The sequence below is a fragment of the Saccopteryx bilineata genome, chromosome 8 (assembly GCF_036850765.1).
Source record: "Saccopteryx bilineata isolate mSacBil1 chromosome 8, mSacBil1_pri_phased_curated, whole genome shotgun sequence".
In the NCBI taxonomy this organism is placed as follows: Eukaryota; Metazoa; Chordata; class Mammalia; order Chiroptera; family Emballonuridae; genus Saccopteryx; species Saccopteryx bilineata.
The window spans coordinates 48,629,395-49,101,884 of NC_089497.1; the positions used below are offsets into that span (position 1 = coordinate 48,629,395).

Here is a 472,490-nt window from a genome sequence, read left to right on the forward strand (position 1 = left end):
GGAATTGGATAAAATTATTCTAAAGTTCACTTGGAAGAACAAATTGTGAATGATTCACAAATTATTTTTTTAAGCTAATGAAAGAGAATTTGCTCTATGAGATATTAATGTGTACTATCAAGGTATAACAATAAAAACAGTATGGTAGAGATACCAAAAAATCCTTTCTTTGATGTAATAGAAGTGAAATGTCCAGAAATATTCAAGTATGCATTACAAAATTGTATATGGAAAAGCTAGTATTTTGTATAAGTGGAGAAATAATTATTTTTTCATGTAATTGGGATATCTAGCTAACCTTCTAAAAATAAAATTAAGTTAGATTTTTATCTCACACCATATACCAAAATAAAATACAGAAAGTGTAAAGCTTTAAAAACTTTTAAAAATATATGTGCACACCATCATGCTACATAAAAAATCTTACCAATAAGTAAGAAAAAGACAAATAATCCAATATAAAAATGGGCAAAAGATGTAAACAGGAACTTCATAAAAAAAGGATATCTAATTGGCCAACATGTATCTGCAAAGGTGCTCAACATCATAATCATAAGGGAAATACAAATAAAAACCCCAATGAGAACTAATACAACAGAACAACCAACTGTGAATGGGAAGTTATATGGAATAACTTGAACATTTTTATACATTGCTGGTAAGTGCAAATTGGTACTATCATTTTGAAAGATTGGCAGTATTTACTAAAGCCAAACATAACCTATCCGATGATGCAGAAATCCCATAATCTGGTATGTCCCAAGAGAAATGAACACTTATGTCAACTTATGTCAATCAAAAAACATGTACAAGAAAGTTCTTGACAGATCCAATGTCAATCAACATTAAAATTGATAAATTTTTGTATGATACAATGGAAAACTGCACAGCAATGGAAAATATCTACTGTTACATGTAAGAATATGAATGAATTTCATAGGCATAAGGTTAAATAAAAGAGGCCATAACAAGTCATATTGTGTGATGTTCAAAAGCCATAAAAACTAAGCTATAGAAACAGTGATTAAAACAGCACTGAATTTCGGAAAGAGTATTCACTGAGCGGAGACATAGGAGTACTTCTTAGACTGTTAGAAACATTTTACATCTTGATCTGAGTGCTGTATACACAGACATATACATACAGAAAAAGTTATCAAGTACACTTTAAAGTCAATGTAAGAAAAAAGAAATAAATATACTGAAAAATACTAAAAAAGTATGACTTTTGAGCATGACTTTAAAAATAAAAACTGCAAAGAGAAAAATAGATGTAATGTCATAAAAATAAAGAATATAAAATTTCTACTTGGCAGAACAAATCCAGGAAAATTTACTTGCAATTTATATAACAGAGAATTAAAATGTTCATTTGAACTCTTACAACTCAATAAGCAAAAAACAAGAGCATGACTAGTCATCCACGGAAAAAGAAAAAAAAAAGAAAAAAGAAATGCAAGTATCCAGTAAACATATAAAAAGGAGTAATTATTAAAACAGGATACCACTTTTCACTTATCAGATAGGCAAAAATAATATATTTATACAGAATTTGTATTGGTATAAGGAAATATCTCATTTATTACTGGTGGAGCTATAGATGGGCTGTATCCTTCAGGAGGACTTTTTAAGTATAGTACTTTCAAAGGCCAAAATGAGGGCATTTCCCTAACCAAGCAATTCCACAACTAAAAATTTATCTAAAGGAAAGAAATCTGATTAAGTTTGTAAAATGTTAGTACAATGATGGTGAATGCATCATTATTATAAGCAACAAAACAAATTTATATAATTGATTGTATGTATATTTTTAAATAGAGACTGTTTATGAAGCACATACAAGCTAATTATATATATACATATATATGTAAGTATATATAATCTCATTTAGTTGTAACAAAAACTCTGAGAACTATTATATTATTCCCATTTTCATCTGCAAATGAGAAAATTGAAGGTCAGAGAAACAATGAGATTTGCCCAAGCTCAACAATTTAGTAAGTGGCAGATAGAGAATTACAACAATCTTAACTGACTCCGAAAGCCAGTGTTCTTTCATTTAGATTACATTTATTAACAAGGAAGAACATTTATGCCATAGTGTTAAATGAAAATGTAGAATATAATTTAGTCAACAGGCCCTGGCCAGGTGGCTCACTAGATAGAGCATTGGCACAGCGCACTGAGGGCATGGGTTCTATCCCCAGTCAGGGCACAAATGAGAAGCAACCAGTGGGAGCACATATGAGAAGCAATGAGTGAGTGCACAACTGAATGGAACAACTAAGTGGGGAAACAAGTTGATGCTCCTCTCTCTCTTTTTCCCTTCTCCACCTCTTCCTTCTCTCTCTCTCTCAAATCATTAAGACAAGAAAAGTCTTAAATTTAGTCACCAGCTGAGAGGGGGTTAGGGGGATGAGTAAATAAGATGAAAGGGATTAAGAAGTACCAGTTATAGGACCTGAAGATGGCAGCGGAGTAGGCAGACGCACAGACTCCCAGTTCATACCACCAAACTGGAATACAAACTAATTTAGGAACAATCAGCATGAAAAACCAACTCTGGACTATAAAAACAGCTCTCAAAAGCCAAGGAGCAAAGAAGAAGCCACAACAAACCTGGGTAGGGAGTGCCTGAATCTCCCCTGCTTACAGGAACAGAAGTGGGGGTGAGTCTGAGAGCCCAGAAGGGCTTTCACTCCAAGAAAAAGAGCAGAAAATACTGCTCACAGCCACTTGTCTGGCAACCAGGGAACAAAGTGTGTTGAAAGGGCTGGCTTGTCTTCCAAACAGAAAGGCCAGAGAGAGAGACAGACGGTGAGGGGCAGAGGAATGCAGCAGACAATCTGAGAAGCTGACTCATCCAGTGCTGGAGGTGGCCATAGCTGGGGGAGGGGCTGATCCTTCCACAAAACAAAAGAATAAAGTGATTCTGGGTCACAGATCTCTAGATATCTCTCCAGCTCCAATTAGCGCAACAACACACAGCTGAAAACAAGAAGTGGGGAGAAGGGGCAGTAACTCAGGTCTCCATGGAGATCTATGATACACCTCCCCCTACTGAAGCTGAGAAAACACCCTGCCCCCAGATAGAAAAACTGGCAGAAGAGGCCTTCAAAGTCTCAGGTGACAGCCATCGCATTCCTGGATACAGTTTCAAATAAGCCCCCTGCTGAGATCAGTAAACAAGACTATCACCTGTTAAGAAAACAAAAAAAATCAAGATTTCAAAGTGGCCCAAATCCAAAAGTGGATTACAAATAAAAGCTGATGCCAACCCAAGAAGATCTAGAAGTAACACAATTGAAAACTGGAGGCAGACAACACCAAACCTAGACTCAACCAGCTCTTCAAACAAAACACCCAAACACACAGACATAATGAGAAGACAGAGAAGTGCAATCCAAATGAAACCACAAGAGAAACATCCAGGAAATTAACTGAGTGATATGGGAATAACCAAACTTCCGGAAACAGAGTTCAAAATAATGTTTATAAGCATGCTTAGGGATCTTAGAACTAGAATGGATGGTCACTATGAACACCTAAATAAAGAAATAGCAAGTATAAAAAAGGATATTGAAGTATTAAAAAAGAATCAGTCAGAGATGGCAAATATAATATCAGAAATGAAGACCACAATGGAAGGAATTAAAAACAAGATGGATGGAGCTAAGGATCGAATCAGCGAGTTGGAGGACAAGTGGAATGAAGGCATGAAAGCAGAGAAGAAAAAAGGAAAGAGACTCAAAAAGTCTGAGGAAACTCTTAGAGAGCTCTGTGACAACATGAAGAGAAATAACATCCATATCATAGGGGTTCCTGAAGAAGAAGAGAAAAAACAAGGGATAGAGACTTTGTTCAATTATATCATAGCTGAAAACTTCATGGTACATTCTCTAGGACAGACCACATATTAGGGCACAAAAGTGGTCTCAACAAATTTAAGAAGATTGAAATCATATCAAGCACTTTCTCTGATCACAATGGCATGAAACTAGTAATCAGTCACAACAGAAAAACAAAAATTCTCAAAAACATGGAAACTAAAAAGCAAGTTATTAAATAATGAATGGATTAAGAATGAGATCAAAGAAGAAATAAAAAAAAATCGTAGAAACAAATGATAATGAGAATACAACAACTCAAAATTTATGGGACACAGCAAAAGCAGTACTGAGAGGGAAGTTCAAAGCAACACAGGCACACTTTAAGAAGCTAGAAAAAGCTCAAATAAACAACTTAACCCTGCATCTAAAAGAACTAGAAAAAGAACAGCAAGTAAAGCCCAAATGTAGTAGAAGGAAGGAAATAATAAAGATCAGAGCAGAAATAAATGACATAGAGGCTAAAGAAACAATACAGAGGATCAATGAAACTAGGAGCTTGTTCTTTGAAAAGGTAAACAAGATTGATGAACCTTTAACTAGACTCACCAAGAGAAAAAGAGAGAGGACTCAAATAAATAAAATTAGAAATGAGAGTGGATAAATAACTGACACAACAGAAATACAAAATATTGTAAGAAAATACTATGAAGAACTATATGCCAAAAAAACTAGACAACCTAGATGAAATGGACAAATTCCTTGAAATATAATCTTCCAAAAATCAATCTGGAAGAACCAGAAAACCTAAACAGATCGATTACACCAAATGAGATTGAAACAGTTATCAAAAAACTCCCAACAAAGAAAAGTCCTGGGCCAGATGGCTTCACAAGTGAATTCTACCAAATATTCAAAGAACTAACACCTATTCTTCTCAAGCTATTTCCAAAAATTCAAGAGGAAGGAGGACTTCCAAGCTCCTTTTATGAGGCGAGCATAATTCTGATTCCAAAACCAGACAAAGACAACACAAAGAAAGAAAATTATAGGCCAGTATCCCTGATGAATTTAGATGCTAAAATCCTCAACAAAATATTAGCAAACCGGATCCAGCAATATATAAAAAAATCATACATCATGATCAAGTGGGATTTATTCTTGGGAGGCAAGGCTGATACAATATTTGCAAATTGATCAATGTGATTCATCACACAAACAAAAGGAAGGAGAAAAACCACATGATAATTGCAATAGATGCAGAAAAAGCATTTGATAAAATCCAGCACCCATTCATGATCAAAACCTCAGCAAAGTGGGAATACAGGGAACATACCTCAACATGAGAAAGGCCATCTATGACAAACCCACAGCCAACATCATACTCAATGGGAAAAATTAAAAGCAATCCCCTTAAGATCAGGAACAAGGCAGGGGTGCCCCCTTTCACCACTCTTACTCAACATAGTTCTGAAAGTCCTAGCCACAGCAATCAGACAAGAGAAAGAAATAAAAGGCATCCAAATTGGAAAAGAAGAAGTAAAACTATCATTATTTGCAGATGATATGATATTGTATATAGAAAACCCTAAAGTCTCAGTCAAAAAACTACTGGACCTGATAAATGAATTCAGCGAGATGGCAGGATATAAAATTAATACTCAGAAATCAGAGGCATTTTTATACACTAACAATCAACTGTCAGAAAGAGAAATTAAGGAAGCAATCCCCTTCACCATTGCAACCAAAAAAATAAAATACCTAGGAATAAATTTAACCAGGAGATTAAAGATTTGTACTCAGAAAATTATAAAACATTGATAAAAGAAATCAGGGAAGATACAAACAAGTGAAAGCATATACCATGTTCATGGTTAGGAAGAATAAACATCATTAAAATGTCTATATTACCCAAAGCAATCTATAAATTCAATGCAATACTGATTAAAATACCAATGACTTACTTTAAAGTTATAGATCACATATTCTAAAAAATTTATATGGAACCAGAAGAGACCACGAATAGCCTCAGCAATCTTAAAAAAGAAGAATAAAGGGGGGATATCACACTTCCTGATATCAAGTTATACTACAAGGCCATTGTACTCAAAAGAGCCTGGTACTGGAATAAGAAGAGGCATATAGATCAATAGAACAGAACAGAGAACCCAGAAATAAACCCACAGCTCTACGGACAACTGATTTTTGACAAAGGAGGTAAGGGCATACAATGGAGTAAAGACAACCCCTTTAATAAATGGTGTTGGGAAAATTGGACAGCTACCTGCAAAAAAATGAAACTAGACCACCAACTTACACCATTCAAAAAATAAACTCAAAATGGATAAAAGACTTAGATGTAAGCTGTGAAACCATAAGCATCTTAGAAGAAAACATAGGCAGTAAGCTCTCTGACATTTCTCGCAGCGATATATGCTGATTTATCTCCACAGGCAAGTGAAATAAAAGACAGGATAAACAAATGGGACTATATCAACTAAAAAGCTTTTGCACAGCCAAAGACAATAAAAACAGAATAAAAAGACAAACTACACAATGGGAGAACATATCTGACAATACGTCTGATAAGGGGTTAATAACCAAAATTTATAAAGAACTTGTAAATCTCAACACCAGAAAGACAAACAATCCAATCAATAAATGGGCAAAAGAAATGAATAGACACTTCTCCAAAGAGGACATACAGATGGCCAATAGGCATATGAAAAAATGCTCAACATCACTAATCATTAGAGAAATGCAAAATAAAACCACAATGAGATATCACCTCACACCAGTCAGAATGGCGCTCATCAATAAAACAACACAGAATAAGTGCTTGCGAGGATGTGGAGGAAAGGGAACCCTCCTGCACTGCTGGTAGGAATGCAGACTGGTGCAGCCTCTGTGGAAAACAGTATGGAGATTCCTCAAAAAATTAAAAATCAAACTGCCTTTTGACCCAGCTATCCCACTTTTAGGAATATACCCCAAGAACACCATAGAATTGTTCCAGAAGGAGAAATGCACCTCCATGTTTGTGGCAGCATTGTTCACAATAGTGAAGATCTGGAAACAGCCCAAGTGTCTGTCAGAGCACGAGTGGATTAAAAAGCTTTGGTACATATATACTATGGAATACTACTTGGCCATAAGAAATGATGACATCAGATCATTTACAATAATATGGATGGATCTTGAAAACATTACACAGAGTGAAATAAGTAAACCAGAAAAAAGTAAGAACTATATGAACCCATACATAGATGGGCCATAAAAATGAGACTCAGAGACACGGACAAGAATGTGATGGTAATGGGGGTGGAGGGTGGGGAGGTGGGGAGGTGGTGAGGAAGGAGAGAGAGGGAGTAGGGGGAGGGGAGGGGCACAAAGAAAACCAGATAGAAGGTGACAGAAGACAATTTGACTTTGGGTGAGGGGTATTCAGCATAATCAAATGTCAATCTGGAGATGTTTTCTCAGAACATATGTACCCTGATTTATCAATGTCACTGCATTAAAAATTAAAAAAATAAAATAAAAAAAAGACACATGTAGCTCCATGTTCATTGCAGCATTGTTCACAGTGGCCAAGACATGGAAACAACCAAAAAGACCTTCAATAGATGACTGGATAAAGAAGATGTGGCACGTATACACTATGGAATACTACTCAGCCATAAGAAATGATGACATCAGATCATTTACAACAAAATGGTTGAATCTTGATAACATTATATGGAGTAAATAAGTAAATCAGAAAAAACTAAGAACTGCATGATTCCATACATAGGTGGGACATAAAAACGAGACTAAAAGACATGGACAAGTGTGGTGATTGGCAGGGGTGGAGCAGGAGGGAGAGGGGGAGGGGGAGGGGAAGGGGCACAAAGAAAACTAGATAGAAGGTGACGGGGGACAATCTGATTTTGGGTGATGAGTATGCAACATAATTGAATGACAAGATAACCTGGAGATGTTTTCTTTGAACATATGTACCCTGATTTATTGATGTCACCCATTAAAATTAATAAAAATTATAAAAAAAGAAGTACCAGTTATAAAATTAGTCACAGAATATAAAATAAAGTACATTATAAAGAATATAGTCATTAATATTGTAATAACTATGTATTGTATCAGATGGGCACTAGATTTATCTGGGTGATCACTTCATAAGGTATATAAATGCCCAATCATGGTATTGTACACCTAAAAATAACACAATACCGTATGTCAACTGTAATGAAAATTACATTTAAAAATTAAAGAAAATGCAGTATAGAAAACATTTAAAGTTTGATTCTATTTTGTAAAATATACATATACCTATAGATGTTAGATATATAGATTTGCCTGAGGCACAGTCTAAAAGGATATATATCAAAATGCTATTAAAGGTTATAACTTAGGTGAATTATTTTTCTTCATGCTTGTTTTTCTTACTTTTCTACAATGATTATGTTTAACATAAGCGGGAAAAAAACAAATCGACAAAACCAATGCCCCTTTGAAGCTGCAAACCATTGCCTTCACATATTTTACTTTAAAACTGCCTAGATTTTTTTAATAAATATATAATGTACATTAATAATAAATAAATATTTATATTCAATAAACACACCTTGAACACCTAATATGGTCTAGGTACTGTTAAATGATTTTCCTTTGTGTGCCTAGATTCTTCTTTCTGTTCCTAAGTGTGGCACCCACTCTTCTTCTCACACCTTAATCACAACTGTTTGCATTTGGATGTTAAGCCTTATCTGTAATCAACTGAATATAACTAAATCCATTATTCAAGGAAAATCTGGCAATATACTACCAATCCTTGGCCTGCCTCGGTGATATTAGACTTAGCAGAGTCATCAGATGTCTCATTTATCATCTCTTCTGTACTGCCCAACTCCTGGAAGTAGAGGGCTGCTGGTCTGAAGAGAATTCTTCAGTTTTATTTCAAACAGGGAGGGCCTGATCTCAAAACCTGGGCCCCACTGGCCACCACCATCAAGTGCAAATTCCCACACTTGTTAAATATTCCTTCTCCTGTCTTTTCCGGTCCCTTCTTACTCTCTTTCTTTTTGGAGGTCTAATTCCTAACCCTAACCCTAACCCCCCACCTTGCTATAAGATTAGTAGACAGTATGATTTTAGAGTCCATTCTGATTGCATCTCCTCTCCTCCAGCTAACCTTCCAACTATATATATACAAATCAGCAAAACCCTTGAGGCTTGATTTACCACAGTGAGGACAGCTCCTCCTAGAGAGCATGGAAACAGCTGCTCACCTGTCCCCTGAGATAGAGAAGAGGATGCTTCTGCAGCAGTGAACTGCCAAGCGACTGCTGGGGTGAGGGTGGGCAGGAGAGCAACACTCCCCTCTCTACACTCTTTATTGTGAGGAAAAATCCATATGATTTTGGTAACTAAACTCTTCCCAGTACCACTGAAAACAGCACCGGCAATTTGTAAAGGTAAAATTAAAAATGGTTTTAAAAAATTAAAACTGAAAACATATAATTTGGCCACATCACCACAATACCGATTAGAGTCTAAAGAAAAATAAATAACATTTAGCAGGACAATTTACCAGCACAATGCCCAGCAAAAAATATACAGTGCGAGACAATTGTGATTAGACAAGTCAGTGGTGGAGGAAGAATGGATTTTATTTGATGGCAATAGCTACCTGTGCTCAGGTAATGCTGCCTTGCAGAGGTCGCATGTGTTCATCACATCAAACGCTGTTGTTGATCAGAAGAGTGGTGCCTGAAAAACCCTATCTAACATGCACCACTGTGAACTTCCACAAGAAAACAAGGAATGTACTGCTCTAAGGCACGGATCCACAGAGCCCTGAGGTCCAGCGGCTGGTTGGTGGCGACGCCAGTTTGTGGTCATCCCCTCTTATCAAGAGAAGCGCATGCATACTGCGCATCAGCGGAAGCCCTTTCCAGACTATGCCCAGAGCTGGAGGCAGCCCTCCCAGCACTAGTGGCAGGAGCCCAGCCCAGACCAGGTGACAGCCCATGGTCTCGGAAGAAAAGAAGAAAAAAAACCAGTTCTATGAGGTCCACACAAAGCCCACTGGCATTGTGATGCTCCAACGTCTCCTAGACAACGGAGCCAGACTCCACCCAGCATCTGGCAACTAGAACCAGTCAGGAATAGGCAGAAAATGGAAGATCCTCCAGAAGAGACTCTGGGAGAATCCTCGGTACCTGAAATCACAGCCACGTCCCCAAATGACAGCCAGATAGATCGCCAGGAAGACAACTGGCAGAACCTGGACAAAGAGGAGGCAGGTAACCAGACTGATCACAGAACAGCTAACCAGGTGAATGGAAGAGTATCTGGACAGATCGGACCAAACATATTTGGCCAAGCAGACCACAAAGTATCCCAAAATAGTAGGCACGGATTATCTGATCAGGCTGACCTCAGAGCACCCAACCATGATAATACTATTGATCACAGAGCAACTGATCAGGTTGACCAAAGAATATCTGAACAGACAGATAGCAACACATTTCACCAACGTGATGGTGCAGAATCTGAAGAGACTGACAGCCAGATGCCTATTCTGCATGAACAAAGAACCTCCGAATACATTGATCACATAATGTCTGGCCAGGCTGACCGAAGAACTTCTGAGCCGACTGGCCGGAGAATGTCTGGCCAGGCTGACCGAAGAACTTCTGTGCAGACTGACCGCAGAACATCTGATCAGGCTGACCTCAGAGCACCCAACCATTATAATATTATTGATCACAGAGCAGCTGATCAGGTTGACCAAAAAATATCTGAACAGACAGATAGCAACACATCTCACCAACCTGATGGTGCAGAATCTGAAGACACTGACAGCCAGATGCCTATTCTGCATGAACAAAGAGCCTCTGAATACATTGAACACATAATGTCTGGCCAGGCTGACCGAAGAACTTCTGAGCAGACTGACCGCAGAATGTCTGGCCAGGCTGACCGAAGAACTGAGCTGAGTGACTATAGATTGTCTGACCAAATGGACTACAAAGTATCTGTAAAGACTCGCCACAAGGTGCATGATCAAGCTACTGAACTAGCTCATAGCGGTACTCGTAATGCTGCAATTGACAAGCCTGATTACGACTCTGACGAGGTTGACGACTTGATGAAAGAAGGTGATGATGACATAGAAGACACCCAATTTGACTATGGAGAAAGTAGCGAGTATGTTAACAGAATATTTACCAGAAAGGAGGACAAAGAGGATGATTTCAGAGTACAACCGTGCAACTTTGAGACTAGCCAAACAGACTTCAGTGTTTCCAAGGCTTCAGTGGCAAGTGACATGGAAAGCACAGACTTCCTGCAGGCATTCAAAACACTTGATTCCATGTTCATCAGTAATTTAGAAGCAAAAGAACAAGTTGTTTCCCCAAGATCCCCCTCCATCTCAACCAAATTGGACTATATCATCAATCAAGAAAAATCTCGACTCCAAAAATCTCGACTCCAGGTAATAAAGCCTATAGGTTAAAGGGGCATTTGATATCCATCCAGGAGGCTGGAGGCCAAGCCAGGGGCCTATGGTGGCAATATGGGGGGTAGAGGGCAGGCACAGGTTGGATCAAGGATAAGAAGTAAACCCACATGTGGTGATATGTGTGACCTATAGGATTCAGGAAGGACAGGAGAAAGGTGGGACACATAGAGAGGTTGTGTTTTCTCTGCTACCCTAAGGCCATTCAGAAAAAAATCAAGAAACAAGCAGTGCTTGACCTGGAGGGCATGCAGTGGATAGAGCATCAACCTGGGATGCTGAGGACCCAGGTTTGAAAGCCCAAAATCACCAGCTTAAGCGTGGAATCATAGACATGATCTCATGGTTGCTTTCTTGAGCCCAAATGTTGCTGGTTTGAAACCCAAGGTCCCTGGCTCGGGTGAGGGGTCATTGGCTCAGCTGGAGCCCTCCAGTCAAGGCACATATGAGAAGCAGTCAATGAACAACTAAGGTGCCACAATTATGAGTTGATGCTTTTTATCTCTCTCCCTTCCTGTCTATCTCTCTCCCTCAAAAAGAAAGAAAGAAGAAAGAAAGAAAGAAAGAAAGAAAGAAAGAAAGAAAGAAAGAAAGAAAGAAAAGAAAGAAAAGAAAGAAAAAGGGAAAAGGAAAGGAGAAAGAGGAGAGGAGGAGAGGGGAGGGGAGGGGAGGGGAGGGGAGGGGAGGGGAGGGGAGGGGAGGGGAGGGGAGGGGAGGGGAGGGGAGGGGAGAAGAACAGGGAAAAAAATAAAATAAAATAAAGAAACCAGCACTTCGGAGATCTGGATTTCAAGTCCTGGTTTTGCTGCTAATTCTAAAACATTAGGTCCAGCGATGGGACTCAAATAATTTAACAACTGGTCCTTTGCCTTAATAATCATTTTAAGTATAAAAAATATATATATATACCCAAAGATAGTTTATTACTTCATACATTTAATAACTAAATAAGAACAATAAAAGAGGTACACAAAACTAGATTATGTTATGTCTTAAAATATTAATTAAAAATATTAAATAATACCTGACAAAAAACAATAAAACTGTTATTTAAGATATTTCCACATTGCTTCTTGATTGGTGTGCTGACTTGCAATTTTTTTCACCTATGGACCTACAAGCGCTTAGAATATGCTGTTGCACAGTTGGATGTTAAAAAAGAGTAAGGAATGTAAATTTGTGATTTCCATATTGGGTGGCTGCCCAGGCGCCCACCTTAGAGAGAACCCTGATTACAAGTGTCATTTTAACAACTGGTTCACCAAACTGAACAAAAAATTAGGTATCGGCTCTGCCAAACCAGTGCAAACCTGCTGAATACCCCACTAAGTCATTTCTCCTCTCTGAGCTTCTTCTACCAAAGGAAAGGGACTTTGGAGTAAACCAAAAATTTCTGTGAAAGTAAAAGTATTGGAAGTTGATTGGAGAAGCTTAAGGTACCTCCCAGGACTTCAGGTGCATTATATTGCCTGGAGAATCAGCCAGGTCTCTCATAATAATGTGTCTTTTCTCCAACTCCTGGCGTTTAGAACCCAGCATCGGCAGATTCCACTGATAATAAGAACAAAACCTCCTGGGGCTTTATGTTTCAATAAAGATTCTGGGGGTATTTCCATTTCAGGATGATATGGCAGAACACCAAGAAAAGAAGATGTCTCGTGCTCAGAGCCAAAGTAATAGGAAGCTATTCCCTTCTATTGTATATCAAGATCCTTATCAAGTTGCACTGAAATACGTGGAGAAACATCACATTCTGCAAATATTCCAGGTAAACCTCTCGTTCCTTTTCTTTAAGTGTGAGTTTTTCAGTATAATTATAATGTAAACAACAAACTTTGACCTGGCTTTCAAGAGATACAATAAAAGGGCCTTTGCTAGAAAAATGGTATAATTTCATTGAGAAGTCAATAAGATGTATTAAACAAAAGTAGTAAATAATAAACACCAAATGAGTGATACTTAACATGCTATGAAGACGTTCAGAGGAATTGGGTGGATTTGTTGATAGGAAAAAACTTGGTCAAGAATTAAAATTTGGGCCATAGGAAGGAAGGACAAGATATTGCCCATTGAAAAGGAGAGAAATAGGTTTTCCAGGTTAAATTGAATACTTTTAAAATTAATTAAACTGTAACCATTCAAAACCCCTCAGATTTAAGGGGAAAAATAGCTGAGTTGCTTCTAATCCTTGAAATTTATTGACCTCAGGATATGGGGCTGGAAACTTCTTTAAAGTATGACATCCTTAGCCGATACAGAATTAACAAGAGATTATCATCACATTTATAAAGTATTTGTTGTTTGGTGGCTGTTTTTATTTTTGTTTGCTTACCATGTTTATTTTTACATTATTATTATCCAGCAAGGTATATATTCATATATAATACACGAATGCATTAAGTAACTTCGTGGTTAGAAAGTTGTAAAATAAGAATGGCCCCCTTTAAATGAAAACATTTAAACTTAAGTTTGAAGAAGCAGCGTATGAAAGCAAATGCACAAATGTTTCAAATTAGCCCTTGGCTCCATCCTAATTTGGCCACTTATCATTTCTGTTACTTGTGGAAAATTAAATAACTTCTGTAAACATAAAATAGGGATAAATGATATTTCATTAACACTGCTCTATGCCTTTTTTTATTATTAAAATGTCCTTTTGTGGGAGAGGACTTATGGCTGGGTTTTCTGGCTTTAATCAAAGAAAAACTAATTATTAAACTGAAAGATAAAAGCTGTTGAAGAAAGTAGAATTCTAATCATTCTATAAATAATTTTCTTCATTTATCAAGGAAAAACAATGCTTACACATTCAAAGTTGTTATAAGAATAATTAGTTATCATAGAAGTGTTAGCTAGAAACATATATGAAATACATAATTGGTATAAGTACATTAAACAGACTTTGAATATTTTATACCTAAAATTTGCCATATTGTTATTTCTTACAAATGAGAATTATATTTATTTTATTATAATTTGGAAGGTTATTAAACAACAGCAAAATAAAGTATGGTAGTGAATCTCTGAAGTTTTATATCAATATATGCTCTCTCATTTATCATTAAAAACAATGAACATCATTTTCACCTTTTAGAATCAAATGCCTCAGAAAGAAGACTCTACATAAAATCATATAGTTTTTTTTTAATCTTACTTAGAATATTTTTCTCGACTATTCTTCAAAGAAAACAATGTTAATTTCTCAGTCTAGAAAAATCACAGTTCTAAAAACAAAAACTTTCTCTCTACCCTTTTGATCTTGAAAAACTGGAGAAATATCCATTGCTAGTTATGACTAATGTTTTATTCTTCCAAATTTTACCTGTTTTTACCTAATTTTATCAGTAGTAAGAAAGTAATTTGTCATTTTGTAGAAATATAGGAATTTCTTTAAAGTGATGTTGTACATGTTAGGTTATACAAAGATCACCTCAGATATAATCTGACCAAATAACTTTAGCTCAGAACCATAATATGATGTCTTCTGCTCTCTCAGCAGATCACAGAAAACTTAGTTAAAGAACTGCCAGAGGACCCCCTGAGTTTTATGCTGAGCCAGGTATGGAATAGGAGAAAAAGAACAATCTTTTTATTCTTTTTATTATAAATATAGTACACATACAACTGTATAAAACAAAACATATACAACTCAACACATTATCATGAAGTAAGCAAACCTTTAATTACTTACTATTTAGATTTTAAAAATTAAAATATCCCAGAAGCCCCTATTCTCTACCTCAGTTTTACTCCTTACAAAGGGGTTGCTATTCTCTTTTGATATTTACTTTTTTATTTCTCTTTATAGTTTTACCACTAAACATGAATCATAAAAAGCTTTGGATTAGATTTTTCAGCTTATTCAACTTTCTGTAATGGAAACCGTATAGTAGATATTCATTTGTATATAGTTTCTTTTGCTCAAAATTATGTCTGTGAGATTAATCCATACTGGTGTGTGTAACTATAGCTTATTTTCATTGCTTTATAGAATTTATTATATGAAATGCTATAATTTATGCTATCTATGATGGATGTGGACATACAGGTTGTTTCCTATGAACCTTTTTGTACATGGCTCTTAGTGCACATATACACACATTTCTCCTGAGTACATACCCTGAGAATGATTGCTGGAACAAGGTATGCATTTGCTCAGCTCTAGTAGATTATGTCCCAAAAATGATTTTACCAATTTATATTAGAGTTCCAGTTGTTGTACATCCTTACCTAGACTATATCCAGCACTCAGTATTATCAGCCTTTTGAGCATTAGTTATTTTGACGGCTGGCTAGTAATAAATCATTGCAGTTTCAATTTGTTTTTTCTTGATTACTAAAGTAGTTGCATATATTTTCATTTGCTTATTAGCCATTTGTAAGTACTTCTTTTTCTGTTGTATTGTTTGTTTTTTATTTTTGTTTTTTACTAATCTATAACAGTTTTTTATATATTCTGATTGTGTTTGTTACAGGTCTTATCTCACTCTCTGCCTTCTCTTTTTATCTCTTAAAGGTATTTTTTGACAAATACAAATTCTTAATTTTGATATAGTCAAATTTAACAATCTTTTCATTCATGATTAGTACTTCTGGTATCCTGTTGTAGAAGTTTCTCCTTAACCAAAGCTCCTAACCATATTCCCCTTTACTATCTTGTAGAAGTTTGTGGGGTTTTATTGGGGAAGTGTTAAATTGTGTTTGTTGCCTTTTACATTTATATCCAATAAATCTGGAATTGATTTTGTATGTGAAGTGGTGTCATTTCATTTTTTTTCCAAGTAGACATCGAATTGACCAAGCACATCTTATTTAAAAAAAATAAATAAAAGACCATACCTTTCATACCACTGTTTGATTCCCATGGTACATTTGTCTATTCTTGCTTCAACATAAGAATGTCTTAATTAGTACACCTTAAAATAAGTCTTAATATCTACCAGAATAAGTTCTCACATCTTTTTTTAAAATTTTTTTTTTAGTTTTATTTTATTTATTCATTTTAGAGAGGAGAGAGAAAGGAAGAGAGAGAGACAGAGAGGGAGCGAGGGAGAGAGAGAGGAGAGAGAGACAGAGAGAGAGAAGGTGGGGAGGAGCTGGAAGCATCAACTTCCATATGTGCCTTGACCAGGCAAGCCCAGGGTTTCAAACCGGTGACCTCAGCATTTCCAGGTCGACGCTTTATCCACTGCGCCACCACAGGTCAGGCAAGTTCTCACATCTTATTCTTTAAAATATCTTAGCTGTTCTTAAGCCTGTGAATTGTTATATCAGTATTTAGGATTATTTGTTGAGTTACAAAAATGAAAGACTAGGACAAAACTTCAGAAAAAGAACTAAAAAAAATGGAGACAAGCAATATACCAGATAAAGAGTTCAAAGGATAATTAATGAACTTGATAGAAGAAAAGATATCAGTGATAACTTCAAAAAAAAAGGTAGAAAACATTAAAAAGGTTATAGTAAGCATAAAAAAAGAACTTGTCAGAACTAAAGAAAGGTGTAGAATACACTAGGGGGAATCAGTAACAGATTAGATGAAGCAAATAATTAAATCAGTAATCCCAACTGGAACAGCAGAAAGAAATAGTTTTTAAAAATGAGAATGATACTTTCTTTAAAACTGTGGACAGTCTCAAGTATAACGACATTTGCATCATAGGAGTCCAAGAGGAGAAAAAAGGGATTGAAAACCTATTTGAAGAAATAATGACTGAAAACTTCCTTAATTTGGCAAAGGAAATAAATGTACAAATCCAGGAAGAACTGACAGTTCAGCCAAGATGAACCCAAAAACACCCACACTAAGACACATCATGATTAAATGTCAAAAGTTAAAGTAAAAAAGAATCTTAAAAGTAACAAGAGAAAAAAATCCAAAAATAATACTATAGAAAGTCATCAGTGCCTGACCAGATGGTGGCACAGTGGATAAACTGTTGACCTGGATCACTGAGGACATGGGTTCAAACCCCTAAGGCTGCTGGCTTGACCAGTAACTCACGACCTTGAGCACAGTGTCACTGGCTTGAGTGTGGGATCATAGATATGATCCCATAGTCACTGGCTTGAAGCCCAAGGTTGCTGGCTTGAGCCCAAGGTCACTGGCTTGTGCATGGGGTCACTTGCTCTGCAATAATCCTCCCAACCCTGCCACCCCCATCAAGGCACATATGAGAAAGCAATCAATGAACAACTAAGGAGCCGCAACAAAGAATTGATGTTTCTCATCTCTTTCCCTTCCTGTCTGTCTGTCCCTATCTGTCCCTCTCTCTGTCTCTCTCTTTGTCTCTGTCATACACACACACACCAAAAAAATTCAGAGACTGAAAGTAAAGGGATGGAGAAGAAATTTTATGCAAATGAAACAAAACAAAACAAAAAAGTTAAGGTAAACAACATACTTCTAAAAATGACTGGGTCAAAGAATAAATAAAAGCAGAGGTCAAAAGATATACACAGACAAATGAAAATGACAACACAACATGTCAGAATTTCTGAGATGCAATGAAAGCAGTAATAAAAGATAAGTTTATATCATTACAGGCTTATATCAAGAAACAAGAGAGATTTTAAGTAAACAACCTAACATCATATCTTAAGGAATTAGAAAAAGAACAAAAACAACACAAAGTCAGAAGAAGAAAAGAAATAGTAAAAATTAGAGCAGAACTAAATGAAATAGAGAACAAAAAATCTATTGAGAACATCAATAAAACAAGCAGATTCTTTGAAAAGTTCAATAAAATTGACAAACTACTGTCTAGACTCTAAAAAAAAAGAGAAATGACTCATATAAACAAAATCCAAAGTGAAAGAGGAAAAATTACCACACACATCATAGACATAGAAAGGATCATAGTAGAATATTATAAGAGATTATATGCCACCAAATTCAACAACCTAGATGAAATGGATAAATTCCTAGAACTGTACAGTCTTCATAGACAGAGTCTCAAAGAAGTGGAAAACCTAAATAGACCTATAAACAAGGAGGAAATAAAAACAACTATCAAAAACCTCCCAAAAAACAAAAGACTAGGACCAGATGGCTACACTAGTGAATTCTACCAAACATTCAAAGACTATTTGGTACCTATCCTTCTCAAAGTCTTCCCAAAAAAGGAAGAAGAAGCAATACTCCCTAACACATTTTATAAGGCCAACATAACCCTCACACCAAAAATTGGCAAGAACAATACAGAAAAAAAAATTACAAACCATTATTATTAATGAATACAGATGCAAAAATTCTAAACAAAATACTAGCAAATAGAATACAACACATTAAAAAACCAATACGTCATGATTAAGTGGGATTCATTCTAGGAGTACAAGGATGGTTCAACATATAGAAATCAATCAACATAATACACCACAACAAGAATATAAGGAATAAAAATCATATGATCCTATTAATAGACACAGAAAAAGCATTCAATAAGGTACAACATTGCTTTATGTTTAAACACTCAATAAAATTGGAATAGAAGGAAAGTAACTCAACATAATAAAAGCAATAGATGACAAACCACCAGCTAATATCATATTAAATGGAGAAAAATGAAGGTTTTTTCTCTAAAATTGGAAACAAGACAAGGCTGCTCATTCTCTTCATTCTATTTCAACATAGTTCTAGAAGTTTTAATTAGAGAGATCAGACAAGTGAAAGAAATAAAAGGCATCCATATCAGAAAAGAAGTAAAGGTATCACTTTTAGCAGATGACGTGATCCTGTTTATAGAAAACCCCAAAGATTCCACCAAGAAACTATTAGAAACAATAAACCAATACAGTAAAGTCACAGGAAAGAAAATCAATATACAAGAGTCTACTGCTTTTCTACATGCCAATGATAAAACTTCAGAAAATGAACTCAAAAAAAATTTATTTTACAATTGTACCAAAAATAAAAATAAAATACCTAGGAATCAACTTAAAAAGGATCTGAAGAACCCATACTGAAAATGACAAAGGATTATTGAAAAAAATTGAAAAAGACACAATAAAATGAAAAATATTCCATGTTCATGAATTAGGACAATCAACATAGTTAAAATGATCATATCACCCAAAACAATATACAAGTTTAAAGCAATCCCCATCAAAATCACAATGTCATTTTTTAAAGAAATAGAACAAAATATCACCAGGTTTGTATGGAACCATAAAAAACCTCAAATGGCCAAAGCAATCCTGAGAAAAAAGAATAAAGCCAGAATTCTCACACTACCTGACTTCAAATTATACGATAGAGCCATGATAATCAAAACAGCATGATATTGGCAGAAAAACAGACATACAGACCAATGGAACAGAACTGAGATCCCAGAAATAAAACTACATATGTATGGACAAAAGATCTTTGACAAAGGAGCAAAAAACACACAATGGAGAAAAGAAACCTCTTCAATAAATGGTGCTGAAAAAATTGGAAAGCCACACGAAAAAGAATGAAGCTTGACTACAGTTTGTCCCCCTGCACAAAAATTAATTCAAATTGAATCAAATATCTAAAGATCTGAAACTATAAATTATATAGAAGAAAATATAGGTATTAAACTCATGGACCTTGGCCATGGAGAACAATTTATGTTGATCCCAAAAGCCAGGGAAGCAAAGGCAACAATAAATGAATGAGACTATATCAATCTACAAAGCATCTGCAAAGCAAAAAAACCTGACAACAAAACAAATAGGCAGCCAACTAATTTGGAGATGATATTTGCAAACAACAGCTCCGATAAAAGGTTAATATCTAAAATAAAGAATTCACAAAGCTCAGCAACAAACAAGGAAACAATCCAATTAAAAAATGGGGAGAGAATCTGAACAGAAACTTCTCCCAAGAGGACATACAAATGGCCAACAGATATAGGAAAATATGCTCATCTTCACTAGCTATTCCAGAAATACAAATCAAAACTCCAATGAGATACCACCTCACTCCTATTAGATTGGCTATTATCATCAAGACAGATAACAACAAGAGTTGGAGAGGCTGTATAGCAGGGGTCCCCAAACTTTTTACACAGGGGGCCAGTTCACTATCCTTCAGACCATTGGAGGGCCAGACTATAAAAAAAAACTATGAACAAATCCCTATGCACACTGCACATATCTTATTTTAAAGTAAAAAAACAAAACGGGAACAAATACAATATTTAAAATAAAGAACAAATAAATTTAAATTAACAAACTGACCAGTATTTCAATGGGAACTATGCTCCTCTCACTGACCACCAATGAAAGAGGTGCCCCTTCCGGAAGTGCGGCGGGGGCTGGATAAATGGCCTCAGGGGGCCGCATGTGGCCCGCAGGCTGTAGTTTGGGGACCCCTGCTGTATAGAAAAAGGAACCCTCATTTACTGCTGGTGGGAATGTAAACTGGTACAGCCATTATGAAAGAAAGTATGTTGGTACCTTAAAAAATTAAAAATAGAACTACCATATGACCCAGCAATACCTCTACTGAGGATTTACCCAGAAAACTTGAAAATATTGTTACTAAGACACATGCATGCCCATGTTCACTGCAGCATTATTCACAGTGGCCAAAACATGGAAATAACCAAAATTGAGCATTGGATAAAGAAGACGTGGTACATAAATACAATGAAGTACTACTCAGCCATAAGAAATGATGACATAGTGACATTTATGACAACATGGATGGACCTTGAGAACATTATACTGAGTGAAATAAGTAAATCTGAAAAAAGCTGAGAACTGTATGATTTCACACATAGGTGGGATATAAAACTGAGACCCATGGACATAGATAAAAGTGAACTGGTTACCAGGAGGGGGGAAGACGTTAGGGGAGGGTTACAGGGGGAGAGGTAGTGGAAAGAGTGGAAAGAGAGACAAATACAAGGTGATGAAAACTAATTTGACTTTAAGCAATGGGTATGCAACATAATCAACAGTTCAAATGCTATAGAAATGCTTACCTGAAGGCCCTGGCCATTTGGCTCAGAGGTATAACATTGGCCCGGCGTATGGAGGTTCAGGGTTTGATTCCCAGCCAGGGAACACAGAAGAAGTGCCCATCTGCTTCTTCACCCTTCCTCCTCTCCTTTCTCTCTCTCTCTCCCTCCTGTAGCCAAGGCTCCATTGGAGCAAAGTTGGCCTGGGCACTGAGGATGGCTCCAAGGCCTCCACCTCAAGTGCTAGAATGGCTCTGTTTGCAATGGAGCAACACCCTAGATGGGCAGAACATTGCCTCCTGGTGGGCATGTCAGTGGATCCTGGTTGGGCACATGCAGGAATCTGTCTCTCTGCCTCCCTGCTTCTCACTTCAGAAAAATACAAAAAAAAAAAAAGAAAGAAAGAAATGCTCACCTGGAACCTATGTACTCTTATGATCAATGTCACCCTGTTAAATTTAATTTTCTAAATAAAATTTCCTAAATAAAAAAATAATAATAAAAAAATAAGAAAACTGAGGTAGCAGTACTTATATCAGACAGAGTAGGCTTTAAAACAAAGTCTGTAATGAGACAAAAAAGGGCATTATATAATAATAAAGATATCAAGCCAACAAGAGAATATAACTGTTGTAAACATTTATGTACCTAATATAGGATCACCTAAATACAATATATAATGCAAGTATTGACAAACATAAAGAAAGAGATCAACAGTAATACAATAATAGAAGAGAACTCTAACACCCTATGACACCAATGGATAAATCATCCAGACATAAAACCAACAAGGAAACATTAGCCTAAACTACACAGTAGACCAGATGAACTTCATAGATATCCAGAATAAAACATATGTTAGACCATAAATCAAGTCACAATGAATTTAAGAAAATTAAAATCATATCAAGCATCTTCTCTGACCACAATGGTATAAAACTAGAAATCACTACAAGAAGAATACTGAAAAACACACAAACATTTTGAGGCCAAACAACATGCTACTAAACAATGAATGGGTTAATGAAGAGCTCAGGACAAAATCAAAAGACACTTTGAGACAAATGAAAATGAAAACACAACACACAAAATCTATGAGATACAGCAAAAGAGGGAAATTCATAACAATACAGGCTTACCACAAAAAAAAATAAGAAAAATCTAGCCGGATCTGTGTTGGTTCAGTGGGTAAAGCATTGACCCAGAACACTGAGGTTGTGGGTTTGAAACTCTGGACTTGCCTAGTCAAGGCACATATAAGAAGAAACTATGAATTCATGCTTCCAGCTCCCCTCCCCCCCCCCCACATACACTTCCTTTCTCTCTCTCTCTTCTCTCTAAAGTGAATAATTTTTTATAAAAAAGATAAAAAATAAAGAAAAATCTTTAAATTTAACTTTATACCTTAATTAGAGAAATTATAACAAACAAGTCCCAAAGTGAGTAGAATAAAATATTAAAGAGTGAAAATAAATGAAATCGAGGCTTAAAAATTAGAAAAGATCAAGGAAACCAAGAAATAGTTCTTTGAAAAGATAAACAAATTTGATAAATCTTTAGCTAGACTCATCAAGAAAGAAAAGAGAGAGCCAAAATAAATAAAATTAGAAATGAAAAAGAAGTGACAACTAACACCAGAGAAATACAAAGGATTATAAGAAACTACTATGGACAATCTTATGCCAATAAATTGGACAACCTGAAAGAAATGGATAAATTCCTAGAAACATACAATCTTCCAAGATTAAATCAGGAAGAAACAGAAAATATGAACAGATTGATTATTAGTAATGAAATCAGATCAGTAATCAAGTTGCATTCTCTTAATCAGTCATCATTTGAAAAGATAAACAAATTAATAAATTTTGTTCATCTTTTCAAAAAATCAGCTTTTGGCTTTGTTGATAGTCCCTAGTGTACATCCTTACAATTTTGTTTCTTTTTTTTCCACTTATCTTTATTATCTTTTTTCTTCTTTCTGTTTTGGTTTATTTTACTCTTTCTTTCCAACTTCTTAAGGTGAAAACTTAGATCATTGATTTTGGAAGTTCCTGCTTTTTTAATATAGATATTTTTAAATGTTTCCCTCTAGGCACTGCATTTGTTGCATCTCACCAATTTTCACACATTATATTTTCATTATCTTTTCTGACAATCTCTACTGGTAACTGAACTATAAAGAACAGGGGTTGGCAAAGTGGATCATCTGATTTTAGATGGCTCACAATCTCAGAAAGAATTTATATATTTTTAAGTGATTAAAGGAGGAGGAGGAAAGGAGAGAGGTAGAAAAAGAGGAGGTGGAGGAAGAAAGAAGGGAAAAAATTAAAGAGGAGGAATGGCAATTCAACAGCAGCAATAGATAGAACCATATGTGTCCTGCAATACCTAAAATATCTATTATAAAAAAATAACTTTAAATAATTATATATTTCAAGGAATTTAAAAGGACAAAAATAATTGTTTACATTTATACAGATAACTTCTATTTCTAATGCTCTTCATTCATTTTTTAATTTCCAAGTTTCTCTCTAAAATTATTTCCCTTCAACCTGAAATTTTTCTTTTAGCATTTCTTGGATTGAGGGACTGTTGTCAAGGACTGCTAGCAATGAACACTGAACATTTTTAGTTCTCTTTTATCAGAAAATCTCTTACACTTTTGTTCTTGTGGGTCATTTTTGCTGGAAATAAAATTCTGAATTGACTTTTTTCCATACCTCTTAGAAAACATGGTTTCACTCTATTCTGACTTTCACAGTTTCTGATAAGAAGTGTATAGTCATTCAAATTATTGTTTCCCTATATGTAACATGTCACTTCTCTCTGGAGGCCTTTATGATCTTCAATTTTTCTTTAGCTTCCAGGGGTTTTATCATGATTTTCATTGGAATTTACCTTTGAGATGCCAGCTGAGCTTCCTGAATCTATAAATTTATGTTTTTCACTATGTTTTGGAGATTGACTGCCATAATTTCTTCAAATATTTTCCTGCTCCATTCTCTCTCTCCTCTCTCCCCCCACCTCTTTTATTAAATGTAAGGCAGGGAGGCAGAGAGATTGACTCCTGCATGCCCCACAGCCAGAATCTACCCAGCAATCCCCCTATGGGGTGATGTTCTGCCCATGTGGAGCCATTACTCCACTGCTTGGCAACCAAGCTATTTTAGTGCCTGAGGCAAGGCCATGGTGCCATCTTCAGTGCCCTGGGTCAACTTGCTCAAATGAGCCATGGCTGCAGGAGGGGGAGAGAGAGAGAAAGAGAGAGAAGGAGGAGGGCTGGAGTGCTAAGCCAACTAGTCAGGACCTCCCTCCCCCCTTTTTGAGGCTAAAATTAACCTGTACTAGACCATTTGATATTATCCCACTGGCCTTTGAAGTTCTGTTCTTTTTTTTTTTCTAATTTTCCTTGGCCTACTTTTCAAGTTCACTGACTAATTTCTCTATCATCTATATTCTACTATAAGCCAATTCAATTATTGTTTTTTCAGTTAAAATTTCTATTTAGTTGTTTTCTATATTTTCTATTTATCTTCTTGGATTTCCTATATTTTCTTTTTTTTTCTTTTTTCCGAAGCTGGAAACGGGGAGGCAGTCAGACAGACTCCCGCATGCGCCCGACCAGGATCCACCCAGCATGCCCACCAGAGGCAATGTTCTGCCCCTTTGGGGTGTTGCTCTGTTGCATCCAGAGCCATTCTAGCACCTGAGGCAGAGGCCACAGAGCCATTCCCAGCGCCCGGGCCATCTTTGCTCCAATGGAGCTTCGGGCTGCGGGAGGGGAAGAGACAGACAGAGAGGAAGGAGAGGGGGAGGGGTGGAGAAGCAGATGGGCGCTTCTCCTGTGTGCCCTGGCCGGGAATCGAACCCGGGACTCCTGCACGCCAGGCCGACGCTCTACCGCTGAGCCAACCGACCAGGGCTATATTTTCTTTTATTTCCAGTGTGTTTTCCTTTACTTTATTGACAATAGCTGCAATGGCTGCTTAAAAAATGCTGTCTAAAAATCTCAACATCAGTCCATTTTGAAGTTGGCATCCATTGCTTGTTTTTTACATTCATTTTTTAAATTTAATGTGATAAGAACATTTAACACGAGGTCTATCTTCTTAAAAAATTTAAGTGCACAATACGTTATTGCTGACTATAGGTACAGGTTGTACAAATCTGTAGAGCTTATTCACCTTGCTTAAATGAAACATCATGCCTTATAAGTGGAATGATGCAGTACTTGTCTTTCTGTGACTGACTTATTTCACTTAACATAAAGTCTTTATTTATCAGTGTTGTCACATATTGCAGAATTTTCTTTTTTTTAAGGCTAAATAATATTTAATTCTATGTATATACCACATGGTCTTCATCCATTCATCAGTTAATTGACATTTAGATTGTTTCCACATCTTGGCTGTTATGAATAGTGCTGCAATGAGCATTAGAGTGCTAACATCTCATCAAGATCTTGATTTCATTTCTTTTGGATGAATAGGTAATCCCAGAAGTGGAATTGATGGATGATATATAGTCTATTTTTAATTTTTTGAGGGACCTCTGTACTGTATTCCATAGTGGCTACACTATTTTGCATTCTCACCCACCGTGTGCAAAGGTTCCAATTTCTCCACATCCTCAACTACATTTGTCATCTTTTGTTGTTTAGATAATAATCATCATAATAGGTGTGAAGTGGTATTCATTGTGTTTTTGATTTGCATTTCTCTGATGATTAGTGACATTGAGCATTTTTTTCATATATCTGTTGGCCATTTGTATGTCTTCTTTGGGAAAATGTCTGTTGAAGTCCTTAGCCCATATTTTAATTAAGTTGTTAGTTTTTTTACTACTGAGGTGTAGAAGTTCTTTATATATTTTGAAGATTAACCCCCTATCAAATATATGGTTTACAGATATTTCCTCCCATTCTGTAGGTGGCCTATAGACTTTGGTGATTGTTTCCTTTGCTGTGCAGAAGCTTTTTAGCTTTATGTAGTCCACTTCATTATTTGTTATTGTTACCTGAGCTTTGGTGTCATATCTATTAAATCATTGCCAAGATCAAGATCAATGTCATGAAACTTTTTGCCTGTTATTTTTGAGGAATTTTACAGTTTTATGTCTTATGTTTAAGTTTTTAATCCATTGTGTTGATTTTTGTATATGGCATAAGTGTTCATTTTTATTCTTTTGCATGTAGACATTGTTTTCCCAGCAAAAGTTGTTGAAGAGACTATCTTTTCCCCCTTGTGTATTCTTGGTATTGCTGTTAAAGGCCAGTTGACTGTATGTGGATGATTTTATTTCTGGGCTCTCTATTATGTTCCATTAGTCTATATTCCTGCCTTTATGCCAGTACCATACACTTTTGATTACTATGGCTTTGTAATGTAATTTGAAATAAGAGAGTGTGATACCTACATATTTTTTCTTTTTTCTTTGGCTTTATTTGGCTATTCAGGATCTTTTGTGGTTTTATATAAATTTTAGAATTTTTTTTAATTTATAAAAAACTCCAAGAGGATTTTGGCAAGGATTATATTGAATTTGTAGTTTCCTTTGGGTAGTATGGACATTTTAATGATATTAATTCTTTCAATCCATGAACATGGTCTGTCTTTCCATTTATTTGTGTTTTATTTAATTTTTATATAAATATTTTATAGTTTTCAGTATACAAGTCTTTACTGGTTAAGTTTACTCCTAAATGCTTTATTCTTTTGGTGCTGTTATAAATGGTATTGTTTTTCTATTTCTTTTTCTGGGTAGTTCATTATTATTAATAATACAGTTGATTTTTGTGTTGATTTTGTAGTCTATACCTTTACCTAATTCATTTATTAGTTCTGTCAGTTGGGGTTTTTTTATGGCATGTTTAGGGCTTCCTGTAAGAGCATGTCCATTGGAAACAGGGAAAATTTTACTTCTTCCTTTTCAATTTTGAAGAACCATTGGTTCAAAAAAGAAATCAAAAAGAAAATTAGAAAATACCTCAAAATAAATGAAAATAAAAACACAGCCTACCAAAATTTATTGAATGCATCAAAAAGAGTTCTAAAAGAGAAATTTATAGCCATAAACACATTAAAAAAGAAATATTTTATTTTTTAAATTATTTTTATTTATTTATTCATTTTAGAGGAGAGAGAGAGAGAGAGAGATAAGGAAGGGGGAGCAGGAAGCTTCAATTCCCATATGTGCCTTGACCAGGCAAGCCCAGGGATTTGAACTGGAGACCTCAGCATTCCAGGTCGACGCTTTATCCACTGTGCCACCACAGGTCAGGCCAGAAGAAGAAATATTTTAAATGTGAAGAAACTATGAGTTGCTACTTCTTGCCCCATCACCCCTCTCCTCTCTATATAAAATCAATAAATAAAATCTTTTAAAAAAATAACGGAAGAAAAAGAAAAAAGAGACATGACAACTGATGCCACAGAAATGAAAAGAATTATATGAAACAAGTATGAACAATTTATTAAATGCCAAAAAACTGAATAGCCAAGAAAAGATTGATAGATTTCTAAATATGTATAATCTACCAAAACTAAATCATGAAAAAATAGAAAGACTGAATGACCTATAACTAATATGGAGATTGAATCAGTAATCAAAAACCTTCCAACAAAGAAAAGCCCAGCACCAGATGGCTTCATGGTTAACTCTATCAAAAATGTAAAGAATTTAGAAACAGTTTGAGAAGAAAAATGGAGACCAGGTAGGGGGATGTTCCAACTGCCACCTCCCAGGGTCAAATTGGATTACAACTTAATTTAAGAATAATCATCTTGAAAAACCAACTTTGGATTAAACTAAGAGGAATCTATAACCAAGGATCACCAAAGAAGACACACCAAAACTGGGAGAAGGGCTGTGATGTGGAAAGGGCTGCCCTGCTCCCAGGAGCGAGTGGCGGCTCGAAGGGACTCTCACGGCAGGGTGAGTTGCCCTGAGAGGTGTGGGTCCTCAGACCCAGGCCCAGAGACCCAGCGTAAAGCTCCAGAGCCTAGAAGAGGCACTCAGACAGCATTTAGCTGTGAAAAGAGCTGGGTTTCTGTCCGCGAGAAAGAGACACACCTCTCCTGGACACAGACTCTGTTTTAAAAGGCCTGCGCAGAAAACCTCATTCTCAACCACTTACCCAGGGGGAGAGCTGAGAGGACTGGAGTTGCAGGAAGAGAGTGTAAAGTTGGAGGCCCAGGGAAAGACACTGTGGGGGACAGCCACCAGAACCCCTGTGCTGAATCATTCTCCAGTACTGCAGTCGCCATCTTTCTTGGGCAGAGCATCTCCTTTGTGCAGCATCAGCTTGGGGAAAAGCAGCTTCTCTGTCCTTGGGAGTCTCCTACCCCGGGGATGGCAACGAGTCATTCTGAGGGGCCAGGAAGCAGGGGGTGTGTCAGTGACTCAGTTTTCTGGTGTTGACAAAGGAGCTTCCTCCCACTCTCCTGAGTCTATGACTGGTACTTCCACTTCACAAGAGACTCAGCTGAAACTGTCTAGAGAGGGGGCAGACCACATCTCTGAGTCTCAGAGGCCACACCCACCAGACTCCTGGGACCTTACCATACTGGTCTATGAAAAAAGTCTGGACAGACTGACACCTGGGGCCAAGGGACAGAGCCACACCCACCACCCTTCCTAATCGCTAAATTGCCAAGTGCTTTAGACTCAAACAGAGGTTTTCTCAGTGGCTGAGCCCAACAAGCAGACAGAAGGTGCAGGAGGCAAGACACAGGGAAACTTGGCCATTTGAGCAGACTTTCCCCCATGACCAGAGTAGGTAAAAGCCAGCCTAGGAGTGCAGCTTTATATTTCCATGTTCACCTGGGCCCAGCAAAAACAACCACAAACTCTGAATTGCTTGTGGCTCCAAAAAGGTTGCTGAGGGCTAGTCATGGGCAGTGTCTCCCACCGGGCTGTGCTGAGTTCCTTCTTGGGAGGCCTAGGCCTGGGACATCCAGGGGCCAGCTATGGAAAGCATCAGTTTAGGACCTAACAGCCCTTACTGGAGTGATATCTTAAGGAAAAGCTCCTCACACCAGGCCCAGCTGAGGCAAATTCCACTCTCCATGATCAGCTCCAGCACAGCAGCTCATGTGCATTGGATAGGGTGGAGCTTCACAGTCAGCCAGGCTTGGCACTGGATATTCTGTCCAACTAGGCTACATCCCACAGTGGGAAGGGACAGAGGCTTGGAGCATGGACATTTAAAGTGTGGGTTCCTATGAGTCTATTGTTGAATCTGGTTGAGGGGCTTTGTGACCTTCAGGAAGGGCACAGTCAGCCCCAGGAGAGAACTCTCTCAGTCTTCCTCCCTGAGACTGGGGTCTCAACAGCTGAAAGAACTTCTGCAAAGGGGACTGTTGGCCACACTCAGTCTGAACCTGCTGCTCACCTTGTTGGAGAGAAATAAAATTTGAGTATCCAGCAGTGGCTGAGGGATCAAGCTCTGGAGTAGGGGCCATATTCCCTGTACTGAGCTCCTCATCAAGAGACTCCTGAAGTAGAGGGTCCCACAAACATTGTATTCACAACCTCAGCTTTCCTAACCCACCAAGCATGCAACCTGTAGAGGGGTTGGTTGGTGAGACCAATTTGAGCCCACACTACAGTCTTTCTACAGAAGACTCTCTTGGAAGACCAGGCAGCTGCAAGATGAGGAGGAGCAGCAGAAAAGTGGACACAAATTTTACAGAGCTTGGAGCTTTTACAGAGCTGTTGTCATCTCTAAGCTGGAGGAAGCAGATCCTAATACAAAGGTTGGCCCCTCCCACAGTACCCAGATGCAGAAAATGCAGACACAAACTGTGAAAAGTGCAGTAGCTGCAGACTGGTAGCCCACAGCAAATTACAGACAACAGCTGGTGCTAACCCAAGAAAAACTAGAGCCACACTACTGGTAGTGAGTGGCAGCAGCACCAACCATAGACTCAACTACCTACACAAGCAGCACACCCAAAGGTGGAGTCCAGCAGGCACCAGACACTATGGAGAATAAATACACCTAACAGGACAGACATTGCACAGTGTGTAATACACATAATCAAGGTGGACCCTTAGACCCAGCCAGCCTGAAGGGATAAACGTATCCATAAAAAAACCAACTGCATCTAATACTCACATATAACAAGGGGAAATATGTTACCCTCAAGAAGCATTCCTAGAACAAAGAAAACACGTGGCCTGGAGGACAGTACCACCAAGCCCATCTTCTTCATAAAGACCACGCAAAAATTTCAGTGACACAGCGCTACCTAAAACACAGACAAAATGGGCAGACAGAGAAATGCGACCCAAATGAATCAATAAGAGAAATCCCCAGAAAAAGAACTAAATGAAATGATAGTAACCAAACTCCAGATGCGGAGTCTAAAACAATGATTTTTAGGATGCTCAAGGATCTTAGAGCAACAATGGATGGACATAATGAGCACCTAAATAAAGAGATAGCAAGCATCAAAAAGGACGTTGAAATCATAAAAAAGAACCAGTTAGAAATAACAAATACAATATCATAAATGAAGACTGCACTAGAGAGAATTAATAGCAGGAGGACAAAGTGGGATTGAATCAGTGACTTAGAGGACAAGTTAAATGAAAGCACAGAAGCAGAACAACAAAAAGAAAAGAGGTTCAAAAAGTCTGAGGAAACTGTAAGAGAGTTCTGTGACAACATGAAGAGAAACAACATCCACATCATAGGGGTTCCTGAGAGAGAAGAGAACAAACAAGGAATAGAGAACCTGTTTGAAGAAATCATAGCTGAAAATTTCCCTAAATTGATGAAGGAAAAAGTCACACAAATTCAAGAAGCACAGAGAGTTTCATTAAAGAGGAACCCAAGGAGGCCTACAGCAAGACACATCATAATTAAAGTGTCAAAGTTAAAAGACAAAGAAAAAATACTAAAAGTTGTGAGAGAAACACAATTACCTACAGAGGAGCCCCCATAAGGATGACATTGACTACTCAAAAGAAACACTTGAGGCCAGAAGGAATTGGCAAGAAATATTCAAAGTGATGTAAAGCAGAAACATACAAACAAGACTTCTTTATCCAGCAAGGCTATTGTTTAAAAGGAGAATAAAAAGCTTTTCAGACAAAAACAAAAACACTCAAGGATTTTATTACAATGAAACCAGTACTGCAAGAAATATTAAGGGGCCTGCTGTAAAAAGAGCAAAAGAAAAAAATATAGAGAAAATGAGGATTGTAGATTTAAAGAATAAAATGGCAATAAACAACTACATATCAATAATAACCTTAAATGTAAGTGGATTAAATGCTCCAATCAAAAGACATAGGGTAGCTGCATGGATAAGAAAATAGGACCCATACATATGCTGTCTACAAGAAACCCATCTCAGAACAAAAGATACACATAGATTAAAAGTGAAGGGATGTAAAAAGTATTTAATGCAAATGGAAATGAAAAAAAAAAACCTCTGGGGTAGCAATACTTATATCTGACAAAATAGACTTTAAAACAAAGGCTACAGTAAGAGATAAAGAAGGTCACTACATAATGATAAAGAAAGCAATCCAATAGGAGGAAACAAACTTGGTAAATATCTATGTGCCTAATATAGGAGCACCAAAATATATAAAGCAAATTTTGATGAACATAAAGGGTGAGATCAAGAGCAATACTGTAATAGTAGGAGATTTCAATACCCCACTAACATCAATGAATAGATCTTCCAGACAAATAATTAACAAAGAAATAGCGGCCTTAAATGACACACTAGATCAACTGGATTTATATCTATCTTCAGAACATTTTACCCTAAAGCAGCAGAATATACATTCTTTTCAAGTGCTCATGGTACATTATCTAGGATAGATCACATGTTAGGACACAAAACGAGTCTCAATAAACTTAAAAAGAATGAAATTATATCAAGTATCTTCTCTGATCACAATGGCATGAAACTAGAAATCAACTACAATAGAAAAACTGAAAAACACTCGAACACTTGGAGGCTAAGTAGCATGTTATTAAATAACAAATGGATTAACAATGAGATCAAGAAAGAAATAAAAAAATTTCCTTGAAACAAATGAAAGTGAATATACAACTCAAAATTTATGGGACACAGCAAAAGTAGTCCTGAGAGGGAAGTTCATAGCATAACGGGCATACCTTAAGAAGCAAGAAAAAGCTCAAATAAACAACTTAACCCTGCATCTAAAAGAACTAGACAAAGACCAACAAGTAAAGCCTGGAGGAAGTACAAGGAAGGAAATAATAAAGATCAGAGTGGAAATAAATGACATAGAGGCTAAAAAAGCAATACAGAAGATCAATGAAACCAAGAACTGGTTTGTTTGTTTTTTAATTTATTTATTAAATTTAATGCAGTGACATTGATAAATCAGGGTACATATGTTGAGAGAAAACATCTCCAGATTATTTTGACATTTGATTTTGTGCTGTATACCCCTCCCCCAGAGTCAAATTGTCTTCTGTCACCTTCTACCTGGTTTTCCTTGTGCCCCTCCCCTCCCCAAACCCCTCTCTCCTTCCTCGCCCTATCCCCCTCCCCCCACCCCCCACCCCATTGCTATCACATTCTTGTTCATGTCTCTGAGTCTCATTTTTATGTCCCATCTATGTATGGATTCATAAAGTTCTTAGTTTTTTTTCTGATTTACTTATTTCACTCCGGATAACGATATCAAGGTCCATCCATGTTATTGTAAATAATCCGATGTCATCATTTCTTATGGCTGAGAAGCATTCCATAGTATATATGTACCAAAGCTTTTTTATACACTCGTCCTCTGATGGATACTTGGGCTGTTTCCAGATCTTCACTATTGTGAACAATGCTGCCATAAACATGGGGGTGCATTTCTTCCTTTCATACAGTGCTATGGTGTTCTTGGGATATATTCCTAACAGTGGGATAGCTGGGTCAAAAGGCAGTTCGATTTTTAATTTTTGAGAAATCTCCATACTGTTTTCCACAGAGGCTACACCAGTCTGCATTCCCACCAGCAGTGCAGGAGGGTTCCCTTTTCTCCATAGCCACACAAGCACTTATTCTGTGTTGTTTTATTGATGAGCGCCATTCTGACTGGTGTGAGGTGATATCTCATTGTGGTTTTAATTTGCATTTTTCTAATGATTAGTGATGTTGAGCATTTTTTCATATGCCTATTGGCCATCTGTATGTCCTCTTTGGAGAAGTGTCTATTCATTTCTTTTGCCTATTTTTGGATTGGATTGTTTGTCTTCCTGGTATTAAGTTTTACAGGTTCTTTATAAAGTTTGGTTATTAACCACTTATCAGATGTATTGTCAAATATGTTCTCCCATTGTGTAGTTTGTCTTTTTATTCTGTGCAAAAGCTTTTTAGTTTGATATAGTCCCATTTGTTTATCCTGTCTTTTATTTCACTTCCCCGTGCAGATAAATCAGCAAGTATATTGCTCTGAGAGATGTCAGAGAGCTTACTGCCTATGCTTTTTCTAATATGCCTATAGTTTTAAGGCTTACATTTAAGTCTTTTATCCATTTTGAGTTTATTTTTGTGAGCGGTGTAAGCTGGTTGATCTAGTTTCATTTTTTTGCAGGTAGCTGTCCTATTTTCCCAACACCATTTGTTAAAGAGGCTGTCTTTACTCCATTGTATTTCCTTACCTCTTTTGTCAAATATCAGTTGTCTATAGAACTGGATTTATTTCTGGGTTCTCTGTTCTGTTCCATTGATCTATATGCCTCTTCTTATGCGAGTACCAGGCTGTTTTGAGTACAATGGCCTTGTAGTATAACTTGATATCAGGAAGTGTGATACCTCCCACTTTATTCCTCTTTTTTAAGATTGCTGAGGCTATTCGTGTTCTTTTTTGGTTCCATATAAATTTTTGGAATATGTGATCTATATCTTTGAAGTATGTCATTGGTATTTTAATTGGTATTGCATTGAATTTATAGATTGCTTTGGGTAATATAGATATTTTAATGATGTTTATTCTTCCTAACCATGAGCACGGTATATGCTTTCACTTGTTCGTATCTTTCTTGATTTCTTTTATCAATGCTTTGTAATTTTCCGAGTACAAGTCTTTAGTCTCCTTGGTTAAGTTTACTCCTAGGTACTTTATTTTTTGGGTTGTAATTGTGAAGGGGGTTGTTTCCTTAATTTCTATTTCTGACTGTTCATTGTTGGCATATAAAATGCCTCTGATTTCTGAGAATTGATTTTATATCCTGCCACTTTGCTGAATTCATTTATCAGGTCCAGTAGTTTTTTGACTGAGACTTTAGGGTTTTCTATATACAATATCATATCATCTGCAAATAATGATAGTTTTACTTCTTCTTTTCCAACTTGAATGCCTTTTATTTCTTCTTCTTGTCTGATTGCTGTGGCTAGGACTTCCAGGACTATGTTAAATAAGAGTGGTGAAAGGGGGCACCCCTGCCTTGTTCCTGATCTTAAGGGTTATTGCTTTTAATTTTTGCCAATAGTATGATATTAGCTGTGGGTTTCTCATAGATGGCTTTTATCATGTTGAGGTATGTTTCCTGTATTCCCACTTTGCTGAGAGTTTTGATCAAGAAAGGGTGCTGGATTTTATCAAATGCTTTTTCTGCATCTATTGAAATTATCATATGGTTTTTCTCCTTCTTTTTGTTTATGTGATGAATCACATTGATAGATTTGCAAATATTGTACTAGCCTTGCCTCCCCAGAATAAATCCCACTTGATCATGGTGTATGATTTTTTCCATATATTGTTGGATCCAGTTTGCTAATATTTTGTTGAGGATTTTAGCATCTATATTCATCAGAGATATTGGCCTATAATTTTCTTTCTTTCTGTTGTCTTTGCCTGGTTTTGGAATCAGAATTATGCTCACCTCATAAAAGGAGCTTGGAAGTCTTCCTTCCTCTTGAATTTTTTGAAATAGCTTGAGAAGGATAGGAGTTAGTTCTTCTTTGAATATTTGGTAGAATTCAGTTATGAAGCCATCAGGCCCCGGACTTTTTCTTGTTGAGAGTTTTTTGATAACTGTTTCAATCTCATTTGGTGTAATCGGTCTGTTTAGGTTTTCTGACTCTTCCAGATTGATTTTTGGAAGATTGTATGTTTCAAGGAATTTGTCCATTCCATCTAGGTTGTCTAGTTTTTTGGCATACAGTTCTTCATAGTATTTTCTTACAATATTTTGTATTTCTATTGTGTCAGTTGTTATTTCTCCACTCTCATTTCTAATTTTATTTATTTAAGTCCTCTCTCTCTTTTTCTTGGTGAGTCTAGTTAAAGGTTCATCAATCTTGTTTACCTTTTCAAAGAACCAGCTCCTAGTTTCATTGATCCTCTGTATTGTTTCTTTAGCCTCTATGTCATTTATTTCTGCTCTGATCTTTATTATTTCCTTCCTTCTACTACATTTGGGCTTTACTTGCTGTTCTTTTTGATGCAGGGTTAAGTTGTTTATTTGAGCTTTTTCTAGCTTCTTAAAGTGTGCCTGTAGTGCTATGAACTTCCCTCTCAGTACTGCTTTTGCTGTGTCCCATAAATTTTCAGTTGTTGTATGCTCATTGTCATTCATTTCTAGGAATTTTTTTATTTCTTCTCTGATCTCATTTTTAATCCATTCGTTATTTAACAACCTGCTATTTAGTTTCCATGTGTTTGAGAATTTTTTAGCTTTTCTGTTGTGGTTCATTTCTAGTTTCATGCCATTGTGATCGGAGAAAGTGCTTGATATGATTTCAATCTTCTTAAATTTGTAGAGAGCATTTTTGTGCCCTAACATGTGGTCTATCCTAGGGAATGTACCATGAGCACTTGAAAAGAACGTATATTCTACTGCTTTAGAGTGAAAGGTTCTGAAGATATCTATTAAATCGAGTTGATCTAGGGTGTCCAATAACTCTGCTGTTTCTTTGTTAATTTTCTTTCTTGAGGATCTATCTAGTGATGTTAGTGGAGTATTGAAATCCCCTACTATTATAGTATTGCTGTTGATCTCGCTTTTTAAATCCACCAAAGTCTGCTTTATATATTTAGGTGCTCCTATATTAGGTGCATAGATATTTATAATAGTTATATCTTCCTGTTGGATTACTCCCTTTATCATTATGTACTGGCCTTCTTTATCTCTTACTATATCCTTTGGTTTAAAGTCCAATTTGTCTGATATAAGTATTGCTGCCCCAGCTTTTTTTCATTTCCATTTGCATGAAATGTTTTTTCCATCCTTTTACCTTCACTCTATGTGTATCTTTTGTCCTAAGGTGTGTCTTTTGTAGACAGCATATGTATGGGTCCTGTTTTCTTATCCACACAGCTACCCTATGTCTTTTGATTGGATCATTTAATCCATTTATATTTATGGTTATTATTGATATGTAATTGTTTATTGCCATTTTATTCTTTAAAGCTGTATTCCTTTTTTGCTATATTCTTTCCCCACTTTGATCTGTTTACAACAGGCCCTTTAACATTTCCTGCAGCATTGGTTTGGTTGTAATGAATTTCTTGAGTTGTTTTTTGTCTGGGAAGCTTTTTATTTCTCCTTCAATTTTAAACGATAGCCTTGCTGGATAAAGTAGTCTTGGTTGTAGGTTCTTGTTCTGCATTACTTTGAATATTTCTTGCCATTCCCTTCTGGCCTCAAGTGTTTCTGTTGAGAAGTTGGATGTCATCCTTATGGGGGCTCCTTTGTAGATGATAGCTTTTTTTTCTCTTGCAGCTTTTAATATTTTCTCTTTATCGCTTAGCTTTGGTATTTTAATTATGATGTGTCTTGGTGTAGGTTTCTTTGGGTTTCTCTTTAATGGAGTCCTCTGTGCTTCTTGAACTTGTGAGAGTTTCTCCTGCATTAATTTAGGGAAGTTTTCAGCTATGATATGATTGAACAAAGTCTCTATCCCTTGTTCTTTTTCTTCTTCTTCAGGAACCCTATGATGTGGATGTTATTTCTCTTCATGTTGTCACAGAGCTCTCTAAGAGTTTGCTCAGACTTTTTGAGTCTCTTTTCTTTTTTCTTCTCTGCTTTCATGCCTTCATTCCAGTTGTCCTCTAACTCGCTGATTTGATCCTCAGCTCTATTTATCTTGTTTTTAATTCCTTCCATTGTGGTCTTTATTTCTGATATTGTATTTGTCATCTCCATCTGATTCTTTTTTATACTTGCTATTTCTTTATTTAGGTGTTCATAATGACCATCCATTGTTGTTCTAAGATCCCTAAGCATCCTTACAATCATTATTTTGAACTCCGCATCTGGAAGTTTGATTATTTCCATATCACTCAGTTCATCTCTCGAAGGTGTCTCTTGTGGTTTCATTTGGATTGCACTTTTTTGTCTTCTCATTGTGTTTGGGTGTTTTATTTGTAGAGTTGGTTGAGTCTAGGCTTGGTGTTGTCTGCCTCCAGTTTTCAGTTGTATTATGTCTACGTCTTCTTGGGTTGGTATCAGCTATTATTTGTAATACACTTTCAGATTTGGGCAGCTTTAAAGTCTTGATTTGTTTGTTTTCTTAACAGATGATAGTCTTGTTTATTGATCTCTGCAGGGGGCTTCCTTGAAAGTGTATCCAGGAATGCAATGGGTGTAACCTGAGACTCTGAAGGCCTCTTCAGCCAACCAATCTCTCTGGGGGCAGGGTGTTTTCTCAGCTTCAATAGGGGGAGGTGTATCTCAGATCTGCATGGAGACCTGAGTTACTGCCCCTCCTCCCCACTTCTTGTTTTCAGCTGCGTCTTGTTGTGCTGATTGGAGCTGGAGAGATGTCCAGAGATCTCTGATCCGGAAGCAATTCAGTACTGTTTTGTGGAAGGTTCAGTCCCTCCCCCAGCTATGGCCACCTCCAGCACAGATGAGTCAGCTTTTTTAGTTCATTTCTTGCATTTCTTAGCCCCTCACAGTCTGTCCTTCTCCCTATCCTTTCCACTTGGGAGATAAGCTGGTCTTTTCAACACACCTCGCTCCCTGGTCGCCAAGCAAGTGGCTGTGAGAAGTATTTTCTGCTCTTTTACCTTGGATTAGATCCCCTCTGGGTTCTCAGCCTCCCCCTCCCCTCTGTTCCTGTAAGCAGAGGAGATTCAAGCGCTCCCTACCAGGTTTGTTGTGGCTTCTTCTTTGCTCCTTGGTTTTTGAGAGCTGTTCTTGTAGTCCAGAGTTGGTTTTTCACGCTGATTTTTTCTAAATTGATTTGTATTCCAGTTTGGTGGTGAGAGCTGAGCATCTGCATGTCCGCCTACTCTGCTGCCATCTTCCCATCTCTTTCAAGAACTGGTTTTTTGAAAAGGTAAACAAGATTGATAAACCTTTAACCAGACTCATCAAGAAGAAAAGAGAGGACTCAAATAAATAAAATTGATAAACCTTTAACCAGCCTCATCAAGAGAAAAAGAGAGGACTCAAATAAATAAAATTAGAAGTAAAATTGGAGAAGTAACAACTGACACCACAGAAATACAAAGGATTGTAAAAAAATACTATGAAGATCTGTATTCCAAAAAAATGGACAACCTAGGTGAAATGGATAAATTTCTAGAATCATAATCTTTCAAAACTCAATCTGGAAGAAGCAGAAAACCTAAACAGACTGATTACAGCAAATGAAATTGAAACAGTTATCAATAAACTCCCAGCAAACAAAAGCCCTGGACCAGATGGCTCCACAGGCAAATTTTACCAAATATTTAAAGAAGAACTAACACCTATCCTTCTCAAGCTATTTCAAAAAATTCAAGAGGAGGGAAGACTTCCAAGCTCCTTTAATGAGGCAAGCATAATCCTCATTTCAAAACCAGGTAAAGACACTACAAAGAAAGAAAACGATAGGCCAATATCCCTGATTAACTTAGATGCTAGATGCTAAAATTCTCAACAAAATATTAGCAAAGCGGATTCAGCAATACATGAAAAAAATTATACATCATGATCAAGTGAGATTTATTCTGGAGAGGCAAGGCTAGTACAATATTTGCAAATCTATCAATATGATTCATCACATAAACAAAAGGAAGGAGAAAAAATGATAATATCAATAGATGCAGAAAAAGCATTTGATAAAATCCGGCACCTACTTATGATCAAAACTCTCAGCAAAATGGGAATACAGGGAACATACCTCAACATGATTAAAGGCCATCTATGACAAACCCACAGCCAACATCATTCTCAATGGGCAAAAATTAAAAGCTATCCCCTTAAGATCAGGAACAAGGCAGGGGTGCCTCTTTTCACCACTCTTATTCAATATAGCTCTGGAAGTCCTAGCCACTGCAATCAGACAAGAAGAAGAAATAAAAGGCATCCAAATTGGAAAAGAAGAAGTAAAACTATCATTATTTGCTGATGACATGATACTGTACATAGAAAACCCTAAAGTTTCAGTCAAAAAACTACTAGACCTGATAAGTGAACAGCAAGGTGGTAGGATATACAATTAATATTCAGAAATCAGTGGCATTTTTATACACCAACAATAAACTGTCTGAAAGAGAAATTAAGGAAACAATCCCCTTCACTATTGCAACAACAAAAAACAAAGTACCTGGGAGTAAATTTAACCAAGGAAGTAAAGGATTTATACTTGGAAAATTATAAAACATTGATAAAAGAAATGAAGGAAGATACAAACAAGTGGAAGCATATACTGTGTTCATGGATAGGAAGAATAAACATCATAAAATGTCTATATTACCCAAAGCAATCAATAAATTCAATGCAAATCCTATTAAAATACCAATAGCATGCTGCAAAGATATAGGACAAATATTCCAAAAATTTATATGGAACCAAAGAAAGAACACAAATAGCCTCAGCAATCTTGAAAATGAAGAATAAAGTAGGTGGTATTACACTTCCTGATATCAAGTTATACTACAAGGTCACTGTACTCAAACAGCCTGGTACTGGCATAAGAACAGACATACAGATCAATGGAACAGAACAGAGAGCCCAGAAATAAAACTGCGCCTTATGATCAATTGATATTTGACAAAGGAGGTAAGATCATACAAGGAAGTAAAGACAGTTTCTTTAACAAATGGTATTGGGAAAATTGGACAGGTATATGCATAAAAATGAAAGTAGACCACCAACTTACACCATTCACAAAATAAACTCATAATGGATAAAAGACTTAAATGAAACCATAAACATCTTGGAAGAAAACATAGGCAGTGAACTCTCCAATATCTCTTGTAGCAATATTTTTGCTGGTTCTTCTCCACAGGCAAGTGAAATAAAGGACAAATTGAACAAATGGGACTATATCAAATGGAAAAGCTTTTGCACAGCAAAAGACACCATGAACAAAATCAAAAGACAACCCACACAATGGGAGAACATATTCGCCAATGTGTCTCATAAGGGGTTAATAACTAAAATTTATAAAGAACTTCTAAAACTCCATACCATGAAGGTAAACAATCCAATTAAAAAATGAGCAAAAGAACTGAACAAACACTGCTACAAAGAGGACATACAAATGGCCAATAGACATGAAAATATGTTCAATCTCACTAATCATCAGAGAAATACAAATTAAAACCACACTGAGATATCACCTCACACCAGTCAGAATGGCACTCATTAACAAAATAACACACAATAAGTGTTGACAAGGGTGTGGAGAAAAGGGAACCCTCCTGCACTGCTGGTGGGAATGAAGACTTGTGCAGCCACTGTGGATAACTGTATGGGGTTTCCTCAAAAGGCGAAAGATTTATACAATCTGAAGAGAAACCAGAGCATTGGGTTTCCTCAAAAAAATTAAAAATGGAACTGCCTTTTGACCCAGATATCCCGCTTTTAGGGATATATCCTAAGAATACGAATTCACTGATTCAAAAGAAGATGTGCACCCTCATGTTTTTGCAGCATTGTTCACAATAGCCAAGATCTGGAAACAGCCCAAGTGTCTGTCAATATACAAGTGGATTAAAAGCGGTAGTACATATACACAATGGAATACTACATGGCTGTGAAAAAGAAGGAAATCTTACCTTTTGTGACAGGTGTACCTGAGATTATTATGCTAATTGAAATAAACCAGGCAGAGAAAGAAAAATATCATATGATCTCACATATATGTGGAATCTAATGAACAAAGTGAACTGAGAAACGGAATAGAGGCAGAGATAGGGCCACCGGGAGCAGAGGGACAGCAGTCAGGGGGAAAGGGGATGAGGGGATAGGATTAGAAAGGTAAACAGATTAGTGAAACTATATATACATGACACAGAGATATAGATAACAGGACAGCAAATCCTAGAGGGAAGAGGAGAGGGTGTTAGGGGCAGGGGAGCAAAGGGGGTATAAAAGGAGTCACAGGGGTGGGGAGTGAGGGAGTTATATTCAGTGGGACACTTGAATCCATGTAAACACAATAAATTAAATTTTTTAAAAAACGAGAAAAAAATTTAAAGAATTTATATCTGTCCTTCTCAAACTCTTCCAAAAATTAAAGAGGGAACTCATTTTCCTAGGCCAACGCTATTCTGACACCAAATCCAGACAAAAACATAAGAAAACTACAGACCAATACTCTTGATAAATATAGATGGAAAAGTCATTTTAGATTACATCCTGAACATTGTGAATAGTACATTTTATAGACTGAGCTCCGTCATATTTCTGACAAGTGTTGATGTTTTTGTTTTAGCTGGAAGTTAACATGGTTAGATTCGATTTGTGAGCATTCTCTTGTCTTCTGTGATTGATGGGTCATAGGTCAGGTGAATTCTTTAAGCTTTTGTTGCACTACTTTGAATCTGTCCTATGAGTGTATGGTTGAAGAGGGGTCACCCTGTGGCTTGTGCAAGGTTCATACACAGAGTTAGAAAATTTCCTTACCTCTTCTAGGTCCTCATTCTTCAGCATCTGGCTATATTTGGCCAGGCTGATTTGACTGATTCTTCATCCAGAAAGCCAGTGAGCTCTCTATCAGAGTTTTAGGCACTTCTGTGAGTTTCTGGCACAGCCATGGCTATGACTGTCATTGGGTTGAAGTTATGAATTCATTCTATATTAATTGGTTGCCCCAAGTTTTGACTCTCCTCCTGCCAGGCTTTATTTAGTCTCCAGAACCTCCCAGTTGTTGTGGGGGTAGGGAGGTTGTTCGTTTTGGTTTGTTGGGTTTTTTTTTTACCATGGAGAGGGCTATATTTTGTTTATATTACAAAACTATTATTTGCAGGATTTATTTTGCTTACTCTTGCATATAGAAAGTAGATTTTCCTTTTTCATACATAATATATGCATTTAAGGTTTTATCACAAATTTAAGTATGTGGTATTTTCATTTTTATTTAGTTCAAAATAGTTTCTAGTTTTTATTATGATTTCTTTTCAACTTATGGGCTTTTGGACATTAGATTATTTATATAAATTATAAAATAGATTTTTTTAGTTGCTCTCTGGTTAATGATTTCTAAATTTCAATTTACTCATAGAACAAGATTTCAATTATTTTAAAATATGTTGACTTGCTTTGTGATGCAGCATATGATAAATCATTGTGAATGAGTTGATTGGGGTTGAAAAGATTTATTCTGCAATTATTGAGAAGTGTTACAAATATGTCCATTAAGTCAAATCTGCTAAATATATTGTTCAAGTCTTTCAATTTGGTTGTAAATTTGCCTAATCTCTTATAGTTTTGTCAATTAATGCTGTGTCTTTATAGTTGAGTCTATGTTAATAGGTGTAAATTAATTTAGAACCCTAACATCTTTCTAGTAAATTAAACTTTCTATCATTAAGAAGTATAACATGAACTCTAACTAGTCTGTTCAATATTTTTATGGCTATACCAGATTTATTTTAGTCAGTGTTTACCCTTGTTTTTTTTTGTATGTGTGTGACAGAGACAGAGAGACAGAGAGGGAGAGATAGAGACAGACAGGAAGGGAGACAGATGAGAAGCATCAATTCTTCATAGCAGCTCCTTAGTTGTTCATTGATTGCTTTCTCGTACGTGCCTTGACCGAGGGGCTACAGCAGAGCAAGTGACTCCTTGCTCAAGCCAGCAACTTTGGGCTTCAAGCCAGCAACCTTTGGGCTTAAGCCAGCAATCATAGGGTCATGTCTATGATCCCACGCTGAAGCTGGCAACCCTGAGCTCAAGCTGGTGAGCCCACGCTAAAGCCAGCAACCTCAAGGTTCTGAACCCAAGTCCTTTGAGTCCCAGTCCGACGCTCTATCGACTGCGCCACTGCCTGGTCAGGCTACCCTTATGACTTTTAACTTGACTCTGTGCTTAAGTTTTAAATGTTTTTCTCATAAATAGGATATATTACAATTTTAACATTATTTAAATCCAACAAGCTTTTAATTGAATAATTTAGTCCACTTATATTTGATGTTATTAAAGATACATATAGTTTACATCTGTTGTCCTGCCATATGCTATTTGTCCTACCGGTTTTTTTTTTCTTGCTTTCTTTTTCTTTTTTATTTTTATTTTTATTTTTTTTTTGCACTTTTCCGAAGCTGGAAACGGGGATGCAGTCAGACAGACTCCTGCATGCACCCTACTGGGATCCACCCGGCATGCCCACCAGGGGGCGATGCTCTGCCCCTCTGGGGCATCGCTCTGTTGCATCCAGAGCCATTCTAGCACCTGAGGCAGAGGCCACAGAGCCATCCTCAGTGCCCGGGCCATCTTTGCTCCAGTGGAGCCTCAGCTGCGGGAGGGGAAGAAAGAGACAGAGAGAAAGGAGAGGGGGAGGGGTGGAGAAGCAGATGGGTGTTTCTCCTGTGTGCCCTGGCTGGGAATCAAACCTGGGACTCCTGCACACCAGGCCGACACTCTACCACTGAGCCAACCGGCAGGGTCCCTGTTTTTTTCTTTTCCTTTATTTTTGGCCTTGAAATTTTTATCACTCCATTTTTCTTTCTATTAATTTAGAAATTATATTCTCTTAATTTGGGGGGGTTCACATTGGGGTGAACTTTCAAAATTAATAGACTTTGTATTTTAGAGTAGTTCTAGTTTTTACAGAAATATTAAGCATAAAGTACACTGAGTTCCCATTTACTCCCTTCCCCTACTACTAACATCTTGCGTTGGTGTGGTACATTTGTTACAGTTGATGAGCAAACATTAATACATTATTAACTAAAGTTCATGGTTTACATAGGGTTCTCTCTTTGTGTTGTGCATTTTATGGATTTTGAAAAATTTATATGAATTGTATCTATAATTACAGTATCATACAGAATAAAGTCACTGCCATAATCTCCTCATATTTTTACTGGTTCCCCTAGACATTTAGATGTAGTCTTGAGTTATCAAAGTCAAAATTATTTGTATAGCTCAGTACAAGGAATTCAGTACAGTGTCTACATATTTTAACCCTGCAACTACTTGGTAATTCCAAGTAGACCAAAATTGCAATTGGAAAAAAATTCTTTTTCATTCTCCTCAGGTACAGGACATGATAAAAGTCAGAAACAAAAAGCCAACCTACTAAGAATGAATCTCTCTTCAACATTGTTTACAACCATCAGTGTCAACACTATGTTCTGTTTCCTACTCTGAAAAACAGTTTTCAAATGGTCATTACTCGTGATTCTGCCTTCATGTGTTCTTAATTTTTAAGTAAAAATTTATAGGGTATTTTTGTACAATTCACATAACAATTACCTCTGACTAATCATACAAAAATATACACATTATACTTATTATTACTTTGATACTTTAATACTCATTCCTCCAAAGTACTGAACAATAATAAGTTCACTAATCTCGAAGAAGATCAAGAAAAGAATATTAGCAATTTATATGAAATTTTTCTTTAAAAAAACACAAACCTATCATGTCTCCAAGCTGTTTATAAAAATTTTAACCAGAAAATATATGGAAAATAATTTGTAACAGCACTTTTATTCTCTCTTAATGGAAGATGATTATTGCAATATCTCTTTTCTTGTTTCTTAATATTTCCAACATATTTTTACTATTTTCCTCTTTGATCCTGACTGTTATATTCTCCCATTACTATATATAATTTAATCTATTCTTGGGGGTAGATCCTTCTGATTTTTAACCTACAGTGAAATTCAAACATGTTATGCTACTGTGTACCCATCTGTGGGAGAGGCAGAATGTCTCTTTCTCATTACCTTTATTCACTAAAGAGTATCTACATCGATGGAATGTGTAACCAGTCAAACTGGTATTTAAAAACAAAAGGCCTTACGGAGGTCCGTCTGGTATGCAAGTATCGGCCCAGCAACCATAACTGAGATGATCATCTGATACTACTTTTATGAGGTAAATCTTTATTTAATTTCTATTGGGACATTAAAGCCAGACTTGATTTTTTTAATATTGTTTACCTGGTGACTTGGTGTGATTATGTGTTTGAAGACAAATATTGAATTTAGTTCACTGGTTTTCAGCCCTAATATTATTATTATTTCAGCCCTAACTTTATTATGTTCGTTAAGGCATTGGCCGGTTGGCTCAGTGGTAGAGCATCAGCCCAGCTGGCGTGTGGATGTCCTGGGTTCAATTCCCTGCCAAAGCACACAGGAGAAGCACCCATCTGTTTCTCCACCCCTCCCTCTCTCTATTCTCTCTCTCTCTCTCTCTCTCTCTCTCTTTCTCTCTCTCTCTCTTCCCTTCCTGTAGCCATGGCTCAATTGGAGCTAGTTGACCCAGGCACTGAGGATGACTCCATGGCCTCTGCCTCAGGTGCTAAGAAGAGCTTGGTTGCTGAGCAACAGAGCAATGCCCCAGATAGGCAGAGCATCACCATCTAGTGGGCTTGCCAGGTGGATCCTGGTCAGGGTGCATGTGGGAGTCTGTCTCTCTGCCTTCCCACCTCTCATTGAGTAAATAAATAAATAAATAAATCTATATCATCTAAATCTATCTATATTTATCTATAGATAGATACACGTTTGTTAAAGTAGAACACTTCAAACCACACCACTGCAGCTACTTCAGCCCTTCTCACTGGCTTTGTGTAATACATTTCACAACTGTCATTTTGGCTTTTCAGGGAGGCAGTGGGCTTTTCAGGGAGGCAGTGGGCTTGTTATGGTTCAGTGATCCTGTCTAAACACATTTCACTGAAAGGAGAAGGAAGAAAATGGAGATCAAGCCTCACTTCCAATGAATCAGGCTCTCTACTAAAAGAGCTGCCAAGTGTAGCTCAATCAGCTAAAAGTACTTATATTTAGTTCTTAGTCCTTAAGTCAGGGGTCCCCAAACTACGGCCCGCAGGCCGCATGTGGCCCCCTGAGGCCATTTATCCGGCCCCCTCTGCACTTTCAGAAGGGGCACCTCTTTCGTTGGTGGTCAGTGAGAGGAGCACATTGACCATCTCATTAGCCAAAAGCAGGCCCATAGTTCCCATTGAAATATTGGTCAGTTTGTTGATTTAAATTTACTTGTTCTTTATTTTAAATATTGTATTTGTTCTCATTTTGTTTTTTTTACTTTAAAATAAGATATATGCAGTGTGCATAGGGATTTGTTCATAGTTTTTTTATAGTCTGGCCCTCCAATGGTCTGAGGGACAGTGAACTGGCCCCCTGTGTAAAAAGTTTGGGGACCCCTGCCTTAAGTAATAGGGTGTAGTCCCAGGCCAGGAGGAGTAAACACCAGGTGATATCTGGTTAGATGGCATATACAAATTCTAGAATCTTAATGTCTGTTATTTGGTTAAGAATATTATAAAGCTAAAACTCAGACAGAGATCATTGTTTTTATGAGTGATAAACAATATTAATCTCCCAGTACCTTATTAGGTCCTCAAAAAGCTGTGGGTTTTTTTATAGTGTTGTTAGGATTTGCAACACACTAATCTAAGAAAGGGATAATGTGACCTAGTAATATGAACAGATAGGATTCCAATAGGCAGAGTTGTTTGCCTAATTTTGTGTTTTAATTTGTTTTTTACTTAGAAATTCCATTCAAAATACAGTAAAAATTATAAAAAAAGAAGTAAACCTATTTTAATACTCAAAGCAGAAGGGAGAGAGACCAGAGATATTTATGATTTCTGAAAACAGAAAGCAGATGGGATAGTGATGATAGGTAAACCAGGGTGGAGATCCCATCTCAGAACCCACAAGGGCAGCTGAGTGGAGGGAGAAGATGTTCTGCCAGGCAGAGCCTCAGAGGGCCCCCCGCTCAGTGTGAGCAGTTAGAAAATAAAGGAGTGAGCTGTGAGTAACAAAGGACTCCTCCTTTCTAATGACCTTTACACTCTATTTTAGTCACCTACCACCAGAGCCACACCTTGTCGTCACCAAACTACCCCACAATGAAATCACTGATCTAGACAAATTAGACTTTCAGAAATGACACTGACCTGGAGAATTTTATAGAAAAGATTCATGTCAAATTTGTATAATGAGAAAAAGTGAGGTAATTGTCCAACCACATAATTATTCAGCCACAGATGGATCAAATAAATTGTGGTATATTCATGCAATAAAATTTTATGCATCCTATTAATGTTACTGTAATTATTGTTTAATTATTTGAATGCATTTAGTTAGATCTACCTTCTATCATATAACAGCATGCATATGTGTACATAATAATATACACATTAGGCCCTGGCCAGTTGGCTCAGTGGTAGAGCGTCGGCCTGGCATGCAGAAGTCCCGGGTTCGATTCCTGGCCAGGGCACACAGGAGAAGCGCCCATCTGCTTCTCCAACTCTCCCCCTCTCCTTCCTCTCTGTCTCTCTCTTCCCCTCCCGCAGCAGAGGCTCCACTGGAGCAAAGATGGCCTGGGCGCTGGGGATGGCTCCTCGGCCTCTGCCCCAGGCACTAGAGTGGCTCTGGTCGCAACAGAGTGACGCCCCGGATGGGCAGAGCATCGCCCCCTGGTGGGCAGAGCGTCCCCCCTGGTGGGCGTGCCGGGTGGATCCCAGTTGGGCACATGCGGGAGTCTGTCTGACTGTCTCTCCCCATTTCCAGCTTCAGAAAAATACAGAAAAAAATAAAATAAAATAATATACACTTTAGATCTACCTTCTATATCATATAACAGCATGCATATAGGTATGTAATAATATACACATATATAAAAACAGTTGGGAATATTATAAAAAGAGTTAAACAGGGGAAGAGTAAAACTGAAAGAAAAAGTAAAAAAATATAAAATCTTGAATTGGAAAACTCCTTTTAAGCATAATGCTAAGGGCAGAAATAATTAAGAAATATTTATAAAATTGACATTTATACAATTAGGGTAAAAAATAAACTGCAAATGATTAACTGAGAGCAATAGCCGCAATGAACATGGCAAGTCAATATCCTAAATCTGTTACAAGATCCCATAAATCAATTTTAAAAACCATAAATATTCCCAGTCAAAAACAGAGCTAAGAATATGAATGGGAAACTTGCAAAAAAAATGTAATAAGCTAAATAATTATAAATTAAAACAAAAATTAGATACCAAATAAATATCTTTCATAGACCTTTTCTTAAGAAGGTACATAACCTGGTTAAAAGTGCAGAGAAATTTGCACTTCCTCTCACTGATGTGGAGAGTATATATTTTACAAATTCTCTTGAATGCAATTTAACCACATAAATCCAAAAACTTTAAAATGAGCACTCCCTTTAGTCAGAAATTTTAATTCTAGGAATTTTTACTAAGAAAATAATAAAACATGCTTAAATTTTTATGTAAAATAATATTTATGGCTTATTTACAATGTTGAAAAATTGAAAATCAAAATTTTCAACTCAAGGGATTCAGTGAAATACCTAACAGCGTAGTCATATGCTGGGATATAACACTCAAAATTACATTGTAGAACAATCCCATCGGAGAGCAATTTTAAGCTGGTGTGCCACAAGAATTGTTAAAACATGCGATACCTCACTATTTAGTCAGGGGCACTGATCTCTTTTCCTTTAGATTGTCAAGTCAAAAAATGATAACAGCCAACACAACAATAACCATATGGTGTGACTGACTCAAAATTATACCTATTTTTTGTCAGATCAGCAAAAAATATACTTTGGGTGTGCTGCAGAATTTTAGTAATTCGTTTGTGTGTGCCATGAGATGAAAAAGGTTGAAAATTGCCGCCATAGAGAAATGTTCACACCATATTTAGAAGTAAAAATAACTAGTTTAGAAGACTGTAAATAACAATGATCCCAATTATGTGGGGAAAAAGCAAAGAAGACAGAGAGAGCCACGAGGGTAAGAGACTGTCGTTTGTGTTCCTACTAGAACTGTACCTGACACACAGTAGTACCTCACGTACTTCTGACGCAAGAATTCTATACCAAAGTGTTCCTTGTGTTTCTCACTGGGTAAGGATAGTCTTTTTTCCTGAAGCTGGTGATTAGATGATTAGAGCAAAATGGATTATGTAACCCATATTTCTAGTTCAGAAAACTTCCAGGTATGGGGCCATCTCTTTTCCACCCAGTCGACACTACAACTCCCTCCCTCCTCCATAAAAATAGTGGATTTTAGTGAGAGGTCTGTTTAGGGAGTGTAATGTTTGCGAATAGAAACATTTCAGTGCATCTTTATCCCAGAGATGAAAGAGAAAAGCCCCATGAGGGTTACAAAGTTGAGGGTGTGTATACAACCAACAACTTATAGCCCGGTTAGAAATTGCATTAGCCACCAGGCTTGTTGAATTGCCTTGGAATGATCACAGAGAAGGAAAGCATCGGAGGGTGACGGTGTGGTGGCATGGCCTGGCAGAGAGGGGACAAGTGTACTTCCTATTAGTTCCAGGTTCCAGAAATGTACTGAGATGCAGTCAGCTTGAGAACTGGGGTCTTGGAGCATGGATGAGATTAGAGGAGACAAACTGACTGCAGACCAGTGAAGGGGGCAGAGCACCATCTGGTATTTAGGATTGCTGGCTGGGGTTGGTGAGAACTCTCATCAGCCAGACCTGTACACAGCCCCTTGTCTACACTGAGAATGCTGGCGGCCAGAAGGTGGATGGTGGTGATGACCAAGAGCAGGGGTCCCCAAACTTTTTACACAGGGGGCCAGTTCACTGTCCCTCAGACCGTTGGAGGGCCAGACTATAAAAAAAACTATGAACAAATCCGTATGCACAGTGCACATATCTTATTTTAAAGTAAAAAAACAAAACGGGAACAAACACAATATTTAAAATAAAGAACAAGTAAATTTAAATCAACAAACTGACCAGTATTTCAATGGGAACTATAAGCCTGCTTTTGGCTAATGAGATGGTCAATGTCCAGTTCCATATTTGTCAGTGCTAGGTGTAACAAGTGATATGACGTGCTTCCGGAGCCGTGATGCGTGCATCCCACATCACCGGAAGTAGTACTGTACGTGAGCGATGCCACGCTTTATGGCACCGCCACATACAGTACTCTAGGAGTGGTGGTCCTCTCATTGACCACCAATGAAAGAGGTGCTCCTTCCGGAAGTGCGGCGGGGGCTGAATAAATGGCCTCAGGGGGACACATGCGGCCCGCGGGCCGTAGTTTGGGGACCCCTGACCAAGAGGAAGGGACTGCAGCTTATACCAGGCCAGTCACATAACATGGCATCGCCTCACTCTTAAAAGGGTGTATACAGGGAATTGGGAAGGGGATTCTTGCAGAGAAGACTAGCCTCTTTTTCTCCCCCAGCTTCCCAAAGCACTGGAGTCTCAAATCTAAATTGTCGTGATAGGAAGAAAATATCTGAGTCTTTTTGACTGAACTGAGATTCCTATTTATGAGAATTCAGAGATGAGTTTTGGGATTAAGATGTGGTGAAGGGAAAGGAAAGATAAGCAGAACAGAATTAGAAAGCAATTATTGGAAAAATAAACCAATCACACATATAATATTAAGGACCTGCAATTCCTCGTCTAATTAGTTGCAGTTATTATCTGAAAATTAATCTTCCTTTTCCTAGCTAGGCTCTTGTTTCTTGTTATGGGTTTTGTGTCCACATTATCTGTTTTGGAAAGATTTGTGTTTGTTTTCTCCCCACTTAATTCTTGTAATAGAACATAAAATGCCTAAGAGATAAATGGAGATATATGTCCTCATTTGCTTTCTTCCTATTTTATAACAAAAATTTCTAAAAGAGGGCATGTTTTAAATAACATACATATTTCTCTTTTTATGATTATAATATAGATCCTTTGTAAACATGTGAACTATAAAAAAAAGTCATCTACATCACTTATTCAGATATAACCCTGTTAATATTTACATTCTTACTAACTTTTTTTTTTTCTCTGAAGCTGGAAACGGGAAGAGACAGTCAGACAGACTCCCGCATGTGCCCGACTGGGATCCACCCCACACGCCCACCAGGGGCGACGCTCTGCCCACCAGGGGGCGATGCTCTGCCCCTCTGGGGCGTCGCTCTGTTGCGACCAGAGCCACTCTAGCGCCTGGGGCAGAGGCTAAGGAGCCATCCCCAGCGCCCGGGCCATCTTTGCTCCAATGGAGCCTTGGCTGCGGGAGGGGAAGAGAGAGACAGAGAGGAAGGAGGGGGGGTGGAGAAGCAAATGGGCGCTTCTCCTATGTGCCCTGGCCGGGAATCGAAGCCGGGTCCCCCGCACGCCAGGCCGACGCTCTACCGCTGAGCCAACTGGCCAGGGCCTACATTCTTACTAACTTTTTAATTCATATGTACATAAATACACTTTAAAAAAATAAAAGTGTATCAAAATATACAAACTATTTTATAACCTGCTATTTTTCACTTTTAGCACTTAGAAAAGGGCTTGATATAACATAAGTTTTTCTGTTTGTTTGTTTGTTTGTTTGTTTTGGTTTTGGCTTTTTTTTTTTTTTTTGTATTTTTCTGAAGTGAGAACCCGAGAGAGACAGACAGACTCCTGTATGCGCCCGACCAGAATGCACCCGGCATGCCCACCAGGGGCGATGCTCAGCCCCTCTGGGGTGTTGCTCCACTGCAACTGGAACCATAATAGTGCCTGAAGCCATGGAGCCATCCTCAGCGCCTGGGCCAACTTTGCTCCAATGGAGCCTTGGCTGTGGGAGGGGAAGAGAAAGAGAGGAAGGAGAGGGGAGAAGGGTGGAGAAGCAGATGAGTGCTTCTCCTGTGTTCCCTGGCCAGGAATCAAACCCGGGACTTCCATGCAACGGCCGACGCTCTACTGCTGAGCCAGCTAGCCAGGGCCTAACATAGGTTTTCAATAAATCTTTGTTGAATAAGTGAGTGAACGTATTCTTACGTCATTAAACATTTCCTCTGTCATCCTTTTCATCACAATTGCATAGAATCCCATTATGTGAACTATTATGCTGTATCTAGCCAGGTCCTAGAGAGCTGAGGAAGAACAAGGTGCGTGATGGACACAGAGATGCCCTGTGCAGCCCCTTCACAGGGGAACATGGTGCCCAGATGCTGGAAATACTGACAGCCCCAGCCTCCACTGTCAGCCCCCTTCAGGGATTGCCTCAACCGCGGAAAGCTGCCTTTCCAGGGTGACCCATACCTAAGCCCTGATCACAGAGGTGCCCAGTGCAGAGCAACTGTAGCAGTTTCCTGGGCCTGGGGAAGGGGTGCAGCCAGGCTGCCCCACCAGCATGGGAGCTGAACTTTTCTCTGTGCCCAGTGCTATTTCTTCTCTCTCCTTTCCATGGGTGTTTAATCCCAGATAAATATACTGCACACTAAACTCTGTCTCAGAGTTGGCCTCCTAAAATACCTAACCTGTTACAGAGATGGTCTTGACCCATGAATGCTGATTAAATCGCCCAGTAAACTCTAACATTACTGTCATTACTCATCACTGAACTAGGCAAAATAAACTTTGGTGCATGTCTACCATATATATATATATATATTATGCAGCCATTAAAAGAGATGTGGTTTAATTTGTTCAAATATTGTTGGTGTTGTGTATGATACGTGGTTCTAGAAGAAGGTGGGAAAGAAAACGAAGGGGAAAGAAGGGGTGGGGATGAGAGAGGGGAGGGAGGTATTGGACATTATTGAATAATTACTGGAGCACTCACTCTATGCCTGAGTTTCTCCCAATCTGTTTGTTTCCAGATCTCCTGAGCCTTAGTCTTTGGGCTGCCTCAGTGTGAGCGTTACTCGGACAATGACTAACCCCATACATGTAGCATATGTGAGTTACAAAAACCCCAACTAGATGTGACCCTGAACAGATAGATATACATGAACCAGCATGACTTTGAGCAGTCAAAACAGTAGGGAGGCTTTTTAATACACAAAAAGCAGAATAAAGAATCCTATCACATGAATAAAAACAAAACAAACCAAAATAAAAACAAAGCCTGAGAGTATGTTTGAGGAAAGCTCAGACCTTGGAAGGATGTGATGTGCTGAGTCCTGTCAAAGTGCTTTCATCTGTCAGGATCACACATTCCGAAGAAGCAGAAATCTACTGACATAAAGAAAACTTCCTGTTACTTTCAGCCTGGAGGCAGGCTCAGACAGCATCAGGCTCAGCCCATATGAGATGACTCCTCCCAATGACAGACCATCCTTCCCTGGTCCTGAAGGTTCACAGAATTGCTGCAGGGTGGAAAAGCACTTCAGGCTAGCTCTGCTTGCAGAGTGGGCCAGCACTGCTCCAGGAGGAGGAGGTAGCAGAGGAGGAGGAGAGGGCACAGTGAGTAGACTGATCTCACTCTGTAGGGAAGGCAACTGGGCTCTCAAGGTTTGGGTGGCTTTCTGGGGAGGGAAGCTAGCAGTCTGAAAAGCAAAGGGGAAGAAGTTAATTTCCTGATGAATTCCCTGTCATTATTTTGTAAGTTGGGACATTGTTCTGTTCTCTTTTAAACTATTGCTTTCTGAAACCCTTTGGTATTATCCATTCTCAGAACTGAAATTAAAGTTCTTCTGGGGGTGTTATTATTCATCCCCCTGATTTCAACCTCAAATTTCCTCATGGAAAGACCAAGAAAAATTCAAGAACCGTGGGAAAACCTGTACCTCTTGATTAAATCTCAGATAGACTCCTTTGTGGACCCCAAGTTTCTTCACGGAGTCAGAAAAGTAAAAGAAAATTTAAGGAAGCAATCCACTCATGTTCTTATTTAATATTCAGTCTCTTAGCCTAGCAGAGAGAAAGTTTTCTGGTGGGCTTGTCAGAAATTATTTGGTTCTGCTAAACCAAATAGATTTGTGAGGTAATTTACTCTGGTTTCTTCTTTGCAAACAACTCTGCTTTATAAATGTGTCAGTTGAAATAAGTCAACATATTAGCTTTATCTATACAATGTCATTTTTATTATTCACAGATTAATTGATCCACCAGGATCCACAGGTCCTAAATATATTTTTTGTTCTAACACTATCCCTGCATATAACACAATTACGTTTCAAATAATGTCAATAATATTTTTGTGTATGTAAGTTTAAAACCCCAGTTATAACTAGCTTTAAAGATTTTTATGACTTTTGAATTTTTATTAATTTTATTTTTTTTTAAATCAAGGACAATGTTTGTTGAACATTTCTTGGCCTGAAAATGGTTGCTAAGCTTAAGAAAAACTCACTTAGATTTTTATATACTATGTATATATTTCAGTTTTATATATATATATATATATATATATATATATATATATATATAACTTGGGTTATATAGTTTATAAACTTCATGAAGAAGTGGTTTTTCTTTTGACTCTTCCTAATGAGGAGAATGTTTTCTTATTTTGCTTCCTGGGACAACATGTTTTACTTTCTGTTAGGTTTAAAACTCAACTCACCAACTATAATTGAAAAAAAAATATCAACTCACCTATTTTAACTACCTGGAAAGAATCATAGACTTTTATTTTTATTTTTTAGATTTTTATCACATGAATTTAAAGGTATGTGTGTATATATATATATATATATATATATATATATATATGGCATAATTGACATGTTTTATTTATTTTTTATTGTTTAAGGTTTTTAATTGACATATAATTTACATACAGTGAAATATTCGGGTCTCAAGTAAGCAGAATAGCCTCTATTCTATTTTGATGAATATATATCAAGACAGAAAATATTTCTTTCAGTTGAGAATGTAACCCCATGCTCTTTTTCATTCAATGAGCCCCACCTTCATGAAGTAACTGAACTGATTTCTATCACATGAGACTGTTGTGCCTGATCTAGAATTTCTTATAATTAGAAGCATGTAGTAAGTTCCTTTTTGTGTGTCCAGCTTCTTTTACTAAGTAGGAATCATAGATTTTAAATCCAAAACACTTTAGACACCATCTAGTCAAGGGGGAAAAAAATGAAATCTCCAAATTTCTTTTTGACCTCTTCTCTTACATTCTTACCCAGAACAAATACTGACCAGCCCTAGAACATGCTATATTCTGCTACTGAAATCTGGGCCTCAGGGCCATGCAGACTGCCCACACCCGTGCTGGACTACAGTTTCCTAACTGGGGCAGAGACCAAATTCATGAGAAAGGACCCTAATCTTTCATCTCCCAACAATTCTCCATAGAATCTCTGCCCTGGTTGGGCATCCCACTGATATGGTTCACACTTGAGGTCCTCACTTGGCGAGTACTTGAAACATTGCTCATCTTAGTCCTTTTTTATTTTATTTTATTTATTTTTGTGACAGAGACAGAGAGAGAGACAGATAGAGACAGACAGACAGGAAGGGAGATGAGAAGTATCAGTTCTTCGTTGCAGTACTTTAGTTGTTTATTAATTGTTTTCTCATATGTGCCTTGACCAGGAGGTACAGCAGAGTAAGTGACCCCTTGCTCAAGCCAACAACCTTGGCCTCAAGCCAGGGACCATGGAGTCATGTCTATGATCCCATGCTTGAGCCAGTGACCCCACACTCAAGCTGGTGAGCCCGTGCCCAAGGCAGATGAGCCCGCGCTCAAGGTGGCAACCTCGGGGTTTCAAACCTGGGTCCTTTGTATCCCAGTTCAATGCTCTATTTACTGTACCAATGCCTGGTCAGGCTAATCCTTGATTTTAGATGGGTGAATGACTCTGAGATCTTCACAGCCATTATCAGGAGTCTGGAGTAACGCTATCCCATAGTACTTTCTCTGAGTATTGGAAATGTTCTATAAAATAGCCACTAACCACATGTAGCTACTGAACACTTGAGATGCAGCTAGCACAACTTAAAAACTGAATTCGTATTTAATTGAAATAATTTGAATTTAAATAGCTACATGCAGCTACTAGTTACCACTTTGGTCAGAACAGGTTCAGCGCTTTAAAGCAAGAAAAACAAATGGGTGCTGTGATCTGTGGATGTCATGGCCATGGGAACAAGCTCCTCTTTTCATCATTCCCAGGAACTCATCAGACCCTAAATTTAAGTATATTGAGAATTGTCCTGCTAGAAAACCTCCACACTCATTTTTATTATACCTCTAAGTCATACAACTGTCTTCTCTTTTTTTCTTTTTTTAAATTAAATTTATTGGGGTAACATTGGTTAAGAGTATATAGGTTTCAGGTTACATTTTTCTGATACATGATCTGTATATTGCATTGTGTGCCCACCACCCAAAGTCAAGTCATCTTCCATCACTATTTATTTGTTCCCCTTAACCCGTTGCTACTCCCCTACCCTCTTACCTCTGATAATCACACTGTTGTCTGTGTCTATGAGTTGCAGTTTGATATCCCATATATAAGTGAAATTCTTGGTTTTCTTGACTGACTTATTTTGTTTAGCAAAATATTCTAAAGGTCTATCCATGTTGTCACTAATGGCAGGATTCCATCCTTTCTTATGGCTAAGTAGTATTTCATACTATATATGTATCACATCTTCTTTTCCCAATCCTCTATTGAAGGACACTTTGGTAGTCTCCATGTCTTGGTCACTGTGAATACTGCTGCAATGAACATAGGGGTGCATATATCTTTGCAAATAAATGTTTTCAAGTTTTTCAGGTAGATACCCAGAAGAGGGATGGTTAGGTCATATGGTGACTCTATTCTTAATATTTTGAGGAACCACTATATTGTTTTCCATAGTGCTCATACCAGTTTACCTTCCCAACAGTTTACCTTCCCAACAGTAGGAAAGGGCTCTTCTATAAATAGTGCTGGGAGCCTGACCAGTCAGTGGCACAGTGGATAGAGCATCAGATTGGGATATGGAGGACCCAGGTTCAAAACCCCAAGGTTGCTGGCTTAAGCCCAAGGTTGCTGGCTTAAGCCCAAGGTTGCTGGCTTGAGCCCAAGGTCACTGGCTTGATCAAGGGGTCACTCACTCTGCTGTTGCCCCCTTCCCGGTCAAGGCACATATGAGAAAGCAATCAATGAACAACTAAGGTGCTGCAACGAAGAGTTGATGCTTCTCAACTCTTTCCCTTCCTGTCTGTTCGTCCCTATCTGTCCTTCTCTCTGTCTCTCTCTGTCTCTGTCACATGCACACAAAAAAATGGTGCTGGAAAATTGGAAAGCCCCATGCAAAAGAATGAAATTAGATTACTCTTTGTCCCCATGTACAAAAATTAATTTAAAATGAATCAAAAACCTAAATATAACATCTGAAACAATAAATTACATGGAATAAAACATAGGTACAAACATTTTATGAATTTGACCCCAAAGGCATGGGAAGTAAAGGCAAAAACAAATTAATAGGATTATATCAAACTATATAAAAAGCTTCTGCACTGCAAAAGAAACCAACAACAAAACAAAAAGACAACCAATGGACTAGGAGATGATATTTTCAAACAACAGCAAAATATATAAAGAACTCATACAACTCAACATGAAAGAAAAAAACAATTCAGTTAAAAAACTGGCAGAGGACCCCAATAGACACTTCTCCCAAGAAGACATACAAATGACCAACAAATAAAAAGATACTCAACTTCACTAGCTATTAAGGAAATGCAGATCAAAACTAAAATGAGATACCTTCTCAGAGTGGCTATTATCAATAAAACAAGTAATAATAAGTATTAAAGACATTGAGGAGAAAAAGGAACCCTCATTCACAACTGTCTTCTCTTGGTCTAGGTTTCAGAGTCAGGGCTAAGGCAACAGCATATTGTGTTTCTTGTTTCTTCCTTTCCTATTTCTCCTTTTATTTTCTTTTGTTACCACAAATTTCTCTAGCATGTAATAGAGTTTGAGGTGTGGTTTGTATTAGTTGGTCCAACTAAACTTAAATGAAGAAAAGAGGTAATGAATTTGAAAAAATTATCTCATGTTTGTTGGGTGAGTCTCACTTGTTCTTTGAAAACTGGTTTGTTTAATGAGCAATTAATGGTTTTTAGACCTATTCAATGTATTTGGAAAATCAACACTATGGATGCGAATAATATTTATAAGAAAACAAACTAAGTGATGTCATAAGAAAGAAAAAAGGAATACAACTCATGCCTTTGAAAAAAAATCTCCACTCTTCATAGCAACAGAACTCCCAGGATGTTGAGTAATTTGATAAATCATCTCAGTGTCAACCACCGGCCAGTTTTCCACAGGGTTGCGCTCACAGTGGCTCTTCCTTATGAGGAAAATATTTGATGTGAGCTGTGCCCTTGCAGTCAGGGGCAATATTGTTTCTGTCATGGACAGCTGCCACTGTGCCCTCTGTGCTCTACCAGTTCCACTTTTAAAAATTCACCCCGTCACATCTGCATTCTTTCTAGCCCTACCAGCTTTAAAAAAAAAAAAAACTAAGACGTGAGGGAAATGTTACTTTGGAATAACAGAAAAGTTCAGTGAACCCCATATCTGAAGTAACTAATACATAACTGGGAGCTAACAGGCAAGATAAGCATATTATCAGGAGTTGGTCTGTAACCAGTGACAGCCTCAAGCCCCAAATCATGTGTTAGGAGTGTGTCCTTCCACTCTCTTCTTGGGTCTCTTTCCCTCTCACAGCATCTTTCCTCTCCCTTTGGAAACCGTAGGAAGGGATCTGATAACAGTGGAAATAAGGCATTGGCACTGATGACTCATTGATGCCTCTCTAATATGTAGTATTTTCTTTCCAATCAGAAGAGCAAAAGAGTGATTGATTCTCTGATTGTAGGATTTCACAAATTAGGGTGAAGTGTGAGGAAGACTTTGAAAGAAGGACAAGAGTGGAAGGCTCTCTCTTTTCTAGCTTTGTTATGTGACACTGCACCCCCACTTCTGTGGCTTAACTGTTAACTTTAAAAAAACATAAAGGGAGGTGGCATCTTCCTACCTTGAAAAAAGGAATGATTAGCAACAAATTTAGTATAAAGCTGGCTTGAGACTCAGGAGATCAGGACTCAAATCCTGACTGCAATGACACATCAATGATCTTGAGACAGCCACTGCCCCTTGGGAGCTTTAGTTCTCTCATCTGTACAATTTAGGGAGCTGACCTACCAAGCCTCTAAGTTTGCAGTCAGAGCTGATAGTCTATCATGACATGAGTGGGCAGGTAGCCAATAACTGCCTGAAGATGACACCTTTAATTTCTTCCTAGTCACGTACCTTTCTAGTGTGACAAAAACTACCAAGAGTGTAGTCATTGACTTCTAGGTGTGTCACTCATTGATTAATTTGAAAGTTTATAATTTTGTTTCCTTAGTGCAATTATTTGTCAAATTGATTTTTAAATGTACAGTAATGTAGTCCCACATGGGTCCAGAATAGCTAATTAAACAAACTTTGGCAAAGAAAAGAGGTAACAAAGTACTGGGCTAGATTGCCGTGGTGCAGGGTAGTAGGGGAGAAAAGCCACTCACATACCCACCCACCAAGACATGTCTGAAGAGCTGTTAGTTTAGGGCAAAAAGAGGGAGGTAGCGAAGAAAGGATAATTTTGGGCAAGGGTACACGGGGAAAGAAGTGTTTCAACTGAACTGCAGATGATGGTAAAGAGTTCAATAGGCAGAAATGAGAGAAGGAATCCCAAAGGGAGGACAACCTAAGCACAACCTGGAAGCACGATCAGACACTCAGGGCAGCAGAGGAGGACCAGCAGCTGGCCATCTGAAACCTGGCTGTACTGTCTGAACACAGGCTGAGGAGCCTGGGCTTGACCTCCTCGGTTGTCCAACCTCTCTTCCGTGGGCTAGAAGGAGCATGAAATGGCTGGGTCTGGACAAGTACCAAAGACACAGGCAAAAGGAAGGCACTGGAACCCTGGCCAGTTGGCTCAGCGGTAGAGCGTCGGCCTGGCGTGCAGGGGACCCGGGTTCGATTCCCGGCCAGGGCACACAGGAGAAGCGCCCATTTGCTTCTCCACCCCCCCCCTCCTTCCTCTCTGTCTCTCTCTTCCCCTCCCGCAGCCGAGGCTCCATTGGAGCAAAGATGGCCCGGGCGCTGGGGATGGCTCCTTGGCCTCTGCCCCAGGCACTCGAGTGGCTCTGGTCGAGGCAGAGCGACGCCCCGGAGGGGCAGAGCATCGCCCCTGGTGGGCGTGCCGGGTGGATCCCAGTCGGGCGCATGCGGGAGTCTGTCTGACTGTCTCACCCCGTTTCCAGCTTCAGAGAAATACAAAAAAAAAAAAAAAAAAAAAAAAAAGGAAGACACTGGTCTGTCTCCAAGAGCTGAAAAGCCAAAAAGTTTTCAAATTCAGGGGAAATCTGCATTTGAAGAGACTGGTCAGCAAGAGGGAATGGGTGGACAAGAGGAGCCATCTGGCACTAGGAAGTAAGAAGGAGCCTGTGGCAAGCTTGCGGTGCAGTGGGAGCTAGGTGGGGCTCTCCTTTGAATGAAGGCTATAGGGAGACTTTGCAGGTGTGTAAGCAGGGGAGTGATATAAAATCAGAGCTTTAGCATGGCGGATCTCAAGACTGATTACGTATCTGGCACTTAGAGGGCATGTTTATCTTTGTTGAACACCACAAAGTGTTGATATATTAAATTTAAAATAATTAAGTAGACCATTTGGGCTTAAATTCATACTATGAACCAAATTCTAGATAGGTAGTAGTGAGCACCCAAGATTAAAGAAAAATTTTGATCATTAATTTTCTTCAAATTATAAAATGGCTGCAAGCATTTTATTTTGGCTCAAAACACATTGCCCCAGTAGGTGAAGCATCTGGGCTCTGTAGGATCATTTGAGAACCTCTGCTTTCTAAATTTACTCTGGGAGCACTGTGTGGAATGGAAACAAACTGTTCGATTCGTCTGAGCCAAAAGTTAGGAGCTGTCAGTAGAGCTTAGAAGGAAAGGGTAAAATGGTCTCAGGAAACCTCAGAAAACGATCATTTTTGCTTCTATCTAGAGTATAAGTCAGAGCAAGGGGAAGTGGGAAGAGGTGGAAGAGGGCACAGGGGATAAATGGTGATGAACAGAGACTTGACTTGGGGTGGTGAACACACAGTACAGTGTACAGAGGATGTGCTGTAGAATTGTGTACCCAAAACCTGAATAATTTTTTAACCAGTGTCACCCCAATAAATTCAGTAAAAAATAGAAAGAAATATAAGTCAGTCCAAGTGTGGGGGGGTGTTTTTTAGGGTTCTTTACAAAAACAGAACATGTAGGGAATATATATAGATCCATAGACATATCAATATCTATATTTCTCTGCTATTTGTTCTGTTTCTGTAAAGAAGGTCTGAGAAAGAGAGAGAGAGAGAAAGAGAGAGATTTACTTTAAGGAATTGGCTCATATGATTATGGGGTTGGCAAGTCAGAAATCTGTGGAGCTGGCCAGCAGACTGGAAATTCAGGTAAGAAGTTCATGTTGTTGTCTTGAGTCTGAAATCTGCAGACTGGACACTTAGAGAGGGTTTCTATGTTGCAACTTGGAGGCAGAATTGTCTCTTCTTCAGGAAACCTCAGTCTTTGCTCTTAAGTCCTTCCACTGATTGGATGAGGCCCACCATTTTATGGAGGATAATTTGCTTTACTAAAAGTACTGATTTAAATGTTAATCCCAACTGAAAACATATCTTCACAAAAATATGTAGATTGGTATGTGACCAAACAACTGGGCGCCGTATTCTACTCAAGTTGACATGTAAATTTAACCATCACAGAGTGTCATTTCATCCTGCCTTATTAGGCAAACAGAGACAAAACTCAAGCAGTTATTGACTTCTTAAGGCACAAAAACTATAGTCCCCAGAGAACAGCACAGTTTGTGTTCTAAACATACCCATTTGCCCATCCCTTTTGTCTCAGCTCATGCCTGTCCCCTCTGAAAAGATCAACAAATTCATAATTTTTTAAATAGCCATCAGTGTGAAAATTTACCAAAATTTTTCTGTTTTTAACCTATATAACTTCAGTAGTCTGCCTTATACACAAGGATATAATAGCTTTCAAAGCACTCTAAAAGATTAGCCAGACCTGCTTTCTTTCATAGAAATCACATTGCCTTTTCTCCCAGTATAGCAGGACTGCAACTCTTCCTAGAGATCCCCCCAGCTTCTCTCTTACAGAAGGAAACTCACTTGCCCCAGCTTTCCAGGAGCCTTTCCTAGGCCTCTTTGACGCAGAGACTATGTAATATCAATTTACACATTTCAACCAGGGTTTTCCAACTTCACTCTTGAGTGTCTTCTCAATTTGGGGGGAACTTCCTTCTGAGCTCAGTAATTTACCTTCATGTTTCTTTTCTGTTAACTCTGGAATAGTGGTTTCCAACTACTCTGGGGCTAGCCATATGGAGTTTAAAGCTGATTAGGAGAAGCTCTGTGAGACCCAGAGTCCCTACTCATGTTTCAGCCAGACTTTTATCTGTTTTTATATGTTAGTTACCTAGTTGCAATAGTATTTCTCCATATTTTCTTTGAAAATGTGGCTCTGTTTTAAAACAATATTAAATCACTGGTTTTAGGTGCCTTCACATTCAATAGTCTATTAGCTCTGGTCTGTCTGCTTCCAGTAACTGAGTCAAAAGTAAAGAAAGTTAATATTGTATGGATATGAGAACTTTATATATGTTCTCATTTAATTTTCACAGGAACCCTTCAATTTAAGTATTACAATGCCCACTTAGAGATAAAGCTCAGCAAATTAAGTAACTAAACTGCTCAGTGTTGAAGCTACGATTCAAACTCAGGTCTGTCCAAACCCCCTGTTCTTTCTACCTCACTAGACTCTAACCAGTTCCGCAATAAAAGTCCAGGCAAATTTTATGTCATCTATTTATTCATCCATTCAAATATATATACATTTTAAAATTTTTACTTTATCTGCCCTTTTATTTAGCAAAATAATTTATTGAGTGCCTACTACGTTTTAAGCACTGTGCCACCTTGGATCTAGAAGGACAAATAAAACAGGGTCCCAGTGCCTTCCCCTGTTTGGGGGACTCTTACAGTCAAATGCAGGAAAATCCCTTCCTGGGTGGATACCAGGAGGAAGGAATGGACGAGGGGAGCAGCCCAGCGTCCTCCCAGCGTCCTCTCTGCGTCAGGGAGAAAGCAGCCCTGGCACAGAGGAGATGGGGCCTCAAGGCTCATCTCGGCATCACCTGGCCACAGCCAGAGCAGACCAGCGTCCTCCCAGCATCCTCTCCTCTCAGTGTCAGGGAGAAAGCAGCCCTGGACAGAGGAGATGGGGCCTCAAGGCTCATCCCGGCATCACCTGGCCACAGCCAGAGGGAGGAGGCCGGAGGTGGGTGTTCAGTGTTCAGGAATGCTGATGGAATGCACGAGAGCCTCTCCCATATGAATGTGCTGCCTGGTACCTGACTCTGGCCACACCCCACGCACAACTGGGAAGGTTTTTTGTTTGTTTGTTTTTAATCTCCCAAAGAGATAATTTTTCCCCTGTGAACACTTCCATGGAAAATAAGGAGGCACACATGGGTAAAGCCTCTAGGCCCTTCCAGCAGAGCAGCCCCTGGGCAGGGAGCAGAGGGAAGGGGGAAGGGGCTGCTGCACCTCGACCTTAGAGCTATTGGTGGTGAGCCAATTACATAGGAACTCCCTCCCAGGCCCCTAGGGTCACTAGTGCATAAAGCAAAACCATAGCCTAATGCCCTGCCCTTCTTAAATAGCCCTCTGGTTATTCATATTTTTTTATGTTTGTAAATAATTTTATGTTTGCCAACCACTTCTCCATTTCTTATCTTAGTGGTCACAACGATCCCATCAAATAAACCCGTTTCATAAATGCAGAAGCAGACACTGAGTGGCACTGCCCAGGGTGACACAGTAAAGATGGGCCGAGTGGGGGTTTGAATCCTGGCATTCTGATGCCTTGTCCAGTGTGCTCACCACAGCCATGAGATGACCGCCACCGCCGCGAGCCAACCACCAGAGCTGGGACTGGGCTTCCTAACTGCCGTCTCTCTTGACATTTGCAGCTGTTTTAAGGGTGGAAAAAATGTTTTTTCATTCTCTAGATATCAACCAAGTCTAAATACAATTGGCCAAGGAGAGACTATGAAGTACGGCCTTTCACATTAACCCGCATATTTGTATATTTTACTTTCAAGAATTTCAGTCTCAAGGGGTGAGTGAGAGAGCTCCGGGTTTGGGATACATTCTAGACAGACTTCCTGGAAAAACAGTTGGGTACATCACTGGGCTTGGGGAAAACATGCAAATATTAGTGCAGTGTCAAGGGGCAAAGGGGACAAGATCCTTAGAAGTGAATCAGAGTCCTGGTGATTCTGACCGGGGCAGAGGTAGGATCATCTGAGCAGGGAATGTGTCTGCTCTCTCTGCCCACTGGGGTTGGCAAGATAGTGGACCGGGCGTTTCTTTTTCTGCTGGAAGTATTAGCTGTGGGACAGGACTCTAAACTGCAGAGTGTAAACCATCTGGAGCCCACCACACCTGGGTTTGAATCTAAACTTTTGCATCCTCCAGCAATGTGGCCGAGCAAAGTAGTCTCCTTGAGCCTCCTTTGCTTCATCTGCAAAATGACAACAGACCAGATTCTCCACTAGACCTTCCAGGAGTCGGGCAGCTCCACACACGCCTCGGTTCTAGCCCAGTGAGACTCATTCCACTTCCTTCCTCCAGAACTGCAAGAGAATACATTTCTGTGGGTTTGTTTTCTTTTTAAATTTATTTTAATTAAATTTATTGGGGTGACATTGATTAATAAGATCTTATAGTTTTCAGGCGCACATTTCTGTATATTGTACTGTGTGCCCACCACCCAAAGTCAAACCATCTTTCCATCACCATGTGTTTGGCCCCATTTACCCACACCAACCCTCCACCCCCATTCCCTCTGATAACCACCACCCTGTTGTCCATGTCTTTCAGTTTTAGTCTTACAGTCCACATGAGTGAAATCATATGGTTCTCATTTTCTCACTGACGTATTTTACGTTCACATGTTTTCAAGGTTCATCTATGTTGTCACAAATGACAGTATTTCAATTTTTCTTATGGCTGAATAATATTCCATTGTAAGCCACTAAGTCGGTGGTAATTTGTTACAGCAGCAATAGGAACCTAGTACTGATTTTGGTAAAATAAATAAATAAATACCATCTCTCAGACCTGTTGAGAAAATGAGCATAAGGGCTAGCATGTGATTAGAATATCAAAAGTGCTCATTAAATGACAGCTTTCCTCATCATTTTGTTACTTCAAAAGACAAGAGTGGGCCCTGGCCGGTTGGCTCAGTGGTAGAGCGTCGGCCTGGCGTGCGGGGGACCCAGGTTCGATTCCCGGCCAGGGCACACAGGAGAAGCGCCCATTTGCTTCTCCACCCCCCCCCTTCCTCTCTGTCTCTCTCTTCCCTTCCCGCAGCCAAGGCTCCATTGGAGCAAAGATGGCCCGGGCGCTGGGGATGGCTCCTTGGCCTCTGCCCTAGGCGCTAGAGTGGCTCTGGTTGCGGCAGAGCTACGCCCGGGAGGGGCAGAGCATCGCCCTTTGGTGGGCAGAGCGTCGCCCCTGGTGGGCGTGCCGGGTGGATCCTGGTTGGGCGCATGCGGGAGTCTGTCTGACTGTCTCTCCCCGTTTCCAGCTTCAGAAAAATACAAAAAAAATAAAAAGAAAAAAAGAAAAAAGAAAGACGAGAGTGACCTTCTAAGTCATTATGTGCTTCTGAGGCCAGAGGCCTGAAGGAGACGAGGATATGTACTGAAAAAGGGGAGAAATCTAGTGACCCCAACCTCAGAACATTCCATCTGTCCACCCATTCCTGCCTTACGCTCAGCAGCCCACAGCCGGCTGCTCCTGGGAGTTCCCACCCTGTGCTCATCTAGATTTCCTCGATTCACTCTTCTTTTTGCTCAAACCAAGCTCTGTCTGCCTCGTTCCTTCTTTCCTCCACTCTTGTCTGTGTTCCTCCACCCTGAACTTCAGCGTTCTCGCAGAGTCTTCAGTCATCTCGTCCCCTTGTAAACCTGTGTGGCAGAGTCCCCTTTGGGAAAGTATGGACGCTGTGGGACATCATTGGGTCACTTGGGCCCAATCCTTTTCAGGGTCCCTTCAGCTCCTTGGGGGACTTTTCTCCATGGCCCTATTTCCCCCTCTATTCTACTGTGTACAGTCATTTTTTCATTGAACGTGCATTGCTGTCATCACACTTTAAATCCCTGGAAAGAACAAATCAGGCTGTTTCCGTTCTTTCAGCCCAACTAATCAATCACCACAAATAGGCTGCCACCTGGCAAATGGGTGCACAATTGGCGGTGGCTGAAAATGATGCTGAATTTGGCCTCTCCAGATTTTTGCCCTTTACTCTCTATACTTGTGTTATCTGAACTTGTACCTTTCACGGTTTATTTCCTTGTGTCTCAAGTTTAGATGGGAACCCAACTGGTCAGGAGCAATGTCTGTGCATACCAGCAATGAATTTTCCAACGTGACTGACCCGCCAGGCTCCCCCGGGGGAAGTTTACGCGTTAACTCCCTCAGGGCACTCTCAGTCTAGTGTGTACCAGTCTCTGGGAAGGATGAGTGACATTTCTAAACATGAAATGACTCTTCCAAGCAGAAAGACACCAACAGCATTTCTCAGCAGAAACTACACTTAGGGATCTTGCAACGATAACCAGATTCTTCTATTTATTCAGCAAACACTGAAGGAGGGCTTGCTATGTGCCCAATGCTGGGCCAGAAACACTTCTGAACTTTAACTCTTTCAGTCCTCACAGCTGTTCAGGTGACTAGGAAAGGGAAAATATTCACAGATGTTTAAAATTACTTAAAATGTTGTTAAAACTTAGAGTGTAACCATGAAGTTAAAATTTAGCAAGGTCTGAGTCAAATGAAAGGCTTGCCTCCCACTGACCCCCACACAGGCTAGATTGGGATCTCAGGGGCGCCTGGCGCTTCCAGGCTCCAGTCCCTGACCTTCCCTCTACCCGAATGTTACCCACCCCGCCTTCCTCCCACACTCACCCACCTCCAGTCAAGTTATCAAAACCATACACATTCTGCAAGGCTTCCCTCTTCCCTATAGGGGCCCCCACAGTACTTAGGGTCTTCCTCGATGTATTGTGACTATTTGGAAACATATCTCAGCTTCCTTACTAGAACACAAAGTCCTAGACTACAACAATCTCCCTTATATTTCTTTGTATATCTCAAAATGCAGGTTATATCACTTAATGCAATTTCACTTACAGCATGAATGCATGAAGTGATTAGTTAATGAATTTAATTAATAAAACATTGAAAGATGTGGATGGGTTTTCTCAAAGTGGTTCAAGTGCAAAAGCCAAACACCTACCCTTGTGTTCCTTCCAGAGAATCCTCAGGGAGGGAGAAGCCCACTAGTTTCTACTATCGTACGAAACACTAAACCTTGTAAATAATTTCTGGGAGCCAGTGTGGGCTGGGCAAACCAGCTTGGGCTCTGGAGTCACACAGACCAAAATCTCCAGCCTAGCTCTTCCACGTACTGGTTGTACAACTCCAGGGAACTTAATTTACCTCAACTACAGCTTTAGTTTCCTTATCTGCAAAATGAGCCAGCCTTTTCCCTATTTCTCCCTACTTGGGTGATGAGGCCTAGATGTGTGTATGTAAAGTACCTAATGAAGTGGCGTGTACAAGGAACTAAATATGCTTGTCCCTCTTTCCTTCCTGCTTCTCCTCTTATATAACAATGTATTTTTTTAATTTGCCAATTATTTTTATTACTTTATTTTTAATTATAATAGACATACAGTATTATATTAGTTTTAAGTGTACAGGATAGTGATTCAACATCTATACACCTTACAAAGCGATCACCACAATACGTCCAGTAACCGTTCACCGTACATATATAGTTGTTATATTATTACTGACTTTATTCCCTATGCTATTCATTACGTCCCCGGGACTTATTTTACAAATGAAAGTTTACCCTGCTTAATCCTCTTCCCCTTTTCCACCCCTCCTTCATCCTCATCCTTTGAGCAACCAACAATTTATTCTCTGATTTCACTTCTAGGTGGAATCTAAAAAAAAAACAAAAAACCCCACAGAATTAACAAACAAAATGAAACAGAAACAAAGTCATAGATCCAGAAAACAAATGCCAACTATTTTTGACGATAACAAAACATTCTGAAAATGATAGTTTTAACAGCTGCCTATAGTCTTTCTGGTCTGTCAACCAACTGCCAACTCGGGCCATGGGTTTACCCGTGGGGTTCCGTCCCAGGGACCCGTGCTGAGCGTCAGGCCTGCCCAGTCATCCCAACCTCGGGTCTGCCCTTGTTGACTTGCGGCACTCAGTTCATCACTAAAAGGATGGGGTCTCTGTATTCCATTCCTTAAAGAACTCCTGAAAATTGCTAATCAGACTCTGTAAGCTTGACTTTTTTTTCTTCTTCTTCTTTATAAAATGACAGTGATTACTGGGTTTAGGTAAACAAGTTTCTTCCATTGCTACATGACTTCATGACTTGGGTTTAGATGCTTTGGAAGGAGAAGACAGCACGCAGTGGTGTGACTTAGCGGTGCTATCAGACCGGCAGCAGTGCCTGTCGCCCACCTGTTACATTGTGCTGTTCTCATCTGTGTCTCCAGCTCGCGGGAAGATGACCAAAGACGACTCCACTGTTCGCTGCTTCCAGGGCCTGCTGATTTTTGGAAATGTGATTTTTGGTGTAAGTGATGAATATTTTTCAGGCAGTTCTGCTTGTCCTGTAATCATGATTTTTGATCCATCAGACGTGAAAGTTTAAAGGAAAATAATTACATAATGACTGGCTTTCTACATATTTTCTTCATTTTAAGAAATGTGTTAGTAAAATATACTAGCACAAATTTAACTACATAAATCATTATATATAGCTATATCGTATATCAAATATATATAATTATATACAGGTTGAAGAAAATAGGTCTTTTCTTCCTAAGTTTAAAGCACAAAATCTAAAAAGAGTCGTGTCAGTCATGGTCAACATCCAAACAGTCCCACCACACACGTGCTCTGCTGTTTCGTTCCTGTTTCACCTTCATTTGATTTCGTGGGACTCCCATTTTTAAGGTTGTTGGGGGCAGATGTTTGTGTGTTCTTGTTCCTGTCACAGAGGCCACTCCGGGGTGTGAGAGTAGCTCAGAGGCCAGGCTGTGGGGCCCGCTGTGGTGGGAGAGCGTTAGGAGTCAGGATCGCTGGCTCTGGCCCAGCCCTGCCACTGACTCCATGTGACTCCGGGCAAGTCTTTGCCTTTCAGGGCCAAGGATCCTCATCTATAAAGCACAGCAGGTGGGAAAGATAACCACCAAGTTCTCTCCAGCTCTAATATTCAGTGGTTCTCTGGCACTGATCAATATGACCAGAACCAGTTTAAATATTACAGTCCTGGAATTTGGATGATAGGGAGTGGAGGGGGGAGACAGCATCCTACATGAAGACATTGTTTGAGTGTTTCATGCCTCAAGGACTTTATAATAGTCCAAAATTGGGTCTTTCCCAAATAGCAATGAGACAGAGCAACATGTGGACGGAGGCATGCAATCAATTAGTAGACTAGAAGGAGCTGTTTGATTTCCTGGCAATGAGGAGTCTGAGTCTGTTGCTAAAGCTTACGTAGGGGACAGAGTTAGTCTGTCTTACCCCACAACTCCCATTTCTCCATCCCCCCCCAATGCTGCTGTCCCGCCAGTCTGACAGAAGCCCCTCTGCCCCCAGATGTGCGGCATTGCCCTGACTGCAGAGTGCATCTTCTTTGTATCTGACCAAAACAGCCTCTACCCGCTGCTGGAAGCCACTGACAACGACGACATCTATGGGGCCGCCTGGATCGGCATGTTCGTTGGCATCTGCCTCTTCTGCCTGTCTGTCCTAGGCATCGTAGGCATCATGAAGTCCAGCAGGAAACTTCTTCTGGCGGTAAAACCTTAAAACTCTCTACGGCTGTCCCCTGGACCAATGTTGATGAATTGTTTCTTCTTCCCTGAGCACGGTGCTTTGGCCTCTAGTGAATCAGGGGGAGCAGAGGGTGCCAGGTCAGATCGGGGTGGGAGGGGAAGACTCTTCCTGCAGTGCAGCTTGTCCAGTAGGGGCAAGTAGCCTTCTGCTGTTGCAAGTGCAGAAGATTCCGGTACAGGGAACCCAAAGGGGAGACCCCTGGGGGTGCCCATGTTGAGTATTTTCCAGATCTGTGCTTTTCCAGCTGGTGTGTGTATGCGCCCAACTGGTACAGCCAAGAGTTACATCAGCCAGTGAGAACATCATAATTAGATTTCTTTTTCCTCTTGACAATATGAGATTTAAAGTAATATTGTAATATTAGTATTAAAACTAGGATATAAAATACATAATGTAATATTACCCTATAAAATACAAAATATGCATGTGTTTTTTAAGAGAAAGCATAAGCCCTGTCAGACATTTTGGAGCCCAAGGCTGTTGCTGTTGTCTGCTGGCCTGTGCTTCCCAGACTGCGCATTCACGCTGCTTTCCGGGGGTCCCAGAGGAGCGCGGTGCACACCTCTGTCGCGTGCAGCCTCGGTTCCCACCTGCCTGGGCAGGCTCTCTCTCTGTGCACCCACAGGGAGGCATTGGCCCCACACCACAGACAGCAAGGCATGCTCTGCCTTTGCAGAGGAAGAAAATTGGAAATGTTTTTTTAAAAAATCAACAGAGCTAAGAAAACTGGGGATTGGGTCTAGACCTCTACTCTCTGCCACCCAGGCTCAAGACAGTAGTATCTCACACTAGGATGGGGTCCCACCCCCAGTCTCCTCCCTGAAACAACTCTCACCCAGATGGTGCTGACCTAAGTTCTACATTTTTGGAACCAGTCCAGCAACTTAAGGTGCTTGTTGGTTCACTTCCTTGTGGTCTGACATTGTCCAGGCGCCCCGGGAATGCAGACCATTCACATTCTCCGGTTCCTTAGTGTGAGTTAGTCCCAGAGCTAAAGCACCCACTTTTAGAGGGTGGGGAAGAGAATGCAGAAAAAGGTAGGGAAGGGACAGATGTCCCTAAAGACATGCTTCAGCTGCATCTCGGTCTCACGTTGGGCCACTCATGCGTGCCTGACATGGCCAGGGAAACTGAGCTGGGAGAGAACATTCTTCACCGTGCTCCCCAAAGGGAAGGACCGGACACCTTCCCAGGGGCTGACAGAGAAAGTACCTGCACCCTGAGCCTGTTTTCCAGAGCATCTCTACGGAGTGCTGAGCTTCTTCACAAGCGGCAGCCACGCTCTTGACAGAGAGTAAGGCACCACCCTGGCTAGGTGGCTCAGTGTATAAAGTGTTGACCCAGTGTACCAGGGTCACCAGTTCGATCCCCAGTCAGGGCACATATGAGAAGCAACAAATGAGGGCACAACTAAATGGAACAACTAAGTTGAACAATGAACTGATGCTTCTCTCCCTCTCTCAATGAATGGGAAAATTAACAAAGAGCAAGACACCGGCTAATACAGGGAGGAAAATGTTTTGAGGCCTCTGAAGGTGCTCCTACTGTTTACCCTGCAGCCAAAGCTGTTCTCTGGGCCTAGTGGGTAGGGCAGCAGAGGGTCCTGCTGGCGGGGGCAGCAAGGAGAGCAGTGTTCCCTGCATTCCCCCACCAACATGGACCAAAGCACTGGCTTCCCAGAAGAACACAAGGACAAAAAAAAGGCTGCAAGGCTTAGGAAAGCAAAGACAGAACACTTTTTTTTTTTTTAAGTGAAAAACAGAGACGGGCAGGAAGGAAGAGATATGAGAAGCATCAACTTATAGTTGCTGCACTTTGGCTGTTCACTGATTGCTTTCTCATATGTGCCTTCACCGGGGGGACTCCAGCCAAGCCAGTGATCCCTTGTTCAAGCCAGATGAGCCTGTGCTCAAGCCAGCAACCTCAGGGTTTCAAACCTGGGTCTTCAGAGTCCAGGCCAATGTTCTACCCACTGTGCCATTTCCTGGTCAGACTTAAAGACAGAACTCTTGCATTATTAATAGTCATCGTTCCAAATTCAGAGGTCATTTGTTTTTCAGATATTTTCCAGACATACCATATTTTTCGCTTTATAAGACGCACAGTCATTTTCCCCTCCACTTTTGGGGAGGAAAAAGTGCATCTTATGGAGTGAAAAATACGGTAAATACAGGCAGTATGGTGTGAGGGCATTGTGTGTGTGTGAGCTCACGTGCAAACACATACTCTCTCTCTCACACACACACATACACACATCCAGCTCATTCTCTTATATTTGTTTTTCTCAGTTCAAATAGAAATGCAAGATACTGCACTGAGAAAGCTCTGTATTCAATGGACGTTTGTTCTCTGAGGAAAAGGAGAGAACTGAGCTAATGAACACCAAGTCTTGCTCCCAGTGGCTGATCAGGGAGGGTTTGTTGAATAACTACATGAATAATTGGATGATTATATTTATATGAACATACAGGGGTGGGCAAAAGAGGGCTTATAGTTAAGTATGCAAAACAGTTTATTTTTGTATTATTATATATTTATTAATTATTGTATTATTAATTATTATTATTAACCTACTTTTGCCCACTCCTGCACTGAAAAAAAACATAACAATAATTTGTTTTAAAAACTCTTCCTTTAGAACCCTCATACGCTGTTGGTGGGAATGTAAAGTAGTACAACCACTATGGAGGAAAGTATGGTGGTTCCTCAAAAAACTACAAATAGAACTACCTTATGACCCAGCAATCCCTCTACTGGGTATATACCCCAAAACCTCAGAATCATTGATACGTAAAGACACATGTAGCCCCATGTTCATAGCAGCACTGTTCACAGTGGCCAAGACATGGAAACAACCAAAAAGCCCTTCAATAGAAGATTGGATAAAGAAGATGTGGCACATATACACTATGGAATACTACTCAGCCATAAGAAATGATGACATTAGATCATTTATAGCAAAAGGTGGGATCTTGATAACATTATACGGAGTGAAATAAGTAAATCAGAAAAAAACAAGAACTACATGATTCCATACATTGGTGGAACATAAAAACGAGACTAAGAGACATGGACAAGAGTGTGGTGGTTACCAAGGGGTGGGGGGAGGGAGGACATGGGAGGGAGGGAGGGAGAGAGTTAGGGGGAGGGGGAGGGGCACAGAGAAAACTAGATAGAGGGTGACGGAGGACAATCTGACTCTGGGCGAGGGGTATGCAACATAATTTAATGACAAGATAACCTAGACATGTTTTCTTTGAATATATGTACCCTGAATTATTAATGTCATCCCATTAACATTAATAAAAATTAAAAAAAAAAAAAAAAAAAAAAACTCTTCCTTTGGCCTGACCTGGGGTGGCGCAGTGGATAAAGCGTCGACCTGGAAATGCTGAGGTCGCCAGTTCGAAACCCTGGGCTTGCCTGGTCAAGGCACATATGGGAGTTGATGCTTCCAGCTCCTCCCCCTTCTCTCTCTCTCTGTCTCTCCTCTCTCTCCCTCTCTGTCTCTCCCTCTCTCCTCTCTAAAAATGAATAAATAAAATTAAAAAAAAGAGAGAAAAATAGTTTAAAAAAAAAAAACTCTTCCTTTGGAGGTAAATGTAACTTTTTTTTTAATTTGCTTCCCTTCCAGTATTTCATTCTGATGTTTATTGTGTATGGCTTTGAAGTGGCATCTTGCATCACAGCAGCAACACAACGAGACTTTGTGAGTACAGTTGCCAAAACACAGAGCAAACTGAGGCTACAAGTCATCCTTCGCATCCTAAGATAGTAGCTAATAGCCCTTACTCCATGTCAGGCACTCTACTATGCACATTAACAATAAATATTTCATTTTATTTAATCCTAACAATAACCCTATGAAATAGGTATTATTATTGTCATTTTATAGATGAAAAAGAAAGAGAGAGACCTCGTGAGTAACTTGTCGAAGGTTCCACAGCTAGTAAGTGGGAGGGAAGAAGCCTGAGTCCAGGTGTGTGACCGCCCAGACCCAGGCTTGTCGCCTGATGCTCTTCCCCACTTTGCCGGAGCCACTGGCTCCCCAACAGGATAATCCTCAATCCTCCACATCTGAGACCTCCTCGCAAGTCAGCTTTCTCTCTTCTTCTCCAGCCCCCTGCCTGAGCCACCCTGCAATGCCTGTCCACCCTACTCTCACAAGGATTTCTTTGAAGATGGGGACTTCTCCCTGTCTTCAAAGGACGTCAGCACCCCTAGTCAGTGCCTCTGAGCACAGTTTTACTCCTGGACAGTGTTCAGTGCCCCCAGCAATGGGCCGAACAAGCCGCTTTGCCTCCTTGGGGATGTGTGCTAACTCCCCTTCTCGTGTTGCCTCCTCTCTCCATAGTTCACACCCAACCTCTTCCTGAAACAGATGCTGGAGAGGTACCAAAACAACAGCCCTCCGAACAATGATGACCAGTGGAAGAACAATGGAGTCACCAAAACCTGGGACAGGCTTATGCTCCAGGTAATGCCCGCGATATAGGAAGAAGCCATTTTGTACCCAGCCCAGTCTCTAAGGGTGCATATTATGGTTGGAAATGAAGTCAAAGAGTGGGGGCCACAGCCTCTAAGACAGTGGTCCCCAACCCCCAGGCCATGGACTGGTACCGGTCCGTGGGCCATTTGGTACCAGTCCACAGAGAAAGAATAAATAACTTACATTATTTCCGTTTTATTTATATTTAAGTCTGAACGATGTTTTATTTTTAAAAAATGACCAGATTCCCTCTGTTACATCCGTCTAAGACTCACTCTTGATGCTTGTCTCGGTCACATGATACATTTATCCGTCCCACCCTAAAGGCCGGTCCGTGAAAATATTTTCTGACATTAAACTGGTCTGTGGCCCAAAAAAGGCTGAGGACCACTGCTCTAAGGGATTTCCTTCACAAAGGGACTTGACCTAGGCAGGTTTATCTATTGCTCTTATTTACCAGCAGGGGTCAGGAGTTGTACCCACGACTCACTGGGACCCGCAGATCTACATTTTATTTCAAACCAAGATGTTGATTAGCTTGCATGTATAGAGATAATGACATTTCCAGAAATTTGATTAATCACACACTCTGCCTCTTAGAATGCAGGCACCACCTGCATTAAAAGAAAAATGTTACCTCCTCTGCCTCACAGAGAACTCAAGTGGCAATTCCTGTCTGTTTCGCCTATTTAGTACCTTTTCACACCTCCGCACTAGTCCTGCTAAGGACCAAAGGCTATGACCTGACTCGATCTTTACCTGGCAACCATACCTCATACCTAAGTTTACCTCAAATACCACCAAAAGTTCAAGTCTTTCAAAATATCCATTATCGCCCCCTCGGTTGCTGTATGCATATAAATTCTTATCCCTTACATAGCCCAACTCTCACACTGCCCCCAAGCCACTATCCCCAGCCCATAGTCTGTCATCAGCAAAGTCCCTTGTGGCCTTCACCCTTCTCTCAACTCGCTTTACCCTCTATCTTCTATAATGTCTTTCATTTACTTTAATATTCCTATTCCAATAAATGATTTTTACCCTGTTTGGACCTTCAATTCACTGGGCACTTTTTCACTTCCTATTACTCTCTTGTTAGCAAGAATTAAGCTCTTCAAGTGAGAGTATAAATGCTCACACATTTGAAAAATCTATTTACCAACTTTTTATAGCCTAGTCTAAAATAAGCATGGCTCAAACTTAACCATCTTTTCCCAAAATGCTCAGGTCAAACTACAGGATTTTTTTTATTTTTTATTTTTTGTATTTTTCCGAAGCTGGAAACGGGGAGGCAGTCAGACAGACTCCCGCATGTGCCCGACCGGGATCCACCCGGCACGCCCACCAGGGGTCGATGCTCTGCCCCTCCGGGGCGTCGCTCTGTTGCCTCCAGAGCCATTCTAGCGCCTGGGGCAGAGGCCAAGGAGCCATCCCCAGCGCCCAGGCCATCTTTTGCTCCAATGGAGCCTTGGCTGAGGGAGGGGAAGAGAGAGACAGAGAGGAAGGAGAGGGGGAGGGGTGGAGAAGCAGGTGGGCGCCTCTCCTGTGTGCCCTGGCCGGGAATCGAACCTGGGACTTCCGCATGCCAGGCCGACGCTCTACCACTGAGCCAACCAGCCAGGGCCTGATTATTTTCTTTGTTAAGATATTTTCCATAATTTAGTGACAAAATAGAACATACTTTAAAGATAGCTACTTATCATCATGTTTACTTGAATATATTTAACCTAAAACTTGAGAGATGCCTGTAGGTTTAATTTCTTTCTTTAACACACTCTAGCAGAATTTATAAAAAGGAAGGAAAGTGATATGAATAGTGCTTTATCCTCTATCCTCAATTCTGTGCAGTGTAAGAATATTAGTATGTGTTAATTGATCTTTCCAATGTAGAGGCAGAGCTGTGTGTCACAAGGTTTAGATTATTTTTCCAGTTTATTTTCTCCCATTACAAAAGGAATACATAATTACTGTAGAAAATGTTAGAAATATAAAAAAGTAAAACAAAAAAATTACTCATAATTTCTTCACCACTAGAAATTTTAATTTTATGATTCTCAATTTGCTCATATGGAATGACACTAATTACAACTCTCTCACATTGTTGTATCAAGATATTAGTATTTCTTAAGTATTAATATTTATTGAAGGTTTACTATGGGCCAGTGTAGTAAACTTGCTAAGTATATTAACTAATTTAATCTTCACAACAACTCTATGAGGTAGGTACTTTATCCCAATTTTACAATTAAGGAGTTTGAGGTGTAGAGAGTTAGATAACTCGTCAAAGGTTACAGAGCTCATTAATGGCTAGTAAAGTAATAAATGTAAAAGTATTTTACAAACTCTAAAGATGTAAGTTATTGATACCTTCACCTCTCACTGGAGGAATTTTAGTAAATGTAAAAGATGGTACACTTTTCATTCTTCATAAAACCTCAGTTGCTACATTGATGCTCTTATAAGGGCCATGGAATAGAATGTCGTACCTCTCATGTGCCAACAGGATAATTGCTGTGGTGTGAACGGTCCATCGGACTGGCAGAAATACACATCTGCCTTCCGGAATGAGAACAACGATGCTGACTATCCCTGGCCTCGTCAGTGCTGTGTTATGAACAAGCTGCAAGAACCACTCAACTTGGAGGCCTGCAAACTAGGAGTGCCTGGTTATTTTCACAGTCAGGTGAGTCTCCCCCCACATGCCCCATCCCCACCCCACCCCCAAGACCTGCCAGAAGTTTCTTCTGCTCTTCATGAGGAATATACTGGTTAACTATAGGTAACAGCCTCTCACTAAGAAATTATGCACCCTTTTTTCTAAGCCTTATGTTAACTATTTTCTTCTCTACTAGGAAAATGTGAATGCTAATCTAGGGCTGGTCTGGGAAATTTTACATATTAATGAAATTAATAGAATGTGAGAATTGCAATAGCAAAATACCAACTTTGTTTAAATAAATATGATTTGGACAATGTATAGAAATGGTATCTCAAAAACTATTTGCATTAAACAAAGATTTGCTCTATTTTTGCAAAATGTGAATTGGAAAAAATGATATGCAAAACAATGTCTTGCCAGTTTTAAAGCAATAGCGATCGCTGAGGGTAAATGCTGTAATTACATATCCACATTCCTTATTCAGTAATAATATAGGATAGTCTCTCTTTTTTTGACAGAGACAGAGAAAGTCAGAGAGAGACAGACAGAGACAGCAGACAGGAAGTGAGAGAGATGAGAAGCATCAATTCTTCATTGCAGCTCTTTAGTTGTTCATTGATTGCTTTCTCATATGTGCCATGACGGGGGGGGGGGGCTCCAGCCAAGCCAGTGACCCCTTGCTCAAGCCAGCAATCTTGGGCTTCAAGCCAGTGACCTTTGGGCTCAAGCCAGCTACCATGGGGTCAAGTCTATGATCCCATGCTCAAGCCAGCGACCCCGCACTCAAGCTGGTGAGCCTATACTCAAGCTGGATGAGCCCGTGCTTAAGCCAGTGACCTCAGGGTTTCGAACCTGGGTCCTCTGCATCCCAGTCCGATGCTCTATCTACTGCACCACCGCCTGGTCAGGCTAGGATAGTCTTAATAAAACAATTATTTGAGTAGAAGGTTATTTATATACAGATGGTTTTTTAAAAGTGTTTCCAGCCTAATGGGATGATATAATGATGATGGAAATTAACACTTACGGAGTCCTTACTAAATACCAGACATTGTTCCAAATGCCATACATATATTAACTCATTTAATGCTCTAAAGGGATGCCAGTACGATCCCTATTTTATGAATGAGGAACTGAAATACAGATATGCCAATAAGTACCTTGCCCAAGGTCATGCAGCTATTAAATGGAAGAGTCAGAGTTCAAATGCCTGTAGTCTGGCTCCAGAGCCTAGAGTCTAAGCCAAGAACGAACTTGGCAATATCCTCCAAAAGCCCTGAAGAAAACTTTCATACATGTACGGTCAGCCTTTGAAGTGCTGTGCACTGCTTTACAAGCAGTGGTGGGATTTAGCCAGTTCTCACCAGTTCGGCCATTGGAGGGAATTGAGCAGCGATGTGAAGTGATCTGACTCATCCCTCTGACACATATGAAGACTAGCTGAGTGCCAAGAGTGCACGCAGGCCCAGGGAGACCAGTTAGAAGGCTATTGCAGTGATCCTGGAGTAAGGACATGGTGGACAAGGTGGTAGCAGGAAGTAAGAGGTGTTTGGATTTGAGATATATTGTAAAAGTAGACCCAAAAGGATTTGCTTCAGTATTTGATGTCAAATAAAAGAAAAACAATGAAAGACAATTACAAGATTTTTTTATTTGCATATATAGGTGAGTGGAGGTGCCAGTAACATAGATGAAGAAGAATTGGGGAGAAATCAAGGCATAGCAAAGGCAAGACATGCCAGTGGATTAACAAGGGACCGTGGCAGGGTTAGAAAGGACAGAACATCAAGTGGTCACCTGTAGACACTGGCGGGGCCAAAATTTCAAGGTCAGCCTTTCGAGGACATTTTCTTGTGAACCTCTGGGGCTCAGAGAACCAGCCTGTATTTTGCATTTCCTAGGCATTTCCTGTGATTTCAAGGGTTCTGGTAAAGGTCAATCAGAAAGTGAGTCTAGCTCTACCCGTGTCTACAGAGAGCAGCTCTAGCACTTTGCATGTTGACTGGGACAGAGTGTGCCATCTATGAAAACTTCCTGGGTTATGGCATGCATGAATGAATAATTTGATGACTAAAAAATGAATCACACTTTTGCAAACACACCGAGGCTCTTCAAGTTTTCACTAGAACCAATAAAGATACGTTGAAATATAATGCCAAATGAAAATTTAGAAAGCATGGTATAAGGGTCTCTTTAATGATTAAAAAAAGAAATCTCTGGTTTTCATAGACCAGAAACACTTTTATTCAAAAACAAACAAATCAAAAAGTAATTGTGCCCCCAAACAAATCAGGAATAAAATATTCTTGAAAAGAAGATATTCAAATTTTATTTAAAACACTACATTATCCACATATTCAATATGAAAAAGAATGGTAGGCTGAAATAGCAGTACTTTTTAAAAAAAAAAAAAAAGCTTTAATTGGAGGTAATTACCAAAAAATATATATAATAGCAAAACTTTCATTAGTTAGATTGAATGTAAAGACACAAATAAGTATGGTGTAAAAGAGTAGTTCAACAGGATTATTTTTGTTTCCTGGGCAAAGCACTGTTAATAACTGGCTGTCCAAGTGGATGTGGATATAGCCTGGTTGGGTTAAACTGGCCTTTGATTCACTGCTTCCCCACTGGTCTCCTACATCTTTCTTTCTGGTTCCACTCACACTCCTCCAGGGCTGCTATGAGCTGATCTCTGGACCAATGAACCGACACGCCTGGGGGGTCGCCTGGTTTGGATTTGCCATTCTCTGCTGGACTGTGAGTATTTCCTGGCCTATGCTTTACATATGAGAAAACAACAGGAAAGACCTTGAGATTGCCCCTGATTAGCCCGACACTAGACTGTCTGGAAACAAAACCTCGGACCTGAGGGCTAGTCAGGAAGCTGCTGGCACCTGAGCAAGGACAGTGGATTTCCTTGGAAGATAGGGGGTCACCTTCCCCTGCCAGGGAAAAGAGGCGCCCTGTTCCTTCTCCTATGTGGTTGGATGCACTTGCCTGCCCTGCCAGGTCTCCAAATCTTATCAACTCATTATAGTGAGAGATCAAAGACAGCCATCTATCTAGATAGCTCTCGCCAGACACTAAGCTGCCTAACTCCTTCCAAAGAGCTGCCTCAGCCAGTCTCACCATCCTACCACCCACATTATTGGATGCACATGCAGCAAGAGGGTGGTGTGGTGGTTCTCAGCTCTGGCTGCACACGAAAACCTCCTGGGGGAACTTGTAAAAGCAAAGCATGCCTGGACCCCAACCTCTGAGATTCTGCTTCAGTTGATGGCCCTCCCTGGCCAGATAGCTCAGTTGATAGAGTGTTGGCCTAAGCACAAAAGTTGCTAGTTCAATCGCTCCCTGGTAAGGACAAATACAGGAATAGATCATTCTTCTCTCTCTCTCTCTCTCTCTCTCTCTCTCTCTCTCTCTCTCTTCCTCTCTTTCTAAAACCAATAAATTTTTTTTAAAAAATCTAATTTCCAGATAATTCTAAATTGCTGTCAGGATTAAGGAAGAAGCCCTAAACTTTTGGTTTCAGAATAGCCTTTACTCTCTCAAATTATTGAGGTCTTCAAAGAGATTTTGCCTACTGGGGCTATCTTTGTTGGTACTTACACTATTGGAAAATAACAGAAATTTCAAAATAACTTAAGTTTTTTTGCAGGAGAGAGAGAGTGAGAGGGGAAGGGAAAAATATGAGATGCATCAATTCATAGTTGGTTGCTTTAGTTGTTCATTTATTGCTTCTCATAAGTGCCTTGACTGGGGGACTCAAGCTGAGCCAGTGATCCCTTGCTCAAGCCAGTCACCTTGGGATCATGTTGATGATCTTGTGCTGAAGCCAGCAACCCCATGCTCAAGCAGGTAAGCCTGCTCTCAAGCCAGATGAGCCACGCTTGAGCAAACAACCTCGGGGTTTTGAACCTGGGACCTCAGCGTCCCAGATCGATGTTCCATCCACTGTGCCACCACAAGTCTCAAGCTCAAAATAGTTAATAATTTATTTAAAATAACAATAATAAAACAGTGGCATGTTAGCATTAACCACATATTTTTGTGGAAACAATGACTGTTTTCCAAAACAAAAAAAAAGTGAGAAAAGTGGTATTGTTTTACATATTTGAAAGCCTCTTCAATGTGTGGCCTAATAGCAGACAGCTGGATTCTCATATTTGCTTTGTTAGTCAATCTGTTATAATATGGTGCTTAGGTAGAAGGATTTGAAAAAAATCCATCCTCACACAGACGTGTAGTTGAAAAAGACAGGAGTGTTTCTTCCCATTATTTTTGTTTTTATTTATTGATTTTAGCCAAAAAGGAAGGGAGAGAGAGACAGGAACATCAATCCATTCCTGTATGTGCCCTGGCCAGGGATCAAACCAGCAACCTCTGTGCTTCGGGCAGATGCTTGCTTCAACCAACAGAGCCATCTGGCCAGGGTGACAGAAATGTTTCAATAGCCTTACCTAATGATAAGTGTGAATATTCTTCTTTGGTTTTACACAAAACTTGACAAGTAGTGTTCTTAAGAGTTAGCTGCAATATAGAATCTAAAACTATGTCAATGAACTTTTCAGACTCTGTTACATTGGAATACATTACACTGGTTTGTTTTGCACTTGACATAAATCTTTTACCTACTCTTGATTCAATAACATTATGCATTGGTTATTTTGGAAAATCTTGGTTCACTATGCTATGTAGATCCTTCAAATGCTGGTCTATTTCTTTACGCTATACCAAGAAATCACATTCACTGCTCGCTATTGCCGTGTTGGAAAAGGACATAAGCATTGGATGCTATCAAGCTCGTGGTGACAAACACTAGTTTTCTGATTTTCTTTGAAAGCTCAAATTTATCACTGGCAACAAATATTGTCAATTGTTTTCCTCAATGTGACAGACTCATTTTGTAACGTTTCCAGGAACTGTCTGCCAAACACCAACTCTGAATAACCATAGCTGGTCTGTTAGTCATTTTTTTCAAGTAAGAATGGTGTTTCATGAAAAAAACAACTACTTCAGTGCACAACTCAATCACCCAAGTGCTCCTCTTCAAGACAACCATCATATTTCAATTTGGAACCAAACCGCTCTACACATACTTCCTTTCTGTCATATAGAATAGCAACAAGATGTGCACTCAAAGGTGAACATGTAATAAAATTAGTCAGTCCGACTGCTTCATCAGGGACAGTCTCAAGTAAAACCAGCTCTTTCCTCTGCAAGTGCATAGCAGCGAAGAACACGACAACAGCTAAGACAGCTTAGCGCCTCCGCCTTGAATCTTGCTAAGCTACCGGAAGTTTTATCTCTCGCACTGCCTGTGCACCATCTGCCCAAATGCGAAAAGAATGGAAAGGGCCAATGAAGTCTTAATATTGTCGTGCAAAAATTCTTGCTGGTGATGGGGGGGTCCTCAGATGTTTGTGCACCACACTTTAAGAAATGTTGGGTTTGGGGTAAGAAACTGAGTGAGGCAGGAAGGGAAAATTAACTTTCAGAGGTTTTTTATGATCCCTCAATTCACCCCCTTAAGGGCCCCGTGACTCCCAGCACATGTGTCTAGCTGGGAACTGCTCCTTTGTGAGGTACTGGTCTCTGCCTGAAGTCTGGTAACCAGCTGCTTTTTGTATCCCCAGTGCCTAGCAGAGCATATAGTAAGTGCTTGAAAACCTATTGAATGAATGAAAGATGGGAACAGTGAAGTTCCTATTGCGCCATGCTAACAGGAACTATATAGGCTCATGTTTAAAGTCTTCTGAGGATCTTAGAACTCCAGACGAGTTGAAACCTTGGATATTTCTACAAGCATCAAATGGACTGTACTCTGGATCTCGTAATTCCCCTTGAAATTCAAAATAGGAAAGGGAACTAGATCTGTTGGAGGCCTGCTCTAGACAAGGCATCACGTCGAACATTAAATCCCCACAACAGTAGCCGGGTAGCTGCCCAGACTCCTATCTGACAAGGAATAGAGAAAACCAACAGGGTTCTTAAGACTTGCGCTTAAGAAGAGCTCCTGGGCATGCCCAGTTCACTGCTACTCACAGAGGGCTTCCCAGCAGTGGTTAAACAGATCCGCTTTGAAGCTGACTGCATGAACTTGAGCCCCAGCTTCTCCACCTGCTAGTTCTATGATCACAGGAAGTTACTCATCTTCTCTGTGCCTCAGTTTCTTCACAGGGTTTGGAAGCAGTCAAAGGTGAACATTTAATAAAATGAGATGAGTTAGCAAGTTATTTCAATAAACATTAGATGCTATTATCACTTCATTATCTCATTCAATCTCCTAACTCTGAGATCAGTAAAGATGTTTTGTGGGGGTTTTATAATTTTTAATTTTTTTTTTTTAGCAGGAGACAGAGAAAAGAGGAAGGGAGAGAGACAGGAAGGAAGAGAGATGAAAAGCATCAACTTATAGTTGCATCACTTTTTGGTTTTTAGTTGTTCACTGATTGCTTCTTATACATGCCTTGACGGGGGTGGGGAGCTCCAGTCAAGCCAGTGACTCCACGCTCTAGCCAGAGACCTTGGGCTCAAGCCAGCAACCTTGGGCTTCAAGCCAGCGACCTTTGGGCTCAAGCCAGCGACCATGGGATCATTTCGATGACCCCACACTTAAGCTAGGGACCTTGTGCCGTAGTTGGTGAATCTGCACTCAAGCCAGATAAGCCCTATGCTCAAGCCGGCCAACTCAGGGTTTCCAAACATAGGTCCTCAGAGTCCCAGGTCAATGCTCTATCCACTGCACCACCACTGGTCAGGCTGACGATGGTGTTATATTACTTTACGGATACAGGGAGAGCATGGCAGATCTGCCACAGAGCCCAGGTATTCTAACCCCTTACCTGAGTCGTATATCTTGAGTTGCTTGGGGGGTAGCTGTTCAGGTCACAAGCATTTTGTGGAAAAGAGAGAGTCTCCTGAGAAGAGAAGTTCATACTAGAAACAAGAAACCCATATTCTAAAATGACATATACACTGTACTAGAAGTAGGAAATTGCTAGAGGGTAAAAAGTCCTGACGGGAAGGAGGAAGAATTTCCAAGGGGCCAATATTATCCTTAAAAATCCAGTATCACAAAGCCTGAAAGATCCTAATGTCATTTTGCCCCCAAGTATTAGATGTTCCTAAACCAATTTCTTATTATTATTTTTTCTTTCTTTTGTGTTCTAGTTTTGGGTTCTCCTGGGCACCATGTTCTACTGGAGCAGAATTGAATATTAAGAATACAATGTCGCCACAGTCCCACCTTCCCCCAGTGACTCTGGATCTGGTGCTGGAACTGCTCTCCCTGATAGTCGCGCGTGTGCCCCACCGGAACGTGTGTGCTCTTCCTCAGGTTGCCAAGTCGATTGGTATGGAGTTCCTGTAGGCTCTCAGGCTCCTGAAATTCTCACCGCCTGTGTTTTCACCCTGGTCTAGGATTCTACAATACTTTTACTGACTGTGGGAGAGAGAGAATTTGGAAAGTAAGTAATAAGTACTCCCATCCTGTTTATTTTTAATTTAGGGGCTTAAATTATCCTGTGATTCACAGGAACCTGTGTTATCACAGCCAGCCAAGTCTGTATTTGGACAGCACATGTGCCTGTATTTCTCAGTACTTCATAGAAGACACCTTTGAAGGCTTTTATTCATCTCAGAATTGTCATGTGAAAGGACTAAGGAAAGGAACCAAAATACATCTTTTGCCTTTTGTTCTGTGGGGCTCTCACTTTCAGAGACCTGGGGGCTTCTTTAATGCCACCCTGGGATCCTTTTACTCTCCAGGACAATGCCCCATCTTGAGTTCACAAGACTAACATTTCCTCTTGGACATTGTAGACTGATATGTGTTTAATAACCTCAACCTCCCACTGATTAAACGTTTGTGGGCCTTTTGGGACAAAGTAGGGGGCCTGTTATATGTATTTACCAGTCTCAACTGGAAACAATTTTCAAATAGAGAAGCAAGCCAGCTATTAGATAGGTGATCTATGGTGTTTTTTGTTTACTGTTAAAACATTTCTGTTCTGAACTATGTTTCCATTTATGGCCCGAAAGGAAGTTTCTGTAACTCAACATCTGTCTAGTCTAATAAATAAAGGGCTTTTAAATATATTCCTTTCTTTCATTTTTACCAGTGTCCTAATTCATCATATGAGTCTAACAAAATAAGTTTTCCAACAGAAGAGCTTATTAGGCTCATGAGATAGAAACTGCAATAGGGCATGGCTTCCTGCTGAACAGCAGTAACCCTGCTGTACAGTTACATGGTTAGAACGTGTGCGTTTACCTTTATTCTTTGCTTCTACTGCAGTCCATGTAAGCCCAGGAGCGGTACTAGAGCGGCAGCTTCTCAAATCCTTTTCTTCCTGCCCTTGGAAGCAGTGGAAGCGTCTCTGATTCCAACTACTGAAAATGTACCTGTCGTGTAGGGTCCCACTCCCAGCTGACTCAATCACAGGGAGTACCCTAATACCACACCCCAACCAGGTTCCGGTGAGTCAGGCGAGCCCTGGGACGGGGAGAACAAAGCGGGAGCAAAGGGCACAGCTCTACTCTACACCTGTGGGTAAAGCGGAGGCAGCAGCCTGATCTGCGTTTCCCAGGATGGAGGCTAAAGGTTCGTGTCCTGACAACACCAGCTTGTCCTGCCCCGCCTCACCTTGTCTCTCCAGGATAGGGCTTGAGCGTCAAGATAAATGGCACCTACACTTGGCTGAGAAGGTTCTGTCCATAGTCTTTTAGAAGAGGGGAGAAGAGAGGAGAAACTTAACTCTGCGCAAAGCTCTGAAACTTCTCTTTCCGCTCCCCCTTCTCATACACTCCCCTGCGTTCTGGTGCTTTTTTCTTCTACTGCTGACTAGGTTTCCCATCATCCTCATACCATCCGCTGGCGGAGCATGCCCTGCCCACCGCTGCCTTCCTTCTCCTCCAGAGCTTCCTGCTTCACATACAAAATTCCGTTCTCCTTGTGATTTGATCTCGACTAGGTTAGGGTAAAACCTTTTTGAAAATTAAGTCATACTACGGGGTGAATGATAACTAGTCCCCCCCCCCTTAACTTTCTCTATAGGCTTTTCCTTGCTAACTGAAATTGACCTCTAATTGGTGGAATCTGAGGCAGCCATGGGAGCAAGAAAGGTCTATTGTGAGGAAGATGGCCCACCTGCTGCTCCTTACACCTCACCACCTACCTTCCCTATCCAGATGTAACTAGAACGAGAATGGGTCTTCAGTTGGCTGCCACCCCAGACCCCCTCCAGCTCCTCCATGGAAGGTGCCAATTCCACTGTAGATACACGTGGACAGGCTCTGCTTCTCCCCAAACCAAATAAGGCCCTGAGCCCAGATACCCATTATGTCCAGGCCCCCAACACTTGGGGAGGACACACCTTTCAGCTAAAACAGATCCAGGCCCGAGGATTCTCCTACAGGAAGTGCAGCCATTCGGGACTCGCGTGCTTCCTGCTATAGGGTCTCCAGTTTAACCTCAGGGCAGTTTCCGCTCTGCCCAGTTCCTGCTTCCATCTGCATTGGCCTTCCCTGGGAGCCCGGCCTTCCCCCTCTTCCCTGTGGCATCTGACACTGAAATGGGAACTCACAGAGAGACCCAAGCTACTGTTCGGGGTGAGAACCAGGCCCAGGTTCACCAAAGCCACCTCCAGCCTCACCAGATCAGGTAGGAGAAAGAGACTGGAACAGCCTGGTTGCCGGCAGGTTGTGCTGAGTTTAAGAAAGGCCCCGACAGGCCCTGGCCGGTTGGCTTAGCGGTAGAGCGTTGGCCTGGCGTGCGGGGGACCGGGTTCAATTCCCAGCCAGGGCACATAGGAGAAGCGCCCATTTGCTTCTCCACCCCCCCCCCTTCCTCTCTGTCTCTCTCTTCCCCTCCCGCAGCCGAGGCTCCATTGGAGCAAAGATGGCCTGGGCGCTGGGGATGGCTCCTTGGCCTCTGCCCCAGGCGCTAGAGTGGCTCTGGTCGCGGCAGAGCGACACCCCGGAGGGGCAGAGCATCGCCCCCTGGTGGGCAGAGCGTTGCCCCTGGTGGGCGTGCGGGGTGGATCCCGGTCGGGCGCATGCGGGAGTCTGTCTGACTGTCTCTCCCCATTTCCAGCTTCAGAAAAATACAAAAAAAAAAAGAAAAAAGAAAGGCCCCAACAAAGCCACTTCCCAAAAATCAGAACTAACTCTGGGGTAGGTTTTTCCCGGTTGCAACACTGTGCTCTCTTGGTTGGCCATTTCCTCCCCCAGATTGCTACTCAGGCTCCTGGCTGGCTATTTACCCTGAATGTTAGAAAGCCCACTGCTCACATCATCAGCTCTCTAGCTGTTTTTCCCACCAACTGGAATAAATAGGGACTGCTTCTGTTCCAAGCAGCAGATCAGGTACTCTTCTGGATACTCATAAAGAAAAAGAAGGAATAATAATAGGCATGTGAATCTGAAAATCTAATCTCCTCTCTTTTCTACCCCAACCCCAACCAATCTGATTGAGAAGCTGGGCTGTGGTTGAAGAATTGAAAACTGAGCTGGTTTCTCATTTCTATTGACTGAATAACTTCCTTTCTCCTCCTGCATCTACTATTTCCTCTAGTTTCTCTTTCCTGCTTCACCTCACCCAGATACTTATCATGTCCTATACATGAGACTAAAACAAAGAAAAAACCCAGAGGAGGCTAGTTGTAAGCTATTGAGTTTGCTTTCATGTGTGACATTTTTATGATAAGGCTCAAGTGGCCACATCCAATGAGGTGATCCAAAAATAAATCTTGGAAAAAAGGCAGCATTCCTGGAAAATTCACAGTTCCCAGACCCTTCTCCAGCCTTCCCTGCCCCCAGCCCCCAGCCCCCCCACCAACTCTCAACACACACACTTGAAGGAGACAAACAGCCAAATACCGGGGTTAAAGAGAAATGGTGCCATCATGCCCTACTTCTTAGTGGCCTCTACTCTGAGTTCCTCTCAGAAAAGAAAAGAGGCCCTGGCATTCAGAAGGCAGCCTGGCACTCACAACCAGGCCATGCTATTCTCCTACCAGACATCACAAGCTCAAAGAATCCCAACCTCAGATAAAATTACGCTGGGACCAACATAAAATAAGACAAAGCAAGGCCACTTCAAAATCCTGTCTGTTTGCCTTGGCCGGTTGGCTCAGTGGTAGAGCACTGGCCTGGCGTGTGGAAGTCCCAGGTTTGATTCCCAGTCAGGGCACACAGGAGAAGCACCCATCTGCTTCTCCACCCCGCTCCCTCTTGCTTTTCTCTCTCTCTCTTTCTCTCCCCCACCCTCTCTCTTCCTCCCCCGCCCCCTGCAGCCATGGCTCAATAGGAGCAAGTTGGCCTCGGTGCTGAAGATGGCTCCATGGCCTCCGCCTCAGGTGCTAAAAAATGGCTCCAGTTGCAAGTGAGCAAGGGCCCCAGATGAGCAGAGCATCGCCCCCTAGTGGGCTTTCCAGGTGGGTCCTGGTCAGAGCACATGTGGGAGTCTGTCTCTGCCTCCCTTCCAGCGAGGGAGGAAGGAAGGAAGGGAGGGAGTGAGGAAGGAGAAAGAGAGAGAGAGAGAGAGAGAGAGAGAGAGAGCAAAAATTAGTGACTGCTATGTATTTACCTTTTGCAGCTCTATTTTTTTCCTAGTCTCTCCCTGTGGATAAAATGTATTAAGATTCACAATCATAGAACTGCCCCCACTTTCTGACACTGTCCCATATAAAGCACACCTTGCTTCATCAGACCTTCCCTAGATGATCCGACCCAAGCCCAAATGCAGTCACGGGTTCTAACTCACTTTCCTGAGATACCTCATTGTTCCCCATGGTATGTTCTCACTCACTGCAATGAGTCATAATCACAATTTATTTATCTGCAGATGTGCTCCCGAGGGTCTTTGGTTGAAGGACATGATACTCTCTAAATAACTGCCCATCCCTATTTCCTCTCTGTGCATTTGTTGTCTGTTACCATGAAGTGGTGAAGATGAGCTGCGGAGGCCACAAGCTGGCTCCAAACCCCAGCTCTGCAGGACTGTGGCAGGTCCCTCTGCCTCCCAGAAACTGCTTCAAGGAAACATGTCTGTCCTCATAGGGAACTGGAGGGAGTCACAAGATATGTAAAGTGTACATCAGATTGGTTAACAGCTTGTAGAGATACCAACAGGATGTTGTACCATAAATCTGGTCAGAAGAACTCTGCTTGGCTCACAATCCCTGGGGACATGCCAACTAATGTCATCTTGCTTCAGTGTATTGCAATCATTTTAATAACTATATATATATATATATATTGGCCTAATTATTGGCATACAATTATGTATGCCCTCAAACAATAGCTATGAGTAATAGCTTTTCAGCCAAACTCCTACTCAATAGTGGAGGAATGCACCAGGGTCAAGATAAGGCATTTTAATGGATACATCTCAAGTTCTGTTTATCATTTTTAGCTACAAATGTCATCTCTGCCCATGCTGTCTTCACAGAGAAATCTCATTATCTCCTGACAATGCCATATTCAGAGGGGAAGAAAACACAAGCAAGATAATCGGAGTCAAGGGAGACCTGGGTTCAAGTCTTATTTCTTCCTCTTACCACTTTGGGAAGTTAACCTGACTTTGTTTTCTCTTTGCAGTATGATATACCTACAGGGTGACTGGAAAGTTAAAATAAAAAATACAGGGAAGTTGAGTAATAAGAAGCAAGCATTCAATTATTATTATGCTCCATCGATTCCCAACCTCTCCCCCAAGGTCCAAAATTACACACACACACACATACACACACACCACACACCTCACATGTGCACACAAGGTTCAATTTTGTTTGCATTTTCAACTTCAACAGTTGTCATTGGGAACAAAGGGGCCTTTGCCTGTACAGATATGCTTCCTGGGGGTGGGGAATCTCAGCCACATCTTTGTAAATACTTTTGAGACCTATCGGGCCCTTTCAGCAGGCATAAGATGATCTTCAGGGTACTTAAAACCAAATAGGGAGGCAATAACTTAAATATGTACAGAACTAAAGAATAGACTTTTAAAAAATATATTGCAATGTGATTAGCAAAAAAAATAATAAAATAATGAAATGTACCTGACTGTGCTCCATCTTGTGGGACACGTTAATGGCTTTTGACAGAGACTGTACATAGAAAGGACGTGGGGAAAGGGGAGGTTTCAAGGCAGGCAAAGAATCTCATCTCGCCCGAGAGTCTGCTCACAGAGCGTCCTGGAGGCCCAGGAGCCCGGTCTGAGAGGAGCCTGAGTGGAAGAGAGGGTGCTACGGGCAACAAAATCCGGGGAGGATGTCTGGGAAAAACTTCAGAGACCAGATGAGAATGGAGCATACTCCTTAGGGCCCTGAAGAAACCAACCTTTTCTAGGAGCTAGGACAGGGATATAGATTTAGGAAAACTACCTCAAAGAATGAGAAGCCCACATGAAAAAAATTACTGTATAACAATCTTGTAGTCAAAAGACCTGAGTTTGTGCCATGAGTCTGCCGCTTACTAGCTGGGGGACTAGGAAGTGGCAAGCCCCCACTTGTTAACCCCCACTTCCTGACCTACCCTACTTATCTCAAGGTTCTACAGGAGCAATAAAATACACGTAAAAATACTGCAAGCCATAGAGCAGTATCGAGAGGTAGTGTGAAAAAAAAACCCATAAAAACTTTAAAGTAGCACAGTCCTCATGCTAGGTATTGTGATGTCCAAATAGACTGCACCCACATGACGCTTAGGAATTATGATGTGCATATCTACAAAGTCAGAGACCTTGGCCTCTTTGTGCCAATGACAATAAAAAACACACAGGGTGGGAGTTAGGAGAAAGCTCAGCTCCTGGGAGGACACGCCGCCCTGACCAGCCGAGGGGGGCAGGAGGACGGGGACCAAGCAGGCAGCCCCGTGCCCCAGCCAGGCACCGGGCTCCGACTCCCAGTGCACGTAAAGGGGCACAATGGTAAAATACAGGCCTTAAGTATCTTCCACCTCAAGAAGTTTCATAGTGAGTCATTTAAATGACCTGTATATTATCTTGGTTGAAAGAATTATCTGAAGAATAGTAACAAGCCTAGTACAGTGATTACTAATATTTTTTAAAATGCAGATGCCTTAATAGCTGAATATGCACAGGGAGTTTCCAAAGGATAATAACTATATATCATTTTCACTGAATGAGAAATGGGTTCTCACAGATAAATCCTCAAGTTTGCTGCCCACATTTTTCTCCCCCTTTACCCTCCCCAACCATGACCAGGAACCACAGCCTCCCAATTGGGGACACCTGGCATAGGCTGTCGGCCATGACAGTAGTTCAGTCTGTATGTTATTACAATTAAGATCATTGGAACAGACCTGACCAGGTGGTGGTGCAGTGGATAGTGTCAGCCTGGGATGCTGAGGACCCAGGTTCCAATCCCAAGGTCGCTGGCTTAAGCACAGGCTCATCAGCTTAAGCATGGGCTCACCAGCGCTTGAGCACGAGGTTGCTAACTGAAGCGTGGGATCACTGACATCACTCCATGGTCACTGGCTTGAAGCTCAAGGTCACGGGCTTCAGCAAGGGGTCACTGGCTTAGTTGGAGCCCCGCCCTCACCATCAAGGTACATACGAGAAAGCAATCAATGAACAACAAAGATGCCACAACTATGAGCTGATCCTTCTCATCTCTGTCCTTGTCTGTCCCTCTCTCTATCACACACAAACACACACAAGATAATTGGAACAGAATACTAAAGAAAGATTCTACAGAAGAGAGAGAAAAGCAAGAGGCAGAAAACACAAAAACCATCATTCTTTCTGTGCTAATAAAGATAAAAAATAAAGAACTTTTACTAGTCTCTACTGAGTTAAAGGTAAACCAGACCAGCCCTAAAGCCATCGTGTCGATAAAATGTACTTTCCTTTCAAACTCTCCTTCCCACATGGGCGTTGGCTGCTGTCTTTCCTGGGAGCCGCATTCCCCCTGCTTCTCCTGTTTGGGAAGGATGTTATTTACACTTTTTGGCTGGCACTCATTCATGTTAAAGTTTAACAAAATGTCACATAATACTGATGGATTGGGAGACCCTGGGGCACACTTGCACAATACTTACTTAAGAACATCCACATCCACATTATTTGTATTTCCATTCACTTTTGCAAACAAAATACTTTCCTTCCTGTTGTCTCCATGTCCACCTCCTCTGACTTCCTTAGATTATACTCCCACGTCCCGGCCCCCTCCCCAGGAAGCTCAGTGGTTCTGGTGGCTTCTCTCCCAAATCACTGCCACTACTCAAGTCCCAGCCATGGCCCCACCGTCCTTCCAAAGGAAAGGCTTCCCAAGCACTGGGCCCCACCCCATAACCAGCCAGGTGTGCCCGGCAGGCCAGCCCTGCTGCACCCACTACTGATCATGAGAAAGGAACAGGCACAAGACGAAGAGGAAAAACCAAGAGGCCCAGGAAGGCACCTGCTACGAGCCCGCAGCTGGTCGCACAGGCAGCTGAAGAACAGGAGAAACAGAGGATGTGGGAGGGCTTGCTCTCCTCGGTTTTGTTTTTAAGCTGTTTATAGGATTCTGGATACTGAAATAAACCCATCCGTAGGCCTCACACAACAGTAAGAAACAAGACCAAACACCCAAAGCTTTTTTATAATTTACTGCAGAGGTATTTTCGATGTATTATTAGTTAATGTGCAATTTGTAAACTAATTCATATCCCACATGTACAAAATCATTTTGCAAAAAATGCTTAAAAAACTCGTAGACAAAGTGTTTTCTGCTTGGGTCCTACTGGAGAGCGCATCCAGGCAGGGGACACCACCACACAGTGTTTATTAGCAGCAGCGGCAGCCAGTGTAGCCGTGGCTGCCTCTCCATCCCACACTGTCCTCCTGCCACCTCTTCAACCCCCACGTTCGCTCCATCTTGGTTCTTCACCTTTCTCCCGTCTTCTGCTGCTGTCTTCTTTCGTGGGGCCCACCTCTTCACAGAGGACCATGCAGGATGAGTGAGTAACAGAAATAGATCTTCGTACCTTTCTCCCTCCATTGAGAACAATTCTGGTTCTCTGAGACATTCAGCGATTTTATATCTGGTGATTTTTATCCCACAATGTATCACTTTGTATTTAAATACATCCCCTTCAATTAGCATTCTCAAGTAAGCCTGCACCATATCCACTGAGTTGTGCTTTCACACTTAGTCCTTCAAATATCTGTATTACAGTATTTTAACCTTCAGGATCAAAACAACTATGAGAACTGTTTGTTACAATTGTTTTACATTCCATCTCACCAGGAGCTCTACTAAGAAACTACAAAAAGGAAAAATCCAGCTGGACAATTAGCTGCAACAAGTTCTTAACATGTGCTTCTAGGGGAAGGCTCTAGGCCAAAATTATTGCGATCAAGTATTCAGTTCTTCCAAACATTGCCAGACATTCTAGGGTCATGGGCCAGACCAGAAATCCGCTGTGATGTTGATATATAAAGGATTGTAATCCACAGACAGTAATCTATAAACACAACTGTTCAACCCATCTGTTCTCCAGACTCGTGACACCTGATGTAAGAGTTTCATCCTAAAGATGAAAAGAACAAATGTGAATGGTAACACAAGAATTTCACATATATTTCCATTGCTTTTCTTCTTGCCACAAAATTTATCAAAAGCATCCTGGTAAATTATTACACCTGTTGGGTTTCCTACTGCAAAAAAAAGTTTATTTTCCCTACCTAAGGTAATGACACCAATGGCAGCCATGTATCCATGTGTCAGACCCCATGGAAGACCCTGAGGACCAAGGACAGAAGGATGTACAGGTATACTGATGCAATGTGACAGGTGTCATCACTGCTAAGAGGTCCTCGGATGAGCTTCAGGGGATCATGATCCTCCAGTGCTGTTGAGAACGCCGTCTGTATGCAGGGAGGACACACAGCTTTCCTAACCACCTCCAAGAAAGTAGGGATGTATGTAGAGGAGGATGAATTAAGGGGTGCCTAACTAGCGTCTGAAGAGGGGTCAGAGGGAAGGAAAATTTGAGCTTTCATTAAAAGAGGAGAGGCCCTGGCCGGTTGGCTCAGTGGTAGAGCATCAGCCTGGCGTGCAGAAGTCCCAGGTTCGATTCCCGGCCAGGGCACACAGGAGAAGCGCCCATCTGCTTCTCCACCCCTCCCCCTCTCCTTCCTCTCTGTCTCTCTCTTCCCCTCCCACAGCCAAGGCTCCATTGGAGCAAAAGTTGGCCCAGGCGCTGAGGATGGCTCTGTGGCCTCTGCCTCAGGCGCTAGAATGGCTCTGGATGCAACAGAGCGACGCCCCAGAGGGGCAGAGCATCGCCCCCTGGTGGGCATGCCGGGTGGATCCTGGTCGGGCGCATGCGGGAGTCTGTCTGACTGCCTCCCTGTTTCCAGCTTTGGAAAAATGCAAAAAAAAAAGAAAAAAAAAGAAGAGAAATTCACTAACTAAAGAAGGTGAAAGAAGGAACAGCCAGAGAAACCACCCTGCACTGCGCACAGACATGTAAAACTGCAGGACACACAGAAGAATTAGTGACTGTGTGTGGGATGTGGGCAGAGTGGGTGGGGAGCTGGGCTGGCTAAGAGCCTTGCGGTGAAAAGCAATCCATCTCAGTTACAGTAACAGTATGGAAGGACAGCAGGAGCACAATGCTGAGCTAAAAAAGTCAGAGGAAAATAGTACAGCATGGTTTCATTTATATGAAATTGGAAAACATGCAAACTAAACAATATTTTGTATCAAGATACAAATATATGGGAAAACAGGAAAACTGAGAAATAGCACAAATAATTACAATTATCACAAAAATTCAGGAGATTGTTGCCTCTTGGTGTGGATATGGAATTAGGAAGAACCACACCGGGAACAGCCATAAATTGGGTGGGGGCACCATCAGTGTTCATGGTATCAAGAATCTACAAGACTTTTTCATACATTTTATAAGTATTCTTTTTCATCTATTCAATAATAATTACTTTTTATTTAAAGAGGTAAATGCATGCCTATGGTCAGAGACTAGTAAGACATGTGGAAAATACAAAGAGCTGTTTGTTAAAGTGGTAGATTCTGACAAAAGAGCTAAAAGTCTTTTAATATTGTTTTAAAATGTAAACTCTAACAAAAGGACTAAAAGCCCTTTAATGCTGTTTTTAAAGTTGGAGGGAAAACAGAGCAAACAGACTCTTCAGTCATAGCCACATACAGAACTGGCTTATCTTTCAGGGCCCCTTGGAGAGAGGGCTAAGGCCTGGGCCGGAAGTACAAGAGGAGCCTAGAACAGCTCATCCCACCAGAGTACAGGGAAGAAAGCTACAAGCCGAGTGCAGTTATATCAAAGGATTCAGGAGTCAGCATGAAGAAGAGTCCATTTGCTGAAGATGAGACAAGCTAAGCACTTGAAAGAATATTAATCACATCCTGAAGGTAACCAGGTGGCATCAGCTCATCATTTTCAACAGTGAAAACACAACACTGATTCCTTCCCTTTACTCTGCCTCTTTCACAAGAACTGTACCCCAGGGTACTCACAGACATGAAGAGGGCAAGTCCTTCTCTGTAGAAAGGTCTATCTAACAGATGCAGAAGGAACGACAGACTGTCAGCATTCTGCAATCCCTGAGTCATAAATTTAGGCAACAATCAGCAATGGCTGCTAAAATCATTAGGGGAACCTCACGAAGAGTGACTGGGGCTGACAACACCTGCACCCACAGATCCTGACATCACAGAGCCACAACCAGACATCCCACGCTGTTGTGATACAAGAGGAGGTGCATGGCACCATCTGAGAAGTGTTCCTGTCCCGACATAGCACTGAACTCTGCAAGCCCACAGCTCTGACTCCCAGTTCACAAGGAAATGCAGGGATCAGGGGCACGTCCATGAAGTTTCACCACTGGAATGCCATCAGAAAAATGACTTGGTTTGTTCAACAAATAAACTGCAATGGAATTTACAGATTAAAAGGAATCTACCGATTAAAAGAAATTTCAGAGACATCGTCCAAATGCAATGTATGGACCTTTCTAGATCCTAATTTGAATAAAACAAGTGTTTCTAAAAATGCATCAGGGGCCCTGGCCGGTTGGCTCAGCGGTAGAGTGTCGGCCTGGCATGCGGGGGACCTGGGTTCGATTCCCAGCCAGGGCACATAGGAGAAGCGCCCATTTGCTTCTCCACCCCCACCCCCCCTCCTTCCTCTCTGTCTCTCTCTTCCCCTCCCGCAGCCAAGGCTCCATTGGAGCAAAGATGGCCCGGGCGCTGGGGATGGCTCCTTGGCCTCTGCCCCAGGCGCTAGAGTGGCTCTGGTCGCGGCAGAGCGACACCCCGGAGGGGCAGAGCATCACCCCCTGGTGGGCAGAGCGTTGCCCCTGGTGGGCGTGCCAGGTGGATCCCGGTCGGGCGCATGCGGGAGTCTGGCTGACTGTCTCTCCCCATTTCCAGCTTCAGAGAAAAAAGAAAAAAAAAAAAAAAAAAGCATCAGGGAAATCTAAGCACTGATTGGATACTTGATGATATTAAAAAAGCACTGATTGGATACTTGGCCTGACCTGTGGTGGCACAGTGGATAAAGCATCGACCTGGAAATGCTGAGGTCGCCAGTTCGAAACCCTGGGCTTGCCTGGTCAAGGCACACATGGGAGTTGATGCTTCCAGCTCCTCCCCCCCTTCTCTCTCTCTCTGTCTCTCCTTCTCCTCTCTAAAATGAATAAATAAATTTTAAAAAAATTTTAAAAAAATTTAAAGCACTGTTAATTTTATTTTAGGTATGATAATGGTATAGTCGTTCTTTTTAAAAGACTTTTCATATTTTAAGGATACATATTGAAGTATTTACACATGAAATGCTGTGACAGCTATGATTTGCTTCTAAATAATCAACAGAAAAGAAAATGTCAGAGAAAGAGCAGAGGCCATGAATGAACCTGGGTACGGAGCACATGAGGGTGCAGTATATCACTGCCTCTACTTCTATGTCTGTTTGAAAATTACCTCAATAGAAAGATTTGAACAAAATAAAGTGGCTCATCTGCCCAGGTTCAGCAGCGTCCTTATTAACAGAAGAGGCTGAGTGGGTAGCCTGCCAGCCACGTGAAGCCAGGACTTACCGGTCTACATTCACCTCATTGCCTTGGTCTCTGGTATGGAAGATCATTGTGTATTTACCCACGTCAGGCATTGGCCGAACTATTTTCATTCTATGAAGCTCAACCCTAAAAAAATAACACAGGTAGTATTTTCTTATTTCATCTCACTTATTTACCAGTAGGCACTTAAAAAGAATCATTTGCAAAAATTTGCACATGTGTGTACACACACACAGTCACACATAGCTTGATTATTTAGGTATCTAAAAAATTTTTTTTTCTTATAATGTTGGGCCTCAGGCAGTAAATCCATAAAACAAATCACATTTAACATTTACTTTGGGGTAAAGTACTGAGAAAGTACATGCATTAAAACATTATGACATAAGGCATAAAAATGTCTAATCACTATGTTGTACACCTGAAATTAATATGATATTGGGGGATTCCAAGATGGCAATGGAGTAGGCAGATGTTCCCACTGCCAACTCCCAGGGTCAAAATGGATTATAACTTAATTTAGAAACGATCATCTTGAAAAATCAACTTCAGACTAAATGAAGAGGAATCCATAACCAGGAGTCACAGAAGCTACACTGAGACTGATAGGTAGGGTGGGCCCTGCTCCCAGGAACCAGCAGCGGCTGAGTGTCTGTAGGGATTCTCACTGTGGGAGGTCACCTTGAGAGGTGTGGGACCTAAGCCCCAGGCCCGGCACCACAGCCTAGAGCCCCAGAACCTTGAAGAGGCGCCCACACAGCATTTGGTGGTAAAAATAGCTGAGGTTTCTGTCTACGAGAAAGAGATGGAGCTCTCAGAGACTCAGGCTCTGTCTTAAAGGGCCCATGCAGAAAATCTCAGTCACAGCCCCTGTGGAGGGAGGGCTGAGAAGACTGGAGTTGGGTGAGGAGAGGGTGAAGTTGGAGGCCCAGGGAGGGACATTATGGGGGATGGCCACTAGAACCCCTGTGCTGAACCATTTTCTAATACCGTAGTCGCCATCTTTCCTAGGTGGAGTAGATCCCTCTGAACAGAATCAGCCTTGGGGAAAGCGACTGCCTTATCCTTGGGGGTTTCTCCTGCCGCACCCCATGGAGGCTGGGCCATTCTGAGAAGTCAGCCAGGAAGCAAGGGGTGCATCAGGGACTCAGTTTTCTGGCATTAAGAACGGAGCTCTCCCCTGCACTCTCCTGAGTCTATGATTGGTACTTCTGCCTCACAGGAAATGTAGTCAACACTTTCTGGACTGCAGACAGAGGCTGTGACTGAGATTTTCTGCATGGGCCCTTTAAGACAGAGCCTGAGTCTCTGTCTTAAAGAGACCCACACCTCTGGGTCTCAGAGACCACACCCATCAGACTCCTGGGGACCACACCCTACTGAGATCTGTGAAGAAAGTCTGGACAGATTGATATTTGGTGCCATGGGGTAGGGGGCACACCCACCATCCTTCCTAATCCCTGAATTGCCCCAGGCTCTATACTCTACCAGAGGTTTTATTTCAGTGGCCAAGCCCAACAAGCAGCCAGCAGACAGAGGCTGCAAGAGGTGGATCTTAGTGAACCTGGGCCTTTGCTGACCTTCCTGAGGTCCAGGATGCATAAAAGCCAGCCTAGGTGTGCAGCCTGGTATTATCATGTGCACCTGGGCCCAGCAGAGGCAGCTACAAACTCTGGTTTGCTTGTAGCTCCAAGGTTGCTGAGGGCCAACCAAGGGCACTGTCCTCCACTGGTCTGCACCAGGTTCCCTCCAGGGAGCCCCAGGGCCAGCACATCCAGTGGCCAGCTGCAGAGAGCATCAGTCTGGGACCTAATGACCCTTTCTGGTCGTATGTCCTACAGGAGGACTCTTTGGACACTGGGCCCAGCTGAAGAGAGCTCAGCTTTCTGTGATCAGCACCAGCACAGCCGCTCATGTGCATTGGACATGGTGGAGCTTCACAGTCAGCTGGCCCGGGGCCTGGATGTCCTGCCCTGATGGGTTAGATTCCACAAAGGAAGGTGAGAGATGCTTGGAGTACAGACATTCAAGGTGTGGGTTCCCTGGAGCTTATTACTGGATCCAGTTGAAGAGCTTATCCACTTTCTGGGGGCGGAGTTAACCCCAGGGGAGGACTCTTTCAGTCTTCGTCCCTGAGACCCAGGTCTCCCCAGCTGGAAGAACTTCTTCTACAGAGGGGACTGTCAGCCCAACCCAATCTAAACCTGCTGCTCATCCCACTGGGGAGAAATAGAATTGGAGTATCCAGCAGTGTCTGAAGAATTAGGCTCTGGAGTACGGGCCACTTTCCCCGTATTGAGCTCCTGACCAAGAAACCCCTAATGTTATAGGTTAGTTGGGGTCCCACTAACATTATATTCCCAATCTCAGTTGCCCTGACCTATGAATCTTTCAACTTGTAGAGGGGTTGATAGAATGAGGCCAGTCTGAGCCCACACCACAGTCTTTCTACAGAAGACCCTGTGGGAAGACCAGGCAACTGTAAGAGGAGGTAGAGCATCTGAAAAATGGAGGCAAATCTTACAAAATTTGGGGCTTTTATGGAGCTGCTTGTCATCTCTAAGTAAGAGGAAACTGATCTTTATACACTGGTTGGCCCCTCCCATAGTACCTAGGCACAGAAAATGCAGACATAAACAGCAAACAGAGCAGTAGCTCCAGACAGGTGGTCTGCAGTGGGTTCTAAACAACTGCTGACACCAACCCAACAGGACCCAGAACCAACACAACCAGTAGTGGGTGGCAGAAAGCACCAACGCTAGGCTGACTCATCTAGCTACACCAGTGCATGCCCAAAGGAGTCCAGCAGGCACCAGACACTGTGGAGAATAAACATGCCCAACAGGACAGACACTGCGCAGCATCTAATACACGTGATCAAGGCTGACCCTTAGAGCCAGCCCATCTGAAGGGATAACCCCACCCAAGAAAGGACTAACTGCATCCAATACAACTGGAGGGTAAATATGACCCTCAAGAAGCATTCCTAGAACAAGGAGCTCAGGTGGCCTGGAGGTCAGTACCACTTGAGCCCATCTTCCTCATAAAGTCATCACAACAAATTTCAAAGTCAGAACAGTTACCTAATACAAAGACAAAATGGGAAGACATAGAAATATGACCCAAATGATTCAACAAGAGAAATCCTCAGAGAAAGGACTAAATGAGGTGGAAGTAACCAAACTACCAAAGAGTTTAAAATAACGGTTATTAGGATACTCAAGGATCTTAAAGCAACAATGAATGATCATAATAAGAACTTAAACAAAGAGACAGCAAGCATCAAAAAGAACATTGAAATAATAAAAAGGAATCAGTCAGAAATGACAAATACAATATCAGAAATGACTGCACTAGAAGGGATCAACAGCAGGCTGGATGAAGCCGAGGATCCAATCAGTGATTTACAGGACAAGACAAACATAAGCACAAAAGCAGAGCAGCAAAAAAAAAAAAGAGGCTCAAAAAGATTGAAGGAACTGTAAGAGACCTCTGTGACAACTTGAAGGAAAACAACATCTGCATCCTAGGGACTCCTGACAAAGAAGAGAACAAACAAGGGATAGGGAACTTGTTCGAAGAAATCATAGCTGAAAATTTCCCTAAAATGATGAAGGAAAAAGTCACACAAATTCAAGAAGCCCAGAGTCCCATTAAAGAGGAACCCAAAGAGGCCTACAGCAAGACACATCAAAATTAAAATGCCTAAGTTAAGAGACAAAGAAAGAATACTAAAAGCTGCAAGAGAAAAGCAGTTAATTACGTCAGAAGAGCCCCCATGAGGATGACATCTGACTTCTCAACAGAAACAATTCAGACCAGAACAATTGACAAGAAATATTCAGTAAGAATCTACAACCAAGACTACTACTCTATCCAGGAAAGCTATCATTTAAAATTGAAGGAGAAATAAACAGCTTCCCAGACAAAAAAAAAGGGGGGGGGCTCAAGGAGTCCGTTACAGCCAAACCAGGACTGCAAGAAATTTTCAAGGGACTGCTATATAAAGAGCAGAAACGAAAGAAAAAGAGAAAGAAATCAAAAGAGGACTGTAAGTGTAAAGAATAAAATGGCAATAAGTAAGTACATTTCAATAATAACCTTAAATGTAAATGGATTAAATGCTCCAATCAAAAGACACAGGGTAGATGCATAAATAAGAAAACAGGACCCATATATATGCTGTCTACAAGAAGCCCACCTCAGGACAAAAGATACACACAGACTGAAAATGATTCCTTCTTTTAACAAAGAAAGTCATGATCTTTTAAGGTCACAAGCTTTAAAGGCCATGAACCTATGCTCAAATCTAGATTTTGTTATTTACAATCTTGGTGAGTCGGTTCATTGCTCCAGATCTTGGTATCGCATGCATAAAATACTAATGGTATTACAGAGTTGATCAGAGAGACTCAAATGAAATAGTCCACAAGGAGCATTTGCAAACCATAATGTAATATGTAAGTGCAGAGAAGGGTGGTGTCTCCTGCACAGGTGAGTCAAGAAATATTTAGTAAATAAATCTCAACCAACTTTTATGTTAAAATCATTTAATTATCCATAGAATTAGTCAAGAACCACCCTGAAGGCCCTGATGTTCTTATCAAACAAAAACAAAACTTGGTGCTCCCCTCAACCTTGAAGCCAAGGAGCAGCAGGAAAAAAGACAGTGATGCTACATACTCAGTGCTACTAACATCCCGTCTGGGCCGTAAAACGGATTTGGGGAACATGATGGCTATTGTTTACCTCAAGCCTTTGCTAATCTTGCCCTGGTATCTAGCAGACACCTTCTCTCCACCTCATAAGCCCTGGCCACATAGGCTGCTGATGGGCTGGGCCATGAAGAACTGTTGCCCATCACATGGCCATTTCTACAGAGACTCTTGTCAAGGAAATTCACTCCCCTCCTGTCAGAAACATCCAGAGACTCTCAGCCTATACATGAAACAAGACCAGCAGGGAGCTCAGGTATCTTTACACTAAAGCAAGAAAAATGTTCAGGCAGTCACATATCCATTAATTCAGAAACCCAAGTGAGAAAGTTATTTTCCAAGAGACAACAGCAGGAGGAAAGGGGGTCTTAAGAAGACCTTATTATTACAAGTCTAAATATACTAGCCCCAGGATCTTAAATAATGACTTATTTCTGGGAGGCAGACATACCTGTAAAATTACGTGGCCACAAAGCCCAAGTTCAGGGGAAGGAGCTGGGAGAGGAGGCCAGGTACAATCCCTCTGAAGGCCCCATCGCAGAAAGCAGTCCAAGAGAATCTGAGGATAATGCTAGCAGCCCGGAGTCCGGCCTGGGGTCAGGCCAGCAGCTGCTCCCAGAGTATGTGGGGCGGGCTAATGCCTAAGAGAGAACACCTCAGCCAGCTTCAGGGTCTGCAGCTCCTCACGGGCTGCTGGCGCTCCCTGCTCTGGGCAACAGGGACTGAGCGGGATTCCCTGGGGTCTGAGAGAAAGCCCAGGCTTACAGTGGGCCCTCTGGCCACCATCCTCAAATTGCAGCTCTGTGGGACCCTCCACAGCTTGGGACTTTTCATTCACTGGTGACACCCTTCTCAGTAAGCAATACCCACTGACAAGCCCAGAGAGACTTCCATCAACACCTGCGGACCGCTAACACCCAAAAGCCAGAAACAGGCCGCCTTCCGTCACTTCCACACTGCCAGTGGCAAAGAGCAATTTGGCCCATCTTTCCCTCCCTCCACCCCTGCCACCCTTTAAGCCCAAATCTGGGCCCTATGCCCTGTCAGACACGGCATCTCAGGAACTATAAAACATAGGCCTCCAGAGCCATCACTGATAGCAGAGCACGTGGAGGGGACCTGTCTCTGTTGTTGTTCACCTGAGTCTGAGGTCATCGTCTTCGCCTCCCCATCCCCAGTAGTTGTTAGAGAATCCATTCACCTTGAAAAACTGCTCTCTGCTTAGGGCAGTAACACCCCCAAAATATCCACTGTAACGTAACCTGGAGCAGAAGAGAGGAGAGAAAAGGTAAGAGCATTAACACACAGTGTTTTTGTTCTCCACACACACTTGAGAAGGCTCTGGTTCAGGGCTGGCGTTCTGGGAACACCGTGAAGACCACGCCCTTCCCCCACCCATTCGCGCTGGGCGACCACCTCCCGAGGCTCCTGGCCTTCCCAGGCTGGCCTTCGCTCCTCTGTTCAGACCAGAGCTCACATCTCCTTACTAAGCAAAGTGCTGCCCAACTGTAATTGTTAATGTTTGTGGGCAGTGTAAGTGTGCACCATAACATCAGGTGTGGATGACAGATTTTGTCTCATGTGCCAATCCAAGGAATAGTCACAGCGACCAAGGCCGCTGGGTTAAGGAGTCTAAGGCTGCGGGCAGGTTCAGCATGACTAAGCGTCGTAGAGAATATACTAGTTTTCTACTTTCACCTTTGGGGGGGGAGGGTAAGAGCAGGAGACAGCTTCTGCACACACTGTGTGTGCAGATCTCCACTTCTACACATGCAGAGCTCCATCTCAGGGTCTGTTTCCTGAAGAACAAACCTGATGTTTCTGGCTTGAGCAGTTAGGATAGTGCCTTTCACAAAAATAGAGTCAACACAACAATATTTAGGTTTTGGAAGAAAAACCATAAATGATGTTTTGAATAAGTGGAATATGAGATACCCCTTGGGCTTCTGCTAGTGGTCGGAAAGGACATGGGGTTCAAGCTCAAAAGGAAGAAGAGGCTAAAGATATGGCTTTGGAACTAAGCTGTCAAGAAGTGGTACTTGGAGGGCAGGGGTAGGAGAAGCAAACAGCCCGAGGGCAACGTGGTGGGTGAGAAGAGGACAGAGGGTGGGGCCACAGGGACACCGACAAGAAAGGGGGAAAGAGAAGAGGTCAAGAGCAACCAGTCAGAGGGCATCTTCTGGCTTCATAAGACTCTTATGGTTACTGGTGGGCCAATTAGCAAATCTTAGAAATACAAGTATCCCTGAAGATAACACTGTACCAATTCAGAAATGCAAATGAAGGCAGCTTAATAACTTGGATGGTACTGAACAACAGGATGTGACCATATGGAGGCTTGCTACCTTTAATGAACTTGAGTTCAAAGTGCTCCAGGACCTATGAAATATTTCTGATTATTCAGATAAGAATAAAAAACTGAAAGGAGAGCCCAATAAACACACAGACACTTACCATCTAACACAGGGGTCCCCAAACTTTTTACACAGGGGGCCAGTTCACTGTCCCTCAGACCATTGGAGGGCCGGACTATAAAAAAAACTATGAACAAATCCCTATGCACACTGCACATATCTTATTTTAAAGTAAAAAAACAAAATGGGAACAAATACAATATTTAAAATAAAAAACAAGTAAATTTAAATCAAGAAACTGACCAGTATTTCAATGGGAACTATGGGCCTGCTTTTGGCTAATGAGATGGTCAATGTGCTCCTTTCATTGACCACCAATGAAAGAGGTGCCCCTTCCGGAAGTGCAGCGGGGGCCAGATAAATGGCCTCAGGGGGCTGCATGTGGCCCGCAGGCCGTAGTTTGGGGACCCCTAATCTAACAGATGGAGTCCCAAAAGGTAATTTGTTGTTCAACTATTTATTTCTACGTTCTGAGTACAGATGAGGAGGACTCTGTTTAACTCATAATGGAAACAGATTTATTTATACCCTCAACCTAAAATTCTAGAAAATGGTGTTATGATGACCTAAAACAAACGGAAATAAAGTGCTCAGAAGGCAGCTACTACTGCCCAAGATATCAACAACAGTGACCTGTTTCTGTGATTATTGGACCTTGACCAGGAAGGACTTCTTAACTACCTAAAGACCAGTAGCTTCATCAGGACAGAGCAGAACCACCGCCCAGGCCTGCCTGCCAAGCACCACAGAGGGGTCATCAGGAGAGAACCAGTGTTGATGATCTGACAGTGACGAGTAAGGAACCGCTGCCCAACATGAGCAAGGCAGCTGGCTACACGCTGTAATCCCTGGGCCCTGCCCTCAAAGAGCTCATAGTCTAATGACAGCTGAGTATTGTCAGGGTTCTGAGGAAGGAGATGCCACACACTGGAGGATTCAGAGAGGTAGAAAAACAGGGGCCTCTTGGTGGCCAGAACTCCCTGAGGAAGTAGAAAGAAGGAGAAAAGTGTAGGTTGTCTGAGCAGCAACTGGAGCCCCTTCAGCTGCAGTAAGAAGTGCAGAAGGAGACCAACCAAAGAGAAAAGCTAAAAAAACCTCTATGTCTCGGCCCTGGCCAGTTGGCTCAGTGGTAGAGCATCAACCTGGTGTGTGGATGCCCCAGGTTTGATTCCCGGTCAGGGCATGGAGGAGAAGCGCCCATCTGCTTCTCTGCAAATAAGAATCTTTTCAGCTTTCAAAGAAGGCTATGGATTTGGCTGGGAGCTTCTTGCATCCAGAAGATAAGAGAGGACACATTCAAATCCCTGATTCACATGAAGGAAACCTGCCAGTTACTTAAGGACAACAAAGACTTTCTAGTAGCTAGTCATAAAAAAAATGTCTGGCCGGTTACAACAGCCAGATCATACAGGGGCTGATTTCAGCACAAGTAGCCTCTGATGAAATCCATGATGGTGACACTGAAGTTATAGTCAAAATCAATCCCCAGCAGGAATGCCCAAGTCTCAGTTTCTTGTGGTCCAGCTTACAAAAAGATAAAATACAGAATTCCAGCTTACACAAAGATAAAACCTAGAATTTCAACAAAAGGCTTGTCCTTAAAACAATTCTGCCTGACCAGGTGGTGGTACAGTACATAGAGTGTAGTAGACCTGAAATGCTGAGGACCCAGGTTCGAAACCCTGAGGTTAGTTGCTTGAGTGTGGGCTCATCCGGATTGAGCACGGGGTCACCAGCTTGAGCATGGGACCATTTACATGACCCCATGGTCGCTGGCTTGAGCAAGGGTCACTGGCGCCGCTGGAGCCCCCAGTCAAGGCACATATGAGAAAGCAATCAATGAACAACTAAGGTACCACAACTATAAGTGGATGCTTCTCATCTCTCTCCCTTCCTGTCTGTCTGTCCCTCTCTCGCTTTCTATCTCTTAAAAAAAAAAAAAAGTTCTGTGTGATTTTAATTTCTCACCACAGAGGATGAGGAAGAACTGGGCAATGGTAAGGTATCATCTATTTCAGGGGTCCGACACACAGGTATTCTATGCTGGAGATAGAGTTATTAATACACAATAAGTGAACAGATGGTTTGACATGCTTCTGAAAATACCAGCCATAATATGCTGCTTTCTTCAAAGCAGAGTTGGCTCAGAGCACAGAAAGCAAAACCTCCAGATGAGATCCTGACCCAAATATTAAGTTCCCCAAAGGAAAAACACCCTGTGGTTCTCTTCCAGAACCCGCCGCAGCCCTGCGGCCCCGCTGCTCTGCCCTTCTTCAGGCACGTGGCATCTTTCCCCTCAGCTTCTTTCCCCTCCCCTTTCCCCACTCATTACCGAGTGCTTACAGGTAATTTTACACAAGTTAAGTGCAAAATTGATGCAATGCCACTGTAGCTGTTTCCCACACAGCACACAGCAGGCAGCTCTGGAGGGCAGGCGCCCGGCCTTGTCAACCTGCTTTCATGGCCCCAAGAGCAGTAAGCACCACAGACACGAGCCCAGGTGAGTGGCAGGGCCTGGGAAATGCTGACAGGTAAGTGTGCACACACACGAGTGAGGATAGAATTTCCTTCGTAGAGAATTTCCTTGATCACTCTTTCCCCTTGGTACTGTTTAAATAGGAGCTGGTATAAAATAAGGCTAAAAAGCAGAGAAGCCTCTCCTGAGGGGCACAAGAAATGGAGAATGAAGACAAATGGTGGAACACTTCCCACAGCGGCTTTGGGAGAAGGAACTTGTCCTGGGTGTTCGGGCTCCTGAGCAGACTATTCAGCGGGCATGCCCCTCCCCACTCTTCCTCAAAACTCTGGAATGATGCCACCATCTAGAAAGAGATGTCACAATCTCACAATGGAGGCCTAAAAGCTGAACTAAGTGGCACGCTTTTATTGTCTCTTAGATGGGGAAGCCAAGGATAGACAGGAAAGTCACTTGAATTCTGCACAGCGGGACAGCACGGACAAGCTCCGCTGTGGCTGCTGCAGGAGGGGGGTGTGGTCTGCAATGCCTAGATGGTCTTCCCTCGCCTGCTCTTTCTCGATTGTCTCTGGGATCCTCTGCCAAGGCTGTCGCAGGGCTTTATCTACAGGAGAAACCTGATTTCTCTAATTCCTGTTTTGAACTTTAAGTGATATGTCATGTGCTGTTTTCCCTATTTCTCATTTTTCTGAGACACTGGATACTCCCTCCTATTCAGCCTTAATGACACAGGGCAAGCTTCTGCAGCTACGCAGACGAGGAGCAGAGCCCCTTACCTGTACCCAGTGCTGTTCCTTCCCACCACCAGGTGCTTGGGCTGATCCTCACACTTGTAAAGATTCAGGTCATTCTCAGGCACCAGGTCCACATCGTGGAAAATAAAACAGTCCCAAGTTGCATCCTTGAGAGCCTCTATATAGCCCACATTCAAGAGTTTGGCTCGATTAAATTTTTTGCTTCCAGCCTATAGACATGGAAATTAAAAGTTGAAAAGTTCCTGAGACAAGGTTTCACACTGTGCCCCCTTCAGTTCAGATGCAGCAGCTGGCATTAATTACTCCTGCTACACACAACTCTACTTGTGACATGAAGATCTGACAGTAGATGCAATAACAATAATAGACAAGTTTCTTATACATTTCGTATACATTTAAATTTCATAACTTAAAAACATACCTTGAAATGGAGAGTTGTCGTTTAATGGGTATAGATTCTCAGTTTTGCAAGATGAAAAAACTTTAGAGATTGGTTTGCACAATAATATGAATATACTTAACACCACTGAACTATACACTAAAAAATAATTAAGGTGTTGAATTTTATGTTATACATAACTTATCACAATTTTTTAAAAAAGCATTATTTTATAATACAAATAAAAATAACTCAAAAAATTAAAATATAGCTTCATTCCATGTAAAACTACAAAACCTTTTTTATCAACTAGTCATACTGGTATCTCCGCTTCACTGTTCAACTCTTAGCTCGTCCCAATCTGATCCTATGTAATCAATACTAAGCTTCCAAGACAGATATAGGATCGAGAATTGCCAGAAAGGATCGAGAATTCTTGACCTATAAACAGAGAAAGTTATTGTTAATATTTCTAAGCTACTTAGAAGTGTCTTGGAATCACGGTAAGAGAATCCTGTTTTAATATTTAATGGTGGGGTCCCAGCTGGGTGGTTCAGTGGATAGAGCATCATCCCAGCTGGCCAAGGTTACAGGTTCAATCCCCAGTCAGGGGACATACAAGAAGCTACCAATGAGTGCACAACTAAACGAAGCAACTAAGTGGAACAACAAGTTGATGCTCCTTTCTCTCTCAAATCAGTGAAAAATTAAAAAAAAAATTAATGGCAGAAGCTAATATTCACAGTGACCTTACAGAGGGAATTTGTCACTGGGTAAAAAAAAAAAAAAATTTCAACCAGTAATAAGACTAGAGGGAAATGAAGAAGATCTTACATTATTAATTTTTTTCATGGCTGTTTGGATCAAATTTCTTCAGAATTAATTCCAGTTCAATAGTTTATCATAACAAAAATACATGCAGTTCTCTCAAAAGGTGCCATAGCACTTTCCTGAAAATAATATTACGAAGCAGACATATTTTTCTATTCATAAAAATATTATACATTGGGAGTAGCTGTCTTGAGAAAAAATTAAGAATAATTAACCATATTAAAAACAAAATAATTATAAAATATAGTAATAGTAAAATTTTGTTTCAAATACTAAAATAATAGGCACTGATATATTATGCATGCACATTAACTTTCAATGGCCCCAGTTCATTATAAAGTATACATTGAAGAGCTGTATCCTCTGATGTGTCAAAGGTTCTCCTAAAACAAATATTACTGGGCCCTGGCTAGAGGCTCAGTGTCATCCTAGCGTATGGATGCCCCAGGTTCGATTCCTGGTCAGGGCATACAGAGGCAACCATCTGCTTCCCCCCTTCTCCATCTCCCCCTTCTCTCCCTCTTCCCCTCCCACAACCAGTGGCTTGATTGGTTTGAGCACCAGCCCCGGGCACTGAGAATAGCTCGGCTGGTCCAAGTGTCAGCCTCAGGTGCTAAAAATAGCTAGGTACTCAAGCACTGGCCCCAGACAGGGTTGCCAGGTGGATCCCAGTTGGGGCACATGTGGCAGTCTGCCTCACTGTCTCTCTCCCCTCCTCTCGCCTAAAAAAAAAAAAAAAAAAAAAAGTTACTGGTTATAAGGAATAGTAAGGATGTAATTAATTAATTTGCTTACAATTTTATCATTTGTAAGGATTTGAGGGGAAATTATTTGGATGCCTATGGAAATTTTGAAAAGTTGGACATGGATATTTAAGTTGATGCCTTATTTTTCTTTCAGTAAACATTAATACCAAATAAAGTCATCATTAATGACCTATTGTACTTAGAGCTAAACTCTTCCAAAGCAGCTAACACAGCTTACTGTGTTCCTACTAAATCACACTTCTGGAAGTCTAATAAGTAAGTCAAGAAAGTGAAAACTGCCTGACCAGGCAGTGGCGCAGTGGATAGAGTGTTGGACTGGAATGCATAGGACCCAGGTTTGAGACCACGAGTTTGCCAACTTAAGCACGGGCTCATCTGGTTTGAGCAAAAAAAAGCCCACCAGCTTGAACCCAAGGTCGCTGGTTCCAGCAAGGGGTTACTCAGTCTGCTGAAGGCCCACGGTCAAGGCACATATGAGAAAGCAATCAATGAACAACTAAGGTGTTGCAACGCGCAAGGAAAAACTAATGATTGATGCTTCTCATCTCTCTCCGTTCCATTCCTGTCTGTCCCTGTCTATCCCTCTCTCTGACTCACTCTCTGTCTCTGTAAAAAAAAAAAAAAAAAGTGAAAAATAAAATATATATATATATTTTTTATGGCAAAAAAAAAAGACAGTAAAAACTAACCATGTTTTACATAATAAATAGTGGCAAAATTAAGTTAAAGGCAGAGTGGTGAAGACAGTCAAGAACTCCATGGCTGCCTGCCCAGGTGGTGGCGCAGACAGAGTGCTGGACTGGGACACGGAGGACGCAGGTTTGAAACCCCGAGGTCGCCAGCTTGAGCGTGGGCTCATCTGGTTTGAGCAAGGCTCACCAGCTTGAGCCCAAAGTAGCTGGCTTGAGCAAGGGGTCACTCACTGCTGGAGCTCCCTGGTCAAGGCACATATGAGAAAGCAATCAATGAACAACTAAGGTACCACAACGAAGAATTGATGCTTCTCATCTCTCTTCCTTCCTGTCTGTCCCTATCTGTGCCTCTCTCTGTCTCTGTCACAAAAAAAAAAAAGAAAAAAAAAAAGAAAAGAACTCCACGGCTATTAACACACAGTAATAGTCTGTCAGACCCTCTGCCTAGACCTCCAGTGAGTAGCCACACTCAATAATGCAAAACAATTCCAACTTCCCATGGTGTAGTCTACAGCAAATGCAGAGGGAGGGGCGAGGTAAACCTCAGGGCGAAGCTGCAGGGCAGTCACTGGCTGCCAGGGAAGGGCTCACACGGAACAGGCTTCCTCCACCTCCACCGTGTTATCTAACAGGCAGTAGAATTTCCCAGCACTCAGTCCCACTACTCCACACTCTGGGTCAAGAATTTTCTTTCCTCCTTTCAAGGACGAACAAGGAAAGAGAACTCTCTTTTGACAGTAGTTTGATGCTCCTTTTAACCAAGACAGACAAATGGCCAAGTCCCTCAGAGAGAGAAAAACCTAAGGCAGAGCCCAGGCCGGTCCCACACTCACCTGGTGGATGATATAGATGCCATAATCGAGCTGCTGCCTTTGCAGGAAGGGATGAAGGTGTTCCAGCAGGTACATCAGGTGTCTCTCTCTGTTCCGGTGGGGGATGAGGATGGCGACCCGCTGCGGAGCCTTGCACTCCTCAGGGCGATAGCGGCCTTGGTGCACTTTGGGATTTTCTGCCTGCACATCTTCCAGAGTAAGATCTGGTTTGAAAATAAGCTTGTCCTGACCTCCTACAATTAAAACAGGACAGAGGAAACAACGTAGCCATCTCATCCAGTGCTGAACCGCTCGCAGGAGCTAGCACATATAAAGCATTAGAACACTGCCTGGCACCCAGGGAATGCTATCTGAGTGGTAGCTCTTATTATTACTATTTTAAGGCCTCCTTTGCTCATGAACTGTAAATACAGAACCATGTGACAGGCTATTGGCTACAATGGCATGAAAATGACATATAAGAGCAGGGGTCCCCAAACTGCGGCCCCCTGAGGCCACTTATTCGGCCCCTGCCACACTTTGGGAAGGGGCACCTCTTTCATTGGTGGTCAGTGAGAGGAGCACAGGATGTAATGCATCCTGTGCTCCTGGAGTACTATATGTGGCGGCGCCAAAAGGCGTAGCATTGCTCACATACAGTACTACTTCCGGCGACATGGGACGCACATATCACGGCTCCGGAAGCACGTCATATCACTTGTTACGGCTAGCAGTGACAAATATGGAACCGGACATTGACCATTAGCCAAAAGCAGGCCCATAGTTTCCATTGAAATACTTCCTGGTCAGTTTGTTGATTTAAATTTACTTGTTATTTATTTTAAATATTGTATTTGTTCCCGTTTTGTTTTTTTACTTTAAAATAAGATATGTGCAGTGTGCATAGGGATTTGTTCATAGGTTTTTTTTTATAGTCTGGCCCTCCAATGATCTGAGGGACAGTGAACTGGCCCCCTGTGTAAAAAGTTTGAGGACCCTGTATAAGTGTATTCTCTTGTGGCTGAATAACCAACTTCAGCTCTGTGATTCATCCATAAATTAGAAATGCTTTCTGTCGCAATAATCCTGATGAACAGCAGAGTTTAGGAGACTAACTTCAAATGTGCTCCATCTACTTTTCCTTCTCAAAATTCTAAAGGAGGGTGAAGTTGTTTTTTAGAGAGAGAGAGAAAAGAACAAACAGGAAGAAAGAAAGATGAGAAGCATCAAGTCATAGTCGTGACACCTTTAGTTGTTCATTGATTGCTTTCTCATGTGCCTTGACCAGGGACTCCAGCCAAGCCAGTGACCCCTTGCTAAAGCTAGCGACCTTGGACTCAAACCAGTGGCCATGGGCTCATCTATGATCCTATGCTCAAGCCAGTGAACCCCATTCAAGCTGGGTGAGCCTGTGCTCAAGCCAGTGACCTCAGGGTTTCAAACCTGGGTCCTCTGTGTCCCAGTCCAATATTATCTGCTGTGCCACCGCCTGGTCAGGCAGGAAGGTGAAACTTCTTTAAAAATCAAGAGCATTCCGTGTACTCAAGCTCATGGACCAGGCCTCTTTCTGACTTCTTTCCTGAGCTCTTAGGAGCTATCCTAGCTCCCTGGATATAAACAGCACAAGGAAGTAGAAATTAGCTTCATTCCCTAACCCAGAAGTAACAGGTACATGCAAAACAGCCAGAACTGCCCCATTGTGCTAGGGCAGCAGACATCCCCAATGGAGCATTTGCTTTGAGTCTAGACACAGCCTGAGTGGACAAAAGCCAAGAGCCCTCTATGGTAACCAAGCTCAGGCAAGGCTTTAAAGATCAGGCTGAAGCCCTGGCCTTCCTCCTGAATCTGAATTAACAGGGAACACTGAGTGGTAAGAAAGGAGAGAGCTCAGTTAGGGAACTGAGCCATACTTTGTTGAAACTCCGCATACACTGGTCAGGCTGTAAAATCTCAAGTTGCTTGCAAATAGTGCTATCCTATTCTAAGCTGTCATTGCAGGCCCTTCCCATGTATGTCAAGGTGCCTTGCTCCATGTGGCCAACCCCCACCCTGGCTGTGGCTGCTGAGACCAGGCTCTAGTGTCCATGAAATAGTTAAAAGACTCTGCCTGGCAGCACCACGGGCAATAACTGTTTCTGGCCACCTAGAGAGAGTAACTGGCCTACAAGAAAAAGCCTTTCCTGAGGCTCTGCATGTGAGACACAGAGTCACCAAGGCAGTGATGCCCTAAAGACAAACACTAAGAAAAGGAATAATGTGAAAGGCAAGCTACCAGAGCAGCTGCCAGGCCACAGAGCCAATGGTGGTGTGGCTGTTGACATGGTTTCTGATAGAACCTGTTAATAAACCCCAGCATCCAAGTTAACCTACCATGTCCCTGTCCTTGGCCCCTGAAAGAGCCCCATCCAGTAGGCCTGATATAAATCAGTCCCCTTGCTTACTTCCTCACTGTCATAACTTTTTATGGCCCTAACCTTACCGTACGTGCTTCCACATACTCTATCAGTCTCCCCACCACGCTCACGACAACCTCTCAAGTTTTGTTCCTTCTGGCCCATTCTTCATTCATCACTAATTATGCCACCCGCTTAATCCAGGTCCTTGTTCAGTTTTATGTCACTGCCCATCTATATTTATAAATGTAGTTATTGCTGCCTAACCATGCAGTAATGCAGTGGATAGAGTGTGGGACTCGGACACAGAGGTCTCAGGTTCAAAATCCCAAGGTCACCAGCTTGAATGTGGGCTCATCTGGCTTGAGTGCAGGGTTGCTGACTTGAGCCCAAAGGTCACTGGCTTGAAGCCCATGGTCACTGGCTTAAGCCTTAGGTCGCTGGCTGAAGCCCAGGTCGCTGGCTTGAGCCTTAGGTCATTGGCTTAAGCAAGGGGTCACTTGGTCAGCTGTAGCCCCCGCCCCCATCAAGGCACATATGAGAAAGCAATCAATGAACAACTGAGATGCCACAACGAAGAATTGATGCTTCTCATCTGTCTCCCTTTTTGTCTGTCCCTATTTGTCTGACCTCTCTTTGTCTCTCTGTGTCTCTGTCACAAAAAAAGTAAAATAAAATAAAAAAATAAATGCAGTCATTGCTTAAATTTGTTGTGAGGAACAGGGAGGAAACACCATCAGATTTGCTTTGCAACAACTCATTTTCCTATCTAACTTGTGTAACTTGTGAGCAGAGTAACTCCCTCACACAATCAGAAATAATGTTTTGGCTTTTCCATGACTAAGTAAAGAGAAGTAGCATGCCAATATGAACACAGTACAAGACTGTGATTCAACTAGGAAAGTGGGTCTGCAGATTTTGTTAACCGCAAAAGGCCTCCAAAGAGCGCCAAGCTGCCCCGCAGAGAGTTCCCTGAGTGCAGGCAGAGCCAGCTGTGCAGGACAAGGGAGGAGGGAGCACTGGGCTTCGCAGACTGGAAAGGCTCACCCTGCCTTCACCCTGCCTGCATGCTGTGCCCTGAGGGGTAGAGGCAAGCCTATGAACAACACACTGCGGTCAGCACAACAGCAGCAAGATAGGCAGGCCCACAGGGAGGGGAATATGAACTCGGGGCAGTCCCAGAAACCTTTCGGGACAGAGTTATCTCAGCTAGACTTTATTTTTTTTTTTTTTTGTATTTTTCTGAAGCTGGAAACGGGGAGAGACAGTCAGACAGACTCCCTCATGCACCCAACCGGGATCCACCCAGCACGCCCAGCAGGGGGCGATGCTCTGCCCCTCCGGGGCCTCGCTCTGCTGCGACCAGAGCCACTCTAGCGCCTGGGGCAGAGGCCAAGGAGCCATCCCCAGTGCCTGGGCCATCTTTGCTCCAATGGAGCCTTGGCTGCGGGAGGGGAAGAGAGAGACAAAGAGGAAGGAGGGGGCGGGGGTGGAGAAGCAAATGGGTGCTTCTCCTATGTGCCCTGGCCAGGAATCGAACCCGGGTCCCCCACACGCCAGGCCGATGCTCTACCGCTGAGCCAACCAGCCAGGGCCCAGCTAGACTTTTGATGAATAAACAGGAATTCTCCAAGCACACATGAATTGAAGAAAAGCATCCTGGAAAAAAAGGAACAATATCCAGGCTCAGAGGAGCATCTGGCAAACTATAAGCACTTTAATGTTCTGAAGAATAAGAGGTTTGACAGAAACTCTGTGGGTTCTATACTGTTCACGAAAAATAGGGGATATTTTATCCCTTCAGAATTTTTGTGAGCCATATATATGATATAATATTGCAGTGGAGTTTTTCTAATTAATGTGCTCACTAAAACCATATACGGTTCATTTAAATTGAAAGAGAAAACATTAAAGGGGAATCATAACATATAACATATTTAAGAAATAAACACTAAAGACAACACTGAAGGACAGACTCAGTCCTGTCCCTCAACTCCATACTTTTGGCCAAGGGGATGCTAATAAATGGGACACAAGTGGAGACCTTAATGTGCTTACTTTCTTCCCCTCAGGGTTGCAGTACCAGGACAGGAATATGTCTCGGCTAGCCTGTTCGTCCCAGGAGAAGGATGAGAGTTACGTGGAGCTGAGCCACCAGCCTAGACAAGCTGACCCCAAGCTCATGCCACAGACCTGTGAGCCAATCATGCCTACTGACCTATGCTGCTCAGACTGCTGTGGCTGGGGAATAAAATTGGGTTTGTTCATATAGTAGAAGGCTACAACACCAATATGGATACATCTCCCAAACATAACAATGAACAATGGAAGTTAGACACAAAAGAGTATACAGTGTATGTTTCTAATTATGCAAAGTTCAAAAACAAGAAAAACATCTGTAGATGGTATTAGAATCTTCAAGTAAGGGCAGTGACTGAAAGAAGTCTGGGAACTTCTAGAGTTCCAGGGAGATTCCATTTCTTAGTTTACATAGTGTTTACACAAGTATGTTCATTTTTTGAAATTTAACTGAGCCGGCCCTGGCCGGTTGGCTCAGTGGTAGAGCATCGGCCTGGCGTGTGGAGGTCCCGAGTTCGATTCCCGGCCAGGGCACACAGGAGAGGCGCCCATCTGCTTCTCCACCCCTCCCCCTCTGCTTCCTCTCTATCTCTCTCTTCCCCTCCCGCAGCAAGGCTCCATTGGAGCAAAGTTGGCCCGGACACTGAGGATAGCTCTGTGGCCTCTGCCTCAGGCGCTAGAATGGCTCTGGTTGTAACAGAGCAACGCCCCAGATGGGCAGAGCATCGCCCCCCGGTGGGCATGCCTGGTGGATCCTGGTCCGGTGCATGCGGGAGTCTGTCTGTCTGTCTCCTCCCCACCCTCACTTCGGAAAAATTTTAAAAAAAGAAAGAAATTTAACTGAGCCATACACTTCTGAATTTTTACTTTTCTGTCCATGTATCTAATAAAAAGTTTATGTAGCACTTGTAAAAAATGGAAATAAAACTTACTGAGATATGGAGAGACGGCAGGGCAGTTGTCAAGGTCTGCTTTTTTCACAGGTGCTTCACTAGTCAGAGGTTCTTTCTTTGACAAAACCATGGTCTTTTTGAAATTAGCAATAAAATTCTTTGCTTTAGGAATCTCTTGAATAGCACGCACAAAGTAGTTATTGGTGGCCCATCCAACCACCGTCAGGCATAAAGTAAAAAGCAACAGTAATCGGAATTTGTAGGAAAGGTAGTAAGTCATGTGGAAGCCCATGTCTTGTATTACGTGGAGCAGGATGTATCACTCCACCTCACTGCGGGCAGGAAGCTTCAAGTTCAACTTCTCCAGTCTGGCTACACACTTGATGACAAGCGAAGATGCAATGCCTGCTTTCGCTCAGTGGTTCTTCTCCATGAATCTCTAGAAGGTAATCACAAAGACATGTTTCAGATGGAAATCCTATCCTGAAATGATTCACATCAGCAAAACTGAAAACCCATCCCCCACGGACCCTGACTAACAGTAATGAGAGTTCTCCCAAGAGGGTTTAGAGATCAGACACCCGGAGATTGGAGAGGCAGAGGTTCCAACCCTCCACACAGCCCAGGAGCTCTCCCTGGTTCATGCCCCAGGCTGTCTGTCACCTGAGAGAAAAGCCACATCCAGATGTTGATGTGTAAATACATTAGGTCATCCTGTCCCACCAGAACGTCTCTGAGTAGGTACTATACTTATCCTCATTTTATAGATAAGAACAGGTTTCATGGCCAGTATGTGGTGGAGCTGTAGTTTCTGTCTGAATCAAAACCACTGACCTTAAACCTCTGATGTTGCCCCGGAGGAGAAAGCAAAGAAGAAACTGTAAAGCCTCCTCAGTTCTGAGAGGGGCACAGCCTACAGTACAGCCTGCTGGTCCTCTTCCTGGCACAGCTTTAAAAGAAGGTTAACAACGTGTGAAATCCTGTTAAGGAGAACAAGACAAAAGCTCTTTTCTGTGAGAGCTAGAAAAATGTGTTCAAGAGGGGATAAAAAATCAAGGATTTTGGCCTGACCTGTGGTGGCGCAGTGAATAAAGCGTCGACCCGAAAATGCTGAGGTCACCGGTTTGAAACCCTAGGCTTGCCTGGTCAAGGCACATATGGGAGTTGATGCTTCCAGCTCCTCCCCCCTTCTCTCTCTCTGTCTCTCCTCTCTCTCTCTCCCTCTCCTCTCTAAAATGAATAAATAAATTAAATTAAAAAATCAAGGATTTTTACAATGAGGCACTGGCACAGGGCACATCCCAGCAGGTGGGGGAAAGGACAAGAAACATAAGAGAACGCCAGCACAGGAGGTCCAACATCTGTAAGGACAACAGGTAAAACGGTTTAAGGTCAGTGGTTTTGATTCAGACAGAAACTACAGCTCCACCACATACTGGCCATGAAACCTGTTCTTATCTATAAAATGAGGTAAGTATAGTACCTACCCAGAGATGTTCTGGTGGGACAGGATGACCTAATGTATTTACACATCAAGTGTCAGCCGACCTCCTGATGCACAGTAAGCACTCACTAAGTGCTGACTGTCACTGTCGATATTGTCATATAACTTTAGGTAGCTCTGGATTAGAGATGGATAACAGGCGAGCACATTGGAAGCTGCCAGAACGACCACTCTATTACACGGTATTTCTCACTGTCACTTGATAAATTGCCATGCTGATTTCATACCTCAGTATGAATTCATCTCTGAGAGGTGGCTATGCTCTTAGTTACTCACAAAAGCCCAGTTTCTGAGACCACATGGCTGAGGGCCCCCCGGACCACAGTGAGTACACTAAAGGTGACGAAGGTGATTTGATGAGTATCAATACCCAATATATCTTCTCTGCTTTGTCAAAACCACATCTGTCTTTAAATTCTGAAAATGTTATCTGAAGAATACAAAAATGCTCAAGCCAGAGCACTGATAATCTCTAGAGCCAAACATATCCTCAATTAAATGAACAGAATGGAGACCAAAATACTTTCTACGCCAACTGTTAACATGGGATGTTTGTGATTTAATCTTAAGTAACAAAAAAGAAAAAGAGAAAATAGCATAACTTCTATGTGTGTATAATTGCCACTAAAAATACAGAAATAAGAAAAATGCTGAGAAAAATATAGCCAAAAGCTACCGAGAGCTGTATCAGGAGTATGGGATTAGCCAGGGGTGTATTTTTCTCTTTTGGTTTCAGAATTTTGTATAATATACTTCTGTCCTTTTATAATTAAAACGAAGTTGTGTTTTTTTAAATGAGCTGTGGGGATATGGTAATTTACTATAAAATCAAAATGTTAGGCTGGACCAAGTAGTGGTACAGTGAATAGAATGTCAACCTGGAACACTAAGGACCCAAGTTCAAAACTCCGAGGTCGCAAAAACAAACAAACAAACAACAACAACAAAACCCCCGAGGTCACCAGCTTGAGTACAGGGTCACTAGCTTGAGCATGGGATCATAGACATGACCCCATGGTCACTGGCTTGAGACCAAAGGTCATTGGCTTGAGCATAGGGGTCACTGGCTCAGCTGGAGCCCCCTGGTCAAGGCACATATGAGAAAGCAATCAATGAACAACTAAAGTGCTGCAACTATGAGTTGATGCTTCTCATCTCTCCCCCTTCCTGTCTATCTCTCTCTCTAAAAATAAATAAATAAAAATTTTAGAAACTCTCAAGATGACCTTATACTTATTGTAGGATAGGATTTAAAAAATTAAACTCGGCCCTGGCCAGTTGGCTCAGTGAATAGTGTCAGCCCAGCATACGGATGTCCCAGGTTTGATTCCCAGTCAGGGCACACAGGAGAAGCAACCATCTGCTTCTCTCCCCTTCCCCTCCTGCAGCCAGTAGCTTAACTGGTTCCAGTGTCAGCCCCAGGCACTGAGGACAGCTAGGTTGATTTGAGCATAGGGCCCCACGGTTGCCAGGTGGATCCCAGGTGACGGGCATGCAGGAGTCTGTCTCATAATTTTCCCTCCTCTCACTTAAAGAAAAAAAAAAATGAGCTCCAGGTTATTTGGAGGGAAACTTAGAAAGCATTTCTCTCCAGACACAATAAATAAACAGAAGTTAGGTTCCTGGATCAAACCACAAAAGAGAAGATTTGACCCAGAAAGCAATTACACAGTATGGCCTGTATGTAGTCTTGAAGGTATCGTAATACATAACTGCTAATAAGAGCGATTTATTTGTGCATTTACTCTGTGCCACGTAGTGGTGTTAAATCCTTGGATTACCTTATTATATTCTCATCTCAACCTAATGAGGGAAGAATTATTAGTCTCCTCATTTTATAGAGAAGAAAATGAAGGTTTAGAAAAATTCAAGAACTTGCCCAAGAGCACACAAGTAGTGACTGGTGAGCTGGGGTCTGAGCCCACCTAGCCTGCTCCGAAGTCTCGGGACATTTCAATCTTTCCTTGGGACGTGGGTGTACCCAACACAAACCTTTGAAATATGCAGTTTTCTTTAGCAGCCTTTAACCTCTCTCCTTTCCATCCCTTTCTGTGGGCCTGTTTGTTCAAACAGCTTCCTAGAGGTTTCTTCTCTTCCCTCCAGGTAAGTCTGCAGGTTCCTGGGCCATGAATCAGATAACATCGTATGGCCTTAATTGCAGGAAGCTTAAAGGCTAGGGTTGGCACTAGTTTTTGATTAAAATCTCTATCGTGGAAAGTTTAGACTGGAACCATTGTTTCTCTAAAAGCTGCTTGTGGAGGGAGAGTCCCCCGACAGGGACACTCACCGGCCTGAAGGACAGCGGAGAGCAAACATATCCGTCCCCCACACTGCACAGAGGGGACTGTGGTTTAGAAAGATCTAAAAACCTCCCCCAAGCAGTGAGCGGGGAAATAACCAGACAACTAGTGCTGAACTGCAGCCCAGGGAATGTGTCCAAAGATAAGAAAGTTATTATAAAAGCAAGGAGCCATTCTTAATGATTACATAATAATCAGCTCTGCATTGCTAACCCCACTCACTGAGGCTGTGTGGGATCCAATGAAAAATAATCACTTCTCACTTTTTCCATTCTTAGTGTTCTCTTCCAAACTGACTCTACAGGGAACCAGCAGGAGACCTCAAGTGTCAGGTGCCCTTGATGCTGTGAATGAACACTCAAGGAATGAATGGTCTATAACACAACCACCTTTCAAGAGAGATCTGCCCAGCCTGCTCATCAGCTAAGTGACTGAAGACAATCTCATTAGGTCTGTTTCCCCAATTAAAAGACAGTTAAAAAAAAACAAACAGCCCTGGCCGGTTGGCTCAGTGGTAGAGCGTTGGCCTGGCGTGTATAAGTCCCAGATTCGATTCCCGGCCAGGGCACACAGGAGAAGCGCCCATCTGCTTCTCCACCCCTCCCCCTCTCCTCTTTCCCTCCCACTGCCGAGGCTCCATTGGAGCAAAGATGGCCCGGGCGCTGGGCATGGCTCCTTGGCCTCTGACCCAGGCGCTAGAGTGGTGGCTCTGGTCGCGGAAGAACGATGCCTCGGAGGGGCAAAGCAGAGCATCGCCCCCTGGTGGGCAGAGCATCGCCCCCCCCCCCGCCCGTGGGCGTGCGGGGTGGATCCCGGTGGGGTGCATGCGGGAGTCTGTCTGACTGTCTCTCCCTGTTTCTAGCTTCGGAAAAATACAAAAAAAAAAAAAAAAAAAAACCCAAACAAACAAAAAGACTGACAACAGTTGCTGTAAGAACTTAATGAGATTATAAACATACCTGGTACATTTCCAAGAACATACTAATCTTTTGACTGCGATTACCAACATGATTCATGCTCAAACTTTATCAGAATGCTAATCAAGATAACGTCATCTCTGCAGTTACATATTGAAATACAAATAATTTTTATTTTCTATTTCTCTGTAATTTCCTATTTTTCTTTCAATGAGTATATATTATTGATAGATACGTGAATTCCAAACTGCCCTTTTGCTGTTCCACTTGGCTGCCTGACCCCACCCTTAATTACCGGACAATCGCCCACAGGACAAAGGAACTCTGGGAAGCTGGTCAATCACCCCAATGAAGAGTATTCCAGAAAACCAAACATACCAGCACACCCTTGCTCGAGGCTATCCCCAACCCTATAAAGTTTTACCTCAGTCTGTTTTCGGTGTTCGGCAGGGTTCCTTTCTTCCTTTCAGTAAAGCCTGTTACTCTGGTCTTTCGGACTCCCATGGATTCCAACAATTATTTTTATAATAAAAAAATAATGATTTTTTTTAAATTTTTTTTTATTCATTTTTAGAGAGGAGAGAGAGAGAGACAGAGAGGGAGAAAGAGGAGAGAGAGAGAGAAGGGGGAGGAGCTGGAAGCATCAACTCCCATATGTGCCTTGACCAGGCAAGCCCAAGGTTTCGAACCGGCGACCTCAGTATTTCCAGGTCGACGCTTTATCCACTGTGCCACCACAGGTCAGGCAAAATAATGATTATTTTTAACAAAAGTTCTTTTTAGGGAAGTTAACTCCTAGTTGGTGTTTGGGAAAATGTTATAAGAATAGACTTATTTATAATAACATTGAAAAAACTGAGACCCTGCCTGACCAGGCGGTGGCACAGTGCATAGACCGTCAGGCTAGGATACGGAGGACCCAGGTTCGAAACCCCAAGGTCGCCGACTTGAGTGTGGGCTCATCTAGGTTGAATACAGAATCACTAGCTTAAGCATGGGATCATAGACATGACCCCATGGTCACTGGCTTAAGCCCAAAGGTTGCTGGCTTGAAGCCCAAGGTTGCGGGCTTGAGCAAGAGGTCACTCGGTCTGCTGTAGCCCCCAATCCCCATCAATGCACAAATGAGAAAGCAATCAAACAACTAAGGTGCCACAACAAAGAACTGACGCTTCTCATCTCTCTCCCTTCCTGCCTGTCTGTCCCTATCTGTCCCTCTCTCTGTCTCAATCTCTCTTGCTAAAAAAAAAAAGGGGGGGGGAGAAACTAGGTGATAGGTACCTGGGGTTTCATTTTCTTTTTCTAATTTTGTACATGCTTGAAATTTTCCACAATCATAAAAGAAAAAATCTAATAAGAAAAACAAACTATAACAAAAGGTAAAGCAGCATGAATGCTAAGTATCACTGCTGGAGAATCTCTACATATACAAATTTTGCACCACCATGGGGAAGAGGGGACACGAGGTGTCACTCAATAAATATCTACTGAGCACTCATCCACCAGGAAGAAAAACTGTGGTCTCCACTCAGCTGCCAAAGGTACCAAAATAGCATTCTGATGTTTCTAAATCCATCTGGTAGTCCTGAAGACACGGGCCTCTCGGAGTGGGCACGCGTGGCCCAGGCCCACGGTCCCGCTCCCTCGGGGTTTCCTGGGGCAGCACCAGTGGAAAGGCTGGCAATTTGCTCTCCTTTCAGTCCTGCCGAGTTCCTGAGGGCTGACTATTTGCACATGTGGTCCTACCTTCCTTGGACCTCCAGTATTCACTGTGCCAATTACAGCTCTCTTACCTGGTTTCTGAGTAATCATTGCCCAGAGCCTAATGAAGCAATAATTCCCTGGGTGGCGGGCAAAGGCGGGATAGAAACGGCAGCCATTTACATGTACAAGACATTTAAAATCAAAGACTGAGCTCCTAATGGCCAAAACAGGAAGCATCTGAGCAAGAACATGATGGTGTGGATGAAAATCTGTAAGAAATCATAAATTACTAACTGGGCAGGTCATAGTGGGTAGTCACACCCTAGGCCTATAACTTCTTTAGTGAAAGGTTATTATAAAACCCTGCACACTGTTCTTGTGCATTTAAGTTATTACACCTTTGAAATGCCGGAAGTAATAGCCTCAAAGGCATACCCACCCTCAAGAGAGTACAAAATCTTAACTCTCCCATGATCCAATACTCACTTGCTTTCTCCCAATTTTCTGTAAACTTATGTTCCCTTAACTTCAAATGAAGAAAAGAAGCTGCAAAACTGTTAATCTCCAAAGCATTTAAGTTATTACACCTTTGAAATGCCGGAAGTAATAGCCTCAAAGGCATACCCACCCTCAAGAGAGTACAAAATCTTAACTCTCCCATGATCCAATACTCACTTGCTTTCTCCTAATTTTCTGTAAACTTATGTTCCCTTAACTTCAAATGAAGAAAAGAAGCTGCAAAACTGTTCATCTCCAAAGCATCTGAGATCTTGCTTCCCAGCAATTGTCAGTTTGGCTCAAATAAAATTCTCATGAAAATTCTCTACATGTTTGTACATTTCTAATGTCGACAATGGCACTGTATTGCAACCTTCACAATAAAATGAATATCCGTGAGTCCACAATGATGTAAATAATCAAAAACTATGTTCTTTGCTACAGTAAACTTCCACTTCATGAGGACATACTCTAAAAATATATATTATCAATAGCAAGAAAACTGACGAAATTCAAATAAAATCTGTAGTTAATTGAATTGATAACTGAACCCTAGTTATATAAGGGACTATGTTAGGGGAAGTTAAGCGAATTTTCTGTGCCATTTTTGCAACTTGTCTCTAAGTCTAAAATTAATAAAAAACAAAAGTTAAAAAAAAGTTAGAGACTGAGTATTACCCAACATATGGCAGTAAAATTAACTTAATTCTCAAAGAGAATCACTGATTTTTGTATTCTGATGACCTAACACATAGCCAGTGCTGAATCTGATAAATAATACATTTCCTTGTAGGATATGCTAGTTAAAATACATAAGGACACTACTGAAACCAATGAAATGCAAAAAACAGAAAGGAAAAATAATGATTAATAGGAAAGGGAAAAATTAACTGGGTGTCTAATTACATTTGGGGAAGACTTTAGAAAATGAAAAGGCTCACCCCATGCCAGCTCCCTTCAGTTTACCAACACCAGCACTTTCTAAGGGTAGAGGGCCCCAATTCTAATCACTGGCACTTCCTTTTGGTCACACCCACCACCTTCTGTTCTTCTGCCACTGGGTTCTCCAAAGCAGTACTTTCCTGACTTTTGTGACTCTGAAAGGAGTTACTACTTCTACCACCTCTTCCTCCCAGAACCCACAGAGCACAACTGAGCAGGGTCTCCACATCTGGGCTAGAGATGACGATGACCCTGCATCATCCATTTTACAGCAAGAGGTGTCATAAAATCGTCAGGGGACATAAAATAAATTTAACAAGCAAAGGGCTGAACTTGTTTTATACTGTATACGTTATGCAACATAACAGATTTCACAGGAATCGCTGATGGCAGATTTTAATGGAGGTTCAAAGTGTACTTATGTGCCATTTTCAGCTATCCCAGAGAACCCTGCAGGGGGCTCAGAGTTCCCTTTCTGTCATTAGGGACACCTCAATAAGAAGGTTTGAAAAGGTCTGAGGTATGGGGGAAACAGGCTCTGAAGAGCTGATTTCAAATCTGGTTAACAGATATATAAATCACTTTGGGCAAATGACCTAAATTTCTGAGCCTATTTTGCCATTTATGTGAAAAGCACTTCTCCGGTGGTAGCTAGAGGGCAAGGGGTGTAGGAGCAGGTGGGCACAGGGGGGAAGATGGGGACGAAAAAGACCTTCTTGGGGCGATGGACACCCGATGCAGTGAGCAGATGATGTTTTGTTGAGTGCACACCTGAAACCTCCACCCCAATAGACTCAATTAAAAAAAGAAAAAATATTATACAAATCATTTCTTTTTCAAAGCGTGGTTCTAAGAGCACTTATATCTAATACAGAAAAATATCTGTTAAAATTGCAGATTCCCAGGCCCTGCTCTCAAAGCAGCTGAACCTGGGACTCAGGAAAATGAATTTTTAACAAGCTCTTCAGGTAATTCGTTATACGCATTAAATTTTGAGAACCACTGAAATAAGAGAATGGGCCTGAAACGTAATAGATCTAGTGGTGGGATTCAAATAATTTAACAACCAGTTCCCTGCCATAAAGACTGTTTTAAGTATAAAAAACAACATACCGAAGGTAGTTTATTATTTCATGCATTTAATACCTAAGTAAGAACAATAAAAGAGATACACAAAACTAAATTATCCATGAGTTTTAAAATATTAATGAAAAAATATTAAATAATACCTGACAAAAAACAATAAAACTATTATTTTAAGATATTTCCAGGCCCTGGCCGTTTGGCTCAGTGGTAGAGCGTCGGCCTGGCGTGCAGAGGTCCCGGGTTTGATTCCTGGCCAGGGCACACAGGAGAGGCGCCCATCTGCTTCTCCACCCCTTCCCCTCTCCTTCCTCTCTGTCTCTTTCTTCCCCTCCCGCAGCCGAGTCTCCATTGGAACAAAGATGGCTCGGGCGCTGGGGATGGCTCCTTGGCTTCTGCCCCAGGCGCTGGAGTGGCTCTGGTCGCAACAGAGTGACGCCCCGGAGGGGCAGAGCGTTGCCCCCTGGTGGGCGTGCCGGGTGGATCCCGGTCGGGTGCATGCGGGAGTCTGTCTGTCTCTCCCCGTTTCCAGCTTCAGAAAAATACAAAAAAAAAATTAAAATAAGATATTTCCATATTGCTTCTTGATTGGCATCCTCACTTGCAATTTCTTTCACCTATGGATGGAATGAACATGACTACAAGCGCTTAGAATACAATGTTCCACAGATGAATGTTCAAAAGAGTAAGGAGTGTAAATTTGTGATGTCCACACTGGGCAGCTGCCCAGGTGCCCACCTTAGAGAGAACCCTGATTACAAGTGCCATTTTAACAACCAGTTCGCCAAACTCAACAAAAATTCAGTTTCAGTTCTGCTGAACCGGTGTGAACCAGCTGAATCCCACTGAATAGATCCTTCAGAAATGTCTACTTTCCTCTGGTGAGGAAAAGCAGTAAAGATATGTGAAAATCAGGTTTTAAAAATGCATCTAAATTGCTTTTAACTCCATCAACCAATATTACTAAAATAACCAAAAACTGAAGGAAAAAAAAAATCAATGCTAACATTAGGGTGCTCATTCAATAAATCACAGTACCTCCATATGATGAAACATATGCTTTCATTAAAACAGTATTTTAAGCCATGGAACAGTGGATAGAGCGTTGGACTGGAACACAGAGGACCCTGGTTCGAAACCCCCAGGTCGCCAGCTTGAACATGGGCTTGAACATGGGCTATGAGCACATGATTATAAACAGGACTCCATTGTGACTGGCTTGAAACCCAAAGTCATTGGCTTGAGCAAGGGGTCACTAGCTCTGCTGCAGCCCCCTCACTCCCCCCCCCCCGTCAAGGCACATATGAGAAAGCGATCAATGAACAAATAAGGTGCCACAACAAAGAATTGATGCTTCTCATCTCCCTCCCTTCCTGTCTCTCTGTCCCTCTCTGTCTCTATCACAAAAATAAAAAATAAAACCTTAACTATATGGGAAAGTCCTCATAATAGTTAAGTGGCAAAAAAACATACAGAAATGTACATGGAACAGAATCCCAATTATGCTATATATGTATGGTGTGCGTATCTTTTATGTATAAAATGCCAGAAGATCAGATCATTGGCAGTTGTTTCTTAACTACAGAATTAAGGAAACTTTATTTTATCTGAATCTTCTAAATGGGGTTTTATGATCATAAACATTTTTTTCCAGGCAAAATGACTACATAATTTTCCTTTAAAAAGGGATTATAACTTTCAGTTACATAAATTTGGCAGCAATTCATTCAAATAACCTTCAAGAAAATCTGTTCTAAAGAGGCCCCAACAAGCCCAAATCTCAAAGAAAAATCTCAGAAGCTATCAATAACTTTCAATGCCAAAGAATTCTGCGGTCTCTGTTTTAAATTACTATTTCTAAGCTCCACCCCCTGAGAGTTTTATTTCAAAGGCTTGGGGTGAGGCCAGGGAATCCATATTTTCAACAGGAACCCAGGTTAGTTTGAGAAACCATTGTTCATTGATGGCTTTAAAAAACAGAGAAGAAAAACACCACTGATTTGTTTTGGATGTTCCCACTCTGAATAAAAGATCTTTAAAGAGATAGTTCTAAATCACTTGCATGCATCTCTGGGAAAGCACACAGTAGATAATGCTCAATTTAATGTAGATACCAAATGGCATATACCACATGGCTAGCATGGGCTTTCTCACATGTAATGAAAAACAGGGAAAGATAAACTATTTCAAATGGCATATGAAATATAATAACAGAGCTGGTTATCCTCCCCCAAGATTATGTGGTCCAACAGTTCAGTACTTCTCTTTAACAGATGATTTTGATCTGATCAAAGCATGGATCATGAAAGTTTTTGCAATGTCATGGGGTTTAAAGGCCAACTCTGCTCTAGAAGACAAAATTCCAAAAAGATAAATTATGGTCCAAAACAGCGTTATCTCCTCCCCTCCACATTCCAGCACTCCTGCCCAGCCCAGGTGCCTAAATAGGCTCCATCCCCCGCCTCTTGAGCCCAATTTCTCAATCTGGACCCTGAATCCTATTGATCTCTACTCAAGATTCCTTGACTTTCTTGCATTTTAAATATACTTTTCTTTAAAAAATGAGAAATTTAAAAATCCAACAACAACAAAACTCTCCTCAACCCTCAAATTACAATCTTCCTTTCTCCTTTTCATCATCAAAGGCTGGAGAGAGGTCTCCCTGTGCCCTGGCCACCTCCTGCGTCTTCATCCCTCACCCACTCTTGAACACTTCAACCCAGCGAGAGCCCACCCGGTTGATACCTGCCGTCCTAAGGCTACCAACCCAAAGGCCTTTTCTCAATCCCAGTCCTCCTGAACTTTCCCCCCTTCAAACCTCCGTTTAGCCCTTGTCTAATGATAGACCAAACAAAGATTGACAGACAGTCATGGACAGACACCGGATGGACACAAAGCCTGACCAAGGGCAGGTGTCTCCCAAGTACTTCATTTTTTAAATTTTATTTTTCAATTACACTTGAAATTCAATTTTATATTATAGCAGTTTCAGTTGTACAATATAGTAGTTAGACATTTATTATAACTTACAAGTGATTCCTCTCCACAAGTCTAGTACCCACCTGAAACCACATATATTTATTACAATGTTGTTGACGACATTCCCTATGCAGTACAGTACATCCTCGTGACTATTTTCTAAATGCTAATTTGTATAAAGCACTTTAAAATCCAGGTGGCTCTCACAACTCTGCCCCCTGCCGCCCCGGGGCTGGCTGGTATCAACTGTCCAAGTCCCGGTAGAAACCCTGGGGAAAGAGGGCTCCGGTGGAGAAAGGGTATTTTTCGCGTTGGTGCGCCGCTGGGAGAGGAGCTGCGGGGCTACCCTAGAACCGTGGATGGGGAGGGGCGGGGAGCCTTGTCCTGCTTTCTACCTGGCAGCATCTCGCCTGGATCGGGTGGTGGCGCCCGCACCTGAGCCGGTGCTTCCCGCCCAGCTCGGCCTCCGCAGGCTCCCTGTCCCGCCCGGCCCGGCCCGGCCGCTTCGGCTGCAGCAGGACAGCCCCAGCGAGGCCTGGCCGCTCCGGCCACGCGCGCCCAGCCCCGCGGGCACCGGCCTACGGCCCGGAGGTGCCCACACGGACCCCGCCGCCGCCCTCCGCACGGAATTGCGCCTCTGAGGCGCTGGTGCAGCCAGCGCAGAGCCTACTCACCCCAGACACAGCTCCGGAGTGCACAGCGGGAGAAAGGGGAGCCGGGGAGAAGTGGCCATCGGGGCCGCCCGCCTTCCGGAGGAGGCTCGAGAGCGCCGGCTCCGCCCCGACCCGCCCCCAGCCCCTCCCACCGTCTCTAGGCACCGCCTTGAGTGCTGGGGCCGTTTCCTCTGCCAGCCTGGCGCTCCACCTGGGCCAGGCCAAAGCGGTGGTGGGATTCAGCTGGATCCTAAAGGTTAAGCAGAACTGATACCTCATTTTTTGTTGAAATCAGCCAACCGGTTGTTAAAAGGGCACTTACAATCAGGGTTCTCTGTAAGGTGGGCGCCTGGGCAGCTGTCCAATGTAGAAATCACAAATTTACATTCCTTATTCCTTTTGAACTTTCATCTGCGAAACATTGTATTCTAAGCGCCTGTAATAATGTTCATTCTGTCCACAGGTGAATAAAATTGCAATCGAGGATCCCAATCAAGAAGCTATATGGAAATATCTTAAATAACAGTTTTATTGTTTTTTGTCAGGTATTATTTAATATTTCTTCATTAATATTTTAAATCTCTTTCTTATAACATAATCTAGTTTTCTGTACATTTTATTGTTCTTATTTAAGTATTAAATGCATAAAATAATAAACTTTCAGTATTTCTTTTTTATATATACTTAAAATGGTCATTAGGGCAGATAACCGGTTGTTAAATTATTTTAATCCCACCACGGGGATAAAGTATCAGTGAACAGCTTGGCCTTTAAATGATCTTAAATCCTTGAGCCAATATTGCGCTAGGTGGTGGGCACTTCCTAAAATCCATCCCTGTAGAAGCTCCCAAAGCATTGGGAAGGAGGGCCAAATCTGAACCTCAGGCGTCAAACTAAGACCTTGGAAAAGCACTAAAGAGTTTCAGGTGCCCTGTGCTCTAAGCACAAACAGTAGAAACCTGCTCTGAAGGACCCATCCTCCATTTAATCCCATAGGATTCGAGCAAATGCAGGTTCATAATTTTTTTTAAAAATCAGCAAGCACCCCGGGTTCGATTCCCGGCCAGGGCACACAGGAGAAGCGCCCATTTGCTTCTCCACCCCTCCGCCGCGCTTTCCTCTCTGTCTCTTCCACTCCCGCAGCCAAGGCTCCATTGGAGCAAAGATGGCCCGGGCGCTGGGGGGATGGCTCTGTGGCCTCTGCCTCAGACGCTAGAGTGGCTCTGGTGGCAACATGGCGACACCCAGGATGGGCAGAGCATCGCCCCCTGGTGGGCAGAGCGTGCCCCTGGTGGGCGTGCCGGGTGGATCCCAGTCGGGCGCATGCGGGAGTCTGTCTGACTGTCTCTCCCTGTTTCCAGCTTCAAAAAAAATGAAAAAAAAAAAAATCAGCAAGCACAAGAGGCCCTATATAAGTATCAGTCAGCAGAACTAAGGCCCAGCAGATTTAGATTACCCTCTCCCCCTAGGACATCGGATATCAGAATTGTCTAACACAGAATAAAAAAGAGGTTTGTTTGTTTGTTTGTTTGTTTGTTTTTAAAGAGAAAATAGAGACTCCCTAGAAATTACCAATTTCAATGGGGATAGAGTAGCATTACATTGGAGAAATCTAGCAGATGCCATCTTTCCAAAGTACTCAAAGTTAGTTTAACCAATAGTACAATTTGGCATCACACATGAGGTGATGTTATGAGGGCATGACATAGCCTTTATTGTATTCCTGACAAAAATACACAGTTAAAATTTAATCATGAGGTAACAGAGTCAGACAAACCCAAATTAAGGAATATTCTACAAAACAATGGGCCCATACACTTCAAAAAAAATCAATATCATGAAAGATAAGGAAAGATGAGGAACTGTTTCATATTAAAGGACACTAAGGAGTTGTGACATCTAAATTCTTGCATTGGAAAAAAATTGCTACAAAGTATTGAGACAACTATCAATGAATATGTTCAGTGTGATAGATTAAAAATAGCTTCCAATTCTTTGACATTCTCTCACTGAGAAATGGAGATATGCTTTTCCTCTGTTTAAATCTGAGCTGGCCTGTGACTGCTTTGACAAATGAGGTAGAGTGCAAGGGAAGCTATGCCAGTTCTGAACCCAACCTTAAAGATTTTACTTATTGATTTCACGGGGGAGGGGAAGGAGCAAGAAGTATCACCTCATAGTTGCTTCAGTTTAATTGTTCGTTGCTTGCCTGTCATATGTGCCATGACCAGGCAAGGCTCCAACCGGCGACCTCAGCAGTCCAAGTCCATGTGCTCTCCACTGTGCCACCACAGGCCAGGGCTGAACCCAACCTTTAAAATGCAGTTTCTGCTTCCTCTTTCACTATATTTTGTCAAAGCAGTCCCAGGGCAGCCCAGATTTAAAGGAGAAGTATATCCCCATTTCTCAGTGAGAGATATGCCAGAGAATGCAAGGCTACTTTTAATCTACCACACTATGCACACTCATTTCCAGTTGTTGTAATAATATGCTTTATAGCAACTTTTTCCAATCTAAGACCACACATAAAGGAATCTTCTTACTCTGTTATGGGCTGAATTTTTTGCCATCCCCACCTCATCCTATTCATATGTTGACGTCCTAACTCCTAGTACCCCAGAGTGGGCCTTTAAAAGGTAATTAAGTTAAACTAGTGAGCCAAAACCCAATACAATTGCTGTTTTCTAAAGAAAAGGAGAGTAAGACAGACAACACAGACAGGGGATGATCATGTGAAGACAGAAGGAGTAGGTAGCCACCTGCAAGCCAGGAGAGAAGCCTCATAAGGAATCAGATCTGTCGACAACTTGATCTTGAATTTCTAGCCTCCAGAATGAGGAGGGGATAAAAGACTTCTGTTGTTTAAGGAACCCAGTCTGTGGTATTTTATGTCAGCCTTAGCAAATTAATACAGTCTCTTTTAATATGAAATAGTTTATCTTTCCTTGTCTTTCATAACATGTCATGAGAAAGCCCAAGCTAGCTAGCCATGTGGAAAAGCCATGTGGAAAAACCAAGTTGGGAGCTACCTCCCAACTGTTCCAGTCCGCCAACCACTCAGAGGCTTCAGACATCATAGAATAGGCATCATGTCCTTTCCTCACTGTGCCACACCTGAATTCCTGACCCACAGAATCATGAGATATAACCGTAATAAATTGTTGTTTTAGGCCCTCCTTGGTGGCTCAGTGGATAGAGCATCGGCCTGGCATATTAACATCCTGGGTTTGATTCCATGTCAACGCACACAGGAGAAGCCACCATCTTCTTCTCTTCTCTTTCCTCTCCCCCTTCTCTCTCTCTCTTCCCCTCCCATAGCCAGTGACTCAATTGGTTCGAGTATGGCCCCAGGTGCTGAGGATAGCTCAGTCGGTCCAGGTCGTCAGCCTCAGGTGCTAAAAGTAGCTTGGTACTTGAGCATCAGCCCAAGATGGGGTTGCCAGGTGGATCCAAGTTGGGGCACATGTGGGAATCTGCCTTACTATCTCCCTCCTCTCACCTAAAAAATATTAATAAATAAATAAAATTTAAAAATTTGTTTTAAGTCTCTAAGTTTGGCGTTATTTGCTATATAGCAATACATAATCAAAGCAGACCATATATTACATGATAATATTTTATTAATGTTAAATTTCTTGAATTTGATTTTGTGGTTAATAGAAAAGTGACTTATTATTAAGAATTATTTATTTAACAAAGTATTAATTGTCTGCAATTTCTCCCAAATGGTTTGTTTAAAATGTGTTTGTGTATGTGTGTGTATGTGCGTGTGTATGTGTGTGAAAGAGAGACAGAGAAGAGGGGGATAAAATGTAGGAAAATGTTTACATTTGATAAATCTAGACAAAGTGTATACAGGTGTTTCTTGAATAATTTTTACAAGTTTTCTAAGCCTTGAAATGTTTTTAAATTGAAATAAAAAAGAGAGAAAAAAGTAAATCTTGCCTGACCAGGTGGTAGTGCAGTGGATAGAGCATCAAACTGGGACATGGAGGACCCAGGTTCAAGGCCCTGAGGTCTTCTCCAGCTTGAGCGCGGGCTCATCTGGTTTGAGCAAGGCTCATCAGCTTGTGCCCAAGGTCGCTGGCTTGAGCAAGGGGTTACTCGGTCTGCTGTAGCCCCCCTCGCCCGTCAAGACACATATGGGAGAGCAATCAATGAACAACTGAGGTACCACAACGAAGAATTGATGCTTCTCATCTCTTTCCTTTCCTGTCTCTTTGTCCCTGTCTGTTCCTCTCTCTGACTCTCTGTCTCTCTGTGTCTCTGTCACAGGGGGAAAAAAAGGAGTAAATCTCAAAGAGGAAAAAACAATGACTAGACTTCTTCTGAACAAGGTGAAGTAACAGGGACCAAATGTACCATTCCACCTAAAGCATCTAAAAAAAAAGACAAAATATATAAAACAACAGTTTTCACGATATGTTATAGCAGTCAACAAAGAACAGAGGTCTCTGAGAAACAGGAAATAAAGGTGAGTCCTACAATTGCCCCAGCTTACTACCATGAGAAAGTTTCCAAGTGATGGCGGAGGGAAGGAATCCTGAGACAGAGCCTGGCCGACTCCCTGAGTGGAGGAGACAGAACCTGGAGTCCAGGGAGACTAAAGCAGCCAGAGTTCACAGAACAGAATAACAGAAGATAGATGCACAGAGACAGGATGCTGCAGATGTGCAGAGTACCCACCTCAAATATTCATGATCAATGCAAGCAGGTAAGGAAACTTCCCAAGGCCTGGGAAAGAACCATCTGTGAGGAATAGAGGGATAGCTCCTCTCACTTACACTGGACTTGCATCAGCTAGGCTGGAAAAAGTCATAATTCACAAGGCATTGGGTAGAGCTCTCAGGAAATTCTTACTTCACTATTAGAGAAAAATAGCCCTACAATGAGCACTGCTCCACATCTGCCTACTATATTGTAAAAACAAGACCTAAAAGAACCAAACTGTATCCAAATAACTTGTGTCTCCCAGAACCGGTTTAAGAACATTTATAGAGATACAAAAACATCTGGCACTCAACAAGGTAAAATTCACAATGTCTGGCATCCAAACAAAGTTTGCCAGGTATACAAAGAAGGAGGAAAATATAACTGAGAGGGAGGAAAATACAACTGACAAATAATCAGTCTAAAGTGACTGAGAACCAACATAGATGTTAGAATTAACAGAGAACATTTAGATAGTTACAATAATGATATTACTTAAATTCAAAATGTTAGAGACATGAAAGATATAAAGAAAGACCTAAATGGAACTTTTAGAGATGAAAAGTAAAATGCATGATAATAGTAAAATATAGGCCAGAAGGCAATAAATGAAAGTATTCTATTGTAATCACACCTTTATTTGTAATCATCATGTTCTTATACTAAACATGAAGTGGTATGATATCACTTTAAGGTAGACTGTGATAGATAAATGTGTATACCAAAAACCCTTAGCAGCCACTAAAATAACTGTTGGGGACCGAAAAGCCAACAGGGGTTTTGCAGTTTAGATGTTTAGGGGACAGAGGTGTCGGGAACTGGCTGTAAGCTGACAGTCTACCCAACCCCCTACCTCACTTGCCTGATTAAGTTGCAAAAATCTAAGCCCTTCCCCACACCTCCATGTTAGCTGTGATGCTCGATTATTTGTACTCATCCTACCCCCCATGTCCTCTGGAAAGACTGGAGGCAAATTTCTTATATCCTGTTTTGTGTAAAGTTAAAATGTTATGTATTGTGGGGGGTTTTGCACGTGGTAAAATTCTTGGGTTGCCTTGGAAACATGATCAGAGATCTCATTGATTTGCTAATGGCCCACTTTTCCCTATAAATAAAGCAAGATGTGGTATTTGGGCACGCTCTGTTTCTGCTGTCAGTTTTGCAGAGCCCTTCTGAACCCATTCTTTAATTCTTTAAGCATATTTTCTTAATTCCGTGCCATTCCCACTCAGGACCTAGAATTACTAGCTGTGCTGGTTTGCGACAAATAATAAAATAAAGAATTATAACTAGAAGCAAAAGAGATGAAATCAAATCAATAAATAAATTCAATTAGTTCAGAAGAAAGTAGAAAAACAGGAAAAGGGGCAAACTAGAAAGCAAATCAAACAAACAAAAAACAAATAACAAGATGATATATCCAAAATTAACCACATTAATAATCACATTAAATATAAATGGTATAAACACTCTGATTACAAGGCAAAGATGATCAGATTAGATAAAAAAAAAAAGCAAGGCCCAACTATGTGCTGCCTAAAAACTGCATTTTAAATATAAAATAATATAATAAATAGGTTAAAAGTAAAAGAATGAAAAGAGATACGCTATGCTAATATTAGTCAAAAGAAAACAAGGATAGCTACTTTAAAATCAGAGTAAAGAATATGACTAAGGATAAAGGTCATTTTAACATTATAAAGATAAAGGGGTCAATTCATCAAGAAAATATAACAATCCTAATATTTATGAACCTAATAACAGTACTTCACAATACATAAAGTAAAACTGGTAGAACTGCACAGGAAATAGATAAATTTTCAATGAGAGTCAGATATTCCAACACTCCTCTCTCAATAACTGCTAGGCTAAGTATGCAAAAAATTTCAGGAAGAATATATAAGATTTGAACAACACAAAATTAACTATTTGACCTGATTGACATTTTTTTAAGACTTTATCCCATTTTTAGAGAGGGGAAGAGAGAGAGAGAGAGAGAGAGAGAGAGAGAGAGAGAGAGAGAAGGAGGAGGAGAAAGCATCAACTCTCATATGTGCCTTGACCAGGCAAGCCCAGGGTTTCGAACCAGCAACCTCAGCATTCCAGGTCGATGCTTTATCCCATTGCACCACCACAGGTCAGGCTTGACTGACATTTATAGAACTCTCTGCCCAACAACAGCACATATTCACCCAAGAGAAAAGAAAATATATTTATAAAAGACTTGTACATAAATGGTCTTAACACCTTTATTTGTAATCACCAAAACTGAAAACAGCCCAAATGACCATCAGCAAGGTAACTGAATAACAAATTGTAGCATATCCATACGATAGAATACTAGTCAACAATAACAAGAAGTGAACTCTTGATAGTTGTAATCACATAGATGAATGAATCTCAAAATTATGCTGAGTGAAAACAGGCCAGTCCCCACCACACACAAAGTGCACAGTGTATGATTCGATGTACATAAAACTCTAGAAAATGCAAACTAATCAACAGTGATAGAAAACAGAACATTTGCACAGGGTTTGAGACCTGGAAAATACAGAAGGGAGGAATTGCAAAGAAGAAAACTTGAGGCATGATGGACATGTCCTACATCTTGATTGTGGTGATAATTTCACATGTGTATACATATGCCAAAACTTATAAAATTGTGCATAGCACTATGGAAAAACATGGATAAATGTTGTAATAATCTACAAATGTGAGGGAGAGGTACTTTTATAAGTATGACTTAATAATTAGAAATTATTAAAAGAATAAATGGATAAACTGAAAAGATAAAAAAATTGCATGGCAAAAGCATTGAAAAAGTCAAAAGACAAATAATTTTGGAAAAATATTTATAACTCATATTATAAAAAATGATTAAATTCCTTGTGTAAAAATCTACAAGTCATTAAAAAAGCCTTAAAAAGAATGCAAAGTTTAAGGATAGTACTTAAATTTACAGTGAGATATTTACCTTGAGATACAAACAGACCAACATACGAATTTTTCAAGATATGAGCTGCGACTTGGTCCGTATTTTTGTTCGAGAACCGAGTGAAATTCCGAGATACGAGTCATGATTCGGGAAGCTGCCGCTAGTTGGTGCATTGGCACACAGGTCCAGCATCAGCAGTTTGATATACGAGTTGACTGACTTACGAGCTTGGTTACAGAATGAATTAAATTCGTATCTCAAGGTACCACTGTATAATGATAATCAAAAAAGCCTGACCAGAAGGTAGCAGAGTAGAAAGAGCATCGAGCTGGGACTCTGAAGACCCAGGTTCAAAACACCGAGGTCACCAGCTTGGCCACAAGTTCACCAGTTTGAGCTCGGGATCGCTGGCTTATGTGTAGAACCATAGACATGACCTCATAGTCACTGGCTTGAGACCAAAGGTCACTGGCTTAATGCCCAAGGTCCTTGGCTGGAGTCCAAGGTCGTGGTCTTGAGCAAGAGGTCAGTCACTGGCTTGGCTGGTGCCCCCCCCAATCAAGGCACATATGAGAAAGCAATCAATGAACAACTAAGGTGCTGCAACTATGAGTTGCTGCTTCTTATCTCTCTCCCTTCCTGTCTGTCTGTCTGTCTCTCTCTCTAACAGAAAAAAAAATCGCAAAGCACATGAAAAGGAAAAGAAATGGAGAGAGTCTCAATGAGCTATATCTCTCATCATTCATAGCATGGGGTTAACACACACTGATAAATACACAGTCATGCACCACATAACATTTCAGTCAGTGACACTGCATATACAATGGTGGTCCCATGAGATAATGATGAAACTGAAAAGTGCCTACTGCCTAATAACCTCATAGCACAAAGCGTCATTCACGTGTCCGTAGCGATGCTGATGTAAATAAACCTATTGCACTGTCAGTGGTATAAAAGCGCAGCACATACAATTATGTACAGTACATTATAATTCATCATGATAAACAACTATGCCATTGGCTCAAGTATGTACTGTACCATTTATTGTTATTTTAAAGGATATTCTTTTTACTTATGTTTTTAAAAGTTTGCTATAAAACAGTATGCCATGTTACTCCAACAGCAGCGTCATACATCTCATTTACTGTATTAATTGATTGCATCATTTTCTCTTGAGCTTGGTTTAATCTCATGTTGTTTCATAAATTTAGTGTCATCTACGTGTACAGTGTTTATAAAGCCTACAGTAGTGTACAGTATTATCCTGGGCCTCCACTTTCACCTGCCACTCACTCACTGACTCACCCAGAGCAACTTCCAGTCCTACAAGCTCCATTCATGGTGGCACCTATACAGGCATCAGTGCAGGTGTATCATTTATCTTTCGTACCACATTTGTACTGTGCTTTTTCTGTGCTTACACACACCATTACTTACCACTGTGTCACAGATGCCTACAGCATTCAAATAGAGTAACATGCTGTACAGGCTTATAACTGAGGAGCAATAGGCTATACCGTATGACCCAGGTATGTAGTAAGCTACACTAGGTCAGGGGTCCCCAAACTACAGCCCACGGGCCGCATGCGGCCCCCTGAGGCCATTTATCCGGCCCCCGCAGCACTTCCGGAAGGGGCACCTCTTTCATTGGTGGTCAGTGAGAGGAGCATAGTTCCCATTGAAATGCTGGTCAGTTTGTTGATTTAAATTTACTTGTTCTTTATTTTAAATATTGTATTTGTTCCCGTTTTTGTTTTGTTTTTTTTTACTTTAAAATAAGATATGTGCAGTGTGCATAGGGATTTGTTCATAGTTTTTTTTATAGTCCGGCCCTCCAATGGTCTGAGGGACAGTGAACTGGCCCCCTGTGTAAAAAGTTTGGGGACTCCTGTTCTAGGTAGTGTAAGTACACTCTACAAAGTTTACACAACAATGAAATTAGTTAACTTTCTCAGAACACACCCCTGATGTTAACTGATGCATGGCTGTAGATAAATTAAGAAACAGTGGTATAAGTAAATGGTTTATAATTATAGCATTAACCACCAAATGAATTAAAACTACACTCATGCCTGACCAGGCAATGACGCAATGGATAGAGTGTCAGACTGGGATACAGAGGACCCAAGTTCGAAACCCCGAGGTCACCAGCTTGAGCACAGGCTCACCTGACTTGAGCACAGGCTCACCAGCATGAGCATGGGTTGCTGGCTTGAGCGTGGGATCATAAACATGACTCTATGGTTGCTGGCTTGAGCCCAAAGGTCGCTCAGTGGCTTGAAGCCCAAGGTTGCTGGCTTGATCCCAAGGTCACTGGCTTGAGCCAGGGGTCACTTGCTTTGCTGTAGCCTCAACTCCACCCCCATAAAGGCACATATGAGAAAACAATCAGTGAACAACTAAGGAGCTGCAACGAAGAATTGATACTTCTCATCTCTCTCCTTTCCTGTCTGTCTCTCCCAATCTGTTCCTCTCTCTGACTCTCTTTCTGTCTCTGTTAAGCCTAATCCGGAGGGACTCGAAACATTGAAGACACGAACAAAATCCGTCGATTCCACACCAAAGCTTTATTGTCTAGCTTGGCCGAGCGGCAGCAACTCCGACAGAAATCTGAGGGAGAGCGCACCAGCCCTTTGTTCTACCTAGTTTTTATAGTTTTGTAAGCGGGGGAAGTACAGAAGCAAAAATTGCAGTTAGGTGCCCTTTACCACTATTGGTTATAGTCATATGCCCTTTAACATGATAGGACCATGTTCCATTTGCAAGCCATACATCATTTTGGAGAAAACAAAATTTACAAGTCAACACAATGGTAGAAAGATGTCTCTTTACATATTAAAAGGCATTCCTATATTTTCTAATGTTTATCCACCATCTCTTTGTCCAGAGTCACACACATTAACCACATGCATTCACATGGGAGAAGTAGTTTCCGTGGGGACAAATACCCGCAAATGGCTCATTACTATAAGAAAAGGTCTATTTTGGCTTTTCTCTTCCTGCACCTGGCTAGCCATTCACCCCTTTCCCCACAGGTGTGGTGGAATGTCAGGGAATCCATGTTTTCCTCCCCTTTGCATTTACAATACAATGCCGAGGGCCATCCTGGTTTTATGCCAATCACACAGTACAGAGATTATTTACAAAATTTCTTTGCACACCTTAACCCAAATTAATAAAATGTTCTTCAAGCCTCTTAAAATATTAATATTGATTCTGTAGCTTTTGGTACTTTACAACACCTGCGGGTGAGGTGGCCCAGCGGCTCCTCGGGGCTCCTCATCTCTGTCAAAAAAATCCAAAAAATTAAAATCACCCTCATGAAGCTGATTAACTTTGGGTAGTTAGACATAAGCATGAGGGAGAAGGTTAAGGAATAAAGCAATAATCTTTTTTTTTCCATTTAATACCATTCTATATCTTTTGAATTTTTTAACTAACTACATCTATTATTTTTGTTTAAGTATTCCTTATGTAATTTTATCTGTCTAGTTTTGTTTAATTTGAAGTGTAAAGAATGTGAGGAAAATGTAATGTATCTATTTTAAAGTTTTATGGTGTAAACTGTTATGTTTTCCAGATAAAGCTAAGCCATTTCCACAGCCTGTCTCCACACAGTGTTATTTTCCAAGGATAGACTAACCCACATTCAAAAATAACAGAGGCAATTTAAATCTTTACTGTAGTGTCATGAAAATATCAAAGGGGGATTCCACTCATAATACATACAAAACCTCTTCAAATCTTCTGTCCGTGCCCCTTTCTCAATGCCTCACACCACGTGGTAGCTACTCCCACGTCTCTGTTCTCCTTCTCTCCAAACTTCCACAAATCACACCTCGCTTTACTCTCACTTCCCTTCCTTAGCCTATTTGCTTCTAAGTCTTGCCCCGTTCAAATATAAATCAAGCTTCCCCTGCTGTCCATTTCATCCCTTACCACAAGGATCTTTTCTTCTTAGTCTGTGGCACTAACATTGTTGTTACATTATTTCTAAAAGAAAACCAAGTTCAAGCCTGACCTGTGGTGGCGCGGTGGATAAAGCGTTGACCTGGAACGCTGAGGTCACCGGTTTAAAACCCTGGCCTTACCTGGTTGTAGGAAAATGGCCTGAGATTGGAACGCTGCCCTGACACAAGTCCTTGGTGCGGACTTCCGACGCCAAGTCCTGCGGAGGCAGACCACTGACTGGGCAAGCGCTGATAAGATTGTTTAAAGGAAGCTTCTGAACCTTTTAGCCACTTCCTGCATACCTGTAAGGTTTTAGTTAATCGTCCTTCTCTGTTCCTGAGCCTATGCTCTGCTAACTTGCTTACTGATTAAAGAAACAAATAAATACGGTGAGGCAGCAGAGATCTGGGCTCTCAGTCCGAGGCTACAAGTCCTCTGTACCCATCTTTTCTTTATGTGTGTCTTGTGAGTTTTTTCTTAAGTCCTGCAGCGCCTTCTTCTCATGCACTTCCCACTGCCAAGCTGGTTTCTGCACCTGGTCAAGGAACATATGGGCGTTGATGCTTCCTGTTCCTCCCCACTTTTCTCTCTCTCTCTCTCTCTCTCTCTCTCTTTCTTTTCTCTCTAAAATAAATACATTTTAAAAATCTAAAAAAGATAAAAAGAAAAGAAAACCAAATTCTAGTTTCCAAAAACTCTACCCCAAATAAACACTTGAGACCTAACCTGCTGGAATTTAGTTACAAAGCTGTAAAGTTTCTCTTGCTTTACACATAGTAATGCTTCACACACCAAATGCACATTGAACTGTGAACTATACTTTGGAATTCAGTTTCATGAGAGTGAGGAGAAGAAGAGGAAAGAAACAAATGTTTACAGAGTATCTACTAGGAAGTGAGCACTGTGCCTTTATAGTTGTGATACATCTTTCTACCTTCTTTTCCAGATCAGAAATTCTCAAATGGGAGCAAGAAAGCAGGTGTGCAGGAGTACGTAGTTTGAAAGGACCCTCCATATGATGCTATTATTCCTGATGGGTGTGCAAGCATACACCTAGTAAAAGCATCCTAGTACTCCTCACACATATAAATTAAGACACTTTAACAAACAGTGATGTGTCCAAATTATCATTTGACTTTTAAGGTGTTGAGGATGGGAGAGAAGGATTAAGAGCCATTGATGGGAATTTTATGTGTGTAAGTGCATTGTATGTGTATATGTAATGCATACACACTCAAAGATGCCCACTAGATGGCAAACCCACATCTCAAATGTTTCCATTACTGGAATGCCCCTTCTGGACAGTTGAATAATTCAAGCCAAATTCCTGAAAGGCCAAGGTATTATAACAGTTTAAAGAGTATGTTAATTAGCTTTGTGGTGACTGTCTTACAAATAATTTTTAGGGATACGAGCTAACCCTATAGTTTCACAGTTTCTAAAATCTACTATGAATTATTTTCCATGCAAAATATAGTATTCATGCAGATAAATTAAATGCCCTTACTAGACCATCTAATTTCATATTCTGGTTTCAAATCAAATTCACTGTGGGACTAAAGAGATGACAAAACCAGGATTTGACCCGGAATAGTTTAACTCCAGATGTTAGGCATTAAATAGGATGCATTTCCACCTCTCACTTAGGGAGAGAGTTAAGGATTGAGGAGAAACGCTAATGTCCTTCCCCCTAGTTTTCCAATCTCCCTCTGACCCCACATCCTTGCCAGACTTAGCTGACACCGCCCTGCTAGAAATTCTCCAATGGCTCCCCACAACAAGGTCAACTCTAGACTAGCACAAGGTAGCTACGCCATCAATCTCTTCCACACCGAACACTTTCACTTGCTTTCCGTTCTCTGTGCTCACACAGCTTTGTGTCTCTAAAAATGCTATCCTTGTTATCCTGAAAGACTTACTCTTTTTTTTTTTGTCCTGGCCAGTTGGGTCAGTGGATAGAGCATCGGCCCAGCCCAGCATATGGACATACCAAGTTCTATTCTCAGTCAGGGCACACAAAAGAAGTGACCACCTACTTCTCTCTCCCTTCTTCTCCCCATTCTCTTCCTCTTCCTCTCCCACAGTGAGTGGCTCAATTGGTTCAAGCTTCAGCCTTGAGTGCTAAGGATAGCTTGGTTGGTCCAAGTGTCAGCTTCAAGCACTAAAAATAGCTCAGTTGACTCAAGCATTAGCCCCAAAGGTTTGCTGGCTGGATCCTGGTCAGGGTACATGAAGGAATCTGTCTCACAATCTCCCCTCTTATCACTTAAAAAAAAAATGTTTTCCTTGATTGGCGGAGAGGAAGAGAGAGACAGAGAAAGAGAAGCATCAACTTGTTGTTTCACTTATTTGATCCATTAGTCATACACTCATTAATAGCTTCTCTTATGTGCCCTAACTGGGAATCAAACCCATAACCTCAGTGCCAAAGGATGACATTTTATCCACTGAGCCACATGGCCAGGGCCACAACTAGTTACTCTTCAAGTTTCCTCCATGGTCACCTCTTTTAAGATGCCCTGTCTGACTTTGTCAGTTAAGTGGGTACTTAAACTTAATGCTCCCACCATATCATTTATCTCATTATATGGCAATTGCCAGTGTGCCTGGCTCTCTTGCCACCAGAGTAAGCACTCCATGAGGTCATGGATGGTGTCTTTCCAACTTTGTTTCTTCAACACAAATTCAGTGTCTGGCATATAGAGGACGCACAATAAATCTAATTGACTGAATCAATGACTAAATGTTGAATATAAATAGCTGGACTTCAGAGATTCTTAAAAATTCTAGCTTTCAGCCTGACCAGTGGTGGCACAATGGATAGAGCATTGACCTAGGATGCTAAGGTCCCAGGTTCAAAACTCCAAAGTTGCCAGCTTGAGCGAAGACTCACCAGCTTGGGCACAGGTTGCCAGCCTGGAAATAGGATCATCGACATGATCCCATGGTCAGCGGCTTAAGCCAAAGGTCGCTGGCTTGAGCCCAAGATTGCTGGCTTGAACAAGGGAGCACTGGCTTGGCTGGAGCCTCTGTTCAAAGCACATATGAGAAGCAATCAGTGAACAACTAAAGTGACTCTACTACTAGTTGTTGCTTCTCATCTCTCTCCCTTCTTTGGTTCTCTCAGGCAGTGGCGCAGTGGATAAAGCGTCAGACTGGGATGCGGAACACCCAGGTTTGAGACCCCGAGGTCGCCAGCTTGAGCGCAGGCTCATCTGATTTGAGCAAAGCTCTCCAGCTTGGACCCAAGGTCGCTGGCTCTAGCAAGGGGTTACTCGGTCTGCTGAAGGCCCGTGGTCAAGGCACATATGAGAAAGCAATCAATGGAACAACTAAAGTGTCGCAACGAAAAACTAATGATTGATGCTTCTCATCTCTCTCTGTTCCCATCTGTCTGTCCCTATCTATCCCTCTCTCTAACTCTCTCTTTGTCTCTGAAAAAAAAAAAAAGTTCTAGCCATCAGGTCCTGGGATGTATTGTAGAAGGGATATAACTTCTACACTGAAGTCCTTATAGAAGTGTGGGAAGGAATGAGGAACAAGGAACCAGAGCCAGAGAAGTCAACTCAGGAAGGATGCAGAGCTGCTATAGTGACCCCACAGAGCTTCTTTTCGCTGGTGTTTCAAGAAGAGCTGTTCAAAACATTAGAGTGTGTGAAAAGGAGTCCCCCCCAACCTCACATATCCCACCATCCTCTACAACTGTTCTTGACCTCCATTGGAGCTCCTTGCTAAAATGAGTGTCCATTATGTAAAACTGCTTAAAGTCAGTGGCAGCTAGAGATACAGATATTTTCTGAGGGCTTTACCTAGAAACTTCTGAAATCATTTAGACCAGTGGTAGTCAACCTGGTCCCTACCGCCCACTAGTGGATGTTCCAGCTTTTATGGTGGGTGGTAGCAGAGCAACCAAAGTATAAATAAAAAGATAGATTTAACTATAGTAAGTTGTTTAATAAAGATTTATTCTGCCAAAATTAGCAAAAATCCAACATAAAGTACTTGGTAAGTAATTATTATTATATGCTTTAACTTCCTGTAACTCTGCTTTATAAATTTTATAAAGTAACTTCCCTTCTTTATAAATCACCATTACTGTGGAACCGGTGGGTAGTTAGAAAATTTTACTACTAACAGAGATACAAAAGTGGGCGGTAAGTATAAAAAGGTTGACTACCCCTGATTTAGACTGTTTGTTACTTGATCATTAGAGAAATAGGTCCCAAAGCAGGACTTAGGGCTAGTTCTGCTCCTTAAATATATTACCTACATTAGTTTCCTAGGGCTACCATTACAAAGTGCCACAAACTGGGTGGCTTCAACAACAGAAATTAATTCTCTCTCAATCCTGGACTCTTGAAGTCCAGATCAAGGTGTAGGCAGGAATGGTTCCTTCTCAGGGTTGTGAGGAAGAATCAGTCTATGTCTCTCCCCTAGCTTCTGGTGGCTTCCTGGAAATCCTTGGCATTCCTTAGCTTATAGAAACATCACTCCATCCTCTGCCTTATTTTCATATGGCATACTCCCTGTGTGCACGTCTGTGACCAAATTTCTACCTTTTCTAAGGACACCAGTCTTATTGGATTAAGGAACTTTCCCACTCCAATTTGATTACATCTTAACTTAATCACATCACAATCACCTATTTCCAAAGAAAGGTCACATTCTGAAGTACTGGGGGAGTTAAAACTTCAACAATTAATTTGCAGGAGATACATTCAATTCATAACATTGGCCATGTTTTCTACAGCATAAATCAGGACACAGGCTTTGAGATATGGTTTAACAATAGGGCATGTTTAAAATCAGGATTATCTGGTAAATGTGGGGGTTTGGGGGAGGATTATTTCTAAGAGTAAATCCAGTCAGACCAGTGGTGGCACAGTGGATTGAGTGTCAACTTGGAATGCTGAGGTTCCAGGTTCGAAACCTCGAGGTTGCCAGCTTGAGTGCAGGAGCTCTGGCATCATCGACGTGATCCCAAGATCGCTGTCTTGAGCAAGGGGTCATTGGCGTGGCCTGCCCCCCACCCCCCTGGAGGCTTTGTGAGAAGCAATCAATGAACAACTAAAGTGAAGTAACTAAGAGTTGATGCTTCTCATCTCGCTCCCTTCCTGTCTCTGTCTCTCTCTTTCTCTCTCTCAAAAAAAGTAAATCTAGGCATACAGATGTTAATATGAAAGGTTTTAAAACATCCCTAAGCAGATACCCAAATGAAGAGGTTCTTCTAAATACCTAGAATTAGAGCAGAAACCTGTGACTGCTCTAAATAATAATGTCCTGAGGAAATCAAATCACAACTTATTTTGAAAAATTGCTCAAGTAAATGAGAACTTCTTTAAGGATCAGTGTGGAGACTTAAATACGTATGTATTGAGAATTAAAAAAGCAAATGTTGCCCTTGCTGCATAGCTCAGTTGGTTAGAGCATCATCCCTAAGTGCAGAGGTTATTGGTTCGATTCCTGCTCAAGGCATATACAGGAACAGATTGATGTTCCTATCTCTCACTCTCCCTTCTTCTTTTGCTAAAATCAATTTTTTAAAAAAAAGCAAAATGTTTCCTGAAATAGATATAAGATTTTTCAAGTATAAGTTTTAGTACAGCTGGTACCATTTTCTTTTCACCACCAACCCCTACAAACTTGGAAACATATATCTAAAAGGTATAATGAAAAGCCACAGGAATATATGATCCAATTTAAACATAGTCACAATTTTAGGGGTACAATTATATATTGAAGAGAACATTTCTGTAACTTTTACAACTCCTATCCTCAAACTAATTTCTGCATACTGTGCTCTCAAGATAAGAATAAAAAGCAAGTCTCTGGGATACCATAGATGCAAGAAAAGTGTGAGCCCCAATCAGAACTGCTTGCCAAATAGCTCACCAAAGGCCATAAATCTTCTCTGTTAGAAAACTATTTTACAAGAGGTGATCTTACTGTATCTGAAAAGTTTCCCAGGTTCTAAGACTTAAATATAAATTAAATCATTTCACACCATAATGGAACCAGGAATGGTACAAATAATTAAATGAAAATAAAATAAACTCCAAGTCTTATAAATGTATTTTACATGGCACAAGGCACCAGGATGGGGAAATGGGAAAAAGACCCCAAGAAATTGGATAATGATGGAGAAAACAAAAGCATTGCTCAGTGAGAATATAAAAATCACTCTCTTTTATGTATTGAGCACAGTCTAGGTACAGGCAAAGTATAACACAATGAGAAGCTCACTGTGTCTGACTCTATCTCAACTCTGGCCTGAATTTTTCAAGCGGCCTTCAGGGGATATGTAGTTCCTGCTATGGACATTCTAGTTGCTAGAGGAATTCTGCTTGAGGCTTGAGCTTTCAGCCAAGATTTGCAAGAGCTTCAAGATTAAGCTCAGAGAGGGACAAAGAGATTGAGAGATTTTCACTCTGGATGCCTGTTGGCCCTTAGTGTCACAACACCTTTGTCCCACTCACTCTCCCTTCCCTTGACATGAAAGAAGTCTGAATTCTTAGCTCTCTTAAAATGGATTTATGGAAGCTTTAAGGTCCCCATAAATCCAATAAAACTTTCCTTATTCCAAACTCTGATGTTTTGAATATTGGCTTTTTTTGAAGTGCTGGGCACATAAACTTTGAATTGATAACAGAAGTGCTAGGCATTTTCCTTATCTTCACAACAACCATATAAGGTAGGTATCTTCAGTTGAACCAAATGGCATAAGTGAGACTCAGAAAGGCTAAGTAATTATCCAGCCAAGTCCATGGGGTAAATAAATAGCAGAGCAGACACAGAACCCAGGTTACCCCGAAGCCAGTGTGTCCGAAGGCTGGTGAGGGACCTGCGGGGATCGGGGATCGGAAGTGTTCCGGGCTCAGAGCAGACTGAGGAGGAGCACCAGGCAAGTACCGAAGGGCTGCGTGGGCGGAGAGGAGAATGCAGAGGTAGATTACCGGCCGTCAAGGCCTGACAACAAGTGTGTATTGGGAAAACAATTTTGTTCAAGAGGGCTATTTATAGGGCTGTTTTTCCTCAGTACTCCCTTCCCCCATCTGCTCCCTTTTGTGTTAAAAGGCGCCTGGCAGATTGGTAAGGGTTACAGGCAATGCACAGGAAACCCGGGAACACAATGAACGGGGCGGGACAGATTCCCCACCCACCTCAGCAAGTCACTTGCTGCAGTACTCAGAGACCTCGGAGGAGACAGCTGGAGCTCACAACCGCCTCTCTGCTTCTTTTAAAGAACGCAACATGCCCAAAGGGCTGATGAACAGAGTAAAACGGAAAACGGAGGAAGAGTACGAGGCAATGAAACAAGACAAACACAACACCAAGATAATTAAAATCAATCCACACACAAGTCGTCCCTTATCCCAAGGACTCCCGAATTCTAAGAGGGATGCCAGTTTTTCTTCCCAAAGTCTCTGTTCAGCCTCGCAACTCCACAGACAGAGCAGGGAGTGAGAGTCCTGACACCAAACCTCGCTGCGGAGAGGGACCAAGAACCTATTTCTAGGTCCTCTGGGCAAACACAGCCAGGCCTCTGGGGGCTACCACCTATAGGGACAGCCCCACACCCTTCCCCCAACCACTGAATAGAGGCCTCCAGACAAATGGATCCAAATTCAGACTTGAAGGCTTCGGCAGATTCACATTTCGGTATAATAGTGATTCAACCCAGGGGGCACATGTCTCTCCCTTTGGCCTTGTGAAGTGTCTTCTCTGCGTGTGACTCCTGGAAGGAAGTTTCCAGCTGCCATTGGGCAGCGTCCAGAGCCTGAGGTGGAGAGGGAGCCTGGGGTGGAGAGGGAGCCCGGGGTGGAGAGGGAGCCCGGGGCGGAGAGGGAGCCCGGGGCGGAGAGGGAGCCCGGGGTGGAGAGGGAGCCCGAGGCGGAGAGGGAGCCCGGGGCGGAGAGGGAGCCCGGGGCGGAGAGGGAGCCCGGGGTGGAGAGGGAGCCCGAGGTGGAGAGGGACGAGGGAGTCTTGCGCTGCTCGGTTTTCGCATCGCTACTGAAACACTGAAGGCTCGGTTAATGCTACACTATGCAGCAGGGTGCAAATGTCATTATGGTTTTTAAAATGCTCTGCAGAACACGTAAGTTCTCCAAATCTCTTGTTTTTAAACAACATTCAGTGCAGAGAAATCAGAGAAAAACTAAAATATTAGTGGGGAAAATATATTTCTCAAAATAATTTCAAATACTGTGTGCAGATGTCTCATCTAATTTTGCATCATAACCTCACAACTTCTCTCCAGTCCTGCATTTTCCACTATGAAAGGACATTTCCTCCTGAAAGCTCTGATACAGCCTTTGAAGTGTAGAGAAGTATGTTTTGTCTTTCTCTAAAACATAGTGTTTACCTTACCAGCCCCCAGCTGTTTAAACTTGGGAGTTATCTTGAATTCTACTTTCTCTACATCAGTATTTAAATAAAAGCTTGAGGTTCTGAATTAGCAGGTAGGGCACTGGTCAATGCCATTTTATTATAAAAAGTTACTAAGACTTGGCCCTGGAGAGTTAGCTCAGCAGTAGGGTCAGCCCTGCATGTGGAAGTCCTGGGTTCAATTCCCAGTCAAGACACATAGGAGAAGCGACCATCAGCTTCTCCACTTCTCCCTCTCCCCCGTCTCTCTCCCCCGTCTCTCTCTCTCTCTCTTTCTCTCTCACTTCTCCTCCCACAACCATGGCTCGGATGGTTCAAGAAAGTTGGCCCCAGATGCTGAGGATGGCTCCATGGCCTTGCCTCAGACACTAAAATAGCTCAATTGCCAAGCAGTGGAGCATGGCCACAGATGGGCAGAACAGCATCCAGTAGGGGGCTTGCCAGGTGGATCCTGGTCAGGGCACATGCAGGAGTCTGTCTCTGCCTCCCTGCCTCTTACTAAATAAAAAAAAGTTAGTAAGACTTCATTTTTTGTAACCAAGTCTTTTCCTTTCCTACCATTCCCTCACCATTCACCCTTTCTACCCCAAAATGCCTGATTGATGGTGAGGCAACTGAATCACAGTCTTTGTTGGAGATGTGAAGCTATAAAGCCGTGTTTCTCACTGCTCCCCTCCCCCTTTTTAGTAATGCAGTTTTGCAACCCAAGGAACTGAAAGGAACTAAAATACACAAAGCTTAAGAGAGAGAGAGAGAGAGAGAAAAAGAGAGACAATATCATGTATTTCATCTGTTCTTCAACTTTTAAGAGGGAAGTGAAACCCTTTATAGTCCTCCTCCTTCTCCATTCCTATCAATGCACCTGCGTGTCCTTGGACACACATCTGTAAGCAGAACTGGCTTTCACAGATGCAGAGGTGGTGGAGCAGTGGAGAGTCCACTGACACACTTTAAGACGCACTGCTGGCGGGCTAACCATCATCTCGGCTTCTAGGACTGGGAGACTGATTCTGGCTCTCGTTCCTTCTCTCCCAACAAGTTGATGTCTTCTCCACTCTGTTCAGTTTGATTAGAGATTAGTAATGTGAACTTCCCCCAATCCCACTAAGAATGCTTATTCAACCTCATCTGGACACCTAGAAGCAACAGTTTGCAGCATAACCTAAATCTGGGAACCCATAGCCCAGGAAAATACACTAATGGAGCATGGTATACATGACTTTTCAGAAGCCCCTCTGCTCTAGCCATTTCATTCTGTACTGGTTTCAGACCCTCAGGACCCTGGTGCTGGGGCACAAGGCCTCTCTCATAGAACAGCCTCACTTAATATATTAGTCTGTTAGTGCTGCCATAACAAAATACCACAGACTGGGTGTCTTAAACAATGGAAATTTATTTTCTCAGTTTTGGAGGCTGGAAGTCCAAGATGCAGGTGTTGGCAGGTTTGGCTTCTCCTGCGTTCTCTCTCCTTGCCTGGATGTTGGCTACATTCTTGCTGTGTCTTCCTTCACGTGGTCTTTTCTCTGTGGTACACATCCCTGATGTCTCTCGTGACCTAATCTCCTCTTCTCACAAGGACACTGGTCAGACTAGATTAGGGCCCCTTCTAAAAGCCTCATCTTAACTCAATCACTTCTTTAAAGGTCTTATCTCCAAATACAGATTCTGAGGTGCTGGATTTAGGACTTCAGCAGATAAATCTGGAGGCACAATTCCTCCCATAACATTCAGCAACCAGTGATAAACTAGCTTTTTTTTTTCTTTTCTTTTCTTTTTTTTTTTTTGCAAGAGAGAGAGAGTGACAGATAGACATACTAGAAGGGAGAGAGATGAGAAGCATCAACTCTTTGTTGCAGTACCTTATTTGTTCATTGATTGCTTTCTCATATGTGCCTTGACCAGGGGCCTATTGTAGAGCGAGTGACCCCTTGCTCAAGCCAGTGACCTTGGGCTCAAGCCAGCATCCATGGGGTCATGTTTATGATCCCACGCTCAAGCCAGCGACCCCACACTCAAGCCGGATGAGCCCACACTCAAGCCTAATGAGCCCATGCTCAAGCCAGTGACCTTGGGGTTTTGAACCTGGGTCCTCTGTGTCCCAGGCCAATGCTCTATCCAATGTGCCACCGCCTGGTCAGGCACAAACTAGCATCTTTAAACTGGGAAAAGGGGAGAAGAAAGGGGGAGAGAAAATGTAACCAACAGGAAAATGAGCTAAATTAATATGAATCACAGCCCATGGACAAGGAATTATATGAGTATTTAATTAGTTAGGTGCTAGAAGAGGAGAGAATTCTAAACGGTTGCTTGCTAACTCTATGGACAAACTGGGTAAAAGAAAAGGCTAGGTCACAGGTGACATTAAACTTTCCCAGTATGCACTCTGTCTTCTGTACCTACTTATTTAGGGCAGAGAAGATTGCTACTTGGTGAATAAAGGAAGCAGATAGCACACTTTGATAGGCATCAGCCTTTTTTTAAATTTTATTTATTCATTTTAGAAAGGAGAGACAGAGAGAGATGACAGAAAGAAGGTGGGAAGGAGCAGGAAGCATCAACTCCCATATGTGCCTTGACCAAGCAAGCCCAGGGTTTTGAACCAGCGACCTCAGTGTTCCAGGTCAATGCTTTAACCACTGCGCCACCACAAGTCAAGTCAACAAGCATCAGTCTTAAAGAGTTGCAGATAAGATAAATCACAGGCACCAACAGAACTCTTCTGCATGAGCTCCATGTGAGTGAAGTGGTTTTGCGCCATGATAATCTGCTAAAGACATAGTTCAAATTATTGCCAAATAGCTTGATTAGTCCTGTTAATAATCATACACTATCTCTATATAACCTGCTTCCTAGGGAATCCATAGCACAATGGAAAAACTCTCTGGAACCCAAATCTGATTTGTCAACAGACTTAGAAAAAGGTATAAATCTTACAGTAAACAAGGCAAAAAAGAAAAACAGGAAATAAAGAGACAGAAAAGTATAAAAAGAGTGTTCAGAACAAGATTTAAGTCCGGCCTCTATCACAGGGTATGCTCAGCAATGAGAGAGGACAGAGCAAATGGGGAGGGGACAGCTCTCCAGCTCTCTGAATAAGGCTGTCATCATGTGGCTTCATTCTAGCTTGACAAATCGTGATTTCTTCCCACCATAAAGTATAAATAATTGAGCATTATCAAATAGAGACAAACAACCACCATGTACACATTTCAAGAAAGGTGTGTTCAGTCGGCCCAGGCATAATGGATGCTTTGTCCAGTGCTCAGTATTACCTCAACGCTGAACCATCAACAACTTGAATCCAACTCATCAGGGACCAAAATGTCTCAGGCTGTTCCAGATAGAAAATTCTATGGTTGTCCCTTTGGGGAATCTTCAGTAAGGCATAGAAGTATCTTAGGGCTGTGTCAAGGTGGTGACTAACTTTACTGGTTCACCTAGACAGCTGTGTTTTGTGGCAACCTACAGATGCTGGGTTTTGATAGTGATTAGCGGATCTAGTACATAGCCAATGCTATACATGGGAACGTTTTGAGAATTACTTGTAAATGACTGATCCATGCCTAACTGGTGAACTTTATTGCAGGAAAGGCCATTATTTAGTAAAAATTATATGTAATTAAAAATTAATTCAGCCTGACCAGGCTGTGGTGCAGTGGATAGAACATCAACCTGGGATGTTAAGGACCCAATTTGAAACCCTGAGGTCGCTGGCTTGAGCAAGGGGTCACTACCTCAGCTGCTGTGCCCCCCCACCAGTCAAGGCACATATGAGAAAGCAATCAATGAACAACTAAGTTACGGCAACTACAAGTTGACTCTTCTTATGTCTCTCCCTTCCTGTCTGTCTGTCCCTGCCTGCCCCCCTCACTAAAAAATAAAATTAATTCATATTTGAATAATGTGTTACTTAATTACTATTATTGTATACTGTAAATATGAATTTCTAAATTTTTTAAATTGTGTTCTGGTTATATAAGATATTAATAAAGATATTAATATTTGGGAATGCTGGGTGAATTTGGGAATGCTGAGTGAAGGATATATAGGGGTTCTTTGAGTATTAGTTTTGCAAATTTTTATAAGCTGCATTTACTTCAAAATAAAAAATTAAAAGAATATTTTGAAAGACTTAAAAAGGTAATGCAAGGGGCTTGACACTTCATCCATACTGTGCCCTGGGGGCCTAGACCCGGGAAAAAGTACCCTTTCAGCCTCTCTCCTTTGCTACCAAAGTAATGAAATCCTGTTGCTCAGATAAAATAACAAATATGAAAATTTTTGCTATAGTAAATTTCTAAACAAATGCTAATGGTAATAGTTATAGTATCATGTGGAGACACTTCTCTATAAATAAAGGGAGGATCAAGCCATTATACTAAATACGCTACAGATATCCTCCGAGGAGCTTCCAAAATGCTTAGAACAGGGGTCCCCAAACTACGGGCCATTTATCCGCACTTCTGGAAGGGGCACTTCTTTCATTGGTGGTCAGTGAGAGGAGCATAGTTCCCATTGAAATACTGGTCAGTTTGTTGATTTAAATTTACTTGTTCTTCATTTTAAATATTGTATTTGTTCCCGTTTTGTTTTTTTTACTTTAAAATAAGATATGTGCAATGTGCATAGGGATTTGTTCATAGTTTTTTTTAATAGTCCAGCCCTCCAATGGTCTGAGGAACAGTGAACTGGTACCCTGTGTAAAAAGTTTGGGGACCCCTGGCTTAGAAATTGCTGCCTTGGCAGTAGGAAACAGGGACTCATTGACAGTTTTGAGCATAACAGACATATATTGAATAACAACAGTAATACTTCAAGAAGATTCCTCGGGCCTCTAGTACATAGGGTAGATAAAGTGGGAAGAGACCAGACTCAGCAAACCCCTCTAAGAATTAGTCTAACAACTGAGGAGTGAACATTCACAGAATGCGCCTCAAAGGAAGCAATCCACAGGAGAGGCATTTTGAAGGACTCATAGGTCTGGGCAGGATTAGCCCGGAGGTGGGGGTGGAAAGTGAGAAATGAATCAGTGGTTACTTGAAGATGTCTCACCAAGATTGGGGCAATGTGTTGATGTCACTGAGAGACAGACAGAAAATGAACAGAACACTATACACTATACACTATACACTATACACAGAGTTTGGGCTGAGAACTCAAGTGCTTCAGAGGCCAGGCAAGTGCAAAGGGGGGAAGACAGGCCATGAAGGCTGTGAAACTGGAAGATTCCTCTCCTTAAAGAGGGCGCCTCGGCCCTGGCCGGTTGGCTCAGCAGTAGAGCGTTGGCCTGGCGTGCGGGGGAACTGGGTTCGATTCCCGGCCAGGGCACACAGGAGAAGCGCCCATTTGCTTCTCCACCCCCGCCCCCTCCTTCCTCTCTGTCTCTCTCTTCCCCTCTCGCAGCCAGGGCTCCATTGGAGCAAAGATGGCCCGGGCGCTGGGGATGGCTCCTTGGCCTCTGCCCCAGGCGCTAGAGTGGCTCTGGTCGTGGCAGAGCGAGGCCCGGAGGGGCAGAGCATACCCCCTGGTGGGCAGAGCATCGCCCCCTGATGGGCGTGCCAGGGTGGATCCCGGTCGGGTGCATGCAGGAGTCTGTCTGACTGTCTCTCCCCGTTTCCAGCTTCAGAAAAATACAAAAAAAAAAAAAAAAAAAAGAGGGTGCCTCCTTCCGGCCTTGGCCAGGTAGCTCAGTTGGCTAGAGTGTTGTCCTGATGTGCCAGGGTTTAGTCCCTGGTCAGGGCACATGCAAGAATCAACCAGTGAAGGCATGGGTGAGTGGGAAAAGAAATTGATCTCTCTCTCCTTTCCTCTCTAAAATCAATCCATTAAATAAATAAATAAATAAATAAGGTACCTCCAAAGGGGACTGACACAACTTAGCATCAACAGTCCTTGCCACATGGGAACGCACTTTCGGTGTTACTAGAACTTCTTATTTTCGCAAGAGAAGCTGGAAATTCAGCTCTCTTATGTGAAATCTCTCAACTGTTTAATGTTGGTAATTACTTTAAAAAAATTTAAAGCATGAAGTGCACCAAACAAAACAGCTCTGTGGGTCAGATTCTACAGGCAGGCTATCAATTGTGACCTCTGATAAAGAGATAAGGTCAAGAGTCAAAATGCACAAACTGTCATGATGATACATAGGGAGATAAGTGACTGTAAAGTTATTCAGTAATCAAAATACTATACATAAAGCTTTTGGTAGCAATCTGAGCTGTCTGAATGTCCCTATCCCTCAAGCCTATGTATGGATTTGAATTTACAGGAAGTCTGATCTAAACTTCAAATGGTTAAATCACAAGAGTTTGAGTGCTTACTATACGCTGGGTACACAGAAATCAAGGAATTTCAAATCCAACTGGGAAAGAAGAAACATACCCTCATGAAAACTTGAGACAAATTGTGAAACAAGCTGGGAGACTGTTTTTTTCCCCCCACATTATGCTATAATATCAATCAGTCACCTTAAATCTTGGATTCTTCCCATCACCCCATCACGTCCATTTAGCAAACGGCAGTAATGTATATGTGCATGTGTGCCGTGTGTGTGTGTGTGTGTGTGTGTGTGTGTCCTTGAATCTGTGACCAGATTTCTAATTTCCTGGGCAGTGGTTACCAAGCCACAGCCTCTACCCTCCCCTCACGTAGGAGGGGCGCTAGCCGGGTTAGGGGTACCTGGGCGCGAAGAGGAGGAGGAGATTGGCCGGCGGAAACCGCGCCCTGTCAAGTTTCTCCGTTGGAATCCCTGTCTCGGTTTCTGTCATTACTCTTTGGGTTTGTGCAGGAAGAAGGCAGGCACCGAAATAGAAAGTGTCAAAGAGATGGTGACAAGTTAGATAAACACAAGGCAGGACCTTTTTTTCAGTCCCACCTAGCCCCTTCTAGCTAGAATGCCCGCGCGGCTCCTCCTGCCTCTTCAAAGCGCCACCGGGGGCGCAGGAAGGCGGCGGGTCCTCGGCGGAGAGCGGCGATTTCCTCCGAGCCGCCCGGTTATCTCCGGAGCCGCGGAGCAGCTCGGCGCGCGGCGGGTTCCCCCCCCACCCCGCACTCCTCAACCCACCCACCTACTTCCTCCGCTCAGCGCTCGCACGGCCGCGGCGCTGCCAAAAATTTCCACCCTCCGCCCCCCTCCCTCGCTAACTTCCTTCCAGCGTTTCCTGAGCTGGATGATCCTAGGATTTGTAAGACAGGAAAAAAGGGAGGCGTGAGGGCGGGCGAGGGAGACAGGATGCTTACTTTTCGTTTGACCGAAGCCGTCTGAAGGCAAGACAGCGGGCCCGCCGGGAAGAGGACCCACGCAGCCCCGCGCTGTCCCCTCGCCCCCCGTGGCCGCCACGTTCCCCGCGCTCGCGTCCGTTCCTGGGCGTCCCGAGAGGCGGAAAGGCGAGCTCGCCCGCCCTCCCCGAAGGGAGGAAAACACCCGAAGACACCGCAGGAGCCTGTGAAAGTCCCTGGGACTCCAAGTGAGGAAGTGACACTCCCCAGCGAGCCGGCCCTCAGCCGCCAGCTCCGCACGGCCCCCGGCACCGCGGCCCTGGAGGAGCGCGCCGCGGATTGCAGGCTGCGCGCCGCCCCGCGGGGTCCATGCGCACTGCCCCCGGCCCGAGGTCTTCCGGACGCCCATGCGGCCCCCCAGAGCCGCGCTGCAGCGGCTGATCTAACCCCGGAGACGATCTCCGGCGCGGTGCCAAGCAGAGGGGAGGGGGACACGGAGGGGCAGCCTCTTTGGGACTAACTCATGAAGAACAAGGGTGCCAAGCAGAAGCTGAAACGAAAGGGAGCCACCAGTGCCTTTGGCTGTGACCTGACCGAATATCTGGAAAGCTCAGGACAAGATGGTAATGTGCCTTCTCCTTTTCCCTCCTTCTTTTTGTTTGAGGGACAGATGGGCTCTCCTCGGGTGTGTTAGATTCAATTCACAAGTTAATGTATTCCAGGCCTGTGTGCTCATTTTACTTTCTTTTTTTTTTTTTTAAGAACAATGTGACTCTTAAGGTGCATAGTGCTGCCACCCCGACGTGCAGAGATGGTGTCAGTCCTTCCGTTTGTCCCACATAAGCCGTTAATGGGCGGTGCTGCTCCTGTTTAACTGGCTACTTCTGGGGGGTTGGGTGGGAGCCCTAGAGATCTTGATCACCAACTGTGGATATAAGAGAGGAGGGATGAGGTCTGGACATGTGGGATGGTGACCAGTGGGACTTTTCTGCATTCACAATATGACCACCTTGAGTGTCCCTCCTGAGCTCTCCAGTTTCATCGCTCACATCTTTTTTTATTAACGTGCTGGGAGGCAGGGGGTGCGGTGGATCCTGGCTGGGGGAGTGGTTGCACAAACATTTTCTGAATTTCTGAACTGATGCCAGATATATAGTGCCTCCCTCCCTCCTCTTCACCCGGCCGCCCAGACCCTTTGCCTCCTCTTAGCTTTCAGACCAGCGTTTGGTGTGTCAGACAGGAAGAGTGCTGGAGAAAGGTCAGCAGGCACTGATTCTAAGAGTTTAGGGCATGGAAGAGAAGAGGAGAGGGTCGCTGTTTTCAAAGTCAGATTGGAAAAAAAAAAAATAGAAGGAATCCTGCCCAGTAGGATTTGTTGGGGGAGGGGAAAGAAAATTTAAAATATAATAACAGCATTTGAGGCTAGAAGTTTTTAATCATAGGAAAGTTGGGGAAATTGAGCATTAAATGACTTCTTTTGTAAGGTTGACTAGCCCCGCATTCACCTTTTACCAAAAGGCCTTGTCTTTGGAGACTTCAGTGAGGGAGAAAATTGTCCACTGTATTGGGTGGTGTGTTTATACGTAGACACAACAAAGGGGTTAACTGCAGGACTGCTTAACTGTGCAGAATAATTCTGCCTCCAGCGAAATAATCTCAAAAACGCCTTGATTAGCTCATATCAAATGTACATCTCAGAAACAGTGCAAGGCTTTTGTTTCAATTCCGGTTTTTTTCTAGACTGAGCACCGCCTAGTAATTTGCAGTGGTGTGATATTCCTGTGGTATTCTAGAGCTCAGAGCCAGCTGTGTCATTAGGACAAATGGCTTAGTATTTTAGAGCTTGGGGGACCACAGGTTTCAAAACTGCCTCTTTTGAAAGTGAGACATAACTCAGTCAATTCAGTTCATCCTCTCCAGCCATCTGAAGAGTTATATTTGAAATCAAACGGTTTGGACTTAGTTTTATGTATGTATGTATGTATGTTTGTATGTATTATTTATTTATTTATTTATTTTTCATGAAAGTGCGAGATCTTAAGTATTTATCTTAACCACTACCCTCAGAAATTCAGAATAAATGTTCCATCCATATGTTTTTGCAGGGGCATTCTAGGTATACTATCAATGCCCCTGAGATGCTACCTTGCACATGTGGGTATTATTCTGAGCCCTCCCTCCACAGCTGTGAGAGTTGCACGGTGGCACTTGGCAGTCCTACCCCCATTCTTACAATGTCCTAGTTCATAGGATAAGCCAGGAACACAGGCTTCTGTGAAGACACCTCAAAAGCAGCCTTAGGCAGCTTTTCTTTCACTTGCTTTATATTTTTGAGTTGCGTCTGTTTCATTTGGGGGGAAAAAAAAGAAAAGGGAGTTACAAAGAAAAAAAAAATTGAAAACCAATCTCCCCAGTGTTCTCTGACCTGGAAAGGAGGGGAGAAAGTCCAGAGAGGTAGACTGACCTGCCTAAGGTGACACAGTTAATCCTGAAGGATGCAGAGGGCCCTGGCCTGTCAGGCTCCTCTCCCCGCTCTGGCTTCCAGGGCTAGGCAAACATTCTCCTCTTATGACCCCCCCCCCAACTGAAAGCAGACAGCCCTGCCACGGAATCAGCAAACTTTCAAGACTGACTGACATACCTGAATAGAGCTCAGTTTTGAAATTAAGGGCAACTGACCTACTTAACGATTCATGCACCATTATTGTGCCATAGTGGGAATTAGGCACACATAATAAATTGCTTTTGTAAATTAATTAGGATTTCTTTTGGCCCGTATTTAAAACTAGTTAGGTAGTTGCCTCTTATTTTTGTTATAGTGTAGCATCAGAGTCAGTGCTAATGTTTTCTCTGAAACAATGTGTCCTCCTTCTGGGACTTAGATAATTAAGTCCAAGGCCTGGACTCTGCTTCCAGGACACTGCACCCTTTGCCCATCACCTTGAAAGTTCAGCCCAGAACCCTGAGGGTGACAAGTCATTGTGGTAACAAGGAGCTAGAAGGCTGGGGAAGATCTTGGAAAACTGACATCATGGTTACTTAACCTTAGAGGGCAAAGGTACAGTGATGGACCTGGGTAGAGACAGAGAAAAAAATGGATTCGAGTCCGGGAGTACAAGGCAGAGGGAAGAACAGAGATGTAGGGAAACCAAGAGAGCCCCTGTGCTTGGACAGGGAGGGAAAGACCCGACTTGGGGTGGATGACAAAGTTGGTGACAATTAGCCATGCTCAGATTACCTGAATGTGGGGATAATACCCTTGAGGCCGCGCACAGAGGGTGAATGTCATCTTCTTCTGTAATTAGCTGTGGCCTAGCCCTGCTTCAGTTGTACAAATCTGACAGGGCAGAGTGTGTGGGTGACAAATAGGTGTTCAGCTTAGAGCGGATGTTGCTCAGGGCCAGTTGTCATCCTTAATCTTTAGGAAGCTGATGAAAAACAGAAACCGTTTCCCTTAGAAAAACACACACACTTAAACTGTGTGTACAGTTTCTGTGGGCATTCACATAGACGCCAAGTTCAGACAATGCTGTTGATCGTCCCTAGCTGCACACAGGCCTGATATGAAGGACAGTGGCCCCCTGTTGCTTACTTAACCACTTCTCTGCAGCCTGATGAAAACACCCAAGAATGGCATGAGGTTGCTCCTGGCCAACTTGGCCGGAGGCTCTTTCGCTTCCCCTGCAGCTCGGTGGCTGCTGCCCCAACCCCCAGCTATCCCCTGGGAACCAGATAACTTTCCCTTCCTGTCTGGAATAGAGGGAGAAGAGCATCCCTTCTTCACTGCTAATGCTGAAATAGTAGTTTTCTTTTTCTTCTTTTTAACCGCTGTGTACGAAGACCCTTGCTTGCAGCTGTGTAATGAAAACCACATCATTCTGTTGCCCGTGACTGAGAGGCCCCAGTGCATCCACAAGCATTTCCTACCTCTCTCCTCTGACCCAAGTGTGATGAGTCTTCCAGCAGTGCTGGGAGATGTCAAGGGACCAGTGAGAGAGCACTGTCAGGAAGCCTCTTCTGCTTCGTGACTGACCTTAAAAAAAAAAAAAAAAAAGTTGATGCCCGGGCCCCTTCTCAGACCAATTAAATAAAAATCTCTTGATGCCCAGGCATAGGTCTGTTTTTTGTTTTGTTTTTTATTTTATTTTTATTGATTGATTGATTTTAAAGAGACCGGAAGGGTGAGCGAGACAGAAACATCAGTTTGTTGTTTCACTAATTTATGCATTCATTGGTTGATTCTTATATGTGCCTGGACCAGGGATTGGACCCGCAATCTTGGTGTATCAGTATGATGCTCTAACCAACTGTGCTACCCAGCCACAACAGCATGGGTATGTTTTAAAACTAGATATTCTGAAATGCAGGCAGAGTTAAGAACCACTGCTTGCAGTACAGGGGTTTACAGACTATTTTCAGCCTAGATAAGGAGCCCCTAGATAAGGTGTCCCCAAACTATGGCCCCCTGAGGCCATTTATCCAGCCCCCACCGCACTTCTGGAAGGGGCACCTCTTTCATTGGTGGTCAGTGAGAGGAGCACTGTATGTGGTGGCCCTCCAACGGTCTGAGGGACAGTGAACTGGCCCCCTGTGTAAAAAGTTTGGGGACCCCTGCCCTAGACCGTTCAAAATGCACCTTCTGAAGGCACATCTTCTGTTTGAGAAGAATTGTGAGCCTTTTTCTTCCTGAAGATTTTTTTCTCATTGTTATTAGATTGCAAAAGAAAGAAAAAATATATATTTGATTTGAGGGATGACAAAAGGTTCATAGCAAATACAAAAATGCCCATTATAAATATAACTTTAAGTTTGATGAGAGTAATATAGTCCCATTATTTCAGAGACCAAGGATAAGGCAAGGGGCACCTTTAGATGTAGCTGTTCTATGTTTCTGAGTCCAAATCAGTCTCTCACATTGTCCATTTATTTAATGAATATGTACTAAGGCACTGTGCTAGGTACTGTGGGAGAGAAAGAAACATGCATCCCAGATTCAAGAAACTTACAGTCTAAGGGATGGGGACAAACTTTCAGAAACCAATTCAGTTTTGAAATTGGCTGTCATGATTGAAGTGCAAACTGAAGGAGAAAGCTGTGAAGGCTTTTGTCCACGATTAAATAAATGAGATACCCAAACATAAACAGGAGCAAAGTCTTTGCAAAGAAGGTAAATATTTTTCTGTTCAAGATAAGATTTAACAAATGGAGAACCAGGGCTGGACAGTGTGTTTGGCTTAGCTGATCCCTTTCCAGAATCTTGCCTGCACATCATTATCACACCTTCCCTGGCGAAGTCTTCATCCTTCCTTTGAGTCTCAGCTGCTTTTGAAAGCCTTCCCGATCCTCCCACTGGGAGCTCCTGTTAGGAGTTCCAGTATCTCACTGCCTGGGATGGAAGCCCAACTTTGCCTGTCCCCAGCTGAGTGACAAGTTAGTTACCAACTCCGGGCCTCAGTTTCCCCTTTGTGGAATGGGGATAGGAGGACTGATGTGAAGATAAATGAGTTAATATGGGCAAAGCACTTAGCAGAAGGGATGCAGATAATAATCGATATATGTAGTTATTATTATCCTAACATCCTAGTCTTGCCCTAGCATAACTACACTGCTCACAAAAATTAGGGGATATTTCAAAATGAATATGAAGCGATAAAATATCCCCTATTTTTTGGTAAGCAGTGTACTTACCATCCATGACTGAATGAACGAGGGCTCCAAAGAAGTGAGTAAATGATGTGGTCAGATGGGTTAATCAGTCACGAGGAGGAAGCAGATTGGCTGCCCTGCTGAATGGAGAGGCCAGTTCGTGCAGGGTTTTTCCAGCCCAGACCATCAGTGTCCAATAGGAAGAAAGAAATGTCAACGTGAAACTAAAGGGCCCTCAGAAAGATCTGAGAAAGGTCTCCAGCCAGTCCTAGACCACAGGGAACTGGAAATGATCTGGCCTGGGGGTGGCGTTTGTGGAGACAGAACAGCAACCTGTGGACTTGAGTTTAGAGGGGCATCCCCAAAGCTGGGCTCCCAGAGGGAAACAGGAAGACCAGGAGAAGAGAACTGAGACTTTTAAACCTGGAGCAAACTCAAGCCAAACTGTAACTTACTCTGTGTGTGTGCTCTGGAGATGACATACAACCCACACAGAGAATAGAAACAGCTACTTCCGCCTGCCCACATCCCTCCCTCTTGCCCACTCTTCAGATCTCTGCCAAGAGCCCCTTGACCACAAACACAGCCTTCCCCTTCTTCCACTCCTACCCACCACCATGGGCAGCTGCCCAAATGCCTTCCAGCCTCGGCAGGCCCAGACATTGGGACAGCTGAGGAAGCCCACTCCCCTGTTCCCCCAGAGGTGCCCTGGGGCCAAGTGGACTATCTGCTGGGGCAGGAGGGAGCTGGAGGCCGAGCCTTATGCTGGGGCAGAGGGAAACATGTTGAAACTAGGAACACATTTTCCCACAGTGCTGTCAGTGGTGGGTAAGCTTTCCAGTGCCATTAGAGCTGTAGTTTTTCATGCATTCTTTTTATTTTCCCCCTATCCCATTAGATATCTGTGAGCTGTGGGCCGACCTGGAAACCTTTCCTATGGGAGAAGGGAGGAGGGGAGAACACATTCTGAATGCAAATTGACCAAGGCAGTTCTGAAGTTTTTGCTGAGGACTGTTTGTCCCAGGAAATCACCTCGCTGCAGAAAGGTTCCTGGGACTTTGCAGCAGCGGGTGGAAGAAGGAGGTGGGGCTGAAAGATCCAGGACTTAGTCTGGGGATAAAAAGTGCCCCCCACCCCTTTCCATTGGATATTGTAGCTAACTGTTTGTGGAACAAAGTAGAGATAGACCCTCTGGTTCCTGGTGCTCCTTCCCTCCAGCAGATGGAACAAGCTGAGCTGCCTGACCAGACTGGCCCCTGGGTCTCAGGACCCTACTTACCTCTGCATGCTATCCTCACACTAGTCTTGAGGCCCAAGAACATGGACCTACTTGCTCTTTGTTTTCTTTTGTTTGTATGTTTTTCTTCTTTTTTTATTTTATTTATTCATTTTTAGAGAGGAGAGAGAGAGAGAGAGAGACAGAGAGAGAGAAGGGGGGAGGAGCTGGAAGCATCAACTTCCATATGTGCCTTGACCAGGCAAGCCCAGGGTTTCGAACCAGCAACCTCAGCATTTCCAGGTCGACGGTTTATCCACTGTGCCACCACAAGCCAGGCTGTTTTTCTTCTTTTCCAAGTGAGAGGAAGGGAGATAGAGAGACAGACTCCCACATCTGCCCCAACGGGGATCCACCCAGTAACCCCCATTTGGGGCCAATGTTCTGCCCATCTGGGGCCATGCTTGCAACTGAGCTATTTTTAGCACCTGAGTTGGAGGCTCCATGGAGCCATTTTTAGCATCTGGGCCGATGCACTCGAACCAGTTGAGCCAATGCTGTGGGAAGAGAAGAGAGGGAGAGAGAGAGAGACAGAGAAAAAGAGAGAGAGAATGAGGAGGGAGACATAGAGAGGGTGAAAAAACAGATGATCTCTTTTCCTGTGTGCTCTGACCAGGAATTGAACCTGGGACACACACTTGCCAGGCCAATGCTCTACCACTGAGCTAACTGGCCAGGGTCTGTTTGTTTTGTTGCTTTGTTTTGTTTTTCACTCATTGCTTCCCATTTATTTAAGCCCATGTGGCATTTTTCCCATTTATCTCCAGCCTTCAAATTAGTTTTCTTTTTGCTAATGGGTGCAAAATTTCTGAGCTGTTTCTCCCTATGCTCCAACCCAAATGCTCCGCTTGAGTTTAACCAGTCTTGGTCTTCCTCCCTCAAAGGACTGGCCTCAAGTCCTTATTGAGGTGGGGCCAAGCCTGGTGGGACTTCAGGAGTCTAGATAGCACCCTGTGTCCCTCTTAATCTTCCCCCCAGGATGCAATTTTAGCTAGGGCTTAAAATAAAGGACCCCTGGGGTATACACGTTAACTGCAGTTCAGAAGAGGATACTAGTACTAGATTTTTTTTTTCTAAGAGCAACTTTTAATAGAGAAAGATGAGAACATTAGGTTGCTGAGTGGCTCAAGGGAGTAGGAGGAAGAAGACCCTAAAATGAAGGCTGAGTTTCAAATCAGACATGCTTGTTATTTTTATTAGTAGAGTTCCTATCTGCATGGATTGCTTACTAGGTGCTAGCCACTTTGTACACAAAAGTAGTATTTTCAACATTGTAAAACTGGGTTATTTATTGCCATTTTACACAGAAGAAAACTGAAATGGAATAGGTTAAATAACTTCCCAGGATTATAGAGATAGGAAAGGCAGAATTTAAAGCCAGATCTACCTCACTCCCAAGGCCATAGTCTTAGGCATGAACACAGTCTCCCAGAATAGCATATTTCATAATTTGGCATTTAGTCCACAACTTTGTAAAAAAAAAAAAAAAAGAAAAGAAAAGAAAAACCCTGCAAAAAATAGCTTTTGCTCCCTTTGCTTTGTTCTTCCCCCACCCAAAGTCATTAATAGTAATAACTCACATTTGCATAGCATTTTACCCGCTGCAAGGAACTTTTTGCACACACACCCGTGCTAAACCAACCAGCTTTCAAGTCCCGCCAGACCCCGCCTTTTCCTTCCAGGAGCTTCCCTGCCCACTGCAGCCACAATCCTCTTTCTCTCTTAGAACACCTCTGCTTTAGAGGCAGAGGCACCCAGTTTGGTCTTTATTCTACCTGTTCCTGTTTTGTAACTGGCTTTGTGTGTCCAAGGCAATGGTGAGCTCTGCTGAAGGCCAGTGGTGTTCAGCAGCTCACACAGATTTGGTGGCTCACAGCACCTCTCTGGGTGAGCCCGGTGGTCAGCCCACAGCAGTTGATTGATTGACCTTATTTCCTGCTGAGGAAGCCAGTGTTAAATCCCTTCTAGGAAGCTCGGACCCAGGAGACATTGCTGATGTGCTGAAACGTCAGGAATCTAAGATTGTTTAAGGTTCCCCTCGACGACTCGTAGCTACTCCCTTATAGGAACTGAGCTCGGCTTTGCACAGGACGCCCCAGAAACACTGCCTTTTCCTAATGCTTCACCAGTCACTCCTTGGTATGAGCTACATTCTTGGCGGGGCCCCAGAACCAACTGAGTTTCTGGGTCTCAGGCACTCTTTGTTCTAGTGCAAGCTTGGCTGATGCGTACCAGGCCCTAGTACCACACCCATGGCCTCCTGCTCGCCCAAAATGCTTTTGGGGACCCCCTCACCAGCACCCCCAGAGGGAGAAGGTGAATCTCATCACCCCAAAAGCAACATATACCAGCTGTCACTGTCAGAGACACCAGAAAACAGTTTGAGATACAAAGTAGGGTTCTGCCAAACTATAAATAAATCTATAGCCCTCCTGAAAGACAGTTGAGCTAATCTGTGTAATTATGCATATTTCTTTTCCCCAGCTCTTTTTATGTTTTATTCAGAAACCATCCTTCTACAGGGCTTTCAATTCAATGCAGCAAATATTTAATGGGACGCTAATGTGCTCGACACTGTTGGGTTAAAAAAGATGCTCTCAACTTGCTCTCAGCCTAGTGGGCTCAGAGTCATAAGATGGCACAGGAACTAAAAGAAGTACAGAAAGAATGAAACGGGGGGCCTCTGGAGGATGTGCAAGCAAGGGCTGTTAACACGTGAGGCAGCTGGGTGAGAGAGAACCCGCAGATAGAGTGGGTTGTTTGTAAGGGGGGAAATCAATAAAATGATAAGCAAACATCATCTGGCCGTGAGGAATGACACAGATATGGAAGAGAGGGTGATCGGTTTCCCCAGACAGGAAACCACATGGTTTTGCCTGACACTTGTGGTTGGTCACACCCTCTTGCACAGGGGTAGGGGAACGGGTGGAGATTTGACTTATAGTGGCCAAGCTTGTTTAGAGGGACCTGGCTGGTGTGACAGAAACTGTCTTCAGTGGCAGAAAAATGAACCTACCCTCAGGGGAAGGTAGAACAGCTGATAATGAGAACTGATCACACAGCAGTCGAGCGTCGGCCTAGCATGCGGAGGACCCGGGTTCGATTTCTGGCCAGGGCACACAGGAGAAGCGCCCATTTGCTTCTCCACCCCTCCGCTGCGCTTTCCTCTCTGTCTCTCTCTTCCCCTCCTGCAGACAAGGCTCCATTGGAGCAAAGATGGCCCGGGCGCTGGGGATGGCTCTGTGGCCTCTGCCTCAGGCGCTGGAGTGGCTCTGGTCGCAACATGGCGACGCCCAGGATGGGCAGAGCATCGCCCCCTGGTGGGCAGAGCGTCGCCCCATGGTGGGCGTGCCGGGTGGATCCCGGTCGGGCGCATGCGGGAGTCTGTCTGACTGTCTCTCCCTGTTTCCAGCTTCAGAAAAATGAAAAAAAAAAAAAAAAAAAAAAAAAAAGAACTGATCATGTCTATACTCTGCCCAAGGCCTGGAGAATGTGGAATTCTTTAAAAGATACAACTTTAGCCTGATCAGGCAGTAGCAGAGGAACCAGGTTTGAAACCCCAAGGGCGCTGGCTTGAACGCAGGCTCATCTGGCTTGAGTGTGAGGTTCACTGGTTTGAGCATGGGATCATAGACATGACCCCATGGTTGCTGGCTTGATGCCCAAGGTCGCAGGCTTGAGCCCAAGTCACTGGCTTAAGCAAGGGGTCACTCGCTCTGCTGTAGACCCTATCAAGGCACATATGAGAAAGCAATCAATGGACAACTAAGGTGCTGCAATGAAGAATTGATGCTTCTCATCTTTATCCCTTCCTGTCTGTCTGTCCCTATCTGTCCCTCTCTGTCTCTGTCACACACAAAAAAAATAAAGAAATAATACAACTTTAAAAAATGATGTTAACTAATTACCTTATTTATGTTTTTTGATTAGATCTAGCTCTATGGCATAAACGTGAAACCTTGACTTCTCCCCACTATCTGAGGAGAGTTTGCTTCTGGCCCCCATTTTGTATATGTAGACCAACTCAGAGAGATGAAGAAACTTGCCTAATGTCACCAAGCCATGAAATGGGACAAGCAGGACTCGAAACGTGTCTTTCTGATGCTGAATTCCCTTTCCATGGCTTTGTCTCCTCTGGACCCAAACAGCTGCAGCTATGCTAGTAGTAAATCGGGGTCTAATATGCACAGCTCCATTTCACATGCATTGCCAAGGTAATAAGTTCAGTAGGGTTTAGACTTTGATAAAACTTCTGGCAATGGAGTTCCCATCTTTAGTTTTTCAAAGTAAAACATTTAGGTTCCAAATGGCAGGATTCTAAACAGAGAGCATGCCCTGTTACCATAAGTAACCCCTTCCACCACTTCTTTCCCATCTGTTTCCTGCATGCTGAGTATTATTGGGAAACAATGATGTCAACTCTTCCATATAAATCTACACCTCCCTGCTTACCCCTCCCTTACAATGCATATTTTTGTTCCTCTTTCTGGCTTTTGTCTTGCTGTTCTGTTCTTTAAGGACTCATGCTTTTTGGCGTCAATTGTTGGTTTTCTGTTTAATGAGTTTTAGCTTTTTAAGCTTCTTTGTGGCCTTCAAAGTGCACATGGTCTTTTGGGTCCATATTTGGAAAGTCTTTTGTTTGGCTAATAACTAAAACATGGGCCTGGTGTTAATGGAGAGGGGCCATTTTGCTTTCTGGAAAAGCCAGGCTAGATGCAGGGCTCTGAATCAGGACTAGAACTGAGGACACACAACCTGCTCGGGGTTCCTGGCTGCAGAGCCTATAGCTGAAGGTCAGGAAAATATATCCATCAAGGATCTGGTTTTTCTCACCCCACTTTCAAGTGGGACCTGATTTCCTCAGTTCCTCTTTCTGTATTGTCCCTAAAGATGATTTGGTTTCCAAAAGGAATTGAATGGGGGCAGGGGGTCTTGAGGGAGGGGCTAGTATGAATTTTATATTCTGGGTCCAGGAATTCTGGACCTCTCTTTCTCAGCCTTGGGCAGTGACACACAGACTTTACTGCGCATAAGAACTACTAAAAATGTAGTATTTACTTTTAGATTTTAATTTCAAAATTTAAAAATAGTAGTTAAATTTAGTACAGTATCAGCACACTATAAAGGAGTATTATGAAAACTCCTTAAATTCCATTTCAGACTCCTTGAAACAAAATGGACAGCTAATAAAAGTTTCAGGTGGGCATTTGCAGAGGCCCTGTAGTATCTGTCTTTGTGGAGATGATGCGAGGCCACAGGATGAGTCCTGCAGTGGACTGGGCTGCAAGCGTCCAGGGCGACCACGTGTGGACATTCTGAGGCTGGTCCCTCGGGGCGTCTGCTTTTGTAGGGCTGAGGTGGGGCCCAGGAAGCCACGGTTTTTAAGGTGAACTCCAGGTGATTCTGATATATTTGGCCTACTTTGAAAAACCTTGAGTTAGCCCACAGAAAGAAGCAATTACATGAAAATACATGATTTTTATTTTCTTTATTATATTTTTCACATACATTGCTCAAATTTTCAACAATGAACTTTTTTTTTTTTTTTTTTACTATTTAAACTGAGGGGGAAAAGGTCTCTTAAAATTATTCATGGGGATGTGATGTCTGAATTTATTGAACTTTCTTAAAGCGCTTTTGTTCTGATCCTTATTTTTAAAAATCTTCATGTAATCCATTAGTTTGCTTTTCTGCCTTAATAAATTCAGTTTAGTAACATCAATTATCCTTTCTTCTGAAAAAACAGTATAATAATGTGGTTAGCATCTGGCTTTTTGCTGGTAGTCCTCCTTGGTTCCAGTCCCAGCTCTACCACATGCTAGCTTTGTGACCATGGACAAGCTTCCACACCTCTCTGTGCCTCGGTTTCCTCATCTTTAAAGTGAGTATTGTGACAACAATAATAATACCTATTGAACAGAGTCATTATGAGGATTAAATGAACTAGTGTACTGCCTGAATTTAGTAAACCTTCCATAAGTATTAAGTATGGTTATTATTTCCTTAGTGATTGGAAATCATATCCTAGCTCAGCCTCATTACTCAGAGTGTAGTTCCTAAGTAATGTGGAAGTTGAGAAAATCGGAAACAAGTATTTCAAGGTGCCCTATATGTCTCTCGGGGCTCTTCTCTTTTTATAAATTCTCTTGTGTACACGCAATTATTTATTTTCTTTAGTTGAATGCATAAAATGCTAGATTTAAGATTCTTATCTATTGATAAATATTTCTGGAGTGGGACTGTGGCAGACTTTCTAGATTTTACTTTTTTTTTTTTTTTTTTTAGTGATCAGAAAAAGAAAATAAGCTAAAACCCAAGGGTTATGGCAAAAGGCTAGTCACAGTGACAGCCATCTAAACCTGTAGTTTCCATTGATAGAGTTTCCATCAGGAGGATAGTAAGTCTGGAAAAGGAGCGGTTTCCATCATCGATAGAACAATGCAAGGCTTGGTTTTCGCTGGCTTATGTGACATTTCACATATGCCTATTTCTTTGCTTACAATTGTATTTTGACCATTGATTAAATGAGATCTGTTCATCTTAGGCAGTTGAGCATATGTATCAAGGGATTCACACTGCACTTTCATGGGTTGAATCTGTGTTCATTTCTCAGTGCTCCATTTGAGGACGAAAGCTCATACACAGTCATACATTTAGGAAGGTGATCAGGATGGTGAAGTTTATTTATTTATTCAAGACTTTGTTCATTTTAGAGAGGAGAGAGAGAGAGAGAGAGAGAGAGAGAGAGAAGGGAGGAGCAGGAAGCTTCAACTCCCATATGTGCTTTGACCAGGCAAGCCCAGGGTTTTGAACCGGCGACCGCAGCATTCCAGGTCGATGCTTTATCCACTGCGCCACCACAGGTCAGGCCAGGATGGTGAAGTTTGGAACTTCATTACCTCTCAGGTCCAGCCACTGTCACAGTTTCTAAATTGTCTCCTCCTTTGAGTAGGAAGAAAATGAGCTTATTGAAGACTGGGACGATTCTCTGTTCATCTTGTGTTGGTGTCTGTAGGGGCTGGTTCCTTCCTGGAGGGGTCCCCGGGAGAATCCATCTCCTTGCCTTTCCAGCTTCTACAGGCTGTCCCCTCATCACATTACCTTTGCTCCCTCGGCTCCGTCCTCACCTGGCCTTCTTTTTGCTCTTCTGTGTCTCTTATAAAGACCCTGTGATTACATCAGATAATCCAAGGTAATCCTCTTATCTTAGATCCTTAGCTTGATCACATCTGTAAAAATCCCTTTAGCTTTTAAAGCAACATTCACAGATTCCAGAAATAAGCACATGAACCTCTTTGGGGATCCATTACTCAACACACCACAATCAGTTTTCCCTAGAGTGCACGGTTGTCTCAGTAGACATTAGTAATACGAATAAAAGGACGAGGATGGTGATTAGGGGAGGGGAGAAAGAGCTGGATGTTGGCACTTACTAAGCACTTACCATGTCCCAGGCATAGACATGTCAGTGAACAGACAGCAGCTGTCCCTGTGGGGACTCTCACTATCTCATTCAGGAGACACATCCTCAACTGATTCTCACACGAACCATGATAGGAAGTGGATGACGTTAATGCTGATTCAGAGGAGCTGGATCTTCTAAGATGAATGGAATCTGAGTCATCTCTGCCCAAAGGGAAGATTTTCTAGACAGAGGGAATAATAAATATACTATATTTATTATTACAAAGGCGTTGAGGTGTAAAACAGTATGACAGGAGTGTCATTCTCAAAGAACAAAGAGAACAGGGGTGATGTGTGAGCCAGCTATGTAGCTATGTGCCCAGACTAGATTTATAGGAACAAATGGCTTATTAAATCAGTGTTTTTCAACCAGTGTGCCATGAGACATGGTCAGGTGTGCCGTGGGGAAATTAAACATGGGTCCCCAAACTATGGCCCACATGCCGGTTACGGCCCGCGGAGGCTATTTATCCAGCCCGCCGCCAGCCGCCTCCATCTGAACATAAACATTCCCCTCACAATCCCTTCAGCTATCAGCGACAGGAAGAGTGGAGGCACAGGGAATGCTCACTGACCAATCACCCTCTAGGATTCATCCCGACCACTAGCGATGAACCAATAGTAGGCCGCCTCTCATCCACACCCAGGAAGGTCCCCACTCGGGCTGCCGCACACTTGTCATTGTGTAATCCCGGCGAGTAGTTGAAGCTGCTACTCCTCCCCATGGTCCCGATTTCTAATCCTGGTCAGTACTGGAGGTAAATGTTGCCACCACTAGATGAAGCCTCAGCCTCAGCTGGTTATATCTATCCTGATGGCGTATATAGATATTTGACCTTTTTCTTTTTAAAAGAGGCCCCCACAGAGGGTGATATACAATGCATCACAATGTTATTTAACTTTAAAGCTAAAGTTTGCTGATCTTCCTTTGGACAGTTTTTGGTCATCTGTTGCCAAGGAGTTCCCCATTCTGGCCAACAAAGCTATTTTGACATTGCTCCCGTTTTCAACCACATATCTATGTGAGCTGAGCTTCTCAAGCTTGACTGTGATAAAAACTAAAAACAGAGAGAGACTGAGAACTGTTGAGGAAGAGCTTCGTGTGTGTCTTTCTACCATTCCTGCCAGGATATCCCTTTTGTGTTCATTGAACAGGCCCAGGTTTCACACTAAGTGAGTATAAATACATTTAGAAACTATTAATATATTATTAACTATATGTATAATATGTACTGTGTTAGAGTGTCATTTTGTGTCATTTTGGTAGGTGGTGTGCCCCAGGATTTTGTAAATGTAAAAAAGGTGCCGCAACTCAAAAAAGGTTGAAAATCACTGATTAAATGACCATTTTAAATCTTGCATGGAAAAAAAAAAGTGATGACAGATGTACCAGGTTAAATAACAGATTGATAAAGGAAGAAGACTCTCAAGCCACAGTTAAAGCTATTGTGTCCTTTTTGCTGTTTTGCTGTAACTGTTGAGAAAAACTTGGTCTAGGAATAAACTTCCTCCAAGTGGAGGAAAAATTAGTGCCCTAAGCAGCTACCGGCCAGAGTTTCTGAGTTGATTCCGTTGATTTATAATCTTAGGGAGTTTCATTTCTATCTGTCTTGTGGCTGATAACCAGAGCAGTATTTAACATTCCATAGCCAAGTTTTGAGGTGAAACATTTTATTTCTTCCCACCTGCCCACTGGTCACACTTCTGCTCTATTCCATCTCTCTCTCTTGGCTTTCTCTTCATCCTAGTCATTCATTCAGTTTGAGAAACCATGAAGCTGATAGGAGATCCATCCTTCATACTAGGCGCTATGGTGAGCCTGGCTCTGTGTGCTCTGAGTCCTCTATTGGGATGGCTGTCTCCTCAGACCCATGTCCTCCCCAAACTTACCTCCTGGGTCCTGTTTATGAGGACACCTTGGGGTCCCTTGGAGGTGGGCCTCCCTGTCCAGTGCCTACCTCACCCCTGCTGGATTCCAGAACTCCAAAAATACTTCAGCCTCTGCTTCTCCTGCTGGCAGGTCCTCAAACTGATTTTGTCTGTTGTGACTGAAAAGCAGGGGCCCAGAAGGAGTGCACCTAACACCATGGTCTGCTGCTGCCTGCAGGGCCCCACCCAGACTTGCATTCACTCGGGACAGTGGTCATCTCCACTGCCCCTTACCAGAATAGCTTCTTTGGCAATGCCCTGCCACCTCTTGACTCCTGAGTGGAATGGCAGGAGTCATGCCAAAATGCAGGATGAGATTTTGATGAGGAATAAAGAACTGCCACATGTGCAAGCCATCCTCTTCTCTTGTAAAGTTATAAAAGTAATTGTAAAAAAAAAGAAAAGAAAAAGAAACAAAGAAATCAAACAATACAGAGATTTATAAAGCATAAAGTCCCTTCTCATATCCTTGCAGTCCCGTTCATCAGTTAACGGTCTGGGCTTGCTTCATCTAGACCAGCTCTGCCGGCAGACTTTCTGTAATGAGGGAAGTGTGCTCTGTCTGTACTGTCCAATATGGCAGCCTCCAGCCGCATGTGGCTGTTAGCACTTGAGTGTGGCTAGTGCTGCAGAATAACTGAACTTTAAGTTTTAGTTATTTTAAATTTACATATCCACATATGGTTAGTGGCTACTGTATTGAACAGCATAGAGACCTTTCTCTGTGGATATACTAAAAAATACACACTTTGAATGACTTTGTTTTTTCTCCCACAAAGATGAAGTTACAACATACATACATATGTTACGAAGTGTGTTGTTTTAAATAATAGGAGATCTTGGAGAACTATCCATTTGTGTAATTATTGCTCAATCTCACTCTTTTTAATCACTGCATGGGATTCTGCTGAATGGATAGTTTTAGTTTAATTTTATTTTTAAAATCAGATATCAGATTCCCATAGTTCAAAGTGTACAAGTCTCAAAAAGGTGCCTGACCAGGCGGTGGTATATTGGCTAGAGCATTGGGCTGGGACACAGAGGACCCAGGTTCGAAATTCTGAGGTTGCTGGCTTGAGCACAGGCTCATCCAACTTTAGCGCAGGCTCACCAGCTTGCATGTGGGGTCGCTGGCTTGAGCGTGGGATCATAGACATGACCCCATGGTCGCTGGTTGAACCCAAAGGTCGCTGGCTTGAACCCAAGGTTGCTGGCTTGAGCAAGGGGTCACTTGCTCTGCTATAGCCCCCCAGTCAAGGCACATATGAGAAAGCAATCAATGAACAAGAAATCAACGAACAACTAAGATGCTGCAATGAAGAATTGATGCTTCTCCTCTCTTTCCCGTTCCTGTCTGTCTGTCCCTATCTGTTCCTCTCTCTGACTCTGTCTCTGTCAAAAAAAATTTTTTAAGTCTCAAAAAGGTATAACAAACAATCTCCTCCATTTCCCTATCCTTAGTATCCTGTTCTTCACTCAGAAGCAACTGCCATTAATTTTCTAAGCTTTCTGTGGATAGTCTGTACATATACGAGCAAATATATATACACTTTAAAAATACTATAATTTATTTAAACATTTCTTTATACAGAAATCTTACCCATTTTCAAATTCCGATAAAGCTTCTCTTCTCATCTAAATATTAATCGATTGATTTGGTATTTATTGTCATGTCGTATGAGCCTTGCATCATTTTCATTAACAATTTCTGTTCTCTATATTGCTTTCCTTTGCTTATGATGTAGGTGGAATTTCCTAACCAACATACTTCTAATTGTACTGTAAACTTTTCCAATATTTCTGAGGGATGTTGGCTGGTCAATCCATATTCTGTCAGCTGCAGTCTAGGACCCAGGTTAAGACTGAGGTTGGGAGCAGGGAACAGTTAGGGCTGTTTGGTCCACACACTGGTGTACCCCTGGCATCATGATCACAATGCACTGATCATCTGAGCCAACCTGGCACAAACCACGGTGCTCCAGGATGACTGGCGAAAGCCGATAAAACAGATATGGCAGCCCAAACACGAAGAGTATCCTGAAGTCAAACATCTACCTTTATGTGGAAACTGTAGCCTGAGTATATCTTAAAGTAGGATCAGAAATCATTATGACCATAGATTCTTACAATGGGCAGAGGAGAATGTCTTAAAAAGAGCTTGTCACCAGTGTCACTCACTAAACCCTTCAATGGTTTCCCAATGCCCTCAATACAAAATCAACTCCATAAATACCAACAAGGTTTACCAGCCCATCACACTCAGACACCTGCCTCCTCTGCAGCCTCTGTGGACACCACCTCCCCCCTGGCCCTTTCCCCAGCCACACTGTACTTCTCATAGTTCCTCCAAAGTGCTGTGTTTCTCTTGGCACCAAGTGTTTGTACACACTCCTCCCTCTGTGTAGAACATGCCCTCTCTCTTTAGCGGCACTTCCGGTCTTGCCAACTCCAACTCATCTTTCTGGTCTCAGCTTGGATATCTCAGCCTCCAGGAAGCCTTCCCTGAGCCCTGTGAGGAAGGGTTGGGTGCTTCCATCCCACCTTGTACTGCCCCACTACTGCTCTTATCACACTAAACGCACCAGTCTCACCCCCGTCTGTCGCTGCTTCATTCTAAACTCTAGATGACGCTGGGTCAACTCCGTGCGATCAGGAGCTTTGTCTCCTGCTTTATCATTTTATCACTGGTGCCTGGCGTAATGTTCTTAAATATGTTTTGAATGAGTACATGGATCCAGGGAAGGGCAACGCAGGTGGTAGAGTGGGGACAGAGGGATATGTTTTGCATGAATATTTTGCACATACAGGTGCATCTGTCATGTGTCTGTGTGTATCCAATGTGGAGACTGTGGAGGCGAAGGAGAGATCCACTGGTGGAGCTTAGGGTTAAGTCTTCATTCAGCAAACAATTGTCATCTGATCTTAGACAAATCATCACACTCTGTGAATCTCAATTTCCTCATCAAAAAGACAGGAATGAGAACTAAATGACATAATGTATGCAAGAGGACATTTTAAATGGAAAACAATTACTGCAATCATTCTGCAGTTTAGACACAAGTTCAAGGAGGGCAGAATAGCCCCAAGGGCTGTGTTTACTGATTTGCTGTGAATTTGATCCCTCCGTGTAGACATTACCAACCACCATATTGGAAGGAAATCAGGAGAGCTATTTTCCTAAGGTAACCTTCCCACACACCCTGATGCTTCCCACTCTGCCAGCTTCCAGGATCCACTACCAGTACAGGTTCTTCAGGGCCTTCAGTACAGCCTGCAGGTGCCCAGCTGGGGCTTCCCAGGCTGCCCCTGTCACTCACCACCAGGAACATCCCAGACCAAGGCAAACAGGGAAATGAACTAGAAGCTAACGTGTCATATTAGAGCTGAAAAAAATCTTAGAAACTCGCTACCCCAATCTCTCACTTAACACACAGAGAACCTGGGGCCCTGAAAAGTAGAATAATTTGCCTGAGAGGACACAGCTGGCCTGGCGATGTTTCTGGCTGCTTGTGGGTGTTGGCCAGAATTACTAGGTCAGCATGTTTCTCAGAATCATCCAGCATCAGGGATCTCTGAGAGGGGAGGAGAGGCTCAGATGATGGTGCCTTTAGGATGGAAGGAAGAGTCCTAAGGCTACCACACAGCTTGAGAAAAATATCCTTTATTGTGCAACTGGTTCAAAGGTTCACAAAAATATCCTTTATTGTGCAACTTGTCATATATTTACTGACAAGAAAGATGTTCAACAATTTTAAGCTAAAAAGTTTACAAAACAGCATATACAACATAAATCCATTTTGGTAACACTACATGTAAGAAAAAGTCTGGAAAAATATATTCAAAACATTAACAATGGCTTTCTCTGAATGGATGCTTTTCCCTTTCTTCTGAATACTCGGCTGTGTTGTCTGAATTTTTTTTTAAATGATGAACATGTATAATGTTTATACTTTGAAAAGACAGTAAGGAATTTTCATTTTGTGAAAGCATATATATTCCCTGTATCTTCTTTCTTTGCTCTGATTTTGTTTTCTTCAAACAACTTTTGTCCTCTGCAACTTGGTGTCCTGCGTAAGGCCCTCATCTGTACGAGCCTAGACCTAATTTTGAATTCCTATAAAAGAGGTAAAAAAAAACCCAAAACAATGAAACGGCCCTTTGATTGTACAAAGTCATCCTTGGAACGTAGTTGTAGAGGACAGATGACTCAGAGGAACATGCCAAATTCAGGTTCTGATTCTGCCAAAGAGATGACAGACCGCGTCCTGTGATGACTGCACAGAGGCCCGGCTTCCGCCGTGCACACACACCTTGAAACCCTTCCTAACACATCAGCTGGACCCACAGTCTTTATGGCCACTGCTCAGGGTTCAGACTGAGCAGTCTTGAAAATCTTCGGTAGTGCATCCTTGAATCTCTGAAATGGGCAGAGAGAGAGAGCGAGAGAACTTGGGTTTGAGGTTATAAAAAAGCATGTCTAGCTGGCTGCTCTTTCTACCCGCTGACATTTGTAAGAGACTTACACAATACCAACAAAGTGTGAGAGAGAAATTTTATTTTGGTTTGTGAAAGTGAGGTCCAAGTTAATAGAAAGACAGAGAACCTGCCAAGGTTGGGGGGTGGGGTGGGGGAGCAACTAACCTTTCGGTGGCACCTTACAGAGAGCTTTCACCAGATCATCTCAGTGGGCCCTCACAGTCTTGTGAGCTAGATGAAGCACGGAGTTATTCCACCGGCTGTATCATGGGGACACTGAAGTTCCCCAAAGACACAGAACCAGCAGCGCCAAGTCTGTAGCCTTTACTTCCTGCTCACTAGGATGCGTGATTTATGTACACAACCTGCATGTTTACAGCTCTGGGTTTGGGGATGAGAAGATGTATATGTTCATAATGTGACTGCTCGGGGTCCCCTTCACCTTTCTGAGCCTAAACTTTCTCATCTGTCAAATGGAGATATACCTCTCCAGCTTGCCCATGCGGTAAAGATCTGACAAGATAATGGACACAGAAGAAGTAGTGTGTTTTGAAAATAGTAAAATGTTCAAGGAATATAAAATATGATTCATTTCCTACTGCAGTACTGAGGTATCTGTGTGTGAGAATAACTTTCTCTGAACCTAACTGTTATTTTAGGAATGGATAAGATGAATACACAACAATCCAGAAACCCCAGCCAGTTCCCTGTGAACCCAGGCCTTCTATTTTCACACACCCCTGTCCTGCATAGGTTCGATTCTCAGCTTTGAGGAGAAGTAATCAGGTATCCTGGAAGGACAGGTGTCCCGAACACTGCCTCTTCTCATTGAAACCCCTGGGTGGAGTGGCCTTGAGTTGGGGGATCATCCTAAAATACCAGCTTGGGGGCACATACTTGAATCCTAAGAAATTGGGCTAGCCTGCTTATTTTGAGAGGCATTTAAGTTCAAATAACTTTAAATCTGCTTTCCCCATAGCAGGGGCCACTAGAGAGGCCTGGAGGGGGAGGGCCCTGGGGGCCCCACCCTGCTTAAACAAGAGAAATCTGCTTTCTTCAGTGCTATTTTTCTGTTTCTGGGTGAAATTTATCTGAACAGAGCACTTAATGCTTAAAAAAATATAAGTTTGAAAACCACTGCAGCTTAAATCTGCAAGTCAGCAAAACTTTTTTGTTTGAGGGTCATGCACCCAGCCAACCATTTCTCTCCCTTGTCCCCTGATACCTCCTTTCTGAGTTAGGTTAGCCCTGGAATCTTTCCTTGGAACATTTCAGGTGTTATGCTGTGTTTTGTTTTGTTTGAGGATATTTCACAGGGCCTGCAAAATATACATGCAAAGTCAGTTCCTTGGCCAAAAAAAAAAAGATCAGCACCCATGTGCAATTATGCAATGTGATATTTTATGTTCTATATGGTATGTGAAGTTTTACTTTTTTTGAGAGAGAGACAGACAGACAGGAAGGGAGAGGAATGAGAAGCATCAGTTCTTCACTGAGGCACCTTAGTTGTTCATTGTTTAAGCCAGTGACCCCTTGCTGAAGCCAGCAACCTTGGGCTCAAGCCAGTGATCTTGGGGTCATGTCTATGATCCCATGCTCAAGCTGGCAACCCCACACTTCAGCTCATGGGCCAGTGCTCAAGCTGGCGAACTCAAGGTTTCGAACCTGGGTCCTCAGCGTCCCAGTCTGGTGCTCTGTCCACTGCGCCACCGCCTGGTCAGGCTGAAGTTTCCATTTTTAAAGAAATGAGGCAGAGGTGAAGGCCTGGCATTAATGCCACTTCTCTAGATTTCTAGTTCTTAACGTTTTTGCCATTGTGGATAAAAATGCTTCTTATGTGAACACTAGCAACACAGAATGGTTTCTGGCACCACCAATGTATCCCAGTTATTGTGGGAGGAAAGGGAAGGAAAACAACAGGGGAAAAGAAAGAAAGAAGGAGAGGAAGGAAGAATGCAATTGGAAGTTGGGAAAGAAAAGTAACTTTAGAATTTTGAAAGTGAATGACTGAGGTCCAGAAGCTGCCTTTGCAGAGGATGTTTTATGTGATGGAAGCAAGGAGCCTTAGTTTCCCTAGCTGTACTATGAGGATAAAAATATTTGCTTTATAGACTTCACTGTGAGGATCTGTTGAAATGGTGCATAGGAAAGGGACTTAGAGATTTTAGGTCATTGTTTCTCCAGCTGAAGACTGTCATCATTTTTTTCCTCTGTTCTTTGAACAGATGGCTTGAGGGATTAGGGTCTTTCCCTTTTTCAATTTAATTTTGGAGCTTTGAAACTAAACCCAGCTGTTTCTACGGAGTCTTCAAATGCTAGGTCTCAATGGTTTTTCACTGGGTAAAATTGAGAATCTATATAAATTATGTCCACTGGAATTCTTGAATAATAACTCTTATAATCAGAATTATTTAAAATCAGTGCTAATGACAGAGGGCTTGTATATAGATATATAGATATAGATAGATATAATGGTATATAGATATATACACATATACATGCATATATATTTTTCAATATCATCTAGTAAGTTGAATTTTGCCTTAAGTGTAACTCTGCCACTCTGTGAATGCAGGTCAGCTTGATTTTTCTTGAACCTCACATTACTTAGAAAAAATAAGGAGATACTTCACTTACCGATCAACTAATTTAGTCCAATTTCACAGAGCCTAATGAAATGATAGTTTCCTATTTTCTTGGCGAAGGCAGCAAATTTCCAAATGATTGAAACAATTTACATATTTTAGTTAGACTTCCTAAAACAGCTAGAACCTTTCATTCTTGCATACTCTTAATTGAATACTGTAGAATCACTCTCACTTATGCTTATTTGCACTTAAGAATTAAAATCTCTGTTCAAATATTCAAACACTAAGCTCAGCTAGTGTGGAATGTAGTAATAATTCAATGAACAAGTAAATCTTTGAAAAAAAATATGAGAAGTGAAAACAAGCTAAACTACATTCCAGTATTGGATGGACATCCATCTCTTGGTCCAACGACCTGCCCCTCCCCCTCTTTAACATACAGGTCACATTGCATCCAAAAAAAAATGCCTTTTCAAAATAAGCAGTGCTGCTGATCTAGTCTATCTTGGGACTCATTGTTAAAAAATTCTTCCCTTCTGCAGCCTTCTTTTGGGCAATACCAAACAAACATTAACAACTGTGGAACAGATGTCCTAACTTGAGAAGACTCCAAAGCTGGGCTCAAATGTATCCCCAACCAGAACAAGAAACCAACCGCAGAGATTAATCTTCTGGTATGGGTGTTATGAGATAAAAGCACCTTCTGGATTTCATCACATATTTTTATAAAACAGTCTCTAGAGGGATATGGGGTGTTGTTTTTTTTGTTTTTTATCTTTTTCCTTTTAAGGGTAGGGTCAGAAAGTTCTTTTCTTTTGTGAGCCCAAGTGCCATACAAATGCTTATGTTTGGTGTTTGGATTTTAGTCAAAGTAAACAGAAATGCTTTCTGTTCTGCTATTGTAATTTTTAAATAAGATGATTTCTCTGCCGCCGCCTTTGATTTTGATAGAAGGTATTAAAAAATCACTGCAGCCTGGCCAGGCGGTGGCATAGTGGATAGAGTGTCGGCCTGGGACACTGAGGACCCAGGTTGGAAACCCTGAGGCCTCTGGCTTGAGCACAAGCTCATTTGGCTTGAGCTCAGGCTCACCAGCTTGAGCAAGGGGTCACTGGCTTGAGTATGGGATCATAGACATGATCCCATGGTCAATGGCTTGAGCTCAAAGGTTGCTGGCTTGAAGCCCAATGTCACTGGCATGAGCCCAAGGTTGCTGGTTTGAGCAAGGGGTCACTCGCTGTGCTGTAGCCCCTCAATCAAGGCACATATGGGAAAGCAATCAATGAACAACTAAGGTGCCACAACTATGAGTTGTGTGTCTCATCTCTCTCCCTTCCTGTCTGTCTCTGTCTCTCTCTCTCTCTCTCTAGCTAAAAAAAGAAAGCAAAAAAAGGAAGAAAGAAGTCACTGCACATTGTAGCATAAGACACCTTAAGAAGATAATATTTTGCTGCTTTCCATGAGTTGCAGGATATCAAGCAAGATAGGTCTGGCCCTCCATCTAGGTACCAATACAAAGTCATATCCAACCCAAATATTATGCCCCCTGTTTCTTCATTTAACTAACAAGTATTTGTAGAACTCCTAGCTTGTCCTAGTGCTGAAACATCCTACATCCTGGCTCTAGTAACCTTTAATTTTAAAAGTCTGAGAAGAACCATGAATGATTCTCATATTCCCCGAAAATCTATTCTGATGACTGCAAAACAGAGTGATGAGGTCAGGAGACTGGAAGGTGATGATGTTGGGGAGACTAGAGTCTTGTTAGGAAAAGGCAGCAAATTCACTAAGATCCAGGATCTAGCCTTCAACCTCAGGGATCCTCCATCTCATTTCCAGTGAAAAGTATACAGCTTTCAATAGATGGGGGAGGAAAAAAGAGAAAAAGTTCACACATGGTGAGACCAGGAAGAGAGGTGAGTTCACCAGGTAAGGGAAGAATCAGGGAGGGGTATTGGAACCATTCAAGAAATCCTTAAGCCCAGAAAGAGGGCTTTCTATGTATGGCTTGGTAAATTCCACATCCACCACCCAGAGGATCTAGATTTTGATCCCAGAACAAGACTTTGCCCTCTGCCATAACACAGGTTCTCAACATATAATAGTTTATGTACCATCAGTTATTTTCATGCAATATCTCGTGTTAGAATTACTTGAAAGACAATGCTATATTCTTCATTCTACCAGATCCTCACATAAGACTGGACTGTTCTCAAACCGAAGAAAACCTGCTTTTTGTGTGTGTTTTCAGCTGCTATAGAAGGATCTCCAGGAACACACAGCATGTCGATATGAGGCCTTCTTGATTTTCTCCCTTACCCTCCCTATAGAAGAGGAATGGGCCACGAATGAGGGGCTGATTCATTGTTAGGCATTTTCCAACCCAAAATGACCATAATTGTCATCTGCTTGGGTTGAGATGCAAAATATTGGTATCAACAACCTTGGGCCAAACATGAACATGTTAAGTAATTATGTTTATGAACATATTTTTTTCTTTGCCATTAAAAGTTCCATTCCAATTTTCTTCCCTTCTGCCCATGAATTAGCCTGTCCTTGCCAATCAGAAATCAGCTATGATCTCATCATTTCCTTTCTGTGTATTCTAAAAGTTAGGTATTTGCCCTTCCTCTGGTCCCCTGGGACATGTCCTCCCCTTTCATTAATATTTTGAACATATGAAAATTGCCCAATCCCTTTAACTACCATATACTCTTTTAAAATATGGAAAATATTTCAATTAATGGAAAAATTGCTCAAGTACATGTTAACTTCTTTCACCCAGGCCTCGTGACTTCTTCAGTAACAATTTCATATGTATATTTTCATATATATACATATATACATTTTATGTATATTTAACAATAAAATATATATCATTTGAAAAGTTTTTGAAATAAATGTTTTAATATTTTAATTAATAATACATGTTTCTTCTCATTGTGCAGAAATTGAAAAATATGTAAATGTTTTGGAAAGAAAAAGTGCTTTTGTTAATTTTACAGAAGAAGAGCTAATTTACTTCCAGGGGTTGGTTGTCTGTTTTTTAGCTAGAGACAGACCGACAGACAGGGACAGGCAGACAAGGGAGAGAAACGAGAAGCATCAGTTCTTCATTGCAGCACCTTAGTTGTTCATTGACTGCTTTCTTATATGTGCCTTGGCGTGTGTGTGTGTGTGTGTGTGTGTGTGTGTGTGTTTTCCAGCTGAGCCAGTGATGCCTTGCTCAAGCCAGCAACCTTGGGCTTCAAGACAGCTGTGATCCCAGCGGGATGAGCTGGTACTCAAGCTGGTGATCTCTAAGTTCTGAACCTGTGTCCTCAACATCCCAGGCCAACACTCTATTCACTGCGCACAGCCTGGTCAGGCAACCCTGCACTATCTTACATCTTGTTTTACAGCCAAGATTTTGTTCATTAACTTGCCTTGCCTGGTCCTTGAGCTTTTCACTGCATTACTCCACATGGCACCTTTTCCTTTTCCCGGTGTGTCCTGCTGTGTTCCAAATGGGTTCATTTTGGATGTCTGTCTCCCTATGCTGTCCTACACCCCCATCTTTGTTTCCAATCTCACGCCCTGCCCAGCCTCCCTCTCCAACCTCCCACCATAGTGCAGAAAGGCCAACGTTGGAAACAAAGGGATCTGTGATAGAGAAACGCTGGTCTGGGAAGGACAGGCTGAGAAGGGGAGTTGTAGGGGAAGGGAGGGTTCTCCTCGGTGGAGCTCTCTCTTCACTCCATATCCTCTCTGCTCCGGGCGGTCCTCAGCCTGCTCCCCTGTCATTTGCTTGGGGACCTGGATTTGGCGGACAAAGCATCAGTCTCCGTGTCCGGGGTGGACAGGAAGCAGGGGCTCATGCCAAACCCCTACGCTCAGCACACTCCCTTCCTCCTCCGCCTGCTGTTCCCTCTCCCTGCCCGGCCACTGCCCCTCCGGTGTCCCTCCCTGCAGGGTGCCCGAGTCCTCCCTAACCGGCCCCTAGGCCCGGGTGCGAGCTGGCTCTCTTCACCCCTCGGGGTGGCATCCTCAGCTTTATAAAAGCTAAGGCCACTGCCCTCTGATCCCTCCCAAAGGAAACTATGGCGCTTGCTTGTCCGAGCGCCTTGGCTTCCTCTCGCTCCACTCCGCCCACGGGTTTCTGATCCCTTTTGGTGGCGGTGGCTCGGGAACCCGACACCCTGCGGCCCCGGGGAAAGCCCTGCGCCCCCGCTCGCCTCCCGCCACTTCCCAGAACGGCTCAAGTGAGTCTGAGTCACCCACCGTCACCGTCACCGCCTGGCTTTGCTCGCGCAACTTTCCCGGGAGTAGGGCGGCCCCAGGGGAGACCGGCGGTTTTGACTCCCGATGTACTTGGGTGATCAGGCACCTGGGAGAGGGTGGGGGCCCCACGCCCCGGGTGGAAGGTGCAGACCTGCCGGTCCCAGAGCAGGAACAGAGACGAGGGGTGCCCCAGAACATCAAACAAGGGTTTTGTTTTTTAACCACATCCAGGAAGAAGGAAAACCTGTCTAATAACAGGAAAGGAAGGAACAGAGGATACATCAGAACTTATGAAAATTGTTTTGATTGACTCACCTGACATATCAATGGAGAGCAGGAAGCTTATGGAAACATCAGGGGCACTGGCACCAGGCCAGGCTTTGCCATCCGGGGTTGAGGCAAGGCCCCGATCTCACTGGCTGGATGGTCTTCGGAGCTGCAGGTTCTCAGGCAAAATGAGCTCATCACTAACAGAAAATGTTTCTGTCACTTTTGTCGCCTGCATCCTTACTTCCAAAAGGAAGAAGCTGTTCCATTATGATGGTCTTCAGCTACAGTGAAAGAGTTCTTTTCTTCTCCCATCCTTGTCCCTTAGTTATAGTCTAGTTTATTCAGGCCGTTGATATTGTTTCCACCTTTCTCCCTTTTTGTCTTTCCCTCCAGGGATTGGGGAGGTGGGTCCCTAAGGAGTCAGAGAGGGTACACTCATGAATGAAAAAGAAAAGTTAGTTCCAGGGACCCTTTGCCATTGGAGAGGTCTTTCTTCAGATATATGTAGGGCTCCTGTCATTCCTGCTTTATAACCAAGGAATGAAGTTCTCTTCAGGTCCAATGTGGGAGCACTCTGTTATCTGTATCCACATGTAAATCCCAGGCAAAACTATTGCTATAGAGCAGGGGTAGTCAACCTTTTTTTTTTCTTTTTTCTTTTTATTTAATTAATTATTATTATTATTATTATTATTTAAAGAGACAGAGAGAGAGTCAGAGAGAGGGACAGATAGGGACAGACAGGAATGGAGAGAGATGAGAAGCAGCAATCATTAATTTCTCGTTGCGACACCTTAGTTGTTCATTGATTGCTTTCTCATATGTGCCTTGACCATGGGTCTTCAGCAGACCAAGTAACCCCTTGCTCAAGCCAGCGACCTTGGGTCCGAGCTAGTGAGCTTTGCTCAAACCAGATGAGCCCGCGCTCAAGCTGGTGACTTCAAGTCTTGAACCTGGGTCCTCCGCATCCCAGTCTGACGCTCTATCCACTGCGCCACCGCCTGGTCAGGCTGTAGTCAACCTTTTTATACCTACCACCCACTTTTGTATCTCTGTCAGTAGTAAAATTTTCTAACTGCCCACCAGTTCCACAGTAATGGTGATTTATAAAGTAGGGAAGTAACTTTACTTTATAAAATTTATAAAGCAGAGTTACAACAAGTTAAAGCATATAATAATAATTACTTACCAAGTACTTTATGTCGGATTTTCGCTAAGTTTGGCAAAATAAATCTTTATAAAACAACTTACTATAGTTAAATCTATCTTTTTATTTATACTTTGGTTGCTCTGCTACCGCCCACCATGAAAGCTGGAACGCCCACTGGTGGGCGGTAGAGATCAGGTTGACTACCACTGCTGTAGAGCTTGAATCTTCTTTCTTTCTCCCCTGTTAGAATATAGCATCATCTTTAGCACCCATCCACTTCTAGGACACTAAACATTCTCAATCCACTTCAGATCCTCTGAGCTGTCTAGAATAGTGGCTCACAAATGCAGAGCTGTAGGAAAAGCAAGGATCATGTAGTATATTTTATCTATATATATCAGCACAATTTTAAGATTTCCAGCTGTCCTTTCTTGAAAAGAACCATCTTTTATTCTGAGATTATATTCTTCATAACTTTATTATTTTGAACTGCCTGTTCTATAATGAAATGATAATAGTTCTTATTATTCTTTGTTGATGTCCTATGTGAGTCCCCCCAAATTTTTTAAAATTGACTTATGAATTCCAAAAATTCTGGATATCATTGCTTTATTCAACATCTGGTTCACATTAAGGTGTCAAGGCCTTCTTGTTGACCCTCACAGGCATTTGTATCTATTCAAAGGAACTGCCAGAAAGAGAACCTCCAAAAATTCCTAAGGAGAGATGTGGGAAAAATATATTTGAGCAAAGGAGCCTTTTTATACTCTCTCAACATCTAGCACTGGGTCTAGATAAAAGTAGCTCAGTTGTATCAATTCCAGGCTTCTGGCATTTAGCATTTATTGTGACTTTTAATGGACTACTCCTTTTAGTAAAACAGGGAACCTACTTTTTATGAGCCAGAGTCTCTTGGCCTTTAAGTTTGCAGACCAGCAGAATGGCTAAGGAAGATGCAATCTTTTTTCTTAAAGGATAAAAATTAGGTTATGTGGGTAAGCAGTAAATAGCACTCCTCATTTGCATAGTGGGCATAGTGTGGTCTTACATGGTACCATGTAAAGTTAAGCCTTATTGGCCTGACCAAGAGGTGGTACAGTGGATAGAGCATCGGACAGGGATGCAGAGGACCCAGATTTGAAACCCCAAGGTTGTTGGCTTGAGCATGGGCTCATCTGGCTTGAGTGTAAGACTTACCAGCTTGAGCACGGGGTCACTGGCTTGAGTGTGGGATCATAGACATGACCCCATGGTCTCTGGCTCAAGCCCAAGGTCGCTGGCTTGAGCAAGTGGTCACTTGCTCTACAGTAGCTTCCCCCCTCAAACCCCGTCAAGGCACATATGGAAAAGCAGTCAATGAACAACTAAGGAGCCACAATGAAGAATTGATGCTTCTCATCTCTCTCCCTTCCTACCTGCCTGCCCCTGTCTGTCCCTCTCTCTGTCACAAAAAAATAATTAATTAAATAAAGTTAAGCCTTATTGGTTAACATTCATTGAATACTCACAGGATATTTGATGCTAATTGGAATATCCTCAAGTCGCAGAATCACTGCCTTCTGGGAACCATGGCACAACGAGGTTGGATTGCACTTGCCTGCATCCATACAGACACTACCACCGGCTTAATTATCCCTTTCAGATGCTAAAATAGAGTTTTGTTTAAAATTCTTGCTTAAATTTGGAAAGTAGGGGAAAGGGATATTTTTTAGTTTGAAACAAATATCCTAGGACTACTGGCAGAAAGCCATGCCAGCCTTCATGCACATTAATCCTCTACTATTTTAAAAACACTTTCACATAGGACCTCTGGTGGTCTTCCCCAAGACCCTAGGACTCCATGAGGCAGACTGGAGAGATATTGTTGTTTCCCCTTTAAAGAGAAGGAATTTAAGTGGCTTGCCCAAGACCGCCTACCACAAGGCCATCCTTCTAGTTGGGGAGTCTGCTCTCTGTCTGCTTGCTCTGGTCTTCACTCTGTGATGGTCTCCATGAGACCAAATGCAGGGAACAAAGGTGGAGGGAAAGCTCTTCTCTTGGTGACACATACCTAAGAAAAAAATAATCTCAAGGGGGAAAAAATGACCAGGTCTAAGGGCAGGCTCTTTGCCAGGTAAGGAGGAACATTGGGGAGGAGAATTTGAAGGAAGCAAGAAGAGCTACCAATAATTCTCAAACTTTCTGCATATTAGAATCACACAGGAAGTTTTTAAAAATCTCAGTACCCAGCTCACATGCCCTGCTGATTAAATCAGAACCTCTGAAGGTAGAATCAGGCATTATATTGTTAAAGGATCCCCAGGGTTTTACAGTGGACAGCCACACTTGAGGACTTACAGCTTAGAACTCCTCAAACGTCAGTGTACTTGTGACTCACCTGTGAATCTGGTGACAATGCAGGATCTGATTCAGAAGGTTAAGGGTGAGGCCTGCTCCGGTTCAGATTCAGGTGAAGGAGCCACTAGGTTGTCAGGAAGAGCTCAGAAGGAAGACACATTTGGGCCGGGCTTGCGAGGATGCATAAGATCTAATGCTGAGGAAGTGTGGGAAGAGCACTCTGGCCTGCATGGTGGACAGTCAGAGGCCTGCAGGTGGGAGCACGGGGGGCAATGCTGGTTCGATATAACTGAAGAGAAGTTTTTTTATTGATCTGATCTATTCTACACAGTTGAGCAGTTGGCAGTTGACTGACTATTGTTTGGGTACAGATGTGTTCTTTCCTCTTCAAGATCTATGTGCACAATAGAGACCTATGTTTTCTTTCTTTTGTCACAGAGGATGCTAGCAAAGCAGGTGTTCCAAACATGACTGAAAGGGTGCATTTACACCTGCTGTTCCCTGGGTCTGGGATATTCTGGTAGATACTGACCTTGCTTACTAATTTACTTCCTTTAAGACTTTAACCTCAACTGGTACCTTCTTAGTAGAGCTCCCACTATTTAAATAAAATGGAAAGGGACTTGATCACCCTATTCAAATAGAAACATCCTCTTTCTTTCCCCCACCCCTCTCACACATGTCTTCCTGCTTTATTCTTCTCTTTAGTACAAGTCACCATTTAATGTATATTTACTTTATCTTGCAATATGCAGGGTGGGACAAAAGTAGGTTTACAGTTATTCATATAGAAAATAATAAAATAATTGATGAACAGTAATACAAGAATAAACTCTTTGTGTTTTGTGTATTCACAACTGTAAACCTACTTTTGCCCCACCCTCTCTTTCCTTTTTTATCTTGCTCACAGTCTCTCTCCTCCATTAAAAGGCGGCTCCACAGGAACAGAGAATTTTGTGTTATTCACTGCTGTTTTCTAGTTTCTAAGACAAAATTGAACGCTCCACAAATACAGTTCTTAGCAAATGAATGAATGAACTGAATCGAATGTATATACAGCGCTGTTGCTAACACAAGTATATTCAACATTCAGGGCCAGGGGCAACCAAAGGAATCTATCTTGCTACTGTTCCATTTTAGAAGAGGAAGTGATGATAGTAGGTGGTCACTAGGAAGGGAAATCTGGAATAATGTGTTCATAAAAATAAGTTGCCCGCCCCTAAGGACAAGAGATTTGCTTTAAATGTTCTATATTGGAAATCTAGGACAAACGTTTGGCTGATCAAAAATATCAAGTATCTAAAAAAATTTCTTCAAGGAAACTGTATGAAACCATCAATGATTAACTTAATTTTGGAGTATTTTAAAATAGAATTGATTAATGTGAAGGGAAAATGTAAAGTCTACTGGGTATAGCAGATCAAATACAAAGGAGATATTAGGAGGGAGAAATGTAGAATCAGAGAGGACATTTAGGATGGTAAATTTACTGGTGAATCTTGGGATTTGGGGGGTTGGAAGGAACTTTAAAAGTCATGAAGTCCTAGTGTTTGATTTCCTTCTATCACATGAACCCCAAGTCCTGCCTCTATTTGTATATCTCCAGTGATGGGAAACTCACTACCTCACAGAGCAGATTATTTCATCGGTGAATAGTTCCACATATTGGAAAGTCCTTCCTTCTGTTAAGCAGCTAGCAACATCTTTATACTCATTTTTTAAAATTGTTTTTAAAGACTTTACTTATTCAATTTTTTTTCAGAGAGGAGAGACAAGGGAGGGGAGAGAAGGAGAGAGAGAGAGAGGGAGAGAGAGAGAGAGAGAGAGAGAGAGAGAGAGAGAAGGGGGAGGAGCAGGAAGCATCAACTCCCATATGTGCCTTGACCAGGCAAGCCCAGGGTTTTGAACCAGCGACCTTCATATTCCAAGTCGATGCTTTATCCCACTGCATCACAACAGGTCAGGCTATACTCATTTTGTAAGTGTTTAGAACTATTCATTACCATCGTTCTTCTTCCAGACAGCATTTCAAACTTTGAAGGTATCTATATATCCCTTCTCTTCCCCATCCACCCTAACTCCTACATGTCTAGAAACTGAAACTCATTTCCAATTCCAATAGCATCAATTCCTTAATTGGTTTTTTTTTGTTTGTTTGTTTTCTGCATAGGGCATTGTTTAGGGTCCACTTGCCTTCAAGGTCAGACTCTTCTGAACATGGGGCAGTTTGCCTGTGCCCTTCTCAACTGTGTTCCCAAGGACGGACATAATATTCCAGGTGTCAACTGAGGAGTACAGAGAGGTGTTCTCCCTTTCGGGACACTGTACTTCTGGTAATGCAGCCTGAGGTGTTGCAGTGTCCTTACCAGACACAGGATACTTTGAAACACAGTGTGCTTCCTATCTGGTATGATCAGCAGGACAATGAACTGTGCCCCAGAGATGAAAAATGATACTCAAAATTAAATGCATATTTCAGTAAACAATGACAAAGTATTTAAAAGTCAAATGCAGCGTTTGCTTACGACATTCTCATCTGTATTATAAAGATAGAAGCTTTGGGGTCAGACAGGCCGTGTGTGAAAGCTACCTCTGCCTCTTCCTATAGTGTAGCCTTAACCTCTGAACCTCTGTGTTCTCATTTATTAAAGGGGATAATAATGCCCTTTTCAGGATCACCGGGGAGAGGAAATGAAATCATGTAAGTAGGCGTCTGGCATATAACAGATGCTTTAAATGATAGTTTCTGGAAAAATAATCACTACTATTATTCCAACAAATATCTACTAGATCATGAAATCACCCATAATGGGACTTCATGACATGATCATGTAGCCACCTCATGTGCTTTGGAGGGAATCTAAAACTCCTCTGGGAAGGAAGTCTGTCTGAGAATATAAATGGGTCCAGTGTGCAGAGTCTCCAAGGTTACCCTGAGCAAGAGACTTTGGGAGTCCCAGCCATTCCACTGACTTTTACATCACAGTGGTGGACGGTCACCAAGCTCCCCTTTCTCTATGGCTTATGCTCTGGAGCCCCATGTCAATCCAGGCTGCGTTGAGTCACCTCAGGTGGCCTGATGGTGCCATTCTGGACCTGAAACGCATACACGTGCCAAGAACAGGCCCCTGTCCTCCTGTGTGAACTCTTTGCAGCCTGTGTGAGTGGGAGCAGCTCAAAGGAAACATTCCAAAGGCGTGGAAGAGGAGCGAGAAAGCCTGGAGAACTCATTGCGGTGGAGCTGGCCTGGCCCGGCTCCTTTCATGGGGACTGTTCTGCAGCAGCTCTGTTCCTTCTTTCCCATTCTTTTCCCTGCTTCTCTGCCAGGCCCAGGCCCAGCTATACACTCCCTCCTTTTAGAGAGTCTCCGGTGACAAACAAAGGCCCCTCACAGACCTTCCCACTCCATCCAGCCGTATCCAAGGTTACGGTGGGGAACTTGGAAACAGGACTTGGCCCTCCGACAGAGGATGCCCTGCGTGCTCGCTCACAGAGCTCGTGCTCAGTGCACAGTGGCCAGTGAAAGGACAGACTGTTCTGTGCCCGAACCATGAGGGCATTGAGAGGCTGTGTCTGCAGTGAACCCATCCCAGTGTTAGCCAAGCACGTTCATTGTGCGGGTCCTCACTGGTCCTGAGAAACCGGTAAATGAAGATCCTGTCTGGGTGAACAGAGACTCTGATGAAGTGGCAGTAGAGAAGAGAATGAGGCTATGTCTAAGCAAAGCGGCTTTTCCACTATCATCAGCGATTCAGCCAGTTGCTTCAAAAACCCACTGATGTGGTAGATATTTCCATTCAATCGACTGATTGTTTGCACTGATCTAATTGCCCCAGTTTGTATGTGGTCAGAACCTTGAGGAAAAGGGCAGGCCAGGCTCAAAAGGCAAGAGGTACGCACTGGGGAAATGGAGGAGATGGGGCTTATGTGTTGTCCCATTTGCCTCTTCATGTCCTTACAGCAATTACAGAGAACGAGGGCTGCTGGAGTGGAACATGGCGTGGCTATTTCTACCCATTGCAGGCAGGGCGATGCCAGCGGCTCTGCTTGCTGGCTTCGGAGGAGTGACCAGTCATCTTGCATTCCATGCCAGCGGCATGACTGTTCCTTGACCCAGGGTGAGAGCATCTTACGGTCTGTGTTGCGGTGGCCAAAAATGTAGGGCAGAGAGAGCCTTTGCTGGGAGAGAAACCAGGCTCCAGCCCCCGGGGGCTTTGCCAATCTTTAGAACTGTTTTGTGGTTCACAGTGTGGCTATTTTCTTTCCACCATCACATAGTAAACTCTCGTCTTAGAATCAAGAAACCTGGGTTTGAGGCCTAACTTTCTGACAACCCTAAAGCAAGTCACTGCCCTTCCAGGAATCCCCGTTTCCTCATCTGTCCGACGAGGAAGACGGAGATGGTCTGGAAGTGTCTGTCAGAAAGGGCATCTTCGGTTCCGTGGGAAGAAACCTTGCCTCTGTATCTCTTTATCTTTCATCCCAAAGCACTTAGTAGAAGCCATTACTAAATAAGCTTTGAAATGCTTTTAAATAGACTGTTGTGTATACAAGCCACGTATAGAAACAGACCTATGCTCTCCACGTGTCAGATATTTATAAAGTGTGCGCCTTTTGAAAGCATCGACAATAATCTCCGCCGTCGGACGCCTGCGCGCCATGGTGCTTTAAAGCTGCCCTGCTTATCAGTGGCTCCTTCAGATCCACCACGCTGCACATTCCTTCGGAGGTGGCGGGCCTGCTGGTGGGAGTGAGCTTGTTTATACTTTTTCAGATTAAAATGTCATTGGGTGCTCCTCTGAAACTGCTGACATGTTTCAAATGTCTGCTTCTAACCCTTGTTCAGATGAGTTCAAGGGGTCCGTGGCTAGGACCTTAGGGTCCCCGAGTCCCCTTTAAGCCCCTGGGTCCCCATGCTGAAAAATTGAACATTGTTTGAGCATTGAATCACATTTCTGAAGTGCTCCATGCTTGAGAAGAGATAAATAATGTAATTTACACAGTTGTATTTCGAGGGGAAAAATAGGATAAAAATCAGCCTTTTAACCAGTTTCCTTTTATGTATAATATGTGTAGGTATTTCTATACAGATACGTTCTGAACTTCAGAACATATTTGAGAGAAAAAGAATACAAATGGAAGGAGTTGAGGGAAGTGATATTAATTATCTTTTTAGACTTTAAAAAAATACTAGGACTTTCAGAGAAAGCACTAACAAGTAGGCCTCTGATTCCAGGTTGAATTTTGGGAGTGGGAGGAGGAGTCAGGGAAGGTATGTAAACTAGTGACTGGGAACTTGAGTAAAGATGCATTAATTCTAAACTGGAGGGAAGATCGTCGGAAGCATTCTGAATCTGATGACAAAAGGAAAACAGCTCTAAAATAGTCACTATTTCCTCTGGCTTTAATACGTCTTCAGGCATGATGACCTTGATCGACCATGTTGAAGAAATTGTGTAAAATGCAATTTAATAAGGAACAAAAAAAAGCCTACCAGGATTTAAAAACCAGGGCTCTGTTAGGAGTCAATTGACACAGAAAAGACCTCAAGGAGCAGCTAGTCTCAGCCCAGCCCAGGACAGGAATCTGGACCCAGGTCGCCTGCGGTGACATTCCGAGATGTGAAGAGCACCACCTGATTCAGAGTCCTTCCTGCTGTTGAGCCAAACAGCGCTCTGTCATTTCTACCTGTGGGTCCTGATTTGTGTCCTAGAGCCACGAAGATTAAGTCTTTACCTACTTCTGCATGAAACTCTTCACCCATTTGGAACCAGTTCTGACTTTGTCCTAAGACTTCTCTTCTCCAGGGCGACGCCCTGCCCCAGCTTCTGCCACTCTCTAAGAAAGGCACCTCTTCAGTCTCTTCCAGATTCCCTGTATTTTATTTTATTTTTTGCAAGTGAGAGAGAAAGAGAGCGCGAGGGACAGACAGAGACAGAGAGGAAGGGAGAGAGATGAGAAGCATCAACTCATAGTTTTGGCACCTTGGTTGTTCATTGATTGCTTTCTCATTGGATTCCCTGTATTTAAGGTGAGTTCTCACAAGCTGTACCTAGAGCTCCAAATGTGGTCTCACCAGAGAAGAATGCACAGGGAGTACACACACACACGCGTGTGCGCGCGCGCGCACACACACACACACACACACACACAAGGTCCAGACCCTCTGCTTCTATTCATGAAGCCTGGGCTGGGTTAGCTTCCTGGCAGCCTGTCTCAAGGCTCACTCACATTAACTAGTTGCAACAATTACCATGGTTATTCCCCTGACTTCCTGGTAGTGCCAGGCAGAGGTCAAGGTGCTTTTCTATTGGCAGTGAGAAATCCTACGTACGAGTCCCCTCCTGTGTGCCAAGCACTGTGCTTGTGTGTAGCAGATGTTAATTCCACCATTATAGCCACTTGATCTTCCTTTCCTAGGTGAGAGCACCAAGGCTCGGTGAGGCCGAGTCACCAGCCCAAAGTCACAGAGAAGCCGTCAGGGCCGGCTTGGAAAGGAGCCCGAGCTGGTTCTGTTCCAGGGCCCATGCTTTCTCTGTAGCACTGTGCTGCCTGGATCAAAGGTGCTATTCGTTTCATCTCTTGGAAACACAGCCCACCTCAGCGTTCTGGTTCGAATCAGGGAATTTGAAAATTGTTGGGGAAAAAAGATTGTCCTTCCTTCCTCAAAGGGGAACTTTGAATTTCCATTAATATTAATATTCTAGTATGGACCTATCACCTAATCTTTTGGAAAGATACTGATATTTTCTAACTGTTGGATGTTTCCAGAAGGAGGTGGGGTTAGCAAATTCCACTAACAAATTCAAAGAGCATGTCAAGGAGTGTTTCTTTTGCTTTTTTTTTTTTTTTTTTTTTTTTTTTTTTTTGTATTTTTCTGAAGCTGGAAACAGGGAGAGACAGTCAGACAGACTCCCACATGCGCCCGACCGGGATCCACCTGGCACCCTGGCACGCCCACCAGGGGGCGATGCTCTGCCCATCCTGGGCGTCGCCATGTTGCGACCAGAGCCACTCTAGCGCCTGAGGCAGAGGCCACAGAGCCATCCCCAGCGCCCGGGCCGTCTTTGCTCCAATGGAGACTTGGCTGCGGGAGGGGAAGAGAGAGACAGAGAGGAAGGAGAGGGGGAGGGGTGGAGAAGCAAATGGGTGCTTCTCCTGTGTGCCCTGGCCGGGAATCGAAACCGGGTCCTCCGCACGCTAGGCCAACGCTCTACCGCTGAGCCAACCGGCCAGGGCCAAGGAGTGTTTCTTTACCGTTTAAAGTTTTACTGATTATAATATACTAGAATCTGTTCATTACATTTACCCCAACTATATTATTATTTTCTTTAAGATATTTTTTAAATTTATTTATTTTAAAGGGGAGAGAGAGAGACAGAGAGAGAGAGAGACAAACAGAGAGAGAAAGACAGAGACAGAAGAGGGGGTGGGGAGCAGGAAGCATCAACTCCCATATGTGTCTTGACCAGGCAAGCCCAGGGTTTCGAACTGGCGACATCAGCATTCCAGGTCGACACTTTATCCACTGCACCACCACAGGTCAGGTCCCAGTTATATTATTTTTTAACTACAATGTTATTTTTCTGAACTTCTTTCTTAATACAAATGTGTTTGTTTTAGAAAATACTGCCACTTGATCATTTTCTTGGCACTATCTTATATTTGTGTAGCACACTATAGTCTGTGGTGCTTGCATACCTGCACTCTGTCTACCCTCACAATGATTATTGTCACTGACAGTGGAGGAAAATGAGCTCAGGGAGGTGACTTATCCCAAGATTCAGTCACAAAGAAGCAGAATGAGGAGAGAACCTGGTTCTGACTTTCCCCCTAGTTTAATGGGGCTTTTGTTCATTATACCTCATTTATGAGAAATGTTTTATGACAAACACTTTGTGAGAAGTTACTTAAGTACTCAGGTAAAATTGAAATAAGTTACCAACCCTAGTATTGAACGTGACCCGGCGACGCCAGCACGTGGAGGAACTATTGCCTTGGGAGATTTCAGTGGCACTGCCCACATTGTGTTTGGTCCTTGTTATCACCAGCAGTCTTCTCAGAGTCACCGATCAACCTGGCACATGTGTGGCATCATGGGGGTTGCAACCCGGATGTGCCCTAGACAGTGCCTCAGACCCTTTAACGACGAGGAAGGATGGAGCCAGATACCGTGTGGGGACAGCTGCCGGCACCTCCCCCTAAGCACAGAGTCCCATCGCCCTTCCGGCACTTTGCTGACCTTCCTTATTGGTGTCCCTGACACCTTGTGTCCTGGCTCACCCTCGCCTCCTGTTTGGCTTGCTGTCTAGGCCCGTCTCCAGCCTGCGGCCTGGCTCCTGTCCTGCAGCCTGGCGCTCTGGCAGGGCTGCTGGATGATCAGACACTAGCGTGACTGTTGGTTCCTTTGGCCGGGCTCCCTAATCCCTGCAAACTTTCTTCCTGGCTTCAGACCCTCCGCAGAACCCAGACTCTGCTTCTGGAAACATCCAAACAGTAGCTCTTAGCTCCTCGATGAGATGTTCTTGACAAGGGCAGACTTTCCTGTAATTAGGGAGCTTCGGCCTTGGGGCTGCGATCTCCTAACGTCACAGTTCCTGGGCCTTGCCAGCCAACCATCAGCAGATAGGGTGATCATATTGGGGCATCTGAAAAGTGGGAGGGTATGCTATTAATAATTTCACCTGAACACTAGGATAAATAAGGACGATCCCTTGGCAAATTCCAAGTTGTGGTAAGCCTGACCCTCCACTTAAAACAACAGCGCACGTTACTACAGGCGGACTCTGCACCAATCACCGCACCAAGCACTTTACATGCCTGCCTTATTCATTTAATTCTGACAGTAATTCTGTATGAACAGTTTCCCTGAAGCTCAAAAAGGTTAAATAATTTGCTTAAGTTACATTTATTTACTAAGTAACAGGTCCAAGCCTGACTCCAAAGCCATTGTTTTAAATCCTCCCTTTGGGTCCTGACTAGTGTAACAATGGAACTAATAAAAATGGAATCTTTGGTGGAGAGACGATAGAGACAGCTCCAGCTCCCAAGTTAAAAGTGAGTTATGCTTCAGAGGAACACTTGTACATTGGTGGCTTTCCCACGGGCAAAAAAAATGGTATAAAGTGGTGGTTAGGCTCCAAGGCCAACCAACAAAAGTCTATGCAAACTATCATTTCATCGTGGTCTATTCCTCCATGTAATACTGAACTGGAAGAGGAAGCAAAAACCTTAGGTTTATATCATAGTTCTTTCACTTATTGGCTGTATGACTTGGGGCAAGTTACTTAACTTCTCTGTGCTCATTTTTGTCATCAAAATTGAAAAAATGTCTAACTTCTAAAAAGTATTCTTAGAGTCATAGGAGATAATGTACATAAGAGTCCTTTAAAAATAGCACTTGTAAGTCTATAGGTATTGACCACCATTGATGATATTGCCAGAAGGCAGCTCAGGTTTCCAAGAACGCTAGCCCTGAACCTCAAAGTGGAGACAAAACCTCCTCTGAGCCAGGTAGGGTGGTGGGAGGCTGGGTAACCAGTCCAGGGCAGGCCTGGAAACCTCTGGGAAAATATGTTCTCCTCCAATGAAGCCGGTGGCACGGAAGTGAGGGGAGGGGAATATCGAGGAGAAAGGTATGGAGGGAGGAGAGCACACAGAGAACGGGGAAAAGTCCGAAGTCATGAATATCTAGGTACATCAAGAATGAGTGAGAAGGGGAAGTTTGGGGAGTTTGAAGAAGAGAGTAAGTGTGGGTCTGGGTCTGGAATAGAAAGCCACTGAGACTCCCAAACAGAACTTTATGGAGGAAGACTGGATGACCATTATCTCGGCAGCAATATACAGGATGAATAGGATCAGAAGAGCCCGATTCAAAGATGTGTTATAAGGTTGGTCCAGTAATTCAGACACAAGCAAATGACATTCTCCTTTGGGTAGTAGTAGTTACAGGCATGGAGAAGGAACAAATGAGAAAAACCTTATTCACTCAACATAGGAAAGATCTCAGTTTCCCCAAAATTGACCTATAGGTTTAAAGCAATTTCAATCAAAATCTCAGCCAGGTTTTTCTGTAGACATAGACAAGCTTATTATAAAATATAGATGGAGAGGCACAGGCCCTTAAATAACTAGAGCAATCTTGACATAGGTGAAGAAAATGGAAAGACTCACTCTACCCAATACAGTGGCCCCTCATCTATTGGGGGGGTTAGGTTCCAGAACCCCCTGCGATAGGCAAAAATCTGCGAAGTGGCAACCTTCTATTTATTTTATTATTTATATATATTTTAAGGCTTTATAAGCCCTCCCCATACTCTTATAAACCTTTTCAAATTTTTAGGCTAGAAAATGCTTATTTTACTGAAAAAAAATTAAAATAATAAATATATAAAAAATACCTATATATCACAGAATCCCACGATATAGCAAAAAAAAATCTGTGATACAAAATTAGATATATACAATTTAAAAATCCGCGATACAGTGAGACCGCGAAAAGTGAACGGTGATATGGCGAGGGACGACTGAGGCCTGCCACAGTGTCAAGGCAGAGTGGGACTGGCAGAGGGATGGACACAGGGCTGTCCAACAGAGCAGAATAGAGAACACAGTAATAGCTCCACACCACACACCAGACTTCTGACAGAGGTGCAAAGGCAATGTCATCTGGAAGGATACTCTTTTCAAAAAATGGCTGTGGAACAATTGGATATCCACAGGCCAAACCATGAACCTCAACCTAAACCTTAGCAAAAGTTAACTCAAAAATAGATCATGGACTTCACTGTAAAATGCAAAACTAAAACTTTTAAATTTTTTTTTAAAGAAAAGCTTTGGGATCTGGTACTAGGCAATGATGAGTTCTAAGACAAGACTCCAATAATATGACTCATAAAAGCAAAAAATGATACATCAGACCTTATCAAAATTAAAACCTTTTTTCTTGCCAAAACCCCTGGTTAAGAGGTAAAAAGACAAGCTACAGAGGAGGAGAAAATGTCTGCCAACCACATCTGATAAAGGACTAGAATATAGAATGTATAAAGAACTTTTAAATTTTAGCAGTAAAAGAAAACAAACCCTCAAACAATCCAATTAGGAAATAGTCCAAAGACATGAGCAGGTATTTCACTGAAGAGGACATATGCATGGATAAGCACAAGAAAAGATGTTCATATCACATAATGACATCCATGTCAGGCAGATATTACTGATTTTGTTGAGTCACACGTTTATTGCACACATTGAGGGTCTAGTCTGTAGAAATTAATAATTTAGCCAACAAAAGAGCTTAGTTTATCCCACTCACCATCTCTTAAGGTGACTTGTTCTCCTCCCATTTTATCATATAAATCAGTGGTAGTCAACCTGGTCCCTACCGCCCACTAGTGGGCGTTCCAGCTTTCATGGTGGGCAGTAGCGGAGCAACCAAAGTATAAATAAAAAGGTAGATTTAACTATAATAAGTTGTTTTATAAAGACTTATTCTGCCAAACAGTGAAAATCTGACATAAAGTACTTGGTAAGTAATTACTATTATATACTTTAACTTGCTGTAACTCTGCTTTATAAATTTTATAAAGTAAAGTTACTTTCCTACTTTATAAATCACCATTACTGTGGCCCTGGCCGGTTGGCTCAGCGGTAGAGTGTCGGCCTAGCGTGCGGAGGACCCGGGTTCGATTCCTGGCCAGGGCACACAGGAGAAGCGCCCATTTGCTTCTCCACCCCTCCGCCGCACTTTCCTCTCTGTCTCTCTCTTCCCCTCCCGCAGCCAAGGCTCCATTGGAGCAAAGATGGCCCGGGCGCTGGGGATGGCTCTGTGGCCTCTTCCTCAGGTGCTAGAGTGGCTCTGGTCGCAACATGGTGACACCCAGGATGGGCAGAGCATCGCCCCCTGGTGGGCAGAGCGTTGCCCCATGGTGGGCGTGCCGGGTGGATCCCGGTCGGGCGCATGCGGGAGTCTGTCTGACTGTCTCTCCCCGTTTCCAGCTTCAGAAAAATGAAAAAAATAAATAAATAAATAAATCACCATTACTGTGGAACTGGTGGGCGGTTAGAAAATTTTACTGCTAACAGAGATACAAAAGTGGGCGGTAGGTATAAAAAGGTTGACTACCCCGATATAAATTAAGTACTCTAGTGATATCTCCAAAAAGTTATCCAAAGGCATTGCTCACAAATGCCATATATGATTCCAGTAGCATTTAGTGACTATAGACAGTAATTAGAGGAGTAGCTCTAGTGCAGGGGTCCCCAAACTACGGCCCGCGGGCCGCATGTGGCCCCCTGAGGCCATTTATCCGGCCCCCGCCACACTTTTGGAAGGGGCACCTCTTTCATTGGTGGTCAGTGAGAGGAGCATAGTTCCCATTGAAATACTGGTCAGTTTGTTGATTTAAATTTACTTGTTCTTTATTTTAAATATTGTATTTGCTCCCGTTTTTTTTTTGTTTTGTTTTGTTTTTTTACTTTAAAATAAGATATGTGCAGTGTACATAGGGATTTGTTCATAGTTTTTTTTTATAGTCTGGCCCTCCAACGGTCTGAGGGACAGTGAACTGGCCCCCTGTGTAAAAAGTTTGGGGACCCCTGCTCTAGTGTCTATGATATTTGGGACCATTTGACCCATCAGCAGTTGAATAACGGCGCTATGTGGGGTGGACAGAGCCTGGGCTACTTACCAGCAGTGTGATGTGAGAAGGGACCTCTTTCTTTGAGACTCAGTTTCCTCCTCTGGAAATGAGAATGATAATTCTTGCCATATAGACTATTGTGAGGATCAGATCAAAACCCATGGGTGTGAGGAACCCAGCCTTGTTTTCATCATGGGTGTGGATATTGTTTCTGCACAGGAGCCAAGGCTGCCTTCTCTAGGAGGAATTTAAGTGACTCTCTTTCTGGAAGGGTTTAATTTTGTTAACCATATGGCCAAGGACACCTGAGACAATCCTATATGTATTAGTTTGCTTTACTCTTTTCTTAAATAGACTAACGCTTGTCCAAGCACTGATCGCAATTGAAAAACCCATCATTGTAACAGATCTGTACCTGAGACATTGCTTCTACCTCTCAGAGGTCTCTCAGATGTCCTCTCACTTTCTGACCCGACACAGAGGAGTCCTGGGCACTCCTGGAATGTTGATCTAGGCCATTCCAGGCCCTGCATGGCACAGCTTGTACCCAGCCTGGTCCCCATCACTTTTTTCTTAAGATGGTGATTATTTTATTTTTTCATCTTCATTGTCATATTCCTCAAAGTAAAATCCCTCTATGTTTCACAGCCTGATGTCCTGTGACTCGTGTGTGTGTGTGTGTGTGTGTGTGTGTGTGTGTGTGTAACAGAATGTGTACTAGAACTATATGCTTTGAAAAAGCAATTCTATTCTAGGCCAACAGTTTCAAGGATTTTTCTGTTAATAAGCCCTCATCTTTATCCGGCTCTAGCAGTGCTCTGCTAAAAACAGGCTGAGGTCATTCATGTGTAAATGGAAACAGACCAAAAAACAAATTAATACCAAATGTACATCAAGATCAAAAGAAAAATAAATTTCTCAATGGAATACTCAGAGCTATGCAGAGACCGTCGGTTACTGATGGTTCACATAAAATTGAAGGTCAGAGCATATTTCAGTAAGTTTCTTAAAAAGGCAAGGACAAGCCAGAGACTGTGATTTGAGAATCCCACAAGGATGAGTTCCCAAAAAGCCAGCTGAATCCTGAATTACACAGGGAGTATGCTCCCCCAAAACACTGTGTTAAATGCAAAATATAACTAGGAGCATCAAGACCTATGGAACTCAGGATCTTCAACCAAAACACTTTCACTTAAAAACAAATGCACAAAATATTGAAATGAAATTAGTAGCCATGGAATATTTGATCAAAAATTATTCTTTGTTGAATTTTCAAAATCAAAAATATATAGCTAGCTCATGATAAGTCATTCTGTTCATGAGCATTGTCCAGTGAATGTATAGAGGTAAATTTGGCTCCTCGGGTCTGGGTGCATTCATTTATTTATACATTAAATCATGCATTCATTCAGGAAATTGTTATTGACCACTTAGAAGGTGCCATGGTGAATTCTGAAAAAGGGGCAGAGTAGTAGGCTGGTTAAGAGTGGGATTTAGGCCCTGGCCGGTTGGCTCAGTGGTAGAGCGTCAGCCTGGCGTGCAAGGGGTCCTGGGTTCGATTCCCGGCCAGGGCACACAGGAGAAGCACCCATCTGCTTCTCCACCCCTCTCCCTCTCCTTCCTCTCTGTCTCTCTCTTCCCCTCCAGCAGCCGAGGCTCCATTGGAGCAAAGATGGCCCGGGCGCTGGGGATGGCTCCTTGGCCTCTGCCCCAGGCGCTAGAGTGGCTCTGGTCGCAACAGAGTGACGCCCCGGAGGGGCAGAGCATCGCCCCCTGGTGGACAGAGCGTCGCCCCCCAGTTGGCGTGCCGGGTGGATCCTGGTCGGGCGCATGCGGGAGTCTGTCTGACTGTCTCTCCCCGTTTCTAGCTTCAGAAAAAAAAAGAGTGGGATTTGGAGTCAGAGAGAGTTGGCTTAAATACTGATTCCACTATTTGCAAACTGAATGATGTTCAACAGGGGAGTAAACCTCTCTCTGCCCCGATTTCTTATCTGTAAAATAAGGATAGTTGTACTTGACTTGCGGGATTGAATGGATTGGATGAAGTAATATACATTAGATACTTAAGCTAATGCCTGGCATGCAGTACATGTTCTAAGAAGAATGGAGGAGCAGGAGGAGACAGCACTCCAAACGTTTATACATCCTAAACTGAAAGATTGCCTGGTCTTGCTCCCTTTTTTAAAAAATGAGAGCTACAGCCTGACTAGACAGTGGCACTATGGATAGAGCATCAGCCTGGGATGCTGAAGACCCAGGTTTGAAACCTGGAGGTCATCGACTGGAGCACTGACTCATTCGGCTTGAATGCAGGCTCACCATCTTGAGCGCGGGGTTGCAGGCTTGAGCGTGGGATCACAGACATGACCCCATGGTCCCTGGCCTGAGCCCAAAAGTTGCTGCTGGCTTGTTGAAGCCCAAGGTCGCTGGCTTGAGGAGGGGCGCACTGGCTTGGCTGGAGCCCCCCGTCAAGGCACATATGAGAAAGCTATCAATGAACAATTAAGGTACCACGATGAAGAATTGATGCTTCTCATCTCTCTCCCTTCCTGTCTGTCTGTCCCTCTCTGTCTGTCTCTCTCTCGCACGCTAAAAATATAAAAAAGTTAAAAAGAGAGCTACAAAGGTACCCGTACGGATCCACACACTCATACAAAATGCACTTGGCAGCCAAGGAGAAGGGCCACCAGGAGGTGGGAACATGCAGAGTCAGGCTTAGGAAACAAAAACCCATGAGAAGAGAAACCCCGATTAGATGTCAAGACTGGGTTCATCCTGCTCCCCCTTTTCTCCCAGAGACCACGTGGGAAAATGGCTTCCCCTCATCTCTCCAGGGAGGGAAGTTCATGGACACTCTGGGACATCCAGATGCCTCTAAACCAGTGAGGATTCTGACTCCCTGACACATTTACATTATCTGCTGCCCCCCCCCTTTCTTAGCTCCTTCTCGTGCTGGGGAGAGCTAAGTCATAAGAGGTGTCTCGTGGATAGGCCTGGGCTTGGCCAATAGGGCAAACAGGAAGCAGGGAAGATTGTGGTTGTGGCTTCACATGGGGCTTAAATTAGGGAACACTGCTGTGGAGCACGGGGCAGTGAGGAATGGGAGATGGACTCAGAAATGAAGTTGCCATATTTAGCAGATAAAAATAAAAGACACTCAACTAAATTTGAATTTCAGGTAGACAACAAATCATGCTTTAATATATATATCTGATGCAATATTGAGGACATACTTTTACTAAAAATTCCCTTTTAACTGGGTGCTCTGTGTTTTTCACTGGCAGCTCTCCTCGGAGGGGAATTAGAAGAGCACCCTCTGTTGCCCAGGGCTTCTGTCTGAGACCAGCTAGGAAGCAGCATCTCTGAACGGTCCACCAGCTGCCACTCGGCACATACACCCTACTGTGGCGAAAGCCTGTGGCTTAGGGCCCTTGAGTAGACATCGAGTCAGACTCTCCATTGCACCGGGCATAGTGCTGGGTGCTAGGAATATTACAGTCCCTGACATAGGGACCCACTCACTATAAGAGGGTCAAAGTCCAATGGGACAATAATCACCATAAAAATAACAATAGCAATGATCAGTATTTATTGGCAGTTGATTGAGACGTTGTTCCAAACACTCTGCAGATTATTTATATTTCACAATGACCCTATGAGGTAGATTTTATTATTAATGCCAGTTTATAAATAAGGAAGCTGAACATTATAACTCAGATAACCATATAATTTTTTACACAAATTGGGCAACATTTTTAAGTGAAATGGATTGCTATATGTAACCAGATAGAATAACAGATCCCTCAAGATGGGACTTCTTACTTTGCTTTCCACTGTGTCCTTGTCACCTAGTACCCAGCACCCATGCATACAGTGGGTACCCCAAAAATCCTTGATGGACAGATGAACCTGGGAAGCCTGCATGGAGGGGTAGGACGCAAGCAGGACTAGGGCAGTAATGGAGAGGACTAGGGCAGGGGCCCCTTTCCGTCCCATGACCTGCCCCTCTTCCCAGATGCTTGAGGAAAGATAAATGAGAGAGGGCCACTAAGTGAGCTAAACAAGTGATTCTGAAACAAAACGTTGGCACACAAACAAAGAGAAGTCTGAACCTGAGGTGAAGTCACGAAGGGCTCTGTCAGCCCTCGCCCACCTCTTTTATGTGAACACCCAGGTGCCCACTGCCTGTGCTCAGTCTGTCTCAGGTCCCCTGGATGGGAGTGGGTCACAGCACTTGGGTCCTGACCAGTCAATTGCCCTCCAGAGGGTTCTGCGGCACCAGGGCTACTCTGCCCTCAACTTAGAGCTGATAGTCCCAGCAAGTACCCAGATAGCCGCAACCAGCTCAAGCCTGTTTCCCTGTGTCCCCACCAGAGCCCCCAGCGTGAGGCTACCCCCCCACCCCCCACCACTCAGAGAGCACCCTCAGAGCCTGACACTTCCCTCTCCCCAAGGAATTTAAGCCTGGAACAATCCGCTGCAAGCCTACACCCTCTTTTAAACAGGAATTGTGAGGTCTTGAAAAACAATAAACAAACCCCTCCTCCTTACTGAGGATCAGCTACTCACTTTTTAAGAAGAGAAAGCAAATTTGTAGAGGTGGAGACACAGCCTCTGGCAGCTGACTCCCTCTTCTTTCTCTCCTGAAAGATATCATTAAACTCAGCTGGCTCCTGCCTGACAGCTGTAGAATGAACAAGAAAGGGCTCTTCCTGACATTTTTGTCCTACCCACAACTTAACTGCATGTAATTGAGCTAACTAGGTTGTAAGCCGAGGTCATGGGTAGTGTCTTATAAGATACTTCTTTGAAGCCCAAAAGTCTGGCACAGTGTTTCACATGTGGAGGTACAATAAATATACTTAATTCAGTTTGACTGCTAAGGGTACACCTAAATTTAAATACTCTAAATTACTTCTGACTTCAAAGGGTTAATTAGTCTGGGGCAGAGAGAGGCCCAGCAGGCACTTAAACCGAGGTCCTCAAAATTGGGACAAAAAGGCCCTGGCTTATTGGCTCAGTGGTAGAGTGTTGGCGCTGTGTGTGGATGTCCCAGGTTTGATTCCCAGTCAGGTCACACAGGAGAAGCGCCCATCTGCTTCTCCATCCCTCCCCCTCTCACTTCTCTCTCTCTTTCCCTCTCTCTCTCTCTCTCTCTCTCTCTCTTCCTCTTCTCTTCCCACAGCCATGGCTCAATTGGAGTGAGTTGGCCCTGGGCACTGAGGATGGCTCCATTGCCTCTGCCTCAAGCGTTAAGAAGAGCTCAGTTGCTGAGCAACGAGGCAGTGCCCCAGATGAGCAGAGCATCACCCATTAGTGGGCTTGGTGGGTGGATCCCTGTCAGGGTGCATGCGGGAGTCTGTCTCTCTGCCTTCCCTTCTCTCACTGAAATTAAAAAAAAAAAAAAGGCTTGACCAGGCCGTGGTGCAGGGGATAAGAGCATCGGGACACAGGGGACCCAGGTTTGAAACTTCGAGGTCACCAGCTTGAGCATGGGCTCACCAGCTTGAGTGTAAGGTTGCTGGCTTGAGCATGGGATCATAGACATGACCCTATGGTTGCTGGCTTGAGCCCAAAGGTTGCTGGCTTGAAGCCCAAGGTCACTGGCTTGAAGCCCAAGGTTGCTGGCTTGAGCAAGGAGTTACTTGCTCTGCTGTAGTCCCCCAGTCAAGGCACATATGAGAATGCAATCAATGAACAACTAAGATGCTGCAATGAAAAATTGATGCTTCTTATCTCTCTTTCTTCCTGTCTTTCTGTCCCTATCTGTCTCTCTCTCTGTCTCTGTCATAAAAAAAAATGGGAATAAAATAAATCCTAATCAATTTCAACACTCCACTCCACTCTCCTTCGTCTTCTCCAACTCCAGGGCTTTTCCACTGTGTAGCTGGTGACCTTGGATAAGTGCCCAAACTTCCTGCAGCCTCAGTTTCTTGGCACTGAATCAAGCAGATTCAACAGCTGATCTTTTTCTTTTTTTTCTTAGTGAAAAGCGGGGAAGCAGAGAGACAGTCTCCCACATTCTCCCTGACCGGGATCATGGCAAGCCCTCTACCAGGCAATGCTCTGCCCATCTGGGGCTGTTGTTCCGTTGCTTGGCAACTGAGCTATTTTAGTGCCTGAGGCAGGCCATGGAGCCATCCTCGGTGCCTGGGGCCAACTTGCTCCAACCAAACCACAGTTGCAGGAGGAGAAGAGAAATATAGAGAAAAGGGAGAAGGGGAGGGATGGAGAAGCAAATAGACTTCTCCAGTGTGCCCTGACTAGGAACCAAACCCAGGACATACACATGCTGGGTCAACACTTTACCCTGAGCCAACCTGCAGGGCTTTTTTTTTTTTTTGAGGTAAAAGGAGGGGAGATAGTGAGGCAGGGTCCTGCATGCACCCCAACCAGGATCCACCTAGCAACCCCATCAGGGGCTGATGTTCTAGTACCAAGCTATATTTACCACCTGAGGCTGATGTGCACCAATGGAGCTATCCTCAGCACCCAGAGCTAGGCTCAAATCAATTGAGCCACTGGCTGCTGGAGGGGAAGAGGGACAGCAAGGGCAGGGCAGGGGGAGAAGCAGATGGCTGCTTCCCCTGTGTGCCCTGACCAGGAATTGAACCAGGGACATCCATATGCCAGGTCTACCCTCTACCCACTGAGCCACCAACCAGGGCCAACAGCTGATCTTAAGGTCCCTTCCAACTCTGACATTCCAGAATTCCAGGATTCTGGTTGACCAACCAATGACGAGTAGAAACAGAGTATGGAGTAGATGTTTAGGAGTGAGAATGGGTGATAGAAAGGAGAAAATACATATTTATACACTTGGGAAGGGAAATAGCATTGGACACATAGGGGTACTTTGTGTCTAATCTGGCCCTTGCTAAAACAGTGTCACTTTGTCACATCCTACATGGAGAATTTATAGCCTGTCCTGTCCTTCCACACTTTCATCCCTGTGTGCACGCTGCCTTGTTCAAGATGCTGTTGGAGGCACGGACCGTTACTAGACCGCTGGCTGAGGTCATGGGTGGTGTCACATAGTTGAGTAAGATAGACGTAGCTCCACATGGAGTTCGCAGGGTAGAAGAAAGCACAAAACACAAAACACAAAACAAAACCCACTCAATTAAGTATAAATTGTGTACCAGTTGCTCTAAGACTGTGTAACAAGTAGTCCCTTGGATGGTTTCTCAGAGAAAGAGACTGGAGGTGAGTCACACAGCACCTGGAAACTAGTGTCTATGTATCTAGTTTCTTCTAACTGTAACCGATCCTGGCAGACCTTTGAGGACACCAATTTCTTGCCATCATTTCCTTCATGGAAACTTAGCAGTGGTCTCCTTGGGTGCAAGCTTGAGTAGAGACTCAGTCTTCATTCAGAGCCTCGCTGAGACTATTGCTCACAGGATGGACTGTCGGCCTCTGGTGTCCAGAGCTCACCAGAGGCATTCTGACCCCTTCCATGTACCCAAGAGAAGAGATCAGAACCTGAGCCTTACCATTAAAAGCTCCCGTGCCTGCCCTACCCTTGGATCGAATCTGACTGCTGACATTTTCTTTAAAAAAAAAATTTATTTTTCAGTTACAGTCATATATGTTCCCCTGGTCTTTCCAATTCCCAACTGGCACCATATGACTGATGACATTTTCTACTGCAAACAGCAGAAAATTCTAATTCCTTTTTGTTTGTTTTGTTTTTAAGCAAGAGAAACAGAGAGAGGGACAGATACAGACAGACAGGAAGGGAGAGAGATGAGAAGCATCAATTCTTCATTGCAGCACCTTAGTTGTTCATTAATTGCTTTCTCCTATGTGCCTTGACCGAGGGTTCCAGCTGAGCTAGTGACCCCTGGCTCAAGCCAGTGACCCCACACTCAAGCTGGTGAGCCTGCGCTTAAGCCGGATGAACCCGCACTCAAGCTGGCGACCTTGCGGTTTTGAACCCAAGTTCTCTGCATCTCAAGCGGATGTTCTATCCACTGCACCACCGCCTGGTCAGGCAGAAAATTCCAATTCTGAAACTGCTTAGGAAAGGGTGAGAAGAATAAAAGTTAGAAATGAAAGAGATCTGTTTGGTATCCAGCTCCTCTAACTCTAGAACTAAATGTGTCTGAGTGGTAAGCAAACATTTCTTTACTAGTTTCCTACATCCTTTATATAGTATTTATGACTTCCTCCTCCTCTAAAGAGGTGCCCAGAAACTTGACAGTAATCCTTTGTGCATCTCTGTCACTGAGGCTTAATTCTAAAGGTATCTGCTGAAAATTACGTCTGAAGGCAACACTGAGAGCAAGGGTGTAACAGCTGTGTGTGAGTAGAGAAGAAAACAGGTGCCGGTATTTGTAATAGCTGCCTCTGAACAATGCTGGGTTCTTTTGTAGGAGTCATTTCAAAGAATACTAAGTAATTTGGGGGCTGCAAAATTTCAGGATAAAAGCTTGAATCTTATCATTTCTTACTGTTTTAACCACAGATTGCTATTAAGTTTTGCCTGATTTTATGGAAGGATCAATTACCTATAAAGGTAAAGGTGCAGTCTCTGCAGGAGTGTATCTTTTTGTTGTCCAAGGGTCCAAGAGAAAGTTGGGACAGAGGGAGTGTTAGTCTTCAAAATATGCTACACTGTATCCCACAACTATGTTCCCTGGGGCCACAAAACAGAAACTCATAAAAATTAGGATATCTTGATTTACATCATAAAATAGCATCCAGCCTGACAAGGTAGTAGTGCGATGGTTAGAGCATCCGCCTGGGACACTGAGGACCAGGTTTGAAACCCCGAGGTCACCAGCTTGAGTGTGGGCTTCAGCACAGGGTCGCTGGCTTGAGTGTGGGATCATAGACATGACCCATGGTCGCTGACGTGAGCCCAAAGGTTTCCAGCTTGAGCAAGGGGTCACTGGCTCAGCTGGAGGACACCCCACCCCATCAAGACACATATGAATGACCTGTGGTGGCGCAGTGAATAAAGCGTCGACCTGGAAGTGCTGAGGTTGCCGGTTCAAAACCCTGGGCTTGCCTGGTCAAGGCACATATGGGAGTTGATGCTTCCAGCTCCTCCCCCCTTCTATCTCTCTGTCTCTCTCTCTCTCCTCTCTAAAAATGAATAAAAAGACACATATGAGAAAGCTATCAATGAACAACTAAGGTGCCACAACTATGAGTTGATGCTTCTCATCTCTACCTCTTCCTTTCTGTTCCTCTTTCTCTCTCTCTCTCTCTCTCTCTCTCTCCATCTCTCCATCTCTCTCTCTTGGTAAAAAAAATAATAATAAAATAGTGTCCAGAATTCTCGACAACACAGCAGAGTTTTGTGACCTGTTTTTGGCAGTTTATTGTATTTGTTACAGGAAAGGCTACAGAGAAGACTTCTCTCAGCTGGGTTCCGAAGGACAAAGGAGTGAGGGGAGTAAGGGGGTATGTTTCAGTCAGAAGAAGGAGAATGCAAAGGCCGGAGAGGTGGTCTCTGGGGAACTGTGGGGAATTTGATGGGACTGGAGAGGTAGTGTTGGGGGAGGGTCACAAAGAACCCAGCCTGCTCTATTAAGGACCGTAGTCTACACTAGAGGCAAACACAGATTTGTGTTTAAAGCTGATTTGGCAGCTGTCAGGGAGACAGACTGAGTCCTAAACATACCCACAATGTCATTGCTCTGTCACGTCCCCGACTCCTTCATGTTCAATTTCTCCATGGGCTCCTCTCAGATTCTTTCAAGAAATTTTTTAAAGAGGATAGCCTTCAATGTTTCTCCAAGGGCATCCCCAGAACTTGCAGGAGAACCTGCTGGAGGCTGCACTCCTCTTAAGCTGTTGAGAGCCTTTTTTTGCCCACCAACGTACAGAAGAACCGGCAGGAGCCCGGTTTCCAGGCAGGCCTCCCTGTCTCCATCTCAACCATCGGGTGTGGTCATCTCTTTAAGCCCTGGGTCCCATGGTTAAATGCTTGGATGTAGATGCATAGTCATAATGCATGAACACCAAAGAGGTCTCAAGTGCTAATAGAGGGGATGAGATTTTTGTGGGGATTTGGTTGTTGTTTTTTTAAATTTTGCTCATCTGTATTTAAATTTTTTTTCCTACTTGTAGTACTTATATAATAAGGAAAAAAAAAAGTTAAATAAAATAATGTTAATGAGCACCCAGCATTTGCAAGCACTGAACGAGTCTATGGAAGAAATGAGTTGCCCCAAAAGGGTTACATACAGCAGGGAAGTGCCGTTGTTTTCAGCAGGAAAGAGAGGCCTTGTAACAACAGGAAGCTCTGGGCGGCCAGGGTACCCAGGCTTCCAAGCAAAGCGGTCTGGAAACAATGGCTGCCCGTGGCTTGGGAATATTGGGCAGGAAATGAAAGGGTGCTGGGAGGGGGGCAGTGCAGGAGGAGCTGATAAGCACTACCTGGCCCTTCTTCATGTGGACCCCGTCGGCCACCGATGCTTGTTTTTTTCTAATGCTCCTCATCTTTCAGCAGCTAAATTGATTTAAAAAAAAAAAAAAACCCAAAAAACGGTAGAAGTGAAAAAGAACCCATGATGCCATAGGTCTGGAAACCATTAGGAAGCTGAGCCCCCTGGGAAACCAGAAGGTACAATAAGCAAGAGGAGGTAGTTCTTGCTCTCAGGGCACAGTCACATCAGTCAGGGGGACCTTCAGATGAACTCGGCACCATTTAGAGCTAAGTCCCTGGAGGACGCCAGCCTCCATAGTCATAAAAATAGCATTGGGGTTAACAGGAGTCCAGCCATACCAAAGAAGATCATGTATAAACTTTCTGAGATTGAAGTTTGTATTTATTTCACACGAATTTCCATTCAGATGGTTGGAGCGAGTTGGGAAGTCACAATACAAGTGAGAAAAACGAAATGAATAGACAAAAAAAATAATGCTAAGGTTTTGACCTAGAAAAACCTGGATATAAACCAGAACGAGTAGGAGTGAGGACCCGAACATCGCAGGAAGAAGTGTGATCTGCTCTTCCAACTTCTAGCCCAGCTCCTCTTCCCCAGTTTCACCCTGGGGGTTCACAGAGCATCGGATGAGAGGTCTGAAGAAACAGTAGCCATCACCTAGACCCGCTCCTGGGGCGGGCACAGGAAACTCTGAGACTGGGAGTGGGCTCGTTTGTGCTGGAGGACATGTTGCTTTAACTGAAGTGTAGAGAGCACCTCTACCTGGGAGATGCCTGGGGAACTCGAAGGGAACAGTTGCTCTTCTCAGAAATCTGAAATCTAGTACCTTGGAGGCAGTGGTGGGATTCAAATAATTTAACAGCCGATTCTCTGCCCTCATGACCGTTTTAAGTATAAAAAAACAATATACCGAAAGGTAGTTTATTATTTCATGCATTTAATACTAAAATAAGAACAATAAAAGAGGTACACAAAAGTAGGTTATGTTATAAAAAAGTTTTAAAATATTAAATACCTGACAAAAAACAATAAAACTGTTATTTAAGATATTTCCATATTGCTTCTCGATTGGCGTCCTCACTTGCTATTTTTTTCACCTATGGACAGAATGAACATTACTACGGGCGCTTAGAATACGTTGTTGCACAGATGAACGTTAAAAGAGAGTAAGGAATGTAAGTCTGTGATTTCCACATTGAGCGCTGCCCAGATGCCCCCCTTAGAGAGAGAACCCTGATTACAAGAGCCATTTTAACAACCAGTTCGCTGAACTTAACAAAAAATTGGGGATTGGCCTTGAACGGTTGTCTCAATGGTAGAGCATCAGCCCAGCGTGTGGATGTCCCAGGTTCAATTACCAGTGAGGGCACACAGGAGAAGGGCCCATCAGCTTCTCCACCCCTTCCCTCTCTCTTCTCTCTCTCTCTCTCTCTCTTTCTTTTTCTCTCTTTCCCTCTCTTCCTGTAGCCATGGTTCAATCAAGTTGGTCCTGGGCACTGAGGATGGCTCCATGGCTTCTGCCTCAGGTGCTAAGAAAAGCTACGTTGCTGAGCAATGGAACAATGCCCCAGATAGGCAGAGCATCGCCCAGTAGTGAGAGTGGTGAGTGGATCCTGGTGGGGTGCATGTGGGAGTCAGTCTCTGTATCCCTCCTCTCACTAAAAAAAAAGAAAAAGAAAGAAAAAAATTAGGTATCGGTTCTGCTGAACCAATGCAAACCAGCTGAATCCCACCACTGCTTGGAGGTCAGGACTAGAACCCAGGTTTCTTAATTTTTTTTACTTAAGTTCTTCTCCCTCATCAGGTTGCTCTTAGACATGAAATCACCTCTACTTTCTGGTCTTCCCCAGGCCTCATGTGTGCCTGTTTCCATAGTGTGGAGGTTTTGTTTATAAAATGTTCTGGAAACGTGCATGATTTGGGGATTTAGATAGACTCATAATTGCACCCCAGCCCTGCCATTAGCTGTTTGGCTGTGGACAAATCATCGAACCACACCAAATTTTAGTTTTCCATGTACAAAATAGTAATAGTAACTCCTACACGTCAGAGTTACTGAGAATTAAATGAAATCATGTCTGGTAAGCATGGGATGCCACACGGCATTTAGTTAGTGCATCCCATGATCACCCACTAGGCATGCAGAAAAGAAAAAAAAAAAAGAATGGAAAGAAAGAAATGGGTGACCTGGATACCTCAGACAAGGAAAAAACTTACATTGCCCTCGTTCTTAAGATGATTGGTGTTAGTGGAGCGTATAATTTAAGAAGCAGGTTTATATTCCCTGTTGACTTCTCCTTAACCTACTCAGCTCCTGTCCCTTCTCAGGCGGCACCCTCTCTTACGTGGGCATCCCCTTCATCCGTCACCGAGGAAGAGACTCCACCTGTGCCATCCCAAGGAGCAGGTGGTGGCAAAGAGTGGGGCTGCTAGTCCAGGAAGTAAAGTCTTGATCACCTGACTGGGGTCTCTATACAGTTAAATTGAGGATCTAAGTGATTTGTTGGTGATGGAGAGGAAGTTGCTGCTCACTAGCTGGGCTGGGAGTACGCTGGGGGATGACAGAGATCTTTCCGTCTTCCGTGCGCAGTCCCAGGGAGTGAGTGATGTCTGCCCCACAAACCCCTTGAGAACAGAGTCAGACAGTAGGAAGGATGAGCCAAAAAAAAAAAAAAAAAAAAGAAAAGCTTTTATACATGATGCAAAGCATAGCAGCCAACGTTTTCTGCAACAGGACAAAATCCTTCACGTTTCTTTTGTACAAGGTAAACAGGGCCAGCTCTAAGCCCAAGGCCTCATGGGGGCTCCTGGGAGGTTGGTTTTCTAAGTTTGAAGTTACGCAGCAGCACCACCCTTCCTCAAGGCCGATCACCTCCCTCCCTAACGGGCCTGTGCCGATCACCTCCCTCCCTAACGGGCCTGTGACGTCCCTCCTCGGCTGTTTGTACCTGCTCATTAACTCACTGGTGATGTGGTCCCAGATAGTTCACCACCTTCAACCAGCCTCTTATCTCGGAGTCAGAAAGGCACTACCTTTCTTAAAGAAATGTCAGGCAGCAGCCAGAAAAGAGTGAGCCTTTTTACTTCCCTTTCAACCTCGAGCACCATCTTTTTTCTTTTCGGAGTGATATGTTTGTGGTCAGTCTTTTCCCTCATGTTATCCTCTCTCCCCCACCTACCTTTCTCGAATGGCTATTCCATGAAAGGGAGGAACTCCAGGGTTAGCCCTGATGAGGCAGCTGAAGGCCTCGTCCTAGAGCTGCCTGGACGGGACATTATCCTCCAGGCCCTGGGGAACCACCGAATGCTTTGGAGTGGAAGGTCCTATCGTCAAGGTAGTGGTTGGAAAGATTTGTCTGACTGTGAAGATCAAGATAAGACAAAATCTTCCCAGGCCATCTTTAAAAACAACCCCAATTTATCCAAACAAATGTTTTTCTTCCCCCAAACTGGTCTAGTCAACATTCCTAGAATTCACTCCATTTCTTGCTTTCTCTCCGTGTTTATACCATTGCCTGGTTCGTCCTCACCAGAAAGTCGGGAACATTGACTAAGTACTTGATTAATATGCCAGGTGCTTAACCAAGAGGTCAGCTTATTTTGTAGTATGTGTTGCATCTCACTGGATCATATCACATCACCTGATGGCACCTGAAATCACCCCTGCCAACCCTGGCAGAGTTCTTATTGCATCACCTTGATTTATCCCTTTATCCCACTTACCTCAGAACACTGAGAGCCCCTCGAGGTGAGGGTCCTTTCTCAGCACCGTCCACCATTGTGCCCCCTCATACAGTTAGTTGTCTGTCTGTGAATGAACGGGGTTCCTTGCCTGACCTCCTCCACTGTGGAAATCTCTTTAGAACTGCTACCACAGTTTTAGTGCCTCTCTAGGGCCCTTCACATAGTTGGCTTGATATTTTCATATTGGCCAAGTTACTTAATACCACTGAGCTTCAGTTTCTTCCTTTATAATGAAAGGATCAATACTTCTCTCGTAAGGTGGTTGTGAGGATCGCATTAGTTACGAATAATGGAGGAAAGTGTAGCGCTCAGGGATCAACACAGAGCAGGTGTTAATTGTCCATTCCCTTCTTGGCTTTTCCAGGACAAAGATCTTGTTTACCTTTTTGTCCCTTGGGCTAGATGGGTCCTCAATACATCTGCTTTGGTAGAAGGAGAATCTTTGTCATTGGGAAAAGGGGTGAGGGTATTGATAACAGAGACCTAAGGGCCCCACTGGGATGAGTTAGGGCATGGACCAGAGGGGAGACCTGGCCACTTCTACAGGAAAGAGCTGAGAGACCTGGCATCTGAGACCCTGAAAGTGATGAGGGGAGGGGACTGTAGGATGTGATCTGCCGCCAGGAGCCTCGCCCAACAGCAGAACAGAGCTAGTCCTTGGCCACACCAGGCCAACAGGTTAGGCAAATACTTCTATTTAACAAGGAGTAATTACCTCAACAGGGTAAACAGAAATTGCCTCACTGACTTCAGAAAGCCCTCTAGCTTCTTTAATGAAACTTGTTTTTCAAAAACCTATTTCTTTCTTTAAAAAATTATTTGTACCACATCCTCGTTACAAAAAATAAAATCAGAAAAGCAAAAATAATTTATTTTTTACTACCTAGAGGTAACTACTATTAACATTTCACTACATATCATTTTTTTATCGTTTAAGATATTGGAAAGGGTGGAGTAAAACAGAGACAGACACTATACTTTTTATACTTGTGTATCTTTTTCATTTATTAATCTTTTAAAAAAATTTTCTAGTTCTATTGAGATGTATCACTGTGTAAGTTTAAGGTATACACAATAATGGTTTGACATATATATTGTGAAATGATTACTACACTAAGTTTAGTTAACATCCATTAATTCATGCAGATACAATTTAAAAAAACAAAATTAAAAAAAAAATCTTTTGGCCCTGGCCAGTTGCTCAGTGGTTAGAGCATGGGCCCAGCATATGGATATCCCAGGTTCAATTCTCGGTCAGGGCACACAAGAGAAGCAACCATCTGCTTCCCCCCCCACCCCTTCGCTCCCTCTTCCCCTGTTGCAGCCAGTGGCTCGATTGGTTCGAGTGTGGCCCTGGGCGCTGAGGATAGCTCTGTTGGAGCGCATTGGCCTCAGGTGCTAAAGATAGCTTGGTACTCGAGCATTGGTGGATCCCGGGCAAAGCGCATGCAGGAGTCTGACTCACTATCCCCCGCCACCACCTGAAAAATTTTTTGTGTGTGTGATGATAACTCTTAGAATTGAGAACTTTTATATATATCATACAACTGTTTGAACTACAGACATCATGCTGTGTACATTATATCCCTAGTACTTATTTATCTTGTACTTTGGAAGTTGTACCTTTTCGCTCGCCTTTCTCCAATTCCCCCTTCTCTATCCCCTTCCTCTGGTAACCACAAAACCACAAGTCTGATCTCTTTTTCTATGAGTTTGTTCTAGGGTTTTGCTTGTTTGCTTGTTTGTTTGTTTGTTTGTAGATTCCACATATATGTGAGATTGTATGATGTTTGTCTTTCTCTGTCTGACTTATTTCACTTAGCATGATACTAAGTCCATCCATGTTGTCCCAAGTGACAGAATTTCCTTATTTTTTAATGGTGTGTGTATATATGTACCACAACTTCTCTATCTATCTATCTGTTGATGGACACTTAGGTTGTTTCCATGTTTGGCTGTTGTAAGTAATGCTGCTATGACCAAGGGTGGGAAACAGTATAGATATCCTTTTGAGTTAGTGTTTTTTTTTCCCTTTGGATATATTCCCAGAAGTGGAATTGCTGGATCATATGATAGTTCTTTTTTTAATTTTTGAGGATCCTCCATATCATTTTCCATCGTGGCCGCACCAATTTACAATCCCAGAATCAGTGCATTAGAGTTCTTTTTTCTCCACATTGACACCAGCAATTATTAACTCTTGTCTTTTTGATCATGGACATTCTAACAGGCCTGAAGTAATATTTCACTGTGGTTGTTATCTCCCTAATGAGTATGATGTTGAGCAGCTTTTCATGTACCTTTTGGCCTTTTCTATATTTTCTGCCCATTTTTAAGTTGGATTATTTGTTTTTCTGCTCCTGAGTTGTATGCATTCTTAATATATTTTAGACATCAACCCTTTATCAGATATATGATTTGCAAACATTTCTTCCATTCTATAGGCTGCCTTTTCACTTGCTTGATTGTTTCTCATGCTGTCCTGAAGCTTTGCGCTTTGATACAGTCCCACGTGTTTATTTTTTATTTTGTTGCTTATGCTTTAGGTATCATATCTGAAATAGCACCACCAAGGCTGATGTCAAAGAGCTTTTCTTCTGTGTTTTCTTTTTTTTTTTTTTTTTTTTTTGTATTTTTCTGAAGCTGGAAACGGGGAGAAACAGTCAGACAGACTCCAGGATACGCCCGACCGGGATCCACCTGGCACGCCCACCAGGGGCGACGCTCTGCCCACCAGGGGGCGATGCTCTGCCCCTCCGGGGCGTCGCTCTGTTGCGACCAGAGCCACTCTAGCGCCTGGGGCAGAGGCCAAGGAGCCATCCCCAGCGCCTGGGCCATCTTTGCTCCAATGGAGCCTCACTGCGAGAGGAGAAGAGAGAGACAGAGAGGAAAGAGAGGGGGAGGGGTGGAGAAGCAGATGGGCGCTTCTCCTGTGTGCCCTGGCCGGGAATCGAACCCGGGACTTCTGCACGCCAGGCCGACGCTCTACCACTGAGCCAACCAGCCAGGGCTCTTCTGTGTTTTCTTCAAGAGTTTATGGTTTCGCCTGACCTGTGGTGGCGCAGTGGATAAAGCGTCAACCTAGAAATGCTGAGGTTGCCGGTTCGAAACCCTGGGCTTGCCTGGTCAAGGCACATATGGGAGTCGATGCTTCTAACTCCTCCCCCCTTCTCTCTGTCTCTCCTCTCTCTCTCTCTGTCTCTCCCTCTCATCTCTAAAAAATGAATAAATAAATAAACTAAGCTTTAAAAAAAAATTAAAAAAAAAAGAGTTTATGGTTTCAGGCTTTATAGTTAAAGCTTTAATCTATTTCAAGTCATTATTTATTTATTTATTTTAGTGAGATAGAGACAGACAAGAAGGGAGAGAGATGAAAAACATCAACTTGTAGTTGCAGTACCTTAGTTGTTCATTGATTGCTTTCTCATGTGTGCCTTGACCAGATGGCTCCAGCCGAGCCAGAGACCCCCTTGCTCAAGCCAGCGACTTTGAGTTTGGGTTTCAGCCAGTGACCATGTGATCATGTCTATGATCCCACGCTCAAGCCGGCGCCTGTGCTCAGATTGGCAACCTTGAGGTTTCAAACCTGGATCCTCAGCATCCCAGGCCAATGCTCTGTCCACTGTGTAACCACCTGGTCAGGCTCGAGTCAATTTGTATAAATGGTGTAAGATAGGGATCTAGTTTCATTTCTTTACATTCAATATTTTGAGCACTATTTATTGAAGAGCCTGTCTTTTGTCCATTGAGTTTTCCTGACTCCCTTGCAAAATATTAGTTGATTGTATATATGTGGACTTATTTCTAGGCTCTCAATTGTTTCATTGATCTATTTGTCTGTTTTCATAACAGTACCATATTGCTTTGATTTCTATAGCTTTCTAGTATAGTTTGAAATCAGGAATTATTTTTCATTTTTTTAAATCAACATGTTGCTTTTGTAACTTTTTCAAAAGGAATTTAATAATAGATGGGTAGCCATCACCACCATAAAGCAGGGCCTGCAGTGATAAAATTTCAGGCATTTGGGTAGTCAAGGGCAGGGAAACAGTTCCCCTCAAATGGTGCCTCCATACTTGGCCATCTACTGGCGGAGCTGCTCTCCTGATGCAGAGGGTTTCGGTCAGGTAGGTGGAGCTTGGCACTTCTTCTGTTCCTCCTCAGCTGTGGTGCCATGGAAAAGCCACGAGCTTTAGAGTCTGCCAAACCTGAGTTTGGATCCAAACTCTGGCGCTTATCCGGCTGCGTGATGTTGGGCAACTTACGTAACAACTCTGAGAATCAGCTTTCACATTTTCAAAACAGAGAATTTTACTTATTTTATGAATTGGCTATGATTATAGAATGGAGAATACTGTTAAAAGGAGAAAAAGAAATGGGACCTAATTCAGTGCCTGACACATAAGTGTTTTTTTTCTTTGAGGAACCCACATAACAATGGAGCACAAAAAACCCATCTGGAGAAAAATGACTGATCTCTTGTTCAGAAAAGCCCTTCAAGGCTATTCTAGATAATGAGGTACAGTACTGTCCTCAGTGTCCCCAAGGAGCTCACAACTTAGTCATAGAGATGGCCTAGGTACAGGCAGCACGTGGCACCTCGTGCTGGGTAAGAGTAGTCCTGCAAAAAATATTTGTTTGATTGAATTTTTTATGAAAAACATTTTAAAAAGGTAATATGTTCTTATTGTTCAAAATTCAAAACTGCAAAAGAATATAGAACCTTGTTTTTACTCATAACCCTAGCCGCAGCCTCTCAGTTCCATTTCCTATAAACAACTAAAGTTATTTCATTTTTATATATCACTCCACATATTTTTAACACATATACAAGTGAATTGTTTATTGTTTGTTTGTTTTTTAGAGAGAGACAGACAGAAACAGACAGACAGGGAGAGATGAAAAGCATCAACTCACACTTGTGGCACCTTAGTTGTTCATTGATTGCTTTCTCATATGTGCCTTGACTTGAGGGCTCCAGCTGAGCCAGTGACCCCTTGCTCAAGCCAGCGACCTTGAACTCAAACCAGCGACCTTGACCTTCAAGCTAGTGCCCACGGGGTCATGTCTATGATCCCTCACTCAAGCCGGCAACCCCATGCTCAAGCTGGCGACCTCGGGGTTTCGAACTTGGGTCCTCAGCATCCCAGGCCAATGCTGTATTCACTGTGCTACTGCCTGGTCAGGCTACCAGTGAATTTTTTATCTAATTTTTTATTCTCTCTTTTTTTAAAAAAAGATGCTAGCATAACATTATTCTGGTCTTCACCTTATTATTTTGCTTAGTATTGTATCTCAGAAACCACTCTGTATCAGTTCATAAAAGTTTCCTTCCTTTTTCTTTTCTTTTTTTTTTTTTTTTTTTTTTGCATGAGAGAAAGAGGCATGAAGGAAAAGAGATGAGAAGCATCAACTCATTGATGCTGTGGGGTAGAGTAGCGAATGTCACTGCCAGGGGCACTCAGAGAAATGGTTGGGCTGCTGGCCTTTTCTGTGCTAAACCCTTGAAGAGATTAGGAGCTGAGGAAAGACGTGCCCACATCATTTATAGTCTTAATGTCTATAGACAAGTATAAAATGTCTTTTAGTTGACCAGGTTGGATCAACTGAGACAAAGGACTTTAAAATGTTTGTAAACAGGCTCTGGCCAGTTGGCTCAGTGGTCAAATGTCAGCCCAACATGTGGATGTACCAGGTTTGATTCCTGGTCAGGGCACACAGCAGAAGTGACCATCTGCTTCTTCACCTCTCTCTCTCTCTCTCTCTCTCTCTCTCTCTCTCTCTCCCTCTTTTCCCCTCTCCTCCTGCAGCTATGGCTCAATTGGTTCGATCCCATTGGCCCCAGGCACTGAGAATAGCTCCTTGGAGCCTCCACGTCAGGTGCTAAAATCAGCTCAGTTGCAAGCACAACCCCAGGTGGGCAGAGCATCAGCCCCAGACAGGGGTCACCAAGTGGATCCCCAACGGGGCACATGTGGAAGTCTGTCTCTCTATCTCCCTTCTTCTCACTCGCAAAAGAAGGGAAAAAATTGTTTGTAAACAATAAAGCATAAATCAAAGGCAAGATTGTCTTTTCCATCAGTAACCACCTCACCATTTATTGTGTGCTCAGATGAAAATTTAACGTTTAAAATCGCTGATCCAGGAAGAACAAAACAAAACAGAAAAGGGACTTAGAGAACCACCAGTGAAACAATTCAAAGAAGTTATAACATTATATCATAATCAGCAACTGTGTGTACCTCTGTAGGAGGAGACAAAGTTCTTCGGGTCCATGATAAATCCCGCAGAACTGGCTCTGTGACTCCAACCCCAACATCACTCTCATGCCCGATCGACAATGGAAGCCTTCTTTCCAGCTATGTCTGCTCGGCTATTTTTTTTTTTTTTTTTTTGTATTTTTCTGAAGCTGGAAACGGGGAGAGACAGTCAGACAGACTCCCGCATGCGCCCGACCGGGATCCACCCGGTACGCCCACCAGGGGCGACGCTCTGCCCACCAGGGGGCGATGCTCTGCCCCTCTGGGGCGTCGCTCTGCTGCGACCAGAGCCACTCTAGCACCTGGGGTAGAGGCCAAGGAGCCATCCCCAGCGCCCGGGCCATCTTTGCTTGAATGGAGCCTTGGCTGCAGGAGGGGAAGAGAGAGACAGAGAGGAAGGAGGGGGTGGGGGTGGAGAAGCAAATGGGCGCTTCTCCTATGTGCCCTGGCCGGGAATCGAACCCGGGTCCCCCGCACACCAGGCCGACGCTCTACCACTGAGCCAACCAGCCAGGGCTACTCGGCTATTTTGTACCAAGATTCTACCCTGTCCAGAGTCCTGGGTGTTCCCAATTTGGTTGGACCCCAGAAACAATGGTCAAAAGAATTCTGAGACTTGACTAAAATAAACTCTTAGTAGCTCCTCTAACACCCCCCACCAGTATTACCTTTAGACTCCTGCTACCCTAAGTGTGGGTTGCAGATTGGCAGTGTCCCTAACCACCTGGGATTTTGTTAGAAATGCACATTTTTGACACCCACCCCATTAAAATTTGCATGTTAACAAAATCCTAGTGCCTGACCAGGCGGTGGCACAGTGGATAGAGCATTGGACTGGGATGCAGAGGACCCAGGTTTAAGACCCCGAGGTTGCCAGCTTGAGCGCAGGCTCATCTGGTTTGAGCAAAAAGCTCACCAGTGTGAGCCCAAGGTTGCTGGCTCGAGCAAGGGGTTACTCAGTTTGCTGTAGCCCCACGGTCAAGGCACATATGAGAGAGCAATCGATTAAGGACAATCTGTCTGTCCCTGTCTATCCCTCTGTCTGACTCTCTCTCTGTCTCTGTAAAAAAAAGAAAAAGAAAAAGATCTTAGTAATTTGTATGTACATTAAGGAATGAGAAGCTCTGGTCCAGGCTGGTGGTTCTTCGCCTTTGGGGTGCATCAGGACCACCTGGAGGTGGGTGCTGCTGCTGGGCCTGGGCTGGGGACCACAGGCTGACAGCCACTGCTCTGGGCTCCGCGGCAGGTGATTAACAGAGATGAACTGGATCCTTTCTCATTTACTGAGTAGGATGAAGAATTCCTACACCTTCCAACTCAGCCTGAGACTAGAGTCTAGGAAAAGTAACACACCTCAGGAACTGTGACCATGATCTCTCTCCATGAGTTGTTTTAATACTGCCCCCTGTTTAAACAGCACCCTGAATGAGAGGTTCCAGGGCCTCTATACGAAAGCCAGAGTAAATTTATGGCGGAGGCTCTATCTGTGCTCTAGCCGGCGACCCCCATGCTCAAGCCCACGAGCACGTGCTCAAGTCAAGGAGCCTGCTCTCAAGCCAGCAACTTTGGGGGTTCAAACCTGGGATCTCAGCCTTCCAGGTTGATGCTCTATCCACTATGCCACTTCTGGTCAGGCGCTTGCTTGTTTATTTATTGGCAGGAGGGTAGAAGACAAAATCTAATTGGGAACCCTATTTTATAAAACAGGTCAAAATATAGCTCTTCTGACTGAAGCCAGACAGAGACTCTGGACCCCTCACACTCTCACAGCCCCTCTTCCACGACACCCCGCTCCCACCCGGAGTCACTCACAGGGAGTGGTTCCACCTCTGTGGTCTCTGGACTCAGTGTTTCCAATCCCAGGTCCACTCCCTGCCCTCTTCCTACCTGGGGGAACTGTGAAACTGATCCCCAGTTCCAATCCTGATGGACAGGGGCAAACCACGCCATGTGTCCTGGATGGGAATGGTTCTGGGGGTGCACAGCCTTTGAGAGATGAACAGAACACTTTAAATATGATGAATTTTACTGAGCACCTAAAATTACAGTCAATAGTTGAAAGAAATGGTGGGGCAGTTGTTTAGGAAGTATCACAATAGCGAATCCAGAAAGAATGTGGAGTCTGAACGTCTGGTGTCTATCCGCGTACAGGAACTGCATGGGCATGGTGATGTGCATTAACATTACTGGGTTGGCATTTGTCTAATCTAAGGCATTAATGGATTGGGTATGTTTTAGGAGTGTGAATACACTGCTATCTCAAGCACTTGTTCACGGAGTTCCCATACCTCCTCTATGCCTGGAAACTTTAGTGCCCAAGACTTGGGTAGTTCTGTACCACTCCACCTTCCACAAAATTCTCAGGGAGAGACCTCAGGTGGCTCTGACCAAGGACTAAAGTGGCAAGGAACTTCTATTCTTTCCATGCCATCCAGAAGGCTTGTGACTGCCATTCTGGGTCACTGAGCTAGCTGGGCCAATCAGGGTCAACCCCAAGAAGAAAACAGCATAGCCAGACTCTTCTATATGAGCACAGAATGTGTGGAGTGCCAGGAATTCAAGAGGCCATGTTGGTCCTTACTCAATCTAGTCATTGATTGAATGGACCACTTTTGGTGGTGGGGTGGGGTGGTTCTCACCTTAAAAAAAAACAACAGCCCTGGCCGGTTGGCTCAGCGGTAGAGCGTCGGCCTAGTGTGCGGAGGACCCGGGTTCGATTCCCGGCCAGGGCACATAGGAGAAGCGCCCATTTGCTTCTCCACCCCTCCGCCGTGCCTTCCTCTCTGTCTCTCTCTTCCCCTCCCGCAGCCGAGGCTCCATTGGAGCAAAGATGGCCTGTGCGCTGGGGATGGCTCTGTGGCCTCTGCCTCAGGCGCTAGAGTGGCTCTGGTCGCAACATGGCGATGCCCAGGATGGGCAGAGCGTCGCCCCTGGTGGGCAGAGCGTCGCCCCATGGTGGGCGTGCCGGGTGGATCCCGGTCGGGCGCATGCAGGAGTCTGTCTGACTGTCTCTCCCTGTTTCCAGCTTCAGAAAAATGCAAAAAAAAAAAAAAAAAACCCTCAAAAACTTTTTTAACCTTAAATCACCTTTAACATTCTGGCAGATATTCTTCCAGTCTTTTTTTTTGCAATATTTTTATTATATAGCTGAATTCACAATATATAATTGATTTTGTGTCTTGTTTTTTTTCTTTACCAACTGAATCGTAAGCATTTTCTCATATGTTACTTTTCATAAGCAGCAAGTCATCCTGAGTGAGCTAAGTAAAAGTACCTACACCTTGGTTTCTTCATGTGTAGAGTAATCACTGGCTCTCTGATTTTATCACACAACAGTCACTTGGAAGGCTTTTTAAAACACAGATTGCTGGCCCCACCTCCAGAATTTCTGATCCAGTGGGTCTGGAATGAGGCCTGGGGGGTTTGCACTCCCAACCGGTTCCCAGGAGCTGCTGATGTTGCTGGTCAGGAAACCACCTTGGAGAAGCAGCGAAATGAGGAGCTTGAGTTGTGGGATTTCCAGGGTCACTGCTGGTTTCAAAATTTAAGTGTTTAAATTTTTAAAAATCCAACTCTTAAAGTTCAGTTTCCTGAACTTTAAAAAAACCCTATGTTTTTTTTAAAAAAATATAAAAGAACATCACCTACCAATTACAAGTAACTATTTTCCGCTTTTAGCTCACAGGCGTTCCCTACCTATTTCTCTTTGAAGTTACCTGGATTTTTAAAAGGATTTCTGTAAAGAACAGTCAGACTTATATCTAATATTTATTGTTTTTTCTTTGCCTTTACATAGTTCCATATGTATTGAAGAGCTGTGCAGAATTTATAGAGACTCATGGCATTGTGGATGGAATTTATCGGCTTTCGGGAGTCACCTCAAACATACAACGGCTAAGGTAAGCTAAAAGAATAGTCCCCAAAAGAATTCTCTCATAATTCTTTCTCTCTCCATATCTCTGTCCACAGGTGTTGGGAGTATTAAAAACCTGAAGGGATTGAGGGAAGGGTGGAGGGATAGAAGATCAAGTGCTGATGTTTTCAGATGCCTGTTCTTAATCTAATAAGGAAATTCTCTAGTCTGATGTAATTCTTTCCAACAAAAGCTCCTGAGGGCTTTTAATCTGTTTCTTTGTCTTATAGGAGATATGCCCTCCTTAGGTGGATTCGACTGAACTCAAATGATTTTAATTACGAGTTGGGGAAATATGATTTATTATAATTCACTTGCTTACACAAAGCTCAGATAGATCCTATTACATAGTGTTCAGAACTTGGAGATGGATGTGAGTTTTTCTGTTGGCACACACTCAACATTTGATACTTCATCTGCTAGAGAACTCAGAAGGCTGCATGAACGTGCATTTCTCTAGATGATTCTGGTATTTTAAAAATTGATAGATGAATGATTTCCAATTCTATGGATTTATCCTAAGCAATTCTAAAATGTAAACTCAAATTTTTTGGAAGAAATTTCTATCATATTGAATTTAGAGTTCAATAACCTTCACACAAAACACAGATATGTGTGTGTGTGTTTTGTATGTGTTACATATAAAATAAAGGGAGTATACATATACTATATAGAGAGTATGCAGGGTGGGGCAAAAGTAGGTTTACAGTACGTCTAAACTATACTGTGCAGTTGTATAGTTTATCTTGTGGAAGGATGCTTTGGCAACCGCCAGTTCTTTTGCATTTAAGGACTGACTTTAGCCTCCACTGGGGAAAATTTTGGCTAGATAAATGAATAAGCTTAGATTGTTCTTGTTCTGCCCTCTTAGAGAACCTCATGCCTGTGAAGTTATGAGGTCACTGGTTTTCTTTTCAAGGCTCCACTCAGTTTCTTTTTGGGTTCTTACGGTATCAGGGATTTCCTTACCCCTATTAAAGGGGAAAAACCAGGCTACAGAGAATGAGTAAGCAGTTTTGAAATGCTGGTCTGGGAGTCCCGCTGACTTTGTCACTACTTGGTTGACCAATTGAATACTCTTAAGAAGCCTAACTTCTCTTTTGTATTGAAGCCTAAATTTGTCATTTTTTGAACAGACAAATATATATTAGTAAGAGAAAGAGAGAAAGAGGGAGAGAGACAGAAAGGAAGGGAGAGAGATGAGAAGCATCAACTTTTAATTGTGACACTTTAGTTGTTCATTGGTTGCTTATCATACATGCCTTGACTGGGGGGCTCCAGCCAAGCTAGTGACCCCTTGCTTGAGCCAGCAACCCTGGGTTCAAGCCAGCAACCATGGGATCATTTCGATGATTCCACACTCAAACCAGCGACCTTGCGGTTTCAAAGCTGGGACTTCAGTGCCTCAGGTCAACACTCTATCCAATGTGTCACCACCCATCAGGCTTGAACAGATTTTTAACTGTAAGTATATATTAGCCAGTCAAGATATTCATGTAACCTTGTTAGAAAATGTTTTTTTAGTTAGAAATGAGGCCTGGAATCTTATAATGTTCCTAAGCAGCCCACTGACTATAGTTTAAAAAGGTATACGTAGCCTGACCAGGCAGTGGCGCAGTGGATAGAGCATTGTCCTGGGATGCAGAGGACCCACATTCGAAACCCTGAGGTCACTGGCTTGAGGGAGGGCTCACCAGCTTGAGCATGGGGTCACTGGCTTGAGTGTGGGATCATAAACATGAACACATGGCTGCTGGCTTGAACCCAAAGGTCACTGGCTTGAAGCCCAAGCTCGCTGGCTTGAGCAAGGGGTCACTCACTGTGCTCTAGCCTCCCAGTCAAGGCACATGTGAGAAAGCAATGAATGAACAACTAAGGTGCCACAACGAAGAATTGATGCTCTTGTCTCTTTCCTTTTCTGTCTGTCTGTCCCTATCTGTCTCTCTCTCTCTCTGTCTCTCTTACTAAAAATAAATTTAAAAATTTAAAAATAAGAAGATATTTATTAACTCTTTTATCCTGTGGGAGTCACTATCAGGCAGCCTAGAAAGTTCCATCCAGCAAACAAATCATCGATGAAAGTTCTCAACATTGGGTCTGAGTCTCCCGATGAAACAAGTTTTTGGCATGAATATGTGGAGATGAGTGACAAAAATCTGATCTCTCCTCTAAGAAAGAGAATTTCATTTAGAACAATACTTTGGAAAAACTGAACTCTCAACAGCCTTTTTTTTTTTGGCAAATTGTTTTTATATTTCTCCACTCTTTATAACTAAGACTGTAAACATAATACCATGAGAAATCCATTTGTAAATGGGCATTATCTCTTTCTAATTACAGCTGCTTTAGCAGGGAAGATCCAGACATGTAGTGGAAGTCTTTCTCTAGCTTCCTTGGGCTTGAAATAGAAGGTCTTTTTTTGTATCAGGGTCAAATGTGTAGTCAGAGCAGCATGTTAGGGTCTTTTTACCCCTAAGCAGCCAAACAGCCGCTGACATGGAACACATGTTCCTGGGATTGTTATGTCTCTGTCTGTGTTGTTTCAGGCAAGAGTTTGGCTCAGATCAATGTCCAGATCTGACAAGGGAAGTGTACCTCCAGGACATCCACTGTGTGGGCTCACTCTGCAAGCTGTACTTTAGGGAGCTGCCCAACCCCCTCCTGACTTATGAGCTCTATGAGAAGTTCACGGTAAGTATTTGGATTTCCATTATGGTTACTAGGTGGGACGCATGGATGAGCCAAGGAGAGTTTCAGCACTAAAATAGCAATGATTAACCTCACCAGATGGATGACATGATCTTAATGTGGTGGTGGACGCAGGATGGTATCACAAGGAAAGTAGGGTGGTGGGACTATTTGCTAAGTTTTTCCTTTCTTACATTTTCAGAATCATGTTTGTTTTAAGAGCTGGGTTAAATTATCTCCAGGTTTATTTAACCAAGTGTATGTCATTGCTTAGGGAGGAAACTAAGAACCAGAGAAATGAAATGACTGGCCCAAGGTCACACAGCAGGACAGGAACCTAAGACTACATACTGTACCCACTGCTACTTCATTTTTATCAAGCTATTCCTTCTGTATTTCTTTTGGGGGTTGGGGAAAGAGGTAGGTGAGTAGAGAATCAGAAAGAACAAACAGAAATCAAAAGAGAGGTCGGAAGCTGGGAAGAGAAAATAATCAGGGTAAAGCAGCCCAGAATGTAGGGCTAGATAGACTGGAGAGTTGGGTTGGTGGAAGATGGATGAGCAAGAGCCAAACACCTAAATGGCAGCTGTATGGTCACCAAATAGGGCACCTCTAGTAAAAGTAGAAAGGAGAATAAGTGCTTAAGAGATGTCTGTAGAGATAGCATTAAAAGTAGAGTTTAAACATATGCTGCATGGGTAGAGGTAGACAGTTAGGTGGGATGAGGAAGATGAGGGTGTATGCAAGGAAGTGATTGAACTAATTGACCATAGAATTTTGTCTGCATAATAAAGGAAATAAGAGCATAAACCAGGTATATGTATAACAATGAAAAAGTAGATCAGTGAATTATTCATCCCAGTGAAGGCAATAGATTAGTGGAGTAGGGTGGTTAGAGGGATTGTCTGAAATTAAGATTATGGAAGAGTTGCAATTATTGATAAGGACCAGATGTAGGCTCTAACCATAGGAAGGAATCTCCCTCATGGCTCCTGTAATACACTTATTTTGAGCATTTAAAAGATTCTTTAAAAAAATTTTTTTAAAGACTTTAGCCTGACCAGGTTGTGATGCAGTGGATAGAGCATTGGACTGGGACACAGAAGACCCAGGTTCAAAACCCTAAGGTCACTGGCTTGAGCATGGGCTCACCAGCTTCAGCACGGGTTGCTGGCTTGAGCGTGGAATAGACATGACCCCATGGTCACTGACTTGAGCCCAAAAGTTGCTGGTTTGAAGCCTAAGGTTGCTGGCTTGAGCAAGGGGTCACTTGCTCTGCTGTAGACCCCTCCCCATCAAGGCACATATGAGAAGGCAATCAGCTAACAACTAAGGAGCCATGACAAAGAATTGATGCTTCTCATCTCTCTCCCTTCCTGTCTGTCCCTCTCTCTGTCTCTCTCTCTATCACACACACAAAAAAGATTTTATTTATTAATTTTCCAGAGAGGAGAGAGAGAAAGAAAGGGGGGTGGGGAAAAGCAGGAAGCATCAACTCATAGTTGCTTCTCATATGTGCCTTAAAAGGGCAAGCCTGGGGTTTTTCACCAGTGATCTCAGCACTCCAGGTCAATGGTTTAACCACTGAACCACGACAGGTCAGGCTAAAAGGTCCTCCAACTTGAAATGGAAGAGCAGTACACCCAAATAGCAAGAGAAGAATAAGTAAATGCTTTTTTAAAATTGGGTGGGGCCAACTAAAATATATTTAAGAGTTGTTGTTGTTGTTTTTTAAAGATTTTATTTATTGATTTTAGAGAGAGGGAGAGAGAAAGGGTTGGGGAGGAACAGGAAGCATCAACTCATAGTAGTTGCCTCTCATATGTGTCTTGACCCGGCAAGCCTGGGGTTTCGAACCAGTGACCTCAGCATTCTAGGTCGATGCTTTACCCACCACACCACCACAAGTCAGGCAAATATATATATATTTTTAAAAATATTTTGTTTATTGATTTTTGAGAGAGGAGAAAGAGAGAGAGAAAGGGGCAGGAAGGAGCAGGAAGCTTCAACTTGTAGTAGAGCTTCCCACATGAGCCTTGACCAGGCAAGCCTAGGGTTTCCAACTGGAGACCTCAGCATTCCAGGCTGATGCTTTTTCCACTCTGCCACCATTAAGAGTTTTTAATAAAAGAGGGTAATATTCAAAAAATGATAATTGGAAAAATAGATATACAACTGTACATTATGACATGATTAAAAAGAAAGATGTTTAGGAGATTAATAACTTTATTTGAATGATGAGATTATAGATAGTTTTCTCTGCTTCATTCAAAATTGTATTCACTGAAAATACATTAAATTTTTAATGAAAAAAATAAGGCCAAAATCTATAATAAAAACTTGTGTATAAATGGTGACCACTAGAGAAGCCAGCCTACACCAGTTGATGTGGAAGTACCAGTGGTTAGGGGGCCCTAAGAGAGCCAAGGGGACTTTGAGATCTAAGGCAGAAGGCAAAGAGCCTCCACTCTAAGTGGCTGTCATAAATAACGGCAGGCTCTCGCCATCAGACCACAGCAGAATCTTTCCCAGGAACCAGCAGAAAGGTTGTGGACCTCATGTGAGTCTGTCAGATTATCATCACTATCACCATACATGAATATTTCCTCATTTTAAAAGTAATCATACTTGGCCCTGGCCAGTTGGCTCAGCGGTAGAGCATCGGCCTGGCATGCGAGGGACCTGGGTTCGATTCCCGGCCAGGGCACATAGGAGAAGCGCCCATTTGCTTCTCCACCCCCCCCCTCCTTCCTCTCTGTCTCTCTCTTCCCCTCCCGCAGCCAAGGCTCCATTGGAGCAAAGATGGCCCGGGCGCTGGGGATGGCTCCTTGGCCTCTGCCCCAGGCGCTAGAGTGGCTCTGGTCGCGGCAGAGAGATGCCCCGGAGGGGCAGAGCATCGCCCCCTGGTGGGCAGAGCGTTGTCCCTGGTGGGCGTGCCGGGTGGATCCCAGTCGGGCGCATGCGGGAGTCTGTCTGACTGTCTCTCCCCGTTTCCAGCTTCAGAAAAAATACAAAAAAAAAAAAAGTAATCATACTCAATAAAAGACAGTTTGAAAAATGGAGGAAAGTAGGAAGACACCCTTGGTCTCTCCTCTTTATTATTATTATATTATTATTATTTTAGCAAGAGATGGGGGAGATAAACAGGGACAGACACACAGGAAGGGAGAGAGATGAGAAGCATCAACTCATAGTTGCAGCACCTTAGTTGTTCATTGATTGCTTTCTCATATGTGCCTTAACCAGGGGGCTCCAGCTGAGCCAGTGACCCCTTGCTCAAGACCTTGGGCTCAAGCCAGCGACCTTGGGCATTAAGCCAGCAACCTATGGGCTCAAGTCAGCAACCATGAGGTCATGTTTATGATCCCACACTCAAGTTGGTGACCCCATGCTCAAGCCAGTGAGCCCGTGCTCAAGCTGGATGAGCCTGCACTCAAACCGGCGACTTCAGGGTTTCAAACCTGGGTCCTCAGCATCCCAGGCCAATGATCTGTGCCACTGTGCCACCATCTGGTCAGGCCTTTGGTCTCTTCTCTTAAAGAAAGACAGCTACAATTAACTTCTGGGTATTTCCTTCATTAATTTTTTTTAAATCTTTGAATAATGTTTTTGTTATGTTTTGTTTTTCCAAATCAAAATAAATATTAATTGCAAAAAATTAAAGCAATACAGAAAAGTATGAAAAAGAAAATATAAATCCCACACCCAGGTATATCTGCTATTAACATTTTAGAAGACATCCTTACAGATCTCTCTCTCTCTCAACACTATTTTCAGTTTGTTAAATTATTTGCCAATTTGAATCAACCAAAAGTATATTGTTTCAATTAGTACATAAGACTTTACTGTTTGTTTTCTACATAGTTTTAATCCTCTTATCAGTACAATAGTATCAACCTTGAATATGAAAGAATAAGAATATCATCATATTAAAGAGCTGAAAGAATCTATTTTAACGAAATTTCATTCTGTGATACATGGGGGTAGATAAGAATTCTTGTCTAGAAACTTCAGAAATAAAGTTTCCCTTTAGATCTTATTTTATAGGCTCAGAACAAAACCCATATTTATCTCTCCCGCTTCTGTTCCCTGGCATTGCTAATCATTCTGTTCTCCCACAGCAACAGAAAAAATGCCAAATTTGTCAACTTGTTATAAAATTTTAAGGAAATCTAATGTTATATTTAAATAGTTTATTGACACTAAAAAAATAAGAATGTTTTGTTGTGACAACTGACTTCTAACATAGGTAGAACCAAGTAAAGTTGATTATGTTGAAGAATTTGTCATTTAATAGAGTTCTTTGATCACACTAATGAAGAAGCAAGCCTTCTTCAGGGACATGGAAATAGCTCTATGTTGTTACACATTCCTATAATGATTTATTTAAACCCATTTGTACAGCTAAAGTAAAATAATATCTCAATGGAATAATAAAATTGGAAAAATATTAAAGGACAAATAATAATTGTTGGTATTTATTGAGTGGTTGCTATATGATAAACTTGTTACAAATATTATTTCATTTAATCCTCAAAATAACTCCATGAAGTAGGTTTTATTGTCTCTTTTACGATGAGTAAATTGAGGCTTAGAGAGACTCTTGCCTAGGGTTATATAGCTAGTAAGTGGAAGTAAAGACTTTTTATTCAGTGAGAGGAAGGGAGGCAGAGATAAACTCCAGCATGTGCCAACTGGGATTCACCTTGCAAGCCCACTAGGGGGGTGATGCTCAATCCATCTGGGTCACTGCTCCATTGCCCAGCAACCGAGCTCTTCTTAACACCTAAGACAGAGGCCATGGAGCCAGTCCTCAGCACCTGGAGCCAACTTGCTCCAATAGAACCATGGCTGCAGGAGGGGGAGAGAGAAAAAAAGAAGGGGAGGGGTGGAGCAGCAGGTGGTCACTTCTCCTCTGTGTCCTGACCAGGAATCGAACCCAGGACACCCACATGCCAGGCCAATACTCTACCACTGAACCAACAGGCCAGGGCCAGTAGAAATAAAGACTTAACATTCAGGCCCTGGCTAGTGGCTCAGTGGTAGAGCATTGGCCCGGTGTATGGATGTCCTGGGTTCAATTCCCAGTCAGGGCACACAGGAGAAGCTACCATCTGCTTATCCCCTCTTCCTTCTCCTCCTTCTCTCCCTTTTTCTCTCCCACAGCCAGTGGATCAACTGGTTTGAGCATGGCCCTGGCGCTAAGGATGGCTCCATTGGAGTACATCAGCTACAGGCACTAAAAATAGCTGGGTATTCAAGCATCAGTCCCAGATAGGATTGCTGGGTGGACCCCAGTCAGGGCACATGCAAGAGTCTACCTCACCATCTCCTCTTCTCTCACCTGAAAAAGAAAAAAGAAAAGAAAAGAAAGATTTAACATTCTGTCTCAGAACTACCACAATTATTTTAAAATAGAGTTAACAGATATAAAATATGTTCAGGTATTAAATAACAGTATAAGATAAAGAAAGCATCCTAAACTAATGAAGAAACAATTCAATAATGTTTAAAAATTGAACAATTGTGGTGATACTGGCTCTTTTACAGTTTTCTATTGGAAATGTAAATTGGGCACCCAGAAAGTCATTTGAAATTACTGTCCATAAGTCCTAAAATGATTTCTTTTTAAAAATATTATAACTCCATTTCTAGGACTCCATTCTAATCAGATGTGCCAATAATAATAATAACAACAATTGATTTACAAGTATTTTATTGCAATATTATCTATAATATCAAAATTTGGGGAGTATCTAACAATAAGGGGTGGATTAAATAAGGTGCCAAGCTTGAGAAGATTGGGGGGCCTTAGAGCTTCCTCAAATCCATCTTAAGAGAGCCTAGAATTCAGACACATTTTATGTCTAGGGAAGGGAAAATGGGCAGGACAGGAGATGTGTGATCATCTACCGCAGATGTCTAGGCACCAACAGAAGAGCAGGGAAATCTCTAAATAAATCTCTTTGTGTCTCCACCCTCATTTGAGTCCAGTCTTGAGGCTCCTGCAAATCCTGGCCAAAAGCTCAAACCTCAAGCAGAATTCCTTTAATAATTAACATATCTACTGCAGCTGCTATTACCTGAAGGCCAAGGGAGAAATGGAGACTAGAATTAAGATAGAATCAAAGAGAGCACGCATTTTACTGTGACAGAAGGGGAAGTGTTGATAGTACTATGAGGAAAATGACTGCAGATACAGGGGAGAGAATGATGAGGACTGCTATTTTTGTAGGATAATCAAAGCGCTCTTTATAAGGTGATATTTGAACAGAGACAAAGATGAAGCAAGGGAACAAACTGTGTAACTGTTTGGGGGAAGAGGGCGTCTGTCACAAAGAACCAGCAGATACAAAAGCCCTTGTGGAGGACTTGGCGCAACTTGCTTGAGAGAGTTTGTGGAGGCCAGTGCGGTTGCTGTGAAAGGACAGGAGACAGGGCATTTGCAGATGGGTTCCGCGGTGTGACTGAATGGAGGTGCCACGGTGTGACTGAATGGAGAGGCAAAAGACTGTCTGGAAGGACACACAGTGGTTGTTGCCTCTGGAGACGGAGGCCCGCAGCTGGTAGGAATACTAACTTCCTTCTGTGTGTTCCTTTGGATGCTTTGCATTTTCAAAATTGTGTTATAAGTTACTTTTTTAAATCTAATTGCTTAAAATGAATTAAAATAAAAAGGTAATTTTAAAGCAAGTAGTACATAATGCAAGGCAGAGGCCGCGTTGCAGCTGGGGTGCAGCTGGAAGGGAGAGAGAGCCACAGTTGTTTGTCCACCCTGCTGCCAGGCCTGCCTGGGCTAAAAATAAGCTCACTGCCCTGAACTGTTCCAGGAGAGAAGCAGGGATCTCGAGAGCTTCTGAATAGGACTGGGGTGTGATGGGTAGAGGCTGTGAATAACAGAATAAACGCCAATCCCAAATGGGACCTACAGGCATCAGTGGGTGAGCCCGCCCTGCCTCCCAGAGAACAAAGATGACTAACAGCTTCCTAAAATATTAAAGGAACTTTCCATGTGGTCTGTTAAATTCATCCACACCTTTATTCCCCAGATACATTTTTAGAAAGGGCGGGGGTGTGTGTGTGTGCAAGCTTTGCCAAGTTCACCGTAGCTTTGCAGGGAGAAGAAGAGGGGCCTCCCATTTCTCCTCCTTTATTTTTTTTTTTTGTTGTTTTTTTTTAAATTTTTTTTTTAATTCATTTTAGAGAGGAGAGGGAGAGACACAGAGAGAGAGAGAGAGAGAGAGAGAGGAGAGAGAGAGAGAGAGAGAAGGGGGGAGGAGCTGGAAGCATCAACTCCCATATGTGCCTTGACCAGGCAAGCCCAGGGTTTCGAACCGGCGACCTCAGCATTTCTAGGTCGACGCTTTATCCACTGTGCCACCACAGGTCAGGCTTCTCCTCCTTTAAAGGATAGGATGTGGGAGGGCCCACACTGCATTCTGTGCCCCTCCTGCCCCTGGAGCTTCTCTCCCTTTGCTCCCTTTATAAGGCTCTTTCTTGGCAGCCGTGGCCCTCCTCACAAGCCTGTTTTCTTTTTCTTTTCTTTTCTTCAAGTGAAAGGAGGAGAGATAGTGCAACAGACTCCAACATGCGCCCTGACTAGGATCCATCCAGCAACCCCTGTCTAGGGCTGATACTTGAATCAATGGAGCTATTTTTAGCACCTGAGGCTGACATGCTCGGACCAACTGAGCTATCCTCAGCACCTGGGGCCAACACTCGAATCAATCAAGGCCACTGGCTGCGGGAGGGTAAGAGGGAGAGAGGGTGAAGAAGGAGGGGGAGAGAAGCAAATGGGCAGTTCTCCTATGTGCCCTGACTGGGAATTGAACCTGGGATGTCCATATGCTGAGTCAATGCTTTGTCCACTGAGCCAACTGGTCAGGGCTACAAATCTCTTTTCTAAGTGACCACTTCCAGGAAGAGAGCAGAGGTGTCAGGGTGCTGATTCCCACTCCATTTTTTTTTTTTTTTTGCATTTTTCTGAAGCTGGAAGCGGGGAGGCAGTCAGACAGATTCCCGCATGCGCCCGACCGGGATCCACCCGGCACGCCCACCAGGGGGCAATGCTCCGCCCATCCGGGGCATCACTCTGTTGCGACCAGAGCCACTCTAGCGCCTGAGGCAGAGGCCACAAAGCCATCCCCAGCGCCCAGGCCATCTTTGCTCCAATGGAGCCTCGGCTGCGGGAGGGGAAGAGAGAGACAGAGAGGAAGGAGAGGGGGAGAGGTGGAGAAGCAGATGGGTGCTTCTCCTGTGTGCCCTGGCTGGGAATCGAACCCGGGACCTCTGCACGGCAGGACGACGCTCTACCACTGAGCCAACCGGCCAGGGTCTCCCACTCCATTCTTGTCCTCACACTCTCCATCCTGCATATCTCAAAAAGTGAGGGTTGAGGCAGAGATCATGCTTATACCGGCCCTATTCTCAGGCTTGCAAACCCACCAGAAGATTGGGACACCTGTGACTGTGACCCTCCCGGTCTCACCTTTCTTCCCACTTCTGCTTAGGAAACAAAATATCAAGTTTTCCTGTGGAGAGAATTTTGATTGCCTTTAAAAACAGTGTCTGTGTATAAATTTTTCTTCAATTAAATAAAAAAAGCCAAGAAATAATAACCGTAATAGATAAAGCCCTGGCATGCAGGGAAATGGAGTATAATCAGTCATTCAACGAGTCTGGAGGAATGCCCGTGTGCCGGGCACTGGGACTCCTCACATCCTGGCACTTGCACATCTAGCAAGGCAGGCAGACCGTAAACAGCAAACCTAATAAATAAGCACATTATAGAGAATGTGTACAGGTGGTGAGTTCTGTGGGAAAGAATGGAGACCCGTGAGGGGGCTGGGAGAGCCAGCTGGGGCAGTGCCTTGGCATCCTCCCTGGTTAGGACAGAACAGACCCAGCAAGTGTGGCCCAGCTAGGGCCTGGCAGACAGAAGGGGCCCCACAGAGTTCATGTCCTTCCACTCCTCTGGGCCTAAAAATTCTCATAAGTGCGAGTTTGAACTTCACCCTTTATACACAGCTAGCTAAATGCTGAACAGAGGTAAACACGAGAAGAAAACCACACCACTGTTAGGATCTTATTTTGGTGATATTGCAGGGGGCCGTACTTACCAAATTAAACAATATATTTTATGATTATACTTTTCATTAAACATGGGTGGGGAAAAGTAGGCTTACAGGTGTGAGTACACAAAACACAGAATTTATTCTTGTATTACATATTTTTCCATGTAGGCCTCCTTTTGCCCACCCCATATGGAAATGTAAAGCAAGTTTCTAGTGCTAAGAGGAAATACAAGACTATGTAAGTTGCATATGGCTGTGGATTCAGGGTCATAAGGACTAGAGTGAGCTCAGGAGCTCCTTTTTTTTTTTTTTTTTTTTTTGTATTTTTCTGAAGCTGGAAACGGGGAGAGACAGTCAGACAGACTCCCGCATGCGCCCGACCGGGATCCACCCGGCACACCCACCAGGGGGCGACGCTCCGCCCACCAGGGGGCGATGCTCTGCCCCTCTGGGGCGTCGCTCTGTTGCAACCAGAGCCACTCTAGCGCCTGGGGCAGAGGCCAAGGAGCCATCCCCAGCACCCGGGCCATCTTTGCTCCAATGGAGCCTCGGCTGCAGGAGGGGAAGAGAGAGACAGAGAGGAAGGAGAGGGGAAGGGGTAGAGAAGCAGATGGGCGCTTCTCCTGTGTGCCCTGGCCGGGAATCAAACCCAGGACTTCTGCACGCCAGGCCGACGTTCTACCACTGAGCCAACCAGCCAGGGCCTTCAGGAGCTCCTTTTAAAGTATATTTTGGTCTGGGTGGGATTACATGGGTATATGTACATGAAGGAATTCGTGGAGCTGTAGCTTAAGACGTGTATATTTTTACTATATGGAAATTATACCTCAGAATAAAAAGGAAGATGTGATTGCTGTTGACCTTGAACTTAGGTACCGCACCCGTGCTGGCAGTCTGGAGTTCTCAGCCGTGTCCTGGGAGGGGGCCTTGAACCCGTGCACAGGGAAGGCAGGTTCTCAAGGCAGGGATGCAAGAGAATCGGCCCCAGACACCCGCATTGTGTGGAAACCCGGACAAACCTGTGATCACATTGCCTTTACTGATGTCCCGGCCTTAAGGCCCCTGGGCTGGAGATGGGTGGGGACAAAATACCCACACAGAAAACAACAGAGAGCAAATCCTAGCAAGGCCACTGAGTCTCAGGGACCAAGCTCTTACCTGGCTGAGAAGGCACATCTTCCATGCCTTGCAGCATCTACAACTGGCAGCTACCGAGTAGCAGCAAGGCCCTGGAGCTGTCTCAGCCTAGATGGGAAGTGGCTGTTTGCACCCAAGAAGACAGCAGGCTGAGTAAACTTGGGGCCACCCTGTCATCTTCGACTCAACTGCCTCCCTCTTTTTCTTTTTCTTTTTTTTCTTTTTTTTTTTTTTTTTCATTTTTCTGAAGCTGGAAACAGGGAGAGACAGTCAGACAGACTCCCGCATGCGCCCGACCAGGATGCACCCGGCACGCCCACCAGGGGCAATGCTCTGCCCACCAGGGGGCGATGCTCTGCCCATCCTGGGTGTCGCCATGTTGCGACCAGAGCCACTCTAGTGCCTGAGGCAGAGGCCACAGAGCCATCCCCAGCGCCCGGGCCATCTTTGCTCCAATGGAGCCTTGGCTGTGGGAGGGGAAGAGAGAGACAGAGAGGAAAGCGCGGCGGAGGGGTGGAGAAGCAAATGGGCACTTCTCCTGTGTGCCCTGGCTGGGAATTGAACCAGGGTCCTCCGCATGCTAGGCTGACGCTCTACCGCTGAGCCAACCGGCCAGGGCGTCTCCCTCTTTTTCCATCTCCTTATCTTTCCCTGAGTTTCTGTGACTCCTTCTGCCACACAAGACACACCCCAGATTCTACACCTTTTTTTTTTACCAGATACCTAACGGGCATCTGAGGGTGTACAGAGACTCACACCATCCATAGGTCTCTGTGTGTGCAATGTTAGACGCTTCACATCACGGATCCTCAGAGATTTCAGTTGTTGTTTTTGCTAGAAAAGTGTGCCTCTTGGAAGGATGATCTCTAGGCATGGTTGGAAGGCTGCAGTCCCAGAAGCCAAAGGAAAACCAGCAGACGCCGCTGTGTGTCCACCCTCTCGGGCACTCACTGGGTGCTTCATGTTCCCCTCTGCAGGAGGCAGTGTCACGTTGCCCAGAAGAAGGCCAGTTGGCCCGAATCCAAAATGTTATCCAGGAGCTTCCCCCGTCCCACTACAGGTAAGACTCCTTGGGGAGAGAAAGTCACAGCCTCTCAATGCGGTGTAAGACCGCAGACCGAGAGTGGCATCATTAAAGGAAACAAATTCAGTGGGCAGTGGCTTTCCTGGAGCATTTTGAGGTGGGTGAGCGGGTCGCTTTTATCAGAGTGAGTTGGTGTCTGACTAGGGACATTGGTGGGAAGGAGCAGCCCATGTCTCGGTCACTTGCAGGATATCCCTCAGAGTCCCCTTGTGTGATTCTGATCACACAAGGATATTCTCACAGTGATTTCTTATCCAAATTCATAGACTAACCAAACTGATGGAGCCCAAGATGGTTTTCAAACAGGATTTGACAGTAGCTCTTGAGTCACTGACTGATCTGTCTGTTTGAGCATCAGTACCATCCTTTACATCAGCGGTTCTCAACCTGTGGGTCGCAACCCCGGTGGGGGTCGAACGACCTAAAGCCATCGGAAATTTCCACTGCTTTACATCATCCCTCCCTTTCATTTCATTTTCACAGTGTCACCCCTAAGCTTACCACCTTTCCCAGTGTTCCCTAAGCCTACCCATCTGTTACTCGGGGGAAGATTCTGATGTGGTGTGAGAAAGGACTTCCTAGCAGTAATAGATGTTTTTCATCCAAGACCATCTCCTTCCCCATCCCAGATCAACATATCAAGGGCCAAGACTATTACTTTCACCAATCTTGACATCTTCCGAATGTTCTTCCAAAATTCACATGATAGAACTATTTATTTAGTTTCTCAAGTCCAAACTTAGAAACTATCTCCAGGCTTCACACAGGCCCCAAAGTTTCTTACTTTGTAAAATAAATAAGTAAATGAACTATTACAGGACTTTGGAATACCTGATCCAACACCTGGCCCGCATCGCCTCCTTTAGCAGCAAGACCAACATGCACGCCAGGAACCTGGCCCTGGTGTGGGCACCAAACCTCCTCAGGTAACCACCACACCCTTCTTACCACCCTCTCTGTAGCTAAGTGGTCTATTGTAGCACAGATGAATTAACAGTGATTTTAATAGCCTAGGTTCTTTGCCTGCTAACCTGGGAACTGCATTCCAAAGGCAGTTGGAACCACCGGGATGGGAGTCAAGTTATGGGTCTGTTTGTTATAATTTCTTGCAAAGGCCTTTCTTGTCTCTATGGCTCATTGGCTTTTGTTGGATTTGGTTGGGATGCAGCTGGCTATTAGCTCAATCAACTGCTTCCTATGACTTCGTAAATGATGAGCTGCCCCACAGAACAACTGAGTGAGGGTGAAAGGAGATCCTGTGGGGACAAGATCAATTCCTGTATATTCACTAATATTGTGTTATAGTCTTACAGTGTATACTTCCTAGTAATTGCTTTAAATTTGTTCAGCGTGTTGGGCTTCACAGCTTTTGGAAAGTCTCTTTAATTGGTCTTAATAGTTAAAATATTCTACAGATTAACAAACTGTCTACATTGAAGAGATGGGGCTGTACGAAAGGCCTGCTGGCTCCGCCTTGCTGCTCTAGGGCTGACTCACTGAACTGAATGTGTTTCTTCCATGGTTTAGGTCCAAAGAAATCGAAGCCACTGGTTGCAATGGAGATGCAGCCTTCCTTGCTGTCCGGGTCCAGCAGGTGGTGATTGAGTTCATACTGAATCATGTGGATCAAATCTTTAACAATGGTGCGCCCAGATCTCTAGAGAACGATGGTAATGGCTCCTCCTGACATACATCTCACCAGCCCATCCTCCTTTCTAGCCTTAGTCACAGGGCCCAAGAATAAGTGAAGGTGGCTTGGTTCTAACTCTGTTGTTGGTACTGTGTATGTGCTGATTACTGTGTGTGTGTCAGTGTCTGGAGATCGTGCATATATACATCTGTATGTGTGCAACAAAGATGTGTGTTTTCAGGTGGTTGTGGCATGTTTCTGATTGGTTGCATACTTGGACTGCTCTGTAAATGTGGCATAGTAAACTGTAATAATAATCTATTGGTTTTAGTATGTTCTAAACTCTTTGAGTTATTAACTGGTAGCATCCTTCTCTTCAACAATCTCATTTTTACTTTCAGTATAATATATTTCAGAAGACCCTTATGCCTTCATCTGAAAGTCTTAAGTGAATGAGTTAAGTGTCAATATGTTCATACTCTCATGTATATTTAGAATGCATTTTCTTCCCAAGCATTTCTTGAATGCTTACTTTGTTCTGCCCTATACCTGGCACTATGTGTACAGAAATGACTGTTTGTTTAGAGGTATGTGTATTCAGAGACTAGTTAGCATACAGTGAATGATGAGAAACATATAGCTATTTCAGGCTGGGTATTATGTGATGCAAAATATTATACCTGAGTTCTATAAGTCTTATAATGGCACAGTGAACCCTAGGAATGAATGGGGTATTGTTCGGTTTATTCATTTGTAAAAACCAGAAATCCAGTTGATCAAGAAGTCTGGGAGAAGATGGTGGCAGGGTAGGTAGAAGTTACACTCACCTCCTCCCAAGCTTGAACTGGAATTAAAACTAAATTATAGACCAGTCAACCTGAATAACTGAAGACTAACTGAACAGAAGTCTTAAAACCAAGGATTTATAGAAGAAGACACATCAAGACTGGTAGGAAGGGTGGAGATGCAAAAAGGGCTGCCCTGTACCCGTTTGTGGCGGCCCCAGAATCTGGAGGGATATCTCAGCTGCAGAGGTCCCCCTGAGGAACATGGGTCTTATCCCCACGCTGGGATCCCCAGCCCAGAGCAATAGAGCTGGGAAGAGGTGCCTATATAACATCTGGCTATAAAAATCAGTGGGGCTTAGCTCTGCCAGGGAGAGATAAGAGTCTGCTAGAGTCCCAGGTGCCATATTAAAAGGCTAGCTCACAAAGTCTTGTTTGTTGCTACTCACCCAGGGCTCCATCAGAGGAAGGATAGCGCAGAGCAGACTAGAAGCTTGTGAGGACAGACTGGGTTGTGTGACTCTGGGAAGAGAGCTGAAGGAATAGCCCCAAGGGTTCCTGTGCTGAGTTCCTTTCCCGCACTGCCTACAGACACCATCTTTCCTGGGCTGACCACTCCCCCGTAAACTACACTGGCGTAAGGGAACTGCACAAGCCCCACCGTCTCAACCCCTGTCGCCCTGCTCAGCCAAGTTTATGACCTGCTGAGGAGTCTGCTGCCTGAGTCTGTGGTGCAGACTTTCTTGACAGGATCTTGAGGGTGGACTAAAAAAATCAGAGCTCTGAGACAGAGACAATTTTCCTTTCCCCACGCACAGCAGGCCAAAGCACCAGCACACAGCAGTGTCCTGCTCCCTCAGGACCACAGCAGCCTGCCCCCTGCAGGCCAGAGTAACTGTGCCTTGCTGAGCTTGCACTCTGCAATATTGTCAGTAGGCTGTGGCCAGCATGGTCCTCTGCTACAGAAGGCTCTCTAGTAAGTCTGGCAGGGTCTGGGAAGAACTGAGCTGTGTGGCCGTTGGCCAGGGCCACTGTTCCCTCACACACCAGACGAGCGCTGGCATTCCTGTAGGGAATGTTTCTCCCTTCACAAGCCAAATCTTGTCTGTTTGGGCCTGATCAGCACTGCTGGTTTCACCCCGATAAATCTCTGAGACCCGATCCCAACACAAAGGCCACAGGCACCTAGAAGGTAGTGGTCAACCTTGGTGTACCCTGACACTGTTGCTGAGTGGCCTCCAACACAGCAGTGGTGCCAAGTTTGAATCTGTATCAATCTCGTGAACACCATTCACCCCTTCCTGGTGACTCACCGAGAGCCCCTCATGCAACACGCATACTGCCAGAGGCTGAGTGCTCAGTGCTGGTGGAAACTGGCCTTGGTGCACAACTAGACGCCTCCTATGCACATCCAGGCCCAGCAGATGCAGCCATAAACTATGGGTTATTTTGTAGCTCCAAACAAGTAGCCCAGGGACCATCAGTGGCGGCACTGAATCAACCAGCACTGGATCCCTTCCTTAGGGCTCCCACAACCAACGCACCCCGTGGTTCAGACCAAATCAGAGCATAACCAAATTAGTTCCACAAGTGACACACACAAAGGGAAATCTTGTTGGGGCAAATTCATCTCTATCACACAGCAGCTCATACAGTGCACTCAGGGTAGATACTCATAGCCAGCTGGTGGGGGCCCCACCCACAAATGAGCCAACAGCAATCAAACTCAACTATAATAGTAGGGCTCTGGCAATCAAAGAGACAGTGTCTCAGCCCCACAAGACATCTAATACCATACCAAGGCATAACAGATCTACCTAGTACATAGAAATAAATACAGAGAGGTAGCCAAAATGGGGAGACAAAGAAACATGACCCAAATGAAAGAACAGAAAAAATCTCCAGAAAAAAGACCTAAATAAAATGGAGGCAAATAAGCTACCAGATTCAGAGTTCAAAACAACAGTTATAAGAGTGCTTATGGAACTTAGAACTTTAACAAAGAGATACCAAGCACAAAAAATTACATAGAAGCCTAACCAAGAAGTGGTGCAGTAGATAGATTGTTGGCCTGGGACACCAAGGACCCGGGTTTGAAAGCCCAAGGTCGCTGGCTTGAGCAAAGGCTCATCTGGCTTGAACACAGACTCAACAGCTTTAGTACAGGGCCACCAGCTTGAATGTGGGGTCATAAACATGACCACATGGTCACTGGCTTGAGCCCAAGGTCTCTAGCTTGAGCAAGGGGTCACTGGCTCAGCTGAAGCCACCTGGTCAAGGCACATATTAGAAAGCAATCAATGAACAACTAAGGTGCCACAATGAAGAATTGATGCTTCTCATTTCTCTCCCGTCCTGGCTGTCTGTCTATCTTTCTCTCTTGCTAAAATAAATAAATTAAATTAAATTAAAGGAGAAATAAAGAACTTCCCAGACAAGAAAAAGTTAAAAAGAGTCCATTACCACCAAACCTGTATTACAAGAAATGTTAAAAGGTCTTCTTTAAGAAGGAAGAAAGAAAAGAGGCACATAGTTATAAAGAGTAAAATGACAATAAATATGTACCTATCAATAATCACCTTAAATGTAAATGGCTTAAATGCTCCAATCAAAAGATTTGGGTTAGCTGAATGGATAAGAAAACAAAATCCATATATATGCTGTCTGCAAATGACCCACCTTAGAATGAAATGTACACATATACTAAAAGTAAAAAGATGGAAAATGATATTCATACAAATGCAAATGAATAAAAAGCTAAGATAGCAATACTTCTATCTGACAAAATAGACTTTAAATCAAAAGCTATATAACAAAAGATAAAGACATTACATAATGATAGAAGGATCAATCCAATACGAGGATATAACCCTTGTAAACACTTATGCATCCAGCATAGCAATACCTAAATATATAAAGCAAATCTTGATGGACATGAAGGGAAAGATCAACAGTAATACAGTCATAGTAGGGTATTTTAACACCCCATTGACATCAATGGATAAATCTTCCAGACAGAAAATCAACAAGGAAATAGCAACCTTAAATGACACAGTAGGCCAGATAGATTTAATTAATATTTTTAGAGCATTTCCCTCAAAACAGCAGAATATACAGACTTTTCAAGTACACATGTTACGAAACAATGAATGGATTAACAATGAGATCAAGGAGGGAGTCAAAAGTTACCTTGAGACAAACGAAATGAAGATACAACTTAAAATCTGTGGGACACAGCAAAAGCGGTCCTCACACGGAAATTCATAGCAATACTGATTTACTACAAGAAGGAAGAAAAATCTCAAACAACCTAACCTTACACCTAAAGGAACTAGAAAAGGAACAATAAACAAAGTCCCAAGTGAATAGAAGAAAAGAAATAATAAAGATCAAACAGAAATAAATGACACAGAGACTTTAAAAAACAATACAAAAGATCAATGAAACCGAGCTGGTTCTTTGAAAAAATAAACAAAATTGACAAACCTGAACCCAAAGAAATAAAATCAAAAACAAGAGGAGAAATAACAACTGACACCACAGAAATACAAAGAATTGTAAGAAAATATTACAAACACTATATGCCAACAAATTGGACATTCTGGATGAAATGGATAAATTCCTAGAAAGATAACAATCTTCCAAAGCTGAATCAAGAAAAATCAGAAAATCTGAACAGACCAATTACAACTAATAAAACTGGAGCAGATATAATGATAATAATAACCTCCTAACAAACAAAAGTCCTGAACCAGATGGCTTCACCGGCTAATTTTACCAAACATTCAAAGAAGAATTAACACCTTTTCTTCTCAAACTATTCCAAATAATTACAAAAAGAGGGAAGATTTCTAAGTTCTTTTTATGAATCCAGCAATATCCTAATTTCAAAACCAGGTAAAAACAGTACAAAGAGAGAAAACTGTAGGCCAATATCTCTAATGCAAATAGATAAAAAAAATCCTCAACAAAATATTAGCAAACTAGATCCAGCAATACATTAGAAAGATTACATACAATGATCAAGTGGGATTTAGTTCTGGGATGCAAGGTTGATACAACGTCCACAAATCAATGTGATATACCACATAAACAAAATGAAAGACTGACCTGTGGTGGTGCAGTGGATACAGCGTCGACCTAGAAATGCTGAGGTCACCGGTTCGAAACCCTGGGCTTGCCTGGTCAAGGCACATAATGGGAGTTGATGCTTCCAGCTCCTCCCCCACTTCTCTCTCTCTCTGTCTCAGTCTCTCCTCTCTAAGAAAAAAAAAAGGAATAAAATAAAAAACAAAATGAAAGATAAAAATTGCATGATCATATTAGTAGATGCAGGAAAAGCAAAGTGAGAATAGAGGGAACAGACCTCAATGTAACACAGACCGTATATGACAAATCCACAGTCAACATGATACACAGTGAGCAAAAACTGCAAGTGCGCCTGACCAGGCGATGGCGCAGTGGATAGAGCATCAGACTGGGATGCGGTGGACTCAGGTTCAAGACCCTGAGGTCACCAGCTTGAGCGCGGGTTCATCTGGTTTGAGCAAAGCTCACCAGCTTGGACCCATGGTCTCTGGCTAGAGCAAGGGGTTACTCGTTCTGCTGAAGGCCCATGGTCAAGGCACATATGAGAAAGCAATCAATGAACAACTAAGGTGTCGCAACGAAAAACTGATGATTGATGCTTCTCATCTCTCTCTCCATTCCTGTCTGTCTGCCCCTATCTATCCCTCTCTCTGACTCTCTCTCTGTCTCTATAAAAATAATAATAATAATAATAATAATAATAAAAACCTGCAAGTGCTTCCTGTAAGATCAGAAAAAAGACAAGGATGTCCACTTCCACTTTTATTCAACACAGTACTGGAGGTCCTAGCCACAGCAGTCAGACAAAATGAAGAAATAAAAGGCATCCAAATTAGAAAGAAAGAAGTAAAATTTTCTACACAACAAAGAAAACCATTAACAAAACAAAGAATCTACTAAGTAAGAGAACATATTCCATAATGCCTGTAATAAAGGGTTAATATCTAAAATTTATAAAGAACTCATACTTCTCAATACTATAAAAACAAACAATACAATTTAAAAATGGGCAGAGATGAATGCAAGTACACAGGATTCTTGGAGGAATGCCTCCAAGAACCAGATGTCCTTTATGATTGATAAGCTCTGAGACTCTGACTCTTCTTGTGTCATTGTACATGAAAGAAACAATAGACGTGCAGGGTTGGGGATGAAACGGATGGGAGAAAAGGCTTGTGTAACTTTCTACTTCTATCTGCTAAGCTATGGCTTTTGGAACTCAATAAATATGCAATGGCGCAGTTTCTCGGGGCTGGATCCACCTAAGAGTTTCAGCCCTCTGCCCAGTTATTTGAATGAATGAATGAATGAATGAATGAATAGAAAAAAAATGGGCAGAGGGCCTGAATAGACACTTCTCCAAAGAGGACATACAGATGGCCAATAGATATATGAAAAGATGCTCAACATTAAAACCACAATGAGATATCACCTCACACCTGTCAGAAAGCGTATCATCAATAAACCTACAAATGACAAGGGTTGGCAGGGATGTGAAGAAAAGATAACCCTTGTGCACTGTTGGTGGGAATACAGAATGGTGCAGCCACTATGAAAAATAGTATGAAGTTTCTTCAAAGAATTAAGAACGTAACTGCCTTATGACTTAGTGATTCCAATTCTAGGGATTTATCCAATGAAACCCAAGACACTAATTCAAAAGCATATATGCACCTTTATGTTTACTGCAGTGTTATTTACAACAGCCAATATATGGAAGCAACCCAAGTGTCCATCAATAGACAACTGGGTAAAATTTACATATTTACATATGGAACATTACAGATTTACAATGGAATATTACTTGGTCATAAAAAGGAACGAAATCTTACCATTTGCAACAGCATGGATGGATCTAGAGTATATTATGCTCAGTAAAATAATTCAGTCAGAGAAAGAAACCATATGATTTTACTTACACGTAAAATATAAAGAACAACAACAACAAAAAAAAACAGACAATTAAAACAGACTCATAGACACAGAGAGAAAACTGGTGGTTGCCAGAGGGGTAGGGTTTGGGGAACCCGGTGAAAGAGATGAAGGGATTAAGAAGTACAAATTGGCCCTGGCCAGTTGGCTCAGCGGTAGAGCGTCGGCCTAGTGTGCGGAGGACCCGGGTTCAATTCCCAGCCAGGGCACACAGCAGAAGCGCCCATTTGCTTCTCCACCCCTCCGCCACGCCTTCCTCTCTGTCTCTCTCTTCCCCACCCGCAGCCAAGGCTCCATTGGAGCAAAGATGGCCCGGGCGCTGGGGATGGCTCTGTGGCCTCTGCCTCAGGCGCTAGAGTGGCTCTGGTTGCAACATGACGACACCCAGGATGGGCAGAGCATCGCCCCCTGGTGAGCAGAGCGTCGCCCCATGGTGGGCCTGCCAGGTGGATCCCGGTCGGGCGCATGCGGGAGTCTGTCTAACTGTCTCTCCCTGTTTCTAGCTTCAGAAAAATGCAAAAAAAAAAAAAAAAGAAGTACAAATTGGTAATTACAAATTAGTCTCAAGGATGTAAGTATGATACAGAATAGGGAATAGAGTCAGTAGTATTGTGATAACTAGGTATGGTGCCAGTAGGGGTACTGGAAACCCCTTGGGGAACACTACGTCAAGTATAGGATTGGCCCCTGGGATGTACACCTGAAACCTGTACAAAGTAAAATTTGGAAAAAAATAAATAAAGGAAAAATATCTCATAAAAAAAAAAAAAAAGAAACCTGTTAACTACCATTTGTGTGATGGTGGTTTTCCACCATTAGTGTACATCAATACCACCTAGAAGACTTGTTAAGACAGATTTCTGGGCCTCATCCCCCGAGTTTCTGATTCAGCATATCGAGAGTGCTGTTGAGAATCTGTGTTTCTAACAAGTTTCCCAGTGCTGCTGCCGCCAGTGGTGTATGAGAACCATATTACAAATCATTTGTGTTAGCTAATCAAAGCAGTCTTCTCCAGTTTAACTCGTATATTTGGGAGGAAAAGAAGTATAAACATCAGAATAATCAATTGCAATTACCATTACGTTTTGATTCCTGGTATAATTGTTCCCACCTGACCCTGTCCGCTAGGTGGTTTATGACCCTTCTTTAAAATAATTTTTTTATTTATATAAAATTCATACACTGTAAAGTTTACCATTTAAAAAAAATAATTTTAGAGTATAAAATTCAGTGGGTTTTATTGTATGTATTCAGAGAATTGGGCAACTGTCACCACTATCTGATTTCAGAACATGCTCCTCCCCCCAGAAGAAAATCCCATGCCCATTGAACAGTCATTCCACCTTCTCCCCTCCTCCCAGGTTTAGGCAATCACTAACTTACTTTCCGCTTCTATTGATTTACCTCTTCTGGACCTTTCATGTAAATATGATAGAATCATACAATACATGGTCTTTTGTGACTGACTTCTTTCACTTATTCTGTTCTCAAGGTTAATCCATATTGTCATATGTATCAGTATTTCATTTCTTTATATGGTGGAATTATATATATATTATATATATATTATATATATATATAATATATATATATTTTCGTATTTTTCTGAAGCTGGAAACTGGGAGAGACAGTCAGACAGACTCCCGCATGTGCCCGACCGGGATCCACCCGGCACGCCCACCAGGGGCGACGCTCTGCCCACCAGGGGGCGATGCTCTGCCCCTCCGGGGCGTCACTCTGCCGCAAGCAGAGCCACTCTAGCGCCTGGGGCAGAGGCCAAGGAGCCATCCCCAGCGCCTGGGCCATCTTTGCTCCAATGGAGCCTTGGCTGCGGGAGGGGAAGAGAGAGACAGAGAGGAAGGAGGAGGGGGTGGAGAAGCAAATGGGCGCTTCTCCTATGTGCCCTGGCCGGGAATCGAACCCGGGTCCCCCGCACGCCAGGCCGACGCTCTACCGCTGAGCCAACTGGCCAGGGCCTGGAATAATATTTTTTGAAAGAACATGCCACATATTTTGTTTTTGTTTATCCATTCATCAGTTGATGGATATATGGGTTGTTTGTTTTCTTTTCTTTTTTTTTATGAATATTAATGCTGTATGAACATTCATTGACAATTTTTTTGTGTGTGACAGAGACAGAGAGAGAGATAGAGAGAGGGACAGATAGGGACAGACAGACAGGAAGGGAGACAGATGAGAACTATCAATTTTTCGTTGCTTCTCCTTAGTTGTTCATTGATTGCTTTTTCATATGTGCCTTGGTGGGGGGTCGGGGACTACAGCTGAGTGAGTGAACCCTTGTTCAAGCAGCGACCTTGGGTTTCAAGCCAATGACCTTTGGGCTGAAGCCAGACATGGAGTCATGTCCATGATCCCACGCTTAAGCCAAAGACCCCATGCTCAAGCCGGATGAGCCCGCACTCAAGCCGGTGACCTTGGGGTTTTGAACCTGGGTCCTCTGCATCCCAGTCTATTGCTCTATCCACTGTGCCACCGCCTGGTCAGGCCATTCACAAATTTTTATGTGAACGTATGTTTTCAATTCTTTTGGTTATATACCTAGGAGTGGCTGACATTTCTTCATCTTTAATAATACATTATAGATGTATTATTTATTGCAAGCTATATAAATCCTTTTTGAAAGTAAATAAGAAGTAATATTCATTCATTCATTAATCTTTTTGAGTCAACTAATAATTTATTGTGGACTTAATCTCTGCCAAGAACTATTGCAAGCACTCCACATATATCATCTCACTGAGTTATCACAACAATTATATAGTTATCAATCTTATTTTATATGTGAAGAACAGGGAACCAGAAAAGCTTAGTAATCTCTAAAGCCACAGGCTAGTAACTGGTGGGACTGACCATTGAACCTAAGATCTTCCAGCCATGCTCGTTTTCTGACCCTAGGCTGCCTCTGTGAGGAAAAAAGAGGAAAACAGATAAATAAACAACTGTGGTTTATTTATTATTGAGTTTGGGGCAATATTCTTCTAGACAACAAATCCATGACTGTTAGTGTTCAGGGTGTTTCTAATGCTAACTTGGAAATGCCTGTTTTTTATGTGACCATTGCCTTAATAATCTTTTGTCCTGCATATTGAAATCCAATTTACTCTTGACCCTTTAACTCTTTTTTTTTTTTTTTTTTGTATTATTCTGAAGCTGGAAACGGGGGGAGAGAGTCAGACAGACTCCCGCATGCGCCCGACCGGGATCCACCCAGCACGCCCACCAGGGGCGATGCTCTGCCCACCAGGGGGCGATGCTCTGCCCCTCCGGAGCGTCGCTCTGCTGCGACCAGAGCCACTCTAGCGCCTGGGGCAGAGGCCAAGGAGCCATCCCCAGCACCCGGGCCATCTTTGCTCCAATGGAGCCTTGGCTGCGGGAGGGGAAGAGAGAGACAGAGAGGAAGGGGGGGGGTGTGGAGAAGCAAATGGGCACTTTGCCTGTGTGCCCTGGCTGGGAATCGAACCCGGGTCCCCCGCACGCCAGGCCGACGCTCTACCGCTGAGCCAACCGGCCAGGGCTGACCCTTGAACTCTTGATTGCCTCCAGTACTTATTATTCAATGCATTTAATTTAAATGTTCTTGTTATGAATTTGCGTTGTGTTTGGTAAGGTAATATATTTAATGTTTACACAAAATAGAATAAGTCATATCTTCTGAAATTTAGATTTGGAGATAAGGTTCTATTTTAAACTGGAAATATTATAGAAGGCATAGAATCTAATACCTTTAATTGATAAATGAGAGCAGGGAGACCAGACAGATTGTAATATGTTCAAGAAGCATTAAAACATAAGTATATATGTATTGAGCACCTCCTATGTGCCAGGCCCTGTTCTAGACACTGAGGATGGTGTTACACAAACAGCGAAGATGCTGCCCTGCATGGAGCTGTGGTCTGGTTGGGAAGACAGGCAATAAATAAGTTTACAAACAAATACATTATCACTTCAAAGACCATAGAGGCCATGAGGAACAGACATAAGGGTAATGGAACGGTCGTGACTTGAGGGTGTTATTTGGGTACACAGAGTGGTCGTGGTCTCCGAGGAAGTGATTTTTGAACTGAAACCTGAATGACTAAAGGAACCAGTCACGTGAGGATCTGGGGAGTGAATGTTTCAAACACAGACAGCAGGGAGTGTAAAAGCTCTGAGGTGGGAAGGAGCTCTAGTGTTGCAGAAAGTCAGCCAGTAAGGCTAAAGCCATTGTGGTCTCCAAAGTGGGATGCTCCACCCTCTGGGGCACCAGAGACCAAAGTACTGAAGTACAGGTATTAGAAGAAACTATTACAATTTTTTTTCTCACTTATTTTTATTGTATACTTTGTCAGTTCTATGATTTTGTGTGTTTTCTATTATATATCATACTAATACAGTGATAAATATGTATAATTTACAAATACATGCATATATATATATATAATGGAGTATACATTCAAAAATTTTACTGTGAATCTGTGTAGACCTCTGGGTGGGTGGACAAAGAAGAATGGGAAAGCAGATGGAGGTCCTATAGGTCATGCTAAGTTTGGTTTGTTCTCAGTGCCATGGAAGCATGGGAGGACTTTGAGCCAGGAGCGCAGGGTCTGAGCGCTCTGGCTGCTTTGTGAAGGGGAGACTGAAAGGCAACAGGCTGGAAGCAGGGACACCAGTTAAGGAGCTATGGCAGAAAGCAGATGGGAAATCGTAGCGGCGTGGACTAGCATGTTAGCAGGAATGGAGGAAGGTGGCTGGATGCAGGATACATTTCAGAGGTTGAGTTACAAGGCTTGATTATAGGCTGGATGTGGGAGAAGGAGGTGCATCAAAGGAAGAAATGAATGAAAAATAACTACTACAGGTTTTGGTCTACACAGCGGGGGCTACATGGTCATTTACCAATTTGGAGAAGATGGGAGGAGGTACTCACTGATCTAGAGGTGAGGAGTAGAAATCTCAAACTCTGTTATGAAATGTAGAGTTAGAGATGCCTATTACACATTAAGCAGAGATGATGAGTAGGCCATAGGATACTGGAGCCTAGAAATAGGGGGAGAGGTTGGTGCTAAACTCAGGTCTCCTGACCCTGCTGTGTATGTTCATCTACTGTTCCGGTTAACTTAATTTGAAAACAAAATTTATTGATTGATTTTAGCAAGAGAGGGAGAGAAAGAGAGACAGGGGAAGCAGATGGAGGTCCTATAGGTCATGCTAAGAGTTTGGTTTGTTCTTCATGCCACGGGAAGCATGGGAGGGCTCTGAGCCAGGAGTTCAGGATCTGAGCATTCTGGCTGCTTTGTGAAGGGGGACAGAGACAGGAACATCGATCTGCTCCTTCCTGTATGTGGCCAGACCAGGATCAAACCGGCAACCTCTGCACTTCGGGACGATGCTTTAACCAGCCGAGCTATCTGGCTAGGGCTGATTTAATTTTTTAAGTAAATAAATACTTTGATAACAAATAAATATCTAGCATCTACAAACAAACATTAAGAGTAAATTAAAATGGCTTGACCAGGCGGTGGCGCAGTGGATAGAGCGTCGGACTGGGATGCGTAAGACCCAGGTTCGAGACCCCGAGGTCGCCAGCTTGAGCTTGGGCTCATCTGGTTTGAGCAAAAATTCACCAGCTTGGGCCCAAGGTACTTGGCTCAAGCAAGGGGTTACTCGGTCTGCTGAAGGCCCGTGGTCAAGGCACATATGAGAAAGCAATCAATGAACAACTAAGGTATCACAATGCTCAATGAAAAACTAATGATTGATGCTTCTCATCTCTCTGTTCCTGTCTGTCTGTCCCTGTCTATCCCTCTCTCTGACTCACTCTCTGTCTCTGTAAAAAATAAAAGAAAAAAAAGAGTAAATTAAAATGAAATATTTTAACCTCCTTTTGATTAAGTAAGAAAACTGAGTTAAAGTCAGAAACATTACTGACAAGGTTTTAGGATCACAGATTACTTACCTGACTGAATGACTGCCATGCTGCCCTCCCTGGAAACACCACAATGTCACGTTCTGTCTCCATTTTCTACCAGGTCCTTTTTCAGTGGTTTTCTTTCCCTCCAGCCAGAGAGGGTCATGTTCTGCAAAGAGAAATAGTATTGTCAAGGTGCTTCCTGAAAATCACGCGAGTCCTATACAAAAAACAATCTCTTAGTCTCAGTTGATCCAAGCTGCCTTTGAATCTTTTTACATCTTTGAAAGTGACAGAAAATTGGCAAGGTTGCCAAGAGACTAAATAGAGGCAAACTTAGACCTCTTCTTTTTTTTTATTTAGATCAAGGTTTCTCGGTCTCAGCACTCTTGACATTTAGCGCTGCATAGTTCTTCTTGTGGGACACTGTCCTGTGCACCAGAGGCTCTTTAACAGCACCCTTGGCCTCTACCCACAAGTGCCAGTAACACTCCCACATGTACTTGTGACAACCAAAAATGTCTCCCACCGTTGCCAAATAGCCCTGTCCAGAGGGAGCGGGTGCAAAATTGCCCCAAGTTAAGAACTACTGACTTTGAGAAAAGAGAAAACCTTGGAGTCCACTGATCTGTTACCAGTTCTATGTATTTCTTTAAAAAATAAAATAAAATAAATATATATCTATATATATATATAAATACACACACACATGGAAAGGATTAACTTGCAAATACTAGAAGATGACTGGGTAGTGAGTAAATAGCCTTCTATCTTTTAGAGACTAGTATAGGCTGTCAACTTTTTGTTTTCTGCGGAGAGATAAGCCTGGGCGAACTAGGAAAAGTGCAGGCTCCAACCTTAATGGCCTTTGAGCCCCTGTTTTTTAGTTGCAGAGAGAAGAGGCAATCTCCTGCCTTACGCTGGCTGAGTGAGGCTACCTCCCACATGGCCAAAGCACTAAGCAGTGCTAGGATTAAAGACCCATTTATTAAAAAAACAAAAAGCATTCTTGTTACTCTGGCCCACAGTAAGTGCTCAATACATGTTTGTCATGTGAATGAATGAATGAATGAATGGTCCCTCTTTTAAAAACACAGTTAGTGCCGTTTACCTCCTGAAGGGCCTGCATGCCCTCTGGCTCATCTGGCCAGGTGGGTTGTCAGTTTCCTGTATGCAGACTCTGCCCCAGACCTCGCCAGGCCTAAGAGGATCCCCTGTCAGGAGGGCAGGCAGGGAGGAGCTATGGATAGGGAATCTGGCTAGACCAATGCCTAGTAGTCTGTGAACTCTTCTCTTCTCTGTCCAGAAAACCGGCCCATCATGAAGAGCCTGACCTTGCCAGCCCTCTCCCTGCCCATGAAGTTGGTGAGCCTGGAGGAAGCTCAGGCCCGGAGCTTGGCGACCAACCACGCTGCTCGGAAGGAAAGGAGGGAGAACAGCCTGCCTGAGATCGTCCCGCCCATGGGCACTCTCTTCCACACCGTCCTTGAGCTGCCAGACAACAAGTACGTGGCATTCTGTGCAATTCTGGGAGATGGTTGGGTGGAGGAAGACAGTTGAGGAAGAAATATAATCTCAGGGCCATGATGGCAGCAGAGGTGTAAACAAACACTCCAGAAGAGAAAGGAGCTGACTCCACAACTCTCTCCTACCAAAGTTATCAAGACCCTGAAGTCTCACTAGAGGTCCCTAGTACCATGGTGGAGGTGGGGCTCACAGTTGTCAAGAGTCATGAATAAAATCCTTACTCCTTACTTTGGACAAAACAGGTTTGACATTTTCAAAAGTAAGTTTGCTCAAAACAAAACAAAACAAAAAATCTTGACTCCGTCCACCCCCCTTCACCTCCACAGAACATTACGAAAGGCATGGAGATGAAGGGAGGCCAGGTGGGTAGCAGTGCCGCTCTAGACCCGGAGACCCGGCAGGGAGCACTGGAGATATTCTCTCTGGCTTCCGGTCCTTCTCTCGTACCTGCCAGAGCCCTCCCTCTCTTCCGAAAACACACCAAGCATATTTTTAGACCACTGCATATCTTCTTTCCTCATTTACCCCCCTCGCTTCCTCTGTGGCAGTCCTGGTCTCCATGCATCCCTCTGCCCCCCTCGCCCTCATAGTCACTGTGAAAAAGAGGCAGCACTTGGAGCAGGAGCCCTAAGTTCTAGGCAGCCAGTAGGTGGAGGGGCTGAAAGGCAATCTTTTACTGGAGAATGTCGTCTTTGCTGTTTGGTCGATGCGAAAACAGACACCTCAGACCTCTTGCCATTGTCCTCTTGCCCCAAGAGGGCAAGACTGTTTCCCTTTGTGGAGGGGGAAGGAGCCCTCCCGCATTGCACAACAACTGTAGGGGGCGCCAGGGTGCATGTTAGGGGAATGAAACACCTGAAACCCACCTGGCGAGAACCCCCTCCATTCCTGGAGTGTATAAACAGTGCTCTCTCAAGACCGTGCTCCATGCCTGTGGTGCAGTGGATAAAGTATTGACCAAGAATACTGAGGTCACCAGTTTGAAACCCCAAGGTTACTGGCTCTGAGTATGGGCTCTTTAGCTTGAGTGTAGGGTTGCTGGCTTGAGCAGGGGATCACCCACACAACCCCAGAGTTTGCCAGCTTGAGCCCAAAGGTAGCCGGCATAAAAAGCCCAAGGTCATTGGCTTGAGCAAGGGAAAGCTGGCTCGGCTTGAACCCGAAGTCCTATCCCCAGTCAAGGCGTGTTTGAGAAGCATTCAATGCACAACTAAAGTGAAAGCGACTACAGGTTGATGCTTCTCTCTCTCTCCTCCCTCTCTCTCCCTTCACGTATCTCTCTCATACAAAAAATAAATAAAAAATAGAAATCAATAAGTAAAAATTTTTAATTAAAACACTGAGCTCCACTGCTCCCCTTCACCCCCCCTCCTCACTGCCACCACACTAAATCCCTGGAGGATAAGGACTTCCACCCACGGACTAGGAAGAAGTGCCCCTTGAAAGGACCATCAGGTACACTTTCTATCTGCCTTCAGCCACACACCTTAGGTACACCATAGCCCAGTTTATGCCACCCTGTCAAATCCACCCCAAGGCCAAGTGCTTGAGAAAAGCCAGGCCAGATCCAAAGAGACCACCCAGCACTGCAGATCTCTCTCTCTGATTTATGGGAAACACACGCTGGGCTTGAGATCTGGGTGCTCCATGAGAACCCTGCGGAGAAAAGGTTCCCTGTGGACCAACAAGTTGCAGGTTTCATCCTGAAACTTGAAGAAGTCTGAATGTCCCGCCAGGCATGAGGAGGGCAAGGCCTCTGTGGTGACCCCTGGTGGTGGCTCCTACCCCCCACCTTCTCCTGAAGCAGCCTGGTGCCAAGGACCAAGGAAAGGAGAGACACACTGACTGCCCTGGGCATTTCTCTGCAGTGACCACTGACCACGGCCAGCAGCCTGCCACTCTCCCAGGCCAGACTCTTCTAATTGCTTTCTCAGACACCTCCCTTGTAGTCCATGGAAGTCTTCACCAGCCCTTTTCTAACCTGTGGCTGTGACCGCAGTGTGGTCCACATTGCAGGGAGCATAACAGGACTGAGGTCCATGTTCTTCAGTGCTTACTTCTGTAAAAAATAGTTACCTTTGAAAGCCTATGACTGAAGTGCTTAGCAGAATTCCCCGAACTGTGGTTGCTGTGACCTCTGAGTCTCCCATCGGTCCTTCCTTCTTTAATTAAATCTAATTTAATTTAATCTCCTTAATCCCCTCCCAACCAGAAGAGTTTGCCCCACCACTGTCTTTAATGGCATGCTTTTACCCCTTCCTCTGGGGAATGTGGTCCTTTGTTCTGACTCATGAAAGCCTAGCTTAGTGATCTAGGGCATCCCCAGACAGGGTAAGACTAAGGCTCAACTGGGGTTTTACAGAGGAATTTTCTGAAATGTCAGAGCCATTCATAACCAGAACATCTTTGGGGCATTCCTTCTCAATTCAAAAGCCCCATTGAAATAGCTAGTTACCAAACTAACCCCTTCTGGCTTGGCTTTTTTAGAAGAAAGCTGTCCAGTAAATCTAAGAAGTGGAAATCAATATTTAACCTGGGACGTTCTGGATCAGACTCCAAATCAAAGCTGAGTAGAAACGGGAGTGTGTTTGTGAGAGGACAGAGACTCTCAGGTAAGAATCAGCAACGGTTATGTCTGTGAGATATATTTCCCCCTAATCCTACTCTTTGAGTCTTTGGTTTGATCACATTAAACTCAATAGCCCTGAAAGAGAAAGGTAGAAACTAACTAGAGAGTCTTTCTGAGTTTTATTTTTTTTAGATAATTTTAGATTTATAAAAAAGTTGCAAAAATAGTACACAGAGAATCCATATACTCTTCACACTGATTCCCCAACTTTTTACATGCTATATAACTGCAATACAAAGATCAAAGCCAGACAATTCATATCAATATAATACCTTTAAATAAATTACAGAGTTTATTCATATTTGGCCAAATGACCCACTAATGTCCTTTTTCTGGTCCAGGATCCAGTCCAAGAACCCACACTGCATTTAGTATTCATGTCTCCTTAATCTCCTCCCAACCAGAAGAGTTTGTCAGTTAGAGATTATGAATGTTGTAGCTATCTCAGTGCCTAGTATCAGGAGGCAGATGATGTCATTATTTTTTATGGCTTGTGATGTTAACTTTGATCACTTGGTTAAAGTGCTGTCTACAAGGTTTTGTTTCTGTAAAGTTACTATTTTTTTTTCCTTTGCAATTAATAAGTATGTTGTGGGAGATATTTTGAGACTGCACATAACCTGTTTCTCATCATACTTCCATCCATGAATTTTAGCATCCACCAAAGGATCTTGTCTACAACAGTTGTTACTGTGATGTTTGCCAAATGGCCATTTTCTGTTTTCATTATTCCTTCTATATTTATTAATTGAACTCTACCATAAGGAAGATCTGTTACTTCTCCCCCAGTCATGATCATGATTTTTAACTAGAGATGGGAGTTATATCTGAGTAGTTAATAGGAATTCATAAGACATGAATTGAGGGACCCACTATACAAAGGGCAGTACAACCACTCTAGGTAAATATTGGGTCAGAAAGGGAAGTCCAAAGGAATTTGCCATAATGACCTTTAGTGTTATGGATTGAAAGTATGATTTTTAAAAATGGGGACAATAGTTATAAAAACAAGCTGTAAAAGGTCAATGCACAAATGCAATGAGCAAATTTTGATTGAATCCTAGTTTGAAAAAAAAGGCTAAAAAGATCATTTTGGGATGAATACACTGAGTATTAGAATTATAAATTTTCATAGTTTGCCAATTGTTCTTAGAAGACATAGGCAGAAGTTGAAGAATATAAGGATGAAGTGTCACAATATTGAAATTCACTTTTAAATGTTTCAGCAAAATATAGGCCTGTAGGTAAATACGGATAATAGAAATAGATAAAGCAAATATATGGCAAAATGTCAGCCATTGATACAAACCAGATGGTAGATTTAAAGGTCAGTTTTCCTAAATGTTTGAAATTTTTAATAATAAAGATGGGGGGAATTAGTTCCTATAGGAAAAATAAGAGAATATTTTAAGGAGTTTTCTCAATCCCAGTGATGATCGTATGCCAAGGATGATAAAGCACAGATGTTCGAACTCTTTGCTTTTGCCTGTAGGAGTAGTGAAGGATGTCACAGGGTAGAGCCGTTACAGTGATTCAGTTCGTAAATAATAGCAGGTCCACCTCAACTGGCTTAAGCAATGAAGAAATTTATAGGAACACCCAGGTGTAGGGAGGATTTCAGGGGGGGGAGCTCTGTCTCCACCTCCATGTTTTCCCACACTGTGCCCTCCTCTGTGCATCAGTTTCATTCCCAGTCTGGCTTCCTTTGCTGTGACAAAGTGGCTGCAGTAGTTCTGGGCTTTACCTTTGATCATCACTACATAAAGAAGGAGAAAGAACATAATTTCTAGTCGCTTATTCTAAGCACAGACCCTTTTGTTCCAGAAGCACCCATCACACTCCTCCCATCTCAGTCATATTCACTAAACCACATGGCTCAACCCCTATGACCAAGGGAGTGCCTTGTGCTGATTGGCTTGGACCTGGGTTCCTGAACCAATCACTGGCGTGAGGGATGGGCTTCCGGTCAGATGCACCGAGGAAGGACAAGGGCCCTGTGAGAACGGGGAAGGGACATGGATCCTGGGTTAGTCATCTGCAATATGCAGTATATGGGCAAGCGTGTCTCACAAACTACCCTGGCAAGATAGTTCAGGTGAAGAGGGCAGGTCGCCACGGGTATGGTAGATCAGATACAAAACAGAAATAAGATTCTCAGAGGAGAATTTAAAGGGAGAAGTATCTGGCAAGAAACTCGTTATCTAATAGTAATAAGAGATTTGCTTAATTAAGCACATCAAAGAGAATTTCAGTTATAGAATCAGTGATCCAAAGAAAGAAGTTCACCAAGTAATAAAAAATCAAAAACAGTAAAACAAAACAACAAACAAAAAATGAAACGAATGATTTGCCATGATCCTGACTCAGGTAAATGTCCACCCCCAAGTGGTTTCCGAAAGGAAGAAGTCCAAGGTGGACCACATGGGGTACATGCAAGAAATGCACAGCATGTTCCTGGCCGGGGCTTCTCAGAATGACTGCACCTTCAAATTGCCCACAGAGTGGTTCACACCCACAGCCCTTTTGCCTAATGGGATCTGTGGTGAAGTCAATGTACTGGTCATTTTTTAAAAGCTCCCAGGTAATTCTGATATGCAGCCAGGGCTTAAAACTGCTAGATTAACATCTCGTAAACAAGCTAATCAGAGATAGATCATCAAACTGGCTGAATTTTGATGGATAGGATGCAGGGTGAAATTAAAGAACCATCAGTTTTAATAGGAGTGGCTCTCTGTGACCTTGGCTATTGCCTGTGTGGCCACTTTTCACCAGAAGAGTGTCGCTGGCATGGCAGTGGGGGAGCTTATGATCGTAATCCACCAGTGTAGGCTCCATAAATGGCATATGGACTTGCTATTTGTTGGAATATAACTGTGAAAAAAGTGAATCAGTGGATTAATACATTTAAATACATTTTTAATCTTAAAAAGAAAACCTCCAGCCTAACCAGGTGCCAGTGCAGTGGATAGAGCTTTGGCCTGGGAGACAGAGGGCCCAGGTTTGAAACCCTGAGGTCACTGACTTGAGCGTGGTGTCATAGACCTGATCCCATAGTCGCTGGCTTGAGCCCAAAGGTCACTGGCTTGAAGCCCAAGGTCGCTGGTTTGAGCCCAAGGTTGCTAGCTTGAGCAAAGGGTCACTTGCTCTACAATAGCCCCCTGGTCAAGGCACATCTGAGAAAACAATCAATGAACAACTAAGGAGCTGCAACGAGGAATTGATGCTTCTCATCTCTCTCCTTTCCTGTCTGTCTGTGCCTATCTGTCCCTCTCTCTGTCTCTCTCACAAAAGAAAAAAAAAAACTTTATATCTAAGAAAATTTTAAAAATTGATTCACCATGAATAGCACTGGGGATTTTTTTTGGTGGAGGGAAAGCAGGTAAAGGAGTGTTTACCCATATTTAGAGAATGGAACAAAAAGAAAAAAAAGAAAAGTGGGGGTGTTGACTGACTGAAGATGCGTAAACTGGGACACTGGAAATTGCACATTATCAAACAGAAGGGCTCCAGGGAACCCTCCAGTGGACTTCTCTGAGCAGGAAAATCCCAGTGCAATGAGGATAATCTAAGAGAAGGAACTCAAAGCCCTAAAGACCACCAGAAAACTGGTGGATGCTTCTCCATGGGGCCAACGTCCCGGGAGGAAAAATATAATCTAAATATAGTCATGGGCCAAGGAGTCCTAAATTGCTTAGTTACTATCCAGAAAAAGGGTCAAGGAATCCTTGGTGACAGTTCCTCAAAGCAGCTGCTGTGGCAACCAAGGCGGCAAGGAACTGCACCATTAAAGAGAGGCCAACGGGCAGGGTTAACACTGATGGTCCTACAGAGAGAACTATTGCTCGCCCTCCATGACGCCTGGGGTCATATGGTCACGGCCCCTAATGGCTGACTTGTGAAACCCAGTGGAATCAAGAAGTGCAGCTTGAGGGAAACAGAGAAAAGCTCAGGGTCACTGGCCAGGCAGTTTTAGGATAATAAATCAGTTTGTAAACTTGTGAAAACAGCAGATCTTCAAAGGATAAGAATTCTGGCTTCCTATTGGATATGAGGAGGTTGAAGGTCATCTTGCCATCACTGAGGGTTTGAGTGAAGTTGGCCGTGTCCTCTGACAGCACAGTGGGCCCCGGGCAGAGAGGCCCTGAGCCAGGGAAGGCTAATGCAGAGCCCCCAGAAGCAGCAGAGTTTGCAGCAAGGAGGAAAAAGGGGGAAGCTTTTAAAGGGGGACACAGCCCAATGTGGGTTAAAGCCAACTCTGAGTGCTTCTTCTAGAACCATCTCCTGGCTTCCCTTTTATTGCCGAACCCTGATCTATCCTAAATAACCACAACAATAACGATCAGGTCGCATAGCTCGGTGGGTTAGAGCAGTGGTCCCCAACCATATTTGGGCCACGGACCGGTTTAATGTCAAAAAATATTTTTACGGACCGGCCTTTAGGGTGGGACAGATAAATGTATCACGTGACCGAGACAAGCATCAAGAGTGAGTCTTAGACAGATGTAACAGAGGGAATCTGGTCATTTTTTAAAAATAAAACATGGTTCAGACTTAAATATAAATAAAATGGAAATAATGTAAGTTATTTATTCTTTCTCTGCGGACCGGTACCAAATGGCCCATGGACCAGTACCAGCCTGCGGCCCGGGGGTTGGGGACCACTGGGTTAGAGCATTGTCCCAATTCACAGAGGTTGCCGGTTTAATCCCCAGTCAGGGCATGTACAGGAACAGATCAATGTTCCTGTCTCTCTCTTCCTTCCTCTCCCTTTAAAATCAATAAATTAACAACAAGAATAATAGTTACTTTGTATTAAGCGACTACCCTAGTCTAGGTTAATACAGCTTCCTTATTTTATATGCATTACTCATTTTATCCTCACAACAGCTCTATTTGTCCTCATTTTATGTGTGAGGAAACTGAGATTAGGAAAGGGAAGCTGCTTATCAGGAGTCACAGGCCCCAGAAGTGGCAGAGTTGAGACTTAAAGCCAGATCCGTCCGAATTCAGGTTACCTTAAAGCCACAAGTGCTGCAGCGCCCGCTCCGCTTCCAAACTGCCCTCCTTCCCATCCTAGAAAACTTGACCTAGAAGGAACTACCTTCCAGTTCATTCAGCTCCCGAGAAGACATGATAGTTCTGAAAGTGCCTAATCCTGCACCCGTAATAAGTCTTTACTTATTTAAGCCGCACTCTTCCAAAAACCTGCTCGGATGGTTTACCACCATCTGAGTCTACCGGGCACGTAGTGGATGCTCAAAGATAAGACTGTTTGGTTTGTATCTGCTCCAGGGTGAGGCTGGTGGGTGAGATCTCAAGGAGCAGAGCTGCACACGTAGGGGAGGTGACCGCTTCTCCGGGCCCTCTCCCAGCTGTACGGAATCCCTCGGTGCTGAGAGATGCGGCTGTAGCCGAGACTCCTGCTCGCTGCCCGGCCTGCCCGCTAGGAGGCGCTGCCCGGAGCCTCATGGATTTTACCCCACAGATGAATCTTTGAATTCTTTTTGTACAATAACAATGGGCTCAGGACTCCTCATTTGCTAATAGCTCGTATTTAATAAAATTATAATGTATATGTATCTGTAAAATGTTAATAAAACTGTGATCCACAGATGCCCTGTTTTATAAGGCCAGTCCCAATCAGAAAGTATGAACAGATATCTAGGGTGCAGTGTATGTGTGTGTGGGAAGGGGGGGGTCCAAAGAGGAAAATGGTAAATACTTGAAAAACTTTGCTAAAGAAAGTTTTCTTAAGTGCGGACAGCCTGACCTATTGTTCTGAACACTTCCTCTCAACTACGAATTCACAGGGCTATTTTTCCTTTTGTCTTTAGTGGAAAAAGCTACTATCCGACCGGCTAAAAGCATGGACTCGCTGTGCTCAGTGCCTGTGGAAGGTGAGCTTGCACCGCTGTGCTGAGGACTGGGGATTCTGGCTGGGAGGCTGGGCTTGCCGCACCAGACTTGTCTTCTTGAGTTACTTGTCTTCTTTGATGACTTGTCTTCTCGTCATGGTCATCATGCACGATCCCCCACTCCCAAACCTCTCCGTGGCCCTTTCTAAACTCAAGGGGTTCCCACAGCCCTTGCACTAACCGCCCCCAACTCCACTGCAGGGCGAGCCCTACAGGCCCACCCGTTTTCCCCATTTCTCCTCTAACCACCAAAGGCAACAACAGCTGCTTTACATTCACACCCAAACCAGGAAAAAGGGCAACATCTGAAAAGCAAGGCAGAGGCGGCTTCCCCCTTGAGGCGCTGGCTTCCACCTCGGAATTCTGTGCCTCCACAGTTACATCTTGAATTTGCATGTTTCCATCGACATTAGCTTTATCATGCTTGTCAAGTCGTGATTTTGACTTGGTAGATTCATTCATTCTTTAATAAACATGGATCGGCACGGGCCTGGCATGTGGCTGATCGTCCCCTTTTGGAGTAGATGTGTACACAGTGGCGGGCGAGGGGGTACCTATCATCACAGCAACACCTCCCCACCGGGGTCCTTAGCAGGTTCTCAGGGCTGACTGGCCTGCAGCCCTGTCTCCGCTCAGCAGCCCACAGCACTACCACAGGTTGTGAAGCACAGCAGTAGACTAAGCTCCGCCTATCTGCCCCGAGGCTTCCCAGCCCCTTTCGTAGAAAACGTTTTGCTCTTTGATAAGTGAAGCAACCCGAAACAATACAGAAAATCTTTAGAACAACGTTTTAAAATATTTCTCAACTTGTAACATCATCAGTAAACTCCTTTGAAAGGAGTTCATCTTTGATCAGTATTTTGATCACGTTCTCACCTTTAGAATCCATCCATTTGCTTGGGTTTGGAAACCTCTTGAGGCGATCCTTGTCTTGTTTTTATAGAATTTAATATTTCAAAAGGGCAGCGCTTTCCTGGGCATTGGGCAGGATAGCCCAGCTCTCGAGTCTGTTTCTTTAAGTGTTAGAGATGACCAGCCTTGCCCTGCAGAGCAGCCGTGAGAATGCCAGAGCTGATGGTGCTTGTCCAGCACGGCCCTGCAGAGCGGCCGTGAGAATGCTAGAGCTGATGGTGCTTGTCCAGCACGGCCCTGCAGAGCGGCCTTGAGAATGCCAGAGCTGATGGTGCTTGTCCAGCACGGCCCTGCAGAGCGGCCGTGAGAATGCTAGAGCTGATGGTGCTTGTCCAGCACGGCCCTGCAGAGCGGCCGTGAGAATGCCAGAGCTGATGGTGCTTGTCCAGCACGGCCCTGCAGAGCGGCCGTGAGAATGCCAGAGCTGATGGTGCTTGTCCAGCACGGCCCTGCGTACCCAGTGGCAATTGTCTTCCAGATCCCGGGCAGCTCACTAGTCATCTCCCAGCTTATTTCCCATATAGGTTTTTTCTTCTTTGCCTTCACTTCTCAGTTGCTCCTCACCCCTGGGCTTTCTAACTTCGAGTTAATGTACATTTCTAGTCTCCCATCCTCTGAACCTGCAAGAGGACGCCTCGTAAGAGGGAGAAAGGTCTCGCTGAGAACAGCATTTGTGTCCTTGCCTGGAACTCAAACCCCTGTTTGGGTCCCTCTGCCAGAGGAGGCTTAAAACAATCAACTTTAAAGTTTTAAAATTATTTTACTTTATCCTCTTATTTTTTTTCCCTTTTTATTGCCTTCATTTTGAGCGAACATCATTCCGTCATCTCCCACCGGTCTTTTTATTTCTTTCTGGTCTCCATGGTACGCGTGGCGGAGGACTACGGGAAGCGGTTTTAGCAGTGGCCTTCGCTTGACGGGTGCTGCCCCGCGACCTCCACCAAGGCCCATGGAAGGACCTAAGTCCTTAAGGATGGGAGGAAAGTTCTCTGGAAAAAAATAAGATGAAATCGTCCTTAAAAATTTTTTTTTAAACAGATACATATGACACAACAGCAAATGGGTCTATCAGGGCATCATAACAGAACAGGCACACGAGAAGATGCCTCCTATCTTGTCAACCAAATGTTAGGAACCTGTCTTTATTACAGCGGCTGTGCCCTTATTAGAAGGTTATGCCGTCTGAGCAGGCGGTGGCACAGTGGATAGAGCATCGGACTGGGATGCAGAGGGCCCAGGTTCAAATCCCTGAGGTCTCTGGCTTGAGTGCGAGCTCATCCAGCTTGAGTGCTGGCTCACCAGCTTGAGCGCAGGATTGCTGGCTTGAGCGTGGGATCATAGACATGATGACCCTATGGTCGCTGGCTTGAGCCCAAAGGTTGCTGGCTTGAAGGCCAAGGTCACTGGTTTGAGTCCAAGGTTGCTGGCTTGAGCAAGGGGTCACTGGCTCTGCTGTAGCCCCCTCTCTGTCAAGGCACATATGAGAAAGCAATCAATGAACAACTAAGGAGCCGCAACACAGAATTGATGCTTCTCATCTCTCTCCCTTCCTGTCTGCCCCCTCTGTATATGTGAGAGAAAAAAAGAAAGAAAGAAAGAAAGAAAGAAAGAAAGAAAGAAAGAAAGAAAGAAAGAAAGAAAGAGGAGGGAGGGAGGGAGGGAGGGAGGGAGGGAGGGAGGGAGGGAGGGAGGGAGGGAGATGCCTTTCTAATATTCAAGTGTTGCGTGCCTGTTCTCACGGGAAGGCTGTGCGGTTGTGTGTGTACCCAGGCTGCTGACCATGTGTTTGCTTTTTTACTAGGCAAAGAAACCAAAGGAAGTTTTAATCGAACAGTCACCACTGGTGGATTTTTTATTCCAGCAGCAAAAATGCATGCAACTAGCACTGGCAGCTCTTGTGACCTCAGCAAGCAGGAGGGTGACTGGGGCCCGCAGGGGATGCCGGCGGGGGCTGAGGGTGGCTTTGACGTGAGCAGTGACCGAAGCCAACTCCAAAGCACTCAGGCCCGGCCCCCACCTGAGCAGCTGAAGGTGTTCCGGCCTGTCGAGGATCCTGAGAGCGAGCAGACAGCCCCGAAGATGCTGGGTATGTTCTACACCTCGAACGACAGCCCCAGCAAATCGGTCTTCACCAGCAGCTACTTCCAGATGGAGCCCTCACCCCGTCACCAGCGCAGGGCCCTGAATATCTCCGAGCCCTTTGCTGTGTCCGTGCCCCTCCGCGTGTCAGCTGTCATCAGCACCAACAGCACCCCGTGCAGGACACCCCCGAAGGAGCTACAGTCTCTTTCCAGCCTGGAAGAGTTTTCTTTCCAAGGGTCAGAGGGTGGAGGTTGGCCTGAAGAGGAGAAGCCACCAGGAGCTGAGATTTCTACAGGTAAACAGGGAGACGGGCTTTCTTTCCCCTGCAAGCGATGAGAAACCAGACTTAACATTTGCTTAAACAGAGTTCGCAAGACATTGTAGTCAAGTGGTTAAGACTGTGGGCCCTGAGCCAGACAGCCTGTCAAGAAGCTGTCAGTCACAATCAAAACACATCCTTGGGGCTTGGTGTAAATAATGAATATCCGTGACCTTAGGCAACAAGCTTGACTTTGCAGGGTCTGAATTTACTTTCTTGTGGAAGGAAAGGTTGGATTAAGCAGCATTTCTTAACCTGGGCACTATTGACATTGGGGGCTGGGTAATTCTTCTTTGTGGGAGACTGTCCTATGCTTTGTAGAATATTTACCAGCATCCGCAGCTTTTTTTTTTTTTTTTTTTTTTGTATTTTTCTGAAGCTGGAAATGGGGAGAGACAGTCAGACAGACTCCCGCATGCGCCCGACCAGGATCCACCCGGCACGCCCACCAGGGGCGATGCTCTGCCCCTCCGGGGCGTCACTCTGCCGTGACCAGAGCCACTCTAGCGCCTGGGGCAGAGGCCAAGGAGCCATCCCCAGCGCCCGGGCCATCCTTGCTCCAATGGAGCCTTGGCTGCGGGAGGGGAAGAGAGAGACAGAGAGGAAGGAGAGGGGGTGGAGAAGCAAATGGGCGCTTCTCCTATGTGCCCAGGCCGGGAATCGAACCTGGGTCCCCCGCACGCCAGGCCGACGCTCTACCGCTGAGCCAACTGGCCAGGGCCTTTTTTTTTTAATAAATAAATTTTTATCTAAATGGGGTGACATCAATAAATCAGGGTACATATATTCAAGAAAACATTTCCAGGTTATTTTGTCATTTAGTTCTGTTGCATACCCATCATCCAAAGAGAGATCGTCCTCCATCACCCTCTATCCAGTTTTCTTTGTACCCCTCCCCCTTCCCCCCTCCCTCCATCCCTCCCCCCACCGTAACCACCACACTCCTGTCCATGTCTCTTAGTCTCACTTTTATGTCCCACCAATGTATGGAATCCTGCAGTTCTTGTTTTTTTCTGATTCGCTTATTTCACTCCGCATAATGTTATCAAGATTCCACCAATCTGCTGTAAGTGATCCAATGTCATCATTTCTTCTAGCATCCGCAGCTTTTACCTACTAGATGCCAGTAACTACTCCCATCACCCAGTTGTGACAACCAAAAATGTCTCCAGACATTGCCAAATGTCCCCCAGGGAGGGGGGGGGGAGCAGAACGGTCTCCGGATGAGAACCACTGGACTTGATGATCTTCCATCTCTGATAGTCTGTGGCCCTGGGATCTGAGGACAGGACATTGCTAGGAGGCAAGGCTGATGAATGCAAGGGAGCGGTGAGCCGGGGGCAGTCCCTCCATCCGTGAAGCAGGACTAGTCCGAGTCAGTGACTATGCTGGGAGCAGCCTTTCTTAAAATGAATTACAGTCTCTTTCAGCTGATAACTCTCATCCTCATTGCAGCTTCTGTACCCAAGAAGGTGGCGCTCGAGGATGCCAAGCCGGGCCCGGAAGCAGTGAGGACAGCGGAATGCAGCAAAGGCCTTTCCCCGGAGCCCAGAACCCACACGGAGGAGAAGAAACCCTCAGAACTCTCCCTGCGCTGTCAACATTCTGATGACTTGGAGAAGAGGCCGGGTGCGGAGAAGGTGGTGGAAGAGGGTGGAGAGGCTGGCAGGGTGGAGCCCAGCGCTCTGCAGGAGTGTCCCAGGCTCCGAGAAGAAGTGGTGTTTCTCCATGAGATGGTAAGGTGGCCAACTGCCCGGTCTGACCAATAGAACCCTTGTTTTCCCAATGGCTCTTTGTGCCACTTAAAATAGATTTTGTTTTGTTTTGATGAACCAGTTTCTGCCAAAGGGATTTTAGGAGACAACCTTCTAATCAGAGCTGGGATTTTTTTTTTTTCACAGAGGTCCTCCGGTAATGGAAAGAAGCCATTCGGTTAAGGCTCCCTAGGACAGACTGAACTCTAAATATATATATATAACTTTTTTTTAATTAAATGAGAGGTGGGAGGCAGAGACAGACTCCCGCATGAACCCCGACCAGGATCCACCTGCCATGCCCACCAGGGGGCGATGCTCTGCCCATCTGGGGCAGTTGCCCCAGAGCCTCAGTGCCCAAGGCCAAATTGCTCGATCCATTTGAGCCATGGCTGCAGGAAAGGAAGAAAGAGAGAGAGAGAGAGAAGAGGGGAAGGGATAGAGAAGCAGATGGTCACTTCTCCTGTGTGCCCTGAACAGGAGTCGAACCTGAGACTTTCAAACGCCCGGCTAACACTCTACCACTGAGCCAACCGGCCAGGGCCTTAAATGTTTCTGACCTGAAGTCACCATAATCTAATAATGTGCCTTAGGGTTGTAATGCCATTCAATCCCAGAAGCAGCACAAAATCTCCTTGTCATACCCTGGTCCCAAAGATGACCATTCATGGAGCCAGCTCTCTCCTCCCAGACATCCTGGAGGACCAGGGTCTGTGTGTGTGAAATCTTCTGTAATACTTCCAGAGTCCAGCCTTTCCTCCTCTGTTTGCTAGAGAAATTAAAACGTGATGCCAGGGCTTACTAAACCCCTCTCACTTTTTAGAGGTGGAATTTTCCAAGGATTTTGGTGGTGTCCATGCATAAGTTGAAGGTGCAAGGAGGTTTCCTGTGACGCAGTCCTGCCTGCCTGTGGGAGACAGCTTTATGACCTGGGGGGGGGCAAAGTGGGGAGGCAGCTCTTTAACTTGCTTCCAGGGTTTTGGTTCCCGGGATATGCACAAAAGCCCCAAGTGCTGGGAGTTAGGGCAGTACAGGGACACCACAGTGGCCGCAGGAGGCGGAATAGGGTTCCTGTAAGATGTTTGCATTTGCAGAAGGAGAAGGACACAGAGATTATTCAGTGGTACCTTGAGATATGAACAGACCAACTTATGAATTTTTAAGATACGAGCTGCAACTCGGTCCATATTTTTGTTCGAGGTCCAAGCGAAATTCTGAGATACGAGCAGAATTCCGAGATACGAGTCATGATACGGGAAGCTGGCACTAGTTGGCGCGTTGGCGCACAGGTCCAGTATCGGCAGTTTGATATACGAGTTGACTGACTTATGAGCTTGGTTACAGAACAAATTAAATTCGTATCTCAAGTGATTAAATTCTGGGAAGGATCAAAAGGAATGGCATTGCTTTAAGAAACAGATAAAGTTGGCACTGGAAGGAGAACCAGGATGGGCTCAAGGGGACAAGTGAAGCCACCAGTGCATTCATTCATTTAAAATCACATACACGACACGGACTTTGTGCCAGGCACTCAGCTGAGCACTGGGATCACTGCAGTGTGCAAGATGGTCAATGTCTCTGCCTTCCTGGAGCTGGCAGCTTAGTGGTTGAAAAGTCACTGAAGAAGTAATTTCTAGGGTGATATGGAAGTATGAAGTTTTGTGCTAACGTGTAACAGGTGGACCCAACCCAGTCAGAGAGAGGAGGAAGGTCACAAGGCTCAGGGAAGGCTTCTCGGAAGCATAGATACTTGATCTGAGAACTTATGGGTATACAACGTAATCGACTGTCCAAATGATGTGGAGATGTTTTCTCAAACCTATGTGCTCTAGTTGCCCAATGTCACCCTGTTAAAATTAATTGTCTAAATAAAAATTAATTAATTGATTAAAGAAAAGAGAACTTAGAAGAAAGGGGTCTGGGCGGGGATGGGGGGAATAGAAAGAGAAAGACTTCCAGGCAGAAGGAATAAGCTGTCCATGAAGCACTGGCGGGCGCAGTGGATAGAGCTTCGGCCTGGGGCGCAAAGGACCCAGGTTTGAAATCCTGAGGTCGCCAGATTGAGCGCAGGATCACAAACATGACCCCATGGTTGCTGGCTTGAGCCCCAAGGTTGCTGGCTTGAGCAAGGGGTCACTCAGTCTGCTGTAGCCTCCCCCCCCCCCGTCAAGGCACATATAAGAAAGCAATCAATGAAAAACTAAGATGCCACAATGAAGAATTGATGCTTCTCATCTCTTTCCCTTCCTGTCTGTCCATCCCTATCTGTCCCTCTCTCTGACTCTATCTCTGTCAAAAAAAAAAAAAAAAAAAAAGTACAGTTGACCCTTGGTATCCTCAGCGGGATTAGTTCCAAGACCTCGCTGGATACCCAAATCCAGCATTCTCAGTTCCCTCATACAGAATGGTGTAGCACTTGCATAGAACCTGTACACACCCCCCATGACTTCAGATCATCGCTATATCACTCACAATACCTAATACAATGCAAATACTATGTAGTTGTTATACTATATTGTTTAGGAAATAATGACAAGAAAAAAGTCTGTATGTGTTCAGTACAGATATAAAGGCATAACTACATAATACGTGTCAGCAGCAAATAACATTCCTCCCCCCACCCCAGTGTTTCCGATCTGGGGTTGGTTGAACTTGTAGATGCGGAACCGCAGATACGGGCCCCCGGTATGTTGTGGCCCGTGGCAAGCACTGAATAAACACCCAGTTACTGTTACAGCTGTATTCCTTATTCGCCGAGGCGGCATAGCCTGGCCCTGCTCCAGTCCCTTCGCTCTCCTGGCAGACGGTGAGGGTGACAGCTCTGAGAGTCCTTGGGTCTAAAATAATCAGTTTCTTGATGTTTTTCAGGATGAAGATGATCTGGCCAGCACCTTGATATGGCCTGAGATTCAACAGGAGTTGAAAATCATTGAATCTGAGGAGGAGCTGTCCTCGCTGCCACCGCCTGCTCTAAAGACGAGCCAGACTCAGCCCATTCTCGAGTCAGGTCCAAGGCCTTCTGCTCCCCCAGAGCCTGCTGGCAATTTGCCTTGTGTCTCTACCCCAGCTCCAGTCTCCGCCCCGCTGGAGGATTCAGCCACACAGAGCCCACAGGGGGCTCCCACAGCAGCCAACAGAGAAAAGGTGGAGGCAACCAGCAGCCTCCGTAGATCTGAGACTGAAAAAGGCCAGCGCCCAGACCCCACCAGCCTGGCTCCTCTGGAAATTCTTCCATTTGAGACGGCTTCTCCACAAGCAAGGGTGGAGGTGGGAGACCCAGGAAACCTGTCTCCTCTGAGTCTGCCTGCTCCACCCCCTCCAACTCCTCTGGAGGAGGCGCCCGAAGGCCAGATACCGAGGGATGGTCCTGAGAGGGAAGACTCATCAAAGAAATTGAGGACAAATCCAGGTGTGGACCAGCTGACGTCCAAAGGCAGTCCAGGGACCCCCAGTCTTTGTCAGGGAGACAAGGCCTCTCTGGGACAAAGTGAGACACAGAAGTCAAAGAATGCTGCTCCTGATGGAAGAGGCCCTGGTTTGCCAAGCCCGACTAGGGCGGTTGAGGTCCCCCCACAGGGAGAGGAGGAGGTGGCCCATTCAGTACAGGAGCCCTCAGACTGTGACGAAGACGACGCTGTGACAGACATTGCCCAGCATGGCCTGGAGATGGTGGAGCCGTGGGAGGAGCCCCAGTGGGTGACCAGTCCCCTTCATTCCCCTACCCTGAAAAGTGTGCAAGAGGCCCAGGCACAGGGCCCTCAGGGGCACCAGCTGGAGAAGAGGCTTTGCCACAGGCCTAGCCTTCGTCAGAGCCATTCCCTGGACAGCAGAACCACGGCGGAGAGCCAGTGGACGCTCAAGGGCCCCGCCTCCAGCAGCTGCGCTAATCTGGAGGCAGAGCGGACTTCCGATGCCCTGCAGCCCCCGGCACCCAGGAGAGACATCACTGGATGGGGTGAGAAAGCCCTGAGACCCTTTAGCGAGTCGTCTGGCCCGAAAGGGACGGAGGCTCTTCCCAGCCAGAAGGGACCAGGTGGTTTGCAGCCCAAACCGGCAGAAACCGGCCCTGTCGGCCTAGCAGAGGGAGAGGAACTGGGGACACGCCTGGGACACTGTGACCCTCGGATTGAGCAAGATAGTGTTCCCAGAGCGGAGAGCGGCAACGAGAGCTCGCCCGGCCTGCAGGGCGGCACGGCGCCCGGAGAGCACCCCCCGGCGTTGCAGCGGAGGAGCGCCGAGTGCGGGCCCCCGAAAGGGAGAAACAGGCCGTCTTCCCTCAACCTGGACTCCGCCATTCCCACCACTGACCTCTTCCGGTTTGAGAGCGCGGCCTCGTTTGGCTCACCCGGAACGCGGCGCTCGGAGCCGGAGGATTCAGAGGGCACACGGGTAACCTCGTCTCACTGCCAAGGGGACCCCTGGAGCGGTTCCCCCCAGGACCCTCCGGACCTGGAGGCTGTAGCTCACGCCCTGACGGGCCGCCGTAACTCCGCTCCCGTCAGCGTGTCGGCTGTGAGAACCTCCTTCATGGTCAAAATGTGCCAGGCCAGGGCCGTCCCCGTCATCCCCCCCAAGATTCAGTACACGCAGATCCCACGGCCGCTGCCCTCGCAGAGCCCCGGGGAGGGCGGCGCCCCGCCTCCGGAGAGGAGCCAGGAGGGACCCGGCTCGGCCGGAGACACCTCCTGGAAACCTGCCGAAGACGATCCTCTCTCCTCCGCGGAAAGTCCAAAGGAAGAGAAGCCAAAGCAGGATGCAGGAGGCGCGGAGGCTCCGCCGGCGGATGCCTCTGCGTCCCGTCCGTGTGAGGGACCCGCCCGTTCTCCAGAACCAGGTTTGGCCAGCCCGCTGCCCACCCAGGATGCAGGCGTGCAGTGCCGGAAACGCACATCAGAGACAGAACCTTCTGGGGACAACCTTCTTTCTTCAAAAATAGAGCGACCCTCAGGGGGTTCTAAGCCTTTCCACAGGTCGAGGCCAGGAAGACCTCAGAGCCTAATCTTATTCAGCCCTCCTTTCCCCATCATGGACCATCCACCTCCTTCTTCCACAGTGACAGATTCCAAGGTCCTGCTGTCCCCTATCCGAAGTCCCACCCAGACAGTGTCCCCTGGCCTTCTTTGTGGGGAGTTGGCAGAAAACACGTGGGTCACACCAGAAGGGGTTACACTGAGGAATAAAATGACCATTCCTAAGAATGGCCAGAGACTGGAGACCTCCACCAGCTGCTTTTACCAGCCCCAGCGGAGATCAGTGATTCTGGATGGAAGAAGTGCGAGGCAGATAGAGTGATGTCAGTGCATCTGCTGGTGGCTGAGAAAATGCCACGATTCCTCTGGAACTGGTTTCGGGGCCAACTTCCCCGTAGTGCAGACGCAGGTTAGCCAAGTGCGGGCTTATTTCTGGCCGCTTGTCTTCCTCCAGCAGGGTGGTCATTTATTAATGAGGAAGAAGATGACATGCCTGCCTGCAGTGAGATCCTGGGCTGTGAGTTGCATTACTACTCCCCCATGGCTATTATCTGGACTGCAGCAAGCTGGTTGTGATAAGAACTTTTGAAAGAGAGATCCCTTGTTTGTGTTGAAAAATGTTGCAACTGAGGTTTGAGGGCCTCCTCCTCATGCTCTTTAAAGCTCTTTGAAGCATGTGTAAAAGTGCACTATCCAGGATAGAAGCAGATTTGGAAAAGCAAACTAGCGTACCCTTAGATCTCCCAGTGGGTGGATTTCCTCTGGCCTTTTCCCTGGGATCCCTGCAGACCTGCCCGAGATGGCACCAGACACCAGCATAGAAAATCAGAACCCATACTCAAGAGCAAACTCAGAGACTAGCACAATCTAAGAAGACTTCCTGGCTCTGGCTTTTATTAATTTGGGATTCCAACTGCCACTATTTTTTGATCTCTGACTTAGGAATCCAATAGGTGGGCCAGGTGGGGGCTGAAGTGAGGGTTACCCCAGTGAAATGTGTAGGATCTTCTTTTAGGCGTGCAATAGTGAAGCGATCTGCTTTCATTCCAGTATCGCAGTCCACAAACAGGATGTCATATAGAGGAAAATCTTGCCCATAGACAGAACTACACTCCAAACTGAACGTGTTTAAACTGGTGGGGCATTAGCACAAGACACCTCGAGCTCAGCTTGCTCTCCTTCACACTGGGCTGGGGCAGGAGTGTAGGAGGAGATAAGGCAGAGCCCGAGGAGGGGTGGGGAAGAGCCCCAGCCGGTGGCCACCCCTGCCACTTGATGACAGCTGCCCTTCGGAAAATGTATTTCGTTTTGGTAGCAGATGCCGTCCTTTCTCCCTCTCCCTGCACTGCTCAAGAACAGATCTGAGGCACCCTTCCACAGTCCCCCTCAGCCACCACCGACCCCAGGCACTCAAACTTGCCCTTCTCCTATCCATATAAAAGCAGAGGCAATAAAACAATACGATTTTATGTCAGTTATTTAGAACTTCAAATGGCTCTTTCCTTTTCGGCTGGAGAGAGGAAGAAGAACTAATATAACCTGCTGGAAGATTTTTGGTGCTCCCCCAAAAAGGGCTTCACAGAACTCCATCTCAAGGCAAAACCCATCAGGGTATCAACACTTTCAGACCTTCTAAGACAACTGTCTTGTTTGAGAAACAAAGAAAAATAGAGCTATTTTTAGCCCTTTGTACCTCTTCTCAGGTTCAAGTCTGGCTTAACTCTCTGTCCAGAAGCTCAGTCATTGCAGAAATTTCGCTAAGAGTCAGCACTACCTCTGGGCAGGCCTTCCAAGCAAGGCTGGTGCTGGGCTGGGTAGGAGATGAACTAGTTACCCCCTCCAGTGAGGAATTGGTATCTGGTGCCCTGCTACAGTTACATATTCCTCTTTCTCTTCTTCCCTGATAAGCCCTACAAACAGTTTAGAAATTTTGTCCTATACCTTTTAAGCCAGTGTCTACAGCAGGGGTGAGTGTGTATAGCAGGGGCAGGCCAGCTGATGAATTCTGTTTTCAGAGGCCCTGAGATGAGTGAGCAGGGGGAGCAGTCAATAAGCCTCTGGTCAGTGTCTTTGCATTCTGATTAAGTGAGCAGGACATTGGGCCACAGCCAATGAGATGTTAACCCCTAAGAAAAATCCTAGGTTATAGCATCCCCGCTTCCCCACCCCCACCCCGGGAAGCAAGGTGAAGAAATATAGTGGTGACGGATGAGAAAGGCCATGTTCAGAAGACTTGAAAAGTACACATTCCTGCCTTATCAGAAAATGTGGGCAGATAGGCTTTATATCAATCTCAGTGCACTGTGGTGTCTGCGCTTTGATAAAGACCATGTCCCAGTTAGAATGTGATAGAGGAAAAGGAACTGCACTTTGCTTCACCATCCGAACTCTGAGCCGAGGAATGAATTTTGAAACTATTTTGTGATTATTTTAAACTTTTGTTTGTAATGTTTAGAGGATATATATTTTATTTGGCATAGGCTGAGAAGCCACTATTCACATATTAACAAGAGAGTTCAATCTGAGGCACCCAGGTTGATTTATTAAATGGCTGCCATGTTCCTTAGACCGACATCTTTCATTTGTAGCATCATCTCCGGGAGTGTGGTGAGTATGTGGGTGTCATCATGAGACGATGACAACTGTCTGGAGCTATTTCCCGCTCGGAGCTTTCCTAACCAGTCAACACAGAAGGCCTTGGAAGTGGACTCACTTCTCAGTCGGTGTCCCACGGCTGAAGTGGGGACTTCTTCTTTGACCCTCGCCCAACTGTCACAAACATAGTCCTAAACTTCCTGTGGGCTGGGGCTAGCCTGGAGTGGAGGAAATTCCATTCCAGTGCAAAAATGCTTATTATATATTACCCCTGACATTGTTCCTCAAAATGCCCTGAGATTACATGTCTGGTCACACCTTGGGACTCAGAAAGGAACCCCTTCGGAATGGCTGGTTGGGAATCAGATCTCATCCAGGGGCGGGGCGGGGCGGAACAGGTGCTGCTGTTGTTAGGAGGATCTACACACACAGTGCCCAGAAAGGGCTGCAGACTCACATCCCCAAAGGGCTGCTGCAAGTCCATCATCAGTCCTCAAAAGGGGGGTAGCTGATTTTAAATGTCGAATTTGAAGTTTTTCTGTCAGGGTTAATGGTTGCTTAAGAAGATAATATTCTATATTTATTGGCAAAATGGCCTTCCTAGGCCAGCCTTTTTTTTTTTTCTTTCTCAAATGGACTAGATAGAAGGAATTGGATTTTTATTCTCTGCTTCACATGGAACATGAAAAGAACTGACCAAAAACCCCATTAAGACACTGTTAGCCTAAAATTCAAAACACTGATTATGTCAAAATTTCTCAACATACAATATTTATCAAGAGCTTAATAATACTGTGCTGGGTACTTTACAACTCTTAAATCCTTGAAGAATCTAATGAAAAAGAGGAGAGGGATAGTAGCCAATGAAACAGCATACAAACAATCAGGAGCAAGATTTAAAACCATTAAGTTACCAAATGAAAGGAGAATGGGGGGGATGTAGCAACTAGCATCTTCTAATAGGATTGTTAATAGTGTTCAAGTCACCTACTGACTTAATCAAACTACACACAATTGCAAATCCAATAAAAGTACTAGGGAGACACTCAGGCGCTAAGATTTTCGCTTTGATCATTAAAAAAATTAGAGTCATAGTTAAGAATAAACAGTCCTGAGGTTTTGCATCGTCTTAACTGGTTTGGTTGTGAAGTCCCGTTGGAACTCTGTAAATGTGCAAGGTAATACCAGTGTTGCGTACTCCTGGAGAGTGATTTTAGAGACTTCCACCATCATAAAATGGGTTATCTCCTGTCGATCATGAAGTTCTAGGTCCAGCTTCATGTTTAATGTTTAGCACATGATGATCACATTTGGCTAAAATTGGGTGTGACAGTCATTTGTCTACACAGGCCTTGCGTTCCTACATAAAGAGCTCCTGGGAAACAAAAGATTCATTTATCTGGGATTGGAATGGGAGAGGTTTAGGGTAGGTCCAAGTCTCACCAGGATTGATTAGAGCTAGATTTTACCACAGCCTGTCCTGTCTGATGACAGTATGAATTTTAGGATTAAGTGTTGGCAATAGCTTGGTTTTAGGCACTTCCAGTGGGAAGGTCAGCTCAAAATGTGGAATAACAAAGAATGTGTCCTTTGTCAACACCCTTTCTAGCAAAGTCAGGCCAGAAGAGGGAGTGAGCACCTTTCTAAGCAGGAAGAATGAGAGCCGGTAGAAGGGTAATTACCTAAGATCAGTTTCAGTCTAAACTGGGGAACACCAAAGGTTGATTAGCGCACAGTAGATGATTCGGTAGCCCTGAGGGTAATGAGTAATGCAGGGATCTCTTCTCTAGGAGGATGAAGGAGGATGTAACTAAATGTAAGAAAACCATGAAGTACCAGCCCTGCGTTTTACTGGATGAATCAACGCTTTGCAATAACTTAATGCCATAGTACTTCCTGGCTTATAATTCTGCAAGGTAACGCACTTTTTCAAAGGAGTCTATTAGAAAGCCACATGATTTCAGCTGTTGAGCTTGATGAATATGTTTCCAAAGATATAATCAAAAATTTTTTCTATTAAAAAAGTATAAATATTAAACCTATCCTTAGAGACATTTAAGTGTAATTAAAACAGATTGTTATGCTTTTAAAAAATGTACTCTAATAAATGAAATAAAATGTAATGCTTATGATGGCACTGTGAAGTAGAGGGAAACATTGGGTCATCAAAATCAATAATAGGAAATGTGTATTATGTACATCAGGCTCATTGTTCTAGTTTGATGTCTTTTTTAATTATTATTACTTCAAGATTTCACAGGTGAAGTCTGATAATTTGCTTTAGTAAATTTTTCTTGTTTTTATTTTACCTCAATAATTGTCAAACATTTGCAACTTCACTCTCACAGTTGCAATCACACATGTCACCCAAGATACTTAGTACAAGTCAAAGGATATTGTAACGAAAAATGAGAACAAGAGCGATTGCTTCTTAAAACCCCACAGTGTAAGGAGTTTGGAAGTTTGGGTCCACCTACACAGCAGTGAACTCAATGTTTCTATTACGTGACTCAATCAAGGGGACTGTTCTTTCATCTGAGTGACTTTTAATGATGTTCTGGAGATTCAAAAAAAAAAACAACCCAGAAGTTTGTTATCTTGGCAAATATTATCACAAAAGATGGGAGGGGGCGCTCAATATTTGGAAATAAGACCCTTAGGAAAACAGGCAACCAAAGCTCACAAGCTGGTGATATTTGCAGTGAACATCTCATAGCCAAGGGGATAAAAACACTAGCATTTGGTAACAATACTCTTTCGAGAACTTCACACTTCCCAGGCCTGCCCCTGGCAGCCTTCCCTATTGCCCTAAATGCCTTTTCCTCCTCGGTACCCCCAGACCCCTTCTCTGTTTCTCTCTCCTAGGTGCCCCTCCCCCCTCCCCAGCTGGCCTCCCAGTTGCCCTCTCTCCTAATCTCCCCCAGTTAGAACTTCTCTCCTTACAGTCTCCTCACTGAATGTCGCCTCCACTTCCTGGATTTCAGTAAAACTTGACACTCCCTTGAGAACATTTATTTCCCTGAACTAAAGGCTGTACATTTTCACAGGTTATACAGACTACAAAGAGCTGAGATGTTTCTCCAGTTTCCCTCTTCAGCACCATTGTGTCTTTCCATCTCACACAATCTTTTTACCGAAATGTATGGCATCCAGCTATCTTAATTTTTACCATTCTTTGTGGCCATGATGCAGTCAGTGTTCCAATTTCCAAGTGTTTGGCACCAGGCTCCCTGCTTCCTCTCTCCCTCCTGTCCCACCGTCATCCTGGATGACCTCAGTCTTCCTGAGGACAACCCACTGACAGCTTTGCCACAATTGCTAACAGCTTTTATTTTTCAGTTTGGGGCATTTCTTCCATGGTTACACATCAGACTGTTTCACAACCCAGAACTCTGTGGTCCTATACTCACATTCCATTCTCAGAACTTCTATTATCCCTGCTCTTTCTTCCCTTCTACTTGCTCTGGATTACTAATGCCTGGTCCACCCCTACTCTTTCTGACAGACAACATCCCCACCAGACTTTCTTCCCCAGCCTCTTCAGATCCCAAGGCACCTCAGCTATTCTCACCAGCACCATTAAATCCACCGAACACTAGTCCTTTAGCCACACCTGCTTGGCATGCCTCCAAACTAGAACCAGGACCCGTATCACCCATTTTTTACTCTGTCTTTTGAGTCTGACCAGAGATCATAAGACGATGGTAGGAAAGCTTTTGGAAATTCATGGTTTACCACCTCAGCAGTAACCTCATTCCCAAAACTTACAAAGGCTATTTCCACTATTCCAATTCCCTTCTACATGGACACCCCAAACCCCCAAATTGATCATTGCTTTTTACTTCACATAAGTTCATACACACTATCAGAGTTTTGTCCTCCTCCTATCACGACTCGCCCTTATCCATATGTATTTAACTTCCCTTCTAGCTCAGAGGAAGTGCTATTCCTTTTCCCAACGGCTCCCAGAACTATTCATTCCAATTCATTACTTCTTCATTCCAGTTCTCTATTCTGGACCAACTGTAGTGGGATCTCCACTCCCATTGCTCCGTTAAAATTTCTTCTGCTAAAGTCACCCATGATGTAATAACCAAATCCAGCAGCCAACTCTGTATTTGATACAGGTGATCATTCCTTCTTTTGGACCGCTCATTCACCTCTTGGACTTCCATTTTCTTCGTCTTGTTCTGCTGAAAGCTTCCCCTTCCTCTAGATTCACTAGAATTCTGCCCTTCTCTTCATTCCATATACTTTCCCTACATTACCTATTCACACGGTGGTGACACCCCACCTTCTATTTTCTCCTGCGGACTTTTTAAATAGCTGGCTAAGTCTCACTGAGATCCTCCCACTTCCCAACTTATCCTACCTATTGTTGCCAGAGTTGTCTAACAGGATAGTGGTTCTCTTCAAAACCACTCGGAGACAGTGTTAAAACAAACTTATGGGCTCCACTCAGAGTTTTCTGACTCAGTATGTTTGGGGTAGGGCTCGAAATTTTCCATTTTAAACAAGATCCTGGTTCAATGATGCTAATTCTGTGGTCCAGATTACTCTCTGAGAACCCTTGACTTGAGAATCGTTTGGGTCACAATTCCTCGGCTTAAAATCTTTCATTAGCTGTCTTCTGTCCACAAAAGTTCTGGGAACTTATTCTTAACCTGTCTGCTTAAGAATTACTTATGACAGATATGTATTATTGGGATTTACCCTCAAGATTTTGACTCAGTAGTTCTGATTTAGTATCCAAGCATCGCCCCTTTGAGAACCTGTGACTGATAAGACAGTGAAAATTCAAGCCCCTTTATGGGGAATTCAAGTTCCCCTGTAATCTATTCCTCACCTAGTTCCCCACCATTACTGAACTAGTTATTTAAAAACCTAGTGCAGCCGTGGCTGGTTAGTTCAGTCGGTTAAGAACATCATCCCAAAACAAGGTTGCGGGTTCGATCCCGTCAAGGCACACATGGGAAGCAACCAAAGAATTAATGACTGAGTGGAACAAATGCTTCCCTTCCCCCTCCCCTTTCTCCTTTCCTCTCTCTTAAAAAAAAAAAATCAGTAAAGATTGAGCCCTAGCCAGATAACTTGGTTGATGGGAGCTTGTCCTGGAGCGTGGAGGTTGCTGGTTTGATTCCCCGGTCAGGGCACACACAGGCGCAGCTCAGTGTTCTTGTCTCTCTCCCCCAGCCTCTCTAAAAACGAAGAAAAAAAATGTAGTGCAAAACCATGCCTCGACTTTTTTTATATCTTGTTCCCACTGCATGAATCCCCACCTCTTTTGTCCATGTGGCAAACATTTAGTCCTCCTTCAAAATGCATCTTGTATTACCGCTGCAAAGAAGCTTCCAAGCAGTTGATCACTCCCTTTCCTGCCTCACCTCTGTATCTGAACACCGTTGTGTCACAAGTATTGACTTGCCTGCCTTCTATTGGTTAATGAACTCTGAACATCACTATCTCTGGCACCCACAGTGTCTGGCACATCATTACTCCATAAATAGAAATGGGGGGTGAGGTGGTGGTGATTGATGGGTAGGAGGGAAAGCTTAGGGAATACAACACGGAACCAGAGTACATAGAATACTGAGGAACATACCCCTCAGGCTAATGCGTGTGACTTACCCTCCTCTCTGACACATTTACCCACCTTCAGCCACCCAGACAACTGGTCAAGAACCTTTCCTTTTCCAGTACCCCCAGTTCACCCAATTGATCTTTTGCTATACTATCTTTTCCCGCAGACCATTTAATTTCCTAACATAAAAACAATTGCAAAAAATTGTTCTTGAATGGGTATCTCCTACTATCACTAAGCAAAGATGGTGTGTCCTTTCTTTCACATGATCCATAACTAATTACACAGGTAACTAATTTTCTCCCTTCCCATCTGAATGTGGCACCTACAGAGAACAGCTGAAATGAGCAGGAACATGGTGAACGTAAGGGTTTTATCTCCCTGCTGCTGTCATATCTGGAAGGAAAGGGGAACACTTTACAATTCCATCAGCCAAAATTTTTCTTATATTCTCTTTTGTTTAGACAACCTGGTATCTGGTTATCCTGTGCTACTCCTTTAGGGTATGGTCAAGACAGGCCAAACTAGAAGGGGGAATCATGTCAGCTCATAAAACTAGTTGATTATCTCTACTTAGTTATCTGGACCACTTTTCAATAAAAGAGCCAACTTGGGGCCATCCTGATGAGACATCTTTTGAGCCCAGACCACCAATATTGTTTTCAGCTGTCAAGAAATCTTATCAAAGTCTGACCAGGCAGTGGCACAGTGGAAAGAATGTCAGACTGGGACACAAAGGACCCTGGTTTGAAACCCCAAGGGAGCTGGCTTAAGTGTGGGCTTACCAGCTTGAATGCAGGGTCATAGACACGACCTCATGGTTGCAGGCTTGAAGCCCAGGGTCGCTGGCTTGAGCAAGGGGTCACTGGCTCTGCCGGAGCTCCCCAGTCAGGCACATATGAGAAAACAATCAATGAACAACTAAGGTACCACAAAAAAGAATTGATGCTTCTCATCTCTCTCCCTTCTTGCCTGTCCCTGTTTCTCTCATTAAAAAGATAAATTTTTAAAAATCTCATCAAAATGTTTGCTAATTCAAAGAAACATATCTTCAACATCCTAAGGAAAAATTATAAAGATGGCAGCTTTCCTACCCTTTACCATCCTAAGAACCACCATGTTTAGGCTAAATCACTTTACAAAAAACTAATATACTGGTTATCTTACTATTTTCCAAATATACTAAAATTGTTCCCACCTCGGGGCACTGCTTTTGCTGGTACTGTAACATGGACTTCTCCCCAAAGCTATTTATGTGGCTCAGAACTGTTTCATCTGATCTTTGCTCAAAAACCATCTCCTCAAAGATGCCTTCCAGCAACACCATTCCTCACACTTATTTCCCTGCCCTGATTTGTTTTCTCTTTACCATACCTACCACTACTACCAGATGTTATATTACAGAGCTGTTTATATTCCCACCCCTCCCCCCCTGTAAAGTATGAGGGCAGGTCTTTGCAGTTCGTATTCACTGGTAGATCCCCAGTGCCTAATATAGTGCCTGGTGGTCAATACAGATTGTTTTGAATGACTGAATAGACAGACTGAAGGCCAAATTAACTTTTCTTTTTTTTGTATTTTTCTGAAGCTGGAAACGGGGAGAGACAGACAGACTCCCGCATGCGCCCGACCGGGATCCACCCGGCACGCCCACCAGGGGCGACGCTCTGCCCACCAGGAGGCAATGCTCTGCCCCTCCGGGGCGTCGTTCTGCCGCGACCAGAGCCACTCTAGCGCCTGGGGCAGAGGCCAAGGAGCCATCCCCAGCACCCGGGCCATCTTTGCTCCAATGGAGCCTTGGCTGCAGGAGGAAGAGAGAGACAGAGAGGAAGGAGGGGGGGGTGGAGAAGCAAATGGGCGCTTCTATGTGCCCTGGCCGGGAATCGAACCCGGGTCCCCCGCACACCAGGCCGACGCTCTACCACTGAGCCAACCGGCCAGGGCCCAAATTAACTTTTTTTAAAAGTATGCACATCAAAATACTAAATTTAAGGCAAAAAGTGATCATTGAAACATAGCGGTCACCTTGGGTAGCTGTATACATACCTTCTCCTCATAACGCTGGCTTTGCTATAAACCTACTAGGAATTCTTCTGTAAGAATTGCTTTCAGAGCCAGTTTATAAATTACGTGATCGATCTTTTTACTTCATAAATCATACTGTGTTTCACCAGCTTCACAGTATAAAAAAGACAACAGAGAAATACATAATATACTCAGGCTCTCAAGACCAGGCCTCAGAAGTTCAGGTGACAAGTGACATCAACTAACTTTAACACTTCTCAAGAACATGGACTGAAAAGGCTTAATGCTCACAAACACAAAGGTTCTGGAGTATAAAATTAAAAACAACACATTTTGGACACAGATCAAGTTATCGGAGGACAAAGGTAACTTCTTATAATTTCCTTCCACTCATGACTCCAAGTCGGGCCTGTGTGTGTGCCGGGGGCGGGGGTTGCCACCAACCACGTCCACGACTGTTTAGAGGGACGTGGCCACTCGCCCAGCCTCTTCCACCCGCCCACGCCGCAGCCCACAGCCCGTGCACTCATCTCCTCCCACTGACCCGGCCACACACCACCTCCTTCCTCAGTGTGGACACTCTAAAGACTCCGTCCTAAAAAGTATTATTTTAAACAGCTAAAAATGAAGAGAATCTTTAGAGGAAAAAGAAAAGAAAGAACAGGAAAAATGACAGCAATATCCTGAGTCTCAGGATAGTAGCTAATTCAAAAGTATGTCTAAATGTAGAGGGCAGAAGAGATCAGTGCATTTCTCTCTCAGAAAAGCTTTCCCCTCGTAGGCAGCAAAGAGAAGCCCACTCAGGACTGCGGCTAACCCACTCTCGCCCAGGCATTCCGATTCTATCAGCCAGCTGAGGACGGAATGGGTGCTGGCAGGAACTCCACTCATCTTCCTTTCTATAGCGATACAGGGCCAACTGAGGACTGAAGGCAACTAGACACACCCAGGGCACTGTGTCAGGTGAGGCATGAGGTGCGTTCATAAACGAGGAGTTATCCTGGAGCCACACTGACATGGATCTCTTTACTGGAGAGGCACACCTCTCATCTGTGTACTATTCGAGTGGACTAACACATGAAAGATCACATCACCTTGTTTATGGATACATTTAATATCCCTTACCCTTCCCACCTTCAAAACATAATAGTATACAAAATATAAAATATCTTAAATATTTATAAAAATTGCAAGAAAAAAAATAGACTTATGAAAATATTTTTATCTGAGTTCTCCCTCACTGTTGAGAGGCAGCTTAGTTTGCCTTGAGTTCGTAACTGTTGAGTGGGTAGGAATACGCCCTGCCTAATACTATTCTGTCCCGGAGGAGCTTAAATAAAACGTAGTAGTTGCAGAAGAGGATGAGCGCCATGGAAAGTGTGTGGTTCCACTTCTCCGACCGCAGCAAGGAGTAGAGCTGGTAGACGACGACGCTGCCCTCAATGAAGATAAGCAGATTTAACAGCCTTAATGGGCGGTGAAACAGGAACTGTAAGGAAAGTAAAAAGTGAACGTTATTTCATAAAGAAGTAGAGACTAGAGTTATTCTCACGTTCTTTTTCTAAAATAATCCCATGTTTACAGGTTTCTTTGCAATAACAAACATCTGCTTACTTAGAATCAACCAGGTTATTTCCTGCGGTAGAGACCCAAACCTTTTCCTTTTTGCTCAAAAACTAATAAATTTTATTTCAATGCCCCTGAATACAAAAAGGGATTATACCCAAAAGAAAGATTTGGGTATAAATCTGCCTATAAAGATTATATTGTAGATATATATTTTATTTGAGATAACCAAAGTATATTTATCTAAGAAAGGAGCTAAAGAACCAAACGGGAAGTATTTTAGCCTTTGCAAGTCAAGAGTCAAAAACTGAGGATATTATGTAGGTATTTATCTAACTATTTAAGACGTAACCATTTAAAATTCAATGTGAGTTTGTGGGCTGGTCTAAGACAAGTCGAAATACCAATACAATAATTTATTAATTTTTCTTTAAAACTGTTTTTACCCACCATGGTCACTGACTCAATTCCTCCATATCACGTATTACTAGTGTCACATTGTGTTTTGTTTTTCTGGATATTGAAAGGCGGAGTGCAGAAAGACAGAACAAGGAAGAAAGGAAAAATCTGTCATAGTGTTTGGCTAAAAACAGGGCTCACTGCTTTCATTCCAACCAAATTCTTCACTTTAAGAAACTAAATCCTGCCTGACCAGATGGTGGTACAGTGGATAGAGCATCAGACTGGGATGCAGAAGATCCAGGTTCGAAACCCTGAGGTCGCCAGCTTGAGTGTGGGCTCATCTGGTTTGAGCAAGGCTCACCAACTTGATGACAAGGTCTCTGGCTTGAGCAAGGGGTCACTTGGTCCGCTGTAGCCCCCCCCCCCCCCAGTCAAGGTATATATGAGAAAGCAATCAATGAACAACTGAGTTGTCGCAACAAAGAATTGATGCTTCTCACCTCTCTCCCTTCCTGTCTGTCCCTCTCCTGTCTCTGTGTCACAAAAAAAAAAAAAAAAAGAGACTAAATCCTGACCTGACCAGGCGGTGGCACAGTGGATAGAGTGTGGGCCTGGGATGCAGAGGACCCAGGTTTGAAAGCCCGAGTTTGCCGGCTTGAGCGAGGGCTCATCAGCTTGAGTGCGGGATCACAGACATAACCTCATGATTGCTTGCTTGAGCTCAAAGACTGCTGGCTTGAAGCCCAAGATTGCTGGCTTGAGCAAAGGGTAATGGCTAAGCTGTAGCCCCCTAGTCAAGTAACATATGAGAAAGCAATCAATGAACAACTAAAGTGCTGCAACGAAGAACTGGTGCTTCTCATCTCTCTCCATTCCTGTCCGTCTGTCCCTGTTTCTCTCTCACTACTAATAAAGAAAAAAGAAAACTAAATCCTGGTTTACTAATAAAACTGTCTTATGAATAGAAAGATAGAGGTCATAGGTGGCAAATTGTGGTAATAGTAATATATTCACATCTGAAAAAACTAATTTAGATCTTAAAGCTCAAATCTGAGAATAAAGCCAAATTATCACGACAGCCCTGAAAGGCAGCCAGCTTTTCAGGGTCCTTTGAAGAAAGAAAATGTTTAACCTGGGTTTCATCTCATGATACCCAATAACATCATGTATAAAATTGGTTCAGAATTAATATTCTAAAAGCAATCAGTCAATTTCAGATTGTGTGGCAAGTATTAATGATAATAAATGTGCTAGTAAGCTAGAAGCTGAATGAATAAAGGGCGAGTATAGGCTTTAAATTCTAATAGCTATAGGTCACAGGCACATTTAAAACGAGTGTTCTCAAACTTAAACGTGCCTAAGAATCATTTCCAAACATATCAATGTGGCACCTTAGTTGTTCATTAATTGCTTTCTCATATGTGCCTTGACAGGGATGGGGGTGGGGTGGGGTCCAAAAGAGCAAGTGACCCCTTGCTCAAACCAGCGACCTTTGGGCTCAAGCCAGCGACCACAGGGTCATGTCTATGATCCCACGCTCAAGTTGGCAACCCCACACTCAAGCTGGTGAGCCCATGCTCAAGCTGGATGATCACACCACCCTCAAGTTGGTGACTTCGGGGTTTTGAACCTGGGTCCTCAGCATCCCAAGCTGATGCTGTAATCACTGTGCCACTGCCTGGTCAGGCCCCTATCACTGTTTTTAAAGAGTAAGCCAAGTGATTCATATGCAAATAGCCCAAGTACCACTTTGAGAGAACAGACTTACCTGTCTGGTCATGAACAATAAGTAATAAATTAACTTCCCTAATCCTTCTTCTCTGGACTCCACCCTATTCTTTAGCTGTCCAGTACTAGCAAAGAAAATATTGATTTTTCAAGCAGAAAATTCTAATAAATCATCTGGTTATTGTAGGTTTCAAAGGGACAGCAAGGGCCAACAGAAGTAATTAACAGCCTCTGGAATTCAGCTTGCTGAATTAAATACTCTGTATAGAAACCAAATGCTTATGCAGTTGTGACTTAAGTCCACTCCTCTATCTTAAGGCAATCCCACAGGAGTCTAAAAGGAGATGCTTGTAATTGCCTCATTCAAGGGTCTGTCCCCTTACCCATGTTCCTTCTAACTCCCACTCTGCCCTGCCCTTCATAGTATTTACAAGTATCCTGCCCTGATGCAAGTTCACAATATTTAACTGAAAGGCCCTTAGTAGCAAACATGTGCAGAACTGGAAGTCCATGTAACCTCACAAGGAACATGGGAGGAAGGGACAAAAGAATGTAAGTATTTAAAAAAAAAAAAAAAAAGGCCTCCCATTCTTTTTTAGACTATGATCTCCATTAAAGGGCACTGCACTGCACAACGGGCATTATTTACTAAGCATGCACCTTCTCCCCCACTCTCACTGATCACTTGGCTTTTCTCTTTAAGTGAATACTTTTGGACCCTAGAGCTAGAATTTCTGGAAAACTGAAAGATCAAATACAACATAACCGAAGGCGTAAATTCAAATGGGACGAAAGATGGGTTTAGTGGGTGTCTACTGCTTGTTCCTTTATAACTTTTAAGCCTTTTTTCCATTTAACCCAGTAGGCTGCAGCTCATGGCATCTGTCTGACTTTTAAAGGGGAAGTCAAGATATTTTAAGGAGAAGACACATATCACAAATACAAAAAACCTCCCTATTTCTTTATTAAATACTGCTTAAGGATACACAGATATAATATAATAAGGATACCATTAGCCGAATTATTACAAATAAAAATTATTGATGAAAGGAAAAGTCTTAAATAATTGTCTGCTCATACTGAGCAGTGTTGCTAGACTCAACAAATTCCTACATAAACAGAGAAAACAGCCAAGCTGTTGAAACTGGGATAATGATATTTGACTTCCAAACTGCCTTTCAGAACATATTTCCAAAGGACAGGGGCCATTACTATAGAAGCAATAATTACCATGTACTAATTCCCAGCATGTGCTACACACTGTGCTAGGGGCTTGCACATAATGGCCTCCTAACACTTACCCCTAAGACTATGTTTGAAAAGAAATAAGTGATACTTGCATAAAAGCGGGCATGGGAAACATCTGAAGGCACTGCCACGTTGTAAGGCCCCATGGCTCTATATAAGCATCTGCTGTGTCGCACCAGCACCCCTTGAGGCCATATTGTATTTTCTGACCAACTAAGGGAGAAAGAAATGCAATGTTAGCATATTGTCAATTACAGAGAAGGCAGTGTCTGGCAAGGCCAGCTATACTTTCATGGATGGGACTAAGTATTCAAAGCCTCATCTGCCTGAATTCTAAAAATACAGTTTTCCACAGTCAAACTGGAAGAAGTTAAAAAGGGTTTGTTATTATAACTTCATTGCTATATGATAGAGAGAGGTTGCGAAGTGATACAGTTAAATCAGTGGCAAAGGACCAAGAGGCTCAGGAGAATGAACAGCAACAAAAACGTGGTAAGGTATCTGTGAGCCAGAAAATCAAGTGTAAGCAAGTGCACTGTCAACTCAATCCCAGCTGAGCACTGTATTGGTGGAAATAAATGTTGACAGGAACAAAGAAGAAGAGAAAGTAAATGTTTATAAAGAGTGGAAAAATTATCAGGTTGTCAAGGTGGTGTGAAATTTACTGCAGAATTACAACCTGAAAGGCTACACTGAAAATAAGCATGCCTGACCAGGCAGTGGTGCAGTGGATAGAGCGGTGGCGCAGTAGACAGAGCGTTGGCCTGGAGTGCCGAGAACCTAGGTTCGAAACCCCAAGAATGCCGTTTGAGTGTGGGCTCATCTAGTTTGAGCACAAGGTTCGCCAGCTTCAACATGGGAACATAGACATGATCTCATGGTGGCTGGCTTAAAGCCTAAGGTCGCTGGCTTGAGCAAGGGGTCACTGGCTTAGCTGGAGCCCCCCCCACACAGGGTCAAGGCACATATGAGAAAGCAATCAATGAACAACTAAGGTGCCACAACTATGAGTTGATGTTTCTCATCTCTCTCCCTTCCTGTCTGTCTGTGTGTGTGTCTCTCTCTTTCTCAAAAAAAGAAAATTAGCCTGACCAGGCGCAGTGGATAGAGTGGCAGCCTGGGACGCTAAGGACCCCGGTTCAAAGCCCTGAGGTTGCCGGCTTGAATGTGAGCTCACCAGCTTGAGTGCAGGGTCACCAGCTCGAACGTGAGTTCAAAGACATGACCCATGGTTGCTGGCTTGAGCCCAAAGGTTGCTGGCTTGAGCAAGGGGCCACTGGCTGGCTGGAGCCCCCTGGTCAAGGCACAAATGAGAAAGCAGTCAATGAACAACTAAGGTGCCACAACTATGAGTTGATGCTTCTCATCTCTCTCCCTTGTCTCTCTCTCACTTAAAAAAAAATCAGTTTATCATATACTTTAAATGCTTCACATATGCAAGAAGGTATATGGAAGAACACAGAGACACATAAAGGACAAACACAGACTTTTTACCGCTTTCTTGGTTTATTTTTATAGAGGTTTCTCTAGGAAAAAGAAGTTAGGGAAGAAGCTTCATTCTTTCCAGTACCAACGGAATGGAGTTGGGGTGAGGATGGGAAGTTTCAAGTTAAGCTTTTTTTTTAAAAAAAAATTGAAGTTAATTTATCTCTTCTTGACTTTGGAAAAGTTAGATTCCTAAAGAAAGAACTGGGACATTATTTTATATATGTTAAAAAAAATTCTAGCACCCTGAATCTGGCCCAGTTCAGAAAATGTTGCGTCAGCCTTGCTCGCACTTACCAGCATGAAGGTGAGGACACACCTCATGGCCATGTGCCATCAGGAGCCTGAAGATGCACAGTACTAGTACTGTGGGCTGTACTTTCAACTGTTATTGAAATTTGTCCTTTGCCCACAGTCGGGTTTCTTTCAGCCTGGCCCAATCTCTTTCAGTTCCTGGGCTTGAAGGCCTGCGCTAATCTGTATCAGACATCAAGGCAGATAATTGAAGGGAGGACTCTGAGGGGGAGAGGGGAAGGGAAGGTCACCTCAATCTGTCCCACTTCATTAGGGAAAAATTTCTAGGTGATGAAAATTGTGATATGTTCAAATTATAAAAGGGAGGAAGATGAAGATGGTCCAGATCTGAGAGGAAGGCATGATGAAGGCTCAGCAGTAAGAGAACAAAGGGTCCTCATTGTTAGCCTTTGTGGATCATAGGAGCCATGCAGAGAAACGACTGGTAAGTGGATTGAAGGAGAGAAATACTCCGAGAATCCAATTAGGGACAGTTTTCATTTAAATACGGGAGAAGAAGGGAAATAGTCATTAGCAAGTTTAGAAAGAAAAGAAAAAATAATTAAAAACACAGGAAAATTACTAGAACAAATTTGCATTTATTAGAAGGAAATGAGAACTAGCAACTATTTAGCTGTGGCAATGAAGATGTGAAGATGAATCTTTCGGTCTTCTAAAGAGAATTAAAAATATATCACGACTCTGAATTTGGGCAAGAAATTAAGACTGAAAGAAAATTCCAAGATTACAGCTTGGGAAACAAATTAGACACTCTAGAGTGATCGGGCAGCTGGAAGGTGGGAGGCATTTCAGGGGGAACTGGGGATGGTGGTGGAGATGAGTTACTATCCCCTGTGTTCAGTTTAGAGTGATGACAAGTATCCATGTAGACAAAAACTAAAAATTAAATGTTCAAAGCCAAGAACAAGAATGACGGACAAAGCAGACAAACATGACCAGCAGCATGAAGAAAAGCGGCACACGCTCCACCCTCCAGCCTACTCACATGTGCTGTGGAGCGTTGCTGTAGGACCCATGTTCCAGCTTCTGCCACTTGCCCAGATGAGCAGCTGATTTATGCAGCAAATCACAGTATTTGGACGGCAGCAGCTGTGTGGTAAGCATGACAAAGGCATTGATCCATACCATGATGAGGTGCTCACACGACCAGCGCATGTCATAGTACTGGGTACTCTGGAAGAGACCAGAGAAAGAGGAATGATCTATGCACCGGTGAGCAAGGCCGATGGCTGCGCGTACATATGCCCTGCAGACAAATGCCACACCGAGTCACACATGCACTGGTTGTCCTGCTGTCCGTGCAGAAAGTTCAAGAGCAGGGTCCTCCAAAATCCTTCCACCTGACTTTCTGACTGCACGAGTTAGGGCTGGGAGGGAGAGGCAGTTATATTTTAAGTGCTTCCTTTCTAGAAGAAGTGAGGGCTCTCTGAATGACCACTCCAGCTGCAGATGTGCTTCTCATCATGAAGGAAGGGCACTAAAATGTCCCAAAAGATTTTTGGCCCAGTGACATCCAGGCCATTTTTCTTTTCTACTGAAGTAAATTGAAGTTTAGATAAAAGTTAGATTAAAATCAAGGAAACTCATGATAACCATGTTAAGATCAACCACAGCAGGTAATTCTATTGAAGCCTTGGTCCTCTTTTAAGCTACTACATACTGATTCTATTATAAGTACAAGTTTCATTCTCCCGGAAACTGAAAAAACAAAACAAAACTGAAAAAATAAAAAAGAAAAAAAAAAGGTGGGGACCACCACGGGTGCATCACATATACGGAAATACCTATCCGCCAATCAGGAGCGGTATTAGTGCACTCCAGATGCAGCCGAACTCCACCATCCAGGCTGCCAAAGGGGAGACAGAGAAAAGGGGGATTAAATAAGAAATACCCAGTTTATGTCATTCACACACAAATCCAGGAAGCAAAGAAACACTCACCTTCACAAAACACAGGGGGAGAAATGCAACATAGTAGGCACTGAAGAGGGAGTTGAAGAGAACTTCCTTGATTCTGTGGTTGAAATCTGCTTTCAGACATTCTACTTCATTGCGGATGAGGTCTGGAGAGAGAGGGCAGCTGTGGGTGGGGATGGGTGTGGTGTTATTAAACTGTTCTTTCAGAGACTCCAGCAATAAGGAGAGGAAGTCTTTGGATTTGGCCAAGCCGCCCACAGTCGAGGCACTTTCCTCTACTGCCTGGTGCTGAACCACATAGTTGTAGTCTGTGAGGAGAAGGTGAGCTCGGCTATCCTGGTGGAAACAGCAGAGAGGCACATAAACACCAAACCTGCCGAAAAAGGTGAACAGAAAAATGAGACCACAGATGCCACCTAAGAGAGATCCTATGGCTCTGTTAGTAAAACAGTCACAACTCACCAGAGTGAACGTAATATAATGGGGACTTTGCTGGTGGTAAATTCATTATTTGGGAAACTAATTTCTTCCTACAAAGGCAATATATATTCATTGTAGAATAAAAGAACATTATAGAAAATCACAATGACAAAATATAAATTACCCCAAATTATCATTTTTATAATTAAGCGCAAAAACTTTATACTTTTTTCTATGTTTAGCCTCATACAATATAAATATTTTTTATTCATTTTAGAGAGGGGAGAGAAAGAAAAAGAGAGAGAGAGAGAGAAACAGATGGGGGGAGGAACAGGAAGCATCAACTCCCATATGTGCCTTGACCAGGCAAGCCCAGGGTTTCAAACCAGCAACCTCAGTGTTTCCAGGTCAACGCTCTATCCACTGCGCTACCACAGGTCAGGCTATTTCACATGTTTATTAGGTTTTTTATTTTGGATTTTTTCCCTTGGTCTATCCTCCCCTCACTATAATGTAAACTCCACGAACCAGAGATTTTAGTCTGCTTAATTCACTGCTGTAACCTTGATGCTTCGAGTAGTGGCTCAAACAGACTAGGCACTCAATAAATATTTAATGGACTGATGAAAAAAATTCCAAAATTATGCTAAATAAATTTCTAAGTAGAATAGTTGGTTAAAGGTCTGAATATTTTTGAGACTTTTCATAACTTCTTAGTTACTCCAACCTTTGGTTCCTTAAAAATTTTTAAATACTTCCCTAAGACCTTATTAAGTAACTTTTACATTGCAACCAAGGTATTATAAATAAAATGGTCATTTTACTGACAAAAATTGAGATAAAATATAGCAAAGAAAAAGATATTTTATTTAGTTATTATTTTCATTAAAATATTAACAAATTTCACTTGTTAATAGTTTTCTATAGAGGGAGAAAGAATAAGCTTCTTAGTAAATAAGAGAAAGGTTAACAGCAGCTCTGGGACCCACTATAAATGCGCCCTGGGGTGGCAGAGTGGGATATGCTCTACGTAGAAGTGTCAGGCAGAATAACACATATATGTAACTCTGATGGTCAGAGAAGCTGCAACACAAACTGTATAAATATGGGTAGGGGTATGAGGCTGGGGTGTACAGGAGATTGCAATGATGGGCCCATTCTTTCCTCTTGTAGTCTCTCCCATTGCCATGAAACTGTGCAGCCTTCATTCTGTGGGGGAGGTGACCCCGCCTATCTCCGTAAGTTGGTTCAACAATGAGACTTATTTTGTACAGTGACATGTTGTGACCAGAGCTTGTAATGAGCTTACTTGATGAGGCTTGCTCTCTTGCACTGTCAGTTTCATGTGACCATGTCCAGGCTAGTCTGCCAGAGTGTGAAAGACATGTGGAACAGAGCTGAGTTGTCCTAGTTACCTAAACTGACAGCCAGTCCTACATGTGTGACAATCCAGCTACGATCGGAAAGCCACCTGATTTCAGCTGACCCCAATACATACACTGCCATGGTTGTGAGGTTGTTTGTTACAGCAGTATGGGGCAATTGATAATTGATATGGGGTAGAATGAGAGAAACTAGAAAGTTAGGATCAAAGGCTTAGACCAGGGGTAATCAACCTTTTTATATCTACCGCCCAGTTTTGTATCTCTGTTAGTAGTAAAATTTTCTAATCGCCCACCGGTTCCACAGCATTGTGATTTATAAAGTAGGGAAGTAAAAAAAAAAATTAAAAAAAAATAAAGTAGGGAAGTAACTTTACTTTATAAAAGTATAAAGCAGAGTTACAGCAAGTAAAAGCATATAATATTGTAATTACTTACCAAGTATTTTATGTTGGATTTTTGCTAAGTTTGGCAGAATAAATCTTTATAAAATAACTTATTATAGTTAAATCTATCTTTTTATTTATACTTTGGTTGCTCTGCTACCGCCCACCATGAAAGCTGGAACACCCACTAGTGGGCGGTAGGGACCAGGTTGACTACCACTGGCTTAGACCATGGAGCACTTTGTAAGGTCAAGGAAAGAACTTTAAAGAGGGTTAATAAAATGATTCAACCTCCACTCTGAAAATCATTCTTGTTACAATGAAAATGGAATAGAGGAGGGCAAGAGTGGATTACCAGAAGACATGATGGAGGTTTAGTGTAATAGCAGAGATTATGGAGAGGAGTGGGAAGATTCAAGATAAATACATGAGCTAAATGTTAGTGTTTGGACTAATTTATACTAAATTGAGAAGCAATATGAAAATCAAATTAAAAAAAAAAAAAAGAGCCAGAGAAGGGTCCTTTTCTTTTTTAACCCATGAACAAACAATGAATACGCAGTTGCCCTGGCTAGATAGCTTGGTTAGTTAGAGTACTGTCCCAAATCATAGCAGTTGCCAGTTAGATCTCTGGTCAGGGCACATAAGGGAACAGCTTGATGTTCCTGTCTCTCTTTCTCTCCCTACCACTCTCTCTAAATCAATAAAATAAATATTTTTTAAAAAGATGTTGTTGTTGCTACTAATAGTATAAATTTCTCATACTTAATATTTAAATTTAAATTAGATAGAAGTTAATTATATGACTTTAAAAAAATGGTATATATATTTCAACCTAAAATTTGTTTAAATTACAAGCTTATTTCATTATTGTACAGGGATATGGAGAGCACTCAAGAATTAGTGGTCTTGGCCCTGGCCGGTTGGCTCAGTGGTAGAGCGTTGGCCTGGCCTGCAGGAGTCCCGGGTTCAATTCCCGGCCAGGGCACACAGGAGAAGCGCCCATCTGCTTCTCCACCTTTCCCCCTCGCCTTCCTCTCTGTCTCTCTCTTCCCCTCCTGCAGCGAAGGCTCCATTGGAGCAAAGTTGGCCTGGACGCTGAGGATGGCTCTGTGGCCTCTGCCTCAGGTGCTAGAATGACTCTGGATGCAACAGAGCGACGCCCCAGAGGGGCAGAGCATCGCCCCCTGGTGGGCATGCCGGGTGGATCCCGGTTGGGCGCATGCGGGAGTCTGTCTGACTGCCTCACCGTTTCCAGCTTTGGAAAAATGAAAAAAAAAAATAATAATAATAAGTGGTCTTGGCCAGTTGGCTCAGTAGATAGAGTGTTGGCCCAGTGTGTGGACATCCCAGTTTGGATCCCCAGTGAGGGAGGGCACACATGAGAAGCAACTGTCTGCTTCTCTTGCCGGCTTGAGCGTGGGCTCATCTAGCTTGAGCATGGGATCACAGACATGACCTCATAGTTGCTGCCTTGAGCCTAAATGTTACTGGCTTGAGCCCAAGGTCACTGGCTTGACCAACAGGCCACTGGTTCAGCTGAAGCCCCCCTGGTCAAGGAACGTATGAGAAAGCAATCAATGAACAGCTAAGGTGCCACAACTATGAGTTGATGCTTCTCATCTCTCTCCCTTCCTGTCTCTCTCGTTGGGGGGAAAAAAGACACAAATTACTTGGCCCTACTTTCCAGTTTCTATTCCAGTAGATCTGTGGCAGAATCTGTTTTGGGAACCTCACAGAATATGTAATAGTTAGGAGGGCTCTGCAATCAAAAAGACCTGAGACTTTCTCACTAACTGACTATGGGAAAGATTCTTTTAAAGATTTTATTTATGGATTTTATTGAGAGAGAAAGACAGGAACATTGCTCTGTTCCCACATGTGCCCTGACTGGGGACTGAACCGGCAACCTCAGCGCTTAGTGACGATGCTCCAACCAACCGAGCTATCCGGCCAGGGCGACTGTGGGAAAGTTTTTAAGTATCTTAATGTCTTTACCTATGGCAAAGACTGCTAACTGTCTGCCCATAGCCACTGTTCTCTTCTACAGCAACAGCATTTTTCGTTGAGATGCAGCTGCCCTACTGAAGAGTTAGATAGCAGGAGCCTTGGTTCAGACACCAGGGAGTTGCCAGAGCTACCCAAGATCGCTTATACACATCTCACAGAAAAGAGGGAAAAGTTTCTAACCTTTTTAAGCAACTAATATTTAGAATCTTATATAGCAGACTAAATATGCTATCTCTTGGGTTCCTGTGATGTTTTCATGAGGTAATGTTTCTAAGTACCTATCCTAGCACTTAGCACATAAAAAGAGCTTAATAAATGTTTGCCATCTACTAACATCTGATGAAGTATTAGCCAGATATATACAAGCTAAACTATATGAGCAAAGTACTTTAATAAGCCAATATGTACAATAAAATATCATTATACACCTGTAAGAAAGACAAAATTTTTTTAAATGGAAAACATCAATATTGGCAATAATATGAAGCAACCAGAACACTTTTGCCTGACCTGTGGTGGCGCAGTGGATAAAGCGTCGACCTGGAATGCTGAGGTCGCCGGTTCAAAAACCTGGACTTGCCTGGTCAAGGCACATATGGGAGTTGATGCTTCCTGCTCCTCCCCCTGTTCTCTCTCTATCTCTCCCTCTCTCTCTCTCCCCCCTCTCTCTGTAATAAAAATGAATAAAAAAAAAAAAAAAAAACTTTAAAGAGTTGGTAGGAGGCCCGACCTGTGGTGGCGCAGTGGATAAAGCATCAACCTGGAAACGCTGAGGTTGCTGGTTCAAAACCCTGGGCTTGCCTGGTCAAGGCACATATGGGAGTTGATGCTTCCTGCTCCTCCCCCCTTCTCTCTCTCTCTCTCCCCTCTCTATAATGAATAAATAAAATCTAAAAAATAAAAAAAATAAAGAGTTGGTAGGAGGATAAAATGTACAACTTCTTTGGGAAAAGGTTTGGTAGATTTTTTTTGAGACAGAGAGACAAAGAGAGGAGCAGATAGGGACACACAGATCAGAAGGGAGAGAGATGAGTTGCATCAATTCTTCATTGTGGCACCCTAGTTTCTCAATGACTGCTTTGCCATATGTGCCCCGACTGGGGGGCTACAGCAGACTAAGTGACCCCTTGCTCAAGCCAGCAACCTTGGGCTCAAGCTGGTGAGCCTTGCTCAAACCAGATGAGCCCGCGCTCAAACTGGCAACTTCAGGGTTTCAAACCTGGGTCCTCCATGTCCCAGTCCATCACTCTATCCACTGCGCCACTGCCTAGGCAGGCTGGTAGATTCTTATAAAATGAAATATAATCCTACCTTACAACCCTGCATTGCCACACCTAGATATTTCTCTCAAGAAAATGAAAACATAGCTTTACAAAAAAGGTTTGTGTAGTAAGACTATGCATTACAGTCTTATTTTTAATAAGACCCCCCCCCCAAATGGAAACAACCCAGGCATCCAAAAATAGGAAAATAAACTGTGGTATATTCACATAATAAAATGTTACTGACACATACAACCATAAAGACAAATTTGAAAAACAATATTCTGAGTCAAAGGCCTTACACAAAAATGCACATACTGTATGATTCCCTTTACATAAAATTCTAGAACAGGCAAATTAGTCTATGGTAGAAAAAATGCAAAACAATGTTTGGTCCTGGAGGTGGAGGTGGAGGTAGATTGGAAGGGGGAATAAATTTAGAATAATAATGTTCTATATTGGGATAATGGTTTGAGTTATACAGGTGTTTATTAAGCTCGCAAATATATACAAGATTTGTGAATTGTATTATATATGAATTCTACTTAAAAAGAGATGTAAACTATACAGTGATAGAAAATGATTTGACTTTGGGTGGTGAGATCACAACACAATCAACAGTTCAAATGCTATAGAGCAGTTCACCCGAAACCTATGTGTTCTTAGACCAATGTCCCCCCATTAAATTTAATTTCTAAATTAAAAAAAACCACCTGTAAACAAGTATCAAACTCTAGTTACTGATATGCATATGCTGACATATTTTGTTTCCTAATAAAATGCTAGTCAAAAAAGGTATATCAGTTCATAGGGCTTCAATATGGTATACTTCTGTTATACGAACCCTATAGTTCAAAGTAATTTGATGGTATACTTCTGTTATACAAACCCTATAGTTCAAAGTAATTTGATGGTATACTTCTGTTATACGAACCCTATAGTTCAAAGTAATTTGATGGTATACTTCTGTTATACAAACCCTATAGTTCAAAGTAATTTGATGGTATACTTCTGTTATACGAACCCTATAGTTCAAAGTAACTTGATGGTATACTTCTGTTATACGAACCCTATAGGTCAAAGTAATTTGATGGTATACTTCTGTTATACAAACCCTATAGTTCAAAGTAATTTGATGGTATACTTCTGTTATACAAACCCTATAGTTCAAAGTAACTTGATGGTATACTTCTGTTATACGAACCCTATAGGTCAAAGTAATTTGATGGTATACTTCTGTTATACAAACCCTATAGTTCAAAGTAATTTGATGGTATACTTCTGTTATACGAACCCTATAGTTCAAAGTAATTTGATGGTATACTTCTGTTATATGAACCCTATAATTCAAAGTAATTTGACCAAAATACTAAGACTGGTTGATTTGGTCATTCAACTAACATCAGCTACCATCTGCGCCAATACAGCCAGTACCAGGAGCTTTTATTTGTTGAACAGAGTAAATTAAAATATATTCTCTATGGTAGGAGAGCCATACTTCTCAGGTTTCCTGATTTATATCTAATTATACCCAGTTTAGAAAATAAATTATAGGTTCAACCTAATCACTGATTTTTCCAATTTTCTAAACTCTTGGAAAATTGATTTATATTTGAAAATTTTCATTTTCCTCCCTTTATACTATCGTTTGCATTACCCAAATAATTTCTTGAAAGACTTTGCAATAAAATGGGAAAACTAGAGTACTCACGGGTAGCCAAGGAAAAGGAGATTGAGGACTGAGTGGCTCCGGAAGAGATTGACGAGCGTCCAACAAAGCACCCATCCACACAGAGTGAGCAGCACCAAGCGAGCCGATATCAGAACCATGTAGTGAACCAAAGACGCTGCACCCACCTTCGTGGCCTACAAGTTTGGAAGCACCAAAAGGAACATTTTTATAAATGACCTTATACTAACTAAACAATGTGACTCAAGTAAGGACTTGGTATATTTAGTGGAAGTTAAACTGTGCCCAAAAATAGAAAAAAGAAAAAGGAAGGAAGGAAGGAATGAAGGGAAGGAGAGAACAAAAACTGCCCAACCCCACTTTATCTTCCCTTTGGTTGAAGATTCAGACCCCAGGCAGTTAGCCGTTTCTTTCTTGTATTCCCATAGTGCCTCACAGAGACCTCCTTTAAGTTCTTATATTATCTAATTTGTTTACTTTGGGGTTTCTGAAAGTAGTTCATGAACTACATCAGAATCACTTAGGCTGCTTACTGAACATGCAAATCCCCACTGCCTGCCTTCACCACATACTGGGAACAAAACTGCAAGTCAGATCTTGAAAGGCTGGTGGACAGTAACAATCCACCCAGTGACTTGTATGTACATAAAGACACTACATACTTTCTCTGACTCCAGACTCAATTACAATGGCTCAACTGCAGCAAGTTTCTATTTTCCTTTGATTCCTTCCCCCATTCTGTTTGCTGAATACTTCAAAAAATAATCAGATCTTCTTTGACAAATCCCTATTATAAATGAAAGTTTCTTTTATGACTTCTGCTAACATGGAAATAATGTATACTCACTTCCAATTCTTTATATCACAGCTGTTCAAATATTCTTAAATCCCAAATCTTTAAAACTGATTAAATATAGTAAGAAAACATACTTGTCTAACAAGACACTCTGCAATACCATTTTCTTTCAAAGTGAGGTTGGAAGGAGAGAACGAGCAAAATGCAGGAGGAAATGCTAGAGTCCTATAACCTTTAAACAGCAGTGTCAAAACCCAGAAAGGGGAAAAAATTATCTGGTGTCAATATATGGGAGGGGAAAAGGAGTTTTTAGTCCCTACTATATATCCATTTCTTATTTTACCTAACATACTACATAGCATATATTATATATATACAATATATACTACTTATATAGTTTATATAAATTATTTAAAAATGCAAAGAAACAAAATACCACAATAAACTGCTTTCACCTCAAACTGTAAAAAAAGCTCAAGCTGTTCTCAGCCAGGGCAGGTAAATAGTTGCATGTAATTCCCCTGATACATATCTCATGCCAATGCACCTCATATTTCAAAGCCAATGGAATTACTCCACTGCCTCCATTCTCAAAAGTTTAGAGTTAGAAATAAAATGGCCACTTCTGCCCAACATCACCAGAGCAGCAGAGCCTGGATATATTTATCATTTTTGCCGTATTTTGGAGTCAACCTTCTCATTTATTTATTTACTTACTTACTTATTTATGACAGAGTCAGAGAGAGAATCAGAGAAAGGGACACAGACAGGAAGGGAGAGAGATGAGAAGCATCAATTCTTTGTTGTAGCTCCTTAGTTGTTCATTGATTGCTTTCTCATATGTGCCTTGACCAGGGAGCTGCAGCAGAGTGAGTGACCCCTTGCTCAAGCCAGCAGCCTTGGGCTGAAGCCAGCAACCTTGGGCTTCAAGCCAGCAACCTTTGGGCTTAAGCCAGCGACCATAGGGTCATGTCTATGATCCCACGCTCAAGCCAGCGACCCTGCGCTCAAGCTGGTGAGCCTGTGCTCAAGCCGGTGACCTCAGGGTTTCAAGCCTGGGTCCTCTTCATCCCAGTCCAATGCTCTATCCACTACACCACCGCCTGGTCAGGCTGGAGTCTATTCCCTTAACCAGTGTGCTATGTATAACATATATTCAATACTATACCAAATCCTGGGGACACAGTGGTAACCAAAACCTCTGTCTACATGAGGCTGCCCAACCAAAAGAGACCCATATTAGATTTAAACAAGCAATTATTTTTAAAGTTGTGACAAGTGCTATAAGAAAAGAGGAGGCTGCTATTAGGAAACGCCAACCTAGGGCAGGCCTCCTGAGGAAGTGGTATTTCAGCTGAGATCTACAGAATAAGCAAGACTTAGCCAGGTAAGAAGTAGGAAAATACTCCCAACACTAACATAGGATATAAAACTATATACAGATAATGTTCCAGCTATCCAGACAATATGTAGATAATGCCTCCCCAAATATATATATTCTCTATATGCAAAGATTAGAAGGAAATGTACCAAAATGTGGTTCTAATTATGGTGTTGTAAAATTTTTAAATGTTCTGCTTTATATTTCAGTGGTTTCCAAGTTTTCTTCAATAAAAAGTACTACTTCTGTATTAGGAAACACAATTTTTTCAAAAGAGAGTTGCCTCAGATTGGTGAAAGAACAGTACAGTAACTTGTGGTCTTGTGGCACAGTAGAGAAGTACAGTTGGCCTGGAGGTGCATGAATAAGAGTCTATCTAGTTGGAGAGGTATTCCTCCCAGAACAGGGTTAAGCTTTCTGAATCAATTACCTCCAGCCTCTCCTTAAAAATGATTGGTCTTTCTCAGAGTAGGATCCTTTCTGTGACATAAGCAAAACAAAAGGCAAAAATATTTTAATAAAAGGAAGGAAAGATAATTTAAGATGGGTATTATCCAGCAAATTTAAATATTTTAGAAAGAAAATCACTACATAGCTCTTATTTTAAATTTCTGAATAGGTAATATATTCACATAGCTCAAAACAGAAAACATTTAACAGTGTTTGTAGTAAGTTTCCCTCCTTACTGGTCTTGTATCCCAGCCACCAATTAGGCAGCTCATTATTAGTCTATATGTTCTTCTAGAGATAATGTATTCACATATAAGAAAACAGATTTTGTTCCTCCCACCTACCTACCTTATTTTGAATGGTGTTCTGTACCTTACTTTTCTCATTTAATATCTTTAGAGGTCAGTAAGTGAAGGCATTTTCATATTTTTAGTGACTGCATGCTATTTATTCCATTATGTTGATAGGTCATAATTATTTAAACAATCCCTTTCTAATGGACACTAAAGTACAGATTTAAGTCTTTGACTAGAAATCTGTTTAAAATTAGCTTATGTATTTTTTTCTAAGAATTACAGGTTACTTTTGGCCCTGGCCGGTTGGCTCAGTGGTAGAGCATCAGCCTGGTGTGCAGAAGTCCCGGGTTCGATTCCCAGCCAGGGCACACAGGAGAAGCGCCCATCTGCTTCTCCACCCCTCTCCCTCTCCTTCCCTCGCTGTCTCTCTCTTCCCCTCCCGCAGCCGAGGCTCCATTGGAGCAAAGATGGCCCGGGCGCTGGGGATGGCTCCTTGGCCTCTGCCCCAGGCGCTGGAGTGGCTCTGGCCGCAACAGAGCGACGCCCCGGAGGGGCAGAGCATCGTCCCCTGGTGGGCAGAGCGTTGCCCCTGGTGGGCGTGCCGGGTGGATTCCGGTCGGGTGCATGCGGGAGTCTGTCTGACTGTCTCTCCCCGTTTCCAGCTTCAGAAAAATACAAAAAAGAATTACAGGTTACTTTAGAAAACAGCTAATACACTCTCCAACTAAGCATATGCAAAAGCTGTTGAACTACCGTAAGGCCAGCAGCAAAAAATAAATAAAATAGAGTATTGCAGGGTACTTCAAGTTATAGTCTTTGTAGCTCCAAGGCAGAAAACTAGTTATAAAGGATTTTACACACTACCTGGACATACTATTTTGACATACATAAGTACCATTGCTAGGTAACTGAAGAATTGGAACAAAATCATTCCCTGCCTGTTTTAACAGATGTAAAGATAAAACTTCACTGAGTTCCTCTAAAGAAAGAACATAATTTCTCAATATATCCAAAAGCAAGCATGTATTTTCATGATCTGAATCAAGTTCCTGGGAGAAAGGTCAGAGACAGCTTTCCCACTATGAAAAACAGATGATCCTACTGCCAATGTTTTTCAGTTAACTTTAAAGGGCTTTCAGATTATGATTTAGTATCTGCAATCACTCTTGTAGAAATAAGGTTCCTGACTTTTAGAGGTTGCAGACACAAAGACTTCCCCTGTATGTTTTGGAAGAAAAAAGTTGACTCAGTTATCTGTGATTATAGGAACTATTCATTCAAAATTTCACACTGACTTTATGTATCAACCCCAAGATTAAAATTATTAGCCCTTTAGCTAAATTAACAGTTATCTTGTTTTCATAATCATTTATAAGGCACAAAATAAAATCTTAGGAAAGCACATTTACCTCCCTCTTTTACTGGAGTTTACAAATATATAAAAAATAATATTAACAACTTTTAACTTTAGAAGACATCATATTAATAATGTCCCAATTCTTTCCTCCACTAACTTAGATTATAATCTTCAAGATTAGTTTTATGCCAATTTGGATGTTGTCATTTTAAAATTCCAAGCTTTTGTGTTTTTTTTCTTTTAAGCAAGAGAGACAGAAAGAGGGACAGTCAGGCAGGAAGGGAGAGAGATGAGAAGCATCAATTCTTCGTTTCAGCACCTTAGTTGTTCATTGATTGCTTTCTCTTACGTGTCAGCGGGCTAGAGTAGAGCAAGTGACCCCCTTGCTCAATCCAGCAACCTTGGGCTTCAAGCTAGTAAACTTTGGGCTCAAGCCAGAGACCATGGAGTCATATCTATGATCCCATGCTCAAGCCAGTGACCCTGCACTCAATCAAGCTGGTGAGCTCACGCTCAAGCTGGTGACCTTGGGGTTTTGAACCTGGATCCTCTGGTCCCAGGCCGCCACCACATGGTTAGGCTAAAATTCCAAGTTCTCTATTTGTGTGTGTGACACAGAGAGAGAGAGAGACAGAGAAAGGGACAGATAGGGACAAACAGGAAGGGAGAGAGATGAGAAGCATCAATTCTTTGCTGAGGCACATTAGTTGTTCCTTGATTGCTTTCTCATATGTGCCTTGATGGGGGGGGGGGGCTACAGCAGATGAAGTAACCCCTTGCTCAAGCCAGCAACCTTGGGCTCAAGCTGGTGAGCCTTGCTCAAACCTGATGAGCCCGTGCTCAAGCCAGCGACCTCAGGGTTTCAAACTGGGTCCTCCACGTCCCAGTCCGACGCTCTATCTACTGCACCACCGCCTGGTCAGGCTAAAATTCCAAGTTTAATTAACTTAAACAAATTTTCTTGCCAGCAACTCCACAGATGGTATATAAATAATGTCACGTGAATGTTACTTGAAACAATGTTTTAGAGGCAACTGTTTATTTACATAAAAGTCTTCATATCAATAGTTACCTAAAATTCATCCTATTTTTACTGTAACTATTAAAATTAGAAATATTGTACTGTATAACCAAATGAGATTGCTAACAGTTCAGTTCAGTTATATCATACCTGAATTTTAAATACATTATAGAAAAAACTTCTTAAAAGAACATAATTCACCTGGGAGTAAGGACAATTTATAACTGTATTCAGTTATATTTGGACATTTCACATTTTCAACCTGAACCCATTCTAGTAACTAACTATAGCTACAAGTGATAGAATATAGTGAATGAGCTGTTACCTCTGAGATGAGGGCCCATACAAGCCTCCTCGCAAGCATCACTGTGATGAATGCTGCCAGGTGGTAATCAATGAGATGAAAGTTCTATAAGAGAAACAAATAACTTCGTCAGAAAGAAATACGTGTGTCCAGTTGGAACTGCTATATGAAGAGGTCTGCCCCCCGAAGATCTTCCTTACAGTACCTTACACTTAAGGCCACAGGGATTTGAGAGCTTTTGAACAGACCATTGTCTTCTACTTCTCCTTCCACGACAAGCTGCTTTAACTTTTCAAACACTATTTTAAACTATCTAGAAAGCAGTCCTCTCCTTTTTTGAAAGCCTATTGTATTAAAAAGAGTACCATGTTTGGTTAACAATTGATAACCTGCAGAATTATGGCAAGAATAAATGCCACATTTATGAGTGTCCAATTTAATGGATCAGTTGGAATTCCCAGTCTTTAGATGTTACCGTTGTTGGTCTCTTTTGATCTAAGAGTTTACACTGATCTAATTGGGCACCTACAACCTAAACTCCCTACTCACTGATATATCAATTCCATTTATTTAGTCTTTCTCCTCACTTAGAAACATATATCTGATTTCTTCTTCCTATAAAATAATAGTATTACCTAAATGCTAAACATGATTCCTTCTAGTTCTAAGTCTGTATGTATACCTACCTACAATGACAAAATGAAAAGTCATTAGCAACTAACAGAACTGAGGTCAAACTCTTGATGGTCATTTTGATGGTCAAAGAGTCTGCAGGTTTCCTGTTTTCCTTCCAGAATGGAAACTTCAAATTCTCAATTAATTCTTTCAATAAATATGTATTGGGCACCCACAACGTGCCAAGTGCTCTTCTTCTTCTTTTTTTTTTTTTTTTTTTTATTAAGTGAGAGGCAGGGAGACAGAGACAGACTCCCGCATGTGCCCGACTGGGATCCACCCAGCAAGCCCCGTACTGGACGATGCTCTGCCATCTGGGCTGCTGCTCCATTACTCGGCAACTGAGCTATTTTAGTGCCTGAGGCGAGGCTATGGTACTATCCTCAGCACCTGGGGCCAACCTGCTCAAACCATTCAAGCCATGCATGCAGGAGGGAGAGAGAGACAGAGAGAGAGAAACAGAGAGAGACAGAGAAGGGGGAGGGGGAGGAGTAGAGAAGCAGATGGTCTTTTCTCCTGTGTGCCCTGACTGGGAATCAAACCCAGGACTTCCACACGCCAGGCCGTTGCTCTACCGCTGAGCCAACTGGCCAGGGCCCTAAGTGCTCTTCTTGAAACTGGGGGTGCAGTGCTGAAGAATATCAAAGTTCCTGCTCTCCTGGATCTTACCTTTTTAGTGTGATGTGGGAGGGCAAGGGGAGAGCCAGATTACTAGCTGTCTCTTCAGCCATCACAGGGAAATGAACTGGCCACTGACTCCTAGCTAACTAAAGGTTCATTTCCCAGCCTCCCTTGAAAAAACTACTGTGGTCGCCTGACCTGTGGTGGCGCAGTGGGATAAAGCGTCAACCTGGAACACTGAGGTTGCCGGTTCAAAACCCTGGGCTTGCCTGGCCAAGGCACATATGGGAGTTGATGCTTCCTTCTCCTCTCCCTTCTCTCTTTCTCTCTCTCTCTCCCCTCCCTCTCTCTAAAAATCAATAAATATTAAAAAAAAAAAGAAAAAACTACTGTGTCTGAGGGATATGAGGGAAAGTGATGTGTACTACTTCGAAACTACTCTTAAAGCTGTGTCTTCCTCATTTCCTCCTTCCTGCCAGCTAAATGTGATGACAGGAGCTGGAGCAGCTAACCTTGGACCAAGCATGTTGGGGGTAGCAGAACAATAGATACAAAGAATTGCCACCCTGGCCTTATATCACCTACCTAATTTTTATTTAATAGAGAAATTAAGCTTCTATTCTGTTTCAGCCACCCTGTTACAGTAGCTAAACCCATATCTTTAATAAATTTAAGGGGGAAGGGCAATGACAATAAAACTAAGAAGGAAAAGCATTTCAAATAGTTATAACTGCTGATAAATAAAAGTGATAGTGACTGGGGGCAGGGTAGTTAGAGGATTGGATGAAAAAGATGAAGGAACTGAGAAGTACAAATTGGTACTCACAAAATAATCATGGGGATGTAAAGTACAGCATAGGGAATATCACTAATAATATTGTAATAACTATGTACGATTCCAGGTAAGTCCTTGAAATATCAGGGGGACTTCTTTGTAAAGTATATGATAGTCTAACCTCTATGCCATACACCTGAAACCAGTATAAAATACTATTAAATGTAAACTGTAATTGAAAAATAAAAAGATAAAATTTAAATTAAAACTGACTGGGAAGGGAGGTACAGAGCCAATTTAAATCAGCAGTTAAGGAGGATGTCTCAGAAGGGGGCATCTGGGTTAAGAGGCAAATGACAAAAGAGCACCAGCAATGACAAGGTCTGGGGGCACAGACCCCCAGGCAGAAGAAAAACTAATCACACAGGCCCTACGGCAAGAAAATACATGCCTGGTATGTTTGAAATCAGCAAGAAGGCTGAAATGAGCAGTAAAAAATCAAGTTTTTACACACACACACACTTTTTTTGAGGGAGGCGGGGAGAGAGAGGCAGGAACATCGAGTTGCCCCTGTATATGCCCTGACCAGGGGAATCAAACCAGCAACCTCCACTCTTCAGACAATGCTCTAAATGAGCTATCCGGCCAGGGCTTAATTTTTTATTTTTAGAGAGATAGAGAAAGGAAAGAAGGGAGAGAGAGGGGAGGGGAAAGGGAAGCACTCATCTGCTGTTCAACTCAGTCGTGTATTCACTGGCCGCTTCCCCTGTGTGCCCTAGCCGGGGATGGACCCTGTAACCTTGTTGTCTCCAGAGGGCACTCTTAACCAACAGAGCAACTGACCAGGGCCCACTCACATATATATTTAGCACACATACACCTATATATTAATATAATATATACATATATATTTTCTCTAATGGGAAGTCACTGAAGTGCTTCAGGCAAAGGGTGCCATGATTTTATTTGTATTTTAAAATGTTCACACTGATTGATTATAGTGGGGCAACATCAATTAAGAAGCTATTGCTTTTGATTCAGGTGAGAAATGATTATGGACTAAGCAGGGTCAGTAGCAATGGAGATGGAGTGGACAGATTTGGGACACATTTTAAAGGCAGGGCAGCCAGGATGCCAAGAATGGCTTACTGTACGTTCCTCAGATCATCTCTTTTTCCCTTAGTAGTTTGGATTCTAACAATATTTATCCCATCTTAATTTTGAGACCCCCTCCTTGTTCATCCTACTTCTTCAAAATAAAGCAAGCAAATTCACTAGCATCCAAGCTAGTGTCTGGGATTTATTTGTGCATCACTGGACCCACTAAGACTTTTCTTTTTTTTCCTTTTTTTTAGCGAGAGAGAGATAGAGAGACAGGAAGGGAGAGACATGAGAAGCATCAACTTGTAGATGCCTCACTTTAGTTGTTCACTGATTGCCTCTCATATGAGCTTTGACCAGGAGGCTCAGTGGAGCCAGTGACCCTTTGCTCAAGTCAGAGACTTTGTGTTTCAAGTCAGTGACCATGGGGTCATGTCTATGATTCCACACTTAAGCCGGGGACCTGGTGCTCAAGCTGGTGAGCCTGCACTCAAATGCTCAAGCCGGCAACCTTGGGGTTTTGAACCTGGGTCCTCAGCATCCCAGACTGAAGCTCTAGCCACTGTATCACTGCCTGGTCTGGCAATCATTACAATTCTTTGTATGTTTGTTTGTTTGTTTTTAGTGAGAGAGACAGACAGAAAGACAGATGGGCAGACAGGGGCAGACAGGACAAGAGAGAGATAAGAAGCATCAACTCACAGTTGTGGCACCTCAGGTGCCATTGATTGCTTTCTAATACGTGCCTTGATGGGGGTGGGGCAGAGCCGAACCAGTGACCCCCTGCTTGAGCTGGCGACCTCTGGGTTCAAGCCAAAGACCACGGGGTCATGTCTATGATCCCACACTCAAGCTGGTGAGCCCACGCTCAAGTTGGCAACCTCAGAGTTTCAAACCTGGGAACCTCAGCATCCCAGACTGATACTTTATCCACTGTGCCACCACTTGGTCAGGCTATAATTCTTAAAGAAAGAAACTGAAATTCTTCTCTTCATCTAATATTAAGTAGGCAGATGGTCAATATGGAAAGAAAATTCTTCATAGTTAATTCTAGGAACTAAGTGATACAAATATTTAAAGGAAAAATGTTTATTTCCTTCCTATACTATCTTGAAGATTTCAGTCAGCATTTTCTTTCTGTGTTTACCAGGCCCAGAAGGTTTTCTAATCATATGTAAGTCACAGACTCATACATAAACTGCCCAGGACAATAGCTTTCTTTCTCCTAGAGCAGTGGTCCCCAACCTTTTTTGGGCCATGGACCGATTTAATGTCAAAATATTTTCACAGACCGGCCTTTAAGGTGGGACAGATAAATGTATCATGTGACCAAGACAAGCATCAAGAGTGAGTCTTAGATGGATGTAACAGAGGGAATCTGGTCATTTTTTAAAAATAAAACATCGTTCAGACTTAAATATAAATAAAATGGAAATAATGTAAGTTATTTATTCTTTCTCTGTGGACCAGTACCAAATGGCCCACGGACCGTGGCCCGGGGGTTGGGGACCACTGTCCTAGAGCATACCTCCATCCTTACCCATCCAGATCTGCCAGTGACAACCACTTACCTGTCAAGTCACTGACTAGCCTTCCCATTGTTTCATATACCCTACTATGGAGAACATTCTCTGCATCAAAATTATCACAGCTCTCTTAAGCTGGAAAGAGGGTAGGAGAAACCTACCTACAATATATTGTCATGTTCTTTAGCCAAGACAACTAGTTCTTGCCTCAAATTCATTTTTGTAACAGAACCCATTTTATTCAGGTAACTATGTTTTTCCAGCCTCCGTTGCAGGACACATGTGCAATGATATAAGCCTGGTCCACAGGAACTCTCTTTTATACTTCCCTTTGCTCTTTTTGCTTTCTGGCTGACAGGGATGAATCACAGCCACCTTGAAGGCCACACACCGGAAGACGGTGGTCAGCATCAGCCTGGGTTCTCTGACTGACCGCATGGGAAGTATGCTGCTACTACCAACTAGGACAACTTCCTCTGATTATTATGTTTGAAGCATTACACAAATTTTAGGTTTATGTTATTGAAGCTTCCATTGTCCTAGTACAGCCATTAAAGTGATAGAGTTCCTAGAATTTAATCACACCGTCACCTTAAATTTCCAACAAATATAAATAACATGGTGAAAACTTAATATCAAAACCTACCCATGCTATTATTATAATAAACTATTTAAATGTTTTCTGCTTTTTTGAGAGAGCAAGAGAGAGAGGCAGGGAGGTGAGAGATGAGAAGCATCAACTTGTAGTTGCCTCATTTGAGTTGTTCATTGATTGCTTCTCATTTATGCCTTGACTGGGGTTCTCAAGGCGAGCCAGTAACCCCTTGCTCAAGTCAGTGACCTTGAGCTTCAAGCCAGCAACCTTTGGGGTCAAGCCAATGACCTGGGTCATGTCAATGATCCAGTCCTCAAGCCAGCAACCGTGGGATTTCAAACCAGGGACTCAGCATCCCAGGTTGATGTTTCATCCATTGTGCCACCAGTGGTCAGGCTCTGCATTTTCACTTATATTTTTATTTCCTCCAGTCATGGGCCAAAACCAGTTATTTTATATTTAACAATCTTATTACATTTTATTTCTGAAAATAAACTGTGGTTTAACAGAAAAGCATTTTATTAAGAAAAAAGTTATTAAAAGAAATAATTTCTACACAAAGATTTCCTGACTAGTTTCTTGGCTAAGTAACACAAAGAACTTAAAGGCCAATTATGACTTACCAATGAAGTACAAGAAGCAGGATGATTGTAAGGGTACCACCACACTGTTTTATAGATATTGATGTACTGAATGAACAGAGCAACCAGCAGGTAGATGAAAAAGAGAAATTCAAAGAGCAGGCTCCCATCCACAGGCAAATCAGGAATTTGGCAATGACGAACAGGACCTGGGGTGATTAAGGCTGTGATAGGAGGGACCGGAAGGCCAATAGCACTACCATTCCTGAAAGAGAAAACCAGGGTTAGCTTAAATAGTGATACCCTTCAGTGTCACTCAGCGTTAAGGGCCCCTGCTTCCCTCTCCACCTACCCTTTACCTGTTGGCCTTCTCCGATACTCCACCCTAGAATCTTTGGCTCTGGTCTTCTCCCTCCACACACATACTCTCAGTGATCTAATATGCCGTCATGGCTTCCATTATTCCCTCCATGCTGAAAACAAAGACTTCTCTCCATAGAGCCCACAGCTGAGCTTTAGACCTATGTTATCAACCTGTCTACTGGACATCTCTGTGTTCCTCCTCCTGCACTCCTGATCCTAGTTCCTTGGTCAGCAAAATGCAGCTCGCGAGCCACATGCAGCTCTTTGGCCCCTTGAGTGTGGCTCTTCCACAAAATACCATGTGCGGGCACTACCTCAATAAGGAATGTACCTACCTATATAGTTTAAGTTTAAAAATTTTGGCTTTCAAAAGAAATTTCAATCGTTGTACTGTTGATACAGTATTTGGCTCTGTTGACTAATGAGTTTGCTGACCACTGCCTAGTTCATGGTCCACCCAGTTAGCTGCCCAAATCAGAAACCTGGGAGTCAGATTAGAACTTTCCTTCTGCGTCTCCATATCCAACCACTAAATCTTATATATTCCACACTGTAAACCTTTTTCTAAACTGTGCCCTCCTCTATAATCCCCACTGCCTTAGTATAAGCAGTTACTATTTTTCATCTAAACTACTGCAGTAATCCCCATAAATTGAACTTACTTTCACCAAATCCTCCAGTCTTCCTTCAGAGATCTTTCTGAAGTGAAACTCAGATCTTTCTGAAGTGTTACTCTCTTGAATTACCCTTCTAAGTGCCTGTCCACTGCCAACAGGATAATATCAATAAATTTAGTATGTCCTGAGAGGCCTTCTGCTGAACAAACTAGCTTCATCTCCTAAAACACCTTCCTTAGCCCCCAACATACACATTTACTGACAAAATCCTTCAAGACTTTAAAAGTGATCAAGCTTATCCTCTATGAAGTTTACTCTGTTTTACTCAATTAAAACTAATTCATCTCTTCTCTGTGCCACCATTACACCTAAACTATGCCTTATTCTCGGAAAAATAGAAGGCAGCAGGAAAAGAGAAAGACCATATGCAATATGGACTGACTCCCTTAAAGAAGCCATAGGTATGACGAGTCTACAGGACACTGTGGACATCACTAATTCACAGGCTCACCAGGAGATGCAGTCAATTCAGTGGCACATAACACATACCTTTCATACTGCATTTTTCATACTATCATTTTTTGTATACATCTATGTCTTGTCTATCAGACCATAATCTTAAGGACAAAAACTATACTTTTCCTAATTCACTGCAAATAGATACCTTTAGGTTGAAAAGTCAGCAGACCAATATGGCTATGAAAAAGAAAGAGTGATCTCTTAAAACATGAATCATAATATACAGGTTTTAATCCCTATCTTCTTGTTGTTCTTCCTTCCAAGCTGTTTTATAGGTCAGAAATTGCTGAACTATCTAAAATAATTAAATTTCCCATTACATATATACCTGGAAACAGATATAGAGATCTAAAAATCTACTACTGGTTTACAGAACAAAGAAAAGAGGGTTGGATTTTTCAAAGAAGAGTCTAGGGAAGGAACAATATTAGCATTACAATGCTACTCTCAAAAGTTCCAAATATAAAATTCTAGCATTAGTTCGTGACATTCACAGTACTTTATGTGACTCATGGGAATATGAACTCTGCTCATTCTGATCAGTTAAGAATACCATGGCAGCCTGACCAGGCGGTTGCGCAGTGGATAGAGCGTCGGACTGGGATGTGGAGGACCCAGGTTCGAGACCCCGAGGTCACCAGATGAGTGCGGGCTCATCTGGTTTGAGCAAAGGTTGGACCCAAGGTCGCTGGCTCGAGCAAGGGGTCCCTCGGTCTGCTGAAGGCCCGCAGTCAAGGCACATATGAAAAATCAATCAATGAACAACTAGGGAACTGCAATGAAGAACTGATGTTTCTCATCTCTCTCCCTTCTTGTCTGTCTGTCCCTATCTATCCTTCTCTCTGACTCTGTCTCTGCCAAAAAAAAAAAAAAAAAGAAAAAGAATACCATGGCAGAAATGCAGAGGAGCTAGAGGGTAGGAACAGGGATGGGGGAGTGAGGGGAGCAGAAAAAATAATAAAAATGTCTTCCTCTCATTCCCAGAGTATACTCTAATAGAACAAGCTTATCAAGGAGTCGGTTTTGATCTACCAGTAGGTTTCACAACCTTACCTGTTCAACCCTAAACCAATCATTGACACCAGAGCCTTCTGGTCTGCCCTGGGAGCTGGGCCACAGCACTTCACAACTCCCAAAGATATCATTTACATTTTCTCCAGGTGCCCTCTGGAGTCATACAAGTTGGTGAACTTTAATGGAGGGGATTGATGACAGAAGCCAATCTATTCCCTCACTCCAGTTAATCTTAAGACATGGAAATAAAGAATTCTGAGGCCTGACCTGTGGTGGCACAGTGGATAAAGCGTCGACCTGGAAATGCTGAGGTCGCCGGTTCGAAACCCTGGGCTTGCCTGGTCAAGGCACATATGGGAGTTGATGCTTCTTGCTTCTCCCCCTTTCTCTCTCTCTGTCTCTCCCTCTCCTCTCTAAAATGAATATATATATTTAAAAAAAAAAGAATTCTGAGGAGAAGTTATAAGGTTAAGAGTCTCTAGAATAAAATAAAAATTCTAATTTCTCTTCAGTTAAAAGTACACGAAAGGGTAAAGTATGCTAAACTATCTTTTATTATTTAAAGGTTAAAATGGTTCTTGCAGAATTTTTTCCAAGTAATGACTAACGTGCTTCTGCTGTTAGCAAAGTCAATAAAAGGCTGTTAGCAAAGTCAAATCAAAGTACAAAAGATCTACACTTGTGACATTCTACATGCCATGGCTATTATACTTCAAACCAGAAAACAGACAAAGGTCAAATAAATTGACCAAAAGCATCGGTGGGAAAGTGGAAATAAGGTATAAATTGAGAGCTCCAGAGGAGATATGATCAAAGTTCTAAACCACCCTTTTCCCCAAAAGCCAAAAGCTAGCATAAACAGACTCAGTCAGTACATCTCAGACAATTAGTTGTCGAGGTATTATTTAAAAAAAAAAAAAAAGTATTACTCCTGTAACAAGATTTAGAAATAGATTCAAGAAAAGCAAAGTGACACAAATGTTTGAGATATAATGTGGAATAGCTCTCCCAGATTTTCCACTAACAGGCTGTGGTCTTTGCGAAAGTAACTATATCTCCGAGCCCCAGTTTTCTCGCCTATAATACAAAGGTTGGAATAGATTCTTTTAAAAGAACTCTTCTCAATGTTAACACTGAGTATTATCTTTTAAACTGTGTTGCAGGTCTCTAAGACCAAGGCCAGGCTTGATGATCTGCTAGGACTCACAGGACACAGCATGTTTACAGCTAACATTATGCAGCAAAAGGATACAAATTAAAATCAGCAGAATAAAAGATACATGGGGCAAAGTCTTGAGAAAACGAGGTGCAAAGTTCCAAGAGTCCTTTCTCAGTGGAGTCATACAGGATGCACTTAATTCTCACCAACTACTTCGGACAATACATGTTAAGTGCTGTTTATAAGGAAGGTTCTTTATAGACTCAGTACCCAAAGTTTTCACTGGGGGCTGGTCATGGAGGCATGTCTGCCTACCAATGAGAATATTTCAGATTCCCAAAAGGAAAGCTGGTGTTCAGCACAGCCATCCTTAGGAAGGCCTGCTTGTACGGCTGGCATCTGGGAACTTGACTGGTAAACAGTTTCCATACTGATATAAGTTTCACTAAATAATAATGGCTCACAGTGCCTAAAGCATTTGTGCAACCAATGTGGTTTACACTGAACACCTGCTTTGTCTTTGCATATAAAGTTTGTGTGCAGAGAAAGAGTTAACATAGCAGGTCTGAGACTGGTTTTATGGAGCAAGCAAGCAACAGAATTTAGCTAAGTAAATGAACAAAGCAAGGAGGCTTCAAAGGAATAAAGAGGAATAAGAAAGGATAAAGCAGTGATCATTTGGTCAGAGTACCTGCAAGAACAAAACAAAGAAAAACTCATTCTTAGTTTTTCTCAAATAAGATTCTCCCTGAACTGAAAGGTCTCTTTGGGAAACTCAGAAACTCAGTGTATCAGTTGTATCTTCCTCCTTTAGAAAACAATCATCTAAGCATGCTGTCCCAAAAACAATACCCTGCTTCCCACAGGTGGAAAACAGGACAGAGAACCATGGATTTCAATCTTGACTGTGTCCCAAACTAGCTCTTTGACATTGTCAAGTTAAACTCCACCAATCAGGCCACAAACACCTCCCACACAGGGGCAAATGCTCTCTTCAGCTGACCTATCTTGCAGAATCAAAACTATCACCTCAAATTGTATCACACTTAAGCAATTACCTGTTTCTCTCTTCAGTACTCTAAAGATACTCTAGAAGGGTTTTCCCTATATGGACCCTGTCTTTCTTTGTATACATCTTTCCTGACACCATATTAGACCATCTACCACTGGTTTTGGGGGTTTTTTTTGTTTTGTTTTGTTTTTTTGCTTTTATTTATTTAGTTTGTTTGTTCTTACAGAGACAGAGAGAGGGATAGATAGGGACAGACAGACAGACAGACAGGGACAGAGAGAGATGAGAAGCATCAGTCATTAGTTTTTCTCATATGTGCCTTGACCATGGGCCTTCAGCAGACTGCGTACCCCCTTGCTTGAGCCAGCGACCTTGGGTCCAAGCTGGTTAGCTTTTGCTCAAACCAGATGAGTCCACGCTCAAGCTGGCGAACTTGGGGTCTCAAACCTGGATCCTCCGCATCCCAGTCCGATGCTCTATCCACTGCGCCACCGCCTGGTCAGGCTACTACTGGTTTTTATCCCTATTTTTATACCCCTCCCCAAGGTCTTATATAGTAACATATTCTAGACTGCTTCTTTCCCATTAGGAAACATATGGAACCATCTTCTCCCAAAATAACCTCTTTAGGTAAATATGTCACAAAATAATCACTCAATAACTGACTTTTCAAACATTAACAATGATCTTTCACTTTATTCTAATCTGTTGAAAACCGTGTTACTCCTCACCACCCCAGTTAATTGCTAGAGAAATGTATACTAAAGGAGAGTGGAAGATCAAAGCAACCATGGCTGACACCTTGAAAGCCAGAGTAGAAGAGTTACAAAAAAGAGAAAATACATGAATATAGCTAAACCCACCAGAAAGCAGAAGTAATTTCCAAATATTCCTAGTTCTTCCTAGTACTCTACTCGTAAACTTTAAGTACAACTATAATCCAGGAATGTGGCTTTCAGCTTTTTTAAAAGCAGAATACTTCATTTTCCTCCCCAAAATATATTTTACATGGTATCCCAATACTTAAAACACAAAGCTGGCATTAGTCTGATTAAGAGAGGACTAGGAAACCTGAAGCCTAAACTGTTGGGACTGCCTGCCTCTTTCCATCCTCTAGCTCTCCGACAGCAGCCCCTGAGACACTGAGGGATTCCGTGTGACAATTTGAGAACCAGAATCCTCAAAGCCTAAGCAGAAAAAAATGAACAAAGAACTACTAGAGTCAACATAGAGGCAGAGCTAGACTTTTTTTTAGATAGAGAATCCCAGCTGGGCATAGCTACAATTTTCTACTGCAACTTGAAAGCAATGAATCACTAAGTTGACAGTATTAGCAAAATTAAGGCATGTACTTCAAATAAGAAACATCTTTCAGGGCAAGGGGGAGGGAGTAAAGAGGGACAAATATATATTCCATATACATAGGTGTGATATAAAACTGTGACTCATGGACATAGATAAAAGCAAAATGGCTACCTCAGGGAGGAGGAGGGGAGTAAAGAGGGCCAAATATATGGTTATGGAAAATTATTTGACTTTGGGTGATGGGCACACAACACAATCAACTGTTAAAATATTATAGAAATGTTTATTTGAAACATTTATACTCTTATTGATCAATGTCAGCCCATTAAATTTAATTGCAAAATAAAAAAATTATAAAAATTTTTTAAAAATGTTACTATTTTAACCTTGGGGGGGAAAATCCTTCACCTCAATATCCATCTTAGATAGTATCTTTCTTCAAAAGTATTTTCATATATTCTTTCTTTTTAATTTCCCTTTATTTATGAAAATATATAATAATACATGTTACTGATTTTGGAAAATTCAGAGTAAAATTTTAAAAAGTTACTTCAATTTATCATTTATTTTAAACATTATTCTATGAAGCAGACAGTATCACTGTTTTTAAAGTGAGAAAATCCAGAGTAAAAAAATAATACTCTAAAATAAATTTAAAATAATCTGCATACATACATAAAATTAGTATGAGAATCAGAGACTGGAAAAATCCCTTCAAACTGGAATTTCAGGGAGACACCCCCAAGGAAATAACAAAATCAGAACTGATTTTTTTTTAATTTTTTAATTTATTCCTTTTTAGAGAGGAGAGGGAGGGAGGGAGGGAGAGAGAGGAGAGACAGAGAGAGAGAAGGTGGGGAGGAGCTGGAAGCATCAACTCCCATATGTGCCTTGACCAGGCAAGCCCAGGGTTTCGAACCGGTGACCTCAGCATTTCCAGGTCGACGCTTTATCCACTGTGCCACCACAGATTAGGCCAGAACTGATTTTGAAGACTGAGTAGAACCTGGGTTGGAAAGTCAGAAAAGACCCTGGCCAGCTGGCTCAGTAAATAGAGCATCAGCCAGGCATATGGATGTCCTGGGTTTGATTCCCCGTTCAGGGCACAAAAGAGAAGCAACCATATGCTTCTTTCCTCAGCCTTCTCACCCTTCTCTCCCTCTTCACTTCCTGCAGCCAGTGGCTTGACTGGTTTGAGCATGGACCCTGGATGCTGAGGGTAGCTCGGATGGGTCAAGCCTCAACATCAGGTGCTAAACACAGCTCAGGTGAGTCAAGCACCAACCCCAGACAGGGGTTGCCAGGTGGATCCTGGTCAGGGTGCATGTGGGAATCTATCTCCCTTCATATCACTTAAAAAAAAAAAAAAAAAGGATGTGGTCAAAGTAATGACGACATGAGATATTCCTGATCTCTCCCCTGAAATTTCAACAAACTGAACAACTATAATGCAGCAAAGGGACCCCAGTTGGGCTCACAGGCGTGCCTTAAAGATACGAGCACTGAATGGACTAAAGATGGGAAGGACTGAAAAGGGGGTCGAAGATAAAATACTTGTGGTCCACTGCAGAGAGAGGCTGGAGTGACTGGGTTTTTCTCTGTTGGAACTATGGGGAGTAAGGAGGCTCCAGCTGTCTGGGTTTTCTTGGGGATATGAAGAGGGAAGCCTGGAATGACTGAGCCTCCTTGTGCCAGGAGAAGCAGTGAGATTGAGGGGCAAAGGGGGAGATACTAAACCAAAGCCAAGGCAGAGCACAGGTCATGGCCAGTGGGCCCGCAACCTGCATTCTGCACAGAGACAGAGAAAACCAAAGTGCAGCCCCCCAGCCTCCCAGATCCTGCCTCCCTCACATCATAGGTATGGAGAGTGGTCGAGAGAGACCCCACAGGAAACTCTTCAGATCTACTCTCTGCCCTGAAAAACAGAAGTGCTCTGTGTCTGGTCCCCTGGTCCGCTGAGATGCAAGGAGGAGCTCCTGGAGGCATGAGAGCATCACTGCTAAAGCTGTAAAGCCCTCACAACATGCCCCACACACCAACACAACTGCAACCTGACCTACATCACTGCTGACAGCAACCGCTCAGCAGAGGTCAGCCCAGAAATTTTACAGAGCTAAAACTTATAACACAGCGACACCTACTGGAAGAAAACAGTAACCTCTCAAAACTGAATTTTATTTTCCTTTTTTATTTTTTTCATTTTTACCTTTTGAATTTCATTTTCATATTTTTATTCTTATTTTTTGTGGGTGTTTTGATTTTGATTTTTTTGGTTTCTGCTTTTTCTGTTTTTTTTTTTCACTTATCATTATTTTTAAAATTTTTATGTTTCATTGTTTTTTTCAATTTTTAGTTTTCATGTTTTTAGTTGTTTTTTTGTTAGAGTTCTTAACAATACCACTCTTAAATGCCATCAAGGAAGTAGAACTCGAATACCATAACTACACCAAACCAACAAGTAATTCAGAAAGAAAATAAACTATCTCCAGAAACTAACTGCAATCACATGGAAACCTTGGGAGTTAAACGACAGAGAATTCAAAATTGAAGTTCTGAAAATACTCAATGAGATGCAAAAAAATGACAGGCAATTTAATGAGCTCAAAAAACAAATTAATGAACAAAATGAGTACTTCACGAAGGAAACTGAAACTTTAAAAACAGAGATGAAAAGCTCAATGCATGAATTGAAAACTGAGGTAGCAAGTTTAGCTAACAAAACAGGCCAGATAGAACAGAGGACCAGGGACATCAAAGACAGGCAACTACAGATACCACAGAGAAGAAAAAGAAAGATACACACATTTTAAGAAATGAGAGAGCTCTACAAGAATTGTCTGACTCCATCAGAAAGAGCAATATAAGAACAATAGGTATAGAAGAAGAAGAGAGGGAGAAGGGAATGGAGAGCCTATTCAAACAAATAATAGGTGAGAACTTCCCAAGGATACGGAAAGAGTTACAGCCTTGAATCCAAGAAGCAAACAGAATGCCAAGTTACCTTAACCCAAACAGACCTTTCCCAGAGCACATTGCAATAAAACTCTCAAAAATCAATGATAGAGAAAGAATCCTCAAGGGAGCTAGGGAAAAGAACCTAACATATAAAGGAAGGCCCATTAGATTATCATTGGACTTCTCAGCACAAACTGTACAAGCCAGAAAACAGTGGACCCAAACTTTTAAAGTACTGAAAGAGAGGAATTACCGGCCAAGAATATTATGTCCATCAAAGCTACCCTTCAGATATGAAGGAGAGATAAAAACTTTTGCAGACATAAAATAGCTGAGGAAATTTATCACTAGAAAACCACCTCAGGAAAGACTCAAGGGGGTTATACAACCAGATACAAGGAACAAAACAAATCAAAACTACAGGTAAAAGTTCAAACAAGGTCACAACAAAGATAAGGATAATCTGTGACAACAATAACATAGAACGGGAGAGGATAAAGATCTGCGGTAGCAAAGGAGAATTTAGTGGAGAAGCACTCATATGACAAAGGACTCTTGTACATGACAATTTTTCTATTAATAACCTAATGGTAACCACCCACCAAAAAATCACTACTGAAACATACAGAATAAAAAAAAGAAGCAGGGGAAAGAAGTATAGAATACCACCAAACAACAAACAGAAACAGAAAAGAATGAAAGGATACACAGAGCTACCAGAAAACAAAACATAAAATGGTATAGGAAATCCTCAAGTGTCAATAATTACCCTAAGTGAATTCATTGGACTGAATTCACCAATGAAGAGGCAGAGAGTAGCAGACTGAATCAAAAAGCAAAACCCAACCATATGCTGCCTTCAAGAGACACATCTAGCCTGACCTGTGGTGGCACAGTGGATAAAGTGTCGACCTGGAAATGCTGAGGTCGCTGGTTCAAAACCTGGGCTTGCCTGGTCAAGGCACATATGGGAGTTGATGCTTCCAGCTCCTTCCTCCTTCTCTCTCTCTGTATCTCTCTCTCCTCTCTCTCCCTCTCTGTCTCTCCCCCTCTCTCTCCTCTCTAAAAATGAATAAATAAAAATAAAAGATTTAAAAAAGAGAGACATATCTAAGCTGCAAGGACAAAAGTAGACTCAAAATAAAAAATTGGAAAATGATTTTCCAAGGAAAAAACACCCAAACAAAAGCAGGTGTAGCCATACTAATATCTGACAATGGCTACACTAATGAATACTACCAAACATTCAAAAATTTGGTTCCTATCCTTCTCAAAGTCTTCCAAAAAATAGAAGAAGCAATACTCTCTAACACATTTTATGAGGCCAACATACCTGATACCAAAACCTGACAAGGACAACACAGAAAAAGAAAACTACAGACCATTATCTCTAATAAATACAGATGCAGAAATCCTAAACAAAATACTAGCAAATAGAATACAACACATTAAAAAAATGATACATCATGATCAAGTGGGATTCATTCCAGGAGCACAAGGATGGTTCAACATACAGAAATCAATAAACATAATACAGCACATAAACAAAACAAGGAATAAAAACCATATGACCCTATCAATAGATGCAGAAAAGGCATTCGATAAGACACAACATCCCTTTATGTTTAAAACACTCAATAAAATGGGTATAGAAGGAAAGCACCTCAACATAATCAAGGCCATATATGACAAACCATCAGCTAATATCATACTAAATGTGAGAAAATTAAGGTTTTTTCTCTAAAATTAGAAACAAGATCAGGCTTCCTACTCTCACCACTCTTATTCAACATAGTTCTAGAAGTTTTAGCCAGAGCAATCAGGCAAGAGAAATAAATAAAAAGCATCCATATCAGGAAAAAAGAAGTAAAGGTATCACTTTTTGCAGATAACATGATCCTGTATACAGAAAACCCCAAAGACTCCACTGAAAAACTATTGAAAAAATAAACTAATACAGTAAAGTTGCAGGACACAGAATCAATATACAAAAGTCCATTGCTTTCCTATACGCCAACAATGAAACTTTGGAAAGCGAACTAAAAAAAAAAATTCCTTCTACAACTGCAACCACAAAAAAATAAAATACCAAAGAATAAACTTAATAAAGGATGTGAAGGACCCTCATTTGAAGAATCCAATGAACAATGTGAACTTAGGAATGGAACAGAGGCAGAGGCGGATCAAAGGGACCAGAGGGAAAGCAGTCAGAGGGAAAGTAGAAGAGAGGATGGGATCAGAGAAGGGAAAGAGATTAATGAAATTATATATACATAACACAGCATTATAGAGAACAGGACAGTAAACCCTGGAGGGAAGGGGAGAAGACATGGGGGGAGGGGCATGGGGGGGCAGGGGGAATAAGGAGGGATGAAGATCTATTCAGTGGGACACTTGAATCTATGTAAACACAAATTAAAATCATTAAAAAAAAGGACGTGAAGGACCTACACACTGAAAACTATACATATAAAGCATTATTGAAAGAAATTGAAAAAGACACAAGGAAATGGAAAAATATTCCAAGTTTGTGGATTGGGTATATTACCCAAAGCAATATACAAATTTAATGCAAGTCCCATCAAAATCCCAATGGCATTTTTTAAAGAAATAGAATAAAAAACTACCAGTTTGTATGGAACCATAAAACACCCCAAATAGCCAGAGCCATCCTGTGAAAAAAGAATGAAGTCAGAGGACTCACACTACCTGACTTCAAATTATACTCTAGAGCCACAATAATTAAAACAGCATGGTATTGGCAGAAAAACAGACATTCAGAACAATGGAACAGAATTGAGAGCCCAGAAATAACACCACATATATATGGACAAATCATCTTCAACAAAGAAGCCAAAACACACAATGGAGAAAAGAAAGCCTCTTCAATAAGTGGTGCTGGGAAAATTGGAAAGCCACATGCAAAAGAATGAAATTTGACTACAGTTTGTCCCCCTGCACAAAAATTAATTCAAAATGGGTCAAATACCTAAATATAAGATCTGAAACTATAAATTACATAGTAGAAAACATAGGTACTAAATTCATGGACCTTGACCATAAAGAACAACTTATGAATTTGATCCCAAAGGCAAGGGAAGTAAAGAAAAAATAAATTAATGGGACTATATCAAACTAAAAAGTTTCTGCACAGCAAAAGAAACTGACAACAGAACAAATAGGCAGCCAACTAAATGGGAGATGATACTCGCAAAAAACAGCTCCAATAAGGAGTTAATATCCAAAATATATAAAGAACTCAAAGCTCAGCAACAAACAAGCAGACAATTCAATTAAGAAATGGGGAGAGGACCTGAACAGACACTTCTCCCAAGAAGACATACAGATGGCCAACAGATAATATGAAAAGATGCTCATCTTCGCTAGCTATTTTAGAAATGCCAATCAGAACTACAATGAGATACTACCTCACACCTGTTAGATTGGCTATTATCAACAAGACAGTTAATAATAAGCGCTGGAGAGGTTGTGGAGATAAACTCTCATTCATTGCTGGTTTCAACGCAAACTAGTACAACCATTATGGAAGAAAGTATGGTTGGTTCCTCAAAAAATTAAGAATAGAACTACCGCCTGACCTGTGGTGGCGCAGTGGATAAAGCATCGACCTGGAATGCTGAGGTTGCCGGTTCAAAACCCTGGGCTTGCCTGGTCAAGGCACATATGGGAATTGATGCTTCCTGCTCCTCCCTCCCCCTTCTCCCTCTTTCTCTCTCTCTCTCTCTCTCTCTCATTCTCTCTCCTCTCTAAAAGTTAATAAAAGTTAAAAAAAAAAAAAAAATAGAACTACCATATGATCCAGCAATCCCTCTATTGGGTATCTATCCAAAAAACTCGAAAACACTGGTATGTAAAGACACATGCACCATGTTCATCACAGCATTATTCAGAATGGCCAAGACATGAAAACAACCAAAGTGTCCCCTCAACAGAGGACTGGATAAAGAAGATGTGGTACACATATACACTGGAATAGTACTCTCAGCCGTAAGAAATGATAACACAGTGACATTGATGATAACATGGATGGACCCCGAGAACATTATACTGAGTGAAATAAGTAAATCAGAAAAAGCTAAGAACTATATGACTTCACACATAGGTGGGATATAAAATTGAGACTCATGGACATAGATAAAAGTGAAGTTACCAGGGGGAGGGGGTGGGAGGAAGGAAGTAAAGATGGACAAATAAATAGTAACGGAAAATGATATGACTTTGGGTGATGGGTCTACAACATAATCAACAGTTCAAATGCTACAGAAATGTTTAACTGAAACCTATGTTTCAGGTAACTCTTACTGATCAATGTCACCCTGTTAAATTTAATTTTCTAAACAAAATTTTTTAAAAAGTCAGAAAGAAAGAGGAAGTATAGAGTAGGAAGACAGAAGTGCAAAAATCCATCAGGAGGGCCTGAAAAGACAGCAGTAGTACTGATTACTAAATTTGAAAATTAGAATCCAAGCAAGAGAAAACTCTTTCAGGGAAGAATCTGAAATAGCTGGCACTTGATCGGGTAAAAGCCATCACCTTCCACTGTTACATGATTGAAACTCCTGATGAAATGAGTTATCCTAGATAAGACCAGAAATAATTCATGCTATCTTTTGAAATTAGGAACACAGGTAAGTTTTCATTAAAAAAAAGAAAGATAACCACCTGACCAGGCGGTGGCACAGTGGATAGAGCATCGGACCAGGACACGAAGGACCCAGGTTCAAAACCCCGAGGTCACCGGCTTGAGCCCAAGGTTGCTGGCTTGAGCAAGGGGTGATTCAGTCTACTATAGCCCCTCAGTCAAGGCACATATGAGAAAAGCAATCAATGAACAACTAAGGTGTCACAATGAAGAACTGATGCTTCTCATTTCTCCCTTCCTGTCTGTCTGTCCCTATCTATCCCTCTCTCTGTCTCTGTCACCAAAAAAACCCCACAAAACAGTAAGTTCTTTACTCTTATAAAACACCACATAAATCTTAAAATATTTAGGTTACAATGGACAGTCTATTAATTTCAAACAATTTTTTGAAGAAAATAATTTTTAAGACCCTTAGAATCTCATGTAAACTGTCAATTTTCATTTGCCCTCCAAAAAGGAACTACTAGTAAGTAGTTAAATAATCACATTTGCCATGTGCTTTAATTCACTCCTCTCTTCTTTTAATAGCAAAAACGGTGATGACTAGCATTTGGGTTAGCAGGCACAAGCTAGAATTGGACTGCTTTCACTTTGTTGACCCCATATCACTAATTTCTGTCCCCCAAGTTTTCTGAAACACTGAGCTTTCAGTTTTTAAGGCAGTATTTCTACTTCAATGGCAAACAAAAATTTTCATAAAGAAACACCTGAAGAGCATGACTTCTATGTTAGTCTCACTGATCACTGGATATTACATATTATGCAGAATCTTATTTTTTCTTTACCTGTTTCTCAGGCCTGTTCCATTGCCACAGCCCCCACCAACCAAAGTCTGTAAGGAAGGTAAAGCTGAACGGCTTAGCTGCTGCCGACTAGGGCCCCTCCTTCCTCCGGGCATGTCCGGGAACCAGTCTGCTTCGAGTGCCACCTGTAGTTGCAACCCAGGTTAATGGTTGTCAACCTGTTTCAACTCTGAACAATATAAAAAAAAATTTTTTTAAATCGGTTGACTATTTTTAAACTATGTAATATAACAAAACAACCATAAAAACTGAGTGAGCAGGGCTTGTAAAATCAGATTTTCAAAAATACTCTCAGTGTCTTACCAATCTTATTCTAATGAAATGACACTAATGGGGCAGGTCAGAAGTATAAGTTGTGATCTAAGGTCTGTTGAGCATTAAAGAAGTCACAATCTGTGTCCTTCATCAGTTGACTTATGGCACATGAAAAATATTACAATCAGGTAGAGTTTACAAGAAACACCTACTATAAAAACTAGCCGGTTGGTGCAGTGGTAGAGCGTCGGTCTGGCGTGCAGGAGTCCCGGGTTCGATTCCCAGCCAGGGCACACAGGAGAAGCGCCCATCTGCTTCTCCACCCCTCCCCCTCTCCTTCCTCTCTGTCTCTCTCTTCCCCTCCCGCAGCCGAGGCTCCATTGGAGCAAAGTTGGCCCGGGCACTGAGGATGGCTCCATGGCCTCTACCTCAGGTGCTAGAATGGCTCTGGTTGCAACAGAGCAATGCCCCAGATGGGCAGAGCATCGCCCCTTGGTGGGCATGCCGGGTGGATCCCGTTCGGACGCAAGCGGGGAGTCTGTCTGACTGTCTCCCCGTTTCCAGCTTCAGAAAAATACAAAATAAAACAAAACAAAACAAAAACTTCCAATTCAAATGTAACATTTCACAGTAAGCCACATGGAATACAGGAGAATCAGCACTGTCCAAAACGTTAGGTTTTCTTATCAAGGGATCTGGTTCTGAGAGTAGATGCGTCACATATTATCTGACTTGAATTTAGTTTAACCTCTGAGGAAAAGAAAAGAAAAAAAAGAAAAGTGTGCCCTGTCCTACAGAGGTTGTTGTCAGAACTGACAATGACGGATAGAAGGACATCAGTAGACCTTTTAATTCTGAAAAATAAAACTGTTCAAGAGGTCTCTCCATATGTTAAAGTGAAAACATTGGAAGAAGCTTAAATGAATGCCCACTCCAGAAAAACTCATGTGAAATCACTTGGAAATTACTGAAACTGCAGGATTAAAATATAAGTCCCAGATAAAGACCTTCACTGAAAAGAAATTGTCTTTATCAATCTGGCAAAATCACGGTTCCTCCAATATGGATACCAAAATCTTTCAAGTAAATAATACAATTTAAAAGCTGAAGAATGACATCCTATAAAACAAACAAAAAGACAAGCAAAAATGACCCCCCAAAACAAAAAACCCTGGCGTTCTATACGGTCCTGCAGCCCGATCCGATGTTCCCTATTCCTACAGCTTTCGACTGTAGACTAATAAACGCCAGGTGAGACAAACCATTCAGACCGCTGGGTGTAGGTAGGGGCTGCTGGTCCTTCCTCAAACGGAAAGAAAAGTGCGGAGCAAAAAAAAAAAAAAAAAAAAAAAAAACTGGGATGGAAGCAGTGAGACGATGGGGTGGGAAAGGTGGATGGCGAGAGACTACAACTTCAACAGACCTATCCCTAGAGTGGACAAGCGGGCCCGCCACGCAGCTCAGGGAGCCGGAACATGCCCTGGACAGACGGACAGCACGGCAGCTCGGTAATACTCACGCATGGAGGAGGCCCGGCCGGTGGGGCAGGATCCCTGGGAGGAGGCGACAGCTTAACAGGCTGGACCCTAAGCAAGAGCACTCTCTCTCCCCGTGTTGAGGAGCTCCAAACCAACTGCTTGTTCGCAGGCTGCCCAACCTAGAGAGCCGAAAAAAGTGTCAAAGCTCCGACTTGCCAGACCCAGACCCCGAGTCAGTGCCAGTCAGTGCCGCAGCTAAAGCTAGAGACAGAGCCCAGAGCCGTCAGCACTCATCCTCAGCCTCCATTACCGCAGAGCTGAGCAGACGTGGCAGCGCACGGCGATGACGTCAGTTTCGCGACAGCCGGGCGCCCTCACCGCGAGCTGGCTGTCGGAACTGAGCACGCAGCTCAGGCCGAGAGCACCCCGCCCCTCTGGCCTACACCTGCGCAGTGGGATGCGCCTTCTCCGGTGGACTCGTAGTCTGGCCTTTCACTCCTTCGCTGGCTAACGTAGTTCCTCCTCGGGCCTCAGTCACCCAGCCCTTAAGGGTCAGTCTTGCCGTCTCATGGACTCCAAGTAACAGATGTGAGCAAGTTTTCTCTCCCATTTTACAGATGATGAAGGTTGGGAGACCTCACCCAAGGTCACATCACTGCGAAGTAAAGGGGCCTACGTCTCACATTCTTGCTTCAGCGTAAGGGACTGGAGTTCACAGTTTCGTGGGAGACACATTGTAACAAATTACAATTTGTTAATAATACGTGCAACATTAAAATTCTGCTCAAGGTCCAGAGATAGCGTGCAAGATAGCGTAATAAATTTTGTGGGATGACGGTGGCGTCCATACCAAGAGAGCTTGGGGTTTAAAGCCAAGGATCCAAGAAAAACAGACGGTTGGTAGGAGAGTAGCTTTTTAGTAAAGGAAAGGAGAAGGACGACATCATGATGAAATCAGTAACTGCCAACAGTTTGGTATGAGAAGAAGAGTAAAAGTGTCAAAAGGAGCACTGGTATGAGATCTCTTGCTCTAGAGATTTTAAGAGCCTTAAGAGAAAGGTTTTTGTATTGGGTATATATCAATAATTAGTTAACCTTTATTGAGAGTTATTTTTGGCAGCAGACACTAAACTAGTAGCTTTCATTTAAATTTCATTATGCTTTGATACTACTATTATTTCTATCTTACAGAGGAAACTGGAGTTAGGAGACATGAATATATAAAATCCAATACAGATCGTTACATGTTTTCCTTGTATTCACCTGTACCTGTAAGGAGTTTTGCACATTTATTTTCTTATTTGCTCTGTTAACTGTTTCCTAGCTTGCTATATTGAAACTCCTTTGCTACTTTTCTTGTTGGCTTCCCAGCATCCGTCCTTAATTCAGTAGTTATTTATTTAGTGACTACTATGCAACTGGCACAGTGTTGTTAATGAAGAAGACAGATATGTCCTTGCCCTTCTGGAGCTTAAATTCTTTTTTTATTATTTTTTAAATTTTTGACAGAGACAGAGAGTCAGAGGGACAGAACAGGACAGACAGGAAGGGAAAAAGATGAGAAGCATCAGTTCTTCGTTGTGGCACTTTAGTTGTTCAATGATTGCTTTCTCATATGTACCTCCTGTAAGGTTGGTGGATGGAGGGATGGTCATGTGGGTAACTCAGGCCCGCCCACTTTGGCTAGGACCGCCCACAATCAAGCCCGCCAAAGTGGGCGGGCCTGAGTTACCCACGTGACCATCCCTCCATCCACCGACCTTACACCTCGATGGGGGGGGGTGGCTACAGCAGAGCAAGTGACCCCTTGCTCAAGCCAGCGACCTTGGGCTCAAGCCAGCAACTTTGGGCTTCAAGCCAGTGACCCTTGGGTTTGAGCCAGCAACCATGGGGTCATGTCTATGATCACACACTCAAGCTAGCTTTTTTATTCAAGCTGGGTGAGCCCGTGCTCTACCCAGTGACCTTGGGGTTTCAAACTGAGTCCTCCGTGTCCCAGTCTGATGCTGTACCCACTAAGCCACTACCTGGTCAGGCTGGAGCTTATATTCTAACGAAGGAAACATTTACTTAATAAAAAAATATTAGAGATTGTAAGTGTTTAAAGGAGACAAATAAAAGCGTGAGTTAGACAATAAAGAGGATGCCATTTTGAGGGGATAGCTGACTGAGGGAATGACATATCAGTAGAAACAAGAATGTTGGGAAGGAACCAGAGATGCAAAGGTGGGGAGAAAAGCAATCCAGATAAAAAGCAAAACTAATGCAGAGATTCTAAAGTGGGTTAAAGGTTGTCACGTTTAGGAAAGTTAACACAAAGTTGTACAGCGAGATCATGGTTAGCAAAAGGAAATGTGGTATTAACAAAAATTTTAACTTCGACAGCCAAAAGTCTTTTTTATTTTTTTTATTTTATTTTTATTTTATTTTTTTTACAGAGACAGAGAGAGGGATAGATAGGGACAGACAGACAGGAATGGAGAGAGATGAGAAGCATCAATCATCAGTTTTTCATTGCGACACCTTAGTTGTTCATTGATTGCTTTCTCATACGTGCCTTGACCATGGGCCTTCAGCAGACCGAGTGACCCCTTGCTCGAGCCAGTGATCTTGGGCTCAAGCTAGTGAGCTTTGCTCAATCCAGATGAGCCCGCGCTCAAGCTGGCAACCTCGGGATCTCGAACGTGGGTCCTCTGCATCCCAATCCGACGCTCTATCCACTGCGCCACCGCCTGGTCAGGCCAAAAGTCTTTTTTAAAGAAAAGTTTATTGAGCCAAGAATGCTAGCCAAAAAGAAAACCAGACTTGGGACATGAAGTCCAAACCACCAGTGCACTGCTAGTTGGAAAAATCATTCATGTCCATTATCCTAGAGTTTTGCAAGTATATCAAGTGGAGGGACTGGAGACGTAAGCTGTTTTAAAAGGTTTTACATTAGCTATATAGATAAAAAGGGATGGGAGAAGGTGAAGTGGAGCTAGTTTTGGGGTAGGCTCAGTGGAGTCCACCAGGAAGAAGTGTCTGCTCCAGTGGATTAGCTATGGGCAGCAGACTGGAAAATTCACGTGTTAATTAGTGGATCATTGTGGCAAACTGATGCAGCCATTATAGAAAACAATATGGAGGGTCCTCAAAAATTAAAAGTAGAGCTACCTTATGACCCAGCAATTCCACTCCCGGGTATTTATCCAAAGAAATCCAAAACACTAATTTGAAAAGATCTATGCACCCTGATGTTTATTGCAGGATTATTTACAATAGCCAAGATATGGAAGCAACCGAAATACCTATTGATAGATGACTAGTAAAGAAGGTATGGTATAATGAAATATTACTCAGCAATAAAAAAATAATGAAATCTTACCATTTGTGACAACAGGGATGGACCCAGAGGGTATCATATTAAGTGAATTAAGTCAGAGAAAGGCAAATGCCATATGATTTCACTTACATGTGGAATCTGAAGAACAAAATAAACAAAACAGAAACAGACTCATAGATACAGAGCACAAACTGATGGATATGCCAGATGAGAAGCAGGTTAGGGCACTGGGTGAGAAAGGAGAAGGCACTAAGAAGTACAAATTAGTAGTTACAAAATAGTCAGAGGGATGCGGGGCACAGCATATGCAGTACGATCAATAATACTGGAATAACTGTGCATGGCGCCTGGTGCGTACTGAACTTATGGGGAAAATCACTTTGTAAATTACATAAATGTCTAACTACTATGCTGTATACCTGAAACTGATATAAAATAATATTGAAAGTCAATGTAATTTTTTTAAAAGTGGATAATCATGGAAATAGGCACCTGGAAATTAACCCTAAATTCCAACAGAGGTACAGGACTATGAGCACTCTTTTGTCAGAGCTGGTCCACAGTTATTAACAGGCTAACTGTTCTCTCTCTCTCACTCTCTTGCCACTGTAATTTTAACTTAGAACATCTCCGGATTTATTTTTTGTGAGTGGCATGAAATGAATTTGAAGACACAACCAGGAGCTTAAACACAGAGGGTCTTTTAAACTGTAGCGTTTCCATTTTAAACTGGTGGCTGGCATAGGACCTAGAAATCTGTGGTTTTCCTAAGCTCCAGAATTCTGACACTTATTCACACCTGGGAAGCACTGTAATAAAATACCTAACCTGTTCAGGAAATTAAACTGTGATTTGGAATCATATTCAGCTTATTCCTCCTGTGTATAGGCCCATTTAACACCCAATCTCACTAATATTCTTACACACAGATAAACATTGCAAAGTTGCAGAAAATACTGATTTATTTTCATGTCAAAGACATTATAATGCAAGGTGATTTCCATTTTCTTCTGATCACAGGAAACTAATTGTGGAAAAGATAAGCTCTTTTATTCAAGGTTTAAAAATTATTCTTCACCATATTCACTTTAGACTAATTTTGAAAATGAAGGTTATTGTGGCGTTCATTTAAGTAGTACACTGACTTGTTAAGTGCTTTTGATGAACATTCGTTTTGAAGTACTGTATACCTTAGAAGTAAAAGAAACTTTGACTCAAGTTTTCATTTGAATTTCTAAAGAAGTCTTGTATGATATAGTGTTGGAGATTCATTTTCTCCTCTTGTCTACTCACCCAAATTAAATGACATGGCCTATTCCTAACTAATCAACATTATTTTGTCTTTCACCATTCCTCAATATGCATCCTAAGTTCTACCCCCACCTTCTGCAAACATGCCTTTTATAGTGTCTTCCGCACAATGCTCCTTAACTGCAACATTTCTTTTTTTCCAGCTTAGAATGCACCCCTCTTACCACTTTCTCCAGAAATCTGGTTCATGGTGATCTTTCTCTCCACTGAAACCAAGAATGTTTATATATTGCCTTAGGTTATTGGGAAAGTCTATTTGTCTTTCCATTAGTTCTAAACTCCTTGAAGGCGCAGATCTCGTTGTTTTTCCATGTATTTCCACAAAGCCTAAGATGTCACTATGTACATTTTAGACAATGGATAAGAACTTGTAGTTGTATGATCACTATACATACCTTAATGTCTATACTGTCCAGCATAATGTTGCCCACTGATATTTTTTCATGTCTAAGTTATCCCAGTTGTATAAATTCCTGTTATGAGGAGACCTATACTGTACTATTTGCAAGCCCTTGGTGGGGGTAGGGGGTGTCTAAGAGTGCTGTAATAGTGTGTGAGCTGAAAAAAATGTGTGTGTTCACACCAAGGTTTTCTAACTGGGCTAATAATCAAAGTAACAGAGACAGAGTAACAGGAGAAAATCAACTTTTAATACACGTGCATTGAGAATTCACATAAACATGAAAATTCCAAAGACACTGAGGCTTCATTGGACATATGTGACATTTTGGACAAAGGAGAAAAGGAGGGGGGATGGGGTCTTAGGTTCCAGAAGTAAATAGCCAAGTAGCTAGGAAGAATGGACTGCACATGGCAGGAAAAGTCTTATAAAGTAGCTCAGAAACACTGAGACAACACCAGGTTTCTAGCTAATAGGACCCTGCCTCAAGCCCTATATTTATTATCCTCAATTCAAATAGGCTAAGGGAGCATCCTAAAAGCCCTTCCTGAATTAAGCCTTTCTCTCTGAATCTAGTAAGCAGGAAGGGGGAGAAGTAAAGGTTCTTTTTGAGTCTTTTGTTTCTTAAGAAACAGCTTAAAAATTAGTATCTCCAAAGTCAAAAGTTTCAGTCCCCTTTAGTAGCTAACCATATAGCTTGACACAAAACAAACAAGCAGGAGTACCCTGGCCCTGAGAACAGCACGTTAACAGAGAGCAGGGGGAAGCCTTAGCTTTCAGGTAAGCGTCTCCCGGAACACTTCTCCCCAGGATGGGACTGGAGGCGGACGGCGACCGCCATCTCTGTGTGGGGCGACTCTTCGCGCACGTGGTGCAGCTCCCACGCCATATTTGTGCGGGGCTGTGCTTCCGCCGGTGGTGCGGCAGTGGGGGTGCCGCACTGCCTCCGCTGGCCATGGAGCGGTGGGCGCGCTCCCAGCTTGTGCTGTGGCTGCTGTTGCTACTCCTGTCCCCAGGGCGGGGACGCCAGAAGGAGTCAGGTGGGCTCCGGGCGGGGCGGAGCTGGATCCAGAGGCGCTCTCCCGCCCCCCCTCGCTCCCCGGTGCTGTCCGCACCCGGTTGAATCTGTGGCCGCTGTAATACAGTGCTGGGCAGAGGGCACGAAGGCGGCGTGGGGGGTGGGGCGGGGCGGAGGATGCCTTGGAGCGGAGAGTGAGTGTCCGGGTGTCTGGCGCCGATTCCGCCCAGGACCCTGGAGAGTAACCCATCCTCCAGAATTCGGAGTAATAGTGGGGAGGGGAGGGAATTTTTTTGTCTACTAATAGCGGGCATCGTCCGCGCTTGGCAAGGCTGCACCTCCCTAAATCACACGGGAGGGGGGGGGGGGAAATAAACACTGTGTGTGTGTGTGTGTGTGTGTGTGTGTGTGTGCGCGCGCGCGCGCGCGCGCTCTTAGGCTATTGCCAGAAGAGGTGAAGGGAGGGTTAATATCTCTGGCTTTTACTTGATCCTTTTTATAAGAATCAGTCTGATTAATAAAAGGTGGAAATCAGTGTTACCTTGTGAGTTGTCAGGCATTAACTTGGGGAAATTTCCAACTTTTTGGATACCTGACAGCCCCCATAGAGGAGCAGACTTGACATGCGTGCTGGCGAGTTACAGAATGAATCCTTCCCGGCCTTTGATTTCCACCAGCGGGATGGGAAAGGAGTATCTGAAACACGTGGCCTTCAGTTGGTTCTGCTGTCTGCTGCTAGTAAATAAGAAAGCTCAGGGGTATTTTCTTAACCTTCATTTACTTCACTTTTTGAAGGTTCAAAATGGGAAGTATTTATTGACCAAATTAACAGGTCTTTGGAGGATTATGAACCATGTTCGAGTCAAAACTGCAGCTGCTACCATGGGTAAGTTCTTTGATTTGTCTTTGAGAATTTAGTTATTGTCACAAGGAAGTCCTCTAAGTTCTCAAGAGACCTTGGTTGTAGTGATCAGAGAGCCAAGCATATTTCAAAGCTGGCAGGGTTCCTGAAGTGGTTTCCTATTTCTAGGGCAGCAATTTTCAGTTGGTGTGCAATAAGAATTTTTTTTTAAGATTTTATTTATTTATTTATTTTATGTATTTTTTTAGAGAGAAAGAACGGGTGAAGGTGCAGGAAGCATCAATTCATAGTAATTGTTTCTTATACGTTCCTTGACTGGTCAAGGCCAGGGTTTTGAACCAGTGAACGCAGCATTCCAGGTTGATGCTTTATCCACTGTGCCACCACACGTCAGGCAAGAATTTTTAAAACATGCAAAAACTGACTATTTAGTCAAGAACACTGACTTTTTATCCTTTAGATTGACAAATTTGAAAACGACAACACTCAGCACAACAATTTGAATGAATCAAAATTGTGCCTATATTTGTGTGAGATCGACAAAAAAAAAATTTTTTTTTTCTTTCATTTTTCTGAAGCTGGAAACAGGGAGAGACAGTCAGACTCCCGCATGCGCCCGACCTGGCCGGACCGGGATCCACCCGGCACGCCCACCATGGGGCAATGCTCTGCCCACCAGGGGGCGATGCTCTGCCCATCCTGGGCGTCGCCATGTTGCAACCAGAGCCACTCTAGCGCCTGAGGCAGAGGCCACAGAGCCATCCCCAGCGCCTTGGCCATCTTTGCTCCAGTGGAGCCTTGGCTGCGGGAGGGGAAGAGAGAGACAGAGAGGAAAGAGCGGCGGAGGGGTGGAGAAGCAAATGGGCGCTTCTCCTGTGTGCCCTGGCCGGGAATCGAACCCGGATCCTCCGCACGCTAGGCCCACGCTCCACTGCTGAGCTAACTGGCCAGGGCAAAAATATATATTTTTGTGTGCCGCAAAATTTTAGTAATTAGTTTAGGTGTGCCATGAGATGAAAAACATTAAAAATCACTATTCTGGGGAATACAAATGCCCTGGAGTAGGAGAGGCCCAGGTGATCTCAGCCTTTGTGGGAGTCTGCATGTATACGGTACTTGTCTGTTTTCTGCGCTGGACTGAAAGCTTTTCGAGGTGAGGTCTGAGTCTTATTCACTGTTGTATCCCTGGTACTGGCTCTCAGTAAGTACTCAATAATGTTGAAGGAATGAATATATTTACAAATGAATCTAATTATAACCTTCCTGTTGGCTGTTTTTAAAATATGCAAAGTAGGGCTGGAATGTGGAAGGAAGATTACTTCAAAAACAATAATCAGGTCTAATCCCAGATATTCCACTGGTTATCCCACTGGGTCTCAGATTCCACATCAGCTAAATATCAGGGTCCTTTAGCTCCTCATTATGTTGTTCCACGGCTCCTCAAAAAATTCACCTGCTGCCTGAACTGTGGAGGCACAGTGGATAAAGTATAGACCTGGAAGAGTGAGGTCGCCGGTTTGAAATCCCGGGTTTGCCTGGTCAAGATACATATGGGAGTTGATGCTTCTTGCTCCTCTCCCCTCTCTAAAATGAATAAAAATAAAATCTAAAAAAAACACACCACTCATTTAAAAGAATTCATCTGCTGCTTACGATACTTATTAAAACTTACTGTGTACTGAACTTTACAAAAGGGATACAAAATAGTGTAATTTTTGGCTATTGCTATTAGGCTGCTAGAGCAGGGGTCGGGAACCTATGGCTAGTGAGCCAGATGTGGCTCTTTTGATGGCTGCATCTGGCTCACAGACAAATCTTTAATTAAAAAAATAATACTGTTGAAAATATAAAACATTCTCATGTATTACAATCCATCCATTTCCTACCGCTCATGTTCATGGTTGCGGGTGGCTGGAGCCAATCACAGCTGTCCTCCGGGACAACACCAAATTTTTATTGGATAATGTGTAATGTACACGGGTCGTTGAATGGCTCTCACAGAATTACATTTTAAAATATGTGGTGTACATGGCTCTCTCAGCTAAAAAGGTTCCCGACCCCTGTGCCAGACTATGGAATAGGTAGGGGGCAGACAGACCAAAACAAGAGAGTCAGATAGTGTCAGACTGCAAGACATAAACCATACCTTCTGTGGGATTCTGATAAGGGAGGTCAGTGGGACTGCAGTGACTGGGAGGACACGGATGTGGTATGAGCAGCGAAGGTGGAATATGCATCAGGCAAGGGAAGGGCAACCCAGACGGAGGGAGGAAGAAGAGAAATTGACTTGCTTTTTCCTTTTGGTGGCTTTAGTGTTGATGCTGGTTTAGATTCCTTACGGAGCTTCTAGGGGAAAGAGTATTCATTCCTGCGCTCTATTCTTCCCCTCCGCTTGCCGTGTTCTTTCATGTTAAACCTGAACTTAAGGAAGTAGGAAGTGGCACCACTCTACTGGCCTGCCTTCCTTGATGATTCCATTTCTTGCCTAGTGTCATAGAAGAGGACCTGACTCCTTTCCGAGCAGGCATCTCAAAGGAGATGATGGCGGAGGTGGTCCAGCGGAAGCTAGGAACTCACTATCAGATCATTAAAAACAGATTATACCGAGAAAATGACTGCATGTTTCCCTCAAGGTAAGAGATATGCAGTAAATATATATCTTTTGACCTCATTACATGTGGACTTGATTCTGTTCTCATGGAGAAGCCAATTAAAGGAACCCACAGGTGAATTCATCCTCACATTTCAGAAGACTGTAAAATAGTGACATGCTCTTCTCGCCTGGAAATTTTCCTTGCCAATTCCTCTCCTTCTTCCTCCTGTATTGAGTGTGTCCCCTCTCTCTTCATGAGGCTTGGGCATGTCACTGGTTGTACTGGCCTGAGACTCTGCCCCTTCTCATCTTCCCTTGGGTGTAGTGGCTGCAGGACATAGGCTGACGAGACCTAGTGGGAGAGAGCTGGGCTGAAGGTGGAGGAAAAGCATCAATTGTCAAGGTCCAAGTATTGTCCTAGAGACCAAGTATCTGAAGTGAGGTGGTGGAAAGTCAATAGGGATAACTGGAGCTGCATATTACACAAGTTACACCAGCCAGGATTTCAGGTGTGAGAGTTAAGGTAACCAGTCAGGGGGCTGAGGGCTGGGGGTGAGCAGGCAGGGTCATGGCTGAGCCTGGAAGTTGGGGTCAGGCAGCATTACATGCAACAAATGATAAACCTTTTAGAAGTCTTGTATTTTAAAAAAAACAAACCTCAAATCTTTATACAATTAAAAGGTACAGAACCCAAGAGAGCATGACATTTCCACCTAAACAATCTCTATGCTGTCATTAAAAGTAAAATAAATGAACAGTATTACAAAAAGCATGTATCCATTTGGACATAAGGATTTACATTATTGTTTGTTTGTTTGTTTTTAATTTTTTATAAAGATTTTATTTATTCATTATAGAGAGGGGAGAGAGAGGGAGAGAGAGGGAGAGAGAGAGAAGGGGGGAGGAGCAGAAAGCATCAACTCCCATATGTGCCTTGACCAGGCAAGCCCAGGGTTTTGAACCGGCAACCTCAGCGTTTCTAGGTTGACACTTTATCCACTGTGCCACCACAGGTCAGGCACATTATTGTTTTTAATAACAACTTTATTACCAATTAATACATTTTCATTGTCAAAATATGTAAAAACAACACCAAAAAGGGTAATAAAGATCACTTAATACCTCACTACACTGAGGTAATCACAGTTACCTTTTGGTTCTCAAGTGCAAAGGGAAAATAAGGTGGTCATGGGGAAAATCGTTGGGATATTTTAAACAGACATTTGTTTCATTTCTTGGGACAATAATAGAGACTCCAAGTAAAAATAATCAGCATAGAGGAAATTTTAATTTCCACAATGAGAGAGGAAATATGAATACAAGTATGTACATTATTGGACTTTGAAAGTTTACCCGGCCTGACCTGTGGTGGCGCAGTGGATAAAGCGTCGACCTGGAAATGCTGAGGTCGCCGGTTCGAAACCCTGGGCTTGCCTGGTCAAGGCACATATGGAAGTTGATGTTTCCAGCTCCTCCCCCCTTCTCTCTCTCTGTCTCTCTTTCATCTCTCTCCCTCTCTGTCTCTCTCCTCTCTAAAAATGAATAAATAAAAAATAAAATAAAATAAAAGAGAAAAATTAAAAAATAATTTAAAAAAAAGTTTACCCAATGTTTAACAATTAGCTGGACAATTTCCAGATGAAATTAAATACTGTCAAAGTTTCCAAAAGACACATAACTCTTATTCCATATTTCAGAGCATTTAGGACAGGATCAGGAGCTCTTAGAAATGTTCTTAAGACACATTATTCATTGACAATAAAGTAGTTTGTATGGCTAATGTATTGAGAGTTCCCTATCACAACAACACATGTAACTAAGGAAAACAGAGGGAGACGGAACATAAATGGAGTGAAAATATTCAGGCCAGTGTTCTTAATGAAATGGACACAGTTGTGTGATATTTCAGATTTCTACTTGCCATAGATAATATCTTTCTAGGTCTAGGTACTTTTAATTCACCCAGTCTCAGAAAACTGTATGACATTTTAAAAATTCAGTTCTGAACAAAATAAAATAAAAGCTCAGCGTTTCAAGGATGAACTGAGAGATTTTGTGGAGGAACTGGAACACTACATACATAATTAAGACTGGAGACACGTTACCATTTCAGAGATGGAGAATAATGGCATTTTAAAAATAATACCTTTAGAGAGATATGTTTGACATAAACTGCACACATGTAAAGTGTACAGTTTGATGTTTTGATGAAAATCTGCACCAGAATAATGAATGTATCTGTCCCTTCCCAGAGTATCCTTGTGCCTCTTTGCAGTTCCCTCCCCCACCCCCGGCCAGGCCTCCCCGACCCATCCTCAGGCATCTACTGGCGTTCTTTCTCTCATAGACGTATTTTCTAGAGTTTTATATGAATGGACTCATTTACTATGTGAATAAACCCCACCATTTTAAAAGCCAAATGTGAAAGAAAACGTTTTAGCTGTTACATGTAAATGTGCTGGCAATAATATATTTTTTAAACTTTTAAAGTAGTTTTTTTTTATTTTATTTAGTATCAAAGGAATATTACATGCACATGGTAAAATATTTGGGTAATTTAGAAAGACATAATGAACAGGAAGTTTTTCTACCAACTTAGACTCTCAAACTGCTAGTCCCTGAGTCTTCTTCTCAAGGGACAGCCACAATGACAAGTTTCTTATATAACCTGCCAGAAATAGTCTGTGTATAGACAGTTATCTAGACTCATCAACAAATTAGAACATGCTCTTTTATTCTGCAATTTACTTTTCTATCTTACAGTAGTTTTGAAATTGTTTAGTAAGAATACACAGAGAACACTTCATTCTTTCATGATTACATACTAATCCATGGTATGGATTTCTGTAGTCCTGTGTCATTTAACATTTAAATTATTCCTTATCGCTTCCTTTCATTTTTTTTTTAAGTGAGAGACAGAGAGAGAGAGGAAGGGGGAGATATGACAGGGTGTCAACTCGTAGTTGCGGCACTCTTAGTTTATTGATTGCTTCTCATATGTGCCTTGATTGAGGGGCTCTAGCCAAGCCAGTGACATTGGACTTAAGCCAGCAACCTTGGGCTCAAGCCAGCCACCATGGGATCATGTCTACGATCACATGCTTAAGCCAGCGACCCTGCACTCAACCCGGATGAGCCCACACCCAAGCCAGCAACCTCGGGGTTTTGAACCTGGGTCCTTAGCATCCCAAGTTGATGCTCGCACCACTGCACTACTGTCTGGTCAGGTTTCCCTTTGATTTTTGACTAATGCAAACAATGTTGCAGTGAACATCCTTGTAGATAATACCTTTGAGCACTCACGTAAATATATCTGCAGGTTAATTTTTAGAAGTAGAATTAATCAATAAATGTGTTTTTAAAATCATTATAAATAGAAGCCAACTGTCCTGCAAAGAGGCTATGCCTGTTTACCCTTCAGCCATGCTTGCACCATATGCTGAGAATAGACCTCGCACTCTCTCTAACACTGCATTATTTGACGCTTTTTCAGTTTGGGGAAAACTGACATCTAGCTTCACTATATTTTCTTTCTTTTTTTTGCTATGCTGACACTTAATTTTCTTATTTTTTAATCGGAATATATATAACATAAAACATTGTATAAATTTAAGGTGTACAACATGTTGATTTGATACATTTTTATATTGTAATATGACTGCTATTGTAGGATAACTAGCACCTCTATCACATTACATAATTATCCTTTCTTTTTAGTAGATATAATTAAGCTCTGGTCTCTTAGCAAGTTTGATAATTATAATGCAATCTTGTTGCCTATGGACACTGCATACCAGGTCCTGGAATATCTTCATTGTAGGGGCTTAGCTCCTGTTTGTATCAATTAGCCTATAGTAAAATTGTTTTCTCTATACTTAAAGTTATAGGACCTGTCGATTTTAAGTGAGGACTTACTCTACTGGGCATTAGAGCTCTAGGGCTTATTCACTACTCCTTGTAAGTTTGTTCCCTTAAAACAACATCTGTCCTGTTCCTCTCCTCCTGGTAACCACCATTCTATTCTGTTTTTACAAGTTTGGCTTTTGGACATTTCTTTTTATTCTTGTGTGTGTGTGTGTGTGTGTGTGTGTGTGTCAGAGACAGAGACAGAGAAAGATAGGGAGAGACAGACAGGAAGAAAGAGAGATGAGAAGCATCAGTTCTTCACTGCGGCACCTTAGTTTCATTGATTGCTTTCTCATATATTCCTTGACAGAGGGGCTACATCAGACCGAGTGACCCCTTGCTCAAGCCAGGACTTTGGGCTCAAGCTGATGAGCCTTGCTCAAACCAGATGAGCCCACTCTCAAGCCGTCGACCTCGGGGTTTTGAACCTGGGTCCTCTGCATCCCAGTCCAATGCTCTATCCACTGCGCCACTGCCTGGTCAGGCCAAAGTAATCCTTTGATGGGCAAAACTTTTACTTGGAATAAATATGGTAAAATATAGAATAGTAAATTCTGAAAGATCCAAGTTCTTCTTGAGTTATAAGGCATTTCTTTATAATTAACACAGTTAAGTATCTTTTCTTATGTTTATGGACTAGTGATTTTTTTTGCAGTTATTTCCCTATATATAAAACAGTTTAAAAAATTTTTAATTTTCACATGCTACCAGAAAATTTTTGTCAGGCCTTGGAATGCTGCTCCCAGTATACTGCTAGTCAGAACCTCAAAGAATGGGGCAGAAGAGCTAAGCGGTCAGTCTGGCCTCTGTTTTTCTATAAACCCTCTGAGGGAATCTAGTCAGAAGTTTACATTATAGCCTGGCCTGTGGCAGTGCAAGGGATAAAGCATCGACCTGGAATGCTGAGGTTGCTGGTTCAAAGCCCTGGGCTTGCCTGGTCAAGGCACATATGACAAACAATCAATGTATGAGTTGGTACTTCTCAGTTCTGCCACCCCTCTCCTCTCTGTAAAATCAATAAATAAAATCTAATAAAAAAGAATGCTATGTTGTAATTTTTGTGATTGTATATATAATATTCTTTTTTAATTGAATTTATTGAAGCAATATTGAACATTCTTTTTCTGGCTTGCAAGATAGAATATGATAGTGTTCTTTATTTCAGATTGAAGATAATGAAAGGTTTCCTATCTTTCCTTGTAATCTGTGAGATTTAATTATGGCAGAAAAAAATAGTGCCATGTGAGAAGCAAACCTAAGGGATATCATTAAAAAATTAGCCATTACCCCTGACCAGGCGGTGGCGCAGTGGATAGAGCGTAAGACTGGGATGCAGAGGACCCAGGTTTGAGACCCCGAGGTCACCAGCTTGAGTGCAGGCTCATCTGGTTTGAGAAAAAAGCTCACCAGCTTGGACCCAAGGTCACTAGCTCGAGCAAGGGGTTACTTGGTCACTAGCTTGAGCAAGGGGTTACTCAGTCTGCTGAAGGCCCGCGGTCAAGGCACATCAATGAACGACTAAGGTGTCGCAACAAAAAACTGATGATTGATGCTTCTCATCTCTCTCCGTTCCTGTCTGTCTGTCCCTGTCTATCCCTCTCTCTGACTCGGTCTCTGTAAAAAACAATTTAAAAAATTTAAAAAAATTAGCCATTTCAGTTCCAATGACAATTTATGTCTTCCTAAAGTATTCCATATTAGGGAAATAAAGAAAAAACTAAGAATGAACAGAGAAGTGGTGGTAGGAGTAGCAACAATATTCCCTTCAAACTTACGATGAGTCAGTTGGAAAATTTCATCAAGTTTTGGAAACTGGAGTAGCTTAGCTGGGAAAGGTAGCTTACACAACACAAAAGAGTGGAAGAGTCCTTTTAAGAGCACTGCTTTCAGGAGACGTGGCAGTAGGCTGATGATCTGAACCCTGGCTTGCCTTACCTTAAAGGTGTGCATGGGACACTGCCTTGTCCCAGAGTAGGCACAGCTCTGGTGAATCTGCGGTATTTCTGTTTGATAGATGTAATGGTGTGGAGCACTTTATTTTGGAAGTTATTGGGCGCCTTCCTGACATGGAGATGGTGATCAATGTACGAGATTATCCTCAGGTTCCTAAATGGATGGAGCCTGCCATTCCAGTCTTCTCCTTCAGTAAGGTGAGTACAGGAAGAGCGTATGAGGGGATGCAGGGTGGTCCTCAAGTATCAGCAGGAGATGATTGTCCTATGACAGAGTCTAATGGGCAATGATAAGGATGAGGCCTGAGGTCTAGGAATGAGTCTGTGTCTCTGTTAGTTTCATAGTAGTTGAGCAGTAAGACTGAGGAGGGTTGAGGACCCGTAAGTATTGTAGTATAAGATAGCTTAAGTGTCTATAGGGCTAGGGATGGACAGTAAGGAAGAGACCTGAGGAACCTGTAGGTGGGGTTCAGAGATCCTTGAGAGAAAGTAGCCCAAGAAAGCTCATAGGCTTAGAATTAGAGAACATATTCAAAAGTATTTGTTGAGCTCCTACAATATATAAATCAGCCACAGTACTGGGTATCATCTGGCCTATCTGTCACTATATCCCAGGGGCCAAGCATGGCTAACAGTAAAACCAAAGTTGTTAGATGACTCCACACAGTTTGTGCCCAAGAAGCACACTGAGGGGATGATCTTGGGATATCCAAGAGGGATTTGTGAGGGGATGATCTTTGGGTGTAGCTACGGAGGAGTAGGAGGACGTACTAGGACACATCCGTGGGCTTGGAGAACTTAGGGCAGTTAATATCTTGCCAGTGCTCAGCTTTTTGTAAATGGTGTACAGTATTGGCAGGGATGGCTCTTGGCTCCCTAGAGGCTAAGTTAGAACATATTTGGGGGGAGGGGGGAGGAGGCTAGAGAAAGTGGGTAGGAGACTCTGAGGAAAGAGCGGGTTTAGGAAAAGGGACTTTGAGAAAAGGAACTCTGAGACTATAGACTTAGAGAAAAGGAACATCATCTCTGATTTGGTTTTTGCAAAGCAGAGGGACCTTTTATTTCTACTTCTTCTTTATCACAGTTTACTTTCTCCCTAGACTTGTTTATTTCCTGTATTGCAAGTGGGCTGAGGCCACATTTGTGTTGCATTTCCCATGATTTAGCGTCATTTCTCAAAAGTGCTTGGTCCCGTTATTTGTCATGAAACCCTTCCAGAAGAACAAATAGAAGCTCCCATGTAAGTCAGTAAGGACTTTATTTGTATTTATCTGTTGTTTCTGTGGATAATGAAGTATGACCATCAGTATACTAACTTTTCACCTTTATTTCCCTCCACTTCTTAACCAGTGACTCCTAGTTCCCAGAGGAGGGATTTTAGCCTGTCAACTTTATAGTAATTGTGCAACTTCTCCTGAGCAGCTATGTCTGAACAGCTTGGTGAATCACACACAATTTTTAAGTGTTTGAGAGAAGACAGACGCATTCTGCTTGTGTAATTCCATCAGGAGAAATAGGAAAGTTAGAGGCTTATCAGTGGCCAGAATTTTAACAGAAGTAGCTACAAAAAGAGAACCAATGGTTTCAATATTTAAAAAAAAAAAATGTGGGATGACACTCCTTAACCCATTTTGCCCATCAGCACTTCTAACCCTGCTAGATGAAAAACAAGGATTTATTGACCAACCAATATGAACCATAGTATTGGGTAGTGCTAACACTTAGTGAAAACCTATTATGTGTCAGATGCTATTCTCAGCTTTTTATATGTAAAACTCATTCATATTCAAAACAAACATTTCATATAGTATTATTGATATTATTATTTCTTCCATAATAAAGATAAGACTAGGCATAGAAAGATTAGAACTGAAAAGAGGTGGTGTTAGCATTCAGATTCAGATTATCTGTCTAGCCTGACCAGGTGGTGGCGCAATGGATAGAACGTCAGACCGGGACACAGAAGACCCAGGTTCAAAACCTCGAGGTCTCTGGCTTGAGCACAGGCTCATCTGATTTGAGCACAACTCATCAGCTTGAACCCAGGGTCGCTGGGGTCACTTGGTCTGCTGTAGCCCTCCTGGTCAAGGCACATATGAGAAAGCAATTAATGAGCAACTAAGGTGCCACAACAAAGAATTGATGCTTCTCATATCTCTCTTCCTGTCTGTCTGTCCCAATCTGCCCCTCTCTCTGTCTCTGTCACACACACGAAAAATAAAAAGATTATCTGTCTCAGGAATCCACACTGTTAACGATTGCACTGTATTTCCTAATTCTTGCTCTCAAAAGACCCGTCTAGGAAATAACCAAGAACCGGTAAATGGTATATACTCCAAGTATAATAGCAATTAAAAGATAAGAGAGCTACGTGATCATTCATAATTGTGTATATTATACTGCTCACAAAAATTAGGGTATATTTCAAAATGAATATAAATAATAAAATATCCCCTAATTTTTGTGAACAGTATATTTCCTTAAACTAAAAACCCTAACAGTGTATGTCCTCTAGAAAGACAGAACTTTAGGGAATTGGAAAAGTTGACTTTTAATGTGGTTTCAAATTCTGGGATTCGGTGAGGCCATGAATTTTAACCCGTGGTCATTTTTGCTTTTTAGTGCCTAGAGTCTAGACTTTGCAGACTAGGGACGGTGTATCTTTGGCAATGTGACATTAGGGCTTGCAAGGCTTTGTCCAGATCCTGTGGTATGAATGCAGTTGGCTTTAGCTCTGTTCTGAGACTGATTTAGAACGACCTTTCTGTTCTTTTAAAGACATCAGAATACCATGATATCATGTATCCTGCTTGGACATTTTGGGAAGGGGGACCTGCTGTTTGGCCAATTTATCCTACAGGTCTTGGACGATGGGATCTCTTCAGAGAAGATCTGGTAAGGTAGGTCCTTTAAAGAGATTTTATTTGTCCCTCTTTATGGGTCTTTTTTTTGGGGGGAGGGTCTTTTTGAAATAAGCTGTAGTGTATAAACAATTACTTTAACTAACTTTTAAATTAAAAATAAGACACAAAAAACTGATTACAGCAGAAACAATTTTGTATGTGCATATATCCTTAGAAAAAAGACAGAGGAACTTATTTTAAACTGTCGGCAAAACCTCTGTGGGAGGAACTATAGGTGTCTTTTTATTTAAAATTTTCTATACTTTTAAGATTATGTAAATAAGAGTCAATTACTTTTATAGTTAGAAGAAAGGAAAAAAAGAATGGCCATGTTGTAAAGGAGGATAGAGCATTTTTTGGCGGAACGTAAATGTGATTTATAATTTAGAGCTAGGTCCTTTAGGTCAGTGGTCCCCAACCCCCAGGCCGCGAACCGGTACCAGTCCGTGGGCCATTTGGTACCGGTCTGTAGAGAAAGAATAAATAACTTACATTATTTCCGTTTTATTTATATTTAAGTCTGAACAATGTTTTATTTTTTTAAAAATTGATCAGATTCCCTCAGTTACATCCGTCTAAGACTCACTCTTGACGCTTGTCTGGGTCACGTGATACATTTATCCGTCCCACCCTAAAGGCCGGTCCATGAAAATATTTTTTGACATTAAACTGGTCCGTGGCCCAAAAAAAGTTGGGGACCACTGCTTTAGGTGGTGAGGGGGGTGGGCATAGGTGTCCCGTAGGTATCAAAGACAGGCTTGCTCCAGATCCTCTCTGACACATGCTTAACACGGGCCTTGACCTTTCGGCTCCACCCCATCCTGCCATTGTCCAATCCTGGTCATCTAGATATTTCTCACCTAGCTACATTTTGTATTAGTGATTCAAACAACATTGGTACTTAGTTAGCAAACTTTTTGAAACACAGTCTGTATAGGTATATTTTAGGTATAGGGGAAGCAATAATTAAATTCAACTTTATTTCCACAAATATTTATCACCTGTACTAAGTATGGCTGGAGAATCAAAGGGGATGAAGTGAATGTCCCTTCCCTGTAGAAACTTGTGGGGCTGCAGTTCTCAGTGCCATTACAAAATAAAATGAGGCTATTATCCATAGGTGTACTTTGAAACTTATTTTTTTAAGATAATTTATCTCATACTTCATAGACCTGGAACTGGAAATTGTGCTTGCCCAACTCTTTATTTTAAGGATGAGGGGATGAAGACGCAGACGGGTTAAGTGACTCGATCAAGATCAGGAACCAATCTAGGCCTGAAGAACAGGTTTCTGAGTGCATTATTCTCTCCATTGTACCAGTTCATGCTACGTAGCCGTGTTCTCCAGCCATTGAGGCCATCATCTCTTATTTGTCTTTTCATTTTGAATGTAATTTTGAGAGAGGGGAAAATAAAAAAGTCCTAAACTTTTGTTCTCCAAGTTATTCATGGCCTTAGTTTTCTGTTCCTTTTATTTTTAAGGTACTTGCAAATACCCCTTTTCACACTCTTTTTGTAGCTCTTTTCCTACCTGCTATATGTGTACGTTCTTTTTAATATCTTTAAAAAGAAATTATGCACTTTCTAATATCTAATGTCTTTTTCTAATTATGAAACCTATAGGGCCTGGCTGGCTGGCTCAGTGGATAGAACATCAGCCCAGCGTATGGACATTCTGGGTTTGATTCCCAGTCAGGGCACACAGGAGAAGTGACCATCTATTTCTCTTCCCCTCCCTCTTCCCCTCTTGCAGTCAGTGGTTCGATTGCTTTGAGCATCAGCCCCAGGCACTGAGCATAGCTTGGCTGATTCAAGCATTGGCCTCAGACAGGGGATTGTTGAGTGGATTCTGACCGAGGTGCATGTGGGAGTCTATCTCACTGTCTCCTCTCCTCTCACTTAAAAAAAAGAAAAAGAATAAAGAAACTTATACATGCATAAAAATGTATAAATATGTCTAACCTGGGCAATTTCCCCAACTTGTCAGTGTGTTTTAGAAATCGTCCATGTCAGTACATATGAAGCTACCTCGTTATTTTTAACAGTTGCATAGTTTCTGTTGCATGGGTGATAATTACTTCATTATGTTTTGATGGACATTTAGACCACATATATAATAAGTGCATAATTTGTTTTTATGGATTATATGTTGCATACCATGTGACCCTTTACCTTTTAATACTTTAGGTTGTGTATTTCTTAAAAACAAGGGTGTTTTTCTCTCGCTCCCCTCTCCCTCTCCCTCTCTCTCTCTTTTAAGGGAGAGAAGAAGGGAGAGAGAAAGAGGAAGGGAGAGAGAGTGAGAAGTATCAACATGTAGTTGTTTCACTTTAGTTGTTCACTGAGTTCTTACCCTACGTGTCCGGGGACAGACCTGGGGCTCAAGCCAAGACACCGACCCCTTGCTCAAGCCTAACAGATAGAAAATGTTTTAAAATCTACTCTTATATGATTTTTTTTCTTTTGACGCCTTCCTCTTATATTCTTCAAGTGAATGTATTTATCATTATAGAATTGCCATTTTACTTTTTAGAACCTTTCATTCAGAATCTCTAGCTCTGTGATTTTATTTCTTACCTTGAAACTTAAATAGTCCGCTTATTTTTTCAACTGCATTGGTCTGCCTTCTTTTCTTTCTTTCTTTCTTTCTTTCTTTCTTTTTTTTTTTTAATTAAATGAGAGGGAGGGAGGCAGAAAGACAGACTCCTGCATGCACCAGGACCAGGATCCACCTGGCAGGCCCACTAGGGGGTGCTGCTCTGCCCATCAGAGGCCGCTGTTCCGTTGCTCAGAACGGGGCCATTCAGCGCCTGAGGCGAGGCCATGGCACCATCCTCAGCGCCCAGGGTCAAATTGCTGGAACCATTTGGGCCATGGCTATGGGAGGGGAAGAGAAAGAGAGTGAGAGAAGGAAAGAGAGAGAGAGAGGGAGAGAGGAGGGGGGAGAGGTGGAGAAGCAGATGGTCGCTGCTTCTATGTGCCCTGACTGGGAATTGAACCCGCGACTTCCACATGCCGGGCTGACGCTCTACAGCTGAGCCAACCAGCCAGGGCCTGCCTTTTTTATATTTTTATAATCTTTTGGGAGTTGGTCCCCACTGACTTACCATATTTTTCACTCTGTAGAAGAATGCATTGTTTCTTTAGATTTAAAGATTTAACTGTACTGTCAGGGGTGGGGGGAGAGGGTAATCAAAGAGGACTGTGGCGGCACTAGAGATATAGCAGGAACAGTGGAACGATGTTTTCAACTGAGAGAAATAAGTAATGTGACACTATGTATCTGAGAAGTAGCTTCATCCAAAATTTTATACCCTACGTCCCATTACAGTAATATACACACCCAATCCCTTCATTAACTCCAGTTGAAACCCCCTCTCCTTTTTCAGAGGAAGACATTGTGAACACTTCTGTGCAGGGTTCCTATGAAGAAAATTAGGACTGCTGTATCTGTGAGCTACTGGCTTCAGCAAGGAAAGCTGGTCGCGGTCATGTTTTCTGAGACCTGAGTTTCAGGGACTTTGTCTTTAGGGAGTACTTAGTACAGTTTTGAGAATACCAGCATTCTTTGCAAAATTAGACTAAATCTGATGACACCTCCTACTTATCCAGAATATGAACTCAGGGAATAATTTGTTTTCTTACCCTTAATTCAATCTCTGCTATTTTCTGCATTTCTCTTTGAGTGTTAATTTTATCAATAGCACTCTACTTAAAGCAGAGAAGAAATCCTCTGAATTAAACAGCCCTAAACCTGTCACTTAGCGTTGGGGACTTTTCTTTCGATGTTGTTAACATATTAATGAGGCAGGGGTTTCTAGATATTACTAGCTAACACCTCCAGAGTAGTGAAATAATAACAAAAGGGAACATAGTGTTATTTAGAGATTTTTTTCCTTTTGAATAGCCTGGCCCAGACTTATTTTAAAATGTAAAGCTCTGAACTAATCCTCAGAAATGGTTAAAACACATCCTTACATAATTAAGAAAAAGACATAGAAACTAATCGAAATCTGTTTTTAGGTCAGCAGCACAGTGGCCATGGCAAAAGAAAAATTCTACAGCCTATTTCCGAGGATCAAGGTGATTACGTTTTCTGACATTTTACAGTTATTCTTACAATTAATGTGTAAAATGTAAGTGATTTTGAGGATATAGCAAACTCTAGCTTACAAAGAAGGCTAACCAAAAAATAAAAGTAGAACCATAGAATTTTAGAATAGAGAAGAACTCAAATTATTTGCCTACTCTTTTTTGGGGGGGAGGGAGAGAAAGAGAGACAGAGACAGAGAGATGAGAAGCATCAACTCCTAGTTGTGGCACTTTTGTAGTTCATTTATTGTTTCTCATACGTGCCTTGACAGAGGTAAAGTGGGACGGGGGTGGGGGGCATGGCTCCAGCCGAGTAAGTGACCCCTTGGTCAAGCCAGCAACCTTGGGCTTCAAGCCAGCAACCTTTAGGCTCGAGCCGGTGACCATGAGGTCATGTCAATGATTCCATGCTCAAGCTGGCAAATCTGTGCTCAGCTGGTGGCCGGTGCTCAAGCCAGTGACCTTGGGGTTTTGAACCTGGGACCTCAGTGTGCCAGGTCAGTGCTCTATCCACTGTGCCACCACCAGTCAGGCCCCTAATCATTCTTAATTGAACTGAAATTCAAAGAAGTAAAGTTTATCCAATAATTCAACAGATATTTACAGATATCATTGTGTATACAATGTGTTTGATGGGCATTGAGTGTATAACATTGAACAGAAAGATGAGTTGTCCTCTTGCCTAAGAGATTACAGTTTCCTGGGAATAGTTTATGATTTTGCCCAGTCACTCTGCTAGTTAATACCATCAGTGGATCTCCTGACCACCTTTTTCATCAGACCATGTGGCTGCCAAACAGTGATAGAGAGCACAGACTGAGACTGGTGAAAATGGAGAGGGAAGCAGGGAAGAAAGAGGAAGAGGGAAAGAGAAAGGCCGGGGAAGGACCCATGCGTGTTGTTCAGCTCCGTATCCCTAGTGTCAAGGCTAGGATCTGCCACATAGACACACAACGAATATGTGTTGAACAGGTGAATGAATACAGAAGAGACTGTGAAGAGAGAAGGGTTTTGTGGTTTTCTTGGTGAGTCCTTGTCAGAGACCCTACCTCTGTTTACTTGAGCAGTGGACTGCAGAGTGCAGATGGGCCCAACAGCCCTTGCTTACTGTTCCTTACCAACTTCTCTGATGCTTACATCTTGAGATCACAGATTCTTAACTTGAGATCCATGTGTGGACTTCAAGGGTTTGGGGACTTCCTTGAAATTATAGGCAGATATGTGCACTTTGCTAGAGAGGGGAGTCCACAGTTTTCATCAGATTCTCAGAAGGTCCATGCCCCCCCACCCCACATGTCAAGATCACCTGCTACTTGTACCCTAACAAGGATCCAAGGTATCCATATAGTCTTTGGGCTTTTAAACCTTTTAGTGTTCTTTTTTAATTTAAATATCATACTAGACTTTACAGAGAATGCACAACAAAGGTCAGGTAACTATTTTGGTGAGTGGTGATTATATAGTCACACAGCTATGGATACTATTGAATACAGAGGCTACCTTTGTAAAGGGAAATAATTCCCTGGGATATGGCCATAGTGACAGACCAATATAATCTTAAAGACTAGATGCAAGTAAAGAAGGGCCAAATAGTCCCCACCCGTGAAGGGCCAAGTGGGGACAGCCCAGGACCACCTAGACGCTGCAGTGTCCGGTATCCTCCTTCTCTCCTATTAAAATACTCAGTGAGTTGTCCACCTGTGTGTATCAATTACTGCTTACCTTCCAGAGATTGGGGATAGTATTATGGTGTAGCACATACAGTTTAATGTTATGTGTTTCTTTTATAGGACAAGTCCAGAACGAGATCCTCTCATTCTTCTATCTCGGAAAAACCCAAAACTTGTTGATGCAGAATATACCAAAAACCAGGCCTGGAAGTCCATGAAAGTAATCACCAGTCATCTGAATAGAAACTAAAGCAGTGAACATTCTCACTCAAAGAACATGCCACCTGTGTAGAATTTCAGATTAGGTTTCCTGGCAGTTATGGGATGAATGTAGAGAAAGTTCCATGAACTAGTACTAGCACACACATGTAAATTATTCTTTTTCAAACTCACATTTTTTTTCTGGCCCATATTCTTTTTTTTTTTTTCTTTTTTGTATTTTTTCTGAAGCTGGAAACGGGGAGAGACAGTCAGACAGACTCCCGCATGCGCCCGACCGGGATCCACCCGGCACGCCCACCAGGGGCGACACTCTGCCCCTCCGGGGCATCGCTCTGCCGCGACCAGAGCCACTCTAGCGACCAGAGCCACTCTAGCGCCTGGGGCAGAGGCCAAGGAGCCATCCCCAGTGCCCGGGCCATCCTTGCTCCAATGGAGCCTCGGCTGCGGGAGGGGAAGAGAAACAGAGAGGAAGGAGAGGGGGAGGGGTGGAGAAGCAAATGGGCGCTTCTCCTATGTGCCCTGGCCAGGAATCGAACCCGGGTCCCCCGCATGCCAGGCCGACGCTCTACTGCTGAGCCAACCGGCCAGGGCCCTGGCCCATATTCTGAGTAATATTTTACATTCCTTTGAAGGTTTAAACCAGAGGTCACAAACTTTTTATTAGAGGTTCAAATGGTAAATATTTTGGGCTTTGTGGATTGTGAGATCTCTGTGTGGTTCCTCACCTCTGCCGTCACAGTATGAGGGCAGCCACAGACAACATGCAAACGTGAGCGGGGCTGTGTACTAATAAAACTATGGGACTGAAATGTGAATTTGATGTCATTTTCAGATAACAAAATATTCTTTTTTGGTTTTTCTGTAACCATTTGAAAGATTAAAATATTTTTAGTTTATAGATTGTATATAAAAATATAAACAGTAAACTGAATTTAGCCTATGGGCTGCAGTTTGCCAATCTCTGGTTTAAACCAGTGGATTTCAACTCTCACTATACAATCCAATTAGAGAACTTAAAAAAATGGTTCAAACGAACCAGAATTTCTGGGGATGGAATCCAGGCATCTTAATTTGTTTAAAACTCTCCAAGTATTCTAAGGTGAATCCAGCAATGATTAGCTTTGTTTTGGAGCCCATCTCTGGCCTCTTAACTCCATGACTTATTCAGAGAGCTTTAAGATCTAAGTGCACTTATCTGAAATTGCCACATACCGTGTGTGAATGATAATGAGGATTTTAAACTTCTTGTGGGAAAAACTAAGTGTATATTTAAGATGAGTATATTATATGGTAGCTTTAATCAAACAGGAGCAAAAGAAGCTTAAGAGAAACTTTATTTAAAAATACGAATATGAAAAAATATCCACTCAGCAGAGCATCTACTGTGGAGGCTGCAAAAGCAAATAGGACTTGTTCCCCTCTTCAAGGAGTTTACCATCTGCTAAGGTGGCTGGAACATGCATAGATGGGGGTCTCAAATACAGATGCCCTGGGGGCCTCAGGAATAGGCAGTAGAGAGCAGTGAAAGGTCTTGTCAGTGCTGTCACCAGGTATAAGAGCTCAGTCTACATGATCTTCTTTTTCTTACAAGAAAAGTTGAAAATCTGGAGTTTTGTAAGAAATATCCTACTGCCTGTAAATGTTGGTAGTGGTTTAAATATTTACTTCAAATAATTTTCATGGTCAACAAAATATGTTGGTGCCTTGCACCTCTAAGCCAGTCAGCAGTTGTGACCTCAGTGAAATGAGCTGTAGGCCATGACTGCTGAGTGCATATGGCTCCGAGGAATCTGGAGCTCTAAAATCAGACAGACCCAGGTTTAAACCACCTAGCTCTGCGACTGAGGGCCATGGGACCCTGAGCAAACCTAGCTGCTTGAAGCCTTGGCTTCCTCGTGGGGTAATACTGAAATGAGATCATGTTATTGAAATGTTTACCTTGCTTGCTGCACAATGATCTCCAATAAATGCTACTATTACTAACATTAATAATCCCTTTTCACTTTAAGGATACGTTGGGAAAGCCAGCTGCTAAGGATGTCCATCTTGTGGATCACTGCAAATACAAGTAAGACCTCCCAGACTCCTGACTACTGGTTTCCCTTTTGTTTTTGTAATAGCTTCACTTTGGGTGAGAATTTTTTTTAATTTTATTTAGAAAATTAAATTTAACATGGTGACAATGATCAATAAGAGTACATAGGTTTCAGGTGAACATTTTTCTATAGCATTTGAACTGTTGACCATGTTGTCTACCCATCGCCCAAAGTCAAATCATTTTCCATCACCTTATATTTGTCCCTCTTTCTTTCACCTTTCCCTGACCCCGTTTCCATCTCCCTTCCCTGCTTTCCCCTCCCCCTGGTGACCACTTCACTTTTATCTATGTCCATGAGTCTCAGTTTTATATCCCACCTGTGTGTGAAATCATACAGTTTTTTCTGATTTACTTATTTCTGGGTGAGAATTTTAATACCAGGGTCCAGCTCGGATTTATGAAAGTCATGGTAATTCATTTAGCTCTCGCTTACTGAGAACCTGCTGTGCACAGGCTCTGGCCTAAGTTCTGTGGGAACTGTGTGGACAATGAAATATGGCCCCTGCTTCCGTAGAGCTTGTGTGCTATTCAGAGTGATGGGATCCCCTCTTTCTATACCCCACCCAGTCAATGGCTAAAGTTAGATGAAGCATTTATCAGGTTAATAAAATAGTTTACGGGCCCTGGCCGGTTGGCTCAGCGGTAGAGCATCGGCCTGGCGTGCGGGGGACCGGGGTTCGATTCCCGGCCAGGGCACACAGGAGAAGCACCCATTTGCTTCTCCACCCCCACCCCCTCCTTCCTCTCTGTCTCTCTCTTCCCCTCCCACAGTCAAGGCTCCATTGGAGCAAAGATGGCCCGGGCGCTGGGGATGGCTCCTTGGCCTCTGCCCCAGGTGCTAGAGTGGCTCTGGTTGCGGCAAAGCGACGCCCCAGAGGGGCAGAGCATCGCCCCCTGGTGGGCAGAGCATCGCCCCTGGTGGGCGTGCCGGGTGGATCCCGGTCGGGCGCATGTGGGAGTCTGTCTGACTGTCTCTCCCCATTTCCAGCTTCAGGAAAAAAAAAATAGTTTACGGTTCAACATGAATAGAGTATATGTAAGTAAAATATTACATTTAAATACCAGAACTAGGAGAATAGGTAAAATTAGGTCAGGAGGGGTATTCAGAGAGATGAATGCTGATTACAGAGTACAGTGGCAACTAGAGGGAGAAGCAACTCTCCGGTTGGAGACAGGGCCCCATCCATGAGACATGTTGAAAAGAAAATGTTCTTTCTCAGGTAGCTTTCTCCCAGTGGGTATTTCTCTGAAGATTGATTAGGTGTGCCTGGTTGTCCTCTGTAGACTTCAGGAGAAGAGGGAACGGGGAATGCCTTTGACAAACCCTATGGGATAAACAAGGCGGGGGTGGCAGGCATGACGAGTTAGAGACATTAGTCCTTGAAGAGCTTATAGGAAAAGGTGAGGTTTCATTTCCACCTGAGCCTTGTGTCCTGTCTGCTCAGCACCTAGCTCCTGGCCCTAACTAGTTCTGCCTGGAGAAAGTATCCCCCTTTCCCCTCATCTTGACATTTACAAGAATAACCTGTATCTCCTGGAAAACCAAGGAGTTTATGGAAACGCCAGAGGACATGCCGATGTGTCCTTGAAAATTAAAAATGAAAGGAGGGGTCATAAAAGGAGAAAAAGGGAGAAGGGATGAAGAAAAAGAAGGTCACATTTGTGGCAGCAAGAATATAGTATCGAGTATAATCTACTCTTTCTTCCTCAGGTATCTGTTTAATTTTCGAGGTGTAGCTGCAAGTTTCCGCTTCAAGCACCTCTTCCTCTGTGGTTCACTTGTTTTCCATGTTGGTGATGAGTGGCTGGAATTCTTCTATCCACAGCTGAAGCCGTGGGTTCACTATATACCAGTCAAGACAGATCTCTCCAATGTCCAGTAAGCTACTCGTTTCCAAGCAGAAATTCCAGTGACTCCCATAATCTGTTTCTAAGTCCCTGCCTATTTAAGGCATTTATTCCTGGTGACTTTTTCCATTGAAAGTTTTTCTTTTCTTATTTAGTTCACATAGATATTATTGCATTATATCCAGCTAGGCTACAAGTGGGGTTTAATTTGAAAAAGTGCCCTAGTGCTGGTTCAAAATGTAACATTCAGGCAGCAGGCAGTGAAAAAGCTCTAATCTCTCAAAGACTAAAGATAGGGATATTTGACTTTGTTATATTATCTAAGGAACTATCAAATACAGTGTGAGAATTGACCCCAGTGAAGCTGAGGAAGATTTCTTCTCATGATGGAAGAAACTAGAAAGAGGTCCGGAGAGGGGCCAGAAACATAAGGGGCCAGAGCAGGAGACAGGACGGAAGATTTTTCTTCACTATTGATTTTTGATGTGTATCATTGAACATTTCTCTATTTTCTCAGCTATATCCCCAAACTACAACAATTTGCCTTTAGCCTATGTGCGGACTTTTTTAAAATTTATTTTTAATTTTTTATTTTTTGTGTGTGTGGGGACTTTTTTGATGTTGTTATTTTGTTCTTGTGAGGACCCTGATATCTTGCCTCCTCCCTGTTGTTCCCACGGTACTCTAATCCCATACCTATATATTAACTGTAGAGCTCAATCTATGGTCTGTCTGATTTAGTACTAATAAGCTTAGTCTGTATTTCAGAGTCTAATAATTCTTTGCATTTCAGGGAGCTGCTGCAATTTGTAAAAGCAAATGATGACATAGCTCAAGAAATTGCAGAAAGGTAAGTTCTGTTTGTTTTTCCTTTTCCACTTTGTCATCCCCATTTTGCCCTGCCTAAAGTTATATGAATATCGTTACTGTGGTGATATCTGGATTTGATCCTTATTATACAGAGATAAACAGAATTAAAGCTACCCTGAGGGAAAAACACACATTCACAGATGTCTGAAACCCCATCCTTTATAAAAGTGGCCTAAAAACATTGAGATAACTAAACAAGTACTTTTTTATTGCATTGCTTGTTTTTAAGAAAAAAATTAAGTTCTATTGCTAAGTGCTTATTTGTGGATGTATGATGGCTAGGGTTGGTTCTGAGGATAAACAGAGTCAATTCATATAAAATACTCTGAACAGTGCTTGACACAAGGTAAGCACTCAAGTGTAAGCTACTAGTATTATTAAATGCTGTGCTTTAAATGTTCTTATTAATCTTATTTCTAGGGGAAGCCAGTTTATTATGAACCACTTGAAGATGGATGACATCACCTGTTACTGGGAGAACTTATTGACTGAATACTCTAAATTCCTGTCATATAATGTAACAAGAAGGAAAAGCTATGATCAGATTATTGCCAAAATTTTGAAAACTGAACTCTAATAAGTCATCATTGGACCAACGTCCTCTCTATGGCAGCAGACCTGAAATATCCTGTGCTTGGAAAGCTTACCAGGAAGGAGGGGGTATAGCTCAGTGGTAGAGCATTTTGACTGCGGAAAGCTTACCAGGAGTGTAGTACCTGTATCTTAAATACTATTACCAAGCCAAATATTTGGTTTCCTTGTCATGCTGCACCCAGAGCAACTCTTCAGAAAGATCAAAAAAATATATATAAATATAATACTGATAAGCATCTCAACGCTTTGGCTAAATAAGGACCAGAAATCATGAGATGTGAGTTTTGAAGTCGATTCTATCTTCCATTTTCTTAGGATCAATTACAGCTTGTGCCTCAGATCATCCACATATGTGTGTCCATCACTGTGGAACTGACCGTGCCAGGGGATAATATCCTTTGTCCCATTATCTGGAGAAGAAACTCGATCATTCGGGACTAGTACAACTCATCATCACCCATCTGCAGTTATTCAAGGCTTGATATTTCTTGCTATATTTTAATGTGGGAAGCCCTACAGGGTTTGTGAAAAATCCTTGGAGATTATTTCCTGAAAGGTTTAAGGAAGCCGTAGCTGGGCCATGCAGTGACCTAGGAGTTGTCTTTTGTAAGAGCGCAGACTCTGTTACTCAGGAGGGTTCTATAACGCCACATAGAAAGAGGCCAGTTGCATGAGTAATTTGCAAGTGGATCTCAAGTTCCCTTTTGTGCCTTCACACCCTTCTTTTTATGATCTCTATTAAAAAAAAAAGACAAAAACTTAATAAACTTAGGAAGTAGTCCTCACTCTGAAGGAACTGTGCATGCTATAGCAACTCTTCAGTCTGCATGCCCTTATTTTTTCTCCTTCGGTTGGCAGCAGGCCACACTCTCTCTTGCAGGGACCTCTTTTTCCCTTTTCAAGAACATATTTGGATAGTAATTTAACCTCTCGAGATGTTCTTGCTAACATAGCTGAAAATGAAGAAAAACTGTTAGATTGAAACTCATATAGTCTTTAGTGAGAGAGAGGGAGAGTGGGACAGACAGGGCCAGACAGACAGGAAGAGAGAGAGAGAGAAGCAGCATCACCTTGTTATTGCAGCACCTTAATTGTTCATTGATTGCTTTCTCATGTGTGCCTTGACCGGGGGGTTCCAGCTGAGGTAGTGACCCCTTGCTCAAGCCAGCAACCTTGGGCTTCAAGCCAGCAACCTTGGGCTCAAGCCAGTGACCCCACACTCAACCTGGTGAGGCCATGTTCAAGCCAGTGAGTCTGCGCTCAAGCCCACGGCCTCAGGGTTTCAAACCTGGGTCCTCAGCGTCCTAGGTCGATGCTCTGTCCATCCTTGTCCCCTGAGCCCAATTTTTCTACAGAGAAATTAGTTCTTTCACCTTGACTCCTAAGAACAGATTGTTATTAATTGGTTTCAAAATTAGTAAATGTGAGATTTAGACATATAAAGTCAGGATTTCATTCCATTTGTTTGTTTTTTTTTAGGATTTTATTCCATTTGTAAGAAATGGACTTTTAAACTCCCACAAAATTTTAAGCCTAAGGACCTTCTTAGAAGAGTTAAATATCATTACATAGAATAAGGCAGACATTTAAAATGGAATTTTTTGAGTTTTAAAAATGAATGGGGATTGTGTACTTAGGTGCTGTAAGTCTAGCGATGAGTAGTCCAGATTTCTGAGTTATAGTATGGTTTTGCCTTGTCAATATGAGGTCCTCATTGATGTGATTATTCTCTGTATATTTTACTTTTCTTCACTAAACTAGGAACACAATTTTCTATCCTTTGTATTAAGAGCGGAAACTACAATTCCCTGGAAGTGAACTCCAGTTCAAGTATCACCTTCTCTCTGAAGCCTTTCTTTTATTCCGCTAGGCAGATAGGGGCAATCATAATACTTTGCTCATGCCTGCATTATATGACATCACATTGTACTGTAGCTATTTGACTGTTTCTCCTACTGTTTTGTGAGCTTCTAGATGAGTGGGGATCATGTTTTACTCACCTTGATGTCTCCATTATCCTGTACAGTGAGTGCCTCACACAGAGTAAATACTGAAGTACACTGCTCACAAAAAATAGGGGATATTTCAAAATGAATATGAAGTGATTAAAAAAAAGCATTTGGTTATTTTTTTTATTAAACAAGAACATCAGAAAAGCAAGCGCCAAGTCAAAGAAAGTTCGATTATGCAAATGAGATGCAAGCTCAATTATCCTGATTGAGTAGCAAGTGATGTATTGGTGGGGGTGAACAGAAGCATGTCAAACTGGATGAGAGTGCCACACATTGACTGTTCAGGAGGGTGTATGGTCACCCAAGACTGCCAAAACACAGACAGCGATGGGGCATGGACAGGATCAGACTGTCCAGCAGTTCTTGTGGGATCCTCTGCCACTCTTGCTCCAGGGAAACTTCCAGCTCAAGAAGTGCTGTGAGAGGCACTGGACGGTTTGCCAGACGTCTTCCCAGTGCATCCCAAGCATGGTCAATGGGATTCAGGTCTGGAGAACGTGAAGACCAGTCTATGCATTTGATTCCTGCCTCCTGAAGCATGTTGTTGATGAGATGCGCACAGTGGGGCCTTACATTATAGTCCAAGAAAAGAAAGTTGTTTCCAAGTGCTCCAGCATAGGGCACTACTATAGGGTGCAGGACCTCATCTCGATATCTGACAGCAGTCAGTGATCCATTTCTGATGACATGGAGGTCGGTAGAACCACCAATGCTGATGCCAGTCCAAACCATGATTCTACCGCCACCGAAGGAGTCCCTTTCTCGCATGAAATGTGGATTCTCCCGTGTTCCTCATTCACGCCAGATCAGGGCATGATGATTGTCAGGCTGCAGACTGAATTGTGCCTCATCAGAGAAGAGGGCAGTTGACCACTCATCATGGATCCAATGATGATGCTCATCAGCCCACCTTCTATGGTATTCAGCAGATAATGGAATCCATACTATTGGTCGCGGGCATGCAGTCCAACACTTTTGTATGGTCTGGATGCATATCTGTCATATAGTGGCAGTAAGAAACTGTCCCCGCAGGTCTGTTGCATCTGTTTCTTCTTGCCAATAACGTCAAGTAGCAGTCATCTCTTGCTGTTGTGGCAAGTGGGCGACCCTGCCTTCATCTTCTTCATACTGTGCCAGTTTCTTGAAAGCGATTTCACAGTCTACTAATCAGGTTTTGGGATGTTCCAAGTGCTGTTGCCACTGTCATCTGTGTTTGACCAGCTTCAAGATATCCTGTAGCTCTCCAGGCTTTGCATTAGGGCAAGTCATGTTCAGGGGCATTGCAAGGGCTGGGAAATTGCAGAATGTGCACTTTCAAGATCAGGGAACAAGCAGATACTCCAGAACTTTCAGCCTTGTATATAGTACACTTTCACCAATGAAGTAAAAGTTGGTTTTATATCTCATTTGCATAAGCAAACAACTTTGACTTGTTTGCTTTTCTGATATTCTTAATAAAAAAATATCAAATGCTTCTTTTTTTATCGTTTCATATTCATTTTGAAATATCCCCTAATTTTTGTGAGCAGTGTATGAGTGAATGGGTGGATGGATGGGAGACAGTTGGCTTAACTAGATCCTGTTTACACATTGCCTAGTCATTGGCTCGTATAGGGGACTGCAGGCAGAAGACTAACAATTGGAACAATGCAATTTCTTGTCTGTCCTTTGCAGAGTCAATAAGGGCATCTTTGTATTTAAACACAGCGAATGTTATTCACATTTTTATGTACCTGTTTACCTCTATGTAGATGGTATGAAGATGATGTGTAATATAAATAAAGTGTGTTTTGAAAATAATTTTTATGCCCATAACTTTTGAAAGTTGTTTGTGTTCTTAATACTAGCTGGGTCCCAAATTTACCCCATCCTCCTCAGTGAGCTAAAAGGCCACACTTTTTTTCAAGGAAAGGATATAATTCAGTTTATTTGAATGAAGTAGGATACTTGGATAACACAAGGAATGCTTTTGCTTTATTTGGCGAGTATCACTTGCGTGATGTTGTCAGTGGCCCACCTTATTCTATTGTTAGGTCAAGTTTTCTTAGTTGCTAAGAACAGAAACCATCTCTAGATTAAGCAAAAGAACTTAATAGAAGGATATGAGGGAATCTTGAAGAATCTAAAGTTTCATAGCAGAGGTAAGGTGTGAGTGAGGCAGAAGGGTACAATTACAATTATTTAATATCTATCAAATACTCTTGGAGCATCTACTGTGCACAAACAGCGGGGGATAAGAAAATGCTACAACAGGCCCCCTCTCATGAAGGAGCTCTGTAGTGGAGACGCTAACAATACTAGAGGCATCATAAAAAGGTGATTAAAATGCCATGAGGCCAATTATTTATAAGGACAGTTATTCATGAAGATAATGGGTTTAGAGTTTAGAGGAAGAAATTTTCATTGGTACAGATGGGAAACTTCATGGAAGTAAAAACTGAGTTATGCTCTGAGGGATGGGTAAATGAAGTGGTTCTTGGCAGTCCTCAAAATTCATTTTACCTATGGGAACAGTTTATGTCACATGTAATATAATAAACTAATGTGACAAGGGCAGTACCTGGTGAATGTGGCAGGGAAAGGCAAACTTGGACCCTTGGGAGAAAGTTCACAATGGGAAAAGGTGCTATTTTTGAGTTCTATGAGCAGAATTCAGCAAAGAGGGCTGTGGCAATGTGAATGTACTGAAATCCTTCCCTGCTTCCTTTTTTCTGGTGGCAAATGCACACCCTGGGAGGTGAGAGCTGTATGTTAAACAGAGTGGCCCAGGTAAACCTTGTAATATCTTTTGGTTTATCGTTTTTCTGAGACCCTTCAAAAAGCAGATGACAGGGTAGGGAGAGTATTTCCCTAGTGGTAAAAGAAGGTAAGATCCGGGAGCTTGAAGAAGTGGGAGTGTGGGAATGTGACGATCATAGGAGCTGAGATAAAATAACAGTGAACAGTGACCAAGAGTCTGGGATCTTCTTGAGGTACTGGCTGGCAAAGGGAACCTTACAAATGAAGCTCCAGTTACCTGAAGGAAAAGGCAGCTATGAGGTTAGTGAAATTTGCCTGTCAGAATGTATCTACAAAGTAGTAAGTCCTGGGGACACTTGAGTTGTGTATAAAACACTTTATTAGTATCTGCCCAACACACCTGTCCCACAATTGCAGGGCCTCCCTCATCTCAGAATGATTCTGGAATCATCTTAAGCATTTAGCTTTTTCCACATGTAGATTAGAAAGAGTGCACAGCCACTTCTTGGGCTCTCGGGCCTTAGAACTTAATTCTGATGCTGACTTGAGCCTATATGTGATAAGCAGCAACCTGGAGCCAGAGCCCGGAGTCAGGGGATCTGAATTCTTTGTTCAACTACCTACATGCCAGACATTGTGCTAAGTCCTAGACATAGAGATGAATATACTTGGTTCTGACCTCAAAGCTAGTCTAAGACAGTGAGTAGGAAGTTGTGATGCAATGTAGTAAGTGCTACAGTAGGAGCAGAATCTAAGCCTGTCTCCCAGACACCAGAGAAATCTTTCTAGCACAGTCACTATTCAGCTAGTGCAGTCAGTTATTTCTCTTGCCTTATCTATAAAATTCCAGCTATTGTGAGAAAGGGCACATCCAGGAAAGTTTGTGTCTTTCCACAATGCCAGCTTTATTTGGGGAGAACTCCCCAATAAGCCAATCGAGTTACACACAGGTTATACACAGAAAGGGAGGCATCTGCTCAATACAGCCAGCAGAGCAAAGTCTCCACTGCAAAGTCCTCATCTCTGGTGGTGGTGTCTGTGGAAGGAAAAGCAGGCCTAGGTCTCAAGCCAGGCAGCTACAGTGGCAACATGTGAAAACTGAAACAAAAGCTTGCCTGACTAGGCGTTGGTGCAGTGGACAGAGTGTTGGACTGGGATGCTGAGGACCCAGGTTTGAGATCCCAAGGTCGCCAGCTTGAGCGCGGGTTCATTTGGTTTGAGCAAAGCTCACCAGCTTGGACCCAAGGTCGCTGGCTCAAGCAAGGGGTTACTCGGTCTGCTGAAGGCCCACGGTCAAGGCACATATGAGAAAGCAATCAATGAACATCTAAGGTGTCGCAACGAAAAACTAATAATTGATGCTTCTCATCTCTCTCTGTACCTGTCTGTCTGTCCCTATCTATCCCTCTCTCTGACTCTCTCTCTGTCTCTTTAAAAAAAAAGAAAGAAAAAGAAAAGCTCTGTTGGGCTCCTAGAGTGACTCCTGGCACAGCCAAGTTGGAACATCAAATGGTGGAAGCTCTGAGTTCTTATAGCCCAAAATGGATATTGGTCATATCAGTGTCCAGATGAAGTCCTTGTCTGAGTGTTCAGATTTGTAGTTTGGGGCATTCCAGGATCATCCTAAGGGCATTCCTGTTACACCCAATTACCTCAGTTCTGGGCATTATGCCACTTGACATAACTGTCATGGCTGACAGTGACTCCATACTGGAGTCTTCAAAAGTGTTCAAGAAGTCCGCTGTTCTTTAGCTCTGTACACCATCTATTAAATTCCAGGATTCTACTTACTAAATTGTAAACTGCAGAGGTTTTGAATTACATCTAGAAAGGAATAAAAGGAGGGATAGGAATTTGCAAATGTTGAGACAATATTTGGTTGCTAGCAAAGATTAAGTGGAAGTACACAAATCAGTTTGAGACTGTAAGGCCAGTAGCCACAGCCACCATCACAGCCGCCTGGCCCGTGCAGGTTCACATTTGATTCAGACAGTCGGTAATGAAACAACAGAGCCAAAAACTGGTGGGCCATTAGCTTTAATCCTAGCTTGCACCCAGAGGGCAAGAAATACAGTGGGAAAACACTTCCCTTTCCATTCAGGGCTCCCAAAGCCACTGTCTTATCTGAGTTTTCCTAGGATCAAAGGTTTTTATCTCACCAGCCTTATTCACCTCTGTTACCCACCTCCTTCTCTCTGCACAAACTGGCTTCTTCCTCAGCACTCCACCATCTTGGCTGCTTCTCCTGGCCTCCTCCATGTGGCCTTCTCTGCTCGCTTCTCTAATGCTAATCTCAGGAACCGAGAGCAAGCAAGCTCCAGGTCTGCCCCATTTTATAGTGTAGAAATCAAAAACCTTTAATCCAATATATAAATAAGGAAGTCTCTGATACAAAGTCACTTATCTGAGGCATAATGGGATTCCTCATGAGAGTGCACCATCCCATCATAAAACAGTCAAGGGTGTGGGATAAAGCTTAGTCTTAAAACTAAGCCTTAGGCTATCACCACCCTGCCTACCTACAGCCTGTCCCCACAACCAATGCAAACTATAAGCGAGCAAACATATATATCATCTTTACAAACTTATTTGACCAACAGTGACTATTTTAACGTGCATTTTAATAAAAGCTATACTTCGAAGCATATGTTAGCAGAGGCTGCACTCATCAGATGTGATTGCTGAACTATCAAACACACACATGCTAGGACTTCCAGAAGCTGCCCTGCCTTTTGAGAATCAGTAGATATAGGAACTAAGGGGGGTGTAAAGCCAGGAGGCACGGCCAGGGCCACTATCACAGCAGCCCGGCCAATGTCCAAATCGCATTGGATTCGGACAGTCGGTAAAGAAACAATGGAGCCAAAAACTGGTGGGCCATAGTCTTTACTCCTAGCTTGCACCCGGCGGGCAAGTAAAAACACACACTGGGCTCCAAAACCCAATCACATTCAGTGCTCACAAAGCCACTGACTTATCCGAGTTTCCTAGAATCAAAGGTTTCTAGCTCACCAGCCTTATTCTCCTCAGTTCCCCATCTCCTTCCTAATCCCAGATACAAACTCTACACAAACTGGCATCTCACTCAGCACTCCGCCATCTTGGCTGCTTCTCCTGGCCTACTCCACATGGCCTCCTTCTGCTGCTCTCTCTCCTCTCTCATGCTAACCTCAGGAACCAAGAGCCAAGTCCCGTTCTGCCTCCATTTTATAGTGTAGAAATCCAAACCCTTAATCCAATATACAAAATAGGGAAGTCTCTAATAAAGTCACTTCTCTGAGGCATGATTGGATTGTACCACCCCACATCAAAAAGGGTGGGACAGGCTTAATCCCAAAACCAAGCCTCAAGCTACAACAATTCTCAACACACATTAATATCACCTAGGCAACGGCCTCTTTAACAAAGTGAGCATAATACATTTTATCTGCCCAACAGGGGGCAAAATCCATCTTGTGAACAGTTGCCCAAGGCTGATTATTCCAAACTGTGTTCTCAGCGTATGGGGTGCCAAGACCCCTCCCTCTCCAACGCCTGGTTAGAACTGGAAAGAGTAGGACTGGACCCAGCCCAGGATGCTCCTCCTGCTGTGACTGGGTGACTTAGGCTTGTATTTGCATAAAATACCTCTTTGTACGCCTCTTCTAAAGAATATTACACTTTGTTATTCATCTCTGTGGGATTACTGGAATTTTAAATAAGCGAAATTACTTCAATCTGTAACCCCATTTGTCGCCGACTGGAAGCAATACGCAAGCCCGAGGTTCAAGGTGGCGGAGCCCGATGGGCGAGGCCTGGAGGTTTAGGAAGGCGGAGCTGGGACGGGGCCAGACGGCCCTGAGCGTGGCTACTGGCTGATAAGTCACTTCCGGATATCTGCAGTTCGTCCCGCCTCCAACCGGAAGTCTTCGGCTCCAGCTCCGCCGTCGCCCCGCCCTTTGGTCTCTGGCCTGGCAGGGGCGGGACTTCCTGTCTCGTGTACCCAAGGACCTCCAAAGTGAAGCCGGGTCCTGAGGTTCCAAGTGTCAGGACCTGGAGCGGTGGAGAAGCTCGGGCTTAGTGCACGGGTATTCACCCACTCATTCTCGCAGTTATCCTTACTGTCCTCCCAGGGCGTCTCCGAAAGGCCTTGGAGCTCCGAAACCCCAAATTTGTTGTCTGTCCACCGGTTCAGAAAGGGCCATGGAGGTGCGGCGGCCGGCGCCGCGGAGCTTCCTCTACAGGCCGCTGGGTCCTTTCCCTCGGGTCTGGGCTGCGGAAGCTGTGGCCGCGGATTCGGAGGTCCGTGAGGAAGACCAGAAGCTGCCTTCCTACGTCCCAGACCCCCATTACGTGGAGTCCGGATGGGATCGCCTCCGGGAGCTGTTTGTCAAAGAGTAAAAGTGCCTAGGGTCTGCGGGCGGGGCTGCGGAGGGAGTGTCCTGCAAGTGGGGTCATCCTGGGGCGCAGGACAGTGGGTAGGGTGGTTTATTTTTAAACGATATTTGGGCTTCTAGTATTTGTACCCCAAGCTTGCATCCTGTCATTGCCACTTGGTAGTTGTGTCGAAGACAGGACGGCTTTCAAATGGTGTGGGTGAAGACTCATAAATCAGAGCTTTTAGGAGTATTTAGGGAATTACAGTCTTTTTTTTTTTTTTTTTTTTGGTGGGAATTATAGTCTTAATGTCATGCCCTGATTTTACAGATTAGAAGAATTGAACTGAACTAATTAGAGTCAGAATGGACTCTGGAACCCACATCTGCAGAATGATACTCCAGAAATCTTTTTTAGATTTCACTTGATCCCAACCTGTATTTCATGATCAGTAGTAGCTCCCCTCCCATCCAAAAAGTGAGAATTGGAAGGAGGGCAGAGTTGTAAAATTCTTATTCTTCCAAAGAGGGAATATATAAAAATAACACCTATTGTCTTATTTTATAAAAAAATATTAGCTGGATTAACAAATAAGTATATTTCAGAATAAAAGATCATTCTTTTAATTGAACTAACTTTAATGAAAAGCTTGGCATATTTCATTTATTCATTGTTCCATTAAATCTATTCATCAATTTCTGGTGAAAAGTTGGCTCTTTCATGAAGTACTTTACCATATTGCACTGTGCTAGCAAGTATTGGGTTGGGGAATAAGTTCGTAGCATTTTTACCGAAGACTTTTATTTAAACAAAAAACAATAATTATATCAATAAGTTAATCAATGATATATTCATTGTTGCTGTTTACAACCTCTTCCCACCTCTCGACCAATTTGTTGATGCCATTCCGCCAAAAATCGCCTGGTCTGGTGTCAAAGAAGTTGTTGAGCCAGTTTTTAAGGACCTCTTTGTTATCGAAGGTAACGCCCTTCATATGGTTTGACAGGGAGCGGAAAAGATGGTAATCGGTCGGTGCAAGGTCCGGAGAATACGGCGGATGCTGAAGGACCTCCCATTCGAGCTCTTGGAGTGCGGCTTTGACGACTTGTGCAACATGGGGCCTGGCGTTGTCCTGAAGGAGTATGGTTTGACCATGTCAGTCAGGTCTTTTCAGTCGAATAGCCTCATTCACGTGGTGTAGCTGGGCAATGTAGAGCTCCTTGTTGACTGGCATTCTTTTCGAGCATTTCTCAGTGCACCATGCCCTCCCAGTCCCACCAAACACATATCATGATCTTCTTTGGATGAAGGTCCGGCTTGACTCTCGGCTTTGGCATATCTCCTGGAGCCACCCACTCCTTTCTTTGCTTCATATTGATGTATAGGCAACATTTCTCATCTCCCGTGAGGATTCGGTACAAAAAGCGCTGTTTATGACGGCGTGTTGCTCGATGGCGGGCGAGATGCTGAGAAGCAATTTGAAGGTGATTTTCTTTGTTTTTTTCGTTGAGCTCGTGAGGCACCCAGGCTCCCAATTTTTCGGTAAATCCCATTGAATGAAGGTGATTGAGAATCGTTTTATGATCGCAGTTCATTTTTTCCGCCAATTCACGACTGGTTTGGCGACCGTTCTCCAGAAGTGATTTGAGACGTTCTTCATCGAATTCAGAAGGCCTTCCGCTGCGGGACGTGTCATCGACGTCAAAGTTGCCATTTTTGAACTTTGCAAACCATTTCCATGCTGTAGAATCGCCTATGACAACTTCATACACATCGCAAATGTCCCGGGCTGCTTCGGCAGCTTTTTGACCTCAATGAAAAGCAAAGAAGAGCAGGTGTCGAAAATGTTGATTTTTGCCTCCTGGGTATTCCATTTCTAAGCCTCAAAACTAATAAAAAATTAAATAACTCAAAAATACAATTAACATAGTTTTGTAGAGCAGAAAGAGTTTTATCGAATGAATACTTACCCTTTGCCAAACAGCAAACAAATCGTTGTAAAATAAAAGAAAATATTAAAATGCTACGAACTTATTCCCCAACCCAATAGTTGACTTGAAAGCTTTATTACGTTGCTGAGGGGTATATAGTTAGGGCAAGGGAGTTGGCCAAATTATATTTAATTACTGTATTTAGATTTCATTATCTTTATTTTAAAGATGAGTTAGCCTTTCTCGTTGGTCCTTCCAATATTTACTTGAGATGTTTTCGAGAGATCCTATGTAATTTATGTAACAGAAGAGAGTTATTTTGGTCAGCTTTATAAACCACAGAATGTTGGAGCTGAAAGAAATGTGAAAGGTAATCTAGTGTAACTTTCATGCTTCCCTCCATGGATGAGGAAACTAAGGTTCACAGAGATTATGATCTTGCTGGAGGTCACTTAGTAGTGGGGACAGAACCAGAACCACAACCCATTCTTACTTGGAGACTAGGTCCTTTGAATATAGTGCCCTGTTTCTTTGCCAGTTGTTAGCTGTATATAATTTCTTAGAGTCTCTATTTCCATATCATTAAAATGGGGATAAATATCACCTGTCTTGTGGATTTTTCAGAAGATGGAAAAAATCAAATCATACACATCTCCTGCTTATTAAATCTTACTCTCTTTTACATTTTTTTTTCTTTTCTGAAATCTACCATAGGCCAGTTTTTATGAAAGTGTTGTTTTTGATATTATTCACTATAAAGGATACAATATAAAGCTCAAATTATAGTTTTTCCTATTGACATAAGGATAAGAATTACAGTTTGCTAAAAGATTTAGATTTCTCTCATAGAAAGTAAGACTCACTGATCTTGATTTCAGAAATGTGGTATTGGCAATTAGAATTAGGTAAACACTTGTACCTTTCCTGAAGAAGCACGTTAGTAATATAAATAATTAGTATTTAATAGTTTACTTGCCCAGTAGGGTCATTATTTATAATAACTTAATATATACTTCCCAATGTAGCTATTCTTTTTGTTTGTTTGTTTGTTTGTTTTTTCATTTTTCTGAAGCTGGAAACAGGGAGAAACAGTCAGACAGACTCCCGCATGCGCCCGACCGGGATCCACCCGGCACGCCCAACATGGGGCGACGCTCTGCCCACCAGGGGGCGATGCTTTGCCCATCCTGGGCGTCACCATATTGCGACCAGAGCCACTCTAGCGCCTGAGGCAGAGGCCACAGAGACATCCCCAGCGCCCGGGCCATCTTTGCTCCAATGGAGCCTTGGCTGCAGGAGGGGAAGAGAGATACAGAGAGGAAAGTGCGGCAGAGGGGTGGAGAAGCAAATGGGCGCTTCTCCTGTGTGCCCTGGCCGGGAATCGAACCCGGGTCCTCCGCACGCTAGGCCAACACTCTACCGCTGAGCCAACCGGCCAGGGCCAATGTAGCTATTCTTTAGAGCAAGTTTTGGGGGACATCTTAGAAATTCTAGTTTCTTCTGCTCTTCAGAGTAATAGATAGAATTACACAGTTTTTCCTTGCTCTTTAGGTTGGCCTGTGCTGCCCCGGCATCATGAGCTTTCCAGTCAATGCTTTTTATGGATAGGCCCATCTGAGCATGGCATGGAAGTTTAAGTATTGAAAACGATAGGGCTTTGAATTTGTTTTTACACCTATGATTCCTTTCTTGCATACGTTGCCCTAAAATCCCATAAGTGTGTAATTTCCAAAAGTTAGCTTAAACTTCAGAAAGGGAAATATTGATCTCTACGTCCAACTCAAATTCTTCCTGTTTCTGGGGGGTATAGTAAAGTTGTGAAAGTCATCAAATAAGAGTACCTTTAGCCTGACCAGGCAGTGGCGCAGTGGATAGAGCCTCGAACTGGGATGCGGAAGGACCCAGGTTCGAGACCCCGAGGTCACCTCGCCAGCTTGAGTGCGGGCTCATCTGGTTTGAGCAAGGCTCACCAGCTTAAGCCCAAGGTCGCTGGCTCGAGCAAGGGGTCACTTGGTCTGCTGTCCCCCCCCCCCCCCCCCCCGTCAAGGCACATATGAGAAATCAATCAATGAACAGCTAAGGAACCTCAACGAAGAATTGATGTTTCTCATCTCTCTCCCTTCCTGTCTGTCCCTCTCTCTGTCTCTGCCAAAAAAAAAAAAAAACCTTTAAAAAAAAAGCCTTTTTATTGAAGTATAATAAGCATATAGAAAAATACATACATATACTGATCAATGGGTTTTTATAAACCCAGCGCCAAGAGGCTGTTACCTGTGTCCCTGAAGCTCCCCTTGTGCCCCTTCCAATCACTACCTTCTCAAGAGGAACCAATTACTAGCCTAATTTCTAACAGCATAAATTAGTTTTGGCTGAAATTTGCGTTACTTATAACTGCACTGTTGAATTCATCAGGATTTAATTGCTTTGGCCCATAATGAAAAATGTGGTTGTGTTAGCATTTGGGATAATTCTGATCATGCTATCTTTTGGAGGGCAGTATACATACACTAATCTCAACATTGTGTTTTTGATGTTTTAGTGAACAGCAGAGAACTTCAAAGGAACTTGAGAATATTTATAGGGCAGCAGTTTCAGCAGGCATCATTGGCTGGGCATATGGGGGAATCCCAGCTTTTATTCATGCTAAACAGCGCTACGTTGAGCAGAGCCAAGCAGAAATTTATCATAACCGGTTTGATGCTGTGGTATGTACTGGTGTTCTAAAAGTATTTGACAGCACACCAATTTAGCAGTTCACTTTATACTCATCATTCAGTTAGCTGTGGGTTGGGAGGGTTTAGGATGTCAGAGTAAAGGAGCAAAGTCTATATTTAGTAACAATGAAAGTACTAATGCTAAAACACATACATATGGCTTGTCAGACCACTTCGGAAGGGATCACCATGGTAGCTCTATTTTCTTTTATTTTTATTTTTATTTGTTGATTTTTAGCCAGAGAGGAGGAGGTAGAGAGAGACAGAGACAGGAACAGCAATCCATTTCTGTATGTGCCCTGACTGGGGATCGAACCAGCAACCTCTGTGCTTCAGGCTGATGCTCTAACCAACGGAGCTATCTGGTCAGGGCTAGCTCTATTTTCTGAAAAACGTGTTTAATCTGCTAAATCAGCAAGGCTTAGCTGTGGCATATTTATCCTATTCACGAAGCCTCCATGGAGAACACTAGCTCACACTAAAACAATAATTAGTATTTATAACAGTTATAGAGTGCTAAGTCATTTGGTAGGTCTGGGCATCAGTTCTGTTGTACTAGTGAGGAAGTTATAGCTCAGAGTTTTTTTTTATTTAAAAATTATGTCAGTCTTAAAAGTTTCAAAAGTACAAAGAATTCATATTTATATATACCTTGCATCCAGATTCTCCAAATGTTAACATTTTACCACATTTGTTTTATCATTTTTTCTCTGTATAATGCCGACTATCATTTTTCGTGTGTGAGCTGCTGGAGAGTAAGTTATAGACATGAATACCTCAGCATTATTTCCTAAAAGGGGACATTCTCATATAATTATGAAGATCGGGAAATTACACTGATAGAGTATATATCTGATATAATCTGCAGACTTTATGTAAATTTTGCTAGTTGTCCCACTAATATAATCTATTTTAAATAAATAGATTAAATAAATAAGTAAATAAAAATATTTCTGGTCCAGGATCTCATACTGATCAGATACCAAAGTTTGCCTGCTATGCCTTTCCAGTCCCATTTAATTCAGAAGTTTTCCTGTCTTTCTTTGACTTTCTTGACCTTACATTTTTTTTAGGATGATCGGCCATTTATTTTGTAGAAGTTTCCTCAATTTGGAGTTGTTTGATTTTTTTTAAATATATAATTATATTCAGGTTATGTGTTTTAGCAGGAATACCCTAAAATTGATGTATTCTTCTCAGTACATTATATCAGACGGCCGTGATACCTATTTGTCCCTTTACTGGTGATGTTTACTTTAGTCAGTTGGTTAAGATGATCTCTGCAAGGTTTATGCACCATAAAGTTTTTATTTTTTTTCATATGTTTCTATTTTGTTTTATATGGATACTAATAGATACTTTAAGACTGTGCAAATAATCCTATTTTTCATCAAATGTACACTCTTGTTTTAGCATTCAATAATGATTCTTGCACAAAAACAGTTATTACTGTGGTGGTTGTCAAATGGTCATTTTCTAATTGGCTAGTTATGTCTTCATTTATTGGTTAGTATTCTGCTATCAGGAAGAGTTTTCATTTCCCCTCTGTTTATTTATTTATCTATATAATTTACTTCATGTGGACTCATGGTTTCTTATTTTATTCTGTATTTATTATAAAATTCATTTTTCTCATTTATTTTGATACTCAAATTGGCTTAGGTATGGACAAAGTCCCTCCAACTTGCTCCTGTGTCCTTTTGACATGTCCCCATCATTCCTTGAGAATGCCTTTACTTTTTGGATTATCCTTTACTTTTCAAGCTGGAATGAGCCATTTTACCAAGGAACTCTAGTTTGTTTTAGTGGAAAATGGTATTTAAAAGCCAAGATCTGGCCTGACCTGTGGTGGTGCAGTGGGTAAAGTGTCAACCTGGAAACGCTGAGGTTGCCGGTTCAAAACCCTGGGCTTGCCTGGTCAAGGCACATATGGGAGTTGATGCTTTCTGCTTCTCCCCCCTTCTTTCTCTCTCTCTCTCTCTCTCTCTCTCTCTCTCTCTCTCTCCTCTCTATAATGAATAAATAAAATCTTAAAAAGAAAAACAAGATCTGATACTACGTATAGTCATTGCTACTGGAATGTCATAGCTTCTAGGCCCTAGTCAGACAGAGTTAGGAAGTATGTGTGGTTTATATTAATATGAACATTTCTACATATGTACATAGTATCGATTTCTAATTCTACCTACTTATTAAGAGCTGCGATTTCATACTGATAACTTTCGGAGTGGTTTGGACTTGCTCAATATCATATAGTACTTTAGAATCCAGTTAGGGATTCTTTCAGATTCTTAAAAAACCCAGAATTTACCCTCACAATATTATACTGGACCTACTTTTATAGTGGTCTAGTGACAATGGGCTGTTGAGACAAAAAACCTACCTTCCAGTTCTGACTTTATTCCTTACTGGATGAGCGATCTTGATTAGAAACATCTCTATGTTTTAGTTAAAACTAAAATGCCTGCCTGAGAAAATGTAAAGGTTAAATGAGGTAGTATGTTAACATGACTTTTATGTAGAACGTGGTCAGTAAAGATAAGTTTTTTTCCTTCCTCTGCTCCTTTCCCACACATCTATATTCCTTTATTCTTACCATTTACTCAGTATTTTCTGTTTTTCTTTTACCCGAGATTTCTTGAGGGGAAAAAAAAGCATCATGTCTAAGACTGATTTTGTAGCTGCCATGGTGTTTGCCATATAGATCTCAGTGATACTTAATTGATGGGTTACTTGGTTGACACTGTCAATCCTTAGTTTCTTTCCTATGTCCTGATAGACTAGGATGCACATGGGGCTTTTGCTTAAGCTTTAATACTGAGGGGATGGTATTTCTACAGATTTTCTATGGTTTCTATTTGTTTAGGTATTCCTGCCTAATCTGTAGCTAACATTCCTCCACCAAAGTTTTAGAATAAGGAAAGTATTAAGGCGTCCTGGAACCTCACAGCCTTTTTATTAACTTTAGCAATCGGCACATCGGGCTGCCACGCGTGGCTTCATCCGGTATGGCTGGCGCTGGAGTTGGAGAACTGCAGTGTTTGTGACTATATTCAAGTAAGTTGTCTCGGAATTGTGACAAAGGTACTTGGTAATCTTTTATCAGCACATAGTTTTAGCAGGTGGGATTATAAAAACTGAACACCCACATGAAAGTGATTCCCACCTTTTTCTTAAGAACTGTTACCTATCTATGTAAAAGATTGGTCCAGGTGTAGTTTTCACATACATGAATGAGGGTTTACTAATTATTATTAATATAGACACAGTATAAGGTTTCTGAGAGAAATTCTGCAAAACTCTTTATGTTTCTATTTTTAAGTGAATATTTATTCCAGAAATTTGATTCTTTGGTTCATTGTTTAGCAGAAGAAGTTCTACCTAGAAACCCACGGGCATATTAGCAATCTGAAACACATTTAAGGGACCTGGCCTGGAACCAGGGATTGATGTAGTAGGCTCTTCTAAACAAGCACATACTTCTCTAGTGAAAGTTGAAGTCAAGAAGGTAAGTGGGAAATGCTTCAAATTTTATATTTTCTTCCTCCTCCCTTCTTCTCAGCTCAGTGAACACTGGTCTAAGTGTATACCGGGATAAAAGTGCCCTAAGCCATTTTGTCATTGCAGGAGGTAAGACATTTTTGTTCTTGTTTGTGTTTTTCAATCTCAAATGTGGTTTAGGAAAATGTAAAGACTTATAAGTCAAAGCTACTGAATTCTTTTTTTCTATTTTTATTTTTGGTTTATTCAGCCTTCATGCAAAGTATGTGGGGAGTATTATGCTCGGTAAACTTGGTGTACAAAACAGAAAAGGACTTTGCTTTCCTGGAGTTTTATAGTCTAATGTGAATAGGAAAACAGGTTGTTACAGTAGAAAGTACCAAATAGGTGGGGCAGTGGGATCTAATGGAGACAGGTGATCAGATAAGACCTTTCTGAGGAAGTGACATTTAAGCTGATGTGTGAAGAATGGGAAGGAGCAAGCCTTGCAAAGAAGAGTAGCTTAGGCAGGACAAACATCCACAGGGAAGGCTCTTAGGCAAGAAAGTTTCTCAAAAGCAGGATAATACGACTGGAACATAGTGAATGAGGGTTAGAGTGGCTTGAGATGAAATTGGTGAGGTGAAGTAGAAAGGGGCCAGGTTTTTCTCGGTGAGAGTTTGGATTTTATTTTAGAGCTCTCTCCTTCTGGCAGATAATAATTAAAATGAACATTTAAAAAAATGTACAGCCATCGCTTGGTGTCTGTGGGGGATTGGTTCCAGGACATCTCCTTCTTCAGGTTTCCCCCTTCCCATGGATACCAAACTCCGCAAATGCTCAAGTCACTTCTATGAAATGGCACAGTGTTTGCACATAGGCTGCAGCAGGGAATGTCTACAAATCACTTCACTCACATGGATTCAGCAGAGTGCTCAGTGTGTGTCAAACTCAAGTATAGCTTTTGGAAATTTTCTGGAATTCCCCCCCCCTTTTTTTTTTTTTGAGACAGAGAGAGGGACAGATAGGGAGAGAGATGAGAAGCATCAATTTTTGTTGCGGCACCTTAGTTGTTCATTGATTGCTTTCGCATATGTGCCTTGACAGGGGGTTGGGGGGTGGACAGCAGGCCAAGTGACCCCTTGCTCAGGCCAGTGACCTTGGGCTCAAGCTGGTGAGCTTTGCTCAAACCAGGTGAGCCTGTGCTCAAGCTGGTAACCTCGGAGTTTCGAACCTGGGTCCTCTGTGTTCCAGTCCTACACTCTATCCACTGCGCCACCTCCTGGTGAGGCCCAAATATTTTCAATCTGCAGTTGGTTGAATCCAGAGATGTAGAACCCACGGATCGTGAGAGCTTACTGTATTAAGGTATTATTTTTTAGAAGTGTAGATGCAGTGAACTGCCATATGCACACAAACATTCCTATGGACATTCTCTCACATACAAAAACACACATATACTGCACGTAACATTTTCTTACTTTTTATTTGGGGATAATTTCAAGGTTTCAGAAAGTTGCAGAAACATAAGTGATACAAGGAACACCGTTAGTACCCTTTAATACAGAGATTCAGCTATTAATATTTTAGCCCGTTTGCTCTGTCACTTGTGCTGTTTTGGGTGCACAATCTTTGTATATGTGTACATGCACAAACACGTAATTTGAACTGATCGTTTTAATGATAAAAATTTTTTTTTGAAATTAGATTTTTTTTTTAAGATTTTATTTATTTATTATAGAGAAGGGTGGGGGGAGGAGCAGGAATCATCAACTCCCATATGTGCCTTGACCAGGCAAGCCCAGGGTTTTGTACCGGCAACCTCAGTATTTCCAGGTTGACGCTTTATCCACTGCGCCACCACAGGTCAGGCTATTAGAAATAGACATGTATAGCATTGGAGCAGCTAGAATTTGCCCTTTTACATGTTCTGTAGTCTTTTATTTCCAAACCAAATTCTTGTCTTCCTCCCCCAATACCATACTGAATCCTGCTATTATATATTCTATTGTGTACCCGGTTAAATTCCCAAACTGGAAACCAGGTAATGCTGTGGTTCTTTCTTTTTTATTCCTCTTTCCAAACTTCTAGTCCTATCATTTATATTCCTTAAATACTTATGGACTGTCTCACCTCGTCTTTGTTCCCACTGCTACTGTCAGCTCTTCCCTGTTCTACTTTTGGTTCATTTCACCTCGTCTGTTATCTTAGGGGTTTTTTTTTGTGGGGTTTTTTTTTAAAGATTTTATTTGTTGATTTTAGAGAAAGGGAGGGAGAGTGAGAGAGGGTGTGAGATCATAATTGCTTTACTTTAGTTGTTCATTGATTGCTTCTTGTATGTGACTTGACCGGGCAAACCCACGGCCCTGAACTGGCAACCTCAGCACTCCAGGTTGACGCTCCATCCACTCTTAGACCACAGGTCAGGTGCTGTGTCTTAGTTCTGAAATATGAATGTGATTGCAGTACTTTTCTGCTTGAGATTCTTCCATAGTTTCCCATCACTCAGTGCTGATTCTTGACCTGGCCCCATGCACCACTCTTGCTCCAGTCTCACAAATCTGCGTAGAGTTCCTAAACCCAGTGTATTCTTGCTTTACATGTTTTGGTTCTTCTTCTTGAACCCACTTTCCCACTTCTACAACTAATTTTGTTTGGTTCCTACTTAATCTACTCTCAAGACTCACCTCATCTGTCAGCTTCAGTTTCCCTAGAGAGTCCTTCCTAGCTCCCATTTTCCTATCTTCAGGTTTATTTAAGTGTCTTTCTCCCATGTTCCATAATTCACTATAAATAGTGTTATCAAAGTACTATGTTGTAGCTGTTTATTTGTTTTATTTCCCTACTAGATGACTTACTTGAATTCAGAAAAAGGACTTTCCCTTTCTATAACAATTGTTTGACATATAGTAGAATAAAATAAATATAAATTACCTAAATATTGGATATTTGTATAATATTAAATAAAATAATAATATAATAAAATAAGAATGTAAAAATATACCTGATACAGTATAAATTTTTATTTTAAACCAGCAACCAACATTGAAATTTATGGTATAATGTTAAGGTTTTATCTTTGAAGTCAGAGTCAGGTCAACGGTGTCTTCCCTCACATTATTATTTGGCATTGGTCTGGACATTAATAAAAGTATATTTTATATCTAAATATTTGAACAAGGAGCTTGGCAAATCCTCTCCTCCTAAAGTAACAATAAAATTGGATAAAATTAAAAACAACCATTTGAAGATTTTGGAAATTGACCGAGGACACATAACAGATTGAGAAGCATTTATTCAAGAATTTTTACTGAATCTCAGAACAACGGGAGTCAGTAGTGTTTCAGCCTGGGGCTGCTCCCACTTCTACAGCCCCATGATGTAGAAGTTCTGCAGGAGCAGGGAGGCTGGGAGGACCAATGGTTCTGTGGCTTGAAGTCGCTGACCTTATTTGGTGCAGAGCACAGAAAATTATACTCCTTCGTGTGTTGTAAACAACTACAAACAGGGAAGAACAATATTACACAGCTAACCTGAGGTACTGATACTGTTGGGGCAAGCAGTAGACTGACAGATGAGGTAGAATTTTAACAGGGAACAAGCCGAAGAGGACTTTAATAAGGTTCTACTTAACCCTAGAACTCTGGAAAGTTGTGCATATGTGTAAGTATCCATGCACACTCAGGAGAGACTAGTGAGAGCCCTAGCAAGCTACTTTGGTTAATTTTGAGGCCTTGTGAACACAGAAAATAAAAGCCAGAAAAGATTTATAAATTGTCTAAACTTTGAATACATTCTTCAAGCCAAAGACAGATCCATTGACATCAGATGGAACCTACTGGCTTCATATGTTTAAGCATAACTGACAAATCATTGGCTGACTGCTAAGCTGGTAGATTCCTAGGAAGCCAGATGTAAAAATAAAACCTGAGCAGAGATATCAGTGGGTGCACCCTACAGGAAAAAAGATTCCATAGAATTGGTCCAGGCAAGTTATTCCATTTAAAAAAAGAGCCACAACCATGCTACTGGGTAGGAAGATATTCCAAATCTAGAGGTGCTATAATTTATTGCCTAAAATGTCCAGTTTTTAACACCAACAAAGTCACAAGACATGCAAAAATGGGATTAAAAACAATCATTGTGAATATATCTGACAGGAACTATCTGACATAGTAAACAAAAGATTTCAAGCCATTTTTAAAGAATTAAAGTATGATGACAGTGATTCAGCAAATAGAGAATATCAATAAAGATAGAAATTATTAAAAAGTAAAGTGAAAATTCTGGAGTTGATAAATACAATAATAGAAATTAAAATGTCAATGAAGAGGAGAAACAACAGCAGATTTGAGATAGCATAAGAGAATCAGTGAACTCGAAGATAGATCAATATGGGTTATCTGTTGTAAAGGGTAGCATTTAATAAATGATGAGAAATGAACAAAAGCATAAGAGATCTAGAGGACACCTCAAGAATACAAACATGTATGAAGGGAATGCTAAATGAAGAGGAGAGAAAGGGTCAGAAAAAGTATTTTAAGAAATTATGTCTGACCTGACCAAGTGGTAGCACAGGGGATGGAGCATCAGCCTGGGATACTGGGGGCTCAGGTTCGAGACCACAAGGTTGCCAGCTTGGGTGCTGCATCGCTGGTATGAGTGTGGGATCATACACAAGGCCTTGGTCACTGGCTTGATTAGCAGTTCACTGGCCTGGCTAGAGCCCGTTGGTCAAGGCATGTGTGAGAAAGCAATCAGTGAACAACTAAGGTGCTGCAATGAAGAATTGATGCTTCTCATCTTTCTCCCTTCCTGTCTGTCCCCACCCCTCGCTGAAAAAAAAAGAAGTTATATCTGGAAACCTCCCAAATTTGGTGAAAAACATTGATCTAAACATCCAAGAAGTTCCACAAACTCCAAGAATAAACATGAAGAGATTCATACCTAGACACATAATAGTTACACTGTTGGAAGACAAAGAGAAAATCTTGAAAGCAGCAAGGAAATAAAATAACTAACTCATACAAGTTACACCCAATAAGGTTAACAGCCGACTTTTCATGAAAGTGGTGGAAGCCAGAGGCAGTAGAATGACAAAGTGCAGAAAAGAATAAGAAGTCTATATCTTACAGATGTCTGTAAGAATTCTCTATCTAGCAAACAATCCTACAAAATTGAAGGCAAAAATAATGACATTGTCAGGTAAACAAAGAGAATTTGTTGGTAGCAGACCTGCCTTACAAAAATAGTAACGGAAGTTCTTCTGGCTGAAAGGAAGTGATACTAGATGTTAACTGGGATCTACGTGAAGAATTAAAGAGCATTGATAGAGGTAATTGTCTAAGTAATTATTAAAAGCAGCATAAACATTAATTTTCTTAACTGATCAAAAGCAGTTACATAAAATAATAAAATTAAGTATTGGGCATATAAAATTTAAATCTATGTATGACATTAATAGCATAAAAGAGGGAAGAAATGGAGATTTATTGGAGCAATTAAATAGTAATGACTCCAAGGGAAGAAATGAAAAGCACTAGAAATGGTAACTCCATAGGTTAATATAAAAGACTTTGTAAATCTATTGTTTTTTTCTTTTTTTTAATTAGGTGAGTGGCTGGTAGGTAGACTCCCGCATCCATCCCAACCAGGATCCACACGGCAAGCCCCCTACTGAGGGATGCTCTGCCCATCTGGGGCCACTGCTTTGTTGCTTGGCAACTGAGCTATTTTAGCATCTGAGCTGAGGCCATGGAGCCATCCTCAGTGCCTGGGCCAACTTGCTTGAACCATTCGAGCCATGGTTGTGGGAGAAGGGATGGAGAAAGAGAGAGAGAAAAGGAGGAGGGGTGGAGAAGCAAATGGGTGCTTCTCCTGTGTGCCTTCACTGGGAATCAAACCTGGGACTTCACATGCCAGGCCGATGCTCTACCCAGGACTTACACATGCCAGGCTGACGCTGTACCAATGAGCCAACCGGCCAGGGCTTTGTTTCTCTTAACTGTTTTCGTGCTTTAAAAAATACCTATGATTGGCCCTGGCTGGTTGGCTCAGTGGTAGAGCGTTGGCCTGGCGTGCAGGAGTCCCGGGTTCGATTCCCAGCCAGGGCACACAGGAGAAGCGCCCATCTGCTTCTCCACCCCCCCTCCTTCCTCTCTGTCTCTCTCTTCCCCTCCCGCAGCCGAGGCTCCATTGGAGCAAAGATGGCCTGGGCGCTGGGGATGGCTCTATGGCCTCTGCCTCAGGTGCTAGAATGGCTCTTGTTGCAGCAGAGCAATGCCCCAGATGGGCAGAGCATCGCCCCCTGGTGGGCATGCTGGGTGGATCCCGGTTGGGCACATGCAGGAGTCTGTCTGACTGCCTCCCTGTTTCCAACTTCAGAAAAATACAAAAAAATAAAAAAAAAATTTTAAAAACCCTATGATTGTGTAAAATAATAACATTGTATTTTAGTTTTTTAAACAAATATAAAACACAAGATGGGAGAGGATTGGAGCTATGTTGGAACAATGTTTCTACATTTTACTGGAATTAGTACTGATCTAAAGTAGATTGTGATAAATTGAGATGCATAGCATAATAGCTCAAGCAAATAGTAAGAATGTAACTTTCAAAAGTAGTAACAAGTCCAAGAAAAAAATTAAAAAGGATATATAGAAAATAATTAGTAAATGTCATACCTAAATTTAACCATGTCAAAAATAACATTAAATATGAATGGATTAAATACTCCCATCAATAACCAGATACAGTCCAACTATATTTTAATAAATCCAACTATATGCTGTCTATTAGAGACATACTTCAGGTGGGAAAAATATACTATCCAAGCAGTTCAGAAAAGAGATGAAAAAGAGCTGGAGTTACTATTACTAATATCAGACAGAATATACTTGAAAACAATGTTAGAGATGGAAGGACATTTTATAATGTGCAAAGGACCAATCCATCAAGAAGATATATTACTAATTGCATTTAAGAATAGCGCTCCAAAATACATGAAGCAAAGACTTTTATTTGAAAAAAGAAATAGATAATAATAGGAGTTGAAGACTTTAGTACCCCCCATTTAATAAAAGATAGAACAAATAGAGGGAAAGTAAACAAAGATAATAGAAGACTTGAACAAAACTATCAACCTATGTGACCTAACTATCATCTCTGTAACACTCCACCCAACAACAGCAGAATGCACGGTCTTTTCAAGTAAGTGTCCATGGACATTCTCCAGACTAAATCATATGCAAGGCCGTAAAACAAGTCTCAATGAATTTTAAAATATTGAAATTGTACAGAATATATTCTCTGATCTCAATGCATTTAAACAACAAAAATTTGGGAGAAATGAACAAATATTTAGCAGTTAAACAGAGTGTCATCCTGATGTGCCAGAGTTGCAGGTTTAACCCCTGCTCAGGGCACATACAGGGCTCAACTAGTGAGTGCTTGGAGAGGTGGGGCAGCTGGTCACTGTTTTTCTCTCTTCCTTTCTCTTTCTCTAATTTTTTTTTTTTTTTTTTTAGAATGGAGAGAGAGACAGAGAGAGAGACAAAGGGGGGAGGAGCAGGAAGCATCAACTCCCATATGTGCCTTGACCAGGCAAGTGCAAGGTTTTGAACCTGTGACCTCAGTGTTCCAGGTCGAAGCTTTATCCACTGCGCCACCACAGGTCAGGCTTTTTCTTTTTCTTTTTTTTTTTTTTTGGTGGGAGAGACAGATAGGAACAGACAGACAGGAAGGGAGAGAGATGAGAAGTATCAATTCTTTGTTGCAGCACCTTAGTTGTTCATTGATTGCCCTCTCATATGTGCCTTGACTGAGAGGCTACCGCAGATGGAGTGACCCCTTGCTTAAGCCAGCGACCTTGGGCTCAAACCAGCTTGTGCTCAAGCTGGCAAGCTTGGGGTTTTGTACCTGGATCCTCCACAGCCCAGTCTAACACTATCCACTGCGCTACCACCTGGTTAGGCTCTAAAATCAATTAAAAAATAATAATAAGCAACATATTTATAAATAACCCATAAACCAAAGAAAAGTCACAATGTAAATTAGGAATTTTTTGAGTTGAATGAAAGTACATAATATCAAAATTTATGAGATGTAAGCAAATTAGTGCCGAGAGGGAAATTTATATATTTTACAAGAAGATCTTGGAGCTGGCCAGATGGTGCAGTGCCTGTTGCACCGAGGTCATGGGTTTAATCCCTGGCAGGGCATGTAGGAAAAGCAGTCAATGAGTGCACAACTAAATGGAACAACTAAGTACAACAACAGGTTGCCATCTCTCTCTTTCTCTCCCCCCTACCCTCTTTCCCTTCTCTCAAATCAATGGAAAAAATAAAGAATTAAAGAAGGAAGAGATGGAGAGAGAAAGAAAAGAAAGATCGATCTCAAATGAGTAATCTAATATCCATCTTCAAAAACTAAAAACTGAAAAGAAAAATAAATCTAAAGTAAGAGGGAAATATTAATAATGGACATAGAACAAAACTCAGTGAAACTGAAAGAAAAACAATAGAGAAAATCAATGAAATCAAAAGTTGGTTCATGAAAAGATCACCAAAATAGACCATTCTTTAGCAAGATCAAGAAAAAAAAGATTACCAAAATTTACTCAAGAAGAAATGGAAAAATCTGAATAACCATAAAACAAATTAATAAGCTAAATAATTTTAGAATCTTTTCACAAAGAAAAGCACAAGACCAATGGCTTCCCTGGCTATTTGAAAAGCTGCTTTCACAAACTTCCAGAAAACAGAAGAGGGAACTCATTCTGTTAGACTGGTATTATACTGATACCAAAGCCAGATAAAGAGCAAAGAAAACTAGATCACTGTCCTTGAAGAATACATACACAAAAATTCTTAACAAATTATTAGTGAACAAAATCCAGCAACAAATAAGGGTTATACACCATGACCAAGTAGAATTTATTCAAAGAATTCAAGTTGACTATGAAAGAAAAAGCATTTGACAAAAATTCAACATTCTTTCACCCTTTGTTTTGTGAAGTTAAGATGTTATGCAAACTCTTGCCTGCCCAGGTGGTGGCACAGTGGATGGAGCATTGGCCTGGGAGAATTAGAAAATAAACAGAGGAAAAGGATGGGATCCGGAGGACTCATTGCCAAGACTGATGATCTGCAAGACTTAGTGAGCATTCCAGCAGGAGTGCGCAGTTCAAGCTGTTATGGAGCCCAGTAACCTGTCCAGGGATAAAGCACAGAAGTGAGGCACAGTTGTCTGGCAGTTAGCATTATTTTTATGTACCCATCATTATAGTGTCATAAAGAGTATTTTCACTGCCCTAAAAAGCTGTGCCTCACATAGTCATCCCTGTACCCCAGCCTGCCCCTGCAACCAGTGGTCTTTCTTACTGTGCCCGTAGTTAGCCTTTTTCACAATGTTGTATACAGTTAGAATCATACAGTATGTAGCTTTTTAAATTGGCTTTTTCACTTAATAATACACATTTAAGTTTCCTCCATGTCTTTTCATGAGGGGATAGCTCATTTCTTTTTAGTGCTGAATAATATTCCATTGTCGGATGTACCACAGTTCATTTGTCCATCACCTGGTGAAGGACATCTTGGTTGATTCCAAGTTTTGACAGTTGTGAACAAAGCTGCTATAAACGTGTGTGCAGGTTTTGGTGTGGACATAAGTTACTGACTCTTTGGGGTAAATACTAAGGAATGTGATTGCTGGATCATATGGTAAGAGTATGTTTGGTTTTATAAGAAACTGCCAAACTGTCTTTCAATGTGGCTATACCATTTTGCATTTCCACCAGGAAGGAACAAGGATTTATGTCATTCCACACTCTCACCAGCATTTGGTGTTAGTATTCCAGATTTTGGCTATTCTAAAAGGGTTTTTTTTTCCCCCAAGAGAGAGCAAGTGAGAGACAGAGACAGACAGGAAGGGAGAGAGATGAGAAGCATCAACTTGTCATTGCAGCACCTTAGTTGTTCATTGATTGCTTCTTTTTTTTTTTTTTTTTTTTTTTTATTTTTCTGAACTTGGAAACAGGGAGGCAGTCAGACAGACTCCCGCATGCGCCCGACCGGGATCCACCCGGCATGCCCACCAGGGGGTGGTGCTCTGTTGCAACCAGAGCCATTTTAGCACCTGAGGCAGAGGCCACAGAGCCATCCTCAGTGCCTGGGCCAACTTTGCTCCAAATGGAGCCTTGGCTGCAGGAGGGGAAGAGAGAGACAGAGAGGAAGGAGAGGGGGAGGGGTGGAGAAGCGGATGGACGCTTCTCCTGTGTGCCCTGGCCGGGAATCAAACCCGGGACTCCTGGACGCCAGGCTGACGCTCTACCACTGAGCCAACCGGCCAGGGCCCATTGATTGCTTCTTATATGTGCCTGGAGTGGGGGCTACAGCTGAGCCAGTGATCCCTTGCTCAAGCCAGTGACCGTGTGCTCAAGATGGTGAGCTCACACTCAAGCTGGTGACCCTGCACTGAAGCCGGTGAACCTGTGCTTAAGCTGAATGAGTCCTCATTCAAGGGTTTTGAACTTGGATCCGTCTACGGCCATACCACTCTGAACACGCCCGATCTCGTCTGAACTTGGATCCTCAGTGACCCAGTTCAACACTATTCACTGAGCCACCACCTGGTCAGGCCTAATAGGTGTTTAAAAAATATTTTGCTTGAAAAGGAGACTAGCAGGAAAGATCAAATTACTGTCTCTGGATAATAGAAAAGGTGATTTTTGTTCTTAATTAAAAATTGTAGAAAATGTAAAGAATGAATGCATAATACTTAAATAATAAACTTCAAATGTTATTTTTTAAAAGTGTTACCACCTGAGAGGACACTAGTTGTGCTGTGCATAGTAAAAGAGGAAAATGAGTGACCATTATGGATGTGCACAGGCCACTGGGTGGCATTGTGAGCTCAATGCTGCCACTCGTAGGCCCGCCTGAGAGGTGTAGTGTGCAGTACAGACAGGGCAAAGGCATATTACTGCAGGGGTTTTCTTGTTTACTTGGGGAAAGCTTTTCTTGAAGAAGGGAAATGAAAGAGGTGCAAGTGAAGAAATTACACATTTTTAAGAGGAGGTTGGCAAAAATGAAGCCAAATGAGAAGAGGTTCGATCCATAGAACAGATTGAGAAATTAGTTTTGTAAAAGGAATATTTATTCTTTTGAATCTGCAGAATAGAAGGTGGTTGTATTGGCATTTTAGACTCAAGGATTCTAGGTTGTGGTGGTATATTAATGTTGAGCTCAGACAGCTTACGTAGGTATTTATGCTTCTTTTTATAGAAGGAAAATTTAAAAATTCTAGTGCTTAAGTATGACTTAATATTGCCATTTTTCTGTGCTTGTTTTTAAATAGCTGTCACAGGAAGTCTTTTTAGAATAAATTTAGGCCTACATGGCCTGATAGCTGGTGGCATACTTGGAGCCTTGCTGGGGTAAGTGTTAACATGGTTTGATTTTAAATTAACACAATTTTCATTAATGCCTTGCCTGGTAAATATTCATTTCTAAAGAACAAATTTAAAAGTTAGGGCCTAGTAAAGACCTCTAGTCACATGTTGGTAGTAGCTTTGTCCAATTCTAATTCTACCCCAGTTGTTCATTTACTTCCAGTTTTCACTGGGTGAACTATCACTAACACTTGAAACTATTTTTAGTTTGAACAAAGGTACTTACAAAGAGAAGATAAAAGAATAAGGAAGTTAAGCACATTCTATTAATAAAAAAAGATTTCAGGTGCCCTGGCAGATGCACAGTGGATAGAGCATCATCCTGGAGCACAAAGATTGCCGGTTCCATCCTGGGGGTCACCAGCTCAAGCCCAGAGTTGCTGCTACCAGAGTCACTGGCTCCATGTAGAGGGTGTTGGCTTTACTTCAAGGTTGCTGATTGGAGCCCCAGTCGGGACATATGAGAAGCAATCAATGGCACAACTAAGTGGGACAATTAGTTGATGCTTCTCTCTTTCTCTCTCTCTTTCCCTCTCTCTCTTCATCTCTTTCTCTCTCTCTCAGAAAAAAAGTTTTAACTTTATTTAGTTTAATAAATTAAAAAATATTTTCCTTTTACTTTGAAAATTCTGAACCTACAGAAAAGTACATTGTATGAATTAGTACATTGAACACCCATATACCCATTCACTTAGATTCACCAAATTGTTAACATTTTGCCATATTTGTTTTTTATCTCTCTGTATACAGGTAGATGTGTGTATATTTCTTTTTCTTTTTTTTCTTCTTTTTGGTTAAACCATTTGAGACCTCATATTTTGTACCCCTAAGTACAGCAGCGTGTATTTTCCAGGCTCAAGGACGTTGTGCGGTGATATCACAGTACAGGTGTCACAATAAATGATTCAGCATTTATTAATTATAACTATCTAAGATAGGATCTTATTTGAAATTATTTAATTATTACCACAATGTATGTATATAAATTTTTTAAAGCCCAGGATCCATTTGTATATTGTGTATAGTAACCATGTCTCTTTAGATTTCTTTAATCTAGAACAATTGCATTTATTATATCAGAAGTCAGAGTAGGCTTGAATGGGTTCTTTTTAAAAGATTACCCAGATAATCTTTTTGATTGACTCAAATTCAACTGATTAGAAACTTTAATTACATCTGTAAAATCAATTTGCCATGTAAGATAATCGTGGGCATAGTATCTGACCATATTCACAGTTTAGGTGTGAGGGCAGGAAACTTTGGGGGGCCACTTAAGAATTCTGATACACATTGGGTATCTACTAAATTTCTCCACTGCAAAGGTATCTTTCCCCATTGTAATCAACATGTAACTGTGGGGTGAAACTCTGTGAATAGCCTGCTTTCCAACTATCTTCTAGGGATTTTTAATGATCCATTAATGATCTATGCTGTAATCAGTTATTACAAAGGCAAACATTGATTTGTTAGTCTACTATTTCTTCTGTTCTATGTTAGTTGCCATTCACCTAAATAGAAGAGTTCTCCCTTCTCCGTCTGCCCACTCCCTTTTCCCATCCCCTTCCCAGGAGGAGGTAACTGTAGATTTATAGATTATATTTTTTTATTATTAAAAAGTTTGTTTGTTTTTTAATTTAGCATGTTATAATCCATCACGGCATTCTTTCCATTGTATTGACAATATACCAGGTTGGTTTAAAGGGAACATTGTTGACCTTAGCAACAAAAACTTGTTTTTATTGTGGAAAAAATGATATACCATTTTTGATTGTACAGTGCAGAGGTGATAAGTGCATTCACATTGTTGTGCAACAGATCTCTAGAACTTTTTGATATAACAAAACGGGATCTGAATATTTATTAAACACGAGTTCTCCTTCTCCCTGCCCCTCTGTCCTCGGCGGCCACAGTTCTATTTTCTGTGTTTATGATTCTGACCACGTCAGATGCTTCCTATGAGTGCAATCACGTGTGCCTTTTTGTAACTGGCTTATTTTTCTCAATATAATGTCCTTAAGGTTCATCCATGTTGTAGCATAGAACAGGATCTCTTTTTTTAAGGTGCATAATGTTCTGTTGTATTAACATTTTTATCATTCATCTGTCAGTGGACTTTTCCACTTAGCAAATATTTTAAATGAGCTTCCTTACATTCTAGCCAGAGGAAATTTAAGTTCTAGCAGAGCCAAACACTCCTTTGAGAACACAGGAACGAAACCCTTTCCCTTACTGTCATAACTGTTCTGTGCATCAGTTTCCTTTTTTTAATTTAGAATTAAATTTAATGGGGTGACATTGATCAATAAGAGTACATAGGTTTCAGGTGAACATCTCTATAGCATTTGAACTGTTTATGGGGTGACATTGATCGATAAGAATACAAAGGTTTCAGGTGAGTATCTCTATAGCATTTGAACTGTGTGTTGTGTGCCCATCACCCAGAATCAGATTGTTTTTCATCACCGTGTCTGTCCCTCTTTACTCCCCTCTTCCCATACCGCTCCGCCTGGTGACCACTTCACTGTTATCTGTGTCAGTGCGTCTCCGTTTTATATCCCACCTATGCAGTATATAGTAAATCAGTCTCTTACTCGGGTAACTACTGGCATTGTGGGTGAAACCTTTGTGCTGGACTTTTGAATTGTAGGGTGTTTTAGGGCCTCCACCTGCAAAAGCCAGTCGTATTCTTACCCCAACCAAAAATGCCTACTGCCCCGGAGGGGATCTGGTACCATTTCTGGTATTCATTTACTTCTGAGAAACCTTCAGTATAGGGTTACTTAATAGAACTTGTCATAAATATAATATATATTTTCCTGGTTAATTTTTTATTAAAATCAGGCAATTTATAGAACTGTGGTTTTGATACCACTTACTTTTAGGAAATTGCAGTGATTGTTTTCCTCTGTTGTTCAGACCAGGAAGGAAATTGCTTTGATTTTTTTTCTATATTTGACAAGGACACTTGAATTATCAAACGTTCCGTACCCGTCAGTGAGCAAGTGGCTCAGCTGGTGCTGCTCGGGTCTCAGCATCGACGCTCACATCTTGCCTGGTCTAAGGGCTTGCTTTTTCTAAGCTTCCCCTCTGCTTCTCACTCAGCACTCCTGTGGGAAGCCTGTTGATGGCGCTTCAGAAGTACCATGGTGAGACAGTTCAGGAGAGAAAACAGAAGGATCAAAGAGCACTCCATGAGCTGAAGCTGGAAGAGTGGTAAGGAGCCTGCTAAGACAGTTGACTGTCCTAGCGGAGGCCTTGGGCAGGGCTGCTTTACTAACCCAGTGTACAAAACTGCCCTTCTGTTCAAGCAGGAGTTCAGTTTTACTGAGCCTTTCAACTTGTACCCTACCTGGCTTTTGTTTTTTTATCTTTTTAATTAAGGAGACTAGAAAAATGAAAGATACTCATTTTATTTTTAATCGGATGAGGATTTTTCCTTAGATCCATTTGTTTTTGAAAAGTTAAAATGTAAATTTCAGTTGGTTGCATACTTTTTCTGTTTTTGACTTCTTATGGACATTAAAGAAAATGCACAGCAGTGAGTGAGCTTTACTAGATTTTATTTGAAAAGTGGTATCCCAGTTCACACATATATCTATAAACAATGCAGAACACATTCAGGCTTTACATTAGAAGATTCTGCTTCTTGCTGTGGACGCAGAGGAATTAGGTAGATACCGTGGGGCTGGATGCCACTGAGGAGGCTGTAATTTCCCAGCTTCATATAGTCATTCCCTGGAGACCAGCGGTCAGACTGACAGCACACGTCATGCCGAATCGTTGTGAGATCACATTAACAGGCTGCCATCTAGTGCTCCTGGACAAGTGATTCTCATGTTCTAGCTTCCCAGCTGCCCAAGAGAACATCTGCTGCAGCTGCTGTGTGGATAGTGGAATAGATGAGTAGTCATTATTTCTCGGTTTTTACGTGAAACTCCATTTGTGCTAAACACACACACACACAGACACAGGAATTCTTAGTATTTGTAGATCTGTTGTCCAAGGACTTAGGTGCTATAAGAAAAAGAGCATTGATTTTTTAAAACAAAGCTTTAAATCCTAGCTAGATGATTAATTAGTCTGACCTTAGATATCTTTCTCAACTTAAAGCCCTCTATTTTCTTAGTTATTCTAAGGAAAGAATCGTACCACAGTGTACAATGTTTGTTTTGTTCCTTTCTCTTCTCCATATTAAGTGGGTAGATGGGATATGCAGTTATATAGGTTCTAGAATAAAGCACTTAGAATTCTGAATGCCAGCATAAAATTTAATATTATGAAGAATTAAAAGCATGAAAGCATTACCTTATTTCTCTACCATAAGAGACTTATTTTTAAAAAAGGAAACTTTGAAAAAGGAGTTGGAAAGATAAGGAAAGTATGTTACATTAGTTTAGTAAATATTCTGCTCACAGAAATTAGGGGATATTTTATAGCTTCATATTCATTTTGAAATATCCCCTAATTTTTGTGAGCAGTATAGTTTAGAACAGGGGTCAGGAACCTATGGCTCACGAGCCAGATATGGCTCTTTTGATGGCTGCATCTGGCTCACAGACAAATCTTTAATAAAAATAATAACATTGAGAATATAAAACGTTCTCATGTATTACAATCCATTCATTTCCTATAGTTCATGTTCATGGTTGCGGGTGGCTGGAGCCAATCACAGCTGTCCTCCGGACAACACCAAATTTTTATCGGATAATGCGTAACATACATGGGTCATTGTATGGCTCTCATGGATTTACATTTTAAAATATGTGGGGTTCATGGCTCTCTCAGCCATAAAGTTTCTCGACCCCTGGTTTAGAAGTTTTTATCTTCTTGCTTCTCTAGGGAAATCAAACAAAGTGATAGTCTAAAAAATTGCCTCAGTGAGCCTGACCAGGCAGTGACGCAGTGGATAGAGCGTCAGACTGGGATGCAGAGGACCCAGGTTCGAGACCCCGAGGTCTCCAGCTTGAGCAAAGCTCACCAGCTTGGACCCAAGGTCACTGGCTCGAGCAAGGGTTTACTCGGTCTGCCGAAGGCCCATGGTCAAGGCACATATGAGAAAGCAATCAATGAACAACTAAAGCGTCGCAGCGAAAAACTGATGATTGATGCTTCTCATCTCTCTTCGTTCCTGTCTGTCCCTATCGATCCCTTTCTCTGACTCTCTCTGTGTCTCTGAAAAAAAAAAATTGCCTCAGTGAGCAGAAAATGTAGAAAACTTGCTCTAGAGGTATGGAAGAGAAATGGTCAGACCTGGGTTGTAAAAATTGAGAAAGAAGTCATAGGTGATACAGCTAATCACTTAAGGAAAGGAAAGCAGTAATGATTTAGAAAAAGAACTGATCTGTTTTCTGGAAATCAGATTTTAATTTCTCGTGTATATACAGTGTGTCTGTAAAGTCATGGTGCACTTTTGACTGGTCACAGGAAAGCAACAAAAGACGATAGAAATATGAAATCTGCACCAAATAAAAGGAAAACTCTCCCAGTTTCATACCTATTCAGTGCAGTTCCATGTGGGCTCACGCACATTTTTTAGGGCTCCTTAGGTAGCTATCCTGTATAGCCTCTACAGACTCGTCACTGACTGACGGCCTACCAGAACGGGGTTTCTCCACCAAACTGCCGGTTTCCTTCAACTGCTTATCCCACCGAGTAATGTTATTCCTATGTGGTGGTGCTTTGTTATAAATGCGCCAATATTCATGTTGCACTTTGGTCATGGATTCGAATTTAGTGAGCCACAGAACACACTGAACTTTCCTCTGTACCGTCCACATCTCGACTGGCATGGCCGTGGGCTGCTCCACTGTATACACGGTGTTACGTCATCATCTACACATGCGCACATGCTGCCACATCATCCTACAGAAACTGGGAGGGTTTTCCTTTTGGTGCAGATTTCACATTTCTATCATCTTTTGTTGCTTTCCTGTGACTGGCCAAATGTGCACCGTGACTTCACGGACACACTATATTTATAATGTCCCATCTGATTTTTCTATACTAATATTACCATTGTTAGAGACTTTGTGCAGTTTCTACAAGGTCCGACAACAGAAAATTTAACAGAGTGGCTGGGGACTCATGTCCCCCTCCCCCAACCCTGAGGGTAAGAAGGCAGGTTGCAAGGCTAGCACCTTAACCCAGGGGGCTTCAGTCCCTGCACATCCTGCCTGCAAGAACTCTGGTGCCACCACAGCAATTTTGGTAATACAAGAATTCTAGGCCCTGGCCGGGTAGCTCAGTGCATTGTTTTTCAACTGCTGGTCTTCGGGACAGTTTGCCAAAAATTTCATGCTGGTCTGCAAAACAGTTAACCACCTTGATGTTGTGTGAAGGTTATAGACCCAGTGATCTTAGTTGACTTTGCTTATGCTCAGGGTGATTTCTGCCTTAGCAGTCCCCAAAATAATTCTCCTATTTTCACTGGTCCTCAAAGTAAAAAGGTTGAAAACCAGTTGGTTAGAGCATCATCTCAATATGCCAAGTTTGAGGGTTCACTCCCTGGTCAGGGCACACAAGAATCAACCAATGAATGCATGAATAAGTGAAACAACAAATCAACATTTCTCTTTCTCTCATTTTCTTTTTTTTTTTTCTCTCTCTCTCTCTCTTCCTCTCTCTGTCTAAAAGCAATAAATTAAAAAGCAAAAATTTTTAAGGAATTCTAGTTGGCTTGTGAGTGGACAGGAAAGAGAAGAAAGTCACTGAATTTGAAGTGCCAGGAGTAGTAGTGTTTATAAGTTGCAGGGAGAATAAGACAAATGCTATCTTTAAATAAGAACACCTCTCTACAAACTCAAGAAGCAGAACAGTACTTGATATATCCTTTCACTCTAATTCCAGGAAAGCCAGGCTACAATTTACTGAGCTCCTCCCTGAAGAAATTGAAAGCAGCATACAGAAAGATCGCTCCAAGAATGATTCTGAGAAAATTGAAGCACTGCTGAATCTTCCTAGAAACCCCTCATCAACAGAGAAACAAGACAAGGACTGAACAGGTCTGGACTTGAAACTCTGGAGAGTTGAGGGATCTCTGTTGCCACGCCCACTGAATGCCAGGGGTCAGGCTCCTCCTGGGTTAGCCTGAGGACAGGTGTACGCACCAGCACCTGTAGCGGCAGGAACCTGTTCTTACCTTTTTCTAAACCAAAAATTGGGATGTTGTACTCTCAATTTACTTATTCTTAAATTTAAATACATACATATATTTATATTGGTCAATCTATATATTCAACATGTCTATATTGATTGATCAATATACATTTCTTTTTCCTGAAGTATATAACAGCAAATTAAAAATTTCTCAGAGGATTAAAGTTGAATTCTACAGGTTGTGTATGTATTCTTGTAGCCCTTTAAAAGCATACTCTAGCCTGACCTGTGGTGGCGCAGTGGATAAAGCATTGACCTGGAACGCTGAGGTCGCCGGTTCGAAACCCTGGGCTTGCCTGGTCAAGGCACATATGGGAGTTGATGCTTCCTGCTCCTCCCTCCTTCTCTCTTCCTCTCTCTTTCTCTCTATCCTCTCTAAAATAAATAAAGTCTTTAAAAAAATTTTTTTAAAATAAATAAATAAAATAAAGGCGTATTCTAGGAATTACTAGGAGGAGGAGAGAAGAACCAGGTACGGCAAATGGTCTGTGAAACCCTTTTGTTCTTGGGTCCTAGTAACAGTGTGGGCCTAACTGTATAGTAGGGTGTGGCTTTAATAGAAATTAAAGAATGATCTCTCTGCCATTTGAAATAAAAGATAAATTTAACAAAAAAGATAAGCATACTTTTTTAAAGCCTAATGTTGTTTCCTCTCTCAGTACTGCTGACCAGTTGTGAAGGCTGTATTCTGAAAGAGTTCCTTAGGGCAGATGCAGTCTGCGCTCCAGGGGCTTGCTGCCTCGGAAGGGGGCTGTTCTGCAGATTGTATCTTTTCTAAATGGGGGGGTGGGGGGGGTGGACTGCGTTAACTGTACCAAAGGGAAAAAACTGCTAGCGCTTTGTTTTGATGTTAGACCTCATATTTCCTACTTTGAAGATCCTGTTGTTCACAGGAAAGGTTTGTGAAGCAGCCTGTGTAGCGGCTAAAACAACTGCCCTGGAGGAAGACCACAGGCTTAGAATCCCAGCCATGGGGCTTCCCAGCCTGTGACTATGGCAAGGCTTTTTACTCTAACTCTCAGTGTTCTGTCTGTCAAATAAAATAGTGTCTGCCTCAGAGTGGGTATTAAATGAGATGATATATGTAAAGCATAGCACAATGCCCTGGCACATAGGGCATTATATAACAACAAATAGTAGTAGTTGGGGGTTTTTTTGTTCATTTGTTTACTTGTTTAACATTTTTTAAAATTTTTATTTATTTGTTTTAGAGAGGTTGGGGGAGAGAGAGAAGGGGGGGAGGAGCAGGAAGCATCAACTCCCATATGTGCCTTGACCAGGCAAGCCCAGGGTTTCAAACCAGTGACCTCAGCATTCTACGTTGATGCTTCATCCACTGCACCACCACAGGTCAGGTCAAATATTAGTGGTTATGAGAATATGAGAACATCTGCACCAGTATGTTTTCACCATGATTTACATGTTATTACCACTCTCCGTAATGCATATTTTTCTTAACTCATTAATAAATTGCTGATAAACGTGCAGTTAGTCTTTTCATGGTTTTACTCACACCCACATGTAGATTAAACGCTTCAACTAGAAAATATGAAATTAGATGGTTGGTTTTAAAAGTAATTTTATATCACAAAAATATTTATCAGAATAATAAAAATACAACTTTTTGGAAAAGTTGTACTAACATTTATGAGATGTAGTAAGTAATAACAATATAATTTATTTGAATATAAATAAGCTGTCTCTTAGGTTTTTCCTATTCTGTGGCTAATTATTTCCTAAGGGTTATTTTTTTATCATGTGCAAGAAAGTATTATGAATCTTAACTAAAAGCAGCAATTCCAATTTTTTTGTTTCTTTGCTTTAAGTTCTTGTCAGTCCACTACCTTTATTTTCTTTAGTGATTTTGTTCTGAGAGCAACCATTTAAAAGTACTTCTGATCCACAGACTGTATAGCATAATGTGGTCCCTTTACAGCTATCAAAATTAAAATTTTAAGTCCAACCATATTTGAGAAACTAGGTCAACTCTTTTTTTTTTTTTTATAAATAAATTTTTTTATTTTAATGGAGTGACATCAATAAATCAGGGTACATATATTCAAAGAAAACATTTCCAGGTTATCTTGTCATTTAGTTCTGTTGCATACCCATCACCCAAAGAGAAATCATCCTCCGTCACCCTCTATCCAGATTCTTTGTACCCCTCCCCCTCCCCTTCCCCCTCTCCCCCCTTCCCTCTCCCCACCCACAGTAACCACCACACTCTTGTCCATGTCTCTTAGTCTCGCTTCTATGTCCCACCAATGTATGGACTCCTGCAGTTCTTGTTTTTTTCTGATTCGCTTATTTCACTCCGCATAATGTTATCAAGGTTCCACCATTCTGCTGTAAGTGATCCGATGTCATTGTTTCTTCTAGCTGAATAGTATACCATGGTGTATATGTGCCCCACCTTCTTTATCCAGTCTTCTATTTTTTTTTTTACAGTGATTAAAAGCCTTTAAGCAAACTCTTGGCCAATACAGCAAGAATCCATAAAAGAGTAGTGTCCTTAACATGTTCACCAAGTCCAAATTGGCCCCATCACCATGCCAAATCCCTGAAAAATGCAACCCAACCACAGTTCAATCTGTTAGGAGCTGTCACAGGGAGCAGGAGTCCCGGAAAAGTTCACACAGGAAAAGTCCGCATGGCACTGGAATTGTCACCATTCTATACTTTGCAGCTCATGTCCAAGTCCCAATGACCGCTGCTTCTAGCTGGTAATGATTCAGGTAGACTGGAAAAGCCATTTGCAGCATACGTGGATATGGAGCTTCTGTTCTCTGCCTGGAGAGTTGAGACCAGGTTGCTTTTCCCTGGAGCTCTGCGACTGTGGCATGGTAAAGAGAACCTTGGGATACACTAAATTTCCGCCACGCGAGTCTCTCCCTGCTGCTGTTTGCTCCGGGGAGCTGGGCAGCCCTCTCCGCGTTTCCCCGTTTCCGCTTTTCCTACCAGTCTCTGTGTGGCTTCTTCAGCGTTCCTTGGTTGAAGAGTCCTCTTAGTTTAGTCCAAAGTTGGTTTTTCCAGATGATAGTTCTTAAAATTAGTTTGTAATCCACTTTGGTTCTGGGAGGTAGATGTTGGTTCGTCCGCCTACTCCAGCACCATCTTGTCTCTTCTAGGTCAACTCTTACTAACCAGCTTCACAATTTCAGATAAAAACGTCTGATTGCCCCAGCCTAAGTCAGCTCCTCTCCTGGTCCACTGTGTTGTGGAAGTAATTTCAGAGAAAGCAGAATCACGGAAGTTGGGTAGCTCAGTTGGTTAGTGTCGACCCAACATGGGAAGATTGTGTGTTCGACCCCTGGTCAGGACACATACAAGAATCAACCAACAAAAGCATAAATAAGTGGAACAACAAATCCATGTTCCTCTTTCTCTTCCTCTCTATCTAAAAATCAATAAATAAAAATTTAAAAGAAAGATAGCTTTTTTTTTTTAAAGATTTATTCATTTTAGAGAAGTTGGGGGAGAGAGAGGGGTGGGGGGAGGAGCAGGAAGCATCAACTCCCACATGTCCCTTGAACAGACAAGCCCAGGGTTTCGAACCGGTGACCTCAGCATTCCAGGTCAGCACTTTATTCACTGTGCCACCACAGGTCAGGATAGCTTACTCTTTAGTGTACAGGCATATCTTTGAGGTACTGCAGGTTTGAGTCCAGCCCACTGCTATAAACTAGTATGACAAGAAAGCAAGTCATAATCTTTTTGCTGATAAAAGGTCTTGCCATAAATTGGTAAAAATGCAACATCTGAGTGACATCAGAACAGCAGTGTGAGAGATCCCCTTGTTTTCTCCCCTTGAAGTTTCAACAATTCCAACAGCTATAATTCAAAGGATTTCCTGTTTAATGCACAAACATGTCAGATTTGCTCATTGAAACATGTAAAGGTGGGCAAATGGGGGCAAACGAAAGGTAAAAATGGAAAAGCGTTGTGAGCCAGCGCGACTCGTAATTTTGGAGGATTAGAAAGTAAACAAAGGAAAAGGATGGGATGATGGGATCGGGAGGACTCACTACCAAGACTGATCATCCGCAAGGGTGAGTCTCCACCCCCAAAACGCTTTATTTTTATAGTGTAAAGCCACGTTATTTTGCAAAACAGAACTCAGATACAAAGTTACATTTATGAGGCAAACCAGGAATTCTTCCAAGTGCAGAAAACCCCCACCATGCATAACATCTTAACTTCACAAAACAAAGGGTGAAAAGAAAACTGCCTCCAGGTCTCTTCAAGGGTCATGGGTGATGGGACGAGTGGAAACCATCAGCATCACAGCTGACATGGAGGTGCTGGGAAGGGCCTGGAAACTGCCTTTACCAATTCAAACCAGCGGAGCTTGTGGGGAGAGCTGAGCTCTTTGGCATAAGTATGAAACTGCGAGGGCTTTTGTCAGCTTGCGGTCTCCCACAGAAAACAGCTCGAAGGCACCATGGACGCAGCCTGGCAGCTGGGAAGTCACAGCAAGGCTCAGGCCAGAGGGGAAGAATCAGGTTGTAGTGGGCACTCCCTTCACCCGGGAGGAGCAGAGATTCAGTGAGCGTTCCAGCAGGAGTGCGCAGTTCAAGCCGCTGCGGAGCCCAGTAACATGTCCAGGGACAGAGCACAGAAGTGAGGCCGCAGTTGTCTGGCAGTTAGCATTTCAGAGAAACAAAGTCATGGAGCCTGCTGCCTTCCCTTAACTTCCCAGAGCTTGCCTCTCCTCACCCTTCATGTTAGATGCAGAACATATGTATTATCTACAAACCTGAAAACTGGTGCTACACGAACTTTTTTCCTGAGCCAAGAGTGGACTCTGTGACTAATCCCGGGGTTGGGTGGAGCTGTGGTAGCGATGCCCCAGAGATCTGCTGGTAGCCATGGCTGAAACAGCAAAGCAACAAAGGAGGTGGTCCTGTTCCCTCAGCTCACCCCACCAGTGGGGAAAGCATTGAAATTTTACAGATTAGTAGCCCCATTGCCACAGCATTGCCCTGCAGAGGTGGTCCCTTGGGACTGGAATGAATGACCAGATCAGAGGGGAAGCGCCAGCCTCCCAGGGAACACAGATTATTTTCCATCACTCCGCAGAGATCTGAAAAGCCAGAGAAGTGCAAGAGCTAAAAACAACTTGTGATTCAGTGCCACTGACTGGAAAACAATAAAAGACTTCTTTTCAATCTACTAAGGAAATGCTGGTTCTTTGAAATGATTTAAAAAGCTGACAAACCCTTGGCTAGACTCACTAAGGAAAAAAGAGAAAAGACTCATATAAACAAAGTCAGAAATAAAAGTTAACACAGACATCACAGAAATACAATGGATTTGTACTAGAATACAGGAGGCCTTTGGATTATGACACATTTCCATTCTTACGACAGTGATGTAACCCAAATTTTGGGGTAAGTCGAAACACACCCTAGCCTAAGCCACTTACCGATTCTAACAGAGTTATAAAATCATAATCTAGAACAGTGATTTTCAACCTTTTTTTTTTCATGGCACAAACACAAATTACTAAGGTCAGTGCCCCTGACTAAATACAACCATTTTCATCTTATGGCACAAATAAATTAGTTACTAAGGAAGAAGAGGTCAGGGCCCCTTTTTCTTTAGTAATTAGTTTATGAGTGCATGAGAAACAGGTTGAAAATCACTGATCTAGAACATAAAAACACAACTAAGCCATAGAAAAAGAATACTGCATATTCTGCCGTGTGCAACCAAATTAGTTCATCCATGTAGTCCATAAGTACAAGGCTTATAGTGTAAACTGAAACACGTCTCAACTTTTTAAAGTTTTTATGGGAATGAGTGTCATAAACTCAAAACGTCATATGTCAAGACTGTCGTAACCTGAGGACCCCCGGTACTATGAAAGACTATATGCCACCAAATTCCTTAACCTAGAAAAAATGACTAAGTTTCTAGAAATATATAACCTTCCTAGACTGAATCAGGGAGAACTGGACAATATAAATGGACTGATCAACAGTGAGAAACTTGAAACAACCATCAAAAACCCTCCCCTCCAAAATAAAGGTCCAGGCTTCATTAGTGAATTCTACCAAACATTCAAAGATTTGATACCTATCCTTCTCAAACACTCCCAGAAAATGAAGAAGAGATACTTCCTAACATATTTCATGAGGCAACATAACCCTGATACCAAAACCTGTCAAGGAAAACACACAAAAAGAAAACTACAGACCAATATCTCTAAAGAATACAGATGCAAAAATCCTAAACAAAGTAGCAAATCAAATTACAACACCACATTAAAAAAATAATACATCATGATCAGGTGGTGCTAATTCCAAGGGCACAAGGATGGTTCAACACAGCAGACTGATTAATGCAATATACCACATTAACAACAACAAAAAAGGATAAAACTCATATGATCTTATCAATAGATGCAGAAAAAACATTTGATAAGATACATTGATTTTTGATTAAGCTCTCAATAAAATGGGTACAGAAGGAAAGTACCTCAACATGATAGAGGCTACATATGACAAACCCTCAGCTAATATCATACTCAATGGTGAAAAACTAAAAGCTTTTCCTCTAAAATCAGGAATAAGACAAGGATGCCCATTATCACCACTGTTATTCAATATAATACTGGAAGTCCTAGCCTGAGCAATCAGGCAAGAGAAAAAAATAAAACATCCAAATTGGGAATGAAGAAGCAAAAGTGTCACTTCTTGCAGATGATGATTCCTTATATAGAAAATCCTAAAGACTCCATCAGAAAACTATTAGAAACAATAAATACAGTAAAGTTACGGGATACAAAGTGTTTTTTAATTTAAAATTTTTATTTTTGATTTATTGTGTTGACAGTTTCAAGTGTCCTACTCCATATAATACCTTCCACACATAGCATCGTGCTCCCAGGCCCCATGCAAAGTCTCTTTCACCTCCTTTTCCCCCTTCCTCCAATCTCCACCCCCCTCCCCCCACACACACACTTTTCCTCTGGCTATTGCTGCCCTGTTGTCTGCATATATGGACAAGTCCCGCCAGGGGTGAAGATGATGGAGATGCAAAGATCTGACTCCGGGGACCAGGTTCAGTGACGCAGATCCGCTTTATTCAGGAAGTAAACTAGCTTATATACTTGGGTTCAGCCAATAGGATGTTATACTAAGACAAATGGCCAAAAAAGGTCAGGAGGCTGCCTGGCTAGTGCTGAGTCATTTCCGTATAGTGGGCGAGCTCCCTCTGGGGTGTGCCGGGGAGGGTTTATTCTTGCTGGAGTGTTCTCACAGCATAGCATCAACCACAGCTGCCAGGTAAATGCTCTGTGCTCTACCTACATCTCCCCCTTCTCTTTTAATTAAGGCCGGTTGAACTTGCTTGATGACAGCTTGCTGTTGTAGCTTCTGAATTCTACGCATTATGCAATGGAACCCTAGTAGAGCTAAAACAACTATAATACCTATTACACTATATGCTAATAGATTAGCTGGATTAAACAATGAGGCAAGCTTCTGTAATGTTTGACTAGTTAGGAAATAGAACAGGGGTCTTAAACAGGGGATTCCTCCTAGGGGTCGGGATGTCATTTCCCTCCCATTGTGTTACAGAGACCTTCCAGGTGCCGTTAAACACAGTTCCATTTTGATTGTAAAAAATGAACGTAGGTCCATGCACGCCCCCTTTCCACAAAGGTCCCAGCGTCCAAACATGGAACAGATGGCTTGCTGTGGGCTGCGTACTGCATATGATTACACTCCATCTCTCAGCTTCCAATGCCAAACTCTGAGGTTGATGGTCTGCACATCCAGGCCAGAGGCAATGCAGCAGTCTCTCCAGGGAATTCCTTCTCTCAGGAGTGTTCTTAGATGTTCGACATACAGGAATGAGCAAAGAGGTGACCCTGGGAAGGCAAGGTTAGCAGGGCGGGCCCAGCTGTTGGTAGCTAGGGGGAGGAGGGCTTGTAGGCCAAGTACTGAGCCTTGGTTGATAGTACTGTTTTCAGCAAAGTCCCCCGTAGTATGATTTTGAAGGAGGACCCACCCTTCCGAGGGGACGGTGTTATTATTCAGAGTAAACTTAAGTAGCATTGGGTCACTGAGGTTACCCCATATAGTGCCGTTCCACTGTTGGGATTCCCGGCCACTATTATCACAAGGGAGACTAAGGGAGCAGTTACTGGAATATACTGCTGGAAACTGTGGGCTATTAACTTCAACAGGCATAATTATGCCAGGGTGGGGAACAGCCACAGCCACCCAGACATGGGGGTCTGCCCACATCTGGGAATAACGGTTACTACAGCACACATAAGCAGGAACAGAGCACCAGGGCCTGGGGGCCCTCCAGGGGCCACTCTCTGGACCCGCCCCGCCAAAGCCTCCACATCCCCCCAGGTGATGGGGCGCGCATGCCAGCCGTGAGGTCTTCTTCTGGAGCGCTGAGGACCTCCTCCCCTCAGGCGTAGTTGGTGTGGACAAATGGCCAAAACAAGTCAGGAGGCTGCCTGGCTAGCACTGAGTCATTTCTGTATAGCAAGGCCAGGGCTGTGGCTTTGGACGGGTGAAGACTGAACCACTTAGTGGGTGCCCAAGAAACCCTGTCAAGCAGTTTTGGGGGTTCCTGGGATCCAAATTGGTTGAAAAACACAAGTATAACCTCTCCCTTGGGTTAAAAGAAGGTGTGATCCCCGCCACTGTGCCGTGGCTGGGTCCTTCCAGCATCATTTCAGAGAGAGGGGCGGGGGAGAGAGAGAGCGAGAGACACAGAAAAATAGACAAGACAGATAGACAGACAAATGAGGGGGGAAAAGAAAAGACACATGGGGGTGTACAGGTTGGCCCACGGGTCTGCAGCAGGAACACGTGTTAGAGTTAAAGCTGGGGTAGAAAACGGAGTCTGAGAGGCTGGGGTGGGGCATTGAGCTTGGCAAGGAATGTGGAAGTAGCGACTTCTGCTTTGTCGGGTGGCAGAGCTGATGGCGCGGTTTCTAATGTATCTGGTTTCGTTTCTACACACTCGGCTGCAAGTCCATCAAACTCAGTGGTCCAACCCTTTTCTTCCTCTACAGGGGGAGGTGAACACGGAGGTTGGGGCTCCTCTGAAAGAGGAGTAGCCTGTAGGACCTTAGGGACCGGCGGAAGGGCCCCAGCAGGCACACTGGTCAAGCGGGTGTGTATTGCCAGTAAGGCAGGAGTGAGGCCGAGAGGGAAGGTTTGCCCCCCATGTACCTCAGCTGAGCGAATGTGTCGGAGAGCTCGGGCCCAAGTATCCGAGTCCCAGAGGGACGCGTCCTCAATCCAGGGATTGAGACCAGAGAGAATCTCCCAGTAAGTACAGAGATCCTCTTCACAAACTTCAACTCGCCTCCTCTGCAATAGGGCGTGCAGGGCTCGAGCCTGCGGAGCTCGGGAGGGGGGAGAAGGTTTCCCATTGCAGAGGGTCACTCACCCGTCCCTTGGATGCCGGTTAGGGGTTAGGTCCCTGTTCAAGGTGCCAGTTGTGGACAAGTCCTGCCAGGGGTGAGGACGACGGAGATGCAAAGACCCGACTCCAGGGACCAGTTTCAGTGACGCAGATACGCTTTATTCAGGAAGTAAACTAGCTTATATACATGGGTTCAGCCAATAGGATGTTATACTAGGACAAATGGCCAAAAAAGGTCAGGAGGCTGCCTGGCTAGCACTGAGTCATTTCTGTATAGCGGGCGAGCTCCCTCCGGGGTGTGCCAGGGAGGGTTTATTCTTGCTGGAGTGTTCTCACAGCATAGCATCAACCACAGCTGCCAGGTAAATGCTCTGTGCTCTACCTACATGTATATTGTGTTACGTATATATAACTTGGCTAGTCCCTAAAACTTCTTTGATCCCATTCACTCTTCCTCCTTCCCTCTGACAGCTGTCCATCAGTTCTTTGTGACCCTGCCTCTATTTCTATTTTGTTCCTCAGTTTGTTGTATTCATTAGATTTTATATATGAGATCAGATGATATTTGTCTTTCTCTGCCTGGCTTATTTCACTTAGCACAATAATCTCCAGGTCCATCCATGCCATCGCAAAAGGTAAGATTTCCTTCTTTTTCACAGCTGTGTAGTATTCCATTGTGTATATGTACCACAGTTTTTTAATTCACTTGTCCACTGACAGACACTTCAGCTGTAGCCAGATCTTGGCTATTGTAAACAATGCTGCAATGAACATGGGAATGCATATCTTCTTTGAATTAGTGTTTTGCGGTTCTTAAGATATATTCAAAGAAGTATGATAGCTGGGTCATAAGGCAGATTCATTGTTAATTTTTTGAGAAAATGCCATACTGTTTTCCACAGTGGCTGCAAGAATCTGCATTTTCACCAGCAGTGCAGGAGAGTTTGCCACATCCTGGCCAGCACTTGTTGCTTAGTGATTTGTTAATGAAAGCCATTCTGGTAGGTGTGAGGTGATAATGTCACTGTCATTTTAATTTGCATTTCTCTGATGATTAGTGACATTGAGCATTATTTCATATGCCATCTCTATGTCTTTGGAGAAGTGTCTGTTCAGGTCCTTTGCCCATTTTTAATTGAATTGTTTACTTTCCTGGTGTTGAGTTTTATAAGTTTTTTTTTAAAATCAATTTTGGTTATTAACCCCTTATTAGATACATAGGCAAATATGTATCACACTACCTGATATTAAACTATACTACAAGGCCACTGTAATAAAACAGCCTGGACTGGCATAAGAATATGCACACAGATAATGGAACAGAACAGAGAACCCAGAATAAACCTATGTCTTTACAGTCAATTAATATTTGACAAAGGAGACAAGTATACAAGGAGTAAAGACAGTCTCTTTAGTAAATGAAAAAGTACATGCAAAAAAGTACATGCAAAAAGGAATGAAACTGGACTACCAGCTTACACTATACACAAAAATAAATTCAAAATGGATAAAAGACTTAAATGTAAGTCACAAAACCAGAAAAATCCTAGAAGAAAACAGTAGACTCTCAAACATCTCTCATAGCAATATTTTTGCTGATTTGTTTCCTCAGGAAAGTGAAATAAAGGAAAAAAATAAGCAAATGAGACTATATCCAAATAAAAAGCATTTAGCCTGGCCTGTGGTGGTTCAGTGGATAGAACATTGACTTGGAACACTGAGGTTGCTAGGTTAGAAACCCTGGGCTTGCCTGGTCAAGGTGCAGACAGGAAGCAACAGGCAAGCAATAAACAACTAAAGTGAAGCAACTAGGACTTGATACTCCTCGTCCCTACTCTGTTAAAATCAATAAATAAAATCTTTAAAAAAAAGTAAAAAGCTTTTTGCACAGCAAAAAGTATAACAAAATCATATTTTAAATGAGAACTTTCTCATAAATGTATTACAAAGGAGGTTAAATTAGTATAAAGCAATTTAAAGAAATTAGCAGTCCAATATGAACCAGTAGAATGTGATTTTTTTTTAACTAAATTATCACTTTGAGAATTTGAAGCAACAGTCAGATTGAAAAGGAATAGTTTAGTGTAGTGGTTTTCAACCTTTTTAATTATTAGGGATGGGTGAAAATAGAATAATTATTTTGGAGACCACTAGGACAGAAATGACCCTGAGCGTAAGTGAATTCAATTAGGAATATTTTATCATTTTCATAAGATCTCAGGGTGGCTAGCTCTTTGTGGACCAGCACCAAATTTCTAGTAGACAACCCATGGACCGGCTCACTGTCCAGCAGTTGAAAAACACTGGTTTAGTTTATGTGTATAAATTTTTCCTCTTACATATCAAAGGAAATTAGTTACGGATAGATTTACTTTTTTCTGAACCTGATGGAAAAGTCAGAGAACAACAAAGGAGAACATCATGAAAAATGAAATACTGGCTAAACACCAGAGTACTGGGGGCTCTTATGAGATTTGGGGTGGGATAATAACATGGAGAAAAAATCCTTATAAATTTTGGCTCTGTGATTGTGTTGGTGGGATGGCTCTGTGACTGAAAGGCAGGGAGAACAATGACGATGTTGCTGAGTTAGGACAGCGTGACTCCTGAGTGACACGAATGTGTGGCCAGGAGTAGTGAGGGACACGGGGGGAAAGCAATGATGAAAATAAGGACTTAGACCAGCAATATTACTTAGAAATGAACTTAAAGTAGTGTTTTCTAGATAATGAAAGACACTGACTTGGCTGACAAGAAGAGAACATTTCCAGATGGCAGAATGGAACAGCAAAGGAGGTTACAATAAGCAGATGGTACGTGGAGATGCCAATCATCTGTTTAGATAATCTGAATGAGGTTTTTGAGAAGTGGGGGAAGAGGTAGATAGATGATCTTAAATTTGGTGCTGAGAGGAAGAAAACCCTGCGTCGCCTGATGCCTCTGATCTCATATGTCCCACACTGGGAAAGAAGGGCTAAGGGGAGCTACCCACAGATGTTCCGCTCAGCCAGATGCTGCTGCAGATCCCGTTATACAGGGGATATACTTTCCATTTCCATGCTTTCCCCTTCCTCCTTCTTTGTCTTCATCTTGCAGCAAGTCCTTGAAGATAAACACAGACAATAAAACTTTAGATAGGCAAGTTTCCCTTAAGTTGTGCCCATGTATATCAGTGAGCCTTCAGACTGGCTTAGAATGAGAGCAGCGGTTCTAAAACTGTGGTGGGGGGGGGGGGGATTTCCACCCTTCGTCTTCCCAAAAGTGAGTATTTGCAATGCTTGAAGACATTTTTGGTTGTCATGCCTGGTGCGAGGGGTGCTATTGGTATAAAGAGCTAGGGATGCCACTAAACATGCTACAAAGCCCAGAATAACACGCAGAGGCAAACAATTATTCACTCCCAAATGTCCATAGTCCTAAGGATGGAACCAAACTAGAGGGTCTAGCTGGGCAGTCTTCATCAGAAACATCCTTGAGTCACCAGTTCTTTTTCACCCTATTTGGGGGTTGAGTTGTTCAGAGCAGAGTCTCTAGTGACTTCCCTGACCTTTGACACATTTTGTGCTGAAGGTTGGGAAAGTCAGCAGATGTTGATTTTTCCTTTTTCTATTCTCAGTGGACATGACTTCTATTCCAAGACAGCTTGGTGTGCCTTCATGGTGACTCCTGCTATAGCACTGACCTAGCAGTTTGTTTTCATTTAGTTAGCAACTGAGGATAGCACATGTGTAAGGCCCAACTTTTAAACTCATAGGGTAAAAGAGTCTAGATATATCTTCTTTCCTTTACCACTCCTGACCTTTCATCAAAAAATGTGTTTTGAAGAATTGAGAATGGATAAAATCACCTGTGGTCAGTTAGTCTCTCCACTTCATTCGTACATCTTACCCTCCTCCAAGAAAATAATTCTTGTCCTCAACATCTTGTCATTTATGACTTTTCTCAAATTCCAAATCAAAGGTTGGAATATCACATTACATCCAAAATGTTTTCATATTAGTTAGAAAGCCTTGATGTCTCCAAGAAAATATTATAAAGTTAGTGGGAAAAACAAAAGGACTAAGTTAGAATTTAGTGTCTTGAAGGCAATGGATTCTTATCTTTGTCACTCCAGTGCTCAGTAGAGTGCCAGGCACATAGCAGGTGCTTAAGAAATGTCTGTCTAGTGAATGAACAGAACTTGCTGAACCAAGGAAAGGAGACATTGAAGTTTCCACAGACTTTCCAGAAATGAGAATAGCCTAAAATCTCAGAGAGATGATAAACTATACTAATTAAATTTGGGCTTCCAGAATTATAGTACAATAGCACTCACAGTTGACTTGGGTGGCAGCAGTATAGGGTGATCCCAATAACTACAAAAAGGCTCAATATAACCATCCAGATCCAGAATTGATTAAAAGAATGAGAGGTTTGTGGCTCGGCTGTGGAGGGAAAAGAAAAATGTTAGCTCTACTGTATTGCTAACTGCCAAATACCCATAGAATGCCCCTTCTTTTGACACAACTGTAAAGAATATTTTTTACTTCTTTGCTTGGTCAGCTTTCCAATATGCAATTGACAGCTTTTTCTTGCATAACTTGTCAATCAGATATATGCTTGTGGGCAACTAATATCCAGATGTCACATATTGAATATAAAAAATAATTTTGAACTTTTGATGAGTTAAGTAGGCATAAAAAGAACTCTAAGAAGATAATTTAAAAACCAGTTTGCCTCAGCCACATAGCTCAGTTGGTTGGAGCATTGTCCCAACATGCTAAGGTTGAGGGTCTGATCCCTGGCCAGGGCACATACAAGAAGCAACCAATGAATGCCTGTATAAATGGAACAGCAAATTGATGTTTCTATTCTCTCTCTCTCTCTCTCTCTCTCCTTCCTTCTCTCTCTGATATCAATCAATAAAAAAATTATAAAGCCACTTGTCGTTGTATCTCATTTTTATAGCTGCAAATACTATGTATTACTACTAGTAATTAGTGGATGTTGTATCTAGATGTATCTTATTTTTCCTTATCCAGCTATGTCATGCCTTCTCTCTTTCTCTCAGCATGTTCTATTAACACACAGTGGTTGCCTAATGTACACACAGTGGTTGCCTAATGTACAAGAATAATTTCCATTTATTTTCAGATACATCTTTCACCATCCATCCTACAGAGTTTCTGGTAGGGGAAAAGAAGCCCAGCAAAGAACTAAGAGTTGATATGGCTTGGTATTAAATGGTATCATCCTGGCAGAGAGCTCTGCAGACTGGCTACCAGCTGCAGATACAGGAACAGAGAGAACATGGGACATGAGGAAGGAGGTAGGTGTGGAGTACAAATGTGTGTGTGTGTGTGTGTGTGTGTGTGTGTGTGTGTTAGGTAAGCAGGAGCAGCTGCTACACCATTTATCCTTCAACTCTTTTGAGGAATAGTTAGCAACAACATCTGAAGGAAGGGCGGGAACACAAATTAAAACCAATGTTATTCGGTAGAGCGTCGGCCTAGCGTGCAGAGGACCCAGGTTCGATTCCCGGCCAGGGCACACAGGATAAGCGCCCATTTTCTTCTCCACCCCTCTGCCGCGCTTTCCTCCCTGTCTCTCTCTTCCCCTCCCGCAGCCAAGGCTCCATTGGAGCAAAGATGGCCCGGGCACTGGGGATGGCTCTGTGGCCTCTGCCTCAGGCGCTAGAGTGGCTCTGGTCACAACATGGCGACGCCCAGGATGGGCAGAGCATCGCCCCCTGGTGGGCAGAGCGTCACCCCATGGTGGGCATGCCGGGTGGATCCCGGTCGGGCACATGCGGGAGTCTGTCTGACTGTCTCTCCCTGTTTCCAGCTTAAGAAAAATGAAAAAAAAAAACCAATGTTATTATCAAGAAAAAAAGAGAGAAGACCCAAATGAATAAAATCAGAAATGAAAGAGCAGAAGTAACAACTGACACTGCAGAAAAACAAAAGATTTTAAGAACATACTATGAAAAACTACATGCCAACAAATGGGCCAACCTTGGCAAACGGATAAATTCTTAGAAACATACTACCTCCCAAAACTGAATCTGAAAGAATCAGAAAACCTGAATAAACTGATTACAATTAATGAAATTGAAGATGTAATAATTAAAGAAAGAAAAAACTTCCAACAAACAAAAGTCTTGGACCTGATGGCTTCGCAGGCATAGTTTATCAAAACATCCAGAGAGGAGCTAACATCTGTTCTTCTCAAACTATTCCAAAATATTCAAGAGGATGAAATATTTCCAAGCTCTTTTTATGAGACCTACATGATCCTAATCCCAAAACCAGACAAATACACTACAAAGAAAGAAAACAATAGGCCAATATCTCTGATGAACATAGATGCAAAAATACTCAACAAAATACTAGCCAAATGGATCAAGCAATATATTAAAAAGACCATACTCCATGACCAAGTGGGATTTATTCTAGGGATGCAAGACTGGTAAAATGTTGGCAAATCAATTAACCTGATTTATCACATAAACAAAATGAAAGGTAACGATCACATGATCATATCAATGGATGCAGAAAAAGCATTTAATAAAATTAAGCATTTATTTGTGATAAAAACTCTCAGCAAAATGGGACAAGAGATCATTTCTCAAAATAATAAAGGCCATATATGACAAACCCACAGCCAATTTCATACTAAATAGGCATAAACTAAAAGCATTTCTCCTAAGATCAGGAACAAGACAGGGATGTCCACTTTCATCACCCTTATTCAACATACTATAGTTCTGGAAGTTCTAGCCAGAGCCATTAGACAAGATAAAACAATTAAAGGCAGCTAAGTTGGAAAGGAAGAAGTAAAACTGTCCTTATTCATAGATGACATGATATTGTACATAGAGAACCCTAAAGGCTCCACCAAAAAACCTGCCAGATCTAATAAATAAACCCAGAAAAGTAGCAGGATACATAATTAATATTTAGTAATCACTTGCATTCTTATATACCAATAATAAATTATCAGAAAGTAATTAAGAAAAACAATTCAGCCTGCCCAGGCATGGTTCAGTGGATAGAGTGTCGGACTTGGATGCGGAGAACCCAGGTTCAAAACCCCGAGGTTGCCAGCCTGAGTGTGGGATCATCTAGTTTGAGCAAGGCTCGCCAGGTTGAGACCAGGGTCACTGGCTTGAGCAAGGGGTCACTTGGTCTGCTGTAGCCCCCCAGTCAAGGCACATATGAGAAAGTAATCAATGAACCACTAAGGTGCCACACAAAGAATTGATGTTTCTCATCTCTCTCCCTTTCTGTCTGTGTGTCCCTATCTGTCCCTCTCTCTGTCTCTGTCACACAGAAAAAAAGAAAATAATTCCATTTATCACTGTAACAAGAAAAATAAGGTACCTGGGAATAAATTTAACCAAGGAAGTAAATGACCTGTATTGGAAAGTTATAGCACATTGAAGGAAGAAGTTGAGAAAGACACAAATAAGTGAAAGTATATATGGTTTTCAGGGATTGGAAGAATTAACATCATTAAAATGTCCATATTCCCCAAAGCAATCTATAGATTCAATGCAATTTCTATCAAGATACCAATGATGTATTTTGCAGAACTAGAACAAATATTCCAAAAATTTATATGGAACCACAAAAGACCCTGAATAGCCACAGCAATCTTGAGAAAGAAGAACAAAGTAGAAAGAATCATGCTGCCTGTTATCAAACTATGCTACAAAGCCACAGTAATCAAAACAGCATGTTACTTACAGACATATAGGTCAGTGGAACAGAATAGAGAGCCCAGAAATCAACCCTCACCTATATGATCAATTTTGACAAAAGAGGCAAGAACATACAATTCGGTAAAGACAGGCTATTCAATAAATGGTGTAGGGAAAATTGGACAATTACATACAAAAAATGAAACTAGATCACCTTCTTACACCAAACACAAGAATAAAATAAAAATGGGTTAAATATTTAAATATCAGACTCAAAACCATAAAAATAAAAAGAAAACATAGGCAGTAAAATCTCAGATGTTTCTTGTAGCTCTATTTTTTCAGATATATCCCCCCATGCAAGGGAAATGAGAGAAATGATAAACAAATGGGACTACATCAAAGGAAAATGTTTTTGCACAGCAAAGGAAACCATCAAAAAAATTAAAAGGCAACCCATCAATGGGAGAACTTATTTGCCAATATATTTGATAAGGGATTAATATCCAAAGATATCATATAAAGAATTTATAAACCTCAACACCAAAAACAAAACACAAAAATCCAATCCAAATAAAAAATAGGCAAAAGACCTGAATAGATACTTTTCTATCAGTCCATACAGATGGCCAATGGATATATGAAAAGATTCTCAACGTCACTAATCATCAGAGAAATGCAAATTAAAACTGCAATGAGATCTCAGCTCACTCCTGTCAGAATGGCTCTCATCAATAAATCAACCAGCAAGTACTAGAGAGGGTTTGGAGAAGAGAGAACACCTGAACACCATTATTGGGAATGCAGACTTGTGCCACCACTGTGGAAAGCAGTATCAAGTTACCTCATAAAATTAAAAATGAAATTTTCTTTTGTTACAGCTATCCCACCTCTAGAAATATATCTTAAGAATCCCCAAACACCAATTTGAAAGAATATATGCACCCTACGTTCCCTGCAACGTTATTTACAATAGCCAAGATCCGGAAACAGCCCAAGTGCCCATCAGTAGATGAGTGAATAAAAAAGCTGTGGTGCATATATACAATGGAATACTACGTGGCCATTAAAATAGAAGGAAACCTTGCCTTTTGGGATGTCATGGATGCCCCTGGAGAGCATTATGCTAAGTGAAACAAGCCAGTCAGAGAAAAACAAGTACATGATTTCATTTTTATATGGAATATAGTGAACAAAATGAACTAACAAGCAAGATAGAGACAGACTCGTCCACAAAGAACAGGCTGACAGCTATCAGGTGGTGGGGCCTTGGTGAGGAAGGTGGAGGGATAGAGGATGGGTGTGGAGGGATAAATGGTGATGGACAAAGACTTGACTGGAGGGGTGAACACACAATACTGTGTACAGAGTTGTGTTGTAGAATTGGGCTCCTGAAATCTGTATAATTATGTTAACCAGTGTTACCCCAGTAAATTCATTTTTTTTTAAAAAGTGCTAATTGATTGTTACAGAATAGTCATGGGGATGTAAAGTACAGCATAGGGAAAATAGTCAGTAAAAAAAAAAATAATAACAAACCTTGTAGAACTATTTGAGAACTAAATGGGGCAGAGAAGAAGGCAAGGAACTGCTGTCTTAAAAAAATTTTTAGTTTATTGATTTTAGACAGACAGGAAGGGAGAGAGAGAGACAGGAACTGTTCCTGTATGTGCCCTGACTGGGGATTGAACCAGCAACCTCTGTGCTTCAGGATGATGCTCTAACCCAGTGGTCCCCAACTCCCGGGCCGTGGACCGGTACTAGTCTGTGGGCCATTTGGTACCAGTCCTCAGAGAAAGAATAAATAACTTACATTATTTCCGTTTTATTTATATTTAAGTATGAACGATGTTCTATTTTTAAAAAATTACCAAATTCCGTCTGTTATATTCGTCTAAGACTCACTCTTGACGCTTGTCTCGGTCACGTAATACATTTATTTGTCCCACCCTAAAGGCCGGTCCGTGAAAATATTTTCTGACATTAAACCGGTTCGTGACCCAAAAAAGGTTGGGGACTACAGCTCTAACCAACCAAGCTATCTGGCCAGGGCATTAGAATTACTGTTTTTTAAATAACAAACCCTGTAGAACTATTTTTAATAACCAACTTTCTAAAATAACAAAACTAAATTAAAATTTTAAAAAAACAGTGAGGAACTTGAAACAATCATCAAAGACTTTCCCCAAAATAAAAAATCCAGACTTCATTAGGCTTCATTAGTGAATTCTACCAAACATTCAAAGAAGATTAGATACCTATCCTTTTCAAACTCTTCCAAAAAAACTGAAAAAGAGGCAATACTCCCTAACACATTTTTTGAGGCCAACATAACTCTGATGCCCTGGCAAGGATAACACAAAAAAAGAGAACTACAGACCAATAGTTGAGGAGTACAGATGCAAAAAAATCCTAAAGAAAATTCTAGAAAATCAAATACAACAATACATTAAAATATAATTCATCATGATCAGGTGGTACTCATTCCAGGAGGCACAAGGATTGTTCACATGCAAATCGATCAATGTAATACAGCAAGCACATCAACAAAACAAAGAACAAAAATCATATGATCTTATCAATAGATACAGAAAAAGCATCTGATAAAACACAGCATTGATTTATGATTAAAACACTCAATAAAATGGGTACAGAAGGAAAGTATCTTAGCATAATAAAGGCCATATATGACAAACCTATAGCTAATATCATACTCAATGGTAAAAAACTGAAAGTTTTTCCTCTAAAATCAGGAACAAGACAAGGCTGCCCACCCGCACCACCCTTATTCAACCCAGTATGGGAAATCGTAGCCAGAGCAATCAGTCAAGAGATAGAAATAAAAAGCATTCAAATTGGAAAGGAAGAAGTAAAAGTGTCGTTTTTAGCAGATGACATGAATCCTTACATAAAAACCCTTAAGACTCCACCAGAAAAACAATTAGAAACAATAAACAAATACAGTAAATTTACAGGGTGCAAAATTAATATACAACTATCATCTACATTCCTATATACTAACAATGAAATTTCAGAAATAGGAATAAAAAAACAATTTCCATTGTAATTGAAAAAATGGGAATAAAATACTTAACAATAAACTTAACAAAAGATGTGAAGTAATACAGACCCCCAGACAAAATGGTTAAATATATGAACTACTTATATTAACATCTATTATTTGACTCTCTTATAACTATTACATTGTTTCTTATCAAATAAGCCTTTTAAAGGCAATACTCACCTCATCTGACTTTTCAACAACAATCACCAAGACCATAGTCTTATTGGCAAACACAGTGTCTCTAAGTCACTATACATGTTCAATCCATGATTTTAAATCCCTAGGTTTTCATTCCTCCAAACTGCCTGAAGACACAGTCTGCCACAGACTTAAGACTTCTGTTTCTCCCTCCATTTTCTACAAACAGAAACGTTTCTTGAGTGTATACATATTCTAGAAAGGGAATTTTTCGGAGGTGGCCACTTCCGAAAAAAACCCTCTGAAGCAAGAGGAGGGGGAAGAGGAAAAAAAAAAAGCTGAAACATAAGGTTCATCCAGTAAGTTTTACATTAATCATTACATGCAGAATAGTATAAGAATGTGACTTTTTTTTTCTTTCTTTTTGCTAAAAGTCCGAGTGTTGGTGTGGAAACAAGTGCTTGACTTACCCACCATAGCTTTCTTGTAGACTGAGCAGTATGATCTGCTTACGTATCAGGTATAAACTTCCAGGCACTCAGTTCATTTTAGGCTGGTTCCAGTTTTTCCTTAGTCCGTTCCAGTTCACCTTTCATTTTTAGGAAAACGAATTGATCGTGGCATCTACCACTGTTGATCACAGTTGGGCGGCACTGGCTGCTGCCCTTGCTTGTGCTACTGGATTGGCCTAGTACACTCTGGCATCCCTCGGTCCTGGGTTGCTAGTCGCATTAAAATGATGTTTGTTTCCCCTGTTAGTTCTACAGGGTTTGTTGTAGACTCTTGCTGTTGTTGCTTAAGTTTTTCTTCTGATTAAACCAGTTACATCATTCGAGTTCAGATCTGTGTGCTTTCACTCAAGAGCTTGCACATATGCTTCATGCTGTTTTCATCTTAAAATGAAATAATCTCGTGCATAAATTTGGGAAGAGGTTCCTCACCGGTCATCTTGCATCCTCTCCAGGTAGAAGATGCACAGGCACCACCCAGTCACATAGGCCGAGACCACGCTGCCCTATTGAGCTATTGTCCCCGTGTTCTTCTTTGACTGTGGGTCTGGAGGCAACAAAGTGGTTCTGAGGAAGTGAGGCCTGACCACCCCATCCCAATTTCATTTTTTAAAGAAATAGAACAAAAGATAATCTGATTTCCATGGAACTAAGAAAAGACCTTGAATGACAAATCAATCCCAGAAAAAGAATGAAGCTGCAGGTATCTGACTTCCTGACTTCAAATTATACTACAGACCTACAAAAATAAAAAAAGCGTGGTACTAACAGAAAAAAACAGGCACACCAATCAATGGAACAGAATTGAGAATGGAGAAATAAAACCAGCTGGGCAATAATTTTCCAAAAAGTAGCCAAAAACACACAATGGAGAAAAGAAAGCCTCTCCAATAAATGGTGCTGGGAAAATTGGAAAGTCACATACAAAAGAATGAAACTTGACCACAGTTTGTCCCCATGCACAAAAATTAATTCAAAATGATCAAAGACCTAAATATAAGGTTTGAAACAATAAAACCATAGGTACTATATTATGGGTTTTGGTCTTAGAGAAGAATTTATAAATTTGACTCTAAAGGCAACAGTAGTAAAAGCAAAAATATATGAATGGGACTATATCAAACTAAAAAGCTCTGTTTAGCAAAAGAAACCACCAAAACCAAGAGGCAATCTACTGAATGGGAGAAGATAGCTGTCAACAGTGGCTCTGAAAAGGGTCCTTTGTCTTGAGGCTTATCCTTTTTAGCCCCAGAGAATTCTGGGGGAGGTCTCAGAGGAGGGTCTTAACAAAATAATTCATTAACTTTTCAGGTGTGTCCTTCAATATGTTGATTGATAAAATGTGCTTGATAAAGGGTTATTTTCCGGTTAGTTTTTTTAAAGAATGTTCTTAAAGGCGGACTGTTCCTGAGACCAGTCTGCCCTGGATGGTTTAAAATGTGTAAACCATTGACTTCTAAGTGTCCTTGGTTAGGGAAGATAAAACCTTGTGATGCATTAGTGGGTTGTAAATTGTCCAAAATGTTTGGCCTCGTTTAATTATTTTGTCTCAGTTTCCCTTATTCCCCTTGTCAAGGAATTTCCTTAGCGTCTTACTATCCTGCCTCACTCCCCTTCAGAGACTTCCATCCCTAAAATCTTTTAGGGTTGATGAAGGGGGAGGGTCAGTCTTCAGTAACTGCTTCCTGCTGACAAGGGCCGTAGTCCCTGCCTGTGTAGGGCATGGAAGTCTCTCCCTGCCTGATCTAAGGGGGGACCAGGGAACGGGATTTGAGACTGGAACAGAGAGGTTGTTGTCTGATTCCTCTAAAGTAGGAATGGGCTGGAATCCCCAAAGAGTCATCATCTTGACACGTAATTGTTGTATCTTAGAGATGACAAATTTGACAAGAAGGTTACAGATGCGTGGTCCAAAGATGAGGAGGAGAACTATAACTGCTAAGGATCCAAGGATGAGTAGAAACCCAGTGATGAAAGGAAGAGCAGAATTTACAGCCTCCCATACTGAGCTGGCAGAAGGGTTCCCTTTCTGAGGTCACGTGGCCTGGTCATAGGGTTATATATATATCTTCCTCTACTTGACTTGAAGGGTTAATGTAAGTGCAGTAGGTTTTGTTTATGACTGCACATACCCCCTCCTTCTGCTGCTACTAGGTAATCGAGGACTAGTCTGAAATCTAGCACATTAGCAAGAGGATCTAGAGACCACTGTAAGTTTTGGATGGCATTGCCAGTATTTCAAGGGTAGCTACATAGTCAGTTAAAAAAGTTTTAAATGTATTTATAGATTTTAAAGAGAGTAGAAGTGAGAGTGAGAGAGAAAGACAGAGAGAGTGAGAGAAATGTTGATCTGTTCCTGTATGGGATTGAACCCACAACCTTTGTGTATTCGGGTAATACTCTGACCAATCAAGCTATCTGGCAAGGGCTGTTAAATTTCTTTTTTTTTTTTTGTATTTTTTGTATTTTTCCAAAGTGAGAAGAGGGGTGGGGGAGGCAGACAGACAGACTCTCACATGCGCATGACCAGGTTCCACCCGGTTTGCCCACCAGAAAGCAATGGTCGGCCCATCTGGGGCGTTGCTCCATTGCAACCAGAGCCATTTTAATGCCTGAGGCAGAAGCCATGGAGCCATCCTCAGTGCCTGGGCCAACTTTGCTCCCATGGAGCCTTGGCTACGGGAGGGGAAGAGAGAGACAGAGAGGAAGGAGAGGGGGAGGGGTGGAGAAGCAAATGGGCGCTTCTCCTGTGTGCCCTGGCCGGGAATCGAACCTGGGACTTCCATGTGCCAAGCAGACGCTCTACAACTGAGCCAACCAGCCAGAGTCAGGGCTGTTAAATTTCTTAAAGTGGCTTCATGATAAGTAAATCCTCCCCAAGGGGCTGCCAAGCAAACAGCTGTCTTTATTGTAACAATTAGACTTGATAGAAATACTTTTGGGGCCTGACCAGGTGGTAGCACAGTGAATAGAGCCTTGGATTGGGACACAAAGAACCCAGGTTTGAAACCCTGAGGTCACTGGCTGGAGCACAGGCTCATCCAGCTTGAGAGCGGGGTTGCTGGCTTGAATATAGGATCATAGATATGACCCCATGGTCACTGGCTTGAACCAAAAAGTCACTGGATTGAAGCCCAAGGTTGCTGATTTGAGCCCAAGGTCTCTGGTTTGAGCAAGGGGTCACTCAGTCTGCTGTCTGCTGTTGCCAAGGCACATGTGCTGCCAAGGCACATATGAGAAAGCAATCACTGAACAGCTAAGGTGCTGCAACGAAGAATTCATGCTTCTCACCTCCCCATCTTCCTGTCTGTCTGTCCCTATTACTCCATCTCTCTGACTCTCTCTCTCTGTCAAAAAACCAAAAAACAAAAATAGATAACTCTGAAGACTCTCATGTTCGATGCCAGTGTTATCCTACCCTTTGCAGTCAAAACTGAATTGTTCATGGAGACTATAACGCATTGTGAACTTGCTTTCAGTATCTTGGGTTCCAATGTTACAGTGTTTCTCTGATACCAAAAGACCTGAGAATATAAGAATAATACAAAATACACATGTTAATGGTGTGACTCACAAAAGCTGATGCTATATTGGGAACTCTTAACCCAAAAAAGCATTCCAGACCCCAGATAGTAATTCTCCCATTGTGTGGAAAATCAGTCAGACCAAATCTAAAGTCTTAAGCTCCAGTTATTGACATCTATTGTTTTTACCCAAAGCAACTGAAAACTCTCATTGAGAAGAATAATTGAGAGATCTGAGGATGTTTAGACTGAAGAGATCAACAGAAATGTGAAAAGTTAATGTTTGGAAGGCTTTTCTAAAGGCACTGGGGGCTCTTCTGAATTTGGGGGTGGGATAATAACATGGACAAATAATTTCTAATGAAATTTGGCTTGTGATTGTGTTGGTGGGATGGCTCTGTGACTGAAAGGCAGGGAGAACAATGACGGATGTTGCTGAGTTAGGACAGCGTGACTCCTGAGTGACACGAATGTGTGGCCAGGAGTAGTGAGGGACACGGGGGGAAAGCAATGATGAAAATAAGGACTTAGACCAGCAATATTACTTAGAAATGAACTTAAAGTAGTGTTTTGTAGATAATGAAAGACACTGACTTGGCTGACAAGAAGAGAACATTTCCAGATGGCAGAATGGAACAGCAAAGAAGGTTACAATAAGCAGATGGTACGTGGAGAGAAGGGAGATGCCAATCATCTGTTTAGATAATCTGAATGAGGTTTTTGAGAAGTGGGGGAAGAGGTAGATAGATGATCTTAAATTTGGTGCTGAGAGGAAGAAAACCCTGCGTCGCCTGATGCCTCTGATCTCATATGTCCCACACTGGGAAAGAAGGGCTAAGGGGAGCTACCCACAGATGTTCCGCTCAGCCAGATGCTGCTGCAGATCCTGTTATACAGGGGATATACTTTCCATTTCCATGCTCTCCCCTTCCTCCTTCTTTGTCTTCATTTTGCAGCAAGTCCTTGAAGATAAACACAGACAATAAAACTTTAGATAGGCAAGTTTCCCTTAAGTTGTGCCCATGTATATCAGTGAGCCTTCAGACTGGCTTAGAATGAGAGCAGCGGTTCTAAAACTGTGGTGGGGGGAGGGATTTCCACCCTCCGTCTTCCCAAAAGTGAGTATTTGCAATGCTTGAAGACATTTTTGGTTGTCATGCCTGGTGCGAGGGGTGCTATTGGTATAAAGTGAGTAAAGCTAGGGATGCCGCTAAACATGCCACAAAGCCCAGAATAACACGCAGAGGCAAACAATTATTCACTCCCAATATCCATAGTCCTAAGGATGGAACCAAACTAGAGGGTCTAGCTGGGCAGTCTTCATCAGAAACATCCTTGAGCCACCAATTCTTTTTCACCCTATTTGGGGGTTGAGTTGTTCAGAGCAGAGTCTCTAGTGACTTCCCTGAACTTTAACATATTTTGTGCTGAAGGTTGGGAAAGTCAGCAGATGTTGATTTTTCCTTTTTCTATTCTCAGTGGACATGACTTCTATTCCAAGACAGCTTGGTGTGCCTTCATGGTGACTCCTGCTGTAGTGCTGACCTAGCAGTTTGTTTTCATTTAGTTAGAGACTGAGGATAGCACATGTATAAGGCCCAACTTTTAAACTCATAGGGAAAAAGAGTCTAGATATATCTTCTTTCCTTTACCACTCCTGACCTTTCATCAAAAAATGTGTTTTGAAGAATTGAGAATGGATAAAATCACCTGTGGTCAGTTAGTCTCTCTACTTCATTAGTACATCTTACCCTCCTCCAAGAAAATAATTCTTGTCCTCAACATCTTGTCATTTATGACTTTTCTCAAATTCCAAATCAAAGGTTGGAATATCACATTGCATCCAAAATGTTTTCATATTAGTTAGAAAGCCTTGATGTCTCCAAGAAAATATTATAAAGTTAGTGGGGAAAAGAAAAGGACTAAGTTAGAATTTAGTGTCTTGAAGGCAATGAATTCTTATCTTTGTCACTCCAGTGCTCAGTAGAGTGCCAGGCACATAGCAGGTGCTTAAGAAATGTCTGTCTAGTGAATGAACAGAACTTGCTGAACCAAGGAAAGGAGACATTGAAGTTTCCACAGACTTTCCAGAAATGAGAATAGCCTAAAATGTCAGAGAGATGATAAACTACACTAATTAAATTTGGGCTTGCAGAATTATAGTACAATAGCACTCACAGTTGACTTGGGTGGCAGCAGTATAGGGTGATCCCAATAACTACAAAAAGGCTCAATATAACCATCCAGATCCAGAATTGATTAAAAGAATGAGAGGTTTGTGGCTCGGCTGTGGAGGGAAAAGAAGAGTGTTAGCTCTAATGTATTTCTAACTGCCTAATACCCATAGTATGCCCCTTCTTTTGACACAACTGTAAAGAGTATTTTTTACCTCTTTGCTTGATCAGCTTTCCAATATGCAATTGACAGCTTTCTCTTGCATAACTTGTCAATCAGATATATGCTTGTGGGCAACTAATGACCAGATGTCACATATTGAATGTAAAAAATAATTTTGAACTTTTGATGAGTTAAGTAGGCATAAAAAGAACTCTAAGAAGATAATTTAAAAGCCAGTTTGCCTCAGCCACATAGCTCAGTTGGTTGAAGCATTGTTTCAACATGCTAAGGTTGAGGGTTTGATCCCTGGCCAGGGCACATACAAGAAGCAACCAATGAATGCCTGTATAAATGGAACAGCAAATCGAAGTTTCTTTTCTCTCTCTCTCTCCTTTCTTCTCTCTCTGATATCAATCAATAAAAGAATTATAAAGCCACTTGTCTTTGTATCTCATTTTTATAGCTGCAAATACTATGTATTACTACTAGTAATTAGTGGATGTTGTATCTAGATTTACCTTATTTTTCCTTATCCAGCTATGTCATGCCTTTTCTCTTTCTCTCAGCATGTTCTCTTAACACACACACAGTGGTTGCCTAATGTACAGGAATCATTTTCATGTATTTTCAGATACAGTTTTCACCATCCAGCTTAGAAAGTTTCTGGTAGGGTAGAAGAAACCCAGCAAAGAACTAAGAGTTGATATGGCTTGGTATTAAATGGTATCATCCTGGCAGAGAGCTCTGAAAACTGGCTACCAGCTGCAGAGAGAACATGGGACATGAGGAAGGAGGTAGGTGTGGAGTATAAATGTGTGTGTGTGTGTGTGTGTGTGTGTATGTGTGTGTGTGTTACTGCTCTCTGCCTCTCCTGCTCAGGAGCAGCTGCTACACCATTTATTCTTCAACTCTTTTGAGGAATAGTTAGCAAAAACATCTGAAGGAAGGACGGGAACACACCAATTAAAAACTATGTTATTTTCTTTTTCTCATTTTTCTGAAGCTGGAAACAGGGAGAGACAGTCAGACAGACTCCCGCATGCGCCTAACCGGGATCCACCCGGCACGCCCACCATGGGGCGACAATCTGCCCATCCTGGGCGTTGCCATGTTGCGACCAGAGCCACTCTAGCGCCTGAGGCAAAGGCCACAGAGCCATCCCCAGCGCCCGGGCCATCTTTGCTCCAATGGAGCCTTGGCTGCGGGATGGGAAGAGAGAGACACAGAGGAAAGCGCGGCAGAGGGGTGGAGAAGCAAATGGGCGCTTCTGTGTGCCCTGGCCGGGAATCGAACCCGGGTCCTCCGCACGCTAGGCCAACCCTCTACCGCTGAGCCAACCGGCCAGAGCCAAAAACTATGTTATTTTCAAGTAAAAGAGAGAGAGGACTCAATTGAATAAAATCAGAAATGAAAGAGAAGTAACAACTGACATCACAGAAATACAAAGGATTTTAAGAAAATACTATGAAAAACTAGCCTGACCAGGCAGTGGTGCAGTGGATAGAGCGTTGAATTGGGATGCAGAGGACCCAGGTTTGAAACCCTGCTGTTGCTGGCTTGAGTGCAGGCTCACCAGCTTCAGCGCTGGGTTGCTGACTTGAGCATGGGATCATAGACATGACCCCATGGTCACTGGCTTAATCCCTAAGGTCACTGGCTTGAAGCCCAAGGTCGCTGGCTTGAGCAAGGGGTCACTCACTCTGCTGCGTAGCCCTTTGGTCAAGGCACATATGAGAAAGCAATCAATGAATAAGCAATCAATGAAAAACTGAGATGCTGCAATGAAGAATTGATGCTTCTCATCTCTCTCCCTTCCTGTCTGTCTGTCCCTATCTATCCTTCTCTCTGACTCTCTCTGTCTCTGTCAAAAAAAAATAAAGAAAGAAAAAATACTATGAAAATCTACATGCCAACAAATTGGATAACCTAGGCTAAATGGATATATTCCTAGAAACATACTACAGTATCTTCCAAAACTGAATCTGGAAGTATCAGAAAACCTGAATAAACTGATTATAACTAATGAAATTGAAGATGTAATAATTTTTTAAAAATCTCCTAACAAACAAAAGTCTTGGAACTAATGGCTTCATAGGCTAATTTTACCAAAACATTCAAAGACAAACTAACATCTATTCTTCTCACACTATTCCAAAATATCCAGAAGGGTGGAACACTCCCAAGCTTTTTTTATGAGACCTGCATAATCTTAATCCCAAAACCAGACAAGGGCACTACAAAGAAAGAAAACAATATCCCTGATGAACACAGATGCAAAAATACTCAACAAAATACTAGCCAACTGGATCAAGCAATATATTAAAAAGACCATACTCTATGACCAAGTGGGATTTATTTCAGGGATGCAAGACTGGTAAAATGTTGGCAAATCATTTAATGTGATTCATCGCATAAACAAAATGAAGGGTAACGATTACATGATCACATGATCATATCAATGAATGCAGAAAAAGCATTTAATAAAATCAAGCATTTATTTGTGATAAAAACGCTCAGCAAAGTGGGACTAGAGATCATTTCTCAATATAATAAAGGCCATATATGACAACCCACAGCCAACTTCATACTAAATAGGCATAAACTAAAAGCATTTCTTCTAAGATCAGGAACAAGACAGGGATGTCCACTTTCACCACCTTTATTCAACATACTATAGTTCTGGAAGTTCTAGCCATAGCCTCAGACAAGATAAAACAATAAAAGGCATCCAAGTTGGAAATGAAGAAGTAAAACAGTTCTTATTCACAATTGACATGATATTGTACATAGAGAACCCTAAAGACTCCACCAAAAAACCTACTAGATCTAATAAATGAACCCAGAAAAGTAGCAGGATACATAATTAATATTCAGAAATCATTGGCATTTTTTTGTGTGTGTGACAGAGACAGAGAGAGGAACAGATGGGGACAGACAAGAAGGGAAAGAGATGAGAGGCATCAATTCTTCATTGCGGCTCCTTCGTTGTTCATTCATTGCTTTCTCATATGTGTCTTGACCGGGGGGCTACAGTAGACTGAGTGACCCCTTGCTCAAGCCAGTGATCTTGGGCTCAAGCTAGTGAACCTTGCTCAAAACAGATGAACGTGTGCTCAAGTTGGTGACCTCAGGTTTCGAACCGGAGTCTTTCACGTCCCAGTCTGATGCTCCATTCACTGCAACACCACCTGGTCAGGCTTACTAGCATTCTTATACACCAAAAATAAACTATCAGGAAATAATTAAGAAAACAATTCTATTTACCACTGTTACAAGAAAAATAATGTACCTATGAATAAACTTAACCATGGAGGTAAAAGACCGGTATGTACTTGGAAAATTATAGCACATTGAAGAAAGAACTTGAGAAAGATACAAATAAGTGAAAGCATATATGGTTTTCATGGATTGGAGGAGTTAACATCAATCATTAAAATGTCCATACTACCCAAAGCAATCCACAGATTCAACACAATGGCTAATAAAATACCAATGACATATATCACAGATCTAAAACAAAAAGTATTGCCCTGATAGCTTGGCTGATAGAGCATCATCCTGAGATGCATAGCTTTGGGTTTGATCCCTGGTCAGGGCACATACAGGAACAGATTGATGTTTCTGTCTCTCTTTTCCTTCGTCTCTAAAATCAATAAACTTTAAACAAGATTCCAAAAATTTATATAGAATCAAAAATGACCCCGTATGGCCTCAGCAGTCTTGAGAAAGAAGAACAAAGTTGGAGGTATCAAACTATACTACAAGCTCATTGTAAAAAACACCGTAGTATTGTCACAATAACAGGCATATAGATCAATGAAATAGAACAGAGAGCCCACAAATAAATTCATATCTTTACTGTCAATGAATATTTGACAGAGGAAGCAAGAACATACAATGGAGTAAAGACAGTCTCTTCAATAAATGGTGTTGGGAAGATTGGACAGGTACATGCAAAAAAGTGAAAATAGATCATCAACTTATACCATATACAAGAATAAATTCAAAGTGGATTAAAGACTTAAATGTTAGACTCAATACCTTAAAAATCCTAGAAGAAAACATAGGCTGTAAACATTTCTTGCAGCAATATTTTTACCAATATATTCCTCAGGCAAAGAAAACAAGGGAAAACAATAAGCAAATGGGACTACATCAAACTAAAAAGCTTTTGCATCGTAAAAGACAACATAAGCGAAATAAAAAGACAACCCGTTGAATGGGAGAACATATTTGCCAATGATACATCTGATAAGGGCTTAATTTCTAAAATATATAAATAACTTATACAACTCAACTCCAGGAAGACAAACAATTCAATTAATATATGGGCAAAGGACCTGAAGAGACACTTCTCCAAAGAGGACAAACAGGTGGCCAACAAACATATGAAAAAATGCTCAAGGTCACTAATCATCAGAGAAATGTAAATTAAACCTGCAATGACATGTCACCTCACACCTGCCAGAATGGTTCTCATTATTAAATCAACAAACAACAATGCTGGTAAGGATGTGGAAAAAGGAAACCTTTGTACATTATAGAAAGGGAATGCAGACTGGTGCAGCCACTGTGGAAAATGGTATGGTGTTACCTAAAACAATTAAAAATGAAACTACCTTTGGACCCAGCTATCTCACTTCTGGGAATATATTCTAAGAATCCTCAAACACTGATTCGAAATAATATATGCACCCCTGTGTTTGTTGCAGCATTATTTACAATAGCTAAGATCTGGAAACAGCCCAAGTTCCTGTCATTAGATGAGTGGATAAAGCAGTGGTACATATACACAATGGAATACTATGCTGCCATAGAAAGAAGGAAATCTTGTCTGATCTGTGGCGGCACAATGGATAATGTGTCAACCTGGAATGCTGAGGTCGTTGGCTCAAAACCCCGAGCTTGCCCGATCAAGGCAGACACAGGAAGCAACTACGAGTTGATGCTTTCTGCTCTTTCCCCTACTTTCTCTCCTCCTTTCTAAAAAATAAATAAGATCTTTAAAAAGAGAAGAAAATCTTACTTTTTGCAATAGTATGGGTAAACCTATACATTTTTATGTTAAGTGAAATAAGCCAGGCAGACAAAGACAAATAACATAATCTCACTTATAGATGGAATTGAATGAGCAAATTAAACTGATAAACAAAACAGAAACAGAGACATGGATACATGGAACCGATTGACAGCTGTCGGAGTGGGTGGGGGTCGGGGACTGGATGAAAGAAGGTGAAGTTATTAAGCAAAAAAAATATATATATATATGTATGTATATATTGTAGACACAGACAACAGTGTGGTGATAGCCAGAGGGAAAGGCAGGTGAGGGTAGGTAGAGGTGGGCAAAGGGAGAGAAAATGGGGATGAAAGAGACTTTGCTTGGGGTGATGGGCATATGATGCGGTATGCAGATGAGTTACACACCTGAACCTGTACCCCAATAAATTCAATTAAAAATAAATATAAAAATAATTAAAGACATATGGGTAGCTCATCCTCTTCCGATTTACCTGGAATAGCTTACAGTAAATATTGAACATTTCCTAACTTATTGTTTCTCATTTTTATGATGACCAAGCCTTGTGGACAAGTTATGGAAGTTGAAACCTTTTCCTTCTTGGATTTCCATGATAGCACATTCTTTTGTCCTGTCTGTGTGATTCAGTTTTCTTCGTAGGCTTTTCTTTTCTTTTTCTTTTTCTTTTTTTTTTTTTTGTCCTTTAAATCTTGTTGCTCCCTATGGTTTCATTTGTAGTTTCATTCTTTCCTCACTGGCCCCATTTCTCCTGGGCAATCTCCTCCACACCCAAGGTTCAAAACACCGTCTAATTTCTACATCTGTGCATCGTATTCCTGATCTCACTTCTGAGCCCCAGATTTGTATATCCTGCTGTCAACTAGATAGTTGGATGCCAGCTTCTCCACTTGGTTAAAATTCAACTCGCTATAGTCTTCTTTTTTAGTTGAATTTATTGGGGTGACACTGGTTAACAAAATTATATAGGTTTCAGCTGCCTAATTCTAAAACATATCTCTGTACACCATATTGTGTTGAATTCACTATATTCTTTCCAAGGCATATCTGCCACTTATATTCTCAGCTATCAGTGAATGGCAATAGCACTAATTACGCAAACAAGAGTAAAGGCTTGTGTTTGTGCCCAGTAGGCTTTCTTGAACTTTCTATTCTATATTCAGAATATCTCTGCAATTGATTCCTTTTCCGTAAATCTCTTGCAGCAACTGCCTTAGTTCAGGTTTTTCTCAACTCCTACCTGATAGCCTCCATACTGGTCTCTTTGCCTCTGGTTTCTTAGGCTATAATAACTCCTACACACGACAATATCCATTCTAAAATGCATGCGATCATAGTGTACCTACCACTTAGAGACTAGGGAAAGTTAGTTTTTTCTTTTTCTCTAAGATATCAGATTACATGGAGACATCAAGTGATTACCATTGTTGGCCTCTATAGAGCAGATAAATATTGAAACCCAAAATAACAAAGAAGCTCTTGCTGTTATCCTTGGAGTGCAGAAATTTCACAGGTTCTGACTCACTCCTGGATTCCTCTGAGAGGTCACTCCCAGCCATCCTCAAGCATCACTCAGCCTAGAGTCATGATGTATGTGTAAGGGAAAGAAGGAGGAACCAGTAACAGCAAACTGGCACTGTCATAATGCCTATTAGGAGCCAGGTACCACACCACAACAGACTCAGAATCCAAGTGATAGTTCTGTGAGGACACCTGCACATATGACTTATTAAACACCATGAGTGCAACTCTCTGATTTATTCCCTTCCACGCACACACATATTGATACTTCTTTCAGTACATCAAGGATGAGCACATTTGGCATGCCTAGATTAAAAGAATTCTAAAGCCAATTTATTTAAGTAATAACTTTGGGGAACAGGGTGAGTGGGAATTTATACAGTAAAGCTTTATTCACATTGACGTAACATTTCTATAAATTATACACCTAATTTGTTTGTTGATACAGTCACAAACACATCATTTGCTTTGCCTCTAAATGACACCTGCGGTAGAATCAGTAAGATCCGAAACATTTCTACACTCAAGTTCTCTGACCATAGAGACAACACTAGTATCTGGCAAGATGCTTGCTATGTGATAACTACTTTTTTTTTTTAATTCACTGAGAGGAGGGGAGGCAGAGAGACAGACTCCTGCATGCTCCCTGACTGGGATATACCCAGCAATCCCAATAGGGCTCAATGCTCTGCCCATCTGGGGTGTTGCTCCATTGCTCAGCAATCAAGCTCTCCTTAGAGCCTGAGGAGGAGGCCATGGAGCCATTCTCAGAACCTGGGGCCAACTCGCTCCAATTTGGCTAAGGAATGCAAGAGGGGAAGAGAGAGAGAGTGAGAAAAGCAAGAGCGTGAGGGGTGGAAAAGCAGATGGGTGCTTCTACTGTGTGCCCTGACCGAGAATCAAACCTGGGACATCCACACACTGGGCTGACACTCTACCACTGAGCAAACTGGCCAGGGCTGTGATAACTACTAAAAGATGGAATAAAGGAATGAATAAACACATACACTTAATCATCTCTTCATTAATCATTGTGAATGTCAACCAAATAGGAAAAGACCTTGTATTCGGAGTTAGACTGAAAAGGGATGCTGCTCATCCGTAGTGTGAAGGAAGAAATGAGAAAAGGTATATTAGGGAAAAGAAGATAAACCTGGTCAGTCTAATAATGTCATCTTTAAATAATAGCTCCATCTTTTTATTTGAAGGGGTACATCCTATTTCCTATAAGTTACCAAACTACAGTGCACAGGCCAAATGTGGCCTACCACCTGGTTTTTTAAGCAAAATTTTGTTGGAACACAGCAAAGTTCTTCATTTATGTCTCGTCTCTGGCTGCTTTGTGGTGTAAAAGCAGGATTGAATTGTTGCAAGAAACTATATGACCTACAAGACTGAAGTATTTTATTTAGTATCTGGCCCTTTTCTAAAAAATTTTGCCAACCTCTATCCTAGAACATCATATACACCAGTATTTCAAATGTAAATAATGTCCAAAATAAAACATGATTGAGGCTGCTCTTACTGATTTGAGTACTACTCCCCACATTAGTCAGACTCTAAACTTGGTTAAAGAACGACGGGGAGCACGATGTAGTTTGTAGATGAAAAAATGATGATATATTAAGTGAAAAGTACTGCTGAATTAATGAACTATCTTTACGATTCAGGCTCATTTTTATATATTTCTGAGAATACATAGAGATGATTGAGAAAGAGAAACTTGGACTATCAATAAAATCATCAAAATTTAGTTTATATTGAACTAAATTTATCCGGGAAAAATTTATCTATTGAGAAAAATAATGAAATAAGTTACCTCAAGACAAAAAAAGATCTAGAGTAAATCATTCATCAGGATGAACTATTAGACTGTCTAAAATACCTCCTCTACTACAAGTCAAGAGAAGAGGAAAACATAAGACATACTATACGTTATATATTATACTCTATACTTAGGTACTACTTTATATTATACTCAGGGTGTTGTTTCTTACAATGTAGCCCCAAAATATATTGTTAAGTGTGGGGCTGAGAGATGGAGAAGTGGCCCCGTTGGTCCTCTGTATAATCAGCCATACAAGTTAGACCTATGAAATAAGTATCTAAGTTCTCCTGTGACAGCCCATTATGAGTTTGACACGCACAAATTTATATAAACCCAACCTTTTTCATTTTATGTTTTCATATAATAGACAAGACTTCACTTCATGGTAACAGAGAAATATATGTTTACCATCTGTAAAGTAAAGTATCTAGTCATGGTATTTGCTCAAAATTGATCTCTATTTTCAGGGATAGTCCACAGGTAACAACTTGTTATTCTCCTTCTTCACCAGACTTGGTTCTGAATAAACCAGTACTTCTTTAAATATGCTGTCACCCACAAAAAAACACAGGGATTTGACACAATGGGACCACAGAGGGGGAACACCCAAGAAGAAACTGTTACAGCCCTGAGGGCAATTCCAAAAAATGACAAATATTGGTGCTTCGATGACAACAATATTGTTTCAATAACTTTGCAAGATGACTACTTGCTGGATAGCACTTATTTGGATTCTAAATTTTAAAATGTTTATTAAAGAAAATAAAATTAATCTAGTGACATTGTACAGTGACCATAAGTCACAGTAACATTGTATATATTATTTTATTTGCATTGTATGTCTAAAAATACTTTAAAAAATACAGTACAGCAAAGTCAATGTGCATAATTCTAAACTGCATCTAGCTAAGTTACTTTCTTTTTAGTTTCTCCACAGTAGAAACTCCCCAGAATGTGACTTACATGTTTTCCAGTTGAAGATCTGTGACACTGTTAAGTCTCCATATTTGATACTACATGTGAAGTTGTGATTGTTCGCCATATTGAAATGCAGTTCACTGCTGATATTGTAGAGCTCAGTTTCAGGATCTTGGGAAACTGTTTCTTTTGTGGCATTTAATTCTTTCCCATTTTCCAGCCAGGAGAGGTGAGGTTTTGGAAAACCTCCAGAGGTTGAACAAATTATCCTTTTGATGTTAGTGGATTGAGTTCCAAGATCAGTTATATTTGGAACAGGGAAGTCAGCTGAAGAAAGAACAAGAATAGTACATACCATTATTCACCTGTGTGTGTGTTATATGTATATGTATATATAATATATTATTATATATATATATTAAGTGAGAGGAGGGAAACAGAGAGACAGACTCCCACATGCACCCCAACCGGGATCCACCTGGCAACTCCATCTAGGGCTGATGCTCGGACCAACTGAGCTATCCTCAGCACTGGGGCCAAGATTTGAACCAATTGAGCCACTGGCTTCAAGAGGGGAAGAGAGAGAAAAAGGGGAGAGGAAGGGGAAGAGAAGCAGAGGGTTGCTTCTCATGTGTGCCCTGACTGGGGATTGAATGTGAGATGTCTGCACAGCAGGTTGACGCTCTATCCACTGAGAAGATAGCCAGAGCCTAGGTTGTTATATTTTTAATAAAGCATCTAGCTTTAATAAGAATGTAAAAATGAGATATAATTTACAACTTCCTATAAGTCAGTAGTTATATATAATCCAAAGACTAACTTTGGTTTGAATTGGTTTTAGCAATTCTCTGTCACTTTTGATAGAGGAATGAGGGTAGTTGAGAAAAGAGAAGTAAGTTTATGTGAATAAATATTGACATAGTACTTTAATCTGTAAGATCCAAAGATGAAAATTACAGACATTTATTGAGCTCTTAAGGCTTGTCTTTACAACAACCCTAAGAGGTAGGTTGTAGATCAAAAAAGATCAAACAGCCCTGGCCAGTTGGCTCAGCGGTAGAGCGTCGGCCTGGCGTGCGGGGGACCCGGGTTCAATTCCCGGCCAGGGCACACAGGAGAAGCGCTCATTTGCTTCTCCACCCCCCCCTTCCTCTCTGTCTCTCTCTTCCGCTCCCGCAGCCAAGGCTCCATTGGAGCAAAGATGGCCCGGGCGCTGGGGATGGCTCCTTGGCCTCTGCCCCAGGCGCTAGAGTGGCTCTGGTCGCAGCAGAGCGACGCCCCGGAGGGGCAGAGCATCGCCCCCTGGTGGGCGTGCCAGGTGGATCCCGGTCGGGCGCATGAGGGAGTCTGTCTGACTGTCTCTCCCTGTTTCCAGCTTCAGAAAAATACAAAAAAAAAAAAAAAAAAAAAGATCAAACATCAGTAGTTTCATGTGATTTAATCTAATACAACTTCCATTTTATAAATAGTGACGTTGAGGTCTAATCACAAACAATAAATGCAAAATTGGTGTTTGAATCCAAGTTTTTCAGATACCAGAACCTTCCCTTTCCTTGCCTTCCTTTCTTTTACTTTGTTTTCTTTTCTTTCTTTCTGATACTTAAGGTATACAGAGTGGTTCTCCTTTACTATCGATTTCTTAGTTGATATTATAATGAACACCTGTAAATCCACCATCCAACCTGAGAACCATTGACAGTAACTTATGTAACTCTACTTGTACATTCTCACTTACTATATATCTCCTACTTCCCACACCTGGAGTGCTAAATTTTGTTTGGCATTCCCTTGCTTTTTCAAAAGTGGTCTTTTAAGCGGGTAAAGCTCTGTCCAAATTGTACAATATTAAGTGTATTATCAATCAGCCTTTATTAATCCCCTTGCTATTCTGATATGCCATAATAGGACAGCGAGGCCTTCCTAGCATTCCTCCAAGATGCTTGAGGCACTCTTTCATTTGTACAGTTGAGCCCCAATAAGATGCTAAAGTATACAAAGCCAAGCATGGTGGGGTGACTATAGAAAACACAGGAGAAAGCTCACCTCAACTCTCCCTCCCCTATTCTTAGTCTTAAAGAATTTATACTTTTCTGCATGAATGTGAGGAGTGTACCCCCCCCTGCCATCCTTCACTCCATAGTTTTTTTTTTCAGGATTCTGAGTCCCAAAGAGAGATATAGTATAGCCGAGTGGTCATCAAGAGCAGGTCTTAAAACCAGTTTTGCCTTTTAAACCTGGTCCAATTACTTTTCCAATTAACTTAGTTTGCTCAACTGTAACAATGGGAGATAATAATAATTACCTTGCGGTGCTGTAAGATTAAATGACATCATTAACAAATTATATAGCACAGAGCCTGACCCAAAGGAATGTAGTAGACTGATTTATGTGGGTCTTAAATTTGCCCTTTCTTAAGTGAGTTTTTTTTATTTAAATCAGGTTGCCAGGTGAAAGTTCCAGGACTGCTTGGGAGCGCTATGAATAATAAGGGAAAGAGAAATGTGACAAGTGATTGTAACTGCCAAGAGAAGGAAAAACTTGGATTTGGTTAGAGGTGAAGTCATCATTCTTTTTTTAATTAACTCTGTTCCTAAATTAAGTCTGACATTTTCCTGAACTATTTTTAGTTGACATTACTATTTCTTAGTCCTGTAATTTATTCCATAAGATCGAATAATCACACTAGTAGCTGACATTAAGAATATTCCCTGTGTGTTTGCCTTGTGGTGGTGCAGTGGATAAAGCGTTGACCTGGAACGCTGAGGTCGCCAGTTCAAAGCCCTATTCTTGCCTCGCCAGGGCACATACCAGAAACAACTTCTATGACTTGATGCTTCCTGCTTCTCTCCCACCACCCTTCTATCTCTCTCTCTCAAATCAATAAAAAAAATTTTTTTTTTTAAAAAAAGGAATATTCCTGTCTGACCAGGTGGTGGTGCAGTGAACAGAGCATCGGACTGGGATGCAGAGGACCCAGGTTCAAGACCCTGAGGTCGCCAGCTTGAGCGCGGGCTCATCTGGTTTGAGCAAAGCTCACCAGCTTGGACCCTTGGGCTTGAGCAAGGGGTCACTCGGTTTACTGTAGCCCCTAGGTCAAGGCACATATGAGAAAGCAATCAATGAACAACTAAGGTGTCGCAATGAAAAACTGATGATTGATGCTTCTTATCTCTCTCAGTTCCTGTCTGTCTGTCTCTATTTGTTCCTCTCCCTGATTTTCTCTCTGTCTCTGTAAAAAAAATAAAATAAAATAAAAATTTTTAAACAAAGAAGGCATATTCCCTTTTGAGTACTTCTAGTCAAGATGGTGGCAGAGGTAACCATGAAACTTGAAACCTCCCACTACCTTCTCAAAATTACAGCTAAACTACAGAACCATCATCATTCAGAACCACCTGCAGTCAAACTGAATGAAAGTCTTACAACTAGAGAACTAGAGAAGAAGCCACACTGAGACTGGTAGGAGGGGTGGAGATGTGGAACGGGATGGCACCACACCCACGTGTGGTGGTGTAAAATCAAAAGGGATATCTCAGCTGTGGAGGTTCCCCCTGAGGAGCAGGGGGTCCCGACTCCACACAAGCCTCCCAGCCCAGGGCTCCAGGGACAGGAAGAGAAGTCCCCATAGCCCCTGGCTGTGAAAACCAACGGAATTTTGGCTGAGGGAGACGAAGAGCTGCAGGGGTCTCAGGCAGTTCCTATAAAGGGCCTGTGCACAGGCTTCCTTCCCTCTGAGCTTCAGCACTGGAAAGGCACCAGGGACATATGGGGAGGAACTGGATTTTCGGGCATCAGGACAAGAGGTGAGGGAGCAGCATGCTGGCAGAAGCCACTGGTCCTTCTCTGAGCCCCTCTCCTCCAACAGAGCCAGCCAGTGGGCACCATATCTGAGTTTCCATCAACTTGGCACACACTGTTCCCCACATCCAAGTGGTTGCCTGAGACCCCCACCACCACCAAGCTGTTTCCAGTGTTTTTTCCCTACAAATGGCCTCACTTGTCTCATGTTTTGACTTTGCTAAAATCTCTCAAGAAAGCAACATCTGGCCTATGCATGCCCTATCCGTCTTGTCAAGTGGCCCCTGGCCTGGCACTAGTGGCAGCTGGCATTGATTCATACATAGCTTGGCCTCTTCTGGGCACCTCCAAGCCCAGCAGAAGTAGCAGCCATCTGCACATAGTTCTGTAGCTCCTGCCGGGTGGCCCTAGGCAGTGCACAGGCAGTGGCTGACCTTGCACCTCCTGGGAAGTCCCAGAGCCAATACACCTGGTGGACAGCTTCAGAACATGTTGGATTACAACCTTACCACTTACACAAGCAACACACTCAAGGGGAGGACTTGGTGAGCACCGAAGTCCCACTGAAGCAAGTCCTGCTCCATAGGGTCGACTCCTGCACAGCAGCTGTACACTTTCTGTGCTTCCTGTCACAGCTAGTCCTTACAGCTGACTGGCCTTGGGGTCAATCCCTCCCAGTCATGCCAACAGCAATTAAGGCTCAAATACAACAACAGGACAGTGCACACAGCTCACAAAGGGGCACACTTGGAGTGCCCAGTTTGGGAGACTAGGGAGGCTGTGCCACTGAGCCCTCCAGGGCACCTACTCCACAAGGCCACTCTACTAAGCCTGGGAGATGCAGCAGCTCTACCATAGAAGCAAATGCAGGGAAGCAGCCAAAATGCAGAGACAAAGAAACATGAAAGAACATGAGAAATCTCCAGGAAAAAAAAAACTAAACAAAATGGAGACAAGCAATCTACTAGATGCAGAGTTCAAAACACTGGTTATAAGGATGCTCAAGGAACTTAGTAAGAACTTCAACAAAGAAATTAGAAGCAAGAAAAGAAAAGAAATAAGAAGCATAAAAAAGAACATGGACACCATAAAAAAAACCAGAAATGAAGGATACATTAACTGAAATGAAGAATAATTTATAGGGAATCAACACTTAAGTAGATCAAACTGAGGATCAAATCATTGATTTGGAATATAAGGAAGCAAAAGAAAAAAAACCCCAATTACAACAGCAAAAATAAATAAGTAAATAAATAAATAAATTTAAAAAGGGGATATAAAGATAGTGTAAGGAGCCTCTCGGACAACTTCAGGCACACCAACATTTTCATCATGGTGGTGCCAGAAAGAGAAGGGAGCAAGAAATTGAAAACCTATTTGAAATAATAATGACAGAAAACTTCCCTAATCCGATGAAGAAAATAGACATACAAGTCCGGGAGCACAGAAACTACCAAATAAGATGATCTCAGAGAGGCCCACGTGAAGATACATCGTAATTAAAATGAAAAAGGTTAAAGACAAAGGCAGACTCTTACAAGCAGCAAGGAAGCTCCCATAAGACTTTCAGCTGATTTCTCAACAGAAACTTTGCAGGCCAGAAGAGAGTGCAAGAAATATTCAAAGCGATGAATAGCAAGAGCCTACAATGAAGATTACTCGACCCAGCAAAGTTATTCTTTGGAATCAGAGGACATATAAAGAGCTTTCCCAGACAAGAAAAGCTAAAAGAGTTTATCACTACTAAACCAGTATTATATGAAAAAAAAAAGGTCTTAAGAAAAAGAAAAAATAAAGATAAAAATATGAGCAATAAAATGGCAATAAATACATATCTATCAATGACTGAATCTAAAAACAAAATTAATGAACAAGCAGAACCAAAACAAACTCAGAGATACAGAGAACATTTTGACCGTTGCCAGACAGTACAGGGTGGAGAACGGGTCAAAAAGGTGATGGGGTTCAGAAATGTAGTAAGTTGGTTGTTACAGAATAGTCATGGGGATGTAAAGTACAGCACAGGGAAAATAGTCAACAACATTCTAATAACTATGTATGGTATCAAATGGGTAGCAGACTTATCAGGATGATCACTTATTAAGTTATATAATGTCTAATCACTGGGTTTACACCTGAAACTAATATAATATATAATATTGTGTATAAACTGTATAAAAAAAGATTTTAAAAAAGCTTAAGAAAAAAATATTTCCTTTGTTTTTTATAATATCAGCATGTCATACGTTATAACTTAGAATAACAAATCCAATAAACTCATATCCTAAATTATAATTCCTGTTCGTTTCTGCCCTTTGCTTTTCTGAGAAACCACAAGGATGCCCCTAATACCAGGGATTATATTAAAAATAATCCTTTCAAAGTCTGGCTCGGCTTGGAACAGCCTCAGCTGTCTCCTATTCCTGCTATAAGGTGATCTGTTTGGAGTAACAGCTCCTAAAGCCTCGCAAAACTGTGAGCCATCAAAGAATTACTCCTCTGTATCTTATTTTAACCAAGTAACCCAAGCTTTCATCATTCTTTAATGGTAGGGTAAAAATATCTTATTAGTTGTGCACATGTTTTAGAAGGTAAAAGTCCATTAACCTGGCTAATCTGTTAACTAGTGTAACTAGTTCCTCAAATGTACTGCTTAATGGAGTCTTTCATATACTGCTGTGCTGATATTATATTATTTTTCAATTTTAGGCAAATGTAGAGAAATCAACACCCTTGTTAACCTGTGATTTTGCCAGTTTTGGCACTAAACACCTGTGTCTGAGGAAACCCTTCAGTCCTGAACAAAATGGGACAGTTGGTCACCCTAGCCAACTGAAGGACTAATTTCCTACTTCTTAAACTGGGGTCCTCAGCAGCCATGCAAGCATCCATCTGGAAGCTTGTTAGAAGTGTAGCATTTCAGGATTCCAAAATGGTGACAGAGTAGGTGGACTTTCCAGCTGCTACCTCCCAGGACCAAATTGGATTATAACTAAATTTAAGAACAATCATCTTGAAAAACCAACTTTGGACTAAATGAAGAGGAGTCTATAACCTAGGAGTCACAAAAGCCACATCAAGACTGGTAGGAAGGGTGGAGATGTGAAAAGGGCAGCCCCACTCCCAGGAGCAAGCAGAAAAGGAGGGTCTGGAGGGACCCTCACTGCAGAGAGGTTTGCCCTAAGAGGTATGGGACCTAAGCCCCAGGTCAGGTGCCCCAGCCTAGAGCCCCAGAGCCTAGAAGAGGAGCCCACACAGCATTTGGTGGTGAAAAGAGATGAGGTTTCTATCTGCAAGAAAGAGACTGGAACTCTCAGAGACACAGGATTTTTTTTTTTTCTGAAGTGAGAAGCAGGGAGGCAGAGGGACAGACTCCCGCATGTGCCAGACCGGGATCCACACAGCACGCCCACTAGGGGGCAATGCTCTGCCCATCTGGACTGTTGCTCTGTTGCAACCGCAGCCTTTCTAGCACCTGAGGTGGAGGCCATGGAGCCATCCTCAGTGCCCAGGCCAACTTTGCTCCAATGGAGCCTTGGCTGTGGGAGGGGAAGAGAGAGATAGAGAGAAAGGAGAGGGGGAAGGGTGGAGAAGTAGATGGGCACTTCTCCTGTGTGCCCTGACCCAGAATCGAACCCAGGATATCTGCATGCTGGGCCAACGCTCTACCACTGAGCCAACCAGCTAGGGCATTATGCAGTCTCTATCTTAAAGGGCCCATGCAGAAACTTGTTCACCACCACTTACCCAGAGCTAAGAGGATTAGAGTTGCGTGAAGAGAGTATGAAGTTGGTGGTTCAGGGAGAGACACTGGGGGATGGTCCCTAGGACCCCTGTGCTAAGTCATTCTCTAATACTGCAGTCACCATCATTCTTGGGTGGAGCAGTCCCTTCTGTGTGGCATGAGCCTAGGGGAAAGCAACTACCCCACCCTCGGGAATCTCCTTTGCCCCACCCTAGACTGAGCCATTCTGCAAAGTAAACCAGGAAGCAGGGGGCGCCTCAGTGTTAAGGCTGGAGTTTTCCCCTGCATGTTCTGAGAATATGGTGCTTCTGCCTTCCAGGAGATTCAGTAGAAACTGTCCAGACTGTGGGCAGATCAAATCTCTGGGTTTCAGAGGTCACACCCACTAGACTCCTAGTGGCCACAACCTACAGAGGTCTATAAAAAAATTTATTACAAACTGACAACTGGGGCTGCGGGGTGGGAGCCACACCCACCAGCTTTCCTAATCCCTGAATTGCCCCAGGCTCTAGACTCTACCAGAGGATTTTTTCAGTGGCTGAGCCCAACAAGCAGCCAGCAGAAGCAATAGGAGGCAATTCTCAGGGAACGTTGGAACTTTTGCTGACTTTCCCCAGGCCTAGGGTAAAAGCCAGCCTAGGTATGTGGCTTGGTATTTCCACATGTACCCAGGGCCCAGCAGAGGCAGCCACAAACTATGCTTTGCTTGTAGCTCTAAGAAGGTAGCTGAGGGCCAGTCATGAACAGTGTCCTGCTCTGGTCTGTACCAGGTTCCCTCCAGGGAGGTCCAGGGCTGGCACATCCAGGGGACAGCTGCAGAGAGCATTGGAATGGGACCCAATGACCCTCGCTGGCAGCTTGCCTAAAGGGAGGGCTTGTTGGACACTGGGGCCAGCTGGGGTGTATTTGGCTTTCTGTGGTCAGCACCTGTGTGGCAGCTCATGCACACCTTGAACAGGTCCTGGGTATCCTGCCCCACTGGACTAGGCTCCACAGGGGGAAGGGAGAGAGGTTTGGAGCATGGACATTCAAGGTGCAGGTTCCCTGGAGCCTACTGTTGGGACCAGTCGAGGGACTTAGTCACTTTCTTGGGGGAGCACAGTCAGCCCCAGTGGAAGACTCTCTCAGTCCTCCTCTCTGAGGTCAGGGGCTCTCCAACTGGAAGAACTTCTGCAGAGCGGACTGTCACCCCCACCCAATCTGAACCTGCTGCTCACCTCAATGGGGAGAAATAGAATTAGAGCGTCTAGCAGTGTTTAAGGGATTAGACTCTGGAGTAAGGTTCCCACAAATGCTGTCATACCTATCTCAGCTGCCCTAACCCATGAAACTTACAACCTGTAGAGGGATTAGTGGGGTGAAGCAATCTGAGTCCACACTACAGTCTTTCTACAGAAAATGCTGTAGGAAGGCCAAGCAGCTGCAAAAGGTGCAGCAGCTGAAAACTTGAGGCAGATCTTAAGGAACTTGGGCCCCTCTACAGAGCTGCTGTCAGCTCTAAGTAGGAGGCAGCTGATCCTTATACACAGATTGGCCCCTCCCATACACACCCAGGCACAGAAAACACAGACACAAACAGCAAACAGAGAAGTAGCTCCAGACAGGTAGTCCATGCATGGCAGGTTACAAATAATGGCTGAATCCAACTCAAGAGGACCCAGAACCAACACAATCAGTTGGGGGTGGCAGACTGCACCAATGCTAGACTCAGCTAGCTACACAAGCAGCGTACCAAAAGGAGGAGTCCATCAGGCACCAGACACTGCAGAGAAGAAATACACCCAATAGGACAGACACTGTACAGCATCTAATGCACATGATCAAGATTGACCCTTAGAGCCGGAAGGAATAACCCCACCCATAAAAGGGCCAACGTCCTTCAATACTCACAACAGGAGGGTAGATATTACCCTCAAGAAGCATTCTTAGCCCTGGCCGGTTGGCTCAGCGGTAGAGCGTCGGCCTAGCGTGCGGAGGACCTGGGTTCGATTCCCGGCCAGGGCACACAGGAGAAGCACCCATTTGCTTCTCCACCCCTCCGCCGCGCTTTCCTCTCTGTCTCTCTCTTCCCCTCCCGCAGCCAAGGCTCCATTGGAGCAAAGATGGCCCGGGTGCTGGGGATGGCTCTGTGGCCTCTGCCTCAGGCGCTAGAGTGGCTCTGGTCGCAACATGGCGACGCCCAGGATGGGCAGAGCATCGCCCCCTGGTGGGCAGAGCATCGCCCCACGGTGGGCGTGCCGGGTGGATCCCGGTCGGGCGCATGCGGGAGTCTGTCTGTCTCTCCCTGTTTCCAGCTTCAGAAAAATGAAAAAAAAAAAAAAGAAGCATTCTTAGAGTAAGGAACTCAGGTGGCTTGAAGGTTAGTGCCACTGAGTCCATCTTCCTCATAAAGACACAAAAATAAATTTAAAAGTCATAGCAGAGCTACCTAATACACAGACAGAATAGACAGACAAAGAAATACATCCCAAATGAACCACCAAGAGAAATCCTCAGAAAAAGAACTAAATGAAATGGAAATAACCAAAGTACCAGATGCAGAGTTTAAAATAATGGTTATTAGGATGTCTGAGGATCTTAGAGTAAGAATGAATGATCAGAGCAAGACCTTAGTAAGCATTGAAAAGGATACTGAAACCATAAAAAGAACCAGTCAGAAATGGCAAATACAATATCTGAAATGCAGACTGCACTAGAAGGAATCAGTTACAGGCTGGATGAAGCAGAGGATCGAATCAGCGATTTAGAGGACAACATAAACAAAAGCACAGAAGCAGAGTAGCAAAAAGAAAAGAGGCTTCAAAAAGACTGAGGAAACTCTAAGAGACCTCTGTGACAACATGAAGAGAAACAACATCTGCATTAATAGGAGTTCCTGAAAGAGAAGAGAATGAACAAGGGATAGAGAACTTGTTTGAAGAAATCACAACCAAAAACATCCCTAAATTGATGAAAGAAAAAGTCACACAAGTTCAAGAAGCACAGAGAGTCCCATTAAAGAAACCCAAGGAGGCCCACAACAAGACACATTATAACTAAAATGTCAAAGTTAAAAGACAAAGAAAGAATACTAAAAGCTTCAAGAAAAAAGTAATTCATTACTTACAAAGGAGCCCCCATCAAGTTGACATCTGACTTCTCAACAGAAACACTTCAGGCCAGAAGGGACTGGTAGGAAATATTCAAAATGATGCAAAACAAGAACTTACAATTTAGACTACTCTATCCGCCAAAGCTATCATTTACAATTGAAGGAGAAAAAAAAGAGCTTTCCAAAAAAGAAAAGACTCAAGGAGTTCATTGTCACCAAACCAGTACTGTAAGAAATGTTAAAAGGCCTGCTATAAGAAGAGGAAATGGGCCCTGGCCTGTGGCTCAGTGGATAGAGCATCAGCCTGGCATATGGACATCCTGGATTTGATTCCTGGTCAGGGCACACAGGAGAAGTGACCATCTGCTTCTCCCCTCCCTTGCCCCTTTCTCCATCTTCCCCTCCCATAACCAGTGGCTCAATTGGTTTGAGTGTGGCCCTGGGCACTGAGGATAGCTCCATTGAAACACATCAGCCTCAGATGCTAAAAATAACTTGGCACTCAATTATTGGTCCCCTGATGGGGTTGCCAGGTGGATTCTGGTCAGGGTGCATTCAGGAGTCTATCTTATTATCGCCCCTCCTTTCACTTAAAAAATTTTTAAAAAAAGAGGAAAAGAAAAGGAAATAAAAAAGAAATCAAGAGAAAGAGGATTATAGGTTTAAAGAATAAAATGGCAATAAATAAGTACATATCAATAATAACCTTAAATGTAAATAGATTAAATGCTCTAGTCAAAAGATATAGGGTAGCTGCATAGATAAAGAAACAAGACCTGTACATATGCTATCTATAAGAGACCCACCTCAGAACAAGATACACATAGACTAAAAGTGAAAGGATTTGAAAAACTATTTCATGCAGATGGAAATGAAAAAAAAGCTGGGGTAGCAATACTTATATCAAACAAAATAGCTTTTAAAACAAAGGCTTTATAGTAAAGGATAAATAAGGTCACTACGTAATGATATAGGAAGCTATCCAACAAGAGGATATAACCATTGTAAATATTTATGTACCCAATATAGAAACACCTAAATATAAAAAGCAGACTTTGATAGACATAAAGGGTGAGAGCAACAGCAATACTATAATAGTAAAGGATTTTAATACCTCATTAACATCAATGGATAGATCCTCCAGAGAAAAAAATCAACAAAGAAACAGGCCTTAAATGACACACTGGATCAACTGGATTTAACTGATATCTTCAGAACATTTCACTCCAAAGCAGCAGAATATATATATATTTTTCAAGTGCTCATGGTACATTTTCTAGGATAGACCACATGATAGGACACAAAACAAGTCTCAGTAAATTTAAAAAGATTGAAATTATCAAGCATCTTCTCTAACCACAATGGCATAAAACAAAATCAACAACAGAAAAACTGAAAAACATTCAAACAATTGGAGGATAAATAGCATGTTATTAAATAATGAATGGGTTAACAATGGGATCAATGAAAAAATTAAAAATTTCCTTGAAAGAAATGAAAATAAACATACAGCAACCCAAATCTACGGGAAACAGTGAAAGCAGTCCCGAGAGGGAAGTTCATAGCATTGCAGGCATACCTCAAGAAGCAAAAAAACTCTCAAGTAAACAATCTAACCCTGCACCTACAAAAACTAGAAAAAGAACAAATGAAGTCCAGAGAAAGTAGAAGAAAGGAAACTATAGGCCAATATCCTAATGAACACAGATGCTAAAATCCTGAACAAAATATTAGCAAACCATATATAGCAACACATTAAAAAGATCAGACATCCTGATCAAGCAGGATTTATTATGGGGAGGCAAGGCTGTTACAATATTTGTGAATCAATAAACGTGATTCATCACATAAGCAAAATGAAGGATAAAAATCACACGAGCATATCAGTAGATGCAGAAAAAGCATTTGATAAAATCCAACACTTATTTATGATCAAAACTCTCAGCAAAGTGGGAATACAGGGAACAAACACACCTCAACATAATAAAGGCCATCTATGACAACCCGACAGCCAACATCATACTCAATGGACAAAAAAAGCAAAGGTATTAGCCAAGTTTTATATATATAACACATAAATACAGAAAACAGGGTAGCAAGTCCCAGAGGAAAGGGGGGATGGAGGTAGGCGTGGGGGGGCAAGGGGGTGAAATGGGAATGAAAAGAGACTTTCCATGTAGCATGGGGGGCAAATGTGGGGGCTTGAGGGTGTTATATTGAGTGGGACACTTGAAATCATGGCAACACAATAAATTTTAAAAATTAATAAATAATTTGCAAGGGGGGTAAAAAAGAAGTGTAGCATCTCAGATCCACCTTGAAACCTGCTGCATTTGAATCTGCATTTTAGCAAGAATGTGTCATAGGCATATTCTCATTTGAGAAGCACTGTTCTCATGGACTCAATTGGAAAAATCAGCATTGGTTCTGGGTCAAACTGAGCAGGTCAAGTTCCGTTTTTGCTGCCCCTTACCTGATTTGGGTGCCCCACCTTCTCCCTTTTTGAAGCCCCGGCACTCTCAGCTTGCCCCTTTTCAGCTATCCTTGCTCTCCTACTGCTAATATGCTGCGAGGGCCTGTCCTCCCTAAAACACTGCCACTTTCCTATCAAAATGTACCGGGACCGAGTCTACTCTCTGGGTATTCTGTTAGGGGAATGTGTAACTAATGAAATTAACTGATACAGACTAATATGTTTGTGGTACCACCTCTCTTAGGTAACAGATGTTCATTTTTAATAGGGGCCTTATAGGGGAAAAAGTGCTGAAACTAATCAGAGAGGCCGTAATGGCAGGAACTCCAGGAATCAATGCAGGTCAGAATTTTGGAGGACGTGGGCTTCTTAGAACCCCTCAGATCCCACCTCCATGTGATTTCCTCCCTCCACGAGTACAAAATACACAAAGTGAGGTTTAAGACCATTCCATTTCACTTTGGCTTGCCTCCTAAACATGAGGTGTGATCTGGATGCTATAAATCATAGCTAAAGACTAAAGCAGGGGAGAGCAGCAAAGAATTTACAAAGGATCCACTTACATTATCTATTATCAAGGTTAATCATTATCTTTCTGTTGTTTCCTTTTTAATTTTTTTATTACACACAACATTCAAATTTATATTCGTTTCAGGTGTACACCATAGTGATTAGACATTTATAAAATTTATGAAGTGATCCCCCCAATAAATCTAGTACCCCCCTGATACCATACATAGTTATTACAATGATCTTTTATTAAGAGGTTTGGTTTCCATTAAAGGCTCAAATACCCAGGGAGAAAAGACATATGTTTGAATTGTAAGTGTGAGGAAGTAGCCCAGGCCTGTATTTCTCAGCTACATTAGTATCCTCTAGTGCTATTACCTGTGAGTAAGTCAAGGCCACTTTCTACCCAAGATAAAAAATGCTTACACTGCTCAGTGGATGTATAAAGAGGGTTTGGATTCATGAATGAATTTTCTTTCCTGTGGCAGACATAAATTCTGCTTTCAGTTCTCTAATATTTAACTTTGTAGGAATGACTGTTAGATAAGAGCTTCAAATACACAATAAATATAGTAGTCCAATAGCCATAGTAATAGACATTCAAATACAATTTGAAAAGTAAGTATATCTGCATTGCTCTTATGTCTTTCAACATACTTTCACAAGCATATGTTCCTGGATGAAGGGCAGTTAATAGTATAGCTATATCAAATAATCAGATGTGTCCCCTTAAGATTCAGAAGGCGTTCAGGTCAGTACAGTGCCCCAGAACAACTGTCACAAACTGTGGTTGTCAAAGTGCAAGAAATGCACCCTAAAAGCTATTTCCAGCACATCGTGAGAAATCAACTAGGGTTTACTGTAAAAATAGAAATTTATTTAATCCTAATAAATAAAATGTGATATATACCCCTCTTTGGGAAAAACTTCATCTATATCTAAAGGAGTATATATCTTGATGGGCACCAAGAGTCTGCAGGTTTAATAAAATACAGAGTAAATTAGAAAATTCCACTGACCTCTGATGAATAAGAACACGTTAGTCAAGTGTACCACTTTGAAAGACCCTTTGTCATACTTTTGAATGACACAGGTGTATTTGCCCGCGTCCGACAGACGCAGAGCCAGGATCACAACGGAAAGGCTATTGGTGACGTCGATGATGGTGCGGTTCTTATACTTGGGCGACACCTGCATTTTTCCAGGCAGGACGGCCTGTACCACCTCATGACCTTTTTGCCAGTAGACGCGAACGTTTGTCAGTTCCTCGGTGGAAATGTTGTAATTACAGGGTAGTACTGCTATATCTTTCACTGTCTTGGTCAACTGGGTGATGCCTAAGGAGGGCAAATAGAACAAGATTTGATATGTTTATTAAATATAGATGTCTGCACAAGCAGGGATTCAGAGTTGGCAGTAACAGAACTCAGTGCATTGTATCTAGTGACTAAGCGTAATCAAAGAATTCAGTTTAATTTTGTTTTTTGGGTTTTTTTGTTTGTTTGTTTTTGGTTCCCAGGGCTCTTTTTTCTTCATGTTTTTATTGTGGTTAAAGAAACAACATAAAATTTACCATCTTAATTATTTTTAAGTGTACAGTGCAGTAGTGTTAAGTATATTCACATTGTTGTGAAACAAATCATAGCTTTTTCATGTTGTAAATGTAGAACTCTGTACATATTAACACCCCTTTCCCCCCTCCCTGAGCTCTGGTAACCACCACTCCACTTTATGTTCCTATGGATTTGACTACTTTAGATACCACATATAAGCAGAATCATGCAATATTTGTCTTTCTGTGACTGGCTTGTTTTACTTGGCACATGTCATCAAGTTTCATCCATGTTTTAGTATGTGCCAAAATTTCCTTCCTATTTAAGGAAGGATAATAAGATAATGAGCATGATGAATAATATTCATACACATACATACACACACACACACACACCACATTTTCTTTATCCATTTATCTCTCAATAGACAGTGAGACCGAAGGTCCAGTAGTCCTATAAGAAGAAGGAAGTGTAATATAGGAGTTCCAGCCATGGGTTAGACATGTACTCAGCCCCACAGGAATATGGGAGTCATAGTTAAGAAACATGAGATCTTGAAGGGATTTCTGTGATCATTCATTTTTACAGATGGTCTTATTTTACAGATAAGGAAACTAGGTCCCAGAAAGGAAACAGCACCAGTTTTACATTTTCTGGCCCCAGATTTTCATGCCACTTTCCTTATTTACTGGGGTCCTCAATTTCAGGACCCAGATCTAGGGTACGTAAGCCAACACAACTGGCACCCCAGCCAGGCCCCACCACTGAGCACTTCTGTTTTGAAAAACAGAGTCCATTTCCTTCCAGGCCTGGGCTGACCCCATGACTTCAGACTGAAATGACTCCCCTCATCCCCACCAGACAAGGCCTTGTTAACACTTCTGGACCGTTTCTGCCAGCCTAATGGATTTACATCCTGTTTTTCTCTCTCTTGGCCAACTGAAATCCATGCAACAGTTGCTCTATCACCATTTAAAGCATTCTACCCACTTTCCCATTAGTACATACCAGAAATACCAACATTTCAGCATCCCAACTCCATCTCTTTTCTTAGCTCTTGAGCACTTGTCAATAGCACTACAATCCCTTCTCAGGCTATATTTTCTGTTTTTTCATCCAGAAGACATCAGTTTTCCTGTTCTGTGCAGAGCTCCCCTAAGCCCAAAGCTCTTTCACAACTCCCTCCCCTACCAGGCCGCCTTGCTGCATCTTCTCCACCTAGTATCACCCAGACCCAGCAGAGCCCTAGGAAAGGTTCATGTTTAGGGATTGTTTCCCAGGCTCTCTCTCTTATCGGATAGCAAGATCATGGACACTAGCACCTCTCCATCTTGCCAGCCTTCTTCAGGCCTCCCTCAGCATTTTGGAATAGAGCTCTGTGACAGTGGGCAGTTTCATAGCACTATGAGGAAACTCATAACAACCTAAGACACCACTTTTGGCAATTGTGATGAACATTGCCAGTCCCAGATTTAAGGAATATAGCTAAAAAAGGAGAAGAAATGAAAAGATATGCTTGAGCAGAACAAATAATAACTAAATATCCTGAACTCTCTTTAAGAAGTATTACGTACCCAAAGCAATATACAAATTTAATTCTCATCAAAATTCCAATGTCATTTTTTAAAGAAATGGAACAAAAAATCATCAGATTTATATGGAACCATAAAAAACCTCAAAAAAACCAAAGTAATCATAAGGGAAAAAATGAAGCTGAAGGCATTACAAGACCTGACTTCAAACTATACTAAAGAGCCACGATAATCAAAACAGTATGGCACTGGCAGAAAAATAGGCACACAGACCAATAGAACAGAATAGAGAGCCCAGAAATAAAACTACATACATATGGTCAGGTTGTCTTTGACAAAGGAGCCAAAAACACACAATGGAGAAAAGAAAGCCTCTTCAATAAATGGTGCTGGGAAAATTGGAAAGCTTCATGCAAAAGACTGAAACGATTACAGTTTTTCTCCTTGCACAAAAATTAATTCAAAATGGATCAAAGACCTAAATATAAGATCTGAATCAATAAATTACATAGAAGAAAACATAGGTACTAAACTCATAGACCTTGGCCATAAAAAATATTTTATGAATTTGACCCCAAAGGCAAAGGAAGTAAAGGCAAAGATAAATGAATGGAACTACATCAAACTAAGAAGCTTCTGCACGCAAAAGAAACGTCAACAAAACAAATAGCCAACTAAATGGGAGATGGTATTTTCAAACAACAGCTCTGATAAGGGGCTAATATCCAAAATATATAAAGAACTCACAAAACTCAGCAACAAACAAGCAAACAATCCAATAAAAAAAAATGAGAAGAGGACAAGAACAGACACTTCTCCCAAGAAGAAATACAAATGGCCAACAGATATATGAAAAAATGCTCATCTTCACTAGTTATTAGAGAAATGCAAATCAAAACTACAATGAGATACCACCTCACACTTGTTAGATTAGCTATTATCAACAAGACAGGTAATAGCAAGTGTTGGAGAGGCTGTGGAGAAAAAGGAACCCTAATCCACTGTTGGTGGGAATGTAAAGTAGTGCAACCATTATGGAAGAAAGTATGGTGGTTCCTCAAAAAATTAAGAATATAACTACCATATGATCCAGCAATCCCTCTACTGGGTATATAACCCCCAAACTTGAAAACATGGGTATGTAAAGACACATGCAGCCCCATGTTCATCGCAGCATTGTTCACAGCGGCCAAGACATGGAAACAGCCAAAATGCCCTTCAATAGATGATTGGATAAAGAAGATGTGATACATATATATACAATGGCATATCATTCAGCCATAAGAAATGATGACATAGTATCATTTACGACATCATGGATGGACCTTGATAACATCATACTGAGTGAAATAAATAAATCAGAAAAAGCTAAGAACTATATGATTCCATACATAGGTGGGACACAAAAATGAGACTCATGGACATAGATAAAAGTGCAGTAGTTACGGGGGGGGCGGGAGGGGGAGAGGGAGGGAAGGGGAGGGGTTTAAAGAGAAACAAAATATAGGGTGACAGAAGATGATTTGACTTTGGGTGATGGGTATACAGCATAATTGACTGTCTAAATGATGTGGAGATTTTTTTCTCTACATCTATGTAATCTAATTAACCAATGTCACCCTGTTAAATTTAATTGTCTAAATAAATTAATTAATAAAAAAATAGGTACTGTGTATTTTAGATTCTTATTGAGTTGGGTTCTAGTCCCATCTCAACCACTTGCTGATTAATGTTGCCCGATCTGTAAAAAAAGGGGATACTTACCTTTTAGGATTATGTAAAATTAAGTGACATCAGTAAAAAAGTCCCTACAACATAGTACGTCTTCTGTAAGACATAGTGTACATGTCTTCTTTTTTTTCTCTTCCCTGCCTCTCATTCCAACTCTTGCCTCCTGATCACTTCCATCTCATCCAGGGATTGTGTCAGACACATGGGACTTGCTGTGCATCTTGCTATGGGTCAGACAGACACCATGAAAAAAAGCAGTGGGTCCCAGCCAGTTGGTAGAGCATTGGCCTGGCATGTGGATGTCCCAGGGTTGATTCCCGGTCAGAGCACATAGGAGAGGTGACCATCTGCTTCTCCACCCCTTCCCCCCCCCCCCCGTCTCTCTCTCTTCTCCTCTCACAGCCATGGCTCGATTGGTTAGAGCACATTGGTCCAGGGTGCTGAGGGTGGCTCCATGGAGCCTCCACCTCAGGTTCTATAAATAGCTTGGTTGTGAACTTGGCCTAGATGGGCAGAGCACTGGCCCCAGAGAGGAGTTGCTGGGTGGATCCTGGTCGGAGCACATGTGGGAGATGTCTCACTATCTTCCCTCCTCTTACTTGGAAAAGAAAAGAAAAGAGAAAAGGAGAAAAGAAGAGAAAAGAAAGAGAAATAAAGCAAGCAAGAAAGAAAGAAAAGAGAGAGAGAGAGAGAGAAAGAAAGAAAGAAAGAAAAGAAAAAAAGAGAAAGAGAGGGAGGGAGGAAGGGAGAGAGGGAGGAGAGAGAGAGAAAGAGAAAGAAAGAAAGAAAGAAAGAAAGAAAGAAAGAAAGAAAGAAAGAAAGAAAGAACGAGCCCTGGCCGGTTGGCTCAGCGGTAGAGCGTCGGCCTAGCGTGCGGAGGACCCAGGTTCAATTCCTGGCCAGGGCACACAGGAGAAGCGCCCATTTGCTTCTCCACCCCTCCGCCGCGCTTTCCTCTCTGTCTCTCTCTTCCCCTCCCGCAGCCAAGGCTCCATTGGAGCAAAGATGGTTCGGGTGCTGGGGATGGCTCTGTGGCCTCTGCCTCAGGCGCTAGAGTGGCTCTGGTCGCAACATGGCGACGCCCAGGATGGGCAGAGCATCGCCCCCTGGTGGGCAGAGCGTCGCCCCTGGTGGGCGTGCCGGGTGAATCCCGGTTGGGCGCATGCGGTAGTCTGTCTGACTGTCTCTCCCCGTTTCCAGCTTCAGAAAAAAAAAAGAAAGAAAGAAAGAAAGAAAGAAAGAAAGAAAGAAAGAAAGAAAGAAAGAAAGAAAGAAAGAAAGAAAAAGAGAGGGAGGGAGGAAGGAGAGAGAGAGAAAGAGAAAGAGAAAGAGAAAGAAAGAAAGAAAAAGAGAGGGAGGGAGGAAGGAGAGAGAGAGAAAGAGAAAGAGAAAGAGAAAGAGAAAGAGAAAGAAAGAAAGAAAGAAAGAAAGAAAAAGAGAGGGAGGGAGGAAGGAGAGAGAGAGAAAGAGAAAGAGAAAGAGAAAGAAAGAAAGAAAGAAAAAGAGAGGGAGGGAGGAAGGAGAGAGAGAGAAAGAGAAAGAGAAAGAGAAAGAGAAAGAAAGAAAGAAAGAAAGAAAGAAAGAAAGAAAGAAAGAAAGAAAGAAAGAAAGAAAGAGGCTCATTCAACCGGGATTTTAAATAATAGGATCTTTCTCTATGATCTGTTTGTTCTCACTCAAAAAGAATCCAGAATTTCTAACTGATTTTGAGAGGTTGAAGAAAGAGAATCTTAACTGAAAGTGAGCTAATTTTTTAAAAATTAAATTTTTGGGGTGACATTGGTTAAGAACATTATATAAATGTCAGGTGTACAACTTTATAATATGACATCTGGATACTCGAGTGTGTGCTCACTACTCAAAATCTAGCCTCCTCTGTCACCATTCATTTTATCCCCTTTACCCTCATCATCCTCTCCCCACTCCCCTTCTTACTGGTAACTGCCATTCCCACACCCCCTCCCACTGGTATCTGCCATTCTGTCATTTATGTTTTGCTCTTAATTCAGTAGGTTGATGGGTCGGTTACTTTCTTTTGTTTTCCAGTAGATGGTGCTATAGCACGTTTTTATTTTCTCTGACCCAAGGTGTTGCTTAAGTAGAGGAAAATGTCACAGAACCACTGGAATGGTGGGTGTCCCCTCTGTGACCTGCTCATCTTGGATAAGTGGTACCACCACCATGGTGGAGAACCAGTTTGGTTAGCCCCCAGCACTGCCCCTCATTATTAATGGCAGCTGGCCCCATCGTGTCGCTGCAGCTGTCTCCACTACCTCTGCAGTATCTGGGGTGATGGGTGTGGCAGAGAAGCGCGTCTGTGACTTCACAGCTCTGCCTCCCTGTCAGTAACGACTGCCAGCACTGCTGTGTTGTTGAAGCATTCCAGCCACCTCTACTGGGCTCTGCTGCCATGGGAGGGGTAGGGAGCCATCCTCTCAGGGAAGGCTACTGCCTTCTGCCCCTCTATGCTCCAGGCTGTAGTGGGAGGGCTGCAGCCTGGTTTCTCCACCACCACTGTACTCACAGGAACCAGTCAGTTCCAAACTGTGTCTTTGGCCACTGTCCTTGTCCTTCCCTCCCCTACTTGTTCCAATACACCCACCTTCAACTGCGTGGATGTCTCAAAAAGTTTGTGTGTTGAGCAGATTCTTTGTTGAGTTATCGTTGTCTGACTTATTGTAAATTTAAAGGGAGAAACAAAGAAATCTCATTCTGCCATGATGTGACATCAGTGAAAATGAGCTCACTTCAATGATGGTTCTTAAGGAAGCTTTGTCCAGACTTCTAAAAAAGTGTCAGTATCTCTAAAGGTCAGGAACACACTATGTGAGGCCCCCTTACCAGATGTCCAGGTTGAGAAAGAACCAGATTGACAAGAGGAACCAAAAAACTTCTGGGCATTTTGGAAATTCCCACCACAACAGACAGCCTCTATATGTAAGTCCCTGTGCTAGAAACTGCATTTTAACAAGGTCCCCAGGTGACTGGTATGTAAAATGAAAGTGTGAATTGCACTGGTATAAGCCAGTGTTTTTCAACTGTTGATTTGGTCTCCATGAGAAATTTTGTGCCAGTCTGTGAAAGAGTTAACCACCCTGATGTACAAAGATTATAGACCCAGTGATCTTAGTCAAATTCACGTAAGCTCAAAATGATTTCTGCCTTAGCAGTTCCCTAAATAATCCTTCTATTTTCACTGGTCCCCAAGGGTAAAAAGGTTGAAAACACTGGTATATACCATGTCTCTTCCCTGCCTGAATTCCTTTAATGGTTCCCACGGCTCTCCAGATAGTATTCAGATTCCTGGCTGTGGCCCTTAAGTCCTTATGAACTCTTGTTCCTCCTGTCCTACCCTCCCGGCTCCTTGGTTTCTCTCACATGTTCTCTAGTTCACTCTCACCACTCTCCCCTCTGGCAGGAAAAGATAACATTTGTTGGTCATACTTTCTATTGACTGATTATTTAATTAATTTTCGTTTTCTTCCTAATGACAATAAATTCCATGAAAGCAAAAATCAATTCCAATTTTGTTCATAACTTGTTCCCAAGACTGAGAAAAGTGTCTTGTACTTAGGAGATGCTCAATGTTTGTTGAATGAATATATGATTAAACAAAGAGAATGAACACATGAGCCAGAGTCATCTTTACCTTTGTGTCTTTGTCTTTACTGTTGACCTACATAGAATTCTTGCATGATCACCCGTTCTCTAACAGAAAGCCTGCCCAGCTACCCTAGCCCACCCCGGTCCCCCTTTCCCTACAGTGAAAACCAGGCATTTCACTACTCCTCACTTGCTTGTGAGTTAGTTTTGCCTTCTCCAACCAACATACACAAATCTCATTGAGGGCAGGAGTTCCAGGCTCAATTTTTAAGGCAAATATGGTAACAGCTCAGAGATAAGAAGCTCATGGGTTCGTTTGTGACCCAGAGGAGCAAGAATGAAATCTGGATGGAGCTACGAAACAGTGATTTTCAACCGATGTGCCGCAAGAATTTTTAATACATGCCACACCTGACTATTTAGTCAGGGGCACTGACCTTTTTTCTCTTAGATTGTCAAGTAAACAAATGACAACAGCCAACGTAACAAGCTGTTTGGTGCAAGTCAAACCAAAATTATACCTATTATTTTTCTGTCAGATCAGCAGAAAATAGAATACATTTTTTGGTGAGTGGCAGAATTTTAGTAATTCACTTCCGTGTGCCGTGAGACGAAAATGATGGAAAGTCGCTGCTATAGAACAAGGAGTTTTCTTAAATATCTTTCTTTAGCTCAAAGCAAGATATTTACCTATGACTTTTACCGATGACTTCCATTTACGTATGACTAATTTTCTGGTATAATTGTTCATATATTTTTAATTTTATTAAATTTATTGTTAACATTCTTTTTACATTTTCTCTTTTCTTTTATTGTTTCTCTCTGTCACACACACACAGACACAAACACACACTCACATACCTAGGGAGCCTGTTTAAATTTCATTCTAAGTATTTTGAAACTTATTTAGACTCTCCAGAAGACTCAATTTGGGATTGTTTTCCCAACTTCCTAGAAGAAAACTGTAACTGTTGGAAATGTAATATAACTGTCAAATATGTACAAAATAGTCAAGAAAATCTGGATACCTTAACTCTCCTTCCCGTCCCTCGGCCTCTGTCCCTCGCTCTTTACACATCCAATGCCCACAGTCATGTAGTAAATGAGCAGCTCTTAACCCAAGGACTTTTGATATTCAGCTCTTCATAGACTGGCAAACTGTGGTGGAGCCAAAGCCTTCTCTTTATTTTGGGGAGGCCAGATAGTATCATGCTCAGCAGAAAGCAAATATTTTGTTTTGGCTTTTAAAATAAAGTCAGAACCACCCAATTGCTAGATGGAGCCTCACTTTCCCCCAAAGTCCCCTAAATCCAGCACCTGAGCTGAATGAAACAAAGCCTCCAGAAGTCAAAATATTCTTTGCAGAACACACATGAAGTACCTACATAGTAAATTAAAAATAACTGAAAATATAATTTTGTGCAAAATGTGATACCACTTAATGTCAGATGCCAGTGTTCACGAAGGGCATCAACGCCTAAAGCCTAAAACTAACAATTAAGAAAAAATTTGCCTGACCGGGCAGTGGTGCAGTGGATAGAGCGTCAGACTGGGATGGGGAGGACCCAGGTTCGAGACCCCAGGGTCGCCAGCTTGAGCGCGGGCTCATCTGTTTTGAGCAAAGCTCACCAGCTTGGACCCAAGGTCCCTGGCTCGAGAAAGGGGTTACTCGGTCTGCTGAAGGCCCGCGGTCAAGGCACATATGAGAAAGCAATCAATGAACAACTAAGGTGTCGCAACGCACAACAAAAAACTAGTGATTGATGCTTCTCATCTCTCTGTTCCTGTCTGTCTGTCCCTGTCTATCCCTCTCTCTGACTCTCTGTCTCCGTAAAAAAAAAAAAAAAAAAAGGAAAAAATTTAACATTAAGAAGATTTATATGCCTCAACTACTTTCTTTGCCCCTCATACTGGAAAGATCAGTCAATGCAGGAGCACAGCAGGGGACAGCACTGAGAGACATCATCTCCTTTCTCTAAGCCCTGAGACAGCAGACTCAACCATAAACTGCTTACCTGAATGGAACTGAAAATGAACAGCCAGTAGCAAAAGTTGAAAAAGCTTGAAGCATAAGTGCTTGGGTGGTGGGATTTTCAACTGTAGTTTTTGACCCATAGCTTCTGCTGCGTAAGATGGAAAACGAAAGCAAACAATTTCTCTCCAAGGTAGAACTAGGCACCTTCGAAGTATGCCCCAGTCCGGGACGGAAGATAGTTCAGTTGTCCCACACAGAGGGTTCAGCTGCAAAATACTCGGAGGAAAGGCTGGTGGTTCACTTAGGTCTCCAAACACTGGACTACAAAAGGTTGTGGATTTATTTCGACAACCTGAAAAAGAAAAGTCACCCAAGCAGGAAGGTCAGCCCACTGTGAGTTGTCCCTAGTTGCCTGCCTAAAATAAGCCGGAGACCCTAATCTGAGTGACTCATAAACCAGGGCATGGTGGAGAGTTCATAGCAAAGGCTGGGTGGGATTTCGGGAAGTGATCCTGCCTTGTACGTGTTCCAAGAACTGACCACAACTCGCCTGTTGAACGGCTCTCTGCTCAATAAAGATGATCAAGACTTGGTTAGAAATATAGAACATTATACTGGCCAACCAATTACCCATGAAAGTTCAACTCCTTTTCAGACCATATCGAGAGACACAGATCACCAGTGAGCTTGTATCTTGTCCAAGGCAGTACTTAAGTTTAAAACTACTTCTTTCTTAACAATTAACATTGAAAAATAAGAGTCTCAATCGGAGGCGGATTAAGGTTGGTTGAGGCCCCGGGCACAGAAGAAAATACTGGGCCCCTTACATTAGAAAGAAGTATAAAGTTGGGGTTTTGCGGAGCCCTTCAGAAGTCAGGGTCCAGGGCGCACGCCCGGCACGCCGGGTCATTAAATCTGCCTCTGGTTTCAGTTCTTAAATGCATCTTCACAACGAATAAATCAACAGAATAATCCATCGGGACATGAAAAGAAAAAGGATTTAACAAACTATCCCATATTAAGATAATAGTCAAGGTACTTACTTGCTGAAGAACAATTTCTTTTTTTCTCTTGTGTGAGAGCTCAGCTCTTGTTCTTTTCTGGCTGCTGCCAAAATACTGACAAATTGCTCAGTCTTACCTTAAATGGGAGATGGCATTCCCCTTTTCAACGTCCCCGTAGTTGAGAGTTCTTCACTTGGAATAATTAAGTCAGAGCAGAGGATGTGAGATGGGAGATGCGATTTGAGGAAGCTCCCCAAACCCAGTCAGTTTCTTAAAGGGTGTGGCCAGGGCAAACCACACACTGTTTTCTCCCTTTCTATTGAATTGATTGTGATGACACTAGTTAAAAAAATTATAAAAGTTTCCTGAATTTGATGTAAAAATGTTATATTTTTTTCATTTGATTTATATATAATTACATGCTACAAAATTGAGCCCTTCATAATTATATAATTAAAGTGACTGCTTGTATATTCACAATTTTGTAAAATCATCAGCACTAGCTCCAGAACATTTTCATCACCTTCGAACAAAATCCCATACCCTCCAGCACTTCCCACCAGCACTGGAGGGTAAACACTTTCTCTATGTATGTCTCTATTCTGGGCATTTCGTACAAATGAAATCATACAATAGGTGGCATCTTTTGTTTACCTACTGTAGGGCCAGTAGATGTGGCCATCACAGCCATTCACATGCAGGTTCTCATTGGATTCGGGCAGATGGTAAAAAAACAGTGGAGCCAAAAAATGGTGAGCCATTCCTTTATTAAAGTCTCGCACTGGCCAATGAGCAAACACTCAGGGCTCCCAAAGCCACTGACACATTCTCTGGTTCCACAACCAGAAGAATCTTCTCCGGTTTCTCCTAGAATCAAAGACCTCACCAGTCTTGGAGCTCGCAAAGCCCCTCAGCTCTGGTTCCCCATTTGCACACCTTCTCTTTCCCTGCCAACATGGCTTCTCTCTCAGCACTCTGCATTCTCTCTTCTCTCACTCTGCAAACATGGCTTCTTTCTGCCTCTTCTCCTTCTTCTCTCATTTTCAAACCTTTCTGGTGCCGAAAACTTCTCCAACAAACAGCAAAACAATGGCCCTTCACAAGCAGGAAGGTAATTTACAATTTCACAGACCACATACACCTGGCACAGCCTAGCCCCTGAGGCAAACTATAAGGAAGCAAACATAAAAATCATATTTTACAAACTTATTTGACCAACACCTACTTTCAATAACACTGTTTTCAAGGTTCATCCATTTTGTAACTTGTAACTTGATTCCATTTTGTGTGTGTGACAGAGAGAGAGACAGATAGGGACAGACAGACAGGAAGGGAGAATGAGAAGTATCCATTCTTCATTGCAGCACTTTAGTTGTTCATTGATTGCTTTCTCACATGTGCCCTTACCAAGGGCTACAGCAGACCGAGGGACCCCTTGCTCAAACCAGCGACCTTGGGCTCAAGCTGGTGAACCTTGCTCAAACCAGATGAACCTGCGCTCAAGCTGGGGAGCTCAGGGTTTCAAACCTGAGTCTTCCGCATCCCAGTCTAAAGCTCTATTCACTGCACCACCGCCTGGTCAGGTGTAACGACTCCTTTTAATGGCTGAATAGTAGTGTTTTATTGAAGAGAATTCTTTAGACTTACTTTTTGGTTATAAAACAATGCTTCTAGGAAGATTGATTTAGAAGATTTTTGTTTGTTCTGGTGGATGTTTTAAATTACTTTATGTATACGTTTATGGGTAAAATTGTGTCATAAACATAAGGTAACTCAATTTTATCTTTTTTAGAGAAACAGCAGAACTCTTTTCAAAAGCAGTCACAACTTTTCTTTTTAATGGTGTTGTCACTTATTGAGTATATCTCTTTGTGTGCGGTGATTCTTTTTTATTGAATTTATTGGGGTGACATTGATTAATAAAATTATATAGGTTTTAGGTATACAGTTCTGTAATATATCATGTGTATATTATATGGACCACATCTGTCTTGAAGAGAGCAATAGGCAGCCTGGGGAAGAGAAGAGAAAATAGTTGGAGGGGTGGCTGCTCTTTTGACTGTTTGGCGGTAGATACTCCGTGAGCTCTATGGGCTGCCCTTTTCTCTGCAGGTCCAAAGTTCTGTTTTAACATCCAGAGTTATCCCTCCCTAGCTCCAGTCATGCCGCTGCAGGAGTGGGCTCTCCACCTCATGTGGAGCAGACAACTTCTGTAGAGTGCTCAGCTCACATGGCCATTTTTTTTTTTTTTTTTTTTTTTTTTTAATTTTTTTTACAGAGACAGAGAGTGAGTCAGAGAGAGGGATAGACAGGGACAGACGGGAACGGAGAGAGATGAGAAGAATCAATCATTAATTTTTCATTGCGCGTTACAACACCTTAGTTGTTCATTGATTGCTTTCTCATATGTGCCTTGACCACGGGCGGACCTTCAGCAGACCGAGTAGCCCCTTGCTGGAGCCAGCGACCTTGGGTTCAAGCTGGTGGGCTTTTGCTCAAACCAGATGAGCTCACGCTCAAGCTGGCAACCTCGGAGTCTCGAACCTGGGTCCTCTGCATCCCAGTCTGACGCTTTATCCACTGCGCCACCGCCTGGTCAGGCTCACATGGCCATTTTTAATTTTTATATTTTGTATTTTTCTGAAGTGAGAAGCGGGGAGGCAGAGAGACAGATTCCCACATGCGCCGGACAGGGATCCATCCAGCATGCCCACTAAAGGGTGATGCTCTGCCCATCTGGGGCATTGCTCCATTGCAACCGGAACCATTCTAGCACCTGAGGCAGAGGCCATGGAGCCATCCTCAGCACCTGGGCCAACTTTGCTCCAATGGAGCCTTGGCTGCAGGAGAGGAAGAGAGAGATAGAGAGAAAGGAGAGGGGGAAGGGTGAAGAAGCAGATGGGCGCTTCTGCTGTGTGCCCTGATCGGGAATTGAACCTGGGACTTCCACAAGCCTGGCTGATGCACTACCACTGAGCCAACCAGCCAGGGCCTCGCATGGCCATTTTTAATTGCACTCCCACCTTTCTATCCCGTCATCTTCACTGAGAGGGTTCCTGGCAGCCACGCTAGATAGTTAATCCCCAACCATGGTTGAGCGCACCTTGGGGAGCATAATGATAAAACAAGGAGTGGAGTGAGGAAGGTATAATCCATCCCTGAACCCCATTTTCAACCAGCTTGCTACTGATGTGTCTTCTCTGTAGAATTCAGGAGCATTTTGTGGGTAAACAGCTCACCCATATCATTCCAGCTGACCTGTTCTGTTCAGGTAGAACCTGATAATACCTTGCCTGGGCCAGCACCTTTCTTCTGCTATTGGCTCCGGGGCTTCTCTGTTTCCTTGGCTTGGGCTCCCCTTGGAAGTTCTGCACTTGAGCCTATGCAGCCTAGAAATACGGTGGGGAGGCAGTTAATGCCCATGGGGCTACTCTTGACCAAATGCGGCTAGAAATCCACGGAGAACTGCTTTCGCCTTTGGTCACTCAGGTGGAGAGTTCCAAGAGACATTATCAAAACTCACTGAACACACCAAATGAATACATTTCATTACGTGTAAATTATATCTCAATTTAAAACAGAATAGAAAAGCTCTCAGGCCAACTCTGGGTCACTGCTGCCTGAAAGAATAAGTATAGCAAAGCTAACTTTTGGATAAGTATAGAGAACATGAATAATAATGGAAAAAATAAAATGGAATAAACATGGCTTAAAATAGAGTCAGGAGGCTATCTAGGAAGCGGGGCATCTGCATATCTGATGTCTCAGTTCTCAGAACTGCGGCTAAGTTGCTAAGCCTGCCACTAAACTCAGCTCGAGGCTGAGCCATCAACATCCCGGAACAACTATTACATCGACATGGAAACTTCTTCGGAGTTTTGGACCCTTTTATTTGCATACTAGAACTAATCAATCCCTGTTAACCCAGCCAGAAAACCTTCATTTGTATGAAAAAATTACATTTTGAGGTTTTTGCCTTTATAAACCCTGCCTTTCTTTCATCACTACAGACTACGGTTTGGGTTGCTCTTTGCATGCCTGTCTCTCTCCTTTTGCTCATAAAAATGCCTGTATATGAGTTTTTTATGAGTTCGTTATCGCCTGAATCTCTTTGGTTAACACCTCTATTGGTTCTAGTTCCTTTAAAAAGTGACACTATTAATTTATTTAAACAAAAGGACTCAGTTTTTCTCTTACTGACTAGCAGGATGAAAAAAAATAATACTCTGTTGCCAAATAAGTGACAAGAGTTAAATTTAATCTAACAACCACCCTAAGAAATACTATTACTGTTCCCTTTTATGGCAGAGGGATCCAAAAAGGTAAGAAGGGCCGTTTTTCCGAGTTTTTGGCCACATAGCTGGTCATGCAGAGATGCCAGGGCGTCTGTCTCCCTGGGGCCCACTTAAGCCACCGAAAGAGAGCGCGGTTTTCCCCGGCCGGCCGAGGGCTTTCTCTGCACTCCCGCCCGGTCTGGGAAACGCGGGGCGTGGTCCCAGGGCCTGGCGACGCAGCTCCACAACTGTCGCGCAAAGCTCGGCTGGGTCCCGGCAGCGACCAGGCCTCTTCCCGGAACCCTGAGCTCCTCGCACTCGGCCCTGCCCTTGCCCCGCGCGCTCCACGCTCCGCGGCCACCAGGTACCCCACCCCCAGCCCTCCTCGGCCTCGGCCGCGGTGTGCGTTCTCCCCCCCAGCCCCAGGGTCCCGGCACCCACCCCCACCCCAGCCCCAGGGCCCCGGCACCCACCCCCACCCCAGCCCCAGGGTCCCGGCACCCACCCCCAACCCCACCCCAGGGTCCCGGCACCCACCCCCACCCCACCCCAGCACAGCCTCCCCTGCGCGCCCTCCTCCCCCGCCCTGACCAGGGGCCCCCACCCCTCCAGACAGCAGCGGCGGTCTGTCCGGAAGCAGCTAACCAACCCTAGTTTTGAATTTGGAGTTGCGGAGCTAGACTGTAAACTGTGAAAGCTCAGAGGAGTTTAAGTGAAAAAAGCTTTCTGAAAGCGGAGGCTAGAGCAGCAGTATGTGTGAAAGTTAAAAGGATTTTCCCAAAGGAATGAGATGGTCATTGTCTCCCATCCCGCTTGCAGCTCACAAAACACAGACGTTTTTGGTGGAGCCAGAAGGAATTACAGAAGGAAAGGTGAGGATGTTGGGAGAGAGGGTACAGCGGGACTCAGGTTGGTCCTCTGAAGCTCTCAGTGCGGGACAGAAGCCCAGGGAGCATCTCTCCCCCCTTCCTCTCCCCGCTCTCCAATTAAAAGTTGGGAAAATCCAGGTCCAGGAGGGGTGGCTTGTCCACAATCACGCAACTGATTCTTGGCCAAGTCAGGTCTAGTAGCCCAGAAGTCCAGTTTTAGGCATCATATATAGATAATAAACCATGTAAACAACGTTTTACAAATATCCCTGGTGGGCTGAGAGATTCAGCCTGATCAATATTGGTGTGCTCAGTCTTCATTTCCTCTTCAGCCTCGCCAGCCTGCGTTTCCAGGCCGTAGCAGTGCAGCTGGGGAGGACGCCTGGACGCCCCCGTGCTAAACCCTGAGTCAGTTGGGTTTAGATAAGTGGGAGGGAGAACAGGCTTCCTGGGTGTGGAAACGCTTGAGCTGAGGGGAGAATGAGCTAGAGTACCAGCCATTAAAGGTGTTTAGATGGTCTATGCAAATAGAGGAGGGTGGGGTCCAGTTAGGGCAGAAAGAGGACTTTGCACTTGAATGCTACAGGCAATAGGGTGCGGTGGAGAATTGAAAATGCGCCTGCAGCAAAACCAGCACTTGACCAGGGTTAGATTGATGGAGGTTATATCAGCTGAGATCGTAGGTCTCTAGAAGTTAATTGTGTAGGAGAAAAACAAATTGCTGTTGAAAGGAAGGTTATGAGGAGAAAGTATTCTAGTTCAGTAATAGAAAAATCTTTTCCCTGGTTGTGTATGAGTAATAAAAATAATAAAATAGTCTGATGATGCACTAAGCACTGTTCTAAATGCTTCAGAAAAATGAATTTATTTACTCCTCACAACAAACCCAGAAGACTGTTACTATTTTCATCATGTTTAGAGATGTGGAGGCTGAGGCACAAACAGGTTGTCCCAATAAACAGATTTGTGTTGAGGTGAGTGGCCTGGAATAAGATTTAGGTCCCAGTGCCTCCACTTGCTGGTTGTGTGAATTGACCGTCTCTCTGAGCCCCAGTTTTTTAAACCTGTGAAATGCATACTATCAATATAATCCCTGCCTAGTAATGAGACAGAGAATATGAACAGAGAATTGTAATGGAAAGTACTGTTGTTTAAGGGGGGATGCACTTCCAAGGCCAAATCCCAGCTAAGAAGAAAATTATAAACTTGGTTTGACTTGAAGAATGTAATGGGCTTGCCACTTGTAGAGAGGCAAAGATGGAGTGGTAGTTAAAATCATGAGCTTTGGAGTCAGATGGATTTTAGCCATGCCACTTAGCTCTGTGACCTAAGACAAGTCACTTAGCACTTCTGAAACGGAGTTAACCTCTGTAACCCTCATCTAACTCATCTGTAAAATGGGCCTAATAATGCATTCCTACAGAGCAGTTGTGAGGATTAAATGAGGTGCACCTAATACTAAGGTGACCAATTGTCCTCCTATAGGGAGGACAGTCCTTCTTTTGTAAGTTCCATCCTCCCTCAAAAAGTGTCCTCCTACATGTCCTCCTTTTTGATATTGGAAGACTAATCTGTAAATGTCTGTATTCGATCGATGCAGAGTCCATCCATTGCGCATGATGTGACATATTTGTGTCTAAATGAGTACTTTATTCTTACAATTATTATTAAAAATTAATAGGCATGTAAGCACAATTACAATATAAAATATTAAAAATGTTTTTATTATGCATTTATCATATTGTAGTGTATTAATTATTGTTGCAATGAATAAAATGTTTCTTTTATCAATATTTATGATATCGTTTTCTTCAATTTATTATTGTCCTTTTCATTGTAAAAAAGTTGGTCACCTTACTAATACAGTACCTACAAAAAGTAAGTGCTCAATAAAATCTAGGTAGGGCTATTATTTTTTCTGATTCTTCTTTTTCCTCATCCTCTATGTGCCTTACAGTAATTTCCCCCAAAGACAGCCTCACCATGTGTGGGGGACTGATCGAGAAGTATGTGGCTGCCATGGTGCTGAGTGCAGCTGGAGACGCCCTGGGCTACTTCAACGGCAAGTGGGAGTTCCTCCGGAGCGGGGAGAACATTCACCAGCAGCTGGCCCGGCTTGGTGGCCTGGACGCCATAGAAGTGGAGAGGTGGAGGGTCAGCGACGACACGGTGATGCACTTGGCCACGGCAGAAGCTCTTGCGGAAGCTGGAACAGTCTCAGACTTGGGTCAGCTGTATTCCCTCCTTGCTAAGCATTACCAAGACTGCATGGAAGACATGGACGGCCGGGCGCCAGGTGAGGGCAGCCAGGGGAGGTCCCGGGCAAGTGGGAAGTAAAGGAGGCCGAGGAAGTCATTGAAAGTGTTGATTGAGATTTACATGTTAAGGAGACAGTAGTTTTTATAATTGTGATAAAAGTAGGAACAACCTAAATGTCCCGTAATTTATTTATTGCAATAATGACGGTGATATATTAGTAGCCACTTAAAATTATACAGATAACTACTTACTGATATGGGAAGATATTATATATTAAGTGAAAAATAAGAAGGTTAGAAGACAGGATATATCTTCGGAACCCACTGTTATTAAAGGATATATGTATATTTGTTGGGAGAAGTCTGGAATAATATACACAAAGATGTCTATAATTAGGAACATAATTGGAGTATTTATAGTTTCTTTTCTTTCGGTTATTTGTGTTCTCTGCTTTCTGTAATGAGTAAGTGTAGAGGAAACCTTGTTTTCTTTTTAAAGAATAGAAAATGTCTTGGGGAGACTCCTTTTTGGCTTGCAGGCCTGCTTACAAGTGGTTCTTGCCCACCTTGGGAGACGGTTACAGCTGCTTGGGCTGCCAGGTGACTTGCATCACCTCTCCGCTAGGCTAACCCATCTACGTCTCCTCTTGTATTAGTCAGCTTGAGCTGCGACAGCAAAATGCCACAGACTGGTGGCTTAAGTTATTTGCTCACTGTTTTGGAGGCTACAGTTCTGAGATCAGGGTGTCGGCAGATTTGGTTTCTCCTGAGGCCTTTCCCTTTGGCTTGTAGACAACCTCCTTATCTCTGTGTCCTCTCACAGTGCACATCTCTTTGTATGTCCGAGTTTCTTCTTATAAGGACAACTGTCAGATTACATTTAGGGCCTATGCTAATGTTCTCATTTTAACTTCATCATCTTTTTAAAGGCCCGGTCTCTAAATACAGTCACATTCTGAGATACTAGGGGTTAGGGCTTCAACATGCAAATTATTAGGGGACACAATTCAGCTTATGAGCTGATGAAAAGCACCTCCTGGTGAAAATCCACTCCCACACACACGCCCAGAGTCTCTGGCGACCCCAACGGTTGGCCTTACAGGCCAGTCTGTTCATTTTTTCTCAACATGTGTTATCAGTTTGACAAGTGGGAAGTTTCCTCTGTCCACTTATGTCTTCCATGACCTTTTGAATGAACTGACCCTGAGGAACAAGAACGCAACACCGCACAGTATAGTACTGCCGTTGCTTGGTTCATGTGTGCGCCCCCAGCTCCCAGTGGGGTGGGGTGATGGGAGAAGCCTGGTCACACCTCTCTCCCAAAGGGGGGGAAGACCGAGAGCGCCCAAGGGCACGTTGTGGCTCCGAACCCCTTGCTCCGTCTCTCAGCCCAGTGCTGTTCTTTCTAGAGCTCTGTCCTCTTTCTGACATTTGGAAATTCCAACTGCCAGGTTCTCACTGGGTTCTCTACAGGCTTGGGCTTGGAGCATGATGGTTTTGACAGGGCCACTAATAATACGTGATTTTTGAGGGGCAAAGTTCTTAAGCTCTGAGCCTTAGCTTATTCATTTAAAAAAGAGAATGATACAACTACCTTTTTGAGTTATTGTGATGTCTTGGTAATAGCTGGCAAAAATTCTAAGAATCCTTATACCAGTGGTTCTCAACCTTTCTAATGCCGTGACCCCGCAATACAGTTCCTCATGTTGTGGTGACCCCAAACCAAAAAATAATTTTGGTGGCTACTTCATAACTGTAATTTTGCTACAGTTATGATTCGGAATGTAAATACCTGATATGCATTATGTATTTTCTGATGGCTTTAGGAGATCGCGCCGGGGTCGTGACCCCACAGGTTGAGAACCGCTGCCTTATACGGACCTGCTTCTTTTATTATTAATCTTATCATGCTAAGATTATATATATATATATAAAGTAAGGCACAGTGTTTGCTTGAGGTTTGTAGTTTGAGGGCATTCATCATCATGTATATATATATTGGTTTTCTATTTCCATCAAAGAAACTTAGAAACAGAACTTGTGTTTTTCCTCCTGCTGGAGCCTTTGCTTCGTCTACGCTGACCCCGTGCCCTACCCGACCCTTCCCCAGGTGGTACCTCGGTGCATTATGCCATGCAGCTGGAGCCAGACAAAGCCGATGGCTGGAGGGTTCCCTTCAATGACCATGCGGGAGGCTGCGGGGCTGCCATGCGAGCCATGTGCATCGGCCTCAGGTTCCCTCACCTCAGCCAGCTGGACATGCTGATCCAGGTGAGCATCGAGAGCGGCCGAATGACCCACCACCACCCCACCGGTTACCTGGGAGCCCTTGTGTCCGCTCTTTTTACAGCCTATGCTGTGAATGGCAAGCCTCCCTGGCAATGGGGAAAGGGACTGATGGAGGTACTACCGGAAGCTAAAAAGTACATTGTCGAGTCGGGCTACTTTGTGGAGAAGAATCTGCAGCACTGGTGAGTCTGTAGGTGCATGCTCCTGCTAGAGAAGGGTTGAATCTGTGTGCGTGCATAGTGCCTGGGTGCGCCTGGAATTCCTAGATCGTGGCACCGTCACGGCCTCACTATCCAGTTTTGTCACCCATTGCATCAGCCCCACCTGCTAAGGATTTCAAGTTTAGTTCCAGCAGTGGTTACTATCAGGTGGTCAAGCCAAGACCTCAATGCGTAGTGTAGCTGTGGTACTTCCCTCACGACAGCGGTCCTGTTCTGGTTTCCAGCTTTCTGTAATTGTTGTGGCTATCCGATACTGAGATGATGTTCGCTGTTTATCTCCTGGAACTTGTTTTTCAGGGTTGTCTTGACACACAATATCTTGCAATTCTTGCCTAGAATACCCAAGAAACAGGTTTTTTACTAGCTAATTAGTGGGTAGTAAGACCACATCTTCCCTTTTTCTTGGGTTTAATTCACATTGTCTTTCTTGGAACAGAAAGGGACAGAGGCTTTCTGCTGAAATCACCCATGGTCATGATCTTCTAAAGTTCCCTTTGGGGAAAAAGAAATACATAAAGAGATGATGTGGTAATTAGTTTGACTGTAGTAATCATTTCATCATATATATGTGTATCAAATCATTATGCTGTATATTTTAAATATACACAATTTTTATTAATAAAAGAAAGTAAAATATGTAAGGACAGGCTAAATAAATAAAGTTTCCCCCTTTAAAGGTGATACTTGACATTATTCTGAACTCAGGAAAAAATAAACCTTTACTTTTCACCTTTAACTTGCTGTATATCTTTTTAATTTAGCAGTAGGTATCAGTGCCTTGTTTATATTAATTCTTAGCAAAACTTTATGGAATGGCTGTTACTTCAATAGAGCTCATTTTGATTTGTATATCATTATGATATTAATATAAGAAGTTGAAGTTATCTTAGAATTTTCCCTGTTCACACATCCATATGAAACCTTTCCTTATGTTTATTTTTTCATTTGACTGTAGATTTTTCTCCCCTTCCTATAGGTCCTACTTCCAAGACCATTGGGAAAAGTACTTAAAACTTCGAGGGATTTTGAATGGCAAGTCGGCCCCTACCTTCCCCAAGCCCTATGATGTGAAGGAGAGGGATCAGTTCTACACCTCCGTGAGCTATTCTGGCTGGGGTGGCAGCAGTGGACACGATGCCCCCATGATCGCCTACGATGCCATCCTGGCTGCAGGAGACTCCTGGAAGGAGCTTGCCCACCGAGCCTTTTTCCATGGTGGAGACAGTGACTCTACGGCTGCCATCGCTGGCTGCTGGTGGGGAGTTCTGTATGGTTTCAAAGGAGTGAGTCCCTCCAACTATGTGAAGCTAGAATACAGAAACCGGCTGGAAGAAATAGCTAGGGCTTTATATGCTCTTGGGTCAAAGGAAGACACTGCACTTGCCCTTTAGGGTGATACGATGTTAATTTCTGGTGGTTTCTTCTCTTATATAGTCCTTTTTTGGCTCAGTTTCTTTTTAATTTTTCCAAAGTCAAGAGTCTTCACCATGTACTCAGGGGATTTTGAGATAGCAAGTTCCTTGGCACCTGAAACTCAGTCTTCCCAGGATCTTTCTGTTCTCCCTGACTCTGTCTTCCTATCCTGAAGAGTCTTGATCTCAGTTGATGGGGTCGGCATCTCCCAAGCTAGAAATCTCATGGCCTCCTATCCGAGCCTTCATTTTCATCAGCTAAACTTTCACAAAGTCAATACTCTGAGACAGGGATTTGAGTACAAGTCGTTTAGTTGAGAGGCAGTTCCAGGGAGCACTGGCGGGACCATGGGGAAGTGAGACAGCAAAGCGAGGGGAGACAGGACAAGATCTGGGAGTGAACAGGTTACCACTGTTGTCAAGTGGGACTCAGTCCCTCTGGGTCCTCTTTGTAAGGCATTCTTCACAGGTGTCCCACCTGAGGGACAAGCAGACCTGGGGTGCTTATTTATTGACTTCCATCTGACATGGGTGGTCCTCACTACCGAGTCCCTGGTGCTTCTTAGCCTGGCTCTTGTGCAAGCCAAACACTGATGCCAACAGGTGAAGACTCAGAGATGTTTGTAGTGGCAAGCTGTAAGGAGCATGGGCACAGTGAGCCATATATGCAGGGTCCCAACAGAATCTACTAGATGGTTCTAGCTCCTAAATAGCCTTTAAATCTATCACTTCTCTTACCTTCTTCCACCAAGTATTTTTTAATTGTATTTCTGCAATCCAAGTTACTCAAGTCTGGGGAGAATCTGCTCCTAGCAGCTTTTTCCTGGGTACGGCATTTAATATGTTATTAGCTTGTTAATGACTATTTTCTTGTCTTTATTCTCCTCTAGAGAGAAGCTAGCATGCAGAAAATATGTCATGGGTATATATATATATGAAGTGAATGTGTTTAGTTAGCTACCTACCTCCAGTCTTATGGTCTTCATTGCCCTCCGGAGTTATTTTTACCAATAACTAAGTGTCACGCTGAACTTCTTATGGTCAATGAATACACCATCCCCTGTCTTCATTTTCTTGATGCTCTTCCCCCTCCTTTTTCACCTGGTCAGTTCATACTCATCCTTCAAGCCCCAGATCAGATAGAAACTCCTTCATGAAACCCACTCTGATTATTCAGGCACATGGCCACTTTCTCCTCACTGCACCCACAGCCTTCTGTGCCTAGCTGCACCACACAGATCCTGTTATGTGGTGTCTGTGTGTCTTCTGGGGCAAATTCAGGCTCCTTATGAGGGATTGTGTCTATTCCCTCTGTGGCCTCTCTGCCTGGCCCCTGAGAGGTAGATGTTCAACAAGTGTTGACTCTGGAAATTCAGAATGTGTTGATGTGAGTGCTTTCAACATGCAGTTCCACCTCTGTTTTCTATGCCTTCTGCTTCGTGATTGCCCGGAGTGACTTGGCCAAGATGTGCTGTGAGAGGTCGAGAGTTTGAGGCTTTACCTGTGCCTATGTGCTGACTTAAATGAGACAAGGCTGTTGACTCTGTATTTGAAGCAAGACTCCAGCAAATGCATGGAAGTTCTCATTCTTTTATACTATACATAGTGTTTCATTTAAGTTTTTGAGAATATCCTTATTTATTTCAGACTAATAAACTGCTCAAAAAAATTAAAGGATCAGGGAATGTACAGATACTCCAGTATTTTCAGTCTTTTGTATAATGCATTTTCACCAATGATATCAAAGTTAGTTTTGGATCTCATTTGCATAATCAAACAACTTTCTTTGACTTGTCATTTGCTTTTCTGATGTTCTTGTTTAATAAAAAAAAATCAAATGCTTTTTTTTTTATTGCTTCATATTCACTTTGAAATATCTCCTAATTTTTGTGAGCCATATACATAAAGGGAGATGGAAATCCTAAGGCTCTTTTTCTGGCTCAAAAATCTCTCACACGTATTTATGTATTTCAGAAAAAAAGACACGTTTTAAGTGTTACAACTAGGACTAGAGATGATTCAGTAGGACAGCCAGTCAGAATTGCAGACTTTTAGGGGTGGTGGGTTACAATTCACAAGATACATAGTAATCTCTTAAAATGCAGGTGTCTTAAAAGACTCCTTTGTATAAATATTTTGAGGACAGGGTTAGAATACTAGAAAACAGTATATGCATTTTACCACAAGATTCCTGAGCAGAAGATTAAGATGGAGAATCTCAGGTTGATTGTCAGTTTCCCATTGATAAGAGCTGATTTTATAATGCAGACTAGAATGCGCTTTACTGTAGCTGTTGAAGAGAACATTTTCTCCTAACACTCTCTCACCTGGTATAGTGGCCTAATATAGTAGGTGTCCTGTAGGGTCCGGTGGTGCAGCCTCCTGTTCAAAAGAGCTGGGCATTCTGGGTGGCTCCCCTCCCCCAATGTGAACGGTGTACACCCTCCTGTTGTAGTTGAGCCCTCATTGCTGTTATATGTCAATGGGAGAGATTCTCTCTCTCTCTCTCTCTCTCTCTCTCTCTCTCTCACACACACACACACACACACACACACACACACACGCCCCAGGCTGATTAGCTGTAAGAACTGGCTGCGACCACCATGGAGGATCAGCTGTGTAGGGGCCCACCTCACAGAGCAAGACTTATTTTGGCAGGGCTCTGGTGCCTGCCGAGTTCACCTCTTAAGTATGTAACTTGTGGAGTTGGTAGGGTGGTGCTTTGAGGTGGTCTGGAGCTCTCCGTCAGGTGGGGTGGCTCTGGGGCCTCCCAGGAGGTGCAGGCCAAGGTCAGCTGCTGCCTGTGCCCTGCCTGGGGCCTCCCAGCATGAGCTACAAAGCGATGTGCAGATGGCTGCTCCTTGTGCTGGGCTTGGAGGTACCCCAGTGAAGCCAACCTGTGAACCAAGGCTGGCTGCCACAAATGCTGGGCCTGGGACCACTTAGCAAGAGGTATGTATGGTATATGCAGAGGCCAGATGCTGCTTGGTTGAGAGGTTTTTAGGAAGTCCGAAGCATGAGCCAAAGTAGGTCATTCATAATGAAAAAGTCACTGGAAACAGCTTGGATGGGCCCACAAGATGGGTGGGATGAGGTCTCAGACAATCACCATAGGCTGGCAAACAGTGATAGCCAGGCTGATAGAGACTCAGATATGGTGCCTGCCCATAGGCTCTGTGGAGAAGAGGCTCAGCAAAGGAACAAGGGCCGCTGCAGGCACTTCAGTCTGGAAGAAAGCCAGCCTCCAGCCCTCACCCTGATTCAGTTCCTCCCTGTGTGTCCCTGCTGCCCTTCAAGCTGCGGCCCCAGTGCTTGAAGTAAGTCAGAGTAAGTTTATGTGCGGGCCCTTTAAGAGGGATGCTGGGACTCCAGCCGTCTCCATCTCACTCAGCCACAATAGCTGCTGGTTTTTATAGCCAGAAGTAGTGGGTTCTTCTCTTCCTGGCACTGGAACCCTGGGGTGGGGGTCCTGGTGTGGGGCTGGGACCCCTCACTCCTAAGGGGGGACCTCCACAGCTGAGATATCCCTCCTGATTTTTATCTGCCACACGTGGGTGTGGGACAGGCCCATTCCACATCTCTGCTCATTTCGCCAGTCTGCTGTGGCTTCTTTAATGCCCTACTTACAGGCCTTCCACTCAGCTCAATTTCAGGCTGTTCTGAACGATGATGGTTCTGTAGCTTAATTGTAATTTTACTGTGATTATGGGAAGATGCGAGTCCACATTTTACCTACACCACTGTCTGGACAGTAAGTCTTTTTCTGAAGTCCCTCTCACTAGCAGTTAAGGAAACCTGTGTTTGCAAGGCACAGTGCTAGAATTTTATTTGCACTGACCAAACAGCAGAGCTGAGATGCGTAACTCTCACAATATACAAAGGGGCAGAAGAATAGATTTTAACAAGTGGAATGTGAGGCATGACCTGTTTGGAACTGGTTAGGCGAATGGTCTGAATAAGAAGCAAACACTAAATGACTTTATCTTTCTCCAACTACCGCCCTCACGCACACTCTTCTGAAGCTGCGTTTCCTGTTCCTGGGCATCATCTTGGGCAGCTCACGCAGATTTGGGGTCTTGGGGTGAGGGGAGTATTAAAACTCTAATCCAGTCCATTCTGGCCCAGGTTTTAAAAACATTTCAGCTTTATTGAGGAATAACTGACATACACAAATTGTCAGATATTTAAAGTGTACCTTGTGGTGATATGATAAAAGTGTACATGCTGAAAGGCTTTCCTCCATCTAATTAACACACCCATCACCTCACATATTTATCTTTTTTGTGTGTGTATGAGAACATTTAAGTTCTGCTTTCTTAGTAAATCTTAATTATACAATACAGTGTTATCAATTATCATCACCAGGCCCTGGCCAGTTGGCTCAGCGGTAGAGCGTCGGCCTGGTGTGCAGGGTAACCGGGTTCGATTCCCGGCCAGGGCACATAGGAGAAGCGCCCATCTGCTTCTCCACCTCCTCCCCCTCCTTCCTCTCTGTCTCTCTCTTCCCCTCCCGCAGCCAAGGCTCCATTGGAGCAAAGATGGCCCAGGCGCTGGGGATGGCTCCTTGGCCTCTGCCCCAGGCGCTAGAGTGGCTCTGGTCGCGGCAGAGCGACGCCCCGGAGGGGCAGAGCATCGCCCCCTGGTGGGCAGAGCATCGCCCCTGGTGGGCGTGCTGGGTGGATCCCGGTCGGGCACATGCGGGAGTCTGTCTGTCTCTCCCCGTTTCCAGCTTCAGAAAGAAAGAAGAAAAAAAAATATCGTCACCATGTTTTAAGTCAGATCCTTATACCTTATTCATCTTACAGGTTTGTACCCTTCTGCCAACCTCTTCCTGTTCCCCTCACCCCCGCCCCAAGCCCTGGCAACCACTTTTGTGCTCTCTGTTTCTTTGAGTTTGACTTTTAAAAAATTTCAAGTATAAATGATGCCATGCGGTGTTCGTCTTTCTTGTCTGGCTCATTCCATGTAGTCTAACGCCCCCAAGGTCCAGCCGTGTTGTTGAGAACACTTGGGTTGCTTCCATGTCTGGGCCATTTTGAATAGTGCTGCAGGGATTATGGGAGTGCAGACAGCTCTTCAAGACCCTTTCCATTTCCTCCAGACATACCCCCAGGAGCGAGAGTCCCAGCCCAGTTTAATCAAATCTAAAACTCATGTCACGCCCTCCTTTCTCCCCACCACGGTCAGTCCTCGGCCCAGGAAACTTAGAGGAGAAATGGGGACATGGACACCTCTTTCGTTTCTCCTCTCCCTCCTCTGGGGCTCCTGCTCCTCTCCATGTTGCCCGATACCAGCCTCGTGGGTGGAACACGGGTTTGAAAGGCTCAAACCAGCTGTGTTCTGAGGGGTCCGCTCAACCTGAGAGAAACTCATCCTTCCTGATCCATCGCCAGTGGGAGAGCAGGCTGCCCGCCTGCTGCTGTCTCTCCATTTCCCCAGCAGGAGATACAGTGATGTGAAGACAACAGGAGATGTCTTTCCAGCTGCCCACACAGACCTTGAGGACAGAGAAGGCAGCTCAGCAGACAGCTAACTTGGAAATAGATGCCACTGTCACGTTCATGTGGTCACCCTCAATCCCAGCTTGTAGACCCTCCTTCATTCAGCTTATTGTGGGGGGTAAAGAAAAGCACCCCTCTCACTCCCCATTCAGGAAAGGAGGGGAAAGCCCCACCACATACCCATGGATTTTCCTGCGAATTCCTGTTTTTCAACCGGTGGAAGTACGAAGGGACTTCCAATCACAGAGCAGTTCTGCTGTCTCTTAGTGAGTCCTACAGGGATTTTTGTCTTTCCAGGTTCTTCCAGTCTTTTTAGAACATGGTGTGGGGAGGGGCAGGAGGCTGGAAACTTAGTATTTGTTGTTTTAGGGTGTCAGACTTGAACCACAATTGGAGACAACAGAAAAAGACCTTTTAGAGATTCTACTATATTTGCTTTGTAAGATGCTCTCTCTTCATCACAGGCACACTTTAAAGAGTTTAGACTTTCAGACTCCATTTTCTCAAATCTCAAAATTTCTTCCCCAAAGTCAATTGGTGACCTTTCTTTCTAGTTCTCTAGAAAAAAAAAGCAGAAGAGAGCAACTGTACACTCTGCCCATCCACCTGCATCTGGGCTCATGGTCTGGCTTCTCTCCTGACCGTGAGTGCTAGTTTGTGGTGAGTGAGTGTGGGGGTGGGGGCGGGGGGGGTGGAGGGAGGGAGGGAGATAGAAAAGGTGGAAGGGTGAGAATAAATGGGAATGGGGTGATAAACTTAATATAAACACAACCTTACAGATCTTACACACAGTATGAATTTGTTATGTGTATCAAGTTTATACATATAAACTGAAAAACAGGTCACGTGTAACATTACAGAGATTAATATTTTTTTGACCTGCTATGTGATGGTGCTTCATTTGCCTTCTTTGTTACCTAAGACTACTAGCTGTCTAGAAGTCTTAAATCTTTTTTATTTATTTATTTATTCATTTTAGAGAGGAGAGACAGAGAGGAGAGAGAGACGGGGGGGAGGAGCTGGAAGCATCAACTCCCATATGTGCCTCGACCAGGCAAGCCCAGGGTTTCGAACTGGCGACCTCAGCACTTCCAAGTCGACACTTTATCCACTGCGCCACCACAGGTCAGGCTTAAATCTTTTTTAGATCTGCAAAATTAACAGTGGTCTCCTCTACCCTTCTCCAAGCTTCTTTAACCACCACCTTCTCCATTTATTCTTCTTTCTCCATTTCTCCAGGACAAGTAAATGTGCCTTTTTGTTTGTTTGTTTGTTCATTTGTTTTTGAACAGCCGCAGAGCTGGTGGGAGTGTGGGGGAAGCATGGAGAGCCTGCTGATTTCACAGTCAGCCCGCCTGCGGGGTTAGCTCCTGAAGGGGCAGCCGCTGGGGTGTGGTTAAGGATCCAGGGGTCATCCAGACAGGGTGCGCCAGGGGTCGCCTGTCATTTTTTCATCTTTGGGGTTTGGTGACTAGGAAAGTGACGTGTAGACAGTAGGCGAAGTTCTTTCCATTTGGAGAATAAAAAAGAAGAAAAAGAAAGAGTTGCTGTGTGTCCGACAGTTCGCCACAGCCCCATAACAGAAGAATAAATTAGGTTCAGAGATGTCGTTTGTCAAAAAAACCACACAACTAGGATGAGATGGTGCTGAGATTTAAATCCAGGGCTGTTTGTCTCCGAACACTTTTTTCTTTGTACACCTTCTACTACACTTTAACTGTTAGCTGTAAGTAGACTTTTTTTCTTAGATAAAGCCAAAATGAAACCCAGGAATGAGATGGTGATGGCAGCAGCCCGAACCCTCTCCTCACCTCCCAACAACTCTGACGTCAACTCAAGAAGAAAGCTGGTTGCGGGTTTGAGATCCGTCTTTGGGACCAGGGGAGGGAGCAGGCAGAGCTGAGCCCGGGTAAAAACTGAAATGGACAGAGTATCTTTACTCTCCTCTCTTCTCTCCTCAAAGAGCCTCCTCTTTCTCTGCCAGCAAGGAGACCCCGCTCAGTACCTGGGTCATGCTGTGGACCTCTCTCTCCATTCTGTGCTTGGTTACACTTGCATCACGTAAGGTTCCTCCTACACCTTTTTGGGCCTCAGTGTCTTCACCTGTACTGGCTGGGTGGTCTCAGGGTCTGGAGCCATGGACTTTCAACTA

At 42.6% G+C, this 472,490-nt stretch overlaps 8 protein-coding genes and 1 long non-coding RNA gene across 16 annotated transcripts; 5 read left to right on the forward strand and 4 right to left on the reverse strand.

The window, feature by feature from the left end:
- Positions 1 to 53,740: 53,740 nt before the first annotated feature.
- UPK1B (uroplakin 1B) lies at positions 53,741 to 85,653 on the forward strand. 2 transcript variants are annotated; one of them, XM_066241170.1, is made up of 8 exons: positions 53,741 to 53,851; positions 69,072 to 69,151; positions 70,180 to 70,380; positions 74,054 to 74,128; positions 74,774 to 74,896; positions 77,412 to 77,591; positions 80,244 to 80,327; positions 84,744 to 85,653. In XM_066241170.1, the coding sequence occupies exons 2-8, from the start codon at positions 69,083 to 69,085 to the stop codon at positions 84,792 to 84,794; spliced, it is 783 nt and encodes a 260-aa protein (XP_066097267.1). In that variant the 5' UTR covers positions 53,741 to 53,851; positions 69,072 to 69,082; the 3' UTR covers positions 84,795 to 85,653. The 2 variants fall into 2 exon arrangements, with proteins under 2 accessions (XP_066097267.1, XP_066097268.1); XM_066241171.1 differs by having other exon boundaries at positions 74,801 to 74,896.
- A 7,526-nt stretch (positions 85,654 to 93,179) lies between these two features.
- On the reverse strand, positions 93,180 to 156,729 carry B4GALT4 (beta-1,4-galactosyltransferase 4). Of its 4 annotated transcripts, none has more exons than XM_066241319.1 (7): positions 156,645 to 156,729; positions 116,884 to 117,283; positions 111,501 to 111,733; positions 108,020 to 108,207; positions 103,493 to 103,615; positions 97,660 to 97,764; positions 93,180 to 94,112 (listed from the first exon to the last, which is right to left on the reverse strand). In XM_066241319.1, the coding sequence occupies exons 2-7, from the start codon at positions 117,134 to 117,136 to the stop codon at positions 93,980 to 93,982; spliced, it is 1,035 nt and encodes a 344-aa protein (XP_066097416.1). In that variant the 5' UTR covers positions 117,137 to 117,283; positions 156,645 to 156,729; the 3' UTR covers positions 93,180 to 93,979. The 4 variants fall into 4 exon arrangements, with proteins under 4 accessions (XP_066097416.1, XP_066097415.1, XP_066097417.1 ...); XM_066241318.1 differs by lacking the exon at positions 156,645 to 156,729 and adding an exon at positions 129,446 to 129,541; XM_066241320.1 differs by lacking the exon at positions 156,645 to 156,729 and adding an exon at positions 119,750 to 119,841.
- A 380-nt stretch (positions 156,730 to 157,109) lies between these two features.
- Positions 157,110 to 278,130, forward strand: ARHGAP31 (Rho GTPase activating protein 31). The gene is made up of 12 exons (XM_066241313.1): positions 157,110 to 157,246; positions 224,861 to 224,963; positions 227,524 to 227,668; positions 238,854 to 238,936; positions 239,779 to 239,886; positions 240,488 to 240,630; positions 254,611 to 254,809; positions 257,319 to 257,443; positions 263,295 to 263,357; positions 266,089 to 266,664; positions 268,144 to 268,424; positions 271,311 to 278,130. The coding sequence occupies exons 1-12, from the start codon at positions 157,147 to 157,149 to the stop codon at positions 273,732 to 273,734; spliced, it is 4,350 nt and encodes a 1,449-aa protein (XP_066097410.1). The 5' UTR covers positions 157,110 to 157,146; the 3' UTR covers positions 273,735 to 278,130.
- Positions 278,131 to 283,685: 5,555 nt separating this feature from the next.
- On the reverse strand, positions 283,686 to 327,373 carry TMEM39A (transmembrane protein 39A). Of its 3 annotated transcripts, none has more exons than XM_066241316.1 (9): positions 327,087 to 327,373; positions 325,295 to 325,437; positions 310,945 to 311,167; positions 305,050 to 305,133; positions 299,445 to 299,599; positions 292,298 to 292,646; positions 291,343 to 291,530; positions 288,650 to 288,770; positions 283,686 to 285,102 (listed from the first exon to the last, which is right to left on the reverse strand). In XM_066241316.1, exons 2-9 carry the CDS (start codon positions 325,405 to 325,407, stop codon positions 284,869 to 284,871), a joined length of 1,467 nt encoding a protein of 488 aa, XP_066097413.1. In that variant the 5' UTR covers positions 325,408 to 325,437; positions 327,087 to 327,373; the 3' UTR covers positions 283,686 to 284,868. The 3 variants fall into 3 exon arrangements, with proteins under 3 accessions (XP_066097413.1, XP_066097414.1, XP_066097412.1); XM_066241317.1 differs by having other exon boundaries at positions 291,343 to 291,446; positions 325,295 to 325,481; XM_066241315.1 differs by having other exon boundaries at positions 283,687 to 285,102; positions 325,295 to 325,481.
- A 5,038-nt stretch (positions 327,374 to 332,411) lies between these two features.
- POGLUT1 (protein O-glucosyltransferase 1) lies at positions 332,412 to 360,508 on the forward strand. Its single transcript, XM_066241140.1, has 11 exons — positions 332,412 to 333,118; positions 333,892 to 333,982; positions 336,448 to 336,591; positions 342,472 to 342,607; positions 345,188 to 345,309; positions 349,336 to 349,395; positions 351,195 to 351,294; positions 353,306 to 353,364; positions 355,106 to 355,273; positions 356,036 to 356,092; positions 356,533 to 360,508. The coding sequence occupies exons 1-11, from the start codon at positions 332,890 to 332,892 to the stop codon at positions 356,687 to 356,689; spliced, it is 1,323 nt and encodes a 440-aa protein (XP_066097237.1). The 5' UTR covers positions 332,412 to 332,889; the 3' UTR covers positions 356,690 to 360,508.
- A 4,913-nt stretch (positions 360,509 to 365,421) lies between these two features.
- On the forward strand, positions 365,422 to 394,124 carry TIMMDC1 (translocase of inner mitochondrial membrane domain containing 1). Its single transcript, XM_066241414.1, has 7 exons — positions 365,422 to 365,833; positions 370,284 to 370,449; positions 373,427 to 373,515; positions 374,021 to 374,088; positions 385,294 to 385,372; positions 388,490 to 388,600; positions 392,234 to 394,124. The coding sequence occupies exons 1-7, from the start codon at positions 365,640 to 365,642 to the stop codon at positions 392,382 to 392,384; spliced, it is 858 nt and encodes a 285-aa protein (XP_066097511.1). The 5' UTR covers positions 365,422 to 365,639; the 3' UTR covers positions 392,385 to 394,124.
- Positions 394,125 to 404,861: 10,737 nt separating this feature from the next.
- LOC136312259 (uncharacterized) lies at positions 404,862 to 413,419 on the reverse strand. The gene is made up of 3 exons (XR_010726911.1): positions 413,295 to 413,419; positions 406,257 to 406,365; positions 404,862 to 405,043 (listed from the first exon to the last, which is right to left on the reverse strand). It is a non-coding gene; the product is annotated as an uncharacterized lncRNA (long non-coding RNA).
- Positions 413,420 to 427,312: 13,893 nt separating this feature from the next.
- Positions 427,313 to 452,650, reverse strand: CD80 (CD80 molecule). Its single transcript, XM_066240808.1, has 4 exons — positions 452,551 to 452,650; positions 443,136 to 443,453; positions 428,517 to 428,826; positions 427,313 to 427,481 (listed from the first exon to the last, which is right to left on the reverse strand). The coding sequence occupies exons 1-4, from the start codon at positions 452,648 to 452,650 to the stop codon at positions 427,313 to 427,315; spliced, it is 897 nt and encodes a 298-aa protein (XP_066096905.1).
- Positions 452,651 to 458,013: 5,363 nt separating this feature from the next.
- Positions 458,014 to 466,680, forward strand: ADPRH (ADP-ribosylarginine hydrolase). 2 transcript variants are annotated; one of them, XM_066241338.1, is made up of 5 exons: positions 458,014 to 458,152; positions 458,608 to 458,660; positions 460,615 to 460,953; positions 463,026 to 463,386; positions 464,402 to 466,680. In XM_066241338.1, exons 3-5 carry the CDS (start codon positions 460,641 to 460,643, stop codon positions 464,814 to 464,816), a joined length of 1,089 nt encoding a protein of 362 aa, XP_066097435.1. In that variant the 5' UTR covers positions 458,014 to 458,152; positions 458,608 to 458,660; positions 460,615 to 460,640; the 3' UTR covers positions 464,817 to 466,680. The 2 variants fall into 2 exon arrangements, with proteins under 2 accessions (XP_066097435.1, XP_066097436.1); XM_066241339.1 differs by lacking the exon at positions 458,608 to 458,660.
- The last annotated feature ends 5,810 nt before the right edge of the window (positions 466,681 to 472,490 follow it).

Bases quoted from the DNA above. Each gene is read 5' to 3' on its own strand.
- UPK1B (XM_066241170.1), top strand. From the start codon at position 69,083: ATGACCAAAGACGACTCCACTGTTCGCTGCTTCCAGGGCCTGCTGATT. The intron at 77,592-80,243 runs GTGAGTCTCCCC...ACACTCCTCCAG, and splicing joins CTGGTTATTTTCACAGTCAG to GGCTGCTATGAGCTGATCTC. The intron at 80,328-84,743 runs GTGAGTATTTCC...TTTGTGTTCTAG, and splicing joins TTGCCATTCTCTGCTGGACT to TTTTGGGTTCTCCTGGGCAC.
- B4GALT4 (XM_066241319.1), bottom strand. From the start codon at position 117,136: ATGGGCTTCCACATGACTTACTACCTTTCCTACAAATTCCGATTACTG. The intron at 103,616-108,019 runs GTAAGGGGCTCT...CTTCTGCTCCAG, and splicing joins AGGAACAGCACTGGGTACAG to GTTACGTTACAGTGGATATT. The intron at 97,765-103,492 runs GTGAACAACAAC...TTATTTTTTTAG, and splicing joins GACGATGACCTCAGACTCAG to GGTTGAGCTTCATAGAATGA.
- ARHGAP31 (XM_066241313.1), top strand. From the start codon at position 157,147: ATGAAGAACAAGGGTGCCAAGCAGAAGCTGAAACGAAAGGGAGCCACC. The intron at 266,665-268,143 runs GTAAACAGGGAG...TCCTCATTGCAG, and splicing joins AGGAGCTGAGATTTCTACAG to CTTCTGTACCCAAGAAGGTG. The intron at 268,425-271,310 runs GTAAGGTGGCCA...GATGTTTTTCAG, and splicing joins TGGTGTTTCTCCATGAGATG to GATGAAGATGATCTGGCCAG.
- TMEM39A (XM_066241316.1), bottom strand. From the start codon at position 325,407: ATGCCCGGAGGAAGGAGGGGCCCTAGTCGGCAGCAGCTAAGCCGTTCA. The intron at 288,771-291,342 runs GTGAGTAGGCTG...TTTCTCCCTTAG, and splicing joins AGCAACGCTCCACAGCACAT to TTGGTCAGAAAATACAATAT. The intron at 285,103-288,649 runs GCAAGTATCACT...CTTTCCTTACAG, and splicing joins TTTCCCATGCCCGCTTTTAT to TTCCTGTTTCACCGCCCATT.
- POGLUT1 (XM_066241140.1), top strand. From the start codon at position 332,890: ATGGGACTGGAGGCGGACGGCGACCGCCATCTCTGTGTGGGGCGACTC. The intron at 342,608-345,187 runs GTGAGTACAGGA...GTTCTTTTAAAG, and splicing joins CAGTCTTCTCCTTCAGTAAG to ACATCAGAATACCATGATAT. The intron at 351,295-353,305 runs GTAATCACCAGT...TTTCACTTTAAG, and splicing joins AGGCCTGGAAGTCCATGAAA to GATACGTTGGGAAAGCCAGC.
- TIMMDC1 (XM_066241414.1), top strand. From the start codon at position 365,640: ATGGAGGTGCGGCGGCCGGCGCCGCGGAGCTTCCTCTACAGGCCGCTG. The intron at 365,834-370,283 runs GTAAAAGTGCCT...TTGATGTTTTAG, and splicing joins CGGGAGCTGTTTGTCAAAGA to TGAACAGCAGAGAACTTCAA. The intron at 374,089-385,293 runs GTAAGACATTTT...GTTTTTAAATAG, and splicing joins CCATTTTGTCATTGCAGGAG to CTGTCACAGGAAGTCTTTTT.
- CD80 (XM_066240808.1), bottom strand. From the start codon at position 452,650: ATGGGTCAAAAACTACAGTTGAAAATCCCACCACCCAAGCACTTATGC. The intron at 428,827-443,135 runs GTCAGTGGAATT...TTCTTTCTTCAG, and splicing joins CGTGTTCTTATTCATCAGAG to CTGACTTCCCTGTTCCAAAT. The intron at 427,482-428,516 runs GTGGAGAAACTA...TTTTATTGATAG, and splicing joins CATTCTGGGGAGTTTCTACT to TCCAAGTTTCTCTTTCTCAA.
- ADPRH (XM_066241338.1), top strand. From the start codon at position 460,641: ATGTGTGGGGGACTGATCGAGAAGTATGTGGCTGCCATGGTGCTGAGT. The intron at 460,954-463,025 runs GTGAGGGCAGCC...ACCCTTCCCCAG, and splicing joins CATGGACGGCCGGGCGCCAG to GTGGTACCTCGGTGCATTAT. The intron at 463,387-464,401 runs GTGAGTCTGTAG...CCCTTCCTATAG, and splicing joins GAGAAGAATCTGCAGCACTG to GTCCTACTTCCAAGACCATT.